Source organism: Miniopterus natalensis, chromosome 3 (assembly GCF_054644295.1).
Source record: "Miniopterus natalensis isolate mMinNat1 chromosome 3, mMinNat1.hap1, whole genome shotgun sequence".
NCBI classification, from domain to species: domain Eukaryota; kingdom Metazoa; phylum Chordata; class Mammalia; order Chiroptera; family Miniopteridae; genus Miniopterus; species Miniopterus natalensis.
Window position 1 is genome coordinate 65,659,336 of NC_142083.1, and position 576,716 is coordinate 66,236,051.

A 576,716-nucleotide genomic window follows, 5' to 3' on the forward strand; every position below is an offset into this window, starting at 1 on the left:
ACGCCCTTCCCCTTTCTCCTTCCCTTGTGCTCATCTAATCCAATTACCTGCTCACTCTAGAACCATTACCAGAGCAGAATGTCACACAAGCACACATGTGCGCATGCACGCACACGCACAAACACACACACACACACACACATACACACACCACATAATCATGCTGACCAGATCTATTTCAAATTGATACTCATATCTGAAAGGGGCACACAAGAATGCCAAACAATCCTGCTTTCTCCCCCAGTAAATCCACTCTCTGGATAGCTAGTCCATGAGCTCTCTCTATATACACACATCTCAATATCTCCCTCACACTTAGTTGATAACTTTGCTACATTATTCACAGAAAAAAATGCAATCGGATAAAAATTTTCATATTTTTCCTTCAAGCAAGTCTACCAATCTGTGCATACAGCTATCCTTAATATCACATATTTCTAAAAAAGATTCCTCTTCATTGATTTCTCTGAGCTATTACTTCTCTAAAAAAATTCCTTAACAGTTATTTATATGCTGCTTCCTTCTCATTATTTAGCACAAAACTGAAATGTCACCTCTTCCAGCAAGACCCTTCCCAAAACTGTGACTAACGTCTCATCATACTATCCTACAGGACACCTTCCAATAGCAGTTATCTATACCTGAAATTATTTTATTGTGGTCTGTCTCCAACCACCAAAACTTCCATTTCTTGGACACATGGATTGTGTCTTCTATATTAGCGTATTCTCTATTACCTAAAACAGGGTCTGACACATAATAAAAGCTAAATAAATACACCTACTAAATAAATGGTTTATTGGACTGATTACTGAGAAACACTAAGTAAACCAAGATCTATCTACTAATATACATAAAAGGTAAAACTTACAGACTCATTTACTATATACTGAAACCTGATAATTTTATGGATATCCAACCCTACTTCACTAGTAACAACATCATGTCCATTATCCAAAATAATGGTAAATGAATGGAGAAATATATTAACCAATAGATTTTTTGATGTTAAATATTACAAATAATTCATATATTTCACATTACATATTTATATTTTAATAATGCTGTTATTGAGAATCACCACAAAATAAAACAGAGTAAAAAATATATTTTTACAAATAAGTCAAATACCTTTTTTTTAAATTACAGTTTACATTCAATATTATTTTGTGTAAGTTTCAGGTGTATAGCACAGTGGTTTGACAATCATATACTTTACAAAGTGTTCTCCCCAATATTTCCAGTACCCACCGGGCACCATACATAGTTATCACAATATTACTGACTATACTTCCTATGCTGCATACTCTATGTCCCCACAACAATTTTGTAAGTACCAATCTGTACTTCTTAATCCTTTCACCTTTTTCACCCAGTCACCCAAGCCCCCTCCCTCTGGCAACCATTAGTCTGTTCTCTGTATCTATGAGTCTGTTTCTGTTTTTTTTCATTTGTTTATGTTGTTTTTTAGATTCCACATATAACTGAAATCATATGGTATTTTTCTTTTTCTGCCTGACTTATTTCACTTAACTTTTGTTATCAGCAAAAAATAGTAAAGCATTATCCAAAATAACTAGTTGTATTATATTCTACTTCAGTTGTTTCTATATGAAAACTACAATAAAACTAGTTTATCAGCCCTAGCCAGGTGGTTCAGTGGGTTGGAGTGTTGTCCTGTACACCAAAGCATTGTGGGTTCAATTCCCAGTCAGGACACATGCTTAGGTTTCAGGTTCAATCTACGGTCGGGGTGAGTGTGGAAGGTGGCCAATCCATGTTTCTTTTCTTTCTCTCTCTCTCTCTCTCTCTCTCTCTCTCTCTCTCTCTCTCTCTCTCAGCATGTCCTTGAGCAAGGATTAAAAAAACAAACAAAAAAACCCAGTATGATATTGTCATAAAAACTGACACAAAGATCAATAGAACAGAACAGAGAGCCCAGAAATAAACCCAAGCATATATGGTCAATTAATTTACAACAAAGGAGCCAAGAAAATATAATGTGTAAAAGAACAGTCTCTTCAATAAATGAGGCTGGGAAAACTGAAAAGCCATATGAAAAAAATAATAAAACTATACCACTATTTTATACCATACACAAAAATTAACTCAAAATGGATTAAAGAATTGAATATAAGACCAGAAACCATAAAAATCATAGAAGACAACATAGGCAGTAAGCTTTTTGACACCCGTCTTGATAATAATTTTTTTAATCTGATAGCAAAAGCAAAAATAAGCAAGTAGGGCTACATCAAACTAAGAAGCTTCTGCACAGCAAAAAAAAAAAAAAAATCAATAAAATGAAAGGCAACCTACTGAATGGGAAAAAAATATCCACAAAGCATAGCATATATCTGGTAAGAGGCTAATATCCAAAATATATGGAGAATTCATATAACTCAATAGCAAAAAAAAAAAATCTGATTTAAAAATGGGCAGAGTATCTGAATAGATATTTTTCCAAAAAAGACATACAGATGGCCAACAGGTATATGAGAAGTTTCTCAACATTACTAATTATCAGGGAATGCAAATCAAAACCACAATACCACCTCACACCTGATAGAATGGCTATTATCTAAAAGACAAGAAATAAATATGAAGAAAAGGGAATACTTATGCACTGTTAGTGAGGAAAAAAAACTGGTGCAGCCACTGTGTTAAACAGTATAGAGGTTCCTCAACAAATTAAAAATAAAACTACCATATGATCCAGCAACTCCACTTCTGAGTATTTATCTAAAGAAAATGAAAACAGTAACTCAAAAAGATATACGCACCTCCATGTTCATCGCAGCATTATTTACAATAACTGATATATGGAAACAACCTAAGTGTCCATCAATAGGTGGATGGATAGAGAAAATATTATGTATATCCAAATGGAATATTAATCAACCATAAAAAAAATAAAATCTTGCCATGTGTGACATGGTTAAACCTTGAGAGCATTATGTTAAGTGAAATAAATCAGATAGAGAAAGACAAATACCATATGATATCACTTATACATGGAATCATTTAAAAAATTTTAAAAACCACAAATTCATAGATACAGAGAATAGTAGAAGCCAGAGATGAGGTTTTGGGGTGGGAAAAATTGGAAAAGGGGGTCAAAAGGTACAAACTTCCAGTCAGAACATATATAAGTCATGGGGATATGATGTACGGCTTGATGATTACAGTTAATAATACCGTACTGAATATTTTAAAGTTGCTAAGAGAGTAAACCTTAAAGTTCTCATCATAAGAAAAAACTATGTATGGTGGTGAATGTTAACAAGACATATTGTAGTGATCATTTCACAATATACAAATATCAAATCATTAAGTTGTACACCTGAAACTAATATAATGTCATATGTCAATTACACCTTAATAAAAAAATAGGGGCATTATTAGAACATTTAATCACATTAGCTGAGTTCAAGCTTAGTCCCTAAAAAGACTGAGCTTCCTTATTGTTACATTGTTTTATGAAGTAAATAAGTTCAATCTAAACTACTTGATTATCATTATTTTTTGTGACTTATTTCAAACTATAAAGTTCGTGTACACTATTGCAAATTAACGAAGGTATCATCTATTATAGGTCTTCACCTAGCCAATAAAACATTAATGAAAACATTACTGTCCCCATCAGGCACAACCATTTCCTTTCATTTCAAAATAAGAACGTCTAACCCAACTCAACAACTAATCTCATTTCAAATTATGGATTTGAAAAAATGTATTAGAGGCACATTTTAAAAAGCAAATACAGTATAAAATCTTGCTTTTTACTGAGTCAGTGTAATTTTGTTTGTTTGTTTGCTTTTATGGCTATCTGATTTACGTCCTTCTTTTGGGCAAGTTTAGTATGCAACCCTCATTCTTTAAATAGTCCAAAAAACCCACAGTCTTAAGTTGTATGAAAACTTAACCTGGCACTGTCAGCTGAAGACACCATAAATAGCACCGTAAGAACATCTGTGCTAAATTTTAACACTGTTCATTAACAGTTCCATTTTCCTGAGTTTGCGTTTGTTCTTTGGCATCGGCTTAGGGTATAATCCATTTTTCAGAAGGTGTTCCTTGCTGAGGCGAATTTGAGCACCATGCTGAAGCTGGAAAGAGCATAAAGCTCGAAGAGGTCGAAGCAAAGTCTGTTAAGATAAAAAGAAAAAAAACTACACTAAAACAGTGTCTGTGACAAGTCATGATATTCTATCTAGATTTTTTTCTTCAGAAACAAGCAGTATTATCTTTATTATTACTAGCTTTTAACTATGAAAAGCAATAAATACTCTAATAAATACATGATGATTTCTAAAGAAATTATTTATTTAAATCCATACCTTACATACCACTAAGTAACTCCAGTAAAAAGATACAAATCGATTTTCCATATAGGTGATAAAGTCTGAATTTAGTTTTATACATTAAGATATTCAAACACCATGAAAAACTTTTGCTGTTACAATAATTTAATCTGTAACAAGCAGACGACAAGAGACCTTTAGATAATGAAGATTAGTTGATTCATTTTCAGTCACAGAAGGATGTAAGCTTCCTGCTACCTGACAACAATTAGATGATGACCGTAACGGGTAAGTGGTTGACTAATGCACACAGTCCACGGACCACATGCAAGTCAGATAAAAGGTTTAGGTGCACTCGAAATAATTCTAACTGTATATGTACCAGCCTTAATGTAAATACCTACAGGGCCAGCCATTTACCATAAGCACGTGAAATGGGTGAATCCAGGGGATAACAGAGTTTTCAAGGGACCATTATTGCCAACTGCTGGTGCTGAGTGGAGCTAAGGCACTTAGGCTACGGCACAAAGCTTTTTACTTCTAGTTATAAAAGTTCATAAGGTAAAACTTCATAAGCAGAGATGGCTCTATAATAAAAAAAATTTCCCTGAATGAAAATCACCAACTTTTAGTTCAAAATTTTTGTCAATCCAATCAGAGGAGCAAGGAAGGGCAAAAGGATTAACTATTTTGAGTGCCTGGTGTCAGGCAATTAAAGCACATTATCCAATTCAATTCTCACAACACTGAGGTAACTAATATTCTTATATTACAGATAAGAAAACAAGCACAAAGAGATTACATGAATTGCCCACTGGCAAAAAGTAATGATGATAAGTGCAGAAGTTTTAATTCAAACCTGCTTCAGAGCTCATATCATGCTGTACTTCCAAGTGTTTGAAACAGTGCTCAAGAATTAAGCATGAGGATGAATCAACAGACGAGGAAGGCTATGACTTGGAGGAGCCCCACCTCTACAGAATGAAGCCAGCTGGAAAATTACTACTCTCCTCCATCATCTTAAGGCTTTATGATGATGCCACTAATTAAAGGTTATTGGGGGCGGGGGGAGAGAATGTATGGCACAGCTTTCCTCCCCAGGAGAGAGAGAAAACACCTTTGCGTTTCTCAGAAGAATGCACCAATTTTTTATTATAGCTAGATTTGAACAGGCTGAACTTGGGTTTCCCCACTAAGGATGCTAAATTTTTGCCATCTGTAGCAATAAGCAACTTGGGATGTTTCATTATGCATTTCTGCTGCTCATACTCCATCTTATTAGCATCTCCCAAATCACACAAATGATCGTCAAACATTCTTTTCCTACTCCTGGCAACTACAGTATGACTGCTCCTGCTGACTAAAGCAAACAGAATGAGAGGCTAGGACCTCACTATCAGTTTGGGATTTTATGTTCAATTTTAACCATAGATAACAATAATAAAAGCTGAGCAGATGAAGGGTCAGGTCACCATTCTGTGTCTTAAACTTTGCCTGTTGTTAGATATTATACTCAGAACATAAGATAGGTTTCCTGCTATGATGGTACATTAATTAATACCAGAATAATATATCTTATAAAACTGGGAAAAGGGGCAGCAGTACATTAATAGTACTAGTATAAACCCTATCCTGAACCTCAGCCCTACTGTATTACAACTACTATTATTAAACCACCACCACTACCAACATGAAAACTTCCGTTTAGGTTTGTAGTAAAGATCGAATTCCAGCTCTGAGAATAAGAGATATATGTCCATAGAGGATTCTTTTCAGAACCCAAAGAAGGAGAGGAAAGAAAGTTTATTTGTTTTTTAATCCTCACCCAAGGATGTTTTTATTTCTTTTAGAGGGAGAGAGAGAGACGGAAACATGGATCGGTCCTCCTGTGTACAACCAAACCGGAGATTGAATCCACAGCCTAGGTACATTCCCTGACAGGGAATGGAATCCACAGCCTTTTGGTGCACAGGAGGATGCTCCAACCAACCGAGCCACCACAGTGTATAATGAGAGTAAAGAAAAAAAGAAGACAGGAAAGAGTACTTCGTGTGTGTGTGTGTGTGTGTGTGTGTGTGTGTGTGTGTAGTTATAAAACTTCATTTAGTTACATTCGTTATCCTCTGACTTTTCCTCTTAAGTTGTATTTATCAAAATCTTTCAATGATTAAAAAATCCTAACAATATCAGTTTTATTTTGCTGTTTTTTTCTTTTGCCAGAAGTGCAGTTTCTTACATGTTCCAAAGACTGAGATGTTAATGAATGCAACGAAACATTACTCTTTACTTATGATTATTAATTATATATGAATCATCAGGCTTTCATGGAAATTCAATAAAATGATTAGAGGTTAAAACCTTTTCATATTCTGTAGGCGTTTTTCTCAAAAAGGTATATCTTTTTTATATTCAAAGCACGGTTAATATGATAAACAGGAAGTTGGTATAACCTCCTCAAAAGAACCAATGCAAAAAAAGAAAGTAAAATGTTCTTCTTTTAATTAAAAAGAAAAAAGTTGAGTACAAAAGAACACATAATGCTAAAAGGGAAATACAAAACACTAAAAGAAGAATCTAGGTCCCCCCAAACCTGTATTTGATGTTGTGAACTTAAAAGCAATTTAGCATATTATAAATGTTGCTTGCACAGCTTAGAATATTTAAATAATTTTAAATAATGGGATCTGGAATGCTAAACTAACAGGAAAATACCAGAGAGGAAAAGGTTATAAAAGTACACAAATTTCTTTTTTAAAATTGATTTTAGAGAGAGGGGCAGAGAGAGAGGCAGACATCGATCTCGGTTGCCTCCCACACATGCCCCAACCAGGAGAGAATCCCCAGCCTGGGCATGTGCGCTGACTGGAAATAGAACCCGCACCTTTTGGTGTATGGCACAACACTCCAACCAATTGAACCATACCGGCCAGGGCCAAAAACTTCTATCACAGATACATTCTACTTGTCACTTGAGCTACAAACTTAACAAGCTATGCATTTCCAAATTTTCTAGATAAATTTTCCTACTTTCAAAAACTACATAGCCTTCCAAAGACGTACATACCTCTTGTATGTAATTATTTTTCTCTAAGATGGAAAGAGCAACAGCTGCACACTCGAGCGTAGACAGGCACCTATTCGTTGGTTGTGTCCGAATTACATACTGACTAGAAATGCTAGTTTTTAACTGCACCTGAAACCAAAAAATCAGAATAGAATGTAATTTTTGTTTTAAATTTAAAACTATAAATTCAGTGTTTTAAATACTGAATTTGATATTTAATTTAATTTAATCTTTCCGAAATTGTAAGTTTAGAAATATTAATATATCAATATTTTCTTTACATAGTATCCTTATGTTATTGTTATTTTCAAATAGAAAGAAAAGGATATTTTCACATATACCTGACAAAGAAAATATATCCAGAATATGTATACACAAAGTCCTACAAATCAAAGCTATAATAGACTAATAACCCCCTTTCAGTGGGTGAAGAAGTGAATAGATACTTCACAAAGAAGATATAAGAAGGGCAAACAGTTATGTGTAAAAGGGCTCAACATGATTTAATGTAAATTAAAATAACGATATAACATTTCATACTCACCAGAATGGTTAAAACCAAAAGACGAACAGCACCAAGGGGGATATGGAGCGAATGAAACTCCCCAGCATTGCAGTGGGAGTGAAAATAGCTTAATCACCTTGGAGAGCCTATTTTATGGTTTACCCTCCCACTATTTAATATAAACTGACAGGTGTTATGTCTGTGTGGGTGTGGGTATAAATACAGAGATATACACACATGCATTATGTGTCCTCTCTTTTTAGATAAAAGATGGCATACTATACATATTTTTATCCAGGAAGATAATATTTTAGCTGAGACCTAATGACTGAGACAGTCTCATATATGAGAAAGGCAATAAAAATATGAATGTCAACAATTTGGCCTTTAGATTCCTATTTTAATTAAATGAAATTCAAGTAATTTTATACTCACAAAGCCATATTCCTAGCCCACACTCTAATCAGAATCACATTTAAACATGTGTAGCTAGATGAGAATTTCAGTTTTTACTCATACAATATGTAAGTATGGGGACTGAAGGTAGTGGTGTCTAAGTATTAACACACAGCACCTTACTAAAATCAGGTGTTCTCTCTTATTTCCTGGGATCTCTAAAGTCCCGTGAGTCTCTCATTCCTTCACACCATTAAAACTCTCCCATCCGTGGCATCTTGTCCGTCAATCCCTTCCCTCCTTTGTTTCTCATGCACTCCACCCATGATGAGAAATATGTTTCTTCTATTAGAATTTCTTTTTGTTCAAAGAATTCTCCTCTACAACTTGTTTCCTTTCTTTCCTCAGAAAGAGGAAGAGAGAAGAGGAAACAAGGGGAGAAGGGAACAGGGGGAGAGGGAGGGAGAGAAGAGAAAGAAAGGGAGGGAGGCAACGAGGGAGGAAAACGAAGTGGGTATCATAAAAGATTCACTACGGAATGGATTTGCTTTTGGAATATATCCTTTAAAGCATATTTGACTAATAATGTTTTAGACATGATAATATTAAAATTATTCTGCATTTCTACCAAGAGACAAAATGGAAAATAGATGCAGGGAGGGAAAGAGATAGAGGAAAAAAATGAGAAACATATACTATGATCAAAGAAAGCCTATGATTAAATAATTATAAGAATAATTCATGATGTTGATTAAGTGTAATTACTAAAGCTTTAATATTTCATCAAGTCAACTAGTAAAACAGGGTACAGACAACTGCTGTTTCAACACTCAATTTCAAGTCATCACTAGAAGAATTAATAATAGACATCTGATTACAACAAAATCTTTGGGAAACATGCAAGAATCACAGTAAGTTTTGTTTATTGGAATGAGTTTGATTTTTAAAAGAAATTTATTTCAGGGAGGTGTTTTCATTCTTACTGTGACTCATCACATGGCTATAGGAAAACTCAGAATTTGACATTTATCATGTTACACTTCAGAATATCCTACACAAATCACCTCTCCAGGAATTATCCAATAAATGGGTATATGGAAAGAGTATATAACTAAGACCTGTCATATTATTAATATACATGTTATTCAAGTATACTAATATGACATTCTCCCAGCTCCTCCTCTTTATGCTTATGTGCTATTTCACCTTCATCACATATTTGATTCAATGAGTAAATAAGAAAGTGCAAAAAGAAATGCTATTGATCCATCTTTCTGAGAAGTCACAGGCATCATAACAAATAATTTGTCAGAAATTGTGTTATCTTCTTAAATAAAAGTTCAAGAAAATCCAAGGCAAAATTATTCAAAGAAAAAATTAGTGTATGATATCAGCATGGTATACAGAAAGGATTTACTGCAAGACCAGGATTATTGTATCAGACCTGACAATGATTAATCAATCTCAGTCAAGCCATTTCACGTCTCAGTTCCTCCTCCCATATAAAAATCAGACAGCTGGCCTCGGCTACAGCACAGCCGGTCCTTGCAGCAGATTGGCCTGGGGGTCAATCCCTCCAAATGACAACAGCAATCAAGGTTCAACTACAACAGGAGGGTGCACACAGTCCACAGGGGGGGTGCCCCTGGAGCACCCAGCTCAGGTGACTGTGCCACTGGACCCTACAGGACACCTACAGGAGGCTACTCTGCCAAGTCTAGGAGACACAGCAGCTCTACCTAATACATAGAAACAAACATAGGAAAGCAGCCAAAATGAGGAGATAAAAAAATGGGTCCCAAATGAAAGAACAGGAGAAATCTCCAGAAAAAGAACTAAGTGAAATGGAAGCCTGGATTTAGTTACACGTATATTCTTTCCATCTTCATTGCACAGCAAAGTGAAAAAAATTACATGTAGGCATTCGTGCTAACATAGTATTTGTCTATTATTTAAAGAATAATCAGCCAAATTGTGACCTGAAATTACTATCTTCTTATCAGCCTAACAAAATGGTAGGGATATAAATAGCTGCTGACTGATGAATAACTTTTTAAAACTCAAATATACAATAACCACTCTGTGTGAGAAGCCAAAAAGGTAGCAAAGAGAAACATAACATGCATTACATTTTGTGGTGTTGTGGAGTTTAATTTTATTGACAACTGTCCATTCAAATATAGTCAAAATATTGAGATGTTAGATAATACCTATACTTGCTCTGGTAATTACTTTCTTAGACTATTTAAGAGAGCTAGTGAAATCCAAAAAGTAAATTGGTATTTCTTAAATGAATCCACTCAAGCCTAACATCAAGTCCTGTGTAACAGCCATTCATGATACAATAAGATCCACTCAGAAAGGTGGAAAATTCTGTCAACTTTGTAGTATGAAAAACATATGCATAAATGCTATTTGACAAATGAATATGTTTTTAGTGGCACATTTAAAGCTGAATAATTACCAACCAAAAAAGTGACGATGCACTGATAACTGCAATGAAGATAAAAAGAATATGAAAAAAGAATGTGGAATGGAGAATTCTTATCAAATCACAGGGATTTCTTTTCTATTCAGTAGGAAAAATATTCTGATTTCAAATTAAAATTGAATTTTCCCAAAGCTTATCATTCATCTTTGCAAGTGATTTAAATGAAAATTCTATTAAATGGTTCATCAAAAACAGTGCCATGTTAATTCCGCACTTCTTTGTGGAAAGGCATTAATTATAATAAAAGTATCACTATGATAATATACAATATTTAACAAATTGTGGTTTATTGTTATATTGTTTTACACCATCTGCTTAATGAAAGCTTCTCCTGTAGTTTCACTTACTATTATCTTATTTAGACTCTCATCACTTCCTTAATCCATATAAAAGCTGTTTGTGTATATTTAACTTATTGGTGATATCTAGAAACTAATTTCATCTATATTAATTAGTTCTCTTTCTACTAGACAAGGTCAACATTCTAAGCCAGAGACACAGCCACACAAAATCTTTGCAACTACTAGCATGAATTTTATTTTTTAATTTTTCAGTTACAGTTGATATAGCATAACTTTTTTAAAACAAAACTTTCCAACCACCATCCTCAATTTCAAGTCACCATCATTTCCAGCCTGAATATTTGCAAAGTCCTATCTGAACATCTTGCTTCCACTTAAGTCTTCTTATATCATTCTCTATGTGTCAGCCAAGTGTTTCTTTAAAAGCAAATGAGTGTGCCTCTGAAATCTAACAAATAAATAATAAATAGGCAGTGTTTAGAGCAAGAGACATAAAACAATGGCTTTACTCAGAAACATACAGGACTTTGCAGGGATGGATTACAGGTTTCTAAATGTTGAGGAAAGCACCATGTTTTATCAAGAAAGTATCATGAGCCCGGCGGTGTGGCTCAGTGGCTGAGCACAGACCCATGAACCAGGTGGTCAAGGTTTCTTTTTTTCTTTTTTTAAAAATATATCTTTATTGATTTCATAGAGAGGAAAGCAGAGGGATAGAGAGACAGAAACATCAATGATGAAAGACTCATTGATTGGCTGCCTCCTGCAGGCTCCCGAGCCCACAACCCAGGCATGTGCCCTGACCGGGAATCGAACCCTGATCACCTGGATCCTGGGTCGATGCTCAACCGCTGAGCCACGCTCAGCCGGGCAAGGTTCGATTCTTGATCAGGGCACATGCCTGGGTGGTGACCTCGATCCCCAGTAGGGGGCATGCAGGAGGCAGCCAATCAATGAGTCTCTCATCACTGATGTTTCTGTCTCTCTCTCCTGCTTCCTTCCTCCCTCTGAAATCAATAAAAACATATTTTTTAATAAAAAATAAAGCATCCTGATGTCTCCTATGTTTAATGGAATACACTGAATTAAAAGTTTTATAGGGCTACATCATTATATTTTATCATAAAGGAAAAACTGAAGTGATAAGGAAATATTTTTAAACACACACAAACTCTCTGTACTTCCTAGTCAATTTTGCTATGAACTTAAAACTTCTCTTAAAAAAAGTCTTTTTAAAAAAACTGATCACATTATTACTCATATTAAAATTCTTAGCTTGCCTTAGGCAAAATCCTTAGCGTGGTCTATAAATCACCCATTTCATCAATACTGCTCTCTTCCCACCTCCATCACTACGATACCAGCCAAACTAAGTATGAAAATTTCTTTTCTCTTTCCTTCACTAATTTCTACTCATCCTTTAGTTTCCAAATGTTAGAGAGATCTTTGTGAACCCTAACTTCAATCAAATCCCCATTTTAAGCACCCTTACATTCTACTCACAGAATTTACTTTAACTTGTAATTATATACTGATCCAAGTGGCTATTTATTTCCACATGATGTAAGCTCCATTAGGACATGGACTGTCTATTTTACTTAGTACTGTATTCTGGTGTCAAGAACAGTGCCCGACACAGTGGTTCGTGGTCAATAACTATTGGTCGAGTTAATGAACACTGATCACAGCCACTAGAAAATAACTATAGCTGTGAATTCAAACCCAGCAATTAATACTTAAATTTGGGGGTGGGGGTGACTTTACTGGGGAAGCAGATGTGAAAATGAGAAGCAAAGAAAGGATCTGTATAAAGAGGTTAGGGATCTGTGTTTGAATTTAAGCTTATGAAGATGACAAAACACAGCTTTAGTCAATTATCAATTTTTACATTAAAAAGCTGGAATTGGGAAATAAATACTAGTCATAATTTATCTCTTTTGAGGGACGTTAGTAAGTTTATAAAGCAGGGAGAGACCACTAATGGCACACAAAACCTACGGGAACTAGAAATTTAGCCAATTGATTATATTATTTTTTTTAAAGTACATCTACATTTAAGCTGAGAAATCTATAAAAAACACTTAGACTTTATGAATCAAATATAAATTGTGCTTAATTATAAAATATGTAGTGTTTATCCAATCCTTTTCTAAGAATATTAAAAGGATTACTTACTTTTATTCTATGCAATTCTAACATTGTTCTCTATAATGCAAAATCTGAAAACCTTACATCTAAATATTTTCAGCAATTTCTCTAGGGATACAAGAAAAAATCAACTAAAGCAAAACTCAGCATGTTACTGAAATCTACATGAAGAACATATAAATAAGTTATCTTTTCCAGACATTATGCTTTAATTCAAAATGACATTTTCAGAGCACTCATTTGGAGAAAAAAATTATAAAGGGAAGAAATGTCATGAATATTTTAAATTGTATAGTCATATAAAGAAAGTAAATGTCACAAAAACTTTTTCAACAACTGTTACATTTGTCTAGTCACATATATATATATGTACACACACATATTTATTCTACCATAAAAATGGAGATACCAAAAAGCTTCTAAACTATGAGCCCAAGAAATGTACATAAAGTTAATATCATGGAAGTCAGTGTTTCATGATCAATCATATCATTCATATGTTTCTAAGACACTGAACATTCTATATAAAGTTAGAATTTTTTAAAGATTTTTAAATAATAATAGAGACTGTTTTAATAACCACAGAATTTAATTTTGTTTCTTTAAAACAATTTTTATCATCTTTTTCTCTAACTTTTCATAACATACTTATACTTAGCTATAGGTTCTTTAAAAATTCTAAAAAGTAGAAGTGTCATGCAGATAGAGGATACTTGCTGTACAACTTATAAAATAAGCTTTTACTTAAAGTGAATGGTTTTGGAACTGTTTAATAATATTGCATAGGAGTGGATAATTAAGTACTATATCTGTAAAAGGTCAGCTTTAGTTTTAAATTTAGCTATATATTATACCAGTGTGGAATTTGCTGGCCCAAATTTGGACCTATTAAAATTCTGATAAAAGATAAAAATGCTTATCTGAAAGTCTGAAATGAAAGTAAATACAGGGCGTAGTGATTTACAAAAACAAATATCCTTAGCATTAAGTATGACATGATAGCTTAATAAGATAGTGTACAACTCAAGGTTACCATCTTTGTTAGCAAAATATTAGAAAAATTTTGCATTTGTGCAAATAAAAACTACGTACAATGCGGTGTCACCTCACACCTATCAGAATGGCTACCATCAATAAATCAACAAACAAGTAATGGCAAGGATGTAGAGAGACCCAGTGATCCCACTTCTGGAAATATATTCCAAGAATCCTGAAATACTAATCAGAAAGAATATATGCATCCCTATGTTTATAGCAGTGCTATTTACAATAGCCAAGATCTGGAAACAGCCCAAGTGACCGTCAGCAGATAAGCTGGTAAAAAAGCTATGGTGCCCTGGCTGCTTTGGCTCAGTGGTTAGAGTTTCAGCCCGTGGACTGAAGGGTCCCAAGTTTGATTCCATCCAAGGACATATACCTCGGTTGCAGGCTCGGCCCCCGCGTTTGGGGTGCCTGTGGGAGGCAACCAATCAATGTGTCTCTCACATTGATGTTTCTCTCTCTCCCTCTTCCTCTCTCTGAAAAGCAATGGAAAAAATATCCTCTGATGAGGATTTTTTTTAAAAAGAAGCTATGGTACTTTTACACCATGGAATATATGCAGCTGTAAAAACGATGGAACTTCTACCCTTTGCAACAGCATGAACGGACCTGGAGAGTGTTATGCTGAGTGAAATAAGCCAGTCAGAGAAAGACAAATACCATATGATCTCACTCATGTGTGGAATCTAAAAATAAACTGATGAACAAAATGGAACCAGAAGCATAGATACATGGGACAGACTGGCCGGTGCCAGAGGGGAGGGGGTGGGGGTGACCGGATAAAGAAGGTGAAATGAAAGGATTAGCTAAAGAACATATACGCATAACCCCTGGACACAGACAATAGTGTGGTGAAGGGCAAAGGGGGGGAGGGCAGGGGTAGGTGGAGGTGGGCAAAGGGCAGGAAAAAGGGAGACAACTGCAATAGTGTCAACATTAAACAATTTTAACTAAAATTATTTTAAACATAAAAGAATGTTCACTCTCCATAGTAAATTAGGAAATGCAAATCCAAACAGTGAGAAATTGCTTTTCCCACAATCAGTTGGTCAGAACTTAATCATTAATTCAGTGGATGTGGAAAAACAGCTCCTCCTATACATTGGCATAGCCTTGATATGGCAACTTTATAGTTTCTATCACAATTTAAAAACATGAATACTTTGACTTCTAGGTACTTTACTTCTAGCTATCTACCATATATAAGCACTCATGTACACACATGCACTAGCATGTTTACTGTAGCACTGCTTATATAACAGCAAAGAGCTGGACACAAACTAAATGCAGGGCAGTATGGAAGTGTTAAATAAACTACAGTACATCTATTAAATGGAATGCCATGAAGCAAGAGTTTCTATTTCGTTTGTATATCGTATGCACCGACATGCAAAGAGCACTATATTTTAGTGGTTAAAAGAAAGAATTCTAAAGCCAACTACAGGCTCAATTCACATCCAGAGTTTCAACCAATTTTTATAACTTTGGACGAGTTCTTTTACCTTTTTCTGTCTGTGAACAATAACCTTGTATTTCACTGATTCTTAGACATACATTTTCTTCCCACATTTTAACACCTCGAAAATTAGGACGTGTCTTATAATAAACAGAACTTCCGATTCCCAAACATCAGTAACAACCTGTTTTAAAAATTAATGACTCAAAATCACTTACAATCAAATGCTAACAGTTGGAATTCCTTTTTGGAATTTTTTACAGTCTCCTTAAAGTATGCTGCCTAATTTTCAAGTGGAATGGGTTTTTTCATTAGTTTCTGGATACAACTAAATGTATCATTTTTCCTCATTTCCTTTTTAAAAATACATGTGATTTTCCATTCACATATTACTCTCATATATTTGCTAAAAACAAACTCACACTACTGGCAAATGTTATGTACTAAAATGCATTCAGATGGTGCTATGCTTCACCTAAAGGGTACTCACTTGGAAACAAAATTCTATCTAACTAGTTATTTCCATGTACACATAAAAATGTAGCATCTTCCTTATACATTTCATGCTCTTTTCTGACATAGGCTAGTCTAAAACTGTTAAACACTGAAATAACCAACAAAAATCACAGTTAAACTTATATATCAACCAATACCATAAACTCTCTAATTTATGTAAGTATTTTGCTTTGGGGTTTGCCTTAACAATGAAAACAAGTAAACTTTTTAGTATTTTTATATGGCTTACTGCAGCGTACTAAAAATCATTTCGATCACTCTAAAGGTCTGATGCTATCAGCAAAACATATCACATACAAATAAATAATCCGATCATCTAAACTGATTAGTGACTTTGTACAAAAGAATTAATCTCACAGGTTTAGTTTTAATGTCATTATCAGATTTTGAATGCATTCTAATATACATCTATTTTGGAATAAACATTTTATTTCTGCATCAAAACATTTAACATGCAAACTACCTTATGTTTTCATATACTCAAAATAACACAGAAAAAGCAAATAGTAAAGGCAGAAATATGATTTTTAACACATCTCTTAAGTCTTGTAAATATATAAGAATTTTATTCAAATGCTATTTTTGCTTCCTTTTTCACCATAGATTCCTGACTCTAAATACCATGAACTAAGATACTTTTTTAAATCCTCATTACTTAAAAAAATGAGATTTGAGTTTTTGAAAGGTCATACACCCAAGAAATAACATGGTTGATAAGAGTATTAACAATTTGAAAATACTATTTCCTTTTAATAACCACCAGCATTTGAAACTCCAATTTTTCTAGAACCTCAATATTTATTTAAAAAATAAAGGAAAATCAAACACTACTAGTCACAGAGGATAAAACTACTTTAAAATCTTTATATAGAAAATAAACAGCTGAGAAAAATGACACTTGAAAATAGTGATGCTATGAGTTTGACAAATATTTATAGTCTTGTACCCGATGGGTAGCAGAGGCAGAATAGTATAGTTCAGGATTAGACATCAGTTTTGTAAATTTATAAGGGTTCTTTTTCTGTAGATACAATTTTGCACTTACCAGGAATAGACAAAGAGAAACCAGAGATGATGATGAACAGTCCCCACCTCTATTTAATCAAATCTGGAATATTCTTAATAAAATTTTTCCAGAAGCACTAAAATTTTAGAGAAATGTATATGTACCTCTCATTTCACTAACAGATGTGTGCATGTGTATATATATCGTGAAGTTCCTTTTGTATGCATTTCAAAAACTCATCCACAGAACCAGAAAAATACTAAATTCTTCATTCTTTTTGGCTATTTCAAGAAATAAAATGTTAAGCTGTTTTACTTAATATGAGGTCTAGAAATGTTAATTATGAAACATATTATTAATCTCCTACCCTTCTTCAGAAATCACTATCTAGGCACATCAATAACACTTGAATTCTTTCTTATATGAGTTTGATATGACTAAAATTGAACTAAATTATTACCATACTCATACGAAAAGTTCATCAAATACATACTTCAATTTAATTTTTGTGTAGAGCATTCTATTACTTTACCCAACCCAAAAGAACCTGTTTCCTGAAAATATTTCACCACTAATCTCTACTCCAGCCAATTAAAGCTTTTGAAAAATCATATGTACAGCTTTTTCTTTTCACAAAAGTTACTTCTTCAAATATCCTCTAATACTTCCTATACCATTTTTCTGAGCAGTTAAAATAACCTTTAAAACCTAAGGTTTTCCTAATAAGCCAGATGCACAGTACAACCACTATACACTCTAGCCTGGTTTCTGTTTTATTATAGACTGTGTCTATTCGGTGGCATTACTATTCAATTAAAATATTATTGTCTATTCATCTCTGCTCCATAATTTCTCACCCATCCTCTAATTTTACTGAGCTCCTGTATGTGACGGTCACTGATCTGGGCACTAGAGAACATAAGTAGAATATTTACCTTCAAGGAGTTAAGAGGCATTGGAGATACAAGGATGAACATGAAACAGTCCTTTCTCAATTATCATGCAGTCTAGTCTAGAAAAATGTAGGCAAATAAATGGACAATGGTTATTTTAGCATGTAGTTAAGTCCCTATAGTAGGAGTTGTGGGTCCTATGAAAATACCTGGAAGAGGCATGTCAATTAGAGGAAAGGAAGTTGAAAGTTCCTTACATTTGAAGGACAAATGTAACTTCACTAGACGAATGTATGCGGTATGGAACTTCTAGACACAGGGAATGTCTGTCACATAAAATCAAGAGACAGAGAATTTATGCAGAAGTCAGAGAACCACAAAGAATCCATTATTAGTGGGCACAGAGTTCAGAGGGTTGGTGGAGAGGGATGATGCTGTATACTATATCTATATCTATCCAATATTACTTCAACTGTACTACAGTTATATTGAAATTGTAAGGTTTAAAGAGCTGAATTTTTCTCTGAAGTGCTTCTTACAACTGCATGTGGCTCTACAACTGTGCCAAAATAAAAAGTTTAATTTTAAAAAGCTAGGTGATAATTTTAGTAGAATTAAATTTTTGAACATAATATCAGTAAGAAAACATAATACTTTGATTTCTGGTCCCAATAATTTTACAAGAGTGAAAAATTTAGGTAAGAAATTCATATTCATAAATTCAAATTAACAATAGTTACATAGTGTTTTTTGGTTTTTTTTAAAGAGTTGAGCTATTCTGGTTGTTCTACCAAAATAAAGGAGTTAGGGGAAACCAATCTGAAATTGTTATTAGCAAAAATTTCTTCTGAGTGGTTTTAGTGCCTGGATGGTACACAGAATGAGGGCTTGGCGGGGGGGGCAATCAGTTTCAAATCCCAAACCTGACATTTACTTAAACCTCTTGGATGGTCCTTTAACTTAAAATTTGTATGTATCATAGAAATGAACATTTGAAACCTGTATCATCTTATTTAACAATGTCACCCCATTAAACTTAATAAAAAATAAATAAAATTTGTAATAACATTTGATCTTCTAAAAGTTTGTGTCAGAACATAAGGATGAACCCTAATAAAGTGGATCTAAGGGCATTAAAATGAGTCACAGAGATTTCCAGTTAATTTGACTCTTGTTAACTGGCACTAAGCTTAGCCATGTGCTTGGACCAGGTTTTTTGTTTTTTGAGTTTTTTTAAAATATATTTTATTGATTTCAGAGAAAGGAAGGGGGAGGGAAGGGGAGACAGAAACATCAGTGATGAAAGTCATTGATTGGCTGCCTCCTGCACACTCCTGCTGGGGATCAAGCCCACAACCCAGGCATGTGCCCTGACAAGGAATCGAACCTAGATCTCCTGGATCATAGGTCAATCCTCAACCGCTGAGCCATGCCAGCTGGGCTTGGACCAGGTTTTGACTGTCTGGGAAGGCTAAGGGTAATGAATTAAGACTGTATTCACAACCAAGTGTACAGATCTATACTTTCACAGCACATACTGTTTAACTGTGAGACAGACGGAATTCACCCACCCTCACGAGATGGTTTCCTGCACATATCCAATCAATATACAATTCTAGCCATATGTATATAAAAGATTGGGCCCAAGGGGAATGGCTGAGCCTCTAGACATTTTAATGTGACTCTTACTCAGCTGACATTATCATCTGCAACTATGCACATCCTAGCAAGAATTTTGAAGTCTGGACTGAATTGCTGATTACCTATGTGGACTTTTGTGTTCCATTTAGATTATTTTTTAGTACTTTATTAAGGTAAAATAGAATAAACTGTACATATTTAAAGCAAACAAGTTAATAAGCTTTGACATATGTATATATGTGTATATATCTGTGAAACCAACACCATAATCAAGATAATAAACATAACCATCACCCTCTTAAACCCCGTAATCTCTTCTCGTCCCTCCCTCTCTCCCAGCCCAATCATATCCAGGCAAGCAATGATCTCCTTTATGACAGTATATATTAATTTGAATTTTCTAGAATTTTACATAAATGGAATCATACAATATGTACTCATATTTATCTGGCTTTCACTCAGCATAATTCCTTTCAGATTCATCTGTGTTGTAGTGTGTATCAAGAGTTCATTGCTTTTTACTGCTCAGTAGTTTTCCATTATATGGATATACCACACTTTGTTTATCTATGTACCTGTTGATAGACATTTTGGTTGTTCCTAGTTTGGGGCTATTACAAGTAAAACTGCTATGAACATTTATGTACAACTTTTTGGATGGACATTAACTTTCATTTCCCTTGGGCGAATACCTAGGAATGGAATGGCTAGATCTCATGTTAGATGTATGTTTAAATTAAGAAATTGACAAACCATTTTCCAAGGTGGCTGTATCATTTTACATTGCCACTAGGAGTGTGTGAGCATTTCAGTCACTCTAGAGCTTTGCCAATACATGGTATGGATAGTCTTTTTAATTTTAGCCATTCTAACAAGTGTGTAATAGTATCTCATTGTGGTTTTATTTTCACTTCTCTAATGACTAATAATTTTAAGCATCTTTTCATGTGTATATTTGCCATTCATTTATCTTTGGTAATGTGTTCAAAACTTTTGACCATTTTTTAAATTGAGATGGTTGTTTTCTTATTATTGAGTTTTGAAAATTCTTTACATATTCCAAATACAGTACAAGTCCTTTCTCAAACCTATTCTTTGCAAATATTTTCTCTCATCTGTGGCTTGTCTTTTCATTTTCTTAACAGTATCTTTTGAAGGGCAGAAGTTTCTACCTTTGATGAGAGTCCAAGTAAATTTGTTCTTTTATGAATGATACTTTTGGTAAAATCTTAGACAAACCCAAAACAGCAAAATAAAATCCTCCCAGGGCTCTGGTCCTTCCTTCACAAGTACCTTCTACAAATAACAGGCCAAGAAAAATCTACCTCATAGAAAGATGATTAAACAAAAAAAAGAAACCAGCACAGGAGACATATAAAACTATTACCAGAAAGTTACAGAGAAAAATGAACAGGAAAGACAAATGGAAAGAGAAAAATAATTTAACATAAAGGAATAAATTATGGTATATCCAAAAATGAAATACAAGGCACCTAAAAATGAATGAGGAAGCTGTTTATATACAGATACAAAACACGTCCTAAAATACGTTATTAAATGGCATATCAAGTGTCTGTGCTATCTGCAAGAACTAAAGCAGGGCTGGCTAATTGTTTCCCAAATTTTACATGGTGTAATTACACTCCAATCTGGTATAGTAAGTAGACAAGGATGGGGGTAAAAAGACTAAAGATGGGAGTTTGTATTCATTATTACTCAGGGATTTAATTTCTTAATTTTAAAAATGGTGGAGAGCTATCTTACAGATAGCATAGCTACTTGCTAAATGAAAATAAGTTATCTACCATATATCTAAGGGGGAATTTAGCTGCACATAAATAATAAAATCTGGAAAAATACACAAAAATCTTGATATATTGGTCACCTCTTTGTACGTGGGCATAGAAGTGGGAGGAAAACTTTTCACTGAATACTTGTATCTTTTTAATTTTCAGCCACATGAATATATTACTTTTATGAAGTATTAAATTCCAAAAAATAAATGATAATAATACTCTTTTCAACATTTAATTATTATGATGCAAGAAAGTGATTAAGTCATTGTTTTCTGAGGTCAAAATGTACACCTTTAAAAAAAATAATTTTTCAGGAAAGAATGAAGAACATTCAGCTTTCTATTGAAATTCAAGATCCTCTCGCTTCAGAAATACATGCTTCATTCTGTTACTATTTAGTCATAATATGATGCAAAGTATAATCTATTACTAAGCAAAAGCTAATTTAAATGGGAAAATCCCAGTTACCCAACAAAAATAATTAAATGCTATTATATACGCTATCAATAAATAATACTTGGTAGGTACTCACTATAAGCCAGGAGCTATGCTAAATGCTTTGCATATATTATCTCATTTAATTCTCACAAGTATCTATTAAGTAAATGCTGTAATTACTCCATTTTCCAAATGAGGAATCTAAAAGCAGAAAGGTAACTTGCCATGACAAACAGCACGAAAGTTATGGAGATAGGTATAAAGCCAGGCAGTCTGACATCAGGGCCTGGGCTCAGACACATTTTGCCATACATCCTGTCATGCACATTTCATTACACTAAATACAATAAAATTCTAAGCAGATAATCTTCTATATACTCCTCAGTAATTCACATTTTATAAACTCTACAGTTCTTAGACTTTGAATTAATTCATTTAAATTTCTATGTAGCTTTGAAAACTGGTGGACCTTACTTTTACAAAATATTATCCTAAGAATATAAATTAAAGCAAGTCACCCAAATGTAAAATCTTGATTTCATAAGTTTTGTGCCCTAATTACATGAATTACTCTTTCATTCACAAGTCAAATAAATACATAGGTAAAAAATGTTTTTAAAATGTGTATAGTTCATTATTAAGCAGATAAAAATAGAGCAAAATATGTAGAGGGCTAAATGGGAAATTTTGCAGGGTGAAAAATTCTTACATATTTATATGTCAATTTTATCAATAACGAGATTTCATTAGAAACCTCTAGATGCAATGGAATAGTTTTTAAATGTGTCTTCTTTCTTCTGACTAGATTTGGCTAAATTTTTCCATTTGTATTCAAGATGTTTTCCAAACTTATAAAAAATTATCCTAATTTTTAAATTATTTTGATTATTAGTATGATAAATTATTAGATGTTCAAGTATTTCTAAGCCATCTGTTCCCACTCCACAATCCACATTACTTCATAAACAGAGGCAGTTTTACCCACCATGCCCTGTAATTGAGGCACATAATCATACCAGTTGCCAAATGATACGAAGCATGCCTGCTATGCAAATAGCTCTTCTTTCTCTGAATTAATTGTGTCCACTGAGCCGATTTAATGTGGTACTTCTCCAGGATTACGTTTGCCAACTGACAGCTGTTGCAAGAAAGTCTACAGTGTATACACTGCTCACGGTATGTATGTACTTTCAATTGTAGCAATGCAAAACATTTCTGAATAATGTACTCCTCTGAAGGAATGCAAGCAGTTAGAGGCTTAAAGACCATCAGTATCATAATATGGCTCACTAGAAGTTACAGTAATTAAAACATACATATGCAAATTCATTTCATGTTAGTAGATGCTTATACATATGACCACAACCCAATAGGATCCCTTTGATCAGGCATTAATATTTAATAAATAAAATGCATCATAAGCCTGTGCTAGCCAGGTGGCTCAGTTGGTTGGAGTGTCATCCCGTACACCAAAAGGTGGTCGGTTCAATTCCTGATCAGGGCACATGTCTCTGTTGTGAGTTCGATTCCGGGTACATACAGGAGGCAACTGACTGATGTTTCTCTCTCTCCCTTTTCCTCTCTAAAAAAAAATTTAAAAAACACATATGCTTGGGTGAGGATTAAAAAAAATGCATAATAAACCTTACTCAAGAGTAGTTGAAATGACCAGGATAACCAAGAAATTTACTAAACTGCCCTTAGCTCAAACTTCTCTTAACCTCAAGCAACCAGAAAACGCCCATAAACTTTTATGCAAGACAATAAAATAATCTAGCTCAATGCTATCTAGTGAGATTTTATTACAATCTACATATGTAACATTAAATTTTCTAATAGATACATTTTTTAAAGTAAAACAAAAAAGGTGAAATTAATTTTAATATATTTTATTTAACCCAAAGATCCAAAAAATATATAAACATGTAATCAGTATAAAAATTGAGATTTTATATTCTTTTCTTAAAACTAAGTTTTTGAAAGCCATTATGTATTTTATACATACAGAATATATTAATTAGGTGGCTAAATTTTAATCATAAATATTTAATTGGTACTTAGATTTTTATCAATAAGAGTTTAAAAAGTAGTTCACACATCTAAGTTACTCAAAACATAATTCAAAGTTTTCCAATAACACATTCATGTACTGCGTAATTATGTTCCTTCAATATTTACATTCACATTGACTAAACTGGCTCATCTTTTTAAAATCACTGCTTTAACTCAGAAGAAAAAGCATAGCAGTTTAAAAACTATGACTGTCTAGTGACCAAATTCACTAAATCTTGTCTCAACTCAGTTATACTAATGTCAAATTCAAAGTAATTTCAAATTTATCAATATCAACAAAGCATTCCTAAATTTTTTCTTGCAGTTTCCTTTCCCTGATCTTCAAATTCACCTATATAAACTATGATAGTGGTGAAAAAAACTTTAATCACAATGCCATTTTTTTGTTGTTGGTTTTGTTTGTTGAACATGTGGCAAAAATTTTGACTTGGAGTTAACAATACATAAAATTTTTTGTAAAATTCTTCTACTATACAACCAACAAGAACTGGCAAACAACAAAAAATGATTAAGTTCAATGCCCTCTATTTACTTCAATAGTTCCACCATTAGCCAGTGATAATTCATAGCATTTGTACATATATACAGAATTATTTTTAACTGAAAACATGACACTTTTTAGAGATACTACTTTAGAAAACCAAGGTATAAATATATTCAATATGTAGCACATGATGAAATGAAGCAATAAATAAAATATTTCTTACTTGATAACTCTAATAAATCTGAATTTTTGACCTACCATAGTTGGAACACTGTCCACATGAAATAACCTAATTTTTTCATATTAGTTGAAATTCTTCTTTGACAGATTTGAAGAATCAAAAAATATCTATGCCCTGAAATCAATGTTTTAGGTTATAAATTGACAACTTTTCTTCCTACATTTGCACTAACCCAAAGTATTTTTTACCAAAATTATTAATTGGGCTGTATCTCTTTTATTGCATGACATCTAAAGCTAAATAAACGTACCCTGCAACTGTAGGATAGCTAAATTAAAAATCATTTTTTATAAAATATGTTTACAACAAATTTTCCACAACAGAAATAATTTATTTTACTATCTCACCATCTAAAAATGACTTACACATGCCTATGTAAGTTTTTAAAAAACCTAAGAAATCTATTAAAAACTTAATGCAAATAATAATTTAATTTAGAAAGGTCTCTGGAAAACAAGGTCAATATACAAAATTAAATTGTATTTCTATCTATTAGCAAGAAACAAACAGAAATTTAAATCAACAAAATACACATCATAATAGCATTAAAAATATGAAATATTTACAGATAGATTTAAGAAAACATATAAGCTATCTAAACACTGAAAACCACAAACTTGCTAAAACAAATTAAGGAAGGAAAATGAATAGAAAGATGTGGCATGCTCATGGATTGAAAGACACAATTTTTTTTAATTCATCTTTATTGGTGAAAGAATTATAAATGCCCTCCTTTTTCCCCCATTGATCCCCTCCACTCTATACCCCTCCCCCCAGGCCATTACCACACTATTGTCTGTGTCCAAGGGTTATGCATATATGCAGATAAGTTCTTAGGTTAATGTCTTCCCACCGACCCACCCCTGCCTCCCCCCTGAGATTCATCAGTCTGTACCATGCTTCTATGTCTCTGAATCTCTTTTGTTCATTGGTTTATTTTGTTCATTAGATTCCACATATAAGATCATGTGACAATTGTCTTTCTCTGATTGGCTTATTTCACTTAGCATAATACTCTCAGGTCCCACCATGCTGTCTCAAAGGGTAAGGGCTCCTTCTTTGTTACAGCTGCATAGTATTCCATGTTGTAAACGTCCAAAAAGATGCTTGATATGATTTCAATCTCCTTGAACTTGTAGAGGCTTGTTTTGTGTCCTAACATGTGGTCTATCTTTGAAAATGTTCCCTGTGCACTTGAGAAATATGCATATTCTGCAGTCTTAAGGTGAAATGTTCTGTAAGTGCCAATTAAATCCATCTGATGTAGTGTGTCATTTAGAGTCACTGTTTCCTTGTTGATTTTCCGTCTGGAAGATCCATCCAGTAAAGTCAGTGGGGTGTTAAAGTTCCCTACTGTGACTGTATTGCTGTTGCTTTACAGTCCTCCAGAATTTTTTTTTTTCATTTGGCTTTTTTTTGGCCTGTTTGAGTCTTCTGTTCTGAGGTGGGTCTCTTGTAGACAGCATATATTTGGGTCTAGTTTTCTTATCCATTCAGCTACCCTATGTCTTTTGATTGGGACATTTTAATCCATTTATATTTAAGGTTATTATTGATATGTACTTATCTATTGCTATTTTATTTCTTTAAGCCTACGTTTCTCATTCTCTCTATTTCAACTTATTACAACAGTCCCTTTAAAATTTCTTGCAATGCTGGTTTGGTGGTGATAAGCTCCTTCAGCCTTTTTTTGTCTGGAAAGCTGTTTATTTCACCATCTATTTTGAATGATAGCCTTGCTGGATAGAGTAGTCTTGGCTTCAGATCCTTGTTTAGCATTACCTTGAATACTTCATGCCATTCCCTTCTGGCCTGTAGACCTGTAGAGTTTCTGATGAGAAATCAGCTGAGCGCCTTATGGGAGCTCCTTTGTAGGTAACAGATTGCTTTTCTCTTGCTGCCTTTAAGATTCTCTCTTTGTCTTGAATTTTTGGCATTTTAATTATGATGTGTCTGGGTGTGGGCCTCTTTGGGTTCTTCTTGCTTGGGACTCTCTGTGCCTTTTGAACTTGTGCGACTTTTTCCTTGATCAGGTTAGGGAAATTTTCTGCCATTATTTCTTCAAACAGGTACCTGACACATACCAAATTTCAGACTCCCAGAGAAAAGCAGGTGTTCATTATATATCATTTGCACCAATAATTTAAGTGCAATGAGCCACTTTTATCATTCAGGAAATGTTTTATACCTGTGTAGGAAACTTATTATCATTCATACTCCCAGATGCCAGCCAAAGGCCATTTTTGCAAGCATTTTTGTTTCTAAGGATAGCCAACTAAACCTATGTTAATTGATTCTGCTCATATAACAATAGAGAACTCAAACAACAGCCACAGGTCATTGTCAAAAACAATGTACTAGGCTATACAAACCACTGGCCCAATCTGACCTAAATGGCATATTTTCTGTTCCTTGGAAAAAATTAAAAATACAGTAGTTAAAAGGAATCAGTGTGTAAAACAAATTGTTCTAAATATTTATTTTTGAAATATGCATAATTGCAAACAACCAGAGTAAACTTAGTATCTAAAAACAAATTCTTAATCTCAGTCTTTCGTAATAGCACATTTGAAGTCTCCTAAAGGTTGGACTTGATAATAATTTCTGAAGAATGTACATACAGTACTTGAAAAGGAATAATTTAATAGTAAGTTGTTACTGGGCAAAAACAAACTAATGTGCAAAGTCATAATCAGTAAAGAATCAGAAGATAAAGTTTTAAATTTAATAAAGTTGTCAACCAAAAATTATAGTTATCATGAAAATGTGTAATCTGATTTAAAAATATTTACAAAATTGGTACTCTAGAATTTCTCTAATTTTAATCACACATTGTCATTAAAAACATTTAGTTCAAGGGGGGAAAAAGTCTACTTGCATACTTGATCTAGAAATATTTACTCAGGTCCTAGCAGGAATTATATATACACAGTCAACCCTCATTACTTATAGATTCTGTATTTGTGAATTCACCTACTCACTAAAATTAAATTTTAATTCTAAGATCAGTACTCTGTGTTGGTCATTTGCAAGCATGCTCACACACAGAAAAGTGAAAATTTTAAGCTGCCTAAAGCACACATTCCTAGTTGAGGTAGAACACAGTGACACTCTGCCTTCTTGTTTCAGCTCTCATACTATAAACAAGTATTCTTTCCTCAGTGTATTTAGTGCCACATTTTACGCAGTTTTGTGCTTTTTGTTGGTGATTTCACCATTTAAACTGGCCCTCAGCATAGTGTTCAAGTGCTGTCTAGGGTTCCTAAGCACAAGAAGACTGAGATGTGCCCTTATGGAGAAAATATGTACGAAATAAACTTCATTCAGACACAAATTCAGTTAATAAATCAATGATACATATTAAATAATTTCTATAAACAGAAACACATAAAACAAGGTTATGTATTAGGTGACTGGCAAAACTGTTGTGGGGAGAGGCTATAGAAAATTAATCCTTTATTTTCCCTGCCAGCAATGGCTCAATATTCACTAATTCAATGTAAACATTAACTTTAAGTCTAGCTATCACAATCAACAAGAATTAACTAGTTTAAGTTGACCCAAATCATAAGTGTACAGCTCCATGAATCTTCACAAAGTATAACCAGTACCCAAATCAAGAAACAGAATATAACCAGAATCCAGAACCCTCCCATGCCCATTTCTTGTCATTTTGCCCTCCTGCCCCTACAAAAGAAACTGACTTTTAGCCTGACCTCTAAAATCATAGTTTTAATCTTCATATAAATGAAATCATATAGATATATTCTTTTATGTCTGGCTTCTTTCATCAACATTATGTTTATGAAATTCATTCACATTGTTACATGTAGTTTAGTTTTATTAGCATTGTAAAGCCAATTTATTCTATGAGAATTGGACTATTATAGTAAGCGTTAATATGAACATTCTTCTACTTGCCAGTTAACAAGAGTCAAATTAACTGGAAATCTCTGTGACTCATTTTAATGCCCTTAGTAACTATGAAGATGAGGGCAAAACTGTAGCAGTGAACTGAAGTGGCAGCTCAGTCTGCAGAAAAGAATAACTTTTATCAATCCAGAGATAAAATACTTTGTTTTTAAGATAAACTGGGTAACAGAGTTAATAGATTAAATAAAAATCAATGATGGAAAAACTACTCAAAAGTTTATTTCCTGCTGTACTTACTAGCAAAGGGTCTAAAATCATTATCACTACTCAAGAATTTATGTATTCACATATATTTTACATTCTCTCAGGACTTCAGTATATTATAAAATATAATATGCAAATATAATTAAATTTATAATTATTTATAAAAAAGATCGTTAAAACTTCTAGTACCAACAGTTTATATATTTTCTCCATAACATTTTGCCTATATTTTTTTGGTAACCACAAAACAATCAACAACCTATGATCTCCCTTTAAAATGTAAAATTCAAAACACTGACAAAAAGTAAACATTCAGTAATAGTTGAGGTTGGCTTCAAAACACTTACAGAATACAAGTATGATCTGGTCTATTAGAATTTTCAAGTAGAGGGTGATGATATCCAAATGTCTAACTGCTACCTAAGCAGATTCCTACCACCCATATGTTCTTTAAAAGTTGAGTACTGTAAACATTATGTACTGCCATTATGAAGATGAAATACCATTAAAAATAAAACTGAATTCCCCAGAGATGTAAAAAAAAAGTTTTAATAGACCAAAAAAGAAGTAATAGAATTAATAGAGAATAGAGTAAAAAGTTTTTGACTTCTGAAACATTTCTAGCATTTGATACCCACGGAATCTTAAGCACTCCTCCCAAATCTGAACTTCCTTTGACTTTATACTCACAGCCTCCAGTATTTTTCTCACTTATTTTTCTCTGAGCATTAAAACGTCTAGTAGTCAAGAAACAAACAAAAATAGATAACTTGAACTTAATCAAAATTAAAATCACATAAGGAACACAATCAAGAAAGTAAAAAGACAACCCATGGAATGGGAGAAAACATTTGCAAGCCATATGTGTGCATGTGTGTGTGTATGTATGTATGTAGGTATGTATGTATGTATATACATAAAAAATATAAAAAACTAGGGGTTATTCCATAGATTGCTTAAAACTCAACAATAAAAAGAAAAATAATTAGATTTTAAAATGAGTGAAAGACGTGAAAGCTATTTCTCCAAAGGAAATACACAAATGATTAATAAGTTCATAAAAAGACATTAACATCATTAGTCACTAGGGAAACACAAATCAAAAACTACAATGAGATATCACTTTATACCCACCAGGATAGCCATAATTAAAATAAACAAAAAGGGGTATAACTAGTGTTGGCCAGGATATGGAGAAATGGGATAATTCCGACATTGCTAGAGGAAATATAAATGTAAAAGTGTGGCTGCTTTGTAAAACAGTTTGGTAGCTCCTCAAAAAGTTAAATATAGAGTTACTAAATGATCCAAAAATTCCAATAGTAGATGTATACCAAAAAGAACTGTAAACAGGTATTCACACAGCAACTTGTACACAAATATTTATAAAAGCACTATTCACAATAGTCAAAAAGTAGAAACAAACCAAATGCCCATCACTGGATAAATTATGAACAAAATATGGTATATGCATTTAACGGTTTATTAGCCATAAAAAATGAAGTTCTGCTACAACATGGATGAACTTTGAAACAACGGTCAAAAGAGTTAATCACTGATATAGTAAATTGTCATTCCATAGTTAACATTCAACTGTTCTGACTGTACCCTAAGGACATTGAAGTTTCACGAAATGAAACAGTTATTTTGTTGTGGTCCTAATTTAAAGCATATTTATTGGAAGGTATAGTACAGAAGTCACTTAACAAACAGTTAAGAACAGGTTATTCAGAATCTTTATCTCAGTGAGGCTGTGTTGTTCCCTAGGTCTCCAGAATCTTTTACATATTCTAAAAGTTAAAAAAAAATCCCTCTCAGGGGAAAAGGGCACTTAAAAGTACATAAATTCCCTATAGAATTGTACACCTGAAACCTATATAATTTTATTAATCAGTATCAGCCCAATAAATTCAATAAAACTGTTTTTATTCAGAAGTATGCCAATTCCCAATGCTGGTAATAGAAGTAAACAAAACTGAAGCTTGGACTAAAATTAAAAGGCTAATCTGAAGAAAATGAAAAAATTGACTCAAAAAAATATCTACATGCCCACTCCCATGTTCATTGCAGCATTATTTAAAATAGTCAAGCTATGGAAACAATTTAGGTATCTATCCATAGATGAATGAATAAAGAAAATGTGATACACATACACACACACACACACAGAGGAATATTATTCAGCCCTAAAAAAGAGATCTTGCTATTTTCAACAACATGAGAGAAATCTTGAGGGGACTGTGCTAAGAGAAATAAATCAGACAAAAAAAGACAAATACCATATAATATCACTTATATTTGGAATCTAAAATCAAACTAAAACAAAACAGAAAATGAGCCCACTGATACAGAGAACAGTTGATCAAAAGAGGAGGGGGGCATAGGGGGTAGGCAAAATGGATGATGAGGGTCAAAGGGACAAACATCATTTTAAAATAAGTCCTGGGGAATCTAGAATGTGACACTAGTTAATAATACTATATTATATATTTGAAAGTTACTAAGAGAGTAGATCTTAAAAGTTCTCATCACAAGAAGAAAAATACGATCATGTATGGTGATGGATGTTAACTAGACTTACTGTGGAGATTATTTGGCAGTATATACAAATATCAAATCATTATGCTATATACCTGAAACCAATATAATGTTACATGTCAACTATATCTCAGTAAAAAAATTTAAAAGGAGAACCATAAATTTGAATTTTTCAAAAGATTAGAAATGTAACAAACCACTCAGTCATAGACTGAGTCTATGTGGACAAAAGAAAAATTTTCATGAAAATGTCTTAACCAGTGAGTGTTCCCGACAGTGTTCTGTTTTTCAAGTGAAATTAAGCTTTAAGTGGAAGTTTTAAAGGCAGTTAAACAAGGGAATACAAATACTCACTGAAAACAAGTTTATGAAGAAAGCCAGGAGCCTCTACAAACATTTCCATATTCACCTTGGATTTATTCCTAGCAAATGTCAAGAGTCTCCTGTGTAAAATTCCGCTGAGGGAAGAGATTCACTGCCAAACGGTCTGGATGTATTAGAAATCCAGATTAAAAGGAGGCAAAGTTAATGGGTTTGCAGTACAATTCTTTCATTCCTTAATTAGGTAAGTATGAAGTTCACATACAGTTACTTATTTGGAAAAAATATTTTTTTTCTATAAAGCAATATTTGGATTTTAGTTCTTATTTCTGTTTTCTTTCTGCCATTTTCTTTCATGCGTATGGAGTAAAATTTTTATACTACCACAGAAACTGAAATGGATCAACTAAGAGTAACAACCAAGCCCGGCTGGGAGTGGCTCAGCGGTTGAGCGTTGACCTAGGATCCAGGTGATCGGGGTTCGATTCCCGGTCAGGGCACATGCCTGGGTTGTGGGCTCGATCAATGACTCTCTCATCATTGATGTTTCTATCTCTCCTTTCCTCTCTCTGAAATCAATAAAGTTTTTTTTTTTTTTTCCTCAAAAGAGTAACAGCTAAGACAAATTTATGTGAAAAGCAGGCATATGGGTGTATCTATATTGAGGGGGTGGTAAAAAAAAATGACTAATTACATTTAGAAATAAAACCTAGTTAACTTAAACTATATTATTTATAGATTTTGGAAACTCAGATAAGAGCTGACCTAAATTTTCCTTTTACACTTTTATTTTTTACTTGATAAACAAGACTGTAAGAGAGAATTATTATAATATTTATATAGAGCATTAACTTTGAAAGAACCAAGAAATGTATAAAACAAGCATGCTAACATCATAAAAGTTTATAATTGAGTACCTGTTGTTATATAATTACTAGAGTAAATGATTTTTATAAATACATTTATTTTCTATTTTGTGAACTTCCTATCAACAGCCCTTTTAAAAATATATATGTGTTTTGATTGATTTTTGAGACAGAGGAAGAGAGAGGAAGAGAGAGAAACATCTATGAGAGAGAAACATCAACAGGGATCAGCTGCCTCCTGCATGCCCCCTGCTGGGGATCAAGTCTGAAACCCAGGCATGTGCCCTGACAGGGAATCGAACCACCAACCTCCTGCTACATGGCCTGATGCTCAACCACTGAGCCACACAGGCAGGGCTACAACTCATTTTTTAGTTGAGATGTTTACCTCTACCTCATTCACTTCTAAGAACACTAAGCTTCTGATGTCTTTATCTGATTCATAGTTATCCAGAAAGCCATTTGCTTTTGCACTTTAGTTTATGGTAATAGTTTCCCCCTTATAGTCATATCTATCTGATGTTTCTTTTAAGTATTTTCTTTTATTGTGTAGTTTTAAGATATCCACTTTAAGGTTAAACAAATATCCATTTACATTTGCTTCTTACATAGAAAAACAAAAAGAGGAGGTGATAGAAATGTATGGCATAGAAGACTGGGAAATTAATTTACCTATTCCTTTTCTGCTACTCAATTAAAAGGAGAAATTATTTTGGTGATTATATTTTTTAAATAGCTTTTAATCTTTTTAATGTTACTACGTAATTCATTTCTGTGGTAGTCATGTAGTCAATACAAAAATGATAGAGATGCAGACATGGCATATCCATGCAAAATAGAAAAAAAATTCAAATATTTATACTAAAACTTTTTCAAATGTTAACGCTTTTGTTAAACTTTCTTTGTATATTGGGCAATATCTAAATGCAATGTGAGCATAAAATTTTACCTGAAATGCACCACAACTTGACAGTATTCATGCCTTTTATGAATTGGTTCTTGTGGAACACAGGGAATCTTTTAGAAGTTAGGTAAACTTACAGAAGCTAATATATGTAAATATCATGGGTAGAAATTTTCCATTTTAGAAGCAGTATACCACTTTTGTTAAGAACACAGGCTTTGGCTCTAAACTAGATGGGTTCAAATTGCAACTCTGCTGTGAAACAGTTATGTGATGTAAAGTAAACTATTTAACATCTGTGCCTCAGTTTCCTGTTACCTAAGAAAATAACAATACTTAACCTCACGGGATTTAGAGAAAGTTCAAATAAGTTAATACATGTAAAGCACTTGAAGCACTCTACATGTTAACTATTTTTCAGAATTGTTTTGCATATTTTAGTCTCATCTAAAAACCATGTCAAAATTTTATATTTATTTATTTATTTATTTATTTATTTAAATCCTCACCCAAGGATATTTTTTCCATTGCTTTTCAGGGAGAATAAAAAGGAGAAAGAGAGGGAAACATTGATGTGAGAGAGATACATCCACTGGTTGCCTCCCATGCCTCCACTGGGGCCAAGGATAGAGCCCAGGGCCAGAATCCAACCCCAGACCCTTCAGTCCATGGGCCAACGCTCTAACCACTGAGCCAAACCGGCTAGGGCCTGTGTCTACATTTTCATCAAAGGGAATGAAACTACAAAGAATTTGAGTTTTAAATCTCAGAACCAGGGTTTCACTGTTATTTTTCATTAATTGCATGGCTTATACGCACCCGAAATAGAATAAACATATAACACAAAAACTATTGGAAATGCAGGAATAACATGATTAAAAATACCTAAACAAAAGCTTCTCCTGTACCTTTTTTAGTATCAAACAGCCAAGTATGCCAAAAATAAAAATGCAGCTAACAAACTTTTAAAAACTGTAAATACTTTCTTCCTTAAACAGAACATGTGAATTCTTTATATTCATAGAACATGTACAAAAATTTACCATGTACTTACATAGAAACCATAAAGTTATTTGAAATATTGCAGGCAATGTTCTTTTACCGCAATTCAACAATATCAGAAATAAAAATAAAAGTGACCAAAAATGTTAAAACACTTGAGAATTAAAAACTCATTGATAATTCATGGGTAGAAAGAAAGCAAAACAAATTACATATTATATCAGTGCTATAGATATAAGAACAGGTAAACCCAAAGCTGTAGGATACAATGAAAGTTATACTAACAAGAAATATTGCAGCCTTCTTTCTCTTTATTATAAAGAAGAAACTCACAAACCATAACAAAAGAATGTAGTACTCTTTGTACAAATCTTAAAAGTCAGAAAAAAATAAGCTGAAAAAGGCAAAATAAACTGATCAAGATACAAGCTCAAATTAATGAAATAAGAATAAAGTATAAAAGCCATTAAAACAATATAAAGTGTAATACTTTTTAAAGCGCAATAAAATAAACTTCTTTTGAGTCTGTTCTTGGGGGAAAAAGTGTGTATGTCTGTTTATGTATGATTAGAAAGGAATATTTTTAAATTAAAATAATTAAAGAATATATAAAGGCATATGGCAACCAATTCAACTCAGGGGAAAGAATTCCCTAGAAAAGATAAAAGTTATTAAAAACTTATCCAAATAGGATTAGAAAGCTTGAATAATACCCATACAAGAGTTTGAAAGAATTTTAAAATTACCATTTTTAAAGAGACCAGGACAATGTTTCACCAATGAGTTATAATTTTTAAGGACCAAAGGATTCTATTATTATTTAAACTATCCCAGGCCATACAAAAAATACTAAAACCTCTCCTAGTTATCTATACTAAGATAGTTAACATAATCTTAGTATATCTAACAATAAAAGTATATTGTTAGTATATCTAACAAAAAACATATAAACAATAATTCAATGCCATTAAATAAAATATAAGCTTCAGCAATATATAAAAGGACAATATAATATGATCAAGTAGAGTTCATTCCAGGAACACAAGAAGGGTTCAGTATTAGGAAATGTATCATCACCATTAATTACATCAACAAATTGAAGGATAAACCATATGCTTATAATAAAGAACGACAAAAAAGTATTTCATAAAAATTCAGCCATTCCTAATAAGAACAGAGTAATTTAGTTACCAAATAAAAGTATTTAAACATAACAATTCTTAACAAAAACATTAATACACATAGAAATAATCCTTATACGTCTCTAATTAAATGTCTGAGAAACTCTTAATACAGCAAAATACCTAACCTATGGTAAAGTTAGGCAGTGGGAACTGAGAAAGAAGGACAAATTGGAAATTTTCTACACATATATCTCAAACCTACACACACAAAAGCATAACATATCTATGTATACATTGACCTATGCAAATACCATCAAATTCATACATAAAAATGTATGTGTATCCCCTTACAAACAACATATACACCATACATAATTATACATCTGTATTTATTCTACATTAAAATACTAGTTTACCTGTTTGGGCAGTCGGAACAAGGAATTCTTATAGAAAATGTCCTTAGCCTGGCTCCATGTACCATCGATGATGATGATTGTGGAAGGATAAATGGGAGAATCTAATATAAATTCTTCCAAATTAGCAGCTTCAGCCCCCGGATATAATATTAATGTACCAGACTTCCGACAAACAGTTGAAAGTTCAGGATCTCTAAAAGTTTTAAAAAAAAAAAAAAAATCTTTATTACCTTGTAGGGTGACAAAAAGCTTTATTATTCTTCTTGAACTTCATTCAAAAATACATATCAAACATTTCCGGACTGGAGATGTAATAAGATAGCCTCTTTCCACAAGAAACAAAACAAACTTGATAGGGAAGGAAACAAGTTAAAGAGTCAATTAAAGACAAAATGCTAGCGAGGATGTGGAGAAAAGGGAACCCTGGTACACTGCTGGTGGGAATGCAAACTGGGTGCAGCCACTATGGAAAACAGTATGGAGGTTCCTCAAAATATTAAAAATGGAACTGCCATTTGACCCAGTGATCCCACTTCTAGGAATATATCCTAAGAAACCCAAAACACCAATCAGAAAGAACTTATGTACCCTATGTTCATAGCAGTGCAATTTACAATAGCTAAGATCTGGAAACAGCCCAAGTGCCCACCGGTAGATGAGTGGGGGAAAAAGCTGTGGTAGCCTGGCCAGCTTGGCTCAGTGGTTGAGCATCAACCTATGATCCAGGAGATGGAGGTTCGATTCCCAGCCAGGGCACATGCCTGGGTTGCAGGCTCGATCCCCAGTGGCAGCATGCAGGAGGCAGCCAATCGATGACTCTCATCATTGATGTGTCTATCTCTCTCTCCCTCCCTCTCTCTGAAATAAAGATATATTTTAAAAAACAAACAAACAAACAAAAAAGTTGTGGTACATTTACATCATGGAATACTATGCAGCTGTAAAAAAGAAGGATCTCTTACCCTTTGGGACAGCATGGATGGAAATGGAGTATTACACTAAGCAAAATCAGCCAGTCAGAGAAAGACAAGTACCACATGATCTCACTCATATGTGGAATATAATAAACAAAATAAACTGATGAACAAAATAGATGCAGAGACATAGAAGCATGGAACAGACTGAGGGATCTCAGCGGGAAGGCGGGGGTGGGGGAGTGGATGGGGTGAGATTAATTAAAGCACTTATATGCTTATATGTATAACCTATGAACACAGACATTGGTATCGGGAAGGCCTGGGGGTGGGGTGGATGCAAGGTGGAGGGGATCAATGGGGGGAAAAAGGGGACATCTGTAATACTTTCAACAATAAAGATAAATTTTTTTCAAAAAGACAATAAACAGCATCTCCTTCAAACCAGTGAAAGGTATCTACAAAAATATACAGCCAATTTCATATTTAACAATGTTCCTTGAGATTAGGATCAAGGTAAAGATGTTGGCTTTCACCACTCCTAATACACATTGTCCTGAAGGTCCCAATTATTGCAATAAGGCAAGGAGAGGAAAAGGCATAAAGATCTGAAAGAAAGAAGTATAAATGACTGTGTTTGCACATGATAGTACTACTTACACAGAAAGTCCCAAGGAATCTACAAAACATTTTCTACAACTAATAAATGAATTTAAAAAGTCATTGGATTCAGGGTTGATATATAAAACCCAACTGTTTTATTATATACTAGAGGCAAAAAATTAAAAGTAAGTATTTTTAAATTCCATTTATAAATGATACCAAAAGCAGTATGTCTCATAATCATTCCCCAATGGTTATATCACATACTCTAAGAAAAGCTTAAATTAATCATTACCAGATTAATATTAAATCAATAATCTGAGTAAGCTTTAGTTTAAAATCTATCAGTGAAAAATAAAATAAAATAAAATCTATCAGTGAATAATAATTTACTGAGTAAGCACTCTATTAGGTACCATGGGAAAAAATGAACTGCTTAATATAATGGGCTCAAAATGGGATGAGCTATTTGAAAAGTGCCAAGCTTCTCATCCCCAAGCATATTCATGGAGGGGTTAGATAGCCAAAATGTCAGGGATGGCCCAGATAGTTCCCAACTCTACCAACAAAGGTGCTTATTTTGCAATGAAATAACCTAGATCCAAGAATTACAGAGAAACTATCATTATAAAGAGCCTCTGTGTGAAAGAAGTATCACAGTGTAAATGATGTGGCTGTTCCCCATGTAATGAGCTCTGGACCTTGCTTCCATTCCCAACAAAATGGCACAATTCCCAATAGCAGCACCAAGCCCAGGGTGAATTTCTCCCCTGTGGACAAGGCAATGCAAAAACTACAGCAGAAAATTGTATGTAAGAAAAGTGTGTCTAACCAACAGTTTCAGAGAAACTAAAAACGATTATATAAAGTTCTAACATGATGTTATTTTCATTATAAGAGGCTAAATTATAAAGGTAGCTAAAATAATAAAGGAAGGAAAAAGCTTGGTCCATTCCCTGGGCTTCATGCTAGTACAAGTCTTACTTAGCATTTTCATAAGTGAACTGAAAAAGAAATCTTCATATTTTCAAGAGAAATTAAATTTTGCATCTAAAAATATATTTAACTGTGTAGACAGTATCAAAGTAATTTGTGAGGCTTTGTAATTGGGCAGAAAAGCAACAAAGATGATTCAAAGGTATAAAAAGACTTGTAGAAAAATTTAAATACATATAATATATATTTATGATAATGGTTTATAAAATACAGTGTGAAATAAGATCCAAGAACATTACAGATCTGTTAATGAAGATATCAACTAATGACGGCTGCACATAAAAATACTGGGCCTTATCAAAAACAATATTTTAAGCCCTACCAGTGTAGCTCAGGGTTGAACATCGACCCAGGCACCAAGAAGTCACTGGTCAATTACCAGTCAGGGCACATGCTCAGGTTGTGGGCTCGATCCCCTGTGGGGGCCATGCAGGAGGCAGCAGATCGATGTATCTCTCTCATCGATGTTTCTCTCTCTCTCTCCCTCTCCCTTCCTCTCTCTCTAAAAAAAATAAAATCAATAAAAACCCCCAATATTTTAAATATTACAGGAGAAGGTGTTTTATCCTTAAAAATACATGATGTGCCTATAACTAGAATACTAAATATAGTTCTAGTCACTGTACTTTAGGAAAGACTTAATGGGCTAGAAATGGATAGATATGTGTTTACTTCTATAAATGCATCTCATCTATAATATTAAAAAAAGGAACAAAATCTAATACAAGTACTCTACCATCTTAAACAAAAATGAAATAAATAGTAAACATATAAGTCTTTTAGGCTCAATATATATTAGTATGGAATTCAGATAATGCTGTCATTCCTTGGTTTATTTTCACTTTGGTCTATTTGGAGCAGGTGTTTTTGTTTATGTTTTGCTTTATCTTGCATTATTTTGAGAGAAAAGGCAGAAGCTAAATTTTTTGCCCACTTCTAATATACTATGTTCTAGGTCTAAAGGGTGAGTTTAAAAAAATGATTTTTAAAGATCTATGTAGAAAAGCATTATTTTAAATTGCCCTAAAAGTTAGTTTACCTTTCTTCACTAAAGCGACGACCAATCTTGACTTTACACTTGTCCGGGGGTAGGCATGCTGCTAATAGAGGAACTGTCCGCAACACTTTGCTTTCCTTTAATTAAAAAATTAATTAAAATGTAGATTTTTACTTGGACAAATACACTCTTAAAACTTTTATGATGAACATCTGATTCATAACATTATACAGAATTTTCACAAGTCCTTTACTACAGACTACACTTTAATAAAAAGAACTACAGTCTCTCTGATTTATCAGTAGTAAATATACTACAAGTATACATTTTTATTCTACTTGGGTATGTTTAGAGCTTTACTGATCAAAACAAGATAACATTAAATCATAGTTAAAATTATTAAAAGTGTAAATTTGTGTTTAACTAAATTGAATCATTTATTCTGAAAAACTTTTTATTCCAATAGTAATTACATTTTGTAGTATGTCAACTTGAAGATAACTGCCTAGATCTTTATGCCCAAAAAGCAAGGAAGTGTTCTAGAACCAAAATGATGGGCTGTATCAATGCCACAGAGAAGCGAATCTTAAGAGCCCCCAATGGCCAAACTGGAACAATTTGAGCAACAGAGTAAGTAACATAGTATTTGGATTATAATCCAAAGTATAAAATAGAGTCCAGACTGATATAAATAAATGGGAGAAAAGAGACAAACTTCCTTATAAAAAAATTCCAAGTAGTAAACGTAAATAGTCCCCACTCCAGGAGGCAGAGCTTAATCTCTCCCTCTCACTTGAGTATGGGCTGAATTTATGGCCTTACTTCCAAAGAGTAAAGAGTATGGAAATACAAGAAAAATAATAATTTAGAGTGGAAAATATGGTGACCATTTCTGTAAATCCCATCAACTATCACAAGTGGTTTTTTCAACACCCTAGCATCTAACACTAAAAACCACCTTTCTTGTTGTCACAAGAACTCTATCCTTAATCCCAGTAGAGCCAGGTGATTAGCTATTCTGCCTTAGTCTGTAATTTTCTTGGTTATTGTGGTCTATAGTGCTCAGTCACTCTCCGGCTCCTCATCACTGGTCCAACTGGGAATGCCATGCTTGATCAAATAAATAACAGAGCCCCTCTCTAATCAGTTTACCTACATATAGCCCAATATCATCTTTACCAATTTGTATAATCCTTCATATATATATATATCTCCTCACAGTGAATAATTTGACTATTTTTCCGTCTGTAAAAAAATGACAGTGTCCTTAAGGAATATGAAATACTATTTACTTTACTTTAGGAGTATCATTTATCTAGCAAATTAATACACAAAACAATAATGTTACATAGGAATTTACTAAAATAATTAAAAATAAATAAATTTGTGCCCGGCCGGGCGTGGCTCAGTGGTTGAGCATCAACCTGGGATCCAGGCGATCGGGGTTCGATTCCTGGTCAGGGCACATGCCCCGGTTGCGGGCTCGATCAATGACTCTCTAATCATTGATGTTTCTGTCTCTCCCTCTCCCTCTCCTTTCCTCTCTCTGAAATCAATAAAGATATATTTAAAAAATAAATAAATAAATAAATTTATAATTAAATTATTTGTTTATAACAGAAAGAAAAAATATTGCACTCCCCCTGCCCCCAGCAAGCCACCGACACTTCCGCAGGATAGGGTTTGTTAAAGTTGTCAAAAATAAGGCCTACTTCAAGAGATACCAAGTGAAATTTAGAAGACAAGAGGGTAAAACTGATTATTATGCTCGGAAACACTTGGTAATCCAGGATAAAAGTAGTAAGTACAACACACCCAAATACAGGATGACAGTTCGTGTAAACAACAAAGGTATTATTTGTCGGACTGCTTATGTCCGTATGGAAGGAGATATGATGGTTTGAACAGCTTATGCTCATGAACTCCCAAAGTATGGAGTGCTGCAGCACATTGCACAGGCCTGTTGTTGGCCCACAGGCTTCTCAATAGGTTTGGCCTGGACAGGATCTATGAAGGCCAAGTGAAAGTGACAGAGATGAATACAATGTAGAAAGCACTGATGGTCAACCTGGTGCCTTCACCTGTTATTTGGATGCAGGGCTTGCCAGAACTACTACTGGAAATAAAGTTTTTGGGTCCCTGAAGAGAGTTGTGGATAGAGGCTTGTCTATCCCTCATGGTACCAAATGATTCCCTGGATATGATTCAGAAAGCAAGGAATTTAATGCAGAAATTCACTGGAAGCACATAATGGGTCAGAACTTTGCAGATTATATGTTACCTAATGAAAGAAAATGAAGATGTTTACTTAAGAAACAATTCTCTTAGTACATAAAGAACAACGTAACTCCAGACATGATAAAGAAGATGTGTAAGAAAGCTCATGCGGCTATACAAGAGAATTCAGTCTACGAGAAGAAACCTAAGAAAGAAGTTAAAAAGAAGAGGTGGGTCAGGGCACATGCCCGAGTTGCAGGCTCGATCCCCAGTGGGTGTCATGCAAGAGGCAGCCGATTAGTGTTTCTCTCTCATCAATGTTTTTTTCTCTCTCTCCCTTCCACTCTCTCTAAAATCAGTAAAAACATATTTAAAAAAAAAAAGAAGAAGAAGAAGAGGTGGAACTGTCTCAAAATGTCTCTTGTCCAGAAGAAAGACTGGGTAGCTCAGAAGAAGGCAAACTTCCTCAGAGCTCAGGAAAGGGCTCCTCATAGGTAATAAACCACACCACAATTTTATATAAAGATCTTTCAGATACAGACAACAATATATTTATTGACCAAGCAGCAAAAACTAAACAAAAGTATTGTAGTAACAGTATTCAACAACCACAAACACATACACACACACACACACACACACACACACACACACACACACATATACACCCTTTAGGTATGTACATTTTTGTGTGTACTTCTTTCACTCCCAGGTTCCTAGAGTGTTGACTAAAGTCATATGTAAAAAATAAATTTAAAGATGCTGAGAATAGTTAAATTCATCTACCTGATAATGGAAAAGAAAATAGGAAAGAATTTACTGAGATTTTTAAAAGAACATGTAACAAGCTGGAGTTCTGAGGAAGCATGAAAAAGCAATTTAGAACAACTAATATATAAATGAAACTAGGAGGAGACAGGTGAGGTGGGGCCTTCTAGGACATTTTACAGTGTTTCATACTGTTTTCTTCCCTCTCGACCATCACTAGGAGACTCTGACACATACTGAAATCACTTCCCAAACTTTTATCAAATTAACACATGTATATATGTCAAATTAAATAGTGCCAAAAAATTTATAATGTTCCTCAATACGCTCCCCTATAGCACTTCCAAAGGCAATCACTTTAACTCTTTTAGTTATATCTTTTGGTAGTTATCTCCATATTTCTAAATAATATGTGTTTTGCTATTTCTTGATTTATTAATTTTATAACATCAAATAACTACAAACTACCATTTATTATCATCATCATAACTAACTTCAATGTTCATAATTCAAATTGTATTTTATAAATATATTTAATTTACTGTTCACAATCAACCTGTAAAGAAGTATATCTTTTAACAAGTCCATTTTACTAAATGACAAAACTGAAGGGAGGTTAATTAATTTGCCCAGGGCTACAGAGTTTACAGAGTTATTAAGGATTTAAACTCAAGCAATCTGGCTCCTGAGCCCTTTCTCTTAACTACTTGCCCTTTATAACTACAGCCTCTCATAATAAATGAGGATTCAGCTTTCTGACATCACTCCTTACCCTCAAGTCTTCTAATATTATTTTTAATCCTCACTTGAAGACATGTTTTGTTTTATTTTGGGGTTTTTTTTTTAAGTGATTTTAGAGAAAGGAAGGGAAAGAGAAAGTGAGAGAGAAACATCAATACACAAGAGAATCACTGATTGGCTGCCTCCCATACACACCCTGACCGGGTATTGAATTGGAACCCTGGGTACGTGCCCCGGCTGGGAATTCGACCCCACCAACTTTCAGTGTATGAGATGATGCTTCAACCAACTGAGCCACATTGGCCAGGGCTTCTAATATTTTTAGTTAAATCAATAAACAGTGTTTACATCATTATGGCTACATATGCACTGTTCACAAATGTCAAAGCAGTTTAACATTTCTTTCCTGTAAAGCTTTTTGTTACTTTTGAGAAACTGTTTTGTTTTCATCCTTAAGTAATTGTCTACATATATATATACCTACTCTTTGAAATGCTCCATCATATAACCTCCACATAATCTATCAATGCTCAATATAACAGGAGGGTACACACAACCCACACATGGGGTAAACCTAGAGCACTTGGCTCAGGTAACCAGGGAGACTGTGCCCCACTACATAAGGCCACTCTACTAAGACTGGGAGATATAGCAGCTCTAGCTAATACCTAGAAACAAACAAAGAGGCTGCCAAAATGAGGATAAAGAAACATGTCCCAAGTGAGAGAAAAGAACAAAACTCCCCCAAAAAACTAAGCAAAGTGGAGACAAGCAATCAACCAGATTCGGAGTTTAAAAAACTGGTTATAAGGATGATCAATAATCTCAGTGAGAACTTCATCAAAGAGACAGGAAACATAAAAATGGAGATAGAAAAAATAAAAAATAACCAATCAGAAATAAAGAATACAGTAATTGAAATGCAGAATAAATTACAAGAAATCAACAGTAGAGTAGATTGAAGTAAAGGATTAAATCAGAGATATGGAAGATAAGAAAGCCGAAAACACCTAATCAGAGCATCAAAAAGAAAAAAATTTCAAAAAAATGAAGAGGGGTCTCTAGGACAACATCAACCACACCAACCAACATTCACATCACAGGGGAAGCTAACTGTTCAAAGCAAGAAATTGAAAACCTATTTGAACAGTTAATGATGGAAAATGTCCCTAACTAGTGAAGGAAATAGACATACAAGCCCAGGAAGTGCAGAGAATCCCAAACAAGATGAACCCAAAGAGGCGCACACCAAGACACATCATAATTAAAGTGCTAAAGGTTAATGACAAAGAGAGAATCTTAAAAGTAGCAAGCGAGACACAATTAGTCACTTACAAGGGAACTCCCATAAGACTATTGATTTCTCAACACAAACTTTGCAAGCTAGAAAAGATTGGCACAAAATATTCAAAGTGACAAAAAACATGGACCTAGAACTAAGATTACTCTACCCAGCAAAGCTCGTTTAGAATCAAAGGACAAATAAAGAGCTTCCCAAACAAGAAAAAGTTAAAGGAGTTCATCATCACCAGACCAGTATTACAAGAAATGTTAAAGAGGCATCCGTAAAAAGAAGGAAAAAGAGATTTAAAATATTAATAATAAAAAAGTAATAACTACATAGCTATCAACAATTACTTTAAATGTAAATGGGTTAAATTCTCCAATCAAAAGACCTAGGGTAGCTAAATGGATGAGAAAACAAGACCCCATATGGTGCCTACAAGAGACTCACTTCAGATCAAAAGACACACAGACTGCAAGTAAAGGGATGGAAAAAGATATTTTATATAAACAGAAACAAACAAAAGAGCTAGGGTAGTAATACTTATAACTTACAAATCAGACTTTAAAACAAAGGCTAGCCCTGGTCAGGTGGCTCGGTTGGTTGGAACATTGTCCCATACACCAAAAAAGGTTGCAGGTTTCCCAGTCAGAGTACATGCCTAGGTTGCAGGTCTGATCTCCAGTCAGGGCACATACCAGAGGCAACCCATCAATGTTTCTCTCTCACATTGATCAATCTTTCTTTCTTTCTTTCTATCTATCTATCTATCTATCTATCTATCTATCTATCTATCTATCTATCATCTATCTATCATCTATCTCCTTTCTTTCTCTCTCTCTGTCTTCTGCTCTCTCTCAAATCAATAAACATATCCTTGGGTGAGGAATAAATAAATAAGTAAATAAGTAAATAAATAAGTAAATAAATAAAAAATAAAACAAAGGCCATATATATAACAGGAGACAAAGAAGGACCCAGCAATTCCACTTCTGGGTATTTATCCAAAAACACCCAAAACACTAAATTGAAAAGACATATACATTTGTATGTTCATTGTGGCATTATTTACAATAGCCAAGATATGGAAGTAACCTAAGTGTTCATCAACAGATGAATGGATAAAGAAGAAAAAGTGGTGCATATATGCAATGAATGGAATATGACTCAGCCATAAAGAAGAACATCTTGCCATCTGCAACAACATGGATGAACCTAGAGGGTATTGTGCTGAGTGAAGTAAGTCAAACAGAAAAACAAATGCCATATGATATCGCTTATATGTGGAATCTAAAAAATAAAATATACAAACAAAACAAAAACAAAGTCATAAATACAGAGAATATTTTGATGGTTGCCAGATGGAGGGGGATTGGAGAGATAGATGAAAAAGGAGAAGGGATTAAGAGTACAAACTGATAGTTATGAAACAGTCATGGGGATGTAAAGTATAGCATAAGGAATGTGGTCAATAATATTGTAATAACTATGTATGTATCAGATAGGTACTAGATTTATCTGAGTGATTACTTCACAAGTTAACTAAATGTCTATAATCACTATATTGTACACATAAAATTAATGTAAAATTATATGTCAACTTTAACTGAAAAATCAAAATTATGAAATAAAAATAAATATGCTGAGAGTTACTTCTATTTTAACAAGAAAAGACATCAATGAATATAAGCTGTGATCAGAAATTTTAAGACAATGATTTTCCTAGTTCTTTAATCACAAAAATCTCTTATTTCCTTCACACAAAATTGTTGAAGTTCTAAATTTCTATACTATTCAATGACACCGTTTTTATGAAATAACATCATTTTCTCTATCTCCAAAGCAAGCAACACTATACTATCACATAATATATAAAAGAAACTATTTTTTTCCCAAAGAGAAAGATTTTATCATCAATTTATTTCTAGAAATGCCAAATAGCTGGGAGGAATAAATATGTTCATCTGTGTGTTTCCTCTTGTATACTAATATTCTATTTGAAATTGTGTATTTTACAAAATCTTACTCACCTCTGCCGGATGCTGAATTATGTACAAGTGGGTGGAGATGTGCAGAGGATGCATTGGTAGAAATGGACATAAACACACTTTCTGAGGTCGGCTAAAGGGCATAAAAAAAAAGAAAGCCTATAAATGTTTACAATACAATGATATTACAATAATCTAAAACTCGAATATAATCCAACATCATTATATAAAGAAATTTACTGAAGTTGCATTCTTTTTTTTTTCAATCCCCACCCAAGGATATTTTTTTTATTGATTCTAGAGGGGAGCGGAGGGGAGCGGAGAGGAGGGGAGGGGAAGGGAGGGGAGGGGAGGGAGATAGAGAAACATCGATGTAAGAGAAACATCAATCAGTTGCCTCCCACATGCACCCCAACTGAGGATCAAACCCGCAACCTGGGTATGTGCCCTGACCTGGAATTGAACCCAAGACCCTTGAGTGCACAGGACAATGCTCCAACCAGTGAGCCACACCAGCCAGGGATAAAGTTGCATTCTTTTAAAATGAAACACCAAGAATGAATTTAATCACTCAGACTTTAGATATGAGAATTTGGGAAAAGATTCAAGTAAATTCTTTGCCATGTATATAGATCAAAGTACCTCAGAAAATGTTGTCTTAGTTATCTGTAGTGAAAGAATACTCATAAATCACCACCATGGTCTTTTTACGCATGAAGCAACATTTCTACTAAGTTGCATTCCAAATTAAGAACAGATCTCATGTCAAAGAGAAACCTGGCAACTTTTCTACATCATCTGAAATTTGGGGAAACAATATGATAATAAAATATTAGAAAAGAATTATTACCACCTAGAAGAGAGTTCTAATCAAATTTAGCCATGGGTCAACATGGAGAGCTTAATTGTGAGAAGAAACCCAAACAGCAGCCACCAAATTATATTTGGCTAGAATTATATCCACAGAGTGTCTGCCTGTTTTCCCTTTTGCTATTTACTTTGTTTTGTTTTACTTACTTTTTAGTGCTTTACTGCTGTCTCAGGAGCACATTCATTACAAAACTCAGATGGAATAAAAAAGGGTACACTTCCCATCTGAGTCCTTCAATCTAGGGCATTCTCTTCTCTAGGGGCAACCAATGACCAATTTCTTGTATGTCCTTCCAAAGGAACTGTAGGAACATATATGAATATTTTACCATTTTACCATTAAACCCTACATTTGATATGTGTGTTTATAGTATGAAATTCATCAAGGAGCCAGACACAGCATATCATGGAAATAAATTTTCACAACAGATCACTATTACAGAGAGGTTATATGACATTAAAATAGTATACAAGTGAATGTTATATTAAAGGGAATTCCCAATGGCATACTAGCTACTACAAAACTAATCACTATCAACTCCTTCTATAATTTTGCTTATGCAGAATAATAGCCTAAGGTAAGAAATGCTTATGTTAAAAAACCATAGAGTATGACTAAATTGGCTCAACAGTATCAACCACCTCATTCTGCAAGAAACTGTCAAACTCATGCTCCTGCTGAATAAATTATCTACATAATAATCTTAGGCAGAGGTATAAATGACTCCTCCCCTCTCCACCATCAAAACTAAAATGGATGATTAACCCAAAGAAAACCAATATACTTGCTTTCCAGTTACATATGAAGTGATCTGGTACGATTACTCTGCCCTACACTGGATTCCTTCTCAGGAATGTGAGATTTTAGGAACAGAGTCATTCAATGATAAACACAAGTAAACAAAGAAGGGAGCTGAGAGTGACTGACTGAAGTAGGTATATTGACAAACATATCAAGGGCAACAATTAGAAAGGAGTCTTTATTCAATAGAATAAAAAAAATGAGGCACATTCAACTTCTAAAATTTTCTGACTTTATGTATTTTTTTTTTTAATCCTCACCAGAGGATCTGCCTACTGATTTTAGAGAGAGAGGAAGGGGGGTAGAAAGACATCGATGTGAGAGAGAAACACAGATCAGGATGTGACCTAACCAAGGAAAGAATGTGCAACCTAGGTGTATGCCCTGACCAGGAATCGAACCTGTAGCCTTTAGTGTACAGGACAATGCTCCAACCAACTGAATCACCCAGCCAGGACTAAGGGTCTAACTTTTTTACATGAAAATCTGTGTATGACTGAATGCACAGATGTCAGCAAAATTCTTTTATAAAATGTAATTTCAGCCCAGCCAGTGTTGCTCAGTGGTTGAGCGTCGACCTCTGCACCAAGAGGTTGCCGGTTCAATTCCCAGTGAGGGCACATGCCGAGGTTGGAGGCTCAATCCCCGGTGGGGACCATGCAGGAGACAGCCGGTTGATGTTTCTCTCTCATCAATGTTTCAGTCTCTCTTTCTTCCTCTCTCTCTAAAATCAATAAAAACACATTTTAAAAAATGTAATTTCAGATCAGATGAAGAAATTTTAAAAATTCAGAATTTAATTTCATATCAACTTAAATATCTGTAAATTGTATGATTCTAAAAATACGAAAGAATGCAAAAAAAAAATCAAAATCAAATGTCCTATGCAGGAAACATCCACACATTAACAGAGCCAAAGAACTGCAAATTCCAACCAAGTAAACACACTAGGGGGAAGCTGCAGATTTCTGTGGGTAACAGAAAACTAGGTAAACACACCCTGAAAATAACATCTTTCCCTCATGGTATATATGGTGATTATAAAAGTCCTTAATATGACGGTTAGAATAGTGCAAAGACTGCTCTGATATTGGTAGCTCTGGGTTTCATGCCAAAACCTCTGTTCAAAAAAGTAAGGGGGAAAAACCAACCTTCAGTTACCTGGGATGGTAACTTCTTTGAACTTTAGGAATACTTAGAATTAAATAGTTTGGAGGGTTCCACTTCCAGAATGACAGGGAAAGTTGCTTCACAGACCCACACACCAGTGAAACAAGCAAAACTGACAAAAACTATTTTAAAAAACAACCATTTAAAATCTCGAAATTATCCTGAGGACATATTTAAAATAAAGAAATATTATTCAAGAATATCTACTAAAATTTAGTATAGGTGAAACCAGACATGAAAGGGTCCAAGCTGTCTGCTGCTACCAGTCAAATAAGTAGAGACGAGGTTGAATCTTTGTCATGCATTTATTAATCAGATAGCAGCAATCAGAGAGAGGCGGGTGTAACACCCTGAAAAGACCACTCTGACATTTCATTTCAAACACACTCATATAGGGTCAGTGGGTAGGAAAAAATCTAAAGTTAGCAAGTTCCCATCCCCGGGTCTGCCTCCTTTGTTTGTCCTTGCAAAGATTAGCCCAGAATGCTGTCTCCCTTCAGATAGGTTCTGTCCTTGATCTGGGCTCTGGGCTGCCTTATCCCCAGGCCCTGTTCTCCTGCTTGCCACACATCCTTCAGTTTCCCAGAATCTGTAAGAAAAGCTCTTCTTTATAGTGAATAGCTATTAAACAACTGTGATTCTATTTCTATTATGTGCCTCTCCCCTATCATAGGGACAGTTTATGGTATTTCCTACCTTGCCCCAGCTCAGGTTGACAGATGCTCCATTCCAGGTAGGTGCGGCCAAGAAAACAGAGCTCCCTCACAGCTCTTAATCAAGGTTTACTGTATGTCACAGAAAAAGGTAGGTCATCAACATTTCTCATCCCCTCCAACTCCAAGTTAAAGAGGCTACATTCCCAGTGAGTATCGCTAAGAGATAAGAGGCTCCCTTTCTCCAACCAATCTCCACCTATAAAACAGAAACTTTATCACAGGGCGGCAGGCTGAGATTGCTGGGGATCCACTGCTCTCACCCCCATTTGCTCAAAGTACACCAGAAGTAACAAGTCAGAGGCTACTGCCCAGCCCTGTCTTATTCTATCCCTTCATTTTCATACATATCAAATATTGATCTCTCCTTCACTTCCTCTCTAATACTTAAGCAATTAGCTTCTATTATAAATGAAATTCAGAGTCTCAGATCATCCATTGTTATAATTTGTGATCATTCTAGTAAGTGATAGCATAAGAGGCAAAAATATTTACTAATAAAAAAATAGCTAAGCACTTTATGCATAAACACTGTAACTGTGATTTAGGCTAAAACTAATTGTTTTGGCTTATGCTTTGGCATGCTCATAAAACATAATTACCTATTTAATTTTAAAGCATGTATCCTTTATTAACCTAAGTCTTATTACATTTACTTCAAACTAATAAAACTACAGCTCTTTTAAACATTTTGCATTACAACTGATCAACTTTATATTTAGCAAGTTACTTTACAATATGAATTTGTGCTTATTTGTTTATACTTTAACAGCAATTTTCTTCATACTTTCCTCCTCCACAATGGTCTGTATACACTGCACTGGTGATTAGCTGTCCAATTGTTAAACTATCTCTTACCAAACTAATGGGTAAGTGTACAGTAACTGCTTTCCTCATTCTAAAATCTTTTTCCAAAGAACAAAAATTCTTCCTACATCTCAACTTAACTCTTAAAGATTTAAATATTTCAAAACAATACTAGATTAAAAAATGATAAATTCAGCAAACTTTTATTCAAATATTTACTGTACACCTAACTATGCCAGATATTAGGCAGTTGGGACAACAAAACCAAGATCCCTGCTTTCGTGGAGCTTATTTGTTCTCGAAGTGCCAGAAAATTCCTTTCTTCTTTTGAACTACTGTGCTTGATGGGGGGGAAATACCAGAAAACTACACACCAATACATTATTTATAAATAATGGACATCATTTTAAAATAAAAATCAAACTACTTCTAGAATCTATATAGACCTAAGGAAGAAAAATTAATGTCTGAAGAAATCAACCAGTCAATTTGGTATAGGTTTGGAGAATAGCTTACTAAGGTATGTCACTGACAAGGCCATTGTCTTGCTATGTGATCTTGAGCACATCACAGGTTTTCCAATTTCCTCCTTCATAAAACTGGTAATAAAGCACCAAGAAAGTTCTGGGGAATAACTACTGAATGAATCATAGGCAAATGTTATAAAATTGTAATCATTTGTGACTATTAATTTTCAGCTAATTAGAACAGAATGACCAAAGTAAGAGATGAGGTTTTTCCCTCTTCCACATGTATAATGCATTGCAAATATAAGTACTGTTTTCCATCACTGTGGTTTATCTTCTTTAAAATATATACAACCCAGTTAATGTTAATTATATTTTTAAAATATAAATGAAATTTTAGAATAATTTCCCTACGGGAATTTTATGAAATAAGCTTTTGTTTTTTTTTCTCATTAAGGATTATAGGAATAAATATGTAGGATTCCTGTCAGACTAAGACTGACTGGCTTCTGAAGTGAAAGCTGTAATACGAGGGTAATCTGTCACTCTAGGCATGCTATCTCTGACAGCCTGTATGCAAATGAAATTATAGCTGGCACATGACCAGAGATGCTTGAACCTACAAAAACCATTTTTCAAAAATTTAATTAAATTTCTTACATAATATTCACTGACAACTATTTTTCTAATAATACTAATTTTAAATATGAAAATCTCACAAAAACAAACTGTAAAGATTAGTGAATAGATTTTCAAGAATTACTACTTTTAAAGGATTTCTTTTACACACTAAAAATACCCCAAAAGACACAAATGTAGGGACACAGAAAAATTGTGCACCTCAGATTTCCTAATACTCAACAAAATTTTTATAGTCCCTACAGAGTGAAAAAGCAAAGAACAAAGAGTTTCATAGCCTCTGCTAGATTAGTTGAATAGACACTCATTACACATAAAAATGCCAACAATTTAGTAATTTTAAAACAAGCTTTGAAAAACTAAGTACCACAGTGCCCTCTACTGTCATTTTAAAGAAACTTAATCTGTATAATAAACTAGTTTTTAAATTTATGAAACTATATTCAATACAACCAATTAAAAAAGAAACAGCTCTTCTTTATTAATATATTATAGTAAACTTTTACCTCATAAAGAGAAGAAAAATAGATAACTCCTACTATGTCTGATTGCTTCAAATATAAATAACAATATTCTCATACCCCTCAAAACTGTTTTTATCACTATACTATTTTACTTTTTAACTGCCTTCAGGCGTACAGGAAGGATAAGCTTAGAAAATAAAATTATGTTATAGGAAAGGAAGCAACTCTATAAAGAGAATATCTTTAGATGAGATTTCAAAGACCTGTGCTCCAGAGAGCATGCTTAAAGCAGTGTTCTCCGAAGTGCATTAAGTAATATGACCCAATGGGGTGCAAAAGAAAATATTATCACTTCTATTTATAATTAAGTATTACTAATTATTAGTACAGAGAATACCACTCCCTCCTTGGGTTGGTATAGGTACACTGATAGAAAGGGAGAAGTTCCATGCCATGGAGTGTTAACAATGGCACTCGCAAAGAAACTACATTCACCCACAGAGAATCTATGTTGAAGGAAGTCTAATTATACAATCACAATGAACAAGTATACAACAGCTGTTTCTTTCTTACTCCTAGTTCAAACTCTTCATTAGAATTAAAACTCTAATCAGATATGACAATAATTTTAAAAAGCAGAAATTATACAGATTAATTGTGCTGTGGATTCACATTTCACTATCATTAACAATGAACCTCACCATAAGTACATATTATGGCCTCAAGATAATGGGTAATGACAGTATGATTCCATCACAATTAGCAAGACATTTTTAATAGTTTATTTCATATTATCTCTTCCTTAATCCTATCTCTTTTTGTGTAGGTTTCATGAGGCACATCATACATTAATATATAATAAATGTAAATAATCACAGATAAATAGAGATAAGCTTATCAACAAGATCTATAATTAAGAATATTTTTAGCAAGTGTTATTATAATTAAAGAAGCCTTCAGATGAACCAGATGCTTCGAAAACAAAAGCCTTGAGTACAGAGAGTGACTATATACAGCAGCTGTATAAAGTCCCTATTGTGGATGACAAAGTGATGGATCACTGTGACCGAGAAGCTTATCATAAAGTAATCACCTATATTCTTATGCTATTACTTTCTCTTCTATAAAAATATAAATATAAATATAGCACACATCTTTCTTAATAGCAAATTAAGTTAATTACTCTTCCCTCTGCAAACTTGTATTTTCATAATTTGTTTTAAATACTAGTCATTTAGACATGTTGTCACTCACATTCAATTCACTATGAATTCCAGAGAAAACAATTTCTTACTTATTTTTCAATAACCCAAATTGTATACTTACTGGATATTGGATATTAAAGAAATAATGACTGAATGAATAACTACCCACGTGATTTATCAAAGTGAGCTTCCAGATCCCAGTGTAGCAGAATTCTACGCTCCTTATCCACTGGCCAACTAAAGGGAACAGCATAAATGTCCAACATGACAATCCAGAAATCAAAGGTTAAAGTGGTCCCAAGGACTAGCTATCCCCTCAGTAGAAATATTTTACCAAGAATAGCACAGAATTAAGGGACCATGTTACTAGAAAATATTTTCATTTGTCTATTCTTTCCTCTCCTTTCCCTTACCTAAAAACTATATTTTAAAATACAGGCTTTGTATAGCTGATTTATTAAGGAAGTATTCCATCTAATTTTATATAAATGTCCATTTCTTCAAAAGAGCAAGAGGAGATTGAGAATTTTCTCTGATATGAAAAAGAAAATATAATAAGGTTTAAATCAGTGTTACTTGACTACATAAGAAAATACAATAATGCTATGAATAAGTCACTGATTTTGATGCCCTTAAAAGAAGTATTTTTCATCAATGTAACATTTATTTGTAGCTGGAAAGTGAGTGCTTTTGAAAGCCCCAGAATGAAACAATTTATTTATGGTGAGCTGTAGTATTAACACATGCAAAATTATAGAATAAACAAAGAAGGCTATTAAATGCCCTTAATCTCTGAATCTAGAAAACTACCCTAATACGGCAGAAGTTGACTAACAGCAAAATAGACCGATTTCATAAATAATAATAATGATATTTCATGGAGGGGAAATGAAAACAAGAAGAGGGAGGAAAAATAGGGGGAGGGGAGAAGGGAGAGGAGGAGAGAGGAAGAAAAAGAAGAGAAAGAGTAGGAAAAGGTAAAGAGGAAGAAATTAACATTAATTGAACACTTTTATGTTACAGGCACTATGCTAAATATCTGACCTTCACTTAATTCTCATAAAACCTGTAAAGAAAAGGTAGAATTGTTGTCCTAATTTACAGATGAAGAAACCAAGATGTAGAGAGGTTAAGCAACTTTCTCAAGAGAAAACAGCTGGGGCTAGAACCCAGTTCTGTCTAATTCAAAAACTGATGCCCTTAACTAATCCATTTTGTTGATTCCATATAAGCATTTAATGTTCAATGAAAAGTTTTAACACATAATTCTATGTAGCTTCCCTAGGTCCCAGAAGGCCTAGCACTAGAAGGAAAACACTTGGTGATAAACAAACAAACCTAAGTGTCTAAAAGAGACCCCCAAGAAATAAAAGGTGAAAGCCAAAACATTCATAAAATTCTCCAGTACAGCCCGGCCGGGAGTGGCTCAGCAGTTGAGCATCAACCTAGGATCCAGGTGATCAAGGTTCGATTCCCGGTGAGGATAAGCCTGTTAAGAGATTCCAGGAGCCAAGCTGAAAGAGCTCCCAATGGACCCCAAAAAATAATCTGGGCAACAAAATAAATAATAGTATTGGATTATAACCAAGAGAATAAAATAAATACTCATAATTCCACACAGACATAAACAACTTAAATAGGAAGAAACAGCTCTTAACACATAGAAAAATTCCAATCAATAAATGTAGAAATAATTATGTAAGTAGAAAATCACCATTAGAACACCATAACGATAATTGTTACAGGCAAAGTCTACTGATAGATGCAAAAATTACTGGGCAGAAATTTGAGGAAAAACAGAATATTTGGATAGTCTTAAAATAACCCCCCTCTAAGGTATTTATTAATTGCAAAGGGGAAAAGAGTAGCTTTACAGTAGAAAAACCCAGCAGACACCACCTTCACCAAGTGATCATGGTTAATCTCATCAGGAATAAGGCATATAGATATCATGTACCTCTGTTCTAAGAAGGACACATCACACTGTAATTATTTCTGCCAAAAAATGTGTAACCTCATTCTAATCACAGAGAAAACATGAGTCAAACCCAAACTGAGAGACATTCTACAAAAATAACTGACTAGTTATTCTTCAAAAGTATCAAGACCATGGGAAACAAGAAAGGCCTGAGGAGCCATCACAAACTCAAGGAGACCAAGAAGATATTATAATTAATGGAACATGGACCCTGGGTTAGATCCCGGACCAGAGAAAAAGGATATTAGTAGGAAAACTGGTGAATTCTAAAACAGTTAACAGTGTTGTATCAATGTTCATTTCTTAGTTTAAATAACAGAACTTGCTGGGAAATAATTCTCCATAGGCCTCTTGCATTTCTGCATATCTTATGAGTGAGGCACTAGCTATGCTTTTATTCTGGACTATCCTCTTAAAGATGTTTATATGGTGAACTGCTTTTGAAACAGGTAAGTTCTCCAACCGGAGCAAAGGGTAGTTTTGCTTGCAACCCATTATAAAAGATTTGGGAATCCTAAACTCAGGTTTCATCAGCCAAGATTCAAATCCACTGGGTTCACAGCATCCACCTAGGCTCCTCTGTGAAACCCCTACAGAACTGGGATAGGAGGGAAGAGCAAGGGAAAATGCCACACATGAAGCTCATACTAGATACTGTGCCATGAGTAAAAATCTTTGTCTTTCACCCAAGAATCTCATGTATTTTGTCAGCATCCATGAAACTGTGGTAGGCTAATATGTCCACTGCAAATAAAACCTCAGACCCTTTACAATTCATAATAGTACTATTGTTATGTATAATAATCATATTGTGTTATTGGGTTATTGGGTTATTGGGTGAAGGGTATACGGGAACTCTCAGTAATATTTTTATAACTTTTCAGTAAGTCAAAAAATATTTTTAAATTAAAAATTAAATCAATCAGTATCCAAATACCAATTCCTCCATTCCAAATAATAATAATAATAATAATGATGATGATGATGATGATAATGGGCAAGAGCTTATAAAGCAGTCTGCAAAGCCACTATGTCTTAACATAGCACCTTCTCAAGAGCATGGTTTCCACTTCACTTCCTTTATTCTAATCTCCATTAATAAACTTTGGGGTAGATCCAAGATAGCAGCAGACTGAGTGGAAGCTACACTGACACTCTCCCAGGACCAAACTGGAATTACAACTAAAATACAGAAAAACCATCCTTAATTATCAACTTCAACTGAAGACAAGCTGGAGAGCCCCCTCATAACCAAAGACAAAAAGTGGAGACCGCGTGAAGACCGATAGGAAGTGCCAAGGCACAAGAAGGCTGGCTGGGCTCCCATATGCCCCAGATGAAGGTCTAGAGGGGTATCTCAGCTGCTGGGGGTTCCCACTGAGAACTCTGGAGTCTAAATCCAAGCTGGGCTCCCCAGCCCAGAGCACCAGAACTGAGAAAGGTACCCACAAAACATCTGGTTGTGAAAAGCAGCAGAGTTTCTGTCTGCCAGGGAGAGATGGCTAGAAATGCAAGGACCCTCTTAAAGGACCAACATACAAAGTTTCATGTGCAGCCACTCACCTTGGGTTCTGGCAGAGGGAAGGCAGAGTGGACTATAACACTGTGAGAAGAATCCAGGGGAGCTGGCAGGGGGAACAGAGTCCAGAAGGCACCCATCACCCATCTGGGTCCCTATGCTGAGTCACTCCCCCATACTGCAGAGGACATCTTTCTCAGGCAGACATTTACCCTCTAAGCAGATTTTGCGTAGAGAGGGAGCAATTGCCCCAACCTGCTGGAAAACCTCTCACCCCACCCTGTGGAGTTTCTACTGCCTGAGGCTCGTTAAGAGACTGAATAACAGCCTCTGGGTACTTTGAGTATTTGCCTACTTTTCTTCTGGACCCAGGGCTTGGTAAAGCAGGCCTTGGTGCATATCGTGGTCCTGTCCAAACACACCCAGCCCCAGCAGAGGGTACCACGAACTGTGGAGTGTGGAAAACTTCAAACAGGGTACTAAAGGCCAATCACAAACAGCATCTGACATTGGCCTGCACCAGAGATCATCCAAAAGACTGGGAGTCCTAGCATATCTACCTAATACACAGAAACAAACCCAAACAGGCAGCCAAAATGGGGAGACAAAAAAACAAGCCCCAAATGAAAGAACAAAAGAATTCTCCAGAAGAAGAGCTAAGTGAAATGGAGATAAGCAATCTATCAGATACAGAGTTCAGAATACTTATTGTAAGGATGCTCAAGAGCATGAGAAAAGAAATGGAAACTATGAAGGAAATTAAGAATGACAGAGCAGAAATAAAAAATACATTGGAAGGAATAAACAACAGATTAGGGGAAGCTGAGGATCGGATCAGCAAATTAGAAGACAGCGTAGAAAAAAATCATTTAATCAAAGAACCAAAAAGAAAAAACTATTAAAAACAGGAGGACTGTCTAAGGGAGCTGTGGGACAACATGAAACATAACAATATTTGCATCATAGGAGTGCCAAAGGAGGTCGAAAGTAATCAAGGGTTAGAGGACCTGTTTGAAGAAATAATGGCAGGAAACTTCCCTAACCTAGTCAAGGAAAAAGTGACACAAGTTCAGGAGGCAGAGAGAGTCTCAAGCAAAAAGAACCCAAAGAGGCTCAAACCCAGAGATATCATAATTAAAATGCCAAAAATTCAAGACAGAGAATCTTAAAGGCAGCAAGAGAAAAGCAATCTGTTACCTACAAAGGAGCTCCCATAAGGCTGTCGGCTGATTTCTCATCAGAAACTCTACAGGTCTACAGGCCAGAAGGAAATGGCATGAAGTATTCAAGGTAATGCTAAACAAGGATCTGAAGCCAAGACTACTCTATCCATTCAAAATAGATGGTGAAATAAAGAGCTTTCCAGACAAAAAAAGGCTAAAGGAGCTTATCACCACCAGACCAGCATTGTAAGAAATGTTAAAGGGACTGCTACAAGAAGCTGAAATAGAGAGAATAAGAAACATAGGCATAAAGAAATAAAATAGCAATAGATAAGTACGTATCAATAATAACCTTAAGTATAAATGGATTAAATGTCCAGTACAAAAGACACAGGGTAGCTGAATGGATAAAAAAACAAGACACAAATATATGTTGTCCACAAGAAATGCACCTCAGAACAGAAGACTCAAACAGGCTGGGAAAAAAAAAAAAACAGGAAAAAAATTCTGGAGGACTTTAAAGGAGAGATCAACAGCAATACAGTCACAGTAGGGAACTTTAACACCCACTGACTTTACTGGATGGATTTTCCAGACAAAAATCAACAAGGAAACAGTGACTCTAAATGACACACTAGATCAGATGGATTTAATTGACATTTACAGAACATTCCACTCCAAAGTTACAGAATAGGCATTCTCCTCAAGTGCACAGGGGACATTTTCGAAGACAGACCACATGTTAGGAATCAAAACAAGTCTCTACAAGTTCAAGAAGACTGAAATCATATCAAGCATCTTCTCGGGCATTTACATCATGGAATACTATGCAGCTGTAACAAAGAAGGATCCCTTACCCTTTGAGACAGCATGGTGGGACCTGAGAGTATTATGCTAAGTGAAATAAGCCAGTCAGAAACAGACAAGTGTCACATGATCTTACTTATATGTGGAATCTGATGAACAAAATAAACCGATGAACAAAATAGATCCAGAGACATAGAAGCATGGAACAGACTGATGAATCTCAGAGGGACAGCGGGTGGGTGGGTGCGTGGGGAGAGATTAACATAAGAATTTATATGGCTGGCCGGGCGTGGCTCAGCGGTTGAGCGTCGACCTAGGATCCAGGCAACCGGGGTACAATTTCCAGTCAGGGCACATGCCCGGGTTGTGGGCTTGATGAATGACTCTCTCATCATTGATGTTTCTATCTCTCTCTCTCCCTCTCCTTTCCTCTCTCTGAAATCAATAAAGATATATTAAAAAAAAAAAAAAAAATTTATATGCATATATGCAAACCCATGGACACAGACAATAGTGGGGTGAAGGCCTGGGGGGAGGGGTTCAGAGGGAGGGGATCAATGGGGGGGAAAGAGGGCATTTGTAATACTTTCATCAGTAAAGATAACTTAAATATAAATAAATAAATAATAGTAGTGGAGTAATCATTGCCACTGTGTAATTTGTATATATTACATTAGGTTATCCTCTCAAAGAATTCATTATTTGTTGGGGGGGGGGATAGGAGAAATGGGTTTAGTAGGTCAAAATGTGCAAAATTCCAGTTATAAGTCATGGGGATGTAATGTACAGCATGATGACTATAGTTAACAATACTGTAGTGCATATTTGAAAGTCACTAAGAGACTAGATCTTAAAAGTTCTCATCACAAGAAGAAAAAAATGTAAGGTGAAGAATGTCTACTGGACTTATTGTAGTGATCATTTTGTAATATATTACAAAGCATTATATTGTACACGTGAAGCTAAGATAAGGTTATATGTCAATTATACCTCAATTTTTCAAAATTCATACTTTGTTAGAGCAATGGTAATCACTGCATTTTTTTCTGTGATTTCTTCTGTTTGGGAGTTTGCTTTAAACACGTCATTTCAAGTACATTAATAGTTATATGCCTTGTTTGTTAACTACTTAGGTAACTGTGTGCCATCAATTTTGTGGAGAAATTACCACCCTTATGCATTGTTGGTAGGAATGTAAAATGGTTGCAGCTTCTATGGAAAAGTTTGGCAATTCCTGAAAAAGTTAAACATAGAACTGCCATACGACCCAGCAACTCCACTCTTAGGTGCATATGAGTGCATAATGAATAAACAAAAGGATAATGGATACAAAAGTGGTATATACATGCAATTCAGCCATACAAAGAAATGAAATTTTTATACATGCTACAACATGCATGGACCTTGAAAACATTCTAAGTGAAATTACAGATACAGAAGGACAAATAGTGTGATTATAGGAAGTATCTAGAATAGGCAAACTCATAGATACAGAAAGTAGAATACAAGTTACCAGGTGCTGGGGGTGGGCAAGGTGGGGAGATGGGATGTTATTATTACTTAATGGATACAGAGCTTATGTTAGGAATGTTTTTAAAGTTTCAGGTATAGATAGTAGTGATGGTTACACAACATTATGAATGTATTTTAATACTACAGAATTGCATACTTATCAATGGTTAAAATGATAAATATTATGTTATGTATATATTAACACAATTTTTTCTAAAACATTAGCCTACCAAGTAACATGTCCACATAAACAAACAAATCAGACACATTTCTGTCAAGCCAATCCCTTTAACCCTTTGCAAGGAGACTCATTTCCATATCTTCTCACTTTCTTTCCTTGAGTAATCCTGGAATACTTCTACTTACTTCACTTCACTGTTCCCTCTTTCCCCACAACGTCTCCACTAGGCTTCCAATAGAAAAAAAACAGAAACAAGAAAACAAACAAAAAACTCAACAGAGGGGGAAAAAATAAATTCCTATCAGCAATCTTTTTTATATTATTTTTTTTCTTCAGTTACAGCTTACATTCAATATTACTCTGTATTAGTTTCAGATGTACAGCACAGTGATTAGAAAATCATGTACTTTACAGAGTGATCCCCCCAGTGTTTCAAGTACCCACCTGGCCCCAAACATAGTTAATACAATATTATTGACTATATTCCCTAGCCGTTGTCTATATCCCTGTGACTATTCTGTAACTACCCATTTGTACTTCTTAATCTCTTTACCTTTTTCACTCAGTCCCCCAACCCCTCTCCCCTTTGACAAATTTGCCTTTCTAACTGAAAAGTGAGGAGCCACTAATACAAATGAGTAGCTGACCACAGGCAGGTAAAGGATTCAGGAGATAAAAGCTCGATCTTAAAAAAAGACAACAATTAAAATTGCTCATCCCAAAATAATTAAAAGTAGCCATGGACAAAGAAAAGTGAAAAGAATCGATGGATTAGAAGACAAACACTTCACTCGAAGTATTTATTATATGCAAAGGCAAAACAAAAGCAGTCATGCTATTCATTTCAGTATAATTCATTATTACGTGGTGTACTAATGAAATATGAAAGCTAAAGCAGCTGTACCTCTTACTAGTCATCTGACCTTGAGGGTCTATAAAAGGGAATAACTATTTAAATCACAAAGCTATCTTATGTACCAAATAAAACTGTAGATGTAACAGCACTTTGTAACCTGTGAACTTTCTAAGTAATGACAAATTTTAAACTATATATTTCTGAATTTGTTTTCTCATCACATAAGCACTAACAGAGCTATGAATTATTAATTTGGGGCAAATATACTTTAAAGAATTAATGAGCTTTGATGTTCTTTGAAGAAAACTTCCAGCTATCAGAGGGTAAAAATAATTCTTTTTTTTTTTTGAGGAAAATAAATCAAACATTTAGAAAGCTCTGATGTCATTTTTAAAATTGGTCACTCCTCTTTGGAGGCTTAATTAAGATTAAGAAAAAATTCCCTTTTAACATATATCATCTGCTCAACTTTGAACATATGATTAGCCTGCAAAGCAATCTGTAAATCAGTTAGCTTTCCACATATATTATGAATAAACTACTTCAAAGATTAAACATATTTTCTATACTAACAGAAAAGAACAAATTAACTTAATAATTTTCTCTTGGGAAACGATACTTTTGAAATGCACAAAGAATTAAATTTGCAGATTATCTAAGTTTTCAACCTAAAAAGTTTCATCAGTAACCTAGTTGATTTTAAATTTACCAAAATTCTAAATGTTGATACCAATTCAACAATCTTAATTATTCTGCCTTGGGAATTACCACTTTTCACTTTTACCTACCAAACTTGCAGACTGACTTACTCTGCTGCTCAGACTAGCCACAATGACGTACATGAGACCCAGAATCAAAAACAAATGCCTACAAGAGGCAGGAAGTGAATCATAGATGAAGCAAGGATGACTGGGAGCTATGGTGACCTGGGCAGATCATATCCAATCTAAGGGTACAGCCAATACACAGCTGAGCCGACTATTGCTCAGGAAGGTGAACCCCATGCTCCTATATATTCCCATTCTCACATTAGCCAGAAATGTGGATTTTTATATAAGACATCTCGATTTTTAACTGTTAGCAACTAATTTTTCTTTAAATATATCTTTATTGATTTCACAGAGAGAGAGGGAGAGAGAGATAGAAACATCAATGATGAGAGAGTCACTGATCGGCTGCCTCCTGCACTCACTACTGGGGATATAGCCCACAACCCAGGCATGTGCCCTGACCAGGAATCAAACCTCAATCTCCTGGATCCTAGGTCGACACTGAACCACTGAACCACGCTGGCCAGGTGTGTTAGCAATGAATTTAAAACTGATAGAATACAGTTCAAAAACATCTGTGGGCTGCCAGTTTGTGGTTCCTGCATTCTTATTAAACACCCAGTCTTCCCTCCTTCCCTCTCTAATGATCTTAACCCAATCTCTTTTTTTCTCCAGAATATCCAAGCCTTAAAGAATAAGGAAAAGGTTAAGATGTGGAATAAAGGAGACAGATGTTGTTAAAACTTACAAACTTAAAACTAGAAAATAGTAAGTTTTGGAGATCTAATGCACAGCATAGTGATTATAGTCAATACTGTATTATACACTTCCGAATTGCTAAGAGACTAGATCTTAAATCTCACCTCAAAAAAAGAATTGATAATTATTTGAAGATAGCTAACACTCACAGTGGTAATCATATTGCAATATATAAATGTATCAAATCAACATCTTAAACTTACATACTTTTGTATCTCAATTTTTTTAAAAGATGAGCTAGAGAATACTGAAGTTCAGGCAACCCATTACTAAGCTTGAAGTAAACACACTTCAGCTTAAAAAGTAAAAAGAAATCAAAGCTGATCTTGCAGGCTTAGCGGCTCCACTTCAACTGGTGACTACAACTACTCTGCAAAGAAAATCGTAAGTCTTCTTCAGTAAGTGTGAAGTGTAGAGCAAGGTCAAGTGCTTGCATGAGCTGGGAACCAAGTGCACTGAAGCTGGAGACCCAATTTTGCTACTTGCTTGTTACCTCCACCTCCTTGTCATTTAACACTATCAACTCTGGAATGCTGTCATAAGAAATATTGTATATAAAATACCTAGGTAGGTATTTAAATGGGTGTTAAATACATTGGTGCAGTTTATTATAATCCTTACAATCCTGTACTCTTGGGTGAGAAAACACTAGAAAGAGAAATTTTTGTCTCAAAGTCGAACTGTGTCAGTTTGTGTCTGTGCTTTCCCTCCTGGTTCCCTCCCTCAGACAGATTAAAAAAAAAAAATACTCCACCCTGGCCAGGTAGCTCAGTTGGTTAGAGTGTCATGCTGATATGCCAAGGTGCAAGTTTGATTCCCGCTGAAGGCACATACAAAAATAAACCAATAAATAAATGCATGGATAGGTGGAACAACAAACCGATGTTTCTCTCTCTCTCTCTCTCTCTCCCTCTCTCTTTCTAAAAAGATCAATGGTGGTTTTTTTTAATATTGTGTATTTAGACATTATTCCATTATTCTTATGACCAATGATTTGCAAATGGCCTCTACCTCTTGTCCTCAGGCTCATAGCAATATCCACAGAAGATATAAAATATAATTCAGAATTTAGCATCTTTACTGGAATGAGGCCCTAACTCTTCCTAGTCAAGCCTTTCACTACTGTGTCACCTTCCAGTTTGCACTTTTTAAACAGATTGCATTATAAATTATAATAGATAAAAGCCACCTGTAGAAGTCAAACTTGTCACCCCATCAAATATAAAAATACTTCAGTGGCTGGTTTGTTGGGTTCTAGTGCATTAGGCTCAAACTACCTAACAAAGCTTATTTGGCCCTTCTCAATGCAATCATCACTAATCTCCGCAGCATCGTCTCTCACCTCATTTCTGCCAACCTCTCCAAATACATTATACTCTACACACTGTACTACTCTACACGCTGTTCCCTCTAACAGGAACATACTTTTTATAAAAGCTGTATCTTGCAATAACAAACTAATTTGGAATCTTTTAAAGAATATTCCATTCATGTTTAAGACATGTTATATTTCTAAAGAGCACAATTCTGCTGAGAAGTTAATTTGACCTTGAACTTCCTGAGCAAAAGCAATTTTTGGAACTCCCTAGGCTGTGACAATTATAGTTATATGTTTAGAGAAAGGAATACTGTTTTAATAAATGGCCAAGTAATTGTGACTTAGTGATCACTCAAATATAAGAATGCTTTTTAGTTTTTAAAATTATTGTAAGCATAAATGTAAAGAAGTTCACCCAGAAAACTAATAAAACCCTAATAGCCTAATGAAATAAAATATAAAGAGCCACCCATTAGTTTATATTTTATTGATAACACCTAATAGTCTCCATATTTCTAGAATTATATTCTAACCAATTAAAACAAAATGCACAGAATGCCAACAGGGAGAAGAGCTTTTAAAAGATAGAAAATTTTACTAGAGAAAGCAAAGTGCAGAAATGTTGGCATAAATCATAACCCTAAAATATTAACTAAATGTGACTGAAAACAAGCTAAAATGTAGCAAGTCATTTCTATTTTTAAAAAAGCAGATCAGGTTAGGGGGTATGGAAGGGTGAAAATGCAAAGCAAAAAGGATTTTTAGGGCATAAAAATACTCTGTATACTATAATGGTGGATATATATTATTAGAAATTTGTCCAAACTTAAAATATGCACAACACCAAGAGTTAAACCTCATGTAAACTATGGACTTTGAATGATAATGACGAGTCAATGTAGTTCATCAACTGTAATAAATGTGTCACTCCGGTGGGGAATGTTGATAAAGAAGGAAACTATGCATGGGTGGGAGCAAGGGGTATATGAGAAATCTCTGTACCCTCCACTTCAATTTTGCTGTAAATCTAAAACTGCTCTAAAAAAATAAAGTCTATTGTACTGATGACTGGGCATCTCCCCGAGCACAGAAAGGTTGCCGGTTCGGTTCCCCGTGAGGGCACATGCCCGGGTTTGGGGCTCCAACCTCAGTAGGGCTGTGCAGGAGGCAGCCAATAGATGTCTCTCTCTCACATGGATGTTTCTCTCTCTCTCTCTCTCTCTCTCTCTCTCTCTCTCTCTCCCTCTCCCTTCCTCTCTCTCCAAAACTCAATAATCTTTTTTTAAAAAAGTAAAGTCTATTAAAGGGGGAAAGCAGATCAGAAAAATTATAAATCTTTGCTAAACATAGGAGACTAAAAACTACGTGATAAAGTTAGCATGATAATTTAGCCCTGGATTTAGATCTGAAACACTTTCCTTTTAGCATTTTTTAGTGTTATCTCCTAACACCTTTAGACAACTTCTTTAAATAAACTGTATTCAACACCCCTTCTGTTCATACATCCAGTCCCTTCTAGACACAACTTATTCATCCTCCTCAAAAGCCTAATGTCTACCACTCACGGCGCACTTAGAAAATACAGAAAGTTCCTTACACTCACACCCCTTCTTCTGAGCTCTTACAATCCAGTCCTGGGAAAAGGTCAAAATGTCCAAAGTAGGGTCCTCTCAGTAAGCACTGAAGTGGTCCATACCTTCAGCCAGCCTGTCCGATTCCCCTTCTTGGATTGCTTTTCTCCTAGCTGGATCCTTCTCAGCTTTCAAATTTCAACATAAATGCTGTCTCCTCAGAAATCTTTCCCGATACCCTCATGCTATTTTTTTTCATAGCAACCCATTCCTTTTCTTCATTGTTGGTGTGTGTTTTTCAAAAATGTAACTACATATTTGGTTTCTTGTTTACTGGTTTATTACCTGTATCCAATAACAGACCGAACACTCCATATGGACACAGACTCCACTGGATTAGCAGTGATTAGCAAAGCACTCAATAAACACTGGTTAAACGAATGCATAAGTCTGGTACTCATGAGAAAAGTACGGGCTAAAGCAGCAATTTTCAATAGGTATGTTGTAAGAATTTTTAAAACATGCACTACCTGACTCTTTAGTCTGGGGCACTGAGCTCTTTTTCCTTAGATTGTCAAAAAAATGACAACAGTGAACACAACAATAGTGGTCAGGTGTGAATTTATCAAAATTATACCAATTTTTTTGTCAGATTGGCAAAAGGTATGTTTTTTGGTGTGCCATAGAATTGTAGCAATTAATTTATGTGTGACGTGACATAAAAAAGGTTGAAAATCGCTGGGGTAGAGATATTGCAGTAGAGGTAAAAACTTACCCATCACCTGTGGGAAGCGTGTGTGGTTAGAAGAGAATCTAGAATCAAGACAAGAAGCAGCCCAGCATTTAGAGTTTGAGTAGAAGAGGCAAAGAAGACTAGGGCAGAGAAGTCAGATACAAATTAAAGAAAAGCCAAAGAAAGAGTGTCTCAAGAAGTGAGTATTCACCTGCAGAATGCTGCCAAGAAGTCCAGTAAAACGTGAACAGAAAAGGATCCACTGGATTTCATCTCATGCAGATTACTGGTGGCTTTCGTGAGAGCCATTTCAGGACAGTACATATCTGATGACAAATTGTCAAGTGATTCTGAGATGAGGGAGAGGAGACACTAATAGCTAAAACTGTGGAGGGCAACAGTGAGATAGGCGATAGATGGAAACCTCCGGGAACCAAGGAAAATGATCCTCAACACCCAGGAGGTAAACAGAAGAGTGTATCTGAAGAGCAAAACATTCAAACGCGCGGGGAAAGCAATCCTCAGAATCCTTGAGTGCACCGGCACAGCAGGGTGATCCTAAAAAGCACCTACACAGTCGGGCACCTTGTGAGCACTCAGCAGGGTTAGTTGGTGGTGCGCTGCCCGTTTAACACACTGGCTCCTCGTTAGGCCGCGAGCGCCCCCAGGAGGGCGGAGCCGCGTCCGTTCGCCCCGCGCCCGCGTCCCCAGGCCTCGCGCAGCGCCCGGCGCCCAGCCGGCGCTCGGTCAGTGTTCCCGAGGGAATTCAGAACGCTGAAAGGCACCCCAGCTCCTGCGGCGGCCCCGGGCTCGTCTCTCCCCTCTAATTCATTGGGGGGGAGGGGTATTTGTGAGCTGACTGTCACTTCAGCATAAAAGTGTTAACTATTACAAGCATTAGCGTCATTAAGCCTGACTTCCCCACCGGACTCTCAAGTTTGACAGCGGAACTCAGGTCTGCTCACCTCAGGACACGCTCGGCATCTTGCGGGAAGCGAGGCTAAATAGGAACGAACCCAGATGAACGGCTGCTTGCTAAAGAGCCGCGGCAAGTACTCACAGCCACCGCGAGGTGGGCCCGCCGCCGCCGCCCGCAGCGCCGCGACGCCCGAGGCGGTGCCTCCCCGCGGCCGCCGGCTCAGTCCCCGCCCCCGCCCCGCCGTCACCTGCAGCGGCTGCACTCGGGCCTCCGTTCAGCCGGCTCCACGGGCAGCTCCCACAGCCCGTCCGCACTGGCGCCGTCCGCCTCCTCGCCCAGGGCCGCCGCCGCCGGCGCCGCGCCGCTCTCCCGCCGCTGCTCCTCCTCCTCCTCGGGCGGCTGAGACCGCGAGGCCCGCGGCCGCGCCACCGGCTCCCCGGGTGTTCGCGCCTCTTTCTGCGGGTCCATGGCCGGGACTCAGGTCCGGCTGTCCCACTGAGACCCCGCGGCCGCCAGAGGGCGCCACACGCTGAAGAATCCGGCTCGCGCCGCACGGCGCCACGCACGCACGCCACGCACGGGGGCGGGCCTTCAAAGTTTATGCTCATGGTCCCGCCCCGCAGCGGAGAAGGAACGAGCCCATTGGTCAATATCTTGTGGGACCTTTCGCCCAGAACCGGGCTGGGAATGCGGTTGTCCCGGCGAGCCTGTGAGGTTAGGCCGGCAAGGCTGGCGCGGGAATCCCTCTGAAAACGCCGCGGGTGGCAACCCCGGGCGAACCTTCCTGAATTTGTTAATGTAAAAGTGGAAATAAGGTGGAATCCGGCATTTTCCGCCTTTGCGTGGCACTTTAAGAATCAGCTGGGTGAATGCGCACAGCAGCTGTAGCAGCTGGTGCGCTGGACAGTTAAAGGCCAACGCAGAAGAGGCGGTACTTGCTGAACACGGGGTTCAGGCTTGCCTCTTGCAAGCGAATTTCTTGCTCTGGAAGGGCAGGGACCTGTGTCCTGTACTATGGTATTTCTCCCGGCATCAAGCATACTATATTTTACAGTAGACACCACATGTTTGTTAAATGGGGTTTTAAATTTTCCAAGGCCCCTGAGAGCAGGAGGCAATAGGAGGGCTGAGATTTTATGGATGGGGGTGAGGGGGGTGAAGCCATAGAAAGAAAACTACCTTGCCCCAAGTTTTGACAGCTCCTGGATAACAGCAGTATAGCCCACAGTTTTTTAAAAGCCAAAATGAAGTCCACCGTAGAATGAAAGAGGAAATTCTACTTACCCAAAATGATACTGCTTCTTTACATGTATGAATACTTGCTCCTTCTACCAATAAAGTAGATTTACCATTAACAGTAATAGAGCAGTATTGTATTTCTTAAAGTGTTCATTTCACTATTAAGTTTTTAGTAATCTTAAAGTCGAGCTTGTGAATAGAACACGAGGCTATTGTTTCCAACTATCTTGTATTCTTTTCCCCTGCAAGCAGCAGCCGTCATTTCTTTTGGACTATTACCGTAAGGAAGGGATAGGAAAAAGCTGAAATATTCACAGGTCCTGGATGTAGGATGGGAGACAGAACTGGCCCTTATGCCAGCCGGAATTGGGAAATAATCAAAATCCAGAGACTGCAGAAAGGGAGATGAATCTGAAAATAAATATTGGCTGCAGATTTAGGTTGGTGAACCAACTTTTTAACTACTAAAATTAAATTCTCACGTGACAACCTTTAAACTCTCATTCTAGTTTCAAGATGTGAAATGTTCTCTTAAGTCATTTGTGGTCCCTCCGAACTCCCAACTATGAGGTATGTGAAAGAAGATGAGTCCTGACAAGCCTACTTATTATATTTGACTTTAACATCCCATGTCAGATCACTGGCTCTACCCTTGAAAGTATTCAAAATATAACCATTTATCCTTTCTACTACTTCTGCCCTGGTTCAAGCCCGATCATCTCTTGCCTAGGATTTTACCATAAGCACATAAGCACTCCCCTGCTCCATCTTTGTTTCTGTATAACCCATTTTCCCAGAGGTTGGCCAGAATCAAAGAAAACTCCCATGCAGGAGGGATACAGCCAAAATTGGGGGGGGGGGGGGGGGGAGGCGAGGGAAGAGTTATTTTCTCCTGTGGAAAGCAAGAAATTCACCCAATATCCAGATTTATGAAGCATGATATCGAGAAGCATGGGTCTTCATCAGCGACCCAGCCTCTGGGAAATACCAAGATACCAAGAAGGGGAGTAAACGTTCCTTTAAGGGATACAACCAATTTATTAGTTCTGTAATATTGCAAAACAATCTATTGAGATGTTAATTTATGTTTTGTTTATCTCCCAACTCCTAGTAGGTTACCAGAGCATTGTGATTCTTTGTCTCAGGAGAGTTGGAGTGCCAAAAACTGTTTAGAATATCAAGCCTGTATGCCTGTGTGGGGAGGAGTATAGGGGAGATGGATAAGTGCCTTTGGGGGTAAATGCAAAAACTGCTAGAAGGAAGATTTCTCCTAACTGGGAAGGGGACAAAGGACAACTGAAACCCCACCCCTGTAGTGCCCTACACCCCAGGTTTCCCAGCCTTGTGAAGATCCTGCTGCTACCACTAGAATACATGGGGCCAGGATGGCAGAAACAACGGCATCTCATCGGTAGCAAATGATGGTAGAAGGTACAAGAGCCCTCCCTGAAGTTTTGGCTGTGAAAAATAATGTAAACGGAGCCACTTTTAAATGGACTCGGAGCTACCATCCCAGAGGAACTGCCTTGTACACCTTACTCCTCAAACTTTTGGAATGTTGAAACTGGGCCAAATAACCCCTGGACTGGACCTAAAGTAGCACTGTATTTCAGACTGTTTGCAATGATAACAAGAAAGCAGGACTGAAAAGTAAAGACCTTTAGAATTAGCATCACTATGTTAGTTTATCTGCACCTATAGAAATTCCTTCTATTCATGTAATTGTTCCCTTGCCCTTTCTCATAAATACCCTCCTTATAGGTACACTATTTAAGTTTCTGCTAAATCAGTGCTTCCTGAATAGTTATTGTTTTGGATCTCAAATAAGTGTTTGTTGCCTTTTACTTTTAGGTCAACATGGCATATGGCAAGATCTTTGGGAACTTGTATGTCACTGGTAGAGGAAGGGCCTTAACAGTGTCTGGGACTGATTACCCTGCCAACCCAGCAGATGAGGATTCAGCATTGGATAAATTTTGGTTTAAATGAAATAGATATAAAATTTCTTGCTCTATTTGTTTTTATTGCTCCTCTAACAAATTTAGTGGTTTAAAACAATTCACATTGCCCAGCCGGCGCGGCTCAGTGGTTGAGCATCGACCTAGGATCCAGGAGATGGCGGTTGGATTCCTGGTCAGGGCATATGGCCAGGTTTTGGGCTTGATCTCCAGTGGGGGGAGTGCAGGAGGCAGCTGATCAGTGACTCTCTCTCATCGTTGATGTTTCTCTCTCTCTCCCTCCTTCTCCCTTCCTCTCTCTGAAATCATAAAGAACATTTATTTTTAAAAAGATACCCATTTATTACCTTACAGTTCGGTATGTCAAGAATCTGACATAGATCTCATAGGACTAAAATCTAGGCGGTAGCAGGCTGCATTCCCTTGAAGGCTCTAAAGGACAATAGGTTTCATTGCTCATCCTTCAGGTGTTGGCAGAATTCAGTCTCTCATGGTTGTTATTTACTTGCTGGCTGCCAACAGAGGGCTGTTCCCAACTTCTAGAGGGCACCCATGTTCCTTGACTTGTAGGGAAGCAAGTCATTATCTTTATTAAATCTCTTAGGGTTCCTTTCGGCTGGGCCTGAGAATTAAATTGATATAATACAAATAAACAGAAGAGAAGCATACACATTTATTTAACATAAGCTTTTCATGACTTAGGAGCCTTCATAAGGCATGAAGGGGAAGATCCAAAGAAATTGTGAAATCAATTTGCTTTTATATTAGAACAAAGAGGGGCAATTGTGAAAAGTGACTCAACTATGTGGGCAGGCCAAAGGAAGATAAGAATTATTTTAACAAGGTCTGTTTGTATAGAATTCTCTTGATCTCAACTTCCTGTCCTTGATTAGAATGTATTTTCCTTATGGTATGGGAAGGACATCTTTCATGTAGGTATTTCATCTCCTGCTTTTAAGAAAAATAAGGAAGATCAAAGTGTTGTTCTTGCATTTGCTGTTTTTCAAGAGTCTTTAACACAAAATAGTCAATATGCCTGAGCAGCATATATTTGGGATGGCATGTTCTGAGCTCCTTCTGGCTCAGGGTTCCCATGCTACATCATCAAAGCCGCTAATGGCAGGTTGAGTCCCTCTTGTGATTTGAATCTCTCCTGCCTCTTCCTCATAGTCGCATTTCTCTTCCTTTTCTACTTCCATTTCCACCCAAGTAATCCAGGATAATCTTCCTATTTTGTTAACTGATTAGCAACCTAATTCCATCTGCATCCTTAATTCCCTTTTACTGTGTAAAGTAACAGTCACAGGCATAATACCAGGGCATGCAGATCATGAAGGCCAAAATCTTGCCTTCCACATTTGCACATCTAAAGTTAAAGTTGCAAATTCATACAAACTTCATAGGAAAAAATGTAAATATATATGCCAAAAATATTATTGATATTTATATCAGGGTGCTGGGATTAGAGGTATCTCAGGGAGTGTGTGTTTCCTGTATCTTACAAATGTTCTTCACAATGGCCATGTGAACCTAATTTTTAGAAAGAAGAATGTGGAACATTAACAACTAGGCATCAATACCTAAAATGTTCTAAAATGTCAAGTAATATAAGGGGAAGGTGGTTTCTATAAACCACCCCAAGTATATGCTGCTCTGGCATACTGACTATTTGGTGTTAAAGGCTCTTGAATGTCAAGTAATATAAGGGGAAGGTAGTTTCCTTGGGTTACCTTTACTTAAGATACATCATGACATAGGAGCCTTCATAAGGCATGAAGGGGAAGATCCAAAGAAATTGTGAAATCAATTTGCTTTTATATTAGAACATATATTTGGGATGGCATGTTCTGAGCTTTTTTTATGTGAATTGGTAGTGATCCTATTTATTGTATATTCCCTAAGTACATCTGCAGTGATTATTTTGCATAAATTGTTGTTAAATTATCTAGTTGATGATGAAGAAATGACGGCCTCTCCCTCAACCACTAAGCCCCTAGACCATTTGCTGCTCCCTCTAACTCCAGTGAAGGGGGTGAGATTCTTTTTCTCAAGGCAGGACCTTCCTTCACAATTCATGCCTGTCACCCAGCTTGTCTCCCAGGTCACCTGCACCATTTCTTCATTAGTTATACCATTGGTATAATGCTTTTATTTTTCTTTCCTTAAGTTTCCTGACACCAACTCTATGTAAAAAAAAAAAAACAAAACCCTTATTTTTTTTTTTTTCCCCTGGGCTTCCTCAGGGATCTATTCTAATTTTTACATTTCCTGGCTATGAAGTTTGGCTTTCATATTTTCTTAAAATTTTAGGTTTAATTAACTTGGAAATTTATTATCCCTTATCTATACATGTAATTTTGAACCTCCACTCACAGGATTATTTTTTAAAGCTGCTTCTTTGCTTGGATTTGTTTGCTTTACAAATGAGTATTATAACAGGAGACACTCATTTTTACATTTTGACTTGAATATCCCTACTGAGAGTTAAATAATTAAAATTTTAAAATACAGTTCAAACAACTAGCAATTTTTTAATTTAATTATTTGAATGAAACAAAAATTAACTCTATTATTAGAAACAACTAATTTTGGAGCAGGAAGGGAACTTAAAGATCATCTGACATAGTACTTCTCCAGCCTGATTTACCTTGGAATTACCTGAGGAGCCTCACAGTAAAAAAATAAAAATAAAAAAAATAGACGGAGCCACTTTAAAATGGAGCCAGCGTTGCCATCCCAAAAGAAATGCCCTGCATACCTATGCCTCAAATCTTTGGAATGTTAAATTAGGGCATAACAATCTTTGGGCTGGGCCTAAAACAATATTGTGTTCCACAGAACTATTTGCAAAGATAACAAGAAAGCAGGTATTATGACTATAAGACTGAGACTCACAGAATGAAAATTATTTAGAATTAGTATCACTATGTTAGCTTTTCTGTACTAATAGAAAGGCCTTTCTTCTACTGATGTAATTGTCCTTCTTCCCTTTCTCATAAATACCCCTTTCCTTTGTCTCCTTATCAAAACAGGGCTTCTGTCTAAATCAGTGCTTCCAGAATAGCTATTCTTTTTTATCTCAAATAAAGAGAGGTTTGTTGCCTCTCACTTTGAAAGGTATTTTATTTTTAGATTAACAATCTCCAGCAAAGCAATTTCTTTTTTGCTCCTCCAAGGCAACTAAAAGTAAATATTCTGTTATTTTTATTTATCTTAAGACAATTTAATAATGTTTATAGTCTCTATTTACTGGCCTAAATATGATTGTAATTTTGGAATTTATATAATGTGAGTCAGAAACAGACATTACATTCCTGATTCTTACAGGCATACACTACAAAAAGAGATACTACTATTGAGAAGGAAGAGAGAAAACTTTATTTCCTCATGTAATATATAAATTTGTGTTTTGTTTAGTTTGGGGCATCAAAATCATGCTCAGAGACTGATTTGTCTTTGCCAGTAATTTATTTAACAAAGGCTCACTGAAGGCTTTTCACAAGTCAATAGCATACAGGATAATATCTCTTAATAAGCCAAATTTTTATTTAAAAAACCGTATTCCAAGCATAAGGCAAATCAGCCACACTATTGTTCCAGGCAAGGGGTGATGAACGAAATAAAGTCCAAATTTAGTTTAAGGTGTGCCTTTTATATGAGGTTGGTTTCTTGAGAGAACCAGCTTAACCAAGCAGAAGCTAACTTTCAGATGCTGTTGGAAAAACAAAAGTCCCGAGAGCAGGTTTCTAGGGAACAAAGGTGCTGGCGAAGCTTGGCAGGCCAGGCTGCACTGGGGGTTATCACTCCAGGCGTCATTGCATGGTTTATGCCCGTGCCTACTAGGAGGCAGAAACAGATGTACCTTCTCTTCCCCAAGCTGTTGCATCCTTTAACATCAGTGCTCACCAAAGAGTGCTCTTGGCCACAGCAGGAGCAAATGTCCCAAGACCTCTGAAGAGCTGTTTTGGTCAGTAAACTGCGCTTTGCCCATCCCAAAACTCTCAAATAGTCCTCACAAACTTTATTTATAGTCTAAATGTCCCCTCGCCATAATTGTTTCTCCACGTGTTCTTATGGATAAGCCCCCAGCAGGCCCCTACCTAGCAGTTGCTGAGGGCCCATCAACAACAACAGATGAGATCACGATATCCTGACACAACTTACTTCATTCTTATATCAAAACAACTTTACAGCCCAGCCGGGCGTGGCTCAGCGGTTGAGGGTCGACCTAGGATCCAGGCAATCGGGATTCAATTCCTGGTCAGGGCACATGCCTGGGTTTCGGGCTGGATCCCCAGCAGGGGGCATGCAGGAGGCAGCCGATCAATGACTCTCTCTTCACTGATGTTTCTATCTCTCTCTCCCTCTCCTTTCCTCTCTCTGAAATCAATAAAGATATATTAAAACACACACACACACACACACACACACACACACACAAAAACCTTCTCACTCTAGCCGGTTTTGCTCAGTGGTTAGAGCATACGCCCATGGACTGAAGGGTCCCAGGTTCAATTCCAGCCAAGGGCATGTGCCTCGGCTACAGGCTCCATCCCCCTCCCCAGCCAGTCAATGTGTCTCTCACATCGACCGATGTTTCTCATTCTCTCTCTCTCCCGTCCACTCTCTCTAAAAATCAATGGAAAAAATATCCTCAGGTGAGGATTAAAAAACAACAACAACAACAAAAACTTTACTTCTAAAAACACCTTTTTTTGTTTTTGTCATAGCAAGTGGATTAAAATAACTTCACTTAAATGATAAATAAGGCAATTTGAAATCACAATATATATATATATATATATATATATATATATACACATAATCGATAAATTCCTAAACATATACAATCTTCCAAAACTGAATCAAGAAGAAGCAGAAAATTTGAATAAACCGATTACAACTAACAAAAGTGAAGCAGTAATCAAAAAACTCCCAACAGCCCAGCCGGGCATGGCTCAGCGGTTGAGCATCGACCTAGGATCCAGGAGATGGCGATTCGATTCCTGGTCAGGGCACATGCTCTGGTTGTGGGCTCGATCCCCAGGTCCCCAGTTAGAGGCATGCAGGAGGCAGCCGATCAATAACAACTCTCTCATCATTGATGTTTCTATCTCCCTCTCCCCTTCTCCCTTCCTCTCTCTGAAATCAATAAAGATATATTTTTTAAAAAGCAAACAAACAAACAAAACTCAAAAAACAAAAGTCTGGACTGGATGGCTTTACAGGTGAAATTTACCAAACACTTATCTTTCTCAAATTATTCCCAAAAATTCAAGAGGAGGGAAGTCTCCTAAGCTCATTTTATGAGGCCAGCATTATTCTAATTCCAAAGCCAGATAAAGACATTACCAAATAAAAAATAAAAAATTAAAGGCCATTATCCCTGATGAACAAGATGCTAAAATCCTCAACAAAATACTAGCAAACCGGATCCAGCAATACATTAAAAAGATTATATACCATGATCAAGTGGGATTTATTCTGGGGATGCAAGGTTGGTACAATATCCACAAATCAATAGAAGTGATACACCATATAAATAAAATAAAGGATAAAAGCCCCATGATCATATAATAGATGCAGAAAAAGCATTCGACAAAATCCAAAACCCATTTATGATGAAAATTCTCAGCAAAGTGGGAATAGAGACAACATACTTCAATATAATAAGGCCATGTATGACAAACCCACAGCCAACATCATACTCAAGGGCAAAAACTATAAGTGTTTCCCTTAAGATCACGAATAAGATAGGGATGTCCCTTTTCACCACTCTTATTCAACATAGTACTGGAAGTCCTACAAACAGCAATCAGACAAGAAGAAATATAAAGCACCAAATTGGAAAGGAGGAAGCAAAACTGTCATTATTTGCAGTTGACATCATACTGTATATAGAGAACCCTGAAGATTCCACCAGAAAACTACTATAACTGATGAATGAATTCAGTAAAGTAGCAGGATACAAAATAAATATCCAGAAATCAGTTGCATTTTTATACACCAATAATGAACAATCAAAAAGGGAAACTAAGAGGACAGTCCCATTTACAGTTGCAGCAAAAAGAAAAATACGTAGGAATAAATTTAACCAAGGATGTAAAAGACCTTCTCGACACCTCAGCTGGATCCTGGCAGCTGTCAGAGGCATAGTGCCCATGAGTGATACTACTCAAGGACACAGGATGATCAAAGGGAAGGTAGCACCGTAAGTGTGAGCCTGTGCTTTTAATTACCTGCAGATCACAACTTGCAGAAATGATACATTCTGTCAAAGGTAAGGGATAATTAATAATTTTTCTCTGCGTACTTGGCAGAATGGTGCTCAAAATTATGGTAATAATAATACCTTGTCTTGCCATGCTCTCTCCTTCCAGAGGTGGCTCCAATCTATCTTTCAGCATGCTGTGAGAAGGGAAAAGTAATGTTGGTGGGTCAAATAAACACACCCCATTCCGCAGGAAGTTAAATGAAGATGAGAGACAGAAAGTGACTCATCAGAAGTCTGACACTTACTCAGAGGTCAAGCCAAGGAGATTCTAATTGCCCATCAAAGACTGTGTCCATTAGGGTAATAATGGCAAGCTGTCATAACGAACTTTTCAGTGTCTGAACCCAGTGAAATCGACTTGCTCCTGTGTTTCATAATGTGGGCCAGGGAGCCACTGCAGCTCCTCCTCTCCACACAGTGACTCAGGGACCCAGGGCTTCTCAGACATGTGGCTCCACCAAGTGACCTGGAGGCCTACTGACCCTCCACATTCAGCTGGCAATGGGCACAAACCAATGGCATGCAGGACAGACAGACTAGTGGTATCAGGAAGGCCCGGGAGGAGCCATTCACTGATGGTCCTGCCTCCAGCCAGACCTGAACCACTCGAGGCGAGTGAGAGGCACAGAAACGCAGAACAGCATGAACACTGTGTCTGGAAACCTGGGACAGCACACCCACCCTCTGTTCTCTATCTGTGCAGCCAACTCTGTCCACCTTCAGGAAGAATGTCCAGAGAGAAAAACAAAAAGTACCCCATGCCAACCAACATAGGTCTATGAAAAAAAGAAAACACTGTTCATTTATTGCTAAAGAAAGTTTACTTGCTGTCCAGATTCACTTTCTTGCTTCCCTTTCTTCTTCTTAAAAAAAGAGAACACATCATTCTGGAATCACCAAGACTGAGCAGGTCCACGGCTAGCTGTCCTCCCCATGGGTGACAATCACTAGCTTGAAACAGAATAGAAAAGGCTGGTAACTACAGACTGGAAAGGAAGCAGCAGGGGGCAGACTGGGGCAGGAAGTCAGAACTTGACAAATGAACAGCACAGAGGTGAGCTGATAGGTTTTCCTTCCTTGACCTCAGCTTTGTCTGAAAGGCCATGAGTCTCAGCTCTGCTCCATGGGCAGGATTGGAATGACGCAGAGAGGACTGGACAAGGGGCTTGCCGGAGCCAGAGTAGGGTACTGCTAAGGACCCTTCCCTCTTCTCCTCTCCTCACCCTGCTCCTACCCTGGCTGCAAGCAGGGCAGGGGAGTAAGGTCCTAAAATGCCAAGGGAAAACCCATCTCTGACGAGTACCTGGGAAAATGGACCCCTGTGCTCCTCAATTTGGGGGGAATCCTGCTTATTTTTTCTCTTTTTTTCTCTTGTCACTTTGTCCTGAAAACCACCCAGTTATGTGAAGCTTCAACACAGCGCATGGGAGGAGAGGAATCTAAGATTCTGAAAGAAACCAGAGCTTCTAGCATGGGGACCAGGGAAGGTGTCAGAGACTCCAGGAGAAGAGACGCTTATAGTGAGCTGGACCCACAGAGAACACACCCCGGAGGCCAGCGCGGGCTCTGTGCCACTCTGGTGCCAAGGTCACCCCCACAGACGTTGATACAGAGCTGCGGTCTGAACTTAATGTTCTCACAGACTTAAACAGCAGTCTCTCAACCTCTGCCATTCAGTGCTGGGAAGACAGGCTATGGAACCCTGTCCAGTAAGGGCAGCACATCCATCGCTAGCTTCATCCAAAGGCGGAGAGAGAAAATAAATTTGAAGAGGCACAGAAGTCAAGTGGAAGAAGGCCAGAGCTCCAGAGGCCCAGCCTGCAGACCTGCCATGCCCTGGATTTTAGTTCTGAGAACAAGTTTATTTTTGCAAATAAATCTATTTTTCTTTTGTGTTTTTCAGTTTTTCCTGTTTCCTGTGTTAAAGACTAAATTTCTTGTCTGAAAGGTAAACATAGCAAGTGATGAGCAGCTCTTAGCTCTCAGTGTGGCTGGAGGAGGGAGGTGCTAATTCAGCGTGAGTTCCAGCCGGTCAGTGCACAGGCTCAGATGGACCTCAGTTTTTTAATAACTATTAAAAAACATTTCTAGTAGTTATTTTGATTGACTTGATTTTTCAAAATATGCTATTCATTTCATTGAGAAATATAAAAAAGCTAAATAATTACTAATTCTTCACCATTTACTAATTGTGTGATACTAGGAAACTTATCTTAATCTCCTGAGCCTATTTCCTTCCTTAAAAGGAGACTAATGATACACATAAGACTCAACTTATGTTAGGTATAATTGTCTGTATTAATGACGTATACATGTTGTGAGAAATTTTATTAATGTATATAAAGATCTAGTACATTGCGATTCTCTGGGCTAGTTTTAAACTGCCTCTTCTAAAACAAAATAAATCATCCATCATATACCCATTTAATGGCATTTTCACTAAATAGGGGCTTTGTGTATAACATGTCTCCAAAATGTAAAGTGTAAGATTTCCTGTGTGACTGCCACAGTGTGTCCACTCAAGCATTCTAACATCTGCTATTCTTAGATTATTTATATATTTAGTTTTGTCTAACTTCCTCATTTTTTTTTGGCAATGCCACATCTGCTTCAGCAATTTAGTGACTTTTAAACTTCCTTCTGCAAAAGGTGTTTGAAAACATGCATGTTTCTTATATAGTATAACCATTATCTATTGGAAAACTTATTTAAAAAATCCAGCAAGTATGGTAAAAAATTGAATTATAAGCATTCGTAAAAGAATTTATGCCAGGCATATTTTGCTCACAGGTTTAAGCTCAGGTATTTCTATATCAAAAACAGTGATTTACAGTGATAAACATCTCTAGCTGAATCATCAGTGGAAACAGCAACTCAGGCAAGATAAATTCTAATCTTAGCTCTTTCTGATATATGTAATTTCACAATAAGGCATTCATGCCACTAAATAATCTCAATTTTGTATATTATGAAATTGGGGAAACAACACATATTTACTTAACAGTGTGGAAAAAAAATGAAAAAAGCTGTATAGTATCACAGAAAGAGAAGTAGACCCAGAGTTAGAGGATCTCACTTTTAAGCATAGTCTTGTCACTTAAAATAGTCAAGTTAATTTAAACAAACCACTGCATTTTCAAAGGCTGTCATTTTTCTTATCCATCAAATAGAGATCATAATATATGTCTTATTTACCTTGCAAGGCTGTGGGGGAGAACAAAATGGAACAATGTTGGTAAAAGACTTTATAAATTGTAAAGTGCTACATAAATGTGTTATAATTTCACAAATAACACCAAGGCTTTGTAATATGTCTGTTACCAGAGGCTGCAGTTCTCCCACAGTGTTGCAGGAAAAGAATTTCAGGGACACTCACGTATAAAGAGATTTAAGCAACATAGTGGCAGATTTATTAGAGAAAAAGAGATATGCTCTCCGAGGGACAGAGAGGGTAGGTTATAGGGTAGCGGCTGCATGGACTCAGGACAGGCGGTTACAGAGGCAAAAGGAGAGTCCTCTGCCACAGCTCGCTGCTCCCCTGGTTGCAAGTCTTATGGGAACCTTTAGAGTTTACGAGAAAAGAAGGCAAAAAGTACATGCTTGAGGGAAAAAGGGCATGGCCATGGCCCAAGGAGGGGACGTGCTGGGTTCTTTGTCTGGTTTTCATGGGTTTGGGAAAGAGCAGACTTTCTTTCAAACTATCCAGTCTCTTTCCTGGCTTTTCCCAAGCCTGTGCTTGTCCCCCCCCCCCCCCCCCACCACTGCTCCCCTATCCAAACTCTTTCCTAGATTTTCTGGGGCTTGTGCCCTTCTCCAGTCGGTTCCTTTTCCCAGATTTTCCCAGGCTAGCCTCCCCCCTTTATGGTTGCCATTTTGGCTTCTATTGTGCATGCCTCACAGTTTTGCTTCGTTCGGCTTCTAATGCTCATGCTCTTAGTAAAAGGAATCCCTCTGCCCCACCTTGGCTCCTACTGTGCATGCACTCAGTGAAAGGGATTTCCTCTCACCATTTTCTGCCTCCTCCTTGCCCCCATGCCTGGTACCCCTGGGGTAGCTGTAAGGCTGTCGTTCCTGCCTTGTTGACTAAAGGGATGTTGTCCAAAATGATGACAGCTACTCCCCCAGGGTGATGATGAAACTTCTGTTTCCCAGGTTAATCAGGCTTAACCAGATGTCTGCCTCCATTCTCTTTTGTTAGTAACTAACTGTCTCCTCTGACAGTTCCATCTGCTTCAGAGTGGAATTCCATAAAATGCTCCTCCATTTCAAACTATTTGAAGGGTTATGTCAATAGCAAGACTAAATGTGTTCATCTTTGCAGAAATTTTGAAGTTGGTATTATAAGGCAATTAAAAGGATATATATTGCCCTAGCTGGTTTGGCTCAGTGGTTAGAGTATTGGCCCATGGACTGAAGAGTCTCTGGTTCAACTCTAGTCAAGGGCACTTTTCTCATGTGGGATGCAACCAATCGATGTGTCTCTCTCACATCGATGTTTTTTTTCCTCTCTCTCCCTTCCACTTTCTCTGAAAAGCAATGGTAAAAGTATCCTCGAGTGAGGATTTTAAAAAATAATAATTAAAAAAAAAGATATTTATTTTGGAATTTTATTTCTGTTAAATTATATATAGAGAGATATACATATAGATACGTGCTGTTTCAATGAGTTACACTTGTACATTTGTTTTGAGACATATCAGACTTTTCCTTGTTCGTATGTTCTCCATTCCTTTCATTACCATGAAAAATGAACTAAAAACAGAAATAGAAGCATCAAAGGTCACCTTCATGTTCCAGACCTCTTGGAAGACTACAATATAATCAAACAAATTTGAAAAGAATTCATGAAGCTAGCTGTAGGAAAAGCTACAGAGATCACAATGATGGTCCATTTTATTTGCTGCACCTCCTTAAATCAGAAACCTCCAGGTATTTCTAGGGTATAGTCAAATCTGGTGTTGTTGTTTTTTTCCCAAATCCAAAGTACATTTAACATCACATTAATTTCAAATCTGCATTTCCATCCCTGTCTTCTCGCTAATATTCCAGATTCTTCTATCCACTGCATACTTGATAGCTCTACATAATTTCAATGTTGGTACTTGAAGTATGGCATGGACAAAACAATTCTTGGCATGCCATTTTGGTACTATTTCCCCCCAAATATATTCATCAACCCAGTCTTCCCTATCTCAATTAATGACACCATTATCACTCAGTTACTCCAACTAAAAAAATCTGTGAGTTTCCCATGATTCTTTTTTAGTCTATATATCGAAACCATCAACCAATCTTTTGACTACTTTTAAAACACATTCTTAACCCAGTGCATTTCTTTACATCTCTCTGTTATCATTCTAGTCCAAGCCAGTTCTCCCTCTCTCCACACACACACACACACACACACACACACACACACACACTTTTTGAACCATCTAAAAGTGACCTGCAGACAATAGACATGATGTGTCATTACCTCTGAATACTTCAGTGTTAATTCCCCAATACAAGGATATTTTCTTATACAACCACATACAATTTTTAGCAAGGAAATTCACATAGATTTAATTCTGTTATTTAGTCTACAGAATTTATTTAGAGCTCCCCAACTGTCTAAATAAAAGATAGTCACTTTTAACTGTTGTAAGTCTACACAAGAAGCATAAATACTGTGTTCTGACTAGCATGAGATGATTGGTCCATAGATAGTCTTACTTCTCCTAATTATTTATAGGGTACCTTTAAGAAAATACATGAAAGGAAGTAGGTTCTATCTAGCACTGCCTTGCTGTCAGATCTTTCATTGGTAACTTAAAATGTCTGGTTCTCAGTCTCGTTAGCATAGTGATTCTAGAATTCCATAACTTTATGACAATGGTTTCTGCTTCCCTATTCCATATTTTTTGTATCAGGATGAATTCTGGTGCTATTTTATTTTATTTTTGTTTAAAATATTACAGATGTCCCTTTTTCTCCCCAATGACTCATTCCACCCCGACCCATCCCCCTCCCCAGTCCCTCTCCCCACCATTGTCTGTGTCCTTGGGTTGTGCATATATGCATATAAATTCTTTGGTTAGTCTCTCTCCCTCAACCTGCCCTCCTCCATCCCTCTGACATTCGTCAGTCTCATCTATGCTTCCATGTCATTGAATCTATTATGTTCATCAGTTTATTAAGTTCTTTAGATTCCACATATAAGCAATATCAGAGGCTCCTTGTTAATAGCCGAGTTCACTGTGACAAGGATAGGGTAATGAAAGGCACAGTTTTTGAGCTCAAGGTCCTTGCAGGTTACTATAGGAGCTCACATGCAGGGTTGTTGCTCTGAGAGAAGTAGATGAAAAAAATCTGTCCTCTCTCTCTGTTCAAGGATTTTGACTCTATATACTAATTATGGAACTTCAACTTTAAAACCAAAAGTTACTTAATATTTATTTTTACAATATTTTCCCTCAGGTATATTTAAGGATGAAGAGCAAAAGATAGATGCTAAGACGCTTTTAAGCAAAGTTCATATTTTCCCCTACATAGTACTTAAATTCAAAACACAGAGCAATTTCAAAGGAGAGCCAGGGTGGGGGCATATGACTTTTCCTTGTAGGCTCCAATGAAGAATTGCCAACAGATGACACATTACACCAGCGATTTTCAACTGGTGTGCCACAGAAATTTTAAAAGCATGCAATACTTGACTATTTAATCAGGGGCACAGGCCTCTTTTTTCTTAGATTGTTAAATAAATAAATGACAACAGCCAACATAATAATAGCTATTTGGTATAAATGAATAAAAATTATACCTGGTGTTGTTTTGTGTGTTGTTGTTTTTTGTCAGAGCAGCAAAAAATATAATATAATTTTGGTGTGCCACAGAATTTTAGTAATTAGTTTATGTGTGCCATGAAATGAAAAAGGCTGAACACTTGCTGTGTTAAACCAAAATGCTCTCTGGAGCTCAAAGCTGCCAGGTGGAAGGTGTTTCTTCCTCAAAGAATTTCAAGGTTGAGATTTTTATCCCCTTAGATAGTTTAACATACAAAATGAGATCCATAAGCCTAGATCAGAAAGTGCACCCAGCTCTATGCCCACGGCAACTAAGGATTCATTTCTGCATTCCATGCAACATATTAGGAATTTGTGGGATTTGGGAAAGCATTTCATATCAGTTTGGGAAATAATTGGAGGCGGTAAGATAGGTGAAACAGGACAGGCAAAACAAAGAAGTCAGGAAGGCAAGGAAGATGAGCTCAAGTAAGGAGGAAGGGAGGAAGGGAGGCGAAAATCAGGAAGGAAAATTAAAAATGTATCGAGCATGTACAAAGTACCAAGGATGTACTCAATCCCTTTATGGACATCATCTCATTTAGTACTCATACCCTCTCTTAAATTCAGAGAGTTAAGGATTTACTCAAGGTCACAGGGGCACAAAGCAACAAAATCAGACTGTAAAACCAAAACTGTGATTCAAAAGTCCGTGCACTTTTCAGGACACCACGATGCTCTCAAAGATGATTTTTAATCTGTGCAGCAAAAGCGTACATGAGAGCGAACTCATTAGTGTTTCCTGCATGGGTTGAATGATTAGATAAATTTAACTTCCAAAAACAATCCTGTGAGATAAGTATTGTTTTTTCCTTTTTTGCAGATAAGGAAACAAAAGGTCAAAGAAGTGAAATACCACACTGAAAGCCAGGGGCTTCTGCAAACCTCAGCATTATCCCTTGGTGTACGGGACAGGAAAAAGGGTCGCTTATTCTCTGGGCATCTTGCAAAGAGGTGAGCTCGGTGGGGCCAGGGGCACCTAGATGCATAACGAGGCCCTGCTTCCAGAGAGGGAGCCTAACCCTGTTCTCTTTCATAGGGCAAGGTGAGAGTGGACTTATAAGTAAGGGTCATAAAGTCTGGGCTTGGGCACTGGGTGGTTTGAGCTTAGGTGCCAGTTATCTGTAAACAAGGTAGCTTAGCCCAAGCCGGTTTGACTCAGTGGTTAGAGCCTCTGCCCGTGGACTGAAGGGTCCCAGGTTTGATTCCAGCCAAGGGCACGAACCTCAGTTGCAGGCTTGATCCCTGGCTCCAGTCAGGGCTCCTGTGGGAGGCAACCAATCGATGTGTCTCCCTCACATCGATGTTTCTCTCTCCCTCTCTCTCCCTCTCTCTCTCCCCCCCCCCACTCTCTCTGAAAAGCAATGAAAAAATATTCTCAAGTGAGGATTTTTTTAAAAAGTTGTTCACCCCTATGGGAAGCTGGTTTCGGGTGCAACTCTTACCATCGGGGAGAAAGAAAACCAGTAAGTAGTGCCACACATTGTTTGAAACACAGCCCCTTCCACTGGTAAGGGGAGAGGGGTTCCCTGCAGCTGGTTCACCCAGACAACCCAGAGAGAACTTCTAGGGTCATTTATTAGACAGTCCAGCCTCTTTTTATTCATTCACTAAATGTAGTGGCAGAGCCAGGACTTGAATCCATGTCTTTTGATTTCAAAACCCAGGTAGAATTTGGAAGGCTGGCCCTTGTGAGTTAAAATAACAGCAAAATTCAAGGGTTATGGTAAACTCAGGTTTGTTTCACATGACTTATTTGGGATTTCAGGTGTTCAAATGGCAGGTTATAGTCAAATAGGTAAATGCCAGCATCCTGGTTCCAGGCAGTGGATCTACTCGTAGCATCCCAGACACAGCTAAGGACTTGAGGAGGAAGATGTCTCCAGCTAGGAGAGGAAGGGTATCTCAGAGACTGGCAAAGGGAGTCATAGGAAACCTTTTCCAGGAAACTCATTGGTTGAATTAAAGGACAGTTTCATGTATAATTGAACTCTCTGTTCTTCACCAGAAAGGCTCTTTATGAATAAATTTTCTGCACAAATACAGAAGATCAAAGGGAATTTCTAGTTTAAGAGGCTTGAATCTGGCCCACTAATTGACAATATCATTTTTGTATCTAAAATGAAATATGTAAAGAGTCCTGTGAATACATTTGTGAATAACTACCCCATGATTTTTTAAATTTTCCAGTTAATTTTTTAACTACAACTAATTTTTAAATACAGATTTCCTTATATTAGGTTTACAGTTTTCTCCATTATGTTTTTGCATTATCTCTCTGGCAGATTTAAAGCAAAGGCTTGCATTTTCCTTTATTCTCTGAAAGGTTGAGAGATGTTTTGTTATGTAAAAAATCATTGTTATTAAACTGGTGCGGATATGAGAATGCTCCTGTTTTTCTTTCTTTCTATCCTAAAACTGAACCAGAGATGACAAGCAAATAATAAGAAGCTTCTTTTCCTAAATCAAACTTTAAAAAAAAATAGCTCATTTGATGAAGTAATATTACCTCCTTTTTGCCTGAGATCAAAATCTGCAGTGCTTATTTATTCCTACATCTGCTCCTTGGCAGCATGGAGCTCTGGGCCAAATGGCACATTGCTAATGTACATGATTCATGAGGATCATTTACGGATAGAACATTCACCCTGTAGATAGATTTATTTGTTCTGTTTTTCCTGTTTTATTTCCTTCCTTCTTTGCTTTCCTTTTCTATCCCCCGTCTTCCCTTTAGCTGTCCAGCCTATCATTTAACTCCTAAATAAGCCTAATGTTAATAGTAAAGTTGTATTTTATGATAAAAATGGGAGAACTGAATGTTAAAATATAAATATGAGAAAGTAATGTATGAGAAATACAATGTTAATGTCGTGCTTTGAACCTCTATTAGCTAGTTTCTGCAAGACCATTTCTTAGTACTTTGGATCAGTGGAGTAGGTGGGTAGGGTGTCCCTTAGATTGGTTTTCCCCAGAAGCATATTCTGAAATAAGAATTTGAGTGCAGATAGTTTACTTGGTGAATCTCAGCAGAGGAATGGGGAAGTGAAACAAGAGAGGGGAAAAAGAAAGTTAGCGTTCATTAGGCAGATTATAGCTGTGGGCAACCGAAACTCAATCCTGCTGGATAACCCTGGCAGATAGGTAGAATTTTTCTTCCTTTCTGGATAATATCCTTCTAGAGTTTTTATCTGCTCTAAATGGAACATATTTTACATTTTTACTTCACAAGTTGGTTACCTGAGAAGTAACTTTTCTCTTGGTCAATTTAATACAGTAGATAAGCCCAGCCAGTGTGGCTCAGCGGTTGAGCATAGACCTAGGATCCAGGAGATTGTGATTTGATTTCGGGTCAGTCAGGGCACAAGCCCAGGTTGCAGGCTTGATCCCAGCAGGGGGCCTGCAGGAGGTAGCCGATCAATGACTCTCTCTTATCATTAATGTTTCTATCTCTCCTTTCCCCTTTCTCTCTCTAAAACTGATAAAAACATATTTTTTTAAAAAGCAGATAAAATAAGCTTTTCTTCATTTTTACAAAATAAACATGAGACTAAGTATGAAAACTTAATATTGGATATATAAGGGGGTTGTGGTAGTAATAGGAGAAGCATTAAGTAAAAAAAATGAATCCTTTGTTTACAAAGCCGAGTGAGGTCATCTGATTCAAATAGTGAAAGATAAGGTCATTCAAATGGACTTTTTCACTGAGGACAATTAACATGAAAAAGGTTAGATTGAGGTTGTGATTGAAATGACATTGAATCTACTTACTTTTTCATGTATTGAATCTTCCTGCCATGTGGGAAATTACCTTGATGCAATGGTAGTTTATAAATATACTACCAGACAAGCTATTCCAGACATCAGAGAACAGAAAAGCTCAAGGCTAAATTAAAATGCTAAAATCACATGGTTTATTAAATCATGTTAAAACACACAGTGAGAACAACCGGATAAAAAGAGGGGTAAAGCTAAACACACTTGGGATAGGATCCAAGCTGGGTGGAAAGGCGACAGTCTCTGGCTCCTGTTCTCTCTCTCTCTGCCCCACGAGCCTTCCCCACTGAGGACCAGCTCTGAGGGCTGCCAAGCAGCCCAGACAGAAGGCGCCCTAGGCCAATGATACATAATTGCTCTATTAGAGAAACTACACTTGGTCTCAGTTGTAGCTTTTCAATTCACCTGTTCAACAATCTTGAGTTTTATTTGGGTAAAGGACATGTGGGGCCAGAATGGCTGTCAAAAATGGATGGTTGAATTAAGGCCTCATGAATATTGAATACTTTCATATACTATGTAAACTTACTGTATCATGAATATTAAGTGTTGTTGCATATTTAGTATATCATGAATATTAGGTATTTAGTGCTCATGAATATTAAGTATCTCTTGGTCCTTCCTTCCCTTTCTATTTAACACCCACATGTACTACATACTAACTCCTTATCTATACTTAACACATTTAAAGAATTTTATTGATCTCATTTGTTTTCCTTTATTTTCTTTTATAGAAGCATTAAATATTCTCAAACAATGCAACATTATACTAACTATCCAAGAACATATATTTCATTTGGGTTAGTTTATTTAAATCTCCTCTAATATCTTTTAATAGTTTTTTCCCCCTCCTAAAAGGACTTATACAACATTTTAAATGATTTATTGCCAACTACCTTATACAGGATGGGGCAAAAATAGACTTATAGTTGTTCATGTGAAAAATAATGCAATAATTAATAAATAATAATACAAGAATAAACTCTGTGTTTTATGTACTCACAACTGTAAACCTACTTTTGCCCCACCCTGTGTCTTTTGTAGATATTGTAAATGGATCTTATAAAACTTTAATAACACTTTTACTGACATACTCTCACCCTATTAAGTCAATGCCCTACAGTTGAAAGAGCATGCTCTTTTGAATCAGATAAAATCAGGTACTTTACTTACTAGCTATGTGATCTTGGGCTTCTCAACCACTTAGAAGGTCAATATCCTCATTTATAAAATAAGGATAGTAATACCTACCCATAGCATTATTGTAAAATTAGAGATATTTTGTTGTGTGGAGCTGTCCTGTACATTGTAGGATGTTTAGTAGTACCCCTAACCTTTATCCACTGATACCAGCAGCACACTCCCACTCCCAGTTAAAAAAATAAATGAGAAAATGTATATAATGTACATAGAACTAGTAAGTTCTCAAATATTGGCAGTAATTATTAATGAACTATTCTGGGTATCTGGATAAACTGAGTTTCTCTATTTTATGAACCTAGAATCTCTTAATCTGGCTTGGCAAAAGTATTTTCAATACATATTAAATATCTACTTCCAAACAGAAAATACAGAATAAAATCTAACATTTTATAGAGGACTTGGAATTATCATTATGAATTATTGTAAGTTCAACCAATGGGAAAAGGGACATACATTCCAATGCCTGTAGTGTTCTAGGCAATTTATGTCCATCATAAGATTCAATCCTCACAATAGTTCTTAAAAGTAGGCATTGTTATCCCTATATTATAAAAGAAGCTGAACTGTAGAGAAGTTAATTTCTCTAATATTAATTCACTGCTAATTGACCAGGCCTATTTGATTTGAAAGCCCATATTCTATTCGCCACACCAGGCAGCCACATGATAAATCTCTCAGAATGAATAATGTATGTGGGGCTATTTGCCCTTGTATTAAATGGCCCAGGCCACTGTACGTTTTAAGTGTGTGTCTTGTTTTGCTCTTCTGCAGACTTATGTTACAGACACTATTGATTCCCCAGGCTACTTTTCTCTATAGTCATCTTTCTCTATAGCCCATGCCCCAGATTTTTCCTTGCTAAAAGACCTGCTTGCTCAGGTCTAGGGTACTCCTGTGATTTAAGGGAGGTTAGACCCCTCCCCAAACCCCCGAGATCTTGATTTGGTGCCAGTTATTGCCATTCCTTTCTTCTTGCCAATGGCTGGTTTAGGTGTGGGCATGTGAAGCAATTTTGGCCAGAGACATGACAGGCAGCCTACTAGGGCTTTTCCAGCAGAAGTTTCTCCTAGCTGATAATAATAGACCCATGGAAGAAAATGACCTCTTCTTCAACTTGATGACGTATCTTATATCATCTTGCGGTCATAAGGGACAAGCCTCAGAGCAAGAACTAGCATGCCGAAGATGACAGAGTGAAAAAATAGCAGAACCTCAGTTTTAATGATACCATCAAAATTAATACAGTGCACATTCCTCGAAGGCACAGCCTGGGTCATGCAGCTGGTGTTTTTGTTTTGATCTCCTGTATGCCATGCAATGTGCTGAACATCATGTACTATCTTGCATGCCTTCTTTCCAATAGGTGAAAAACTTTTGAAAAATAAGTCCAAGTTAAGAAGGTAGCAAAATGTTTAAAAGAATTCTTCACCCTTTTCTTTGTTTTTGCTGCATAAAGTTATTTAGGAATATTCCTATCTCAGACTATTCTACTCTTTAAAAAAAAAAAAAAAAAATGTTAGAGCCAACTGCTTCACTGCTATAGGGAAAGGATCAAGGAATGAGTAAGGTGCTGGGCAGGTGTCATTATTGGGCCAACTTTGTGGAATACTGAGAAACCATTCCCTATCCTTAAGAGTACGTTCCAGAGGAGGCAGGTGCCAACAATGTTCCTCACGGCTCTGAACCTCCCCTGCAGGTCTGCCTGTGTGGTACACCAGAGGCACCACCATGATCAAGTCTGGTTGGCCAAGCTATCTTGAGTATTTTAGGTGCAGGATAACTCTTTACCACTGCTGGTCATATTATTTTAGATTTTTCCTCTTTTTCTGCTTTTCTTGGAGGCTTAAAAGGTTCTTTTGTCTAAATGTATATTAATATGAAACATCGTGAGAGCTTTTTCCCTAGATGTAATAGTTTGGGATCTGCCCAGGAGTGAAGTAGAAGGGCTACCCATTCTTTCAATCTATTTACCTGTGCCTCCCTTATAAATTGGCATAGGTGCTCAATAAATTACGGTATGAGTGGATAAACAGATTAAAGACTTGAATGTCTTCTCCTAGGAGTTTTATGGTTCCTGGTCTTCCATTCAAGTAGACCTACCATTTCTGGGTATATATCCAAAAGAAATACAAACAGGGTACTGAAGAGATATCTGCACTCCATGTTCACTGCAGCTTTATTCACAATAGCCAAGATATATAAACAATGTGTCTATTAATGGGTGAATGAATGGATAAAGGAGGTGTGATATATAGATATATAAATATATATAATATTCCAGTGAGTATGCATACACTGTGTGTGCATATGCACAATGTATGCACACACAATGGAATAGTATTCAGCCATGTTAAAGAAGGATATCCTGCCATTTGCAACAACATGGATGGAACTTGAGGGCATTATGCTAAGTGAAATAAACCAGACAAAGACAAGTACTGCATGATATCACTTATTTGTGGAATCTAAAAAAATAATAAATATATGAAGGGGTAGATGTCGTCATTAACTAGATGGGGGGGGGAATCCTTTCAGAATGCATATGTATATCAAATTATCACAACACACACTTTAAATAAAAGAAACTAAATATGAATTTTAAAATTCACTGATTTTCCTATCATTATGATATGATTCAGGAGGCTGCCTTAAAGATTTATACATACATATATCATATACATATGATATATATATGACTACTATGTGCTATTTTCAGTAGATCAATTGTTACAGGAAATGGATTGTTATAAATAAGAAACAGAAAGTGGGGGTGGTTTGTATGGCTTTAATTTTGCTCCACAGAGGCAGAAACACCTCCAGAGAGCTTCAAATACTATACATGTGATCATGATTCCCAAATTTACCACCTCTGGAAAACTCTCTTTTCTTTATCCCAAACCTCTTCTTGCTTTTCTTCAGATCTCAGCCTAAATGTCAATTCCCAGAGATCCTTTTCCTGAGACCCAAGACTAGGTAGTTTCCTCTGAGAGAGGGGCTAACAACCCTTATGCACTGACCCACAGTAAGAAATATTATTCATATCATACTCTGGTGCACATATAGGCAAATATTCTTATTTATTTATTTATTTATTTTTTAATTCTCACCCAAGGATATTTTTCCCATTGCTTTTTCAGAGAAAGTGGAAGGGGGAGAGAGAAACATCAATTGTTTGCCCTGATGGGGCCCGGGAATTGAGCCGGCAACCGAGGTACCTGCCCTTGGCGGGAATCGAACCCGACACCCTTCAGTCTATGGGTCGATGCTCTAACCACTGAGCCAAAACGGCTAGGGTGGCAAATATTCATTCTTGAATAAATAATTATCTCTATGTGTCAGTCACTGTTATAAAGCAGTAGGGATACAAAGTGAAACAGCGTTAGAAGCTCTTGCCCTGGTGGAGCTTACATTCCTGCGTTCCTGCTTCTGCCTTTTCCTCCTTTAAAACTACTCTCAATCCAGCAGCCAGTGTGATCCTATTAAAACATAAGTCAGCTGGTGTTACTCTGCGGCTCAGCATTGTCCAATGGCTTCCCATCTCACTCACAGTCAAAACGAAAGGTCCTACTACAAACTACACGGTTTTGCATGATCCAGAACCCAAATTAGCCCTCTTTTCTCACCTCCTGCTCTGCCTTCCATTCACTCCCCTTCACTCACATTGGCCTTGCTTTTCTTCAAACTCATGCAGGCCAGGCCCACTCAGGGACTTTGAACTGGCCACTCCTTCTTCCTGGAAGGTTCCTCCCAATATCCATAGTGCTCACTTCCTCAGTTCTTTGAGGTCTTGACCCAAAAGGCACCTATTGTTTCTAAAATTTCAGCCCCTACCCTCTGACATTTTGTATACTCCTCCTTGCCTTTTCTTTCTCAGTTTTGTCACTATGTACTATATTCTCTAGTTCGCTAGTTTTTCTTATCATCAACTTTTCTTCTAGGAGCTGGACTTTTGTCTATTTATTCACCGATAATATAAACTGAAATAAATGTTTCACAAAACAATGTTTTTCCTTACTAAGTGTGATTTACTCTAATATTTTCTGTTATTTCTTTTGTTAAAAATACTGGTCTTAAACCATTACACTGATTTCATGACCTACTCTTGAATCGTGATCCAGTTGATATAACACTGAATGAATGTGTGCTCTCATTGTATCTTCTATGTTTGTTTCATATCATTCTCTCCCCCTCCCCCTCCCCCCCCTCTCTCCGCTGCCACACTGTGAGTCCCATGAAGGATCAGGGCCGTCTTACTCACTGCTATATTTCCAGCAACTAGCATAGTGACAAAACAGGAGCAAGTCATGTGCAAGCAGAAGTTAAAAGGGAGCAGAAACTGTAAGCAGAAGTTAACCACCAGGCAAATAATGAGCAGAAACCCAAAGGGAAGTAGGAACTATGACCCATCAGAGAGATGGAGCTATAGTTCCAGTTCTACGTTCATAAATACTTTTATAGCAATCTTCTTTTTCCTCTTTCTAAATTAAGGTGAGTTTTATATATTTTTTAAACTAAATTTACATAAATAGCAGATGAATGAAATATCTTGATCAATCAGAACAAACAATTCAAATATGTCAGTAAAATATTAATAGTTTCTAACTTTAAGAGGGGTGTTGATGGATAAATGGAAGAATTACTTTAAGCCTGGAGATGGGGAAGGTAGGAGAGTGTGTTTGCTCCAATCATCCCTTATGTCCTTTACCACCTAGTTGACTTCCTTCTTTGTCCTTCTGCCTAGCACTGTCACACAGAAAGGGCTCCTGCGTGACTCCTTGCCCAGTAAAAGAAGGATGACCTAGATTGTATTAGGGAGCTGTTTTCAAAGCTACATAGAATTTACAGGAGTAATTTGTCCTTGGGTGTCCTCTCTCCCAGGAAGTTTAGGTGAAACAGGCAAGATCCTTACCCAGGAAAGTGTGCAGGTTGGTAATTCAGGCCTGCTCAAATGTAGGTACTCTGTTTTGCTCTTTTGCATTCTGGCACATTTCATTGCTCCAGGCCTCATTTTATACAAAAGTTATGAAACCTGAGGTTCAAGTTTGACCAGTGTTTGTTTCTTCTTAGCCACGGAGGTGGGTAAATCACGGCTCATAGGAAAATATAAACGGAGATGGGAGACCAGGGCTCAGCAAATGAGTATCGAAGAAGATACCAATAAATAGTCCAAGAAAATTCTGAAATAAAAAATATATTTTATCACCTTTATTTGACTTGTACTTCATACAGTTCTTTAGTTAATCTTAGATGGATATATTAGAGATAAACTGGAGATCTGGATAGGTATGAAATAAAACTGGATATTCACAGTTTTCAAGATCATTGTTGTTAAAGATAACATAAAGAAACATTTTCTTAAATACAGGTGAATCTGGAAAGAGCAAGAAAATATTTTTCATACCTTTTCCTTTTTAACCATGAGGCACAGGGAATATCCCCAAAAGATTTGGGGCCTACATAAGAGAATTGCTGGAGAAAGGGCCCTTTCTAACATGCCCTCATGAATCAAACAGGGTTGACATCCCAAATTCATTATTTTTGAAAACTGCTTTATATGATGGAAAATTGATTAAAATAAATTTTTTGATTCAGAGAGAATTAGGACTAAAAAAAAAAACCTCTCAAAAACCTTAATTCTTCTTATACAAAGATTTTTTTAAAAATGGATCATTTGTCTAAAATCACATAGCTAGGTAGTCACAAAACTAAGACTATAACCCCCAATACAGGTAATTCTCGGCCCAATGCATTTTGTGGGACATATTATTGCCTCTCCCTTTCAGAAAATCAGAATCCATGTCTGTTAATTCTACTTGCCTGAAGCTTTTTACTTGCCAAATTAGAAATCAATTTGCCTGAGAAAAAACAATATCTTACTTCTATTTTTTTTTTTAAATATATCTTTATTGACTTCAGAGAGGGGAAAGGAGAGGGAGAGAGAGAGATAGAAACATCAATGATGAGAGAGTCATCAATTGGGCCTGCAGCCCGGGCATGCGCCCTGACTGGGAATCGAACCCTGATCGCCTGGATCCTAGGTCGATGCTCAACTGCTGAGCCACGCCCGGCCAGGCTAATATATTACTTCTTATTAAGAGTGTTAAATTTGGCCGGTTGATGCTCTCATATGAAATCTGATTTAGTTATGATAAAAGTGTAAAGAAAAATACAAATTATTACTACAATTAGAAACACCCAAAATTATACAAGAGAGATTTAAAAATATTTGGCACTTACATAACATATTTTACTTTAAAAATGTTTACAGTAATTATATAACAGATTTAATTTATGTGGTCAGGCAAATACAGACTATCATAGTTCTTCAAATCATTATAAAACTTAAGCTACTTTTAAACTTATTACTTTTATTTATTTATTTATTGTCTCTATTGTTTTGTTTTGTTTGGTTTTTGATGTCTTGCTTGTTTTGTTTTGTTTTTGGTGTCTTGCTTGATTTCCTTTAGGAATGACCTGATTACTTTTAGGATCTAGGCAGAGTATAGGTTAGTCATTCACATTCATGATTCCTTCCATATTCACATATCATGCATTTCAGCATTCAATTAATATTTTTATTTATATAAACTCACTTCTATATTCAATACCCAATTTACTCTCACCCTAAAATAATATATCAGTGATATCACACATAAGCTTCATGTTATTTTTACATATTTGACTATTAATAAAATACTAATCATGTTTACTACCTAAAATGACCTTACTGTGGGAAACACTGGTATAGTTTATAGAAAGAGCACAGACGGAATTTAAAACAAAAAACAGGGCTTCAAAATCTAGTTCTGACATTTTCCTCTGTGGAAATTTTTTTACCATATCTGAGTCTCTCTGTTTCCTAATCTGGAAAATGAAAGAAGGTACCCATTCTGCTTCTCTTCCGGGGTTATTGTGAATGCCCAAATATTTCATAACTGCAAAAAACATGTGGAGGAAAAAAGAATATTAAAAGGACAGTGTATAGAAATAGTAATAATAATAGAGGATAATAATAGAGGAGTCAACTAATTTCATGCTTCCTTTATTTAAATTTATAGCCACCTTTTAATATAAAAGACAATATCTTTCTTTATGAAAGTGAAAATTGCATATCATATAGGGTTGTTATTTATCCCATCAACAGGATATATTTGAGGGGGGGAGAAAATCCTTGCCATTCTCAGGAACAGAACCATTCTTTTCATTAGTTTGCTTCTAGCCACTGCAACCCAGTAGTCTTTGTAGGCTGTCTGCAGAGGGCAGCCCAGAAGAAGGCCAAGCAGTGTGTGAGAATCCAGCAGTACATGTAAATCGACTTGAATAATTACAGAGTCATTAAAAGCCTTGGAGTTTCTGCCTTTTTTTTTTTTTTTTTAAACCAGCCATTAAAGCTTAAACAGTAAATCTTTACGTTGTCTTGTTACCAGGAGACAGCAGCAGAACTGCTCTCAGCTTCATCCAGTCACCCAGCGACCCAGCAGTCACTTGGAATCATTCACATCTGAACATCAAAGGAAACTTTCCAGTCTGCACTCAGCCTTCAAAGCCACGTTAGGTATCCTCAAAAAAACAAAACACATCCAGGCTAGCATGTGCCATAAGGCTTTATACTTTAGTATATGTGCTGCAGAAGTGAGCACACACAAGGCTTTATATTTATCTCTGGTCCTCTTTAGCCTAAATATTAAGGTTCAAACAAATGTATCTGGTACTTTTTTACATACGTTTGCTTATATTAATACATTTAATATCAGTCTTGCCATATGTGAAAATCCTAATGTTATCTGGTTCTAAATTATGAATGTGCCTTACATTCTAACAAATGTTCAAATTTACCCATATTCTTATAAACAAATTGTTCAGTTTGTTCAGGTAAAATTCTAATTATCTGTGATGGTAGGACATTTGTTTTATATATGACATTTGAATTGCTCATTTTTTTTTAAAAAAAAAAGTAGAATATATGCAGTATTAAAATTATACTTAATATGTTTAAATCTTTATTTGATTCAGAAAAATCTTGAGGTTCTTACCCTATATTAACCATCATTATAAATTCTAATTATAATATATTTCAGCTATAAAAATTATAAAAACAAAATAGAATTCATACTAATCTCATGATTATCTCATAATATTAAGTGCAGGAAAAATGGTTATTTGGATTCTCTAAAGTTTGGCTGGGAGATAAATAAGAGTTTATTATAATTATCAATTCTCCTAATTAGCAAGAAATTATAATTTTTTGTAAGTTGTCAGCTATGCCTGATGATCCTGGAGCATCTTGTAGTGCCAGAAACTAAGGAAATGCTAAAACAAACAAAAGACAACAGTGTGACAAGTCAATGTAACTTAAGAGTCTACCGAAAGAACTCCCAATAAAGAAAGCTGGAACAATTTAAGCCATAGCCCAACATGTGTGGCTCAGTGGCTGAGCATTGACCCATGAACCTGGAGGTCGGGGATGGATTCTCAGTCAGGGCACATGCCCGGGTTGAGTACTCGATCCCCAGTAGGGGGTGTGCAGGAGGCAGCCGATTGAGGAATCTTTCTCATCATTGATGTTTCTATATCTCCCTCTCCCTTCATCTCTCTGAAGTCAATAAAAACATATTTTTAAAAAAATTTAAGCCACAAAATAAAGTAGTATAAGATTATAAACCAAATTGTAAAGTAAAAATCTATGAATCCATACTGACATAAAAAAATGATTGAGTAAATAAATAAATGGGGAAGAAGAGATAAATCTCCCATGCAAAAGATTTAAAAAATAATTTACATGGATACTCCACCCTCAAGGAGAGGGAGCATAACTGCTGACTTCAGGAGTTAGGGGAACTCCTTAAGTGTGGCCTGTGCACGGTGACTTACTTCCAAAGAGTGCAGTATGGGAAAGGGGAGAAAAGAATAACTTTACAGTAGAGAAACCTGAGAAACACCACATTAGCCAGGAGATCAAAGTCCAACATTAACAATAATAAATCAAGTACGTGTTAGTAGCCTTAATATGATGTGATGAAAATGGTATAGTGTGGTCTTCTTCCAAAAGCCCACAACCCCAGTCTAATCATGAGAAAAAAATCATACAAAGTCCAACAGAAGAGCATCTTACAAACTACTTGACTAGTACTACTCAAAACCGTCAAAGTCATCAAAAATAAGGAAATGTCTGGGAAAGTGTCATAGCCAAGAGGACCATAAGGGCATATAATGACTAAATGTAATGTGCTGTTTTAATGGCATCCTGGGACAGAAACGAGACATTAGGTAAAACTAAGAAGTCTGAGTAAACCATGGACTTTAAATAATAATGTATCAAAAATTACAATAATAATGTATCGATATTGGTTAATTAATTTTAACAAAGGTACTATAATAATGTAAGATATTAATATTAGGAGAGACTAGATGTGAGGTATATGGGAACTCTGAGCTATCATCTCAAATTTCTGTAAATCTAAAACTGTTCTAAAACCTAAGTCTAATATTTAAAAAGTTGTCAGTTATTCTAGTAAAAGCATATTATTTACATATGATATCATGCTTTCTGTTTAATAGAGGTAATTTTAAGAGACTGACATTTGTTAATCTTAAAAAAATTTATGCCGTAGAAAGATTTAATTCTACTTAACCAAAGTGGAATAAGCAACTGATTTAATTAATTTAATTTATGGTAGGATCTGGTTATTGTGTGGATTTTTAAACTTCATTAGGAAAAAATTTTAAATTAAATCCAGTACTGAATGTTTGCTTCTTTCAATTTATTTTATTTAACCTAATGACCAGAAGCAGCAGCTATAAAGCTTTTTAATGAGATATTTCATTTGGAGGGGAGGCAGGTCCAACCCCCACCACATAAATAAGTTACCCAGAATTGATCTACTAATGAAACTAAAACATCTGTTTGAAGCTCTCTAAAACTGTATTTTAAAATTAGGCTCTCTAACCTTGTAATTTTCTAGCTCCTTTTATATGAGCATTCAAGCATGTCACAAGTACCTTATGGTACATTTATAGTGACAATTCCTAAATGAAAGAAGTAGATAAGTCAAATGCCTTATACCAGATTCTCCATGAGTCAGAGGTGCAACTGTTCCATGGGCTCATTAGCTGTCAGTCCTAAAGTAATTTTCAGAAGAGTTATTTAAACATAAACCATTTGACATCATAATAAGGAAATAAAAGAGCCATTTTCCTATTTGTTTTTAACTTTAGGTTATTTGAGATGAAATTTTGGGGGATTCAAATACTAAAATATACTGCTAAACTGAATACAAAGATTTTTTCTCACCTTTTAAGAATTATATATTAATATCATTTGCATGTAGTAGCCTAAGCCACCTGGAGCTTAAATCCTATTCCAAGGACCTTTCTTTCTGTTATTGTTCCTATATAGGAAGTATGTTAGACAAGTCTATAGCTCTCCGTTAATTCTGTCATTACTGTCTCAAATCCTAGCTTCTAACATAAGCACCTTATAAGTAATATAACAAATAACACTGTAGCAGAGAACATAATTGTGAAATTTTTGAATGCCATAAAACAAGAATTTCTGACTTAACAGTTTTCACTATCTTTTCCTATAGTGATAAAATTTCTTATGAGAATACATGCCAAAAATAAAATGCCAATATGTTGTATACAATTCTGAATTTTTATTAAAATTAGTTCTCACTTATACTCAAAGATAGGCTGGGCCCAGATAAGCTTGTTTTCAACCTTATGATGTACAAGCCTGTGCTAGTAAGAGGCTGTATTTCAGACAACCCACTTAAAGCAATATGGTTTTTAAAATGAAAAATAAGTAGAAAAATACTTGGTCTGGAGCACATTGGGAAAAAAAATATATATTAAAACAGGCAATCCAATAATTCTTGAACTGCTTGACATTGTTACTGGAATTCCTAACCTTGTTGGTGGAGGCCAGAGGGCAACGAGAACTGTTGTGCCAAGCAAACAGCAGGCAGATCCTAATCAAATTCCTGGTTGCCTAGTTACACTACTTGATAATGAAAAAATGAAAACACTGTTTTTATTAGTTAGTACATGTTTTGTGCTTTATTAATCTAAATTAATAAAACTAATAAAATAAACTAATATACTAATAAAACACTGGGACCTTGCCTAAGTGTGTAATGTAGTTAAGTATAAGGTAAGGCCTTTCAGAATCCTGGTGTATAGGATTAACACTAAGAAATACTCAAAAGCCCTCATTAGAAAGTCATGTTATTGTGGACCCGTAGCACGTACTCTGAGGATAATACCTTGCCTTATATCTTCATTATAAACACTCTTCACAGGGCCCTAAATTGAGAACTCCTTAAGGGTGGGACCACACACCTTCCTTCATGATCACCTCATAAATCATTTTCTCTAGAGGAGTCTAAGACAGCCCTGCATCATCAAGAAAAGTCCAATTTCACTAAATACCTGTTTAACTTAAGTTTCTGTTTAATGAACCAGTTCCCACATATGCGCAAATGACCCATTAAAACAGTAAGGCAGGTGATCTGTTCAGTAAACTGCACCGAGTGGAAAGGCCCATATAGAAAGGCTGTTCCCAAATATGGCTATATTCAACCATGGCTATTTTAGATTAATTCTTTATGCTGTAACTGCACTTACATGCTGGGCTACAGACCAGTGAAGGGCAGGGAAGTGAGGCAAACGTGGATTGACCCATTGGGCAGTTCTGCAAAGGTTTAAAACTCAAGTGTCAGCAGGAGAGAGGAGGTGGGCCAAGGACAAGGTTGTTGCTAAAAACATGCAGAAAGAGGTAGAGATAAAAGAAGGGGCACTGTGGGATTGGAGTTCAAGTCTAACTTGACATTTCCCATGTGATGAGATTAAACATCAACAAACAAAGAATCCCCTTCACTGTCAGACAAACCTCACCAAAGGCACTGCTTTATTATTTTTTTGTAAAGGTTGCCATTTGGACTCTGTAGGAATTGGTTTCTTTAAAACATTATGTAAATTAATCCCAGCAATTTTGACATTCTATCAAGTTCATTCAAATGGGAGTTTAATTATACGGAATTTTTATATTTTTTTGTGAATCAATTTATAGCAAATGGCCAGCAGGGTAAATGACTCCTTTAGGAAATAACTGAATTTGATGTTTATGGGCTGAGCCAAATGTCTTCTTAGATTAAATGAAATGTGTCAAAAATCAGTATGAGAATATGTCTGGAAAAATACCCAAAACACAGTGGTTGCCTCCAGGACTGGGTGGCTGGGAGACAAGGGCAGGAGAGAGAAATCTCACTATATACCCTTTTGTACCTTTGAAATTTTAAACCATATGACAACTGTCTGTTCAAAGAAAAGAATACAATTTTTTAAAAATTAAATTAATGTTTATCCTAATGTATTAAGATCGACAGCCACATAATCTATTTTTAAAACTCTATTTTTGAAACAGTAAAATACACAGCAAATGCTATTCTCTCTCTCTGGTTGATGAGCTGTTCTATCTTGGAATCAGAAAGAATGCATTCAATCAAGTGTCATTTGGAGTCAAAGAACACTAATCCTAAAAGCCACTTCAATAATTATAGTTCATCGGGTATCATCATACATTATTTAATATACTCCTTAGGACAAAAATTGTATGCTTCCAAAATTGATACTTTTAACTCTATAGATAAAAGGGTAAGTTATAGAGGGAAAGTGGTGTTAAGTTTCTTTTATTTTTTATGTCTCAGAAGCTTTAAATGGTGCCAGGGCTGACGTAAACCTAAAAACTGAACTTCAAAAAAGGAAGGACAAGACCATATACAAGAGACCTGTGAATTAGTCAGTGTAGCCTATTTTATTTTATTTTTAATTTTTAATTTTTTTGATTTCAGACAGAGGAAAGGAGAGGGAGAGAGATAGAAACATCAATGATGAGAGAGTCATTGATTGGCCGCCTCCTGCACGCCCCCGGCTGGGGATCGAGCCCGAAACCCGGGCATGTGCCCTGACCGGGAATCGAACCCCGATCGCCTGGATTCTAGGTCGATGCTCATCGTCTGAGCCATGCCCGGCCAGGCAGTGTAGCCTATTTTAAATCTTATAATAAAAAATATTTCCATGTCACTATATTACTACTGATAGGGATTAAAATTACTGAATCCATTCATGTTAACGAAGAAGAGTTCTTGAAATGACTTCTTTTTAAAGCTAGGATCATCAAGAAATTGGAGAGAGACACAAAAGAGCAGCCGACAGGGTGATATATAGAAAGTGAGAGAGCCTAATAACAATAACCCACCTCTCTGACTCTAGCTCTACACTAATATTCCTTCCTTCCTTCTTTCCTTCCTTCCTTCCAGCAGGACATTATCCTAGGCAGTGGGAGTTCTAAGAGCTATCTTATGGACAGGTACAAAAATAGCCAAACCAATCACATACAGCTAATAAATGATAAATGCCATAAACAAAGAGCTGCAGACATACACAGAGGTGCAGATTCTGGTGTATTTTGGCTTCACCACAATCTAGTGCCATGAGTCCAGTGTTGCCACAGTAACATTCTTGATCTACTTCAAACGAAGATAAAGCTAGGACTAAGGGCTGTGGTAAGGGAAAGGGAATTTAATAAACAACCTAGTGTAAGTATATGAATGGGTAAACAAAATTCTGCCCCCCCTTGGGAATTAATGGCAATTTTTTTCTGCTAAAACCCTTTGTTAATTTATGACAGTATTACAATTTTTTAAAGTGCTTAACTATTTAAATGATCCAAGGCAGAGCTTTGAATATTTGACAGCAACTCATAATGTAAAGCAACTATTTTGCTTTGGAAGGCATTTGAGCAAGAATGGAGCTAAAGTTTTATCTTTCTTATTACATTTTATTTGGGCTAATATAAAAATTAATTTTAATCTATTAAGATGATAATGAGATTTAAGCATAGTAAATTGGATAAGGGAAAATGGCAACTAAAATTTTGCCAGCGTTAGCCCATAGAGAAACTAATCCAAACTCCAATACCTGCAAGGCGTTTAAATCCAAATAAATGATGTCCTATTATTTTCCTATTACTCTTAAAAAATGTTATCTCAAACCCTTCATACTTTTTAAACTAATACCAACTGGCATTACTTCTTTTAGCTACTTCTAACAGACTCAGATCAAGACTAGATTAGATACAGCAAGACCTAGTGATGACATAATCTCCCTCAGCTAAACTGACCTGAAATAGAAAGATAAAACAAGCAAGAAATTTTAGAGACTGAGATGTTAGGTTCACAGAGGAAAGGAAAACATTCAATGTACCCACAGAGGCACTTATCTAACAGTATTTATATAAGTGCCTACTGTGGCCCAGGCAGAGGATTGTTCTAGAATTATTTATGTATATCTAAATCTACAAGTGAGAAACCCCAATTCTGACCACATTTGAATTGTGATAAAGCTAGTTAAAACTAGGAATATCAGAGTCTCTTAGTGCCTTGTTATTTTGTTTAAAAGAACAATAACAGCCTTGGCCAGGTAGCTCAGTTGGTTAGTGTCATCCTGATACCCCAAGGTTGCGAGTTTGATCCTTGTCAGGGCTGATACAAGAATACATAAATAAGTGGAAAACCAAATTGATGTTTCTCTCTCTCTCCCTCTCTCCCTCCCTTCCTCTCTCTGTCTAAAGTCAATAAGTAAAAATTTTAAAAATAAAATAAAATGGTAATAACAACCACTAACATTTATTATTAACATAATATTCTATTTATTTGAAACTATGCTAATCACTTTACTTACATTATCTCATCTAAACCTCAGAACAACTCTGTGAAGAAAGTACTATTTTTAACCATTTACAGATGGGGAAACCAAGGCAAGGACATACAGCAAGTGTCACGACGGACATGAAAGCCCATGCACTTATCCTCTGTGCTGTACTAACTTTTGGGATTTTAGCCATGAGGAGAAAAGGACTGGTGTTAGTTATGTGACTATGATGTGATTCTTTTTGGTATCTTGATGGCGACTGCTCATATAAACGACTTCAATTTAAGCTAACTTCCATTTTCCAGTTTTACCTTTCAGGTGGACCGCATTCCAATTAGGCATACAGTTTTGGCTGTAGAACTAATAGTTAATATTAATTTAGCCTTTAGTATGGTCCAAGTGCTGATCTAATTCTTGAGGTAGGTGCTATTTTTGTCATCCTTACTAAAGCCCTGAGGGGTTAAGGTTACACTGCTCCAGAGCTTCAGAGCCAAGATTCAAACATAAGCAATCTGGCTCAAGGGCTCTAAGTCACTGCTCTGTACAGCTCTAAAAGAGGCTAATGAGAAAAAGCAATGATGAATCTTGTGCCTTGGAAAGTGAGGGTCAAAGCAGAGTGCCTTAGAGGAGCCAGGAGTTCCATTGGTTTTACAGCATAACATTTCCTCTTTTGGTGCTAACCCTTCAGTGGAGCTAAATTTTTATATGAAAATTAGGCATTAAAGGGCAGAGGAATGGCCATAGTTACTCAAGTGGCCTAGAGACCCACAATATCAGCTTCCACTGAAGATCTGGTCATTAGAGCCACCCAGTTTCTAATGGAACAGTTAGTTGGTAAGGTTCACTGAGGGCTTACTATTTACTGTTTAGGAATGAGCATAAAATTCTTCAGAAAAGATAACTTTCTTCTCTAATTGCCTGTCAGTTATGGAATAGCTGTTCCTCCTGTCTTACTGAATCCTTAACCTTGGGTAGGTTCAATGCTCTATGCTTGTTCATCTTTGAAATGTCTTATTAATGCCTTATTAATTACTTTATTAGTTACTTTATTAATGTAAAGTATTAAATACTTATCTTCAGGATTATAAACATAACTACAGATTTTAATGAGTGACAAATATTAGCATTTATTTAGTGCCTCACAATCTTACTTACAAACAACTGCAATGTCATTTCCATTCCTCAGTTGCAGAAACTGAGTAACAGTTTGTCAAAGTAACTTACTTCAAGTTACATAGCATATTGGCAGTAGATAGCCCAAGTCTGGATTTGGTCTGTGTCCAAATTCGAAGTTCTTATGCCATTGATGGTCTAATAATAGCAGCAAAAATGTACTGAGCACTTACCATGTACCAGACACTGTGCTAACCACTCTAGGTGCATAATCCAATTCTCACAACAACCCTACGAGGCAGTTATTATTATTCTCATTTTACAGATGAGAAAACAGTCTCAGAGAGGTTAAATCATTTACCCAGGCTGCATGCTCAATAAGTGGCAAAAATTAGGATTCAAACCCTGATCTCTCTGACCCCTAGAATTTTGTTTCTATCAAAACTCTGGGGGATGAGAGTATTCATGTAAAATATTCAGCTTACCTAAAATTTTGAAATGTGAGGAGATGGGGGGAAAGGTTGCACAAGTGATAGCAATGTGCCGTGAACAAGGAAGTGTGATTATTAGCTTAACCTGAGGTCAAAAAAAGAAAAAGAAACAAGGATAAGCAATGTTTCTGTGTCTATCGTTAGGGTCTACATTGCTTATGTTCTAAATAAAAACCTACTGGGAAGGGCACTGAATTGTGCTTCAGCTAGTTTACTGTAATACATCTCTCCGTGTACTAAGTTTACTAATAACAATGCTGCTTAACAATAATAATTAGGAACCCATTAGGTGATAGCATGGAATGTTGGATTTAGGTTATAATGGATACTACAAAAATAGAAACGATACTTGTGTGTACATGTATACAGATATAGGCATATACACAGACACATATACAAATGCATATTTGTTAGGTATAAGAATATCTTTGTCCATGTCTGTAAATTGCTTTGGGCACTTGAATATCAGAACATGACTGCTTTATCAATTAAGTAACATCTGGTTAAAAGTAGACACATTTGCACAAATTTATGCTTCTCCAGAATGAGATTTCAAAAATTTGTAGCAACTGGATTAGGGTAGGAGTAAGTATATCATTAAAATTGAAGATGTGGCATGATTCTTTTCTTAAAGCTAAATCTTAGGGCAGTTAAAAACAAAAAAAAAGTAAGACTATCAGTATCAAAACATCTGTAATAGTAAAAATAGAAGCTTTTCAGGTAAAACAATCAAGAATTACACTTTTGCCAAATTGCTTTCTCTCCTCTAAATTACCTTAATTGAGGCAGGAATCAAGGTACACACATTTTCCACAATAAATGTATCATGTCTTATTTGTCATTCAATTGCTCTAGGGATGCAAAATGTGTTCAAGTCCCTGGACTGGCCAATGTCTTTCATAACTTTTGCTTGGGCTGCTCACTTGGCCTTGAGAGCACTCCCCTTTCCCTGCTCACCCTCATCTTCCAAAGACCTAAGGGGTACCTTCCTGTAAGAAACTGTTCCATACCCACTGCCACTCGCCATCCCTGTTTAAGAACCGACCATTTCCTCCACGTTGCACTTCTCTACGTATTGCCCCACGGGATACTTGTCCTAGCACTTAAATCCCTTCCTGCATTTACTGACAGGCTTCTCTCACCTGGCTAGGCTGCAATCTCTGTTGAATGCTGGCATTCTATAATAGACTCTTTGAACCTCTTCAAAGATTTTTTTTTTTTTTAGGTATTGTGAAGGCTAGGATCTTAGTTGAGTGCCAGAGAATTTCCTTTAGCCTTTTGTATGAGCGTCTAATAGCTACCTCCTTAGAAAACAGATTATTGAAATTCTTTAATTTGCTGACCATTCTTAATTGGGCTGCTCCTGAGGTCAAGAACCCTCTTTGTCTCCAGAGCATTTCAACTTCAGGCACTACCCTAAAAGCCTATCTACTATCCCAGTAAACGTTAACACTCTTATCTAGCTAATGCACAGTGAGTTCTGCTGTATGAGAGATTTTTCCTTCTGTCAAAGGGTTATACTGTATTCTAAAGGTGAAGTGAGTTGTTGTTGTTGTTTTATAGTGTTATTTTACCTGACATTTTTCTGTTTTGGCTTAAAATATGAACCATCAAAAACAAACTTAAGGGTGCTCTCCCTCCAAGAAGCATGCACCCCCCCCCCGGCTTGTTATCTTTACCTTTCTCTCTCCTAAGCTCCTAGGGCCCTTCTTTTGCCTCTGTGATTTGTTTCCTGAGTCCGTTTCTTCTACCGATCATTTCTTCTACCTCTGTGACTTTCTAAATAAACTTTTTCTCATATATATTTTTTAAAAAGATTAAGTCTGCATTTTCTAAAGGGATTTCTAATAAATCTATCCAAAACATAGATTCACAAACAAGGGTTAGACAGTCACAAGTTTCCTCTTCTTCAGATAATCGAAGGATAGCAGCAGGATCTAAAGTATTATAATAGGTCCTGGCTGAGTGACTCAGTTGGTTAGAGCATCATCATGCTATGCCAAGGTTGAGGGTTCAATCCCCAGTCAGGACATATATAAGAATCAACCAATGAATGCATGCGTAAGTGAAACAACAAAGATTAATCTTTCTCTCTTCCTCTCTCTCTCTAAAATCAATAAATAAAAAATTTTAAAAATTAAAAATAAAGTATAACAATGATCAGAAATATATAACAGAAGGTAATAGGATTTCATAGAAGGTAAGCTTATTTATAAAGAAATGTGATGTGTGTTCAGTGAGAATCAAAGACTGTATAGCATGAAAGAACATCAAATTTAAAGGGGGCCCCAAAACAAGTTGCTGATGTCTCTACTTGTTTAGCAACTGTGACTACTGTTGTTAGACGAACCACAGTTGGAGGCTGTTGAAGGGCTCATTTTAACTTACAAAAGGCCTGTTCATGTTTAGGTTCCCAAAGAAGAGGTTTCATTACCAAGGACTTAGTCATCATATAGCTGCTTTTAACAACCACTGTTCAAAGACATTGTTATTTCAGAAGAGTTGGCCATCCACTGCCTGAAAAAGCCAGTGACACCCAAGAATCCTCTTAATTGTGTCTTAGTTACTGGCCTGGCAAAGTTTTGAATAGCCTATAAGCCTATAGTCTGTCAGAAGTAAAGGATTTATAAATCCAGTCCTAGCTAATAAACTTTATTTTGATAACATTATAAATTTTTTTGGGAAACTTATGGCCTTTCTGAGCTAAAACAGTAAATAGAGAGATAGACTCAGTCTTCAGCCTTAGGTTATTTTCAAAACACAACAAAAGGTGTGTCTCAGTAAAATTCTGGGCATAATTGTCCAGGATAACTGCTAATTTTCTCAGGACAAGGCACACAAGAATTAACTATTTTGATCTATAGGAAAATGTCAAACAGTGGATTTCCTGGGAGAAGCATCAGCTCTTCAATAGAAGGTATCAAACAACAGTTTACATGCCCCAAATTGCCACAAAATGCTCAGTTTGCTGTGTCCACCAATTCTAAACTATAACATCATTGCAATTCATATAATGATCCACACCCAGTCCTACTTAACAACACCCCTCTCCCCCAGAGTTAAAAGACTTGCTTTAAATCAAACTTAAAAAATCTCAATAAATACCTCAACTTTGCCCTTCCCTATCTGAGACACTATTAAGACTCTTGTCATAATGTTTGTACTCTTACTGGAGTAAACGTTAAACTCAGCTTTGTCTTACCAACAGGTTTAGGTGATTTGGGGGAGCCAGCATTCAACCGTACCTAAAGATTAGGGATTATGTCTTATTTAGTTCTGTGTTTCACAACATCTAGTGAAGCATACGATACCTACTAAACACTTTAAAAATTGGAAATCAGTATTTGCTGAATGAATGAATGAATGAATGAATGAATGATTGCAACATTTTGAACTCTAGAATGTTCAGCAAGTTGGCAACGCTCTTTCTGAGAGAAGGTAGTTCTCATGAGGGACAATACCACCTCTTTAGAGAGATTTTAGGTTAGGATTACCAGATTTAGCATATAAAAATAGAGGAGGCTGGAGCACAGAGGGTTTTTAGGACAATGAAACTACTCTCTATGATAGTGGAATAGTTGATAGAAGTCATCACACATTTATCCAAACCCATAAAATGTACATTACCAGGGGTGAACCGTAATGTAAACTATGGTCTTGGGGTGCTAATGATGTGTCAGTGTAGATGCATCCATTGGGAAATGGAGGGGGTGCAGAGTGGGGGCCTGTGAGCACTGCTGGCAGGGGCCGGGGACACTTAAAGTCCTGAAATTATGGAATACTCCAATGCAATGAACTGTCCCCTCAGAATGCCAACAGCACCACATGTGAAAACTAGCAGACTTGTGGGGAGGAAAAAAACTTTTCCTCCACCTTCTTGTTTATAGTAAGTGGAAGCCTGCAAATTAAATTGACAAAAGACAGATTAACGGAAGAAAAATGGTTTATTCGTATGCATAAGGGAACTAACAAAAGAAGTGGGTAGCTCATTAAATAGCTAAAGTTAGAGGCTTATATATCTAACTTAGCCAGGGAAAAGGAGAGGGAAGAAAAGTCTTTCATGGGAAGAATAAATAAACTTCTTTAAGAGAGACAAATGGGTTTTAGGAGAACGAAGCAGAGATAAAAAGTTTGTGATAATGTTTGTGGAGGTCCTGGTGGTCTCTCTTGTACAAGGCTCTAAAACTCCCCAGAGAGGAGGATTCATTGCAGGTTTACTCTTGATTTTCTTCCTGGGAGTAAGAGCTGCCAGAAGAGGGAACTTATGGAAACTTCATTTCTCAAAAGTTTCTGCTTTCAATAAGGAAATCTCCAAGGTGGCATCTTTCTGCATCTGGTGAATCTCAAATGTCTTCAGCTTAAAATAATCTTCATATCAACTCTGGGGTTCCAAGTGGGTCCCCACAGACTCTTAATCATGAACCTGCTTTCTTCTTTATTGTCTTTTGTGTACAATCTTTGGAAAGAATATTCTTAATTATAGGCAGAATTTGGTAATAATTTTCCTATTTATCCTTAGAGGAAGTAAGCTATGATACAGTGGAAAGGACACAGAAATTGAAGCCTCAATTTTGCAAGTGTCTAATAACTTCTTTTTTCTATACTATAGACTCTCATCATAGTGCATAAAGTGTTCTTTTTAATCAGCTCCAGTTTTCTTCTTTAAAAATAAAGACTCAAGGGTCAACGTAGTAAAAGTTATTGAAGCTAGACTACATGAACAATATCTCCATTTATTAATGACATTGAAAAAATAAACCAGTGTGGTTCCTTTTATCATTTTGTATCATAGAAAATGTACAAAGGATATTCTTTAAGTTTGGCAGTTACTAATTAGGAACATACCTTCACACCATGACTTAGTCCAGTCTGAATGAAAACCAGTTGTTTTGTTTTGCAACGTTTTTTCATTTTACAGGGCTCCAAGGTCTAAGAGTCGGGTTACATTTCTCCAAACATCAGCACTCTTCTTCATTCTGTAGTATCACATTTAGGATCTGTAGTGTTTTCCTTAAAACCTCTGAGAAATATAGAGATGATAAATGTGACCCAATTTGAAAGTAAGGTGAAAAGAAAAATAAATATTATTATTAGGAGTGGTTGTTAGAAACACTCATCTAACTTGTTTGAGATAGAAACATCCAGACTCTTGGCCCCAGGCATCTACTCTGGAGGTGACACAGGAGAATTCCTGGAACAACCGGTACTACAAGAAATCGACAGTCCCCCCAAACTCAGTGGAATTCAAAACACAAAGCTATCTTAATCAGCTTTATTGTCATAACATATTTTCATATGCTCATGTTTTGGTTTATGAAGCTTTGTCTGCTATTCGAGTATGCTATTTCTTCTCCAATTTTCGTCCTGTTTTTAAGCCTTACCTTAGTTTGAATGAAATCTCACATCAGAAGATCCTCAAGCACATGTTTTTTGGCTTTATTATACATTTTCCCAGTGAATTATGTAGCAAACAGTTACATAATTTCCAGTCCCCTCTTTTCTTGCACTTGTTTCTCTAAGGCTTTGTAAAGCCAGTTATTCATTTCCCTAGCCTCCAATGAAGCTAGGGGTTTGCAATGTGACCCAGTTTTGGACATTGAGATATAATAGGGAGTTTGTTTGGTAAATAAATTCCTTGGAAGACTTTCCACCCTGGTTAAAAAAAAAAGTAGCCTGGTTGGTGTGGCTCAGTGGTTGAGCTTCAGTCCATGAACCAAGAGATTGAGGTCAATTCCCAGTCAAGGCACATGCCCGGGTTGCGGGCTCCATCCTCAGTAGGGGCCGTGCAGGAGGCAGCCAATCAGTGATTCTCATCATTGATGTTTCTGTCTCTCTCTCCCTCTTCCTTCCTCTCTCAAATCAATAAAAACTTTTTTTTTTTTTTTTAGAAAAAAGTAGAAAGTGAGGAGAATGCCTTTTTCTTCCCCATCCTTCCTGTGTGCTTTCTGGTGAGAGAAACGTTGGAGCTGCTATGCGTGCCCATCAGGAGAAAATCCACATTTTGTTGCTGTACCATCCTGAAACTATCTTTGTTATAATGATACAATTATATATCTCCATTATTTAAGCCACTACTGGTTGCATGGTCTGCATATACATAGCCTTAAAAAATCTTAAATAAATATTATTTATGCATTAGAATATTGTGTTTATACTTCATGTTTGCATTTGTTGGTTTGGAAACATGTGGTTTCTTGCCTGGAATGACCACTACAAAGTTGAACAGGTTCTATGGACATCTTTGGAGCAATCTAATAGTTCAATGAGAAAGGAAGAGAAGAACATATAAGCAGTTGCAACCATTCAATATAGAAACATCATTAAGGGGACCCATAATCAGGATCTGCCTTGCTAATATAAATGTAACTTTTAAAGTCAATACTTTTCTAATTTTATCCCATCTCCTTACATTTGTGCCTTTTTTAAAACAGCTTTATTGAAACATAATTCACATACTATAAAATTCACACTCCTTCTTTGAAAAGGATTTGTATGCTACTTCGCAGAAAGGATAGACTGCCAAGTCTAACCTTTCTTACTCCAGCTCCACCCCCTCCAGCCAAAGGTCTCTATTTCCAAGTCTAAACCCTCTACTCTTGATTCCTTATTTCTTGGTCTTTGCTCCATCAAGAATATTTAATGTCTTTCCATTTGTGTAAGGAGCTAGCTTTTAAATGGGCCTTCCTAAAGGAGGGATAAGCGGTAGGGTGTGACCCACATAGGGTTAGCTAAGCAGTGTGGTCAGAGAGCAAGAGGTCTGGGCAGGGCAAGACTGCTGACTAGATCGAGGAAGCAGGGCTTGGCAAGTTTAGGAGACAACAGGCTTTAAAGCCTCTTTTAAAGGTAGTAATCAAGGTCAGGGAAGCAGACTAATTAGACTCTTGGGGATAGTGGTCCAGAGTCAGTGCTAGAAAGAACTTGTTCTTTGACTGAATGAAGCCTAGGGAGGCATTGTGCTTTTTAGCTATTGTAGTCTAGGTGTTCTCTAGTTAGCACCTCTTCCAGTCACAGCCTTCTAGATATCAGCGAGCTTTTAAAACTTCTGGGCCCACCCGGCTGGGCGTGGCTCAGCGGTTGAGCATCGACCTAGGATCCAGGCGATCAGGATTCGATTCCAGGTCAGGGCACATGCCCAGGTTGTGGGCTCGATCAATGACTCTTTCATCATTGATGTTTCCATCTCTCTTTCTCCCTCTCCTTTCCTCTCTCTGAAGTCAATAAAGATATATTTAAAAAATAATAATAAATAAATAAATAAAAATAAAACTTCTGGGCCCTTCAAAAGACTTTAAGTAGAAGTATGGAAAAAAGAAAGAAGGAAAGAGAAAGAAAGACATATGTCTTTATTTATTCAAAAGTTCTCAGTATCTAAGTCAGATTCAAGGCTTGGCTGGAGGACTGAGTCCCTCATGGTGGACTAAGTCTTCAGAGCCTTGTAATTTTCTTCAGAGTTACCCTCTTTTCAGGACCTGGTTTGAGAAAACGACAATGAATAAGTACAAAGGCAAAGACAATGCCAGCTAATGCCTCCTTGTATTCTTTTCATGCATTCCTGAAAGCCACCAAAGACCTCCTGTAACCCTAATCCAATGCTCTCTTTCTTCTTGGACTTTCATTCTGTTTACACATCGAGCAGCATAGTGTTGTTGTTTTTTCCCAAGAAACATACTTTTTAAAGCCCCTCTATAGTTACCCTGTTAATCAGCAGCCTGTCTCCTTTCCTACTTTCTACGAGAAACTTTCAAAACTTCCTCCCCCTTCTTTTACAGGATAAAAACTTTTAGAAAGAATATTAAGCAAAAAATACACACCATGTTAGACACCAAACTTCATTATCTATAATAAAAAGTCAGAAACGTGTAAAAATATCATCCTATACATTTTTAAATTTTAATTTTGACAAACACAAATGAGGATGTGATTTATTTTTCTCAGAAATATGTACAACAAAAGTGACTTTTCACATGCAACAAAAAAAAACGTGTTTTTTGTTTTGTTTTTTAAACTACCTCTAGTTCTGGAGATTCAGAAAGCAAAAAACCCTATTTACTGAAAATCCATTATAGGTTCAGAGAGATGTGCTGTAATAAAAGCACTATTTACAACCTGGAGCTCTTTCTATGGAAGCTTTTGATCCAGGAACTACAATCAAAAGCCTCTGCACCGAGAGAATATGGCAGTGTTCTTCCAGAACACAGAGAATGGTATTGTGGCCATTTGAATTTCTAGCAATTTCAGCTACAGAAATAAGGGTTTTCAGAAAGCTGCTTACTGAATTTCCTTCTTTAAAATCTTCTCCTTTCCTTTCTTCTAGTATATGGAAAATAAAAAATCAGCAGGTGAAATCAGATGAATTCATCCAGTCCACAACTCTTCTTTCTTCTATTTGTTCAGACCCCTGTTAGATGTTTTTCTGTGGAATTAATTTTCTACCTGGTGTCTCTACTTTTATTTTTAAAAATCCTACTGGCAACAATTAAGTCCAGTTATGTCAAGTTATGCATAAAGCATTTTCTGTGCCTCTCTCCCATAGCTGTTGCTCTTCTCTCTGCTAATTCATGTGCTTTTATTTTCCAGAGTCAGCAAAATTGGAACGCTCATGCTGGCTGGAGTGTCAGTTACCATGTATTAATCTTGTGACCCAAAGTGCCCGAAACAAACTCAAACTAACTTAAGCAAAAGAGAAAGGAAGAGGAAGAAGAGGAGGAGGGGGAGGAGGGAAGAGGGAATGCAAAAAGAAAAAAGCAGGTAGGGAAGATTTGGGCTCGCATAATTGGGTAGAATGGGCATTACATAAGTCTGGACCAAGGGTTCAAGTGAGGCTACTGCATGGGGCAACCAATCGATGTGTCTCTCTCACGGTGATCTCTCTCTCTCTCTCTTTCTCTGTCTCTCTCTCCCCCACTCTCTCTGAAAGCAATGGAAAAATATCCTTGGGTGAGAATTTAAAAAAAAAATTACTTTACTCTCTTCACTCTTTCCTAAATCACTCAGGCATCATCTATGATCAGAGACGGTGGTCCTTTCTTCCAAAAATGCACAAGTTCACTGCCAGCTGCAGCAAAAACATCCCAGAGAAGAATTCTGATTGACCCAGTTGGGGTTCATCCCTGAGTCAATTACTGTGGCCAGGGAATCTAAAGTGAAGCAGTATGGTCTAGAGGTTAAGGGCATGTACTACAGTGGGGTTTTGAAGATTTATGAAATCTAAAAGTAGATTTGTAATTCCATTCTCATGGAAACTACCACTGTCATTTCCCCAAATTCAGGGTAGGGCCCTGGAACCTAAAAACATTGGCCAGTGAGGGGCAACACAGGTCATGGCTGTTCATTTCTCTTTCCATCTACCACTCTCTAGCAACCATTTCCAGTCTTCTAGGCAAAGAGAGAGATAAAAGGATATGTTCTCAATCCACTTCTTTCTAAATATGAGATTTGTGAGAAAATTCTTATGATTTGTTTTTAATTTTGGGGATTGCTTCTGGGAGATGAAAGCAGAGCCGCAGTAAGCCTCAGCAGAATCTTCTACTTGTGTAGTTGGCCATCACTTTTTTTGGTTTATCTCATGAGGTGGTGTTTCTTTCCCAATGTGATTGTTACTGACAAAATTTTGCTGTTTTTAAATATATATATTTTGTTATTTAATTTTATGTTGGTGAACAGAGTGTGTGACCCACTCCATTCTCCCATCTTTATGCAGAAATAGCCTCAGCTTATATTGCATAATTAAAGGAGTCACTTAAGTAACTCTTACATAGACATAGTTTGCTTCAAGGGCACTTGCTCTGGTGTCCTAGGCAGAAAAGAGGTCAGTAGTTTCTTTTGCTGGAAAATTTTATGTTCTGCCTCATTAGTTATTCTGTAATATGTTCATGAGGGAGTGCAAGCATAGTTCCTGATAAGCTTAGTTTATAATCTAATTGATTAAAAACTGATTTTTTCCTGCATGCACCTTTTGTTTCATTTACTTTTAGAATATATCAATCTTTTGTAATTATTACCCATGCTTGAGAAACATTCCCAAGGTTTCTGTAAATTAATTTACCTCCCCTATTTCTCCTCACCTTTTCAGCTAGAGAGAAGTGGTAGGTTTTGATGATTTGCCAAATCGCACTTTCCCTCCCACTTTTTAAGACTTTTTTTTTTTTTGAGAAGTTTTAGATTCACAGCAAAACTAAGAGGAAAGAACAGAGATTTCCTAAATGTCCTTACCTTCACACATGCTTAGCCTCCTCATTATCAACATCCTCCACCAAAATGATGAATTTGTTACAGTAGATAAACCTACATCAACACATACCAGTCATCCAAAGTGATTCTCCTGGTGGTGTGCATTCTATAGGTTTGGAGAAGTGTATAATGGCATGTACCCATCTTGATAGTATCATACAGAGTATTTTCACTGCCCTTTTAAAAAGCCTGTATGCTTCACCTATTTATCTACCACCCCAAAACCCTGACAATCACTGATCTTTTTACTGCCTCCATAGTTTTGCTTTTTTTCAGAATGTCATATAGTTAAAATAATACAGTGTGTAGCCTTTTTAGATTGGCCTCTTTCATTTAGTAATATGCATTTAAGGGTCTTCCATGACTCATCATGGTTTAATAGCTCATTCCTTTTTAGCACTGAATAATATTCCATTGTTTAAATGTACAGGTTATTTACCCATTCACCTACTGAAGGACATCTTGGCTGTTTCCAAGTTTTGGCAATTATAATAAAGCTGTTGTAACATCTGTGCACAGATTTTTGTGTGGATATGTTTTCAACTCTTCTGGGTAAATATTGAGGAAAATGACAGCTAGATCATATGGTTAAGAGTAAGTTTAATTTATAAGAAACTGCTGAACTGTTTTCCAATGTGATTGTACCATTTTGCATTTTCACCAACGATGAATAAGATTTCCTGTTGCTCCACATCCTTGTCAGCAATTGGTGTTGTCGGTGTTCCAGATTTTAACTGTTCTGATAGATATGTATCAGAGTAGTATCTCATTGTTGTTTTAATTTGCATTTTCCAGATAAGATATGACCTGGTGCATCTTTTCATATGCTAATTTTCTGTCTGCATATCTTCTTTGGTAAGGTATCTATTAAAGTCTTTGGCCCATTTCTTAACCAATTTTTTTTTTCCATATTGTTTTAAGAGTTCTTTGTATATTTTGGAAAACAGTCCTTTATCAGATGTGTCTTTACAAATATTTTCTCCCAGTCTGTGGTCTTCTCATTTCCTTGGCATCGTCTTTCACAGAGCAGAATATTTTATTTAAATGAAGTCCAGCTTATCCACTGTTTCTTTCATGAGTCATGCCTTTGGTGTTGTCATCTTCAAACTCAAGGTCATCTAGTTTCTCCTAGGCTATCCTCTAAGAATTTTATAGTTTTGTGTATTATATTTAGGTCTATCATCCATTTTGAGTTAATTTTGTGAAGGATGTAAGGTCTGAGTATAGATTTTTTTTTTTTTTTACATGTGGTTGCCCAGTTTTTCCAGCAACATTTGTTGAAAAGACTATCTTTGTTCCACTGTATTGCCTTTTCTCCTTTGTGAAAGATCAGTTGACTATATTTATGTGAGTCTATTTCTGGGCTCTTTATTCTGTTCCATTGATCTATTTGTCTATTCTTTCACCAATACCACACTGTCTTAATAATTGTAACTTTATTTGAATAAGTCTTGAAATTGAGTAGTGTCAGTTCTCCAACTTAGTTTTCCTTCAATATTATGTTGGCTATTCTAGGTCTTTTGCCATCTTCATAAAACTTTAGAATCAATTTGTTGCTATCCCCAAAAATCTCTCTGGGATTTTCATTGGGATAGTCTCTCTTCATTCCTGTCCCAGAGTCCATTGCCCACAAGTTGCTCCTGACTAAAAACTCCCTGCTATTATCTTCCATGTGACCTCTCCTTTTAAAATTACTTATTTTTTTTCCAAACAAAAGTTCTCACATATTTATTACTGAACCAACCTACTAGTGTAGAAGCATAGAAACAAAGAGAAAAATCACTTTACCAATAAAATAAGTTCAACTGTCCAGAAAGTAGTTATGTCTTCAGAGTGATACAGTAAGATGCAGGTGACCCTGACATTGTATAAATATGTGTGCCATCTCATATGTGATTCCTTGTAGACCCACGTTGGTTCTTCTCCAATGTCTCTTTTTGGAGTTGTACCTGATTTTATTACCAGATTCCATCTGAACCCATTGGGAAATGGGACAATTCTGCTTTTGTTACTTGGCCAGTAATTGCTTTTTTTTCTTAACTGGTTTTAGTAACATGACATAAAACCCCTACATTTGATATAATTGTTTTGTTCTGTTTTTTAAATATATCTTTATTGATTTCAGAGAGAGGACAGGAGAGGGAGAGAGAGAGATAGAAACATCAATGATGAGAGAGTCATTGATTGAGCCCGCAACCCGGGCATGTGCCCTGACCGGGAATCGAACCCCAATTGCCTGGATCCTAGGTTGACGCTCAACCACTGAGCCATGCCCGGCTGGGCTGATATAATTGTTATGCAAAATACATAGATGAATACTGTCCTCTTTTTTTTTTAATCCTCACTCAAGGATATTTTTTCCATTGCTTTTCAGAGAGAGTGGAAGGGAGAGAGAGAGAGAGAGAGAAACATCAATGTGAGAGAGACACAATGATGGGTTGCTTCCCACATGAGCCCTGGAATGGGGCCAGGCATCGAGCCTGAAACCCAAGTACGTGCCCTTGGTCAAAATCGAACCTGGGACCCTTCAGTCCGCAGGCCTGAAACACTCTAACCACTGAGCAAAACAGGCTAGGGCACCCGGCCGGGCATGGCTCAGCGGTTGAGCGTCGACCTAGGAGCCAGGTGATCGGAGTTTGATTCCCGGTCAGGGCACATGCCCAGGTTGTGGGCTCGATCAATGACTCTCTCATCATTGATGTCTCTATCTCTCTCTCCCTCTCCTTTCCTCTCTCTGAAATCAATAAAGATATATTTAAGAACAAACAAACAAACAAACAAAACAGGCTAGGGCAATACTGTCCTCTTTTAAAAATATAAAAAAAATAAATAAGCAAGACATGGAATAGGCAAGTTTCCATTAAATAAATAAAAATTATTTAAAACAGAAAGTTTTGCTTTCCTTATCATTGGAAGGGAAATGATCATTTAAACAATATTTAAGTTTATTAAACAAATTAAAAAGTATTACAAAATGTTTAACTTTGATCAGCTTCAAGGTTTATGTTGCTCCCAAATTTTGCAAAAAGTGAACTTTCAAATCTGCTAACACCTGCTGAATTGATTCCACTCTAGATTCTTAGGTGTCTATTTCTTCTTGCAAATTTTTCTTTGCTTCTCCTAACATTTCTTGTGTTTCATCTTGACAATGGCTAATGAAAACATCACCAATTTGATAGGGTATTATTAGGCAGTCATCATCTGCAAGCATGATGCCTCACAAACATCTTCTAAATTTTAGAGTTGTTTCTTTTTTATATCTATTTCTTCCTTCAGCTCTGTATTCTATTTGCATTCCATGCAAATTTGTTTACCTTTTGTTGATCTTCAAAAGTAACACTGACATCTTCATGGCCAGTAATACTTGATCCTGAAAGTTCTGTGAGAAGACATGGAAAGGAACAGAGTCAACCATGCAAACCACTATGGTGGAGAAAGGGAGGGAGAGCAAAATTACATCTCTTGACTTCTGCTTCCTCCTAATGTAAACTCCAATAGGTCCAAGAAGACCTACATCTGATAAAAGGCACAACTGATATTTGTGACTTACTGGTAGTTCAAAAACTTTCCTAGAAGTATTTGCCTTTAAGTGAATATCTACCTAATCGACTGAGTATCAGGGAGCTTTTTGGTTGGAGATGTTTATTTTACATTTTAACAAAGGTTGGCCTTTATAGTTTGGGAATAGGTCAAGGTAAGGAGGTGAGCTTTCCTTCCATTGTAAAGGAGAGAAGAAAATTGTTTTAAAAGATGTTTTTCTTCTACCAGAGAATCGCTGAAGACCCATTTTAAAGAAGTCGACTCACCTTTTCTGTCTCTTCTTACCTAGCCAGGTAGAGGATAAGTGGTAGGCTCTGATTGTATTCACCTTGGGGTTCAAGGGTTTTTGGAGAACACTTAGAGGGCTTTTGCAGTCCTAGAGATCTGAGTTCAAATCTTTGGATGGTGATTGGACACAAATTTAACGTGACCTTGGGCAAGTTATTTAATCTCTTTAAGTTTAGGTTTCTTCATTTGTAAAACAGAAATATTATCCTTATAGGGTTGTTGAGATTTAAATAAGATAAAGTACTTATTACAGTGTAGAGTGGGTGTTTAATAAACAGTAGCTTTTATAAATAACTGCCTTTTAAATGCTTAAGGGTGGAGAAAACTTCCAGGTGAGCAAGCGAATGTGTGAACCAAGAGTGTTTATTGACAATTTCCAAATAATAGAGGTATTGTAATTAATTTTTCTGTAGTAACATTAAAATGATGACTAGGGTCCTGTATCACTGCTCAAATATCTATTAGACCTATAATATTCCTGGTTGATTTTTGCTATAGTAAGGTTGCTGTTGGCAATATGGGCAGGTTCCTGGGGCACTCAATGTCTTAGTTGCACAGAGACCCTCATATTATTTTTATGAGATAATGAGTTTGAAATGCTTATGTGAAATTCCAGCAACACAGTCCTCCTGATTCAGCCTTAGTTATGGGATTAGGGACTCCCTTTACTTCTAACCCTCTTCATTTATTGGGTGGGTGTTGGCAGTGGGGACTGAGGCTTCTATTGGTGGCTCCTGTGGCATAGGCCCTGGGAGGACAGGGATTATGTTGACGAGTTTAGGATGAGGGTAACAGGGAGGAGGGTAGTCATAAGGATATCAGGAAATCAGGGAATGAGAAAGAGGCATGATTACTTCTCAATCTGAGCTGGCTTCCTATAGGCTTCTTTTTTCCTACAAGGATCTCAGAGTTTACATGTCACTACCTTTGAGCCTTTAATAAAAGTCTCCCTTCCTCTTTAAGACTAGCATTGAAGAAAGCCTAACTTCTCTTTGGCCTGTCAGTCTAGAAACTGCAGCACTTTGGTTTTCTAAGAGATTTTGCTGCTAGTAACAATGCAAAATATACAGAATTTTATTTTTTTTAAAAGACTTCCCTTTTTTTTTTTACAGCCATGCTTCCTCCTTTATTTCTTAGAAATAAAACTAAAGAAACAAAACAAAACAAATTAAGGAAAAAAAAAACACATAAAAGCACACAGCCTTTGAACATTCAAAGGAAAGAATGATAAAATTAAATTACAGTTCAGGGAATAATTAGATTCAAGAATTCCCTGTGATTTTGTATCTCTGGTTAGAAAGGTACAGGGAGGGGAAGATGAAAGGCCGACATGTATAATTTACCTTCTCCTCCATTTTCTTGCCTTACTAATTTTGCCACAAGGTCAGAGTGACACTCAAGTTGCATAAGAAGTCAGGATTGGGTTTAGAATTGGATAGACCCTTGTTAAGAAGAGGTAACAGGGGGTGATCTATGAGGAGCAGTAGCACGGAAGCAAAGGGATTATCTATGGCCACCTCTCTGGGAAGTTCTTTCAAGGAAACTTTTATATATATGTAAGTCAGATTCTGTCTATGTTCATCTTTGCATTAACCTATTAGGGAGTATCTACTCTACTCTATAATAAATATTGGGAAATCAGAGATTCATACAATAGGTATATTTAAAGATGCTTGTGTGATCATTAACAGTAAATGTTTTGCGAATTAAGCTGTCAGGCAGTACTATAACAACACAGCATAGCACAGAGTCAGCTAACTTTTTCTCTAAAGGGCCAAATAGTAAATCCTTTTGGATTTGCAGGCTCTAATGGTCTCTGTTGAAACTACTCAGTTCTGCAGTTGAAGTGTGGAAGCAGCCATAGACACTACGCATTTCTGTGTTCCAACACAATTTTATCAATGGACATGTGAGTTTCATATAATTTTCATGTATCATGAAGTATTCTTTTACTGATTTTTTCGACCATTTAAAAATGTAAAAACTATTCTTAGTTCAAAGGCTGTATAAAAGCAGACAGTAGGCTGGAGTTGCAGTGGAAGAAATAGATAATTTACAGCATTTAGTTGTTTCATTGAAATAGTTTATTCTGCTGTATATCAAAGCTAAGTGGTTTAATGGGCAATTTACTAAATATAGAGTATTTCTGATAAATAAGAGGTAGCAAAATTTATGACAGAGACCTTAACCAAGACAGGAATCAGGAGGGTCTGTGGAAAGTGTTCTCACACCCTTCATCCCTATGGAAAGCCCTGCAGGAAGAACTCAATGTTTACCACAGAGCTCTAGGGTTACAACAGTCATCTCCCGCCACCCCCACCCCAACTGCTTTTTCCTCTCCAGTAAGAATTTTCTTCTTGCTCTCCTCTGTGTGACTCACCATGGCTGCACGTACTGGATTGCAATCTTTTCCTGAATAAATTATTTTTGCCAATGGAATACATAGTCAACTCTTTGTGGACAGTAGACAGAGGCAAAAGAATGCCCTTGCTTTTCATTAGCATTTGTAGTCCCATAGTTTTGGATACAGACTGGGATGGCCTCAAGAGCATTTGAGGCAGCCTTAAACATTCCTGGAAAATTTGATTTGGACTGAAGTTTGACACTATTTGGAAAACCTTAAAAAGAGTAAGTATATGTTAAAATGTTAGGTTTATTTAAGAGTAATAATAAAATAGCTAACATCCATTGAATTCTGATAATATGCCAAACACTGTTCTCATTTATTCTTCATGATAATTATATTTTTAAAAATCTACTATCCTTACTTTATAGATAAGAAAAGTAAACCACAGAGAGATTAAGTAATTTGTCTGAGTAGTTAGGCCAGGATTCAAACTCACATAGTCTACCTCGAGGCTAAAGTAATTTATTTATTTGTTATTAAATTTATTAAATTTATTGGGTTGACATTGGTTAGTATGATCATACAGTTATCAGGCATGGGTTTCAACCCCAAAACAGGGCAGAATGGAATGAGTAAGAAGCTTTAGAGCTAGCCACAAACTTTATGCAGAACATTGAAAATTCTTGAGTTAGGGTCTAAAATAAATAAAATTTGGGTTAATAATTAAATTACAAATTAAACGGTAAGCATGTTAGAACTCAAAAAACCAGTTTTTTAAAATGACAAGTTAAGTTTTAAGTCCCTAATTTTTATGAAGAGACTGGGATAATGAAACTTATTTACACCTTTCAAATTAAAAGAGGGAGATGGCTCTTAAACTTGTTTCTTAAGTAACTTTCTACTTCAAAACAAAGTCAATGTACATTGCAAAAAACTTAAGGAAAGCAAAATGGAATAAAATTAACAGTAGTCCTTCCATACAAGTATACTAGTGTGCTTTTTTTTTTTTTTTTTTCCCAACCACAACAAACGTATATAAAAATAAATTGAGTAATTTTTAAAAACTACTTTTTAGGTGGAGAGCCCCTGCTTACATTCACTCACATGTAGACCTGGCACTGTGCTAGACGGATCCCTGGGGATTCAGAGACTAGCAGGACCCAGTCTGTCCTGAAGAGACTTACAGTACATGAGAGGAGACATGGAAACAAATGTTTATCAATAATACAAGACCTGTGTGAAAATACAAGGAGAGTTGGAATCTCCCAGTTGTAAGCGCGACACTAACCATTTTGGAATTCTTAGGTTTTTCCAAAGCAAAGGCTCAACGCAAGGCTGGGGCAGGATTATTACAGCACGACTTCAAATGCATGTTCAAGATAAACTCAGGCGAAAACATTTTAGTACTTGTCAAGCGTTTAAACCTTTCAAAATTATCCTGTTGGGCGAGTTGGAAACATCCGCACTATTACGCCGGGACCGAGACGCTTCCAGAGTGACATTCGCTTCGTGTACTCGGAAGCCGCCCAGGGAGCGGTGCTTCTTGGGATTTGTAGTCTCTATCCGGACCGAGGACTCCGCGACTCCATTTCTGACGCACTTCCTGCCCCCTTTTAAACTTTCTGGCGCAAAAGTCACATTAAGCCCTAACCTAAAGCGTAACTTGAAAACTGTCACCTCGTTCTGGCTCATTATGTTTCTATTAGGCTGCTTATGTTCAACACTCAAACGGACAGATGAGCTCTCAAACCTCCAAGAGACCCGTCTTCCCTCGGCAGTGGGCGGAGCCCTACGTGGATCGGAGCTCGGGATTGGCCAGCACCTGACTAGAAACGGCGTTTTCACATCCGCTTGCTCATCTGTAAGCTGCACTTTTTTGCCACAGTACTCCGCCACCCCGCGGGAGATCTCGCGATATTTCGGCCAAAAGAACCTAGCGACGCGTATTAAGCGGCCAAGGCCTATAGGGCTGGTAGACCCGGGAGCGGGGAAAGAACTGGTTAGGCGGGGAGGGCGAGCGGGTTCTGCGTCCTCCACACGGGCCTGGTCACTGCCACCCACCCAGACCCCAGAAGTGTGTGGACAGGGCGGCCTTCCTGGCCGGTGAGGTAGCCGCGGTCGCCGCCGCTGAGGCGACCCGCAAGCTTCACCTGGGCCTGCGCCGGCTGTGACAGGTGCGCGACTAGCGCGGCGCTCCGCCCGCTCGCCGGCCCGCCCCCTCCAGGCCTCGCCTGCCGGGGCTCGGGATGAGCTGCGGGCCCCGGCTGAGCGGCTCCGGCTCCTGGCGCCCGTCGCTGCCGCGGTCGCCGCCCCAGATCGGCCGCCGCCCCTGAGGCAAGGAGGGAGGGAAGCCGCCGCTGATCCCGGGCATGAGCCGGCCGAGGTGTCCGTTGCTGGACTAAGGCGCCGACATGAACTTGCACCAGGTGCTGACCGGGGCTGTGAACCCCGGCGACCACTGCTTCTCCGTGGGCAGCGTCGGCGACCAGCGCTTCACGGTAAGTACGGGAGGCTCCTGCGTCGCCTTGGTGGGTCCGGTCCCCGAGTCAGCCGGGCTCGGCCGGGAGTGACGGGCAGACGCCGAGACCGCGTCGTGGCCCCGGCGGAGGTCCCTGGGTCTGCTCAGAGGTCCCCGCCCCCTGGGGCCGGGCGCACCTGGCCTTGGAGAGGGTCAGAGAGAGGCAGAAACCTGTCGGTCACTGAGGTGCACACTGCGCACAGCCTGAACTTGAAGTTAGAATGTTCTGTAGGATATTTTAAGTGTTTAATCTGACGTCCTTGGGCTGGCATGGTTGGCCAAAGTCGTTTAAACAAAAATCGTTGTGTAATGTTTTCAGGGGGAGGGGGAGGTGCTTTTTATTACCCCGCTCCATAGGCTAAAACTGTCAAGTTTAGAAATAGTTGGGATTGACTTCATTTCTTCTTCTAAGTTAAGGTCAGGTATCCTTGTAGTTAGAAAAAGTGGGTATCTTCAAACAGTTACTAATTGTTAACAACTAGTACCAGTTAAAAACACAGTGAAAACAGTGCTTTTCATTGAGGAATAACTTTAGAAAATAAAATATTTCATAAATAATTTACTCCTGCTGCCCTTTGAATTCCATATGTAACAGTTCAGTAATCCTGGGACACCTACTTATTTTAGATTGTTCACATTCATTACTAAAAGTTGTATTACTGTTTTTGAGTAAAACTCCTTTTTGGTATGTAGTGGTAATTCAAGGTTAAGGTTTACTGAAATTGATTTGTTTTTCATTAGTCTTACCCAGATATTGGAAGGAAGACGGCCCACATTTCTGCCTACTTACTAGAAGTATAGTGGAATTTTCTGCCTTAATTATAGTTCTTATAATAACTTCAAACTAAAAGTCAGTATTCACATGATACCCTATATCTAAACATACAGTGCTGATGATTTCTTGTGTAGCTATTACTTAGTTGTCATTAAAAGTAAAACTAAAGTTCACATAAATAAGTGAAACAAAGTAAACAGCTTGATTGGTATCCACGTTTTCTGCCTACTTTTGACTTTTTGGGGGGGTCTTAGTCAGAATAAATAATAGTCATTATTTAACATGATGCAGGCATTTAATTCCTGAATTGTGTCTTTAGATCTATGCCAACCAAATACTTTGCTTTAAAGCAGTCTGTACCTTCCCAGTAGAGTAACACATGCACACCTTAGCTTGCACTTGACCTTAGCAGTTTAGAGATTCTAATTCTAAATGTTAGCCTTGCCAGAATACTCAGAAGAGTGAACTCTGAGGGTTTCAGTGAGCAACTGTAGTTGGACGTTGCTCTCTGCTCTTGCTATTTAGAGGGAGGAAATAAACAGCATTTACTCAAGGAGGTTTTCCTAGTGGGAGATTATAGGATGGTAACACTGCATTCTCTACCATCTCCCAAAGTTATATGAGTGCTTCCTCCTATGTAAATTCTAAGAATTTTTTCTAAAAAAAAGTGTTAAGAATCTAGGTAGTGGTGTGAACTTCAAAGCATATACAATATGCTGGCCTATTTATATACCTAGATGACCCATATAAAGTATATATAAAACCTTGATGAATGCCTCCATGTTATTTTAAAGGAGAGGTGAGTTAATTTGCCAAACCTTATATAGTTACCCTACACCATCATGTAACTTGTTCCCTCCTGCTGAATTTTAAAGTCCATTTCCATAGACCAGGCTTTAATCTTCTCCCACCAAGCCTACTGCAGATTTCTTCTAGATCTCAGGAAACATTCTAGTAAATACAGTAAAAATAATTTTATTTTTTTGTTCAGTGTAAAGAGACCAAGTTCGCTATAGTTTGGTGGTAGTTTAAGGATTAACAATCGCCTTTTTCCTACACTTGATCTTAGCCAAAAGGCTGAGAAGCGATAACAATCACCTTTTTCCTTTGCAGCCAATTCATCCCTGACTCATTAACATTACGTTGATAGTTTTGTTATAAATTAAAATTTCTTCCCCTCAGTTTCCTGGACGCTATATGTATCTTAAATTTACCTCTCTTGAAATTACCCATTTTTCTTTCATGTTAAAAGCAGAATCTATTTATTGTTTACCATTTGAATGTTATTTTTAAACTCTTTGGATTTTGAATTCTTTTCCTTTGATAGGAAAATGGCAAACATTAATGGTGTGTGGTATGTGCAGACTAAAAAAAGTATCTCTAAGTTTCAGTTTTACTTGAGTTAAGGACATGGGCTTTTCCTCTTGCAGTCCCTCATGAAGAATTTTTATTCCTCCTGGTATGTTATGCTTTCTCTGAAGACAGTCCCATGTTTGTAATACCTCCCTTTGCGTGTTTGCAGATATTTTACTTGTTCTGGTTTCCAAGGATTACAAGAGTTGAGATCCTGCTTTCCCAATAAAGTGTGACAGGTTTTAAATGGAAATGAAATTGAATGCCAGTTTTCACAGAGTCTAGATTTTAAAATATGCAATTACTAATATAGTTAGTATATCCAAGGATTAGATAGATACTTTTTTACTGCTTAAACTGGCATCAAATTATTTTGACTTTGCTCTTAGTCTGAAAGCTTCTAGTAGGCAGTGATCTTATTTCATACTTTCAAAGCGCTTTATTTGGACTTCATTGTATCATTAACCAGTCTTGCTTTGTATATGTCTTCCACAATTTCATTGTAAGCATCTAGAACAGTGATTGAAGTACTGATGAGACCTAATAGTAGAATCATTACCTGGATCTGATTTCCAGGCCAGTCTCTTACAGTTAGTTTTATATCCAGCGCAGGTTCTTTTACACTTTTTGGACTCCTTTTTTTTCCTTTTTTTCATTTTGTAGTTTATTCATTCTTAGTGTTGAAACAGTTTTGAATGAAATGGAAGTAATTTCCATGAGGCAGATTGTCTTAATACTTGACTTCCTGTGTCTAGTATGGAATTTAAACACCTGTAGGAGGGAAAGTAAACATGTTATAGGTCTAGATTAGAAAACTCTGTTTTCCCAGCTCAGGATACCCATATTAGAAGTCAAGAGACTGACTGACAATTAGTGTTCTCCTTTTTCAACTTTCTGTCATAGTAAGCATCCTTTAGTTTAACTTTTTCTTTTGCTCACTCTAGAGCTGAGATTTTCCATCCTCATGGCTCACATAAACTAATTACTAAAATTCAGTGGCATACCAAAAAATATATTTTTTGCTGACCTGACAAAAAATAGCTGATTTACAAAAAAAATAATAATTACCTACCCTTTTTACTCCAAAGTGACTTTTTAAAAAGTCAGGTGCCTGTACTCATATATAAGGATTTCTGGTACCAAGAATTAACCAATCAGATGCAACCTTATTATGCTACTTGACCAATAAGATGTAACTCCATTATATGACCTATGTATTTATGGTTCAGTACAGGGCATTCACACCTGATGGCTATTGTTGTGTTGTCTGTTGTCATTTTTTTTATTTGACAATCTAAGGGAAAAGAGGTTAGTGCCCCTGACTATTAAGGTATTGCATGTTTTAAAAATTATTATGGCACAGCGGTTGAAAATAGCTGCTTTAGAGAATCCTTTAAAAGTGGGAGGATGGAAATATTCTTTTCTTGAGGGGCAATGTAGGTCTTTGTGGGCAGAGAAAATACAGGAGGGGAGGAGAGTTTAATCCTGTTCGAACTTGGACATAGATTTTTGTGGTACTCATATGCCATTATGAGTTCTAAATTAGACTTTGTTTTAAAATTTTGGCCTGTTTTAAAATACTGTGTTTTAAATAGTACTAAAGTGCCTTTAAGGTTAGTGAAGTAATTCTTAACGTTTTTAAAAGCAAGAATAATGTTAATTACAACATACCAAATGTAAGTTATTTAACCAGGAAATATACCAGGAAGAAATTCTTTGGAATATTTATTTACGTGATATGGTTGGTTAAAATATAACTATAAAAACAGGAAATCTGAATGTTTTACAGAATCACAGGATTTCCAAATTAGAATACTGACTGTTACAATGTTGGGTAATTTTTGAAGTTTAGAATATTATAGAAGGTTGTCTGCCAAAATTTAAAGTTAAAAATCATGTTTTAATTATATGCTTGATAGCACACATATGATCTCAGTTCTTCCTGTGCATCTCATTTAGTCTCAAAGTTAGTAAACCTAATGAAAATAAAGATTTTCATTTGTCAATTTAATTTTCATTGGTTAGTCATAGATTGTTTTGATTACAGTCAGAAGCAGCGGTGTACCAACTGTAATATATGCATATTAATTTTGAAGAGTAAGTAGCATGACAGTTTATTTGATAAACCAGTGCTGTTCCTATGGTTTTGATAATCTTCCAGAATGTAGTCAGGGCACCTTGAAATGAGTTTTTGAGAATAATTTATTTAAGAAAAATCTGTAAAACTAGCTTTAGATTTTGTTCTAGAAATATTATATGTTGTGTTACAGTGTAGGTTTTTATTTAAAACAAGGTAGATGGATTATTTTTATTAAAGAATTTAGTGGCAGGTAGATTATTTTAAAATCACACACAGTCTATTTTAAATTAAAGATTGTTTTCCCTATTTATTGTGTGTGTGTGTGTGCGTACTTCCTTATTACCTCATTATGTTGTAGAAACTCTAGAGACTTGAATTAATTTTAATAATTATTAGAGTTAGCTGTAAGAGGATATGTCTCTGTCAAGTGATTTTTGGATGATACCTTGTTGGATTATCTGTACAGATTTATCTCTCTTTTTCCCTCAGTTTTATTGATATATAATTGACATAAATCATTGTGTAAGTTTTAAGGTATACTGTGTGATGATTTTATATATATATGTAGTGAAATGTTTACCACAATAAGGTTAGTTCACACATCCTTTACCTCTCACAATTACCATTCTGTTGTTATGGTGAGAATATTAAAGCTTTACACTCATAGCAGTTTTCAAGTATACAATACAGTATTGTTAACTATGGTCACCATCCTGTCATAAGATCCCTGGAATTTATTCATCTTATAACTGTAAGTTTGTACCCTTGGACCAGCATCTCCTATTTCCCTCTCTCCTCTCCCTCTGGCAACCACCATTCTGTTCTCAGTTCCTATTAGTACAATGTTTTTAGATTACACATACATACAGTATTTGTCTTTCTCTGTCTGACTTATTTCACTTAGCATAGTGCCCTCACGGTTGTCACAAATGACAGAATTTCTTTTTTTTATTTAAATCCTCACCCGAGGATCTTTTTATTGATGTGAGAGAGAATGAGAGAGAAAAACATTGATGTGAGAGAGAAACATCAATCAGTTGCCTCCTGCATGTGCCCTGACTGGGGAGCAAACCCACAACCTGGGTATTTGCCTTGGCCTGGAATTAAACCTGCGACCCTTTGGTGCACAGGATGGTGCTCCAACTACTGAGCCACACTGGCCAGGGCAACAGAATTTCTGTTTTATGGCCAAATTATAATGCACTATATATATCCATTCATCCGTTGATGGACATTTAGAATGTTTCTATGTCTTGGCTATGGGGAGTAATGCTGCAATTAATATTGGAGTGTAGATATCTCTTCTAGATAGTGATGTCATCATCTTTGGATATATACCCAGAAATAGGATTGCTGGATCATATGATAGTTTTATTTGTTATTTTATTTATTTATTTAGTTAGTTAGTTAATTTTTTTATTGATTTCAGAAAGAGAGAAAGGGTGAGGGAGGGAGAGATAGAAACATCAATGATGAGAGAGAGTCATTGATCGGCTCCCTCCTGCATGCCCCCTGCTGGGAATCAAGCCTGCAGCCGGGCAGGTGGCCTGACTGAGGATCGAACTGTGATCTCCTGGATCATAGGTTCATGCTGAACTGCTGAGCCACGCTGGCCAGGCTATTTTTTATTTTTTTAAGAACCTCCATATTGTGTTCCATGGTGACTATACCAATTTGCATTTCTACCAAGAGGGCACAGGGGTTCCCTTTTCTCCACATCTTCGCCAACACTTGCTTTCTCTTGTCATTTTTATGATCATTTGAACAGATATGAGGTCATAGCTCATTGTGGTTTTGTTTTGTTTTCTGTATGATTAGTAATGTTGAACATCTTTTTATGTATCTACTGGCCATTTATATGTTTTTGGAAAATTTTCTATTCAAGTCCTTTGCCCATTTTTTAAATTGGGTTGATTTTCTGCTACTGAGTTGTATGAATTCTATATATATTTTGGATATTAATTCTTTATCAGATATGGTTTATAAACATTTTTCTCCAGCCCTGGCCAAGTGGCTCATTGGTTGGAGCATTGTCCCTTATACCAGAAAGGTTGTGGGTTCAGTTCCTGGTCAGGGCACATACCTAGATTGTAAGTTTGATCCTTGGTTGGGATGCATACAGAGGCAACTGATTGATGTTTTTCTCTCACATCTATGTTTCTCTCTCTCTCCTGCTTCCTCTCTTAATAAAAACATGTCCTCAGGTGAAGATTTAAATAAATATATATTTTCTCCTGTTTCGTAGGTTGCCTTTTCATTCTGTTGATCATTTCTTTTGCTGCGCAGAAGCTTTTTAGTTTGATGTAGTCCCACTTGTTTATTTTTGCTTTGGGTGTCAAATTTTTAAAGATCCTCACTAAGACTAATGTCAGGAAGCTCATTCCCTATTTCTAGGAGTTTTATAGTAGCTGTTCTTACATTCAAGTCTTTATTTTTAGTTGACTTGATGTATGATGTAAGATAAGGGTCCAGTTTCATTCTTTTGCATATGGCTGTCCAGTTTTCCCAGCTATTCTTCCCCTATTTTGTATTCTTGATGTGTTTGTCGAAGATTAGTTGATCATATATGCTTGGGTTTATTATGTATGGGCTTGTGATTATGTTTCTTTGTTCTATGTGCCTGTTTTTATGCCAGTACTGTACTGTTTTATTATAGTTTTGTAATATAGTTTGAAAAACTAGAAGTGTGATGACTCTAGCTTCTTGCTCAAGATAGCTTTGGCTATTTGGGATCTTTTGTGGTTCCATATGAATTACAGGATTTTTTCCTTTTTATAAAATGCTATTGGAATTTTGCTAGGGATTGCATTGTATCTGTAGATTGCTTTGGGTACAGTAGACATTTTAACAATATTCTTCCAATCCATGGGCACAAAATACCTTTTTATTTATTTGTGTTATCTTCAGTTTCTTTAATCAGTGTCTTATAGTTTTCAGTGGATAAGATCTTCCACCTTAGTTAAATTTATTCTTAAGTATTTTATTCTTTTTGATGCTATAATACATTAGGTTGTTTTAAAATTTTTTGAATAGTTTGTCGTTAGTATAGAAAAATGATGATTTTTGTGTGTTGATTTTGTATCTTTCAACTTTGCTGAATTCATTTATTAGTTCTAAAAGTTTTTTGGTGGAGTCTTTAGATTCTTTATATAATATTTTGTCATCTGCAAACAGGCACAATTTTATATCTTTTCAATTTGGATACCTTTAATTTTTTTCTTGCCTAATTTCTCTGTCTAGAATTTCTAGTAATATGTTGAATAGAAATGGTAAGAGTAGGCATACTTGCCTTGCTTCTGATCTTAGAAGAAAGGTTTCACAATATTACTCAGTTGTGAAAGCTTGTCATATGTGGCCTTTACTGAACCATCCTTGCATCCCAGGGATTAATCCTACTTGATGATGGTGTATGATCTTTTTAATGTGCTGTTGAAATTGATTTGTTAGTATTATATTTTATCATGTCTCTTTAGCATCATTTTTTTGTTCCTTTTTTAAAAAATTCATTTTGACATTGACATTTGAAGAGTGTAGTATCTCCCTCTCCCTTTTAAAAAATGAACCTTTTCTCGTTTTGTGTTTGTCTGATGTTTCCTCTTGATTAGAATGAGGTTATGTATTCTTGGGCACAATTGTATGTAAATGATGTTGCATCCTTCTCTGGGTATTACAGTTTGAGACTCATGATATCTGTAATCACTGATATTAATGTTGATGATCCATCAAAGTGTTGCCCAATGTTTCCAGTGTAAACTGGTTTGGTTACCCCCCTCACCCGCCTATTACATACTTGCAACAATAAGCAGTATGTGAAGGATACCTTATGACCATGCAGAAGATAATCCTCATCCTCATCATAATTTCCCCCTGGATTAAGCATCCATTGATGATGATTCTTACCTGGTCCCCCCCTCCCTTTTTTTTTTAACACTTACCATCTTTCCTGCATAGCAGGGTATTCTGGGCTCATTATAGCTACCCTACACCAGCCCTGTAATTATAGAAGCCTTGGTTTCTTTTAGTAAGGAATGATATTAGAGACCAAGATCAGATGCTCGATGATTTCATTGCTACAGGAATGTGTGCCTCTTCGCCCTTTCATTGGGCAGAACTATCAAATATAAACATGTATATGCATATAGCATACACACATAACATATACACATACAAACATATTTTCATGTGTACATGAAAATACAGCAGGTCTTTGAATAATATCATTTCATTCAGTACCATTTGGTTATAACATTGATTAAATGCCATAGGAACATGTTTATGTCAGTTAACCTGTGGTAAAATTGGTTTCATTATATGTATGTAGTTTCACTTAACGTCACTGAGTCTATCAGTGCCGTTAAGTGAGAACTTAACCATATGTATATTTTGGAAACCATGATTTTATATCAATATTTCCAGTTCCAATCCAGCCTTACACGATTGTATTGCGTCTTCCCCCATTTCATATCTTTGTTCTTTCTTATGCAATGAGAACAGTGGCTCATTTCTATAATATATACAAAATAGTTATTGAATCACATTGCCCTTACCACTACAATTAAAAACTTACAAAAAGAGTTCAGAATTTGTTTGTATTTTTTCACCCTACCTTGCCTGAGAGGTAATAGAAAATATTTGTATAGGTCTCTATGCCACCTCCATTTCGCTCTTTCTGTTTCTGTCACAGAGCTTCTGAAACCCTTATAAATTAGGTGATAAAAACACTAGGAGCATCTTTTGTTCTAATGAGGCAACTGGTGGGCTCCTGGATGGTTCCTGGATGGTAGCTGGTCATTAGAAAGACCACGCCATAATTAGAAGCTTGGGATTTTCAGCCTTGCCCCCCATTTTCTGGAGAGGAGAGGGAGGCTGAAAATGGAGTTAACAATTGATCATACCTACATGAAGAAACCTCCATAAAATTCCAACAGTATGGGGGTTCGGGAAGCTTTCATTTTGGTGACCACCTCCACATACCAGGAGGGTGACATACCCCAACTCCACAGGGACTGTGGAGATCCTGTGCTAGGGACCCTCCCAGACCTCACCCTATGTATTTCTTCATCTCGCTGTTCATCTGTATTTTATTGGTTAATGAACTGTAAACGTAACTAAGTGTTTCTCTGAGTTCTGTGAACTGTTTTAGCAAATAATCGAATCCAAGGAGGAGGAGGTCATTGAAACCTCCAATTTGTAGCGAAGTTGGACAGAAATTATGGGTAATCTGGGGTCCTTGGGATTAGCATCTGAAGTAGAGGGCAGGCTCAGTTAAGACTGAGCCCTTAACATGTGGAATCTGATGCTGTCTCTAGGTAGTGTCAGAATTGAGTTAAAATATAGGACATCCAGTTGTTGTCACAGAATTTCTTGGTGTGGTTAAAACCTTCACACAATACTCAGAAGTTTATGACTTTGGTAGTAGTATGAGAGAAAAGAAGAAGCACAGGAGGAAGACTAGTTTTTCCTTCTAGCTTCCCAAGACAAAATACAGTATATGGTCAAATTCTGTATTCATAAGTTACTTAGTTTGTTCCTGCCTTCTTTCTTTAGGTGTGGCTATAGTATTTATTTGAAATGAAGTTAGTTCATTTCTTTTACTTGCCCTCCCCACCATTCTGATTGATTTAATTTTTTAAATATGTATGATATTAATATATTTTCAAAAGTCATAATGATACCATTATAATAACCTGCTTATTATTTAACAGGAAAGGAGCAAAGGGGAGACTAGATAATATAGGCATTCCATTTATACAGCTTTGCCAGGAAGCTGCAGTTAACATTCTCCAAGTCTGTTCCCTGCAGATCGATGGGGGAAGGGACTGGACAATAGACACATGTCCAGTAAGGTCTGGATGACGTGGGAAGATGTTTACCTGTTAGTCACACCTGAGAGAGAGTGTCAGTTGCCCAGAATAGATGTGGCTACTGCAAGGGTACAAAATCTGAGATACTTAACAAAAGGAGCTCTCTGTCTTTCTTGCTGTTTGTGCCTGACTTCTGGCTTGGTGGGCTCCCATGGTCTGTACTCGCCCATGTGGCCCACAGCCATGTGGACTCCACACAATGGACTAATGAACTTTAACTAGCCTGATGCTGCTTCAGACCCAGTTCCACGATGGACTGGAAACTCTGGACACTGGCCCTGCTTTTAGCTCTAATGAACACCGAGCTACATATTTTCCAGGACTGGTTTAATAGACATGGGACTTTTCAAACCAAGGGATATATAATTCCACACAAATAACAATCATTCATTCTTCTGTGCAAGTCTTAGAAAATTCCTTTTCTGAAGATATTGCAAGAACTCCACTCCCACTACCAATGGAGGAATTCCACTCATCCAATCCTCTGGCAACAATAACTATATAATAAATTATACTAAGAAATGTCATTCTTTCCTATATCCCTTCCACTCTGTCCTTCCCTACACCTTTGTTGATAACAAATTTGATTGTTCCCTAGTTTTATCTTTCCTGTGTTTTTTTTTGTAATCAGAAACATGTATGTTCTCTTATTTAACTTGTTCCTTACACAAAAAATGATATACTATATAGCACTTTTGTACTTTGTTTTTTTCCCCCCAACCTAATACTGTCCCCTAGAAAACACACCATTGTCAATTCATAGTTATCTTCCTCATTCTTTTTACAACTGTATAATATTCCATTGTGGATATATACTATAGTTTATTCAACTGGTATTCTCTGTATAGCAGGACTTTTTTAGGAGACAGTTAACAAATTTTTGTAAGTGATGAAGAAACGGAACAAAATGCAAATATGGCTTGAGTTTTTTCTTCATCCTGCATTTAATTACAAATCAAATAAACTGTAAGTGTTTAAATTCGATAGTCAAGAAAACCAGAGGATCTTTATTATAAGCCCAAAGCATAATAGTTAACTTATGAAATGTGGAGTGTAGCTGGTTAATCCATTTTTCTCCCATCTACTAGTTTATGGCCATACATTAGTTACAACTTTGAGAGAAAAAGTGGGGACTGAACGAGAGATATTCCAGATTAAGATCAATAATTTACATTGGATTTAAAGTTTGCCAAAACTGGAGAGAGACAGCTTTACACGTTATAGTACTGTCACTAAGGAAAAGTAGATGGCAATATAAATATAAAAGTCAAGTGATAATATAATATAGCAGCCGCAAAAGAACAGGGGTAATCCAGAATGTATAAGTCTTTGAATGATCAAGGGTTAATTGTATTATAAGTTGGCATCTTCCTCTCTATAGGGCTAAGTGTATTTCTGAGAAAATTTTACATTTTTCAACTCTGCAAATGTTTGATACTTGTTGTATTAAATAGTAATTTTGTGAGGTACTTCAGGATTAATGTAGATTTCTGGAAAATTTAGAGTGATTGTTGACAAAAATAGTTGCAACACAATATCTGAAAGTAAGTAGATAATTTCAGGTATAACAAAAGGAAAGCAAAATTATGAAAACTTTTAATATATAATGATGAGGAAATCTAAGTTGTAAACATTCAAAATTTAAAACAATATTTTGGGGAAACAGTGACAAACAGTATTTAATCAAAATTTAATATTGAAAAAAATCAATTTCTAAAATATTAAGGTATTTAGAGCATTATGAATGAAAATTTTTCTAGAAATAAATTGGTTTTTATTTTAATTTTATTTTTTTTAAATATATCTTTATTGATTTCAGAGAGAGGAAGGGAGACGGAGAGAGAGAATTATCAATGATGAGAGAGTTGTCATTGATCGGCTGCCTCCTGCATACCCCTGACTGGGGATCTAACCCACAACCTGGGCATGTGCCCTGACCAGGAATCAAACCTCGATCTCCTGGATCCTAGGTCAATGCTCAACCACTAAGCCATGCCCGCCAGGCAATAAATTGGTTTTTAGAACTTATTCTTGCTAATAGTCTCATGACAAGACTTATGATCATATTGTGGGTATTTATATAGGTGAGCAGACCATCATGAGATTTTTTTGTTTGTATACTGAGCTAATATTTTCCACTATGTGACACTAGTGGAACCAGACTTGATTATCCCTAATTTCTTTTAGGAAAATTTCAGGCAAGCATGATTAATTAGGAATGCCCTCGTAGTGCCATGGAAATAACACTAGATCAAGAATCAAGAGATCAGGATTCTCAAACCCACTCTTCCACTAAGAAGTTATATCAACCTATTTAGGCATCATTTTCTTGTTTGTAATGTGAGCAGATTCATTGTATCTTCCCTCAAGTGCCTTTTCTAATATTTTTTAGTAGCATGTGTACAGAACCATTTTGGATTTGGTAGGAATTAAAGTCATAAAGTATAAAGTATAATCCTTTTTACATTAAGGTATATATGCATGTGCAAAAGTGATGAGATGAGAAAATGAAAAATTATTAAAACTTTAGGAACTTATCAGGATGGAAAACAGCATGTGATAGATGTTTTATTATAAGTGTTACACTGCATATGTGAATTTTAGGATGGCCAAGAACCCTGTAATGAAAGAAACTCCTGTGGTCTAGGAAGGTGAGGAAAAGAACACAGAAAGAATTCTGGTTGGAAGAATTCTGCTTGTTGTAAAATTCAAAAAGAGCTATAAAGTACTTGCCAAACAAGCCTTGAACTATATACCTTTTTATTTCATTTGGTTATGGTAGTTGTCTTTGTAAAATTAAATACCTCATTTATTCCATTAGGTATTTATAAAGCAGGCCCTTCAGTTAGAATTGGGTATGAGAGCAGAGAACAATATAAACTCAAACCCTTTTTGTCTTGAAACTTAATGTCTAGTAATAGAAATGGATAATAAGAAATATATTTACAAATTATGATATGTGCAAAGAAAAAGATTTAGTAATGTGGTGGAAAAGAATGAGAGAAAGAGAAAGAGAGAGGGGCGCGGGAAGAGGGGGTAGGTGAGGAACTGAGATCTGAGTGGTGAAAAGAAGCTAGCTAGACAAAGACCAGGCAGATATAAAAGGCAGATAAACCTCCTTGAGGTGGAAAAGATTGATATGCCTAAGGAACAGAAAGAAGGGCAATGTAGGGCCAGGAGCCAACTGAGGAAAGGAAAGAGAACCTTGAGATGGTTTTAGAGAATTAGGACAATTATTTAGGGCATTGACCATGGTAAGGAGTTGAGATTTTATTCCAAGAAACTATTGAAGGGGTTTAAACAGGGAAAATTTCTTGGTATAATAAACATTTTTAAAAGATTACTCTTGTCTTTGTGTGGAAAGAAAATAGAGGGAAGCAAGAATGGAAGCATTCAGACTATTAACAATAGTGCAGGAAAGAGATAAGCTTAGACAAGGGCAGTGGCATTCAGTGGAGAAGGAAAAAGTGAACAGAACTGTATTTTTTTGCAGATAGAACTGATTGAATTTACTGATGGGACTGTATATGGGAGGTAAATGAAATTTTCTCAAATAATAGATTTTTAAAAAAGAATTTAAAATTAATCTGTTAAAATGTAATGTTTAATGCCAGCATTTTACATGATAAATATTTTTTTGACAATTTTATTGTTTTTATTTTATTCTTTTTTTTAGGCTTATGCATCTGGATGTGACATTGTTATACTGGGAAGTGATTTTGAAAGATTGCAAATAATCCCAGGAGCTAAACATGGAAATATTCAAGTAGGATGTGTAGACTGTTCAATGCAACAAGGCAAGGTTTGTAATCTTGTGATAATATGAGATTAATTTTAAATATGGGTTAGCCAGGATAGTCTGAAGTATATTTCCTACTGAATTAGAGACTTGCTTTGTGTCAAGGACAATGTAGCTGCAAATTTCTTTGGCTCTCTAAGATGCACCATGGGGAACAAAGTCCCTGACTCTCTCAATTGTATTTTTGAGATTTTCAGGAATTCTATTCTTATATAATTTTGAAACAAAGCATAATCTTCTCTATGAGTTGACAAAGAACTTTAATACTTATTACCTCTATAACTGGTCTAAAGCTTACTTATTTAAAAATTGATTGGATTGAGGGACAGGAATGACAATAATCGGAATCTATTTGCAAATAAACTACTGAAGAGAAATCATTTGTTAGAGTTATTCTTTGTCTGCAAACTGGTAGTTATTTTCTTGTAACTTCTGGATAAACTTTGTACTAAAATGAAGATAAACTCTTCTAAAGTGTATAATTTTTTGTTAATTTATTGAAAGTCTATAAGGAAAATGAAAATTTTTATTTTGCATATGAAAAGTAAGAAGTAACCTTGAAAGTGAAACAGCAACAACAAAAGAAACGGCATGTGATGCTACATCAGGTTAAATACAGTTCACTATAGTACCAGAATTGGAAGAGTCATAACTAATAGGCAACATAGTATATAGCTTAATATAGCACCATATAGGCATAGCGGCCAGGCCTAGGTATGGTTGCCTATGGGCCAGACTGGGATGAACTTTACAAATTTATTTAATTTTTTTTGCTAGATGTTTAGATACTTCAGTTATATGAATTCCACCAGAACGTTTTGTGTAAGGAACCGCAGTGAACCCAATCTTTTTTTAAAAATGTAATCATTTCTAATAGACCTGCCAGTCTGAAAAGTTATTTTTTGGGGACCTAGTTTAAAGATACTCTTGGTAAGGAGTTTTTACTCTTGCAATCTTTATCTGTTTGTTGGACTACTCTTGTTTCTTTCTTTCTTTTTAAAATTTTTATGTTAATCCTCAACTGAAGATATTTTTTCCATTGCTTTTTCAGAGAGAGTGGAAGGGAGGGAGGGAAGGGGAGAGAGAAAAAGAGAGAGAAACACTGATGTGATAGAGACACATTGACTGGTTGCTTCCCACACATGGCCCGACCGGGAGCAGGGAGAGAACTCACATCCCAGGTATGTGCCATTGACTGGGAATAGAAGCCGAGACCCTTTGGTGGGAGGGCCAGTGCTCTAACCCCTGAGCAACACCAGCCAGGATATGAACTATTCTTCTTTTTGTTACTCCTGTGTTTCTTTCCCTTTAATATAGTTACAAGTGTCTCTCATATAGTTTTCTTTTGTTCACTCTTTTCATTCTTACTGTACTACAGAAATCTTCATTATGGAATGCTAAAAATTATTGAGATTTTTTATTTTCTTGTTTTCTTCATGTTTGTTTGATCTCCTAGCTCTGCCATTCTGTAATCTTCATTTTTATGTACAAACTCACTTATACCATCTAAGCACACAAAGGACTGGTTAATAATTGGAAATTTAATTTTAATGATTTCCAATGTGAGTTATCTTTTTGTGATAAGCTAGATTACATGACAGTTGAAGTTAGAATGAAGAGGTCATTTGGTTTTATAATCATTCTGATTAAAGGCAATTTTTTTTTTACTAGTATCAGTATAATCAAATGATTCCTTCAAGTATCAGGATGAAAATTTTGTAGGGTCTGGTGCCTGGGGACTTCTGTGTGCCTTTAGGAAGGAAATGCTGCTTGATCCCATAGGCATCTGTATTTTATCGTTACTGTTTTTTTCTTTGTAGTACTACCAGATTAATTTTCCTGAGAAAATTCATCCGCATTTACCTTATTCATTTGCTTAAAAAACATTCTTAGCTTATCATTACCTTGTGAGAGTTCTAATGTTCACCTTGTCGTGGGGCTCTGCACAGCCGCCTCAAACCTGCCTTTTTGGCCTCATGTTTGTTATTCTGTTGTGACACTCTTCTAACTTGGCTGGTGGTCAGTCACCTCCAAACATATATTGCCTCTTTTAGTCTTTATGCTTGTGTTTACATTGTGCCTTATTTCTAAAAACTGAATATTTACTGTCCTTTAAAGAAATACTACCTACAGTTGAAAGGTCTAAACAAAACACTCCCTACCAGACCAACTCAGTGCAGATGATTTCTATATCATAAGAACTCCTCAGAACACTTAGAAAGGGTTTTTTCCCCACATGTATGTTACATCTTCATTCTTTATTCCCTTCATTACATTATATATTCTTATTTTTATTCCTTATTAATTTATTCGTTTTATCTGTTTTCTGATATTTCAGTGTTCTTCATCTATGACTCACTCAAACTTTAGTAATAGCTACCTTATAAAACAGCCTGGAAGGGTTATGCTTTATTGATTTAAGAGTAAATTTTAAACATACTTAAATAAAATGGAATATTAAAAAAATTACACTCATAAAGGAACATATCTAAGTTATACTTTTAAAAAGTTACATATATACTCACAGAATTGTGAACTTTGAGGATAGGTGAGCTAAAAACTCGTTTTTAAGTCATGCCAAATTTTATACTTGACAAGGAATACATCAATACATAATTCTTTTGTTGAGGAAGGGAATTAACATTTATTATGCTTCTTATAATGATATATTAGATTTACAGTGTAGTTTCAGTCCTCAAAATAATTCAGTTAGGAAGATAGTATTATACATGTTATAAATATAGATAGAGAAACTAAGGTTCAGAGAGATTAATTTACTAGTTACACAGTTAGTGATAGAATGTACTGGGATTCTGATCTAGATATAGTGGTCTCTAAAACTGACATTTTCAAGTATTGGTGCATGAAATTGCACATGTGGGCGTGTTTTAAGTTATACTATTCATTTCTTTTGCTCTTTTGATTCATAAGTAAGTTAACATCCATAATTTTTCTTTCATTTTTCTCTTTAAAAGATTGCAGCATCCTATGGAAATGTTATCTCTGTTTTTGAACCAGTTAACCTACCGAAGCAAAAGAAAAATTTGGTCAGTAATTTATCATTTTCCTTTTAGGAATTGAAATGTCTTAAGTATTAAGAGATACTATTTTTAATAGTACAAAATCAGTGATCATCAAATAAATCAGCATAAATTATACACTATAATTAAATGCCATTTTCATGTTAAAAATATGAAAGACTTAACTTTCATGTTAAGTCTTTTATTGAAATGGAATTAAACTAAATTGTGCCAGTGAATTGTCTTGAAATATTTTTATTTTTTTCCTTCTGACATTTTTTTCTTCTGTATTTGAAGAGTCAACAACTTTTAAGTTTGGCAATTATAATAAAGTTATTGCTAGTGCAAACACTATTGTCCAGTCATATGTGACACTTTATCCTTTGCTTTTATGATCTACTTTTATATAGTTTTTCTGCCTTATATATTTTGTTCTTAAAGTTATGTTTTAATTGCAGTCTTACCATACCTTCAGGACTCACTTTCTTGTACTTATTATATCATGTAATATAATTGTTAACAGGCCAGAGAATTTTTTAAATAAAGAAAATATATTCAGGAATAGTTCTGAAAGCTGGTTAAAACAGTAGTTTATAAATATTGAAGTTATGTAGATTTCTTGGGTGCTTTAATGCTTTTAAGTCTGACAGACAGACCAGGTTACTTTACCCATCTCCACTGAAGATTAAACTAGTGATGTAAATCGTAAGAGGATCAGTCTAGTGTGGTCCAAAGAGCAATTATTAGGAGTCAGATAGGGATTTCTCTTACTGCTTTTTAGCTATTTGATCCTAAGTAGGAGACTGGGATTTCTCTTACTGCTTTTTAGCTATTTGATCCTAAGTAAGGAGCTTTATGAGACTCTGCTCAATTCTGAAATTGGTTACTATCTATTCATTCTTCATGGACTATTGTAAGGATGACATGACGTCAGAGATTGTGTAGAAATTGTTAAATATAAAGATTAAACAGTGTTAATAACAGACATACCTTTATATATCTTTTAATAGTTTTCATTTTCACTTTGCTCATTAGTATCTAGCATATTATATTCCCTCTGGTTTAGTTTTGCAGCTATTATTTTTTTATAAATAAGGTAGCAGAGGCCAAAAAGAAATGTGATTTGACCAATGAAACAGCTATTGAGCCACAGAACTAAGAGTAAAACCAGCTTTATTGATTCCTTAGGTGGAAGCATTATTTTCTCTACCTTGTGTTAATGAAATATATTTTCTCTGGATTGCTTTTCCATTTTGAAATTTCATGGAAGGGGAGTCCACAATTCTCCCCTGATTTTTATTTGTGTTTATACATTACTTAATGAATCCATTTATTAAAAGCTCTTAACGCCTTATGAATTAGTAATTGACAGTACTAAAAATAAATTTTAAAGGTGGTGGCTTCTCTCAGAACAATGTATTTCAAGTAATACTCAATATATTTGTCAGAGAAAATATACCAATAATAATTGGATAAATGACTTTCTTTAAATTTTAGGAATTATATAGTCAATGGCAGAAGAGTGGTCAGTTTTTTCTGGAATCAATAGCGCACAATATAACTTGGGATCCCGCAGGTAAGAACACAAGCATGATTAACTGAAATGAAATATCACTTGCCTAGGCTTTTGCTGTTATTACTTTCATGTATTTCAGTTCTGCTTTGTGTGATTGTGGGGAACACAAAAGTAATAAAACAGATTGCATTCTTTTAGACCTTATGGTGAAATGAAGATGCCAGCTATAGGAGGAATACCTGTTGTGATAATAAACAGAATATTTAACAGATCAAGAATGGTTAACTCACTTGTAAATTAAGATAATATCTATTTCACAAAATAGTTTTTAATGGTCATGTATGGCAGTATATATGAAAGTATTTGGTAAATGATAAAGTCCTATGGAAATATTAGCCAGTGAACTGTATACTTGAAGTATCATATTAACTGCAATAAAAACATTTAATATATATATATTTTTAGTAATGACGTAGCAGTTGCTTGGAATTTTTGTTCCCATGGTCTGCTGGTACTAATGTTTTAGAGCTGGGGTGGGGAACATCCAGCCAATGGGCCATATATGCCCATGAAATCATTTGGTCTGGCCCTGCCAAAGCCTCACCAAAGAGAAACAGTTCCAGCTATCTCATTAGGGGTGAGTTAATTAAATGTTTGACCAAATATAGCAGGCTGATTTTTAAGTTGATAATTTTGTATGGCTCTCGAATGATGTTATAAATATCCAAATGGCCCTTGGCAGAAAAAAGGTTCCCCACCTGTGTTTTTGAGGATAGAATTAATGTTAAATTCTTCTAAAATCATCATTACAGAGTAGTATTAAAAGATAATTACTTACTTTTAACATATCTAGTAGTGAGTTCACAACAGCTATGACCATTATCTTTTTTAAGTGAAAATTCACATAAAAGTTTATTTTTCTTGATTCAGTTGAAGAATAGATTATAGCTATAATAAATATTTGGGAGTTATTAGTATAACTATTACTTTTGCAAATGAACTTTGTAATTATTTATAAAAAGATTTTAAATATTTTACATGAAATACTAGTATTTTGGTTTTGATCAGCATTTATATATTTATGTGCCAGGTATTGGTATAGAAAGAAAATTTTTTTCAGATGATGTTAGTAAGTTGACTATAATGCTTTTGTGTTGTCTCGAAACCCACTATTGCATCTTGCTTAAGTTGTAAGATTTTCTGTCTTAGGCTTTTTATACCCCCTGCCCTGTTTTAATATCCATACCTCTGCCCTTTGTGTTCAAATCAATATATTTGATACCATACTTTACCTACTTTTATTTCATTACATACCTGGGGTTATTTTATATTCTGTTTTAAATTCTTAATCCTTCATGGGATAATTTTACTTTCAGTTTATGTTAAAGAAGATTTGTAAAACCCAAACTCATAAGTACAGGGAACAGATTGGTAGTTGCCAGAGATGGGGAGTGGAAAGTGGGAAAAATAGGTGAGGGTGGTCAGAAGATAATAATTTCCAGTTATAAAATAAAAAAGTACTGGAGATGTCATGTACAGCACAGTGACTATAGTTAATAATACTGTATATTTGCAAGTTGCTAAGAGTATCTTAAAAGTTCTCATCATAAGGAAAAAAGTTGTAACTAGTGATGGATGTTAGCTAGATTTATTGTGGTGATCATTTTGCAATATATGCAAATATTGAATCATGTTATACACTTGAAACTAATATAATGCTATATGATAATTATATCTAAAAAAAAAAGAAAACTTGTGTCTCTTGGTAAGTTAAACAGTGGAATAGTAATCATATTTAAATGGAACGTCTCACTAGTACTTTCTGGGTTGTTTTTATCTGCCTGTGAGACTTTCCACCTAGTTGCTACTATTTATGAGCCTCTGCTAAGTGCCTAGCCTGTGCTAAATACATTATACATATTGTAGCTATTCCTTACCACAACTCTATACACATTTTTAATTTTATAGATGAGAAAATTGAGGCTCAAAAGCTGCCCAACCTGATCAAATTCAAATGGCTAATTAAGTGACTTATTTGGGAATTAGACGCAGGGATTTCTGATATAAAGTCTATGTTTTGGGACAGACCCACTTTCCTTTTGAAATAAAATGATGTTTCCAGAGAAACACCAATCCATAGCCAAGGTGAATGCTTTATTATCAGCTTTTTGGCAAAAATCGCATCACCTCCTCTATCTTCCTTGTTTGGATGATAGCATAATCTTCTATTCAGTTATCCAAGTCATAAAGTTGAAATCTATCCCTGAAACTTATTTTGTATTTCTGTTTTTTAGTTGGTGTTAAGCCTTGAAAATTCTACTCTTGAAATGGCTTTCAAATCCTTGTCTTACTTTAATATTTGATTCAGATCCTCATGATTTCCCATCAGTATTATTACAGTTGGTTAACCAGGTTTCTCTGTCTTATGTTTTCCCCAGTCTTGTCTATGGCTAGAGTTATTTTCTAAATGGGTCTTTACCCTTCTTTGTGTACTGGAATCTTTGAAAGTATGGTGAAAATTACGGATTATCTCTCTAGAAAAATGTACATACCATACATATAACTTTTGCATATCTCAATGAAGGGAAGTACACAGGCTTCAAGTCTTTCTGTTGATACCCCTCCCCCCAGTTGAGACCCCTTATTCTCAAATACAAATCCACTTATGTAAACTTCCTCTTCCCACTTAAAAACCTTTAATTCCCAAGTACCTATAACAAACTCCAGACTCCTTATGAACATCAAAAATGTTTCATAATCTGACCTCAAATATTTTTTTCCAACCTTACTTATTTTTACAGGTCTACTATGCAATTTATTTTTTATTCATCCCAGATTACAAGCCATTCTTGGGAATGTATTTGAATTTGCATGCCTTCTTGCTTTTCATAGTACTTCTCCACTGGAATGTAAACTCATTATGAAAAAGGACAGTGTTATATTTGTCATTGTATCCTTCATGCATAACACAGTGCCTGATACAAAGAAGATGCTCATTAAATGTTTGTTGAATGGGGGATTATAAGATCTCTTTTCTTTTTTCCTAAACCGCTTCAACAAAATTAAAATGCTGCTTTACTTTCTCTCCCCCCAATCTAATTTTATTTGCCTTTTTTTAGAAGTTGTTTATCTTAATAGTGTTATATGAAACTATTGAGTATGTAGCTTAACTCAGTAACTAAATACCAAATAATAAATGGTGAATAATATATATATTTTTAGGCAATCGTCTTTTAACTGGTTCTAGCTGTTTGCAACTCTGGTCCAATGCTAACTTGGAGAAGCCAACTGAAGATGAAAATCCAGATAAAACAGATCTTAACTTTGGGGATTGGAGATGCATTTGGCATTGCAAGTAAGCAATTAATTAGAGGGTTAAACTGACAAGCCTGTTCCATGTGGTTTTATTATAAATGCATTTTAGTTTGTGTAAAACCACACTAACATAAAAAGTATTGACTTTTTTTATTGTGACATGCCATTTTTTAATATACAGAGGAGTTACCATTTTCCATGTTCTACATTCATTTTTTTTAACTTGTTGAGTAAAACATCTACAAAGAAACCTAAGAAATGTGTAAGACCTATATGAAGATCAGTCAATAGAATTTGCTAAGTTACACAAAAGGAGAAAGCTACCTTTCATGCTTTTGAATGAAAGTTTTTCTGTTGTGAAGAGATATTTTTCCCAAAATAATTTCTATTGAACATAATTTTTGTCAAAAGCCCATTGGAATTCTACTTTTGAGCGCAGTACTAAAATTTCATTTAAAAGGACAAATATGGGAAATTCTGTAAAGAAAAAAAGAACAAAGACATCTACTATAGGAAAATGAATCATAAGCCACAGCTGATCTCGTTGATATAAGAACAGACAGATTAGGATTAGGCCCAATTATACATGGAGATTCAATATATAAGGTGGCATTTTACATCGGTGGGGCAGATTTGCCAGCTCCATGGAAGAGAAATGAAGTTAGAGTCTGTTTCATAGCTGGCACCAAAATAAATGTCAAAGGAAGGAAAAATTGAATTTCTATACAATGAAACAAATAGTAGAAGAAAACATAGGTGAATTTTCTCATTTTAGAGCTACCATGTCCAGTATGGCGGCACCTAGCCACAAATCACTGTTGAGCACTTGAAATGCAGCTAGTCCAAATTGAGATGTGCTATAAATATAAAATACACACTGGATTTCAGAAACTTAGCACACAAAAAATAATGCAAATTACCCTGTCAATTTTTGAATTGATTACATGTTGAAATGATAATATTTTTGATATATTAGCTTAAATAAAATAATTAATTTTACCTGTTTCTTTTTACTTTTTTAAATGTGGCTAGTAGAGAATTTTAAATTACTTATATGGCTAATATTTATCATTATGTTCTGCTATGGGATGAAAAGTGCTGCTTTAGAGTCAGGTAAAAACTTTCTCAGTATGATACCAAAAGTAGAAATGAAAGGAAAGAAAAGGAAAAGAAAGGAAAAAATTGATAGTTTTTACTGTAACAAAAAATTTTAGTAGCCCTGGCTGGTGTTGCTCAGTGGTTAGAACTGAAGAGTGTCAGGTTCTATTCCCAGTCAAGGGCACACACTTGGGTTGCAGGTTTGATCCCTGGCCCCTGTCATGACACATGTGGGAGGCAACCAATTGATTTGTCTCTCTCAGATTGATGTGTCTCTCTCCCTCTCTTTCCCCACTTCCGCCCTTCCTTTCTCTCTCTTTAAAAAAAATCAATGGAATAAATATCCTCAGGTGAGGAGTAAAAAAAATTCTGTAAATCAAAAACACCATAAGGAAAAGAAACAAAAAGTTGAGAGGAAATATTTGCAAATTGGGGTTAATGCCTTTTTTAAAACAAGGTCTTAAAAATTAGAAAAGAACAGATATCTTAATAATAAACAGAAATGGACAATGAAGAGAAAAATTTTAAACAGCAGTACATATGAATAATAAGCATATTAAAAGTTGATTGACCTCACTTGACATCAAGAAATGTGAAATATCCAGAAAGAGAATGGATAATACCTGTTACTAGTGAGTGTTTGGAGAAACAGCTGCTTTTATGTACTGTTAAGAAGGAAGTGCAATTGGTATTGTCTTTCTAGAGAGCAATTTGGGAGTATGAATTAGCAGGCTTAATTTTTTTCATACCCTTTAATATCAATTTTAAGTTTTCACTAATTCAACAAATATTTGTTGAATGCTTATCATGTTCCAGGCAGTGTAAAAGTGCTTGGAATATAGCAGTGAACAGATTGGGGGGAGATAGACAATAACCAGTAAGCTGCTGTGATAGGATGTTAAATGCCATTCTTCCTGAGTTGGTTTTATATGAAGCAATAATAAGATATATATCAGGTACCAAAGTGCGAGTAATGCAGACCTCCTATGTATAGAATTTACAAAGGAGCTGGTTCTGTGTATTTTGCACCCCTCAGCTAGATCATGGGTATTAAAAAGGGTTAACACGTGAAGAAAGAATAGGATTTTGCAGAGACAGTTCTTTGGAAAGAGCTATGGCTTTGTTTTGGACTCTTTCATTAGAAAATTGGGAAGAGGGGAGCAGCAAAGTGTTATATTGCCTTCACTGCAGATCTAGTAAGAGGCTTCCATGGGTTAAACTGAGAATGTGTTACGTGTTTTTATTTGGGAGAGGGGAAGAATTTTAAGTTAAATTAAGATCAGAGTATACAGTAATAACTTGGACTAGACCTACTAATAATTTATTTGAGCTTGTTTATTATTTAAGTAAGCAGAAAAGCCATAAAACTAGAAACTGTAAGTTTTGATTTAGGATTAGTTGAAGATTATTATACTAACTATACTTACGTAATAGGTCTCCGTAACTTAGTAGATACAAGCAAAAAATTTAAAACATCAGCCGCATGTGTAAATGAAGATTAGTAAGTAGGATAGAGAAAAAGTAAGTAGGGTAAGGGGAAGAAGACTAGAGGTGACATTTGAGTCTAGACCAGGAGGAAGTGAGGCAGTAAGCCATGCATACATATCTCTGGGAGAAGAATGTTGTAGGCAGAGGGCACATCAAGTGCAAAGACTGCTTAGCTTGTGGCTGAAGTAAAGTGAACAAGGTGAAGAGTGATAGGGGAAATGATCCATGTCAGGAGTCCATTTATAGGTTATTGTGAGGGTTTTGCCTTTTCTTCTGAGTTGGGAGCTGTTGGGGTTTTGAGCAGAGGGAGTGCTGAGATCTGATTCCCTTTTAAAAGACCGTTTTAGCTGCTCTTTTGAGAAAAGACTGTAGTAAGGACAAGGTTACAATCATGTAGACCAGGAATTTTTAATAATTTGTCTTAAGGACATCCTTAGGGCTAACGAGATGCATAAAAATGCATGTGCAAGAGTGTTCATTGCTCCACCTCTATTTTTAAAGCAGGAAAACAAGAAAACAGCAGTGAATTATTAAATTATTTAAAATCATTGCATATAATATATAGAATAATTGAATACCATAAGCCAGTAAAATAGTGCAGATATTGATATGAAAAACTGTTCATAACATTTTTAAATAAAGAAATTTTGCAAAGCAAGTTGTAAATATGACCTCGGTTTTTATCCCCTCCTCCCCTATACCTTCCCATAGGAAATAGATAGTGTAGGAGAGTGGACAGAAGCTTCTGGAATTCTGTATATCAAAATGTGAAGAGTGGTTTTGCCTGGAATCAGTGTCATGGTATCTTTGAAACTATAGATGATTTCATTTTCTTCTTATCCATCTGTATCAATATTTTCTATTATGTATTTATTACATTTAAAATCAGGAAAAAGTTATTTGTATTTGTACTGAGCTATGACAGAATTCCTCTTTGGCCTGCTTTACAAATAATTTTAGGATGAATCTATTGAAGCATGAACTTGGGTACGAAAAGGGTAGCCAGAAGGGAAGGCAATGAATGGAAATGGGTCAAAGCTCCTTGGAAAAGAAAAGCAAGTACTCACCAAGTATACAGGTGAAGCTGGCAGGCTGAGTCCATGATGGTTATTAACCCTCACATAATCTTTAATTAGTCAAATGCTACCTTAAGGCAGAATTCATTTTAAAATATTTATTTGTCCATGAGAATGTATTTTGGAATACAGATTATGTATGGCTCCCGATTTTAGATTTCCAGATTAAAAATACAACCATGCTTTCACATTCCAAGGGAATGAGAGATATGACTCTGGTCTTAAGTTTTATTTATTTATTCTTTAATCCTCACTTGAGGTTGTGTTTATTTTATTTTATTTTTTTAGCGAGAGGGGAAAGGACAGAGACAGACAGACAGAGACAGACATCAGTGTGAGAGAGAAACATCAATCTGTTGCCTCCCATATGCTTTCTGACTGAGGATCAAACCCTCAACCTTTCAGGGTACTGGACGATGCTCCAACCAACTGAGCCACACCAGCCAGGGCTGGTCTTAAGTTTTAAAGACTGACAAGTTGTTCCTTGCATGATTCTTATGCATGGATATTTTTATATTTAAGAGCTATACCTGAGAGTGTGAAACCTGTGTTGTCAGAAAGTTTTATCATTTGAAGAAATTGCTGAATATAGTTTAGTGGAGTAATATTGCATTATCTCTTACAGAACTTCTTCCCAAATTCATTTAATGAAATTTTCACCAGATGGAGAATTTTTTGCCACTGCTGGGAAGGTAATTTATGAAAATGCTATTACCAAGTTGTGTTTATGGTTTATTTTGAAACTTCAGAAACATTAATCAGCTTTATTCCTTTACTTATTTAAGTTGAAAATATTTTCTGTTTAAAATATTACATAGCAAAAATTGGCTCAATATTATTGTATTAAAAGGCAGTGTGGTATAATTGAAACAGCATAGACTTAAAGGTAATCTAGTTATAAATGTACCATTTACCAACTTTTTTATATTGAGTAAGTAGTTAATCTCTTTGAGCCTTGATTGTCTGATATGTAAACTGAGGATAATAATACCTACTTCAGGTCATTCATCATAAGGTTAATTTAGACAGTGTATGGTAAAGTGACTGGCATAGTGTCATGCATGTCGTATACTGTCAGTAAACTATTACTACTATTTATATCTTTTTTTAAAAATATGTTTTTATTGATTTTGAGAGAGAGAAAGGGAACGGAATAGATAGAAAGAAACATCTATGAGAGAAAAGCATCATTGATTGGCTGCCTCCTGTACGCCCCCTACTGGGGATCGAGCCTGAAACCTTGGGCATGTGCCCTGACCGGGAATCACACTGTGATCTCTTGGTTCCTGGGCCAATGCTCAACCACTGAGGTACACCGGCTGGACAATATTATCTTTAAGCTGAGAGATATATTAAGCTGTATTTAAGCTATAAGAATTTATACTTTCTAGAAGGACATTTGTCATCTTTTTTGTTTGTTGTTATTACCTATTGATTTCAGAACAATGTATTTCTTTGAGTTTATTTTATTTTCAGTTATTGGTTCACAGAGCAGTTAATGCACACTGAAGTTGTTCTGAAGTTATTCTCATTATTCAAAGCCTTCTGCATGTTAAGAATGTGAGATACTCTAAATCCTCAGTGAGGTTTTTTTCGGAGAGAAGTGGTGCTGTTTATTCTGGTTGATATTAGAAGGGGGAATGCAATTACAGCTTAAGAGTAAAACCTGGTACATTTTAGTCTCCCTTGTTCTTCCCTTATTTCCCAAATTAGGTGATGCTATTTTGATTTTACTTAGATTATTTTGTATAGTAGTGGTTGTTAACTACTTTTTATCATCTTCAACATTTTCTTTCAACATTCATATGATAATTCATAAAATTGTCCTTTGTTTTCAGAAATTATCAGTCTTTTTAATTCTGCCAGTGGTAATGTTTTCTTATTTGATACTTGGCTAAATGGATAAAGAACACTTAACTTCATCTTTCAGTCTTTCCTGAATGACTCCATTTTTTATACTATATAGTAACTAGAATTTTCCTTGAACTAATCCTTGCAAAATACACACATTCACACACCTTAATTCTCAAAGCACAGTTAAGGAATGCTAATAGAAAATTGTCAAAATCAGAGATTTTCCTTAGTTCATCCGTGCCCAACTCCTTCTCCCATCTTTAAGTTTCTGTGTTTGGGGAGAAAAATCTTACGTTTGCTATTTAACTTAATCTTTAATTCTGATGTGGATGTTTTTCTGTTTGTTTTTCTCTTAGGATGACTGTCTTTTAAAGGTATGGTATAATGTAGAAAACTGGCGGACAGCTGTTACTTCTCCAGATAAAAGTTCAGAAAAACAATCCCAAGGAGAAATTGACTTTTCTTTTGTATATCTGGCCCATCCTCGAGCTGTAAATGGATTTTCCTGGCGTAAAACAAGTAAATATATGCCTAGGTCAGTGGATTAGTAGTATTTCCCATCTATTAAGAGAAAATCATCTTTGTGACTTTGACTGCTTTTCTTACTCTGAGAATCCATAGGGTATAGGACTTTTGCCTATGGAGATTCAAGTAATATTAGGTGGTCCCTGGCTTGCAAAACTCTGGTCATGGGACAGTTGTGATTTACACTTAAGAGGAGAGCCATGTGAAAGGATAATTTACTTCCATGTCAGATGTGTTTAAGTGACAGAATTATGCATCCTTTTCTGTGTTTTGTATTTAATTCTTTTATCCCTTAATCATTCTCCATATTGTTGTTTGCATGGATCTTTTCACATTTCATTCCCTCATCTTGTACCTTCTATGTGTATCTCTTCTGCTTAAAAAAAATAAAAACAAATAACCCCCAGCTTTATTGAGGACATACTATGAGGCCTAAAACATTTCTTTAATTACACCCAGTGTCTTTGAGGAAAAGAGAGTGGATTATACATTATGATGCCCTGAACTAGGTATTAGTTTAACCTACACATGCATGCACAAGCCCACATGTTAGCACTTCCTTTTTTCTTTCTTTTCTTTTTAAATATATCTTTATTGATTTCAGAGAGAGAGTAAAGGAGAGGGAGAGAGAGCTAGAAACATCAATGATGAGAGAGTCATTGATGGAGCCCACAACCCAGGCATGTGCCCTGACTGGGAATCGAACCCTGATCACGTGGATCCTAGGTCAACGCTCAACCGCTGAGCCACGTCCCTCTGGGCAGCACTTTCTTTCTTTCCTGTAGTACCTGCAAGACTTGGTATCCCATTTTATTTTTGCCTATACTTAGTAAGTTATAGAGACCTATTATTTAAATACAGGTAGAAATCCCTTTTTCTTCCACATGGCCATTTTCAATTTGGCCACACAATGGAGCAGTACAGCTTTTCCCTTATCTTTTTGTCACCTGAGATGTCCTAAGCTACTCAATGGTAGTGTACCTGGACCATTTGTTGACTTAAGTTTTATTCTACTGAGCCAGCAGAGCATACCTAAATTTTTTTTAAATTGTACTGTGTGTTTTTTAAGAACAGTTTAATGTTCACAGCAAAATGAGGGGAAAGTATAGCGATTTCCCATATACCCTCTGCTCCCACACATACATAGCTTCCCCTGGTATTGACATCCTCCACATTTGTTAGAATTTATGAACCTATATCAACACATTATCACCTAAATTCCATAGTTTACCGTACAGTTCACTCTTGGTGTTTTGCATTCTATCGTTTTGGACAAATGTATAATAAATAACATGTATTCATTAGTGCTATACCTAGATTTTTGAGGTGTTTTCTAGTGTAGTAGTTGTTATTTTTCCTACCCCACCCTTCCAGTATAGGAATGCATAGGAATAGGCCACTCTAGGAACACTAATGGTTCTGTTGTTAGGAGGATGTGTCAGAGTCTTTGGGCCAAGGAAGAGTGTGTAGACAACCTATATCATTAGCAAAAGTACCCTCACCCCAGCTTCACTTTGAGAACTGTTGCTCTAGTACCTCTGAGACAATTGCCCACATATATAAAATGTGTTTAGAGTAGAATGAGCTGTGATATGTTAACTCTTCTTTTAAAATTTGTAAATGACTCCAGTAAAAATGACTGTCATCACAAACTGTGAACCTTGTAGAAGTATCTGAAGATTACATCATTTCAGAGGCTGATTTCTCCTGTATCCAGGTGTTTTCATTCACTGATGGTTAGACTGCTAGCATACTAAAAAAGAGGCTTATGAAGTATCTTTTAAGAGAGGACAGTCATATCTCCTGACCTAGTTCACTCAGTGTTTGCAAAAATGGTCAAAGTGGAGACAGAGGCAGATGCTTTAAACTAGGCCATTAGGAATGCCTGATAATAGCAGTAAGGCATACTAGTTTTTAGTTTTTGTTTTTTTACTGCCTGTGTTCATTTTATCTCTTACCAACTAAATTTTGCGGCATAGGGAACTGTGATATAGAACTAAAATTTTCTTTTGGTAATGGCATCTTTTAGAGGTCTCCAGAATTTTATTTTTGGTTCTATGTGATTTAAGAATCAGCTAATCTCCCTGAGCTCTCTCAGTTTTCACTTTTGTTTTACCAGCTGCCTACTGCCTGCAGGTATATAGTGGGAAGGTTGACCCTTTCTCATGAGAATGAGAGAGATCCCATCAAAGACCATTGCTTTTTTTGATATGGCATCTTCAATGAGCGAGTGGTACAGGTGTTTTTTACATAAAATTAAGATCCTCAACCAGATGGTAATGCATTATGCAAGGGACTGCTGGCTTGAGAGAGGATAATGGAGAAGTGTTTGTAATAAGCATTTACTTTTTTACTAATTAAAAATTGATGAATGTAGTACAGGTTGGGAGTTTTGTTTATATCCTCCAGAAACCTCCAACAGTTGGTTTAGGTGTCTTAGCCTGTCGTTACATCAAAATAGGGTGGATGTTACAGACACCTATCACATGGTTGCCGTCTATAAAGTTATACCTTTTTTCTTCTTCTTTTGGTTTGTATTGGAGTATGATATGCCATTGAAGAAAAAATAAGATACCATGATGAAGATGTGAGGAAGGAAGGTATTGCCAGAGAAATGCCTCACACAGATCAGATTATTTCTTACATGCTCTGCTTATATATTACCTGCCAGCTGTTACACTGACCCTAAGGCCTAGTATTCTGAGGAAAGTCACCTGGGCTACCCACATTCCAGGGTCAAAGCCCTTTCCATGCTTCTGAGTTGTGCCCCTTTCTTGCTTCATTGCCCTTGCCTGAGTTCTTATACCTCTTCTGATAGCTGTCTATTCAACCCTTTAGTCTCCTACCTTCTGCTCTCCCTTGGTAAGCCTTTCCATTCTGCCAGTTACTAATTGGCACTATGAACCTTGAACTTTCCATTTATCTCCTTTTGATGTATTTTCTTCTGTTTCTGTTTTCTTACTTTTAATCTCATTGCCACTGCCTGTGTATGTGAATGTACTCGAGAGGAAAAGAGAGAGAAGGGGATAGGAAAAGGGCATAGGGGACTAGAGAAAAAAGAGGGAGAAAAAATGAAGGAGGGGAGAGAGGCATGAGGATGGAGAAAGGAGAAACAGAGGATTTGGGAAGGAAAGAAGGATGGGGTTTAGGAAAAAGGGAGAGGTGAAGGGGCAAGAGGAAGAGAGGGGTGGTAAGGGAGGGTAGCCTGGAGAGGAGGAGAAGCTGAGAATTGAGGGAGAGAAACCCAGGGAGTGTGGGGCTAGGGAAGAAAGGGGAGTAGACTGAGAAGGGAAGGAAGGGGGAGGGAGGATGAGAGAGAGGTGAGAGAATAGAGGAGGAAAGCCGAAGGAAAGAGCAACCAAGACAAAACATGCTGTCCACCCTTTTCTTCCCCTTTGCTATTGTTCTTTTTTAATCAGGCAGATCTGTTTAACAAAGTGACTGCTACAGAATATTTGTAGTTCTTTTTTTAAAATTTAACTTACTGAGTTACTTGATAGAAGCCCTCTACTGATTATTCATTTTATAGTCAAATATATTTAAATGTCTACTATAGGATATCGTGACTTCTTTTTCTTTTCTTTTTTTAATATTTGCTGAGTGTCCTCATAGGAGGTAGTCTTTGTAGATAGAGTTTCAACCTTTGAACTCTTGGTGGTTATGGAGCTTATTAATATATGTGCAGTTGGTTTTGATTTCATTTTGTGGGGTGGCAAGACAGTCAATCCACTGAAAATCACAAATGACTAAGGAAAGAGGTGACTGTACTTCATGAATTTTCTGTGTTTGCACTTCACTGATTTTGGCATATGTATTAGGCAAGGAGAGAATAAGTGTACTAGTTAATGTAGCCTGTTAGTGATCAGTGTGCATGTGCCTGTACAGGAAGTAAAAATGAAGCATTATGAAGCAAAAAAATGAAGCAAAATTGTAATAGATGTGGGTTTTTTTGTATATTTACTAAGGGATTATGGCATGATCTCAGTCTTTATTTTTTAGCAATAAGAAGACTCTTAGATTATTAAAGCAAGAACTACCGAATTCTAGGCTGAAAAGAAATATTAGTAAGCATTTGATGTGATGAAATCACGTACCCACTCAGTTGTAGTTGTTTTGACTAAATACAATCATAAATGCAATTTATGCAATCATAAATGTATATTGAGATTTTCTGCATTGGTACTTTAGTTGTGTGCATTGTAGAAATATTGTAGAATGTGATACTGTGTGAAATTTTATTGTTGCCGCTAATGTCTTTTCATTCCTTAGGGCTTCTGTATGTAATGTACTGTTGACTTGCTGCAAAGATAATGTGTGTCGTCTTTGGGTAGAGACATTTTTACCAAATGATTGTTTACTTTATGGAGGTGACAGCAACCATTGGACCGAACCACTTAATTTACCAAGTAACTTCGAGAGAAATGCTGCCAGTAAAGAACGAGTTCAAAATACTTTAGATGTGAGTGCTTTTGTTAGTTGTTATTTCGTACAAGTTTTAAAACTTTTTGTACATTGCCTTTTTTGTAACATTTATCCTAATATTCAGAGTTATCTGGATAATTCTAAAAAATACATATGTCTTAGGAAAATCTCAAAAAATTTTAAGTTTTATTTGGTTTAAAAAGTGTTCTTAAGGACTTCGTCTAGGGCAAAAAAGTACTTATAATTATGAAGTTAATCTTAGGTTAACTGATGATAACAAAAGGATACACTTGTCTAGCTAAAATAACAAAGTAAATTAAAATCTGAGAAAACAAAGATGTGACTAGAAGAATTCTTTATTTATTATTTCTTTAGAGCTTGGGGTGTTTTGTCCTTTCTTAATTACAGGAATGATTAGACTAGTTCATCAGATTCTGTTCTACAGTTTTTACCTTTAGAACCCCTCTAAGTATTTATTTTACTAAGTAGTGTGGAAAATAAAAGTCAATTTTTGATGTTTGTACTAATTGACTAGTAACACAGATTCTTTTTATTATTTTCTTAATAGTGAAAATGAAATGATCTAAAAATGATTTATCTTTGAATGGTTTGTATGATTATGGAACAACCATTCTTCAAATTAGTATAGTATTCTAATGATTCAGAATATTATGAAGTATATAATGCATGGAGACTCAACCACTAGGAATTCGAAGATTCTTGTCTACTTTTAGACCTTGGGTTCTGTGTAAACTATTTGATCTGAAAGATGAAGATAACAATATTTGCAATGTCTGCCTTATGGGTCAAATGAGATGGCCTCTGAAAATGCTTTGTAAATTATGAAATAACACCCTAATTTATTACGATAATGTTATCCAGTGCTTTGTGGACATAGGGAGTAAACTGTGGATACAAAGAAAACAGTATGCATAGAGACATCATTGTCCACAGTCATTACTGTAAACTTTTAAGTTCAAGGAATTACTTAGCAGAACATAAACCAAATAAAAATTGCAGTGTATTATGTGGTAGTTGTAAGCTTCTTCAGGTTTCAGATTTGCTGGTCAAAACTACTGAAAGATATTTGTACATATAAACTCATCTGAAATAGAATATCTGTAATGTCTAACAATCATTATGTAACCTATACATATATCCTTATGTCAATATAGGCATTAGTTTTGCTTTGTTTATTCACACAGGTAAATCTGAGACATTTTCGTAGAGGTCGAAGGAGATCTCTTGCACTTGTAGCACACACCGGATACCTGCCACATCAGCAGGATCCTCATCACGTCCACAGGAACACTCCACTGCATGCCAATGCACTTTGCCACTTTCATATTGCAGCCAGCATCAACCCAGCCACGGGTAATAAAGCACTGTTCAAAAAATGTTTTTGGAATTGAGCAGATTGATTTTTATAACAAATAAGTTATACTTTTAGTTATAATTAGGTTTAAAAAATTGGAAGTAACTTTCTTAGTTAATTTTTCATTATAGCCAACTCACTGGTTACACAAAATGAGATTTTTGTTTATTTGTTTGCTCATTAAGGCTATGATTTGGTTTGTGATTTAAGATCTTGATAAGCCATTGAGATTCTTTATTACTTTTTCCAAAAGTTGAGATATCAGCTAATACTTAACACAGAGGTTAACATCACAGAGTAGTATTTTATAATTATTTGTAGTTGTTAAAATAAAACCACTGTATTTAGTACTTGATCTTTGGAGCCATTTAAGAAATAGAGTAAAAATAAGTAGAAGTTATAACTGGAAGAATTAAGAAACTTACTTCTGTAGTCAAATATATACTATTAGATTGAAGATCTTGAATATCTAGATCTGTCTATAAATTTGAAGAATTTAAGTACTCATCATTGTAGTAAATATTTTCTGTTTATTAGAAACCAACTGATCACAATTAGGGCATTTAAGTAGAACCTTAGAATATTATTGGGGAAAAATTAAAAACAATATCTGCGTATGATTAATGCCATCTGTGCAGAAATTGAAAAGTAAATCCTTTTTTCCCCTCTATTCCACCTTAATTTTTCTCCGCAGAAGATAAGCACTATTGATGAGTTTTTATGTATTTTGGGATATTCTTAAGCATAAATTTAGCATCACCTATTTTCATATAGCACACTGGATTTGCTGAATTGCATTCTAAAGCCTTTCTTAGATTGTACCTAAGGAAAATACATATAGAGAAAATCAAAGCAAAATAATATTATTAGCAGATAGAATAGACTCTATGGAAAATTCCCTTCCCAAAATTAGATCTATTAGAATGAGCTTTCTGGATGCTCTATTATTTAAAGCCCTACTCTCAGATTTAGCTTCACTTATTTGCCCATCAATAGAAATAGAAACAGAAAGGAGCTCGTAAGAGCATGTTCTCTTCATTCTAGTACTTATATCCTTTCCATGAAGATTTCTCATAAAAAATAACTTTAATCAAATTTTTTAAGTGAGGTCACGAGACAGAAGAAATATGAGCGTTTTTGTTTGTTTGTTTGTTTGTTTTTAGCCAGACTGCTTCTGCTATTAGCCCCTCCTTGTATACTTGAACAACTAGGCCTGTGATCTATTAGAGGCATTGCTGGTCTCTATTGGGATGATTGTAAGTCAAAAGTTAGAAAATCCTACCCATTAGTATTCTTGGGGGCATTTTCTTAATCCCAGGCACTTGTGTGTATCTACCTAGGAACAATGGAATTGGCAGTTCAGTCCCTCAAGGCTTTTATTGAATGTTTAGTCTGTGTCAGTATAGGAACTAAAGATAGATGTTTCTTAATGATAATATTTTTTACAACTAAAGAAAATATATGCATATAAAAATAAAGTGTGCTATATGACCTAGAATGTGTAATTTTACCTCCTTTATAAAAAGTATGTTAAATTTACTACTATCATTAATAGCCTGTTATCATTAATAATAATATGGCAAACATTATGTTAGGAGTCTTACTTATAGGTTAAATTGTATTGCAGAGGTTTAAAGATAAATGTAGCAGTCAATAAAAATATGAGACTTGAGTATTATATGCTAGAATGATAGAAATTTTAATTGCGTTGTTTTTGTTGTTCTTTACAGACATTCCACTTCTTCCTTCTATTACATCTCTAAGTCTAAGTGAAAATGAAGAGAAGAGTGGACCTTTTGTGGTACACTGGCTAAATAATAAAGAGTTACATTTTACTTTGTCCATGGAAGTCTTTTTACAGCAACTTCGAAAAAGTTTTGAACAACCATCTTCTGAGGCCAGTGTAGAAGATTCTAATCAGGCAGATGTAAAATCTGATGAAGGTAAAGTTTTAAAGAGGGATAAAAAAATGTAAAGTTTTATTCAAAATAGCAAAGATTTTTATATTAGGACAACACTGGCTACTGTCAGAAATAAACTTCAGAATTGCAATGGCATAATACAAGTTTGTACTAACTCATTTAATAATTTGGTGTAGATATTCCTGTTCCAGGTAGCTTTCTTCCACGTGGTAATAATATAAGGGCTCAGGATTCTCCATACTTAGGCTTCAGTCAGCCACTAGGGCTTTGCTGCTTAAAAGACTACCTTTGGACTAGCAGCATGGACATTACCTGGGAGCTTGTTAGAAATGCACAGTCTCAAGTTCTACCTAGAGCTACTAAGCAAGAATCCATAGTTTAACAAAATCCCCAGGCGATTTGTGTGTATATTAAAGTTTGAGAAGCATTACACTAGGGCCTTAAACTCTTCTGCATTTAGCCTTAGGTGGGGAGAGAGAGAGAGGAGAAGATACAGCTGTTTGTCAACTTTACCCACAGTCAGCACATACCACTTTCTCATTTGATTGGAAAGCACTAGTCACAGGGTCCATGTAGTCCCTGACTGCATAGCCAGCCATTCTATGTTAAGGACTAGGAAGCACGAATTTGTGGTGGCCAGCTAGCTATCTCTGCTACAGTTTGTGGTTCATAAATGTTTTTGTTTTTAAAAAGTTTTTTTTTAAATTATGAGATTGTACATGCTCATTAGGGAAAAAATCAAATGGTATAGATAGGTGTAAAGTTTACATATTGTTAAGTGAGTGTCCTTCTACATTTATTTTCTACCTATGTATTTATACAGGCAATTTTTTTTTAAAGTTGTACTATGGGAGTTAATTTTTAAACAAAAATAGTGTTTTGCAACCTGCTTTTTAAATTCAGTATGGGAACTTTTCCATCTCTTTTTTTTTAACAGCTTTGAGTATTCCATGTCAAGAGAAAACTTTAGCATTTCCTCTATTGATGGACATTTAAATTGTTTTTCACTTTACTGGTAATGGTACACTGGCCCATCTTTTCATCTTTGTGTGAATTTTTCTGTAATGTAGGTTCCTAGATGTGGAATTTCCAGAGTGTAAGCATTTTATATTTCAATAACTTCTGTCAGTTTTTTAAAATTTAACTTTTTAAATGTTATTCTGTATCAGTTTCAGGTGTACAGCATAGTAACTTCTTCCAAATTGACCTCCAGAAATGTTTTACCAGTTTATACTCTAAGTATATCCAAATATCTTTCTTTCACATCCTTGCCACCGCTGTATCTTTTCATTATATTACTTATTGCCAGTCGATATAGGGAAAATGGCATCTTGTTTTACTTGGCATTTTCTTAAAGCAAATTGAACAAAATTATTTTAGTTCTTTTGCGGTTTCCCTCTTCCTGTTCTTTGCCTGATTTTCTATTGAATTATTTTTATTTTTCTTAATGATTTGTATGTCTTGACCAATTTTTAAAACCTGGTCAATAGTCTAACATTTTTGAGAGTCTTTTTAAAGAAAGTCTTTCTTTTCCTCAATAGGAATAGGGCCCATGGTGTTTGAAATAGAGGTCAGAATATACGTATTTACTTGTATTAAGTTGGTATACCAGTTTATTTTTAATTACCTATGTGTTGAAAATCTGGAAATTGGGGACTATAAATGTATTCCTTTAAAATGGTTTTAAAATGTCATATCTGGCCCAACTGGCGTGACTCGGAGGTTGAGCACCAACCTATGATCCAGGAGATCACTGTTTGATTCCTGGTCAGGGCACATGCCTGAGTTGTGTGCTCAATCCCCAGTAGGGGGTGTGCAGGAGGCAGCCGATCAATGACTCTCTCATCATTGATGTTTCTATCTCTGTCCCTCTTCCTTCCTCTCTCTCAAGTCAATAAAGATATATTTTAAAAAATAAATAAAATGTCATATCAGTTATAAGTGCATGCATCTAGAGGATAGCTAGTATAGCAGACTCAGGTTTTGATAAATCTGATATTATAAAAAAAGTGCCAATTACATTCCAATAATATATTTTAAAAATCCAGCCCAGAATTATAGCCCCAGTTCCAAATCCCTCATTTTACCATGAGCAAAACTAAGATCCAGAGTAGTAGTGTGTCTCACTTCTGAGTAGTTAATTGTGGTATATCTGGGTTTAGAAACCAGTTTACCTATTTTCCAGTTCAATAATAGCCCTTCTACCAATAATCCATTGACTCTGTCTCATAGGCTTTCTGATTAGTGGGTTAACTCCAGTGGCTTTATAGTCCTAGAGCAAAGTTATATTTAAAGGGGAGCTCATTTATTGTTTGTGAAGACTATTAATGTTTTTTATCTTGAATGCATTTTTAAAGATATCTTAATTCATAATAATAGCTTGATTGTATTTACTTGGCTCATGAATTCTTTTGCTTATAGAAATGGATGATGGTGTTGATGATCTGAAAATAAATCATGAAAAGAAGGAATTGGGTGGTGATAAAATGGCACCAAACTCAAGTTTTGTACCGTTACCATCAACTTCCATTGATCATCAGATTGAAGTACTTCTGTCTGAATGGAGTAAAAATGCAGACATGCTATTCAGTATTCATCCTATGGATGGCTCTTTGCTGGTTTGGCATGTGGATTGGCTGGATGAATACCAGCCTGGTATGTTTCGTCAAGTACAGGTACTTTTATTAAGATCTCTGGAAAGCTACTTGTTAAATGTCCTTACAGTTTTGTAATACCTCTTTATATAATTTCATGTATTCTAATGCTTACTTTCTTAATTCTAGGTGTCCTTTGTTTCCAGAATTCCTGTAGCTTTCCCCACAGGTGATGCAAATTCTCTCTGTAAAAGCATAGTGATGTATGCCTGTACCAAGAATGTTGACTTGGCTCTTCAGCAAGGAAAACAAAAGCCTTCTAGCCTCACACGGTCCACATCAATGCTTATCTCTTCTGGTCACAGTAAATCAACTAATAGCTTAAAATTAAGTATTTTTACACCTAATGTGATGATGATTTCAAAGCACGCTGATGGCTCTCTGAATCAGTGGCTAGTCAGTTTTGCCGAGGAATCTGCTTTTTCTACAGTTCTCAGTATTTCACACAAATCCAGATATTGTGGTCATCGCTTTCATCTTAATGATTTAGCTTGCCATTCAGTATTACCATTATTATTGACAACATCACACCATAATGCATTAAAGACACCAGATGTTGATAACCCAAAACAACCTTATGATGCTGTAAATACTGAAGATTTGGCACAACCGAGTAAAAGCACCGTTGACGTGGCATTTCAGGATCCCAATGCCGTTTATAGTGAGCTAATACTTTGGAGGGTTGATCCAGTTGGGCCATTGTCTTTTTCTGGAGGTGTTTCTGAGCTTGCCCGGATTAATTCTCTTCATGTTTCTGCATTTTCCAATGTGGCATGGCTGCCCACTCTTATACCCAGTTACTGTCTAGGTAAGCATTCTGATTTTTATTTAATAAATTTAGATTTTCTGACATTATTGCTTAAGGATTAAATTATAAATGCTTGTAAATACTTTGTAGGTGCATACTGCAACTCTCCTAGTGCATGCTTTGTAGCAAGTGATGGACAATATCTGAGATTATATGAAGCCGTTATTGATGCCAAGAAACTTTTAAGTGAGCTTTCCAATCCTGAAATTTCTGTAAGTAGATAACTTTTAAAACTAAGCATAGCCTTAGTTGGTTTTGCTCAGTGGTTAGAGTGTCAATGGACTAAAGGGTCTCGGGTTCGATTCCAGCCAAGGGCACGTACCTCTGTTGCAGGCTCAGTCCCCGGCCCTGGTCGGCCTTTGGGCAGGAGGAAACCAATTGATGTGTCTCTCTCACATTGATGCTTTTATCTCTCTCTCTCTCCCCGCCTCTTTCACTCTCTCTCTAGAAAAAAATATCCTCGGGTGAGGATTAAAAAAACAAAAAAAACTAAGCATATTATATGATTTTTAAAAGATACTTATTTTATACTTATTGGGCATGTTCTAATATTACGATATATAATTTATAATACATGTGTATGTTTTTTAGTTATTTTTTTTATAATTGCACGGTACCATTATAGTGATTCTAATTCCTTTAAAAAGAAACCATTTCTTTCATTTATTCAGAAGTAAAGTCTAGTGTCCTACAGTATCTGTTCCTGTAATACATTATGCTGAGAGATAAATGGGGACTAATGGCAGTAGAATGTGGAAGTTATGTTGGTTCATCTACAGTTTTTTTCTAGGCAAGGTGAGCTGAAATAACAGGAGTGGAATTTTAATCTTAACCAAGAAAAGAAAAACCTCTCAGCTTGGTTTCAATACAGGATGGAGCCCTTTTAGCACCATTGCAAAGCTTTTGTCTTAGGACAGGTGGCACTTCTTCCTGTGCCCAACTAATAGCAACCCACCATCTGCATTGTCTCAGCACCTCCAGCAAGCCAGTATTTTCACATTTTTGCTTTTGATATTTTAAAATATTCCCTGAGGTAATCTTCAGCTATTCAGAGCTTTCTGTTTAGGAGATTCAAGCTGTCTCCTCAGCTACCAATTAATGTTTTTGTTAATATCCTGGTTACAGAATTGCATAGGTGTCACTGGTCTCCTCCAACCCTGTTTTACTCCTAAGTTATTTTTATTTTTAATGCATGGTTTTGCAGAACAGAAGTTTTTTCAAACCACACATATAGTATTATAATAGAAACACATATATTTATTGCGGGCCTTCTATATTTCAAGAATTGGTTTTTTTATTGAATTAATTTGAGTGACACTGGTTAACAAAATTATACAGGTTTCAGGAGCACAATTCTACATTATATCATCTGTATACTGTATTGTATGTTCAACATCCAAGTCAAGTCTCTATCCATTGCCATTTATTTCTCCTATACCCTCCTCCAAGTCTCCTCACTCTGCTCTTCCCAACAGTCACCACTCTGTTGTCCGTGTCCATGAGTTCTCATTTTTTTTCTTTTTTGCCCAATTCCTCCATACCCCACACACAGCACACACACACCTCACCCCAAATAGCTGTCAGTCTGCTCTCTCTGAGTCTATCTCTATTTTGCTTATTAAAATTCATTTTATTCATTAGATTCTACATATGAGTGAAATCATTTGGTACTTGTCTTTCTCCAACAGTTGGCCTATTTGCTTAGCTTAATGTTCTCCAGGTCCATCCATGCTGTTGCAAAGGGTAAAATTTCCTTTTTTATGGCCGAGTACTATTCCATTGTGTAAATGTACCATAGCTTTTTTATCCACTCATGTACTGATAGACACTTGGGCTGCTTCCAAATCTTGGCTATTGTAAATGACACTGCAATGAACATAGGGATGCATATATTCTTTTGAATTAGTGTTTTGGGTTTCTTTGAGTAAATTCCCAGAAGTGGAATTGTTGGGTCATAAAGCAGTTCCATTTTTAATTTTTTGAAGAAACTCCATACTGCTTTCCACAGTGGCTTTACCAACCTGCATTTCCAGCAACAGTGCACAAGGGTCCCCCTTTCTCCACATCCTCATCAATACTTGTTGTTGATTTATTGATGAAAGTCATTCTGACGTGTGATGTGATATCTCATTGTGGTTTTAATTTGCACTTCTCTGATGATTAGTGACACTGAGCATCTTTTCATATGTCTATTGGCCATCTGTAGTCCTCTTTAGAGAAGTGTCTATTTACATCCTTTGCTCATTTTTTAATTGGATTGTATGCTTTTCTGGTATTGAGTTGTATACGTTCTTTACAAATTTTGGATGTTAACCCCTAATCAAATGTATCATTGGCTAATATGTTCTCCCATTTAGCGGGTTGTCTTTTCATTTTTTTGATAGTTTCCTTTGCTGTGCAAAACCTTTTTAGTTTATATAATCCTATTTATTTATTTTTTTTCTTTTGTTTCCCTTGCCTGAGGAGATATGTCAGAAAAAATATTTTTACGAGAAATGACCAAGATTTTCCTGCCTATGTTTTCTCCTAAGATTTTTATGGTTTTAAGTCTAATATTAAAGTCTTTAATCTATTTTGAGTTTATTCTTGTGTATGGTGTAAAAAGGTGGTCTAGTTTCATTTTTTTGCATGTATCTGTCCAGTATTCCCCATAAGATTTGTTGACTAGACTGTCTTTACCCCATTTTATGTGTTTGTCTCCTTTTTCAAATATTTATTGACCATAAAGGTGTGGGTTTATTTCTGGGCTGTCTATTTTGTTTCATTGATCTCTATGTCTGTTTTTATGCCAGTACCATGCTTTTTTATTACTATGGCCTTTTGTAGTATAATTTGATATCAGGTAGCATGATTCCTCCAACTTTGTTCTTCTTTCTCAAGATTGCGGTCTTTTGGGGTTCTGTGGAATATTTGGAATATTTGTTCTAGTTCTGTGAAATACGCCATTGGCGTCTTAATAAGAATTACATTGAATCTATAGATTGCTTTGGGTATTTGGACATTTTAGTGATGTTAGTTCTTACAGTCTATGAACACGGTATATGCTTTCACTTATTTGTATCTTCTTCAGTTTCTCTCTTTTTGAAGCCATTGTGAATGGGACTGTTTTCTTCGTTCCCTTTCTGATAGTTCAGTATTGGTATATAAAAATGCAACTGATTTCTGGATATTTATTTTGTATTCTGCTACTTTACTGAATTCGCTTATCAGTTTTTTAGTAGTTTTTTTGTGGAATCTTTAGGTTGTCTATATACAATATCATGTCATCTGCAAATAATGACAGTTTTACTTCTTACTTTCCAGTTTCAAAGCCTTTTATATCTCCTTGTTTGATGGCTGTGGTTAGGACTTCTAGTATTATGTTGAATAGGAGTGGTGAAAGTGGACATCCATTCTTGTCTTATTCCTGATCTTAAGTGAAACACGTGGAGTTTTTGCCCATTCAGTATGATGTTGGCTGTGGGTTTGTCATATATGGCTTTTATTATGTTGAGGTATGCTGCCTCTGTTCCCACTTTGCTGAGAGTTTTTATTATAAATGGGTGCTGGATTTTATCAAATGCTTTTTCTGCACCTATTGATATTATCATGTGGTTTTTATTCTTCATTTTGTTTATATGGTATATCACATTTATTGATTTGAGTATGTTGTACTAACCTTGCATCCCCAGAGTAAATCTCACTTGATCACAGTGTATGATCTTTTTAATGTATTGCTGGATTTGGTTTGCTAATATTTTGTTGAGGATATTAGCATCTATGTTCATCAGGGATGTTGGCCTATAATTTTCTTTTTTTGTAGTGTTTTTATCCGGTTTTGGAATTAAGATAATGCTGGCCTCGTAAAATGAGTTTTGAGTCTTCCCTTCTCTTGAATTTTTTTGAATAGTTTGAGAAGGATAGTTGTTAATTCTTCCTTGAATGTTTGATAAAATTCACCTGTGAAGTCATCCAGTCCAGGATTTTTGTTTGTTGGGAGTTTTTTGATTACTGCTTCAATTTCACTAGTTGTAATCTGTTTATTCAGATTCTCTGGTTCTTCCTGATTTAGTTTTGGGAGATTGTATGTTTCTGGAATTTATCCATTTTGTCCAGATTTTCTAATTTGTTCTCAGATAGTTGTAGGAATTGTTTTAAGTGCTGGGAATTTTGATGTGAACAAAACAGACAAAAATCTTGAGCTTATATTTTAGTGAAGGGGTATAAGGGGGAAAGGTAAAATATATTAATAAACACCATGGAGAGCAACATTCTAGCTAAAGTAGTAGGGAGTGCCAAGTGAGTTGGTGGTCAGAGAAAGCCTCACAAAAAAAGATACCATTTAAGTAAAGTTCCAGAGGAGATGACAGAGATAGCCGTGTGGATATTTAGAGGAAGAGTATTACAGGAAGAGGAACAGCCAGGGCAAAGATCCTGAGCCTAGAACATGTTTGGTATTTAAAGGAGCAGCAAGGAGACCTTTGTGGCTGGAGCAGAGTAAGTGAGGTAGCAGGAGAGTAGTCTGGGCTGAGTCAGAAACTTAGCCTGGCCATACCATATGAAGCCTCATCAGTGATTGTGGTAAGTTTGACTTTTTCTCAGAATAACATAGAACTCATTGAAGAAAATGTCAGAGTGATATGATCTCAGTTTTTTAAATGATCATTGTGATTACTATATAGATTAGACAAGGGAAGCAGATGTGAAATCATACCTATTCAGGAAGCTATTACAGTAATCTAGGAGAGTCAAAGGGGCTTAGAATGGTTGCAAGTGGTAGTGATAAAGATGATAAGAATTGGTCCAATCTGGGTAGGTTTTGAACATCAAATAGTTAGGATTGGAGTGGATATGTCATTTATGTGAGAAAAAGTGAATGACTCTCAAGCTTTGTGGCTGAGCATTAGTGAAAACAGAATTGCCTCAAGCTTAGATGAGAAGAATGTATAAGTAGCAGATTTTGACGAGCGGGGATATTCAACAGCCTGGCTTTGGACATGTTAAGTTTGAGATGCCTGTTTGACATCTAAGATATTCAGTAGGCTAATCTCTGGAATTTAGAGGAAGAGGAAGGATGGTCTGAAGATATAAAATAAGTAGTTGTCAGAATCAAAATTTAAAGTTGTGGAGCTGGATGAGATCACTAAGGAAAAGAATATAGTTGGAAATTATAGTGTTAGAAGGATTGAACCCTGGGGCATTCTGTTGTTAAAAGTGGGATGAGATGAATGTGGTGTATAATGGAAGGCAAATGGAGAAAATTATTTCAAGGAGGAGGGAGTGATCACCAGGATCAAATGCTGGTGATTGATTAGGTATGATGAAGAATGAATTGAACAGTATGGCCTTGACTGCAGCAGTCAGAACATAAGTGGCTCAAGAATTCAGTATGCATACATGAACAGTATGTCAACTTGTTTAGCTCCATCCTTCTCACCTCAAAATTAATGCTTAAAAACCACTGATTGTTAGAACAGTTCCATAAGATTGAAATCAGTTTTTCACATTTATAGATATAAAATACTTTTTTCCTCTTACAATTACCAAGCATTGCTTTTGTTTTTCTATGCACCAACTGAGCTGTAATTCTTATTCATTCCTATGTAATTCCCTAGTAAGGTAAAGTGCTAGAATGTTTATAATGAAAGAGACTTGTAAATGTATTTAGCCACATGAACATATTTATTATTGATTTATTATTCCTGAAAGTGCATTGTTTTTGTTATTAATTATTTTTATTTAATTGTTTAATAAAAGAGATATCTATTTTTTTAAAACAGAAGTATGTTGGTGAAGTGTTTAACATCGTAAGTCAACAATCAACAGCCAGGCCAGGATGCATTATCGCATTAGATCCCATTACAAAACTTGTAAGTATTATTTTTCTGGCTACTTAGCATTAGGTAAGTAACATGTATGTCAACTTATGTTGCTTTTTTATTTACATTCAGCAAGGCCGAAAAACCCAGCTGCTTCATGTTTTTCAACAAGACTTCATTTTGAATAACCTTGAGAAGAAAAGTATGGGAAAAGATAGAATATTATCTGATGAAGGTAAAGATGAATTTTTTTATGTAATGAAAAATATTTTGTAGAGTATGTTAGGCAGTTAATATAATGTCTCATATCATCTATTTGAAGTTATAATTTTCCCATGTAGGTTTGTGGCATTATTTATTATAAATATCATTATCTTTTTATTTTTAATCAGGAAATATATAATAATTGAAGGGGTTTGTCAATTATGTTTTTTAAAAAGCATAATAGACATTTTTTTTTTTTTTATTGTCGTTAATGCATGAATGCTCTTTGATAGATGGGGTCCTGCCCTAAGAATTTGGATAATGTGGACACCTATAATTTTAAGCAGTAGCTTAAAACTTCAAGTTATAATTTAAAGACCAAGTGTCTTAATTAATACTTTTATAATTAAAGTTTTGAAAATTATTTAAACGCCTCCATGTAATATTAACTGTTTATTTTGCATAAAGGAAAACAGAACAAAAAAAGGAAACAGAACAAAATAAAGCTAAAATCTCTTGGTTGTCAATTATGGAGCCAAACCAAACACAAAAGTGATTTTCCTTATAAAGCAATCCCGTAGTGTGTTCCTGTTGTTTTAAAAGTTAATTATAAACCTCAAATAATACTAATAACTACATTTTTATTTGTTCCAGATTATTATTTTTTACTTCTCTTTTACATTGTTTCTTTATTCTACCATTTTTCCATTTTCCTTTTCCTTTGAGAAGTACTACTTCGAATTCTGCACTTTTATCTCTGGTTTCTTAACACTGCTTTCACTTAGTCTTCTATCATTTTTCCTGAGAATTCATGAACTGTGCAAAAGTGCTTACAGTGCATTTATAACCTCTGAATATAATGATGGAAAGATGCTAAAAAATGAGAAATAAAGATGTCAGTACAGGATAAAGGGTTATTTATATCAACAAAATGTTCTTTATTTTTCCTTTTTATATTAAAGTATTAATAAGAATATTAGTATTGTTAATAATCAACACTCTTTAAGACTTTTTAAAGAAATTCCTATGCTTAAGGTTGAGTTTTTCTATGATCATCTGTTCTAGCATTTTTTTTTCTAGTTTTCTTCAATTTTTACCTTTTTTTTCTCTTTAAGACTAAGTATTTCTTCTAGTTTTTCTTAAAATATTCAGGGAGTTCTTGCATTTACTAAAAAACGATTATCTTTATTATCACAGTTTCCCAGACTATAACCAAGGAGTTATCTTTTCATGTTATTTTGCTTTAATGTCAAGAAGAGAAGAATGTTTTACAGATGCTTTAATTATTGAGCATTCTTTCTTGTTAGTAAATTATCAGAAATAAATTTTACTTCTGTTCTTTTTTTCTTTTGTTATAATCCCTTATTTTTCCCTTTCTCTTAATTCTTGTAATTTAAATGCCTAATTCACCCAGAATACATTACTGAAATTACCTTTTCATTTCGTCTCTTAAGGTATTTATGGTTATCTTTCTTTCCTGGCGTTCCTTTGAAAACTTTTTTCTATGCAAATTTAAAAATGATTGCACTCTAATAACAGTTGCTGATTTTTTTTACATGTTCTATGATTTATATAGTTTCTATAATGTAATTTTCTATACATAATTTTGTGCATAATGAAAATAATTAAGAAAAACTTGGATATTTTACTAGCATTTTAAAAAAGTTTGTTTTGTTCAGGCAATAATGAACTACAGATTTTATGATGTATTTTAAATAGGTGAATTTTTTTAGTTTATTTTAAACAACTTATATGCTGCTTAAATTATTCAGTTTTGACCAAGAAAAAATTTCCTGAATAATATGTTGTATGATGAATTCTTATATATTGGTTCTTAGGTAAACTTCATTAATATGTTATTTCATTATGGTCTTATTTCAATATATGTTTGGCAACATAATTTTCATCATGATACGTTGACTTAAAGTACCTATCACATAGTTCCTGTCCAGAAATTTCCTACTTAATATGGTCTAATCTGTGTGAACATTGTATTAGTGATGACTGTAATATGTGATTTTTTTTAAGCCTGTCGATTCAAAAATGAAATTTAAGTATAGCATACTTGTTAAACATTTAAGTTAATATAAATTCATGTGGTGAAGAAGTTGATTCCATTCTATAATTCCACTTTGTATTTGGAACTGTAGATAAGAGTTTTGATTTTTTTAAAAAATTTAGTTATTTTAACTTGTTATATTGAATAAGTTCTCTCACTTATCCATGTTGATAGTAAAAAATATCATTATTACCAACAGGCCCCTCACCTAATGGGTTTTCTGAAAAATTCTACCTAATTGTAATAGAGTGCACTCAAGACAACCGTTCATTGTTACACATGTGGAATTTACATTTAAAATCCACTCCTGTCTCATTGGGTGAGTCTTTTTCTTTTAACTTTAAGTAGGCTTAAATTAACAAATTATATATGATTAGAGAGTTCAGTGCATATTTTTAAAGCTATTTTTATTGAGTAGTGATAATGTAGTTTACTCAGTTAATTAAAAAAGCAAAATGTGCCCTACTTGGTTTCCTCAGTGGTTAGAGCATCGGCCCACGGACTGAAGGGTCCCGGGTTTCATTCCAGCCAAGGGCACGTACCTCGGTTGCTGGCTTAATCTCTGGCCCTGGTTGGCAAGTGAGCCTAAGGCAGCCCATCAATGTGTCTCTCTCACATTGATGTTTCTCCTCCCCACCCTAAAAGCAATGGAAAAAATACCCTCAGGTAAGGATTTTAAAAAAAAAAAAGCAAAATGGTTTTCTGAATTTCTTGTTATAAAGAATCATATTAACATATTTACTTTTTAAATCTTTTATAAGGCAGTTTCGGATTATGAAATGTAGCAATTATGTTTATAGGGTTCCTCCCACTCCCCCCAGTTTTTGATTCTTTTCTTATGTTTTATAGATGAAAAAGTAGATACAAAAATATCTGAAGCAGTTTGGCAGCCAGAAGAACATTATTCTTCTTCCCCAGAGAAGATCCTATCTCCTTTTTCACAGAAGTATCAGGCTTGCAGAGCAAATCTCCAGAGTACCAGCAAGTTGACTCTGTCTTCAGAAATGGTTTATAGCCAAGAGTTGCATTTGCCAGAAGGAGTTGAGATAATAAGTGTTAAGCCTTCAGCAGGTTTGTAAATTTTGTGAAAAAAGACTAATTAAACTTTGTAACCCTAGATATACTATGTTTGTTCCTATACATGCATACCTTTTCACTGAAAGGAAGCAGTTTATGGCTTCTCTTTGGATTATTCAAATTGCCAGCCTTACTACTATTATGCTTTGGGCCATTATTAAGTAAAATAAGGATTACTTGAACACAAGCACTGCGATACCAGAACAATCTATTTGATATCTGGGATGGCTACTAAGTGACTAACATCCTGGTAGCTTATAAAGGGTAGATACACTGGACATAGGGATGATTCATGTTTTAGGTGGGACAGAACTGGACAGCGTGAGATTTCATCACACTACTCAGAATGGCATGTTAATTGAAACTTACAAATTGTTTATTTCTGGAGTTTTCAACTTAATATTTTCAGATCTCATTGGACCGCTGGTGTTTGAAACCATGGAAAGCAAACTGCAGATGAGGGGAGACTACTGTAAAAGTTTTTTCTAGTTTTAAGAACTTTTTTAGTCAGTACTGTTGGAAAGGGTAAGCTCTTGATCTCTGTACAGCTCAGAGCAAACAATGGATAATGCTAATTGTGTCCTTTTGCAATATTTCTATATTCCTTGAGGACTGTTTTTTTAAAAAAACCTCTTACAATTATGTTGAAATGGGCTTTTAAAATATGATAAATGTTCTGCATAACATTTCTTATAATTAGTAGCTTATTTTGAATAGCTTAAGTCAGGGGGTGGCAAACTATGGGCCACCTACCTGTTTTATAAATAAGTTCGAGTAGAACATAGCCATACCTATTCCTTTACTTTTGTGTATGGCTACTTTTGTTCTACTGTGGCAGAGTTCAGTAGTAGCAACAGAGACCTATGGCTATCAAAGCCCAAAATAGTCAACACTATCTGGCCCTTTAAGAAAAAGTTTGCTGCCTTGGCTGGTTTGGCTCAGTGGTTAGAGCATTGGCTTGCAGACTGAAGGGCCTCGAGTTCGATTCCCAGTCAAGGCCACGTACCTTGGTTGAAGGTTTAATTCCAGGCCCCATTTGGGACTCGTGTGGGAGGCAACCAATTAATGTCTCTCTCATGTCAGTGTTTCTCTCACTCACCCTCCCGTCCGCTCTTCTCTAAAAATCAATGGAAAAAATATCCTCGGGTGAGGATTAAAAAAAGAAAAAGAAAAAAAATGTTTGCTAAACCCTGGTTTAGGAAATTAAGAATATATGATTAGATTAAGCCCAAGAAAACATTATGTCCCACTTAGGAATTTTCTCAGTATCAGTTATATCAGATACTCTTCAATCATTGAGGGCCCATTTAATATTTAGGTAAGCATGGCGCACTCACAAAATTGTATTGGAAAATATTAAAAAGAAGGAATCAATGAATGTTGACAAGTTTTTAAAGCTGTGTTGATATCTTTAAAATGAGATTTACAATATGTAAAACTAGCAGAGAATTGGGAAAAGAATATTGGGTTGAGAAACAGGACTAATTCAGGTTTTCTAATTCTGTCTTAGTCTAGCTATTTAATTTAGGGATTAAATACTTAACACATTTGGTCAAGGGTCTTTACCTATAAAATGCAGGAATTGGGCTAAATTCTCTCAGAGGCAAGCCGATATGGCTCAGTGGTTAAGTGTCAGCCCACACACCAAGAGGTCACTGATTCAATTCCTGGTCAGGGCACATGCCTGGGTTGTGAGCTGGATCCCCAGTCGGGGGCATGCAGAAGGCAGCCAGTCGACGTTGATGTTTGTCTCTCACAGATGTTTCTATCTTTCCCTCTCTCTTCCCCTCTTAAAAAAAAAAAAAGTATACATATATATAAATTTTTCTCAGAATTCTTTCAGCTCTAGGTTTTGGTAATATTGTCCTTTTTTAATACCTTGTGTTGTCATCAAAGGCTTTTTACTGATCTTATTGACCTTTAAGTATAGACTGTTATGTTTTTAACAGTAGTTCATACAAAAGACTAAAATAAAACCTTTAGTATATGAAAATAGAAATATTTAACCAAATTTGACATTTTGTTAATGGATTATTTTACTTTAGGTCATCTGAGTTCTTCTTCCATATATCCCTTATGCCGTGCTCCCTACTTATTGGCAACTTCATGCTCAGATGAGAAAGTAAGATTCTGGAGATGCAGAGTAACAGATGGAGAATCTGCCACATCGAATAATGGAAAAATGGATCTTGTATACATTTGGGAGGAATGGCCATTACTTATTGAAGATGGACTTCAGAACAATAGTAGTATAACTATACCTGGTAGGCCTGTAGAAGTTAGCTGTGCACACACAAATCGTTTAGCAGTAGCATATAAGCAGCCTGCATCTAATAGTAGACCTTCTCAGGACTTTGTGATGCATGTAAGTATTTTTGAATGTGAGTCTACAGGAGGTTCATGTTGGATCCTTGAACAGACAATTCATTTAGATGAGTTAAATACAGTGTTGGATTCTGGCATTAGTATTGATAGCAATTTAGTGGCCTATAATAAGCAAGAGGTATATTTATCCAGTAAAGAGAGTATAACATCAACCATAAAGCATTTAGTGCACTTAGATTGGATATCTAGGGAAGATGGTTCTCATATCTTGACTGTAGGTATTGGATCAAAACTTTTTATGTATGGCCCCCTGGCTGGTAAGGTACAAGAACAGACTGGTAAGGAAAGCCTGGCATTTCCTCTCTGGGAGAGTACTAAAGTTGTGCCTCTTTCTAAATTTGTACTGTTACGAAGTGTGGATTTGGTTTCTTCAGTAGAAGGCTTTCCACCTTTTCCTGTTTCTTTATCATGGGTCCGGGATGGCATTCTGGTGGTAGGAATGGACTGTGAGATGCATGTATATTCCCAGTGGCAGCCATCTTCTAAACAAGAACCTGTTATAACAGATTCATACAGTGGGAGCACTCCATCTATAATAAGTTTAATAAAACAGAGTAACTCATCAAGTTCTGGATTACATCCTCCAAAGAAAACTCTGACTCGATCCATGACCAGTCTTGCACAGAAAATCTGTGGAAAGAAAACTGCGTTTGACCCTTCTGTGGACATGGAAGATTCAGGTCTTTTTGAAGCAGCTCATGTTCTTTCCCCAACTTTACCTCAGTACCATCCATTGCAACTTTTGGAACTCATGGATCTTGGCAAAGTTCGAAGAGCGAAGGCCATCTTATCACATCTTGTCAAGTGCATTGCTGGAGAAGTTGTGGCTCTGAATGAAGCTGAATCCAGTCATGAGCGCCGCCTTAGGTCTCTCACCATCAGTGCCAGTGGAAGCACCACCAGAGACCCCCAGGCATTCAACAAGAGTGAAAATACAGATTACACAGAAATAGATTCTGTTCCTCCACTTCCTTTATATGCCTTACTTGCGGCAGATGACGATAGCCATTACTCATCTTTGGAGAAATCTAGTAATCAGAGTACCTTAAATAACTCAAACCAGTTATCAAAAGAAAGTTATGATGAGCTTTTTCAGATCTCAACTTTAATGACTGATAGTAACATATTAGAGACAGATGAAGAAAACACAAAACCCAGGGTTATTGACCTTTCACAGTACAGTCCAACTTACTTTGGTCCTGAGCATGCTCAGGTTCTTTCTGGCCACTTACTTCATTCTAGTTTACCAGGACTCAGCAGGATGGAGCAGATGTCTTTGATGGCCTTAGCAGATACAATTGCAACTACCAGCACTGATATTGGAGAAAGCAGAGACAGAAGCCAAGGTAAAACTAAATTGGGTACTGGATTAGAGGAAAAACTAATGATATTTGACTTAATTTCACAGAAAATCTAACAAACATTTTATAAAAATGATGCTCACAATGTTTTTTCATCATCGCTGACTTCACAGTAGTTTTTAGTTGAATATATTCTATTTATCCCATAAACTGTACTCTGAATAGAATTTAAAATAAAAATTGAACAGAATTTTATTATGGCAGTCATTTTTCATTTTTACCTAATTGTCTACTTAATAATGTTAAAGACCCAACTGAATTCTTTGAGTTTAGCAAAAGTTAACATTCTTATTAAATAATTACTTTAGATACCACAAAATGTGATTTCCGCTTATTTTTTCTCATGTGATAATTCACTATTTAGCTTTTAAAATATTGAGGTTTCTTTTAAAAATTAGGATTAATGTATACTCCTACTTAGAATAACAAAAATAAGCATAATAAAATTAGGTCTGTTCCTCACCAAGAGATCATTTTTTTCCTTCTTAATCTCTTGAGTTACAAACAAATTCATAGAATTTCCATCAAATTTCAGAGATCAAAATAAATAAGTCCAGCCGGGTGCACCAGATAGGTATCAGTAGGCTACACCCCTTGAACTGTGCTTGAAAGGAAAATATGGGGTAAACTTAAGAAAATAATAATAAAGAAAAAATGTTGGTCATGTATCATGACACTTTAGGAAGTATTACTATTAGATGTTATTTTTTATGCAAAAATATTATAGGTATTTTATGCATGAAAAGCAGTCCTCCCCACTGTATAACTATTTTTTTCAGTGTTAGCAGAACATTTCTGGGATGAGTATATGACCTGAGTCAATATGGGAAGTATTGTGTAACGTATACCACTGAGAAGGTTAAACTGTTTTAAAATTTAGTCAAATTTTAATTTAAGTAAGATTCAGATCAGAGGAGGTCCAATTATAAAAAATGTTACAGACCCCGAGTCAATTCATTCTCTCGTTTATTATTTTTCAAAATATTTAACTATATTTCTTTCTGTAATATATAATTGTATGGGAAAAAGAAATATTAGAAATATTTAGCCTGGCCGGGTGTGGCTCAGTGGTTGAGCGTCGACCTAGGATCCAGGCAATCGGGGTTCGATTCCCGGTCAGGGCACATGCCCGGGTTGTGGGCTTGATCCCCAGTCAGGGGTGTGCAGGAGGCAGCCGATCAATGACTCTCTCATCATGGATGTTTTTATCTCTCTCTCCCCCTCTCCTTTCCTCTCTCTGAAATCAATAAAGATATATTTAAAAAAAAAGAAAAAAAATAACTAGAGAATTTAAAATATATATATATTTAGATTGGTAACTTTTTTCAGTTTCGGAATGTTTTATCTCTATTTGGTGCTGTAACATCGGCTGCTTGCCAGAATTATTAGCATTTACTTGTGTTTTGCTAATGAAATGTTGTTTTACAAATAAAAATAAGTAAATTTTTTTTTTTCCTTTTTTATAGGTGGAGAAACTCTTGATGAATGTGGGTTAAAATTTCTTTTGGCTGTTCGACTTCATACTTTTCTTACAACTTCCCTTCCAGCTTATCGAGCTCAACTCCTTCACCAAGGTGATTTTGGTAGTAATCTATTAAAAAGAAGTAAGGCTAGAAGAGAAGAAAGGCTTGAGAACTTATAAGTTGCATTTGCTCAGATATCATGATGACAAATTTGACACATTCTAAGTTTCCGTAATTTATTTTTAAAAATGTTTATTTCCACTTAATTTTCTTTGTTTAAGGTATTGGGAAATTTTTTTTTGTTTTGTTAATCCCCACCAGAGGATATTTTTTCCATTGATTTTTTTTTTTTTTTATTGTTTAAAATATTACAGATTTCCCTTTTTCTTCCCTCCACCATCCCCGGTCCCTCACCACAGCATTGTCCGTGTCCTTTGGTTATGCATATCTGCGTATAAATTCTTCGGTTAACCTCGCCTACCTACCGACCCCCCTCCTTCCCCGTCTGATCTGTGGCTCCATGTCACTGAGTCTATTTGTTCATCAGTTTAAGTTCTTATGTTCCACATATAAGTGGCATCATGTGATGTTTGTCTTTCTCTGCCTGGCTTCTTTTGCTTAGCATAATATTCTCCAGGTCTATCCATACTGTTCCAAACTGTATGAGATCCTTTTTCTTTACAGCTGCATACTATTCCATAGTTTCAATGTCCCACAGCTTTTTTATCCACCCCTCTACTGATGGGCACTTGGCTGTTTACAGATCTTAGCTATTTTAAATTGTGCTGCTCTGTACATAGCGTTGCATTTATTCTTTCTGATTACTGTTTCAGGATTCTTAGGATATATTCCTAAAAGTGGGATCACTAGGTCTAAAGACAATTCCATTTTTAATTTTTTGAGTAACCTACATACTGATTTCCATGGTGACTGCACCAGTCTGCATTCCCAACAGCAGTGTACAAGGGTTCCCTTTTTTCTTTTTTTAAAAAATATATCTTTATTGATTTCAGAGAGAGGAAGGAAGAGAGAGAGAGATAAAAACATCAATGATGAGAGAGTTGTCATTGATCTGCTGCCTTCTGCACGCGCCCAACTAGGGATGGAGCCTGCAACCAGGACATGTGCCCTGACTGGGAACTGAACCGTGGTCTCCTGGATCCTCGGTGGATGCTCAACCGCTGAGCCATGCCCGGCTGGGCAGGTTCCCCTTTCTTGACATCCTCACCAGCACATGTCATTTGTTGATTTGTTGATGGCAGCCATTCTTACAGGTGTCAAGTGATACCTCATTGTGGTTTTAATTTGCATTTCTCTGATGATTAGTGATATTAAGCATTTTTTCATATGTCCATTGATTTTTAGATAGAGTGGGAGGGAGAGAGAGAGAGAAAGAGAAACATCTGTATGAGAGAGATGCATGGATTGGTTGCTTCCTGAATCTGTCTCAACCAGGGCCTGGGAACGAACCTGTACGTGCCCTTGCCTGGGAATCAAGCCGCCAACCCTTCTGTGTGTGGGGCCAACACTCTGCCCACTGAGCAACACCTGCCAGGGCAGTATTGGAATATTTTTGATAGATGAAAAAGTTAATGAAGAAATAGAAATATGTAGCAATTGGGCAATTGGGTATTGTGTGTTATGTTTCAAGCACATCGTATATTAAAGACCAATTAGTATCATTTTATTCTCTTTTAATTTCCTTTCTGAATTTTCTATTTTCTCCCTTTTGAAATATATCTAAATTCAATTTTTTCTCCAGAGTTTGAATAACAGTTTTGTTACAGAAAAAGATGCATATTCAATTTTTAATTGTTTTACAAAAAAAAGAGCACCCCCAAAACTGTTAACATTAATGTATAGTTTAGATATTAGTTTAATAAAATCTTGGATACTATTATATATTGTTAGCCAGGACTTTCAGAATAACAGAAATACTTTACTTAAGCTTAAGGGAACTTAAACAAAACAGAATATTTATTGGCTCAGTGCCCAGGAAATACAAGAGATAGAGTTGGCTTTTAGCATTATTGGCTCTCCAGGTTTAAACAGTGTTTTTAGGACTCTACAGGTTAGCCTCTGTTAATTGGCCTCTGTCTCTTGCTCTCTCTTTTCCTTTCTGTCTCTGTTTCCCTTTTTGCTTCCTTCTTCCCCCTTTTTTACATTTAACTTTGGAAAAAGAAAAGCTTAAAATTCTAAGTTAGATTATTTATGAAAAATTATTGAAATTGGTTGAGAGATAATAGAAATCTAAAAATAATTTAGAAGAATAATCTATTCACAGCAAAGGGTTGTATTTTTTGTTGTTGTTTTTTAATTTCTATTTTTTTCCCCATAGACTTGGGTATAATGAGAATTTTAGATTCTGTAGCACTGGATATTAGGTTAAAAATTTCAGTCCATATATGGTAAAGCCACATTTTGTAATTAATCATTTACTTCTCCCAGTAATACTAAACAGAATGTACTGTAAAGAGAAAATAGAAGCTGAACAATAAACACCCCATATGGTGCCAGTAGGTTGAGAGAATTGCTGATGTAAATAGTGCTGTACAAATATAAAAGTACCTTCCTAATATAGTGATATGGGATTAATAATAGTTATTATATGCCAGGTATTCTAAATGCTTTAAACATATTTATTTTAATCCTCAAAACAATATAATAAGGTAGATTCCATGATTATTCACATTTTGTAAATGAGAAAATTGAGGAATCAGGAGACCAAGAAACTTGCCCAAAATTATATAGTTATTTAGGGATGGAGCTGGAATTTAAGGTATGCATCCTGATTCCAGAGTTTTCTCAGTCCTCTTTTTTTTTTTTTTCCAATCCTCTCCCGAGGATATGTTTTTATTGATTTTAGAGAAAGAGGAAGTGGGAGAGAGAGGCAGAAACATCAGTGTGAGAGAGAAACATCAATCCATTGAGCCCTGTATATGCCCCGACTGGGGATCAAACCTGCAACCTAGATATGTAGTCTGACTGGGAATTGAACCCACAACCCTTTGGTGCACAGGACAGTGCTCCTACCCACTGAGCCTCCTGGCCAGGGCTTTTTTTTTTAATGTCAAATAAAGTTTGTTTTCTATAATATATAAGTGGGTGATAAAAATATGAAAGATCAATACCCTTTTATGGGGCAGATAAATCGCCAAAAGATATAAATAACAAAAAAATACAAAGAGTAAAAAATGCTAGAGGACATTCTCTATTTCATTGATTAAGGAAACTGAATTTAACACAGTAATGTAAAAATTCACTCTACTATAAAAAGTAAAATTGAGAAAAATTCAATGTAATGTGGGTAAACAGGTACTTGAACATTGGTTATAGTACTCAAAATTAGGAAAATCTTTTTAAAAAGCAACATGGGAATATATCTGTTAATCCCACTTTGGAGAAGAATAAAAGAAAGATTTTTAAAACTATTTTTTTGTATCTGTACTACTTATTGTGATAAACTACATATAAGTCAAATGCCCCAAATAGAGGGAATAAGTCATTATGAAAATTTTGATATATTAATATGGTAGAATATTGAATTCCTAATAAAAGTAATACTTTATGAACAGTGTACATTAATGGAAAAGAAAAGACAAAATAGTATGAAAACTTTGTGATATGAGTGTACAGTCTTAAGTCTGTTCACTAAGCTATAATGTTGACTTGATGCTTTTTTAATTCCATAGAATTAAATCCATAGTACAAATGTTGTCTAAAGGAAGATGCAAATCAGCTTTGAAGAAAAATCGTACCAGTATAGAAAAATACTTTGTTTCTCATTTTCTAAGAAAAAGTCATGGGGAATAGCTAGAAAACAAAAATATTCAGCACAGTGGCGTTTGCTATAAACATTTTTTTCTTATCTTTTTATTGTTTTAAGAACATATATTTTAATTATAGAAAATATATGCCCATTGTAGAAAATATTGAAGTGATAGAATTGTTTAGAGAAGCAAGAAAAAAAAATAACCCGTGTTCCCTCTGGTCCTTGAACACTTGATTGTAACTTTTTGAGTCTCATATAAAGTTTAGATATTTTTATTGCAAACATGGAACACATTTCTGATAATCATGTGTGTATTTTTTATAAACATTATTTTTGACATTTCTTCAGGCCTGTCTACTAGTCATTTTGCCTGGGCATTTCACTCAGTGGCAGAAGAGGAACTGCTGAACATGTTGCCAACGATGCAGAAAAACAATCCCACTTGGTCTGAACTGAGGGCTATGGGTGTGGGATGGTGGGTCCGGAATACCTGCATCTTACGCAGATGCATAGAAAAGGTAAGTATTTTATGTTGGTCTAAAAATTATATTTTCAATGTTTCTTTAAGTTACATTCCACGTTTCCTCTCCTTTTACTCTTTTTTTTAAGTGGTAAAATGATTACAAATAGTCTTTATATTTGAAAATATGTTAATATATTTTAAAATTTATATTCTAATTCTTAAGTTGCTAGTGGATATATTTGTTTAGTAGTATATGTCTGATTTTTACAAAATAATATATATACTTTATAGAAAAAATAAAATAGTAGAGAAAAGTGTATAATGAAAAGTATAGTCCTGTTCTCACCTCTCTGTATCCTTGGAGGCCATCACCATATATCACTTTTATAATTGTTAAATATATATGTGTTTATATACATATTTTTAAAAGTTATCCAACATTTAAACAGATTAATGTATAATAATCTGTATATTAATCTCGTATTCATGAGGGGAACTATTTGTTCACTTAATGATTTCTGTGAAATTTTGACCGATATTTTCTAATTATAGGTAGCCAAAGCAGCCTTTCATAGAAAGAATGATCCTTTAGATGCTGCCATTTTTTACCTTGCAATGAAAAAGAAAGCTGTGATTTGGGGATTATATAGGTAGGTGAGAAGACTATGCTTTAAAATGACAAACTTTCCATAAGGAGTAAATGTGTGAAGTAAAGATTTGTTCTGGTTAGTGTGATTTGTATAGATTCTTAATTATTTTTGTATTTAAGGAGAGATTTCATAGGGAAGAATCCCAGGTGTTTTCCAGAGCAGAAGTTCTTGATGAGGTCACTTTAGTTAGTTTTCAGGTTTTATCAGTCCAGAAAAATATTTTTTTACTTATTTTAAGAACTTCTTGTGATACTCCTATAGAACAAAGAACTAAACCAGAAAGTTGCATCTGGAGCAAGGAAGATGAATTGGTGGAGTCTGGAACAGGCATCTACCCTTCTCCCTATAGGACCCCATGGACCAGCTATTCCTCTAAACTGCCTTTCTCCTATGGGCCCAGACTCCATAATCGACCTTGGGTCACTTCGAATTTTTCTCTTTCATTTGTCCGTAGCAAGACTTGGAGAACATGATTGCCATTTGTTTTGGGTTCTGTTCCGGATGTATGCATTTGAACAGCAGCCTTTGGAGGAAATCATGGTACCAGTCAGTTTTGTAAGAGAGTAGATGTTTTAGGATTGTTTTGAATCAGGATGGATTCTTTAGTTTTGATCATCAAAGTGTCATCCTTAGGTGGCCAATAGAGAGGTAAAAGTGATTGATGAGGTTTAAATGGTGAAGTAGCATAGAAGTTAATATAAATGATATATTTCACATGGATTTTAAAGTAATTTCTCATAATGCTACTAATGCAGTTTTCTCAGTAGTTTGAAAGAATTTTTTTCAGTAATCTCTGAGATATATATGAGAAACTAAATGTTTATCATCAATGTTCTTTGCTCAGAAAAGAAGATGTATAGTTACTTTTTAACTATCAAATGTTTCTTTTGAGTTTTTTAAGTGTTTAACTTTATAAAATCTGTTCTGACGTAGAAACATTGTGTTACAAAATTTTCATACTTTTTTTTCCCTTATAGATCCCAAAAAGACACCAAGATGACACAGTTTTTTGGACACAATTTCGAAGATGAGAGGTGGCGTAAAGCAGCTTTAAAGAATGCTTTTTCTTTGTTAGGCAAACAGAGATTTGAACACTCTGCAGCATTTTTTCTTTTAGCTGGTTGTCTCAGAGATGCAATTGAGGTAATGAACAAAATCTTTTTAAAAAATAGCATTGTCGCCTGGCTGGGCATGGCTCAGCAGTTGAGCATCAACCTAGGATCCAGGAGATCGAGGTTTGATTCCTGGTCAGGGCACATGCCTGGGTTGCGGGCTCAATCCCCAGTGTGGGGCATGCAGGAGGCAGCCAGTCAGTGACTCTTTCATCACTGATGTTTCTGTCTCTCTCTCTCCGTCTCCCTGAAATCAATAAAGATATATTTTAAAAATAAATAAATATAAAATAAAATAAAAATAGCATTGTCATCCATAAACTCTTTATCTAGGGCTTAAATTTTTATTTTTTTATTTCAACTTAAGTCTAGTGGAAATAACACAAGGCTAAATATCAAAATTGATATTTCATAGTGACTTAAAACATATTTGAGCCTATATTTCACTCTTGGTTGATGAACCTTAGCAAATTTTAAACAGATTAATTCTCAGTAAACCTTAAAAATTATGAACATTTAAAATATAATATTTCTATCTTAAATTGCCCTTTTGCTCAGAGCTCATACAAGCAAACAGCTTTTTAAATTTGGAAACACTATAGTCTGCTAAGGTGGGAGGGGAAGAGTAAAAATTCAAGAATAAAACAAAATATGTCACTTGATTTGATAGTATTAAGAATTATTCAGTATTTCCTCAGGCCAGTTCTTTTGCAAACCATAGTTAGTATTGGCAGGTAGATTTGTACGTTATTAACATAAAATGCTCTCAAGTAGACTTACTAAAGCAAACAATATACTGTATGTTTTTTTTATCATCCTTGTTCACTGATTTCAGCTATTAGTAAAGTCTTGTGTTCATGTAGTTAATAGTTGAGTTTATCTTAAGTGAAAGATATTCTTGCTTACTTCTAAACAATATTTCTTTTTTCTTTTTGAAGGTATGTCTTGAGAAACTGAATGACATTCAGTTGGCTCTTGTAATAGCAAGGCTGTATGAGTCTGAATTTGATAAATCTGCAACATATAAGTCTATTTTACGTAAAAAAGTTCTGGGAATTGTTTCTCCTGACGAACTCAATTCATTGAACATCAATCTGCATTATGATCCTTTTCTTCGGAGTATGGCATATTGGATTTTGGAAGATTATGGTAGTGCTTTGGAAACATTAATAAAGCAGCCTGTCAGAGAGGATGATGGTAAGCTGCGCTTTTAAGTTAATGATTAAGAGTTTTATTAGTATTTGCTGGTTAGAGAACACACTGTTGGGTACTAATGCTAATACAAAGCAAGTTGAAGACATGGTCTAAGACTTTATGTTTTAGTTGGGGACACAGAGTTAAGCATACTTTTTTATTTTGGTGTGTTGTGTGTGTGTTTCAAAAAAATCCTTTGAAAATCAAGGACTTTGGATTTTTTGTTTTTATGAAATCAATGTATTCAACATAAATATATAAACATTTGAATATAAATGTTTTGAAGAAAATACTGATTTAAACTCAGTTTATCTTAGATGGAAGTTAGCATACTAATCAGTTTTATAGTTTGTGTAGTAGAAATGTATTTATTGTAAAGAAACTTGACATACATGGTGTGACTAAAAATTGTACACAAACTTCTTGACTGCCTTGTTCATGAGATGAGTGAGATAAAGAAATTTTTTAATTTTCCCTTTTGAGTCTACTGTTTTAGAAATCCTTTCTGCTAAAGCTTTTCGAGAAGTTAGTATAAAATGGAATTATTTATATAACTTTATATACCAATGATGGGATATGCTTTTCAAATATTTTTCTTAGGTGGAATCGAATTGTATATGATAGCTGGTATAGTAGGTATTATATCATTTGGAGTTACTATTTGGAAAGGTTTCTGATTCATAGCTTTTTGTATAGCATCATTTAATTAGGAAGTGTCATATGTCTTACTATGAGGAAGCCATGTTACTCAGTTATTCTAGTCTCCTAGCCAACTAAGCTGTAGATTTCCAAACTGGCCTCTATATAATGAAGAGGGGGAATTAAAGGCCTTTTTTCCCAGTCACTTTTTTTATACCTGCACATATTCATGTCAAAAATGTATTTTGATTTGAGATTAATACATGATCACATAGTTAGAGCCAATTAAACCTGTGTTCTAGAAGAAAAATTTAAAGGCTAATAGTGGGTTGGATCAAGATGATAGGAGTGGAAGCAGAGAGAAGTGGTTGGATTTGGAATACAAAATTAAAGTTGACTAGATGGGGCAGGATTCCATATGTAATGTGAAGGGAATAAGAATCAAGGATAATTCCTGGGTTTTTAGTTTGAGCAATGGATAAATGATATGGGGAAGACTGGGAGCAGATTTAGGGGAGTGTTGCTTTAGATAGAGAAGAGTTCTCTGATAAGTCACTTTTGAGGAGAGACCTAATTGAAATGAGCAAGTATAGTTAATGTAGATATTTGGATAAAGAGCAGTTTAGGCCAAAGGCTCACTAAATGAAAAGGCCTGAGGTAAGAGTATACACATGGAAATGGAAATGTAATGTAGGCCTTTGGATATGGTAGCCTAGTTTTACAGGGTGAACTTAGGACAAGTGACACACATGTGCACATTATTAGCATATAGATGGTATCAAAGCCGTGGGACTGTATGAGTTCACACAGTCAGTGAGTGTAGGTAGAAAGGAAGTCAAGCGTTGAATCCTAGGATACTCTGTATTCTAATGTAGAGAAGATGAGGAAGATCTAGCAAAGGAGACTGGGAAGTAGTGCCTAGGAAAGTAAGAGAAAATGAACTAAGTGTGTAAGCGGATGTTTTAAATTACCTTAAATTGTTACCTGAAAATATGTGAAATCAGCATAACCTTTGTTTTCCTTCTGTGTTAGAACACTTTGATTACAAATATGTTCTTGGTCTGTTCAATACTATGTATTAGTGTGGTCTGTTAATGAAATTTTGTCAAAAGACCTGGTAGATAAAGGTGCCATAATAGAGAAAAAGGTCTACAATACAACTCTTGAAGAATTTTTCCTGGCTCATAAAATGAATTTACTTTCAGATCAAAACATGATGTCAGCGTGTAATCCTGCAGTTTTTAATTTCTACAATTATCTGAGGACACATCCTCTTTTATTGAGACGTCATTTTGGATCATCTGATGCATTTTCCACACATGTAAGTTTAACAGGAAAAAGTGGACTGGCAGGAACAATTAATTTAAGTGAAAGAAGATTATTTTTTACTACTGCCTGTGCTCATTTAAAAGCTGGCTGCCCCATGTTGGCTTTGGAAGTATTATCAAAGATACCAAAAGTCATCAAGAAGACAAAACCTTTTTGTCGAACGTCTAGTTTTCTGGATACTAGTAAAGACTATTCTCCGACTTCTCCATTCAAATTGGATGCAAGGGAAGATAAGTCTTCTGCCATTGATTGGTCACAGTCACTCATGAATGGTTTTGGATCTTCTTCAGAGGGTTCCTCAGAGAAGCAATCAAACTCCACTCTTTCTATTGACTGGAGCCAACCAAGTGTTGTATTTCAGGATGACTCTTTAGAATTAAAATGGGACAGTGATAATGATGAAGAAAATGAGGATCTCCCTATTTCAATGAAAGAACTACAATCTTTAAAGAAAAATACAGGGGGAAAAATAGATGAAACGAGTTCTAATTACACAGAATCTCTCAGCACACTAGATGAAAATGACATTTTAAGTCCATCAGAAGATATAATTGCAGTTCAATTAAAATTTAGAGCATGTTTAAAGATTCTCACAGGAGAGCTTCGTACTTTATCTACTGGCTATGAAATAGATGGTGGAAAATTGCGTTACCAGCTGTACCACTGGCTTGAAAAGGAGATGATAGCTCTTCAGAGAACTTGTGACTATTGTTCAGATGCTGAAGAATTACAGTCTGAATTTGGTGCAAATGGAGATGAATTAGGAATAAATGAAGATGCTGAAGATTTGCTTCATGAAAAAAAAGTGAAACAACCGAGAGAAAATTTTCAGGAAAAAAGACAATGGCTTTTGAAATATCAGTCACTGTTGAGAATGTTTCTTAGTTACTGTATACTTCATGGATCCCATGGTGGGGGTCTTGCATCTGTGAGAATGGAATTGATTTTGCTTTTACAAGAATCCCAGCAGGTATGTAACATATGATAGCCAGTCAAAATAGTACATGTATGAAAAAGGTTTTGATAATTGCTTTTTTTAAATATTGAAATTGTTGATTTTCTTTATTATGATAGCTGTAAGGAATGCTCCTTTTTAAAAATTTATTTATTTATTTTAATCCTCACCCAAGGATATGTTTTCCATTGCTGGGGCGGGGGGAGGAGGGGGCCACATCACTGTGAAAGAGACACATGGATTGGTTACCTCCCACATGAGCCCCTACTGGGGCCGGGGATCAAACCTGCAACCAAGATATGTGCCCCTGGTTGGAATCAAACTCAAGACCCTTCAGTCCATGGGCCAACACTCTACCCAATGACAAACCAGCAAGGGCAGTAATGCTCCTTTCTTGTGGTCCTTCATAGTGTGAATTTATAGAGTTGTGCATGTATGTATTACAGTTTAAAGACAGTTTGATACTAGAGCCTATGACATGCTGAATTCAAACTCCACATTCTTATGTGAATGCCTTATAAGGTGATAAATATCTTAAGATAAGAGGGTGTTATCCCACCATTTTTCAGTATAATTGCTGGAATGATGACCTCCCCAAGTCCCTTCTACCTCTATAAAAAGTTTATGTTAAGCTTTTAAGTTTTAGTTGTTTTAAAGTTTTCCAAAGAAACCCCTGAATTATGTAAGTAATGGATTATAACTATAAATGGTTGATTAACCTTTTTTTCCTTTGTTTTTAAGGAAACATCAGAACCAATGTTTCCTAGCTCTTTGTCAGAGCAAACATCAGTACCCCTTCTCTTTGCTTGTACAGCCAGTGCCAAAACAGTAGTTGCCAATCCATTATTGCACCTTAGTAATCTAACACATGATATTCTACATGCCATAATAAACTTTGATTCACCACCTCATCCTGATATCCAAAGCAATAAAGTAAGTATGCTTGGTTTCAGTCTTTTAATTATACTACAATAAAACTAAAAAGATAAGTGTTAGGGTTTTACAAAAACAATTTTAAACATCAGACTACACATAGTGATTGTTACATTATCAAATTTATATTATTTTGATCAAAGAAAACTTCTGGTTGTAGGCCAGGCTCATCTTACTTGTGCTACTTATACCCAATAGAGTACTTTAATTTTTAATCCAGTGCTAGTTATTAAGTCTTATTTAGCCATTTTATTAAGATAAGAGTAATTCATTATATCAGATGCATGAGTAATTTCTTTAGCAGTACACTTAGCCAAAAAGCTGATTTGGTGTGAAGTTACTAATATGTATGTAAAGTTTTTCTTTGTTAATATTAAAAGATTACAAATTTTCAGGACAATGTGAAGTATTTTGCCCCAGTCAGTCCTCTAGGGTAGGCAGTAATTCATGATTCCAGCTACAGCAGAATCACCTGAAGTGCTTGTTAAGCAATTGGATTGTTAAATTCACTCCAAACTTGCTGAATCAGTATTTGAGAGAATCTCAAGAATATGTATTTTTAAGAATTCCCTCAGGTGACTCGGATGCAAAACTAATCGCATCATTATCTAAATCAGCCATATCATCTTCCCACCCATCACCCTTCACTTTATCTGCCATTTACATCACATTTCATATTTTATCTTTATTCTCCAAACATAATGAAATTCTTTAAAGTATGACCAAGTTTCACTATTTTTGTATCTTTTTTTTTTTTCCCCCTTTTTGTAATCTGTCATCTGGTTCTCACTTACCTCACAGACTGTGATATCACACCAGTTCAATTTTCTGCTTTGCCTAATGGTGGCCTCTCCTACAGTTTTACCCTCTTGGATAACCATAACCCTTGCAATTTAATTTTACCACCTCTTTTCCTGTACTGCTCTGTAGTATAAATGTCCACAATGTATATTATACAGTTAGGAGTTTAATTTCCTTCAGATGATGCTCATTTTGACCAAACACTATTCCATATTTAATTTTAATAATAAGCATACCCCTGGTATATCAGTTAACTTTTGCTGCTTAAGAACCACCCTAAAACATTAGTAGCCTAAAATAGTCATCATTTATTTTGCTCATGATTTTGTGGATTGGCTCATCAGTTCTGGTTTGGGCCAGCTCCGCTGATCTCTGGATAAGGGGTGTGTGTGGGTGTGGGGGTGTGTGTGTGTGTGTGTGTGTGTAAAGAGCTTTATCATAAGCAGTTGGCTCACATGATTATGGAGATTGAGAAGTCCCAAGATCTGGACTTGGCAAGCTGGAGACTCAGGAGAGCTGATCATGTAATTCCAATCTGAGTCCTAAGTCCTGAGAACCAGGATAGCTGATAATGTAAATTTCAGTTAAGAGCTACCAAGGAGTGAGACCCAAGAAGAGCCAATGTTACTGTTCTGGTTAAAAGGCAGGAAAGACTCATGACCCAGCTCAATGCAACTAGGCAGAAGTTCCCTCATACTCCACTTTTTTTGTCCTATTCAGGTCTTCAGTTGATTGGATGAGGCCTACTCATATCTGTTTTGCTTAGTGTTCCAATTCAAGTGATAATCTCCCCTAATCACTCTAACAGATGCACCCAGAATAACGTTTGACCAAATGTGTGGGCACTTAAGGGCCCGGTAATGTTGACACATAAAATTAATCACACCTGGGTTATTTCATATCATGGTTGCAGAAGTTTAAAAAACAGCAAGAATTTGCAAGGCCCTTTGAGGACTAGATTCAGAATTCACACATAACTTCTGTTGTATACTCTTGGTCAAAGCAAATTACAAGGCCAGCCCAGATTCAATAAGTGGGGAAATGTGCTCCACCTTTTGATTGGAGAAGCTGGAAAATATTCTGATCATTTTCACAGTACATGGTCTTTGCTGTCTTCATTTTCCATGATATTCATTATTTTAATTCATACTACATGCCTTGCTGATAATTGAAGAAGAAATAGCAATGAGATTTTAATCTATCACTCCGTTTTTATCAACATAAAAGACCGTCATACTTCATAATTAGATCAAGAACCTAGTCTTTATTAAAAGACTAGTCTTCTCTAGTCTGTTTTCTTACCTAAGTTACATTTCTTCATCCTCAGATCCACTTCTGTTATTCTCATCATGCCATGTTTAGAACCTCTTCCCCAATACAAATGTGCCTTTAATTGCTGTGGTTCATACCTTCTTTCTCTAAAATTTCACTTTCTTTAAATTGTTTGCTTTCTGTAGTAACTAGAATATGTGGTAGCGTATTCTTCAATGACCTGTCCATAGATGAACTGTCTTTTATAAGGCTGTGCTTTTTTATATTTTGGTTGAGGAAGAAGCAGGTTGAACCTTAAAGGGTTTGCTTTTAATACATGGTTCATGCACTATTGAATAGCTAGCATCTGTTCCCACTTGCTCTTGAAATGGAAATTAGATAACAGGTACATGGTTTATAATTTCTGCCAAAGGCTTCAGTATTTTTTCTTTGTCTGTAGTGATACCTCACAAGGTAGAAATGAATGTTAAGAAAAAAAGGAAATGGCTTATAAGGACAAAATCATTTTTTCACCTTTTTAAAAAATGCTGATTATATTAGGTTTTGAAAAAAGTTACATTGCATACTTAAAGTAATTTCGGTGTTTTTTTTTCCAGGTATATGTAATGCATACTTTAGCAGCCTCACTTTCTGCTTGTATATATCAGTGCCTTTGTGGTAGTCATAACTACAGGTAAATATCTTTGTGAAATTTAAGAATGCTTGCAGTAAACTGATGAGTTTTTCAGAATATGTATGCTCTTGCTTTGGAAAAACTATACAGCAGTGCACTTTAAATATTGCAAAAAGCATACGGCTGAAGTGTTGAGTACTGTTTTTTTTATCTTTGAAATTTTAACTTACGTCTTACAGCAAATGAATCTCAAGTAAACCCTTGTCAACATAAATCATTTAGCAGCCTTTTATTGATCAATGCCTAATGCCAGACAGCATACTATGCACTGAGATAAGTTCTCCTTCCTTAAGGTCAGTGTAGTTAAAAACAAATGTGAACTGATAAATGATGTATAGCCTGGCATGCCACTTAAATAATAAGTACTATATATGATGGATAGTAAAAGGCTTAGGGAGCATAGAGGAGGTAGTGACTGACTTGGAATCGAGAAAAATTTTATGGAGGAGTTGATTATTTTGTTGATGATATTTCTTTATGTCTTAAGGTTTCACTATAATTCATCTAGGCTTTTAAAAAGTATTGTTTAACACTCTTATATGTCCCTTATCTTTATGTCTTTTTTGCTTCTTTTCAGGAGAAATCCTAGCTTCATTTTTCAGACACTAACTCGTTCTATAGCAACATCTTTTATTAAGCCTAAGTTTGTTTAAGAAATTCTTTTTCATTTTTAAGATCTTTGTTGATTTTAATAGCTACATTTATTTTTATAACTTATTGTCTTTATTTCCTGATTTTTTTTAACTTTTTTGAGTATAAAACACTTTTCTTAATATTCTAATAAGTCTGCTTCTTCAGGTGTAGGTCCTTTACTGAGTTTGTTGTCTCTTATGTGATATCAGCCTTCCTTAGTTTTGATTTTTTTATTGTCTGTTTATGTTATGTGTTTGAATTTTTCCATGGGTAGGGTAAGCTAGCTTACTGCTCTGGTTATGTATTTCTAGGTTTGCTTTAACTTGATTTTATTTATTTATTTTTTTACCCCTGTCCTCCAAGAGTTCATTTTCTTGTTATGAGTATGACTTTCTTTTCATCAATGTATTTTCATCTTTCTTATGTCCATTTACTGTAATGGGATTTTTGTTGTTACTCTGCCATCTTGAAATCGAAAAGTAAAGCAAGAGAAACTACTTAAAAATGCATCAAAATGCTATCACTAATAAGACTTGCCAATCAGAACAGGTCTTAACCATTAAATGTGCTATATTTAAATATTATATTCCTTTACTTAACATATGATATAGATATTTCTGACAGGTTAACAAAATCTTATGTACCATTTCTGTTATATTTCATAGTTTATGTCAAGCTGCAAGTTATTTTGTTAATTCATCTGTTTAGTTGTAGATTAAAGTGCCATATACTTGGAAAACTTACTCTGAATTCCCAAGTTATGTGAAATGCTCCTGTATTTTGCTTTCATGGCACTGTATGTATAGATTTTGTCTTTAAAAACGTTGTGATAAATTTATTTGTGTCTGATTTCTCCACCAGGCTATAAATTTCATGGGAGACACAAACCATTTTTTTTATTATATGCCTGGAACCTGGTGCATATACTTGATGTAACCTACCCTGATACAGGGTAGACTAGCCATTAAATATTAAATTAAACCTAAATTGACTTTGTTTTCAACCAAATAACCTTGTTTTAAAGTGCAATATATAAGCTTGCTACTTGTGGTCAATAGTAATTCAGTTTTCTCGTTTGTACATATTCTGACTTTCACTAAATAAATATGCTTAAAACCTATGACATGTGTTTTAATTTAGAAAATTTGTATATTTATAATTAAAGGACACTTTGTTTTAATATAGCACTAGACTATAGAGTATAGTGTAGATGTAATAGTAGTATAACTAATAAAAAATTTGTATTTAAGGTACCCTAGAAGTTAGATCTAAAACATGGAATATTATATGTGAAATTTATTTTAGATCATTGTATATTATTATTTTTTTATATTGTTGTAGATCATTATAGATTACTTTTATTTAAATGTTTTCTTCTCTTAGTTCATTTCAAACAAATCAGTTTACCGGAATGATGTATCAGACAGTACTGCTTCCCCATCGACATTCTTTGAAAGCAGGAAGCTTAGATGAAACAATAACTCCCAATACATCACCAGCTCAGTGGCCAGGTATAAATAATTTATATGTGTGTCAGTTTTTCTTAGCTCGAATTTAATCAGATGAGGAAAAAGTAGCTTTGGTTTGGTTTTGCTATATGATAATCATTGTTAAATATTGTTAGAATTGATACCATTTCAGTATTCACCACTCGTTACAAATTATGCAGTTACTTAATTTTAGTATTTCCTTCATCATTATATTAAGATAACAAATGTTTTGTTATATCACTTTTTTATAACTTTGCTTTTGTTATAATAAAAAAACATTGTTATGGCAATTAAATTTTAGCATCAGTTTTGATTTAGATTACAGATTTTCAGTGTTTCTCTAAGTTGAACAGATGGCTCAAAATTATGCATTAACTGAAGGACTCTACTAGTCCATGACTCTAGAGAAGAAAATATTTTAATCCTGATGCAATAAAGTTTTTTTAAAAATTAGAAACTGTAGTTAATTTCTTATTTTTCTTATTTATTGTCAGTGATATCTGTTTGTTTGTTCTAGGAATCACTTCTCTAATTCGACTTTTGAATTCTTCTGGTGAGGAAGCCCAGTCAGGGCTTACGATTTTGCTCTGTGAGAGTCTCACAGCAGTGTATCTTAGTCTCGTCATCCATGGCTTGGCAACACATTCCAGTAATGAACTGTTTCGGATTATGGCACATCCTCTAAATGAAAAAATGTGGTCTGCTGTATTTGGTGGAGGTGCACATGTTTCCAGCAAAGAACAGACACACTCAAAAGCATTACCCGGTTAGTTTTTAAATCTGTTACGTGTTTGTTTGTTTTAAAGACTGAGGCTTCATTTATTTATCTGAATGATAACTTTGTCAAATGTAATTACATTTTAATTTATTCACAGAAAGATCTGATACAGACCATTTTCTTAAATTCTGAACAAATACTTTTATGGTGAAAATGCAGTATAAAGTTTCTGGTGCAATTTCAAATTTTAAGATACCCATGTACCAGTGATTAGAACTATCTAATGTAATTTTCTTTAATCTTTTACTATTGAAATTTTCATTTATTGAAATAATATAACATTGGTTTTTGTTCTATCCCAAATACAGATTCTCTCTTCTTTCTTTGGCAGGAAGGCACTTTGCTATGCCTAGCCCCCACCAGGTAGTGGTATTCTCCATGGAATGTGTGGGCTTTTCCAAAGCTCTTTCAACCATCAGTTCTCATAGCCCTCCCAGTCTTGCAGGCAAGATATTAGCTTTAGAAATAGGCTTTTACAGTTCAGCTTGCTTTGTGTTGTTTTGGAGGGGATTGGGATACAGTGGGCCAGTTTTGTTTTGTTTGGCACTTATTATAGAAAATTGAAAATTTATTTTAAGCAAGCCATATTTTTGATTTAAAAAACGATTAGCATTTTAGAAAGTCACTTCTGAATTTTTATTCTTTTTAAAAACTCTTTATTTTGATGTTTTCTATCACTTAGACTTCAACATATCTTTAAATGTATAGAAATAAAGAAATGTCAGCGCTAATCATGGCGAATCAAACTATGGCTTGAAATGATAGGAAAAAACATTTCAAATTGACGCTGCTTCATGTTTTGCATATTATGATTCTGGCTGTTAGTGGTTTTGGATTTCTAAGTGTTCATAATACCATGAAAAGTAAAGATTTTAAACAGTTGTATCCTCTTTTCTAAACTTTCTAATAGTGAAACTACATATATTTATTTAAAGATTGGAATACCACGCTTTCTTGACCTGGAAAGAATCTTCATAATGCCTTCTACCTTTTTTTTAAAGTTTTCTTTTTGTAATTTATTAGCCCATATGTGATAATCTTGCTTTTAAATTTTTTAAAAATATTCTAATTTTCATAACATCTCTTTTCTAATTTTTAAAGAGTAATTTCCTATGCTTTATATTTTTATATGGATTAAAAAAAAGGAAAAGACTAACTTCGAAGTGTAGTGGAGTAAAATTTATAGCTCTATTGAGATTAGTATTAAATAAATAATTGGTAAATTAATTTTTGCCCTGTTTTTATTGTATTCTAAGAGAAAAACATTTGTTAAGACTGATCTTATTAATGTGAAATGTTAGAAAGGGATAAATTTTTGCTATGGCATATCCACATATGTGTAAAAAGTAAAAATACATTCTTACTGGTTAGGCATTAGGTCTCAGTTCTAACCATTTTTGCTGAGCACAAATAATATAGAGAACCTTATTCAAAGTCCAGGTTGTTCTTTGTTTAACCACTTAGACTTAGTTGTTTCTAGACAGAAATGCCGTCACACAAATTATCTTTCAAGTACACTACATCATAACTACTATCATAAGCTGTATTCCACCACTGGCAGCCAAATAATATAGAGTACTTAAAACGTGGTTTACTTAATGGTAGGGCTGGTTGTAGCCACATCTAGGTTATGTGATGCTCATCTCTTTTTGAGAACCCAGGAACTATTCTGAATACAAACAATAACTGAAGCAAATTTTACAGAAGACATGAGTTAATATGATTCATCAGTTTGCTAAACAGAAAATGGTGAAGTCAAAGGCCTGATGTCTCCAAAGCTGATCTAGGAGGAGCGAGTAAAAACAGAAAGAAAGAAATAGAAAAACAGAAAAGGGGAAGAAGTAAAGACAGTAGATAGTGAAGGCAGTAATAGTAATTAGAAGCAGCAATCCTGTGAAACAGATCAGCTGACAGTTGAAGAGAGAAAATCTGAGAACAGAAAGTCAACCAAGACAAGAAACAAGTAGGAGTGGCTTTTAATATAAGGCAGAGTTCTGAAATGTCAGTTTTTAAATGCAATATTATGTTTATCTGTAAACTCACCAACTGAAGCAGCACAGCAGCCTGATAAACTTTAGGTTATATATAAGCAGCCCTGCATGTTTGAATTACTGCTAAACATAAGTATACTGTCCCAAGAGTCTAATTGCACATATATTCAGTATACATTGTTGACCAAGGGTATAAAATAATGTGTTTTAGAAAAGTTGATCACAGTGCAGCCAAAATTAATATATATATTTTTAGTTTTTACTATTTAAATTTGGCGAATGGAAAACTGACAAGTCTATAGTATTTCATTTTCTTGACAGCCTAATCAGTGTCGTAATATGGTATATTCACGATGAAATACATGCTTGGAACCCCTAAAAATCTGTGTTTTAAAAAGTGTTTTTTATAAACTTCTGAGAGTAATTTAAAAGTCACCGTTTCTTTGTTCTGGTATAAATCCTCATTTTAATTTTCTTTGAAATAATGGTCTCAAGAACTAAATTATATTGCTACATGTTTATAATATGTTCAGTGTACTAATTCCTTTAGTGACTTAAAATTTAATTATGACTTAAGCTTTGTAATGTAAGAAAATGATAGATGATTTTTATTAGATGTTAGCTCAGCAGGCAAAATTCTTAACAAACATATCAACGTATATAAGTCCGTAATTTATTTTTAAAATAAATTTAATTTGCTTTGTGAACTCCCATTATATGTTAATGAAGGATTTATTATTTTCTAATTAATTAAAACTACTGTTCAGGTGTATGTTCATGGAGTCCTGATTTTGTTATTATGGTTAATTTTTAAAGTAGACCAATCAGCTAAGGAATAGAAATTTTCAAAAAATTACCTTTTTTCTGCTAACAGTTAGAAATCCATACTTTTGCTTTCATTGCATATTATATAGCAAGTCAAAATATTTAAAGAATTTTTATTGTATTTTGTTATAATATTTGCAATTATAAGAACTGTGAATTTTTTATCTTGATAAATTTACAGTAGTGATTTTTTTATTTCTCCAAAATGAGAATGAAATATAAAATGAATATTTGTGGTAAGCATTTCATTTTTTTTTTTTTTTACTGTGAGACTGCTAATGATGTTATAGACATTTTAAATTATATTTTTAGCATTTGATTATTTATGTTAAATACAGTTCAGAAAATCCAAATGTTTTGCTTTTTCCCCATAAGCTTGTATAAAACAAAAGTTCTGTATTCAATATTTAATGATTATACATATCATTGCTATTATTCCTTTAGCAAAATAGCAACCTTTCTTAATAAGGTAAGACGTCAGCTTATTTATAATATAAAACAAAATCAACTATTTAAAATATAGTTGAGTATGCCAAACATTTTGTCTGCTGCACCGCAAAATAACTAGTTTTACTAGAAAAGGGAATAAGTACATTTTTTGATTAGAACGCCTTGGACATCCTTTTTTTTATTGAGGGCCATATAATAAAAATTTTTAAGTTTAAAAAGCATTATATTCATTTCATAACTACTGGGGAAGGCAAATAGTTAGATAATATGGGTAGAGAAAGCGTAGAAGATTTTAAAAAAACACTAAAAAATGTATATGTGTAAAATTTTACAGATAAATATCTTTTTATGAACATCTCAGCTCTCATCTAGACTCCCTCACTCTTACTGAGAATAGGCATGTGATCTCTATGTCCAACACCATTTTCTAATATATTTCTGGCAGTCCTAAGTGCTGCAGCAAAATAGCTTTGATGTATTTTCTTAATTATTAATTTTTTTGTGGTAAAAAACACATAAAATATACCATCTTAACCATTTGTGTACAGTTTAGTAGGGATAAGTACATTCACACTGTTGTGAAACAAATCTCCAGAACTTTTTCATTTTACAAATTTGAAACTTTATACCCATTAAACAACAACTTCCCCTTTTCCCTTCCCCACCCCCGGTAATCACCATTCTACTTTCTATTTCCATGAATTTGACCACTTTAGATACCTAATATAGAGGAGTCTTACAGTATTTGTCTTTTTGTGACTGTCTTTCTCTTAGCATGATGTCCTCAAGGTTCATCTGTATTGCAGTATGTGACAGGATTTCCTTCCTTTTTACACCTGAATAATATTTCATTGTGTATACAGGGTGGCCAAAAGTAGGTTTACATTTGTGGGTACTCGAAACAGTTTATTCTTGTTTTATTATTTATTAATTATTGTATTATTTTTCATATGAGCAACTGTAAACCTACTTTTGCCCCCCCTGAATATTATACTCCATTCAAATTTTTAATAAGTCTGTGGAGTTTGAGATGAAATTTTACAGATAGAACCATATTGTAGCCAGCAGGGTGATTGAAAAGCAGTGCTCTAGAACAGGTATCTCCAGATTTTTTTTTTATTACATAACCCTATCCACAAAACATGCTTGAGTAAAACCGCGATATATGTGCATTATTTATTTATAAATAACATGCACCCATTGTTGATTCAGATATTAAACAGTGACAATTTATATTTTCTTCTTCCTCTTAACTGCTTTCCTCCTTTTCTTTCTCCCTGTCCCTTTCCTTCTTCCTCCCCTTGTGCCGCCGCCTTTCCCTCCACCCCCTTCCCTTTCTTCTCCCCTGCTCCTCTCTTTTTTTCTCTCTTCCCTTCTTACCTGTTTTCTCCTCTTTTCTTCCTCCTTCCCCCTTCTACTTATTAAAAAAATAAATCTAAACAGAAGTAATATTTTCCTTCCATATTTCAATGAGCCATTTTGACACCAACTACCTTGGAGACTACCTTGCTCTGTTTTTTGGAGACAGATCACTGCTTTCTATTAAGACATTCATCACTTCATTTTTATAGACATTTATGAAGCAGTTGCAAGTTACTGTGCGAAGTAGTAAACCTAGGAAGACCTTGAGAGTCAGCGGTCTGTAAAATCTGGATAATATCACCTGCCAGACTTTATCATTAGTTTCATTCTTTGAGTATTAAGAAGTACCTTAAATTCACTGCTTATTTAATCTCCTGATTTTGTCTTTTCCTTTTAGGAATCTTTGCAGTTTACTTGTAAAATCAAGTTTTACATATAATTTTGAGAATTTGTTTTATACTTAATTTGTGTTCGCATACATTTTTAGTTCTCACACCCCTAATGATAAAGGAGAATGAATATATTCCTCTTAGGAGACCTCTTAGACTGAATTACCTTGCTGAAGGGAAGAAATAGATTTGAAATCTGTTTTTCTTAAATTTATATGACTTTTATCTTCTCTATATCTGTTGCTTTCAGCATAAAATGTTTTAAATCATCAGTCTCTCTCTCTTCCTCCCTACCCCCTTCCTTTTCACTCTCTCTGAAAATCAATGGAAAAAGTATCCTCGAGTGAGGATTACCAAAAAAAGAAAGAAATTAAAATCTTTTGAAAGATTATGTAATAATCATACCACTTTTTTAGCCATATCTTAGAATACTAATTTTATTTAATTTCCTTTTTCTGAAATAACTAAATTATTTTGTTAAACTCAGCTTGGCTGTAGCTCGATATAATGCATGAGCATGCTGTTTATGCAAGCCGAATAGCTTCAAACTATAAAACAAAATTTATTACAGCACAATTATTGCATTCATTTGGGAGGTAAATAAATTCTCACTGGAACCATTGAAGGAGAATATTCATGTGCCTTAATGTGGAGTTGTTTGCCTTTCAGACCATGCCTGTGTCTAGGAGATCCTCGATTCTCCACTGGTGATTTGTATCCTATGACTTAGTGTTAATTAAAAATTTGTATAACTTGTTTTTCTATGCTAATGCCTTTAATAGTCTAAGGTAAAATACTAAAAGAATATTAACTGTTAAGTGTTTAGAGTTAAAACAATAAAGATTACATTTTCTACTTCTTTGTTATTCCATTGACTAGAAAATCCCATCTTCAAATCATTTCTAAAAGTCTGAATCAGTTTAAGTAGTTATGTGTTGGAATTTTTTATATTTTCATTGAAAATGTAGATAAAAGCCAGTGATTACTGAAGAATCTCATAAGTGAGTTGTTGCCTTTAATTAACATTGATATCCCATGATACTCCTTTTTTTTTACCATGATATTCTTTAAAAACAAAATAAAACAATGTAGATCATTTCCTATCATGTGAACTCATTTACAAGCAGATATTACATCCCATCACCTACTTATACAATACATAAGTCAACAGAGAGTGAGATAAATTCAAGATAGTTTTTGTCTCACTTGACCTATTTTCTTACCTTACTATCATAATAAGAATCTCAGTTTTGTGTATGTACTTACTTGTAGTTAGCCTTAGGTCTTATACAATGAAAATAGTACTTATTTAATAATACTTTACTTTGTTCTGATTAGTTTCTTCGCTAGTGGAAGAAGGAGAGAAGCAGAGCACACGATTTAGGCCATCAAAAATATCTGTCAGAGAATCTGCCCCACAGACCTCTTCCTCACCACCAGTAAGCCAAGAGTCGCTGACAGTCAAAGAGAAGTTCATCCCACCTGAGCTCAGCATCTGGGACTATTTCATAGCCAAGGTAATAAAAGTGCTTCCAGGTCAATATTTATATAGTTAAATGAAAATGAAAGTGATTAAAATAAGTGTAATTGTTGATGCTTCCAATATTTTCGCACTGTGGTTTAGAAAATTTTCATTTTATCAGGCTATATTACCAAACAGCATACCCTAAAATATTTTGGCTATATTTCCAAGCAGTTTTTAAGGCAGTTTTCTGATAAATTATAATTTTTGCATTTTATTTTATTTTTTTAAAAATATATCTTTATTGATTTCAGTGAGAGGAAAGGAGAGGGAGAGAGAGAGATAGAAACATCAATGATGAGAGAGTCATTGATCGGCTGCCTAGCCCGCAACTGGGGCAAGTGCCCTGACCGGGAATCGAACCCCAATTGCCTGGATCCTAGGTCAACACAACCACTAAGCCATGCCTGTCCTGGCGATTTTTGCATTTTAAATGAAGTTCTTATTAAGATGAAAAGATAAATTGGTTAACACCTCAATACCAGTGTACTTGGTAGTAATTAAGGAATCAAGACTGTCAGAAGTTAAAGTACCATCCATATTCTGATTCCTTTTCTATACTATTGCAGTCTTGCATTGTTCTGATAAACACAAATTTCATCTGTTTAATTAGATAACACAGTCCCTCAACAACATGTTTCAGGTTTAAGTTGCCACAGTCTATTAAATGTGAGTAATTGCATAAAGTATAAAGTTCCCTGCTAGCTTTTCAGTCCACAGATTACAATGAAAATAACACATGCACCTCATGACCACCTACTAATCACAGTAGTTCTTTCAAAGTCTGTTGGTGATTGGTCATTTAGTGTCTGTTGTTCAGTTCATACACAGACAGGAAAAGGGATAGTGTCCTGCCTCCTTGTCTCCCACGATAAACCCAAGTGACATTTTATAAAATTGGATAAATAGAAGAGGGAATTGACAAACATTGATGAAAGTGCAACAAAAAAGGTGAAAAGTGATAGTACTGGAAGTGAAATTCAAATCAAATATAAAATTATACAAAAGTTAGCTAACTTTGGGATTATTGACATTACTGTGATTTAAGAGATTTTAGATGTGCAGCGAGAGAAATCTAGTGAAGGCTAAATTAGTAATATAAGTGAGGAAAGTGTGACAAAAGGATGAAGATGTTTCAGAGATAGTGAAATGGGAAAAACAAAACCAAACCCCACAAAAAAACCTTCCCATTAAAGGAACTCTGGGTGATATTTCACAACATTGAAAGCACAAAACACAAAATGTTGGAAGCTGATACAGATTTAGATAAGATTATGACAGTTTGCCAAGTTTTAGAAAAGATGCTTGCTTTATACAGTTAGAAGGCAAGGAGCAGTATTCAAAGTACTCTATAAATTTTTTACAAAAATATAAAATACTTTAATTCTTGCCCAGTTTGGCGTGGCTTCAGCGGTTGAGCGTCGACCTGGGATCCAGGAGATCAGGGTTCGATTCCCAGTCAGGGCACATGCCTGGGTTGCAGACTGCAGTCTATCAATGAATCTCTCATTATTGATATTTCTATCTCTCTCTCTCCCTCTCCCTTCCTCTCTCTGAAATCAATAAAGATATTTTTAAATAAATAAATAAATAAATAAATAAATAAGTAAGTAAATAAAATACTTTAATTCTCAATGTTTCTAACACTAATTACAGTGTACAAAATAAATATTATTTTTACTATTTTTTTTAATTCCCCTAGCTGACCTGACCGTAAGTGTTTCTAATGTTTTGACACATATTTTTAACAGTGACAGAACATTTTTAATTTTCCATTGATATTAAGATTCCTTTGCATGGCTTCGGCTTGCTTAGACATCTTTACATTCCTACACCACACACAAAGCAAGAACCGCCCGTATAGATCTTCTTCTCCTGTGATCGGCCAAATTCTTCACATCCTCAGCTTCTGAATGTTCTCCTTTTTCCCTTGTATTAATTGACACATTATTCTTTTCTCGTGACACCCATCCCCCTGGCCTGTTAAGCAGCGGCTTTTTTTTTTTCTTCTATCTTACATGCTTCAGTGTAAAGGAGGGCATTTGTATTTCCTCCTTCTTCATTGCCTTTTGCAGAGTCATTTATTCATTGAGCAAATGTTTACTAGGCACTTTATTTATATGGGAATATCTTTATTTCATCTTCATTTTTGAAACATAGATTGCTGGATATAGGATTCTTGATTACCAAGGTCTTCTTATTCCTGGATCTTGTTTAATTTCTGGTTGATCTGCTCTTGCCCCAATCTGTATCACAGCCTCAGGATAATTGAGATGGTAGCCTTCCCTAATTGTTTACTACTAAGATTTTATTGTTTTTGATAGTGCCACTGGGCATGGAAGTGTGTGTTTTTTTAAATCCTCACCTGAGGATATTTTTTCCAGTGCTTTTCAGAGAGAGTGGAAGGGAGAGAGAGAGAAACATTGATGTGAGAGCAAGACACATCGATTGGTTTCCTCCCTCATGCACCCTGACCGGGGCCAGGGATTGAGCCTGCAACCAAGGTATGTGCCCTTGACCAGACTCGAACCCAGGACCTTTCAGTCCACAGGCTGATGCTGTAGCCACTGAGCCAAACTGGCTAGGGCCGGGCATGAGATTTTTATCAAAGTCAGCGCCTTCTGGCCAAGAAGCCGAGTTCTTAGTCCTCACAGACTGCCCTTCTGGCCCTGGCAGAACAATTACACCACAGGGTGGCAAGGGTGGGGATGAGGGTAGCCTCTGGCCAAAATGCCACATTCTTACTATTTTACCAGAGATTCAGTAGATTTTTCTTGAATATTGCTTTATGTGTTATATGCATTTGGTCGATCTCCAATATCTTTAAGTGATTGTTTTTGACAGTTTTGTGCAGTTTTATTGTTGCTTTTTGGGGAGAGGACTTACCAACCTCTTCACTCAGCTGTTCCAGAGGTTCTGTCCTCCCTGCTATGTTTCTTTATTAGGCTTCCCTACATTCAAGATTGTATAACTTCTGAAACTTCCCACATCTCTTTCATCTTCACTCTTAACTGATGACCTCATCTCTTAAGTAATTAAAAAATAGAATCAGACAACACTCTTTTATCATCCTATCATGAACTATAACTCTATTTTCTCCCATCTTAGTCTTTCCTCCTGTGATTATGAAGAGTCCTTCCTATCAAAGACTCCAGTTCTATTCTGAATCCTGTCTGTGCTTTTCCTCTCTATCCTTTGCTTTGTCTTCATTTTTCCCGTCTCTATTGGCTCCTTCCATCAGGACAGAAATGTGCTGTCCTGTCTCCCATTCCAAATCCTGCTTTAACCCCCTAAATTTCCCAGCTCTTATTCTATTTCTCTGATTTCTATTCTTATTCAACTTTTCAAAACTGTACACAGTAGACCCCCTTATCTGTGGGGCATATGTTCCAAGACCCCAGTAGATGGCTGAATCCAGAGAGAGTACAAACTCCCTGCCCCCATACACACATAAACAGTTGAAAATTCACGTACAACTGTTTTCAGCCTGCTGTATGTGCAAATTGCCAACCAAGGAACAAAAATACATTTGACCCTTGAACAACACAGGCTTGAACTATGTGGATCTAGTAGAAATCTGGGTGTAAGTAATCTTACACAGCTCAAACCCATGTTCAAGGAGCAATTGTATATACTATGCTTTTCCTATACATACATACCTAGGATAAAGTTTAGTTTATAAATTATGCACTGTAAGAGATTAACATCAATTACTACTAATAAAATAGAACAGTTTTAATAACAGTAAACTATAATAGTTATATAAATGTGGTATCTCTCTCAAAATATCTAATTGTACTATACTTACCCTTCTTGTGATGTTGTGAGATGATACAATGCTTACATGATGAGATGAAGTGAGATGCATGGTGTAGGCATTGTGACGTAGTGTTAGGCTACTAAAGGGTTACTTGAACATAAGTACTGCAAAACCACAACTGTCTATCTGATAACCAAGATGGCAGCTAAGTGACTAATGGGCAGGTAGCATTTTTAGTGTTGACACATTGAACAGAGGGATGATACACATCCTGGGTAGGACGGAGCAGGAAAATGCAAGATTTCATCACACTACTAAGAACAGCATGCATTTTAAAACTTAGGAATTGTTTATTTCTGTAATTTTCTATTTCATATTTTCAATCTGAGTGTGATCACAGGTATTTGAAACCACAGGAAGCAAAACCCCTGATAAGAAGGTTTACCTATTGTATGTCATATTTACCTATTGAATGACAGCTACCCTGCTGAAATGGCTGTCGTTGAGATTCAGGTGGCACCCATGTTGTCACATACAGCTGAAACTTCTGGATCATCCTCTTATTTGACCTCTTAGCAATATTCAACACGTGACCATTTCCTTCTTTTCAAATACCGAAACTCTTGCTCTCGGATGCACTCTCCTCTCGTTGTACCCCTAACCTTACTATTAATTCCTTCATAGTGTCTTTTTTTCATCCTTCTTTTTCTACCTTCAAGAATTGGGTTTTGTTATTTATTTTCTCCAATACCTCCTCTCTTACAACCAAAGTCCTCTTGTTTTGGTAAATGGCATCTTTATCCTTATAGTCAGTGAAGCCAGAAACCTAGAAATCATCTTTTTTCTCTGTTTCTCTTGCTCTCCAGATTTATTAGCAAATCTGTCACTGCTTCCCCCAGAATACACTGTGAGCTGTTATTTCTCTTCATCTCCATCACTAACACCTGTATGTAGACTGCCGGTTCTTGCCTTAGTTACTGATGTCTCCATTTCTACTCTTGCCATTTGACTTTTCTCTCATAAGTGAGTGCTTGTAGTAATATTCTTAAGATATAAATCTCAATACCTACCCTCTGCTTAAAACTCATTGGTAGCATTCCATTACACTCTGTACTGTGACCTATAAAAACCCTACCTGATCTGTCATCTTCCATTCTCTTTCCACCTTTATCCAACAGTTATCCTGTTACTTTTTAAATACGAAACTCTTCCCCATATTAAAGCCTTTCTACATACTATTTCCACTGCCTAAAATGCTTTTCTTCTCTGTTGTTATTGTCTATTTCTTCTCTATTTTTTCTTGTCCTTTTAAATGCCACTTTTCCAAGAGGCTTTTCATGATCAGCTTTCTCAGTTTTTGTTAATGTTCTTAATCCCGTCACTGTCTTTTTGTCTTTAAATGCAGTTTGTGCTTAGTTTTCTACTGTTTGCCTATTTTTTTCCATTAAAACATAAGCTCTGTGAAGGCAATGACTGTGTATATGTCTTAAAATTTTTTATATCAAGAAAGCTTTTTAACACAGTAGATACTTGATAAATTTTTTGTTGAGTGGATAAATAGGGGAATTACGTAAAGTGATGTCAAAGGCATAGAATGTCAAACAAACAAACAAGAAAACAGCAGCCAAATGCTGGTTTTACTTCTTATAACAAAGTGTCCAAAAATGGAATAAATTGCTAATATTGGATTATGTAATTAAATGTATTAAATCATATAGTTGGATGGTAAATTCTGTAACTTTTTCATTTTAGCCTTTTCTACCCCCATCCCTAAGTAGAGGAGAATATGATTCAGAGGAGAGTCTGGACAGTGATGATGATGATGATGATGATGTTTTAGCTTCAGATTTTCATCTCCAAGAACATTCTAATTCAAATTCATACAGGTATGGAATACTTAATTTTAAGCTTTTTTTAAAAAAAAATGTTATATATAATATTTTTGAAAATAATACATGTGAAATTAGTGGCTTAGGACTTATAACACATTATAACTCAGATTTCTGTAGTTGAAATTAGTAAATTTCTTTCCTTAATAATTCCACGGATGACCTATACTTTTTATTAGTTCTCACAAATGTTGCTATCAGATTATTCCTTGCCCTTTGCTCCCTGATATAAACAAACCCCACTGTTTTAGCCTAGAATATCTAATGTCTTTTTAGTAGAATACTAGTGCTGTAATATGTTAATGATTAGTGTTTTAAAAATGACTTCCACATTAGGTAAAAATCATAAATGTTCAAAGCACTCACCCTCAGTGAATATTATTCTTACATGTAGGAGTGATGGTATATGTGTTATCTTGCTTTTATTAATATGTTAATTATTTCCTGTTGGCCTAATTTCGTTTTTTGAATATATAAAATATTTACATGGCTCAAAAGTCAAACTGTTTAACTCAACAACAAAAAAACAACCCAATTAAAAATCAGCAAATGATTTGAATAGACATTTTCCCAAAGAAGTTATACAATTGACCAGCGAAGTACTCCTTTATTGAAAAGCACATGAGGGGAAAAAATGCTCACGATAGCTAATCAGTAGGGAAATACAAATCAAAACCACAATGAGAGATCATCTTACACCCATTGAGATGGCTACTACTCCCTCCAAAAAAAACAACCCAGAAAGTAACTGTCTTGGCAAGGGTGTGGAAAAACTGGAACCCTATGCAATGTTGGTGGGAATGTAAAATAATGCAGCCATCATGGAAAACACTATGACAGTTCCTTGAAAATTAAAAATAGAATTACTATATGACCCATCAGTTTGACTCCTGAGTATATACCCTAAAGAATACAAAGCAGGTTATTGAACAGTATTTATACACCCACGTCCATAACAGCATTATTCATAATTGCCAGTGGGTAGAAGCAACCCAAGTGTCTATTGACAGGTGAATGCATAAACAAAATGTGATATATACATACAATGGAATATTATTCAGCCTTTGAAAGTATGAAAATTCTAATACATGCTACACATGGATGTACCTTGACAACATTATGCTAAGTTAAATAAACTAGTCACAAAAAGACAAATACTATATAATTCCACTTATATGAGATACCCAGAGTAGTTAAGTTTATAGACAGAAAGTAGAATGGTGGTTTCCAGGGGCTAGGAGAAGATGGAAATGGGGAATTATTGCTTAATGGGTATAGAGTTTCAGTTTTGCAAGTTGCAAAAGATTCTGGAAATAGATAGTGGTAGTGGTTGCACAATATGAATATATATATTAATGCCACTGAACTGTACACTTGAAAATAGTTAAGATGGTAAACTTTATGATATGTGTATTTTACCACAGTTTAAAGTAATAAAAAGCCATTACTCTAAGAAGTAAATGTGTGTCACTTGAAATAAAAGAGAAGCTGAAATATCGTTTTAAAATAAAAATGTAAAACTGTATAAAAGTGTGAAATCAGAAGCCTCACCATTTCTCTCGTCCAGCCAATTTCTCTTCTACACCCTCTATAGATACCCATTTTTGTTGGTATTTGGTTTATCCTTCTTTTTGCAAAAATAAGCAAAAAGAAATCTTGTATTTCTCCTATAGGTAGCGTACTATATGTTGTGTATGTATTTATCAATACATACTGAAGTTCACACCATATTAACACTTAGAGAATCTTCTTTATTTTTTAAAAAATGGCTACCCTAATGTTCTGTGGTTAAAACTGTAGTTATTCAGCCAGTACTCTCTTGATAGATAATTTGGTTGTTTCTAGTCTTTTGCTATTGTAGATAATACAGACATGAGTACTACATATATATATATTTTTTGTTTTTGTGGAAGTATATTGTCATCAGGGTAAATTACTAGTAGTGGAATTGTTGAGTCAGAGAGTGCTGTACTCTTTTAAATCCCTAAGTAAATATTTAACAGAGCTACTGTTGCTTTATTTTTAGTTGGTCATTGATGCGCTTAGCAATGGTGCAACTGGTGCTCAACAATTTGAAGACTTTCTATCCCTTTGCAGGTCATGATCTTGCAGGTAATAAATATCTTAATGTGAATTAATATTTCCATTGCTTTTGGTTTACTCTTTTGTATTTTTTCCAAATAGTGGAGAAAAGGTTTAATAACTTCCTATTGTGGAAGATAGGTTTCTATTAAACAAACTGTCTGTAAATATATCTGTCATCTTGTTAGGTTCCCTTAGGAGGATAACATCCAAGAAAGTAGGGGATTTGAACCTGATGTGATTGACTGTATTAAGACTGTATTTATAGCTATAGCCGAGATATTGGGAGATTTAATAGTGGTAGACACATAGAAAACTAAGTAAATGCAAACACTTAGTGATTGTTAACTCCAAGGGAACAACAGGTTGTACAGGAAAGAAAGGGACATGATAGTATACCAAGTGGTTCAGCTGTGATCTATATTTAAATGTGTGTGTGTGTGTGTGTGTGTGTGTGTGTAAAAACTAAAATGTCAATTTAACAAAAATTATTATGTGATTATGTTGGAGTGATGGAGAGAAGTTTATTCTCATATTCCATAGTAGTATATCAGAAGATTATTTCTAAAATTGAAAGATCAAGAATTCACAGTATAAGCATGTTTAGATTTTTGTAGGTAAATAGTTAAAAGTTGAAGGTAGCATTTGAATTCAAGTGTGCCCTGGCCGGTGTGGCTCAGAGTTTAGAGCGTCACCCATGCACCAAAGGGTCATGAGTTCAATTCACGGTCAAGGGCACTTACCTGGGTGAGGGTTCCATCCTCAGCCCCTGTTGGGGCACGTGTAGGAGGCAACCAATCGATGTATCTCTTTCCCATAGATGTTTCTCTCTTTCTTCCTTCTCCCTCCCTTCCACTCTCTCTAAAAATCAATGGAAAGAATATCTTCGGGTGAGAATTAACAAATGAAAAAAAGTATGGAACTGTAGAACTGGAAGTGCTGAGTTTCGTAGTATTATATAACTTTCCCCCCCCAACTTTTGTCTATTATTTAATTTTCTAAGCAAATCTTAGTTATATGCCATACAGAAATTGGGCTGATATAAAGGTTAAAGCAATTTTCTTCCCAGACATACTTTTATAATATTCAGGTATATTTTTTCATGTGAAATTAAAGTCAGAAGCACTAATTGACATAAGAGTCATTTAAATCACGTCATAAATACTATTCCAAATACTAGTACTAAAGCTGTGATGGAATTTCAACATGATTGCCCTTTTTTCTGTTGTCCTTGGCTACCTAATTATGTTAAAATGTTACACAGATTTAATGATATCCTTTTTATAATACTTTTAGATTTCTATGCCAGCCTCTTTCACATCACCTCTGACAAAATGTATGTTAATATTGCAGTCATTCTTACAGTTCAGTATAGCATTTTACTGCAGAAGATAAATGCAGGTCAATTTTATTTTCTCATTTTAGAGCTTCCTGTTAGTTCACCACTTTGCCACGCAGTTCTAAAAACTCTTCAATGTTGGGAGCAAGTTCTTCTCCGAAGACTCGAAATCCATGGTGGGCCACCTCAGAACTACATTGCAAGTCATACTTCTGAAGAGAGTTTGTCTGCAGGTCCTGCAATTCTTCGCCACAAAGCTTTGCTGGAACCTACAAACACTCCTTTCAAGTAGGTTTTCCTATGGATACTGTTTTTTAAGTATGAGTTTTACTAAATTGGAGTGTTTTCAGGTAGTATTTGAAGAAAAAAATATTCAAGTCCTTATATGTTTAATGTGCTATTCTAGGCTCATATCTGTGGCTTTGTGTGATGCATATTGTAGTCCATAGGTTAGCAAATACTTTTTGCAAAGGTCCAAATAAGTAAATATTTTAGGCTTTGGGGTCCTTACAGTCCTTTTGGCAACTATTCAGAATTGCCATTGTATAGTGAAAGCAACTACAGACAATAAGTAGTAAATGAATCGGCATGGCTTTCATCCAGTAAACTTCATTTTCAAAAATGGAAGGCAGGCTCATAGTTTACTGGTGCCCACTCTCGAGCAGTGCTATTCAAAATAGCCAGTTAGCAAACTGGTTTGCTGTTCATGAGGAGTAAAGTATTTGTACTGAAAGGTAAATCAATGCTGTGCTTGCTGCATCAAAGTCTTGTTATAAAAGGTGTTAGCCCGGCCGGGCGTGGCTCAACAGTTGAGCGTCGACCTAGGATCCAGGCGATCAGGGTTCGATTCCTGGTCAGGGCACATGCCTGGGTTTCGGGCTCAATCCCCAATCGAGGGTGTGCAGGAGGCAGCCAGTCAATGACTCTCTTATTATTGATGTTTCTCTCTCTCTCTCTCCTTTTCCTTTCCTCTCTCTGAAATCAATAAAGATATATTAAAAAAAAAAATAAGCTGTTAACTGAACTAAACAATGTATTTAGTGACTTAATGACATAGTTCATTTACATTTTTTTCACAAGCTCTTATCTCATGCACATCAGAAACAGACTTCATGGCCTGGTATGTGTTCACAGATAATACTTTGAGTAGCTCTGCTTGTAGATCTCTTCTAGGAAGCATAACTATTACGTTCCTAAGTGAGGGGTCAACAAACTATATCCTGTTAGGCCAAATTCACCCCTCCTCCTACATTGTATATAAAGTTTAATTGGATCACAGCCACACCCTTTCATTTTAATATCATCTCTGCTCCTTTTCCACTTCATTGGCAGAGTTGAGTAATTGTATGAGAGACCATCTGGCCTACGAAGCCTAAAATATTTACCATCCTGTCCTTTAAGACAAAATTTGCTTCCTTAGCTGGTTTGGCTCAATGGTTAGAGCGTTGTGGGCTGAAGGGTTCTGGGTTCAATTCCAGCCAAGGGCACATACCTTGGTTGCAGGCTTGATCCCCGGTCCCTGTTGGGGTGCATGCAGAGGCAACCAATTGATGTGCCTGTCACATCCATGTTTCTGTCTCCCCTTCCTCTACTCTATCTGGGAAGCAGTGGAAAAAATATCCTCATGTGAGGATTAAAAAAAGAAAAAAAAGAAAAAGTTTGCTGATTGCGGCCCAAGATGATTTGGTCTGATTCTAGTTAATTATTATTATAAACATTTATATGACACTAAGGAAATGTGGTCAAGTTAATCAGAAATCTCTGAAGTGTATATTAAAATATACTGTGTCTCTGTAGATCCAAACATCACCTGGCACTGTCTGTGAAGAGACTTTGGCAGTACTTGGTAAAGCAAGAAGAAATTCAGGAAACTTTTATCAGAAATATATTCACAAAGAAAAGGTGTCTAAATGAGGTTCGTATAAGTTGAAACCTGCTTACTGTTTTATTATTGAAGTCTTTTGTATTATATAACTATAAAGAATTAGTTGCCTTTTAAAGACTGTAGAACTCATTTTTAGCCCTGCCCGGTTAGCTCAGTTGGTTGGAGCGTCATCCCCATACACCAAGGCTACAGGTTCCATCCCTGGTCAGGGCACATAAAAGAATCAACCAATGAATGCATAAATAAGTGGAACAACAAGTGGATATTTCTCTCTCTCTCCCCCCTAAAATAAATTAAAAAATGAAAATAAAAATAAAACTCATTTTTATATCATAAACATATCCTATGCAGTTAAGGTATAGAAAAGTAATTGAAAAGGAAAGAGGGAGGTCATTATTTTCTTAAGTCTATTTTATTTAAAGTAACTAATTCAGATATATTTGAGACTTTTTTGCCCCAAAAGATATTGGTTATGATTCTGTATCTTTTCCTGTTTTAAGCTGTCATGATCACCAATTTAAGAGACAAAATAGAAAGTTCCCATGATTTTCATGTGACAGTTAAAAAGAGGTTATCTTAGAAGTTTAATTGAAACTAGGTTTATATACTGAAAATATTTCAAATATGCAAATGTTCTTTTTATTCTATTGATTATACTTAATGAAAATTTGCAAACTAATTTATAATAATACTGTAACTGGTTTATTATACATTGATATTATCATTATAATGGTTATTTTTCTCAGTTCAGTGCTACTAAAAAGTTTCAGATTGATGATATGGGGAACTTGTACCTGAATGTAAATTAACATTTTGTTTCCTTCATTGAGACAATTTTGCTATTAAAAAATGTCAGGTAAACTAAACAGTGGATTTAGTGATTCAGTTAATTCTTTCTCTTCTCATGGACTGAACTAGTAACGAAGAGTTTAAGACTGGCAACTGTTTTGTGGATCACATTTTGAGAAGTACTGAACTAGTCTTAAAGCAGGTTTTTGAAGTGGAAGGAAAAAAGGAAGATATTTCAGTTGGATAAATTAGGAAATAGAATGGCTTCTTAATAGAAAAGTTAGCAAAAAGCAAGATGACATCTAACCTCATTTAAAAAAGGAAAATTACATATATTTCATTTTCTCAGTTTAAGCACTTATTCATAAGAGGCAATTACACATACTATTAGTATTTATCTGTTTATGTAAATATATTTGAATTAGCCACGCCAAGAAACAATATATAGTGTTCTTGCTAACTTAGAAGATTTTGACGTGTACCTTAGTATAACATTGAAATCTAAGCAAATAATAAATACAATAGATAAAATACAAATGAAAATATTTCTACATAACCTTAAGTAAGATATAGCTTAAATATTTAATATATGAAGTACCATTAAAACAGTTCAAGCAAATTTTTGGATAAATAAAATTAAAAATGAATTTACTAGATAAGAGTGTCAGACTAATTAGCATATGTTTACTGGTGAGGGTAATGTTTCTTATTTTAAATATATCTTTGCCTAAAATAATTTATTACAAGTTAAAGCATTCTCATAATAGTGTATAATGCACTGATGCATTGCTCTGAATAAAAAGCATGTTTACTGTGCTTGGTGGTACTTTGGTTTCTCTGAGGTACCTTGTTTTATGAATATACATATTTGGGTTAATAACTTCAAGTACTAAATCATTTTTTAAAAGCATTGTCATATTTGATTAATATAATTGTAAAAATAAAAACATTTCTCTACCTCTGATACATTTAGTGTATTTGGGAAATGAAATAGTTCTCAAAACAAACAAAACAAAAAACTGTTGTACCACTAGATTGTCTAGTAGAATCAGAGGGTAGAGTCATGAGGGGAAAAGAAGAGCATAACGAAGCCAGAATGAGTAAGTAAGGATAGCAGATAAATGAGTAAAGTTATTTTTGTATTATAGTTATTTTAATCAAAAACAGGAATATGAATGTTGGACTAAAAGCTTTATATCATTAAGCCAAATATTATCTCTGTACTTTAGGGTTTTTTTAAATCTGCAAAATGAGTATAATATCTTTTACTTTGCAGTGTTTTAACCGGTACATTTAACTTATTATTTAAAAACTTGGCATGATTAATGGTAGTTATTAGAAATTTTTATTACTGCTTTGTTGTTTTATTCTTGATGGTGATACTCTTAAAGACAGTGATATTTTGATAAGTAAAATATGAAAAGAAAAAATAGTAAAACATAGATTGTATGGAACGAAATAAAATATTAACTTTATAGAGTTGATATAAAATTACTTAATCTTTCCTGGAAAGTTGACTATCCTATTTGTGTTATTAACAAAATTACTTGCATTCCCTTTTTTAATAAAATGATGATTATATTTAAATAGTTGAGTGCAAACTACTCTGATTTTTCAGATTGTTATGAAATAAATACATGACAAATTCTATATTTTGAATGGGAGATGGTGGAGAATATTTTGAAAGTGCTGCTGTTTTCTTTATCCCTTTATGTATTTGGAAATGAAATTCCTTCATCTGATATTAAAATTCTGGTGTATCCTCAGGCCTTTCTTTTCCTATGTAATGTAGTTTAGTGGTACATGCATTTTTAAACTAGAATGTCTTCCCTATTTGTATTTATTTGGAAATTAAGTGCAGATAGCTGCAAATAGACTACATCTGAACCATTCCTAACCAAAAAACAAAACAAAATGCTTGGCAGCTATCATCTTTGTTCCCAATTCTTTTTTCTATTTTCTTGTATTTTTTTGAGAAAAGCTAAAGGTCTTGAACCAGCTCTTTTTTTAAATCGTGTTAATATCCCCTTTTCAGAGGCATATGTGCCTGAAACCTATATGATTTTATTAATCAATGTCACCCCAATAAATTCAATTAAAAAATCCCCCCAAAAGAGAAAGAGATCCTATACCTTTAAATCACAGCCTTACAGGATAGTATTAATATGTTGTTGGATACACATAGACTAAATTAATAAAAAATAAGTATACTTTTGCCCAGCCAGTGTAGCTTAGAGGTCGAGTGTTGACCCATGCACCAGGAGGTCACTGGTTCGATTCCCAGGCAGGGCACATGCCTGTCTTGTGGGCTTGATCCCCAGTGCGGGGGGTGTGCAAGAGTCAGCTGATTAATACTGATGTTTTTCTCTCATCAATGTTTCTGTCTGTCTCTCCTTCTCCCTTCCTCTCTCTCTAAAATCAATAAAAACATATAGTTTTTAAAAAGTATACTTCTGTTATTTCACGCAAAAAGAAGCACGTGTGCCTCCAAACAGTTTATTATTTTTGGCTAAATCAAGACAAAGCCTCAATTAGAAACCTAGAAATCAAATTTTTTTAATCATGAGGTTTTCATGATGAGTGAGATTTCATAATGGAGACAAGACATAGTACTGTGTAAGAGAACAATTGGACTTGAATTTTCAGTTGATAGGACTCTGGCACCAGTAGCTCTGAAATTTGTAATATAAAGTACTTGAACACAATCTTACTTTAATGTCAACATTTCAAAGTAAGTTAAGTGAGTAAAAATTTCTTAGGAGGTAGAATAAAATTTACAGTGGTTGTTAGTGAATTTTGAGGGATTACATTTCCCCTAACCCAGTATTTTGTGTACTACATCTCATCTTACTCTTTGTCATGTGATTATTCTTTCTTGATGAAGTCATTAGAGGACAACTGTGAAACCATCAAAAATTCTATGATGGAGGAGCCAAACATCAATAAGGTACAAAGCATCATTCAACTGAAATTAGAAATTGCATTCTCTAACAAGAAAAACATAGTGTTTCCGTTTATCTTTGGATTGGACCTTATTTCCAATGCAGTTAAAGTACTATTCCCTCAGTTCATTCTTTTATTTTTAACAAGTTAAATATTGCAATGATAACATTGTTTCTCTTTTATTAATAAGAGAATGCAATTTTAAAGGGAGTTGAATGTATCTTGTTTTGGCTACAGATTTTTCTGAGTAAATACAACTAAAGTTCTTAATAAAATGTAATTACAATAGCCATTATGGAAGTATAGTAGCATTGTTCTATTTTTGCAAGTATCACTTTTGAAGTTAAAATTCTTCCCTCTCATATTAATTTCTTAAAATATATCAAATACTATTACATAGCATTTGTTTTACTCGTAAAAAATAGAATATAGCATATTGCCTTGTGTATAGTAAGTACTCAGTACTCGAGAACAGTGGCACAAAGGATAAGAATTTGTACAACCATAAAATAACTCCCAAATGTTCTGTGATTACACATTCAAACAGGACTTTTATTAGGTTGACATATGATTCATGTGTTTCACATTTTGATTTTAAGACCATGTGATCAGAGTAATTTTTAGGGGAAAAATTTTTCAAAAGAGTTTTTTTTAAGGCCATGAATTCTGACCTCTTATTTTTTCTCAAAGGAATCTTTTCATAAAATAGGAGAAATAATTCCGTGCAATTAATAAAAAATACCAATTTGATGTCAAGTGTATTATAACTAAAACCTTGGCAAAATAAACTTATGCAGTCCATCCTTTGGAAATTTCTAATGGCCTTTGGGAGTTTTGCGAGAATATAATTCATACTTTTGTTTTTTGCATTTTATTTATTTTATTTATTCAAAATATTACAGATGTCCCTTTTTCTGCCCATTGTGTATTTCAGTATTTTATTTCTTTTTATTGCTAGGGTGTATTCATTGTATGGCTATACCAAATTTTGTTTATCCATTGACCTGTTGATGAACACTTAAGCTGTTTCTATTTTGGAACTATTTAAAATAAGACTGCTTAGAATATTCATGCACAAGTCTCTTTGGTTGGGCATATGCTTTCATTTCTCTTGTGTAAATCTCTAGGAGTAGGATGACTAGATTATATTGTAGGTGTGTGGTTACCTTTTTAAGAAACTGCTCAAGTATTTTCTAAGGTGGTAGAAATATTTTACATTCTCAGCAACAGTGTATGAAAAATCCCAGTTGCTTCACATTCTTACCAGTACTTGGTGTGGTCAGCTTTTATTTTAGCCGTTCAAGTAGGTGTTTTGTGGTAGTTCATAGTGGTTTTAATTTGCATTGAGAATCTGATCATGTGCTTAATTGCCATTTGTATAACTTTTGTTTGAAGTATCTTTTCAAGTGTTGTGTATATTTTTTATTAGGTTATATGTTCTCTTAATTGAGTTTTAACAGTGTTTTATATATTCTAAATACAAGTCCTTCATACAAGATAGGTGATTTGCAAATATTTTCTCCTAATCGGTTGCTTGTCTTTTCATTCTTTTTATTTTTCTTTTAAACTGCAGAAGTTCTTAATTGAAACATTGGACCTCATCAAAATTTTTTTGTGTATGGATTTTCTTTTTGATGTCATATCTAAGAAGTCTTTGCCAAACCTAAAGCCACAAAGATTTTCTTCCACTTTGCTCTGATGTTTTATAGTTTTAATTTTACAGTTAGGTCTATGACCCATTTTGAGTTAATTTTTTTACATGATGCAAAGTATGGATCACAGTTACTTTTTAAATTCTCTGTGTATCAATTGTTCCAACACACTTTGTTGAAAAGATTCTTCTTCACTGAATTGCCTTTTCCTCCTTATAAAAAATCAATTGACATATATGTGTAGATTTATTGCTGGACCCTATTTTGGACCATTAATCTATTTGTTTATCTTTATGCTACTACTCCACTGTCTTATTGCACTGACTGGAACTTCTAGTCTAATATTAAATAGAAATGAGGAAAGCAGACATTCTTATCTTTGCTATCAGTGGGGAGCTCGCCTCGTCCCCACTGGTTGCTCATTGGAGTAGGCTTCTTGTGATTTCCCAAGAAAAGGAATTTTCTGAGACTCCCACAGGGGGATGAGGTATTGTAGAAAATTTTATTTTTGTGAAATTAAGTCCCTGAATTTCCAAAGTCGTATTTCCCTTTTTCCCACCATAGAAGTGTAGCTGGGGCTTCAGCAGAGCTAGGATTAAAGCCCTTGCCCAGAGTTTCCATTCCATGTTGGGGCACAGTCCAGTCCAGCATCAGGCTAGCCTAGCTTGTGTTCCCCACTGCAGCTCGTCAGTCCACAAAGCCACATGGCTATGGAGGGGACACAGGCAGGAGCAACACCAGAGGAACCAGAGAGCCAAGAGCCCCAAGAGAGTTCCTTTGTTTTGGGATTATGTATCCCCAAATTTTCTCGGGCTTGTAGTGACCCTGCCCCCTCTAGCCAATGATCTCTGTTTCCAGGTTTGACTAGCAAGCATCTTCCCTGTGTCACCCCCACTTTACTGTGCACGTGCCCATCTTCCCTTTGTCGGACCTCTTCCCTCAGTGATCCGCGGGGAATGGGCTGGTGGTTTCCTGGGGTGTGTGAAATTGCAGCTTTCTCATGGAGCTGCCCAAATGGCCGTGGTTATAATGTCGCTCCTTCCTTTTGCTCGTTTTCTGTTATTAATAACTAGCTAATTACAGTGGCATCCTCTTGTTTCTCATCTTGGGAGAAAGCATTCGGCCTTTTGTCATCTATAGGGTTGTTTGTAGGGTTGTTGTTAGATGCCCTTTATAAGGTTGAGGAAGTTTCCTTCTATTCCTAACTCATTGAGAGTTTTTAATCAGGAAAGTATGTTGAGTTTTGTCAGATACTTTTTTTGCTACTACAGTCATGCACTGTTTAACAAGGAGATACATTCAGAGAAATGCTTTGTTATGTAATTTTGTTGTGTGAACATCATAGTGTACTTAAACCTAAAAAATATAGTTGACTACAAACCTAAGCTACATAATACAGCCTATTGCTCTGTAGGGGAGGAAAAATAACTGTCCCTCTATCCTTCTGCTGGCGCCTTGGCTGAGATATCCCTGTAATATAAGACAGATTAACAAGGGGGGGGGGGAGTTTAATAACATGTATACATGGGAGAAATCCTGGAAAACTGAGTAACTTGCTAAAATGGCTGAAGCCACCACCTTAAATATTATTCAGCTGAAGGCAAAAGATGTTGGGTTTGGGGTGATTTAGTTATGGGAGATTACCAGGAAAAAGCACACAGTAAACAAGAATTAGAATGTTATGCAGATTTAAGTCTTTCTCTTCTGCATTGATAAGAGTTTCTAGAGACAAGGTCAGTATCCTTTTTCTGGTATAGCTAGGGAGAAATCCTGCTAATGGAAATGTCCCTTACAAATGTAAATGTCTTTTACAAAGGATAACTTCTACTTGTTTTCAGAGCTTCTCCCAAGTCTGTTGTTTCTTAAAATTAAACAGCCTAAAATAATTTTTGTGCCAGAGAGACATATTTTAGAGTGGCAAGTTCTGTTCCCCTATAGCTCCTAGGCTACAAACCTGTGTAGCATGTTACTGTACTGAATACTGTAGGCAATTGCAATGCACTGATATTTGTGTAATGCATTACATTGCAGTGTTACAAGGGCTGCAAAGTCACTAGGTAATTGGAATTTTTCAGCTCCATTGTAATCATAAGGGATCACGTTGTACATGCTTTCTGGCCTTGACCAAACATCCTGATGTGGTACATAATTGTGTTGAGATGATTATGTAATTTCCTTTTTTTTTTTTTTTTTTTAATAATCTGTTAATATGGCTAAGTAGGTTGACGGATTTTTTTTTTTTTTAAGCCAACCTTGCATTCCCAGGGTAAGCCCCATTTTTGGTCATTGGGTGTTCTTTTTTACATATTGTTAGATATTTTGTTCTGCCCTCTCTTGAGATGAACTGTTTTATCCAAGGCCAAAGTCTTCCATTTGTACACTGATTCTCTCTGTTCAATAATAAATGTTTAACTCTCTCTTAGATTATTCTCCTCAACATAAGCAAATATATTTTATTGTCTTACTTTCAAATGAAAACCAAAAAACCTACATTTGAATCTATATGCCATCCCATTTTCCTATTCCCCTAGGTAATAAAATTATTTATAGAGTTGCCTATAAACTCATACAAGAAGACTTTTTTAAAGAGTAGTGTTGCAAACACCATGTAGGAAACACCCAGCTTAAGAAATAAAACATTATCAACTCATTTGAATGCCTCTTTGAATCTTCCTCACTAGACTTCCCTCTGTTCACCAGATTTTATGTCTCTAATCTTGTTATTATCTCCTGCTTCCTGCACTGAGATTGTCCTTGTCAAAGTCACCATTGACTTCCAGTATGCTAAATTTGGTAGCCAATTGTCTGTCTTTTTCTAATTCAACTTTTCAGTATTCTTTGATTCTGTTGACTCCAGCCACCAATTTTTGAAAGTCTTGCCTCACTTGGTTTCTGTAACACCATCTTTGATTACGTATTCATAGTTGGAGAATGCTTCCTGTTCTGTCAGTTTATTCAGTATCAGTATTTCCCTTTCCCAAAGCTACTTCCCACTCCTGAATTGGCCTGTGTTTTTTCCCCATCCTTGAAATGTTGGGCACCCCTGGACTTATTTTTTTAACCTCCTCTATTCCCTGTCCTTTCTTTCTCTTTGGGTTATCTCATAGCTTAAATATCATCCATAGTCTGATAATTCTTAGATCTCAGTAGCACCATTTATTTCCTGAACTCCAGACTTGCATATGTAATCGAATAATTACCTCTCCCTGAATGTCAAAACAGAATTTCTATCTTCCTCTAATCCCAACCCAAACCCACTCTTTCCTTCACTTTTGTCTCAGTAAATGGTACCTTTACCCACCCGGTTACCAGGTGTGAAAAATGAGCTATCCTTGCTTCATCACTGTTACTCATACTGCATTCTCCGTCCATTAACAAAATTCATCCTAATTCCAACTACTTCTCATACCACCATTCCTACTACTCTAATCAAAATCCACCATTGCCTCTTACTTCAGTTGCTGTAGCAGGCTCATAAGTGGTTCCCTGGGAGCCATTCACACACACTTTATGTTTTGTCTCACAACACCCAGAATGACTAAAGCCCCCTCCAATGGCTTTCTAGTCTTAAAATAAAATCTAAACTCTTCATTATGGATTCTAAGGCCCTGTCCAAACTGAACCCTGTCTACTTCTCCAGTCTCATCTCCTAACATAAGTGTTCTCAAAATTAAATGTGCATAAGCTCTGGAGATGCTAAACATCAATCTTACGCCACCCCCCACCCCACACATACACCAGTTGACTCTCATTCAGGTCATCTTGGGTCCAGACTATTAAGAAACAATGTTTTAGTAAATTTAGATAATAAGACAGGAATGTATTCTCGCATTGAAGAACCTTTTTTTGAATTTCATGCCTGCAAGACCTTTCATTCTTGTAAGTAAAGTTTGAAGAAGTTCTGCAGGTGAAACTGTTATGTCTACCCCACCCACCCACCTATTATTAGCAAATAGTATATCCTCTATATCATGGAAATATAATTTTCTTTATTTTTAATGTCTTCAAAACCCAGTAGTGGACACTATGCTTTTAGATAGGCAGAAAGGTGGCTAAGTTGAAATTTTGTCATCAAACTAGAGAGTCTTATTCTTTACATTCTTGTTGGTTGATGGTCCCCTTATAATAGAGCTAAGTCTTTCCTTAGAAAAGAAGTTAGCCCTCAAATAAACCAAAATTTTTAGTGAACACTGAAATTCCTTTATGTTTGTAATCAAATTGCATTTTAGATTAGAATATATTTGACATCTTTACATTCAGTGACATGAGTTGTTTGCATCGGGCTATTTTGGTTTGGTTATTTATAATTCTCTTTCAACTTTGCAATTATATGGTCATCTCAGTTGCCATTTAAAAAAAATACTACTAACCCTACTAAGTTCTATGGTCAAACAATGGATGGGCATTGGTGACATTTTATCTATATTTTGCAGGAAGTAAATTTGTTGTATTCTAATTTCAAATGAATAACTTCTGTGCTTCACAGTAAGTTGTGAAACATTTTATAGTAATTCATTTTAAAGATTGAAGGTTAGTGAGGTTAAAATAAAATGAAATTATCCTGCATTAAGCAACATTCCCTACTCTTAATAATTTCCTCCTCTTTTTACCCAGAGGTAGTAGAATATTTATATAAATATTGTAGTTAATGTTGATTTTATACAGTACTCTCTGAGTTCAAAGCTGTTGTATATATCTCTGGGGTAGGCATAAGGTCAAATATATTCCTCTTATCTAAAGTACATTGAATTATGGTTTACTCGGCTACTAAAATGATAACTGACTTGGGCAAGTTACTGTGCCTTTCAGGGTTTCAGGTTTTTCTTCTATAAATTAAATGTTATTTTAGGCCAGGAGTCATTAAACTATATTCAGCAGGCCATATCCAACTGGATCTTGTCTAGACTATGAGCTAAGAATGATCTTTACATTGTTACAAAGGTTGATTTAAAAAAGAAGCACATGCACACCCTGGCTGCTGTTGCTCAGTTGGTTGAGCATTCTCCCATGCACCAAAGGGTTGCTAGTTCCATTTCCGGGCAGGGCACATGCTCAAGTTGCAGGCTCAATCTCCAGTAAGGGGTGTGCAGGAGGCAGCCGATAGATGTCCTCCCCTCCCCCCCACTATCCCTTCCTCTCTCACAAAAAACAAAAACAATAAAAAAATTTGTTATTTTTTTTTTTAAAAGAAAGAAGAATATGCCACAGTGACACTTTATGGTCCACAAAACCTAAACTATTTACCATTTGACTTTTTAATATTTATAAATATTATCAAAGGATTATAATAAGAAGAAATGTGGTAAACTTACTTTAGTAATTAAAATGTCTTGGTCCTTTAAAGTTAATTCATTACAGCTTGGGAACATATGCAATTAATGAAGTTGTGTTATATCAACTACTTACTATATGTGAAAAAGCAAGTTTGAAAAAATTTAAATTCCCCTTGTCAAATTTTGTTTTAGGGACAGTGAGCATGTAAAATAGTACCTTTGGGTTTGAAATATCTAAAGAGTTTCTGAAAATAATTTATGCAAATATTAAATGACATATTTGCATATGTTGTTCTAGTACTAAAATCACTGTATTTTTATATTTTCTTTTTCTCCATTTAGATAGAAGCAGATTTGGGATATCCTGGGGGTAAAGCAAGAATTATTCATAAGGAATCTGATATCATTACTGCCTTTGCTGTTAATAAAGTAAGTACACAGACTTTTTTCTGTTCTTCAAGTATTAAGTACTCAGAGCTGGAGAATGTTTCTTGCTGTCTATTTATTCAATATCAGTATTTCTTTTTCCCAGAGCTACTTCCTGCTCCTAAAATTGCAATCTGAACAAATTTTGTATTTTATAAAATGATTATATTGTTTGATAATTTTTAAAAAATATAGAGCAGATAAAATAATGTTTTATTACTACACAGAGAGAAGTATCAAGTAATATATGTGATAGCCTTTAGAATTTATACAACACATTATAAGGGTTAATCCAAATAAAACATTTTCTGCTTTCCTTATATGAATATGTTGAATGTGGGTCTTGATATTATATCAGATTTAAGCTTATGTAACTTATACAAATTCTCCCCTTTTGATTTATAGCTGTAATAGTTGCCCAACTAGAGTGTTTTCTTTGTATTCCTTAGCCTTCTACTCAGCATCTTCCTTAGAGGTACTCACAGAAGAGGTAGCTTTATGTCCATTTGTCCAAGGTTGAAATTTGTCTTAATCATTTTCCCCGTCTTCCTTTCCTAATTACTTTACTGTAGAGTTTATACTGACTTCTAGATACTCTTGTTTCCTTTTATTTTCATGAACTCGAAGTATATATACATATATTCTTTTTATGTATTTCTAATTTAAAAACAAGTTTTAAATACTGTTTAGATGTATATCCTGTGTCATCCATTCAGCAGTCATTTCACCGACATGTTCTCCTCTTTCTGTGCTGTGTCTCTCCTTTGATTTCTCTTGGATAGTTCCTTTATCATTCTTTCCTCATCTTTTCCTGTCTCGTTTGTTTCATTTCCCTCTCAGATGGCTTCCCCTGAACAATGACTGGTTCTATCAAGACAGGCAGGTTTTGCCCTGCCTGGCTTGGCTCAGTGGTCTGAGTGTGGGTCAGTGGACCAAAGGGTCATGGGTTTGATCGCCTGTCAAGGGCACGTACTTGGGTTGCAGGTTCGATACCCAGCCAACTAGTAATGAACAGTCATTCATATATACAAAGTCTGCCATTTACTGTGTAAGAGCGTACCTGTTTAATTTTTATTTCTTCAGATTTGCTAAATTTGTAGCTGAGAAATAATACCTTTGCTTTACGTTGCATTATTTTAAATGCCACTGAGCCCTGGCCAGTGTGGCTTGGTTGGTTGGAGCATCATCTCGTACACCGAAAGGTGACAAGTTTGATTCCTGGTCAGGGCACATACTCAGGTTGTGGGTTCGATCCCTGGTCAGGGTGGGTACAGAAGGCAGCCAATCAATATTTCTCTCATACATTGATGTTTCTCTCTTTCTTTCTCTCTTTCTAAAATCAATTAAAAAAATAAAATAAAAGTGCCAATGAGATTGAACTTTTCCCATTTGTTTAGTTGTGAACTGTTTCAGAAACTGTGAAGGATCTGAGACATTCCCCTGCATTTAAGTTAAAAGTTAGCTTTCACAATTTAATGGATGCTGTTAAAAAACACAAGACCCCTGGACCAGAGACAAAGGACAGTTTATTTCTAGCAGCAAAAGCAGTAGCCAAGTACCACTATTTTTACACTGGTTCCTGAGCTGTAATTGCAAAGCAGCAGGATGAAGGCCAGGTGATATCTGCACACAAGGTGGTTTGCATTACAGGAGAGGAACACTGAGTTTAGGGAACCCCAGATCTCTTCTAATGATAGTGAGCATACCTGCCCTTTGATTTGATGGGAGAGATTATAGCTATATAGACATCCTAGAGATAATACTGTGGAGCAAAGGGCAGCCTGTGACTCATTCACAAGATGTGCACAAGAGACCCAGGGAGAATTCTCTCCCAGCCATCTAGCTGCATCCTTTTTCCACTTATCTCTGGGGTCTCAGTTTTCTCCTAATTGGTTTGTATTAGCATTTTCCATAATGATGGAAATATTAATCCTCTTTTTTCTTTGCTGTCAATATCTTTCCATTTTCTGCTTTAGAGGTATACATTTTTAACTCATAGGTGTTTAAAATTTTATATCATTTAATTTGACCAATTTTTCATTTATGGTCTTTGGCATACTTCCCCCACCTTTTCTCTACCTCTACACTTTTTCTTTATGATCCTTTCCCAGATTCTGTTTTTTTTTCCTGAGATTGAAAGGCTTTAGGTAAAAGTGGTATTATTTTATTTGAATAATTCACTACTCTTTCTTTGCTTTGGTGTTCTTTATCTCCCTCATCTTTCTCTACCTTCCAGGGCCCCTATCTTCTTCAACATCTCCCTACCAATTTCTAGACTATGTAAACCTTAGGGAGATTGTACCATTCTAGTAAACTAGGGAGACAGTTTAGAAATAAAGTAGAAAACATCCATTACCAATTAAAGCTGGCTTTCTGTTGGATGCTCTTGAATTCTTAGAACATAAACATATCTCAAGGCTCTAGCTGATGATTATTACACTCAAAATTTAATTATTAAAATTAATTTAAAATAGTCACTTGTGAGAATGCTATATATTCTGTACTTTAAAGTTATCATTTCTCGAGGCCATTTTGTTGTTTTCATGTTCAAAAGTATTTCATGTTGTATTTTATTATTGAAAAATTACCATATGATTTATTTTTCAGGCAAATAGAAACTGCATAGCAATTGCTTCAAGTCATGATGTTCAAGAACTGGATGTTTCTGGAATTCTGGCTACACAGATCTACACTTGGGTAGAAGATGATATAGAAATGGAAGCCAAAGGGTACCCTTATACATTGTTTTTATTCAGTAACATTGCAATTTGAATGATGATTCCACGGAACTATAACTTTCAAAAGATTTGTTAATGGAATATTGCGAGATTATAAGTGGAAGCTCAGATACTAAAGAGTAAAAACTGTGTGTTAGGAGCTTTAAAGAAGGTAATTGAGGGTTAAAAGAGAATAAGTAAAGGGATTTGAAGTCATTCACTAGGAAGTTATTGTCTGTGAGTTAAAAGTTAAGAGTTGGGGACAATTTATTTTAAAGGGATACATAAAGTCTTGTGTTAGAGCTTTCAGTTATAATAGAAGAAAAAAATGGGTTGCTTTCATTCTGGTTGACATTCCTCTACAGGTCAGAAGATTTCCTGGTTATACATGCTCGTGATGATTTAACAGCTGTGCAAGGTTCAACCCCATATACACATAGCAATCCTGGTACTCCAATCAACATGCCTTGGCTTGGTAGTACACAGACTGGCAGAGGAGCATCCGTGGTATGTTAAGTTAAAAATATTTGTATGTATATACTCTATTTTTTTCTCTAACTTAATAGATAGATCATTTAACCAATGTGATCTAAAAATTCTTAACTTTTTCGTAAGTCATACTTGCTGCAAATTGTAAATTTTGGTTATGAAGAATAATATATGTTTTCATTTTTAAAAGAGAAGAAAATACTTTAAATAAATAATTTAAAATACAAAGAGCTGTATTTGTTTTTAAATATATTTTTATTGATTTTAGAGGGACAGGAAGGAAGAGGGAGGGAGAAAAAGAGAGAAACATTTATGTGAAAGTGAAACATTGATCAGCTGCCTTCTGCACTCCCCCTACTGGGGATCAGGCCAAAACCTGGGCATGTGCCCTGACTGGGAATCCAACTGGCGACCTTTTGGTGCACAGGAAGACACCCAACCAACTGAGCCACACTGGCCAGGGCCAAAGAACTGTATTTTAAGTAATAATTACTTAAAACTTATTGGACCAAATCAGTAAGCTTCAGTCTATGGATTAAATTTTACCCACCACCTCTTTTTGTATAGACAACATACTAAAAATGGCGTTTACATTTTTCAATGGTTGAAAAAAGCCAAAAGAAAAATATTATTTCATGACACATAAAAATTACATGAAATTCAAATTTCAGTGTCTATAAATAAAGTTTTATTAGAATGTAGCCATAGTCATTTGTTCATATTTTGCCTATGAATGCTTTTATGCTACAATGATAGAATTGAGTGTATGAGACAGAGACCATATGCCCATAAAGCCCAAAATATTATCTGGTCCTTTAGAAAAAAAGGTTTGCTAACCCCTATTCTAGACAATATCTTTTAATAGGTATCAGACTAACAACTATACCCATATTAAGTATGGCTTTCTTTTAATGCTGAGACAAATATATTATTCTTTTGTTGAACAAATGAAAACAATGTAATTGTTTTAAATTTAAGCAAAGTATAAAATGCCGATGAACTGAAACAACTTTTCTATAGTAATGGAAGATCTGCTTGAGCCCTGATTGCCAAAGATGTGATCCATGTTGAAACCTCCATGAGATTCCTTTATCGATAATTAGGATATAGGAATTAATACACAGAATTGAAGAAACTGAGCCCCTTAGTTCCTCAGTGACTTTCTAGGTGGCACAGTTTTCTTTCCGTTTCCTATGTCCTGTAGAATTCTTTGGTCAAAAAAAAATTTTTTTTCACTAATTAGTAAGGGTAATTATTTAAATAAAGGCTCAATAATCTTTAATAGTATCTGATAATATTTTATATTTAATGCAGATCCTTTATTGCTCATATCTTATCATTCTTTGAGATATCTGTTATAGCTGTTACAATTACTCCTGTGTATCATTCTTCAGCTGAAGCTTTAGATCCACAAAGGTCAAGTGATTTAATTCAGGTCACTATCTCAAATTTTGTTTTTTTGTTTTGTAATCCTCACCTGAGGATATTTTAGAGTGGGAGGGAAGGAGGAGGAGGGAGAGAGAGAGGGACATTAATATGAAAGAGACATATTGATTGGTTGCCTCCCACAGGTGCCCTGACTGTGGCTGGGAATTGAACCTGCAACCCAAGTATGTGTCCTTGACCAGGAATCGAACCCATGACCCTTCAGTGCATGGGCCGATGCTCTAACCACTGAGCGTAACACTGGCCAGGGCTCACTATCTCAAATTTGTGGTAGAACTTATATCAGAGCCCCCCATTCCCCTTAGCTCATTGATTTCAGGTAGGAGCATTTTAAAATTAAATTGAAGAATTTGAAAAGCATTCTAGTAATTATTCAAATGAATAACTTGGCCATTAACAGTTATTTTTTTCCAGTTGACAGATATATTAAAATTCATTTATAAAACCTACTGATAGCTCAGCCAGCGTGGCTCAGCTGTTGAGCATCATCCTATGGTCCAGGAGATTGAGGTTCAGTTCCCAGTCAGGGCACATGCCTGGGTTTCGGGCTCAATCCCCAGTAGGGGGCATGCAGGAGGCAGCTGATCAATGATTCATCATTGATGTTTTTATATCTCTCTGTCTCTCTTCCTCTCTCTGAAATCAATAAAGACATATTAAAAAAAAACACACCTACTGATATTATATCATCTTTTATAGGGGAATGTAAAGATAATATACAAAATATATGAAAAGAAATGATAGCCACTTTTTCCAACTCCAGTTTCAGAGAATATACAATTCAGTTCTTTCTGTAACAGGTTTCTTTGCTGATCTCTCTGCTTCCACACTTGCTCCCTTTGTTCTGTACACAGCAACTAGAGTTGCTGTTTTCTAAAGCATCACTCAGGTTGTCACTCCCCTGCTTAACGCTTTCAGATTTCCCAGTTCAACTTGAGAAAAACAAATCTTTATTAACATGGCCTCTAAGGCCCTATGTGATTTAACCCCTGCCGGCCTCCTCTCCCTTCATTCCACACCTGATTCTCTTTGCTCTAGTTACAGTGGCCTTCTTTCTGTCATTGGAACACATCAAGCTCATTGCCATGTCAGAGCCTGTGCCTTGCATTCTGCTTAAAATGCTCTTTTTCTGTTTAAACTTTCAGATCTCAACTCAAATTCCCATAGATTTTCCTTGCTTACCTAGTGAAGGCATCTGCCCCTCCCTACTCTACTCCCAGTTGCCCTATGTCATATTATTTCATTTTATCATCTTTGTTGCCTTTATCAGTTTTGAAATTATCTATTATTTGGATATCTTTATACCCTCTGGAATGTAAGCTCTTGGAGAGGTTACTTTATGCCTGCCTTATACACTGAAGAGCTGTAACTGAAATGGTGTACAACATATAGTAGGTGCTCTGAAAATATACTCCAGAACATTGTAATATAGAATTTACCATTGTCATTTCTCGTAGGACTGAATTTTCTTCCTCTCTAAAGAAGGACATATTTTTAGTTGGGGGCATTGTAATTTGTAACCATAAGTACCCATATTTGGATTGTCCCACTCCATCCTCAAGAAAAAGATACCTATATGTAATATTCTTTTTTTATGTGGATCTTCTAAAATAATGACTTTTTTCCCTTACAATGTTTTACATATGCTTTCAAAACTTATTTAAAGTTGTGTTTGTGTATTTTTTTTACTTATTGTTTTCCTTTGATACTTCAGTCAGAAAATATCATTTAGGTACAAAAAAAGATAAAAGAAAGAACAGAAATCTTTAGGCATTCCTTTAAGAGGAACATGAGATATAAACATGACGTTTACTAAACAAAATTTTAACATTCATCAGGTTTTCCTTTTTTTGTGGAGAATTGAGAAAATATTTTCTTAATCCTCCCATTATTATATTGAATTATGAACACTAACAAAAAAGAACATTTGTTATAACCAACTTCTGCCTTATTGGAATATTATCTGTATCTTTATATACCTTTTCATATTTCTATCCCTTTCCAGTTCTGCTGGATAATCTCTTCCCTTCCTATCAGATACCCACTTCCCTCACTACTTTAGGCTAATTGAACAATTTAAAATTCAAAACAACAAAAAAGCTACATTATACCATTGGTATAAACTTAGGGTAATATGTAACTGTAGTTATGGTGCTGTGAAATATAGGAAATATTCTATAAATTAAAATTATCTTCTTAATTTTACATGTATATTTTACTTTTATTTGACAGGCTTTGTAAATCATTCAAAACATGATTTACAAATGGGTTAATAAACAGATCCAAACTCAATTAAAAATTTATACAATTTTCTGTTTACCTCTTTTTTTTTTTTTTCACATGCTTCTGCCTGTCTTTTTAACCTTATACTATTCAGGATTATTCCAATAAATTTAATGGGATCAGAAAAGAATTGGCAAGAAAGGAGGTAAGACTAAATACTCAAGGTGAATTTGTTCCTAGAGCCTAGTCAATGATGCAGAAAATGTATGTACACTGAAATGTAAGAGAGCTAAGCTTTAAACTTAATTTCTGTTACCATATTTAGTGTTTTTACCACTCATCATGGCAATTATGGAATCACATATAAATAAATAAATTTTATTTGAATGTCCTGTCACAAGTAAAATTTTTAATACTACTATAACTTTTTTCTTTGTTAACAATTTTTCTTTGTTAACAGATGATTAAGAAAGCCATTAATAATGTCAGAAGAATGACTTCTCACCCCACTCTTCCTTACTGTAAGTGATAATAGTCATTATTCTAAGGAATTTAAAGGAAGCTTTTAGTTTAAATCAAAAGATAGTCAACATTTATTTTCCTTTTTTTATAGATAATGTTTTGTAGATAATGTTTGCTAGCAAATAAGACCTTCATTCAAAATTGGATAAAAACAGAAATTTTTTTAATTAATAGAGAAGCCTAACTTAATGTAGTAAATTTTTAGCATTTTTACTATATATTTTTAAGTTAGCACACTTTATTTTTTAACATTTCTGGGCTCTCTATACAATGTTAAGTTGTAGTTGATAATTATCGTTTTAGCAGTAGGATCACTTCCATCTTTTCTTACATAAACCAAAACCATATCTTGGTCATTTATTGCCTCATCACAATCAGTTTGTATTTTATTAATATTTCATCAACTTGTCTTTTATCAGACACTAATAGTAGGCATAGGAAGTGGTTGTTATAATAGTCTTCTAAGGTAGGATATATATATTTTGCGTTAATCTTTCTATTAATCTCAAAAGTTTTTCTTTGACGAGGAACTTTATTAATGGGGAATTTATTGGAAATATTGAAGCAGAGAAAAAAATAATAGAGACAGTTTTAAAATTAACTAGTGGGTTAAAATCAATATTCATATTCACATGTGAGTATTCCAAATTTTTTTTTTTTTAAATATATATATCTTTATTGATTTGAGAGAGAGAGAGAGAGAGAAACATCAATGATGAGAGTCATTGATCAAGCCCACAACCCGGGCATGTGCCCTGACCGGGAATCAAACCCCAATCTCCTGGATCAACTGCTGAGCCACTCCCGGCCGGGCATCCAAATTTTTTTAAATATAATTTTTAAGTTCTTCTACCACACAGTAACAAAAATAGAACATGTCCATTAAGAGGTATTCATGCCCCTTCAATTTAATAATCTATAAAAATTTTTCACCTTTTTTTGAGAGATACTCTGATAAAATACAATGGACAAAACCAGTTCTTTTCAACTTAATTATTGTAAGCATCTATTATCAAAATAATCAGTGTCCAATAAAAGGATTCAAGAGAACCATATATTTAAAATGAAGAGACTAATTTCTGTTACTTATACTAGAGGAATAAAATAATATAAAAAATTAATCTGTTTTTACTACCCTTAATTTATTCAACACTTAGAAGTATCTTTTCTATCTAATGTGAAGTGAAAACTAAAAGTCAGTCACGAAGCATAGAAAGCAAGGAGTCAAATGTTTTTTATATACAAAGTTTAAATAATATTACCCTCACAGCAAGAAACATTAGGCATTGCTTAAAAATCTATCTTGATTCTATACAGTAGGGTTTGGAAATGTCCTGAAATATTGAAAGGATTTCATTTCTTCTCCTCTCCATAGCATGTGTCCTGACAGGTGACTAGTTTATAGGAAATATTCTCTACCTCAATCCCATACATATAAATAAAGAGATCCCTAGTTTCAAAGGCAGTTAATGGACTTATTTTCAGAGTCATTAGGTAACATCAGATCACTTCTGTCTTAGGATAAGAACTTTCTCTCTTCAAGGAAGTATCATAACTGGCAGATAAGTGATGTGAAAAATTAAAAGCTAATTAATAGCTGGATTTTTTTCAGTATATCTTATCATATCATAAACAGGTGCCACAGATAGTAATTTAATTCAACACTAAACACTTTTTGTGTAGTGAAAATGTTATGAGACAGGATTTTTGAAAATTTTACTCCTAATTTCAGATATCTCATAATAGTTTCTTCCTTTGGAGTAGATCTTTAAAAAATCTTAGTCAGTAGAAAGCAATATTTTTTTACTTCTATGCTACAGAAATTTTTAGAAGTTAGACTAATGGGTTGGATTAAAATAGAAATGGGAGTTTTAAAATGACTTCCTTTTTAAAATTGTGAACTTATTAAGACTTTTACCATTGTGGTTAACCCATTCCTTACAGCTTTGATATAATACTCTTCAGTTGCTAATGAGGAATATTTGCTCATACAACTTGGTTAGCTTACAAAGGCTTTAAGAGACTATTTCATTTTATATGTCAGATACTAGTAAGTATTTTTCTCAAGTAAATGAAACCAGAAATAATATTTGTGTTGTTTTTAAATGCAGCTAGCCCTATTTGTTTTTTTGTATAAGCTGAGCAAGACTGTTCGGGTAGAGGGAAAAGAGCCAACATCCCAGTCTCAAGAATTCTACCCCCCTTCCACCCCAGCCTAGTGTTAAAACATTACAAAACAATTAAAGTCACTTACTTTAAATACTTGGTAAGGATTAAGGAATCTTGACTAACATATGACTAGCAATGTGCTAGATCTTAACATACAGTAATAAAATTTCTCATGACCTCTATACCTGATTAATACTAATAATTATACCTAACATGAATTGAGACCTATATGTATCATCATTCTCCTTTTATGGTAACGAAATAGGCTCAGGGAGATTAAAATAAGTTTTCTAGTATCACACAATTAGTAAATGGTGAAGTGAAGAATTAGTAATTATTTTGCTTGTTCATATTTCTCAATGAAACAAATAACGTATTTTGGGATACTGAGTCAATCAGAATAACTACTAGAAATGTTTTTTTATCATAACATTCAAAGCCTTCTACAGTCTTTTTTCATTTAGACATTAATAGTATTACTGATAAGAATTGGCTCATTAGTAATCCCAAGAATTTAAGTAGTTATCATTAAAAGCTGTTTATTAAAGGCTATTAAAGCATCATTGAGATCATTTCAAAAAGAAATAAAATTTATAGATGTCTGCTTTAATTGCTTCTGTTGTTTTGTGTGAGAATATGTTCTCAGTTAAATAAAAGTATGTCATATAACTGTTTTTAAGATGAAGAGTATTCAAGTGCAATTTTGTACAAAGGTAAATTCATGTAAATTGACTATGATTCATTTCTTAGGTGTTTCTTCCATAAAGATTTTTACATTGGATTAAAAAATAAATTTTCCAAAGATTCATGAAATAAATTTACAATTCTTGCCCACTTATAATGCAGATCTAATAGGAGCTCAAGATGGAAGTGTCAGAATGTTTGAATGGGGCCATTCCCAGCAGATAACCTGCTTTCGATCTGGCGGCAATTCAAGAGTTACAAGAATGAGATTCAACTACCAGGGAAATAAGGTAGTATATAAAAATGCAAATGGGAAAATGGCTGGATTATGTTGGAGGTGTATAAATATTACTAGTGTGGGTTTCTGAAAAATACAGCTCAGTGAGCTATAATAGTAAAACATTAATCTACATGAAATTTTTTTCTAAAAATTCTCTCCAAGAACGCTTACATTTGTTTGGTTCTTCCTGGAAAGACATTTTATAGATGTCTGTTAAAATTAACTTAAATGATGCTTAAGGACCAAATGATGATAGGACCACTTTCTATGACACATTTTTTTATTAATACTTTGTTTATCCTCTGAAACCTCATATGGTCAAGTACCAGGTAGCAAACAACATATTGGAACTTCTTAGAAATGGAGATTATTAGAAATGGAGATTATTGACTCTACTTCAGACCTACTGAATCACCGTCTGCATTTTAATTAGATACTCTGATGGTATGTACACACATTAAAGTTTTGAGAATCACTGCTCCAAAACAGGGAATCTACAAACTATAACCTAGCTACCTGTTTTGTAAATAAAATTTTACTAGGAAACAGCTACTCCATTCATTATTTGTTTTCTATGATTACTTTTCCACTATAATGGCAGAGTTCAAGATAACAAAGACCCTTAGAGCTGGCAAGCCTAAAATATTACTGTTCTTTTAAAAAACTATATTATTGTTCTTTTCAAAAACTCTTCAAGGCTCCACATTGTGTCTAGAAACCCAAATTCTTCAGCATAGCCTTCAAGACCTTCTACAATCTGAATTATTTTCCAGATTTAACACTCATTATAATCTTCCATATAAGACATTTTAAGACACAGCAAATTATTCTTCATTACCTGCCCAAGTATCTTTGACAGGCAGTCAACTTACTGTTTATTCACTTTAGCCATGATAGTGCCAAATATCAATACCTAAGTATGTTATCTTCCTTAGTAGGGAAGCCTACTGATGTAAATGGCACCATATCACAGTAATGCTCATTAGTTTGTCAATTATGAATAGAAACGGGCTGCCAGAAGTCATTGAACATTGCAAAAAAACTAAGGGCCTAAAAGGGGGCATTAAGCAAAATAAATGACCTATGAGGAACAATTTCTCAGATCCAGAAAGATACTACATTCTAAAACAAGAACAAGCTGCTATGAAACAAAATCAGTAGAAGGAAAAAAAGAATTATTGAAAATTAAAACCATGTAATTTCCCCAAATTGGGTTTGTGGGACAACTACTCATTATAAGGGCTGAAGAACAGCTGAATGTAAATAGCTGAAAATCAAGTTCGTGATTGAGAAGTACAATTAGGAAATTATCCCATGATAAAAAATAACCCAAGAAATGAAAGGACTAGGTTCAGGAAAATTTATAAAAGACACTTAAAAGATATTTCAGAATATGACAAAAAAATGATGAAAGAGAAACATTATATTCAAAGAATAAAATAAAGATTTCCCCAAAGCAAAGAAAAACTAGACTTTTAAAAAAGGAAGGGCCTACCAAGTACTAGAAGTATTGTGAAACAAAACATGCCTAGATATATCCTGATTATTTCATTTCTGTTTTATTTTTAATTCAAGGATAAAGAGAGCTTTTATTTTAGGAAGGAATAGAGGTAACAGTGGTTACTTAGAACCTCTTTACCACCCCCTCCAAAATTGTGACATTGGCCCCCTCCAAAATAGGTTGCAAATAGACAGTAGAACAATATTCACAGAATTCTGATGGACAAGTAATGAGAACTATGAGTTTGATGTCTATCTAAACTATTATTCATATTTGATGGCAAAATAAACACATTTTTAAGTATTCAGAGACTTAGCACATTCCATATATCCTTTCTGAAAAACATACCTAGATCTACTCCAAAAAAAACATGAGAAATAACAAAAAGGATAGCCCCTAGAAAAATATCTATAACAAATATAGTAAGCAGTTGGTTAATATTCCTAATATTAGCCCTATGAATCAATTTTTTTAATATGTTTTTATTGGTTTTAAAGAGAGAAGAAGGGAGAGAGAGAGAGAAATATTGATGAGAGAGAAACATAGATCGGCTGCCTTCTGCATGCCCCCTGCTTAGGATCGAGCTTGCAACCTGAGCATGTGCCCTGATCAGAAATTGAACCTGGGACCTCTTGGTTCATGGATCCACACTCAACCACTGAGCAACACTGGCCGTTCTAATCAAATTTTTAAGACACAGCTTAATAGAGAGGTAGACAAAGGATATGTACAATTTATTAAATATCAATTTATTAATATCAACTTATTAAAATATGCATGGCCAGTACTAATAATTGAAAGAATGCACACTAAAATGAGCCATTTTTCTGTAAATTGACAAATATTTAAAATTTTAGTAATATGCAATGTTAACTAATGTGTAAGAAAACTGGGTGTGTAAACTGATATTACCTCTTAGGATTTAATTTTGTCTTCACTTACCAGTTTTAGATGACACAGCTTTCCCATTTCTAGATATCTATCCTACATAAGTACTCAAAGGTATATGTACAAAAATGTTCAAAGCAGCCCTTTTTATAGTAGTGAAAATTGGAAAATGTCTAAGGAAAAGTCAAAAAGCTATAATACACAACTATATAGAGTAACACTACACACCACAAGAATGAGGTTGATTAATATGTACCAATGTGGAAAGATGGTTATAAGTCAAAAATGTAATTATGGAGCTTTACAATAAATTTTACAATAAATACAATTGTGAAATTGTATCTATTATGATCCTAATTTTTCAAAAAATTATGTGGGCATGTTTGAATATTCATAGAACAAATCTCAGAGGGAACCTATGAAATTGTTAATAATTGTTAGATCTGGAAATGGGAGAGGGCAAGAGTCCAAAGTAGACATTTGTTTTATTTTATATACTTTTTATATGTATTATTTTTTATAATCAAAAGAAAAATTTCTAGCAGTCTCACTCATCCTTTAAGAGCTCTATCATATAACCCCTTTCTGGAATATTTGACATCTTCCCAGTCAAATTGCTCTGAGTTTTCATAGTGGAATTCTTTTACTGTGATAATCTGTGTTTTATTATACTCTCTGTGTTGTTTATATGTTTTCCTTATTGTATATTTCTGCAAGTTCCCATTTTGTCTTTTTCAAATGAACAATTTTCTATTTTATACATGTTAAAACTTTGTCACATAGCTTAATGTATAAATACAGTATCCTGTTTTTGGAGTACTTATAGAGAATATATAGACTATTCTGTTGGTTAGTATAATAAAATGTGCATCTGGTATTTATTGTTTAAGTATAGCGTTGAAATTTTTTAAGCAGTAGCTAAATGTTTTTCTGGATGCATAGGTAAGTAAAAAGTCAATCAATCTATTAATCAAATGTTTAAGAGTCAAAATATGCAATTCACAGTAAGGATAAGGGTAAATATATGCTTTTATATTTGTATTAAACACTTAATTTTTTTCTCTCTAAGTTTGGAATAGTTGATGCTGATGGATATTTAAGTTTGTATCAAACAAACTGGAAATGTTGTCCAGTCACTGGAAGCATGCCCAAGCCATACTTGGTAAGCCAAGAATTCCTAACTTCAAAATTTTATGAATTTTTATTTTAAACACCAAGAATATATATTTGAGGCAAGAAATATTAAAGCCAAAAAATAAAATCTATCTAGTTCTATGTATTCAGTGTTTACTATAAGCTTCTGTCCTTGTATTATGTGAAAAAAAATCTCTAGTAACTTGTGAAGTTAACCTGTTTATAACCAACATGGTACCTCCAGAGTCCCATGCAACCTGTGAGTTACTCAAACCCTTTTCCAGCCTCACTAAGCTGCAGTGGGTATTATACCTAAAAAGAAGGATCGGAAGCCCAGTGCATCTGGCCGCTTTTCTGCAGTTATCCCTCATGAAGAAACAAAGTAGAAAGTGTATTCTATAGCTGGCACTATTATTTTCTTTCTCATCTCTTTTTAAAAAAAAATTGATATATCTCAATTCAGGACCACACAGGCTTAATGAATTGTCTACAGCTTTACAAGCACTGATTTTAAATATAACATATTCTTTAGTAAAGCCCTTTATAGGACTAAGCAATATCTATTGAGAAAAAATTAAGAATATGGGTTAAGATTCTGGTAATTCACCCAAGGTTAAATGCTTGAGTATAGTACTAACCTAAGGGAGTGTTGATGAAGTACCTTGAAAGAATATTTATTTTTCCTCATATTTTTATTAAGCCAGAAGATTTAAATATACAAGTTTATGTTCCCTAAGGTACTGTCTTTATTTTTTTATTTTCAAAGAGATAAATTGGATTAAAATGTACATTATTGACTTTGGAGGATTAAAGGAGATTTTGTTTGTTTTAAGGACATATTCTCTAGCCCAACTCCAATAGTGATCAGGGGGGAATGGGGAAGTGACTCAGAGGGAAAATCTTCATTCAATGATTTTGACATAATTTAAAAAGTCATTTCTTATTGAAGAGAAACATCTGAACAAACGTAACTTGGAAGCCTTTATAATTGACTAAGCCTCTCAATATTTTAAGATATTATGTGATATAATATTGAAAAACACTAAATTTTTAAATTTTGTTGATTTATTAGTAATGTTTTCATATATATGAAACATTATTTAATAGTTTAAATATTTCTGAAAATAAATAATTTTTCCCAAGAATCTGATATTCTAGTTTTTGTCTTCTAAAACAAAAATTTTTAGAAACATTCCAAGTGAAATATTTAGAGTTTAACCTCCTTTTGTTTCCCTTTGAACTTTTGGTTGAACAAAAGCAAAGGACACAGTAAAGGGTCATGACATGTGCAGCTTATTTAAATGGTTCAGGAATAGGGGTGTGTGTGTGTGTGTGTAAAAGTGTATGAAAGAAGGAGAGGCAAAGCAAATGTGGCAAATGTTAAAAATGGGTGAATACGGGTAAAGGGTGTATGAGAGTTCTCTGTATTACCCCTGAAACTTTTATAAAGTTCAGGGGGGAAAAGATGCAAAGGGTGTAAGCCATAGATTATATGATCACTTTTTGATTCATGCACCTACCTGGTTATAAAACTGTTAATAACATTAACATTTGTTGTTTATAACCGTTACAGACTTGGCAGTGTCATAACAAAACAGCCAATGATTTTGTCTTCATTAGTTCCTCCTCTCTAATAGCCACAGCTGGTCTTTCAACTGACAACAGGTAAGAGATTTTAACTGAAATTAAAGTGTGTATGTGTATAGCTGAGCTTTATTTTTAATTGCTTTATGCCTCAAGAATGTTTCTATAATCATGTTTAAATATTTTTATTATAAAAATTGTTTCTTTGGGCATTTTTAGCATTCTAATTTTAAATTTAAGGATATCCTGGTGCCATTAAAAACAAAACCCAGGTAAAACAGGGTAAAGGGAGTCGAATACATGGTGTTAAAAGGAGACTTCACTTTGGGTGGTGAATACACAATGCAGTATACAGATGATATATTATAGAATTGTATACTTGTAACCTGTATAATTTTATTAAGCAATGTCACTCCAATAAGTTTAATAAAATTCAAAAATTTTTTGAAAACAAAATCTATTATTTTTGTATTTTTAATATTCTGTTAAGACTTTAGTGTAAGAAATAAGGTTTGCTTGTTGGGGGAATTAATTTTTTTTTCATATTATTACCTAGTTGTTGAGAAAGCTTGAGGCAGAAAAACACACCAAACATGCTGTGAGTTATTGGCCATGCTAGTTAGTTAATCCTCAGTGTGGCTCTATTAGGTAAATCAGCAATTTTCAACCTTTTTTATCTCATGGCACACATAAACTAATTATTAAAATTCTGCAGCACACCTAAAAGATATTAATTTTTGCCCATCTGACAAAAAAATAGGTATAATTTTGATTGACATAGAAAAACAAATAATAATAGTAATTACCTACCCTTTTTGCTCCAAAGTGACTTTTTAAAAAATCAGGTGCCTATACTTGTATGTAAGGATTTCTAGTACCAAGAATTAACCATCAGATGCAACCTTTTTATGCTACATGACCGATAAGATTCAACTCTATTATATTACCTATATATTTATGGTTCAAGACAGAGCATTTACACCAATGGCTATCGATGCATTGGCTGTTGTCATGTTTTTTAATTTGACAATCTAAGGGACAAGAGGTCAGTGCCCCTGACTAAATAGTCAGGTATTTCATGTTTTGAAAATTCTTGTGGCACACCAGTTAAAATCACTGTTTCACAAAAAGAAACTCAGAAAGACTTGTGCAATAGTGGTAACCCATCCCCTCAAAAACTTTAAATATGCAAGAAAATGTCTTCTGCCTCCATCTCCACACCCCTACTTTTGACTTCCCTCACACTGAGTTATGAGATCAAGGTCAAGTGAGGCTGCTGAGCTTTTATATTTATCTGTAAGGCCTCACTTTGCCCTAGAAATGGGATTATAAGAAAATGAATTTTTCAACCCATCTTCCATAGAAATTTTTGCCTATATTGGTGCCTCTTTTACAACTCAAGGAAAGGGGTAAAAGCTGCTCCCATTCATAATAGAAATAAGTTTTCTTTGTACTCCAGAAAATTTAATGTATCCTGCTATTTGTATATGACAGTCTATTAGAGAATCAATGATTATAAAATGTAGCTTCCATATACAAGCTTCATGGTATTATTTGTAAATACATGTTAATCTGAAGTTAGTTTTATGAGCTAGTAGTTTTTAAATTTTGTTTAAAGATAATCATACATAAGTATATTGGTTACTTCTATTGGGTGCTGTTATAAATTTAAGAACTTTCTGTGAGAGCAGGGTTCAAATGTTATGTAACTCTATTAGATATACTGTTTTTTTTTGTTAACTTTGTATCACTCAAGAGTAATCTTTTTTTTTCCAGAAATATATGTTTGTGGGATACTCTTGTAGCACCTGCCAATAGTTTAGTTCATGGTAAGTTTTGAAAGCATTTTATAAATATTGAAAGTCAAGAAATTCATAAACTACAAATTATTTTTAAATGAATGTGGTGGTTTTTTTTTAACGACCTATTTATTAGCCAGTGAGGTTTATTTTGCCCACAGTGGCACAGTTTGAAAGCAGAAAAATGCAATACACATAATTAACTCTTCACTATACCTTGATGGGGGACAGTAGAACAGATAATATAAAATCATTCATCTTGACTTTTTATCTGATAGTTATGAGTAATCATTGTGAACATTAGTTACTGCATAATATGTCCCCACTCGCCACTCCTATGTAACTAACATTGTACTGGAAGTCCTAACTAATGCAATAAGATAAAAGGTGTACAGATTGGAAGAGTAGAAATAAAAAGGTCTTTATTCACAGGTGAAACAATTATCTGGGTAGAAAATCTTTAAGAATCTACAAAAAACACTTCCTAGAACTAATATGCTAGTATAGCAGAGTCACAGGATACACGATCAGTGCTAAAGTCAGTTGCTTTCCTATATACCAGCAATGAACAATTGGAATTTGAAATTAAAAAAATACTACCATTTATAATAGCACCCAAAATAATGAAATATTGAAGCATATAGCTAACAAAATGCATATAGCGTCTATTAGAGAAAACGACATAAATGATAAAAGAAATCAAAGATCTAAATTAATGGACAGATATTCCACATCCACATATTGGAATACTCAATATTGTTAAGTTGTCAGTTCCTCCCAACTTTATAGATTCAATACAATCTAATCAAAATCTCAGCAAGCCATTTTGCACAGACCAACAAACTGGTTCTAAAATTTGTAGAGAGAGGCAACAGATCTAGAATACTGAGTACTGAAGAAAAACAAACATGGAGAACTGACACTACCTGATTTCAGGAATTACTGTAAAGCTACAATAATTAAGACATTGAGGTATTGGCTTAAGAATAGACACAGATCATGGAATAGGATACAGGCATACCTCAGCAATATTACAGGTTCAGTTTTAAACCACCACAATAAAGCAACTATTGTGTTACACGCATGTGTCATTTTATTGTACTTCGCTTCGCAGATGTTGCATTTTTTACAAATTGAAGGCAAGATGCTCCACCAGCACAAAGATTACTACTCACTTTATTGTGGTATTCTTTTTATTGCAGTTGTCTAGGACTCAACTGCAGTATCTGTTAGGTATGCCTGTAAAGCGAGTCACACAAATGTTTTGGTTTCCCATTGCCTATAAAAGTTATGTGTATACTATATGTATGTAGTCTTTTTACTAGCAGTTGCCTTATGGCCTGTGATGCTGTTTGATAGCATTTTACCCACACTAGAACTTCTTTCAAAATGGGAGTCAGTCCTCTTGAATCCTGCTTCTGCTTAGCCAACTAAGTTTATGTAATATTCTAAATCCTTTGTTGTCATTTCAACAGTCTTCACAGCATTTTCACCAGGAGTATATTCCATCTCAAGACAACTTTCTTTGCTCATCTATAAGAAGCAACTCATCATTTGTTCAAGTTTTATCATGAAATTACAGCAATTCAGTCGCATCTCCAGGCTCCACTTCTAATTTTAGTTCTCTTGTTGTTTCCACCACATCTGCAGTTGTTTTCTCCATTGAACTCTTGAACCCTTCAAAGTCATCCATAAGAGTTGGAATCAACTTCTTCCAAACTCCTGTTAATCTTGATATTTTGACCTTGTCCCATGAATCACAAATATTCTTAATGGAGTCTAGGGTGGTGAATCCTTCCCAGAAGGATTTCAATTTACTTTTCCCAGATTCATCAGAGGAATCACTATCTATGGCATCTATAGCCTTACAAAATGTATTTCTTAAGACTTGAAAGTAGAAATTTTTATTGATCCGTTGGGTGCAGAATGGATGTTGTGTTAGCAGGCATGAAAATATGAATCTTGTACATCTCCATCAGAGCTCTTGAGTGATGACATGCATTGTCAATGAGCAGTAATAATTTGAAAAGAGTCTTTCTTTGCAATAGGTCTCAACAGTGGGCTTAAAATAGTCAGTAAATCGTGTTGTAAACAGATAGGCTGTCATCCAGGCTTTGTTGGCCCTTTTATAGAACACAGGCAGAGTCTATTTGGCATAATTCTTAAGGTCCTAGGATTTTTTGAGTGGTAAGTGAGCATTCGTTTCAACTTAAAGTCCCCAGCTGCATTAGCCCCCAACAAAGAGAGTCAGCCTGTCCTTTAAAGCTTTGAAGCTAGGCATTGACTTCTTTCTAGCAATGAAAGTCCTAGATGGTATCTTCTTCCAATATAAGCCTATTTCATCTACATTGAAAATCTGTCATTTAGTGTAACCACCTTTCTTAACTGTCTTAGCTCGATCTTCTGGATAGCTTGCAGTAGCTTCTCCATCAACACTTGCTGCTTCACCTTGCACTTTTAAGTTGTGGAGACGAATTGTTTCCTTGAACCTCACAAACCAACCTCCGCTAACTTCCAGCTTTTCTTCTGTAGCTTCCTCACCTCTCTGCATTTATAGAATTAAAGAGAATTAAAGCCTTGCTCTGGATTAGTCTTTGACCTAAGGGAATGTTGTGGCTGATTTGATCTGTCTAGACCACTAAAAGTTTCTCCATATCAGTAATAAAGGTGTTTTTCTTATCATTCATGTGTTCCCTGGAGTAGCACTTTTAATTTTCTTCAAGAACTTTTCCTTCACATTCACAACTTGGCTAACTAGTGCAAGAAGCCTAGCTTTCTGCCTCACTAAGCTTAATCATTTCTAGCTTTTTATTTAAAGTGAGGGACCTGTGACTCCTCACTTGAACACTTGGAGGCCATTGTAGGCCTGATTATTAGTTGGCCTGATTTCAGGAATAGGAGGAATAGGGAGGCCCAAGAAGAGGGAAACAGATGGGGGGGGGGGGACAGGCAGTCAGAACATGCACAACATTTATTAAATTTGCCATCATATGGACGTGGTTCGTGGCACCCCAAAACAATTATAATAGTAATATCAAAAATCACTGACTATAGATCATCATAGCAAATGTAATAATAATGAAAGTCTGAAATATTGAGAGAATTATTAAAATGTGACAGAGACACAAAGTGAGCAAGTATTGTTAGAAAAATGGCGCCAACAGACTTGCTTGATAAAGGGTTGCCACAAACAACACAGTATCTGTGAAGTGCAATAAAGCGAAGCAATAAAGTTTGCTTGTGTAGAGCCCTTGTAGAGAACCCAGTAATAGACCCACTCGTAGATAGTAGGTGGATTGTTAATAAAGACACAAAAACAGTTCAATGGAGACAGATAGTTTTTTTCAACAAATAGTTCTATAATTGGATGCTGGTATGTAGAAAAATTAACCTTAATACAGACCTCACCCCTTTCATGAAAATTAACTCAAAATGGATCATAGAGTTATTCCTAAAATACAAAACTACAAAATTTCTAGAACAAAACGTAGGAGAAAATCTACGTGTTCTTGGATTTGGTGATGAGTTTTTAGATACAACCCAAAAAGCATAACCCATGAAAGAAACAATATATTTAAGATTTGAAAAATTATTCACTTATCAATATTTGAATAGCAGGTAAGCATATGAAATGGTGTTCAGCATCAATAGTTATTAGGGAAATGCAAACTAAATTCACCATAAGAGACTACTCTATACACTGAAATGGCCAAAATTAAAGAGTCTAAAATACCAAGAGTTAGTAAAGATGTGGGAAAACTGAAATACTCGTGATTTTTTGATAGAACTATGAAATAGCACAACCACTTTGGAAAACTGTTTGGTAATTTCTAATAAAGTTAAGCATACACTTAGTATGACCCAGCAGTATATATTCTTACATATATACCCAAGAGAAATGAGAACACATGTCCACAAAAACACATATTCTAACATTCCACCTTGGCCAAAAGCCAGAAGTCTGTTTCATATACTATTAAATGGCTTTTACTTTTTTTTTACTTTCAGGTTTTATTTGCCATGATAGTGGAGCCACTGTTTTAGCATATGCTCCAAAACATCAGCTACTAATATCATGTGGCAGAAAAGGTTTTACATGTGTCTTTGACCTTCAGCAACGACAACAGAGGCAGCTTTTCCAGAGCCATGATTCTCCTGTTAAAGCCATTGCTATCGATCCAACTGAAGAGTACTTTGTTACAGGGTCTGCTGAAGGCAACATAAAGGTAAACACAGTAATTCCACAATATCTGCAAAATGAAATCTTCAGAAACCTTCGGTCTTTAATCATAATTCATGATGTCAATCTATTTAAGCAATAGATATATTAACAACTGCTTTGTAGTTAGCCACATTAGTTGATATTTAATAAATCTTCCCTAAGTTATTCTGATGGTCAGCAACCCACTGGAGGAGTCTAATTTCTTAGAATCCATTAATTTAGGCACTAGAGAGACTATTTCCTGCAAATAAATTGGACTGCTTTGTTAGAACCAGCGTATTGTTTTCATAATTCTCAGCCAGAAAAAGTTAACTAGAATTATAGAATTTTGAAAGGGCTTTTTAAAAAAATCAAATATATACACCAACTTTCATACAGAATTTTTTTCCGTAAGTTTAAAACTAGTTTCTTATTTGAACTGCCCTCAGTTCATACTGTTTTAGAGTACTTCTTTAGTTTGTACTCAGTTTTATTATTTAATTGAGTAAAAAAAAGATTTGAAAGTATACAATGTAGTATTCAGAAGTCACAGTTTAACAAAAATGCCTTGAATAGTAGAAATTAATTTATTTCTTAGGGAAAAGTAAGATTTTTGTTAATGTGATCTAAAAAAATCAAGAAGTAAATTGGTTTCCCTAAATTTCAAATGATGCCCTGAAAACATTAGGTTCTTCACATAAAGTCAGGTTGCTTATAAATTACTTTAGGGACAGACACATTTATTTTGGTAAGGTCTGAAAATAGAAAATTTCTATTTAATAAAATATACTGAAGTTATAAAAATTAACCTTATCTTACAGTTGAAACATAGATTTGCATTGTCTGAGGGCCTCTAGGTGTCTGGTGCTTCCCTCTTCTCAGTGGTTCTCATCCCTTGCTGAGTATTTTATATGATAGAGACAAGGTTATTTCACTATAGAACTACGCAGCCAAAGCTTTGCTGAGAGACAGGAAATCTTGATTGTAGTCCCTATAATATTACAAGTTTTTGTAGTGTGCACTTAACATCCTTGTATCTAAGTTTTCTCATCTCCAATGCTGGGTTTAAAATACCTTGCTTTCTTACTAATGGGTTTTGAAGAATGAAATAATAATATCAAAGTGAGTTAGAAAAGTGCAACACCCTATACAAAATCAAGATGTTATGAACTTAGGCCTACACAGGCTTTTCTCCATCTTTGTTTTAGAAATTCTTATTTGCTCATGAAGACATGCCTAAATATATACTTTTTAGGTGATCATCAACCCCAGTGTTTATTTTTTTCTTAATGTCTTTCAGATTTGGAGTCTCTCTACCTTTAGTCTTCTTCACACTTTTATCAGTGAACATGCTCGGCAGTCCATTTTCAGAAATATCGGAACCGGAGTCATGCAGATTGAGACAGGGCCAGCAAATCACATTTTTTCATGTGGAGCTGATGGAACAATGAAAATGAGGATCCTGCCAGATCAGTTTAGCCCATTAAATGAAGTATTGAAAAATGATGTGAAATTTATGTTATAACATTTTGACAATAAGATGTATAATTTATTACCTATTCCATAGAAGTGGCCAACACATGTAATGTACATTGATTACTCTCTGTGCACAAATAAGCTGATGCTTTCTTGTTTTCATATTTATTTTATGGAGCTTTGCCCTTGATGCACTGATGCCTTAAAAATTAACAAGGTTGTTCAGAATTAGACTCGATTGCCCAGAGTATAAGTAATGCTGTAATAGTACATATTTATAGTATGTTATAGTGAATAAGTCACAGTGTCACAGGAGTTTTGTTTTCTTATGGTTGGTAAACTCTTCTGCAGATACCTCTGCATGAATTTCTTTCACAGTAAAAACTCCTTTTGTGTAAAGGCAGTTGCACATCCATCGTCACTTAATTCACCACACTCTCAGTTTCTTTTTCAGGCTTACACATCTCAAACTCTTCTTCTCTTAACTAATGATAGACTGATATTTGAGTAAGAATTTAAAACATAGTGAACATCTCCATTAAAACTGTTACTGGGACTTCAGTGGTTCAATATGTAAGTTTTCAGAAGTTTCCCTCCGGAGCCCAAGTGTGTGTATGTACATATATATGTTAGTGGTTGTGTGTATATATGTAATATATCTTGAACATCTTATTTGAACTTACTTTGTGTATATAGGAGAAAACGACAAGTCTTTTCATGTGTTTTTGTGCCATAATAACTACTGCCACCAGAATAACAACTTTCTTGCAGCTATTTTTTTTATGTTCTTTTTTTTTAAATTTTTGAATTCCCATCTTAATTTTCACATAAATTTCAGGAAGACTTCCAAGATTATTATTTTAAAGACCACATTGAGTCAAATATGTCTTAGCAGGCAATAACAATTCTGTGTTGGTATATATGAGACACTTAAAAGTAAGTTTATAAATTTATGAAAGGCTTTTTTGAGCATCAAACAAACATTTTACTTAAATTTTATTTTTTAGGTGCTTTTAGTGTCAAAGTTCTGAAAACCATATAGCAGTGTTTTTAAAAACAAATGTGAAACAGTCAAATTAAATAGATAGTATTTACAAATGTAAAATACCTGCCAGATCTACCATGAATAGAAAATAAACTGAAACTTATATTTTATTATTTTTTGCCAAAATATATTATTTTATTATAAAATATGACCAAAATATTAAAAATGCACAGTGCTTTTAACTTAAATGCGATAACCCTGTTTCTCTCTGTGTTTTGCTAAACCTTTTCTGATTCAGAATTATAGAAAACTTGATAAATACTTGATTTTAACCAAGGAGAGAGGCAGTTGGAAGTGTTTAAATGACAATTATATGCTATTTAGCTTAAATATATTTTGTTAATAGGGACTATAAGAACATTTTTATGAAACAAAATATGGACAACTATTATCTTGGAAATTAAAGAGTTAAATAAAGCAAAGAAATGAAGGGCTGGTAAAATGAATTTTGTAATATCCTCAGGATACTTTTATCTTAAAAGTATATTGTTAAAGATTTTGTACATTGTATTCATAGTTTTAAATGTGTTGAGCTAGTTGCAGTGAAAACACTGTCATTATGTAGAGAGTTTATGTGCACATAATAACCTGTATCATAAATCGTGCAATAACAACACCTGACTGTTGCCATGGAGGAATCTGTGACAGCATTGCAAACAGTACCATTGTTTGATGTAGTTAAGCTTAAGTTATTTTTCAGTAATGTCTTCACAAATCAAGATTCAAAAGGCTTTAAACACTTTTAATGAGATAGAAAATTTATTGTGCTTACTATAAAAAAGGTATTGTGGGTGAATAATTATGCATTTTAATTGAGGGTTTATATGAATAATAAATTATGTAAGCCCATATGTAATTACATCCAGAGTCATAATATTTTAAATAAATAATCATGCAGTGACTTTTTTTAGCATGCTATTGTTTTAAGTAATATTTATGCCACTTTAGTTGGTTTAAAGTATATGTCACATTTTAAAATAGAGAATTTCCGTATTTGAATTTGGTTAATGTAGAAAGGATTCACTACTTTCCCAGGTACCCTGTTCTTCCTTTTCCACATCTGTTTAACCTTCTAGGTAAGCATTATTCAAAAAAGGGGGGGAGTGAAATAGTAGGAATGTATATGTAAGTATAAAATGATGTGCATACATGTAAAATTTCATTCACATTAATGGAGTGAACACATCAAAATACATTTCTTAAAATTGTGCATTTTCTGAGGATGTAGCTTTGTAATGATGGACCAGCTTACAATATTTCAAGCCTCGTTTTCTGAAATGTAGGTATTTTCTTATGTGGAATCCTGGGGCAGTCACCTCCATGCTCCTTTCCTGCTCTCTGTCTTGCCCAAATTCATTTATTTTATTTTTTAAAAATTACTTTAAAAGATAACATCATGGAAATTTCTCACACTAGTCTTAACAATCAGAACACAATACAAAGATACCCACTTAAAATCCTTATACAACCTCAGAGGGGTGATCTTTTAACAGGCGTATTTTATTGTAGCAGACATGTTTTACTAAACGAAGTTTAAATCTCACATGGCAGGAGTCCACAACCAAAATTAAAAAAGAACAGATAGACTAGGAGAAATATTTGTATAGTAACAGGAAAAGTATCAATGTCTCTGTATATAAAGAGAACTTTAAAATAAGCAAATTATTGGAGAAATCAGCAAATAATTCACAGAACAGGACATCAAAAAAGCAGGCGTGAAGTATGGTTAAGGAAACGTTTCTGTCAGATCAGTGTAAAGTCAGAAGAGGGACAGGATCAGTTTTGGTGAAGATGCAAGGAGATGGGCACACTGAAACCCTGCTGGCAGAGCTAAACCACTGCAAAGTTACTGTACAGACTGAGCAATGCTACTTGAGAAATTATCCTATAAACATAAAAACACCCTTGCACAAAAATACATGTAAACAGATGTGTATTGAAACATCTATTGGAGGAAAAAAACTGGAAATTAAATGTTAATAAGTAAATGCTTGAACAAAAATTGTGGTACATTCCTACAATGGAATATTCTCTCAGCACTAAAAGGATGTTAGATTTGTATCTGCTGATGAAAAGAAGTTGGTGGGGAAAATTGAAAAATACAAGGTGTAATATCCCATATTGTTTTGGGTTTAGATGTTTTGGGCTCTGCAGATGCAGAGACAGAAATATGTATGGAAGAATCCGACTTTACCATGGGAGTAGGGAAGGGGATGCACTATGTTCCCAGTCAATAGCATGGCACCAAACTTTACGTGTGTGCTGGCAAAAAGAGACTTGTGTTTTTAATAGGACCTGATAACTTTAGGAACTGCTCTGCTGAGTAGAGTTGTCAGGAATCCTTTTTGTGAATTGCTGGGGTGTTTTTGATGCTTGATATTACCTATGTAAGAAAGGTTACCTTTTGGTACTTGGAAGAAGTTGAACATAGGTTACTTGAATGTACCAGATTTTTTTCTGGGACAGGTTCTCCTCTACCGTGGGCCACCTACCAGGTTGCTGTGGTGTACAGATTTTTAGAAATTGTATCATCTCACAAAAGGGGTCTACATGCTACATCCTTAAATCTGAGATCTTAACAAAAGTACTTGCGACCACCACCTTGCCTGTGTCTTGACTCTGAGACCATTGGTAATCCACAATATTGAATAAATTTTTTTAAATTCATGAGGCCATTGTTGGGTAAGGAGAAAGACAGACCCATGTGTGCACACCAAAAACTCACACGTGGAAGTAAGTAGCACACCAGCTCTTCACTCTGAGTATTGGTAATGAGGGGAAATGTTCTATGGGACTCAGAGCCCATTAGGTGAGAGCTGTGCTCGCAGCGCTCCGTGACTAAGGTGGGAGCCTTGTTAAAAATCAAGTAAAGCCCAGCCAGCGGTTGAGCATCGACCTAGGATCCAGGAGATCAAAGTTTGATTCCCGGTCAGGGCACATGCCTGGGTTGTGGGCTCCCCAGTCGGGGGCGTGCAGGAGGCAGCTCATCAATGACTCTCTCATCATCGATGTTTCTCTAACCCTGTCCCTCTCTCTGAAATCAATAAAGACATATTTTTTTTAAAAAAAAGTAAAGGGTTGCCAACTTGGACTAGTGTTTCATGGGTGTAAGTACACTAGAGACCTCTATCAATAGAACGAGGAATGTAGACCATATTTATAGAAAAAGACTTTCAGAATAGAATTATGCAAAGACAAGACAAAACTAGCCTTTGTAGTATTTGGGATAAAGCTCAAGCGAGATTTGAGATAACAGTTAAAATAAGTTCCCCAGTGAGGAAGAGCCTGCATAGACCAAGGATCCAGTGGAGCAATCACAAGAATTTCTATAGAGAATGGCGTAAGGGGTGAACATCTGCAAACATGCAGAGAACTTGGTTTCATGGGGAAGGTGGCTGATGGAATTAGCTAAGATTGTGGATAATGTCACCCCTTGATACAGACAATAGTTGTAGCAAGCTTTCTTAGGAAGGGGTTTGTTTTAGTGACATAGGAGTTAAGTAATTCTGGATAAGAAGTGCAAAATATGATAAAGGTATAATCACTAGTGATGTGTAATAGCTCTGAGCGGGGATTGCAGTCTATGGAATAGGAAAATACCATTAATCCCAAATTCTTGATATTCTATCTCTGAGTTTCTAGTTTGCACAACATTGAACAACTCTACCCTACTCAGTCTACGCTTAGACTTCCATTAGGGAAAATACCTGTACCCTTTACCTTGCTCATATGGTTACTCTAAGGACAAGATTACATATTATGATAATGCTCCTAAAAGAAACAGGACTGGGAAGAAAGTTAGACAATCATAATAGTTTGGAGGATGGCGAACTTACAGCCATGTTTTGCATCCGGCATGTTCACTGATACAGTCCCACAAAAATGTAGGTGAAGCACAAAAGCCACATAGATGGTTCTGTGGGCGGCTTGAAGCTGCACATCCTCGCTTCAGTGCTCTGAGCCTGCTGGAAAATGTTAGACCCTCCTTCCCTCTCACGGCCTGGAGCGCCCTTCTCTCCACCTGGCAAACTCCAGTTCACCCTTTTCTACTTGGTTGGATGGAACCTCCCTTGTGAAATCTTTCATTCCCTCGGGGAATGTGTCACTTCTGCTCTCCCCCCAGAGTATATTCCCCCCTCTGCCCCCCTCCACCTGGCTCCTGCCCCACCCCAGGCCTTCACCGCACTATTGTCTATGTCCAAGGCTTATGCATATATGCACAGAAGTTCTTTGGTTAATCTCTTCCCATCCCCCTGCCTCCTTCCCTCTGAGACTTGTCAGTCTTTCCCATGCTTCCATATCAGTGTCATGTAGTATTTTCAATTTCTTTTTCCCCCAAAATGTTTAACAAGAGAGCAGATCAACAATGGTTGTGGCTGAGAGGGCCTGTGAGACACAGATGCCTGCCTGCTGGGCCTGCAGTTTGGATTTCTTGGGTCTTTGTCAAAGGAGCACGGTGAAGGTAGGGGCAGGGGCTTGTGAGGGAACAGGGCAGAGAACATCAAGTTGTCAACAAAGAATAAGTAGGAAAAGTAAAGCAGTAAATAGACATTTGATTCACAGGACTATTCATAAAAGCACATACAAAGGGAGTGTGCATACCCTAGGACCCAGCAATTCTCACTGCTTTCTACTCTTTGTCATGTAATATTTTCAACCTGCTGTTGGGAATCTGCATATGCGGAAGGCCCATCAATAGTTACATGTGGATTTTCCAACAGCATGGGGGTTCTTCGTTCCTAACCCCCATGTTGTTCAAGGGTCAATTCTGGCTGTTTCCTTACACTCAAAAAAGGGAGGCTGGTACTGAGTTAGCAGAGTAGAGGCTTGAAGTGAGAGAGAGAAGAGTAAAAGGGAAAACGGGGTCAGAAGATTTCTTGAAACTTGACAACTTTGTCTAAAGTTAGTTCCTGTACCTTCAGCTGGGCAGAAGCGAAAATAGGAGGTATGCACAGAGGTGTTTCTGGCATGCGGCTGTAGTTACAGCTATCTACTTCATCTGATTTATAGGGTTTGCAGGTTTTGTTTCTTGGGTTTATTTGGTCTGAGGGGATTTATTAATCCAGATGTAGCTGCAATTTATTTATTTTTTATTCTAATCCTCACCTGAGGATATTTTTTCCTTTGCTTTTCAGAGAGAGTGGAAGGGGGAGAGAGAGAAAGACAGAAAGAAAGACATCAATGTGAGAGAGAGACATCGATCGGCCGCCTCCCACACGAGCCCTGACCAGGGCTGGGGATCGAGCCTGCAACCAAGGTACATGCCCTTGGCCAGAACCGAATCCCGGTCCACAGGCCGACGCTCTATCCACTAAGCCAAACAAGCTAGGGCTGCAGCTGCAATTATTTTAAAATGTATTTAGCCATTGAATAATGGGTTGTTTATTAGGAACTTTCTAGATTCCAGCACGTTTTTTATGACCCCAAATTGGAACTATGCAAAAGCTAGTTTGAAAATAAAATGATCCAACTACCTTTTGGCCCAAATAAGATAGGAAAATTAATTATCTTGTTAATTTTTAAATATTATCACACTATGAAATAAGGCAGAGTCCTATGTCTTTACCAAAGTTAAAGGAAGGGAAGACTAGTAGTTCTTTGACAACAGTGATGCAAGTTGCCTGAGATTGTATAGGCCCCTTTCCCCGCCCCCTAGAGTAAGTGCTGAGGCAATGGCCACTCTGCATTGTTTCTACTGTTGTTCTGTATAGTCTCTCAGGTCTAGATGGTCCTATTAAGGTGAGTGGTAGAGAGAGAAGGTGGTAGGTAGGGTGCCTCAAGAATCTTAAATACTATATTACTTTTAATTTTAGCATTCTTATGTTTTGTGGGGGGATACAGAAATTGAGAGGTTCAGGATAAAAGAGGAGGAGTACTTAATAGAATGCAGCCCTGTAGACAGAAGAGAGGGCTCAGGCAGGCCCCAGAGGACTGGTGAGTGGATTTGCTCTGAGCCACTGGGGTGAGAAGAAAGGAAGTCAAGCTGAGTGTGGAAACAGATGGTATTTCTGGTAGCTGAGTCAGGAAGTAGAGAAAACGATTGATCTGTCTATATTCTATAAAATAGGAAGTGAGGCTGTGTATCAAGAGCAGGGAGTGTGATGAGCGGGGAAGATTTCTCAAGAAAAGGGGTAAAGATGGAACTCCCCTTTCCTTTGCACCCTGAAGCACAAGGACACACCAGCTGCATGAAGACTCAACTGAGATTATAGGTCATGAGTCTTGTAGAGCATTAAGCTTCACATTTTTTGGTTCTTCTTAAGTAGCCAATACGACAAAAGGGGATGGCTAGAAAGAACTGCCAGGTGCATGAAAGGAAAGGACAGTGGGGCAAAGGGATAGCAGGCACTAACAAGTGACTGAAATGCTGGTTCTTGGGGTCAGGCTGGGTAGGAAATACGGGAATAGCAGGGGGCCAAGGATGAGAGGCTATAGTGGGGGGTGTGGAATGTTGGAGGTAAAGGTTATGGGATCTTCATCTGTAAAGATAAAGGTAGATGGGGCTCTGGGCACTGCTGCTCTAGGGTGCATGCAGCTGGGCACAAGAGGGACTGAAATGAAGCAATGGTGAAAGTTCCTGAGGTTCAGGTTGCAGACACCGTGACATCCTGGCTGGTGCTCACAGCAATCGTGTACATGGGCTCCTCCTATCTGACACAGTAGAAGAAGCCAAGTCAAATTAAAGCTTTGTACTTTGTCCAAAGTCAGCCAGCTTACACAGGGCAGATCCATTACTAGAACCCTCAGTTGGTGGTGACAAATATCACTGCCCGTGAACATTCAGGGATCGTTTCTAATTATTTGAGGGTGGGGGAGGCTGGGAGTGTACGAACTCTTTTAATCCTAATTTAGTTGCATCACTGCAGGCTCAAAAAGTATTTAGAAAGTACTTACCTGTGACCCTCCCAACACTGGGTAGCACTACCAAAGACTGAGCCTGCTAATCCAGAAACCAGGTGAATTGACCTAGATAACTCTCCTTCTCTCGTCCCAGTTAAAAATAAACAAAGGAAACCTCATTTAAAATGGAGTCAGGAAGCCATGTAGGGGGACATCTCATGCACTGCCACCCAGACCCAAACAGGAAAACGTACCACAGCAGGAGGAAGATTTTCTCCTAATCCAGTAAAATACCTCTACCTTTGTGAATCTCACCTGTACCTTTTCAGCTGGTTGCCAGGTGACAGCCTAGCCAAGGAGAAAATGCTACACTCAGCCAAAGACAAGACTGAACTCTTGGAAACAGCCCTCCCCCCCACTTCCTCTTTCTGCCCCCTATAAAGCAAACCCTCTGTTCTTCAGACTTGCCTACGGTCACCATAGTTTTCTTGTCCTAAATTGTAATTTCTCTGATATTCCCAAATAAACACATTTTGCTGGTAAAACAGCTTTGTTTTTTAAGGTCAACGCCTCCCATATCCCATCAATCGCAAGGGCCTGTGTAAGTCTTGAATCCATCTTCTTTCTACCTACTTAGTTTAGGCCTTCAGCATCTGTATTCGTTTCTTATTGCTGCCACAACAGATTGCCCCCATTTGGGGGGTTTAAACAACCCAGACCTATTATTTTACAGGCCTGTAAGTCAAAAGTTCCGTGTGGGTCTCACCAGGATAAAATCAAAGTGTTAGTAGTAGAGCTGAGTTTCTCTCTGGAGGCTCTAAAGAGAGGATCCGTTTCCTTGCTCATCCAGGTTACTGGCAGAATTCAGTTCCGTGTGGTTGTAGGGCACTGGGACTCCCATTTACTGTTGGCTGGGATCCATTCCCAGCTCTTAGAGGGCACCCACCCACATTCCTTGGCTCCTAATCCAGGTCGAGTTCTTCTCATTCTTTGAATCTCTGGAACTCACTCTTCTTCCACTTTATGGAACTGGTATTAGATTAGATCCACCCAAATAATCCAGGATAATCTCCCCATCTCAAGGTCTTTAACCTTAAGCACGTCTGCCAAATCCTTTTTGCCAAGTAGGATAAAATAGTCACAGGTTCCGAGGATTAGGGAGTGGACATCTTTCCGGGAGTCATTATTCTGCCTAACAGAGCATCCTGTCAAAATTTATGACAGAACTTAGCCAAGACAGGAATCCGGAGGGCCTGTGAGAGGAGCTCTCACGCACTCTGTCGGTGGAGATAGCCCTGTGGAAGAACTCTGCGTTGACGGCGGAGCTCGGTGGCTGTAGGAGCCCTCCCTTTAGCTTCCTTTGCCCTCTGTAAGTTTCCTGCTGCTTCTCGCTTCCCCTGTGTGCACGCGGCTTGCCATGTCTGCACGCATGGGACTGCAGTCCTTTCTCCCCCTGCCCCAGCACAGTCATGCCGGGCATTATGCTGTTCTGGTCAACACCCCACCACATAAACGGCGGCGGTCCCACGAGATTATAATGAAGGTGAAAAATTCCTGTGCCTACTGCCTTTGTAGCACAACCCGTTACACAAATACCCCTGCGTTACACTGCCCACAATATTCAGTGCAGTGACATGCTGTATAGGCTCGTAGACTAGAAGCCGTAGGGGAACAGAATTTGCCACCCTAAAATATTTCTCCTTGGCAGAAGGATTATTTTAGGCTGGTTAATTTTAAGAAACAGCAGACATGGGAGAAGCTCCAAAAACCAAGCAGAACTTGCTCTTTGTAAAAGACATTTACCTTTGTGAGGGACATTTCTATTTGCAAAGGTGTCTCCCTGGCTGTACCAGGAAGAGTGGGGATCATCTTGTCTCTAGAAACTCATCAACGCACAAGACAACAAGGTAAAATCTGCATAACAACCTTATTCTTGTTACTGTGCGTTTCCCAATAACTTCCCATAACTGACTCCTCTACCCCCAACATCTTTTGTCGTCAGCTGAAGACAGTATTTAAGGTGGAGGCTTCATCCATTTTGACAATTTACTCAGTTTTCCTGGGTCTCTCCCATGTATCCAGGAGGTATACATGAGACAGGCTAGTAAGCTAGGACAAGCAAAATAGGGAAACTGAGACAGACTGTTAAACAGCAGTTTGCAGCCATCTAGTAAATCCTATCTTCACTAAGGGACACTTAAAAAGAGTAAATGGTTTGCACTTCTCCTTCCAAACCAGAGGGTAAATAGCTTAAATCAATCGCCCTACTCAGAGACACAGCAGAAATCTAGTTTGCCAACAGTACCTAAGGACAGATGAAGTTAAGAGAAGAAACCTCATTTTGGTAAATCAGCATAAAGCTGATGAATATTCCATTGAGATCCTCCCCCAAGATAAACCCCCAGCCTTTAAAACCCCTCAAAACAAAGGTCCTTCCTGAGCTCTCCCTCCCAGGAGCACACCCACACCTCCCCCACCCAGCTTCCCCCACAGGCGTGCATCTCCTAAACTCTAAGGGACACCATGAGGCCTACAACCAGTGCAGCAATGGGCAGTGGCAGTTTGTCCCAGGCAAACCCCCTGAACCTGTCCTGGAGGCCCCCTTTCCTCTGATTTCTTAGTGAGCCAAAGCAGCCCAGCCCAGGCTTATTTCCCACCCAGTCTCTCTCCTGTAGCTTCTTCTATCCTAGACCCTTCCTTGTTTCACTGTCCCCGGCTTTAATCAACGTCCTCTAAAACTCACCTGGACTTGTGTTGTGAAATTTTCCCCTCACAAAGTCAAGAACCCACACACTACCAGCTGGCCCTAGGCAGGCCCCTTCAAGGCCAGGTCCCCTTTCTGGTAACATACATGTTATTAAACTTTTCTGTTGTTTTTCTCCTGTTAATTTACCTTTTATTACAGGAATGTCTCAGCCAAGAACTCAGAAGGGTAGTCTGAAAATCATCCCCGCCTTCCTTCCACAGAGCAAAAGGCTGTACCACACCGACTAGGTGTGTAGCAAGCTATACCATCTAGGTTTGCCTACGTACAGGCTATGATGTGCCCACATAGAAAAAATCGCCTAACTATGGGTTTCTTACTATGAATCCCTGTCGTTAAGCAGCACATGACTATAAATCTTTTTCTGGAGCCAGAATACCTAGTCGATTTTTGTTTACGGTGAACAGTCCCAACCTGACATATTTTAACAACTTCATAAGCAAGTTTCATGGCTCTGGCATTCTTTATGCTGTTTTTCAGATTAACCTTTCTAGAACAACATTTGATGTGTCTCCCATCTTTAAAATCCTTTTGGCTTTCCACTAACCAAGGGTCAAATTAATATTCTTTAGGTCCTATAGGAAAACACACTTGGATTTTGTTCTTTTTTTTTTTTTTTTTTGCTTCATTCCAATCTCCACTCCACTTCTATCCCAACCTCTCTTAATGCTTGAAAAATGTTTACTGTGCCCTTTCTCCACCTAGAACTGCTGGTTAACTTTGTTCTTTCTCCCAGACCCACCTCAGACATCACCTCCCTCAGCAAGACCTTCCTGACGCTCCTCAGAGCTACAACCGCAGCATGATCTCCTCTTCTGAACACTTCTGAACCCTGGATATGTTGCTCTTTGGGCCCTTAAACCCAAATGTGTTGTGATCTTTGTTTATTTCACCCATCAAATGTTTATTTCCCTGTCTCCCAACCATACCTTTTCACTTCCTAAATGTGTAATTTTGGGCAGGCAATTCTACTTCACTCCACCTCCCTTTCAGTTTGTAAAATGAAGGTAGCCACAGGATCTACATCTAGGTTGTTGTGAGGATTAGAACAGTGATCCGCACATGTTAAGTTTTGCTGGTATTACTTCATACCCAGCTCTGTGCCCAGAGCCGCCATAAAGGAGGTGCTTAAGGGATGTTTATGGTATGGATGGGTTCACTCTCTTTCCAGGAAGGCCCAGCGCCCTCGCCCGTGAGAGTGGTCACCCTGGGTCAGGGCTCCTCAGCAGGGGGCCTAGGTTCTGCCCCGTCCAGGTGCAGAGCTAGTCCTGTGCCCGCGTCCAGGGCTGGCACAGGGAAGCCCGCGGGGGTGGCTGAGGCCAGACCGGCTTCCCCGGAGCCACGAGCCTTTAGCTAAGAGAGGAAGCCCTGCAGCGTCCCCAGATGAAATCACAGGGGCCTCAGACATGGCCAGGCAGACTCTTGAGGCCAGTAGAATAAAAAAAAAAAAAAAAAAAAAAGAGCACGCGGGATTTCGGGGGTCATACCGATAATAATAATAATGGCAACAGATGCTGACACTCACACGTGCTTTTATGTGCTAGGCCTGGTGCATAAATACATGAGCTTATTTAAACGTCTCAACACAATAGGAGACTAGGAGGGTGGTATCTCATTTTTACAACTGAAGACACCGAGAGGCCAGTTCCTCCTCCCGCCCAGACCCCGGCCTCCCAGCTCCTCCTCCCGCCCAGACCCCGGACTCCCAGCTCCTCCTCCCGCCCAGACCTCGGCCTCCCAGCTCCTCCTCCCGGCCCCGCCCGCCCTCCCAGCTCCTCCTCCCGGCCCCGCCCGCCCTCCCAGCTCCTCCTCCCGGCCCCGCCCTCCCAGCTCCTCCTCCCGACCCCGCCCTCCCAGCTCCTCCTCCCGCCCAGACCCCAGCCTCCCAGCTCCTCCTCCCGCCCAGACCCCGGCCTCCCAGCTCCTCCTCCCTCCCAGACCCCGGCCTCCCAGCTCCTCCTCCCTCCCAGACCCCGGCCTCCCAGCTCCTCCTCCTCCCAGACCCCGCCCTCCCAGCTCCTCCTCCTCCCAGACCCCGCCCTCCCAGCTCCTCCTCCTCCCAGACCCCGCCCTCCCAGCTCCTCCTCCCGGCCCCGCCCGCCCTCCCAGCTCCTCCTCCCGGCCCCGCCCGCCCTCCCAGCTCCTCCTCCCGGCCCCGCCCCAACCCCACCTCCCGGCCCCGCCCCCGCCCCAGCTCCGCCCAGCTCCTCCTCCCGGCCCCTCCCCCGGCCTCCCAGCTCCTCCTCCCGGCCCCTCCCCCGGCCTCCAGCTCCTCATCCCCCCCCCGTGCCCCCCTCCCCCCCCCTCCCCGCGGTCCTCGCCGCTCAGCCCCTCCCTTCGGGCCGGCCCGCCCCGCCCCCGGCTCCTGATTTCTTCTCTCCCGCCCGCCTGCGCGCTCCTGGCTGCTCGGTCCGCGGGAGCCCGCGAGCGTTCAACCGACTGGGAAACTCGGTCCGCGCGGTCAGGTCGCCCAGCTCGTCTCTGTCCCGGCGCCGCCGCCGCGCCCCCTCTTCCGAGTAAGTGACTCCTCGGCGCGCGGGTCCCGCACGCACCCTCGCGGGGCTTTCTCGGCTGCTGGGCTGTGGGCTCCTCCTGGGGGCGCGCTTTCCGCCCACCGAGAGTTTCAGGAGTGAGTGTGCGTGGGTGTGAGCAGGTACGTGTGAGCGAGTGTGTGTAGGTGTGTGTGCGGGCGCGCACAGCGTGGGAACTCCCCGGGTTTTACTCAGTTCCTGCGTCGCCGCGACAGTCTGAGAGTCGGGTAGGAGCCCCTACCGACCCGGGCGACCCCTTAACTTCCACACCCCGCCCTGAGCCCCACGCGCGGCTTCTTCCTTCCTTCTGTGGACGCGGCCCCGTCTCCGTGTGTCACGCCCCCCTGTTACAGCTCGTGCTGTCGAAAGGGACCGCCGGGTTATCAGGGTGCCCCAGATTGCAGACCGAGATGCTGGCCTGAGATTGTAATCCAACCCTCATTGTACAGCCGGCAGGGACTAGAGTTTTGCCCTGAGATCCAACGGTGGAGACTTCCATTGAAGAGGAAAGCTGTGTGCGCACGTGTGGCGCTCCAGCGCCCTCGGACTCAGGGCGGCTGATGGGCACTTTCAAGACCAGGCTGACCGACCAGGCTTGGGCACCTAAAGGGGTGACACCGTATCTCTAAGCCAACTGATTTTCTAACACACAGGATTCTGTAGAAAGAGCTCCTCCTCCTCAGAAAACCATGGAAGCCTAGGAGACAGTTGTTGAGTGCCCAGTGTTGAAACAACAAAATCCTTGAGTTACTTAAAACTGATAATTCCCTTCCTCCGTAAATTATTGTGTGTGTGTGTGTGTGTGTGTGTGTGTGTGAGTGAGTGTGGGGGGGCAGTATTATCTCAATGTAGGGCATATTTCTATATTTTAAAAAAGTTGATCAGTAGCATTAATTGAGAGCAGTACTGTACTTGAATCCATCTATGAAATGATTCCCTGGTTGCTGAGGTCCCATCCAATTCTAATAGTCTCTGAATTCTTCTAGCTCTCAGTTTATTCTTGCTGTGTTCTTTCTGTGAAAGTAGAAATACTCAGAAAACCTCCCCACTTCCTTGGTAAGAATTCATTTAAGAGATGCTGGTAGGGAAATGACATGTTGAGTAGAAATTATTCATTTCGGTGTAAGGATAACAGAACTCTGTGGCCAAAGGAAATAACCAGAACAGAGCAGACTTTAGTGGCCATTGTGCACTGGCATATGCAAGTTGGAGTTGTTAAATCACTTTAAGTGCTGCTTATTGCAACAGGTATTTTCATCCTGGTTTGAATCCTGTGTTACCCAAAAGCGTTTCCACAGAGTTTTAACTAAGGAAACATTATGCTTCGAAATGTAAACATATGACTCCATCTCTTTAAGGAAAGAAATAATTATCACACTTAATTAAACACCTGGAAACATTTATTGCCACCTTCTAATTAGATCTGTCATGGGAAGTTAAGTCAGCAAGCTGTTGTTAATACTGGAGCTGTAACACAGTTACCTTTTTTTGTAGATTTTGTGGATGCCTGTGCCCGTCCACACACGTTAATTGCCCCCTCTACCGTTTGCCCACCTTTTGATGTTTACCTGCAATTTGAGTAAATAAAGTTTAGGGAAGTGGACTACTACTTACCTCACTATAAAATAGGAATATCTTAGATATTGAATGTTTTGTATTAAGCTTTTGCATTAACAGAGGTAGGCTTCATAAAGCCATTATATTCATCTAGATTATCTGATAATTTAAGAATCATTAATAATTTATTAATTTAAGAAGATTACCCCCAAAGTAGTGATCCTCCACAAATGGGCCTTTGAAGGTTTTCTTTAAAGGAGACTTCTAATGTGCTGATGTTCCAGTGTGTTTAAATTGGAAAAGGAGTGGTGTGAGCTGGAAAATCTTCTCATCTGTGTTGTCTTAATTTTCTGGTTCTGACTATATTGCTAGATATAATCATTTGTGTAGTGAGGTGTCGTGAGCACAGGCTGTTCTGGGATCCCAACAGAATGGCAGAAACAGAGGGTGAACACACACTGCAAGAGCCAGGAGCAGAGTATTTTATGAGGCCTGTTCTTTGCAGGTCTTCATTCTTTTGAAATTGGAGGAAAGGGTGTGTGGAGAGAAATGATTGCATCCAAACAGTACTCATTAGGAAATGCCATGTGGGGGGAGGAGCAGATTTCTAGGTCCTTTGTGACTTGGGGAACTTCAAATTGCTTAATGCCACAGTGCTGGGCACCACAGAGGTCTCACAGTTAATGGATCCAGTTAGTCCTTTACTGCTTTGGGACAGCCCCTTGGAGTAACACATTTCCTTCTTGAAGATGTCATTTGTACTCAGAATTGAGCTTTGTTTCCACACCCTGAAGAATAGGTCATTTCCCCTACTCCCTCCATTCTTGTCAGGTATAAATTGAAGGGGTTGAACATGGGGTAACCTCCAGGAGGCAGGGAACGTCAGTGATAACAGTAAGGGCCACCTGTTTTCTCTCGGACGGGAAAGGGAGTACTAATGCAACCCCAGTAGCAGGGGAACTGACTTGGGCAATGGGGTCACGCACAGGGGCCAACCTGGATAAAAAGCAGACAGTTACCCCGTTTTGGCATTCACAGAAAGAATCAGCTCTGATACAGAAGGGAAGGGAAGGCACTGTGCTCTACCAGATTAACTTTCATTACCTTGCCCTTCCTCAAGCTGCCCACATCCTGCATTTAATACTAAACGCACACGGTCAGAACTCAACAAACACCAAGAAGGAGATTCTAACACCCCAACCTTTATGTTTCCTTGTGGGTTACAATCCCAGCGCTCCCTTCTCTGGTTTTCATGTCTTTGGACCTGGGGTCTGAGCTGACTGCAGTTTCTAGACTTTTGTCCACCAATGGTGCTTCCCAGTAGCTGAAAATGAATGATTCACTGAGAGTAAAAAAAAAAAAAAAAAAAAAAAAAAATCAGCGAACCTTGTTGCAAAATGTAAATGAGGTCAAACATTATCCAGTGAAGGTTAGTTTGCAGTCTACATGCTGGTGGAAAGAAGAGGAAATGAGCTATAAGTAGAGAGCAGATAATTCTAGAATGTGATTGGCAAGAGGCACCTTAGAAACCACCTGGCCTGTGAATCTTAGACCGTAACGTTTGCTGTTATACAAGTTGGGAGGTGTGTCTGTTCAGCCCAGCTTCGAGAGGCGAGCACCATTCATGCAGGCAGCAGGCATTTATTGAACTACCATGTGTGTGGTGGTGCACAACCCTCTCATGTTCATGGGAAGGCATGGGATCCCAGAGGGCTGGTGACTTGCAGAAAAATGTTTTTAAGAATGGGTCCCTGAAGGTAAACTGATAGTGGCAAAAATGGGGTCAGAATTCTTCTTTGTTTCACAATAGAAAGTAAAGGCTTGGGCACACAGAGCAATATACAGATCTTGTAATGTAAAAACCCACACCTGAAACCTGTATGTTCATATTAACCATTGTCACCTCAATAAATTTAATAAAGTGTTAAAAAAAAGAAAGTAAAGGGCCTTATATAGGACAATAGAAGAATCCATTTAAAATTTTTTTTTAAATTTCATAATCATAAGAAACTGAAGTGAGCACATTTCTTCTTTTTAAAACACTTTTTATTGATTGATTTTAGAGAGAGGAAATGAGAGAGAGAAACATCGATTTGTTGTTCCACTTATCTATGCATTCATTGGTTGATTCTTGTATGTGCCCTGACTGGGGATCGAACCTGCAACCTTGGCGTATCTGGACGACACACTAACCAACTGAGCTAACCAGCCAGGGCAACCACATTTCTTCTGGTGTCTATGTGCTCTTAGCAGTAACCACTGTTATAACTACAGTAAACCTAATTCCACAGGATTTTGTTTTCTTGGCCTTTTATGTCAAGCATAGAAGTTACCTGAGAAACTTGTTTGAAAATGTCAGAGACTCCATAATAATCAGATAGCAGCCACCCATCCTTTTGGAGAGTAGTTGCTTTTTCTCTAAAAGCAAGTATTTATGGTTCAGAATCAGCTGCAAAGCTGGATGGGTGTAACAAGTTTGTTTTCCTAGGGTTTTGCTTTTTAATAGAGATCAGGGGGATTATTGAGCAACGTGACTTTATTTCTCTCGAAGTGACCGAGGGCCAGGCTTACAGCAGTCTTTCCCACCAAGAAGAAGAAAAAAAGGTGAGAGGTCATGGGCCTCTACTGGAGCACCCCACACTGAGAGTTTATTTACTTACAATGGAATTAAGTCCAAAGTTTCACTTGTTGTGGTTTCATTAAACATTAGGAGTAAAGATGACTTTTAGTTTAGTCAAGAAGAGGTTTGGTTCACATGAGTCTGCTGGAATCAGCCGTTCCTGGCTCAGCCACCACAGGCTGTGCTACTTCAGACAATCTACTTAACCTCTCTGAGGCCTGTTTCTTCCCCTGGAAACTGGGAATAGTGTGTACGTCATGGGATTGTTGTGTGGATTAAGCCAGAATGTTCCTCTCGTGCTATCCAGTATGCAGAAGGCACCTAGCACGTGGTAGGCTTTGTTGGATTGGCCAAATCTGTCTTGTTTCAAGAGGATGGTGTTTGTACTGAATGATAGTGGCATAGAGCGGGAGAGCAGTAACTTGTACCTTGTGTGCTCTTAGCGTGAACTTTCTTTTTTCCCTCTAACGATGCCAGAGGAGCCCAGATTGCTGCGTGGATGTAGCACAGTTTCAGTGATTCCCAGCTGCACAGTCACGTGCTTATGTAGGGAAATCTGGCCTCGGCCCCTGCTAAAGATAGATGAGCCAGAGTTGGGCACCTGGGTTTCAGGTGTCTGAGCTTGAAGAAGAGAGTGACATCCAGTAAGTCTCCCTGTGTGTGAGCAAAGCTCTTAAAAGACCCATTGCATTGAGTTGTGAACAGTGGGTTAGCTTTTCACCTCTGGAGGCCCTTGTGTAAAACAGGTAATGGGTGAAACCAGATTATCCAAGGAATAGACAGGAAGATTGGACAGGAAGATATGTCTCAGTTGCCCTGGTGTCGCAAAGGGACTCGGGCCAGCATGTCCTCAGGGGAAGTTTTGAGAGTTCTGGGAGGCAGAGGGCAAGGATGCCTCTGAAGGGTTATCCGCTGGGGCAAACTTTTCTGGGGACATGCTACTCTTTAGGGCACATAGTATACAGGAATGTTTGCAAAGGGCCAAAAGTAAGAAATAGCCCACCTCGCCAATATCTTCTCTAAGCCTAGCTCTTATTTCTTCAAACCAAATTCATTTAGTTCAAGCCTTCTCCACTCCTGGCTATTGTTTTATTTATTTTTAAAAAATGAATTTCTTATCATATGGCTGTCAACCATAGTGAGGGAAGCAGAGGCGGCGTGTGCTTGCAGGGACCTAACTCTCCCCATCCTTTCCTGCCTCGGGCTCCTGAGCTGGCTGGGTTCAGGCTCTCACACACATGCCGATGCAGCGCGGGAATCCGCAGACATGCCTCGGTGGCCTTCTGAGAAAAACTGCAAGCACAATGTTGGCAACATATCACAAAGCTCAAAACAAACTTTGATGACTCAGACCTTTAAGAAGTAAGCCCAGTACCTGATCACACCACTCTCTGATCAGGCAACAACTCTTATTTTTTCTTTCTTCTCTTTAAAAAGATCAGGTCGTTTTTTGGGAAATGGCTGGTGTTTGCTTAAATACTGTCACAGCCCCAGAAGAACAAAGCAGTCTTGACTTGGCCATGGACTCCCTTCTGCTTTGGTGTAGACACAGGCCCCCGGTGACTCACAGAGTGTGCTTGGGAGAGGTGAGTGAGCTCAGACCTCCCTCCCCGAGCACCCAGTGATGGCCTCTGGGCTGCACATGCTGAGCCATTTCGCTCCTTTGCGTTTATGGCCTGGGGTGATAATGCCTGAAAGAACCGCTACTATTACTTGCCAGAGCGAGAGGCTCTGTGGCAACAGGGAGCCTTCCGAGGAAGCGGCGTGTTCCTGCTCCGTGTGCCCCTGAAGAGGTGGTTTGAGAACGTTTTTATCTGGGCAGACACAGAGGTGATAAGACAAATGAGACGTTGAACTTGTCCAGTGTGCCGCTGTAATTTGAGGGCTCATCTGGGGCCATAGCTCCCAACTTGACGGCAGGACAGAATCAACTGGGAAGCTTGGTACAAAAGTGCAGATTCCTGGGTGCTACCTGGAGCATCGCAAAGGCATGGCCTGGCAATCTGCATTTCTAGGAGACTGATGTGCAGCAAACTGAAAACCCCTAGCTTGGGAGACTAGTTTTTATGTCTTGTACAGAGAAGATTATTCAGGAACAGATATCTATAGGGTTCTTTTGGTTTTTTTGGTGTGTATTTTTTTTTTTTTTTTTGGTCAGTGTAGAGAACAAATCATGAAAGTACAAAGTACAGCTTTAAGGTTTAAAGAAGATTGAAATGAACACCTGTGTAGCCATCCTGAGAAATAATAAAGTGGTTTTTCAAGTAGGTCCTCACTGGGTTGAAAAATGATGACCAACAACCAGGTCAAGAACAAAAAATGACAACCAAACCCAATAGTTCCGGCCCACAAGTTTTCAGGAATCGAAAGCTATGAAGCAGAGACATTGGGGAGTCTGCTCAGCGTTCACTCATTGAAAATCTAGAATTTGCATCACTGGCAGTGCTGAAAGCATCATCGAGAGCGCTAGCTGATTTGAGGACATCTCACGCTGCTTTGTAAATCACTGACATGGGTGGATGTCCTTTGTTTTCAGGAGTGTCACACATTGGAAGGAACCCCAGGCCCAAGACTCTCAGTTGCCAAGTGGCCTGTTTTCCCTACCCCACCAACCCCATGTCCTGAGGTCCTGGCACCGTCAGGGATCGATCCTGTTCTCAGAGCACCCCTCTCATTTTAAAATGGTGGGCAATGGGAAAACAGAGAACAGAATATTTTTCCCTTGAGGCCACCTCTTTGTAACTTCTTCTTTCTTTCTGCTCCTTCTCCTCCTTTATTTTTTGCATTTTGATTGTGTGTTTTTAAAAAAATATATCTTTATTGATTTCAGAGAGAGGAAGGGAGAGGGAGAGAGAGAGAGTCATTGATTGGCTGCCTCCTGCATGCCCCCCTTGCTGGGGATGGAGCCCGCAACCCGGGCATGTGCCCTGACCGGGAATCAAACCCCAATCACCTGGACGCTCAACCGTTGAGCCATGCCCAGCTGGGCGGCATCTTCTTTATATCCTTAGTTATAGGACTTATGTCCAGCTAGTCTTCAGTTGGTTCTCCAGGTTGATGGTTCTATAACTTAGTTGTAATTTTGTTGTGGCCATGGGAGGAGGCAAACACAGCATCTACCTATTTCACCACCTTGACCCTCTCTCAGCTTTTGTGTGTGCCTGTGTGTGTGTCCCTGATGTCTGTGTGTCCAAATCTCTTCTTATAAGGACACCATTCAGACTGCCTCCTAACAGCCTCATTTCAGTGGAGTCACCTCTTTAAAAACCCTATCTCCCAAAGATAGTCTCATTTCTAGGTACTGCAGATTAGGGCTTCTACATAATATTCTGGTGGATTACAGTTCATCCCGAAACAATCAGGATGCTTTAGACTTCAAGTAAGAGAACACTCAACTAAGAGTGGTTTGAATAGTAAAGGCATTAAGTGATCTTACATGAAGGGTAGTCTGGGGTTGGTCCCATCCAAAGTTGAGTCAGTGACTCAGTATCATCAGGGGCCAGGTTCTTTTCATCTTTCTCTTCTCCCATCCTTAGCATGTTAACTTTTTTCCTACAAACTTGCCGCCTCATGGGCAGAAAATGGTTTCCTCAGCAGTGGATTGCTTACACTCCCCCCCACCTCATTCAGAGGCAGGAAGTGTGTAAGGATGTGGGGGTGGGGGACCCAGAGAGGGCAGCAACAAATCTGTTCTCTGTAGTGTCTGATTCTCTTCATCAGGGGATAAAATCTCTCCTGAAGCTCCCTCAGGTCTTCTTGGCCAGCACTGAGTCATAGCTGCAAGGGAAGCTGTGAAAGTGCGCAGTGGGTGCTGAGGGGACCTCCTCAGTGGGAGGTGGCTGTGCCAATAGGAAGAAGGGAGAGGGGCATGGTTACTGAGCTACTAACAACATCTGCACTAGACCCAGCTCCCTTGCCCTAGAAGCTGTCCCGCTAAGTCCGTCACTATTACTGATATAATATCCCAGGTTTTATTGGAATGAAAACTGACTACCCATGATGAGTAGTTGGGAGAAAAACAAAACAAAGATGTGGAAGGTGTTGACTATTACATATACTTAATTACTACTACCAGTGACTTTTTGATGTTGAGGACTCTGGGTTTATAAAAATAGCACTAGTTACTTTGCATGTCTTCATCCTGCATTCAGACCCGGAAGATGTCCATCAAATAGAGTGTTCTTTATGTTTTCTGGCAATGTCCACAATCCCAATGGCAGTCATCATGACAAACATTTACTGAGTACCTATAATGGGCAAATGCTTTATACACACTATTTCATTAAATCTTCATAAGGGATCTATGAGAAAGGTATCACTGTTAATCTGAGTTTACAGATGAGAGACTGTGTGGTTTTGAATGTCCCTGGCAGAGCTGGGATTCACACCTGGCACCATCCCATACTTGTGCTCTGAACTGCTACAGAATTTGACCCCTTAATAAAATGCTGCAAACTCCCTCATTTTCTCTTAACTCTCAAAGGCTGTTACCTCTCCAGCAATCAGGGTCTTCTTCATAGCTTGCATCCAGATTTTATTTTTCACATTTTATTATTTTCAGTAATAAAAAGGTGAACCATGGAGGGTGCACTCACCTGGTGACCTTCAACAAGTCACCAGTCTCCTCTGCCAGACACAGAGGGAGACGGAGTGTGCAGGGCCCCATCCCGGCACTTAGGATCTGTCATTTAGGACCTGTTTCCATCTGCAGATTGTACCAAAAATCCTGTTTACTTCAGATGTAATTTACATTTCAAAGTAGGGAAGTAGAAGTTCAAAATCAATGGAGCAGCACGGCCCAAATTGAGAGGATAACGTTGATCTCCTGTTTCATATTAAGAAGAGGTTGGACAACTTGAATAACTCAGAGAAATGTGTCTTTATTATTGGCTAACGCTGTTGAGTGCCAATCCACATGATGGCAGATTCATCCTCGGGTCATACTGTCTTTGCGTGAGGAAAGTTTTGTAAAAGGTGGGACTTCTCGATGATCCTTGTGCCAGGGTTGCACCCTGCAGAAGGCTCAGGCAGCAGGGAATTGGCCTTAGTAGATTTAGTGCTGTGTGTGCAGTCACTCATAGTGATCACTCAGGTCAAGAAGTAGAACTTTGCTTCCTACCCCAAAAGCACCTTCATATATCCTGTCTCAGTCATATGTCCCTCCACTTCCCCCAAAGTACATGCCATCACGACTTCTATAGTAATCACTTCCTCAAATCTCTTTATGGTTTTATCATCCAAGTGAGCAGCCTGACTCATTGTAGTTTAGTCTTGCCCATTTCTTGAAATTTTGATGTCTTTTAAGTCTCTTTTAATCTACAGATTCCCTTAATATCTTCCTCCATTTAAAAAATATGATTTTTCGCCTGGCTGGGGCATGGCTCAGCAGTTGAGCATCGACCTAGGATACAGGAGGCCGTATCCTGGTTCTCAGTCAGGGCACATGCCCGGGTTGCAGGCTCGATCCCCAGTGGTGGGCGTGCAGGAGGCAGCCAATCAATGACTCTCTCATCATTGATGTTTCTATTTCTCTCTCTCCCTCTCCCTTCCTGTCTCTGAAATCAATAAAGATATATTTTTAAAAATTAAAAAAATATATATGAAATTTCTGTTGGCAGACCTGCAGTGTTTGATTTGTAGTTTCCTTCAGTCTTGATATAGCGAAAGAGGCACACTCATGGTGCACTTCAACTTGTTAATTTGCCCTCTATTTCCTGCATCTGGGTCCAGAGGCTTAATCAGACTCAGGTTTGATCCCTTTGGCATGATGACAGGTGCTGCATCCTTTCACTGGGAGGCACATGATGTCTGTTTTTTCCAATCCTTTTTGACATTAGCAATTGTTGATCCTCACTGTCTCAACTTATTAATTCATTAGGAATTGCAGAATGGTGACATTCTAATTCTATTGCTTTGATTTTATTTATTAGTTGGAATAATTTATAAGGATAAGCTCCCCTTCAATCTGTTATTTGATTACCCAGTGGTACAGTTCACATAGAAAATACAGGTAAATGCTTGATTCTTTCCTTTGATTTGTCCAGTTTTCAAGAATTGGTTTCCTCTTATTCTCAGAAGGTGACCATTTGGTTTTTATAAAGTGTTATGATTTTGGAATTAAATATATTTGATGGGTTTCAATCCATTGAAATTTAATTTTTACTAAGACAGAAGTAGTCCCATCTTTGACCAGTGGGAGCCTCGAGCTCCTGAGTCTTCCTGACATGACCTTAACAAACTGATGGCTCTGTGCTATCTGGTATGTGAAGGTGATTTAGGCTTGTCTTGTACTTGGAATCAGCCATTTCTTCAGTAATCTCTGATTTCTTTCCATGAGAATAGTATTTCAGGGCCAGCATCCAGGAGTTAGGGATGATCATGCACTGGAATGGTCATTGTCTCTAGGCTTTTTTACTGGTTACAGCTGGGAAAATACATACATACACATACATACATTTACATATAAACAGATAATCACATGTTAAGATATAAGACATTGTGCATTCAAATTGATATTTCCAAGCCAAGTTCAAGCCTGGGTTTTTTTGTTTAACCCCTTCTATATGACATTTGTATTTCCTTTCTTTCACACTTAGAATCCTAGTTTTTATAGTCACAGAGGAGACAGAATATCCTATAATTACTCATTTGATCAGCTTTCACTCAACATACAGTGGTCTCCTTATTTCTACAGGTAACTATAACTGCTGCTTATTATCAGTTCTCATATCAGTGTCTTTAGACATTTTGGTTGAAGCTCTTTCTGCAGGAGATTCCTAGGTGGGACTCATGGGAACAATATTCCCTAATTCATTGATAACACTTAGTCTGTGACCTTTTATTTTTATAGGTCAGTTTTGGATATAACATCCTTGGCGCATGTTTTCTTTCCTTGAGAATCTTAAATGTTACTCTGTTTTCTTCTGACAAAGTATTGTTGTCAACAAGTCTGATTATGATCATCTCATTTTCTTTCCCTCTATATGACCTACTCTCTTTAGCACTTTTGAGAGCATCAACTACATATTTGTTTCCTTCAGTCTGCTGTCTTCCTAACATTCTAATACAGTGACTAGTGAGCTATTATGTTACCAAATCCAAGTTTATGACCTGGCCAACCACGGTGCCATATAAGCTCTCCCTCCTGTTAACTCAGAATAAGCCATTTACTCTCAGCACCTGTAGCTTTTAATCTTTGTAACCTCAGCTGCACCTTGTTGAGTGTGTCTAGCGTTAGCACTAAATATATACTTGTTTATGAAAGAAATGATGAGAAAGGATGTGGGTTTCTTCCTTTCCTTTTTAGCCTGTCAGGAACTTCCCTGTCCTTTTGACTCTTTTCCTCCAATCAGGCGACTTAGCCTCAGACACAGCTGTGCTCACTGAGGCAGGCTCTCCCCTGAGCCTGCACCCATCGGGTTGGGGCTGTTCCTGCGCTCACCGTGTCGGGCTGTCGGACCATGTTCTCGTGTACTGGGTTTCCAGGACCAGCACGCTGGGAACCCCTGGCTCACGGAGTGTCTGGCTCTACACTGGATGCTACTATGGTCTCCATGCCCACTGCCCTGTTGTGGTTTTAGGTAGGGCCCATGGGAACAATGGCCTCTCATTGTGGGTTTTAAGGCCCAGGCCTCTCCGAGGGGGCTGTGGCACCACCTGCCCTTTCCTTTCTTGGCTGACCTTTTCGCTTTTCACTTCTTATCTACTACAGCCCACGGCAGGATGTCAGAATGGGAGCCCTAGGCCCAGATGTGATCCCTGATGCATTTTGTTTAACATACTGTGTTTCGTTTATAAATTTTAAATGCCAGTTAGTGGTGCATACATGCCTTTTTGGCCCAAGCCTCTGTTGTATTACCCTGGTCATTCATCTGCCTGCCTCCTATAGACAGTAGGGTTTGTGACCTCTGACACAAGCTCTCCTGTTTCTCAGCATATCTGCTACATGCACAAGACCTTGGGCCCGGCCTGCGCTAGTCCTGCGGTGACCTTGCCCTGGCTCTCCTTGTTCGGTCCTGGTCTGTGAGCCATGCAGACTTTCTGTTCCAGTCCTTTTGAGTATCTCAGAGCCAACGTTATGATATAGTTTTTAAAAACATTCACCCTACAAAAGCAATGGCGAGAATAATCCAGAGGTAATGAAATAGTGGCTCTTCCCCCATGGATTGAATGCTGAGATGATCTCTTATTTCAGGTATGAAGAAATAGTGAAGCCTTGGCCACACAGGGAAACAGGGTTGGTGATAGGGAAAAGCCCCCATGACCTGTGGAATTTCCGACCCACCCACCGTTCTGTGCTTGGCCAGTGCCCCTGAGGTGACGGCTGAAGTCAGGCTCTCCACTCCTGTGTCTGGGCCCATGGGAGGCAGATCGCCAGCCTGACCAGCCCTAGTGGGTTTTTCCCCCCAGATCTAGCATTTCAAGTTTCAATTGAAACTGTCCTGGGAATGACTCTGCTCCTAGGAATCTCCACAGAAAATATGGACTTGTGTAAAAATGTAATCATTTTTTACTCGGCCTGTATTAACTCAACAGAAGTCATTCTGAAGCCTTTTTTTCTTTTCCTACTCTCAGCTGCCTTTTGCCTTTTGTTTCTTGTTGGCCCTGTGTGAGCCAGCTGTGGTGGTGAGGCTCCACATTTATTGAGCACTTACTATGTGCCAGGCATGGTACTAAGATGTTTCTATACATTGCCAAACCCTAGGTTCTGTCCTTATTTTCCCATTTTAAAAAGGAGGAAACTGAGACCAGGAGAGTTCAAGTCCTTCCCAGGGTCAGGAGCATAGCTGATAGTCACATCCCTTGGTTCGTGACCATGTTGCTATATACTCACTTCCTCATGCAGAAACACACACTTCACTGAGCCGGGTTGCAGGGGTTTGTTCTAGGTCAGTAACAGAGCTGGGCTCCGGGGCTTGGAAGGTGGAGCTGGCTACTCTATGATGTTTAGACCTTGAACAGACTTTTCTCAGGGCCTATTTGAGGTCCCTGATTTAGACCCTCGCATGAGTGGGAGTGGGAGTGGGAGTGGGAGTGATGCAAATGTGGCTCAAGACTCAGCCTGGAGTAGTCCCAGGATTGGAAATCCCACGGTCAGGGCTGCAGACAACTGGGCAGTTCCATGCCTTGCTGATAGATAACAAGTCAGCAGCGTAGCTAAGGCCTCAATGACAGCATAAGAAGGGAGGTGAAGTTATATGTGCCAGTTTCGAAATTTGTTAGACATTCTAGCAGTGAATTTGGTGGAGAAAGAAGTTAAAATTATTTAAAATAAGGTTTTTGAATTTCTTACTATTTAGGCTGTCTCTACATACGTTCTCAGATGGTCTTTTTTTTTTTTTAAGCATCATTATTTCTACTCAAGGGAATATATAGACAAATTTTGCTTACATGGTCTTTTTGAAATAATTAAACAAAGGACACAGACATTATTTGGCTATATGTAATTAGAAAAGCTCTGGACGGACATGGGAAGGTAGGCTGTGCAGAGACTGGTTGTATGATCTCACTGGGATATTCAACCCTCTAGGTCATAATTGCCAAATTTAAGAAATGTAAGGTATAGACTAGATGATCTCTAATTCCTCCTAGCTCTGAAATTCTGCGGTTCTGACTGTTATCACCTGCACATTTAGTTGTCATTTGGAGCATGGAAACTAGGGAAGGCCAAGCCATGGACTGAGCTAGTGCGGTAATCCTGGGGCCTCTGGGAAGCATGCTGTCTGCCCCGGCGTGGGGTGGGGAATTCTGCACCAGCAGCTCAGGGTGGGAAGCCAGAACTTGGGCCCTGAGTCTTTCTAGGAGGCTCCAGGGCTGTAACAGGACATAAAACTCCTGTGAGTAAATGTATTTTTAGATTATCTTTGTGTTCCCTTTAATTGCTAAGATAAGTGATTGTTAATTATAGTAACATATGAGGAAATTTGCTAAATTATGTCTTATACCAGAGAGCCCATCTGTGACTATCTAGGAGGCGGATACAAATGACCACAAGTGAATTCAATTTGGGATAAAAGGGGTTTATTACAGTGTTGTTTTTAAGTATGAACAAAACAAAAATTCTAAACGACTTAAATATGCATTGGCAACTTAAATACATTATGGTGCTTCCTTGAGGTGAAACATTATGCGGCTTTAGAACAAGGTGGCTCTCTGTGCACTGATATGGAAAGATCTCCAAGAGAGATTAAATAAAAAAGCAAAATAATGATTTCATTATGTTTTTTAAAAAGGCACTTTATATGTTTATGAATGTATAAGCATTTTTTCACAGGCATGAACAATATACTATTAATGGTGAAACTATGGTTGGAAGAGGGGAAAGGAGTTTAACTTTTCATTTTATACCTTCTATAATGGTGAAATTTCAAAATCAAAATACATTGGGTAAAGCAGAGAATTTAAATTTCAGTTGAATTTTTGAGGCATTCTAATACTGCCTTAGAAAAATCTGTCTGAACAAAGCATGCTAAGCAAAGCAACATGTTGTCTGCAAACACTTTAGGCTCTGAACATTAGGTAACTCCCCATTCCACCTCCCAGCCCTACTGTACTCTTTAAAAATGTTTTATTTTTTTATTGACTGATTTGAGAGAGAGAGAGAGAGGAAGTGAGAGAAAGAGAGAAACATCAGTTTGTTGTTCTACTTGTTTCTGCATTCATTGGTTGATAGTTGTATGTGCCCTGACGGGATCAAACCCGCAACCTTGGTGTATGTATTGGGGCGATGCTCTAACCACCTGAGCTACCCTGCCAGGGCTGCTGTACACAGCTGCAGTTACTGTGTCCCTCTAATCCCAAATTGTCAATGGTCCCCTATGTCTATCACAAACAAGTTCAAAAGAGTAATGTGGCAGAGCAGCAGAGCATGTTGACTTGTCACCATGCATTCAAGCAGTACTCTGAGGGCCTCTTAAGCACCAGGCACAGTGCTACCGCAGGGATGTGTAGGTGAATGGCATGCTTTTCAGAGACTCTATCTCTTCTCACTTGCAAAACAAGTTTTCTAGACTAAATACTGCAGCAAATGCAAGGCTCCTTGCCCAGTCCCCAAAGGCTAATATTTGCTCACTTGCCCCACCCTTTTCTGCGCAGTCGAGGCAAGGTTGGAGCCCCATTATTCCTCCACATGTTTCCTTTGGTTCTTATTCCTAAACTGCGCATGTTCTAGGACACACCCCACTCTTCTCTGATTTTGTCTTTGCTGGGTAAAGCCCCCTGTCCTGTAATGCCCATCATTTCTCTCTCCTAGACAAAATTAGACTGTCCTTCAGGATCCAGTTCAGATGTAACCTCCTCCATGCAAGCTTTGCTGGCTCAATTCTTTACCAGAAAAAATGTCCAGAAGTAATTTCTTCCTGTTAAGAATTTGTATAGCTCCTCTGGGTTCCCTATCTTTATGTTGAATTTATCCCTTATGGCATTTTACTTTCCTTTGCAGCCGTCTGTGCCCTTGGCCCCACTAGAGTATCTTCCCGAGGGCAATGCCTATGTTTTGTCCATCTCTGGAACTCAACCCTTTACCCATGTCCTCAGAAATATGTATTAATGAATGACTTCCTTTTAATGATTTGCCCAAATACCCTTTTTACTGTCATTAAAAGGATTATTTTAGCTTGAAACAAACAAAAAGAAACTTGGAAATTGTGGAATTGCTGTCCTTAAAGAATTTTTAGGAAGAGACACTCAGGCATCTATCTAGGGTGGTCCAGGCAGTCACTGTCACTGCCCTTTACATGAGTAACTGAGCTCATGAAGTGAGATCTTATCTTGATATAATTTAAAAAAGCAAACAAACTACACCAGAAGGAAGTAAATTGAGACAACCACAGTAGAAGTCAAGGAAATTTAGAAAGAAGAAACATAAGGTTATAGGTGTGTGTGAGAAAACAACTTCATTTTTCATATTACTTTCCATCTTTAGCCCTAGTCATATATTATAGCTGTGACCATAGTGTATACACAGCTTAATGTTCTGCTTTTTTCTTAACATTATTTCCTACACAGTTTCCCATGTTTTTATGGACCTTTGATTCTGTTTCTCAATGAAATGTTTGGGGTTCAGTTGAATGTTGCCTCTCTTGAGCAAGAAACGGAGACTATAAAACAAAGATGCAGCCTGAGGGAGTGTCAGCATTGAATCTGTTTAGAAGACCTGATCTTATTCTGATGTTGCTGGGACGTACAGGAGCAGAATATTAACGAAATATTAATCCGATTGAAGTTTGCAGCACAATAAACGAGGTTAAGATCATGAGCCTCTTTAAAAATGTTTTCTTGAATGAAATGTGCATCTTTAGGAGATTAGAAAGTGTTTGCCCAAGCAATGGCTCTTTATTTACAGAGGCTTGCTGGGAACAGCTGGAAGGCAGCTTTCCCTTATCAACGGGTTTGTAAAACTAGCCCCCGGTTGTTTGCTAATGATTTTAGGTCTCCAGCACTAATGGGATGGAATAATTTTACGTAGAAGAATCAATCTCTAGTCTCCTTTTTCAGAAGAAACTAATCTGACTGGTGCCTATAGCAATGAGGTGTGTTTAACATATGGAAATCATTAGGCTAAATACCAGAATCTCTTTGAGGTCTCTTGATATAGTCTACAAAGCGGGGGGGCGGGGGGCTTTTAAAACTGAACTTCACAGAATTCTAACAAGCACTGTACACCCATTCTTGGAACTCAATCTTCTTACGTTAGCCCTAGGCTAAATTGACTAGGTTTGTGCTCCCTTTATTGACTGAAAGCCACATTCACTGCATTTTACAATGAGAACCAACTGTCTGCTAATGTGTTTTGTAGCTTTCCTATAGAGAGGCTCTTGATTATTTTGCTACTTTTATCATTGGTTAGAGTCATTAATACAAATGTTGATTCAAGTAAATTTACCTTCTGGGCCAGGTTACCTGTATGTATGGTTTGGTCTATAAAAGGACCCATGAAAGATTGGTCCTGTTTTGTTCTGTTTTTATTTGTGACTTAACAAGAGATATTCGGTCTTATTGGTCACCCAGCCCAGCTACAGTGAGTCCCCAGAAGACCTATGAGAAGGACTCTGTTAAGACCATGTTGACATAAGAAAAGTCCAAATCTGTAGAGAACTTTTATGAGTATTTGAGCCAAACTGACGACATGTGTTGGGAAGCAAGATTTCAAATGCTCCCAAGAATAACAGTTTTGCAGTGTTTATGCATTTGATGTTGAAGGAACATAAAGTAGATTACATGGAGGTGGGAGAAAGCATGTGCTCAGTTGACGGTGGTTATGGCTTATTTCAAAGGTGTGTTACCCTAGATGCACAGAAACAATACATAGGGCTTGCTTAAGGCAAAAATAAACCTTTTACTAAGATTTGTGCCTGGGAGTGACTACCTACCATGACCTGTCCAGTTAAGAATTTATGATCAGATCACCCAGTGAGGTTACTTGCCATAGAATCCCCCCCACTTTTTTTTAATCTGTAACCATAACAGTCCTGAATTCAAGAGAGGATCTGCATTGGGTTTTAATTTTCTTTAAAATATTGGAGGATTCAGAAGAAATATCGATTAGAAACCTATGAAATGCCTTCAGTTCCTGGGACTGGGGCCAGAGTACTTAGAATAGGGATTCTGCCAGGTGTAGGCTGCTTAGATGGCTGATGGACAGCAAACCCTTGCTGTTTATAATTGCCAGTCTTGCCCGGCCAGGTGTGGCTCAGCGGTTAAGCGTCGACCTAGGATCCAGGCGATCAGGGTTCGATTCCCGGTCAGGGCACATGCCCGGGTTGCGGGCTGCAGCCGATCAATGACTCTCTCATCATTGATGTTTCTAGCTCTCTCTCTCCCTCTCCTTTCCTCTCTCTGAAATCAATAAAAATATATTTAATAAAAAAAATGTATTTATAATTGCCAGTCTCTTCCCTCATTCCCTTCCCTGACTCCTGCCCTGTCCCACTTCCTATTTATCACCTGTGACACTGCTGAGCGCCCTGGGGTAGGTTAGGAATGTCTGGGTGGGAAGCAAGTCCTGAGAGGCAGAGGTGAGACAGATCTTTCTGTGTTCCTGGCAGTATTTCCTAAAAGCCAGGGCTGGGATCAGAATCCAAACTACCAGCTGCTACTACTACTACACTACCAAGTCCTTGAAGCCAAAAATAAAAAAGTTAAAAAAGTTAAAAATGACAGCATCAGCCAAAACTTACATGAACTCAGCCCAAGGCACAACTTTGCCAAGAGTTTCATTTAGTTTTTCTTTTCTTTTATCATTCCGTCATTCAACCAGTGATTACTAAGCGTCTCACTAAAGCATGCAGAGAATTGAAAAATGGCAAAGAAGGTGCCTGCCCCTTGGGAAATGTTGATCTGGTTCTATGAAAAAAGTTACAATGCAAATAATCGGATGGGTATTCGCTTCTATTGCTGCCTAACAAATTGCCCTAAAACTTAGCAGCTGAAAACAAGAATGAGCATCTGTTACACACAATTTCTGTGGGTCAGGAATTTGGGAGCAGCTTAGCTGTGTGATTCTAACTTGGGTTCTCTCATAAGGTTAGAGTCAGGGAGTTGGCTAGCTCTGCAGACATCTGAAGGTTTTTCTGGGGATTTTTCTGTTTTTCCTGAGGATCCAGTTCCAAGGCGGTTCACTGGCAGAGGTGGCAAGTGAGTGCTGCTCTGAGTGGGAGGCCTCAGTTTCTCTATAGTTTACTGGAGTGTCCTCATGACATGGTGGGTGGCTTTCCATAGAGTGACTGATCCCAAAGAGCACAAAGTGGAAGCCTCACGCATCTTTTATGATCAAACCTTGGAAGTCACATACCGTCACTTCCACAGTATCCCATTGGTTATACAGGTTGTCCGTATTTGATTGGGAGGAGACTGTACAAGGTAGTGAACACCAGGAAGCAAGAATTATTGGGGGGCATCTTGGAAACTGGCTGTCTCAAGAAGCAAAGATCTGTGTAGTAATGAAAAAAAGTGTTGGAGTGCTTCCAAGAAGAAGGTGGATTATAAAACTGATGGATTTTCAGTAGCTGAGGTTATGGGAAAGGGTGTTGAGAAGGATAGGCCATCAGGAGCAAAGAGGGTTGACAGTGACAAGGTATTTTTGGCTGGAGCAAAACCTGGCCAAGTGATTGGGACCAAGCCAACGCCTTTGAGGTCTTGGAGGCCAAGTTAGGGAGTTTGGGTGTCCTTACTCCCCTCACCTCTTTAGTTTCAGTATCATACAGGTTTTCAACTAATTTCTAAAATTCTGCAACACTTCTGTCCATGCACCTTGATCACATCTACTTTATACTGTTTAACTTTTTATGTTTTTGTCTTATCACAGGTAGATTACAAGGGCCATAAGGGCCATATCTTTATCCATTTCTATTTCCCCTGCTGTACCTGGCTCACTGGTGTTCAATAAATATTTGCTAACTGATTGGATAATAGCAGCCAATTACTATATGTGTGTATAGCCACTGTTTCCGGCCTGCAGTGCATAATTTACAGTTAAACATTTTTCAAAAGAGAGCAATTGCAGTAGGTTTGATTTATGTAGGGGGAAAAAGTATTTAGAATCAGTTTTGTTTGCTTAGCATTTGCCAAAATAGTTACAGGAAACTTGGAATAATGATTTTATTTTTAAAAACCCATGGATTATATTTAATTTCAAAGGGAGTTCTTATTTTGTCTAAAGCAAATGGATTAATAACCAAATGGAGTGAAGTAAGGACTGCTTGCCTCTCTGAGTAGTGAGGGGCAGCCTCTTTCATGAACATATAAGACATTTACGGAATAAAACTCATGTTTAGGGTTTGGGGCAGGGCTTTGTCTTCCTCCCCCTTCTGTGTTTGAAATGATCATTATTCATGTATTTTCATTTGGCAAGTAAGTATTTCACCATAGCCTTATGAAAGTTGGAGACTTCTGGTTTCAAGCTAGCAAAGATAGTTTTCTGAAAATCCCCCTCAAACAACTGGAAGAAAAAAAAAGGAAAAAATAAACCCCAAACCAAACAGGAATGCAGACTGTAGCCTCATAACCTAGGAGTCACCTGGAACTCTGAACAACACAGGACTTGAAGACAGAAATCACATGAAATGATTGCAATGAGCTTGCTGGGAGAAGGGGGTCAAGACTAAAATGCCTGCAAGGGGATGAAGGGAGCAACTGATGTGCTCACAGAATCCCAGGAAAGCTCAGAAATGAGAGTTCCCAGGTCCCACAGAGGTGGGGCAGAGGCCTTAGGATGAGAGTGGGGGGTGAGAGTCAACAAGAGGTGACGGGGATTCCCAGGACGACAAGGAGGGAAGTTCCTCGAGAGCAGCTCTGGACCAGAGAGCAGCCGGGCCAGAGCGGAGCAGACAGCGGGGCTCCAGGAAGGATGTTTTAGGGAGAACAGTGAAACTGATTAAAAAAGGAAAGAAAAAAAAGAAAGAAAGGGCAGTTGCGGGTTTGAATTCTCTCCCTGTCATCAGTGAACTGTGAATATAAACAAATCAGTTCATGTCTTTGGACTTCGGTTTCCTTATTTGTTAAATAAAAGATTGGAATATATGATGTTTAAGGTCCATTCAGACACTGATATTTTGTGATCTTTTGGGTAAAAAGGCAATAAAACCCCTGGCAATTCCACTCCTAGGTGTCTACCCAAAAGAAATGAAAACATAGGTCCACAAAAATACTTCTATGCAAATATTCATAGAAACATTATACATAAGAGCCACAAACTGGAAACAGCTCAAATATCCATCAATTGGTAAATGGATAGCAAAATGTCATATATTTATACATTAGAATACTATTCAGCAATTAAAAAAAGAAGGAAGTACTGTATCTGCTACAACATGGATGAACCTTAAAAGCATTATGCTAGGTGAAAGAAACCAGACGCAAAACACTATATATTGTATGATTACCTTTCATGTGATGCCCAGAAAAGGCAAATGTATAGTCAGAAAGTAGATTAATGCCTGTCTGAAGCTGAGGTGAGAATGGGAATTAACTGCAAACAGGCACTTTGGGGTTGATGAAATGTTCTAAAACGAGTGTGGGGATGGTTGCACAGCTCTCTAAATTACCAAAAATCATTGCACTGTACAATCACAATAGTAAATTATACCCAACAAAGCTGTAAAAAGGAAAAGGTAGCCAACTAAACGTAAGGGATGGAGAGTTGTAAATGAAACCATATTGGCAATTATGTTGATTATTGTGGAAGGTGGGCGATGGATAATGAAGGCTCATTATACTCTTTCTTTCTCTTTTATGCCTGTTTGAAATTTTACATAATTAAAATTTTAAATTATAAGGATAAAAAGGCAACCACAAGCCTGTTATTGCGTGGAGGTCAGATAACACTTGCAACCTATGTTTTACCTTTTATAGTGGGGAACATTCTAGACACTTTTAATATATAATTTAACCCCTATCGACACCAAATCAACATTGTAACAAATCGCTTCTCATGTGTTAGCTCTTCCCGATACCTCAGAAGGCCCCCGAGAAAATGTGGTGATCCCATCTTCAGAAAGAAGGTTAACATTTGATCATGGTGTTCTGTATAAGTAAGCGTGATACGTTTTAGAAAGACTGAAATGAAAATAAGCTTTAGTGCTTTACAGGGAAACCCTCAGTCTTAAGAAACATCAAAAACAACATCATTTCCATTAGCTCTGAAGAGCTGGGATTTTTTATACTTGAACCTTAGCAGCATTATTTCATTCCAGATGCAGCCTCTTGTCAAAAGTGAGTACGAGAGTGACCGTTGTTTTCCTTGCCTACTGTGTTCCTGTACAAGGATCTGTTTTCAGCCTTCGCATCTACATTCTGAAGAAGGTGGTCTTTTGTCCCCACTTTACAGTGAGGAAAGTCGAGGTACAGGGAGGCTGAATAACTTGCCTGAGATCGAGCAGCTGGTAAATGCTAGTGCTGGGACTGCCTGCGATTCTACAGGCTGTGCTCTTATCAGTTGTATTCTCCTGGTTGTACTGGAACATATTTTCTGTCAAAAGGCCTTTCTTCCGCAAACCTCGGTCTAACCTACGTGGTATGCTTCCTTTCTGGAATTCACATGAGGAAGAGAAGGTGGTGGCTTTCTGGAGAGAGGAACTGCAGGTGTCGATGCCAGGTGAAGGCAGTGACCATCTCCAAGGCACTCGAGTTTTGTGCTGCCTCATGCTAAAAACATCACAAGTGGGTCCCAGGCTTTGTTTCGAAGGTCATGGAGACAGTTGTTTGGAATTCAAAATTCAGATCCTTATTTATTGGCAGAATAATGTCTTCTAACTGGTCTTCCAGCTTCCAGTCCATTCTTGGACTTGACATCCAGTTGTGTTGATTCTGTTCGTAAAAAACCATTAATGGTCCTACATTGCCTGTGGATTGAAGTCTGAACTCCTTAGTTGATGTTCAGAGCTCCTCATGCCTTGCTTTGGCCTGTCTTTCTATCCTTCCTCCCAAAGTTCCCCATTGGGCACCCTGTTCTCATGTCATCTGGAACCCTACACAGTCTTACCCTCTGTGGATTGGTTTGTTCCTACTGACTATAATTCTCTGGTCTTGCTTCTCTATGGAGCCAGCTTCTATTCAGCCTTCAAAGCCCCAGTGAAATGTCATCTCCTATGGGAAGCCTTCTCTGATCTTACCTCAGCAGCACCAGCTGCTTCCTTCTCTGGATTTTCATGACACCTAAAATCTCAATTATATGTGATTTTATCAGTTATTGATGTGCCCCAGCTCCTTCAGGCTGGAGACCTTGGAGTCCCATCTTTGTGACTCATCACCTGTATCTGTGTCTGGCATGTAGCAGGCTCTCATGGAATATGGGTGGAATGAATTTTTCCATGGAACTCTGATTTACAGTTTTTAACAAATCATCTTGATGTGGAAAAGAAGTGGGAACTGACCTGGAAGTATTAAGGTATATATTCACAATATAGTCTAGTGTCTTATGGTCTCAATAGCTCATCTAATTGTTTTGTGTTGGGTAAAGTATGGGAAAATAAAAAGAGGGAGAGACATGTTCCTAGGAATTTTCCAGTTGATCTTCAGGAAAGATTACACAATTTTGAAGGACCTGTCCAGCTCTGAAATATTTTTGGTTGTTTCAGTTCCCTTTTTTACAAATAAGAAAAAGGAAGGATTATTCACTCACTAGATAGAGGATCAAATTTGGTGACCTATTTGTGGTCATACTGGCCGGTACATTGAACTGGAGCTTCAAAGCACCTATTGTATGTTCAGGTCATTTAGTTCTAATGTACAGCTTTTCTGTAAATGCTTACTGGTATTTTATGGACTAGAAGATCCCTGTGTTCTCAGAGTCATCCTCAAAAGGCTTACATTCCAAGGGAGATAATCCGGAAATCTTGTCATTCTTTTATTAGATAAAGTAATTTCTAGAGAACACTGAATAATTTTTCCTCTACTTCTAGTATGTTTCCTGCTAGTCACTGAGTAAATGTTAAAAATAAAAATTCACGTTCCTTTGGGAAGGATGGGCTGAAAAGGACGTCTGTTTCTGTTGAGAACGGGTTCTGTAGAACTGTCACATTCTTCACCTGGATCAAGTGAGACAGCTTCTGCTTTTCCATAGCCTTTTTTTTTTTTTTTTAATTTTATTTTTGTTTAAAATATTACAGATGTCCCTTTTTCTCCCCAGTGACCTGTTCCACCCCGTCCCTCTCCCCACCATTGTCTGTGTCCTTGGGTTGTGCATATATACACATAAATTCTTTGGTTACTCTCTCCCCCTCCACCCACCCGCCCTCCTCCATCCCTCTGACATTCCTCAGTCTGCTTCCATGTCATTGAATCTGTTCTGTTCATCATGGACATCTTATGAGCTCATCTGGGGGGTGTTGCTCACCTGACCATCTTTTCCTCAGGGATAGCTCAATCAGTGCATTGATTTCCATTCTTAATTAACGTGAAAACAGATGTATGGTCTGAGATGGTTCGCCTACAGAAACAAACAAACACCCCAAACAGCAAAGCACAGCAACTCTCCTGTCAAATGCAGAGGCGAAAAGGGGGAAAAGTGAAAACATTCCTGGATTTTCTTCCTGCCCTAATTTTGCATCAGTGTTGACGTAGAGATCCCTCCTAATTGTGTGGAGATTTGATATTATAAATTATTATGCTTTGAGCTATTAAAACTCTAATTTCTGCCTTCATTCACTTGATTTTATTGCGTTTTAGAACTTTGCTTGGAAAGACCCACCTGTCACGCCTGCAGTTCTGTCCTCTGCTTCTCTCTTCTGAGGACTGAATCTCCCTGCGCCCTAGAGCCCTCCAGAGCAGAAACCACAAACTCGGAAATTGGGGAGCTGGGGCGCAGTTTCCCAGCGGACTCCTTGAGGGGAACAGCTCTGCAGCCAGAATAAACATTCCAATTCGGTTAGAGATAACTTCTTGGTTTTCCATTACCCACACCAGTGAGGTCATTTAAGAATATGCTCACTTTAATGAGCATTGTGTTTTGTTTAAAGTGTGTGTTGTCTGGTAGAAAATGCTCAGGGCCTGGAAGCTAGAGGCTTGGGACCCAGTTGGTGTTTTGGTGCTGACAACATGTTCCACGGAAAACTCTGCGCCTCCTCCCTTCTCCCTCTGCTCTGCCCACGATGTGAGGGTGAGGGTGAGGGTGAGGGGAGGGCAGGGCAGGGCCAGGGCAGGGCGCTGCTGTGCGCCCCAGCTGCGCTCTCCTGGGCGCGGCAGCGATGCCTCTGGACGCGAATCTCAGAGCCCCCCCTCACTGGAGACACGCTTTCCCCTCTGCCATCACGGGAGCGCCAGCGGGTGAAGTGAATTCACAGCACTGTGCTGGGGCTTGGAAACCAGGAGGACTGAATGCTTGCTCAAACAGATAAAACAGAAAGGAAAACAAGCGGAGTTCAAGTAGAAGTTTCCTGCAGGGTGTGCGGAGGAGTAAGGGCAGCGACAGAAACGGAGAGGAGGACGGGGAGCCTGTCCCCAGCAGTGGCAGTGCATTGACGAGGTAGATGGCCACCCCTCCCTCCAGCTCTCCCGTCACGCTCAGTGAACTCTATGGGAAGGGTCAATACGAAACAACATCATTTGGCTTCTGGCACCTTGTGCTCTAGTTTCCCATTGTTGGGGAGTGAACTGTTTCATCGAAGTAAATTTACCAGGTAAGTGGTTTCCAAGGGTCAACGTTTCATCTAGTTTGAATGGAATTTTTCTCTACCCTTTTCTGTCTATCTTCTGAGCATAAATCTAGAGACTGCCCTTTCTGGGCCTTCCTCCCAAGGGCTGGAGTGATCTTTCCAAGAGACAAATATCACCCTGTCATTCCCCAGCTTGAAATTCTCAGAAGGGCTTCCCCTGCTTTCAGGATCAAGTTCACTCACACTCCTTCACCTAACATATGAAAGCCCTTGATATCTGGTTCCAGTCCAACATTCCAGCCTAATTTCCTTCCCCTCTTCCAAAGGCCTCTGTGCTTCAGCTGTTTGGAACTATTTCTTATAGTTAGTTGAATCTAAACTTTTACACGTATTGCTCCTTGTGTTTGGAGCACCTAACCTTCAGCTGGCTGATTCCTCTGGACTTACGCTTTGAGATGCTCCCAAGGGTGCCTTCATCCCCTATAGCTCCTGGTGCCCCCATGTAAATTAGATCTTGCTCTTATGGATTCCACCAGGGCACCTCTCCAGGACTTACTATACTAGACTCTAATTGTGGGTCTGTTGGCCTGCCTCCCCCACTAACAATAATCATAATAGCTAGCATTTGTTGAACGCTTACTAAATACTAGGCCCTTTACTAAGGGTTTTATTTGTATTAACTCATTTAATCCTCACAGCCACACTTTACAATAGATGCTATTATCATCTCCATATTAAGGATGAGTAAACTGAGTCACAGGACACCATGCAACTCACCCAAGGTTTTATTGCTACTAATTGGTAGAAGTAGGATTTGAACCCAGGAATGTTGGCTCCACAACCTGAATCATTACATCCACTGCCCACTGTCAGCAGGGACTGGACCCAGTGGGGGCACACAGTGGGCATCCTGGGTTTAAGGGGACAAGTGAATGAATGAATACAGGGATTCGCCTTGAACTTACAGAGGCCAGCTAGTCTGAGACGAGGGGTGTACCAGATTGGCATTTAAAAGTCTCTGTTTAACTTGACTACTTCCTCCTAGTTGGTTGTCATTTTTTGATGTGATCACTACTAATCTTACCTTGATCAGTAAGAAAAATCCTGAGTGCCTTCTTGTTTAAACACAGACTAAATTACTTTGGAAAAAGAGCTTGTGGGGATGAGGGTAGAGTGTTGACTAATACAGAAGGCAGTGATGACCTTCTGGAAACTTCTGGACCTCCATGACCCACAGGGAAACCTGAAGTCTTTCCCTGGCATGATTCATGGTGCAACTGTAGGCAGAGTCCTTAAATCCCATACTTCAGTTAGATTCTGCATTATATTCCAAATCTTGTTACTGTCTTGTTAGGAATGTGAAAGCAAAGACTGTGATTTACATGGACTCACTTCTATCAGGTGAAAGTGGGGTAACTATCCCTGCCCCTGCCCCCCCGCCTCCCCAAGAGATGATTAATTCCCTTTTAATGAACTGATGCTGTCCTTTCAAAAGTTATTTTAAATTATCATCTATGTAAACCTCATACTGTATACAAGTTTCCCTTTTGGATGCATCAGGAAGCAAATGAAAACATCACTGTTTAATACAAATTGATTTAAGTGGTACCTTTTGCTAAATTCTAACCCTGAGATTGAAGCTGCATTGCACCGGAATAGAAACATCCCGAAGGAATGGTCATGTGCAAATTATCTTTGAGAGGGCATATAATTAAATCATGTGCAAGTAAGCCCATGTGGTATGCCTTCAGTCATGGTATAAAGAGAAAATAATACCATGCCACTCAGAGGGAGGAGTGAGATAAGCTTAAATCTTTAAACTCCAAACAGCAGACGAGCCAACAGACGGGCAGGTTTTGGTGCTGTGAGCTCCCATGTATTCAAATACAGGTTCATAGTCCAAATTCATGAGCGTATTATGATTTCTTTAAGAATTCCCTTAATTGTTGAACATTCATGATGTTTGCACGTTTTTATATTTCAAATAACGCTACAGTAAACATTCTTGTTTACGTGTCACTGTATACAAGCAATTACACCTATAAGGCAGGTTTCTAGAAGTGGAATTGCTGGGCACAAGGTGTGCACACAGTACATTTTGTTGGTGCACCTTCTATAGGACTCTTACTAGCTCCTGTGTTTTCGGTGTTAGGAAGGAACCAAACACACAGATGAATAGCTTCTCCCAAGATGCCTAGTAGAGAAAGCTTCTGAAAAGGTGGATAGACACATCTAGTTAAGCACCTATGTTCGTCCGTTCATACCACAGTCTTTTTGTTCTAAGATGCATATTTTTCATTTTATAAACAATTCTCACTGAGGGATGTATGCAAATAATATCATAGCCCTTCACCAAAACCCCTGCTATTAATTTGTATATCTTATGATCGATGGCATTTTGGAATTGAGGAAATACGAAATTCAATGTATTTTAGTAAGTGTGTGGATAAGTCTCCCGAGACTTATTTGGAAAGTATTCTTATTCTAATTTAATGATGAAAATATAGTTCTAATTATTTCCCCATCAAAGCAGTCTTGGAAACCAGCCAGAGTTTTGCAGACAGAGTTTATCAGCAGCTGCTACTCTGCTTTAGAGTCTGCACGTGTCATTTAAAAGGAAACCTTCCTTTACTAAAGAGCCCATTTCAAGGAAAAATCAAGTCCCAAGCAGCACCTTGAGAAATACTAAAGCCATGTCACTTTGAATGGCAGGATTTAGAGGCTGATTCCAACCCCTTTAACTTGCAGAGAAGGAAACTTTTTATAGCTCAACATGTGGTATTTTGTGCATCTTGCCCAACTGAGAATTGATATGAAATAATATTATTAAGTGCCTATCAGAGTGGAGGCACACTTGAGTCATGAAGGGATAGCTTTGCTGCAGATGACGCACCCCCTGTCCTGCTGACGTCCGTCCCGCAGTCTTCCACCTGTGAATGCTCTCAGGGTCATCTGCGTCATTACCCTGGGGCTTGGTGTTGGCAAGTCTGGCCCTTCACATCTGTTCCTCCTGTTTAATTAGGTTTGAAATTAAGCCACCATTCTTCCTCCACCTTAATTTTTAAGTTTCTCAGCTGGTGTGCAGCACATCACGCAGGCCGCACTCTCCTGCCTCTTGGCACTGAAAAGCTTCCATTGCATCAGGGACGGCCTTGGGAGTAGGTCTGAAACAGTCGGCACTTAATAAATATTCTTGGCTGTCTTAGCTTTTTTGGTCTTTCTTCAGACAGTTCTAATAGCTCACTGGCAGGGTGTCCGAGCCAGGGTGCCCCACTGCGCCCCATGGACGTCAACTCGTTTTCAGTTATCTATCATGTCCCAATCCCATATGCAGAAGAGCAGCGTGCATGTGTGCGATAGGATTGTTCAACTGTGCTTGTTAACTGTCAACTGGTATTGAAGGAGACAGTTATTTTACATTTTCAGTTGCTTTTTGTGAAATATGAAGATCAAAGCCCTTTTCTGCACTTTCCTCTACTCAAACCACAACTTCCTTCCTATGTATTAAAAGCCTCTGCAACATGCATTAGCATTCTCCTTTCTCACCCTGGGTGGCAAGTAGTTATTTTATTGGACCAAGATAAAATGCTCCCACTCCATCTGTGGGCACCTCTGAGTCTCTGAATGGACACCATGCAAGACGCGTAGAGGGCTATATTTAGAAGCATATTTTGTTTTTATTTCTTAAAGAAAAAAAGACTTTGTGGGGGTGCTTCTCAGTAGTTCTCAACGTCTTTTGGTTGTGGACCTTCTGAGAATCTGATGAAAGCTTGGGGGCGGGGTGGGAGTGGTGGTGAGGCTTGGCGACCAAGGACAGCTGTGGTTCACTCCAGCACAGGTTCCGAAAGCCATTCCCTTTCAACAGTTGTTTAAATGATAGGTTAACAAGATGGTTCTAAGACAATGAAAAGGTAACAGTAGAGGAAATAGGGTAAGAGCAAGGGTAGGTCATTCTATGGGAGATTGAAGCACCAGTGTTCAAAATGTGGGAGAAGCAAAGTGGGAGTAACCCCTCTCAGGACAAGAGGCACAGCACCCAGTCTCAAGACATTCTGACAGCCCCAAAGCCCACTCAAGGGCTGCCAGGGGTCTGTGGCCTTAAGGAGGAAAGTTCTGCTTTCCAACTCGATAGGAGCTGTGTATGGGCCCAAGGAGCCCAGGGTGAACCGTTACTCTTATGCTTCCCATGTGTGGGGCCTCGGCTGGTCAAGTTATTTCAGTTCTTTTAAGCTGAAGTAACTTCTAGGTTTTCCCAGTGAAAGTGGGGAGAAATAGGACGAGGCACACAGGATTGTGGGAGGCCTCCCTGGAATAACCTGAATGAAACACCTGGCACATAGTGGGACTCAGCAAGTGGCTGCTCTTTCCCTTCCTCTGTTAGTCTGTGATTTCTTTTGTGGGAGAGATTTTCTTGTCTAATGAGATGGATTTCAGAGCAACAGAAGTCACTAACTGTACCGCGGGTGGTTATATCTCTCAGAGCTCAGATGCCTTTGCAGACATAGGCAATAGGTGTTACTCTTCAGTGCCACCTACACATAGAATGCCGCCAGGGGGCAGTGGGACTGGTACTCTCTGGTAGGCACCTCAGGAAGACTGGAAAGTCTGTGGGGCCCTCCCTGGAGGGCCCAGAGGAGAGGAACCCCTGTGCTCACTCACAGGTTGAACCTCCCCCCAGGACATTAACTCCAGCAGGGGACACTGCTGGGAAAGGCCAAGGCTGTAGGCCAAGGCAATTGCCCCTAGAGGATTATGGGACAGCTTTCCACAGTGGAGGGAAGGAAGGTCTCAGAAAACTTGGAGGGAGGAGAGAACCAAGCCTGCTCAGGGCCGATGCCTAGCCTTTCAGGCTGATGGAAATAGGGGTTTCCCCTTCCTTTTCTGCTCCTTTCCTTCCCCTTCTCTGTTCTCCACGATCCACCCAAGTGTTTTTCAACAAAAACTTTATACTCCAAAGGCGTAACTATTCCTAGCTTTGTTTGGTGTTTATTTTAAAGGGAACAAGATGGCAACATGAATTTTGAAAGGTAAAATGAAAATTAGGAACCTAATGAATGAACTCTTTTATATGGGGAAATAAGGTGATTAGCAAAAGTGGAGTAAAATTGGTATAAGTGCTGATGAAGGGACCTTGTGGATGTTCACTCAGGAAGGAGGAACAAAGCTCTGGATTGTGGGGTTTGGGTGTTAAGCAGAGGAATAAAATATCCACAGAACTCTGTGGTTCTTTTGAGGTTCAGCAGAATGTTACTTCTGTTGTTTCTCCAGGGCGATTGCAAAGTCTGGAACTGGCTTCTTCAAGGCAAAGTGTTTCTTCATCCGGTTTCCACCATACCCTTCAAGAACCATCCCTCCCCTCTCTGAATTGTCTTTCTTCTGCATCCTTTCTATTTCACCTTTTTTTCTGGGCTCTTTTTGTTGTGCAAAATAAATGTAGTGTCATGATAGGGACTATTGCAGCACTAGCTAATAACCTTGTAATTATAAATCAGAATCAGTATACGTGAGATTCTTCTCTGGAACATTTACAGTGGGAACCTAGGCATTATGTTTAGCAGAGGGAAGATGTTAGGTAACTACGGAGCAGTACCAGGTCTGTGTGCTTTGAAGGGATATCATTTTTTTTCATGCTATTATCTGATAAGCAGAGTTTGATAAGGCCCAGGGTTGGAGAGAAGTGGGCAAACAGAGGCATTCTCAATCTCAAACACTACTGATAAGATTGCAAACTGTCAACTTATGTATTAAAATTTGAAACACATATACCTTTTAACCCAGCCATTCCACTTCTAGGAATTTATTCTTGGGTAATAATTGGACACATGCAAGAATGTATGTACTCAGATATATTTTTAGGATAGCCAATGCAGCATTATATGCAATTGAAAAAGAAAGCAAAACTGTAAACAACCTAAATGATCATCCAACTTAAGCAACCCTAGTTTAACTCAGGCTAACTTAGTTGGGGAACTGCCCCATGATGGGCTAGTGTTGAACCATGACAGAAAGAAAAGAGAACTATATATTGACTTCAAAAGATGTTATTACATTATTAAATTCCAAAATAGCATGTATAGTGTGATCCTGTTTAAGTAAGAGGGAAGACAGTGGGGCTAGGGGCAGGCATACTTATTTGGCATGTAAACTTTGGAAGAGGGAGATTGGGGGTAAGAAGTGTGAGGTGATATGGCATGTGGTTGTGATTTGCATTCCCTAGTGATCAGTGATGTTGAGCACATTTCTTGTACCTGTTGGCCATTTAAATATCTTCTTTAGAAAACATCTGTTCAATTTCTTTGCCTATTTTTAGTCAGATTTTTTTTTTTTTTTTTGCGCCATTGAGTTGTGTGAGTTCCCTACATCGTTTGGATATCAATCCGTGGTAAGACAGACGTTTTGCAAATGTTTTCTCCCATTCCATAGATTGCTTTTTCATTTTGCTGATCATTTCTTTTGCTTGCAGAGTGTTTTAGTTGGACTTAATTTGCTTTTTAAATTTTTGCTTTTGTTATTTGTGCTTCTGGTGTCATATCCTTAAAATCATTGCCAAGACCAATGTCAAAGAGCTTTTCCCCCTCTGTTTTCTTCCAGGAATTGTATGGTTTCAAGTCTTACATTTAAGTATTTAATCCATTTGATTTAATTTTTGTCATTGGTGTAAAATAGGGACCGATTTTCTTTCTTTTTTGCACGTGAATATCCAGTTTTCCCTGTACCATTTATTGAAGAGAGTATCTTTTCCCTTTCAAGTATTCTTGACTCCCTTGTCAAATATTAGTTGACTGTATATGCAGGGTTTTATTTCTGGGCCCTCAATTCTGTTCCAGTTGTTTATGTGTCTGTTTTCATGCCAGTATCATACATTTTGATTACTATAGCTTTTTCATATAGTTTGAAATCTGGAAGTATGATGCTTCCGGCTTTGTTTTCTTAGAATTGCTTGGTAGTTTCATATGAAGTTTGGGATTTTGTTTTTCTATTTCTGTAAAAAATGGCGTTGGAATCTTGATAGGGATTACATGGAATCTATAGATGGCTTTGGGTAATATGGACGTTTAACAATGTTAATTCTCTCAATCCACTGAACATACAATATCCTTCCATTTATTTGTGTCTTCTTCTATTTCTTTCATAAGTGTCTTCTAGTTTTCAGTATATAGATCCTTCACCTCCTTGGTTAAATTTATTCCTAAATATATTATTGTTGTTGATAATATTTAAATGGGTTTTTCTTTATTTATCAGATAATTCCTTGTTAGTATACAGAAATGCAACTGATTTTTGTATGTTGATTTCATATTCTGTAAATCTACTGAATTTATTTATTAGTTCTAACAATTTTTTGGTGGAGTCTTCAGCGTTTTCTGTATATAAGCTCATGTCATCTGCAGAGATATGTATGTTTCTTTTTTATTTATTTATTTATTGATTGATTTCAGAGAGAAGGGGAGAGAGAGAGAGAGAGAAACTTCAATGATGAGAGTCATTGATCAACTGCCTCCTGCACACCCCCTGCTGGGGATCGAGCCTGCAACCCAGGCATGTACCCTGACCGGAATCAAACTGCAATCTCCTGGATCCTAGGTCGATGCTCAAATGCTGAGCCACACCGGCTGGGCTATACGCTTCTTTTAAATTCTGAGATTGTGTTTTATGAAGCAACCTTAAGGTGAGTGGTTGTAGTTGGTACATTGTTATAAACACAACATGGTCCTTGTGCTTAAAAAGTCACATGGTCTGCCTGGGGAGACAAGGCTCAAACCCATGAAACATTTTCATGCATCTAGCTTAGCTTGTAAACTAAGCGCTAAATTCTGTGGCATTGACTGATTTATTTATTCAACAAATATTTGAGTGCTTACTGTGTGCTAAGCATTTGTGTGTGAAGCCTGGGATTAAAGTCAAGAACAAAATTAAGTTAGTTCCCCACACTGTAGACAGAGTAGTTTCTTCAAATGCAATTAGCATACAATACACAGAGGCAATGCAGCAGGTGGTTAAGAATGCCTTGTGTCTGTTTTGTTCACCTGTGAATCTCCAGCAGGTGGGACGGGGTCTGTCTGATAGAACGATTCAGTAATAGCTGTGGACTGAGTAAATGCTCATAGAAATAGTCCATGTGCTCTGGGAACTTTCAGACTACTGGTAAAATAACTTTTCCCATCATCTATAGGATGTTTCTCTGTCTCTCCCTCAAATGAGTTTCTTTGACAAATGCTAGGTTAAGTCAAGTAAAGCGGCACTGTGTACTCAGGGCTTCTCATTTTGATTCGAGAGGGGTGCTGGATATAGCACGTAGCATTTACTAAGCTCATTTGAAATGGGTGTGTATCGGTCTGGCTATAAAAAACCAGGAGAAGGAAGACTCTAGGAGTACAGGGAACTTTATTCTTGTACTTACTAGTCTTGGCACAACTTAATAAAATTTTGGGGAGGAAGGAGAGCTCCCCAGACCCAATGATCAGAGCGTCTCAGTAGGCTAGTTATGCCTTAGACTTATTTTTTAATATAAGTGTGTGTATATGCATATATATGTATTTATGTATATATATAATAAATGAATGCAATAAAGGACTCAAATTGAGGGAGGTGGGTCTTGATCCAGACATGGAGAACGGGACTCTCAGAGCCAGGTCACAGAGGTTGGTGTGAGCAGAGTGGTTGTGGAAGACAGGGGAAATTGGTCAGACCAGAATTTGAGGTTTTATAGTGGGAAATAGTAAGGAGAGCACTAGATGGTTAGTTTAGGATCTGAGTGAAAGGAGTCTTCAGAATTGTGCAGAAGAATCGGGTACATCAGAAAGATGGAACTTGCAGATTTTTGAGCAGAAGAGGGACATTGAAAGAAGATTTGACATCTGTGTGCAAGACGGGTTGCAATTAAGTGAGCTGGGATGAGCCAGCTCAGAGGCACTTGCAAATCCAAGGGTGAGACTGGAAAGAAGAGTGAGCCAGAAAAGCACAGTGAGTGCGAGAAGTCCAATCTGACCTCCAGGGTTAACTTGGGGCAGGTTCTGAATGCCCTGTAGTCTTCATGGTGTGTCTGGAACTAAATCTGCATGTCATGCACACTCTCTATGTCTGGGAAATTTTCTCCTAACCTATCATTTTGAACCCAAATCAGTGAGAACTTGAAACATTCACAGTTGGTGGAGTTCAAGTCACTGATGTGGATTCTCCAGAACGAGGGAGGCAGCATTTCATGATGGTTAATAGCATGGACTTTGGTGCCAGAGAGAAATGGGTCTAAGTTCTGGCTTTGCCTTGGATAAGTATCATAAAGTGCCTGAACCTCAATAACCTTGTCTTTCAAATGGGGACACTAATGCATCTCCTTTACGGTGCTATCAGGAGCCAGTGAGAGAAGGCATACATGGTGCTTAGCAAAACACTGTGTGCATCCCACAGCTTAGTACAAGTGGCTGATTGCTATTGTTCCTGAGCGAGGAGAAGCATCTCTGTCATGTGTGAACGCGTGTGTGTGTGTCGACTTGCTTTTTTCCTAATTGAAGAAATGGCTGTTAGTCTCTTAGCATAACCAGTAGGCTGGCCCGTGGTTGGTGGGGAAGCCATAGCCAGAGACTAGCACCTAAGGGTCGTTGTCTGCAAAAACTGGAACTAAGTCCCATGTTGGTGAACAGCCTGAGGAAGCTGGCAGGGGACGTCGAGGTGTAACGGGCAGGAGGGACGAATGTCAGCTGCTCACGGCCATGGAGCTTTTACACAGGTGTCAAGCTTTGCTGTCAGCTCCAGGTGGGTCCCTGGTAATGTCATCTACAGTGAGGATGTACCCCCCAGGAAGGGCTTGATTTCTCTTCCCATGTGGGCTCTCTGGGTATCTTCCCAGCCCATAGATTGTTTGTTTGTTCATTGTTTTTAATGAACTCAGCATTTGTCCAAGGCTAGTTTCGTGGCACTCATTAAAGAGGCGGTAGCTCTTCATTGTAGAGCTGGCGTTTTCACCCTTGAAGAAAGACTGCTGTGTTTCCTCTCTGTGAAGCTTGGTTTCTAAATATCCCAAACCGTGCAGTATGTTAGGATGCAGTGTTAAGATTCAAGCAAATCTTTATGCTTTAGCTCCTGTCCTCCCTAAAGGAGAAAAAGAAGTTCGCAGATCGGAGCTACAGTTCACCTTCCTCTGTGCCCTCTGCTTTTTTTCTGTTTACTGTAATCATGTAGATTCCAATACTAAGGTAAGGAATTCTCTAATTTGGGGGAATACAATGTCGTCTTGTGTTGTGTTATATTGATTCAATGATTTACTTGACATCATTGATACACTCCAGGGAAGAGAATCTCACACTTGCTACACATAGAATCTTCTGGCTTCAAAAACCTAGCCCAAATGAATTAAATCAAAATCTCTGGGGGGTGAGACTTGGAATCAGTATTTTTTAACTACTCAGGTGCTTCCAATGTGTAGCCTAGTACCAGTGTTCTAGAACAGTGGCTCTCAACCTGTGGCAGTTTGGTTCCTCCTCCACCCACCAGGGGACATTTCACAGTATCTGGAGACATTTTTGGTTGTCACAACCAGGTGAGTGGTGTGCTACTGGCATCTAGTGGGTAGAAGCCAGAGATGTTGAACAACCGACCGTGCACAGGACAGCTTTGCCATAACAAATATAATTATTGGGCTCAAAATGTCTATAGTACTAGGTGGAAAAACAATGTTCTAGAATAATCAGGCTTAAGGAATGTGATACGTCAGAGCAATGTAGATGCCCACTGTGAGGAAAGCATAGCATGTAGAAGTTTACATTACTGACCTCCCAGCAAGATGAGAGGGAGTTGGCTCAGCAAATGCCTCTACCCCTTGAGTCTCCTCCGTCCTGCCCTCACGGTGGTCCTAGCCTGTCCTTGCAGCTGGTGCACCTCCTAGCTCTGATTTTTTTGGGCAGGACCTCTTCCTGTGGTTCCATAAGTTTATTGCACTTGAATGGCTTGGAAGAAGACTAAAGTTAGGAAAATTAAGCCCATAGAAATTAGCCAAGATAAATAATTTAAAATCAAGCTTTTGACTTGCTTATTTTTTTATATAAAGTTTCCTAAAATTAGGGAGTGAACCATTTGAAAGTGTTCTACATGGGCTGTAAGAAATCAGATTTTATGTGCTATAGAGAGTTCTTTTTCTTCTTTTGATTGGATAAGAGGAGGCTAGGAAAGGCATTTTTCATTTTAGCATGGTACAATTTTCTAATTTTGGGACGTTCAGAAATACTTTTATAGCAGGTTAACTGTAACCTATATTTATTATATTGTATAATTACTGTTATGAACATTATCCCCCTTCACCCAGTTTTCCAGTGGGACACACATAAAAGATCTTTGCTGCAAATAACTTGTCTTTTTCCTATGTACACTGTCAAATTTAAAGTGTTTAATCAAGGTGGTGAATTGTAATATTAAATATAAATATAATGTAACATGTTAAATATATTCAAAGCTGTTTATGTTTCCAAAAACTGATGAAAGTGGGTAGTTACAGCTTTCGAAGTGGCTCTGAATTCATCGATCTGATGCAGGTGGTTGATTGCCAATTCCGTTTTTTAAAAATGTGTCCATTTAAAGGGATTTTAAGGGATTTCAAGTGGTACTTTTAATGCTCTACATCAACCTTTCATACTAGAATTAAATTTGTGTATATGAATCTGGGGTTATGCCTATAACAGTTCTTTTTCATTTTCTTCTCCTTTTTTTTTTTGCTATTGTATGAGCCCCTAGACTCCAATATAATGGAATTTATTCAGTAAACTTTTCAGGGCCTACTATGTGCATTTTGTCTTAATTGCTGTAATAGCTTTAAAAATGGTTTGAGCCTCTTTTAGTGTGTGGTTTGAGGCACTAAGCCAATACTCTTGATTGCTGGGTGCCTTTTACACCTAGTGGTTGGAATGTTTTAAATTAAGACTAGATGAATAACAGCTCATGTAATATTTGGCATGAACACTCCAAACTTCTGTGTTGGAATAACATATCTTGTTTCTTCATTGAGTTTTAGCAATGATCCCATAATCCAGGGGATACTGTAATTTTAGTCTAAACTGGTTTTTGTAGCTGTGCTTTTAATTTAATTTATAATTGCACTTAAAAATAATTTTCTTTGGATATGTGAACATTCAGGTTTTTCTTGTGACTTTGGAGTTTTGTTGTATGAAGCTTGCAGAAAATTAATCCAAGTTTACGGTGTACAGGCCCTTTCCTAAAAATCTGATTGTCATGAGAACCATTACAAGGTGTGTTTAATAACGAATGATCAGATATCTCCTTGCAGTCTGAGTGTGCATATGTGGTGTGTGTGTGTGTGTGTTGGGACGGGGGGATTGTTCTCTTTTGCGACTGGGTGACGAGATGAGGAGGAAAAGAATTCAGTTAGTGCTTAAGGATTGAATGGGCCAAGTATGAACTTTGAAGTGGAAATAACCTGGAAGTGTTCTGGTTTCTTGGAAACCAGGGTTATGTGTATATATATTGGTGTAACTTTATTCCAGAATGCTTTTTTACACCTTTATCATACTAAAGAACAGCTAGGTGAATTGTTGGCCCCTGTCTAGATATTTCCTAGAATCGAGACCTGTTGGTCCATACGTGTAAAAAGAACCTGTTTGGTTTAGGGAGTCCTGGAATAACGGGGCGGGGCAAGAGTTAACAGTTTTCCAAATGTCTGAAAGACGTAGAAGAGGGATTACATACGTTCTGTGTATCTTGAAGGCACAGAACCAGAGCCAGTGAGTTGAAATATAGGAAAACAGATTCTGGCTCAGTTCAAGGAGTGTCCGAAGAGATTATAAACATGGGCTGGGGAGGGGGAGAGCCTGGAGGAAGCGAAGAGGTGTAGGAATTCTCTTCCCGTGTTGTCAGGAGGACCGTGAACAGATTGGACACAGGATTCCCACAGTGGACTGGAAGTAGATGTTGGATTAGATCAGTGATTTTTAGCTGGTGTGCTGCAAGAATTTTTAAAACATGCATACCTGACGACTTAATTAGGACCACTGACCTCTTTTGCCTTAGATTGTCAAATTAAGAAATGACAACAGCCAACACAACAATAGCCGTCTGGCATGAATGAATTAAAATTATACCTATTTTTTTGTTAGATTGGAAAATTATATATATATTCTGGTGTGCCACAGAATTTTAGTAATTAGCTTATGTGTGCCATGAGATGAAAAAGGTTGAAAACGTTAGATTATATGGACATTGGACATTGAACTGGACATTGGACTAAGTTGCATTCCAGTCTAGCCACTCTGTGATTTCTAGGACATATCATATCCCCTGAAAAATGAAAAATGAAGATACCTGGCATTTGAAGGGAATTTCAGATTCATTAGTTCAGGGTCCCCAATGGCTTTTTCTCTCCAGCTTCTGCAAGACCTCCGACAATTATATCCCCTCTATCACAACATCGTTGTCTTTCCCAGTATAGGAACATCCTCATCAGCATCAAAACAGCCTTTTTACTACCTGGCTTAAAAAGCAAATGAGAAACAAAATTCCTCAATCTGATTCCAGCTGTAGCCCAGCTTCTCTCCCCTCGGTCCTGGAGGAACTCCCCAGAGGAGTTGTCTCTGCCTGCGGTGTCCCTGGCTCGCCGCCCTCCCTCATCCCTCCACTCCCAAACCGTTTTGTGCAAGCCAGAGACCTCCGGCTTAACAAGCGGCGTGCTCCTCCCTCCTTACCTCGCTCGGCTCAGCAGCGTTCCACTGGGTTTGTCCTTCCCTTTTCTTAACACACTTTCCTTGGCTTCCAGGCATCACACCCGCTTCCCCCCACGTCCACAGCTCTTTCCACTGCTTGTGCTACTGACGTGCCCCAGGGCCCAGTCCTGACCTTTCTCCTCTGCACTCTGAGCAGTGGATCTTCACCTGGCTTGGGCTGTTAAAAAAAAAGTCTGGGTCTTAATTCGAGTTTAATTAATTCGATTAATTAAAGTTTTTAAACTTTGTTTGTTATCTGGGCATACTGATGTGTAGCCAGTGTTCTGGGGTGACCCGTGACAGATGACCACCAGAGTTTGTGTTTGGATTTTTGGAGCCTTTATTAGCTGCCAGCGGCTACAGTTGCGGCGTCTCACCCATGTGAGAGCCGAACTGCAGCCCCGACCCTCAGTTCTTCCCACATTTTATACTCAGTAACTACAAAGGCAACTATGGTAAAGGGGCTTCTAATAATTTGATAATTTGTTAGGTTGTCAGCTTTTGTAACATGAAACAAGGGGGGGACCTTTAGTAACATAAAAGGGATGATTTAAACACAATGTCTTACAATGAGTAATGGGGTTATGCTTGCCCGGAGTGTGACTGGTTTGTTTTGTTTTTCTATAGGAACTCAGGGGGAGCAGTAATTACTGGGCTAGCTTGTCGGGCCTTGTCCTGTACAATAGGGATCTTTTTCTACCTTTACTGTTAGTTCCTTAGGTGTTCTTCTGGCCATGGTGGCCAGAACAATGATGGCCAGAACAGCCAGGAGTGACATTCCAGGTGATTTCATCTAGGCCCAAGAAATACATACCAAATACTAGCAAATGACTCCAAATAAAAGTTTGTAACACATCTTTTCCAAGCTCCAGACTTGACTGTTCTGTTGTCTATTTTACATTTCCTGTAGGAATAGGCATCTCGATTTCTACCTCACCCTCCCAGCCTGCTTCTCCCCTGGGTATGCGTTTCTCAGTCTACACGTTTATACGGATAGTTCTCAGGCTGAAAGCCTAGGTGGCATCTTGAGTCCTCATTTCCTTGGCACTTCACAGCTAATCCAACAGCAGGTCTCGTCCATTGTCCTTCCAAATATGTGTATCTCAAATCTCACCACTTCTACTGCCACCATTGCTCTTCTCAACAGCCCGTTGACCTCCCCTGGGCTCCTGACTGTCCCCCTCACCGCTTCTCCTCATGGAGTCAGAGTGCTCTTATAAAACACATCAGACCATGTCATTCCCTGGCTTTAAACCCTCCTGTGCCTTCCCATCACAATGAATAAAGTCCACCTTTCTTACCATGAGCTCGGGACCCCCTGGACGTGGCCCCAGCCCAACTCTCCAACCTCATCTCTCACACCTCCAGCTTTCCCCACTCCTATTAAGCCACACCGACTGCCTTGCTGTTCCTGAAACTTTCCAACCTTGTTCCTGCCTCAGAGCCTTTGCACTCACCCTTCCCTCTACCTGGAAGGCCCTTCCCCCAGCATGTTCCTTGGCTCTCTCCCTCACTCTTTTCAACCTTCATCTCAGATGTCACCCCAGTAGAAGACCCCTCCAAAATGCTCCATTTTCTTCTGGTGTATTCCCACCCAGCCTCCCATGGCATTTATTTCTCTTTGGCATCCTGTTTTCCTGGCTGCTTTATTGGAACTTCGTCAGTGCTCTATCCCCTGTCCTGTAAACAATGCCATACATCATAGATGACCAATAAATACTTTTGGCTGAGTAACAGAGTGCCACTCCTTGAGGCCTAATCCCAGAACCTTGCATTTTGTCACTTCTGTGGCCCTTGGTCCCTTTTCCAGCAGGACCATGCTGCCATAGCCAGGGTCTGCTGCTAAGCTAATCTCAGAACCTAGTCTCTTACTCTGCTGCCTCCCGTTTGGCCCCTGCCTGCTCACAGATGACCCCAGAAATATCGAGGGTGGGGAAGAAGTAGAGCAGCATCCAGCAGTTTAGTGACTGCTGGATGGACACCTTGCAGTCCTCCCTGGACTGCTCAGTGCAAGTCCGTATGCTCCCATTTTCTATATGCAGATGTTTCCTTGAGTTTCTTGGAATTATCTGCCTCCCTCCATGCCCCTACCCCACCGTCCCATTATATCACATATCTCCTTCAACTCCCTTGTTTATTCATCCTAGGGGGGCTACCACTGGGCACAGTAAGGCCTCAGTAAATATTTGTTGAATAAATGTGGGAAGGCAGTGGCCCTGGATTGTAAATCAATGTCCTCAAATTCTGATTTAAAATGCCTTAAAATTTTAAAGGCTTCCAAAGTAAAACATTTCTGTTTTGCTGTTTGGTCCAGTGTATATGTTTTTGTCAGCTCTGTAGTTTCCAGGGGATTGTTAAAAACAGAACTAAAAGAAGTATGTGGGATTCTGCTGGCAAATCACTTTCAATTTGTGCTCTTTGAATAGCCTTTGATTTGTGAGCTTAGGAGGCTGCCAAACAGGACTTGGGACCAAACCACCATAGTGACCCAGTGGAGCCGGGAGGCAGATGGGCCGAATGGGCCTCCACGGTGAACTTTTTCAATGTGGGCATGTGTAAGCCAGGATCCAAATGCCTGAGACGTGTTGTGGCTCGCCCGAACTGTTTATGAAATTCTCAGACCTGTTTGGGAAGTCGGCTTGAACACAAGAGCGTGTTTGGGTCTTGAGCAGCAGATCTTATTTAAAAGAAATAGACAAGAAATTAATCAAGTTTAACTGTACTAATTGAAGTGGGACTGTTGGTCTCCATTGTAATGAATCTAAAGAAGTATGGGGAAAGGTTTTTTTTGCCTAAGATCAGGTCAGAATTTTACACTTTCCCCCAGGGCTGGGAGATTCTGGGTGAGGTGTCCAAGTCTCCCTCCTCCCAGAGCTCCTATCTCTAACTCCCTCGGAACAGGGATCAGAGGGGCTAACAGTCAGTGCTGAGTCAGAAGGGTAAGCAAGAAAGGAATGACACACTTCCTGCCCTCAGTTCCAGGGAGTTTTTATGGCTTGTTTTTCTGTTTGGCTTTGAACAGTCCCTAAAAAGACAGAAGGTTGCCCTGGCCATCCATCTCTTGATCAGCAGCCTCGATTTATTTTTGTGATCTCATGAGACATACACACTTGTGACACAGAGTTTTTAAAACCTTTTTTCTTGTTACAAAAGTATATATAGTATATTTATCAACTATAATTTGCCTCTCCCCCAAATGGGAAGAAAAGGTATTCCTTAATTTCACCACCCAGAAAAAAACACAAGTGTTGTGACTATATCACAACAGGCTTTTATCTGCGTGCCTGTAGTTTTTCCTCTATAAAAATTACATACCACTTAATATAATTTCTTTGCTTTTATGTATTGCTTTGTGGCCTTTGTGAAGAGTTCTCATGTTATTAATTGCGCCACAAGATCATTTTTAAAGGCTGTATTACATGCCACTAGATAGATGTGCCTTAATTCACTTAACCAACCTCCCATTTGGATAGTTGGGCTGTTTTGTTTCCACCGTTGGCATAACAACACACAGCTCTCTTGAACTACAGCTGTCCACACTTGTCTCTGTTTCATTAGATGTATTCCTGGAAGCGGTTCAAAGAGCATGTGGAGTTTTAAGGTTTTGATCTTTATTAACACTTTGCCTGTCAGACATTTTACCTGCTTTACATTCCCACCATATAATATAAACGTCTTACCATGTCCTATGTGGCCCTTACCTATTCTGGTGTTTGCCTAACTCCCAATTCCTTCTCACACCCTTCTTCCTGGCGCTTCCAACCCTGCAGCCACACCGACCCTTTTTCCGCTCCTTCCCCTGGAGCGTGTCAAGCTTTCCTTCTTGGGGCTGGAGCCCTGCTCTTCCTCTGGCTCTGGCGTACACCTCCGATGCCACCTCTGCCGGAGTGCTCTCCATCAGAGCCCCCTGTTCCTTCCCATCCTGGCAGCTCTCACCATCTGCCCTGTATTTATTGATGTGTTACTTGTCTGCCATCTTCTTCTCCAGGAATGTCAGTTTTGTGAGACAGGAGACCGCATGCATTTTATTTCCTGCTGTGTCTCCAGCATGTAAGGCAGTGCCTCACATGTGCTGGATACTGGATAGATGCAGGCTGGTTTTGTCGAATGAGTGAACTCACCCCTCACCTAGGAATGTGCAGTATAATGGGGATAATGAGATGTGAATAGTGATTGCTGCTCCTCGGAGCAAAGCGTGCTGAATGCTGTAAGAAGGCTTCCAAGTGAGAGGGAGACAGAGGAGTGGGAGCTGGCTTCTGGCTACAGGGCCATGAAAGGCCTCATAGGAGCTAAGCCTGAGGAGACTGGCCGTGTGTTGTGTGTTTTTCTAAAATTTATTTATTTATTTTAAATTGATTTCAGAGAGAGGAAGGAAGAGAGGGATAGAAACATCAATGATGAGAGAGAGTCATTGACCAGTTGCCTCCTGCACGCCCCATACTGGGGATTGAGCCTGCAGCCCAAGCATGTGCCCTGACCTGGAATTGAACCATGACCTCCTGGTTCATGGGTCGACACTCAACCACTGAGCCACACCTGCTGGGCGACTGGCAGTGTTTTGTAGCTGATAGTGGTGGGAAGGACCTGGGAGGCCAAGGCTACCGGGTGAGCAGAGGCCCAGAAGCGAGCGGGCAGGGCTGATTCTGAGCAGTTGGGAAGCATTGCACATTCCTCATCCAAGTGACATAGGGAAGTGAGGACTGGAAAGCACTTTTTAAACTCAATTCTAGGTGCAGATGGTGATGTGCTTTGGGAAGATGTGCCATGAGGGCAACTAAGTGAAAGGAGCAGGAAGGATGGGCCAGAGGACGGGGCTGGAACAAGTGAAAGGCAGATGGGGCATCGCAGAGGTGGGGAAACATGACTACTTGGTGGCTGGTGGGGAGAGCCACCAAGTTCATGATGACACTGAGGTGTCAAGTCTGTATGACTGATGGGAAGGTGAGATCTGGAGCCCAGAAGAGAGGCTGTTTGGGGGTAAGGAAGTGTATAAATTTAGTTTTAGCCTGCCCCGTTGCTCTGTTAGTGAGCATTTTCTAGATTAAACTAGCCCATGTGCCCTCCTTTGTCCTGAAGGGCCTTGAGAAGATAGAGATAGACAGAAATATACCCCAGGGCAGGGGACTGTGGGCTCCTGTGGCCCCCTCCTCCTCTGTAGGAGGGAATACAGGGCTCTGATGCCTCTCCGGGGTACGAGAGGTGGTTTGCTGGTGGTGTCTGCTCCCCTGCATGTAGAAGGAGATTGTTTGATGTCAGCTTGTTGTGAGGTGAATTTGTTCAGTCATTAGGCTGAGGAGGATGGGGTGGAGGACAGGTGCTGATTGCTGGGTGCAGGAGTGTGGGGGCTCTGGGGACAAATGGGTAAGATGCAGAAGGAGGTGGCACATTGACCTTCTCCTGCAAATGGACAGAATTGCTGTGTTTTTCCTGGGGGAGAGGGGCGCCAAAGAGAAACTTTCCTCAAGACACAGTATAATTTTTTTTATTGCTCTTGAAATTGAAACGTTTCTGGAAATTACTTTTTAAAATTTAAGTTTGAAAATAACCATGTCAATAAAATGACAAAATGACAAAACTCTCTGTCCCCTGAAGAGGGAATGGAGAGTAGAAATGCTTTGCTGGCACTCTGGAAAGCTGTCTTTGCCAGAAACCACCTTCGACTACCTTTTAAGCAAAGAGTTTAGCAGAATCCAAATGGAAATGAGAACAGGAGAAGCACAGATTAGAAGACAGCAGAGCTTAGGGAATGAGTGACCATCCAGACCAAGAGAATTGGTGATGACAGGATGACAGGGTGGTGATGGAATCCAGAGAAGTCAAAACAGAGAAAAATGGCCAGGTTTGGCCATGGAGGGAGGGTGAGGAATTCGGCCTGGGAAATAGCATATGTTGCGTGTTAACTAGAAATTCTAGAAATTTATAGAGACATTTACTCTGAATTGGAGAGTTTTTCTTGGCAAATTGGGAGTTTAATTAGTTTAATATTTTATTACTAGGGATCATGTTCAATTTCACATGAAGGTTTGCGATGGAAGAATGCTATAAAATGTCAAGACGCTGTTTATACTCAGGTCAGGAGAAAATACACCTCAGGCCAGCGCCAGCATATTTATTGCAGCAAAGGTCCAGTGTCTCTCTGCTTGGAAATGCTGATTTGGTGTTTTCATCGGTGGTGTAAGTGTGAAGAGAGATTTGAGCCCGCATCATAGAAGACAGACATACACACTCATTCTGGAGTCCTGACACCTGGCTCTCACTGCAGCTGCGTGCTGAGCAGCCCACGGTGTGATTTCTGGGCTTGCCTTCGGCCTCTTTGGGTGCCTCTTTCTCCTTATGAAATGAGGTTAGATGATATCAGAGGTCTTGCCAATATGCTGAAGTTAGGTGATTGTAAGAGAGAAAAGAGACAGTATTTTTGTTTGTTTGTTGTTGTGGTGGTGTTGTTTTTTAATATATCTTTATTGATTTCAGAGAGAGGGAGGGAGAGGGAGAGAGAGATAGAAACATCAATGATGAGAGAGTCATTGATCGGCTGCCTCCTGCACAACTCTCACCAGGGATCAAACCAGCAACCTGGGCATGTGCCCTGACCGGGAATCGAACTGCAATCTCCTGGATCATAGGTCGATGCTCAACCTGCTGAGTTATGCCAGTTGGGTGTTTGATTGTTTCTGAGTAACATTTCATAAAATTTATACTTAAAACATAGAAACACATACTATCTGGCGGAAAGGTCTGCCTTCCCACACTTATTTTACATGCAGCCCGAATGTGGGGAGGCCATGAACGACAGCTGAAATGATGGCCCACTTGAGAAGTCTCCACCCCAGCCCTGCCTTTGACGCCAGCACTGGCCCCCAGCAGCTCTGCTCACACTGTTTAACTCACTGCTCTGCCTGGCCTTGAAAGGTGGGTTTCCAGGTGTCCTTTTTATTTTCTGGACAGTTCCATATTTGTGCTTTCTGCTGGTAAACCAAGGACATGTTTATGGTACGATATGAAGAGAAAAAAGCCAACAGATTGGGAGTAAGACATACCTGCGTTCATATCCTGGCACTGCACTGAACAAGTATATTAACTTTATGGAGCTCAGTTTCCTCACCTGTAACCAAAGTATAATGGAGCCTACCTTCCAGCGTTTCGGTGAGGCCTGAGTGAACATAGGGAGAGCATCATGCGTGCTGCCTGGCATCCAGCAGGTGCTCAGCCAGTGGGATTTCCCTGCCCTTGTGTAGGCATGAACCATGCACTTTTCTGCCAATGTGAAGCCTCCTTGGGTGAGAGAGGGTAAGTCTGACCGTCGCCATCTCTGTGATAATCTGTAAAATGCTCCTGGAGCACCTTGCCGATCTCAGGTGGTCTCCTGGGATGATTTCCCCCCAGCCTGTCTTTTTCCCCACTTCACCAATAACTGCTTATATTCCTTGAAGAAGAGGAGAGGGGCAAAGAAAAGATGAATCAAGGACGAGGCTCAGGTGAGCCCATGGTTTTAGGGAGGCAGGTAAAAGAGTGAAGGTGGCTGAGAATGCAGACGGGTCTAGAGAGAATCGATGGGGAATGGGGGGGGCGAGGGAGGATGCTTGGAGTTTGAACAGAAAAAACACACCACTACTCTTGGCAGCCACCCTGTCTGGCCCTAGGGACCAGGGAACCTCTTGGGAATGGCCAGAGCAGGAAGGTCAAGGTGTTTTGTAGACCTTTCCGGTTCTGTCTCTGAGGCTATAGGGTCTGATGAAATAAACAGACGAAGATATCTTTCTCACGCAGGCACATTTCATTATTCTTGTGGTGATTTTGTTGACTGTGCTGCTGATAAGGATGTGGGTGGCTATAAAGGAAGTATTTTTCTCGGGGTATGTAAGAAGCAGTCGATGAAACTAGGCCAGAGAGAGAGAGTGTGTGTTGTGGAGATTGTTCTGGGAGGGGAGGGCCTAGGTCTCATGGCTTCTTTTTCCAGCCCTGCCTCATCTGACAGAGCCCTGTTGAATGTGCTGCTTAACCTCTTTCGCTCTGCCAGTCCCTTTGGAAATTGGGATTGCCACCGACTTTCGCTGGGTGTGGGGACAGTGAAATGATTTAAGTGATAGTGCCTTGCTTGAAGATGCCTAGATAATGCATGCTCACGAAAGAGGAGGATCTGGTTTTCTAATAGCCAGCGTCAGTCACCTGGTTGCCGATAGGGGGGAAAGATATCAGATGAGATGGATCCAGACTTCCCTAACAAAGGCTCATTCAGTATCACCGAGAAGCTCTGGGTGCCTCCATCACAGGCAATGCCAGTTGTACTCCCAGGGGTGGGAGGCTGGGGCACCCTGCTTCAGCTGCAGAGCTGTGCTCACCAGAAAAAGGTGGAGAGCCACATGTATTCCTGAGCACACGTTGCCCTAACAAAGCTGGCTCTGGGCAGATTTCTTGGTCACTGGGCCACCACGCAGGGTTTCTAGAGCTGGAAGTCCCTGCTGCCTCCTCTCCCTTCCCTGCTCAGGGCATGAGGGATGCCCCTGCACTGGGCCACCACACCTGCTGATCCTTGCATCTACTGAGAGTGTCCTAATTTGCAAGTCCTGGGGATGCATAGGAGAGCTGTATTCATATCTACAAAGGTAACCGAAGAGAGATATTTTTTTTTTACATAAGGCTATTTTGTGAGTTTTGATGGCTCCACAAATCTCCCTGACCTTTAGCCCCTATGATTCTTCTTTCTTCCCAAATGAAGTAGCATGGCCAGAATACATAATTATAGCTGCTGAGGTTTCTTAAAACAGCAAACTTTGAATAGATCTAAGCCTGTAAGACATGGGCATTCTGGTCTCAAGGACACAAGAAGAGGGAGGGGTGTCTTGAGAAAACGTCCCCTGCTGATTTGTAGCGCCTCCAGATGTGTTGCTCGTTAGTTGTTTTTATGTGATGCTGCACCACTCTTCCTCCAGCCGGCCCTCCCCACAGCCGCACTGTGCTGCTCCTTCCGCTCCTATTGGTAGTGGACAGAGTGGTACCTAACCATGCAGCTACCTCTGGGGCCACATTTTAAGGAAATGTGAGAGACCAGGCCTTCTGCTTAGATGTAGCCTTTCTGCTCTTTGCACATTGTAACTTACCCTTGGACTTGCCGCTGAGTCAGGGTTTGGGAAATCCTCATGCTTCAGAAACCTGCACTTACAGGAGGAGGGTTCTCTTGGCACCTTCTTTGACCCTTAGTCCCTGATGAATTCATAACATTAAGGGGCCAGTGAAAATTTGGGGCGATAACACAAAGAATGCAAAAGGAAGATTTCTAAGGTGTAAACTTCAAACCATTATGAGTTAGTCGCAGGATAATGTAGGCTAACCAGGTAGTAGAGGTAAGATGAATAAGTCTCCACAGGTAATATAAGGACAGTTGTGATTAGGTGCCCACAAAGTGTTACCAAGAAAGCTCTAGGGAGATGCCAGGGGGTTAAAGGAGGACACTGAAGTGCTACATAGTTGGTGGGGACACTCATAAAAAGGCTTCAGGGAGGCGGTGCACTTGGAGCATGCCAGGTAGGACTGGCCGAATCTTCGTGGTGGGATGGAGAAGGGAAGGCTCTGTGGGTGGTGATGACTGTCAGAGCACCGGTAGATAAATAAGCTCCTAAAGGACTGTTCGATAGCGTCTGTGCTTATATCTGTGTGTTTGTTTTGTGTGTATTGTGTGTGTCTGCATATAGTCCCATGTACGTTTTTTATAAAAACCTTATATTCTCTTCAAAAGCAAAAGACTAAAGATTTTAAGGAGCAACACCGCCCAAACTCTGTTGACTAGTTCTGAGAACAAGAACACCTCCAAGCAGTACTTACTATTAATAGGCATTCATGTTTATACTGGCCAGGTTGGAATGAGGTGTTTTTTGATTTTCTTTTGTCCAGGTATCTATGATTGGGGCTGCTCCCTTTTTTTTTGAAGTATGTACTTCTGTTTTCTGGCATGTTGAAACGTTAGACTTCCTGTTTCTGCTTGATTTTGAAAATACCTCCTGTTCGCCTATCACAGGTAATCCCCGTGTTCCCGTGTAGCCGTAGTTTACAGGTAGCAAGTGCAGACAGCAACCAGCCCATCCTCACTGGGATGTGGAGACCTCTCTGGATTCACAATTAAAGGCTACCGAATGCATTCCACTACAGGTGACGAAACCCAGCTCCCAGAATAACAAGCAGGACAACTTTTAAAGTGACTGTTGTTGACCAGTGTCTTGTGTGCATCTGTTTGGTAAGCTCATGGTGGATTTTTCTAAGGGACGGTATAGGTTCTTCTGAATTATTCTCAGAGGACCGACTCTTCCTGAAGGTGATACAGATGCCATAGGATACGACAGGGTGGCTGTGTACGTCCCTCCTGTCGGTGTGACTCTCCCAAGACTCTGTGAAGCTATCCTGATTGACACAGGGAGGAAATGCTGAGACTCGGTGAGTTAAAACTGCCCTCACGCTAACTTGGATGTCACAGCCACGTAGAAACCTGGTGGAGAGTTCAGAGGACTGAGTAACCTGGTGTCGCTGTGTACGAGGGAATGACTTTTGGCCGTGGCTTTAAAGTGATTGTGTTCAACAAATCACGGCTTTTCTTTTGCTGTGACTCTGGGTGCGGAGAACTGGTATTAAGCTGAGGGAAGTTTCACTCTTGTGGGTGGAAAAAATGGCATCCAAAATTTGCATGTAGACAGTTTCATTTGTAGACAAATGAAAGCTTGAAATGTTTCAGAAAAAGGGACTCTGAAAAGATTGGGTCACTTTTTCACTTAAGGTTTCTTCTTTTTTACAATTTCCATGAGTTTATTAACTCTTAAGACATCTCGGTTGCCAGTGGTCTGGTAGTAGCGGTAACGCCATAGGATGGCCTGCAAACTAAAGGGTTTTTATTTCTGCTCTCCCATTGTGTAGATGTTTGTCAGAATATTCCTGCTACCATTTCCTCTAACAGCCATTACCAGTTTTATCCTATAGATAATCTCTTTTGTACTTAAAAAGTATACTTTTTGCTTGTTTTCAGCCATATTTAATGCTTCTATGAGTAGACTTAATGCTATTTTTAAGGTGAATTGGAAAAGTTTTTGAGGATTGAAATAGAGTGCTTTTATTTATTTTTTATTTTAAAAAAATATATCTCTATTGATTTCAGAGAGAGGGAGGGAGAGGGAGAGAGAGAGAGAAACATCAATGATGAGAGAGTCATTGATCGGCTGCCTCCTGCATGCCCCCAACTGGGGATCAGGCCGGCAACCTGGGCATGTGTCCTGACCGGGAATTGAACCACGATCTCCTGGACCTGCAGCCGACGCTCAACCACTGAGCCATGCCTGGCCGGGTGAGAGTGCTTTTAAATAGTCCTTAAAGTTATATGGGTATTTATAGAAATTTTTTTCATGCTTATGTATAATATTTTTTGAAGTGTATCTAGAATTTTTCTACTCAAAAAAACTTTCTGGAGCTTAAATTGAATGCTAGGAAGGAACTAAACCTGGGAGGACACAGGTGGGCATTAATGTATCTAGTTTCTTGACTCATTAACTGAATGCTTGGCAGCTAATGCTCTTATTTCCTAGAGCCACGACTTCTTCTGTTATGCAGAATGTGGTCACCGGCACATCATTTGTGTTAAATGTGCATTTGCCTACCAGATGCCCAGAGCTGTGCATATGATTCTCTGTCAGTTTTCTCTCTATGTATATAGGCACATTCTATCCAATATATAAAAATGGTTATGTGTCTGTGAGTGTATATCATGGCATATATGCTGTTGGGATCAGAGCCAGGTTTGGTTGGGAAGGTTTTATGGAATAAACGGGTTTTGGGTAGAGTTCCAAAGGGAGGGTGAGTTATATACTTTGGCAGAAAGAAGCATACATAAAGCTTCCAAGGCTGGAGTGATCAAGTGAAATACATTCATGAGGAAGCATGAACCAGTTAAGAGCAAATGATACATTACTGGTTGAAAATAGGCAAGCTAAAAAGTGAAGGGGCAAGGGGATAAGTGTGGAAGGAGGGGCTTGTGGGAGCTTTTCTAGTCTGTGTTGCTGGTAAATGTCACCCTTGGATGCCAGCACCCTGACCATGTTGCCATCGGGTGGGACTGCCCCTGATGCATGTGGGAGCATCACCCACCTCTTCTCACTTCAGGTTAACAGTGTGGTTTCTTGGTGGTAGGGAAACTTACTGCTCTTTCCCCCAGGGATTTTTAGATGAAGAATTAGATGAAGGAGATGGATGCAACTATGTTCTCCAAAATGCTATTAATTTTGTCTTAGGGGAAAAAATGGAGCTGAATACCAAAGTATATATTTAAAGATATAGAATAAATTTATCAAATATAAAGAATTTCCCCATAGACAACATTTGGAGTCTGTGGTATTGCTGAGTGCAGGGTGGTAGATGGCCCTTTGGCTCAGGGCATGGAGTGTGCAGAAAGCAGCATTGGAGAAATTCTGCAGGGGGTGAAGGCATATCACATTTGGCTGTGGGCTGGCTTGTTTCATGTGGTTATAGAGTCCATCCTGGTTTAGTGGTGAGAGAGGAGAGTCCTGGCCCATAGACCCCCACAGATCTTAAACCTCAGAGCTGGGAGGCACCATAAAGAGCTGTACCTGCCTTCCCTCCCACCCATCTGTGCCTGCATCCGTTCACCAGCGCCTACTGAATTCCTGTTACGTACCAGGTACTCTTCCAGGTACCGGGGAAATACCAGTGAACGAAGCAGATAGACGTCCCTGCCCGTGGAGAGCCAACCTCCTGGACAATAAGCAAAACAAATCCGTAAAACATTCAGAGGTAGAGCGGGGGAAGCTGGGTCAAAGGAACACTGATCCAAGTATTCATGTTAGGTACAGCTTTTAAAACAAGGTGATAAGGCTTTCCTATGGCATGCCTTTCTAGCTACCTCTGGCCTTTGGCACATGTATCCTTGATTGTTCTTGTTGATCCATTCTGGATTAAAAAAATAAATAAATATGAAAAGCAATCATATATATATATTAGGTGGGATACCGTTAACTGATAAGAAAGGAAAATCTTTTTTTAAGCTGAAAGGGGAATAAGAATTGTGGGGGGGGGGGGGGCGAGCGCAGGGAGGATTTGAAATTGTGTGTCCTCACTGAGAATGTGATATTAGACTCACTTGAAAGATGTGAAGAAGCCAGACCTGTGAATATCCTGGGCAAGAACATTCTAGGCAGAGGGCAAACAGATGCAAAGGCCCTGAGGCGGGAATGGGCCTGGTATTCCAGGAAAAGCCAAGGAGCTGATAAGAGTAGGAGAGATGAGCCAGACAGGTGGTGAGGAACCAGAATAGGTGGCGCCTTGTGGACAATTATAATGAACTTGACTTTTACTGGGCATGACAAGAGAAGCCATTTGATCTAGTCTAATCTACTCATTTACAAATGAAATTTAGGACAAAGAAATCAAGTCAGGTGTCCATGGCTATTCAACATCATAGTGCCAGAGCTGGGATGAGAACCTGTCTCTGACCCCAGCATTCTCCCCAACACCCCGCTGCTCAGGTGGGACGTGGGACCACACACTAGTCCAGACTTCCAAGTGCAGTGGTCCTAGAGGAAGCCAAGTGGTGTGGGCTCCTCCAGTAGCTGGTTCGGCACGGTTCGTTTTGGTTGTTCCCCCAGTGTGTCCTACTCATCCATAGAGGACCCACAGCAAACACAAGAAAGGATCAGGCCTCTCATCTCCCAGGAGTCTTCTGCCAAATAGTGCCTTCCTTTGTTTTAACCTGGAGATAAATCCTTTTGGTTTTCCAAAAATTATCTCATAAGCCCCAGGATCTACAGTCTCATAAAACCTCCCTCCGTTCATTTTTAAGTTACTTGGATATAGTTAACATAAGATAAGAATGATTGATTGTTATCAAATGCTGCTTGACCTGGGCTATTTTCGCCTGACACTCTTTGTCTTCTTGCTTTACTGTGAGCCAGTTCAAGCCTTTTTTTCTCCTTCCACCTCCTTTAGGTCTTATGACTGTTGTCCTCTGGACACAGGCCAGATCTTCTAATTTCACTTTCTGTTGAAGGTCAGACGAGTGCTAAGTATAGAGGAAAATAACTTTGTGCTGTCTGTCACCTGTGCCATCTCCTCTCCTTTAATCACCAATGGCCTGGATTCTGTGGACAAAGTAATGCAAGGTATTTGTGCAAGTCCCTCCCACCTTGTGGAGAGAACTAGCTCACCCCTTCTTTCCCTTCCACCCATTATAGGTGAGATTTACATTATCATCTTAATTTGTATTTCTATTTGTTTGTATAGGACTTTTTCTGTGTGTTTTTTTTCCCCCATACGATAATTTGTGTACATTGTCCATAAACGAACTCTGAGATCCCACTAACTCAAACCACTGGGGTTAACGTTGATTGGCGTCCTTCGGCATCAGTACTTTCAGTTCTTAGTTCTTCATCTCCCCCTAGGCTCAGAGCACGAGGGTGAAGACCCCTGTGGTCCTTTGTTGGTGGTCTGTAGGAGAGTAGTCTAGCTGGCTTTGGGGAGAACCTGAGGAGTCCTCGCTGGAGGAAATTCCATGATCAGAACTCAGGACAACAAAGCAAATGCAGAAATGCAGGTATTAATGTGGGGGTTGCTGTGAGCAGCAAGTAGGCCTTAAGAAAACTTGACAAGGAACATTTCTTCATTTCTAGCTTATGAACAAGTATTTGCTGCATGTGAGTGGTGGAGACAGAGTGTTCACTTACAGGTGCCTGCATAGACAGCCTCATTAAAACACTGACCGATGTCCCCAGCTTCCAGAAAGTTATTCTATTGGAATTCAGTGTTTTAGCTGCAAGACTGCAGAGTGGGAGTGTGGGAATGCAGTGAGCTGTGTGCTGGGTGCCTTCTTAATAGCAGCCCCAGGTGGACTTTGAGCATATCCTAAGGCAAAAAGCTGGCCTGACCCTAACAGACCAGTGCTGTCCATTGTTGATCTGCCCTCCCTCTGCTAGCTACTTAATACATTCCTGTCCTTCACCAATGTGTCCCTGAGCTCCTTACCACATGCTTGGCTCCTGGGACAAATCCCAGGGCAGGCCTGACCTGGCTCCTGGCTCCACATTAGGTCTGGAGCTTTTGCACACCTTTTCATACCTTAAAAGTCTTGCCCTTTCTGCCCTGTCAGGAAGGCGGCCACCCCTTTGTGGCAAGGCTGTCCCCACACAGGCTCCATCAGGAAGCACATCAGGGATGGTGAGGCAGCACCGTGCCAGCTGGGTGTGGAGGAGGGAGCCCGGAGACCCTGGTCCTATCTCTCAGGCTCTCCTCCCTGCCTGTGCCACTGAGGCTTCTCCGCCCCTCCTTCCCCCGGGGATGCAGCGATCAGTTACCTCTGCCATCACACAGGCAGACTTGGCCTTGCAGGAGAGGGCCTTCCAGACTGCGCTCTGGCCTTTGTTCGGCAGCAGGCTGGAGGAAATGGAGGAGAATGGGCTGGTCATGCGGGGCAGCCGGCAGCAACATTAGGAGTCCTCATTAGCTGCCCAGGATATGATGTCAGTTAGGGCTCTTAGTATGCAAGAAAGAGAAACCCAGTGTAGACTGGCTCATACCAAAGAGAATTTTTTATTAGCTTACACAACTAGAATGAGTTTCGATTTAGCAGTTCAGTGATGTCAGGAACCCATTTTCTTTCCTGGGTTGAATTTCATCCTCAGCTCACTTCTCTCATGGTGGTTAAATGCCTGCAGCAATTCCAACTTCATATCCACAACACACTGTCCAGAGGGAGAGAGAGAACTGGCTTCTGGTGGCTCAATCACAGGAGTGAGTGGCTTTTTCTAGAGGTCCCCAGCAAATTTCTGGTGTCTCATTGACTCACATTGCGCCATGTGCCCAATCTCAAGCCAATTTATTGACTGTAGAATGTGCTGGGTCGATTGGCTTAGGCGTGGATTGCCTAAATCAGTCACTATGTGGGGAGGGGGATGGGAATACTATGACTGAGTTAAACTGACCAGGACTGAACCTGAGAGCTGGGGGTAGGGGTGGTTCCCCCTCAGACAGCACCTTGCCGAGGAGAGTGATGCCAGATCAGCCACAGCATCTACCACGCAGGCTTCCTTTCACTGTTTCCTTTTATCCTCTCTTGCTTCTCATTGGTGACTGGCTATGATATAATACTGCGAATGGAGCCCTGCATACTGGATTACCAACCCCTCATCCCCCAAGACAATGACACAGATGCTATCAGGGAGACCAAGGACACACACTCCAGGAACCACAGCACTCAGCACTCACTGCAGATCAGAAAGGGAAATTCTCAGAGGTCCGTAGAGCATCCCTGAGGTACCGCAGGCCTGGTCTGGTCAGCGCTGAACAAGGAGAATAAGAACTGGAGAAAATTAATTACAGGCAGCCTTCAGCCTGTGTCATTATATGTCCCCACAAAACACTGAAGCCCAGTATTCTTTTTCTTTTAGAAGAGTGTAACAAGGCCATATGTCCCTGTAAAGAATACCCCTATCTTGAACATATATGAGCTTAATTGCCATTTGATTGTTTTATCTATTTTAATTGATATTACCAGCTCTGCATAATGTAAAGACGTTGATGCTGCACACAAATAAACAAAATGTCACAGTCAGTTACATAGGCTTTATTTCGTTTACTCCGGATGTTACTTCTAGGAGAATGGCTTCTAGGGTGGGGAAGGGCTGGGGCAAACTCAGAGAGCTCTTGGAGAGAGGAAAACATGGTGATAAAAAGCCACCACTTTGTCATGAGTAAGTTGGAGCAGAAGAGAAAGCAGTTTATCTTTGCAGATGAAATTCATGACTGGGGTACAGGATTGCAAACTCCAGAGCCTTGTCTCCAGCCAGCCAATATTCCCTGCCATGTCCCTGTGGGAAATATATGCACAGAGGACCAGCCAGGGCAGAGGAGCCCTTCATTACGGGTGGGCTTTGACTGAAGCCCTAATGGTGACCTTGAGTGAGCTAGACTGTCCATGTGCAGGAAATCCAGTCCAGGAATACTGGGCTAGGCGCAAAGGGACATTGGTGCAAAACGCATGCTGTATCCCAGGGTGACTGTTTGCAGAGAGGACTCCTCCACAGTGGAGGTCTTGGACACCTAGGTTCTAGTCCCTGTTAAGCCACTTGTAGGACAGCCCTTGCCAGTTTGGCTCAGTGGTTAGAGCGTCAGCCCGTGGACTGAAGGATTCCGGGTTCGATTCTGGCCAAGGGCACGTACCTCGGTTGCAGGCTCTGTCCCCGGCCCCTGTTAGGGTGCATACAGGAGGCAACCAATTGATGTCCCTCTCACATGGATGTTTCTCGCTCTCTCTCTTCCACTCTCTCTGAAAAAGCAATGGAAAAAATATCCTCGGGTAAGGATAAGACAAAAAATGACACTTGTATGACAGATCTTTGAGCATGTCCTGTCAACTTGCTGGGCTTAACTTCTCATTCATGAACAAGTTTGAGGAAAGAGGACATTAAATGAGACGACCTCTAAAGCTTTCTTTGAGCACTAGCTTTCTGATTCTTGGGTTCTGTGCAGGTGTGATAGGAAGTGTTGTGAGGAACTGAAACAGGGTTGAGGTAGGGTCTTTCATCCTCTGTGCCAGGACAGACAGACAGGTGATGGCACAGTCTTGACTGGCTGAGTGCCAGGTATGAATTGCTCCAAGTTGAGTGTGGTTTGGACACTACAGATATTGCAGTACAGCCACAGCTCACTGAATAGCAGGGTTGTTTCCTTTGCCAAGCCTGGGTTGGATTGGTATTGGCTGCCAGCCTCGTGTTCTGTGACATCCAGATGTCAGGGATCTGGTGGGATCAGTGTCCATGAGGCCAGATCAGAGGGTGACTCTGGCAGATACTTCTGTTAAAAAGTGGTTTCAAAGCCATAGTCACATGGCTTATTTGGAGACTGATGAGCACCACTGGTGTTTTCAGTTTCCTCTTTTGTTAAGAGTCTGATTACCAGTGGGATTGCACACTGTTGTGGTTTATCGTTTTTTGGCGATCCTATTGCTCAATAACACACATGTGCTCCACTCTGAAACGGTTAACACTGGAGCTCCACCTGAGTAGGAGAGAAGTTATCTGCTTTTAATATCAGTTTATATAAACTACTGGTCCCAAACTCAAGTGTCTGCAGGAACCAGGCAAGAAATATGAATGTGTAAACAGTGCTTTGTATGATCAATTGGAAGTCAAGGGACCTGTGGCCAACTTGCAAAGAATAGGTTCCATCTAAAGGCATTGAAGTTCAGGATAAAAACAAAACCTATCTGACCCAAGAAAACCCCATGAGCTGGATTCAGACCTAAGGTTACCAATTTGTGATTCTTGAGCTATATAAACTGACTCTCCAGCTATAATCGATATGTTTGCTCAACTTCAGAGTTGCCAGATTTTGTGAATGTGAGCCTTTTGTAATTTTGTTTTTATAACAGATTTTAGCTTCCTACCTTAGATTAGAAGACTGGCTCTTGTTGGGATAAGTGATAAAAAGCCATAATTTTTACCCACAAATTGGAAATACGTAAGAAGAAATAACGTCCTCATGAAAATCATCTCTTTGGTTCATGGCCATTGGAGGCTGAATCAGTTTGGAGAAGCAGAGATCAAAATCTCAATCAAATCAGTTCTGAGTATTTTACATCATTTGAAAAAAATTGCATCACTAAAGATAAGGAACCCTAAGCATTTGACATTTATGCTTCTGCCCTGCAAGTTGTCTGCTGAGTATATACACTCCTTTTTGCTTTTTCCTGCTGTTTGCAGGTGCAGGGTTAGAGACCAGGGTGGAATTGGGAGTGGGACAAGCTTGTGTTCATGTTCTCCCAGCCCTGCAACCCACATTACACTTCTACCTGGGACAGGCTGTGAAAGAAACCAGGGAATTCATTTATTTTTAGGTGTTAGTCCCCCACAGGACTTTCCTCCAAGGAACGCTTGTATTTTTAAAAGAACCTGATGGTGGAACAGAAAATAGGACTTAGCCCAAAGTACCACCTGAGAGTATTTCCTGTCCTGCTGAATGATTGGAGGTTGGGAGCGTCCCAGGTCCCTCACAGGTAACACCTTGAGTTGCCCTGCTTCAGGTACTACCTGCTGGACTAGCACCAGCCACTGAGCAGGGAGCGGGGTTCAACTTCATTTTTTTTTTTAATTCTCACCTGAGGATATTTTCCCCCCACTGGACTGTAGGCTCTGTGAGGACAGGAGCCATGGTGACTATCTACACCATGTGCCTTGTATCTGTATGTGGCAGATGCTCAATAAGTATTTGCAGAATGAAGAACTATGTAAATGAAGATGACTTCTGAGCAGTGGCATCTACAGCTTCCTGTAGAGCAGACAATGAAGCCCTGGTTTCCTCCATCAACCTTCGGTTCTCCTTGGGTCCCTGGGGCCTCCAATTAGAAGACGTAGAAGTGTTGTTAGATGCTGTCACTAGAAAGTGACATGTAGCCCTGAGGAAGAAGACAGCTGTCAGGAAACCCTGGCCATTCGCATTTAGCCACTTCATGACCAGGGAGTGACTCTCCGCATTGCTTATGTTCAACAGTGATGGCTACCTGTTGCTGAAACCAAAGGAGAGGAGGAGTTCCAAGGGTTCTGACTACCAACATAGTGGGAAACCCCTTGTTCAGGAGACCAGGCTAATGGGTGGTGATGATTTTATCATCATCTTGGAGAAAGAACTTGAATATATCTGACTGGCAACTATAGAGAAACATGCACTGTAAGTTAGAGGAACTAATAAGTGTCATGTAGATATAAAACTGTGTAGACGGTACTGTACTTTCTGGGCTGTTTAAGGAATTTCCAAGGTAATTTAACTATATGCAATTTCACTTTAATGATCTTAGAATCTAATGTCCCTCCTCTCACCTCTGAGAACATGATTCTGCTATATTAAGGGTGTTACATCCGTTCTGTAGATCTATATTGGGACAGGCTTTCTAGAGCATTTAAGAAAAATGTGAAATCTTGCTTGCATATATCTTTTTGTCTCCTGAAATTAGTAGAAAACGTTGACTGGGTATAATAACAATGAAAAGAACAACTCTATTACACAGGATTTAATGAGCAAAAAGTAGGTTCATATCTATCTATATTACAAAATAGTGTGATTAACACTATTTTTTTACAATAGTTTGTAAAATAAGTATGTTCCATAGCCCTTGTATAGTGAAGAGGAGATAGTCTATGCAACCTATTTTAGAAATATTTTCATCAAAACTGTGAGTTTTATAGAAGCAGCAGTACTTTCTCTAAGAGCTCCAGTTATACAGGAAACCAGTCTGATAGAAGAGGCTTGCACTTGGACCACATTGGTTGTCCTGCTCAGACCTCAAATGTGTGTAGTGGAACGCCTCGCCTTCCCTCTTGCCACAGCTCTTCCTCGCCTGGACTTCCCCTTTTCTATTAATGTCTGACTCCCTCTTTCTCCGAATCAGCCTGGTTCATAGCCTTTGTGCTGACTGTACCATCTGACCTCTCTTGGAGCATATGGCATATTTGCCTTGAAATATAATTATTTGTGCTCTGATCAATAAGAGACACCATAGTACAGAGAAAAATAGCAAGGAATGAGGTCAAAGGACCCACATTCTAGTCCCAGTTCACACTTGGTCTGATCTAAGTGACCTTGGGCCTATAACTTAATTCCTCAGAGGATCTGTATCCTCGCCAGAGGCAAAGGAACCAGTGATACCCAAACTTCCTTCCTCACAAGGTTGTTATGAGGGTCCGTGGCCATGTACGTGGCAGCACTTTTCAAGCTAGAATGTACCACTTTGCTGAGATGTAGTAAGAGTAGAGATATGCTCTGTAATGTATCTTGCATAATACCCAGCGCGTAGTAGGTGCTTGCTAAGTTATACTTAAACACATACATTGTTTGGTTCTGAGCTGGTTGCTGGTTCCGAGTTTGGGGTTATGGCCCAGTGGAGTACTTTTTCCTTCCTCTGGTCCTCATAGCAGGATGTTTGGGACAACCAAGGTGCTGCCTTTCTACATTCACAGGTTAATTCCATCCATTAAGAAAACATATGACAAAATTAATTATATATTATGCAATGATGGATCCCAAAGTGGCTTTAAAACACACCATATTGTAAACGCAAACAGCCTCTGAGGAGAAGCTCACTCCTGAGAGACTTGCCTAATAGAATGTTTATCGCCTGAGTGGAGTTCATGCCTTGAGTCAGGAGGTGTCTGGAATTCCCATCTGGGATTTATTAGTATATCGATTCAGGTGGTCCAGTGCCGGATGCTAGTTCTTAATGTAAAGGAAACAGAGCTTCCACTCTGAGGATGGTGAAGTTGCTGCTCTTTTAAAGTGGGCCTTGGAAATTCCAAAAACTAAAATGGAATTTTGTCCAATATATCTTATTAATGGCTCCTAGGACAACTGTGGTGGGTTTGATAGGTGGCTGGGAAGGTTGCCTCTGTGCAGATCAGTACAATCCATTAGCTGAAGCCTGGACTGGAGTGGCTTTGACTACGGGTGTTTGCATTTGCTCAGCACTCTCTGTTTATGAAGATGTTAAAGGAAGTGCATGCATTCTGCTCATGTTGTAAAACAGAAGGGTTGCAGCTGTCACAACTATTTTCTTCTTGGCTCTTTTTTTGATAGATTTTTTTTTTTTGGTAAACCTGGTAGATTTATGAATCAGTGCAGATTACCAGCCTCAGTTCTGCAGATGCAATGCAAACTTTCTTTTCTTGAAGAAAGTTTTCTTTCTTTGAAGATAACAGATATTTATGTATGCAGTTCCTTGTACTTTTCCAGTAAGGGGAAATTAAGCTTATTCTTATGTTCTCATAATTCAATAATATGAAACAATAAAATTATTAGTTATTTGGTGCCTTCAAAGTATCCATAATGTGTTCTTTTTTCTAAAAAGAAGGGGAAAAGTTCCCACAAGGTATAATCTTGTGTTTTAAATAGCTTACAGATCTGCTTCGGAAGATAACTAGCATCAAGATGGTCAGCTTTAGCATAGTAGAAGTTCACTGTGGAAGTATGAGCTCACCACAGGCCTCCGCAGGCTTACTGAGGGGAGTTGAGGCCTGAGCAGGGCTTTGGGAGGGGTAGAAAAAGTATGTCACGTAGAAAAAACCACCACCAGCAACTGCTCTCGCAGTGTGGCTACACAAGGTGTTAATTCATCATAAGGTTTGTTTCAAGTAATTTTCAGTTAATGAAAACAAGTACCAAAGTTTCTGAACGGTTACCTACTTTTCAAACCATTCACATCTACGTGCGTGGGTGCACATTCATGATTTTGCCACTAGTCACATCATTCACACGCACTGGCATTGCTGTTGCGTTCTTTGGGAGAGACAGGTTGATGTTTCCGCTGGCATCCCGGGTGCCTCGCCCACAACCTGATGATCTCAGCTGCCTGCATGGGTGCGGAGACTGAGGCAGCCCGTAGTTATGGCAGGTATGAGTTATTATATTTCGAGCTTTGGTGGGCACTTGAATTTTCAACCCGTGGTCTCATTTAAAGGAATGTGTGTGTGTGCGTCTGTGCCTTTAGGGGTAAGGATACTTCTAGACAGGGTGAGCCGAAGGAACCAGCCAAGCAGACAGGTCCTACTGGTAGCTGAAACATGTAGACTGGATGGAGCAAAGGTTCCCAAACGTTCTCCACTCACAGCACCCTTCGCTCATGCATCTGTCATTTTTTCATGTCATTTCCATAATAGAAGAAATATCTGACAGTTTCATTAACTGCTTGGGTCCAAATAATAACTAATTATGTACTAGTAATTTGTAGCCTTTCTTCATGGCAGTTACCTCCTAATGGTATGTGCACCTGCTGGGCCTTGCACGTTTCGGTCAGGGTCCCATCAACAGACAAACCACACAATAATTTGAGCAGGAAAGTTTAATATAAAGAAATATTACTTATCAAAACAGTGTGGTGGCTCCTCAAAAATTAAAAATGGGATCACCGTATGATCTAGCAATTCTACTTCTGGGAATATACCCCAAAAGACTGGAAAGCAGGGACTTGGACAGGTTTCTGTGCAACCATGTGTATAGCAGCATTATTTACAACAGCCGAAAGGTGGAAGCAACCCAGGCATCCATTGATGGATGAATGGACAGTCAAAATGTGGTATACACATACAGTGGAATATCATTCAGCCTTAAAATTTTAGGAAGGAAATTCTGACACATGCTACAACATGCTTGAACCTTGAGGGCATTGCATTAAGTGAAATAAGCCAGTCACAAAAATACTCTGCAATTCCACTTACTTGAGGTACCTACAGTAGTCAGATTCAGAGACAGAAAGTAGAGTGGTGGTTGCCAGGGACTGAGGGGAAGGGAGAAAATGGAGAATTGGTGTTTAATGGGTACAGAGTTTTGGTTTTGTAAAACTAAAAGGGTTGTGGAAATGGATGTGGTGAGAGTTGCCCAACATTGTTGCCCAACAATGTAAATGTAAATACTCCTGAACCATACCCTTAAAAATGATTAAGATGGAAAATTTTATGTGATGAGTTTTTTACTACAATTAAAAATTATAATAAAGAAAACAAACTTTTTAAAAAAGGAAATATTAACTTTGAGAAGACTGGCTATTAGAAAGTAAGGAGAATTCTGAAGAATAGAGGGATAGCCAATGTAAGGGGCAGTCCCTTCCCCCGGGTTTGAGACGGAGCACCAAGCATGAACCCCCTCTTCCACTCCAGACTTTGTGGAGAGGGGATGGCTGGCGCCTTGGATGGCAGAGAGGTCACTGTGGTGCCATGCTGGTAGAACTTGCTGGAAATCTACCCTCTAGGATGCTGAGGACATCTGCTCAAGGGGAGGCTTCTCACTGGAGGTGCTCTGCTACAGAGCCACCCATGGGGGTGTCAGCAGAAGCCGCTGGAGTCTGGGTGCTGCTGCCCACCGGGCACAGCAGGAGGCGGCTGCTGAAGAAGGTGCCCAGGTGTCGGACGAGCCGTGGTGCTTTAGGAGTTTGCAGCAGACCTCACCAGAGCCAGGGAGGAAAAGTTCTTGCTGTAATGTTTCTACACTTTGTGTCACTGACAAAGCTTAGAATTGTACCAGCTGCCAAAAAAAATAAATAAATAAAAAAAATAAAATTTAAAGCCCCATCTTTATTTTCTCATAGCAGGTGATGAAGGGTGAATTGGGAGCTGTGAGGTAATAAAGGGATCACTGACCACCTCACAACTTCTCAGACCTTGAAGTCTGATTGGATCCCATCACCCACGTTACTTTTCACATACTTGCTTTTTATCACAGCAACCCCCAACACCTAGGTTTTCAAAGAAATGATGTCATCCAAAGAAATGTAGCACAATCTAATGTTACACCGTGAAGTAACTTGAATCAGTAGTTCATGCCGTGTCTGAGAGATATTGAATAATGCTGTGTTTCCCTCAAAATTTAAAATATCCTGCCACAACTCCTGTGCGTTTGCTGTAGTGTCCCGAGGCACCAGGGCACACAGTTTGGGGGTCTGAGATCTAAAATCATGCATCTCTTTCAGCATTTCTGACTGCACCACTCTAAGATACAAGAATCTAAGATGCTGACTTGGTTAAGAGTACAGAAGAATCAGGTGTAAAGTGAACATTGTGTGGAGTCAATATTATTTTTGAAAGTCTCTTAGAAAGCTACCAGGCTGGAGAACAACATACCGTAATCTTCCAGTAAGTGTAAGACTGACTGTATCAGTGTTTCCTTTAGCATTGGAACAGGTGGCTGCTTCTTTGGGACCAGATGAAATGGTTGGCTTGTGATTTGAAAAAAATACATAGTCTTAAACACAGCATTTACCAGCAGTGCCTGAGATGCTTATAGTGTGAGAAGCAATGCAAAACGAGAGGCAGGGAGGGACCAGCAAATTCCCAGCTCTGCCTCCTGCTTACTCTGCAGCATAAAATCATTACATGGGAATGGTGGCTGATGCACCGTTTAGATTGTTACTTTTCTCTCTCTTTCTGTTTTGGGCTGATTGTACAGAGCTGAAACTGAGAAAGTTAAATGGCATGTGATGGGACTTTGCTGTTGAAATCGACTTTTAGATTATGAAAATAGTGATTTGTAGCCGTCTTCTGTTTCTACTAGGAAACAAAGGGGCTTAATAAGACCTTTTTTAGGTAGGTAGGTAGGCACACTGTTCTATTAGCAGTTTCCCAGAAAATACAATCATTTTGGCGATGGCTACAACTTTGTGAATTATAACTGTTACCTATTTCTATAGCTCTTCTTTAAGGATAAGGTGAGTAACTTAACTTTTATAACCTGACCTATTCCAATGGAAAAATTCTGAGCTATGCCTTTCTGGGCTATCTGCAAAATAGCCTACCCTCAACCCTGTTTGGATGAGTTCTGCTTTGGGTCACAGATTTACCACCTGCTGAGTCTGTCTGTTGAGTTTCAGCCTTGGCTGCTGTCACCTGACAAGCCTGTTTCTTCGCCTCCCAGGCTTTCCTGCCTCTTAAACAGTGACTAGTTGGCATAAAGGTTAACTTCAAGGAGATCCTACCCAGGTCAGAAACTCAATCTAAAAATCAAATTATGACAACTTGGAGTGCATTAGACTTTCAAATAAAGCTCTGACCAGGAGTCTGTGATACAAATTCCACATATGAAACACCACTTGGTTTTCTTTGAACAAAATTTCAAATTTTGTTCAGAAACCTGAGTAAAGCTCTTAACTGCTCAGACACAGTCTAGGAGGGCCCATTACCCAATCTGTCTTGGCATCATTTTCTACCCCCTTAGATTGAGCACACAGAAAAGAAATGCCATTGTCACTGCTGCCACCTCCACCCGAGCTGCTTGCTTCTGAATTCCTAACAATAATCAATGACAGATGTGTGGCTGGCACTGTAGAGCTGAGTTCAACTGCAGTCTGCTAGCCAGTAGGAGGGGGTCACCACTAGGATATTGAAAAAGAGGATTCAGTTAAAAATTTATATCTGTCTCGTCACAGAATTATTTCAATGCCTTAAGGAGCCAAGGCAGTGGTTAGAGTGGAAACAATTTGACAATCACCACCCTCAAACTTGAATTTCAGCTCATTATGAGGCGGAACTTTCTAATGATGAGAAAGGAAATGGGGCTGTCTCTGAAGGGAGCGAGTCTTTGTGAATAGAAGCAACGAGGAGATTTGGGTGAATGCTTATTGCCTGTGAGGTGTCTAGAGAACTGCTTCACCAGCCAGCTAAGGATTAGAGTAAATGACATCCAAGCCTGAGTGTCTGTGACTATGATTGTTGTGTGTATGTTTCCTCCTGCTGCTTTTCTGAAGGAAAGCCAAGGATTTGTAGGTCAGATGTGACACATCTGGGCCCAGTCTCAGCCCTGCTGCTCTCCTTACTGGGGAATCCCTTCTGTACCCGTCCTCATGTTATCCCCATGTCCTTTACTGTTCCCTTTCTGTCATTGGACCACACCCAGGAAATTGCCACAGCTATCTCGAATAGTATCTGTAAGGCCAGCATTTAGGGATTCCAAATGGATGCTCCACATCCTAAAACAATCTGGCCTCATTCATGAAAAGTATTTGGAAAAGTGACAAAGGGAGACTTCATAATTTTCAGTGCTTAATCACATTCTTGACTCATTATAGTTACTATCCTGTTTAATAGGTGACATTATCCCTGTTTTACAGGTGTGCAAACAGAAGCTCAGAGAGGCTACATGACTTGCCTGCTTTTAGGAAAAAAACGAGAGCAGAGCAAATAGGGAAAACAAAACAAAACATCCTAACGCAAATGAGGTGGTATACTTACGGGGCTGTGTGATCAGGCCCAGGTCTCCCAGGCCCAGTGGCGGTCTTCTGCAGGCTCCGGACAACTTCAGGCAGCTTCATGTCAGAAGGGTTAGTTAGGGTCCTGACCAAACTTTTAATTTAAAAAAAGATTTGTAGTTTCATGTACCTAGATAAATAGAAGCTATCGGACTTACAGCTTCTTTAAAGCATTGAATGTCAGCAATGGAATCATCATAATTTGAGGCCATGAGCTCAGCATTCGAGTGGAGCGGCTGGAGCCTGCTGTGTAGAATCGTGGCCAGCGCACACTCTGGAAGTCTCCCAGGGCAGCGCTCTTTGCGTTAGTCTTCTGCAACATAAAGACGTGAACTTGACATGAGTAGTTTAATAGAGTGAGAAAGTCTGGAGACAGGAGACAGGAGGCTGAGAGCACAGTCACTGTAGTTTAAAGAACAGCATTGCTTAGTCTTGCGACCTTGAGCAAATCATATAACCTTCCTTTCTTTAGTAACATGTCTGTAAAATGGGTTTGATGGCCCAAGGGAGCTATTTGGAACGTCTGAGTGAAACCTCTATAAATGGAAGACATTATTGCTAAGTATTATCAAAGAAAGACTGTAAGTCATAAATTCTTCAGGTAGTATTTTCAGACCTGATTTTGAGTGTGTGTTTAATCATGTATTAAAAACTTTTTAGCAAGGACGATTTCTTAGGAGAGAAATAAAAGCAAAGAAGGAAAGCCTAGGAGACAATGCATCCCAGATGCATTGCCCCCCCCCCCCCCCCCCCCCCGCCTTGTGCGTGCTCCCTCAGATGTCAGCACTTCTTCCTGTTCCCTTGGAATTCTCCGCTCACTCGCAGGGCATTGGTGAGCATGGGAGGCTTACTGAGGAGAGGGTTCACCCACAACAAACTGCAAACTCCCGGGCAGGGCCCTGGAGGCAGCTTGCTCCCTCTTCCTTCTCTACACTCACCCTCAGCATCCTTCCCTGATTTACAGCAGTTCTGCCCCATTCCCCACCCCCCCCGAAACTCACCAACTTATCCCAGTGCCCAGCAATGCATAAGCACAGGTCTCTTGAGGCACAGGGCATGGCTGCCCTAGAAGGTGCCTAAGTGGCCTCTGCTGTCATTTGAGTGTCCCCTTCTCCAGTTCTGGTAAGTAAATCTTAAAGCAAGGAGAGTGAGATCACCTGGACCAGGCAGGGGCTGGCGAGAGACACGCTTTTGTCACCCCCTTCTTTTGTAAGGTTAGATGCAGCAGTGTCTGAGGAGGGTGAGAGGGGTGCAAAGCCTCCCTCCCCATGCAGGTGAGACCGAGAACACAGGTCTTTCCCACATGTGAGGAGAGAGACTGAAAACCAGCTTTATATATAGATCATGGAAGTTTCAAAGTTCTTCAAAGCTATAGACATAATACAAGGGAAGTTGAGGAAAGCCTCAAAGTCAAATAGAGGAAAGCTACTTTTGATAGGCTCCACCTACAGGAGTATGAACAACTCCCCCACCACCCCCCTGACCTACAATGCTATATGTACAGATTCAGCCTCTTATCAGCAGGGTAGAAATAAAAATATTGATGAAATGGCTGTGTTTGTGACCTGGGGTTCTTATGACCTAGAAACTGGAGGTCTGTAATTTACAGAGCTGCTGAGTATTTTTCACTGCAGAGAACGGACAGCATTCTTGAATGTGAGCAGAGTATGTGATTCCTCCTGAATAAACTGCACCTTCTCCTCCCAGGCCTGCTGGTCTCACTTGTGTGTCTAAAAACTTGCTGACCTCCCCCGTACATCTTTTTAAAAAAATCCCCACCCAAGGATATGTTTATTGATTTGAGAGAGAGAGAGAAACATCTATGTGAAAGGGAAACATCAATTGGTTGCCTCCAGTACACCCCCTAACCCCCTGTTCTTAACAGACACCTGGGCAGCTGTAAGCAAAAGGGCCAAAAGCCCAGACTTTTCTTTTTTTAACATATTTTTGAGGTATAATTTAAGAGGAGATTTTTCTGTTGCTCTGTGATACAGTTCAGTTTAGATGTGGTATTAATAAACCTTCCTTAGAACCAAAGTGACATGGAAGGTTGAGTTCTTTAGGTCTGTGGTCAAAATTATACCAGTAAACTCCACATGAGTGGGGCCCCTTTTCCTGTGACATGTAAATATTTGGTACTGACTGACTGAAAAGACCATCAGTATCTTAGCCAGCATTTTAACGCCCCCATCTTGACATAGAAGGTGGGAGATTCATTATTAGACACGGGTTGGAGTTCAACATAGTATTTAAATGCAGTTTGGTATTAAATGAGAAGTGTTGCTAACTTAGTTGCTATTTTTTTATCAGGTTGTCTATAATAGATTGTTGGTATGACTTCCAAGCGTTTTCCAAGCCACACTAAGTGATGTTGGAGTGTTTGTTAAACATACAAGAGTGAACAGGCTCCACCTACAGGAGATAACATATCATTGTGAAATACTAAAGCATTAGTTACTAGGGCTAGAAAGTAGCTAATGCCCTTTTGAATAAATGCAGAGCAAAATCAAGAGAAAGTGACTGACCTAGAATATACCTGGAAGCCCCAGAGAATCAGCTGCCCTTTGTCTTCATTTTGCAGGGTGGGGGCATCGGGCAATGTAGTGCCCAGGGCACAGAGAGAGGGCTATGAGGTTACGCAGGTGAATGACAAGCATCCTTGTGTATGTATGATTTTAAAAAATGAGCTGAGCATTCCTTGCACTTCAGCTAGATCAGGACATTACGTTTCTTTCCTGAAGATCATGGTGAATGTTCAAAGATCACCCGAGCTGCTGAACTGACTAAATTGAATTCGAAGGCTGACGTGGCCACGTTCAAACTGTTCATTCAGCAGTTGTTCTCCTTGGCCAAACTGAGCAGGGCTGAAGGCCTTCTTGTGAACCCTGTGGGAAAACAAGTAGGACATTAAGGACATGTATTTTGACAAAGCTTATGTGGTTTGTACATGATTAGACTTGCAAAAGGGCATTTGATAAGTCATTCTTATGGGGGCACTTGCTAAAAGAAGGGGTTGAAAGTGAGTTCTGCCTGTGGCGGACGGGGCCTGGAATTCCAGTTGCCTGACTTTTCATAATCACCACCTTGAAAAGGTGTTGCATCTTCCTCCAATTATAGATGAGCTGGTGAGATCCTGCAGGGTTCCTGGGGGACATCTGGGCCGCTGTGGAGGAAGGCAAGGACAGATGGTGGTAGGGGGCTCCTAGAATGTCCTTTCCCTGGACTGGACAGGAAAGGTCACTTCTGACTGGTGAGGGAGCATTTCTTTGTCTCCTCCACAAATCTAAGGTTACTGGGTAGAGGACACATCTTAGCAGCTCCTACCCCAGGATGGAGCAGAGGGACCACGCAGTGAGCTGAGACTTTCCGGAGGGTGCAGCCTGTTACCCTTTCGGTGGTGAGGTCAGTTTCCGGGAGGCTCGACAGTACTGATATTTTCCAGATGTTTCTCCTCTCCTCTCCTCTCTGACTGGCTATGTCTTCCTCTCATCATCCTTCCCGTTCAGTGACATTGAGATAAAATTCTTCTTGGGGTCTTAGGCGTGTTAGAATCATTCAGCAGTTGGAAGTGATTTAATACCTAGGTCTTGTATTAATATTTATAATAGCCTTCACTCCTTGTGAAGAGCATAAACACTATTTTTTTCCTGTTCAAACCCAATATTGAAGTAAAACCCAAGAGTATCTTTTACAAAAACTTACTTTTAATGGCGTGATAGTTTGTAATAACCTGTGTGGTGTTTTATGGTTTTTAAATCACTTTTTGTTTACATTACCTCATTTAATACCAAACATAAATCTGTGAAGTAAATAATACTATTTTTATCATTTTCCAGGTGAGAAAAGGAAGGCTCAGGGAGGTTAAGTGATTCGCTCGATCAAGGTCATGCAAATAATAAAGGGCAGAACTAAATTTTAATTCAGACTCTTTAAATCCGTATCTTTTGTATATTGTTTTTCTTAAGTTTATCATAGTGCCTTCCTCTTGTTTTTTTGCCCACATGAAAAATGGGAAATGAGGACAACGAAGGTAGCTGGAAAATAAATTTATTAAAAAAATATAACTTTCCTCACAATTTCCTAATCGATCTGCAGACCTCTTCATAAGACAGATATATTGGTGGCAGCCCTTGTTCCCACTTCTCCGAGGTAAAAACCAAGGCTTTACAAAACTAAAACACCTTCCTCTCAGCCAGTTGTAGGAGCCTGTGGCCCAGACCAGGGGGCAGAATTGAGATCTGTTCTCTTGGCTCTCCAGCTTCTTTATTCTATCAGCATTTCAAATTCCTGGATACTCCCCCCGCCCCCAACCCGCCTTTGGCATTTTGAAGGAATTTATCCTTGGTGGTAATGAGTAGCTGAGGAGGGAAAGGCGCGCTCCCTCTGAGGATGGCCCTTTGGGCTAACTGCAGGACAGTCAGTGCATCCAGCCTGGGGTGTGAGTAGAGTGCTCACCCCGGTTACACCGGGTAAGCGGCCTCGTCTGCTTTTGCCTGTGAAGGTAAGGGCTGGAGGCCCACCCCACTCTTGGAAAGACCCTCCTCTCGGGGTTGTGAAGCAGGCCCTTCCAGTCACATGCACCAGGATCCACCTTACTTTCCTGCAAAAATAACGTACACTACCGAGCAGTTTCAAAATCCGCAGTTTTTGGCATATAAGACCCCAAGACAAGGAAAGTCAAATGGCCATCGAAAAATGTAACCCAAAGATTCAGAAACATCTATTGTCCTGCCAATGCGTTTACTATTTCTGCAGCGCGCGCTGAGATGAGCCTTTTTTTTTTCTTTCCGTTTATGGCACATGTAGTTCACTGGCCTAACCTGTTTCCTTCGCCGACGGCAGCCCTCTGCCCTGCCCCTCCGAGAGCCAGGCTGGGTCTGGGCCTCCCCCCAGCGCCGTGCGCCCCGAGCCGTGCGCCGCCGACGGCCAGCCCGCCAGGTCGCCTCCGCCCTGGGCCGGGCTGGGGCGCGCGCCCCGGGGGCGGACTCCTGCCTCCCAGCTGAGACGCGATTCGTCACTCTTGCAGAACTTTCCCCCTTAAAATCCCTGCTCCATAAGCAGCCCTCCCTCCCCGGGGAGGTTTTGATTTTAGTGGCTTTCCTTCCTTTTATTTCCCGTCGTGTTTGGGTTTGGGCCGCGGAGCGAACTTGCTGCGGGTCCGAGCGCCGTTTCAGAGGTCACCGCCCCTGCAGCGGGGGGACCGTGGCACCATGCACTCCGAAGCCGAAGAATCCAAGGAAGGTACGGTGTTGATTTCTCTGGGGGCCGGCCAGGCTTGGCGGAGGAATGTGGAGGAAGGGCGTGGGAGGGGAGCGGTGGGAGCCCAGAGCGAGCGGGGTACTTTGTTCGCTTTCCCTGTGCCCTCGGAGCCCCGTTGGGGCTGCAGCAGCCGAGCCCTGTGCCCGTGTCCCTCGGCCGCCTGGCCGAGCCCACGGGAGGAAGAGCCCGATCCAGCTCAGCCAGCCCCTGAAGGCTGCGCTTTAGATTTCTCTGGAAACGGAACTGCCCCGGTACTGACTCCGAGAGCGCAGAACGTGCTCCGGAGAGCACCGCCCGCCCGCCTCGGGCGCCCCAGAGCCCCGTCCCCTGGAACACCCTCCAAGCCGAGGGTCTCTTGAACAGGGTTTCAGAAATTGGAAACGCCCTGGGTTTCAGGCTGAAAGGGGAAGCTGAGGGAGGGGGAGAAGTGAAAGCTCTTTATTTGGGGAATAGATTCCCCCCCCCCCCCCCCCGCTGGCTTTTCAGCAGCAAATTCATTTTGTTGGGGGCTGAAGGGGCTGAGAGATATGACTGGAGCCTTGTGCGGCTTGAAACTGAGGCGAGTTTGTCTGTTTCTAACTTTACCAAAGCAAAGGGTTTCATTTACTCTTAACAGAGAACGGGTGACAAGGCTGGAAAGGCTCCAACCCAAACACAATTATACGCCGGTGTGAGTTCGGGGAGTTTATTTGTGTGTGAGTGTTTGTATGCTTTGTTTCCTGAAACTTTATGTGTACAAAAAGTCCTCTTGTACGTGGAGGTGGGAGCGGGGATAGTTGGGGAAAATCGGAGGAAGGAAGGCGAATGTTCAAGATTGTGAAATTCCTTTTCTTTTCAAGTAGCCTCTTGGCCAACTGGTAAATTTCTAAGTCATTCACAGCAGCTCTGGGAGCCTGAGAAGCAGAAAGGAGCCCGCTGATTTTTTCTCCATTTGGTAGATATCAGTTAGGGAGAGCTCTTGGAAGTTGTCCTCTCCTGTCTTTTACTGATTCTCCTACCAAAGTAAAAGTTCTGTGCTTCACGATGTCATCTCTGTGGGCTGACGGTTACCTTATTGTGCCCTGTGAGGGAAACAGTCAATTTAAAAGAGGCTTGTTTAACAGAAATATGGGGCTGGTGTGAATGAGAATGACAGCCAGGAGCATTGTTTTTGAGCTTGGTCGTGGAGCTTGGGGGATTAACGTTTTCTTGCTGTGACCTCAGTCCTGAAGGAACTGTGTGCTGATGGATACTTCTCTTTTCTGTCTTAACAGCAGTTTCTATTAAGTCAGAAGTACTTGAAGGAAGGCAAAGAAGAAATGGGCTGAGAGAATCCAATGGTGAACTTTTGTATCAATGACAAGTAGCGCTTTAGTTGGTATTTTCTCCAAGGCATGTTTTTTTCTTTCTTTTGGGTGAAAAGAGAGAGGGGACAAAGTAGAAAAACAGCATCCCGAAGTATATTATACATTTCTGTAGCAGCATCCACGTTTTTTCCTCCTACCCACCTCTCTGGTTGTAACCCTGAACATGAGTGTGAAGAGGTCCCTTACTGGCCGCCCACCTCCCTGTTCCTCACCTCACCTCCACCTGTAGTCGTTTCCATTCTGTAGCTCTGCAGCAAATTATCTGGCCTTCCTGCTTCTTACAGAAAGCCCGAAATGTTTCTTGTAAAATAATGAGGTGCTAGAGTTTTAAATTGATGGCAGTTAGGGTAGGTTGTGGAATAACTCTTGAGGAAGATTGATCAAATACTTTATTAATAGATGGAATTATTGTAGCTTCTGCCAGGAGGTAAAGGATGAGTGCCTCTGTGTGTGTGTGTGTGTGTGTGTGCTCGTATGTGTCCCAGGCAGCTCTTGCAAGGCTGGTTATTGGCTGGGATCTAGAACCACTGAGATATCTATGAAAGGAGCTATGCTGTATAAATAACATCTTCTCTATCCTTATTACTCCTTTCCCCTCTCCTTAGCTTTTTTTTTTTTTTCCTCCTGTGGACTTATTTATCCCATTCAGTGTGAGATCACCATAAGCTCCTCACAATGTCTACATTACAAGAAAATTATCTTCAGATGCTTCATGCCTGAATTGCTGTAACGGGAGACACTTTTAAGTCATTATTCTGAACTGCAGTGCGAAACTAGTTTACTTTGTTTGGGGTTGAATCTGAAAAAAATATCAAGTCAGGTTCAGAGGTCCTTAGAGGCTAACATATCTGTGAATGTAGAAGCAAATGACTGGGGATATTGTTAAGCCATCATAGCGTAGAACATGCTTGATTCCATGCCAGGAGTGCTGGACTTGCATCTCAAGTCTACAGTCACCTCCTAAAGAATTCATCTAATTTTTCCTGCTTACAAATGAATATGTAATTGTGCTTGAGTATTAAACAGAGAAAAGTTGTCTAGGCCTCACTTTAGTAAAGCTGAATATATTTAAGATATTCAGGCATAAAATGATAGAGAAGCAAGTGAAATGAAGGAAAACCCCACTTTATTAAAAAGGGGAGGCAATTAAAAGGAAAGATATTAACAGTTTCCATCCAATAGATGAGGGCTTCCTAAAGAGACAGATTGATGGCCGCAGTTTTAGCACTTAGTTGCTTTCTGTTTGAGTAAATTACTTAATTAGGTAGTAGGAAAAATGAATGGTAGTTAAGATCTCTGAGGACCTTCCTAGTGCTAAGCATCCAGGGACCCAGGGCTCCTTTGCCTGGTGATTGAAGCTTTGGTACCAGAAAGTGAGGAAGCCATTGTTTGGGAGGGGTTGCCTTGAGAGGACTTGGGGAAGAGTAAGGGTTGAGCTGTGAGCGAGCTCGGCGGCTCCTCCATTGCCCATAAGAGCGATTGTTTCCCGCCACCTCGCCCAGTCGTGCATGCCTCACCAGGCCTGCTGTTTCTCTCAGAAAACGGTAGCCATTAGACAACTCCCTCAGCTTCCTGCTTCCAGACCCACAGGCTCACCTCCACCCACACCCACCCTCCCCATGTCTGTGGAACAGGGAAGTGTGTGTCGTTCTTACTGCAGAAGGCCCAGAGTGGCTTGCCGGCATCTCCAATTGCCTAGAAGACTGAAGAAACAATTTTGAAACTAAAATGTATTAAGCTCTTCCATGTGCCACACATGATGCTAAGGATCTGACTGTGTATATTATCTCATTTAATAGTTACATAATAACTCTCTGTGTTAATTACACATAACAGTTAAGAAAACTGAGGTTCAGAGAGGTTAAAAATGGGGCCTAAAACAAAGCTATAAAAGGTGGAATGAGGATTAGAACGAAGACCGACTGACCATAGAGCCTGAGATTTCAACCCTAACACTGTGCTTCCCTGATGTCCAAAAGCTGCCCTCCCCATCCTCAGGTAACCTTGCCACTCAGGAGGATGCTCTCTGTGATCCTGTGTCTGCTTGTACCAGGTGACATCTGCCCGTGGGAGAGACCAGGTGTCTTGGAGGCGAAAGAGAAGAGCCCAGGCCCTGCCTCTTTCTCTGCTGCTCAGGGCATAGGCAGGGAGTCTTTTACCCCTGATCCCGCAGACCAAGGAGCCCAGCAGGACTGGGTGGGAGGTGCCTGGAGCCTGCTGCTGAGAGGGACCCTTGTACATGTGGGACGAGAGAGAGATCTCACTTCCCGGGGCAGTGGCCAGCTGAGAAGAGAGAGCGTGGACTTTCCTAGTCGCTGGTATGAAACAAGTTTCAATTAATGTCTGTTATGTTGTCACAACTGGGTGACCTTGTAGCATCCACGGAGTTCAAGTTTCTTTAAAATCTGCAAGCTGTGTGTACATACAAGTGTGTGATTCTCAGCATAGTTGTGTTCCATTCAGTCGATTCATCATATCTCCTAATAATACATTAATTGGGGGGAAATATGAACAGGCACCTGACTCTCAATTATAGCCCCACTTAGTTTCCAGATAATTTAACAGGCTCCTAACCTGTCCTCAGTGCTTTTGCAGAAGTTTTTTTCTCTGGGCTCCATGTTACCTGGAGTCCATCTCACCATAGTCTGCCATACCTGCTTCCCCAATTCCCTCGTGGATTTTCAGGAGGCCCTTTTTTGATCAGTCAGCTTGCCAGTCAAGTGACTAAGGTCAGCCAAGTGCCAGGGAAGAGGGATGCCTGAAGGCTTCCCCTAAGCACATTGTGCCAACAGGCTAGCTTGCAGAACCTTCCAGGGACTTCGTGGTCATCATTGCCCAACCTGCTAGGGCTTATGGCTCTTCCGGGGCACAAAAAGTAGAAACTTCCACTAGAAAGAATGGGACCGGGCAGAATATTCATCATAAAAAGTTCAGTTCCGTGGTGGTGACTTATGAATATCCTCTTCAATCATTGAAAAGCCCAATGGCATTATAGAAGCTGCCACACCATGTGGTGTCCTGACAGTTTTAACCTCACGTGGTGTGGCAGCTTCTATAATAGCACCATTGCTAAGCATTACGGTACCAGTCTCGTCCCCTCCCCCAGCCCTTGCTTTGCAGAGGAAATGGAGAGGAAAGCAGGTGACCCAGGGGGTCAGCTCTGATGAGATGCATGGCACTTAGTGCTGCTGACCTTGATGTCGTATATACCGTAAAAGGTACAGCCTATGCTCGAAAACAGCGGACTTTGATGTGATTGTTTCCTTGTATGTAGTTATTAGCCTTGGAGGTGTGCTAACAAGGGCTGAAAGTGGACAATCCAGTTAGAGACCTGTGCCCTGCAGCCTCCTCTACAGTGGGCATCACTAATGACCTGGGATTGCCTGACACCCCCAGCTCTGTAAGCTTCTGTATATTTGGGTCTTTTATCCCTCACTTCTGAAATCTCCACCAGACTGTAAATGCATCACACCTTTGTTGTCTCCTAATTATGATGCCATAGAACAGTCAGGATAACATGGATGATTGAATTCCCTGGTCCTGGCTGTTGGTAGTCCAGGAAGTAGCCAAAAAGCGGGTGAAAGAGAAAGCAGTAGGACCAGAAAACCTCAGGACCCTGTGAGTTCACTGCAGAGTGATATGGGCTTGCTGGGCTTGCTGCAACCCGTTTGTCAGCATTTCTGTCTATATGAGAAAGGTGCTAACTACTTCGGAAACAGTGAGATCAGCATGTGTGCACCTCTCTTCATTTAGTGGAGTATGCCTAAAATACAGTGTTGACCGGATTATTTAAAAAATCAAATCATTATGTGTACCTGTAATATTTAAGGAAGATCTGAAGTGAGAAGACTTTTATAATTAAAATGACTCTAACAATACAAGTAGAACCGCCATCAGTTAGAGTTTAAAGCAACTCTGCAGGTCCTTCGTCTAACCTCTTCACTTTAGAGAAAAGGAACTGAGGCCCAGAGAGGTTGATGTCTAGGACCTTTCTAACTGCCTTGTGCCTGTTTGGCAAATAAGAAATTTTGCAAGTATAGGTCTTGCATTTTTATCTGGGATCTCCCTGAAGCAGGACAGATCTGTTTGTATAGGTGTCACTCATTACCTTTTGGGGGAACTTTAATGGAATGGTGGTACACATGGAGATTTCCTGGTTCACCTTCTCCTGCGTGTACCAGAGGAGAGTAAAAGACGAGGCATTGTGAAATCGACTTCAGCTCTGCAAATAGAGCCTATTAGAACCCTGGTTTTGAAAGTGGTAGACCCGTGAGAGGCAATTAAACAGTGAGCTCACTTGTTTTCATTCCTTTGGTAGCATCATTCAGGAAAATTAGCCATTGAGGGTCCTGGTTGGGCAGGGGCTCTCTTCCTGCGTGAGAAGGTGTGCATGTGTGTGGGTGGGAAGGGAGTCGGCATTCAGACACCGGGCATGCTGTTGCAGGAGCAGATGGGCGTCCCACAGCCCCATGCCCCCCAACCACCTCAGGCCTGGTGTGCTCCGGGAGTCAGACGCATTCTTTTTCAGGAAATGGCTGTGGGGCTGCAGCCCACTGCTCCCCCAGCCACAGACCAAGATATTTGAAACAATAAAAACAATTGCTTAAAGCTTGTAAAGGCTTAAGAATCTTGAAGAAAAGTTAGACATAGAGCCGTAGTGTGTGCTGAGTGGGCAGTAAATGGCTGAGGGACTGCTGGTCTGGGACTGGATGACTGTGCAAAGTCTGTGTTATTAGGCGGGTACCTTGTGGTATTTATGGTTTTAAAGATGTATGGGGGTTTGTGTTTGTATATGTAGTATTATCTGCAGACTTATGTTAAAATACACTTGTAGTGACAAATAAGATTTAATTTGATAAATAGCTATGACCAAAGTTTCTTCCAAGGAAATGGTGAAGCAAAGAGGCCACGAAACACAATGCCCCCGGTGACCACAATAGCTTAGGCTCCTGAAGCCTTAAGGCCTTCTTTGCCCAAGTTAGGGTGACTCCTAAAAAGAGAATTGCAACTCAGACTTCCCTTCCAGTTTGACAGGCTGTCTGTGCTTGATGCCAGCTCACCTGACCCAGGGGTGTTATCACGTAGCCTGCTCAGCTAGGCTAAGCTGGGGGACAGAGGTTTCCCCAGAAGCATAGGCCGTTCTGCTTGCCATGGACAGTTTGGTCTTTACTTCCAGGGTGTAGCCTCTCTTCCGAAATCACTGCCACCTCCCCTGAGCCTCAGATACTCACAGCAACAAATGTGGACTGAGCTTGGGGAAGCAGAGATACGTGTGTGTGTGTGTGTGTGTGTGTGTGTGTGTGTATGGAGGGCCCTGCCCTCCAAGAACTTCTGATTCAGAACATCACATACAGCACATGTGCATTCACAGGACAAAATACATGATGGGGAGCTTAGGATGAGAACAGCTCAGAGGAAGAGGCAGCAGACCCTATGAGAATCTAGAGGACGGAGTGTTCATCAAAAGCCATGATGGGCAGCAGTGACTTCACAGAGGGGTTAGTGGGGACTTCAGCTCGCCCTGTAGGCAAGAGGAGAGTGAAGGAAGGAGGTTTAGAGCATTGGGTACTGGATGGTTCATGGAGGGCATTGGTGGGCCGTTATTGCAGCGGTCCCTGGGGCCAGACTTGGCTCCCCAAAAGGACACGGTGGTAACAGACAAGCACTGGGAGTCAGGAGGAGAACTGGTCTCCATGGTTGTTCGTGCAACCTTCAGTCACTGATTAGTCTCTCTGAACTTCAGGTTTCTGGTTAGAAAAATGCAGGCATTGATATTAGACTAAAGCATGCCTGAGATACCTTCTAGGAGGGAAGCACAATTGTAAGGAATTGGGGGTGGGGGTGTTGAGCTGGAAGAGGGTAGATGCAAAGTTGTGTTTAAAGGACACCAAGCTGACGAGAGCCCTGGGTGGGTCTGGAGGACAAGACTGAGCCGGGGTAAAGGAGCCTGGGCAGTCAAGTGTGTGAATATCCAGTCCTGATGGGGGAGGCGATTCCCCTTACGTGATCTCTGAGGGAATGACTGCAGAGAGAGGAGATGGCTGGGCCATGGAGTTAGCCTCTGAGAACACCCACTTTTACAAGGGAAAGAGGTAGATGCAATCAGTAAAGGGAACAGAAATGGAGTAGCTCAAGAGGTAGGAGGGGGATGTGCAGGAGGCAGCCAATCAATGACTCTCATCGTTGATGTTTCTCTCTCTCTCTCTCCCTCCCCCTTCCTCTCTCTGAAATCAATAAAGATATATTGGAAAAAAAAAAAGAGGTAGGAGGAAAACAAGGAAGGAACATGAGAGCGCCGGGGAGGTGTGGCCAGCTGTGTCTAAAGAGAGGTTCCGTGGATGGGTGCTTTGCCCCCTTCTCCTTGGGCCTCAGCGAAAGCTGGGAGTCTGGGTTTGGAGAGCTCGTCTGCTAAGGATGAGACACATCAGGAGTGTGTACTCGGCCCTTAATGGGAGTGAGGGAGATGACTGCCCGGCGGGGAGGCGTGCTCATCTCCTGAGGAAGGGAGACTCATTGTCTGCATCGGCGCACACCTTCAAGTCCCAGGTGCCAGCAGGTTCCTTCTGACCTCCTCGCCTGTCATCTCCGACCCCTCCCTGTGGCATCGCACAAGATCAGCACTGTGCCTAAGGGTGACAAGTGACTACAAGTAGGAAATTTAATCCAGCTCTTCACCCTGGGAAGGAGCTTTGGCCCACCGAGTAGAGCATTTTTCTCTCCTCCCTTCCGCCTTCACTTTCTCTCCCCCATGCTTTCCTTCCTGTAACAGCGACACAAGTCTCGGAAAACCGCTGATGCTCCAGCCAGAAATGTCCTAGATTTGACCCAGCATGGACTCCGAGGGCTTTAGTCTTAAACGTGTTAAGTAGGACTTGGGCCACACCCAAATTGAGCCATTAAGTTGCGCCATTCTGAGGTGGTAAGCAGTTGTCACACCAGTGGAAATATGCTGGATGGCTCGTCCGTCTGAGAACCAGTGTGAGATAATGCTTGTGTCAGTGATTAGACAGCTTCACTCCGTGCCGCGTAAATAAGGAGGCTTGTAATCACACCCAAAGATCAGCCCCCCGGGGCCCGCCACGTCTGCCTGATTGAGGAGCACTCATTCCACGTCTGTGAAAGGCAGCCGGGCCTGCCCGGGGAACCTATGTAAAGCTGTTGGATGAAAGTAAAGCCTTAGTGCCGACCGCTCTCCTTATTGTGAAGCCCTTACAGAGCTGTTTCCACCTTTCGAGGGTTGAAGTTAGAATTAAGTCAGTTACGAAATACCTAGAATGAAAATGCACCCCTTCCTGATGTCACAAGTGTAAACGTTGGTCTTCAGAGAAAGGAGATGACTAAAGAAGGGTTCTCTCAGGAGCGTTTTCAAGGAGGCAGGCGGCACCTGCTGAAAGGGAAGGAGGAGAATGGGGAAACCAGGTCCGCAGAGGAAGTGGACGGGGGCCCATTTGGCAGGTTTTGACATTTCAGGGGAACTGTGAGGTAGAAATAGTGAGTGGGGACGATGGGGAGTGGGAGGAGGCGGGAGCCATGGGGTGGGATCCAGGCCTGATGCCGAGCCCCCAAGGGAAGGGGTAGGTGGGTGGGGAGAGAGAAGAGAGTAAGGAAACAACTAAAGTGAAAAAACAAAACCAAAAAAAGCGTGCAAAATTAGGGAGGTGAGCAGCAGTGTAACTAGGATAACTGGATATTAGAAGTTTTGGCTGCTTATTTTGTTTGATTCTGCAATTCTCAGGAGGCGCGATGGTGTGCTGGTCTCGAGAGTACGACACAGATTTGCAGTCGTGAAATAGTGCTGTTTGCAAGGCAGCGTTCCAGTTCTCAGGCCGATTAATGCAGACCCAGAAACAGGGATGTGACACTGAGGAATGCTGCTGCTCAATTTCCAACTGCTAAGTTGGGGCCAGTCAGAAGCCAGGGCTGTGTTGTGTTGGCTTGGATTGCTAGTGACTTTCTTACTGGTTTATAAAAATGATTTCCTCAAACAGCTTGCAAACGGAAGATGATGGATTAGAAAAGCAGGAATGCCAGCTTGTGGGCATCCTTTCAAAGCCTTCAGCTGGACTGTGCCAACCATTTTCTGGAAGGCCAGTGGAACTTTGGAGTAGAGAGCCGTCACCGCCTCCTATGAAACTGAACCTCACCTCTGGGGGGCTCGCTCCTTAACAAGCCTGATGGTAAGCGGGCTCACTGAAGAATTTCAGGCTGAGGGTTTTTATGGGGAGGACTGGTTTAAATCAGTTGGCCCAGTGGACCGTAGCTCTGACTGGATGATCAAGCTGATAACCTTAGGAATACAGGAGCTATTGCCGGCTGTTGCTCTCCATCCCAGCATGCTTTGGCGTTGCCCTCTGTGCGCGGTTAGGTCATGGGGGAGGGGAGGTGTTCTTGCTTCTCTCAGCAGTGGAACTTTAGCTGGCTTGTCTCAACATGTATAAGGGTTAATCAGGTAAATTATAATGCTGTTGGGAGAGGCCGCCTAGCCGAAGCCTGGCACAGCCCTCAGGGTTGCTGGGGAAAGGGTCATTCTTAAAATCCTTAATTGATTTCCTTTCTTTCCCAAGATGGGTTCTTAATGTAACCCTATGGTGTTAGACCAGTTGATTAGAGCAGTTGATAAAGTTTACATTCCTGATTTATATTTTAGTCCTTTGCATACTTGTTTCTTTAAAACTCTCTGAAGACCCTTCCTTTAAAATGTAATTGGACCAAGTTAAAAGGAAAAAGGAGTGTAAGCTGATTTGGTTGAGACATTCTATAGTCTTTAGGCATTTTTGTAATTACCGGCAAATTGTTCTTAAAATAATATTATCTGTTGTTTTCTGTATTTTCCCCTGTGGCACCATCCATCCCTAGTCTGTGAAATAGTCAAACCTGTTTTCATTGTATATCTTCAGTTAGCCAGATTTTTTTTTTTTTGAATGTTTGCTTCTGTTTTTTAGTCCATGAATGACTCAATTGACTCAATGTAGGCAGCTACTAAACTTGGCAGTTTGTTGCCATCATCCTGCCCCTGGACAGGAAGCGTTCAGTATAGATATGACTAACCAGTTTCCAGGCTTAAAAATAAAGTAAGTGGGGGATTTCTGGACAGAATAGGTCTTTGTCACTCTTCTCAGCCCGTCTGATAAGTGTGAAGCTCAAAGCCAACCAACCTTACTTGGGTTTCTCATTTTTTCCAGGCCATTACTTCACCTGAAATTTTCTGTTGTGCAGATTGAAACTTCTTTTATGGTGTTGGTAGTTTTTGTGTGTGTGTTTTTTTAATGGATTAGGAGGGTATTTGAATAGTCATGAGAATCAGCTAGAGTCAGTATTCTCTCCTTTTTGCCTCTTTTCTTTTTAGCTCCGTTAATCAATCAATCAATCAATCAATTAATTAATTAATTAATTAATATTTTATTATTGTTGTTATTTAGCTCCTTTTAAATCATCTCCCTCCTGAGATAGGTAATGGGGAAATAATCGTCACTTGCATATGTAACACCTTAAACTCCAAGTAGTGAGAATGTGCCTGGACAGCTACATATACTGTGTGACTTGTCTTCTTGAATCTAAGGCCCATTTGAAGTAGCATTTCCGCCCCCCCCCAAAGTTATTTCCATTCAATCTAGTGATTCTTAGGTAATTTTTTTGTCAGGTAGCCTTTTAACAACCCAGGAAGAATTATACTATTTTAACAGATGCCAAATGTTTTTTGGCATCTTGTTACCTATAGCTATTGTTTCAAGACTTTAAAGACAATTTCATATTTTATTTTTTCTTGCCATCTTCCTAAATAATGTAATTTTCTCTCCCTTAGTAAAAATGTTTTCCCTCTCCTATGTTTCTTATTCTAAGTAGCATTTTTTCCTTATCTAAGGGATGTAAGAAATCTTAACACCACATTTTGCGGAAGTGCTAAAGCAGCATTTATTAGATGAGAATGTCTCTATTAACAGCAAAAAAAGGTTTCTCTTTCTGAATCGTTAACTCTGTGCAAGAGTTAGTCTCTGAGTTTTTATTTGTTTTTCAGATAAGGAATTGTGCCAGGGAATGATGATTTAAAAGACAAAATGCATGCAAATATTTTTAGTTTGGGTTAGGGTAAAGTTAGTAATGATTCTTTGAGACAAGTAGACTTCTTTTGCCAAATTTAGAAATAAATCATAAATTTATAAAGAACGGGATTGGTTGCTATACTTGGGTAGAATGTGACTATGGCTCTGAAATGCTTGTTCTTCTGTCTCCTCCTCTGTTTTCAAGATCAAGGCAGAGCAGAATAGAGTAGCCTCTGCTATGCTTTGGATTAGAGCTTGATAAAAATCTGGTCTTTTGAAAATATAGGAATCCTATGCCCCAAATACTCTATACCTGTCCCAGTAGGATGCTTTCAAGGGAAAAAGAACTGTTTATACAAGCCAGGCTTTCACTGAGTGAAATGATTCCCTGATCTAAAATGTTAATCTCCTCTACCTTTGCAGTGATCAAGACTCTTGTAGTTATTATAATGATGGGCACATTGTAGGGAAACAGAAAATGCTTCATAACCAATAAAATGTGAGATAGACATACGGTCCAGAGGGTAAAATATTTTGCAGCATTAAACGCTTTGCTGTTTTCATGAGATTCGTGGATCATCCAATGACTGACTGATGATGGTCCATCATCTGGCCTTGCTATCTGTTTTTTGTCTGTTGTTTGTCTTGTTTTTGCTGTCTGGTTTTTAGGTACAGAAGAGCATTGTACTTACTAGGTGGTTATACCATCAGTGGTGCCAGCAGTCAGCTAAAACCAAGACGGGCATAAGAATATACTGTGCATGTGTGGAGCATTTAAGAAGGCCCAGTAGGACCTTCTCTTTGCTGGTTCCCTTGGAGGCCATGTGGGTGATATTCAGTCTCCTGGCAGGTGTTTTGAATCACAGTGGTTAGGCCTTAGCTCAGTGCAGACCCATGGGAGGCCTTTAACCAGACCAGGTCTGCCCAGAGGTGGAAACTGGAGTTGTCTTTCAAATTTGGGGGCAGACTGGCTTTATTATCAAAACACTTCTAACACATCTTGTGGGGCAATGGAAAAGGGAGTGTTTTAGGTGTAGCCCTTGTGTTTGAAATACCTGCCCCCCCACTAGTGTTTTTGTTTTGTTTTGTTTGTTTTGTTTTGTTTTGTTTGTTTTCCCACATTGGCATTGTATATCTGTGGAGTTCTTCCTGGATTCCAGCCACTGGGGCATGGATCACCCCAAAGAAATTTATTACCATTAAGTCTAGTTTAAGCAATTTTTAGGAGTAAGATTAGAAAAGAAAACTGTTGCTTGACTGGGAGACAGAGAAACAGTGGGTGAATTCAAATGGAAAATTATTTAGGCTGAGTAAAGGAGGCCTTTAAACCTGATTTAATGCTTTTAACAACTGACATCCCAGCTTTCAATTGTTAATTTATACCTAGAAGATGAGAAATGAACTTTATTAGACTTCGACAGCAAATTAAAGGCCTCAACCCTCTTTAACCACAAACATATATACCCTGAAGTTCAATCAAATAAGGGGTGATAAAAACAAGCTACTGGTCAAAGTGATCTCACTTGTGCCGGAAAAGAAAATCTTGCCTCTAAGACCAGAAGGGCCCACCGTTTCGCATTGAGCTAGAGACAAAGGAATAGCTGTTACTAAGACCTCTACTGGCCCAACACCAGCCTCCAGCCAGAGTTTTAGTCATTTTCTCAGCTACCCCTAATGATTTAAAAATATGTATGTTAAAATGTTTCAGATTCTTCACCCTCCATCAGAATGCAATGAGCCATAAGTCAGCTCAAGAAAAAATGACCCAACCCCTGATCCTTTGATACTTTATTAGATGCCATTGAAACCTTGGAGAGCTGGGAGATTATTACGGTCTACATTTGGAACCTGGTCTCTTAATCTGGAATTCTTCAGCTTCCTTTTTTTGTACCTGTATCTAAGATTGTGATATTTTTGATAACACCAACTTAAAGAAAAGTTATATGAGACATTTGCTATTCGAGAGTTAAATTCCTTTTGATGTTGGCTAGAGTCTCTAAACATTCATTTAAACATGGTCCCTAAATTTTGGTGGGGGTAGTATGGTTTTACTTAATTCTGTATGATGTATTGAAAAAAATTTTATTTTGATTCATCAACAGGGAAAATATGACAGAATTCATTTTGGCTATTTGCTATAGACTGTGCCCTGCATTGGATTATGGGTGGAGTTCTGGCATTTATGTATTTGTATGTTTTAGGGAAATAAAGGTACAGAGAAGCACTTGTTTGTGGCCTATATAAAGACTAACTGTACAGCTGACAGCTTAAAAATACTGTATGAGACAACATTTCATGTCAAACAGTAGCATCTGTTTCCTTCATTCCAAGATCAGCAAATGGCATTAAAGATGGATCATGCTGAAAATGGGAGAGGAAAAAAACTTCTTTTTGGCAAATCCATTAACTCCTCTCACCGTCCTTTTCAAAGCAGGAGTAGACTGAATGGCATAAATGGAAAATTTAATAGGAGTTTAGTTCAAGGGGGGAAAGTGTTCCTTTAGGGTAGATTTAATTTTCAGATTTAGAAACTGACCCAAATCATACATTCTAAAAACTTGATTCATCTTTTTCTTAAGCATGTATTACTTATACATTGTCTCGAATGTTAGAGATAAATTCAGTATTATTTTTCTACAGTATCTTCTGCCTTTTGCCGCAATGAGAACATTAGAAATCATATGAAGAAGAAAATTTCAATGAAGTAGGTTGACTTTATCCATAGAAACATTGTTTTAATTGAAGGTTCTATTATTTATCAAGAACTTAATATAAAATATTCACTGCAGATGATCAGTAATATTTCTCAGGAACAAAGATATGACTATAAACCATGCTAATCATTTGACTCACTGGCCTTATAAAATGAGCATTGAGGCATCATGTGTTTCAGTCTTGTAAGGCCTCCAGTCTTTTAGAAAATTAGTCTAGGTACTTTAAAAGTACAAATTGACCACCATAAGTTGTCTCCTAATATTTTATAACAGTGTTAGTTAATCCTGCTCTTATTTACCTATCCTGTAAAGATCTTTGTCCTGTGTCTCTTGACCAAATTGACCCTGATAGTGTGAACTGATTGTTTCTAGGCATGAAAGACATTTGGAGTTATCATAGAAAGTAGTCAGCCCCTTTGTCCACCCCCAGAAACAGAACCTGGACACGGTGCCCCCCCTTCCCAGCCAGCTAGACACACTTACTTCCCTTTAAAACATAAACTGCCCTAAATAGGGCAGCTCTTACTTAGCACACCAAGAATGACTCCCCAATAATAATAGTGTTGCTATTATATTCATTGCTGTATAATACCCCCAAAAGTAAGAAAGAGCAAAGAGATGCAGATATTTATCCCTGCGTGTTTACCACATTGATCACTTTATCTATTGGGACATGTTTCAGTTCTTCTGGAAACTGGTTTGGAACTTTTCAAAACTCCTCAGCAGGGATATCAAGGCAGGTGTGCCAGGAATCTGTGCAGGTGTAAGGTAGTGAGGAGCCTTCACCAGAGAGGGATGTGCAGTGTGGGAGACCTGGCTCTGTCCTTGCAGAGTCTCGTTCTGGAGGAGCTATCACACGTGCAGGTAGAAGGACGCACATGCAGGGGGAAGGCCGTATCCAGTTAGTAGAGAGGTTCAGGAAGGGCCCTCTGTGGCTGAGATGTTTGAGGTAAAACTGTTGAGATTGTGACATTGGCAGGAAGCTTTGGAAAGAAGGGGCATGTGGTTGTTTCCACACTGGAGCGTGTACCATTGGTGGTGATACAGTAAATGATTCTAGGAGGCTCCAGGCCGAGTGTGAAATCATCTTCAGTCACGAAAAGGGACTAATGAGAAGATCAGTCCCTTTTCGGTCCCTTTGGAATACTTTGCTTCGTTCACGGAGAATGGCTGTGCTTGCGGCTGAATGACTTTTGCCGCCTTACTCATACTGATTCACCTTTTGTGCCATGCAGGTAGACATGGGGCTCATGGCCTTTGGCAGGGAACAGTACCTGGCTAGAAACAAATAGCATTGGGAGTTTTTTTCTCATTGAATTGATTTTTATAGTTTAAAAAATTTTTAATGATTTTTATGATGATGATATGTTTAGGGGAGTAGTACCAGTTTCCATTCACATAGAGTATATAGTTTTCTTTTAAAACAAAATTAGGTTTTTTAATAAAAAGATATTAAGTAACCGTAGGAGAATAAAATATAGATAGTAAGTAGACAACAAAGGCAAATCATGATAGTGGTTCATAAAAGACAAGGAATTAGGATGTTGCTCAAGTAGATACAGGGTGGCTTTTTGGGTGGAAAGAGATTTCAGCAAAAATCCTGGGGTGGAAAATCCAAAGCATTTTGAGGGAAAAGTGAATAAAGAAGTTGGGTAAAGTCAAGAGATCTGTTGGGAGTCCAAGCTAGGAAGCCATCTGGCTCAGCTTGATTGTCAGCCAGGGGAGCAGAGGGCCTTAACCTATTGAGTCACCGCTGGAGTCACACCCAAGACTCTCTAACAAGTGACTCACAATGGTTGATCACGAAAGGCAGGGGTGGCTAACACATATGCCATGGGGAGCTTTCTGGCCCCTGTAAGCATATTGCCAGGTGGTGATATATTGGAGAGGGCCCATTGCTCCTCCGTCACCCCCTTCCAGTGTTGCCAGGTCATTTTTCTTGAAAAGTTGGAAATGTAAATTTTTATGTCACTGCTCCCAACTTTTACATGTTTTTATTTTTATTAATTATAAGAGAAAAAGCATTATGAAGGTCCATTTTTGAGGCGATGAAAATGTTCTGAAGTTAGATGGTGATGATGCATGACATTGTGCATACAATAAAAATTATTGAAATGTACACTTTTAAAATGGTTACAATGGTGAATGTTATGTTGTGTGAATTTTACCTAAATTTTAATAAGAAAAATCATTTTTGAGGCCCAACCAAAATGTGTTACCAGCCAAAAGTTTGTCAGTTCTGTTTGAAATGGAGGAAGTACTATTTGTAATTTTGAAAATCCCAACATAAAGCACCTTTCATAGGGGAGCCAGTGACCAGGCAGAGTTAATGGGGGTCACATTGTAACCCTGAATTAACCTCTGGGCCTCTGTGGTTCTCTCGGCTTCTTCCATCTCTAAAAATAGGACTGGTGATAGAAATGGTGAGAGGTGGGATGGCAGCTTTAATTCCAGAATGCTGAATGAGTGGCTGAAAAGGCAAAGCTACAGAAAGGTGGGGGCTGCCAAAATGTTATAGAGAAGTGATTTATTTTGTTGTTATTTGGCAACTAGTCATAAAATTGATCCATTATGTTATTTGCCAAAGTTTATTTTACCCGAATATCTACCATTAGGGAAGTAATCCATCTCCAAGACGGCAATTTCACATATTTAGGGAAATGTTTTTCAGTTCTTAGAAGAGAACGACTATAATGGTCTTTTTAGGTATTTTCTTTAACTGAAAAATGAGTTTAACATATCAAGCATGTATCATCAACACCAAAGCATTACAATTATTTTAACAAACTATATGTCTTTATGGTTCTCGGGGACTTTATTATTTTTAATTCTAAATTTAATATAAGTTAGCCAATTTCAATGATGGCAAAATATAAAACTTAAGATTTTATATTATATCCCAACTTAATCTTCAACTTTTTCTTTCTTAACAAACTAGCAAAGAAAGGTAGAATTTATGCCCTTTTAAGAGTCTAGTTTTTATGAGTTAATCCTTTAAAACATGCTCTCTTTTGCCCTGGCCATTAGGTTAGATAGTTAGAGTTGCAGGTTTGATCCCTGGTCAGGGCACAAAGAAGAATCAACCAGTGAATGCATAAATAAGTGGAACAACAAATCTATGTTTCTCTCTCTCTCTGCCCCTTCCTCTCTCTCTTTAAAATCAATAAAATAAAACATGACCTTTTTAATCTTAAAAAAGCAACGTCTATCTTAGGAACAGAATTATCTTATCTCATTAAAGTATGGGTTATACAATAATTCTTACCAATTCCAAATGTTATCAAGAGATGATTTTTGGGGGATGCTTATCTTTAGTTATGAGTTGACTCATTTAGAGTAAACATTTTCCAAAGAATTACACTGGAATATTCATAGTTTACATAAGATTATTTGAGATATGATACCTAATTAATAGTAATGTAATTTATTTATAGTTTCTTATTTTGCTTGCATCTTATAAAAAATATTACTCATTTCCCATTCCTCCCCCCTTATCTTTCTGTACCCTCAAAAGGACCTGTGAATAGTTTTAATCCAGCAAATAAAGATCAATTGAATATGCATTATGGCAAGAAATAAATAATAAATTGTAACCAGTCCAAGGATTTTACTTTCAGGGAAAATGGAATCTAATAACTATTATATAAAGTAGTTTGTAATAAGAGTTAGAGACAAGATAGAACATTTCTGACTGAATTAGTCAATAAAGGATGGGTGGAAGAGGTGATATTTGGGAAAGACTGTGAGGGAATGAATAGGATTTCATCCGAGATGGCTCCCCTTTGCTTCCTTCACATCTTTGCTGAAATGTCTTCTTTTCAGAAAGGCCTTCCCCCATTACCCTGATAAAACAGCAAAGCTTTCCCACCCCACCCCCCATCTTTCCCAACACCCACACACATACACATACCCCATATTTTTCTTCGAGGCCCTGCCACTACTTAACACTTTTTTACATGTTTATTTATGTTTTATATTTCCCTGTACTAGAATCTGTACTTCTTGAGAGCAGGCACACAGTAGGTGCTCAGTATAAATGTGTTGAGTGAATGAATGAATGACTGGAGGAAGATGTTTCTGCTATAAGTCTGTTTACTGGATAGAGCTCCAACTGGTATGGAAGGGCCAAGTTCAGCTTTCTCGTGGGATCTCTATAAATTTGGCAAATTTACCACCTCTCTGTGACCCAGTTAACGCATATAGAAATATGGGGAAGAAGTTGGTGCCCAAATTAGCTTCCTGAAGTCTGTAGCTAAATAACAAGTGTTATAAAAACAAATCATTATTACAATCTTAACCTTCCCCCAACAAAAACTCCCCTTAGAATCTCACTGGCTATACATAACTTATGTGTAAATTATTTCTAAAATCCATAAGACTCACACATGTTCTTTGCTTTCTGACATACAGGTACACTGATGGGCAGAATTTCTGATTCCTAACTAGCTAAATAGGAGTTCTGTAGATCGACTCTGAATTATAGTCACATTTATTTCTGTAAGTAAAGAGTTGCCCACGCCAGTGCCTACAGGGCTGAGAAATGTGTGAAGGTGTCCAGGGAAGGCTTGTGGTAGTCTCCTTCTAAAGGGGGCAGCCACAATTTACCTCAAGACAATTGTTGCCATGTGCAAATGTGGGACCATTTTGGTCAGATCTTATGATGTTTCAAAGAAAATCAGAAACACAGATTTTGAGGCTCAACTTCCCAATTTTCTAACAACGACCACTAATTTTAAGAACAATATAACACTGTGCAGGCCAAATAATAGGGTGTCCTGGTTACAGCCTTGGCAAGATATCTTGATCTTAATAAAGTGGGGACATCTGAGCATTAGGGGCCCAGAGGAAAAGTTAGAAGGGGGCAGAACCTCCCTCTTAGAGTAGTGCCACTTGGGTAGTACCTCACAGGGAGCAACACTGCTCCTGTAGCCGTCTGGGGTTTTCCAGGGCTTTATCCTAGAGTGTCAGAGCTTCAGTGTATCTTGATACTTAGAATGAGATGGTTTACTGTAAGGCCCAGCAGATCCCATCTTACCCTTTGCTTGCCTTTAACAGGACCTAGCCTATAGGACGCTGACATGGCTATAAAATGCATGACTAGCTTAACATTTTAATAGTTATTGGGAAAAGGTTTTGACAAGAATGTTGGGAGGCTGTGCCAAGATGCATATTTGAGAAATGCCCCAACTGAGGCCAAGAGGTTACTGCTCCCAAAATATTCAAACAGATGGGTTTGGGATATTTTACATGGGTGATTTCAGAACACTCTGTAGCGATGAGTTAGCTAAATATGGTCACTTCTGCACACAGCAGTGGCTGGTTATTCTGTATGTTTTGGCAAAGGGCAGGGAAGTAAGCAGTAGACCAAAGAAAAGGCATGTCTTTTTTATAGCATCCACTCCTTTAAAACAAAGAGGATTTTATATCTCACATGTAAGGCTATGGTTTTGTTCATGGAGTAGAAGTAAAAGCATTTGTTAAGCTCTAGATATATGGAATTGAATTGACTTCCCGATACATCTTCATGACTTGCTGTAAAAATTAAAAATTGCGAAGAACATACATGCGTAACCCATAGACACAACAGGGAGGTGGTGGCCAGAGGGAAGGGGGTGGGGGCTGGGTGGAGGTGGGCAAGGGTGGGGGAAATCTGTCATCTGTAATAGTGTCAACAATAAAAATTAAGTTAAAAATATATATTGATGGGTTTCATGGAGGCAGATTAGAGAATCGGCATTTTCACGCCACGCTAGCTGGAGCACACATGTTAAACACTTTGAATACAGAGCTGAGTGGGGGTACCTTAGTTGTCCAAAATCATAATCAAGTGAGATAAGACAGAAAAGCATGTTGAAAGGAGAGATTTATTCCTCATTGGATTTGGAGAGATCATTCCGCCCTTGGATTTGGAAAAGCATCTTGGCAAAGGTGGCATTTAAACTGAGCCTTACAGAATGAGCAGGATTTTTCAGGCAGAGATGGAGCAAGAGGGGGAGGGTAGATACACGGCTTCTCCTTAGTGTCTGCTCTGTATTGTGTAAGAAGTGGGACTCTGCAGCTGGCTAAGCAGCATCGTGGTATTCCATAGAAAATTCATAAACAATGAACACTGTCTTCACTTCACTTTTCTCTTTTCCCCCCCAATATGTCTTTATTGATTTCAGAGAGAGGAAAGGAGAGGGAGAGAGAGAGAGAGAAACATCAATGATGAGAGAGCCATTGATCGGCTGCCTCCTGCACGCCCTTGACCGGGCATCGAGCCCGCAACCCGGGCATGAGCCCTGACCGGGAATCGAACCCAGATCGCCTGGATCCTAGGACGCCGCTCAGCCGCTGAGCCGCGCCCGGCCGGGCTTCACGTTCCTCATAGAGCGGCCGTGTAGCCTCTGACTCCATGCCCTTAGACAGTCACTTGACTTCTGAGCCTCAGTTCTCTCATCTGGCTCCCACAGGGTTAGGTAATAAGACGGCCAAACCAGAATGAACATTTTCATATTAGTGAAAATATTCTGCAAACTGTAGAGTTCTATGCAAATGTCAGCTGTAATTTTGTTGTCTGGTTGTCCTTGTTCTGTGGCCAGGAGCCACCTGATGAGACGAGACAGGGGGTGTTGACCGCCGGTGCCAGTTTTATGGGCTGGTTCAGTAACTAAACTGCGCTTCAGTGTGCTGGGTTTTAAAAATCTGTTCCTGGTTTTCTAAACACTGCGTGGATATAAATATTCATCAGAAGCCAGGGCCTCGGGCAGGACAGGAGAACTCGGGAGTGGAGAAGTATAGAAAATCATGGAGCTTGTTTAGAGGATTTTCCTCTGCATTCTGGTGTAAGATTGTGTTATATCAACAGTGGAGAGGCTTCGTGTCCTCAGGAAAATATGTCAGTAAACACAGCTTAATTGAAAAGTCTGTAAGGAAACCGTGACATATCCTAACCAGCATAATAAGTAAAGAAGGTTTCACTTAATTAACAAAGAAAAAGGATAGTTCACTAAGGTCAGTTTTGTATAAATGCTTATCGGATGTTTTTATTTAATTTGAGGCCTCATGAGAGAGTGAGCCCCTGTTTAAATTTTGGTTAAAATATTATGTGAAAGAGACTAGCTTTTCTATTCTCTTGGATACATTGTTAAAATTCTTTGAGGTTTTAATATAATAAGCTATATCCTGAAAGCGTTTTCTCTGGATTCTGTGAAGAAGCTCACATCTATTTATGTGTGTGTGTGTGTGAAAAAATTTTGAGAGGGAATCAAATCTGTTCCTACTCCACTCACAGCATGTCTTCATGGCCAAAGTCTACTCAAAAGCATAGTCTATTTGAAAATTGTAAAACACCGCCTTCTAGGAGTTCATCTCAGAGCTGGCGTCCTCCAACTTTGTTATACAACTGAACCACGTAGGCTGCTTCTTACAAATGCAGCTTCTTACTGCAGTCCTGGGGGTTCTGATTCAGTGAGCCTGGCAACCTGTATTTCTAAGAGGCCTCCAGGCCCTTCTGATGCAGAGGGGCCATGTGAGAGAAGGCCACCGCAGATGCCTGCTCTGTCTGTCCTGTCCCTGCTAATACACTCGGGGAAACCAAGTACCTTTGTAATGAATTTTCCTGGGCCTTGACCTTTTACATATTTTGTGTTTAAAGTTTTTCTAAAATCCATAGGACCCACACTCATCCTTGGATATCAGACGTGCAGATCCACTGCTGGGCAGAATCTTTAGTCCGTAACCAGCCAGGAGGAATTCTATAGGTCAGCTCTGGAATGGAATCACATTTATTTCTGAGGCAGAATCTTTTTTGTCTTCAAGGTCGATCTCTTGGGTCAATCTCCTTATGTGAAACCTTCCTCAAACCTTGCCTCCCTCTAGTACTCCATGTGACAAAATTAATGTCCCCTCTTTCTACTACTATTGCATCTTGCATTCTGAGTAGCTGTGTGCTCACTGCCCTGTGTTACACAGATGCCTGGAAGCAAGGGATGGTGTCATTTATATTTGAAACCACAGACAGTAACTGTAGAGCAGGGGTGGGGAACATCCGGCCCTCAAAATCATTTGTTCTGGCCCTGCCAAAACAACCACAGACAGGACTCAAAATTCAATAAGTCCAGGAGCTTTTTTCATAGCTAATTTTTAAGTTGATAATTTTGTATGGCCTGCGAATCATGTTATAAATATCCAAATGGCCCTTGGCAGAAAAAAGGTTCCCCACACGTGCTCTAGAGCCTGGTTCAGTCACCCTTTGCATAGCTTTGCCCAACTGCCTGTCTTGCCCTCCCCTATGTGCACGAGACGATTGTGAATCCAGAAACTCCAGAGGAATGGCCAGAACCTAAGTCAGTTGGTTAGCCAGTAATTTTCACTGACCGTATTCTACAAATTTGTTCATGGGTCCTCTGTGGAAAACTTGGATAAGTAAAGTTAAAATGTCCTTTTACTGCCTGATGCTCAAGACCTTTAATATTATTAATGCATTTTGTGCATCTCAAAGAGGACCTTAGTATATAGTTTCCCAAACTTAACTAGAGAAAATTTCTTTTTCCCATAAAACTCTTAACTTCTTGAAGAACTAGTTTTTTGTTGTTAATGTAATTTGGAGGAAAATGCTAGCTAGCACTCCTGTGGGTTCCCAAGAATTTTCTCAGATCCTAAATATGTGGGTAATCCTTACTTCTGACCCTTTCTTATTTAGTCTTGAGTGTCTCTGGTGCTTAGGTACTTAAGCAATCTTTAGCAACTACTTATGTTTACCTGGGATAGTCACAGATCTGCTGTCAGGGTGTAATTACTAATAGTGCTCTTGGCAGAGGTATCTTGTTTAGATGATAAACGTTATGATTGCCCTAATCACAACACTTATACCTCCTGCCCCCCATTAAATAAAGATCTGTGTTTCACACTCACCACCTTCTCATCGCTGCTTGAGGGCCTCTCATTGCTATTGTACAGGTGGGAACAAAGGTAATAGCCAGGTGCCTGTAGCATCTCATCATTTTATGTCAGAGTCATGCATGGAATTATGGACACTTACATAGTTTATGGTCTCTCATCACTCAGAGATGTATTTTTAAAGAATTGCAGGCCTTTAAGACTTACTGCTAAGTCCCTATTCATAAATATGCTTGTCAATGCAGGAAAAATAAAACTGCTTCAGAAAGGGTACCAAAACTCTAAGAACAGTGATGCTCCTGGAAGCAGGGGTTGGAGCCAGGACTATACAGTGCGTGGTAAAGCTGAGAGAGAGACTTTCCATTTTATATATTTACATTCTGGCCTTTGAACAACATAAGCATATTTTTCGTATTTTAAATTATATTTTTTAGTGTTTTAAAACTTCTCAGTGTTATCCTGGAAAAACAGACTATTTCAAGCCCAGCTGGGTTGACCTACCTTATGGAATCCATTTCCTCCCCCAGGGAGACTGGGCCTCCTTTTCTCCCTTCCCTTCCCTTCCCTTCCCTTCCCTTCCCTTCCCTTCCCTTCCCTTCCCTTCCCTTCCCTTCCCTTCCCTTCCCTTCCCTTCCCTTCCCTTCCCTTCCCTTCCCTTCCCTTCCCTTCCCTTCCCTTCCCTTCCCTTCCCTTCCCTCCCCTCCCCTCCCCTCCCCTCCCCTCCCCTCCCCTCCCCTCCCCTCCCCTCCCCTCCCCTCCCCTCCCCTCCCCTCCCCTCCCTCCCCTCCCCTCCCCTCCCCTCCCCTTCCTTTCCCCTTTTCTTTCTTACCTCCCCTCCCCTCCCCTCCCCTCCCCTCCCCTCCCCTCCCCTCCCCTCCCCTCCCCTCCCCTCCCCTCCCCTCCCTTCCCCTCCCCTCCCCTCCCCTCCCCTCCCCTCCCCTCCCCTCCCTTTTTCACTTAGTTGAATATTATTAGGTCTTCCTATACCTTCCAGAGGAAGCCACTCTTTTAAAGCTTGTGTAGTATAATGAAATTCTTTTTAAAAAAATTGATTTTAAAGAAATAAGAGAAAACATCAATTGGTTGTTCCATCTATTTATGCATTCATTGGTTGCTTCTTGTATGTGCCCTGACCTGGGATCAAACCCTCAACCTTGGCTTATTGGGACTGCAGTTCTGGGGATAATGGAGTAAAAGCTCAAAACATGGTAGCTAGCCAGTGGGCTCTCCTGGCTGTAAGCCTCCCACTCTGACTTTGAGTAGCCACAGAATTCATTTCTATTCCTGTAACCTCTGTCCTAATATTTATCAGACTGACATTCCTTGGGGTCCAATACTACTGCTTCATATAAATATTACCAGATTGTCTTCCAAATCCTGGTAATGGTGAACCTGGAGGCAACTGGGATCTCTTGCAAGAACTTATGCCATGCAGAGAGCAATCTTAAGATTCCTGGAGCAAACTGACAGCAAAGAGCTGACATGGGGTCTAATATGAAGTGAAAGGAGTTGAAACTCAGAAAATGACATTTTTCTATTTCAAGTCATCCCAAAACGAAGCCATGGGAATCAGAGACACAAAATCAGGAAGAAATTCCAGAATTAAAGTGACAAAAATAGTCTGAGATCACACAGGGAAAGTCTTCACAGTGCTTTCTTTAAAGCGTAATTTCTCTTGTCCGCAAATTTGGAAAACAGGGAACAGAAGGGGAAATGAGTAGAAAGAACACAGTGTGTGCAAGTATTTGGTGTGAGTCCCTGCTCCTCCATTTCAAGTGATAGTAAATAAGGGAGCAAACCTTGGCGTGCATTGGTCGTGAGCCTGGCACGCTGCTGCATGCTTTCAGATTTGTGCCTCATTAAATCTCACTTAAGCTGAAATGATGCTTCACTTAGCAGATGAGAAAACTGAGATTCAAAGAAATTAAATTGCACCCAAGTTTACAACCCAGGACTCTTGACCTTGAACCTTGTATTTCCATCCCTGCTGTTCTTCCTTGGCTCCCTGCCCTGCCTCTGGGTTCTCTGGGAGGCTTCAGAAACGCTGGGTGAGATAATGTCACTTGAGTGATGTCGGCTGCTATGGATTTTCACTTCAACTTTATCTTTGCCGCATTTCCTTTACACCTTGCTTCTGCTGCACAGTTTTGTGTGGATGTTGACACTGTTTCTCCTCCTGTTTTTGGTAGTAGCTTTTAATTCTGTTCTCCAGCTTTCTCTAGACAAAATACCCTTACACTACGTATCAGAGTCCCTGGACTACTGACTCTATTGCTAACAAAAGATTCAACACCTTAAAAGAAGGGAAATTCCCTGATAAAATTTTAATATGTATTAGATTTTTTTTTAAATGTCATCATGAAAAAGGAAATATAGCTCCTTACTAACTGAACTGTGTGAGGTCTCTGTTTTCACACAACCATCTGGTGTTTTGCATTTCTCAGTTCCATATTACTTCCAGAAGGAGTTGAATAATTTTGACCAAATGTGATTCAGAACAAAAGACCATCAGAATTTATTTGAAGTTTAATTTGTGGGGTTCTTTATTTATTTTTTAAAAATTATTGTTAGAGTGAGAGAGGAAGGGGGAAAGAGAGAGAGAAACATCAATTTCTTGTTCCATCTATTTATGCACTCATTGGTTGCTTCTTGTATGTGCCCTGAGCAGGGATCGAACGTGCAACCTTGACATATTGGGATGACGCTCTAACCAATTGAGCTATACCCAGCAGGGCCGAATTTGTTAAGTTCTTTAAACAGACCTGCAGAGAAGGCTGTTCTGTGCCAGGCATTGTGTGAGACATGTCCTGTATGGTCCATTCTCCATCTATCTTTGAAACAACTTCTAGAGGTGGGGATCACTATTCTCGTACTATAGATGGGGAAGCTGCGTCTCGTTAATATCCCTGAGCAGTATGGAAGTATGTGGAGCTATTAGATATAGAATGTTTGGACTTTTATAAGTAAACTCTTCTTTTCCAGGATCCTGGGGGAATAAGTTGCCACAAGAAATGTGTACTAGAAGACAAGCTTATACTGCACTTTTTAAACTTTAAATTAATATGTGTCACGGGGTATGTTTTTAAGAAGGTAAACTCATGGCTCTCATACAAATACAGAATGTGCATGTCAAAGATATTACTTAACTCATTTATTAATGACAAATCAGTAAACTTTTTTTTAAAGTTATTATTTTTTAAATATATCTTTATTGATTTCAGAGAGAGGAAAAGAGAGAGAGAGAAACATCAATGATGAGAGAGTCATTGATCAGCTGCCTCCTGCATGCCCCTGACTGGGGATCGAACCCGCAACCCGGGCATGTGCCCTGACCGGGAATCGAACCCCGATCGCCTGGATCCTAGGTCGACGCTCAACCGCTGAGCCACGCCCGGCCAGGCCAAATCAGTAAACTCTTATACTGCGTTCAAAGGAGAAGTCCGAGTGCAACACAGGCAACACGGAAATGAGAAATCAGTTCCACCTCCTCTAGACGTGTATCTCTAGAGCCCTTTGCAATGCTATCAGTTTTCTGCAACCCAGAGTTGTCAAATAACTAAGTAAAGAACAATAAGAAGAATCTGGAAGTGGGTGTTTTACAGTTCCTAGTATCCCACTGAAAACTCCCCTGTGATATTTTTTTCTTTATCAGCCCATTTTAAAGTCACCACTTGCCCTTATATTTGTCTTTTTCATTATGTTGCCTTTTTAAGTGAGCATGTGCTTTTTGGAAGTGGTAGGTAACACAAAGGAAATGGCTTAGCTTGTCACTGCAATGATGCAAACCGCTGGTTTTTAACCACTCGGGGTCAGGAAAATTCATACACAATTTGCATTCAGCATCAGGTTAAGGGTCCCAGATGTACTGATTCTTCCAAGACTGTGCTCTTTTGTGTTAGGGCCTCCATCTGTGTGACCTAAGGCCGATTTTTGGGTTAAGGTGTGTGGCACCTGTCTTTTCTCCCTGGCTAAGATTGCCTCCAGCTGGCTTCCATGGTCTGTGCTCTGACCCTTCCTGGGCAGCCCCCTCGCAGTTGGCATCTCTGCTGCTTCTGCTGACTGTGGTCCTACACCGCCAGCCCCCACCCCAGCACTCTCTTCTTCTTTCTGTTTGCTGTTTCTGCTCTATCCTGTTAAATTTCCCACTGTGGGATTTTTTTTAAGTTTATTTTTTATTGTTGACATTATTACAGATGTCCCCTATTTCTCCAGCCATTCCGAATACTCCTTGCTTTTCTGGAGAGGCACCAAATCCCAGTGTTAGAGAGGTCAACTCTCAGCCTGTTGACTTCTTGTGACAGTGTTTACGGTTGGTTATGGCCACTTGTTTATCCCCAAAGCTGTCCTTTTGTTAAGCCCCCATTCAGATTTGGAGTTAATCAGATGCAAGAAGTAAGGTTTTATATATTTGTTTAAAGAACTTTAATTAACAGACCACAACAGCCAGACATGCTCTCCAAATTGTTTTCTTTTTCATCCTTTCTGATAGTGGGCCCACTTGATCAAATTTTAATTGGGCAGGAATTAGCAGCAACATAAATGTGCATCTGTCATCACTGTTTAAAAGTTCCAGGTGTAACAAATTTGATGGTGAAGAAGTGATGTATTTGCTGGGGAGGTTGTAAAGAAGTGACTGGAGTGCTTCACTGTATTAGCAATTTCTTAGTTGAAGTAATGTTATAGGGAATTATTGTTAATCTCGTAAAACTAGTTTTTCATTAGTTAATGCTATAAAATATATATATTTTTTATCTTCTGAGCATTATTTTTTTTTAATGTATACAGGGGTCAGCATATTTTTACCACTAGTGTCTATCTCCAGATTTATAATTGTTGATGCTAAAGCCAGGATTCCCTGGATATCAATTTGCTTTTCAGCAAACATTGCTGAAATGAACTGTTTGATTAAGCCAAGAAAGGAAATATAGGGGGCGGGGGCAGTAAGATAAGTAGGTGCAAAATAACATTTAGTACTGTTTCTATAAAACACTCTTAAATAGTTTTAACATAGCAATAATCCTTTGTTTACGTTCAACAAGTCTTCATTTATCATTAATCAACAACATACATGTATATTATCAAACACAAATGAATTCATCGTAATAGGTGAAACACTAAATCGGTACTTTCAGCACTTTCTCCTTGAGAACATCCATTCACGTGTTGGTTGCCTTCCAGGACATACCTTTGGTCCACCCCTCTGTTACATGTTTAATCATAGATCCAGCCAGAAGTAGAGGTGGGCCTGTGCTTTGGCTCCCACTGTATCTCAGTCAGAACCACTGCATCCTCCTTTTACACGGAATATCTGTACCATTGTCCTCTGCTGTTTCCTCATTGTGCATAACACATCTTCCCTCTGTAAGAGAACTGACTGATGACTGTAAGAGAAACCACACTCTAGAGTGCACTTAGGGGAAGAAAACCACATTTTTAGCTAGATAAAACAAACATCTGCTTTGCTAGCCTGTAAAGCAAACAAACAAAAACACCCATATATGTATTTAAAACTCTCATTTTGCAGGTCAGCATGTTTTTACGCAGAAGTATTTAAGTATAGCAAAGAGAAGGGGGAAATTGGTTCTGCTTCTGTCAGGAGCCCATGTAGGCCTGGGAATGACACAGAGAGCAAGATACACAGTCTCTGTTCTCAAAAAGCTTAAATTCTGGTAAGGAGAGGCAGACATTAAAAATTTAGGCAAATGATGGGAGTTTCAGGAACAAGAAAGTGTGATGGTTAGCAAACAATTTAAGGTAAGCAACATTTCCTAATTTACATTTTTAAAAACCCTGGCTACTATGGGGGGGAAGATTGGAAAGGGGCATACACTAGACTGGTATCTGTGGAGAAGGTGGGAAGTGGGTAGAATTTAGAGAATTGAGGCAGGTAGAACAGAAAGAACTTGGTAATAGACCGGGTGAGGGGGAGGATTGGTGGCTCCCAGGGTCTCTGACTTGAGCAAATGGATGGAAGGGATGCTATTAATTAAGACAATAAAGAATGGAGGAGGAGTACTTTGGGGGCAGGAGGGAATTAAGGATTCCTTTTTGGACATGGTACATTTGACATGCCTGCAGAATAGCCAAGGAGAAGAAAAACCTTGAATGCATTTGCAAAATGAATCCGGAAAAGCGGTCAGGGCTGAGTTATGACTGTGGGTGTTGTTGGCACGTGGATGTATCTGAAACCGCGGGAGTGGGTGAGATCACACAGGAGTGAGGGTAGAGCGAAGCAGAAAAACTTGGTGCAGGACTAGCGCTGAGACATACCAGACCTTTAAGGGATCTGGTAGGGGATGTGGAACTGACAAATGAGCCTGAGCAGGAATGGCTAAAGGCAGTTAATTTGCTAGGGGGGAAAAAATCGTATTTCATGATCACAGACCACACAGTCCTGGCCAAGAACTCTCAGCCACAACCCCCAGTTGGCTCCAAAAAAGTCTCACTAATGCGAGAAAAGAAATCTACTGCAGGCGTGGCTTCCCTGCCGCAGGGAGAGGGAGCTTCATTCTCATTTTAAAAGGTGACTGCACCGGATATAATCCAGAGACAAACAAAGAGTGTGTGAAGCTGCTGCTGTTTCTAGAGCAGGGTTTGACATTCCTCTGAGACAAGTGTGAAAGGCTCAGAGATCGAAGTCTCTGTCCTGGTTCAGACGCGGTTACCAGTAAATGGGAATGATCTTGCTTAGCTGGCAGCAGCCTTGCCTTTTACGCTTTCTCTTGTGGGAGGTTAAAGTGCTGCAGCGCAGAGTTTCCGTTTGGTCTTTGTGTTTGAAATTAGATGGGATGTTTAGATTTAATAAGAAAAGTAGCTTAGACGAGGTGCAGACTTGCAGTCCAGCCTTGGGAAAAGGAGCACAGAGGAATCTAGAACCGCTCTCCCCCTGGCTTCAGTTATTTTACAACGTATGACAGCATTTCCAGCTAATAGACATTGCAGTAAATCCCAGATGGGATGTTTGCAGACTGTGCCATGTTCAATAGAAAAAAGCAGAATAACCTTTCAACCTCATATAAAATAAATTCCTGAAATCCTGTTATTTACTGCGTATTTGAAAATTTGGGGGTATATCTTTCTGTATAAATCAGGTTTATTTATTTGTTGAGGTCCATATCATAAGCTTGGCAATGGAAGATAGTCCCTGGTCTTAATATGGTAATATTAACTACATGTGTGCCCTTTCTTTGGATATCAGTTCTTTAGTGTGAATTAACCTATATGCACTTTTGCAAACCGCTGAAGAATAGGGTAGAAATGGACTACTGCTTAAGTGGTGAAAGCATAGAAAAGCTTGGAAACTTTCATAAAGTTGCCTGTTTTTCATGCTTTTTCATTTTCCTTTTCTTTCTCAAAATATATTTCATTTCTTCTTCTGCAGTTTCAGTTCGTGTTTGAGAAGTTTAAATATCGACATTTGTTTGAGGGTACCATCTCAATCGAGATGTTCTTTCACGGTGTATGGCCCTATGTGTTTGTGAATGATGTTCTGGAACCACTTGGTGGCTACTTATACTATATACCATAAGCTACTTTGGCCCAAATTTCAAATCCAGCATGGCTGTTCCACACTGAGGGATCACTCTTCCTATATGTCCTCCCAGCCTGGATTTGGGAGCGGCAGTTTTCTAATGTTGCTAGAAATAATTTTACATCATTGATGATGCCCTGACTCATTTCTCCATAATCTGTTTTTAAGCCTTTTACCTTTCATTACTGAATGACTGCTTTCCAACAGCTAGGCCTAGGCTTCTACACTGGCATATGCAGAGGGAACATCTGCTCCTGGACCCAAAAGTGGAATAGAGACCCTGAGATCTACAGCTCTAAAGACCTAGGAAGAGGGAGAAAGCACAGCTATAGTGGAGCAGCATGTACAGAGTAGGGGGAAAAAATTGGAGAAAAACTAAACTGGGTTTGGGGAATAAACATTGATTGAGCATTTTCACTGACTGGCTGTAAGCTAGGAACATTACAGTGTCTCGTTAATATTCAACACTTACAACTATTATAATATGTACCTTAAACCTGTCAAATTAAGTTATGATCATTCCAAAAGTGAACTCTAAGCATCATCTTTTTCAAAGTATATTGTTCAGGTAGCACATTTTATTAGCCCATACGGTATGGTTATTTTCTCAAAATGTATAAAAATGTAAAGGGAGCAGTAGCCATTCATCAGAAATAGCAAGTGACAATAAGCTCTCCAAAGAATGTTTTCATACTCAGCTTCTGGGAGTTGAAATTCAGGGTAGTTAGGATTACCAAACTGGTAGGTATTGGCTGGTATCTTGGGAAATTTGACTTTTTGCAATTGAATTATAAAACAGGGCTCTCCTTTGGATTTGCTTCCATGCATTTGCCATTTTACTCAGTATCATAGCTTTGTCATCTGTTCCTCTTACATTTAAATGAGTTTCTTTACATTGTTCTTGGTAACTGTTTTCCAGAGGATAATTGTGGAGTTGATTTTATATTTTTGATGCACTTTTTATGAAATTAAGCTAGGGAAAAATTGCATAAAAACTTACTGCCTCGTGAAACATAGTGTTCTTATAATCAGAAAGTGTTATTTTTAAGAAGGTTGAACTCTTTAACTTCTAAACAAAGTATTGACTACATTGCAGAGGGTATAAAATACTTGAATTGCCACCCTGGCTGGTGTGGTTCAGTTGGTTGGGCATCATCCAGTGCACTGAAAGGTTGCTGGTTCGATTCTGGTCAGGGCACATGCCCAGGCTGCAGGCTTGATCCCAGTAGAAGGAGTGCAGGAGGCTGTCGATTGATATTTCTCTCTCTCTGTCCCTCTCCCTCTCTCCTTAAAAATAAATTTAAACAAAGACTTCAATTACCAAAGACCTTAAAGATTATGCACAACAACCTGTTAAATTCACAAATGAGAACCTAATGCACAGAAATGTAGGGAAATTTCTTTTTTACCTCTTTTTGGAACAGAAACAAATGTCAGTAGATTGGAGGCAAATCATACATATAGTGGGAAAATGAGAAGAAAAATATACCTTAAGATCTGTTTTTAATTTGCTCTGTCACAGAAACTAATCTGTTTTCCCCCCCACCCTTTGTTTTTAGTGGCCACAGATGTCTTTAATTCCAAAAACCTGGCCGTGCAGGCACAAAAGAAGATCTTGGGTAAAATGGTATCCAAATCCATCGCTACCACCCTAATCGATGACACGAGCAGCGAAGTGCTGGATGAGCTATACCGGGTGACCAGGGAGTACACCCAAAACAAGAAGGAGGCTGAGAAGATCATCAAGAACCTCATCAAAACGGTCCTTAAGTTGGCCATTCTCTATAGGAATAATCAGTTTAATCAGGATGAGCTAGCGCTGATGGAGAAATTTAAGAAGAAAGTGCATCAGCTTGCTATGACCGTGGTCAGTTTCCATCAGGTAGATTACACCTTCGACCGGAACGTGTTGTCCCGGCTGCTGAACGACTGCAGAGAGCTGCTGCACCAGATCATTCAGCGCCACCTCACCGCCAAGTCACACGGACGGATTAATAACGTCTTTGATCACTTTTCAGATTGTGATTTTTTGGCTGCCTTGTATAATCCCTTCGGGAATTTTAAACCCCACTTACAGAAACTTTGTGATGGTGTCAACAAAATGTTGGATGAAGAGAACATATGAGCGTGTGAATGAAGATGGGGACTGCTCGCAATTGATCTGAAGATGGAGCCCTGTTGGTTTATGAAGGAAAAGAAGGATTTTTTGAAGAGTAAACATATTTCAGAAAGACGCTGCCCAATCCAATTGTCAGACGTTAATGATAATGTTTCGTGAGGCTCATTTTATTTGAAGAAAAGCATATTGCCAAAAATTATGGTTAACAGCTTCCTAAGGGGTAACAAGTACTGGGGAAGATGTGTGGTCGCAGAAGGCAAATACCGAGTTACACAGAGTATGCGTGACTCCAAACCTGGAGACATCTTTTTCAGAGCAGTTGTATTGGCGGCACGTTGGATATTTCTAACATGTACAGAGTTACGTATTTTGATTAACTTTTGTTCATTACTATGTATATATACCTCTTTTAAACAGCCAAGAACTTTTCTTGCTGTCATTTCTGCTTTCGAAGCCATTCCATTTTCAAGTCTACCTTTTGTTAAAGATTCTTTTGTGAAAAAAGATTTTTGTCATTGACATCCAAGAATTAAGTCTTAATTAAGAATTAAGACATTAAACAATTGAGGCAGTCCAATTGGAACCCTCAGAGAAATGGAAAACTGCTTCTCTGAAATCAGTATTGTAGAAATCAAAACTGTGTCTGACATTATGCATAATGCCTAATATAAGACTATGCCTCTGGAGTCAAGTCCTGTTTTTTAATACCAACCGTGATATTTCCTAGACGTGATAATGCCCCAGAACGTAATGCCTTGAAATGCTTGCTGAGGGCTTAGCTTTCATGTTATCTTGAAAATGTGCTGATGGAATCTCCCTTTTTAATATCCATTTGAAATGTAAGAGACAAAGAGAAAATCTAGATTGTTCTTGATATTAGGACAATAAAAAGTAAGTGGTATTAAGAAAAATAAACAGTCTTTATTTTAGAAATTGAGTCCATCAAAATAATGTAGGAGGATGAGGAACAAAAAGGGAATAAAGGATATTGCTACAGAATATGAGAATGAAAATTAATGCATTTCAATGTTTAGTAAGGTTTGATAGGTAAATAAAGAATGCCACTTTTTTATTTAACTGGTAAGGTTTTTGCTATTTTTTTATTTGCTGTTTTGATGAGTAAACCAAAGACTATTTGCATTTCAAGCAGTTTGTGTGTTGTTTCTATGTAATTTTATGTGTGTGAATGATAAAGTAAACACTCGCTTATTTTGTCAAAAAAGAAATGGAAACCTGCTGGCCAAGAATATCACCTAGGAAATAACAGACAACCAGCAACACTAAATATTTGCATTGTCACCATGCCTGTGATGCAGTGTACTCTTGCCTTGAATTTGCCTCCCAGAATATTCACATTCAAATAATAGTTCTTCAGGAAAGGGCCTACAACTAAAATTCCAGAGGTTGAGATCTGCTTTAACCCGCTGCAGCCTAGAGGAGGTGACCAGTTTCTCTGGGACCCTCATGGGCTTGTCTAAGACAATTAGCAGAGGCAAAGTATCTATCTCCCTGTTTGATACTAAATCCTGACATAAAGATTTGAACTTAAATTACTATTCTTACTTCCCAGAACTGGTAGGTGACCCCTATGTGTTATAGGAATAGCATAGTGACTGCAGAAATGGCCCCTTTAGCTTCATATCCTGCAAAGGAGCTTATAAATTTAGTTCAGCAGCCTTCCTTGGCCAGCTCTGCTTTCCTCAAAGCAGAGAGTGTAGCCTGTGGGAGCTCCTGACTTGTTCATTCTGTTCTCTCCCAGATCTTCCTCAGCGGGTGTGGGAAATGAAGTGTCCTGGCCGTTGGTGGGTGCTTCTTGCTCATCTCTCCCTATGGAACAGGACCACCAAAGAGGGAGGAGCTGGGAATGAATTCAGATCAGTCTGGGCACATTGCATCGTTGCATCCAGAGTTATGCCTGCAGGCTAGCAATCAGATAGACATGGGGGAGGGGGAGAGCTACCCTTAATCTCACACGAAAGAAAGGTCGTAGGCAGTATTCTGAAGAGGGGGACCTGTTTATTATCTCTCAGCTTCATCTTCTGGGAGGAACTCATCTTCTCACCAGTCCTGGGCCGGGGAGGCATGCCCTAGAAGCATCCATTACAGCGTCTTAATCAGCAGGTTCACCTCTGATGAAACAGGACGTTCTTTGTGCATGAATTTAGTTGTGGGGTAGAGGGTAGGGGTGGGTGGGGGTGGTTAAAGCTGGAAATAATCCAAATGTATTTAGGATAGATAATTCTGAGCCAAGTGATAGTCATTTTGGGGTCTTATGGACATTTTTTAAAGATTGAGTTTGCATTTTGGAAAAAACATACCAATTGTGTTATAATTGATTTTTAAAGTTCAGTGCTAATAGCTCCTCTGCAAACAGGAGTTAATCTAATAGATGAGTGATAATACTAATATTAACAATTGACACAAAGTGGCTGTTGTGTGCCAGGCACATTAACTCATTTAATCTCTGCCACAACCTTCACCATTTTACAGACCAGGACACTATGGCAAGAGAAGTTAAGGAATTTGCCCGGGGTCGTATAGCTATTACGTGTCAAAGCCGCAGTAACACTGTATTTTAGTTGAATGGTAGCATGGATAAAGGCAATTCTAGAAACATCACTGGTTCAGAGAAGAGTGGGCAGTGTGCTTCTGAAGTAGTTTTCACATAGTGACATTTTAGATGATATTTAAATCCTAGAGGTGTGACCTATTCTCTCAGATCCGGGTGTAATTTATACCAAGTATTTTATGAAGTTTTCAACATGGCTCCTCATTTGGGGCCATCTCATGGCTCAAATGTCTGTCCCTGCTGGAACTTAAATTCAAGGCGCTTGCAATGAACAATGACTTGGAACGCTGAAACACGAGGTGCAGTGGACCCAGCCCCAGCTGCTCTTTCAGCGGACACACAGTGAGCTCTGTGTGCACACGCCCAAGGCAGACGCAGCAGCTCACCGCTGTGTTCCCCAGAAGAGGTGCGGCAGCAATTTGCTGCTTCATTATTTTCCAGGTTTAGAGGTTGGAAATATCTGAACGAGTAAGTTTGAGGATAGCCTTGTGTTTTTCTGATTATTAGACCTTTTGTATACAACTAAAAATTAGTTTAAAAAAAGGAAAATGTTAGGAACTTTAGGAGTACAGAGATAATGCTCTTTTTTTTTTTTTTTTTTGTCTTATATAACAGTATCTCACTCAATTATCTGGAAAGTTTTTTTCCTCCCACCATGTAAATACTTAAAAAAACACAAAGCTTAAACTTTGTAATGGATTTTCCCCTCAAAGGATTAATATAGCACTTTTTTGGTCTACATTTCAAGTCAATTGGATTTTTACTGAGCATTTTCATTTATCCTCGAGACACTTGATAAGAGCACATAAGCTGAGTTATAATTTAGCATATCAGTCTTGACAGATAGTAAATGAAAGATGAAATATTTCATTCCATTCCATATGATGGAATATTTGTAGTAAAGAGTTAAGTGCTATTTAATTGCTAGGAAATTAAAATAACCTAATCAAACAAACTTAATTAGCATGTTAATAGGATTTATATCTATTTTTAGCCAACTTGCATTTCCAAACTTGTGTTATCTAAGTTAATTGAACTTCGCAGTGTTTGAAAAATTACTGCTTTGCTTGATAGATTGTATTCCTTGGCATAAAGCTTCTGTGTAATTTGTTAAGCTCAGAGCAGGTTTTAACATTCAGTGCTGTTTATGACAGGTAACATTTTATCCTAGCTCTGAAATAATTCTCTTTCTGTGATTCAGATACAGTCTTTATAGAAACCCCCTAATGAAAACATTGAGGCACTAACCAGAAAAATGAGTCAACTTTTTGTTCCTAAAATGGAACAGAAACATTTTTAGGAGCTTATAATCACATATTACTATTATGGCAAACTATTGAAAATCCATTTTCTCTTTTATTGAGGTGTCTTCATGGTTAGTTATGTAGGCCCAGAGCCAGAAAGACACTTTTATTTTGGGGGATTTCCCAAAATGGAAACATTTTTTGGTACTAATGATTTATGTCTGTCTAGCCAAAGATGTGTTTTCCATCTAGCAACGAACCTCAGTCCCAAGTTATGGGGGACAAGTCACTGCAAAACAGCCCGTCTGCTGAGCTCTAAATAGGGCTATGTGCAAGTCAGCCAGCGATCACAGTTAAGAGGAAAACATCTGTGCTTTGGAAAATGCCCTTCAAGTACAGAGCTGTGCCCTGTGTCCACCACATTTCCATCGGATCTTTGTAAGATGAGCCAGCCCGTGGGTAAGGCCCCTTCCCCTTCCTTCATGGGTGGCTGAGGAAATTTCCTGCCTTCCCCGCTCACAGCTGCATAACTGTATTTCTGCCTCATGCAAAGAAGAGGGCTGATCGGGCACTTAGGGCTCGTTCTTCACACAAGGAAAGAATATTTGATTTTTAAAAGTATGCGTTTTGATGTGCAGAATGATCCAAGACCATATGCTTCTCTGTACTTCAGTTTTTCCATTTAAAAGCTCACAGGTAGATGGATTAAGTCATTTAAAACTGCCTGATACAATATGTTTTAAACATAGGGCAGGAAAGTGAAAACTCAGCTTATGTACCTAGATGGTCACCATTATCTGGGATGATGGGTGTTTTATAAGAAGCTGAGGTTGCATTTTCCTGGAAATGGACTTTTATTGGCCCAGCAAAAGCCACTAGGTACCCATCCTAAGTGACTGTCCTGCTGCTAAGACCATTTGTTTTCACTAAAGGATAAATAACTTGCCAAGCAAATGATATATTTTTATAAGACATTAAATGTCCTGGAAGAGGATTGCTGCTAATTAGATAAAGGTGCCAGCATTATTACTGTCCCCTTATCACAGCCATTTTCAACCGCTTTCATCTCATGGCACATAAACTAATTGCTAAAATTCTGCAGCAGACCAAAAATACGATTTTTGCCCATCTGACAAAAAAAAAAGTATAATTTTGATTCATTCACACCGGACAGCTATTGTTGTGTTGGCTGTCTTTTATTGGACAATCTAAGGCAAAAGAGGTCAGTGTCCCTGTCTAAACAGTTAGGTGCTGCATGTATTAAAAATTCTGTGGCTCACGGTTGAAAATCACTGCCATATTGTATGGACTTTGTGTTCTCATAGCCGAGGAGTCACATTCTTAGGTTGCTGAAATAGTCACTGGGAAATACTCAGTGAAAGCTACGAGTGGAAACATCCCGTAGCATTTTCAAACACCACGTGCCAGGAGTTTGGCATCTCTTCCTGCTGGGGACACACTGGAGGGTGGCCAGGTGGAGCCCCGTTTTCAGGGTTTTCAGCAACTAGTCTGCCAGGGAGCCTTCTCAACTTATCTCCAACATTTGGACAAAATCAATTACCTCATATGCTCATTTTTAGGATAAATTAAACAAAACATGGAGGGCTTTGAAACCTCCTGAAGACTATTCCTGCGTGGAGTGTTTACCTAGGCAAAGAAAAGAAGTGTAGAGCCTAAAGTAAACAACAGGCTTCCGCAGCCCCAGATAATTTTATCAAATCTCAATCTCTTTAAAAAAATTGTCTTTTGTTTTCAGTTTATAATGCACACCTATTATGTGTCCAGCACCAGGCTGGGCCTTGGACCCGCACAGTAACACCTCGATCCTGTACTTGAGTAGTTCACTGACTGCTGGGGACACTGACAAGGCCACAGGTACGTTCCCTGAATTAGGATTCCTGGGGTGAGGCGGATCCCAGGAAAGGCTTTGTCAGCCTCAAATACTCTTGCTTTCTGGCTTTAAAATTTTCACAGCTTTTTGAGTTTTAAATTCATGCTTTAGAAGCAGTGAGCTCAGCCCTGGCTGGTGTGGCTCAGTGGGTGGGCTTCGTCCCATGCACTGGAAGGTTGCAGGTTCGCCCCCTGAACTGGTCCAGTGAGCATGGCCCTTCCATGGTTCTCGGCAGCCGGGCCACTGGCTGGTTTGGTTCTGTCTGCTCACTCGTCACTTGCTCATCACTGCCTGGAGCTCCCTGAGTCTTGGAAAAGAAAAGTTAAGAAACCCTGGCCGGTGTGGCTCAGTTGGTTTGGTTGGAACATCGTTCCGTACACCAAAAGATTGCGGGCATGAACCCCCGTCGGGGCGCATGCAGGAGGCAACCGATCTTTCTCTCTCACATCGGTGTCTCTCTCTCTCTCCCCTTCTTGGCCCCCTCTCTCCCACTCCCTCTCTCAAAATCAATAAAAACATATCCTCAGATTTAAAATAAATGAATAAAAGAAAAAAAGAAAAGTTAACAAACAGCATGTCTTCTTGCTGACAAAGGATTGAAAATCAGGCCCAGAAATGCAGCCTGAGGTTTAGACCCTAAATGTATTTCATCCCCAGTGGCTTTCCCTGTGGCTCTAGACAAGACGGGGATCTTTTCCTTTTCGTTGGGTTATGTCTAGAGAGTTGGCATCCAAAGTCCTTTTTGGACACATCACACCACTTCTGATACTTGCTAACTAATGACAGGAATTTTAGTTTCTCCTGATTACAAAAAGATGGGCTTTTGAAGTTTTAGTTTGTTTATGAACCACGTAATTTCAACCAAGGATAACAATATAAACACGGCTGATTGTGTAGAAAACCTACCCTGTGTGCTGAACCAGTGTTGCTTTTATTAGCAGGCCAACAAAGACGTCTGCTCTACTCTGTGTCCTAGTGGCCTTTGCCACACTCCTTCCTCCCAGACTTTAAAAGCAGCAATCCCCTGCTGGGACACTGGCTCCCACTCCTTTCAGCTGGCATCTTGGGAAGAGCCTCTGACTTCCTGGCTACTGTCGGCACAGCCGGAGTTTGGAATTTGACAGCCTGTTTGTCCATCTTTTTCCAGTGCTAATTTCAATACAGATGTTTTCCCCAAGAAGCTTACCTTTACTTCTTCTGTTTAGCTCTCATAATACTTGAGAAAATCTTTCTGCACATATATAAAGATTCCACTTTTAGAAAAAGAGCCGTAAATTCTAAGTTGATGTGAAACCCATTATGCAAATCATACAAGCCCAAGGAGCAAGAGATATGAACCAGCGAGCCTCCGAAACATAGTTTGGTTGCCTTTCCTTCACCCCGTGTGAGTATTGTCTGTAAATGCACTTGCTTAACACTAAGATTGGGGCACCTGGGGGAAGCAGCATAGACGAACGTGTATGGGGCTGATCGAAATGAGAGGGTTGAAGATTCTTCTCTTATTTAAAAAAAGCTTTCATAAAGACAGCACAGAGTCCTGTGTACCTTCCCTGGCTTTCTCCAGTGGCAACCTGTTATATAGGTTGCACAATAGCAAAACCCAGAATTGACATCGGTATGTTGGTGCTAGACTACAGGCCTTATTTAGGGTTCACTGAATAGGGTTCATTTTTTTTAACGTGCATTTATTTGTGTGCATGTGTGTGTAGTTCTATGTCATTTTAGCCCATGTATAAATTTGTGTAACCACCACCATTATCAAGGTACAGAGCTGTCCCGTCACCACAAAAGAACTCTCTCATGCCACCTACCTTTCTGTACTCACACCGCCTCTCACTCCATCCACCTCTCTATAGTTTTATCATTTTGAAAATGTTATATAAATGGAACCGTAAAGTATATAAACTTTTGAGATTGACTCTTTTCACTAAGCATGGCACCCTTGAGGTCTATCCAGGTTGTTGCATGTATCAGTAATTCATCCCTTTTTATTGCTGAGTAGTATTCCATTATATGGATGTACTAGAGTTCGTTCAACCATTCATCCACTGAAGGATATTTGGGTCATTTCCAGTATTTTTCTACTGTGAATAAAGTTGTTAAGAATATGTGTTCACAGGTTTTTTTGTGTGTGTGTGAAATATGTTTCTATTTCTCTAGAATAAATGCCCTAGAATGTGATTGCTGAACCATATGGTAAATACTGCAAAAAGCATGTTCCAGGATGGCTATGCCATTTTACACTAACACCAGCCACAGATGAGAGACCCAGTTTCTCCAAATCCTCATCAGCATTTGTCATCATCACCATTTATACATTTTAGAACATAGGTGTGTAATGATAGCTTATTGTGATTTTACTTAATGAAGCATCTTTTCAGGCTCTTATTTTACTTTTTTGTTTAAATTTCTACTTATTTCCTTTCAATCCTTCTATTGTTCTTCCCCTACCCCCCTCTTCCTCCTCTCACTAAACATATTGACATATAACATACATATAGAAAATCATAAGGTTACAGTTCTAGAAATTTCTCACAAAGTGAACACACCTGTTAACCAGCACTCTGATTTAAAAAATTTTTCTATCACCCAGAAGTTCCTCATCCAAGTTATCCACTATTATGACTTCTGTCTAGCACTAGAGATTAGTTTTGCCTGTTTTTGAGCTTCATTTAAATGGAATCATTCAGTATTTACTCTTTTGTGTCTGGCTTCTTTTGCTCATAAGATTCCTCAAATATTCTCTTGAACCATCTCTGACAGTGACTGCCAACTTTAGGCAGCGAGTCCCAAGAGGATACTCTCCACAGCATGTTGTGCAGTTAAATATGAGGATACAGAGGAATAAATGATGACAGAAGGAGACTTGACTTGGGGTGGTGAACACACAATACAATATACAGATGATGTATTGTAGAATTGTACACCTGAAACCTATATAATTTTATTAACCAATGTCACCTCAATAAATTTAATAAAAAAATAAACAAGTGAGAGTGCATTTAGAAGACTCGCTTAATCTTAACTTGGGGCATTTTAAATTAGCAGTTGATGTTTGAGGAAGATTCAGAATTAGAGGTAAATGTTAATCTTCATTTTGAAAATATTCACCAGCTTTGCTGTACTTTACTTTTGGAACAACCAAGGGTACCAGAGCTCTGCTAACAGTTTTATCCAACTAAAACCAAATTCCATCCAGCCAGTCTGCTGGTTCCCTCCAACAATGACCCCTCTCATTCCCCACTGCCTGGCTGAGATCGTGCTCTCAGTGGATTCCTGCTCTAGGAAAGGTTATTGGTCGGTTCCTTCTGCGTCACCCTTGTCTCTAGCTGTAGATTTGACATAAATGCTATGCGCACAATATGTAAACCATATGGACACCATCTGAGAAGAGCCTTTCTCTTCTGTTAGCTCTTTAGGATAAGCTAAAAACTTCTGAGCATGCTTGCCTCTGGCTCCTTTACTCTCTGTTACGACTCCTTTGTTTTAAATCCTAGAATTTCCAAGGTCATGACAAAGTGAGTGTGGATAAAGAAGGGTGATTGACACTTGTTATGTTGCTCTGGATTCACAGATATTGACTCTGGCATAACTTAATTGTTGAGTGAGAGGTCTTTATATTAACTGATTAAATCTATACTTTGCCAGAACACACTGCCCGTATGTTCGCAGTAGTTATCTGGTCTGGGTTTTAGGAATTGTCCTGATTTCTAATGTTATGTCTTATTGTCATTACATGTGCCTGGAGTTTAGTTAAGAATATGTACAGTAGATACTTACCTGGCAGGGGAGATATCATGATCATAAAGGTGGTTATCCCAGGGTGAGGCTCACTGATTGCACGCCGGATGTTCTGACCTCTGCGATTTCCCCAAATGTGGGAAACTTGACTGCACAAATTATGGTAGTAGGGGACTGCATTTGCGTTCTCCCCTGTTTAAAAAAATAATAATAGTAATATGTATAGTTGAGTACCTAGGCTCATAGGACATTAAGACCTATAATCGTTTATGTTTTGGTCATTTACATTTCCAGCTAGGCATCAATTCTCTTTCTATTGTTAACAGTATTTTTGTTTCTCTTTAGGAGTAGCACTTACCCCCAACTCCTAGGCGCTTAAAAATAAACCAAAATAAAAAACAAGAACAGTAGAACACAAATCAAAAAGCGTAATTCAAACTAATGTTTGTTTAGTATTATGTGCCTGGCACTATGCTAAACTCTCTTTATGGACCATCTTGTGTCTATCACAACTCTAGAAGGTAGGAACTTATCACCATTTTATAGCTGAGAAAACTCAGGCTCAGAAGGAAAGGGCTGTTGAAGGACACACAGTTGGTAAGGGGGGCAGGCTGCCCGACTCCAGAGCCTGCCCTTTCAGTCCCCTCACACTGCCCCTTGCCCGTGTCCTCTCGAGTCTAGCAAGGTGGGAGTCCTTACCTTCCAGCTCCTGAGCCCACATTTGTTCACTGAGAGAATCGGGAGACCTAGTTCCCACGAGTCAACACCCCCAGGATCACCCGAAAGGCTGATAGTGGGATTTTCCGGTGGCCGGCTACAGACTGCGTGGCAGAACTGAATCACTTTGAGGAAAAAGAATGTCTCTTGGGAAAAATTGTTCTATTCTCATCATATATGCTTCTTGCTTTGCAAAGCTGGAGAAGATGTCTCATTGTGGAAGGACAATCACTCCTTCCTAATGAACCACTCAATAGTTCATTAGCTTACATGGAATTACTGCAGGAATCAGACATGAGTAAAAATGTATCTACTCTTTATTTTAAACACAAATGCTAAAAAGGAGAAATTGAGATTACTTGAAAGAATGATTGCTAGTATGTGAATTTTGTATTGACAACATGCCTTGTTCTGCGATGAATCTGAAAGTGGGAATGAACACTTTCCCCCACCCTAAACATCCTTGAAGTTTCCCCGTCACCATAATGGCTGTCACCTGAGGTCTTTGTTGTTGCTGTCAGATGTTGTCATTAGCTTGGCCTGTCTCCCTCTGGGGGGGTGTGTGTGTGTGACTTGGTAACAATAGAAATTAATGAAAAATAGGAGCAGAGACTGAAACAGTATAGTCCTGCACCACATAATATTTCCCTAAAGAATGACCATATACACGATTACGGCACCATAAGGTATAATTAAGCTGAAAAATTCCCATCGCCTAGTAACGTCGTAGCTGTGTAACATCGCAGAGAGAAATGCTCGTGGTGTGTTGTGTGCTTACCTTAGTGGCACTGTTCCCACAGGAGAGGACAACGCCATGCGCCTTGTTGCCTCTGGAGACCTCCCCGTGGGACAGGACGTGGAGGCGGAAGAAGTGACGGCGATGATCCTGACCCCGTGTAAGCTTAGGCTAGCGTGGGCATTCGTGTCTCAGTTTTTAACAAGAACTTTAAAAAGTAAAAAAAAAAAATTTTAATACCAAAAAGCTTTAGAATAAGTACATAAAGAAAATATTTTTGTGTAGCTGTACAATGTATTTGTGTTTTAATCTGTTATTTTTAAAATCTAATTTTTAGAAAAAATAAAAATTTTGTGAAGTAAAAATGTTACAATAAGCTAAGTTTAATTATTGAAGAAAGAAAAATATTTAAATCATTTCGTACAGCCCAAGTGTACAGTGTTTATAGAGTCTACAGTATCGTACGCAATGCCCTGGGCCTTCCCAGTCGCTCACCACTCACTCACTCTCTCACCCAGAGCAACTCCCAGGCCCGCCGGCTCCATTCACGGTAAGCGGCCTATACTGGAGTAGCATTTTTTATCTCTTATGCCATATTTTACTGTACTTTTTCTATGTTTAGATATGTTTAAATGCACAAATACTTATCACTGTGTTGTAATTGCCCACAGCATTCAGGACAGTGCCGGGCTGTGGGGGCTTGCAGCCTGGGTGCACTAGGCTCTGCCTCATGGCCTGGGGGTGAAGGAGCTTTGGGTAAGTGCACTCTACGGTGTTAGCACAGTGATGAAATCTCTTAATGATGCTTTTCTCAGACTGTATTCCTGTCATTAAGCAACACATGACTGTATTCAGCAAACGAATATTAATGATCCCCATCATACAGCAGAAAAAGGCTTTAGAATAACTATATAAAGAAAGAAAACATATAAAGAAAGCATATAAAGAAAATCAGCCCTGGCTGGGTAGCTCAGTTATGTTTGTGTACGTAAACATATCTACACATAGAAAAGGTACAGTAAAATACGGCATAAGATTTAAAAAATGATCGTAACCAATGCGCGATTACTGAGAGTCATGGCCAGCGCGCTGTACAACACTAAGGGCTTTATTTGCACTACATTCAGACGTCCAAGTGGGAGCCAAAGGAGGTTGTATAAGGTGACTGTGGAGGGGGAAGGGATGAAAAGTGGTTGAGGTGGGCATGCGTTGCTTCTTGGTTGCCCAGAATTCACTTACCCTATTTCTAATAGCTTCCAACATTCACTGGGACTCGACTCTTCTAGGACCCTCCATGCAGGTAGAGCTCCAGTCACACCCAGCTCTAAAGCAGGCCTGCACGCTCAAAGCTTCATTCCCCTGACTGCAGGAATGGATAATGACGAGACACTGGACTCCACGCTGCTTTGCTGAGACGTCTGAGATAGACCTTGATGTAGTCACTTCTCAGCCTGGGTACAAGGCTGGCCTACTTCTGAGAAGATCCTGAGATTTGGAGGCTTGATTGTAAAGGCATATTGACTCGAGCAGACATGCAGCTGGGAACGAATGCTGATCCAATGGCAGGAATACAAGTTTGTGGTGTATTGGAGGCATATATTTCCCCACAGTAAATGAGCATTGCTTAACAGGGACCGGTGTAACAGCAGGAGGGTGTTAGGGAAAGGAGTTTGGGGAATTATATCACGAGTTGTTCTGGATCTAAATCTGTTGGAAGATTCCAAGATTCAGGATGTGATGTGTCTCCTAAGCTGCAATAAGCTTCCCCAAGCTTTCGAGTTTGCTATAGTACAGGACTTCCTTTGTGTGCTCCTTCCTTTAGCCAGCTGAAAGTTTTCACTCCCAAAGATGGAGCCATTGCTCTTTCTCCAGTCATCTGAAGTCATCTCCAGTCTTTAAGGCATCTTGGTTATTGTTTTTTCCATCTCCTATCCTTTCTCCCACCACCATGGCTGAACTAGGCTTTGCCTCTGACGGTGTTTAAAAGATGCTTACATTCCATTCAGTACAACGCTTTGAACTCTTTGGAGAAGAGTTATAGAAATCTAGTAAAAGAATAAGCTCTTGTGGCGAACATTTGATAATTTATTACCCATTTTTTTCCTATCATAGTTTTGAAACCTGTTCTGTTGAATCCATGTGTATTAGTAAGCATCAGCCACGACTCAAGGAATCATATTCGTATTGTCACAGTCATAAGTTATCTCTCACTGCAGTTACTCCGCCCTTTATTTTTGCCTGACAGACACACTCTGCTGAGGGAAGACTACCTTGCTCAGCTCTATTCATCATTCTTTTTTTCCAGGCTGTGCTAACAATGAAAAAAAAAAATCCAAAAACACACTGTATGGTAATTAGGTATAATGTGTCATCATTGATGGGTCTTAGAGTTTTAGAACTTCCCCAGGTGCAAAAGACTCAGGGGTAATTGTGGATTATAACTGGAGATTTCTATTTATGTCATTCCATGAAAGGTATGTTTTCCCAGGCTCTAAATCTGACCTTTTCAAGCTTACTCAGCATTCACACTCAGCCTTTAAAAGTCACTCATTGGCTTTTGTATTACCTATTTCTTTTAGTGCCATGATAAATTAATTCAAGAAGTATGTGAATTGCTGAACACAGGAGGTATTCTCATAAACCATATACACTTGACCCTTGAACAACACGTGGTTAGTGGTGCCCCATGCAGTCGAAAATTTGTGTATAACTTTCGACTCCCCCAAAACTTAATTACTAAATATCCTATTATTGACTGGAAACCTCACTGATAACATGAACAGTTGATTAACACATATTTTGTATATTATATGTATTATATGCTGTATTCTTAAAGTAAGCTAGAGAAAAGAAAATCAGTCCTGGCCCGGTAGCTCAGTTGATTAGAGCATCCTTCCAATACACCAAGGTTGTGGGTTCAATCCCAGGTCAGGGCACATACAGGAATGAACCAATGAATGCATAAAAACACAAATGGAGAAACAGATTGATCTCTCTCTCTCTCTCCCCCGGAAAAAAAAAAAAAAAATCACTAGAGAAAATACATTTATTGTATTTGCTGAAAAAAATGCTCATATAAGTGGACCTGCACAGTTCAAACCTTGTTGCTCAAGGGTCAGCTGTATCTGGACTCTGGTGGCAAATCAGAGATCAGAGACAGGCACTGGAGGCACCTTCATCAGTGAGACAGGAGCCCACTTCTGTGTGAATCAGTATTGGGGCGTATCCCCTGGAGAAGTCAGCCGGCGACAGCAGCAGAAGTAATCTGCTCCCAGATATATTTTCTTCATTTTTACAGAGATCTGAAGATATTGGACCTGCCTTTGTCCAGAAAAAGGTCTCTGGATTATTCGAAGGGGAAAGGAGGTGGGGAAGATAAAAACAGCAAAAGTTCTGTTTCCTCCAGAATAGCAGTTTAGCTTAAAAACATTGAGGCGCTTCTGTGGCTCTCTACTCCCTCTTGTGGCAATGTGGTGCCACTGTTTTCTAATTATTGTACAGCTTCAAGTTTCTCTGCCTAAGGCAGAAATCATCAAGTTATTTAACATGAGAATGTGTTTAGATTGGATGTAACAATCCAATAAGGCAAAGACAGAAGATCTGTGCAACATTTGGATGTATCTTTCAAAGAATTAATGAATTCACCTGTGAAAAGCTGTAAATACGCGTCTAGATCCACTGTTTCTACCAACAGGTAGTTTCACAAAAATTTTCCCCACCAAATGTTGGGCTAGTATGGAGATGTTATGATTTGAGGAGGAAAGAAGGCACTGGACTTTTCACCCTTCCATTCCAGCTGAAAGTAAATAATAGGAATTTTCCCTACAAAAATAGAAAATATAGGATCTGAATATTATATTTTGTTACATATGAGATACTACATGTAATAAGACTGAAATTACTTTATATTGGTCATTTTACCCTCTATTATACACTCCACTCTGTGGCACAGAGAGGAGTGGAACAACTTACACAGTTTAATTGGGAGGTCCCTTTTATAAAAACCTGAATGGGATGGGCAGCTTTCTAAAAAAATAGATTCTGCTAGAAATAGATTCTGGTTTTCTAGAAAAATGAGTTGGTAGCAAGTTTTAAAGTGCTCTGCATTGATTTAGGATAGTTCTCATTAGGGTCCAGTGCATCCATTGTGCTGCTCAGTAGTTTTTAGAACTTTGGTTAATTATGCTACATCAAAATGAGAGAAGATTCTTCTCAAGTGCAGAGTCTATAAAGGGCGTTCTTTAACTGGCCTGGCTGCGTGGGCATGGCCCAGGTAGCTGTAAGCATTTGCCTGCCCTGGTGCGGAAGGCAACTGCTAAAATGGCCTTCTATGAGGGTATTCATGCCCTTGCGTACTCCCTCCCCTTTGAGTGTGAGGTGGACTTATTGACTTGCTTCCAATTAATTGAATGCCACAGAAGGAATGGGATGTTACTTGCAAGATTAGGTTACAAAAAGACTATGGCTTGCCAAAATTTGGAAGCAACCAAGATGTCCTTTGGTAAGTAAATGGATGGATATACTCTGGCACATCCGGACAATGGAATATTATTTAGTGCTAAAAAGAAGTGAGCTATCAAGCCTTGAAAAGACATGGAGGAAGCTTAAATGTGTATTATTAAGTGAAAGAAGCCAATTGGTAAAAGGTTACATATTGTGTGATTCCTACTGTATGACATGCTGGAAAAGACAAAAAGCTATAGACAGTAAAAAGATCAATGGTTGCTAGGGCTTAGGGGGAGGGAGGGAGGACAACACAGACCACAGAGGATTTTTAAGGCAGTAAAACTATTCTGTATGCTACTACAATAGTGTATAGATGTCATTATACAAATGTCAAAAGCCATAAAATATGCAATACCAAGAGTGAATCCTAATATAAACTATGAACTTTGGGTGATAATGATATGTCAATGTACATTCATCAATTGTAATAAATGTAGCACTCTCGGGGGATGTCAGTGACATGGGAGGTTATTCTTGTGTGGGGGCAATGTGTACATGAGAACTTTATTTTCTGCTTAATTTTGCTGTAAACCTAAACCTGCTCTTAAATATACATATTTTTAAAAAGACTATGGCTTCTATCTTGGGTGGTGGTTTCTTTTACTCTCTCATTTGCCATGCTGTGAGTAGCTTTATGGAGAGGCCCATGTGGAAGAAGCTGATGTCTGCAGCCAACAGCTGGCTAAGACCAGAGGCCTGCCAGTGGCCACAGGAGTGAGCTCGGAGCATGTATCCCCCACATGAACCTTGAGATGACTGCAGCCACAGTGAACACCTTGATCACTGCCTTGTAAGACTCATTTTGAGAGACCCTGAGCTTGGGGAACCGAGCTAAATCATGGCCAAATTTCCAACCCACAGAAATTGAGGTAACATATAAATGTTTGTGACTTTAAACTGTATGGGTTTGGTAGTAATTTGTTATGTAACAAGAGATAAATAAGATAACTGTTACGCCACCTCTTATATACCAGTTTTAACGAGAATCTTTAACAAAGAGATCTAGATGATAAGCACTTAAGCCCCATAGTTCATACTGGGAACTCTCTCCACATTTAAGTGAAGCTTAAATATATCCAACCATCCACGAGTATAAACGCATACTCACTGTGCTGCTCTAGAGTAAACTATCAATTTCTTCTCATAAAGGGAAGGAAATTAACTCACTGAAAGCTTACTATTTATGGGACACTTAACATGATATCTTTTAGGAGAAGATTAGAGTAAATAATTCATGCAAGTCTACACAGATAGAAAGGGAAGGAGATGGGATTAAAACTGAGGTGCCACTTTCAAGTAAAAGTAACTTGTACGACTTTCTAGAACTTTTCCTGGCATTTTCTGATTCTATGTCTCCACTAATCTGTGTTGAATAGTTAGGCCTTTCCCTACAGACCACAGTAAGAGTGGGGTATTTTATACATACTTCTCTCAGTAGCTGATAGAAGCAGCAGCAACATGTCAGTAAGGATATAAAACACTTGAATAATAAGATCTGCAAATTTAACTTAATGGCCATATATAGAACCCTGAGCCTTAAAATGCAAATCACACATTCTTTTTAAGTGCACCTGGAATCTTTACTAAAATTGACCACATGGTGGTTCATAAAGGCAATCTCAACAGATTGAAAAGAATTGAAATCAAAGTTTGTTTTCTGATAATAAATCCTGAAGCTCAGAATCAACAACAAATAGATTACTAGGAAATCCCCTTATGTTTGGTGTTAAGAAATATATCTGTAAATAATTCATGCTTGAAGCAAGAAAAGAGAATAGAAATCAGAAAATATTTTAAACTGGAAAACCTCAACATTTTCTAGGAGTATATGACAAGAGGAAAAGAGAAGCAGGGTGTGGATTGTAGTGATGGGTCATGGAGTCTAACCAAGACAGAAAGGAAGACAGGAAGAGGCTATGGGTGTTGAGGGAGCCATGGGAGTCCATGCATTGAAGGTCATGGCCACAGGGAAGAATTCTGCAATGGGAGTACTTGATCTGGGAAGGTCAAGTGCTTGCATATGAAATTTCAGGAGTGATAAGCTTTTTGGTAATGAACATGTCCGCAGTGTGACCATGGAAGAAAATGCCAACAGTTTATTGGATTTTTTACAATAAAATGGCAATAAATACATATCTATCAACAATTGAATCTAAAAAACAAACAAGTAGAACAGGAACAGACTCACAGATACAGAGAACGTGTTGCCAGTTGCCAGATGGGAGATGGGCTGGGGGATGGGTGAAAAAGGTGGAGGGAGTAAGAAGTACAAATTGATAGTTACAGCACAGTCATGGGCAGGTAAAGTACAGCATAGGGAAAATAGTCAGTAATGTTGTAATAACCATGTATGGTGCCAGGTGGGTACGAGATTTATCAGGGTGATCACTTAGTAAGTTATTTAATGTCTAATCTCTGGGTTGTACACCTGAAACTAATATAATATTGTATGTCAACTGTAATTGAAAAATTAAAAAAATGATTAAATGGCAAAAAACAAAGTCACTGAAACTGAGAGCATTAAGTAACCAGGAGGCAGGGCGTTGGATGGATCACACACATGGATTCTGAAATCTCCACGCGGAATGAAAGGATTTGAGGTGAAGAGTAAAGCAGCAGAAAATAAACTATGTGAGGAAGCAGGGGCTGTGAAAAGGAGGTTGGAAGACTGAAAGCAAATGAGATAAGAGAGTGGGTGGCAAATCCCAAGTGGCTCAGAGTTGGCTGTTTCGAGGGAGTAGGTGTACCGGGGAAGCCAGGTTTGCTTCTAAAGCACATTTCATCGTGCACATTTGATAAAGAAAGATGACAAATGGCAGTAGCTCATTAGGTACTGAAAATGTTTTTTATCATTTATACAATGCACAGGGTTATTATGGGTTGTTTCCCATCGGGAGAAACCAGTTACATCCTTACTCCTTATTTGGGTTTTCTCAGCCTCACAGCTTTAGCATGCTTCTCGGTATTCTCGGCGTCTCCCTGAGACGATCTGCTCACTGTGCATGCCTCCTTGTGGTTTCTCTAATGGAGATACACACCCAGTAACTCAGGCCTGGGTCTAAAGCAGGCTTCAGAAGCTGCACAAATACCGTATTCCTTTTGGCCTGGTGCATCTGCGTGTAATTGAGTTGTTTTTAAGCTACACAATATATGAGGTTTTATGGATCTTGAATTGTTTTAAATAGTGATTCATTTGTGTAATCACACAAGTACATTTTCATGTAAAAAACAGAAAAAGCGAGCATCTCCCTGATCACTGCCATGGCCCCCAGCTCATGCCCAGAACTAACCAATTATGGGGTGACATGTTCTCCTGGGCTTTTCTCTATGCATTTACTTTCTTATAATATACAAAGGGGAATATGTAGTTTTGCATATCAGATCGCTTTACTCCCCTGCCATTCAAGGGCTTCCCACTTAAAAGTACAGAAGAAAATGCATACTTCCAACTGTGGCCTAAGACTCCACACAGCCTGGTCCTTGCCTACCTCTCTGATCTCCTTTCATGCCAGGAGGTGTGAGGTGTTCTCCCGCAGAGCCTTTGCATGTGCTGTTTGTTCTGCTCAGAAGGCATCTACCCAGTCCTTTCTTCATTGGTTCTTAACATTCAGGCCTCTGCTAAGAATTCACCCCCTCATAGCCTTTCCTAGAAACCCTCTCTAAATAAGTACCTCCCTCCCCTGTCTCCACTTCCAGTCTCTGTGGAATCCCATCACTCTGTTTCAGGCAAAAGAGCCACACCCCTGGGGTTTGAATCCTTATGTCACCACCAGCTTACTTTTTAAAAAAAATATATCTTTATTGATTTCAGAGAGAGGAAAGGAGAGGGAGAGAGAGAGATAGAAACATCAATGATGAGAGAGTCATTGATCCGCTGCAGCCCGCAACCCGGGCATGTGCCCTGACCGGGAATTGAACCCCGATCGCCTGGATCCTAGGTCGACGCTCAACCGCTGAGCCACGCCTGGCCGGGCCCACCAGCTTACTTAACCTTTTTGCACTTCAGGTCTCTCATCTGTAAAATTAAGGTCATTATAGCACCTACTTTATAGATTCCTTTGAAATAAAGAAGAGGAATATTTATAAAACACTGAGCACTTGAAGCTATATGGAATAATTTATTTATTTGTATGTTTATCACCTCGCTTCTCTGAAATGTAAGATGTCTGTGTGCTGGGCCCTTGTCTGTTTTGGTCTCAATATAGTAGTGCCTGACTCATAGCATCCTTAATAGATAAAGGTCGAATGTACGAATGTTTACATCTTACTTCCTGCATAGAGTTCTGTGTGCACATGAGGTAAGTTTAAAATGGAAAACATGGACTTGTTTTTATTAAAAGCTTTCACTTTAAAAAAAATGTATATTTTTATTGGTTTCAGAGAGAGGGAGAGGAAGAGAGAGAGAAACATCAATGATAAGAGTCATTGATGGGCTGCCTCCTGCGTGTCCCCTGCTGAGGGATCGAGCTCACAACCTGGGCCTGGGCCTGGGCCTTGACCTGACCAGGAATTGAACCTTGATCTCCTGGATCATAGGTCAGCGCTCAACAGCTGAGCCATACCAGCTGGGCAAAAGCTTTCACTTTTATATGCTGGCCATTACTAGGTGCTATCACCATATCACCATATCATGTACAGTAAGTCCTCACTTAACGATGGGTTCTTCGACTATAAGTGAAATGATGTATGGTGAAGCCAACTTTACCATAGGCTAATTGATATAAACAAGTTAAGTTCCTCTGGCATCTCAAAGTTATAATAAAATGTTGAATGAAACGATGTTATTCGAAAATCTGCTGTGAATCCTCTAATATCTGCAAAGTAGAATCCCAACTATAATTCTCTTGGGTGTTACTTTTCCAAAGAGCACAGGATACATAAGATGAGTGTAGCAGCTGCCACAATCCCACGATATTTAGGAAAACACTAGCAGCAGTTATCACAAGCAAAGATGACATTCTCAGATTCCAGCACAACCCAAACCTATATTGCAGTTGCCAGCCAGTTGGTTTAGGGTTATCTGAGGGTGGGGAAAAGCTTCTTGTCTGAGCTTGTCAGGACCTATCAGACTGTGCCAGTTGGCAATGGTCTGTGAATCTAACCTCAATTAGGAAAATATTTTGTAAAGAGGTTAGTTCTGTTTCCATGTGCTCCCCAGAATCTTGATGAAACCCAAGGCTTCCTCCAGCAGAGTTGCAGCTATTGTTAACCTGAAGACGGTGCCTCACAGGCCCAATAGGGGCACACTGCCATAAAGTTCCCTACTCTAAAGGATGCGCGCACACACACACACACACACACACACACACACACACACACACACACACACATTTTGCTATTTAAGGTCCAACCTGGGCCATCTATCCAAGGTTAAGAAACAAGATAAAGGAGGAAAAGTTTAGTAAAAAATTAACTAGATTTCTACCCACTAAGCTGAGCTTGAAAAAAAGCCAAGTCGAGAGTGCTCCATTCTAGAGTCTCTAACAATGAGTCTGAAGTTCGTTCCAAGTATAGCTGCCTTTGTCGTATAGAGTCCCCTAGAGAGCGTTTTGTGACCCCAGGAAAGAAATTTCCATCTCCATCCCAGACTCCATCCTGATTTATACAGTATGAGGCCCTGGAAAGCCTGTGTTGGTTCCCAAATGAATCTGCTTTTTTATTAAACGCGGCTACTGCGGTTTACTAAGTGCTAAATCAGCCTGTGCAGCTGCAATCGCAAATCAGCTGCAGCTCAGGGACAGCTGACAGAGTTTGCAGGAGGGCCAGGGTGTGACGGTCAGGGCCTCCGTAGTCAGGAACCACGCCCAAATCCTGCCCCGGGGTCTGATGAAGATGCCATTGTCCTTGCAGCGAGGTGCTAGACGCTGCCACTCGCACCCCTGGCGCTGCCTTGGATGCTGCCCACTCCCGCTCAGCTGAGGCCCTTGCTGCTCCCATTTATCACCAGAAAGGATTTGGCGTAGCCTGTCGCCCCACCCCCGTTCAGTTCCTCGGAGAAGCACCTGGTGGGTAGAGCTGGTCATGTGCTATGCCTAGCTGCACGGGAGGCTAGGAAGGGGGTATCTGGTGTTTCAGCCTCTGAGAAAGGAAACAGATGGAGGTACTGTGCTTTCCAACAACTGAAAGCAGGTTCAGAGACTGGGAGGCAAAAAAGAGAAGATACTGTTTCACTGTAACATCCCTTCATGTTCTCCCAGCCTCAGGGCTGAGCCGCAAAGGCTTTGTTGCTCCCTTAGAAGAAAGGGAGACGTCCATAAGGTCAGACCAGAGGGGACAAACTTAGGAGGCGTTCTGACCGACAGGAAAGATTCAGTAGCGTTCTTACTGGGAAGAGAATGGAAAAGATTAGGAGGGTGGATATTAGGGGCTACGGTCGGCCTGGGCTCTCCAGGGACACAACACCCCTTGTTCCCTTCCTGGCCTGGACCTGAAGAGATGGGCCAGTGAAAAGGGCAGAAGCACCAGATAGATTTTGACTCTGAGAAGACACTGTCATGCAAGGGACCTTGAATCATCATAGGGTGACTGCAGCAGAATGACAATAGCCTTGTTGTTGGTCTATGTGATCATCAAGCTGAAGGTCCTACGCTTATCTCCCTTGGCTCCTGGCTGACACACACACACACACACACACACACACACACACATATATATAAATATAAATGTTATTTGAATACTTTTAAAATTTGAAATATGTTTAGACTTACATAGAAATTGCTAAAATTCAGGCTAGGAGAGGGAGGAAGGAGAAATCCTGAAAGACAGCATTTACCCAAAAGAGACAGCGTTATTTTTAACCGGCAAGTTTAGGTTTCCTTTTCTGCCTCTCCTCCCACAAGTATGAGAACTTGAGAGCAAGATGAGACCTTTACAGAAAATAACCTACACTTCTACTGTACAGCAACACTTTTTATAGTGTTTTAAATTACACACCTCACTGTACTTCCATGATTGTAATGTCTAAATCTGTGCCTGTCATTCATACTCAAGACATATTTATTCGGGCACTTGCTAGGTACTTGCATTTACTTAGGTTGTTGGCTCTGGTCTGGGACTAGCCAGTGCCCAGTTGTGAGTCCAGTAAGTGGAGGACTGGCTCATAGCAATGGCTGATAAAGCCTTAATTCTCACTCCTGTTGCAGGTTTGTGGCTGAACACCTCACTGTAGGTTACAACTGGGTTGATCCTGCACTTCTGAAAATAGGTATAATACACATAGCCTTTTTTCTGTTTTATTTTTTAATTAAAAAAAATCTTTAACATAAGAACAGGGTTATTGGGTTAAACAGGAAACATTACAACAAAAGATCAAAACAGATACCCTAACAAGGATATCTGGGCACTGTGCCAGGTGGAGCTTGGAGAAAGGGGCAGTGCACAGTTCACTAGGCTTCCTTATGTGATCTAGTTTGAGGAAATTTGGGCTCTGCTGCATTGCCTAGCTACTTCAGCTTTCACTACAGGAATTAGGGGCCTGGGGACCAAAGTCTAGGAGCTGTCACACACGCTTACCCTTGAACCTAAGGTTCCCACATGACTGCACTCAAGGCTCAGTTTTGCATCTTGATTCAGGCCTGGGTTCAAGATGCCTGCAGACTAGGCCTCTGGGCCTTCCTTGCGGCCATTAAGCAAAGAAGGCGGTCATTGTTCTGAACCACGGGTGTGGTGGTGGCAGAGCCAGTGCCAGCATGGGACTGAGAGGAGAGCTCCATCTCCAGGCAATCGGCCCCACTGGTTGGAGGTGGCGCTGGGGTGGGGTGAGGTCTTGGCCCAAAGCTTAGGAGTGACTTCCTTCTATCACAAGGGCTTTCTTATCTTTGGGTCCAGTGCCCTCTGGGCGCTTCCCGGGTTTCTGTGAGTGTGGAACTCAGGGGTCAAATGCCATAAGGCAGAAGTGCACAAATGGCTAAGAGAGCGAGTTGCTGCTTTAGGGTCCAGCTTTCAGCCAAAGGACTGCTCTTTGGAGTTTTAGTCTTGAGTTACAGAGAGACTTCCCTTGCTCTGCCTGAACACTGAAATAAAACTCTCAGAGTTCTAAGAACCACAGCTGTCTGCCAGGCATCTCCAGTGATAGCTTCTCTTCGCTTCCCAAACGCAGTTTGCACCAAATCACAGTCCTGTTCCCTCCAAAAGCTGCTCTTCTCCCACTATTCCTTCTTCTGATGAATGGCCTACCATAACCTAGATTCTCAAGCCAGAAATACGGGGGTTATTTCAGTTGTTCCTCCCTCACATCCACATCCAATTAATTACAAAGACCTGACTCCATTTCCAAAAATATCTTCAAATTTTCCTGCTTCAACATTTCCAGACTTACTTCTGACCTCCATAATTTTCTGACCTCCATTAATTTTTCTTGTCAACCTCCAGTCAATCTTCAATAATAGCACAAAGTGATCTTTCCACAATATAAATGTGTTCCCTGGAGTAATCTTGCTAAAAATCATTCTCAGTACTATATTAAAACATGTAAATGTGATCTGACCGGCTCTGCTTGCTTCTGTGGCCTACCCTCCCCCATTCCCCCCCCCCCCAGTCTAGTTAGTATTTTCATTGCCTGTAGTGTCCTCCTTTATTTGCAGAATTCACTTCGTATAGTACTTTGTGCGTCATCTCCTTTGGAAAGTTTTCCCTTTTCTCCCCAGCAGGGATAGGGTCCGTTTATTTTGGCATAATGTGCTAACTTGTACACATCTGTCACAAGTCTTATCAGGCTGCAGTTATTAAAGGCTTACCATTTGACTTTGAATAACTCTGGAGGACCTTACTGTTCATCTGTAAACTTGTGCTTAATAAATGTTGAATGAATTACATCATAGGACTCTTATCAATATACAAAACCAAAAATCACTTAGGAGCACTGGTTGAAATATTTTTTTGTCCTGAGGTTCTATTTTGGGGGGTCAGTGTGGGGGTCCGCGACTATGCATTTTTGACAGTTCCCAGATGATTTTCATGCAGGAGGTCCAGGGATTACATTCTGAGAAATCTTTACCCATTGGTAAGGGTGCAATTCCTTCTTATGTGCTATTTTGAAAGCGTCCTATTTCTCTGGGCTAGCTCCTAAATCCCGAAAACGCTTGTTGAGTGAATGACAAAGCAACACGTGAATGAACAACCTCAAGGTGCCAAGTCAGCCATTTTACCACACAGGCCCCAGGACCCCCTATAACTACTCTGAGAGGCAGAAAGGGCTCTGCAAGCCCAGCCTCCCGGGCAGGCTCGGCCCCGGCTGGAGGCACGCTGGACTACATTTCCCAGAGGGCCGAGGGCGTCCGCGCAGGCGCACTTGGAAAACTACGGCGTCCGTCTCCTTCCCAGAAACTGGCAGGTCACTCCCACCCCGCCTATGCTGCCGGTCTCCTGCCCGTCCCGCAGTCTGAGCTCGGGAGGTTCTGCTCGTGTGTGTCGTTGCCGGCCGGATTCATGGGATCGCCACTGAGATTCGACGGGCGGGTGGTTGTGGTCACCGGCGCAGGGGGAGGTGAGCGCGCGAGGGCCGGAGGGCGAGCGTCGCCCCTCGCTCCCACGCGCGAGCCCTGCGTTTTGGGCCTGAGGATCGCGCGCAGTCGCAGCTGCGGTGTCAGCGTGGGGGGCAGCGGGCTGCGGTGAGGGGTGGGCGAAGGGACTTGGGGGGCGGGGTGGGAGGACCTGGAACAGCTGTTGTCGGGGCTCCGAGTCGGCCGCGGAGGGAGAGGTGGGGCTGGCAGCCTCGCGTGGGGAGCCGGAAGCACCCCGTCCCAGGGTCAGGTGCAGCCCGCGCACTGGTCTCCGCCCGTGGCCGCCTCCCACGGCCCGGGTCTGGCGCGGGCGGAGGCGGGGCTGCGCTGCGGGTGCGGACCGAGGCTCAAGTCCCAGGCTGACGCCCCTCCGCGCGCCAATCGCCACGGCTCCTGCCCGTAGACTTTCCTGGGCCTCTCTGGTCCTTGGAAGGTTGGGAAAGGCGACTGGCGCTGCAGTCACCCCCAGAGGAGTAGGGCTGTTTGTTATCAGTTGCTTGCCTTTGGAAAGTTTGTTATTTAGTGTTTCTTTTCCTCTGTCGGATGGTTTTGGGCTCTCTGATTTTTAGTTCTCCAGAGGCCCGCCTTTAGGGAGGGCACCTGAGAGGCCTCCTCGAGTTTGCATGCTTATCAAAGTCAAGCACTCTGCACTAGTTCCCACGTAACCCGTGGTTTCAGTTACCCTTGGCCCCAAAATATTAAATGGAGCGTTCCAGAAATAAACTTCTTAAGTTTTAAATCATTCACTGAGTAGTGTGATGAAATCTTGAGCAGTCCCTTTCTGTCCAGTTCTGGATGTGAATCACCCCTTTTTACAGTGTACGTGTTTTTATGATAAAGGTAGATCACTGGCGTATCTTTTGCTAGAATTGTATAGTTTGGTTTTAAGTTGAGACAATTCTCTGGTTAACTTAAGAGACCTACCCATCCCTTTCATATGATGGTTTTCTACTCTGTTACCATAATTCTGTGTGTTCTGGTCATGAATATTTATCTAAAAACCCCGTGTTTAGAACAGGTGCTTCAGCCTTGATCTGATAAAATATCAGAAGGCTTGAGTTATGTTGGCTAAGTGCTCTCTTATTCAAAGTGGATTAAATTTTTAAATAAATTATTTGATGATATCTTTAGTTTATATTTTGGGTTCTTTTTAGAACAGTCTGCTACTTTAGCCATCTCAATTTTTTATTTGTATTCTTATTTATCAATTTAAATTTGCACTACCAATTAAATTTATCAACTAATTTAAATTAAAAAGCATGTACGTGCCAAAACAGTTTACACAATACAAAAGTAAGCCTTCCACCTCTGGTTGCTAGTCACACAGTTCTGGTCCCCAAAGGTACATACTAATTGCCAGTGTCTTATATATTTTTCCTGAGATATTCTGTTCCTATAAAACTTATATAGGTATATATTCATTTTTGGTTGTGACTTACACCTTGTATCTTTGAGTTAGAATTAAATATTTAATTACTACTTAATTAAGAATTAAATATGTGTTTGGTGATTATGTCATTAAAGTTCAGTACAGGATATAGAAATCACTATATATTTGAAGCAGGAAAGGATTTAACTCAGCCATTTATATTTCAGGCTGTTCCTCTTGGAATGACTTGTGGAACAATACAGAACTGGTCCATTAGGGGCCACAACCTGTGAGGCTGCCATTTGAACTGATGCAGCCCAAATAGTCATTGAGTACCAGGCATGTAGAAAATGGAAGCTGCTATCTGGATTTAGGGTGCTCGATCAAGAAGTAGCTGCTACAACCACTGTTTCTTAATACCTAGGAAGCGTCAAGAAATCAGCTTCTTAACTAGCAGCGAAAGCTAGAAGTCACAGTAAAGTGGTTTCTGCCTCATTTCCACTTTGCAGATTTCTTGCAAATGCATTTAGTGGTGGAATCCAATTCACATCTAGAATCCTAGCAACTAGGTAGAATGGTAGGAAATGATAGGTAGAATAGGTGGAAAATACAATTTTAAGCTTTCTAACCTCTGCAAGTAGAAGAGGGTGAAACACAGGTTGAGAGTACTAATGAAGACATTGTAATGCAATTAATTGCTCACCACTTACTTTAAAATGGGGATTGAATTGAGTGGGCCAAAAAAATTAAATTGTGCTAACATTTGCTCAACTTTCTGATTGTTTTTTCATTAGGACTGGGCCGAGCCTATGCTCTGGCTTTTGCAGAAAGAGGTGCATCAGTTGTTGGTAAGTTGGTATTTTTTTCTTTTTAATCAGTAGCTAGTAGCTAAAGTACTATAGTCTTCACAAGCCATCCATGTTTGTCTTCACATCAAATAATTTGTCAAGGTCAAATTTATTACTGATTTTTTATTCTGCCAGCAAGAATTTTTTCCCCCTTGAGGCTGACTTTATAACTTACTTTTTAAAGAAATTATTGCATTTGGTATATTGTGGGTTTTAATTTTTTGAGATACAAGGCTCATGCAAGATAAATCTCTCAGTGTAAATATATTGGTAACAGTAAGAAATAAATGCATTTTGAGAACTGGCAGTTTAGAGTGAGGAATCCAAAGTATTTTTTTTAAATCTCTTATATCAAAAATTTTCAAATGGAAGCTTTTTACAACAGTTTTTTAAGTTTCTAATTGAAGGGTTAGTTGCTTGAGTTTTATTATGAAGGGTGAATTGGAAGGTTCTGCATTGAAGGACCTCAAAGGTTTTCATAATCTAAATGGTTTGGACTGGCCTGATGTACTTGGTGGTTGGTGGGGATACAGGAGCAGATTTGTCTATAGCCAATTCTTTGTGGGGAATAACTGAATGAGTGCTCAGTGCAGGGTAGGTGGGTAGGGTAGATGTTATAGCCCAATATTTATTAGTGTTTTTTCTGGGATAAAATTGTTGGCCCATGATGACTTCCCAACCCCAGTTTTCCTATATCTTATTAGGGAATACATAGAGACAAATTTCCCTTAATTTGTTTATGGAGACATAATAAAAGAGCAAGCAACCAAATTTTGGCATTAAATATACTTTTCTTCCTCAGTGGGAATGTGTAACTTATCTTTGTGGAAAGGACACAGAGACTTTGAGTGTTTCTTGTTTAAGGTCATAGCCCATGTCTGTTAATCCAGTCAGTGTGCTTCTTGTGGCAAGGACACATTTTGACATTGTTATATTTGGCTAGGGGATGTATGGTTAGGTCCTCTTTGCCAGATTTTCCGAAGAATATTTAATGTCATGGCCTTATGACACATATTGTTACTGGTTTTGTTTTCCTTTTTTTTAATATTGCAGTTTATTTCTTAATATTTTTACCTTATAATTATTTATTTTCATCTTTTCCATTGAATTCTCTAAGTGCAAGGACCTTGTTTTATCTTCTGTATCTTGTAAAGGACCAAGAATATTGCTTTTGGCAAAGAAGGTACTTTGTTCATTGGTTCCTTTAATTGTTTGATATAGATTTTTTTAGGGGGGCAGGGGCTGGTGTGTCTTTGAGATTGGTTGAATAAATTTCTATTTTTCTTTTTGTTATGACTAAGATATAATTTTAGGTTATAAACTTGTTTTATGAAAAGTTTATAGCAACATGTTTTTGTGGGGATCAGTTTTCCTGTATTTGTGACCTTCATTAAATTCTGATTAGGAGTTTTTGAGTTCTAAGAAAAAGGTAAACAGGGACATTGCGTCTCTTTATTTTATCATTGCCTTAGAGATGGTATTGCAGCAGGTGCTGGTGAATGTCCAAGAAGGTAGAAATTTGTGTCTTGGAAAAATATTTGCCAAACTTGGCCGAGGGAGCCAGATTTAGTTTAGTTTAGGGGAGAAGTCAATGTACGTGAAACTTCTGGTTATTGATTTGTACTGCTTTTTAGTCTGACCTAACTGTAAACTTCCTAGGCCCTGAATGGGTTGAGCTGTTTCCTAACCATCACTACTCTCTACTTCAGCTTTTTAAAACATAGATACCCTGCTTCTAGATTGCATCACATACTCTAACATTTCTCCTGTAAATTTTTGTTCTGCTCAGCAATTTTTTTTTTTTTACCTGAGTAAGCAAAATATAGTAAAGAGGAATAAACAAACCTAGGATGTTATGACATCAGAGGATCTTGTTTGTGGAAAAGTGATTAATCAGAAAAATCGATAACTAGCTCAGAGGCCAGTAAGAAGTAAAATGTTAATTTTTGCTAGCTTATGCTGGCTTAAAAAACACATTTAAATAGTTTACAATAATAAAGGCTTATTTCATGCCATGTGACCTTTCACTTTGTATTCAGTTATCTATCTACTCTGTGTGTCTTCCTAATTTCAGGATCCCAGTTGAAGGAGCAGATTCTGTCTGGGACATTGCTATTCTTGGGACAGAGGGAAAACAACAGTGGAGCCACTGGTGGCTCTGAAAGCTGTTCAGAAGTGGCATGCAACTTCCACTCACATTTCATTGGCCAAAGAAAATCACTTAGCCAACCCCAAAGTTAAGGGCATCACTTTAGATATTCTCCAACTTCATGTTAATATGATTGCTATGTTTTATATTCTATATGTAAACCATTATGGGAGATTTAAATCTGGATGTAAGAACTCCTAAGCTTTAGCTGGATGTTGTAACAAGGGACATTTGGTTTTGTATAAATGACATCTTTTAGAAAGTGTTTGCACAAATCTGTAGAAAATACTGGAAATGGAATAGTTTTGAGGTTTCCTCAGTAGGCGAGCCATACTGTTTTCTGAAACAAAGTTTTATCGTGAGGGCAGGAACACAATGATTGAAGTATTCCAGAGAGAAGAACGTTTTCTTTGACAGTAGGAAAGGCAGGAAGTTCTCTGTTCTTGAACTGGAGAAGTAACACCTTTGAGTAACTGAAGTTACAGTTTTTATGTTGTTTTTTTAAAAATTTATCTTTATTGTTGAAAGTATTACAGATATCCCCCCTTTTTTTCCTCATTGATCCCCGCCACCCCACATACGAGAGCCCCCAGGCCTTCACCACCCTATTATCTGTGTCCATTGGTTATGCATATATGCATATAAATTCTTTGATTAATCTCTCCCCACCCACTCTCCCACCCCTGCCTTCCCACTGAGATCCATCAGTCTGTTCCATGCTTCTGTGTCTCTGGATCTGTTTTGTTCCTCAGTCTATTTTGTTTGTTAGATTCTACATATGAGTGAGATCATGTGAAACTGAATCAGGAAGAATCAGAAAGCCTGAATAGGCTAATAACAACTGATGAAATTGAAGCAGTAATAAAAAAACTGGCAGTGAACAAAAAAGCCCTGGTCCGGACGGGCTTCACAGGGGAGCTTTCTAATTCTTGAAGTTGTAGGGTTAGATAGTTTACTAAAAATTTTTCTTGCTTTTTGAGGTAGGCCTGCAGTGCTATGAACTTCTTCCCTCTTAAGACTGCTTTCACTGTGACCCATAGATTTGGGATTGTTGTGTGTTCATTTCCTCTTGTTTTCAGGAAGTTTTTGATTTCTTTCTTGATCTTATTGGTAACCCATTCATTGTTTAATAATATGTTATTTAGCCTCCATGTGTTTGGATGTTTTTGAGTGTTTTTACTGTAGTTGATTTCTAATTTCATGCCCTTGTGATCTGAGATGCTTGATATTTCAGTCTTCTTGAACTTGTAGAGACTTGTTTTGTGTCGTAATGTGTGGTGTCTTTGAGAATGACCCATGTGCACTTGAGAGGAAAGTATATTCTGCAGCTTTGGGGTGAAATGTTATGTAAATATCAATTAAGTCCATCTGATCTAGTGTGCCATTTAGAGTCACAGTTTCTGTGTTGACTTTTTGTCTGGAAGATCTATCCAGTGAAGTCAGTGGGGTGTTAAAGTCCATGATTGTATTACTGTTGATCTCTCCCTTAAAGTCCTTAAGGTTATTATTGATAGATCCTTATTTATTGCCCTTTTAATTCTTTATGCCATGTTTCTCTATTTCTTCTTCTTATTACAGTAGTCCCTTTAACATTTCCTGCAATGCTGGTTTGGTGATGATAAACTCCTTTAGCCTTTTTTTTTTTTGTCTGGGAAGCTCTTTATTTCACCATTTATTTTGCATGATAGCCTTGCTGGATAGAGTATTTTTGCCTTCAGATCCTTGTTTAGCATTACCTTGACTACTTCATGCCATTCCCTTCTGGCTGTTAAGTTTCTGATAAGTCAGCTGACAGCGTTATGGAAGCTCCTTTGTAGGTAACAGATTGCTTTACTCTTGCTGCCTTTAAGATTTTTCTCCTTGTCTTGAATTTTTGGCATTCTAATTATGATGTGTCTGGGCATGGTCCTCTTTGGATTCTTCTTGCTTGGGACTCTCTGTGCCTCCTGAACTTGTGTGGCTTTTTCCTTCACCAGGTTAGGGAAGTTTTCTGCCATTATTTCTTCAAACAGGCTCTCTAACCCTTGCTTACTTTGGCCCTCCTCTGGCACTCCTATGATGCAAATATTGTTACTTTTTATGTTGTCCTACAGCTCCCTTATACTGTCCTGTTTTTCAATTGTTTTTTCTTTTTGGGTCTCTGATTGAGTGATTTTTTCCTACCCTGTCTTCTAATTTGTTGATCTGATCCTCAGCTTTCTCTATTCTGCTTTTTATTCCTTCCAATGTATTTTTTATTTCTGCTATGTCATTCTTAATTTCCTTCATAGTTTTCATATCTTTTTTTCATGGTGTTGAGCATCCTTACAATCAGTATTCTGAACTCTATCTCTGAGAGATTGCTTATCTCCATTTCATTTAGCCTCTTTTATTGGAGACTTCTCTTGTTCTTTCATTTGGGGCTTGTTTTTTTATCTCTCCATTTTTGCTGCCTACTTGGGTTTGTTTCTATGTATTAGATAGGCCCGCTAGGACTCTCAGTCTTTTTGGACAGTCTCTGGTGCAAGCCAATGTCAGACGCTGTTTGTGACTGGCCCTGAGTACCCTGTTTGGAGCTATCAACAACCCATGGCTTGAGGTTGCCTCTGCTGAGGCTGGGTGTGTTTGGACAATACCAAGATGCACACCAAAGTCTGCTTTTCCAAGGCCCTGGTCCAGAAGCAGATCAGGCAAAGACTCAAGCACTCTGAGGTCTGCCTCTGCCTGTAGGCTGATTATTCTGATTCTCTTAATGAGTCTCAGGCTATAGAAACTCCATGGGGTATGGGGAGAGGTTTTCCAGCAGGATGGGGCAGTTGCTTCCCCCCCAGGCAAAAGCTGCTTGGAAGGTAAATGTCTGCTTTTGTAGAACGGGGGAATGACTAGGCATACCTCCAGTCCACGCTGCCCTCCCTCTGCTGTAGCCCAAGGTGAGTGGCTACACATGAAACTTTGTGCTTTGGCTCTTTAAGAAGGTCCCTGCAGTTCACCTGTCTCCCTGGCAGGCAGAAACCCTGTTGCTTTTCACAGTCAGAAGTTATGTGGGCATCTTTTTCAGTTCTGGTTCTCTTGACTGGGAAGCCCAGCCTGGGGTTTAGGCCACAGAGTCCTCAGTGGGAACCCCCCACAGCTGAGATAGCCTCTGGCCCTTCAGCTGCTGCCTGTGGGAGCCCAGACAGCCCTCTCTCACCTCCGCATTTCCTACCAGTCTCTATTCGGTCTCCACTTTTCCTCCTTGGTTATGAGGATGCTCCCCAGCTCGTCTTCAGTTGATTATTTGGGATGTTCTTCTACAGTTTAGTTGTAATTCCAGTTTGGCCCCAGGAGAATGTCAGAGTAGCTTTCACTTAGTCTCTCACCATCTTTAATCTTAAGTGTATGGTTTTAAGTCTGAAGTTACAGTTTTTAAAAGTAAGATTGACATGATTTTTTTTCTGTGCTGAAGTTACAGAATAACTGGTAAAGGTGAGTCTGAAGTTTCTGTGATCTGATCAGAGCCTGCGTTTTTAACTACTCTGATCTTGATACCCCAAAGGTGAATTGTAGTGGTGAAAGTGAATTGTTTTTGAAATTCTGTCAGGCTTCAAATCCTGACTCTACTACCTAATTATATGACCTCTCTGATTATAAGTAGCCACCTTGCCTAACTTCCAGGATTATGGTGGGGATTAAATGACACAAAAAATTAAAGGGAAAAGAGAGGAGCCAGTGCTAGGCAATGTGCTTATGAACTGACTTTGTCAAAGGTCTTGTTCACACAGACCTGAGGTCTTGTTTACACAAGGGGGATCCAGCCCCTTTTATGGAACATGTTTCTTTTACAGCTGCTTAGAGAAAAGGGTCTGCCTTAGGCCCTGGTGCATTCTCTTCAAATGTAAGCATAGTGCTTCACTTAGTAATCAAGACATATGTGCCAACTGAATGAATAAGTTAAATTTATATGACACAATAAGAAAGATTACAAGATATGGTAGGATTTGCTGATGTAGATTATAATGGAAAGGGAGGGATAGAGTGGCCATTTACTACGATAGAGAAGACTGAAGGTGGACCAGCTTGCAGAGAGGAGATATTCCTGTTAGACTTTCAGATGGATATACTAAGTAGAAGTGGGATATCAGACTCAGTAGTTGGGGGAACAGGTTGAAGCTATATAAATCCGAACATTCTCAGTTTATAGATGGTATTTTAAAGCCAGGAGACTGGATCTGAGTACCCAGATGGTGAATACAGATAAACCAGTGATTTTCAACCTTTTTCATCTCATGGCACACATAAACTAATTACTAAAATTCTGCGGCACACCAAAAATATATTTTTTGCTGACCTGACAAAAAAAAGAAGGTATAATTTTGATACATTCACACCACCAGATGACTATTGTGTTGGCTGTTGTCATTTTTGCATTGACAATCTAAGGGAAAAGAGGTCAGGGTCCCCGACTAAATAGTCAGCTATTGCATGTTTTAAAAATTCTTACAACATATTGGTTGAAAATTGCTGAGATAAACAGAAGTCCAAGGACTGAATTCTGGATAACTCAGTCTCTCATTTCCAGTTTCTTCTCCTTTTAAGAATACCTTTGCTGCCTTCTTATTGTTGAGACAAAGAAAATAAATTAAAAGGACCTAATTTAAGACACTGCTGTCTAAACTACTTATAGTAAATTGAAGCAGTAAAGTGAAGCCATCAAGTACTATTAATGCTCAGAGGTTACCTTTCTTTCTGAACTTTTCAATATAGGAATTTATGATTTGCAACACATACGACAAATAATTAAAATCTTTTATAAATAAAGGAGACTTAAAAATCTGTAAGAAGGACAAACACTCCAAAAATGTGATTTAAACAGGCAAAACAATAAATATAAATGGAGGATTCACAAATATATCACATTTTGGGATATTTTAATGATTTCAACTGAAAAGACTCTGTCCTTAACTATCATCATCTTACCATTTTTACTATCTATTTTAAAGCTATTTGAGTGAAGTGGTTGACTAATCATTTCCTCTATAGCTTCCCCAAACAAATATTATTATTTTTTTTAGTGGAAATAATTACCTTCTTTTTAGGATAACAGGAACTTGATTACAGCATTAGAGGAGCAGAGTGGCATTGTAGTAGGTCAAGGTCATTTCATACAGCCTTGGAGCCTGGGGCAAGTTGCCTAACCTTTCCCAAACTTGCCTCACCTGTTCATGCTAACCTCCTAAAAACCTGTGCGGAGGTCAGATTCAGGTCAAATTCAGCAGTGTACATAATGGTTCTTTGAAAATGCAAAGTAGACAAATACTGGTATAAGGTGGTAATGGTATTTTAAAAAATTATTTATTATTATTAACATTTTAGCCATACATTTAAGTGGTTAACAGTGTCACGTAATATGGATAGGTTTCCCTGTATACAATTGCAAAAGATCTTACTGTTTCTATCCAAGTCCTTTAGCATGTGACCAGCTTTTCTAGTTAAGATTGTAATCCCTATAATTCAGCTCTGGCGATAGTGGGATGATTGAATGGGGTCAGTGCTAATTTAATGCTCTCGAATGTAGAGACTTATCTTGAATAAATCTATTCTGATATTGTTTCACTGAACATTATTGATCTCAGTAAGTTATTCAGGCTTCAGTGCTTATCTGTGTGGTTGCACTTTGACCAATTTCCACTTGGGGGTGGTGTTTCATTGCGTAATTGAGTGATTCTTTATTTAAATATTGCATTTGCCAATTGGCTTTTCTTGCTTAGTTAAAAAGGGTCTTAAAAAACTGTTAGCTATATGTCTTAAAATCTTGATTTTTTTGCTGGTTGTTTCTTGGCATTTGCATGGAAATGAACAATTAATAGGAATTTAGTCGTGAACCTTACCACTTTTAAAAATTTTTTTTTATCTCTTGAGGGATAATGTAAGCCTTTTTTCATTATTTTGTGTGTTTGCAGTATTTTTTTACATGCAGTAAGACTGATAAGACTATATTTTTAGGAAAAATATATCCCAGTCCACATTTTGAAAATCTTATTTCCTTAAAAAAAAGTTGGGTACAAACACGTTGATTTAGCCAATTTTAAGTGTGGATAGGCATTTGCTTTTTCTCTGTATTATCTTTACCACTCAACCTCACTTGCGACTCTCATTCCAATCTAAGAAAAAAAAGCCATTCTTCAGAAGGAAAAAAAATGTATTTTTTCAGGTGTGGTAATCATAACTAATATTAAAAGACTTTAAAATTTAATATATGGCACCATGCCATTTATTATTTAATATTTTTTGTTATATTCTTAAAAAATCTATGTAATAACCCTACAAAATGATCATTTTCAATGCAAATTAATTTTTTGTCCCAAGTACTTTTCTTACACTATGTTTTTTCAATATTTGGAATTGATCTGAGTATCTTTTCATTAGTTTTTGCATGTTATTTCATAAATTTTACCTTAAATTACTGTGTAAATTTACTTTATTTGTCCCTAAAATTTAGACATGTTCTCCTTTATTTACTTTATGCTAAAATTTACTGTGCATTATGGTATTCATAGGTTATCAACTTTTAAAGATGTACCATTCTTTTTTTAAAAGATGTACAATTCTTATACATCTATGTGTTCCTTTAGATTTCCTTGCAAATAGTAAATGCTCAATTAATGTTCGTATCTATATAATTGGCTGTAGGCAGATGTTATGTAGTAGGTGTGGCCAGTTAAACATATAAAGATGGAGTCATGGTATAAATTAGTGACTGAACACATTAGTTCTATATGTAGTTTTGACCACTTTTAATAGTTTTGTTTCATCACAGACTATGGCATAGTTCTATGAAAATTTATAAGTTGCTTCTCTGTGTAATAGTTTAATATGCTTGTTCTCTATCACTTGTAAACAGAGGCTGTTCTGTAAACAGGCTTTCTTGGTAGAGAAGATACTTCACATTGTGTTTTTAACTTTTTTTTTTAAAACTGTGGTAAGAACACTTAATAATGAGGCCTACCTTCTTAACAAATTTCTAAGTGTACATTAGTTCCTCCTCATTCATGGTTTCACTTTCCACGATTTCAGTGACATACCTTCAACCACAGTCTGAAACTATTAAGCGGAAAATTCCAGAAATAAACATATGTCATTGTGTGTTGAATCTTAAAGTGATCTTTTGTTTTTTTTTTCTTTTTTTTCTTTCTTGCTAAAAATGTGTTGAGTCATGTTCTTTTCCTTTTTTACAAAGCAGAAGCATTGTAAAATTAAAACTTTTATCACAAATCTGTGTTTAAGTATTTTTACTGCTTCCTCATATCTCTATTTAAAGACAAAGAGGCATGTTTTGAATGTATACACCTCTGTGTGTTTAGTAAAATGGGGATGGGATAGGATGGAATTGGGCAGACGACTAAAGAAATACACTAATAATTTTATTTCAACTCATACTTTGAAGGTCTGGAAATGAATTCACGTTTGTTGTTTTTGCATTGCAGTGAATGACTTAGGAGGAGACTTCAAGGGAGTTGGTAAAGGCTCCTTAGCTGCTGATAAGGTTGTTGAAGAAATAAGAAGGAAAGGTGGAAAAGCAGTGGCCAACTATGGTATGGTATTTGAGAGAACTATACTAGCTTTAAAATTTTTCTTCAACTAATGCTATGGCACACATTGGTAATCACATTGATACCTTTCATTCCACTGCAGTTATGAAATTAGATTTTATCTAAGTCAGACAAAGCTCTTTGGGTACATATTTTATATAATATGTGAGAATTTTAAAAACTTTTGATGTAGATTATTTCATAAGTCTAACTTTTATTCTATTGCTTATTTAATTTTTTTTATTAATGAGCATGTGATATAATCGGTAAATTATGGTAGATGTGTATATGAATATGTCCTTTTTCTTAAAAGACCTGTTTTAGCTAAAAGGTCTTATGTATTTCTACAGAATAACACTAAATTCTTTTGACATTATTTAAAATTTTTTAAAAGTAATATCATATTAGAAGTGAAATGCCCCTTTTGTACCCGACCATCATATTCCATTATGCACGAGTAATCGTTGCTATATGTAACTTCTTATCTTTTTTTTTTTTTTTTAATATATCTATTGATTTCAGAGAGAGGAAAGGAGAGGGAGAGAAATAGAAACATCAATGATGAGAGTCATTGATCAGTGGCTTCCTGCACATCCTTGACTGGGGATCAAGCCCGCAACCCGGGCATGTGCCCTGACCAGGAATTGAACCCCGATCACCTGGATCCTAGGTCGATGCTCAACCGCTGAGCCACGCCTGGCCGGCTGTAACTTCTTATCTTGATAAATACTTAAGAGTCAAAGTTAGGCATTAAAATGAAGCCACAAGAAAAACAGCAAATACAACCTTTACATTTGACATATTGATTCTAGTAGTATTTGTAAGGAACCTTCTTGAATAGATTTAGTTTAAAGAGCTAGCACTTACTAATTTTTCTGAGAATTAGATTGATTTTATGGGCCAAGGATTAAATTAGATTACCAGTGACTTCATTTTGAAATTTTAGAGGAAAGGAGATAGGATTTGACTTATTTTGAGTGTTTGAGGGAATAATGAGACACAGGCATTTTAGTATCTTCTTTTCACATTAAGGATTTAGGAAAATGTTTTCATTTTTTATTTTATTAAATTGAGGGATTTTAAAAACCTACTTTATAACGGTAAAAATTCCAGACCCTTTCTCAGCCCCAGTTTTGATATGCAGCCTGTGTCAATCAGGATTCAGTCAGGAAACAGAAACCCCTCGAGGTTTTCCAGGGGTGAGGGTTTTAATACAGAGAATTAGAGGCTTACATAGCCATTGGAAGGGCTGGGCAGTGCATGTCCAGGAAACCGTCGGTGACTGTTCAGCCCGCAGCAGGTGGTAGATGTGCTGTCGGTCTTACATCTTCTCACAAGATTGCCTACATCTGCAGGCTTCTGCTTTTCCACTTTTTAGGTTATTATCTCTTTTATGCATATCTAACTCGGGACTATGTGTGTCCCAGGAAAGGGACTGTATTTCCTGGATCCTTCCCTGCCATTGCAGAGAATATAGAAAGAGACAGTGGTGATGTTGAGTTGACAGCTGACCATTTGACACATAACTCTGGATATAAGAGCCCTTCCCCTTGGCTGATTAGCAGAAAATAATGAAGCTGTACTATTTTGTCAAGCTTTATTTTTAGTGGTATTACAAAAACAGTAAGTTTATTTTCCATATGTAGTTTATATAGTGTTGAACATGCTTTTTCAAATTAAATATGTACCTTCTTCCCTCCCTCCCAAATTCTGATTTGTATTCTTAAGGGGAAGTGCCCATGAGGCTATTCAAAATTAAATATACAGTGTGGGGCAGGCTTACAGTTGTTCCTATGAAAAATAATACAGTAATTAATAAATAATAATGCAAGAATAAACTCTGTTTTACATATGCACAACTTGTAAACCCACTTTTGCCCCAGCTTGTATATTAAATAAATACTCAGCTTGTCATCTAGCCACATTTCAAGCACTCAGTAGCCACATGTGGTTAGTAGTTACAGCATTTGTGCAGAAATAGGACATTTTCATCTTCACATAAAGTGATATTGGACAGTATTTGCCAAGTATTTCTTACTTACCCCTTCTTTCCCCCTTTTTTGTAGGTTAAAGAATTATCTTAGGGGCTAAATTTCTTTTATAACATTAGATCGTCTATATTTTGATTTATTATGTGCCTGCAGTATAAATATATTTTTCTTGAACATGAGTTCTGTTGAGTGAATAGTATTTGTCATGTGCCTTGATCCATAGAATTTAGAAATTGCCCTGGCCAGGTAGCTCATTTGGTTAAAGCATTGTCCCGATACACTAAGGGTTATGGCTTTGATCCCCAATCAGGGCACATACAAGAATCTACTAATGAATGCATAAATAAGTGGAACAACAGATCAGTGTTTCTCTCTCTCTCTTTTCCCTTCTCCCCCCATTCCTCTTTCTAAAATCAATTTTAAAAAAAGAATTTAGAAATTATTTTGAGCCCAGCTGGCATGGCTCAGCGGTTGAGCATTGATCTATGATCCAGGAGATGGCTGTTCTATTCCCAGTCAGGGCACATGCCTGGGTTGTGGGCTTGATCTCCAGCAGGGGGCATGTAGGAGGCAGCTGATCAGTGATTCTCTCTCATCATTGATGTTTCTATCTCTCTCCCCCTCTCCCTCTCCCTCTCTCTGAATCAATAAATAAAAATATTTAAAAAATCATTTTGAGATATATTATTGAAGTTTTGTACTAATTTCCCTTTCCCTCAGATTCAGTGGAAGCAGGAGAGAAGGTTGTGAAGACAGCTCTGGATGCCTTTGGAAGAATAGGTGATGTTTCTTTGCATTTATGGCACTAACAGAACAGCTACTACCTTCCTAATAAAATATTTTTTATTTTACTTTTGTTTATTAAAAATTTCCTCTTTCTTGATAATCAGGTATTTAGATTTGTTTTACAAATTCATTACATAACCTACTTTAGTCTACAAAGGGTTTGAGGTGGGACAATTTTTATGTATATATGTGTTGTTTGTTTTATATTTTTCTGCACTTTAAGAGCTTTTAAATAACATAATCATTCTGTCAGTTTCCTTTTTATAATTATTTATACCCCAAATACATTTATAAAATAAAAAAAGAAACCAATATTTTGGCAATAGAGGACCCAGTGGAATCTTTTAGATAATTAAAATGGTTTAGATGAAAATGATTCGATATATTGCAACTTAATTAAGATGAATTATGTATAGTTGACCCTTGAAACAATGTGAGGATTTGGGGTTCCAACCCTTTCTACACAGTTGAAAATTCAAATATAACTTTAGACTCCCCAAAAACTTAACTACTAATAGCCCACTGATAATATAAACAGTCTGTTAACATGTATTTTGTATGTTATTTGTATTATGTACTGTATTTTTACAATAAAGTAAGCTAGAGAAAAGCAAATGTTATTAAAATCATAAGGGACAGAAAATACATAACAGTACTGTACCATACTTACTGATATTGTAAGTTTGTGTCATCTGTATACAAGATGAATTGTCTTTCAATTCCTACATTAATATTGTCTTATATGATACAGAACACTGTAAATGTTATATGTATTATGAACACTAGACATAAAAAATGCAAAGATAATATGAAAGAAATTCATATTTACAGGTATAAAGATTCATGCATTGGTAATGAAGAAGTAGCAATATGATTGCTTTATGGTGTAATCGATATGATTACTTCAAGGTAGCTTACCCTGTATACTAATGAGTGAATTGTTACAAGATTTTATGGTATACAGTGCTAGTTATATTCATAATAGTTATATTTATATATTCATGACACATCTAACTTTTTCTTAAGGTTTTGGGTTTTTTTGATATTTCTAGGCTATGTGGTTTGTCTGCAAGTTTTTTCACATTGTTGCAGATCTCCAAAAAATTTTCTAACATTTATTGAAAATTCACATATAAGTGGACCCACATGGTTCAAACCTGCCTTGTTCAAGAGTCAACTGTATAATAAAAATCTTCATTTTTCAGAAGCATTTCCAATGTATTGTTTAGTCCACTGTTCTCTAGATAAGCTTCCTGGTTTAGTGCCACACAGTTTTAATAAGAGGTTGATTATTGAGAGAGAGAAACATTACTAAAGATAAGCCCAACATGTTTACAATCTGAAAAACATTATTATTATTATTATTTTTGTAATTTGAATGTACTCCCCTCTTTTTCCATCTAGCATATTTATTTTTCTAGTCATGTTTGGTTGAGCTCATAAGAGACTTATTCACACATATGTGACAGGGATCAAGACCACAAAGGTGAGAAGTCAAAGGGTGAAAATAGCTGCATGATTGTGGTTCACCTTAAATATAATTTCTTTTCATAAGAAGAAAACAGTTATGTGTTAAGATAAGACATTCATTTCTAACTCTAGTGGTTTTCTTTCTGGGTTTTTGACTTTTGAGTAGCAAAAAAAAAATCTTTTAAGCTTTTAACTTTCTGAGTGAATTTTAAGATTAAATGAGGAATGGCTTGTGGTTTCCACTGAATCCCAAGAACCTAAGAGTTGTGCAATAGCTAATCCTGTAAATACGATGATAGAATTTCAACAGAATGTAGAGGTGGAAAAATTTAAATATGTAAGTTTGAGAGCAGAGCACTGATATGTGTTATTTGTTGTGGTTTTCTGAGTCAGATTTTTTTTTCTATAGGTAGAAAATTTTGTTCTGATAGTACTCTTTTACCAATTATATATACACTTTTCCTTGGGGAAAAAACAACCCAATTTTGAAGTTGTAAGAAATGCAAATTAATATGCTTGCTTATATATTTGTGACCCGGATCTTTTTATATTGCAGACATTGTGGTTAACAATGCTGGGTGAGTATTTCTTTTTTTCATTTTTGGTAAAGTAATGTGCCTACAAAGTTTTGTTTTTTTTTAAGTGTATACTCCTTTCCCCCCTAACCGATATAATATCAATTTTTTAGAATTCTGAGGGACCGTTCCTTTAGTAGAATAAGTGATGAAGACTGGGGTAAGTGGTTTTAAATATATGTCTCTATGGAATTTACCTATCCATTTAACCTTTTAATATTTGATAAATTTATACATTTAAGGAAAAATTTGCTTATATCTATTTCTGCTAATAAGTGATGAATAAGCTTTATAACTGAAAATGATGAACACTTGGAAATAGCCTATTTTTTTAAACATTTGAGAAATGTAAAAAAATTGAAATCAGTTGTCAGAAGTTATTCAGAAGGATTTTGTACCTTTCGATTTGTTTTCCCCTTTTTTCCTTGAGAGGTTGTCAGCATTTCCTTGCAGCATTAACTCACTCTTTCTAACAGCCTTTAGCATCCGTATCTGGCTGTGTGATTCTTATTTCAAGAGCAAGAGCAGGACATGGAAGGGAGGGAGCGTGGGGCACTGAAAATGATGGAGATTTTAGAACTGGGTGGGGAAAACCTAGATGTAACTTTGAAGCTTCTAATGAGTAGGAAAATCTTCCATTAGGAATGCCACCTGGAAAGATTGAGTTTACATAATGAACAAATCACAGTTACGAAAAAAATACATTTTTTCTGTTGGCTCTTCTTTACCCTTTCTTTCATTGGCCATTAGGACTAAAACACACAATGGTGGCTGAGGCAGTGGCAGGTATAGTAACTGAAGTGAGTTGTATCATTGTTTATAGTGTGTGTTTCTGGGGAATATTGCTACAAGTTCTTTTGGAAGAAGCAAAACATCTTTTTGCCTTATAGTTGAGCAAAGAAGGGCTTTTAGTTTCCTCTTCCCTTGTAAGAATTGGGGTAAAGAAGAAGCTGAGAAAGATACGATTTATTGGCAAAGGGGGCTTATATTGGCACTTTTTCTTTGAGCGCTGGTTGAACTGAGATGTTTCCTTCTCTGGTTTTATCCTAAGCTCATGACTTCTAACTATCCCTCCCCTTTTTAAGTTCCTTTTTTCACTCTTACGTTATTCTAATATATAAATGAAAACATTTCATGTGGCCCCAGATTGAAACAAAAATAATTGGTTAAAAACTTAATGATTAAAATAATCAAATTAAACCTAAATAAATTGAGTTAAAAATTAAATCTAGAGGTTTTTGTTATCTGAATCATTCCCCAGGTTGTTTATTCATTAGATTAATATCCTCCCCCCTCCCTCCTTTCCCCCATTTTCTACCCCCATACTCCCAATTCTCTAACTCATTTACAAACCTTGGGGAAAATAGGGATATACTGAGGATTTTGTAAACGTTTCTTTTGTCTGCTTTATATTTATTTATTTTTATTTTTAATAGGTTTAATCTTTATTGTTGAAAGTACTATAGATGCCTCTCCCTTATTTCCTCCATTGGTCCCCTCCCCGAGCCTTCCCTGCCCTATTGTTTGTCCATGGGCTATGCATATATGCATATAAGTTCTTTGATTAATCTCTTCTGCCCTCTCCTCCTTCCCTCTGAAATACATCAGTCTGTTGCATGTTTCATTTTCTCTGGATCTGTTTTGTTCATCAGTTTATTTTGTTCATTAGATTCCAAATATAAGTGAATCATGTAATACTTGTCTTTCTCTGACTGGCTTATTTTGCTTAGCATAATATTCTCCAGGTCCATCCTTGCTGTCCCTCTTTCTCACAGCTGTATAGTATTCCATGGTGTAAATGTACTACACAGCTTTTTTATCCACTCACCTACTGATGGGCATTAACATTTCTTGATGATGAACTGTGTGGTTTATGGTTATGCTTTAACTAATGTTTGTGTTGAGTCCCAACTATAGATGTAAAATTTTTGGATATTTGTATTAGTGAATTTTTATACGAAGTAGGCATAAATTAAAGATGGCGTTGTGCCATACTTACCTGGCAGGGAAGATACCATGGTCATGAAGGTGGTTTTCCCAGGGTGAGGCTTATCCATTGCTCTCCGGATGTGCTGACCCCTATGATTTCCCCAAATGTGGGAAACTTGACTGCATAATTTGTGGTAGTGGGGGACTGCGTTCTCGCTCACCCCGGGGGAAAAAAAGATGGCATTGTATTTAGATATGTACAGGGTTTCAATAATTTTATCATAAATTATAGGCAAAACAGTTATGAACTATTGATTGGTTTTTCATAATTGGAACAAAAGCAAAAATGTTTATTCAGAGTGGTGTAACAATTGTTGATTTTGAATGCTAGTTATAAAATGAACATCTGTTTATAAGTAAATCATTGCTTATGTTGATTCTGAGACATGTCTGTTGGAATTTTTGACAAAATATATAATAAAAATAATTTCTTGTTTTAGATTTAATCCATAGAGTTCATTTGCGGGGCTCATTCCAGGTGACCCGGGCAGCATGGGATCACATGAAAAAACAGAATTTTGGAAGGTAGAGTTGCATATGGCTTTCAAGAGGGATTAGAGGTGTGAGTGGGTTCTTATGTACAGGCAATAGAATTGCTTTGACACTGAGGAAAACATCTTCAGATACGTGTGGGCTTTTTATTTTTATTTTTTAAAAAAATATATCTTTATTGATTTCAGAGAGAGAGGAAGGGAGAGGGAGAGAGAGATAGAAACATCACTGATGAGAGAGTCATTGATCGAGCCCGCAACCGGGCATGTGCCCTGACCGGGAATCGAACCCCGATCGCCTGGATCCTAGGTCGACACTCAACCGCTGAGCCACGCCCGGCCAGGCTGTGTGGGCTTTTTAAATGTAGTTTTGGCACATACCCTTTTATTACATTGGTCTTTTAGTTATAGATGAGATGAGCTGGACTGCTTTATGTATTTTTTTCACCTCCTACTTTTCATTATTAATGACTTTACTTCTGATATTTTAGCAGTACAAACATTGAGGACTTAGATGCACTTTATTCTTTAACCAAAATATCATTTTGTGTATCCAGTGACCAACTGGGGAGAGATGGGTGGCTGTTTCCTGCTAGTTGGTACTTGTGAGATGTGAGTTAGTCTTTATAAACTGTTTAGGAGCTGTAGAACTTGCATGGTTGCATCTTTGTGAGTGACTCAGAATGTGGTAGAACTAGTAAGTGCATGAGATTGGGTCACATTATGAGATAGTGTTGTTCTAATATGAGGCATTTAATCTTATCCAGAAAGGGAGAGGGTCAAAGTGGTGAGACTAAAGAATTAGAACTGTTTATCTAATATTTCTTTCTGAAGTTTTCACTTATAAATTGCCAGTTTATTTTATGTTTATAAATGTTTAGTTGTTTTCAATAGGTAATGAATGTACATTTTTACACTTGAATTTATTTGGTTCTGACCTGGAATTCTTTTTAAAACAGTTAAATCTTGTAGTTGAAGTTTGAGAGATTACTTTTATTATTATTATTTAATATTATTTATTTAAAATGTTTACTTATTGATTTTAGAGAGTGAGAGGAAGGGGGAGGGAGAGAGAAACATCATTTTGTTGTTTCCCTTATTTGTGCATTCATTGGTTGTTTCTTGTATGTGCCCTAATGGGGGATCGAACCCACAACCTTGGCATATTGGAATGGTGCTCTAGCCAACTGAGCTACTTGTTCATGGCCAAGATTACTTTTATTGATATTATTTTAGATATATGAATTATGACTTAATTCATATGATATATGATATATGATATATGATATATGATATATGAATTAATAGCAGTATACAGAGTTGTTTTTGACAGATGTAGTAGTATCGAAAAGAAACGAAAGGCATAGAGTTGCAACATTATCAAATCATAGAAAAGATGATATTGAGGGATTGATTTTCCTTTTAGGATCATTATGACTTCATCGGCTTCAGGAATATATGGCAACTTTGGCCAGGCAAATTATAGTGCTGCAAAGCTGGGTCTTCTGGGCCTTGCAAATAGTCTTGCAATTGAAGGCCAGAAAAACAACATTCATTGTAACACTATTGCCCCTACTGCTGGATCACGGATGACCAAGACCGTCTTGCCTGAAGGTAAGTGGCTCAGATTTTTCAGTACTATCACCCGCAAATCTGTGTGAAGTGAGCTTTGCAAAAGTATTTAATTTTCTGAATAGTTAAAAATTATTTTTCTTACAGTTTCAAAAAGCATTATGTATAATGGGTGTTCATTATAGAAAATTTAGAAAAGCATAAGGGAAAGTAAAAACGGAGCCATAATTCTACCACACTGAGATAAATTTTTACCCTGTTTCTCTGTATAGGTAAACATACATAAATATACTTTTTACAGAATGAGGTAACTGCTTTATAAAACTGTTACTGTTTTATAATAATAATAAATTTAAAAAATGATTAATAGACTATATTGACCCATTGGTTGTTTATTAGCATGTTGTTTAATCTCATGTGTTTGTATTTTTTTAAATTTCTTCTTGTAATTGCTTTCTAGTTTCATGTTGTTGTGGTCAGAAAAGATACTTAATCTGGTTTCATTTTTCCTGACTTTATTAAGACTTGTTTTGTGGCCAAACGTGACCTCTCCTGGAGAATGTTCCATGTGCACTTGAAAAGACTATATTCTTCAGTATTGGGATGAAAGGTTTTGAACATATCAATTAAGTCCATCTGATGTAATATGTCGTTTAAGGCCATGCTTCCTTCTTGGTTTAGTGGTGATGAACTTCTTTAGTTTTAACTTCTCTGAGGAAACTCTCCTCCAATTCTGAGTGATAATCTTGCCCCATAGAGTATTATTGGTTATAAGTTTTTTCGTGTCAGCATTTTGAATATATCCTGTCACTCCCTTTTGGCCTACAAGGTTTCTACTTCTCCTTGTATGTTACAAGTCATTTTTCTGTTGCTATCTTTAAAATTATCTTTTTTTAAAAAAATTTTGTCATCTTTATTATAAATATCTTGGAGTGGATCTCTTTAGATTCATGTTGTTTAGGACTCTCTGTGCTTCCTGAACCCAGATGTCTGTTTTCTTCCCCATGTTAGGGAAGTTTTCAGTGACTATTTCTTCAAGTAAGTTTTCCGCCTCTTTATTCTTCTTGCCCACTTCTGGGGCCCCTATAATATGAGTGTTAGTATGCTTGATGTTGTTCTAGAGGTCCCTTAAACTATCTTTATTATTATTTTTTTCTTTTTGCTGCTTTGATTAAATGGTTTTTTCACTATTATGTCTTTAGAATGCTGATCTGTTCTTCTCTATCAACCAATCTATTGTTAATTCCCTGTAGTTTATTTTTTTATTTCAGTTGTTTTCTTCAGCTCTAATTGCTTTTTTCTTATTTTTTTTCTTTGTTCAAGTTCTCACTGTGTTCTTTCATTCTCCTGAGTTCAGTGAGCATCTTTATGACCATTACTTTGAACTTTTTATCAGGTGAATTACTTATCTTCATTTCATGTGTTTTTGTCTGGGGTTTTATTTTGTTCGGAATGTATTTCTCTACTCATTTTGTTTGACTTTCTGTATTTGTTTCTGTGGATTAGGCAAAACAGCTACTTCTTCTGGTCTTGAAAAAGTGGCCTTGCCTAGGAGTGCTCCCTCTATAGATTGTGTGTGCCAGGTGGTTTTGGCAGGTTGGCTAGAACTGGAGTAGGCGTAGTTCTGGGGAGTCCCAGAATGTGCTCTGTCAGGGCCATCTTGGTGGGATGGCTGGAGCTGGAGCAGGTGCGAGTTGGGGTGTCCTGGGGCACTGCCTTGCTGGGGCTGCCTTGGTGGGATGGCTGGAGCTGCAGTGAGTGTGGACCTGGGGTTCTTGGGGTGCACTGTGTTGCGGTTGCCTTGGCAGAATGGCTGGAGCTGGGGTGTGTACCGTTGGTGTTGCCTTGGTGGGACAGCTAGATATGGAGGAGGCATGGGCTAGTGGTGACCCGGGGCATGACACATCATTTCTACCGTGGCAGGATGGTTGGATCAGGTTCAGGTTGTGTGTGTGGGGGTGTGTGTACCAAGACACTCTTCACTGGGGCCATCTTTGGGGGATGGCTGGTGCTGACGTGGGCCAGGCACTTGGCGAACAGTGGAATGGCCTTGGCAGGCCAGCCAGAGTGCCTGAACTGTGCTCCCGCTCCTGCAATTAAGGTGGAGGAGTGACATGAAAATGATGCTCTTTGGTACCTCTGATCCTGGAGTTTTCACCAGATTGGCAGAGACTCTAGGGTTTGTAAATGGATTTCCTTCACATATAAATTAGGTGCCCTTTAAACTGCTGTTTTCTAACTGTGCCCCAGTGTGGGTGAGTCTGCATGTGGGCCCCTCAGTGATATCCCTACTGCAGGTTTGGATGGGGCTCCCCTCATTACCATGTCTCCGTATCTCCTACCCTTCTCTGTCTGGTCCCTCTGTCATTGTTGTGCAGAAGCTGCTCAGTCAGCCTTCAGTTCTTCTTCAGGAGGAATTGCTCTATATGTAGGTATATATTCGAGGTGTTAGTGGGAGGAGGGGAGTTCAGGATTTTCTACACCATCATCTTGGACCCCTATTTTGGTTTCTATTACTTTTTTTATAGCTTAGAAAAAGCTGAAAATTAATTTTGCCCCAGAACGTTTCTTTTCTTCTTCTGAAATATCCACTTACAGGCTACCAAAGGAATTATTTGTTAAAAACCAGATGTTATGAGTAATATGTGGAGACATTTGCAGTTTTCTTTTTTCTCTTTGAAATATATTTGAAAAATGAAAAGTAATGTTTGTAACTTACATGTTTAGCTACATGAAATAAAACATAATCCTATAATGAATAGCCATGAATTTACTTCCCAAGCTGTATTAGTTATTTACTGCTCTGTGATAAATTTCTCTAAAATTTAATGCATTAAAACAACAAACATTTATTATCTCACACAGTTTCTGGGGTCAGGAGTCTTTAGTGGCTTAGCTGAGAAGTTTTGCTTCTGGGTCTTTAATGAATTGTTGTGTTTTTTTAAAATTTATGTTTATTTTTGAAAGTATTACAGCTAGCCCCCTTTTCGACCCTTTGTCCCCTTTCCCCCCACATGACCATGTTTGCTGGGACTCCAGTCACTTGAAATCTTGTCTGGGTCAGAGAATCCACTTCTAAGCTCATACATGCACGTGACAGTTAGCAGGAGGCCTTTGTTCCCTCCTAGCTGTTATGTGGTGACCTCAGTTTCTCATCATGTGGGTTTCTCCATAGGACTACATTTGGTGTGGCAGCTGGCTTTTCCCAGAGCTAATAATTTGAAAGAGAGAAGCAGCCATGAAAACAGAAGTTTCAGTATCTATTGATTTCGGAAGTGTCCTATTTTATTGGTCACAGAGAACAATCATGGTACATTGTGGGAGGGCACTACAAAAAGGGGTGAATAAGAGGAGATGGGATTATTGGGGCCATCTTGAAGACTAGCTGTCATGCAACCCTCAAATCAGGGCATTACCAATAACTTACCTCTATTTTTGTTATTCTTTCATCCCAACCCCCTTGCTTCCCCAAGATGTAATCACTGAAAGAAAATGATTGGTTTTCATTTCCTTACCATTTTTTCCTTAAAAATATTAAACATATTTAAATATTTTAAAAATTTAATAAATACTTTATTTGGTGTATTTGTTTTGATATTCATAACATTATAATGTACTGTATTTTTGGGAGGAGGAGGAATTTCTCTTTGTTTTTGTTTCACACAATATTATATTTCCAATTTAATTTATATTATGTATAGCTATAGTTCACTCATTTAAAAAATAGTTCTGTAAAAGTCCGTTATGTGAACTTATCAAATTCTTATTAATGGACATCTGGGTTTGTTACCAGTTTCCATTCTTGTTCGTGTGCCCTGAGTCACACAAATAAGGATATTTCTAGGTTATGTACTTAGAAGTAAAATTGCTGAGTTACAGAATATACACATGCTAAATTTGATACAATGCTAAATAATTTTAAAACGGGTTAAACTGATACAACATTCATCAGTGATTACAGAGTTCTCACTGATCTGTAGTTGGGTTGGGGTTTTCCAGGATCACCCCAGGCTTAGTGAGTCTCTAAAAGAATTCACAGAACTCAGATAAAGCTGTTATACTCATGGTTATGGTTTTTTATGGTGAAAAGATACAGATTAAAATCAGCAAAGGGGAAAGGCATATAGGGTGAAATTCTTGAGAAACTGAGATGGATGCTGTAAAGTGTTGCCAGCCAGGAAAGCTCACCTGAGCCTTGGTGTCCAGGCTTTTTATTGGAAATCAGTCATGTAAGCCTGCAGCTCCTGTGTGATTTACCTCAGCTACTTAGACTCAGAGGAGAAACAGGCTTCTCGGCAAGCCTCATGGTGAGCATAAACCACCTGATCAAATTGGCTCAGCATGGCCCAAGGACTCAGGCATACAGAAACACTCTTACTAGGCCACATATTCCAAAGGCTCAGAGCACCCCTCAGGAGCTGGCCAAGGGCAGCCCTGAAGGCAGAACTTTCTTAGGATTGTGCAGAGTTGAAGCCACCGTGGCCTGCTGAGTGGACCCTTTCTTACACCTGATCCTTCCCAAAACTTGACATTGTTACTATGTGCCAATCTAGTGAGTATAAAATTGTATCTCATTGTGATATTCTCAGGAATTTCACTTACCTCCTTCATTCTGTTTTTTGTTCATAAAATTGGGTTTAATATTAGCTAACCTAGGAGCTTGGAATGTGTTTTGAGTACTGGAAAGCAAGAATATTTACTTTCATTATTAGTAACAATATGTGAAGTAAAGTGCAAGTCAAAAATATTTTTCCTATGTGACATGTTCTTTTCTTTGTTCTCACCTAAGATAATAGTTGGATTTCATCGATGTGTTAATTGTTGCATTCAATACTATAAAGTTAGTCGATTTAAATATCTGAATATATATACATATATCCTTTAACATTCCATTTTGCAATTGATATATAAAGGAAGTTAGAAGACTGTTATGCATTGAGATGGATGGTATATAGGTTAAGAATTTGTTTTATCACGTCATTTGAGACGGTTGGAGCCTCCCTGTGGTTTTCTCCTCTTGCTTATAACAGAGAGTGGAGAACAGTGTACCATTAGATTTTTTGCATACTTGAGAGCTTTTAGAGGCTGTGAAGTGAAAAGTTTATAGGCACCATAAATGTTATCTTTGTTTAGCATATTAAAATAAAATTATATTTTGTCATTTCACAATTAAAATTTGCACTGTTTGATTCTTTAAACATTATGAAGTATATTAATAAATTGTATCTCAGTTGAGCCTTGGAACAACTTGATGGAATAGGCAGGGAAAGCATTTTACTTACCATCTGTGGAGAAGACACATGTCCAGGGGAGCTGAGTGATGCACTCACAGTCCTAAATTGCCTGCATGGCAGGGCTAGCAGTGAAATCCAGATCTTTATACTCCTTGTGTGGTACCTTTCTGCTCTGTTCAATTGCTCACAGAAAGGATGCAATGGGAAAATATTTCTTACACTTAGTTACTCATCAGTAATGTTTGCAAGGTTCGTTTCACATCATCATCTTAAATAGCTGCAAGGTTCATTTCACATCATTATCTTACTGGCATTACAATTGTTAAGGCTGTTTTTTCAGTTTTCTAGCTTCTGGTTAAATAGCTTGGATAGCAATATAGTTTGGGGAACGAATGGTACCTAAGTTCCTTAGGTCTTATGTAGCTTTGCTCACCAGTCTTTGTATAAGGCAGCTCTAAATTGACTTCTCCTGAATGGTATGTTACCCATCTTGGGAAGGTATGTCTGATGTATTTAATATTCGAAGCTTGAGTGAGCTTTGGGAATGTCTCTCTTGGGATGGAAAGTTATTTGAAAAGTCCTAAATATTAGTCTAATTATGTACATCTAATCTTGTCCTTTTTATTTAAATGTCTCTGAATTGCCTATAATTTTATAAGTAAGAAATTTTCAGAAAGTAAAGTAATTGCTTAAATGCATACATACTCTTGTGTATAAACTTTTTTGGGGGTATGTGTTCACTTTAGATATCCTGGAAGCTCTGAAGCCGGAGTACGTGGCGCCTCTGGTCCTTTGGCTTTGCCATGAGAGTTGCGAGGAAAATGGTGGCTTGTTTGAGGTATCTGTACCTTCCTGCTTTCTTTCACAGCAATATTTGTATAATTAAATATAAAAAATTATTTAAAAATTAGTATTTTCCAGTTGCTAACATTTGTAAAAGTCTGCATCAGTTGATTTTTTAAAAATATTATGATTTGTTATAATTAAGGAACTTTTTTGAGAAAGTAGCTGCAACTTCATAAACTGTCCTTTTACTTTGTTCTTCATGTCTGATATTCTTACCAGATAAAAGTGTGGCTGGTTTGAAGTGTGTAGTCCATGTAGACAGTCTTGTTGGGTTCGAGAAGCCCAGTGGTAAGGTTGAAGGATGAGCCTGGGGTTTAGAGGCAGCCAGGCCAGATTTTGAGTTCTTGTTCTGGCACTTGCTGGCCTGCTGGAATTTTGTACAAATTAGCCTCCCTGAGCTTTAGTTTTCTTAGGGTTTTGTTGTGGCAACCAGAAATCACACATTCAGACTGTTAGCATAGAACCTAGTACATAGTACATAGCAGTCACCCCTCTGTTTTAAATATTATGTCAGTATAGCAGGAATTTAGTCTGGGTGTGACAGATCAGTAACCACAACTTACTGTTTATCTTAACTTGAAAAACAAACTCTTCTCTTTTTCCTTGTTGCAAAGCTTGACATGTTTATTGTAGCAATGAAAACCATGTATAGTTCCACCATCCGTTGAGACCCGTAGTCAAAGTCCTTTTAGATCTCTTTATACCACTTTATACATTTTTTATTTCTCATTAGAGTTTGATCTCTTTTCCTTTCTAGCATGAACTGTTACATTTTACACTCCCCCTCCATTCTTTTATTTGATTGTGGTAATAACAAACCTGTTGTATGAGGAATACAATGATACCCAAAAATACTTCTTGGTAGCAAAATAACCTGACTCAGTTTGAAGTGAATAGTATATTAGCTGGTTCATTTGAATAAAAAGCTGATAAGTAAGTAAAAAACAGTCTATACATGTTTAAGCAGAGACATATGCCTCTACTTTCTTAATCACAACATTGTGAATTGTGGAAAATCAGAGGTGGAAAGAACTTGACCACCCTAAATTAACAGAGGAGGAAAATATAATAATTTGAAGCTCAAAGTGTTGCCTGCCTGTTTTTTATCTCATTAGGGAATTTTTAAAAAAACCTTTTTATCTTTTACAATTGTTTATTATTAATTCTAGGAACAAAAATAATATATGCTTTTTATAGACAGTTTCAAAAATACGGGAAAGTATATAGAAGAAAAAAATTACCCACAGTACTGTTTAGAAATAACTACTATTAATACTCTTATGTATTCTCTTCCAACCTTTTATTAGATGTGTATTTTACACTAATAGTCATTTTCAGATACACATTTTACACACATAAACATACACAGTTAGGGTCATGTGTGGATTAAGCTTTGTATGTTGTTTTCTTTTACTATACTGTTAACATTTTTAGTGAGGAACATTTAGCGTGCATGATTGATAAAATATAGTAAGAAAAGTTCTTCATTTCTTCATATGTGTGTGTAAATCCTGACTTAAACCTTGAAAGTAAATTGCCACTTTACTTGCAAAGTCCTAATAGATAACTGGAATGGCAGATACAGAGTCTTTTGCTCAGCTGAAGCTCTTGTTTCTAGCACCTGAGAGGAGCTTATAGTCTGTTGCTTCACTCCCAGAATATGGTAAAAGATGATACCTCTTTTGACTGTTACCAAAACCACTGCTGCTTTATCTACTCTGACAGTATCAGGGCTGATGGTCTATTATAAAAAGTGTAGGCATATTAATATAAAGGCAACGGGTGATTGAAATGTCATACCATTGAGTCTTTACCCACTAAGATGTGTACTGTCTACTGATAAGTTTTCTTCTGTCATATGATTGTGGAATTCTCGGGATGAATCCTGGCACATTGAGTTGTGGTATTTGAAGACATGACAAACAGGTTTTCTTTACATCTAGCATTTTCTTCTGACGCTATCTTCGAATGGCCTCTAAAAAAAAAAATTATCTTTCTGTGTGGCAGTTAATATATTTGGTCATTTGCTTTACCTTTATATAAAGATGTTTTTTAAAATGACTATAAGTAGTTCATTAAGTCAGATCCTGGTTTTATTTTTTTGCTTTTAATTTTTTTAACCAATAAGACCTTTCTAGAGGAACATATATTTCAAGCCTGTGATATGCTAGACAGTTTTACTGTTTATATTGTTTTAACCTTCATGGTTACCTCAAGAAGAGTGTATTACTATCCTTATTTTACCTAAGTGGAAACTTGAATTTAGGGAAGTCAAATAATCTGACCAGGGTAATACAGCTAGTCAGTAGAAGAACTGACATCAAACCTTGGTTTCTGACATCGGAGTCGTGCTTTTCTACTATATGCATTTCTCCTACATTCTGCTTTATATTTCTAGTGCGACAGCATGAACAGTGCAGTCATGAGGGCCAGTGGATTTTTGTAGAGCTGTATTGTTTTATCCATTGTCACCTGCTATTCTAATATTCTTAGTAAGATAGCTGCCTTTTTTTTTAAATTTAAAATTTCTTTTAGTGATTTCACATTAGATGGTGTAACTTTTTCCCCTCTTTTTGGTAGGTTGGAGCAGGATGGATTGGAAAATGTAAGTCTCTTTTGCCATACATTATTTCCATATCTTTAAACCTGCATATCTGATTAGAGCTGGATAAAGACTTGTCAGATGCCTAACCATTGGACCTAGTTGACACAAACTCAAACTCAAACATTGTCATACCAACAGGTATTCTAAAACCTGGCAGTTGTCCTGCAGACCTGTGTTACTTTCTTTCTGTTGGCTGTCCTTATTGAGCATTTGCCCTTTCTTATTCAGAACTGGCTCTTCCTTCAGACAGCACAGTCTCTATGTTGATGTCCTCCCAAGTCTCTGGCAGGACTGTTTTTGAAAAATGGGAAGAGCCACAGCAGGCACGTTCTCCAGTTCTCTCATTTAACTGTTTTCTTCCTTGGAGCTTGAGACATCAGGAGACAGTGAGGAGTCACATGGACAATTTTGTGGGACAGAAATTGCAACTGATCTGTAGAAATTATTCCCCTTCAGCCCAATAGTAAATTCATTTGGCTTCAACTCTCTCGTACCCTAGCCCTTAAACCTTGTGAACTCCAGATTGGATAATTGCTTTGAAGCGTATTTTAAAAATTGTAAAAGTTCCTGTATCCCAATTTTTGTTTTCAGTTGACAAGTGATATCAAAATTAATTGACTTATTTAAAAGGCTACCATTACTAGAGGGCATTGTTTCAACATGTTATAGACTATCAATATTTTCATCTGTTCCCTCCAGTTATTAAGTAGATTATATTACTTAAGCATTTTTAAGTGTCTTATGATATCAGTTTAAAAAAGGAAGACCAATTGTTAGAATAAAAGCTATATCTGGGACTTTATCAATGTGAAAGCTCTAGAAGCAGTCATTTCTGTCATTCTCCAAGATAGATCGTCAGTTGAATAATGATCAGAGTCTGACCATTATGTTTAAAAAGGTTACTAGTGGTTGTTTATTCCTCAGTCTCGTAAAAAAGAAAACAATGCTAATTTTCCTCATGGGACTTATGCAGCAGTAAGGATGTTTGTGACTTCCTATGGAAAAGGAGGAAGAGCAAAGGGAGGAAAAGGGGGAATTATTTGGGACTTATCTGATACGGTATTTGGTCATCTGGAACTTTTGATCTGTTACCACCATTGGTCCTCAGTTTGCTATCCAACAAAGCTCTGCTCTGTTATCTTGAAGTACATTCCCTGAGTGATCTGTGGTCATGAAGTCAGTTTTTTTGGCATGATGTGTAATTTAACTTTTTCTGATTTAGCATTTTATAATGTTTTTAGTAGTGTCTGGTATAGTCAGGAAAAGGTTTTCCCTTCAGTTTCAAATATATATTTTTTTAAATTGAAATTATCTTAATGGGTTTGCTATTTTAGGGAAAGTGCATTTTAAGGCATGTAGTAAAATTCTTTAGAAGTTAGAATCCTTTTTCTGAATTTCCTTTTTCTTAAAGTTAAAAAAAATTCAAGGGGCTCTTATGAATTTTACTTTCTGTCTCCATTTAAGCTAGGTGCTCAGTATCATAGTTTTGTTTCTATAACTAGTGCGCTGGGAGCGGAGCCTTGGAGCAATTGTAAGACAGAGGAATCAGCCGATGACTCCTGAGGCAGTGAAAGCTAACTGGAGGAAGATCTGTGACTTTGAAAATGCCACCAAGCCTCAGAGAATTCAAGGTAAAGAGTCCCACTTAGTCCAGTCCTGGTAGGGGAACTAGAGGCAATCTTCTCTCATGGAATTGTTTTCTGTTTTAACTGTGGTGACCTAGACACTTGAATTGTCTAGAGTTTTCTGCTCTCGTACGTATTAGAACTCTTCAAATTTAAGATACGTATGTCACTCCCACTGTCCGTTTTTCAGTTATTTTATAGTCCTGCTTTCTTGGTGTATGTATGGTTGTGGGATGGTATGAGGTAAGTTAACCATTTGTGCTTAATGCATCTACTCCTCATCTGATGTTTGGTTTCAAAGTCTTCCGTTATCTAACCACATGCTCCTTACCAGACCTGATTTTGCTTTGTTTCCCAAAAGGGTTATTTAGGCCTGTTTTATTTAGGCTTAGCTCTGTTGTGTCTAGTGAATAGATTTGCTGTTTTAGCACTTTGTCTTTGCCACCATTTCTCTGTTTTTCTAAAATGCCTCTTCTTCCTTTTATTAGTATTCTTTAGAAAAACTCAAGCCCCAAATGTCCAACAGAACCTCCCCAGGTATTCTGGGCTACACTGCTCTCTTTGTTAGCCGAACTCTTACCCTGGAGCACCTAACCATTCCTGCTTTCCACTGCTTTTGTTTCATAACTATGTGGTTTCTTAACTGCATAGTAAGTTCCTTTGGAGGCAGAGACTGTATCTTGTATGTGCTTCTTTTGTATTTGGTGCTAGCATAGTGCAGAAAAGGTTTATTAAATGCTTGTTACCTTGAATTTTTGAATCATCTATGATATACCACAGTAGATAACCAATAGAAGTCACATTATTTTTTCTAGTATAACTCACATGTGCATATAGTATATAAAATTTAAAGGACCTTTCTGGGAAAGATCATGAAACAGGGTTATTTTACAGGAAACTTTTTTTCCTCTTAGTAATTTTATATTTAATGTTTGATAGAAGAATATATCTGAAAAATGACTTCTGTTTATTTTTCTTAATGACAATTTGCTGCCTTCTGGTACATGCACTGAAATTTTATTATGCTTTTCCTCAATCAGATAATAACATAATTGTTATGTCATTAGTGGTAGCATTTTCTGTATTCTGTATTTTGATATTTAAGATAAATTTAGTCTATCAGTAACAGTTGCCTACCAATGAAAATGAATGAAAGAAAAGGAAGAAATATATTAAAAACTTCCCTCTGATGTCAAAGTTCCATTTATTGCCTTGAAAGTATTAGACTAATATAAAGAAAAAGCTAACTAAATGAATTATAAATGACAAAGATATGTCTAGTATTTGAAGTACAGTTAGAAGAAAAAAATCTAGTATTTTAATAGAATCGAGACTTTCTAGAGCACCTGCGTATCTCACTTCTCATTTTATAGATGATGAACTAAATCCCAGGAAAACTAAATAACTGGTCTAAGCTTTCCCAGTGTTTGAGCCAAGAGTTAACTCAGATTGTCTGTCTCTGAGTGCAGTACTTCCCAGCCCTCATCAAGGTGATTTTCAGTTACGTAGCCGGCAGCTGAAGGGCTGGGCAGCCGTCTGAGCGCGGAGGTGAGGGCAGGATTAGTGGGAAGAAGCCTCTCCACTGATGGCTTTCAGCAGTGGCGGATGTCCCTGGTCACCTCACATTCTGTAGTTGGTTGTAGGTTTTCTCTGAGTTGAGAAGGAGGTCCGTCCCTCTAAGGTTTGTTAGAAAGGTCCCAGAGCCTTCGGAATCGTATGGCATATGTGGCTGCTCCAGGAGTCTCCTTTCTTAACCTTTTAGACCCCAGAACAGCAGTTTCCAAAACCTGTCTGGAGTCACTGGTCAGAATGATGGTTTTCTCTGGAAGAATTTTCAGTACTAGCTTCAGAGGTACTACTTGTATAGAGACCTAGGGGTAATCTTGGCACTGTTCTATCCTGGAGAAGGGGTGACGGTGGGCAGAGAAGGGAAATTAGTTTTCCCTCCACCAGACAGAAATTGCATGTCTGTGGACAAGGATCCCACTTTACAGGGTTGTAAAATTGCTCAGACGTTGCAAAGCTCAGAGCCTCCTTAGGATCATAACCTGGGAAGAGTATGGTGACAACGTTTTGTTTTCCATTGAAAACACCCAGTTATGTGTGGTCTATTTCAAAGTCTTTCACAATTTCCCCCCTAATAGCCTGACATCATACATTCAGTTCATGAGTGCCAGTCAAGAGTCTGCAGCAGGCTTGCTGAGTGTTATAGGAATAATTACCTACCAGTGTACTGCGGCAGGCACACCAGCGTGCCACAGGAATTTTTAAAACATGCTCTACCTGACTATTTAGTTAGGAGCACTGACCTCTTTTCCCTTAGACCATTAAAAAAAGTAACAACAGCCAACACAATAATAGCCATCCAGTGTGAATGAATCAAAATTATACCTGGTTTTTGTTTTTTTTTGGTTAGATTGGCAAAAAATATATTTTTGGTGTGCCACAGAATTTTAGCAATTAGTTTTTGTGTGCCATGAGATTAAAAAGGTTGAAAATCACTAATCTAGCACATTGTAGCTTTCCTTCGTCATATCTTTAACAAAAGCATTATTGTTATTATTTTTTTAGAATCAACTGGTGGTATAATCGAAGTTCTAAGTAAAATAGATTCAGATGGAGGAGTTTCAGCAAATCATACCAGCCATGCAGCAGCAAACGCCACATCAGGATTTGTAAGTGGGGAAAAGTGCCTGCAGCTGCGCGTCTCATTTCTTCTTCTTTGTTCTTTTCTTTCATACAAAAAATTATTTTCCAAGATATTAATCAATGTATTGTTAAATAGGAAAAATAAGTGACCACAAACTTTTTATAAAATATGTACTAAATAGTTATAGAATTTGAATGAACACAAGGCTAAAATATTAAATGTAACCTTTACTTTCTCTTCTTCAGTATAATTAGACAAGTGCCTTTTTTGTTTGTTTGAGAATCATCATAATCCCTCTTTAGTCACTATTTTTCCAACTTTTTAGAAAAGGCTAATTTATTTTAGTGCCTCTGCTGAGTCATTTCTTATAAGGGGAAAGCATTGATAGAATGTACAGGTTCTGGAAATATTTCATCATGACTACAAATAAAAAGCCTCCCATTGTGGCAGAAATTCTAATAGCATTGTGGTTATAGCCCATGTGAAGTTTGCCGATTTACAACCTTTTGTACTTATCCTATAAAAAAAACTTGTAGCGCATAAATAGTAAGAAGTAGATCATTGGACATGTTTGTTTTTGGTGTCTTGTGACTCAGGACAGACATAGTGATAAAATTAGCCATCTAATTTTAACCCTGAGAATGTGATCAGTTTATAAGTGTGATTTTACTTTAGGATAGGGGTTGGCAAACTTCTTTGGTAAAGGGCCAGATAATAAATATGTTAGGCTTTCTGGGTCACATACTGTTTCTGTCACATACTCTTCTTGATTTTCTTGATTTTAACCATTCTTTAAAATTGTAAAAACCATTTTTAGCTCTCAGCCATTGTTTGGCGATTCCTGCTTTAGAATGAACGTGATTGAAAATTGGGTATCATTCTTTTATAACCTAATATATGCTTCACACATTAGCTAGGCATATCATCACTAAATAGAAAAATACAATATCCAGTTAAAGAACATTCCTAGGAAGGGACTTCAGGAAAAATCTCATTTTAACTAAAACCATTAGGAGGCAATCTAATTTACAAGCATTAAGCAGTGTTTTGCTCAACTGTTTATAGTGAGTTTTTATATAATAGATATTATAGGCATTTCACTATTCCTATTTATAACAAATTTGTGGTTTTTTCATTTTTATTTTTATTTTTGAGTAGCTAATAGTTGCTGAATTAACAGGGCTTTCCAGCATCAGAGACAGGAAAGTTAAAATGAGACATACTATCTGTTAGCAAGAAGCAAGCAATAAAAAAATACTTATCTGTAAATGAAGTACTTTTCCACACATTATCTAATTGGTTTCTATTTAAAAAATCAAATATAATGAAACTATTGTAATACGCTATCAAATTCACTAAAGTAATGTTTTAGTCACATCTTTTCAAAAGCAAAAGTAGGTATGTAAGCAATGAATAGTTTTAAAAAGTTAAAATTTTAAAGATTTTACCAAAATAAGTGCAAAAATAATTTCCTACAATTGTCCTGTAGGTTGAAGCTGTTGGCCATAAACTTCCTTCATTTTCTTCTGCTTACACGGAACTGGAAGCTATTATGTATGCTCTTGGAGTGGGGGCATCGATCAAGGAACCGAAGGATTTGAAATTTATTTATGAAGGAAATTCTGACTTTTCCTGTTTGCCTACCTTTGGAGTTATTATAGCTCAGAAATCTATAATGGGTGGAGAATTAGCAGAGATTCCTGGGCTTTCAATCAACTTAGCAAAGGTATTTTTTTTTCTCTGTTTCTTTAAATGATTGGTAAATATCATATCCTTTTGTGTTAGTATGTGTGTATGTATTAATAAAACTGTGTATAATGGTTGATTCCGGAATAAAGAGTTAGCATATCCTTTGATTTTTCTTTTTAAGAATAACAGAGAAGAAGATTAGTTGAAAAGGGAAACAAAAAGAAGAAAACAATCATGTTCAGTCCCACAGCCCTGGCATGTTATTAATTCTCTCTCTGCCATTTACTTGCTGTTTGATTAAGGGTAAACAGCTTCTCTAATCTTGTTTCCTTATCTACAAAATGGATATGATAATCCTTATCTGATGATATTGCTGCACTGAACTTACAAGAACTAACTTTATTAGAGTATTTCATGAAGTTGGGAGGGAGGTGAGAAATGTGCGCCAAGAAGTTTGTTGTTTTAGTCACTCTCTTGTGGTAGTTGCTGCAAACAGTTCTTCCGTTTGCCTAATGTAAGAGCAAACAAAGCACATGTTTCAGAATGTCCCTCAGAGTTGAAAGGAGTTAGAAATCATAAATAGTGTTTAAAATCTGTGGTGGGAATGATAGTTATCTTGGAATTTGAATCCCAGTCTTCCCAGCCTTGAGTTTCCAGGCCATGTGATACTGTGAGGCAGTCCTTCATCTGTCCTCTAGCACTGCCAGCCCTCTAACCCCTGTTTTTCCCTTCTGGGTTCTGAGGAACACTGGGAATTAATCTTCCCCCTGGCAGTAGAGTGTGGTCATTTGGGTATGTGGGCCAGGTTTTGTTTTTCCTGTCCTGTTGTTTTTCTGCATATATCTGTGTATTCGTGCTTTGATACGTGGAGGTTAAGTGGCTATGAAGTTACAGTGTCCTTAGTATCTACTGTTTGTAGGTAATGTACACGATGTTATACTAAGGAAATGTTGGCATTGATAGTGCTTTTATTTTGAACATAGTTTTGAAGGTTTATGTTTTGGTCAAGTTGTTTATATTTGGTATGTGTGACCTGAAATTACTTCACTAGCAGTGGCCAGTTTGTTCATATGCATTGAACAGGTATTTGTCGGATACCCAGTGTGCTCCAGGCACAGCGATAAGCACTGGAAGTGGGGCTTAGTTTAGTTCTCCATTGGCAAATAATCCATAATCATCAGTCAACAAGGATTTATGAATGTCAAGAAAACACAAATATAAGATATCTTCTTTTCCAAAAGACAGTTTTTAGATTGGGGGACTGATTATTTCTGAATGAGTCATGTGATTAAGAAGTAGAAGCCAAACTGAGACCATTAACTTGGGGGAAGTAATGATGTGAGCACGCGGACAGGGAAATGTCACTTTTGATTAGCTGTATCAACTGGCAGAACCCGTGGAGAAAGAAAGTGTGCTAATAAAATTTTGCTTATTCTAACATAGATTCTTCATGGGGAGCAGTACTTGGAGTTATATAAACCACTTCCCAGAGCAGGTGAGTTCTTGATACACTGATTCCATAACCACACCATAATCTTATTTTTTGACTAACCATCCAACCTGTTTCAGTGTGTCAAATTGGCACAGAGTGAACTAACTAAAACATGTCACAGGTTATTTATGTGCGCGTCAGCCATTAGAGTAGGGTGATGTTAACTAGTACCTGCTTTGGTTATCTTGGACTTTGTCCTTTAATAGTCTCATTTCATTAATTGTTGCATAATGTTAACAATTTACCTCTGTTGATGTATGTGTTACTGACAATGGAAAGGAGGATTTTTGTGCATATGTTCTCAACTTGGTGATTGTGTATAATCAGTTACTATTCCTGTTAATACGGTTTTTCATTCTTTTCTCAGGTGTTTATGTTGGTGCTGATTTTCATAAAGCAAACCGTGTTAAGAGATACAGAATTTTTTGTATCATAAATAATCAATTTTATTTTTCTCAGTAATATCTTACTTGTTTAGTCAAGCTTCTCTTTTTCTTTAACTGTAATTTGACATATTTGTTTTGTTTTGCTACTTTGATGTCAGAATATTGTCTAATTGTATAATGATCATATAAGATGGTAAAATACAAAAAAAGCATTTGTCATTTCACATTATATAATGTAGAGGTCAGAAGTAGGTAGAATCCTACTTTAACTTTTTCCTCAATCATCTTCTTTTACTAACGAGATTATGAGATTCTTATTGCTTAAGGCTGAGTAGCTTTATTTCAGTGTTAGTGTTACAGCCTAAGTTTCCCTCAGCTCTTTTTATCTGAAGCAGTGCACAGTGCGTGATGACTGCATTCATCAAACATCTGCTGTCACCTATTAGTACATTATATCATAGTACCTGTTTTTTTAAATAAAACATAGATTCTAGATTCCAACCCAGGAGATTTTGTGTGCATACCTGTGTCATGTGGGCATGGTGTGGTGGCGGCGATGGTGGAGGCTAGGAAGCTCCCTATATGTTTTTATGCAGCCAGCCTAACATGAGTTCATTTGGGAACCAGTGTTCAAGGGAAGAAGAAATGTGTATGACAGGTTTCAGCCTCTAGGGATTTTAAATGTGAAGAGAGAGATTAGACATATTCAAAAATGATTGCAACTGAAAAGTGCTTTCAATAGGAAGATGTGGAAAATACTTATCTTAATTTCTTTTACCTCCTTAGCCTCAAGTTGTTTCTCATGGATTATGAATTATTTTTCTTCAGTAGCTCCTGTGCATTTTCTTTAAGTAGTTTTAAAGCTTACTGTCTAGTAAATATAAATATTTAAAATTCAGGATAGTTATGGTTAGGAACCTCTTTAAAAAACTGGAGAAAACCAAGGTTTAACTAATATTTATAATATCTCCATAAAACACACCAGTTTATGAGACATAGGACCTCAAGCATCGGGAGATTGATGTCAACATCTCTTCATCTCTAGTAGCTCATTTGTTAGCAACAGTGGTGCCATCATAGGCTGATTCACCACTCCTTGTGGCAAAAATGTAAACATAATTAGATGGAGTGCAAGAAACTTAATAGCAGCACTTTATTTTCCATCGTGAACTGGAACATGTACTAGTCCAGGATATACTAGTTTCTAGATTTTCTGGGTTAAAATGGTTCATCTTTATTGTGTTTCTACTTGATATCTTTCTTTTTTGCACTCACTACTTTCTCAAGGTAATTTCTGTTCTTAGGGCAAAACAATACTGTATTTCATCTGGAAAGTGAGATTGATGATGTTACCAATCTTGAGCCTCTGGCAGGGAATATGTAACTGTCAAATATTAGTATATTCAAGTGTGCTTGTGAACTGTTAAGCATTATGTAAATGTAATTATTATGCTGCATTTCCCAAATAAAACCTCATGGAGTTGTGGTTTTGATTGTTAGGATAGATTTAACCTTTGCCTCCTGAAGCACTCATGTTTAAGTATATTTTAATAAAATTAAAAATAACGTTCTCATTGTAGAAAATTTGTAAATTATAGAAAAGTAGAGGAAGAAAACCTTTGTCTAATAATTACTCATTCACTCAGGGAGTATTTATTAAATGCGCTTGTCACTTCCCCATTAAAACCCCAGATGGCTATTCATAGACTTAAGGATGAAGTCAAAACTCTTAGTATAGTCCAACTTCTCCCATTCTCCGTGTACTCAAGTGCAGCCATTTACTTGGACTCTGTTTTATGAGTCAGGGGTGATGCTCCAGTTTCTGGCTTGGGCAGCTGGGTAGATAGTACCATTCATTCATATAGGGAACGAAAGAGAAAAGCAGGTTTGAGAAAAACATGAGCTCACCCCAGACAATGATGATCCATCAGCACATCAGCACTTAAATGGTGGAAAGAAGAGTCCATAAGGTACAGCATGATTAAAGAGAAACGGTGTTTCATTGAATCCAGTAGAGTGGGGATTGAGAAGGAATGGGGTAAATGGCATTGGTCGTATGCTTAACAAATGTTTGCTGAATGATTGAAAATTTTTATTTCTTAAAACCTAATTTATCAGAATTATTGGTGTTTCAAATGTAGTGACTCAGGTATTCTGCCTGCCTTTAATGTTGAATTATTCAACATTCTATTGGAAATTATTTCAAACCATAATTTTTAGTCTCATTGAATTTACGGTAGAAATTATGTTAAATTCTCTCACATCTTAATATAATAACTTATTGTTTTTTTAACACAGTCTATTTACTTATGGTCTTTAAAACAGTCTATTTACTTATTTGTTTTACTTTTCATTTTAGGAAAATTAAAATGCGAAGCAGTTGTTGCTGATGTCCTAGATAAAGGATCCGGTTTAGTAATTCTTGTGGATGGTAACTCACTTCCAGTTCTTTTAATGTTGTTAGATTGATAGGTTTAGTGCCTTAGAAAATTAGGGAGGAGGGGGAGGAGTGGATTGGGGTGAAGGTCGGGAGAGTGAGGTGCTTCAGGGGGTTTGAGACAGTATAACCAAAGCACGGGAGAAGTGTAGCTGGTTTGGGGAACACGGAGGAGAGTTACACTTGCTGGTGTATGTTTTTGACAGGAAGGAACACATAGCCCTCAGTTGATAATTAGGCAGTATTGTAGAAATTCTTTTCTGTGTTAGCTTTTTGGAACTTGGAACACATTTGACCACTGAATCATTCTTATAAATGGTCGTTAAATTTCTAACCTTGCACATTCAAGCCTGTTGAACTCACAATGTGGTTTAAACACCGTAGTCACATTTTATTTGCAGTGGGAAAAAATATTATAGTAGCTTAATAATTGTGGAAATACTAGCAATTAAACATAAGCAACAGATACATTGTTTAAAATTTATTTTAAAGTTTAAGGACAAAAGAAATAGATATTGTCAAAAATTTTAGAAATAAAGGACAGTGGAAGTTTAATATTGTCTGATACTTGGAAGACAGGCTGTACCATTTTTGTTCTAAATGCATAGGAAGGTATACTGTATATGTCGGTTTGGAACTTGCCTTGTTTTCACTTAATAATATATTGAGAACATTTTGATGCTCTTAAATATTCTACTACATTGTTTTTGTTAAACTCATAGTATTTCATCATATGTTGGTTATCTCTCCTCTTCCTCGCTTTCTTGTCTTCCTCTTCTCTTCTTTTTTAGATTTTCATGTCATTCCAGATGTTGGGCAGTGTTTGGCTGTAATTCTCCCAATTTTCTTTTAGTCTTATCACTGTCCTACCAAATATAATATACCACGAAAGTTCTGCAGTAACCTTAGCTTTAATTTTTACTATTTTCTCTTGACCTCCATTTATTTAACTGTAGCTTGGTAATGTGTAATAATGTATTATAATTTGTAGGTAAAGTATAAATGAAATTTGATATCCAGTTTCTTATGTAATAAACACAAAAATTTTATTTTAAATACAAATTCTATGACCTTATTTTTTGTTATAATTCGATTTTCCCTTTAATGCAGTTCAAAATCATATTCCTAGTTTTCTAGAGCTGGGAGATACAGATAATACTCAAACTCACTAGCGAATTATTCAGTAGAAAGGAGGACAGCTGTCTTACATTCACTTATTACTTGCTCACCTCTTCCCTAATTTGCTCACCTGTCGTTTAGTCATTGATTCATTAATTAATTTAATAAATCTTTATGTGGTGCCTTTTCTGCCCCAGGTACTATTCTAATTGCTGGGAATGTGATGGGGAGCAAAGCAGCCATGATCCTGCCCTCCCGGAGTTTATACCTCCATTCTCACTTAGTTCCTCTTTTACACCCAGGCTCTTTTTGAGCTTTGGCAGAATGTTTGAAAGTTTGAGTGTGAGATTACCTGTGCTTTATAGTGGGATTGTTTGAAATGTTTGAGATGGAGAGAACTGAAATATGAAAGTTGGGGAAGTTTAAAAAGAGGAGAGAGAGCCTGCTATTTCATAGTCAAGAAAGGATTTGTGGACGTTTCCTCTTCCTGGAACTGGTCTGCCTTCCAGGAACTGGTAGTGAGGGAATTAAAATGAATGCTTTATAGCCCAAACTTAAGCATCTTTAAATTAGAAAACCTTTTAGTAATTGGATTTTGTTTTTTAAACTTTTAAAGGAATTGTTGATCATATATTGGTTAACTAGTTATATCTTTTGGTAACTTAAAACTTTTTTTTAAATTTTTCAGTCTATTCTTATTCTGGGAAGGAACTTATATGTTATAATCAGTTCTCTATATTCCTTGTTGGCTCTGGAGGCATTGGTGGAAAACGGACGTCAGACAAAGTCAAGGTACACTGTGGCTTTATAAACAAAATATATGTGTAGTTAAAAATCCTTATCTATGTTTTGAATTTACCATTTTATCATATGTGTAATTTCATGGAGTAGAGGCTTAGTAATCCATACTTTTTTTGAGTCAGAATATGTTCCTTGGATTTGAAATGCTGGTTATGTTTGTATATTTGAATATATAATATATGTTACATATAGCAAAGTGTGGCTGTGATAAGTATAATGTACCTGAGATAATTATGGATATATTTTTACTCTCTTATACAAACTTTACAGCACCCACAAGTCTTTAGAAAAGCCTAACACATACAAGTGATTCTTGTGGAAATTAAAATCTTTATTCATTAAATAACTTTAAGCATTTATCTTGTGTAAAACAATTCTAGTTATTGTTTAGTTTTCAAATTCTGTTTAAAAGCATATATTTCCTAAAAATATTTTAGAACTTGGATTTTACACTAATTTAACCTGGCCTTTACCTCTAATTTATTTGAGGTAATAAGATTATACTGTAACCAATATTCTTTTAGAGTAAATAAACTATTATTAAAGCAACATTGAGAGATTGCTTCTGGAATGATGGTGTGGGAAGTTCTTTGGACCCTTTGCCCAGTGAAACAATCATAACTGGTAAATCTGTAAAAAAAAAGAAAGTTTAAAATTTCTGGGAATTATCCTAAGGGAATTAGCAAATGAAGAAATATCTATTCAAGATGGTAAGAACAGTGAGAATCTGTGGCATTTGAGCCACAACTCTCCTTCCTTTCTCTTTCCCTGGTTCAGCAGGATAGACGCTCCACCCAGGCATGTGCAGCCAAGAATCAGGGTCCCTCTGCCCTCAGCTCCCAGAATAGAGCCATGCTGTCTTCCCAGGAGGAGCAGGCCACTAGTTTTTGTCATTCCCTCACCAGCTTGTGATGCAGAAGCCCCGTTCCGGAACCGGTGAAAGTGGCTAAGAGTTATGGGCTGTCTTCCTCTGACCACCCCCAGCCCCAACCTGTAGGGTGTAAACTCTGTTCTACCCAGGGCAGGCTGGGTAATACTGGGGCCTTGGCCTCTCTTGCCCCAGCTTGCTCATAGAGTGGGGGTTCCATGTTGAGAGAGGCAAGCTGAAAGGCCAGAAGTTACTCACCCTGTCCAGCACTCTTGTAAAGTGAGGGTATTACTTGGAGGAAAGTGGACCACTCTTTGCCCTCACCTCTGCTGCAGTGGTACAGAGTGTTTACCCAGGGGCAGGGCAGGCTGTAATAAGAGCTCTGAAGCTCTTCCCAAGGAAACAGACTCATTTTGGAATAGAGTATTTGGAAGTTTAAAAGTAAGGGTGCTTTCAAAAATAAGGTTACTTTAGTGATAAACAATCAAGAAGAGGCTAATAGCTCCATGAGAACAGTAAGTTAAACTAGCCCAGGTTAAAGTTTACTAGAGAGAACCACAGAATGAGACAGTTAAGTAGAGCCCTCATGGGTTCATAATACATCTAAGACTGGCCTCAAAGACTAATTACTAACTACCCCTGTAAAGACATCTGACTTTAATTTGGTCATGCCTTGGAGCAATTTATCCCCCAAAGCATTGTTGAAAATAATAGAGCAGTCATCTGGCAGTTAGTGGAGCCCATCAGCTGGGTGTGATACCAAACGAGTCAGTTGAACACATTAGGGAGAGAGGGCCCTGTTCAGACCACTGCCATCCAGGGTGCAGCTTGCCCAAGGCTGCACCCTCTGAGGAGCAACATTAGAGGCTGCACAATGTGGAAGAAATAGACTTAACCGAAATAGTTTAGCCAAGTTGTTAAATTAATTAACAAGTGAATAACAAGCTCTGAAGGGAAGGATGATTAGTATCCAGAGCTACTACAATATATTGTCTAAAATGCCCAGTTATCAGCAGAAAATTATAAGACATGAAAGAAACAGAAGAGTGTGACCCACAGATAAGAAAAAGAAAACAAAACTGGCAACAGAAACTGCCTTTCAGAGGATTTAATAATAGACCGAGGCTTCAAAGCAGCTATTATGTGTTCAAAGAACTAAAGGAAACATTGCTTATAGAAGTAAAGGAAAATATGATGACAGTGACTCAAGAAGTAGAGAAAAATCAATAAATAGAAAACAAAAAATACCAACTAAACAGGAATTCGGGAGCTCAAAGTACAATAACTGCAATGAAGAATTTTCTAGAGGGTCTCAACAGTAGATTTGAACTCGCAAAAGAAAGAATCAAAAAGGTTGAAGATCTCTCTATTCCATCTATCTATGAATATCTGTCTGAAGAACAGAGAATTGGTGAAGGAAAGAACAAAGAATGAAGAGCCTCAGAGAAACATGGGATATCATCAAGTAACTGGAGGACCAGAACGAGAGGAGAGAAAAGCAGAAAAAAATAACCGAAGGAATAAGACTTTGATGAAAATCATTACACATCTAAGAAGTTCAGCCAACTCCAAATAGGCTATAAATGCAGAGAGATCTTAGTAAAGTGCATTTAAAGATTAAATAAATTTAGATGTGAATTGTTTGTCTAATTTTTATAGTGGTCATCTTCTGCATTTGGAAAAGTCTTCATCTTTTTCTCCTTCGTGACCTAGAGAATAGATCTGCTTATATAATTCCTTTCATACACAGGGATATCATAATGTAGATGAAGCTAGCAGTTATGAAATTTTAAATGTCATTATCTCATGAACATAAAATATTAAAAATCTGTTAATCCAACTTGCAGATTTTGTTATATTAAAACATGGTTGCTTATCAAATACCAGCTTGGGTAAAGAGAATAACAGTTCCTTTGTTCGTATTTAACATAATGTTTTTTGATTTCAGGAAGCTGTACCCGTACCTAATAGACGCCCTGATGCTGTACTTACAGATATCACCTCACTTAATCAGGTAAGATTATATTTTTGAAAAGTGAGAAATCCACCTGACTGCTGACACTTTTTAATTTATAACTCTTGACACCTTATAATTTTGTGAATCCGAAAGAAGTGCCTGTGTCCTTCAACATAAAACAAATGAAATACTTCTGTGGTTGGAATTTGTTCCTTCTAAATTTTTATGTATCAAATTTTCCTCCACTAGATATCAAAAGATAATATAAAGTGGTTTTTCATTAGTCTGTTCAGAAAGCATCGTACTTTGTTGGCAATGGAATGCTTGCCTTAGGGAGACTGCCTTGCCAGTAGTGAAGAATTTCATGATAGCTTTAGAGAACAGGATAGGGAGAAGAAAAAGGCACATTTTAGTCACCCCTTCCTCTGTTGGGAAAGAAAGTTGAGCCTCATTGCTTGGAATCAGATTATATTGTGCTAACTTTAGCAGCCAGGCAAAGTAAAGCATCTTTGAAGGGGTAGGTGATTTAATCTCTTTTGTTTGACATAAATGATTTATTGTCTGATGGTGGATATAAAATGCCCTATCAGGTAACAAATTCTGTGAGCATGTAAAAATTTATTTAAGAAACAAGAGGTGGCCCTGGCCAGGTGGCTCAGTTGACTGGAGTGTCGTCCCGTACACCAAAAGGTGGCAGATTTGATTCCTGGTCAGGGCACATACCCAGGTTGTGGGTTTGATCCCTGGTTGTGGAGCACATAGGAGGCAACTAGTTGATGTTTCTCTCTCACATAGAGGTTTCCTTTTCTCTCTCTCTCCCTCTCTCTAAAAAATCAGTGAACAGGCATATCCTCAGGTGAGGATTAAAAAAAAAAAAAGAAACAAAAGGTAGCTATAAAGATGAGCAAAACAACTTTGTTTTTGAGAGATGAGACTTCAAGACCCTTCTCTAAGTGGCCAGGAGACTAACTATGCAGAGATAGAATAGAATGCACAAAGCTCTGATGTTATGCTGTGAGTGAGCATGTAATGACAGCACATTATTTATAAAGCTCACTACTTTTTGATGCTAGTTTTGATATGAGAACTTCTGCAGGGCTTATGCTGGCAAATATAAATATAATTTCATGAACCAGAAAGAATTAAGGTTGGTACATATATATTGTATTTTTTTCTGCACTATATAATCAGATGATGGAAAGAACAATACTCTTTTCTTCAGCTTAGTTTTTGCTTTTAAATATTTTTCCAAATCCTGCTACCAATTTCTTAAGAATGCATCTCTATTTATATTCAGTTAAAGCTTTATAATGAAATTGATTTTTTTAGGGCACTAAAGAACAGAAAAGGCTTCATGGTTTCATGGTGCAGAAAAACCACCAATACTCTTTTATTATTCTTGAGTTACTGAAATAAAATGTTTTTTGTTGTTTTTTTAAATCCTCACCCGAGGATATTTTTTCCATTGCTTTTCAGAGAGAGTGGAAGGAGGAGAGAGAGAGAAACCTTGATGTAAGAGAGACACATTGATTGATTGCCTCCCGCACGCGCCTCAACAGGGATCAGGGATTGAACCTGCAACCCAGATATGTGCCCTTGATCAGAACTGAACCTGAGACCCATCAGTCTGCGGGCCAGCGACCCAGCCACTAAGCCAAACCGGCTAGGGCAAATGTATTTGCTATAGATAAGAAAAACTAAATAGTTTTCAAGGCTTGAATTTCTACACACAGTAGTAGAGAAATTTTTTTTCTTTTACCTTTTCAGATGAATAGAACTTTTTGTTAGGTTTTAGCAGAATTGAGTGTTTTGCTGCTTGAAAAATACTAAATTAACATATATTTTTTGTGTAAATAATGAGCTCTCATCACTTGACACAGATTCCTGACCATTTTGTCTCTTATGGTCATTCGAGAATATGATGAAAACTATGTACTATTTCTTCAAAAAACATTTTGCATAAAACTGCATAAATTTCAGAGGATTTATGGGTTTTAAAACTGGATCTGTGCTGTAGGAGATACAAATCAAGTAGAAGAAATGTAATCTGTCAAGGAGCTGAAAGGACACTCGATGTAGATATCTGAATAACTAGGCCACCTGTTCCAAGCAATGAATGATTAAATACAAGGCCTTGAATTGTAGAGCAAGTGCTGTAGGCATTCAGAGAAGGGGCACTCATTAGGGATGATATACAGAAGGTTTGCTAGGAAAGATGGGGCTTAGCTGAACTAAAGTGCTGTATAGATGTTCTCCGTTACAGAGATGTAGGGCTTGCAGTGTGGCCAGGAAGGGGACAAGAAGTAATGATAGCAGACGAAGAGAGAGCATGATGTGTACAAGTAAGAATTAGTCTTTACATTGGGGAGCAGTGGCAGGTGATTGTGGATGGGCAGATCTTTAAGGAGAAGTGGAAATAAGAAGAGGATTATGCCATTAGAGATGAAACTTTGTGCTAGGTATTTAAATAAGTACTGTCACCCTGGCTGGCGTGGCTCAGTGGTTAGAGCATCAGATTGCACACTGGAGGGTCTTGGGTTGGATTACTGGTCAAGGGCATGTACCTGGGTTGCAGGTTCAAGCCCTGGCCCCGGTCAGGGTAGGTACGGGAGGCAACCAATCCGTGTGTCTCTCATATTGATATTTCTCTCTCTCTCCTTTCTCTCCCCACTTCCACTCTCTCTAAAAATCGATGGAAAAAATATTCTTAGGTGAGGATTAACAACAACAACAACAAATGTACTGTAACTTTTTAATCAGTAAGGAAACTAGCAACCATATTTTTAGCTCTACTACTGGGATATTATATTTATTCTTTAGGAGAAGCTCTTCATTTTCAAGCTGGTCTGCGACTACATGTGTATTTTATAGTTTTTCATAATAAATAGAAAATTCATCTCCAATAATCTAGACAGAACAAAGAATAGGTATGAGAAGTTAGGCCTTTTATTTGGGAAGAATAAAAACAAGTATCTGTAGTTTGCCCAGATAAATATGCTACTTATTCTAACAATTAGTATTTTAGTTATTTATTAAGTAAAGTTATTATTATTATGGTTATACTAGTACTATAAGTATTCTGGCTATACTATAATAATGTTATGACGTTTTATTATGGTTATACTGTACACTAAAGTACAATTATTAAATTACCATGTTTATTCTAAGTACTACCTTTTTGGGCTTGTTTTGTTTTGAAACAATTATTCATTATTTTTCACCACTGTGGATTGACTGGGTGGTCCTTCTACTATGGTGTTTGCTGTCACTCATGTAGCTGTTCTCAGATGGTGGCCGGCCAGGCCAGAAGGTCCAAGGTGGCTTTTTTTACAAGTCTAGGGTCTTGGTGCTGACTGTTGGCTGGGTGTCTGATCTTTTCCACATCGTGTCTCATCTTCCAGGGACTTTCTGTATGACCACCAAGGGAACCGCTGTTTAGAATTCTGGAGCTCTTTTCTGTGTAGCTTCCTCTTCATACGTACACATTCAGGTTGCACTATCTCTCTCATTCAGTGGGGCTGTTTTACTAAGTTTGGGTTTCATTCCTTGTACCGTCATCTGGAAAGTGCCATCAGGCAGAGAGAGCTGTGGTAACTGTAGAGTTCATCTCTTTTGTTTCGCTTGCATCAAGAACCATAATACTGCGCTGCCTACTGTGCATTGTCTAAGAACAGTGTCTCCCTTCCCCCTAAAACAAATTATTTTCTAGTTGTTTAAGTGGAAGAGTAAGTCCATTCCTGGAATTCTATCATGGCCAGAAATGGAAGTCCTATACCTCTTTATGTACTGTTAATGCTTAATTTTCTTATTTATTACTATCTAGTTTTTTAGTTTTATTGCTTTCTGCTTTTTTTCTGCTTGTCCTTTGCTTTCTATTTGTTTCCTATATAACAGTTAAAGAGCCTATTTTATTTTTTTTGTTTTTGTCTCCCTTATTGTTCCCATTTTTTGTGATGCATTAATTTTACTCTTTCAGAACATTTAACGTTTATTTATTATACTTTCACTTTATTCCTCATCTTCGTTTTAGTCTTAGATTTGCAATTGAACATAATTCCTTTGCCAGAGGTTCCCCTATCATCTCCAGGTTGGATAAAGATGCTCCTGTGCTAGATTTCCCAAAAAAGGGCTCATGTGTAGTATTCCTTTGATTCCTTTGTATTTAAAACTGTCTTCCTATACCTTAAATACTTGAAGGGCAGCTTGGTTGGATATGAAATCTTGATTTTTATTTTTTTTTAAAAATGTTCCATTGTTGCCTTGCTTTATTTGTTGCTTTCGAGGAGTTTGATGCCACTCTAATGCCCTTTCTCTAAGTTATTTGATCTTTATCCTTGAGGCCCTTAGGATGGAGAATATATATATATATATATATATATATATATATATATATATATATATATATAATCTTTAAAATCTAATAATTTTACTAGGATAGGTCTCAGTGTTGTTCATGCCAGGTCAGTTTTCCAATGTAGCTGGTGGGCCTTATGTATATTTAGATTTTTTTTAATTTTTAAAAGCTTTCTAGGATTATGACTTTAAGTATTAGTTCTCATATTTGATAATTATTGATTAGATTTAGTTATTTTTTCAGGACATATAAAGGGAAAAATATTGAGTCATTGAAAAAGTGAATAATTTTCATATCATATGGGGGTGATGAGGAGGGCAAAGAAAGAGCTTATTAAAAAATTGTACAAAGCATATTAAAAAGTAAATGACACTTTTCTAATGTTATTTTCTATAAATAAAATTTGTTAAAAAAGAATAATCAATAATTAAGGATAACACTACCCCCCCTAGTAATTAAGAAAGTCAAGTAGGCTGACATAGCTAGTATTTACACAACATTTTAATAGTCCTAGAAAGCTTAACGTAGCAATTGATGAGAAAGGGAAGTCTCCAGGCAGACCCAAAGGAGTCAAGTTAATGTATAGATACATTACTGAACTGTTTTGTGAATTTCTTCCCTTTGGTTGTGAAAAGTACTCTAGTTTGAACAATGCTCAATTTAAATGCTGGGAAGTATGGTGACTTTTTTTATTGTTATTTATATCTTTCTGCCAATCCTGCCTTATCTAAGTAAAGAAGTGATGTGAAAATCTAGACTAAACAGAAATGTAATCTTAATGGCAAGCTGTCAGTCTGTTTTCTTGCAGAATGAGCTGATGCTCAGGATTTAGTATATAGTATACCAAGTGAATGAAAGTTTGTGTGAAGTTTTTGCTTTGATGTTTATATGTCTAGATTGTTTTACAACCTTCAATTTAAAACACCCCATTATGAAAGTTGGCATAAATTTTGCTTGGTTAGAAGAGGCTGTAAACATTTACTTTATCTTCACTGTGTTTTAATGAGAGTAGACTGATGGATTTCTTTTTGTGAATTTATCCTTAGGCGGTGTTAAGCAGTGTTATCCTCAGATGTAGCCTTGATACCCCTTCCTGTTATTTGACAGCCCTCAACTGATTTCAATGTCAGATGTTACAAAAAACATTTGATTTACAGTTCATTTTTTTTGTTAGAAATAGTTATTTATTTTTAAGAAAATATATCTTGATTTCATAGAGAGGAAAGGAGAGAGATAGAGAGAGAGAAACATCAATGATGAGAGAGTCATGGATCAGCTGCCTCCTGCACGACCCCGACTGGGGATTGAGCCCGCAACCCAGGCATGTGCCCTGACCGGGAATCGAACCCCAATCGCCTGGGTCCTGGGTCGACGCTCAGCCTGGCCGGGCTAGAAATAGTTATTTTTTAATCAAAGCTTCAATTAGGTACATTATAATGCTTTTCCTATACAATAACCAGCTGTATTTCCTGGTTTTCTTTTAATGTATTCTAAGAAGACACTGATGCTAATTACATTTATAATTCTTTCTGCACAGGCTGCTTTGTACCGCCTCAGTGGAGACTGGAATCCCTTACACATTGATTCTAACTTTGCTAGCTTAGCAGGTGAGTTGCTAATAATATGTACCAATGAAAAATATTAGCTCAGTTATCTAAATAAGACTTAAAGACATTGCTACTTATGACTGGTAGTTTAGGTAACATTTTAAAATAGCCCTCTCATAATACATTTAAGCAAAGGATATGGAAAGGTAGGAAATAGTGTTCAGAAAATGCTGCACTTGAGATTATGGTGAAGGAAACTCCTGCAAGTGCAAAGTCTAGGATTGGACCATGGGGCGGTGTCTGAGTTATCATGAAGGGCAAAGTCATTGGAGGAGAGAGCAAGAAACTGAAAGGTTAGGGAAAGATTATGTGCATACGTGGATATTGAAATTACTATGGATGATTTCAGGGTTACAGCCAAGGCTAAACAAAACAATGCTTTGTGTTTCCAAATCTCTAACATTCCTTTCTTGTTTTTTTCTTTCTCTGTTTATTTCATAATTTTCACACGGGAGGTATTATTTATAGAATATTTTCCACATTTTCTTAAAGTAAAAGGTATAATTCATTCTAATGCAATTTAAAGATATATTTTAGAAATCCTGAGTTAATTATTCTTGTTTTTAAACATGAAATGTGTCCATATCTAGTTAAATTCTCTCTCTCTTTTTAGGTTTTAACAGGCCCATATTACATGGATTATGTACATTTGGATATTCTGCCAGGCATGTTTTACAGCAGTTTGCAGATAATGATGTGTCAAGATTCAAGGCAATTAAGGTACACGTATATTATTGCATAATTTGAACATTAGGGGTTTTTTTTCTCTCATTCTTAGAGACGAAAAGGAGTTTTAGTGACTTCTTTTAAAATAGGTACTGTACTGAAGTAATATACTTTTTTTTTTTACATTGACTTAGCAATTAGCATGTTTTCTTTTTGTAGCGAAAAATACCTCTATTACACATTTATAATGAAGGATATTACATACAGTTATAATTTTAACATGTTAATTGGATTGTTTTATAAATTAATTTGGAGCATACATATATTACCGTATATGCTTTAACAAAAACTTGAGATTCACCTTAAAATTTTTTTTAAACTGTTTTGTAATTTGCCTTAATTTGATTGAAAAAAGTGACTGCATTTGAATTCTATTAAACGTGTACCTACATCAGTATGATGGTGGCATTTTGATTTTAGTTTTTGTATTTTTAAGTGGTTACGTTTTCATGCATTATAAATTACAAAGAAAACTATCCCTGAACAATGTCTTTGCAAAAGTGTAAGTCAAAAGATACACACTAAAAAAAAAAAAATGAAAGCTTTTATCAGTTTGTGCTCCATGTAGGAGAGAAAATGCATTTTTCTGATGTCTTACTTTGATAACAGTGATTATTCTCATGCTTTTCCTTTTATTTGAACTGTTTTGGTGGTTACCTACATAGCCCTACTTAATATAATTATGTTTCTGTTTCTTAGTTTGCCAGGATTAAACACTATTTATTGACTTTGTATTTGGAAAGACAAAGGATTAGCTTATACTAACTATATCCTTTCTCTATTTATTTTATCATATTGTTTTTATTGCTTTATAAATTTAAATATATTTTAACCTCTCTTTTCTTCTTTGTATGCTGTTTAACTTCCCTCCCAATTTTTTTCTTCACAAGTAGAAAAGTTTCATTTTAAAACATTTCGACCCCAAAACTCATTTCTTTTTAAAGGCTCGTTTTGCAAAACCTGTATATCCAGGACAAACTCTACAAACTGAGATGTGGAAGGAAGGAAATAGAATCCATTTCCAAACCAAGGTATGAATAATGTTTTCTTACCCACTTCACTGTATCCTATAATTTTGTTCCGTCTTAACATTATTTTTGTTTTTTTGTTAATTGCTCTGGATGTGAGACAGAAACCTAGAAAATTTTTGTATAATCACTTTTATTTGGAAATAAGATGCTTATGTACCTTGTTTTTTATTTTGTTTTATTTTCAATAATTGGTTCCTGTGTGTGTAGCAGTCACACATCTATTTTGAAAACACAACAATCCTGTATTTTTGGCTCAAGCAATCAAGTTGTTGTCAAAATAAAATCTTCATAAAGTTAAAAACGGGCTCTCAGAGAGATTTAAATGAAAACATGACAAAAAAAATGTATTTAATTCCTTATTGAGGGAGCTTACAAGCAAGATGATAAAACTGGTTCAAAAGGCATTCTAAAATAATTTTACTGAGTTAGGGACAAAACTGGTTAAAGTCCTGAAGAATAATAAAACCATATCCTTTATGGTTATGTTTTCTACTGGACAGAAGTTGTATGTATCTTAATCACACAAAAATCCACAAATTAACATTTTATGTCAGAGTCTAAGCCTAATTTATAATAAGTGACAAGACAAATAAAAGTGTATCTCCCTGTAGAGTTAAGTAACTTTTGGGTGAGGCTGTTAGCAGTGCTCCAGTAAAATACTAAAAGGACATGCAACCATCCTTTTATTTGTAAGTTTTTAAAAGATGATTTTCGTTAAGACAGCTGACCAGGCTGATACTTTTTGGCCTGATCTTGTTGTACTACATAGATGGTTTGTGCTGAGCAGTTTAAACACCACCACTAATAATAACAGCTTTCAGTTATCGAGTACCTATAAGCAGGCTTTACCATTCTCTCTATTCATAACTCTGCATTTAATATAAAATAGTCTAGGTTCAGGTCTTCTAAATAACTTGCTGATAATCACACAGAAAGTGGTGAAGCTGGCATAGAAACTCAGATCTGCTTGGCTCAAAGCTTAGATCCCAGGGCCCTGTACCTTTTTACTGTATCATGATTTCTTTCATAAATAAATAACTTTGCAGAACTCTTCTTTCTGTGGTTGCTTTACTCCTAATTACTTCCTGCTGCGTGCAGTATCATTTTCCTTTTTGCTTTGTGCATACTATTTATTTCAGTTTTCAAATTCTTCCTGTGTTTTAGGCTTCAGTTCAAGCTCTGCCTTGCCCTTAGAGACAGTCCCTGGCTTACTCCCCTTTCCCACCCATACAAACATGCACATTGGGTTTTTCTGAAATCTTCTTGCAGTTAATGTTTGTGCTACATAGTCTGGAGCCCTCTTATTTTTCAGTTATTTTGTGTAAGTTTTACTTTTGGAATAAGATTATGAACCCAGAGTGCTGAGGACCATGACTGTATTACAGACTTTTATTTTTCCACAATTCTAGTCTGAACAGTACAGAAATCATTTCTGTGGATACAAACTCACAGGGAGAAATAATTTAAATCCAAATATAATAAATTCTTACCATTTTGATAAATCTAAGCATGTCTTCTTATCTTTTCAGTATATTTGCTATTTTCCCCCTCAGTGATTAGATGTACTCTTTTCCTATAAGTTGTATATAAGATTCCTCCCTCTTTGCCTCCTTCCCTCCTTTCCTTCTTCCCTCCCTCCCCCCTCCTTCCCTCTCTTCCTTCCTTCATTTTGTATTTTAAGAACATCTTAAACTAATGTTTGAAATGATATGTTTGTAATTTACTAAAGCATATTTTGTTTATAAATTCTCTTTTCCATGCCTTTCACTGTATATAATTTGAAATAAAATGAGCAAATTGAAAGATCTTTTTTCTGAAGTATGATGTGAAGTAGTCAAAGGATAATGATCCTGATTGTTAAAATCAGTTTTAATGCTACCTTAATTTTTAGACACTCTTCTGTACATTTGTAGTGATACCATAATTTTATGAAAGAATAGCCATTGGAATAATTTTAGATAAAGTATTAGGAATTAGAATTTGAGTTCCTTTAATAAGAGTATTTTGATAAAAGGCTATTTAAGCATTTAGTTTGTGCTATGTACACTTTCTATTTGAATTAAGAACTAGAATAAATACTTTTAAAAAACCAGTATTAACAGAAAAAACATCCTTTGATTACCACTACCTCATGTGGCTATTGTGCCATGCCTTCTACTACTTAAGAATTCAGTAATTTTCACTTTGGCTCCCATTAGACACACAGTTGTGTGTGTTTTTTTAAAGTCCCCCAAGAACTGCCCAGGCTGCACCCCAGATTATTTAAATTGGAATTTTTGGAGATGGGACCTAGTCATACATATTTTTTAAAGTGCTCCAGTTGATTCTACAGTTAGGTTAATAACAGTTGTATTAAATCAGTAAGACTTCATGTTTATTCATCTTGATACTTAGTTTATGAGCTTTTTATTTAATTTGGAGTATTATTTTCTCTCATATGAGAAAAAAATGTAAATTTCTTTTAAATGACTTTATTCTGTTTCACATGAAGTTGTGTTTTCATTGGAGTTATCAGAGAGAATTGGTTTATTTTTCCTTTTGTATCCCTTATAAGACCCAAGAAACTGGAGACATCGTCATTTCAAATGCTTATGTGGATCTTGTGCCAACATCTGATGTTTTGGCCAAGACACCTTCTGAGGTAGGTTATAAAACTGGTGTCCAACTCATTTCCTAATTTCTGAATTTCAGTTAGGATTACTCTAAGAATGTCCAGTCTACCTTAGAAAATTAAGGTTCTTAATTCAAAACTACTTAGAATAAAAAGAGTATTTTGACAACATACAGATTTTTAAAATACTTTTTGGAGGGGATACTGGGGTGTCTTTCAAGAGAAAATAATTAAATTTCCAGTGTTAGAGTACCTAAATCAGTTGTTTAATGAGAAATAACAAGCAAGCAATATGTGGGAGAAAAATAAATGAAAAAGTTAAATATCCTGAACCTTTTCTTGATTTAAAGCTTTGTATAAATACAAAGATATAAAAACAATAGCGTGTATTATTTATAAAAACATTTTTTATGTGAGAGAGAAACATTGATCAGTTGCCTCCCCCGTATGCCCTGACTGGTAATCGAACCCACAACCTTTTGGTGTATGGAAGACGCTCTAACCAAATGAGCTACACTGGCCAGGGCAAAACATTTTAGTTATTCTCTGTTAACATGCCGAGGCTTTTAATAAAAACGTCTCTGTTCTCTGTCTCCAAAATATTAACTTTGTGATGTTGAGGTTTTCATACCTTTACCTTATGATCTTAAATGGCCAAAGATTAAAATCTCTCAAGAAGACTCTAAGATCAAAAACTTATGAAGTTTAAGAGCTAGGAGAAATTCAGTTTTCATATAATTAGTCCCATTTTACAAATAAATAAGACCCCACAAGTTGATCGATTTGTCCAGCATCTTCCTATTGAAGTTAGGATATAGGTTGTTTGGTTCCTAATTTACTTTTAAACTATTATTTCTGAATGCTGATAAAAGTAAAAACCTCTTATTAAGAGGGCTGAGGTTCTGGATGACACGAATAAATACAAGGAAAGTGTGAAAGAAGTCAGTTGTAAAAAACACACAAAACATACTGGTTTACCTTATTTAGATGTAGATTTTGGAAAAACTACCTTATCACACAAGTGTTTTGTAATTATTTTTCCCCTTGACTCATTTTTACGTAACTTTTAAAATTAGATTTTCTCTTTTTCTTAGGGAGAGGATCTTTCGAGTACCTTGGTATTTGAGGAAATAGGTCGCCGTCTTAAGGATGTCGGGCACAAGGTGGTAAAGAAAGTAAATGCTATATTTGAGTGGCATATCACTAAAGGTGGAAGTACTGCAGCTAAGTGGAGTAAGTTATATCCCTGATTTTATAATATTCTAAGGTAACGCTTAGTAAACAGAGATGAAGTATCCTTATTATAGTTAAAACCTGCCTCTTTGAAAGTAGGTAAATCCTATCTTCTTAGGTCAGTTATTTTTCATGAGAATAGCAGGCTTCAGGTACCCAAAGACATGTATGTTTTTTAGAGATGTAGGGAATCAGTTAAAATGAAAATATCTGTTTTAAAGATCCTATTGTAACACCTGAGTTAGTACTTTTAAACAGTCATCTTAGTTGTATTCTTCTTTTAGTAATCTTCATATTTCTCTTAAATATAAAGCAGGTTTATCAGGTCAAATGGAATATTTTTGTCATTATATTTTGACAATTTTAAAATCGTTTTTTTCATTCCAAGACATTAGTAATTTGCATTATTACCTTAATGATCGGATTGTTGTTTAAGGGTGCCTATTTAAATGCCTTGAAAATCAAATTATTTCTCATTACAACCGAAGATCACTATCAATGTGCATTTAGACCAAAAATTAAAGTGCACCTCTAAATCAGCTGAAACTTTTGAAATAATCTTCTATTACGTATTCCTAAAAAACATTTTGAAGTTTCGTTCAGTTGATTTTGGTTCAGTACAAACACCTGTCTTTTTAATATAACAGTTGCTGTTTCTTTTAGGCATTGTATGTTCACTGTATAAATTTGGTATAGAAAGGTGTAAAGGAAAAAATGACGTATAATCCTACCCACAGTTAACCCTGTGATGTTCGTTTTTCTGGAAGACATTCGTGCTTATAGGGTGTTAATCCAGAAGGGCTATAAAGGAAGGCAAAAATGTAATATGTATTTGGTCCCTCAAGTTTAGAAGTGCCTAATAGTTTTCTAAATAACTTCATAGATTAACACTGTATATGTAGGTGTAACTACTTCCCTTCCTTTCTTCTTTCTGTCCTTCCCTTTTTCTTTCTGAATTTCCATGATGGAATTCAGTTTTATCCCAACGGGTGACAGTGTATTGGAAGCTGAGTTGTAAAGATAAAGCACAGGACTTCCGAAGATGTTGGTGAAGAAGAGAAGTGAGATCTGTGGGAGTGAGCAAGGGCGCTGGGACTGTGGCTTGCCGTGGGCAGAGTAGAACTCGGAGGGATTTGGACAGTCTACAAGCGACTCACTCTTGGAAGACAGTTTCAATAACCAGCTAAGATGATTCCCTAATCTTGGTGACACTTTCCTTGTAGGCAATATTAGAAAATGTGCTTACATTGAAAAGTTACTTTGAATTAACTTAGAAAAGGGCTTTTCCCTTATATTTCCACTGGAAAAATGGGAATATTGGAATCCTGTTAACAAGTACTTATTATTGGTGCCTAGTGGCTTATGTTTGTTTTATTACCTCTTCATCAGGTGCTTATTTATCAAAGTTAACAGTGAAATTAGATCTTAAAGCTTTCTCTGAAAGAATTCACTGTTCCCCTTGATTACTGCCGCCTGTTATTTGATTGGTTCCTCAGCTGTGCAACTATTTTCAGTTCTGTTTGTTGTATTCTTGCATCTTTGTGTCACGGAGTTAAGTCACAGCTGGCAGCAGTAGAAACTATTTAGGTCTTTTGGCTTTTGGTATCTTAGGTGATTCCATGTTGGCATCTCTGTATCTTGGCACCTAGTGACATAAAATTGATGATTGAATGCTTTGATTTCTGAAGTGCCTTTTATTTTTTTACAAGCAGTTTTAAAAATGTTTTGCTAAACACTTCATTACCAAATATTTTATATGTTAAATTGCTGTTAGTTTTCCCAGCCTTGTTCACATGTTGGCAGACCTGAACCTGGTGACAGAGAACAGGGCTAAGCTGCTCGGTTTACCTTGGTTGGGCTGAAGTGTCACTGGAGCTGCATAAGTGACTGACCCTTGAGCAAGTCTAGGAACAAGGGGTTTAGGCTCAGTGGCCTGGAAGGGTCCGTCCCACCCAAAGATCCCGGACCATGCCCGTCTTCCCTGTTCCCTCCCTCCCCCCGCCATCCAGTTAACACCAGCCGCCAATCTCCGGGCAGAGTACGTGTGTGTTGTGGGGAACAGAGAGCCTTTGGAAACCAAATTAGTGTGACTCTAGGGAGAATGAGTAAAGTGCTGGGGCCAGTGCAGGGCTCAGGTGGTTTGGGCTTCGGAGGAGTCGGAGTCGGAGTCGGAACTGTGTCTCTGCAGGCGAGGCCTCTCGGAGGCCTGTTGGTCACCTAGGAGCTGGGAACTGCCTGGGCAGGAGCCACTGTGGCCTCTGCGTCGCCAGGCTGAGAGGATCTGAGAGAGGCTGGAGAGCCCTTCCCTTTTCCCTATGGGCCAAGAGTGTATGTGTGACGGGAGATGTAGGCCCTTGTCTGCGTGAGAAAGCAGAGGAGGGCCTCAGTGAGGTGTTTTGGGAAAGGAAGCTGTGTCTTGGAATACTCACTGGCAACTTCTTATTCTACCTCTGGAGACAATGTTTTGATTATGAAGTACTGTTTTAGAATTATTAAAAACATGATCCACAGGTAGTGCTTCCTTAAGTAGCTGAGGTCAAAATAGAAACCTATCTTACTCATTTCACCATTAATACTTGTTAGAATATCAAGAATATGGCGACTTTTGTCTATGTCTTTTTTTATTACTCCAAAATGTAACTGAATGCCTGGACGTGTTTGAACACTTTTTTTTGGTATGCCTTCAGGTGCTTTACCCTTTTGAATAAAGGTTTTCCTTTGGCTTTTTATTTTTCTAGGGATTCTTGGATTAGGTTGGAAGGGTAAAAATGGACACCAAATGGAGAGACAATCTTCTGAATTTCCTTTGAACAGAGCCTGTTGCTCACTATAGTTACCTTACTGTATTATGATAATTTCTAATTATATGTCTCCTCCCACTTGACCTTGGGTTTAACACTAAGAAAGAGCTTCGGGTTGATTTATTGCCAGCTTCTAGTGTGGTCTATGACACATAGTAGCCTGATTCTGTATATGTTGAAGAGCTGCTAAGAGCCATGTAGAATGCACAGTTCTAGATGGAATCAGATGCCTGCCTTTTTTTAAAAGTGCTGAAATTGGTGCCTTTTCTTCTTTTAAAACAATCAGCTTATTGTATGGATAGTAATAGGTATTTTCTGTTTAGTATGAGGGGAATTGTTCAGGAATAATATGGTACAATTGAAACATTTTATAAGTAAGCAATATATTTTATGATACTTATTACTATTAATTTCTGAGACCAGCCAAAAGTTGTCTTCGTAAACCTTTTGGATCTCATTCTATTCTAAGCAACAGTAAAAATCGAGAGGAATGAAAGATGACAGGAAGGCATAAAGAAGATTAAAGAATCAGATGCTTTATGTGGCCTATAGAATAGTCTGCTCCTGAAAATTAAAACACAGTTGCTTTTATCTGCAATTCCAGAGAATGGCAAGTTTTTTCTCTCGTAACTCATTGGTGGCAAAACCTGACCTAAACTTATATGATGCAACTGATTGTCCCTGTCTCACCTAGTTACTCAAATAGAGAAATCATGTATTTGTTTATAGAGTGTTGCAGCCCTGAAGGCCTTTCATAATATGTAATGCATGCTTTATGAACCGTATTTTCTTCCTAAATCTGAAAAATTCTGAATTCTTAAACACATCTGTCCCGAAGGAGTTTAAATAAGGAATATACTGTTCATATATAGTACAAATAATTCTGATAGAACAGAAGTGATAAGAGACATGGGAAAGGTGCTGTTGGCTTTCACAGATGGGAGGATTGGTTCATTCAACAAATGTTTGAGTATTTACTGTGTGCCAAGTTCTCTGCTGGGTTGTGGATTACAAATATGAAAAGACAGGATGTCTTTCTTTGGTCTACAGAAGTCAGTATTAGAGGTAGTGTATCAGGGAAGTTTAAAATATTGGAGTTAGGGAGACAAGGGTTGTTGCACTGCAGGTTAAGAGGAAGACCTATATTAAGATGATGGCAGTAATGGAGAGGAAAGGGCCTGTGTGGCTCTATTGCTAAGATAGAATTGATTGACTTAGCTACTGATAATTCCTGAAAAACAAGAGGAATGAGAAAGAGACAGCTAATGAAGAAGTGTTGAGCCTGTGTGACTGAGGATGTTGACTCCGTTACTAGAAGTGTGAAACATGGGAGAGCAGAGAAGTTTAGGAGAGAAGATGATAAGCTGTGGTGCCAGAATGGTAGCAGACCAAGATCTGGACTAGGCTGTGGGAACTGCGGGCCTGGAATGTAGGGATAAGTTCACAGGCCAGATACAGAGTAGGAAACCGTGTTCGTGGGGCTATTAGTTGGAACTCAGAGCATTAGCTTTGCTGCTCTGCTTCATGGCATGCAGGAAGGAATTAAAGGAAATCTTTGTTGGTCCTGCAAGCTTATCTGCTATTCATGGTTTATAGAATAATGACTCCAGTATTTCCATTTGTCTCTAAATAAAGCGAGCATCTTAGAATTTGACCAACCAATTTTAAGTAAGCAATTTGTTGTAACTCTAGGCATGAATATTACCCCATGTTCCCAAATAAGATTTGTTTATTGTGTGATTATGTTTAATAGCTATGAAATGGAAACTTTTGACAAAGACAGATTTGTTTTCATGTAATAATGATACACTGTTACTGAGTAAAAAATATGTTTTGTTTTCCTTAGGATGATAGGTTTAAGCTGGTTGGCGTTGAGCAATTTGGTTGCTTTTCTCCTAAAGGAAATTTAGTTTCCTTGTACATATTTGTAATCTTTTCCATGATAGGAACATAATTGAATTTTGTATTTATATAGCAAGATTATGAAAATACTATGCATTATTGCTTAAATAATGTTAGTTAAGTAATAAAGTGAGTTGACTTTTTAAAAATGTGTACTGTAACTAATTGTGTAGAGCTAAGTCTACCTATCCGGGCTAAATCCAGGCATCCATTATGTTCTATGTAACAATGACTGGATGTTAGAGGTGTTTGTATTTTGCATGTTAGAAGTCATGTTTTGGATCTTGGAAATTTGCCAGGATGTGGAAGAATATGTACAGTTTGAGCAGCTGCCATTCTTTTAAGATCAGAAAACATTCGTGGTTGAGGATGCCATTTGATCATTAGAGCCTGTTAGCTCCTGGGTAGCTGCTCATCTTCAAACCAGTTTACACTTGAGGGTTTCTCAGCTTGTATATGAACAAAATCTTACAGGTGTTGGTCGCATATTTAGGATTGGGATCCAAATGCTGCCTCATGTGTTTATAGAAAAGACTTGAGAGATGATCTTTAGAAAGAAGATGCTGCCCAGTCTGGGATGGGAACCTGTTTGTTAGAGAGACGCCTGCTTCAGGTTACTCTCTCTCCCCTTAGCAAGAGCGGCTGCTTCCCTCTTACCAGCGCAGCCCTGACTGTTCGCCCACGTGCATTTACACACAGAATTACTCAAAACTACCACGGCTTTCCATTGTGCTGTGTGTGATTCATTTTAATCGTATCTTCTTATAGTTTTTTATTTTGAAATAATTTCAGGCTTACGGAAACGTTTCAGGAATAGTACAGAGACATGTATCTGTTCTTCACCCGGCTTCTTCACATCAACATTTTATTTCCTTTCCTTTACTGTTTTCTTTATTAATATTTATTATTGTTTTTCTGAAGCATTTGAAAGTAACTTGCAGACATGATGTCTCTTCATCCCTGAATAGTATAGTAGCACCTCCTAAGAGTACTTTCTCTTATCTATGCATGGACTAATGATCAACATCAGGAAATTAACATTGATGCAGTACTATTTAATCTACAGGTTTTAGTAATACTTCACCAACTGTCCCAGTAATGTCCTTTAGGGCAAAAGAGTAATAGTAGTAATAACAACAATAATATAAATGAAGAAAGAAAAAGTAAGAGCTGCTTGGGTCCGATTTAGGATCACATAGTGCACCGGTTGTTAGGTCCCTTAGTCTCCTGTAACCGGGAGGGTTCCCTAGTCGGTTTTTATTTTTAATGACATTGACAGACTTGCAGATCAGAGGCCACTTATGTTGTAGAATGTTCCTCAGTTTGTGTATTATTTGGTGTTTCTTCAGGATTATTAGAATTTATTAAGTTGTGGCAGGAATAGCACAAAAGTGTTGTGTCCTCCTTGATGGGATTTAAAAAGAAATCTTTACTTTTATCCTAAGTTTTTTGTTGTCATTATTTTTATAAATATGCTTCTTCCAGGTGCTTTTTAGACACCCATTTAACAAAGTTGCTAAGTGCTTTCCATTCAAGCAAGCATAGGGGATACAGACTAGGCGATCTTGTATCAGCAAAGAATTTATCATCTTAAGGGGAGAAGGCATCCGCAAAAGCAACTTCTTTCTCCCATGCTGTCTCTTTGTGATTTGTAAGGTATATGTTCTAAGACCTTTAGAGATCCCCAAATTTCCATATACCATGTGCCCATCTAACACCTCTCCCTCCCCTATTAAATGCTGTAAAGTGTAACTGAAATTTAATGGACTCTTGTAGAGCCTTAATGATTATATAAACACAGAGCTAACGTCATTTATAAAGCTTTTAAAATAAACTATGACTAAAATGAAATATATACAATCTGTTTCTTCATTTTAAGATTAGCAGTGGCCTTCAGGCCTCTGTAAACTCAGGGCCATGGTGGTAGATGATGGTTCTGCCACATGAGCCAAGCTGTAGACCGCGACCTGAGCCACTGAGAACTGAAAGTTCCACTTCTTTACCCAAATTTCTCTATCCTGCTAAGAACCGTCCCTCTCTTAGTGCTCTTTTCTTCTACCAGTTTCTAGGTTTCCACCAAAGAAAGTTTGATTGCTTTACCAGAGTCATGGCTGTGAAGTAGCAGGTTAAACCCGGTCAGCGAGAGGGCAGGTGGACAGCAGAGCCTTCTTAGCCAAGAGACTTGCTCCCGCTCTTTAGCAGTAAGATGGGCGCGGTGCAGCGTTCCTCCTGAGCTAGACTGGCCTGCGCAGCGGGCCTTAGAAATGCCAGTGAGGAGTTCAGCCGTGGTGGTTGTCCCTGAATGCCAGAGGTTTGCTTTCCTTTAGTCTTTCCTTTCTCCCTTTCTCACTGCCCCTCCTCTCTTTCTGCCTTCTTCCCTCTTTTTCTCTCTTTCTTTCTTTTTAACTCTAGTACAGATAATACGTGAAAACACAGTCATAATATGTGAGTTTCAGTAAGAACAGAGCCTTTGCTCTTCATGCTTCACTGGTGTAAGTACCTTGCATATTGTCTGCCACCCACAGTGGAGACAGTGGAGTGAGTGAGTGGAGCACACAAAGCAGAGAGGTTCCCTTCTGTTTGCCCTTTCCCTCCCCTAGGTAACCATTATCGTCAGATTATTTTTTTTAGTTTAGTTGGTAGCTTTTTCTTTTGTGGAGAGTTAGAGTGATTAATTTCCCCTTTGGAGCAAGGCTTGGCCAAGCAGAATGTAGCTAAGCACTCTGGGCTTTCCTTACGTCTGTGCAGCTTTTCCTTGACCCTAAACTGGGAGTTCCCTGTGCACCTGGGGGGAGGGATGGGACTGCAGCCCCTTCACCGTAGCAGAAGCCGCCTTCAGGAGGCTGAAGCTGGGTGGGCGGCGCGGCCTGCTGGGTGAGCCGTCTCGGTCACCCAGGACACCATTAAAGCTTAGAACGTGTGACTGTGGCATAAAGCTCTGTGAGTGTTATACAGAGAGCGATGGAGGCAAATTTCTAATAATGTTTCTAGTTACCCAGCCTGGGGCACTTACTTTTCTTCAAAAACAGTTAATGGAAAAGAAGTTAATTTTAATGTTTACACACAATAATTAGGGCAGTAAATAAAATCATAAGTGTAACACAACTAATTAGAAGAATTTTTAGAATTTATGTTGACAGTCTTGATGAATTCAGGTATTTGAAAGGTGATTATAGTATGTATTCCCTTCCCCAACACACGGCTCTTTTAAAATTCAGCTTCCTTCTCTGCTGAGTATTTGAACCTAAATGCCATACCCATATAAACGTCACCAACTTAACTTCCTTATGTTATTCTACATTGGTTCACACTTAGGAGGTTGCTGTTGTGTAAACTTCTTCACTGAGGAAAAATTTGACTGTTTAGAAGAACTTAATGAAAAGGGACATCTCAAAAAATAGAGGAATAAAATTTTTTCCTAAATGGCAGGTAATATATAGTGTAGAATAAGCAGCACATTAACTTGGAGACGGTAAAAATGTCTGTATTTTAGATGGTTTATTTTACTCTGTCTTGTGAAGAAAATATGACACACAGTGGTGTTTTCTTATTTTCCCAGCTGTTGACCTGAAAAATGGCTCCGGGAAAGTGTATCGCGGCCCCGCAGAAGGCTCTGCTGATGTTACAATCACACTGTCAGACGAGGATTTCATTGACGTGGTCCTGGGCAAGCTTGACCCTCAGAAGGTAACATTCTTCAAATGTTCGTTTATTCATCATCGTTCTTCCTGTTTGACAATTGCAGTTTTCAGCTGACTTCCAAATTCTGATTTATAAGACAGAGTTCTTACAACTCTGAAGAAGATGCAGTTGATACCAATATCTGAGTTGACAGATCATGAATCTTTCTAATAGAGTTTCAACTGACACTCTTGAAAACTGAATTTTTGGTGAAATTCTTCTTTACCATATCAACAATATAAAATCTACATCTAGACTCTTTATTATATTATGTCATTAGTTCAAAGGTGAAAAACCCTATAATATTAGTAGCTATTAAATGAAATTAGACATTCATTCCTGATATATAAGATTGAGAACTTGTCTTAAGCGTCATTGAAAACTGGCTCTAGAAGGATAGAGGATAGCACCTGGTGCCTCATTGAAGGTGAAACATTTAGAGACAGGCATTCAGTGAAAAGCATGATTAAGACGAGAGCGCCCCCTCTGACCAGGATGAGTCAGTGTTGTTCTGAAACTTTTGGCCAGTCTACAAACACACAGATTAAAGTAACTGCTGTCGCAGTTAGAATGGAGTAGAAAAGTTTGTTATTTTCAAATCGTGATTGTGTCGCTGGAAATCCCAAGAGAATCAACTGATTGGTCCTTAGAAGAGTTCAGAGAAGTGGCTGAATGCGCAGTGGTTATTAAAAAATAGCTTTCACATAGCAGCAGAACAAACTAGAAGATATAATTGAAAAAAAATTGTTTATAATTACAACCTAAACTAAAAAATCCTAATGACTCCCCTCAAAAAAGAGTGTAGTACCTATTTGAAGAAAACTATACAACTTTATAAGGAACAGAGTAATTTGAATAAATAGAAAATGTTCGGTTTTTCTGAATAGAAAAACTAATTTAAAAAGCATTATAAAATAATTTTAAAAGAATTGTAAAGTAGTACAGAAAAAATATGTTCTTTGTCACCAGATAAATCTGAGTCTGAATCTTAGCTCTTCCACCTACTCTCTCAAACTTGAATTTTCTTATTGGTAAAATGAATAATTATAATAATTCCAAAGCATTATTACAATAACTAAATCCAATAATATATGTGAAGAGCTTAGTAAGTGCTTGGTACTGAGTGAGTCCTCAGTTAATTCCTTCCCAGGAATTTATTTAGTACCTACTCATATTCGGGTACTAGGGGAGGCTGAACAAGACAATGCACCAATTGTGTGGAGCTTAGTCCTAGAGGTGAATGGAAAAGAAATATAATTTCAGGTATGAAGAAAAATAAGTCAGGGTAATGGATTAGAGTAATGGTTGGCAAACTTTCTTTACAGGGTCACATTGTAAAATTTTGGGCTTTGCGGGCTAGACGGTCTCTGTTGTACCCACTCAGTTCCGTCATTGTAGAGCTCAAGTAGCCATAGATATTAACGTGAACAAATGGACGTGGCTATGTTCCAGTCAAACTTTATTTACAAAAACAGGCAGCAGACTAGTCCTGGCCCACAGGCTATAGTTTGCCAGCCCCTGGATTAGAGTGTGACAGGATGGAGGAACTGTTTTAGACAGGGTTGTCCAAAATGGCCTGATAGAGACCTGAACAGTGAGGGGTGAGCCATAGGCTAAGGGAACAATGAATGCAGAGGCCGGAGGCAGGAGTAGGGTCATGTGTTAGAGTTCTGTAACTATGAGAGGCCAGTGGTAGTGAAATGGGCAGTGGGGAGAGTGGGAGGAGGTGAGATGGGAGAGTGGGCAAGGGCTAGATCACACAGGGACCTTGCAGAGCTCGGTGAGGAGTTCAGGTCAGTGTGTGATAAGGCACTGAGCTGTGGAATGACAGGCGCTCCTAGTGTTTGAACATGACAGCCTTTCACTTGGTAAGAATGAGCTTGCTGTGCTCTTACCACATGTCAGACACTAAGCTAACCACTTCACACACTGTTTCATTTAATTCATACGACAAAGCTGCGCTGTTCAGGCACCGTTGTCCTGCCCTTGTACATGAGCAGGCTGGAGCTCAGACAGGTTGCGGAATTTGTCCACGCTCAGCTCGCTAGTACGTGGCAGGGCCTAGATTCTGACCCAGGCATTCTAATGCCGTAGCCCAGGACCTGTTCACTACTTTGTTCCACCATCTTATTTTATCCTTATATGGCTTTCTGTTCCATGAAGATGTACTAAGTAGTTTTAATCTGCTTTTAAACGTTCTGAATTTAGTATTTTAATGGTCAAGAACACAGTATAGCCTTTTATTTATATGTTCTCAAATTCATGTTTAAGAACACAGACTAAGGCTAGAAGCATAGGTTGAAGCAGAACTCCCAGGTCTGTGAGTCCAGATGAATTATTCTGTGGCTTTCTAAAATACACAAGGAGTCTTATTTTTTCTTAGCTGTCTAAAAATATCTATAATCATTAAACTATCACCGCTGGATAAAAGTTGCCTTTGTTGTCAAGAAGTAACTCAGTTGTATTCAGTCTGAACAGTGATCTTTTTTTTGAATAATGATCTTTTAAAAATACAGATAAAGTGTAGCATGATCAAGTTTGGTACTCTTTTCCCTCCACTCCAGGCATTCTTCAGTGGCAGGCTGAAGGCCAGAGGGAACATCATGCTGAGCCAGAAGCTTCAGATGATCTTTAAAGAATATGCTAACCTCTGAAGGACATGCTTCATTGTTAACAAAAATAGAAGACTGTTCTCTTCACCCAGATATGCAACAATGATTCAGCAAAACTGATCAAACCTAAGATGCAGAGGAAATTGCTTAACATTTTCAGATTTCAGATAACTTTTCAGATTTTCATTTTCTACTAATTTTTCATGTTATCTTTATTTTTACAAGGAACTATAAAATAGCATGTAATTATTCTTATTAGATCTTATCTTCATAATAAAAAATTTTCATTCAAGTCTAGTCTCCATAGAATTGTGATAGTGTTTATAAGTTAAAGGAAAATTAAATGAGTCAAGGTCACTCTGATGCCTTTTGCACTTTCTGTTGTTTTCTGTTCTCTAATTTATTAAAACTCCTGTTTTAACATAAATTTTCAATACTCCTTTTTCATACTTTGCTATAGTAGGTAGTATTCTGCTTTAAGGCAAGAGGAAAGTCTTTGTGTTCCCAGATAGTTTTCTTTCTTCCTCTCTCCCCCTTTGCTAGAAATTTTTTTACATTCATCTAATGCTTATAAGTCTACCAAATACAAAGCGTTCTTGCCTAATTGGTAAACTTAAATCATAAGATGGTCACTAGCAAGTACTCTCATATCATTATTTCCCCCCACATTTAGCTCGGATGAGCATGCTGAGAAAAGGCTCTTTGCTGGCTTGGCTGCAGACGTAATGAGAAGGCGGTGGGTGCTCAGGCCAGGGAGAGAGTAAGTTTCAGTCATGGAGCACAGCTGAGCAGTGTGTGTGGGTGGGTGGGTTCTCTGGGAAGCTGACTTTGAGATGAAGATTCACGGGCACAAAATGTATTTGGAAATGTTCTTGGGGTCCATATGCAGAGGGGTGGGGTGGGTAAGCTGAGGAAGCAGGACTAGGCAGGGGGAGAAGATACGCTGTGGTGCATGTACCACAAGCTTTCAGCAGATGCTTTAAGGAGCTCAGAAGCTGGGGTGGCCCTTCAGATTTGTCCTGAGCTAACTAGTCACTGATTATGGCCTGCCCTGTACAGGGCCGTGACCTTGGGGGGAGCAGCAGAGCCATTCCTGGAGTGTGTTTATAGTCAGTTGATTCTCTCTCTGCCCCGTAGCTGGGGAGATATGTCTTCAGTCCTGAATAGGGCTTCTGGGAGCACACAGCACAGTACTTCACTTCAGGGAACAAGATTGAGGGAATTGGAGTTTAGAGATCAAGAGAGATCTCAAATTTAGAATTTTAATGTTTAGCACAGTGCTGGAAATTACTATAGGACCTTAACATATTATTGTTGGCTTAATGAAGGAGCAGGATACGTGGAAGGCATAGAAGAAAAGTTGCATGTTTGGCAATTATGCCTTAGTCTTATGAAGTTTGTATGGTATCTTAAAATTAATTTTAATTCAGAGTGATCCATTGTTATGCCACCTGAATTAAAAAAACAATGGCAGTCTTTCAGTGTTGGTCTTTTATGATAGCTGTTGTCCCTGTTGAGCTTAGAAAAGCTTCGTGTCCTTCCAAGTAGAAGCAGCATATTAAAATTAATCAGATGCCACCACACATTAATGAATGTGTTGAATATATACCTTAGGTGCTTAAAACATGTTAAGAAAGTGATGTTTTGATGATCGTACTAACTTCACGGTGCCGGTTGGAAAGGTCAGAGAGGCACTGGCATGCAGACTTGGCAGCTTTCTTAGTCCACATGCCCCTTCACCTCTGTAGCAGTCGATGTTGGGGGGCACCCTCATTCCTTTCCCCCATCCTCTCATGAGGAATGTATTCACTTCTAATGAGCTTATGAGTTAACCTCTCTTGTCTGTTTTGTAATTTTCTCTGTCTGTCTTTTCAGGATTTTTGATCAAGGTTTCAGCCTTCTCTTTTCGGGAGACATTTTCTTCCTCGATCATTCAATCTACTCATACCTTCAGCCACTACCTCAGTGCTGGTGACTCCCAATCTGTATCTTTAGCTTTGATCTTTCCGTAATTCCCCAGTCCCATCCGCAGATCCAAATCGTTACTAGACTGCATGTAAAGGCCCAAAGTAAACGTGAGCCTCCTCCGCCCCTACAGCTGTGTCTGTAGGGCATCACCTTTTGTCTTAGTTTAGAGCATCACCTTTTGCCTAAAGTAAGAAACCAGTCAACTTTGACTTTTCCTCACACCCCATATTTAAATTTTTATTCAATTTTTTAATCTAAAATAACAGATAACAACAGTATACCATTTCTTGCATCCCCAAGCCCATACCCTTCACTTATAGCAATCATTGATCTGTTCTCTGTATCTAAGAGTTTGATTTTCAAATTGTTACAGTATTTTTTTTATTTAATATGTCTTTATTGATTTCAAAGAGAGGAGGGGAGAAGGAGAGAGAGATAGAAACATCAATGATGAGAGAGTCATTGATCGGCTGCCTCCTGCACTCCCCCTACTGGGGATAGAGCCCGCAACCCGGGGCATGTGCCCTGACATGGAATTGAACCCGTGACCTCCTGGTTCATAGGCCGATGCTCAACCACTGAGCCACACTGGCTGAGCTACACTGGCTGAGCTGCTACAGTGTTTTTAATTAGAGAATTAACGTTTCTTATGAGTTGTTTAACAAATATGTATTTCTCCACATGTGAATCATCAGTTCTATTCTTGAGTTGACAATTAAAAAAGAAACCCATTTGGCAGATGGCAATGAAACTCCAAGTGAATTGTCCCAGGTCATACTGGGAGAGGTTTGAGGCAGACCAGGAAACTAGGTCCCCAACTTCTAGTTCATGTTCAGTCCACTGTGCTTTTCTAAGCAGTACTTCTAAACACATCTTTCCATCCCTATCTTTTAAGGATAATATGATTCGCCATAAAGTAGACTCCTCAATTAAGGTGAGTGGAGCTATGAAAAGTGCTGTTTCTTTAAAGCTAGCAGTATTTTTACTCTATAACGTTGGAATTACAGAAAAATTTCAAAGGTGAAATAGGAGAAGGCTGGGTATTGTATAACTACTTGGATCAGAGAAGATCCTTTATCTTTGATGTTTTTTAATTCTGACTGTCCTTGCCGAGTTGAAAATGTACTACTAGTTGATACCCTATAGCTCCTTTATATATTAAAGTTCCATTCCCCAAGAGCCTTCTTTTAACACCCCAGGGACTCATCTCCAGACCTCCACCCCTCCTCCAATATCCAAACAATATAATACTCTTTGAATTTTTTTCCAGATAAAATCTTGTAGTTGACAAAGTCAAATTCTCTCTTGAATTTAATTAGGTTTATAACTATTATAAAAGAACAGTACTTAAAGACCTAAGACATGGTCTATTAACTCCCCACTTTCTTTATAGTAGCTCATCTTTTTGTGTATCTTAAAAGTGAAATTACTACTTATAAACTATAGAACTATAACTTTATCATTCAGCCATTTAAAAGAAATCACAGGTTTCAATTCTCCAAATTAAGACAATTAAATGTTTAGTTGATTTTCATTTCATGAATTCAATGAGAATTAGTTTAATCACTTATTCAATAATTAAACTACAAAAAATTATTAAAAGTCTCATATCTTTTGTAAAGGCAATTGGATTTTCTAAACTGTTCAACTGAAAATCAGTTCAAGGAAAACTACAAGTTCTGATAATCAAACGGGCATGTTTTCATACTTAATTTCACTTATATATGTCAAAGAATTAGTTTTATGGTATTTTATTCTAAGGATACATTAGAAAGTTACATGATATAATAATGTAATGACGTTGTTGATTGGCATAGTTGAAATAAAGAGATTATCCGTTGCTGAAATAGATTAACGTCTCAATTCAACATGTACAGGCAACTAGTAATAGCTCCCTACTTTTGTGAGCCACCTTACATACTCAGGCCTATTTTTGTTCCTTTTCTGATTTGAAACAGCTACCCCATGAAGAGGAAGGGAATGGTTGCCCTTGGCTGAAAACTCAAGTCCATGTGCTGCTGGTAACCTGCCATGAGAACTGGACAAGTCATTTTCTAGGCTGGTTTCCTAGCTGTTAACAGCTTGGACTAGGTTATCCCCAGAAGGTCTTAGTTTCAAGATTTTAGGAGGCTATGAACATTGAAGTTCTAACCTTGCTGTGCAATCAAGTATTTCGCTTTATCAAGTAAGAATTATAGGGTATATATATGTCTGATGAAAAGCCAGTGATGAAATGGGAGAAAATGGTATAATTAAGATGTCAGAAGTCTTAATGGGGTAAAGGTGGTGGGAGCCCAAGTTTCCAAGCCCTATTGGTCACCTCTCATTTAATATTTAAATCAAAAAAGTCCCTAGCTGCTTATAGTAAGAAATCCAGTGTCCCCACCAACATATCCATGCATCCTTGGAGGGCTTTTGATGGCTTTCTAGTCACATTTTGATATGATTTTCTGATTGTATTGAATGATCAGTTTCTCATCTCACCTTACTCAGCTACTCTCTTATTATGCATTGAATCTAAATGTGGAATAGCATTCATTTTTGTTGATATTTCCTCCCAAACCATGCACTCAAGATAGTTGTGTGTCCTAGGCCATTACTGAAGTATTTGGATTAACAGAGGGTTTACATCACAGCCTGAGCCCAGCAGGCTACTTGTGGAATATACTAGACATTCTGGCTCTTAGAGCTGCCCTGGCTACTGCCACCACTGAAAAGTTCCAAACAGGCTGACTCCTAGTCTCCCATGCCTCCAGAAGCTCCTACTTTATTACACACACCCGTTCAGCTGTTTCTCAACCAGGCCATTGGAGGGCCCTGTTCACAGCTAACGAGTTTCAGTGTACATGGCTGAAGAAAAAGGTTTCTCTCCCTAAGGGGAATTCTGCCTCTAGCTTACATGTATTTTTTCCTCCTGGGCAAAGTAGGATGGCAAGGTAGGAAGTGAGTAGGAAGACTCAGAGGTAGCTTTGGGAATAGGATGCCAGGTGAGGGAGCCAGTGTCCAAGTGCCCACCACCTGCAGCACCCTGTGCCAGGAGTTTTACAGGTATCCCAGCTAATCACAATAAGCATGTGAAGTAGATAATGTCATTAGCCCCCATATAAAGATGAGGAAACAGGGTCAGGGAGGTTAAATAACTTCCTCAAGATCATTCTGCTGTTAAGTGGCAGATCAGGGATTTGGGTACAAGCAGTCTTTATGCTCAACCACTGTAAAATGCTGCTGCCTTGTGCTTTATGCAGGGGCCAAATCTATGTTATTGCATTTTATTCCTGTGAGTTATATGCATTTTTCATCATTTTTCTTCCAAAGAGGGAGCTTTCCCAAAGTCACAGAGTTAGGATGTATTGGTTCTTGGAGTCAAACCCAGCTTATTTTAACTCCTAAGTCTGTGTGGCATGTTGCCTTGATAGGCTTTCCATTTAAAATATTAATGCACTTTTACTTGGGTTTATCAGCAGGATTTTTAAATAATGGTTCCATTAAAAATATGCAAGGTTTTATAATGAACATCACAGAATTGATTCCTAAAGACATTTATTTTAAAAGTTTACAGTCTGAACAATAGAAAGAAAAGGAGAAAGGTTCCATAAGAGAAGATTAAAGAAAATACTTTCAGATAGTCAAGGTACCATTGGGCAAGAAATACACACTTGGGATTGTGAGGCACTGGGATTGTTCAATTTTTGGAATTCCAAACCCATGGATTCTGGTAAGAAACATCTTTTTTTTAATCCTCTCCCAAGGATATTTTTTTCCACTGCTTTTCAGAGAGAGTGGAGGGGAGAGAGAGAGAGAGAGAGAAACATTGATGTGAGAGACACTGATTGGTTGCCCCCTGCACATGCCCTGACCATGGCCTGGGGGTTGAGCCTGCAACCAAGGTACGTGCTTTTCACTGGAATCCAACCTGAGACCCTTCAGTCCATGGGCCGGCGCTCTAACCACTGAGCAAAACCGGCTAGGGCTGGTAAGAAACATCTTACCGTATACTTCAAGTTGTCAAAAATAAACTACCTGGCAAGTATGAAAAAACACACTGTCATTTATGTTAACCTTTGCAATAAATACTGAGTTTTCATTGTCTTTTGAAATTACTGGGCCCACAGAAACATGTAACACAAAAATCACAGAAAGAGTGATAGGGATGTTGTCTTTTTAAAGTGTAGCTTAACAGAGAAATTAAGAAAATTTAGAATCAACAGAATCAATAGCATCAGTCAACATCCACCCCACCGGATGCCTGAACCCCTTTCTTAACGTACTTGGCAAGGGGTTGTGCAGCCCTTGCTCGGTTGCCTCTAACGGAGAACTCTGCTTCCCCTAAGGCAGGAGGGACTTCCTTAGGAAAATGGGCCGTGCTCGGCGTTAGAAAATGCAGTGGAATGATGACTGTTTCCTTCCTTGTATGATCTGTTGATTTGGGTTTTTGCTTAACGAAGCAGGAGAGGTTAAATTTCTTCTGTAGAGTTTGTTCAAATCCTTTTTAAAAGGGACACAATGTGGTCTGAGGGGAACAGTATTGGACTTGGGATCAGGACACTGGCTCATCCTGAATGGCAGGTCTGAGGGCCAGCTGCACGATGCCCAGAAACCCTTCTCTAGGATGTTCTTTGGCTCATCTCAAGGGGTTGTTTAAAGAGTTAAATGAAAATGAATACGAAAGTGTTTTAATAACACTGCCTTATAGTTGTGTGTTCTATGATTCATTAAATTGGTGCAGACAATGCTCTAAATGTAGGCAGATAAGTGTGGAGTTCAGTGATTCAGATACTTTGCTTAATTATACAGGAATTGTCAAGACCTGGAGCACTTGGGGGCAAGAGTTTGTCTGTGTGGGGGTGGGGGGAGGTTCTGCTTGTCAAAGATTGGATGCCAGCAGAGGGAACGCGTGCTTCGGTCTACCTGCAGACGTGTCCGATCTTTCTTGTGGGCAGGAGATGCTCGCAAGTTGCCTGCCCTGAAGCTGCCTCTCCCAAATTCATTCCTCAGCCTCAGGGACCTCCCGCAGCATATTGGCCGGCTCCCTTAAGGATGGCGGTCCTAATCTGATTTTAGCAGGTGGATTGTGGCCATAGGATCCCATCTGGCTCTGTTCACCTTTCCCAGGATGAGACTATTTATCAGCTGACAGTTATGGGCCTGCTTTTACGGGGCAGATTTCTGGGCCTCAACCACTATCCGTCTACCTCTTATCATTGGTGGCTTAGTTTTCTCAACACTTCTACTTTTTGGGTTGGATTCACCTACTGCCGAACCATTTCCTAAATAATGCCTCAGTTTTCTAAAGGTTTGAGACACTGTGGCTTAGACTAGTGGTTCTCAAAATATGTTCTCTGGACCAGAAGTATTAGCGTCTCCTAGGAATCTGTTGGAGAGGCAAGTTTTTGGGCCCCACTCCAGACCTACTGAATTCTGAATCTCCGGGGCAGGGTCCCTCGGTGTGTGTTGTAACAAGCCCTCTAGGGGATTCTGATGCATATTAATGTTGGAACACCCTGTCTTGGACTGTTTGATTGCCCTGTGGAGGCAGATTGGGCCACTTATCTCCTCTCTGTCCTAGCCCTAGAGGAAAGTTTCTGCCTGGCATCAGCTTTCGGTGTATCTCCTCTGGTGTGTTGCTAAAACCCGTCAAAAGGATCACTCTAGTTTCCACATATGAACAGTCTGGTTAGGTAAGATTTCTACGGGAGCATAACCGGCCACATAGTCTAGTGCTATGATTTATGGACACCCTTCCTGATCTGAACCAGGCACTTGTACTGCAATGCCAAATAACACGGTTCTTTTAAAACAAAAGAAATGCCACTGGGGTGCTGGTGGGGTGGTGGGGTGGTGGAGGGGCTCAAGGATAGGAAGCCAATTAGAATAATACCCTATTGCAAACTCAGGATAACTTCATTGGCCTTCCTTCTTTTTCCTCTTGCCTTCCAGTTCTGTTTTTCTTTCTTCCTACAGGAGCAGGTGAATAGTTTGACAATGTTACTAGCTCATAAAAAGAAGAGAGCATTACCTTATTTATAGACTCTGGGTGTTAATATCAAGAGGCTTAAATGTGAAAGCTGAGGTAGGTCTTCCTGATTGCTCCTTAATTTCCTCAGGAATAACTGAGAGGGAGCGACAATACATCTTTGTTTAGCAGCTATGGTTTTCATTAAATTTAATTGAGGCTCCCAGAAGCTTTAAATTTAGGGCAACTTCAAAATGCAGGTGGCTTCTGTTAAGTATAATTATATTCCCTTTATAGCTACCATGGTCTGGGAAAGCTGGGCTGTCAGACTTAAAATCTTGAACAAGCCCACCAGCGCTTTGGTTTCAGGAGAGTTCATTTCCAAGGCTACCCCCCTCCCTCTCCTCCGTCCCTCCCTCCATCCCTCCCATTCCTCTCTCCCTTTTTGCCGAGGCTAATGTGAACTGAACAAAAGCTCCCCGGTTGTGCGTACAACCTTACTAGTGCGTTGAGGTCAACATTTCCGAGGTTAGTTTTCCCAGGACTCTAAGTCCGTCTGGTTGACCACAGGGGCAGGTCAGGGGCCTTGAGTTCAGCAGATTCTATTTGCAAAGAGCCAAGCGTCCGCCCGAGGCCCGCAGAGGGTGGGAGCAGAGGTCGGGGCTGCCTGATGGCAAACCGCTGCCCGAGTGGAAGGAGACGAGCGTGTGGAGCTCCCCCTTGCCTTCTCTTTACTTCTTTTTCCTTTGAATCACGCACATCCTTTCTGCTTCTAGATTTAGAAAGGAATTTGTGCAAGTGTATTGTGAAGGTAATGCAATAACTCTGCAGAAAGCCTTCTGATGTAACCATCACTGTGTATATATAATAAACAGTGAAGTATAGTGTCATCTGCTCAAGGACAGTTTTCTGAACCCTCACCTGCACATTGAGGTGGGTTTGGCGGGGAGGAAGAGGGTTTATTAAACGGCTGCAGTGTGCAGAGCTTCCTTCAGGTTCTAAGATATTCATGTAAGAAGAGTCCCTTCTCAGAGATCCCAGAGCAGCTGCATTGTCTGTAATTGTGCTGAGGTTTCGTATCAGTGCTCCTCTCACCTAGCTAAGAGCATAATATATCATTGCAAAGGTAATGAGGAAAGGTTGTCAGTAGTTTGGCGAAGTCCGAGTTTTTTTTTACTCCTGATATCAACTATACCTCCCTGGGTCTGAACACAGATTATCTAGGTCGATTCATTTTCTTTGGAAGTAAACAATTTTCTTATAAAGCTGCAAGCGGATTCCTGTACCACTCCTACACGTTTTATATGATTCCACTGTAACCCAGTGTGCATTCAAGGACATGCATAATTGTTATTATGATCTGTGTTCATTGGGGGTAAATGTCAAGGGATTGAATAAGTCGTCTTAATTAGTGTTATTTTAATACAGTTAAACCCAGTGTTAGTTGTTTCTTTTTGATAGTTGTTCAGTATCTATAATCAGCATTACTATAATCCGTTTTTTAGTATTATCAGTTTTCCTGCTATCCATGTAAAATAAAAACATTTCTCTCCAATTCACGATTGAATATGGACTGGACATTAGATGATGTCAAGGAATTTTACGAAGGGTGGCAATGGTGTTTTGGCTATTTAGGAAAATGTCCCTATGTTATAGAATGCACACTGCATTAGGTAGGGTTGAAGCAATATGATAGTTGATTATACTATTTCTACTTTTGTGCAGTTTTCAACATTTTCATGATAAAAAGCTAGTGCCCTCAGACCTGTGCACGCTGTAATGCGAAGCTCCTGCACCTGCTCCACCCTGATACCAGGTCTCAGTCATAGTCCTTTATTGAAGATGCAGTCACCCTGGTTCACCCTGCTAAGGCATCTGCTCTCACTCGATATCCTGAATTTCAGGTTTTGTCTTTTTCTACAGCACCCCAACTTCCTGGGGACAGCAGGTTGAGGTAAAAGGCCCTGCTGTGGCCTCAGATATGACACCTTTTCTAGTTTTGTTTACCAGAAGCCCCTCATTTAGGGGAATCACTGGATATTTGTGTGACCCAACGAAAGCCACTGATGGAGTGACCTACCACCCTCTGCCCAGTTTGAAAAGACAAGCAAGGGAGCCTGGGAAATGTTAGGGCTATTCCCCAGTTCTTGTAGAATCAGAACCATGCCCACCTGTCCAACAGGCCCAGGAGCCTAGCACCTGGGAAGGAAGAAAAGCGAGGGAGCGCTGTCAGCATTCAGGCTGAGACGGCAGCAAAGCTGGGATGTTCATGTTGGGGAAGGGAGGGTTCCAGTCCCAAGGCTGTGTTTATGGGGTGCCACTTTCCTCTGGCTCATGCCCCCCACTCACCACGTCCCCTCCATTTCCCGAAAGTGGTTCTTAAGTTCTCCCTACAAAATGTCTCTCCATCTACTCGCTAATGGCTAAGATACTTGTAGGAGGAGAAGACATTTCAGTCTGTAATCAGCGATAAAATGCATAAAAGTAAACACCTGGTTGAGATGAAGCATTTAATTCATTTACCCTAATGTATAATCAGTCAAGTGGTGCTGTGCGAGCTTTTCGTAATGAGAGGGGGCAGAGGTGGTGGGGACGGTGCCGGGAAAGCAGAGGCTGCTCCTGCCCTGGGCCTGCGGGGACTAACAAGGCCGTTCCCGCTCCTGTGGCTCCTCAGGCCTGGGCAGGGAAGCCCGGAGGGGAACCCGAGGTCTGCTTTTGAAGCAAGAAGCCTCCCTGTTGTCTTTGGCCCATGGAAGTCAGTCTCATCGCTCTGCAGTATGAAGCATCCCTCTCTCCACGTGCGACCGGAAGCGGCCGCGAGCTCCAGGAAGCAGATGCAATTAGCGAGCCAGGCCCGGAGACTGGTAAGCGGGTCCCGCCAAGTCCTCCATGCGCCCGGGCCGGGCGGCTGCCTCACCCTGGATGTGGTGACAACTGGATCTTCTTCTCTATGTTACACGGATGCTGGGGCCGCACAGGTGAGACAGGCGAGCTCGGGTTCCCAGCACAAGGTGTTTTCACCTGCGCCCCAGGGGCGAGAACCTCTTTTCTGCCAAGGGCTATTTGGATATTTATAACATCATTCTCGGGCCGTACAAAATCATCAACTTAAACATTAGCTATGAAAAAAACTCCTAGATTTACTGAATTTCGAGTTCCGCCTGCGGTTGCCTTGGGCAGGGCCAGACCAAATGATTTCACGGGCTGTATACGGCCCGAGGCAGGACGTTTCCTACTCCTGCGTCCTCGCTCTTTGTATAAATTAATTATAATTGTTAATGTGCTTTGACATTGTCTTAAATCACTGTGTTAGTTGTGGGGAGATAATTCAGAAAGGTTTTGTTGTTGTTTTTAATAGAGATTTTGGAAGACTGCCGCCTGAACTATCTCACGTACGGTTTTAGGCACGAGGCAATCAGGACATAATTTTGCTCCATGACCAAACTAGCAGCGCCTTATGCAGACCTCCTTTGTGCCAGGGGCTCTAACAGGACCTAAGCTGTATTTTTGGTGCTTTTAAATGGCTTGGAGTCCCAGCCACACTCTCCCTCTCCTGACCTTAGGCCCTCCTGACCTTACGCCGTCTCTGTTGCAGTCACTAGCTCATTGAGGACACGCTTTTGCCTCTGAATTGTTCATAGCTATGAAAGTATTTGCAATGGTGGAAGCTAATATGAGATACTTCCCCTCCCTGTGAGTTTGGAGATGTTTTAAAATGTACTGGGACTTACTGGACTGCTCATTAATGTTGAACCCTTAAGAGGATTTGTTCTTTAGGGGAATCATGACCTGGGGAGCGGTTTTCATCTGCCCTCAGGAAATGGGCTACATGTTTTCTTCATCAGGCTTTTATAAGAGTTAGATGATACGCAACAATAACGCCATGATACTGAGACAAGGGCCACAACAGTTCAGTGCTGAATGGAGCAGAGGGAGTCTGGAAAATTCTGAAAATCTTGGCAAGCGAGCAGGGTCCAGAATCCAGGCCAGAGATTCCGCAGGAGCGACTTGAGCAAGTGATTACCGAATCCATGCTCTCCAGAGCTGGTGCAGGCTGCAAAGGAATTCTGGAAAGTTTTAGCAGTTTTTCTAGTATTTTTTAATCTTTGAAGTAGATATGTGTTGAGAAAAGCTAATGTCTTTGCAGCGGTTAATGCCCAGGGATTTTTGCAGTGGTCTTCAGATTGCGGTCATTGAACCAGCAGCATCGGCAGCATCCGTGTACTTTGTTAGAAATGCAAATTCTTGGGCCCGGTCAGACCTACGGAACCTGCAGTCTGTTTCAGAGTTTCCAGGTGATTCTGATGCGTGCTCAAGCTGGCAAGCCTCTGGTTTACACGCGTTCAGGGGATCCCAGCCTTGGGAACGTGGGGTTTCTGGAAGAACTCTTGGTGAGGTGGGGAGGATTGGAGTTCGGTTTATAACCTCTCAGAGAAAGAGTGAATAGGAGGGTTGAGTTTTGGTGGTTAAAGTTGGCCACAAATCCAACAACAAAATTTATTTTTTCTATACGTCTGGGAGATATCTTGCCTCTTTAGTATAAAATACTCCTGAATCTAAGAAGGGAAGTGCTGACTTAGAAGGAAAAAGGGTGATGTAGGAAACAATGGGACACATACACGACTAATGGTTAAGTTGACAATATGAAAATATGCCCCAAAGGGAACTTATTTGATGATATTAAATGAAATTTTATTAAATGAAAGCATATAAAAATTAAATATGGATGAGTGATTACCATGAAATTGTTGAATTTCAGTAAAGGCGATTTTCATTTGAAGAAATGACATTTTAAACCAGCTGCGCGAGGCAACATCAGTAGGGAAAAGAATCATGGGATTTTTAGTCATTTAGCCTTGGATCAGCTATGTAAAAGGCCAGCGATGATAACTAAATGGCATAAAATATGATTAAATGTGAAGCCCCTCTTGCAAATCATTGTACATGTAAAGCTGTTCTTCAGATTAAGCTTAATTCATTTGGTGATATAAGGCATTCCAATCAGAATATGTGATTTTATGAATATTTTCCTTCATCAGTGTCATCAGAATTTACTCAGTGGCTACTATGTGGTAACAGTGTTCCCTCCCTTTCTCCAAATAACATTAGGAAGAATCAGTCACATTCGTAGGAAGGGTGCATGAAGTTTGGACCATGGAGTTACACCAAAATGAAAAGTATACAAAATTAAAACCAAGCAAACTTTACCTCAAGCCAAACTCAAGGCTTCTGAAAATGACAACCTTTATAGGCAAAAAGGAGAAACAATATATAAAATGGGAAAAAAATCACCTTGGGGATGCCTTCATTCTGGGCTATGGGACTCTCAATTTTCTAAAATTACCTCTTTTCTTGTACGGATATTATATACTTAAGCTAATTTATTCCTTATTGCATATTGTTTTTGGCCGAATAGCTTCCCTATCAGACTATCCTGAAATGCCAAAGACTGAAATTGGTTTTTAGAAGGCGGGGTATGATATTAGACACTCACTAAGAGAGGGTCCCTCCGTCCTCAGGAGTCTATCACATGCTCTAGAAGTAAACTGTGAACCCGCTTTCCACGTGTCCTTTGACAAACAATAGTTTTTTGAATCTTTTAAATGAAATATGTACTTTCTGCTACTAGATGTCTAGGAAGAAATGGAATAATATATCTTTCTTAGAGCCCTAGTGAGGATTCTTTTATGTGAATATTCTTTTTAACAAATGAAGCTTCAGGGTAAATGTCCATTCGGCAACATCTACTGGGAAACAAATGATAAACAACAAACCACATTTGTAAATGTAATTTGAAAACAAGGCTGCCTGTTAACTTAGAGCTGTTTTATAACCTTGTAGGACAGAGACGCATCCTAGGAGGCTGGTACTTGAACTCTGCGAAAGGACCTCTTTCCATAGCAGGCTAGCCAAAGTCTTGGTAACTGACAGTGTGGGAAGAAGACGTTTATTATATTTAAGCAGTGAGAATATAAGAGATTAAGATGTTGGAGGGCAGACTGTGGGAATAAACATTCAGAGGAGGGAAGAAGGATCTAATAGTTCAGTTATAAAGCCAAATGTCTCTATACCTCATATAATTCTCAAGACCATGCTTCAAGGAAAAACAGATGAAGTATAGAGGGATCAAGAATATCCAAGACCCTGGACTAAAAATGGGGATTTAGTACAGAAATTTTAGCAAAACCCCAAACTGTGGGTGTTGGGAATGGTAAGATCCAGGCAATGCCAGAGCCCTGATGGGGTAAACAGTTGATAAAAACACATGCATGCTGGCCTGCACTTTTTCTAATTTACTGCTCCAACCTCTGCCTTCCACACTCCCAGGGCTATTGGATTAAAATCTCAGGAGACTGCCTCCTCTCAATGCTGCTTCTCCCTGACTTTACAGGTAAAATCTTGGCCAAAGGAATTGATCAAAGGTGGTGGATAGAAGTCCAGTATCCAGAATATATAAGTAGCTCTTATAATTAAGCAATAAAAAGACAAATAATCCAATTAAAAAGCAGGCAAAGAATTTAAATAGACATTTCTCCAAAGGAGATATGCTAAGGCCCATATGCACATGAAAAAATGTTCAACATCATTAGTTCTTAGGGAAATGCAAATCAAAACCACAATGAGATACCTCTTCGTACTCACTAGGATGTGGAGAAATTGATACCCGTTCCTTTTGCTGATGGGAATGTGGAATGGTGGATAGCCACTGTGGAAAAACTTGGCAATTCCTCAAAAAGTTAAATGCAGACTTACCGCATGGCTCAACCATTTGACTCCTAGGTATAGACCCAGAAGAACTGAAAACATGTCCACAAAAAACGTGTACATGACTGTTCATAGCCCCAACGTGGAAACTTAAATGTCCATTAACTAATGAATGGATGAACAAACATGGCATATCCATGCAGTGGAAAATGATTTCATCATAGAAAGGGGGAGGCACTAATATATGCCACAATGTGGATGAGCCTGGGAAACATTATGCTAAGTGAAAGAAGCCAGGCATGAAAGACCAGATATTGCATGACTCCATTTATATGGACTATCCGGGCAGGAAAACCATGGAGACAGAAAGCAGATCAGTGGTTTCCAGAAGCTTGGGGACAGGAGGGAATGGAAGGGATGACAAAGGGTAATGAAAGTGTTCTGGAGTTAGAGACACTAGTTGTACATTCTTGTGAATATACTCAAAGCCACCGAATTGTACCCTTTAAAAAGGTAAGTCTGATGGTATATAAATTATATGCCAATAAAAATGATATCTTACTACAAACAGAAAGATTAACAAAATCAAAAGCCCTTTTAAACTAGATAGATGAGATTGACAAACTCTAAACAAAAGTGGTAAGGAGAAGAGATGATAGAATTAAAAATATAGAAAGAAAATGCTCAAATGCATAAAGATACAACAGGAATGTAGAAAATAATAATAAAAGAGGACCACAGCATCCCACAATAACATGAAGTTGATCTCTTAGGATCGACAATGTAGTCTGCCCCTACATTCAAATGGCCATGGGCTCAACTTTTTACCTTTTCTGGGAGAGCCATTGTGAGGATGCGGGGCTGGGTGGGGGGCAACAGCAGGCAACCGTTGAAGGAGCCCCTTTAGCCCAAGTCTGCAGCATTGGGCAGGCAACCAACTAACTAGAAAATTCCTGGAATTGCTGCCACTGACTTGGAGGTTTGGGCCAACCCTGGGTCCTAGAATTATCTGTAAGTATTAAGCCAGACTGGACAATTAACCACTAGATGGCAGCACATTGCAGCTAACTGGGATAAATTGGAACTACACAACTGCAATCTTGGCCCCTGGTGTAGAGGCTCGTCATGGACATTTCATTAACCTAACAAACATCTCTTCATGTGGACTGATTTTTTATTTGGTTTGCATTCTGCTTATCCAATTATGGGTTTTACTCTACTTTGAATAACTATATGCAAATGAACTTAAAACTTAGATGAAATGGAACTTAAAACTTATTTTCATTCCTTGAAAAATAGAAGATGGAAAAACAAGCACAAATATAGAAAACTTGAATAGAACCATAAATATTAAATAAATTGAACTGGCATTTAGCAACTTCCCCAACCTGGAACCCCAGGCTCTGATTGCTTTACAGGTAAATTCTACCAAACCTGAAGAAACAATTGATTCCTAACTCATATTATATATTCCATACAATGGAAGAGATTACAAACTGCCTGGCCAATTTTATGGATATAAAACAGTAAGATTCAGAATGTGTCTTTGGGCACCTCTCAGCTGGGATGTGTGGCTCTCTTAGTCTCTGCTGGACTTTGGAGCCTGAATGGTTCCCACAATGCCCAAATACATGCCCCAAGGTTCCAGGACCTTCCTCTCTCCTCTTTCCACCACTTCCCCAGCAGACAAGCCCTATCCTTGGGAGTGAAGACCTTGCCTGGTGGGTGAGAACTGAATGTCACACCGGGACTTCCTGATGAGTGGAAACTGAGGCACAGAGAAGGGGAGTGCACCTTGAAGGTGAGGCTGGGAGTTGAAAAGAGTCACCTGGAGCCTAGGAACTACCAAGTGTCAGAACTGGAAGTGATCACAGAGACCGCAGATTCCAGGACATTGCAGGCATCTCTTCTCTCTGACCAGGCTGAGTGAATGCCGTCTTCCCTGAGGTGAGGTGGTAACTACCTGGTAATCACACCCTCCTAGGACAGCCGGGTCAGAAAGTCTCTCCTTCGGCTTAGTTGAAATCTGCTTCCCTGGGGCATTCCCTGAGATCATGATCTGCTCAGAGCTGTGAAACTGGGAAGGTGAACAGCAACCTGCTGGGAAGAAACTGGAATCCGAGATCTGGGGTGCTTAGGTTACAGGATGCTGGCTGTCACACACTGGGGACCTGAAGCAGATGAAAGACTGACCAAGACAGTGAAGGGTCCTGACCGGAGGAGCCAGTGGCAGCTACAGGACAGCACAGGCTATGTGAATGTGCTGGGGAAATCCTGTATTAACCAGAGGCTTCTGTTATCCTGATAGCATTTCTCTACCAGTCCATATATAGGGATTCCTGCAAGAAGGACTGTATCTAGGAATTAATTTACCCAAGAGTATATGCACAGTCTGTGGAGACAAGTTTAAAATGTAAACAAAGGACATAGAAAATAATCTGAATACATAGAGGGACATTCCATGCTCTTGGATGAGATGATTTAATATAATGAAGGGAGTGATTCTTCCTAAATGATCTACAATTTCAATTCTATCCCAATAAATATTCCATTTGGATTTTTTTTTGGTGCACTTGATAGCCGTTACTCTAAAATTTATACAGAATGAAAGTCCACAATAATAAGCTGACCTCTTTTTTTAAAAAAATTGTGGTAAACATATAACATGTAATTACTCTTTTAAACAAAAATTTCAGTGTTTAGTACAGTATTGTTAATTATGAGCACCATGTTGTACTTCAGATCTCCAGAACTGTTTCACAGTGAATTGGTCTTGAAAAAGAAGAGGAAATGGGGTAACAGTCCCTGGCAGATATTAAGATACACTACAAAGCCATAGTAATAAAAAGTGTCATATTGGTGCAAGAGCAGACAAATAGATCAATGAAACAGAATAGAGAGCTCCAGAACAGACTCATATATTGATTGGAAATTAATGTAATATAAAGGTGGCTCACCAGTCAATGGGGAAAAAAGGACTGTGCAGTAGATGCTACTGGAAAAACAGGCCCATTATATGGAGAAAAATAAGATTGATCTTGTCATAATACCTCATCCAAAGGTGGATTTCAGAAACCAAAGATCTAAATGTGAAAGTTAAAACTGCACAGTTGTTAGAAGAAAATGTCAGAAAATTTCTTTGTGGCCTTAGGGTTGGGAAGGATTTTGTTAAATAAAACTTCAAATGTAAAATCCATAAGAAAGATAAAGCTGATTTTGATTATATCCGGGCAATATTATTCCAAAGATTAGAATATTAATGGACTGTAAATAACGTGGCTGAGGCCAACAAGGGACTACTATCTAGCAGACACAGAGAACTTCTGCAAACTAACAAGAAAAAGGTAACAACCCTAATGGAAAATGCCAAAGTACTGGAAAAAAAAGCTTACAGAACACATACAAAATTTTACAAGAACATATTCCAGTAAAAGAATTAAGTGTTTCAAATAAAGAACTGTTAGGGGAAAAGCAGATGAAAAACATTAAAATGGGGAAGAGAAAACTACATTGTTGCCTGTGAAGAGGGAGAGAAATGCTAGTGGGCCATGGGGATTTGAGAAATATACATGTGGAGTAAACAAATAAAGGAGTTAATGAATAAATAAATGAATAAATAAATAAGAGAGGAGGCTGTGTAGGCCAATGAGCTGAGTCCCACCAACTGAGCATAATGACCTTAGTCTTTTCCAAAGGAGACCCCAAAAGAAAAAAAAGTTGAAGATATCTGTCCTTTAAACTTCAAGCTCACTTCCCATCCTAGTTTTATCCCTTGAGACCATGTAAATCTCTTCCCTTTAGATAACTAGGTAACCTCAGAGGCAGACTAGATCACCTGAGATTACCTGATGTATGTAGGACACCTGGCACAGAGTATACACTCAAATGCTCATTTTCTATTCCCTATTTTAATATTTTCTTTTTCATCTGCTTTTCCCCTAAAAGTTCTTTCTTTGAAGCATTTAAAACTTCCTCACCGCTGGGTTGGTTCTCTCTGTATTCCCGTCTCGTTTGAAGTGTGGCCACGTTAGGACTCTACGCAGGCGTGTCTGCCGAGTGTCCCTGTTCCCGCGAGCCCGCCAGTGCAGCTGCAGGGAGCAGGAGCAGCTTGGGCAGCCCTTCTCCCTGCCCACTCGCGCTGAGTTACTGCCGCCCTGCACCCCTGCCTGGGAATCTGGGGTGCAATGCACGCCGCTAAGCCCTTTCTCTCCCATCCTCTCCTTAGCCCTCAGGAAAAGAACACAGATGCCTGTTGCATTTCACTGTGTTAAATGCGGCCTCAACTTTGCCCTCGGCCTGTCGGCTGTGCTAGCAAAGGAGCCCCTCCTGGTTTGCATCATTGCGTAGATTTTCGTGGGCCCTTGTGGGCTGAGCTGGGCCATTTTGGTGGATGTTACAGAAAAGGCAGGTTGAGCCTCCTCATGAGAAAACCCTTACAAACCACAACGGTATAACATGGAATACATTTCCATCGAAGGCAGTAAATTCCCTGTCACCAGAGGCGCTCCAAATGTGGCTTCTAGATCAAGGTGGGGACGGTGGAGTCCAGGGGGCCTCGGCCCTCCTGTCACATTCGAACCATCCGGGGGGTTGTTCGACTCTCCCAGTGCTCGTCCCTGTCCCTCAGGTAGCCTCATTCAGCTGGCCTGCTGTGGGACCTGACATCTGATTGCTTTTTAAAGCTCCCTAGGTGATTCCAATGTGCCCCCAAATCTGAGGGAGGCTTTTGTAGAAACAAATTAAAGCCCAGATTAGGAAGCTGACAACCTCAAGCTCTTACTGTTATCCCTGAAGTACCGTTTTCACTTTCTGCTTGGTGCCAGGCTGGTGCTTAGGTCTCTTTGGTGCTGCCGTCCTTCCCCTCCCCGTTTCCTGTCAACCAGCTTCTGTCCCTGCGCCCACTGGGGCGCGTTTGTGGAAGGAAGCTGCGGCCCGCAGCCTTGGGGGCCGCCTGCTCTGCTTCCCTTGAGGTCCACTGCCTGAAAGTGCCCCCCCCCCACGCTGGAAGTCACAGCACCTTCACCAAAGGGACCATTTTCTATAGAACTATTTAAATAGCAGCCCAAGTTTGCAGCAAACACATCTAACTGCGGAAAGGCCATCAACAGTAACCGTAAGTGTACATTTCCTTTTTTGGGGTCCATATGTTGAACTAGTTTAGGAAACCCTGGATTCCTGTTAGGTGACACAATTGGAAAAGACGCCAAGGAATGACGGCAAGAGCCTCCCCTCGGGCGCCTGTTCATCACATGCAGGTTGGGGGGGATCCTGAGGTTGGGGGGGAAGGGGCCTGAGGGCAGAGAGGAAGCAGCTGCAGAACCCCGGCCTGCAGAGGTGACCCCCCAAGTCCCCTGGTCAGAGCCTCTGCTCCTGGTTTCCTGCAAAGGGAACTTATCATGCCATTGGAGTCCTCAGATGTCACTTTAGCTCTGTTCTTTCCAGACTCGCTGTCTCTCCTCCGGCCCTGGAGCGGCCCTGAGGGCGGTGGGTAGGCCGCAGGGCTGTGACTCTGCCATTTCACAGAGGTCATTCCTGTGTCTCTCTTCTTTCAGGAAAAAGAGCAGGGCTTGGCATTATAATAGGCCTCCTTAAGTACCTGTGAGAGGGTCAAGTTCACTAAAAATCTTCAGTTGCTTCTAGGTAAATAGCAACAATTCTTGCTCTAAAACCTTAACCTTCCGACCATTAAAATGTTAAATGTAAAGAAGACAGACAGTTTTTTTTTTTTTTGGCCTTAAATAAATGCCTTCCTTAAAAAAAAAAAATTCCTTCTCAGATAAAGTCTCCCAGCTAGTTTCATGGATTTCTCTCCTTCAGCTGACAATTGGCCATATTTATTCCTTCCTAAATTCTACGTTGTAATTGATTTCTGGTTTTACGATATTGTGGTTGGAAAAGACGCTTGATATGATTTCAATCTCACAAACTTAAGACAATTTTTAAAAACATGTTAAAAATATTTTGAGTAATGGCACTATTGTTGGAGTAATGTCACATATTCCCTTATTCCCAAGGTGTGTATTTGGAGAAAGTATCATTTCGGTAGGTACCGAACCACCTACTCCATGAATAGTTCAGATGCATAATCAGGCACTCTTCTTTATCCAAATATAAGCAAATATTTGGATTGTTAAATGTTTGAATAGGGGTAGCCTGCATCCCATTATTTTAAGTGGGAAAAATTGTAAAGGATTTCTTGCCCACCCCAAAACACAAAACAATTTCCCCCCAAATCACTAAATTACTCTATGATACCTATAAAACACAGTAAAATTTTATGGAACCACATTTTTCAAATTTCTTTACAAGTTTTTATACATTAAAAATAAATCATAGACTTGGCCAATGGGGACATGTGCATGGCCAAGTTTGTCTTTCACAAATTTACTTCACGAGCCTCATTGCTTCCCTCTTTCATTCTAATATACGAGCTTTTCCACCTCTCTTGACCTGCTTTCTTCACAGGCCTTTCAATGTTTCTGCTCTTTCGGTAGATTTTTCTCTTAGTCATGAGGGGGAGGTGACGGTGATAACACACGACACTTTTGATCAGAGTGCAGAAGCCCCAAACCTGCCTTGAGAAGAGCTGAGAGCAGACTTTTACCAAGGCTTTTTTTGAGCCACATAAATGTTTTCTCTGGCATGGATATGCAGATTCATTGAAACAATTTTTGATTTGAATAGTGAATTTTATGTAAACACTTTTTTATTAAAGTAGGTATTCTGATGGTAAGTGTTTAGCAGGTGAAGAAACCTGTAAAAAGTAGCGTGTGTATCTACTTACCTAATATATGGTAACTGATTACCAACTTATTAGCATGCCAAATATGTTTTGTACTTTACAAAAATTTCAATATTTCTTTGGAATTAATTTTTAAAGTTTTTGTTTCAACATCGTGAAAGAATTGCCTGAGTGGCATTTGCCACATAAGTCATATAACATTTTTTTGGGAAGGGTTGATTGTCTTGTTTTTGCTCAGCATGCTTTTGTTGGATGAAGGGAAAAATTTCTGTGGATGTCAACTGATCTCCCAAAGCTGACTTGTGAAATTATCTTTAATCTAGTGTAGTTCATTAGGTTAGTTGTTTTTCAGATTCGTATTTCTTAAAACAGCATTCTGGGAATTAATAGACGTGGCTAAAAACGTTTCATTGTGAAATTAGTATGGAGGACTTATGTCCCTTCTTTAGAGATTCACAATTTATGAGAACATATTAATGACTCTGAAAAGTCTTGTGGATAAAACAAAGGAAAACCAAACAAAAATTCTAATTAACTTTGTCCTATTACTATTAATATGTCCCATCTTTTAAATGAAACACCTATTAATATCCTGCAGAACACCAGTTTGGAAGACATTCCTCTAAACCAATTCTTTATTTCTATCACCGATTGAAGAACCTGTTCTAGAATTTTATGGAGTTCAGAAATGTTCTACAGTTATGCATCTGCATTTCCCAGCCCTTAAAATGTCCCAAAGAAGTTAATTCTAATGCTAGACATCAGAATTTGGCAAGGACCAAATGATGTAGAAGTTGGCAAAATGTTATGCTATAATAATTAAAAGATTTTTTCCATGTTAAGCACAGATTATTTTCAGAAAAGGTGGAGAAATATTTGTTTATATTTTAATAAAAACTAAAGAAAATATAGTTTACCCAAAGTATATTTTAAATTTTGAATAATTTATTTAGGGATATTATATAAATATAGCATTTGACCTATTACTTCAAAATAATATTTATTGCTGCAGTGAAAAGAGAGAGATATTTGCAGTAATAATATTAGTGTTATTTTACATTAAATGCAGCTGATCTCAGAGTCAAGTGAGTATATCAGGAACAGATGGGATGTGATGGAAATGAGACTAGAGACAGCCATGGGAGCTGCTCTTCCCTTCTGGACTTTCTGTATAGCACCATTCCTCAGAATCCCCACTCGCCCCCAGCCCTACCATGCTGATCTCCCTATCTGTGTGGATTGAAATGTCCAAGCTTTACTTACATAACAGATGTCACCTCTTCCATGAGGTTTTTTCTGATCTTCTTTTGCCTCTTATTTCTCTTTGTCTCAGACGCATAGCACTAGGGAGTTATCTTTTGTCTTATGGCATTCACTTTCTTCCTTGATTATGGTATTTGTGTTCTTGTCAAGACCCTCTTGTGCAACCCACACCCCATCTTAAATTCCTCGTTTGCAGCTCTTGTACTTAGCTAACATGTTGCTGGTATCTAATATTTATGAATTGACTAGTGCAAAAAACCCCAAAACCCAAACACCCAACTACGTCCTATAAGTACTCTCATACCGAGAGCAATTAGTAAAAACTGGACATCTGAGGGCAGGCCCCTCAGTGTTTAGTGTTGGTATTAGTATTAATGGTCTCACCAGGACACCAGTTTATACCCAATTTAAAGTATGTTATTTCATTATTGCATCTCCAAGAGGCAACACTAATTTAACCAGCAGAGTATTTTTCAATATTTCTGTTGCATGGACTTTTTTTTTTTTTAGCATATTATTATTTTAGGATGTGCCAATTCTTGGCAGGTGTCTGGATTAAACAAATAAACAAAATCTAAGGATGCCATGAAATGAGAACATTTATAAGGCCTGTTAATCCTTGACTTTGAGCAATTGACCAATTTAAGTTCAAAGTTAATGGAGTTCCATGTACTCTAGTAACATTTGTCTAGTGATTGGAGACTTATAAGGTGCTCTCATCTGTAGCATTCATTCAATCAATCAACTGGTCAATTAACAAATTATTCATCAGACATTACTTTGAGTTCATTATATAACAAACATTAACGAGCATGATTTGGGGATTCCTAAAATAGATAAGGCAAAGGTCCTTCCTCTAAATGTTTTTAGTCTGGCGAGGAAAGTGTACTGAAACGTTGTGATCGAAGTCTGTTCACATCACAGTGTGGACACAAGGTGGGGAGTGGGTGGTTCTCACTAAGGAGGGAAGGTGGGCAGGAGAGCATTCATAGAGGAGGGGGTCGCTGAGTGAAGTCTTCTCTGATTCCTATTAGTGCCACTCTGGTCCATAGTTTACAGTTGGGAACCTGACTCAGAGAGCCGAAATGTCTTCTCTGAGGTGACCCTGCTCTTAAGATTTCAAAAGCGAGCTGTCCCGCTCCATAGCACCTCCTCTGCGTGCCACATGGCTCCTGGACCGTGAATCTCATATTCTAGCAGAGATGAGATAGAGAAGGTAAGGCCAGAGAGCCTGAAACGGAGGATTACGTTTATTCAAAATGAGCCCAGTTCCTGGAGTAACAAGCAAAACAACTTGATTGAAAATGTTATTCATCCATAAAAGAAGAGGGAAAGCCAAACCCGAAGGCAAGGTTTAGACCTGAGAACAATGGCTTTGCTGAGATTTACAGGCCTGTGAGGTTTCTCAGTTGCAGGGGATATTAAAGAAAGTCATTTGAAAAATATTTAAATTGCTTTGACATCATTTCCCCTAGGCAATGTGGAAACTCACTTTTTGGACGTTGGGCTTCTATTAACATGAAACTTTGGAGGAAATGGAATTTAAAAGGATGACCTACTTCTGCTGTCACCACCCACAACTCTAATTTAATTTCTTTCTTATTTTGTTCACTAAAAGCCACTAGATTTTCTCATGGGAAGGATGCTTCCTTTTAGTCATACTTTGGTGCGTGTGGCCACTTTTCGCTATGTTGGTGGCATATTGATTTGTAAAGTTCCTTAAGAAGATACCCATGTGCGTTTAAGATAACAGGGGCAAGGTTAACTTAGTATTGGCTCGTCTTTTCTTTGCTCTCTGACAGCAAGCCCAATAGCAGTGTAATGCAGCACCACTCAGGGACTTCTTTTCTCAGCTAAAACTGCTCAGAAACTTGTGATGGGAGGGGATTTGGTCTTTTCCTTTGCCTCTGTACTTCATGAAAACAATGAGCTAGGGTGGTATATTTTACAAATTTTTAAATTGTAGTATCACAATGTTAAGAAGAAAACCACATGCCCAAAATGGCATCCCTTGTGCTAAAGCTCATGATACCTAATGTAGACTTAATACGTGACCTTATTGCATTTTCTATCTTCACCAGAAATTTAGTCTTAACCTACCAGTCTGCAATTTTATGGTCAGCACCAATGAGGTAATCTGTCACATGGGTCCTCTCCAACTGCAATCTTCATGATAAAACCCTTGCCTGGCCCTTCCCCTCAACAGATGATGTCCTGGTCTAAAAATAATCCTTTTTTTTTTTAACCAATAGCTCCCCTGCCCCACCTTCTTCCTATAAAAACATTCCATTCTATAAAACCCCTTGGAGTGCTCTTCTTATTATAGATGGGATGCTGCCTGATTCACGAATCAGTTAATTTAGACAATTAGATGTTTAAATTTACTTGATTGAATTTTGTTATTTAACAACAGTTTGGGAAGCAGGCATTTTAACTTACCCAAAAACAAAGTTCCATTACACCAATGGACTAGACAGTCCTTATTTCTTATCATCATTTATAGGTTAAAAAATATTTCAAGTAATCTCTTTTTGGCCTTCATAAGAACCCTGAGGAGAGGCATAGGAGATCTTATCTGCAAGGTTTGGGGGTTTTTTTTGTGTTTTTTTTTTAACTTATAAAGAAACCTAGGCCCTGATAGGCTAAGGCTTAGCTCTAGCTAATATTAATGAACACTTTTTTGTTTTTCTCTTTTGTACTAGTGTTGCTTAGTTCTGTTAAAAGATAAACCGAGGCATATTAAAATTTTTGAGTTTATTTGAATAAAAATCTATTTGAATTGGGCAGTGTCGAATGGGCAGTGGCTAGGAGCTCCAACAATAGGAACCAAGGGAAAGATTTTACAGGGAAGATATGGAAGCAAAGCAAAGGGATAATCTGATTGGCTGGAGCTTAAGAAGTTGTATTATTTGGGAAAGATGGGTTGTGATTGGTTGTCCTTAGGTTTTGATTTCTTAACCTTAGGCATTTACAGGCTTGGGTTTTGGTTTGCTTGCATAGAATGCTAAGGTATTAAAACCACCTCAGTCTAATGGCCTCCTTGTTTAATAGATTTAACTGTTCTTTCTATTTTATTGTTTCTTTATAGAGAAATTCTTTCATGCATGCACACCGTGCCCCTAACCCGGACCTGCTATTTCTCAAATGTATGTGATTGGTTGCAAGGGACCCTGATTGAGAAAATGGATGATTCAGTACCAGCCCATCCCACTTATAAGAAAAGTAACACAAATCATATATCCCAGTGGTACAATAGTTTGAATTGCTTTAATATATGAAGAGCAGCACATAATTAAATTCTAAGAATCAAGAATCATATTTCTTTTCTTTGGGGCACCAGCATCAGAAGAGAATTAGTCTGGATGAGTACAGCCCACTGGGGATCCTCATTATAACACTGTGTGCAGATTAAATTGTACAAAAGGAACAGAAGGCGGTGATATTACGAATGTCAGCTCATTTTCTCAGGCCACACTAGCTTGGAGTTTTAAAAGGGGTCACATAAATGGCAATAACCCATAGTTTTAGATTTTTATCGCTTTGGCTGTTACAAACCCTTATGTCCTTCCCCCCCACCCAGGGGAGCCCTAGGGCTTAGCCTGTGTGCTGTCCGGTTCCACCCACCACCTGTGGGGTTCTTGCTCCCATGTGGGCAGGAGGGTTGCCTTCAGAAGGGACACAGATTTCATTCCCAGTGGCAGCTTCTCCTGGTACCGTGCTCACTTCTGCCTCTGATTCCTTTCTTGAGTCCTTTTTTAAAAACAATTTATTTTTACTGTTGAGAGTATTACAGATGTCCCCCATTTTTCTTGGCGTGAACCAGGCAGAAGTAGGATAATGCTGTCTCCCCCCTTTTGGGACATATGTGGGTCTCAGAGCAGGGCAGGGCGGGTAGTGCATTTTCTCTTTATTTTTAGATGTATAGCCCTCTCTAGCACTGAGATGTGAGTCCACAAGCGTACACAGGCCATGGACAAAGCTGCAAAATATTAAACGCTATATTAAGACCATTACTTTGTCTTCCCTTGGTTCCTCATGGAAATACTTATAAGTATTTTCTGGCAGACTAATACCTATCAGCTACCGGAGGGGCCCAGAATTCCAGCACGAAATAAAACCTAGACTCAAGCTTAGGGCACTCAAGATATCAATATTTTGTGCTCAACATGGGGCTGATTTTTTTCCCTTCTATTTTTTGTTTTTTTCTTCCTTGTATTCTTGACTTATTTTTGGTTGACTTTTTTTTCTTTTTTTTAATCCTTAGCTCATGAAATGAAAACTGCTTTGAAAGGCCAAACTCCTTAGGTCAGATCTATCTCTCTGACTAACGAAAGGAAATGAAGGAAACCCATGCACGTAGAGCTATGGATTTCCAGTCGGAAGAGGACCTTCCTGCTTCCCCTGGGTGAGTGACACCAAATCAGCTTGGAAGGGCTCCCATTCCCAGTGCTGAGAAATAAGGAATCTGGAAATCAGTGATGTGCGTACAAAACAAAACATCTAAACTGGGATCTAAAAGTGGTGCTTAAGATTAACCCGGGAGGGCGAAGCTCGCTGTATTTGGCTTTGTGGGCAGCCAGTACCTGGGCGCACTGCCCTGTGAGGGAGGCGACTGGTCCCTGCTCTGAATTGGGACTCCTAGGAATGCTCTCAGGGGTCATTCTCTCTTTGCTTTGTGGCATCTCCTCAAACCATCCTGAGCCCATGTCTTTTCTTTACTGTTTCTTTATTAAAACTTCAAAGAGGATCAGATGCCACCTGGCAGCCTGAACTCTGTAGAAGGTGTTTTTCAACCAGGCAGCACTGAAAAGGCAGCATGATATGGGGGAACCAACCAACCGACCCACCGACCAACCAACCAACCAACCGACCCACCGGCCAACCAACCAACCGACTGACCAACCAACTAACCGACCCACCGACCAACCGACCAACCACAGTGATCTGGGTGTCAGAACACTGGCAATTTTCCTTTCCTATGGACTGCGCCACTTGGTCCCTTCCCCATCTCCCTTACCGGCTCTCTTCCCCCACCTCCTTCGGTCTGTTTCTTTGTAAACCGGCTTGACCTTCGTGATGCCTCTTTCTCCAAAGTCCTGAGTATAGGACTGTGGGAAACGTCCCCACACCCAAGGAGCTTCCTCAGAGCCCAGTGCAGTTTCTAGTTGTGGGAAGAGGTGTTTCCCCTTCCATTTATGGAGACCTCCCAGGTACCCGGTGCAAGTCACTGTGCAAGGCCCCTTTACACATGTCCTTTACTCCTTGCTGACCATGACAAACACGTACATAGCCCTCTCTCTGTGCCACACACTGTTCTAATCAGTTTGCATACGTGCACTCATTTAAATCCTCACTACAAACTCTGTGAAGCTGGTATTAGTATGCTCTTTGTTCTGAAGATGATCACCTGAGCCATAAAGTATAAACAAGCAAACAACCAACCATGTGCCCAAGGTATTAGGACTGATCTCAACTATTTCTAAGCCACAACAGGACAATCAGCCTCTTCCCAGTGGGAAGGCTGGGGCTCTAACGGGCTAAGGGAAGCGGCCCACGGTCACAGTCAGCCAGCGCCACGCAGGGAAGGCGGGCTCCTGTAACTCGCTCCAGAGCCCCAGCCCTTTCCGCTTTGCCGCTTTGCTGCTTTGCCTTCTCAGAGGCCTTTTTCACTTTGTCATAAACCACAGAGCACGGCGTTTTTAATGAAAGGAAAGTCTGCCAAATGAAAAGCGGATTAACGAGATATTTGGGATGCTTTCCAGTAAACAGTCTCTTTCAGAATTCTCATCTGCTCCCACTCAAATTGCTAAAGCCTAACGGTAACCATTCCCTCAGCCTGGCGGCGGCAGTGTGGGAGTGACCTCTCTTAATTTTATTGCTCAGGGTAGACACCGGAGACCAGCAAAACTTTCCTTTTGGTCAGACATTGGCTGTATCTGATGTTACCATTCCCTGTCAGCCTCCTCCGGCCCTTCCTGTTTCAGCTGTGCCGTGGAACACCATTCCTTTAGGAGAGAAACAGAGCTTAAAATTGGGTCAACACAAAAAATATTAGAAATGTCAGTGTCAGCCTGCTTCCCAAATAGATGAGACTTAGAGCATCATTTAAACATGACCGCCTGAGACCTGAGGAGAGTCTATTGTTTTTCTAATAGATAATCTAGATACTCCCTGGGAATTTTCAAATATCCCTTGTGAAACTGAGAGGCCAGAAGAGAAATGTGCTTATTTCTATCTATGACTGAATTGGAAGTCAGATGCTCACATTTCTATTCAAGAACAATGTGTGTCTACTCATGCTAGCTGTTGAGGACATGAAAGTCATGAAGACAAGCAGGTGTCAGTCCCCTTCTTTATGAGCTAGTGATCTATTAAGGGAAATGAGATGTAAGCTGTAGTAATCTGTGTTGTGAGGGGAGACATGCCATTTACTGCCTGGCTGCCATAGACCAGGCATTGTGGCAGGCACCTTATGTAAGGATATGGCAGGATTGGGAGTATTACCCCCATTTTTAGGGAAGGAAAGTGAGGTTCAGAATAAAATGTCCTGCCCACAGCTCTTTATTAATGCTGCTGAGCTTCAAACTCAGGTGGTTCTAACGACAGCCTTGTACTCTTTCCCCTACATTTTGTTATTAATTCAGCAGGATACCATTGACATTTAATGGCTTAACTTATTAGATATCCCTTCATGGGATTTAAAGGTTTATGTAATTAGCTCACCAAGTTGCATAGTGTTTTGACAAGATGATTTTGAACAGGGGTATTTTGAGAAATCCTGAGAAAATCAAATAATTTTCAGCTTTTTAAAAGGAATGTGCAAAATGAAAACTTCCCCCATTTCTTAAGCTTTTATGCTTGTGGGGTGAGGCTTACCGATTGTCTTCAGGTGAGGGACAGAAAAGGCTGGGATATTTTCACTTGGTAATAAGTAACGGTTTTGAATTTTGACTTGGCTACTTCAAAGTGGCTGCATCTACTCTGTAGGAGTTAACAGTCTGATGTTGCTAACAAAAGGCCAGTCTTAGGAGAAGTGCTTATGATGGAGGGAGAACCCCATTCTACCTTGCCTTGGCTAGACCTTAGCTGTAATACTGTGTTGTTCAGTTTTGGGGAATGTACATGAAGACAAATATAAAGCAACTAGGAGACATTCAAGGGAGAATTGGTTGGCAATGGGGAAATGAAACCTAGATGTTTGCAGGAAGAGGGCTGTGTAGCTGAAGAAAAGACTCGAAAGGCTGGGATAACAGTCTTCAAATATTAGAAGGAGTGCCTTATGGAAGAGGAATACAGATTTCTTCTCTGTGATCCCAAGGGACAAAACTAGAAGCAACAGGCTCTGAGGAAGTACATGTGTCCTTGCAAGGAGGAATTTCTTGTAACACTTGCCCAAATATGTAGAGCTTGTATGTGTGTGTGTGCGCGCGTGTGTATAAGAAAGTGGTGGATCCCCAACCCCTGAAAGTGTGGAAAATGGGTCTAGTAACTACCTGGTAGAGCCATTGGAGAGGAAATTCAAGGGTACCACGGGGATTGGATTTCACAAGCATCGAAGTCCTTCCCAACTTTGAGCATCTAGACAGCTGATGGACTGTCCTTTCAGTCTTTACCTCCACCTTGCTCACCAGGGTTGGGGTATGCTTTTGGGGGACAGGTAGATGACAGAGTATGGAAGAATCCACAAAGGCAGAGCAGTTACTTGGACCAATTTAATTTGGTCTGCCATTTTTATTTTGCCTTTTCTATATACTCACATGCTTGGCTTAGACTGTAGGCACCCTATGGCCTGCAGCTGTATCTGCATAATTCATTATTCTCAACTTAGCACACCATCCCATTGCAACTGTGTTCTTACAAATGTTATTTGACAATGATTTCATCAAGTCTCAAACCAGGTCTCTGGTGTTGTCAGGCTGCAACAGCAAGACAGTCTAACTTGGCTGCATGTACAAAGTCTAACTTTAGGTTTGTAAAACTGTGGCTGCCTCTCCTCTCTGGGGGAAGATAGAACTTGAATTCTTTTCCACATTTTAATGAGATGGAGATTTCAGGATACCCAAGAGAGAGAGAACCATTCAAAGGGCTTCACACACAATTAAAAGTAGCCTTAAAAGTTACCCATATGCTAGCTGCACTGCTCCCAGCTCCGTGTCAGGTAGGAATCTTCCACTGTTTTGAGCCTCTAACCTCTTTTTACCTAAGGACTGAAAGCGATAGATGGAAGGTTTCTGCTCATGTCCTATAGCTGAGCTCTCGTAGTGTCAACCAGTAAATATTCCAGCAAAAGGAGTAGCAATTTGACCATTTCGTTGCTTTCCTTAGGGAAGGCACTATGGGCTCATAGTAACGTCTAATCTTTAGTGACCTCAGTTGTCAGACCTCAGAGCAGGTTTCTCAATGATTCTTTAAACAGGGAAGGCTGATTCTTAGAGAATGAGGCATTTTTAGCCTGGCATCTTCAGGCACTTCCCCTCCTCATTGTGGGTATACTGCCCATCTTTTTGGAAGAGACACCGAGACCTTGGTCAGAGCCTGTTAATCTCATTTACTTCTACGAATTGATGTCAAGGGCGTTAGGTTCATGAAGATTTTCAAAACCCTACCAAATGGGTCTAGAGGAAAATGTGGCTCAGTTCAGATTATTCCTAGGCACCAGGAGTCATCTGAGCCTGCTTACAAGGCTTGCTTCCCTTGTCTACAATTTATACCTAGCAGCTAAGTCCCTGATGGGAAGGTGCCTTTTACAGCTGTGGGTTTTACTTCAATCCCTGGGATCTTTTGTAATTATAGTTTGATTACTCTGTAGTTATTTGAACTCCATGAGTCAACTCAGTTTATTAGCATTATTAATTTGCAATGGGTCATATATGTCTTATGATCTTAATACGTTGCTTCGCACAGGGATGCCATCTTAGGAAGACCTAGTCTGGTTCAAATATATATGGAAGTTGAATATTTATTTTTGATACTTTCTCACTCCCCCCCCCAACATCTCTCTCTTTACCAAATACCATTCATTCTTTGCCCCATCTTCACATCTCCTACCCTATTAAAAAATAGTGCAATTTTCAGCCTGCTTTCCACTAGTCCTTGCTAAAACAGTGGCTGATAATGGTTTAAGTTAAGGTATCAGTTCTCATGAGGTTATTTGTATTTTAATAAAAATCTTTGCAGGTTAAATATTCGAGGTACTGAATCTCTAAGGTTAAAATTTGGGCAGTAGACAAATGTCTTAGATGGAGATGGAGGGAGTTGGGTTGATTACACAGGGCACAGGACGAGCAGGGCTCTCACTTTGGTTCACATACGTGGGTGTGGCGATGGGTCTGGGCTAATGCAGAGAGGCCATTTCTGTGCTGGCGTGGGGAAAATGAAAGAAGTAACTGGCCAGGACATTGTTTGGCCTAGGGAGAAAGAAGATCCAGTACTTTATCAATTTATTTATTTAAGTTTTCTTGGGGAGGGGTAGAGGAGCAGGTTGGGGAGTTCATACTAAGTGCAAGGAGCTGTGGAGAATCAGAAATAAGGAATCATGACCTCTGCTTTCAAGGGTTCATACCCTGTGTTGTGGGGAAATCAGACACATTCGTTAATAGAGTGGCCTGAACACAGAATATGAAATGTGAGTTATCATAGAGATACAGCTAGCATGCTATGAAATGTGGGGTCTGTTCTCACTGAGATATCTAGAAAGGCTTCTTGTAGAAAGTGTGGGGGTGTTGAGAGGAAGGGGGGAGAGAGAGGGAGAGAGAGGAACATCGATTGGCTGCCTCCTGCATGTGCCTCAACTGGAGATCAAACACACAATCCAGTTATGTACCCTGACCAGGAATTGAACCCACAAGTTTTTGGTGATGGGACAATGCTGCAATCAACTGAGCCACCTGGCCAGGGAGAAAGTGGGGTTTTAGTTGAACATAAAACAAATTGTACTTTGAAAATTTGTGCTTATGAAAGAAATGATTCCAGTAAGGGCCTGTGCTTTATCGGGGGGTGGGGGGTGGGTGGGTGGAAGGTTTGTCCTGCTTGAGTAGAGGCTAGCAGGTAAGTGTGTGGTAGCCTGGAAAACTTAGTAAGGGCTTCAATGCTACAGGGCTTCACATGTTTTGTTGAATATTTACATTTTGCTCTGTTCATATTGGGAAGCCATTTAAGATTTGAGCAGGGACATAATATTCATTAAGAAAATAACTGTGACCAGGATGGATTAAAAGTGGGGAAAAACAGACTTCTTAGTTCACAATTAGGGGAAGAGTGGAAGATTGCCTTTAATTCATTAGCTGTGCATTGTATCTGCAGGAGCAAAGTGAGGGAGCATATCTTAATGCATAAATCTTCTCATATATGAGTTCTTTTCCATCATGGAGCAAATATTTTGCAGCCAAGTTATCTTTAAAGTAACAAGTGCAAGAAAGAGCGATTTGGAATAAATGTTTCAGAACCATTTATTACTTTGCACAGACCTATGAGCAAACAGGATTGAACTAAAGCATTTACTGTAGTGTAGCATGTAGTTCTGCAGGGGCTGCCACACTATTATATATACTTTTATCTTGGTTCAACTCTAGCTGTTGCCACTACTATTACTCAAAGACCTGGAGTGTCAAAAAGATAATCGAAATAACAAAGTGGGAGTCAAGAGTTTTTCTACCTGTTTCTTGAAGTCTTAGGAAGATTCTTTCCTTTGCATTCCCTGTATTCAGAATAGAAAAGCCTCCCAGACATCTAATCTTTAGTAAGTCCAACATTTGAAAAGGCAGTGAAATTATTTTGCCGTTTCTTTTCAGTTTAAGGCAAGTGTTTTATGGGCTTCCAAATCCTCCCTCCTGAACTAATTATGAAAAGAGAAACAAAAGAAGGTAAATGGCATATTATCACAACTACCTCATGTGAAAATCCTAACATAGCATGGTGGAAAATGTTCTGAATTATGATCTTAGAGATCTGAATTCTAGTCCTGGTTTTGTGAATGCATAGCTTGATGGTTTTGTCACATCTTATGTTTAATAGGGAGGATTAGGATTTTTCTATATGGTCTCTATGCTATTCCTTATTACTATCCATATTATTCCTGCTTCTGGAATCTAGAAAATGGGGAGACACATGATAAGAATGATAAGACAGTGGTCAACAATTTTGGGTGGAGGCGACGTCTGTTACTTTTAAGCCTGAACATTTGATGTCCGTGTGAGACTCTCCAGAATTCTTTCTCTCTGCAATGATGACTGACAATTTTCCAGGTAGTGAAGGCTTAGTCAACCTGGACCCAAAAATGAGGGCAATGGGAAGCATAATTCCCAGCCAGTCCACCAAGGAGCAACCCTTGTTGTTTTAAGCCACGGGGATTTGGGGGGATTATTTTTTACAATAAAATGATTAAGCTAATTCTTTTCTTAAAAAATATATCTTTATTGATTTCAGAGAGAGGAAGGGCGAGGGAAAGAAAAAGATAGAAACATCAATGATGAGAGAGTCATTGATTGGCTGCCTCCTTTACTCCCCCCACTGGGGATCGATCCCCCAACCCCGTTATGTGCCCTGACCAGGAATTGAACCACGATCTCCTAGATCATAGGTTGATGCTCAACCACTGAGCCATGCCGGCCAGGCAAGCTTATTCTTGATTGACATGGTCTCTAAAGGGTATAACTGTTATGAATGGGGGAAGGTCCCAGAGATATAGAAAATCTTTCTATAAATAGATGTCAAAGATGCCTTGAGGGGAAGCAAGTTTCCTACACTGGAAATACTGAAATATATTTCAGGGGGTTGGGCCACCTCGTGAAGGTGGTGCTGTAGAAATTAAGTGTAGTTGTGTGATACAACAAGAAATAGATATTTGGTCTTCAACCCCTTTCTGACACAGAGCTCCTAAAACTCTTGGAATTTCCCAAGTAAATGAGAGGGGGATAAAAGTGTCTTGTTACATTAATGAGGTGAGTTTTGGAAACTCCTAAGCGGGTGGTTGGTTGTCAGTGGAGCCAGCTCTGTGGTTAGAGGGTTGGAGCTTTCAGTCCCACCTTTCCACCTCCAGCGAGGGCAGAGAGGTTGGAGGTTGAATCAGTCACATTGGCTAATGGTCTATTCAGTCATGCCTATGTCATGGAGCCTCCATACAAACCCTAAAGAAGGGGTTTCAGAGTTTCTGGGTTCATGAACACAGGGAGGTTTGGGGACAGTGATGTGCTCAGAGAGCATGGAAGTCCTTCACCCTTTCGCCATTCCTTGCCCTATGCATCTCTTTTGTCTGTCAATTCCTGAGTCATATCTTTTTATAAGAAACCTGTAATCTAGTAAATAAAATGTCTCTCTGAGTTCTGTGAGCCACTTTGTGTGAGCAAATTAAACCCAAGGCAGAGATTGTTAGAACCTCCAGTCTATATAGCAGGTCAGTCAAAGGCACAGGTGACAACCTGGACTTAGGACTGGAGTCTGAATGTGTGTGTGTGTGTGGGGGGGGGGGTTCGGGGGGGGGTAGTCTTAACCTGTGGGATCTGATGTGCTTAACCTGTGGGATCTGATGCAATCTCTGGGTAGATAGTGTGAAAAATGAATTGAATTATAGAACACCCAGCTGGTTTCTGAGAATTACTTGTTGGGGACTGCTCCCCCAACTCTGCCCCCAACCTACCTTACACCCATATTAGAATTGGTACTCAAATCTTAAACTGGATTAGAGAATTTAAAGATCCATTGTAGTTAAACAGTATTCATATTTGCAGCTCCCGAGGGTAACTATTGCACCTCACATTTGTACATCAGGTATGGTTTATAGAATGTTTTCTCCAGTTAACTTGCCCTCCTGTGGAGAGCAAGAGGAATTATCTACTGTGCTTTCCATGGAGACCTGCACAGGTGCTAAGAAATAATCTTTTGGAGAAACACACTAATTCTTAACCTGAATTCCATAGCCATTCTGATAGGTCTATAGTGATATCTCATTGTGGTTTTCATTAGCGTTTTCCTAATGACTAATGATGTTAAACATCATTCCATGTGCTTATTTGCCATCTGTTATCCTCTTCAGTGAAACATTTCCATGTTTTTGGTGTGGTTTTTTTGTTTTGTTTTTTTACCATTTTCTAATTGGGATTGTTTATTTTTTTACTGGTGAGTCTGAGAGTTCTTTACAGATATTATTCCTTTGCTGGCTATATGATTTGTAAATATTTTCTCCTAGCCTGTAGCTCGTCTTCCCATACTCTTAAAAGGATGTGTGACATAGTAAATGGCATTAATTTGGATGAAGTCTGGTTTATTTATTTTTCCTCTTATGGATCATTTTTGTCTTGGGTTATGGCAATAGGCCCACTGTTCTTTCTGCTTCTTCTCTGGCCTCCCAATAGTCTTTTCTCAACAAAGCAATGAGACTGATCTTTTAAAATGTCATTTTTTCACTCAAAACTCTCCAAGCTTTCCATGTTACTCGGAGTAAAAGCCAGAGTCTTGACAACAGCCTATATGGTCCCTCACGATCTCCGTGGCCTCATCTCCCACTCTCTCCCTGCCTTGCCTTTGGCCACACTGGCTTCCTTCTGATGTTCAAACAGACCAAGCAACCCTTGGTCCAGGGCTCCAGCCTCTTTTTGCCTAGAAAACAGACCTTTGGCTCTAAGATCCCTTACTGCCCCAGGTCTTACTGAAACAGGGCCTTTTTAGTGAAGACTTCCCTGTTCTCCCATTAAACATAGAAGTGGCCCCACTTCCTATAGTCCCAAATTCAGGTTCTTGTTTGATTTTTCTGCAAGGCGCTTGTCAATATCTAACCGACTACCTATGTAACTTATTTTTAAAAAAAGTCTGTTTTCTCCTCTAGAATTAAGCTCAAGAGAAAAATATTTTTGTCTGTTTTGTCCTTAAAATTTCAATTATAAGGTCTAGAGAGCCTGGCACATAGTAGGGACTCAATAAATATTTACAGAATGAAGGATGAATGAAGAAGTGAAGGAAGACTAAAGCATGTCTCGTCCTAGCTTGGACTTGCTGAGATAAACCCCATGGGTCTCAGCTTGGAGAACCTGAGCTGGTGTCACTGGACTCTTTCATTTTCTGAAGAGAGGTTCATTTTTATTTATTTATTTATTTATTTTTTGGAAATTCACGGTCTAAGAAAAATGCCTTGAGAATCATTTGCCTTGGAATGACAGAATTAGAATTTCTAATGAAATTTCAACTCCTAATGAAGTAATAATCAGCAGGGGTTACTGATGCTATTTGATGAAAGGCTGATGGGAAGGAACATTGTGATGGAGGGATCAAGCTGACAGACCCAAACCACTGATCAATATTAACATCATTAAAAATGGGACAACTTTATGTGCTTCCTGTTGTGATGTAATAGGAAGGTACATAGCACTCCTTATAGAAGAATACTGCAATGATAAGAAATTGAATCTAAATATAATAAATTCTCTAGATTTGATTACATATTTATAAGAAAATACTGGTAATAGGGGAATATCTTAAATGACATCACAGGAATACAGTCAACCAACTCCAAACTGCAAAATTCTACAGGATAAAAACTTAGTTTCTTCAACAAATACACGGTGAAAAGAGGCAGGGGGACTGTTCTAGACTAAAATATACATCAACCAATTACAACATATGGACCTTGTTTAGATCTTGAAATCAATGAACTAGGTGTAAAAAAAGACATGTTAATACAGTTGGAGGAAATTGTGTATGGCTTGGTTATTAAGTGCTATGAAGGAATCATGGTTAAATTTGTTGGGTAAGATAATATTGCTGTTATGTTAAAAACAAAACACAGCACCTTTTTGTCTATTGAAGATAAATACTGCTGCACTTAGGAGAAATGATATAAGGTCTAAGATTTGCTTCAAAATTCCCACCCTTCAAAACACCTAAACTAAAAGCAATGAACAAAAAGCTAAAAGTGTGCATGTGCATGTATGTGTATGTAACAGAACAAGAATGACAGAATATTGACAATTGTTGAACATAGGTGATGGGTTCATGAAGCTGCAGTCCCATTATATAATTCTCTTTACTTTGTGTTTGAAATTTTCTATCGTAAAAGGTTTTTAAAAATCTTCCTTGCCACTTCTTTTCCAGGGATTCTTCAAGAAACTGGAAGGTTAGCCCGGCCGGGCGTGGCTCAGGGGTTGAGTGTCCACCCAGGATCCAGGAGATCGAGGTTCAATTCCTGGTCAGGTCACATGCCCAGGTTGCGGGATCTATCCCTGCAGGAGGCAGCTGATCAATGACTCTCTCATCATTGATGTTTCTATCTCTCTCCCTCTCCTTTCCTCTCTTTGAAATCAATAAAAAAAAAAAAAAAAAAAAAAAAAAAAATATATATATATATATATAAAGAAACTGGAAGGTTGACCTCACCTGCGAATCCTCATGAGGCTACATTTGCCCTCTCTTCACTTCCCTCTTCCTGAGACGTTCAGACCTTCTGTGGCGCCCTTTTGGATTTGGACCCACCGTAGTCCACTGGGTATTTCTAACGTTAGCAGTGACTTCTGGGAGTTCACCTCATCCCTGAACACCGGTCCTCCCATTGGATCATGGCCACTTTCTCAGAATGAGGTGTCTCTGATTTTAGATTGGAATCAGGAGCATCCAGGTGGGTCCCACTTGTAACTGGTATAAACTTCAGCCCACAAGAAGACTGAGCAACAAACAGGATGACTTTTTTTTTATAACTCCACTTGGTTTGTATGTTAACCCTTGAACCCTGCAGGTGTCTTGCTTGCATTTCCACTCATTCCTGTTCGGAAATCACACAGGGCCCCGGCCTTGAGGGTGGGGATGAGAGCATGGTCACTGCTTAGTGGAGCACACAGTTGTAGTTTTGATGCCCATCAGCTTGGTTGCCATGCCTCCTTTGTGTTTGGTGGCCCCCGTGCTGTGCGTGGGACAGGTTGCCAAGATTCTGCCTGTATGCACAGTACTGCCATCTCCTCTTAGAGTTTTTGCCACATCTACCCCTCCAGCCACTCTTCTCCATGATCCCTACATATTTCTCTCTGGCTTAATCAGAACTTCTCAATACTAGTAGGGTAAGAAGGGAATAGCTAATTTCAAAAATCCTGCTTGTGTTCTGTTTCTGCTCAAGCATCCTCTCTTTCTATGGGGTTTGGGATTTTAGAGACAAAGGCAAAGATTATCAGCATGCTATTCCTGCTTTCAGCTTTGCCGTGCCCCTCCTCTGCTACCCCCTTGAATACAGAAGGGAAAGGGTGAAATAAAGGGAGGAAAGAAAGAAAATGAATCAGGAGCAGATTAACATCTCAATATCCTGCCACATTGGAAAGATGCAAGAGTTGAATTCATGGGAGAGGTTCCATTGGGAAAAAAGGAATTGTTCCTGAAAATGGGGTCTGTGCAGTGGCAGAGCCTGTTGGACCTCAGTCCACGGAATGCTCTGATGTCATCATGAGGCCAGAGAATTCTGCTGTGGGCCTGGCAACCTTTGAACCTTAACAGCCTGCGCTGTAGTGAGCACTGGGCGGTGCTGCAGGTTCTCTGAGGGGTCTGAGTTCTTCAGCCATTTAGGAGACTCAGCTATTTTTATTTGTAACAAATCATTTCAATGGACTTCCTGAGAGCCAAGAAGGGTCAGCCTGTAGGGAGAAAGAGGAACTGGATGCTAGGCATCTTCTAAGGGACTCTTCTAGCTGGTACTATGAAACAGCGAGAAAAGAGGAAACATCTGGAAAATAATGAGTCCCAGGAAACTGGCGAGCAGGGAGGAGGTATGTGCTGGGCAACTTGTCTGAGGCACAAGGGTGGCTGCCAGCCTGGGCCTTCCCTAAGAAGCTGGGCCTGAGGACAAAGTGTTCACCTATGAAGGGAGGGAGAGACCTCATATTGGCTGATGCTGCCCTAAGGTCCCTGTGGTGTGAGGTGGCACAGAGAGGCCACATGCCCCTGGCAGATGGAAAGTCCGCCCTGGTGGCCTGAGCATTGCTGTCCTAGGGCTGCTGGGGCCTAGAGCTACAGCGAACTCATGGCAGGCTGGGGCTCATTTGCACAGACTCAGAGGTGCAGCTTTTCTCAGTCCCCTCGTTCTCTCTGTTCTCTTTACTTGATCTTACCCTGGGGTCACTGGGTGGGGGTTGTAAAGGCCACTGCCAGAGATCCATGGGTTGCCCTGTGCATTTTACCAAAGAACAAAGAGAAGCCCAATGAGTTAAAGGCCTTGTTGAAAAATATCTTGAGACATGAAATGCCTGTTCTAAAGGAGATTGTTTGTCTAGGGATGGCGTCTTATTGAAAGCAGGAAATTTTATTCCTTCAGCAGGTAGAATTTACCTGCTGACCCATGGGAGTTTGCGAATCTACAAGTGTGGGCTTCCCTGAAATCAAGGGGAGGGAAGGGCCTTCCAGAGACTGAGACCACATGGGTGAGGGTGAGAAATGTTGTCAGGGCCCAGCAGGGAGCTCTGAGTGCCATGGATGTACTTCCCAGGCCATGGGGCAACTGCATGCATTACATGTAAGCTAGTAACCTGCCCTGAGAAAGCAAGGGACAGGCACATGTAGGAGGTGGGACAGAATGGAGCCCACTCCAGAGATCCAGCTCCAGGCTTCTGCCCCACATCGGAGCCCAGCAGCTTCCATGAGGCCCAGGGTCCTGAAGATGATAGGATGAGCCCTGGGAATGGAGGCCTGGACAGTAGGCAGATCTTTACATAGCAGTTGGGACAGGATGGGGAAAGCAATGATTGCCCCTCTCCCTTACACTTCAGGATATTTTTGTCATTGTGTCTGTGTGGTGGAAACTGTGAGTAGAATAGGGGTAGAGTGCTCATTGGATGTGTAATCTGTGTGGTAAGGTTCCTATCATCGTGCCTGGACCAGGTGACACTCAGTACATGTAAGAGCATATACAGAATTCTCATGAAGGGTGTTCCATTCATACATACACATGTACACTGGATGGAAAAAAAAATTGCACATATAACTTTATTAAAGAATGCACAGAGCATGTAGGTATATATACACTTCATTCCTTTATTATGGTCACATACAGCCCCTGTGTATATCGTCCTCTCTTCCCACTACAAACTCTTGTTTATATATCTCTATGGAGATATATATCCTCAACTATCATACAAACACAGCTACTTTCAACTATCTCTAAATACTTCTATAAGAACCAGTCACATCATACACACACCCACACAACACACTGTGTAGTAATACCAGGCCCACTATGCACAAACCACTAAAAAACAGATTCACCAACCCTTGTCAGGGTTGCCAGATAAAGTACAGAATGTCCAGTGAAATTCTAATTTCAGATAATCCACAAATAATTATTTGGTATGAGTATGTCCCAAATATTATAACCCAAATATTGCATGAGAATATTTACACTAGAAAATTATTCATGCTTTATCTGAAGTTCAAATTTAACTGGTGTCCTGTATTTTTGTTTGCTAAATCTGGCAACCCTTATATACTTACTACTAGCTGACACATTACTTAATTCCTGCATTTCTGTTTAGTGGTGCTTCCTTGCTAGAATGTTTAGCATCATTGGAGCCTAGAATAGTGGAATAGGGCCTGCTACCTAGTAATTGCTCACTGAACATTGTAGATGAATGAATGAATGTAAACCATAAATACAAACCATACCATATAATCAGGTTACATGTCACACACTCCTGAGCTGTGAACACAAATCATGTACAGGAACTCTCCATAAACATAGATGCAGACATTTCCGCCCTGCTCACCACACCAATCCCACACTTATCAAAGGTTTAGCTGATACACACCACTCTCACACTTCTGATGTATTCACAGTCACCACTCAGGCCTATATCCTAACAAGACACTAACAAAGTAATTGTTGATTATAACTAAATATTGGAGTAACCACTGAGAACCAGAGTCTAAGCCATGTGTATTCACTGCACCTGACAAAAGCCAGCCACTCAGTAAACATTTGTTGGACTGATGAATCATTCATAAACATGCCCAATCGACCATATCTCTGAGGCTTTCATACTTTCCTCAGGAATCTCGAAGTCACAAGAGGATGACTCTCAGCTTGGATCAATCACGGTGGCCAAAGGCTGTGGCCCAGGGGTAGGAGAGGTCTCCTCTTCCTCCGACTACTTCTCCTGTGTTTCTTCTCCGAACAAGCTCATCCATGGTGGTAAGGGTGTGCGGCTCCTTGGGTGCACAGCAGGAGGCTCATAGAGCCAAGCATGAGCCTCAGAGGAGACCCAGGGCAATCGGAGGTGATTTGGGCTCTGCGGAGGAGCCTGGGGAGGATGGCAGAGCTGCTAGGAGAGATTGGATATGAGGCCACTATGAGAGAGTGTGAGCCCTGGCGCAACCATGGTGGGGAAGTTAGGGAGAAAGGGCAGGAAGTTCTTGGCTTGAGGTGTGGGCAGAGGGACCAGATTAAGCACCTTCAGAGGAACATGTAAGCTTTGCCTTTGCTTCCAGAGAAGGACAGAGTTCCTTGGCACAGACCTTCAGCATGGGAGCGGGGCCGTCAGCCCAGGCCCTCACACCTCGCACATACCACCACTCTCCACGCTCACCCATTCTTAGCAAACACGCAAAACCCAAACACATGCCCCACAGTGCCATTCTCCTGCACCACAGCCCCCATTCCACAAATAACACAGCAATGACATCACTTTCCTCTCATGGCACACACCCCGACATCCCTCATGCCACAGGCCTCGCTACCATACTCCACAGCTCTGTGTACAGACACCCCTCCAATATCCCTGCACACACACGAGAAGACCGCAGATGACGCCAGGTACAGTTCCCCACAATATGAGCACCAAACACCAAGCGCACCCCACAACTACACCACACCACGGCCCCTCCTCCTGTATCCTGCGTATTCATGCTTGTTCCCTCAGTGTCCGGCATGGCCCATGTATGTTCTCACGTTTCTAATTCTCTTTCCCAGGAATCCAGAGATTACATCGAGACAGTCCCCAGCCGAGAGCGACCCTAGGCCAGGTTCAGGAACAAGAGGAGACTGCTGCCTTCTTACCACACGTCTCCTTGTCATACCCTTCATCCTATAAGACCTGTGTCACCTCTCCGTATATAAACAAAGGGGAAAGGGGCATGAAAATATACTACATGCAGGTACAAGTGAAAAAGGGTGTGGCTGTCTCCTGGGAGTCAGAGGAAATCTCAGAGTCACTGAAAAAGAAGCCGAAGATGGAAGAAGTGAACCTTCCTGCGGACGTGCGGGTGGGTACTCCCCCCTCTGCCGTGTCCACCAGAAACCTCCTGTCTGACAGCGAGCCCGGCGGGGAGGCCAAAGAGCATGAGGAAATAGCAGAGCCAGACTGCCCGCCAGGGCTGCCCGCGGCTGAGGACAGACCCAGGGCCAAGACGCCTGACTGGCTGGTGACTATGGAGACTGGCTTCAGGTGCATGGCCTGCTGCCGGGTCTTCTCCACCCTGGAGATCCTCAAGGAGCACGTGCAGTTCGGGGTCAGGGAGGGCTTCAGCTGCCATGTCTTTCATCTCACCATGGCTCAGCTGAGGAGAAGAGTGGAATCAGAGAGCATCCAGGAGAAGGAGGAGGAGGAGGAGGGGCACAAGGATGAAGAGGAGGGGAAGCAAGGAGAGGAAGAAGAGGAGGAGCAGCCCACGGGGTAAGGAGGCCCTGGGGCCAGGATCTGGGCTGTGCGCTCGTTCTCCAAGGGACAGGAGGTGGGCGGGGGGCCTGCTGAGGGGCCGGGCCTTCGCCAGGTCAGCACTGTGTCTCCAGCCCAGGCCCATGGCCCCGTGAGGGAGAGCTGGGGCTGCATCAGGCCAGGGGACAGCTGAAGGGTGGGGGCGGCGGGCAGGACACTGGGCCCCTTGCTTCTTGCCCAGGCATTTAATAAAGTCATGACTGGAAGAGGGAACTTATCCCGAGCGTTTCAGCTGCTACAGGAAGTTCTGAGAATTTCAAGGGCTAACAGAGCACCTTTCCCCTTTCACTAAGAAGCGTCTTCCTCTGTTTTGGTTTCCACACAGCAACTGAGATTCCTGGGCCAGGAGATCCTAGAATATGATGTGGCCTCCTCTTGGGAGAGGTAAGGCCTGAGGCTGGCCCAGTCTCCTGAGTCTACACCATGCAGGCTCAGAGGAATCTAAGGGGAGGGGCTGCAGGGCTGCTCTGGGTTATCTGGTGCCTCTGGAGCTGCACCAACTTGTGGCATGCCCATTACTTCCAGGGAATTGACCTCCATTTATTTATGGAGAAAGTAGAGAATTTTGACAGTTCTCCCTGAGTCTCCATGATTGACCTCACTCTAAGAAGAAATACTGCCAACAGTCCTTCTAGGCAGAGAGAGCTCAGCACAACCTCGAGGGCCGGGAGTGGTTTGAAGAAAGGACAGGGGTCTTATCAGGACCAGAGGTTTAAGGGCTGACAGCCTTTGGTCTGAGCTGAGATCTCACTATGACTCATGGACATAGTCCCTTGAAAGTGGCATGTGTAGAGGGAGACACATGAAGATGAGGTCGGTCATAAGAGATGTGGAAATGTTCTAGAACCTTTATTTTACTGTAGTTGATCTGGAAACAAATTCATTGTGGTATGTGTGACCTCTGAACTTTAAGACAAAGTGAAGGGTAACTTTGGCTAGTAGAGCCCATATCGCTTCTTGTCTTTTCCTCCTCTGCCTCTTGTTTTCTCTCTTCCAGGGAGAAGATAGGACGATGGAGACAGTAGCAGACAGAATGCCAGTGGTATGAAGGAAGATGAAGGGACCAGTACTCAGCCTAGCGTATAAACATCATATACAATAAAGGCTTTTCCCCCCAAAACTTTCCTGGATATATTCTTAAAATTTTTTAATTAAAAAAAAAATTTTATATTTAAAATTTTTATTTTTTAATTATGGTTTACATTCGATATTATTTTGTATTAGTTTTAGGCATACAGCACAGTGGTTAGACAATCATACTTTATAGTGTTCTCCCCGATATTCCTAGTACCCACCTGGCACTATACCTAGTGGCTATATTCTTTAATTAAATTTACCTAGCTATCTTATCTATTGATCTATCTATCATCTACCTATCATTCGTCATCTACATCTGTCTCTCTAGTGGTTTCTGAATGAGGTTTCCCATAAGCACCAAAGATATCTACCATTCTTTTCCAGAAGCAACAGTATCCAGTCTCAGGATTGATTAGGCTTCTGTGTGACAATTTTCCAAGGCTGTATACCACATTCCATGTGGACCATGACAACTACACAGTTCAGTTGAAACATTTGGAAAGTAGCAGGGGTTGTAGAAACCAAGTCTAATGGGTCCTGATTGAAAGCACTGAGAAGGCGAGCTTCAGGGGCCTGGAGGGTGGTCTGCCCATCTCCCTAGGTGTGGCCTGGACAAAGGACTGTTGTTTGTGGCTTCACAAGGAAACCCCAGGATAAAGGAGAAATTTCTCAGTCTTGAAGATGTCCACGGAACAGGTACCTCCTGAGATGCTGGAATTTTGTTACAGCACTCAAAAAAAGGCCATCTGACCACAATCAGGAATTTGGGGAGGAGGTCGCTGTGTTAGGAGTTTGAGCCAATGAGCTGTGATATTTCCAGTTCTGACATTAATATTTTAACTTCTAAATAAACTCTCATTCTAGCCTCTCAAGTTTTTGACCCTGTCACCTCTGAACTTCATCCTCACACCACTTCTACCACCCACTGGAACTCAAGGCTTCTAGGAGGTTCTGAAGACTCATTTTGAAGCATGAGGCTGTCCATGGTCCTAAAGGTGAGTGGGGAGTAATGTGTCTTCCTAATCTGAATAGGGGGTCAAAGCCAGGCCTTAGAAGGACTGATGAAATTAGAAGGAAATAATCTGAAGTTCAGAGATTTGTCAATTTAGGCAGAATAAGGTCTAATTCCAAAGCCCCATGGATTTTTTTCAGGCTGTGTAGGGAGTCTTCTATCGGGCTTTATTGAATCAACAATGGTTCCAGTGATCTGGTGTGGTCATTACCATTTTGGCAATAATAATCCAGCTTCCTAATTGGTTTCATGCTTCCCTGTCTCTCCATCAGGAATATCATATATATGTGTATGTGTATGTGTACATGCACATGCATATGCATATGTATATGTATATGTATATATCTTACCTCAAGATGCCTAGTGCCTCCTTTTTTGTTGTTTGTTCTTTAAGTATGTTTTTACTGATTTAAGAGAGAAAAACGAGAGGGGGAGAGAGAGAGAAACATCAGTCGGCTGCCTCCTGCATGCCCCCTACTGGGGATCAAGCCTGGAAACCTGGGCATGTGCCCTGACCTGGAACTGAACTGGTGACCTTTCATTGCACAGGACAAGGCTCAACCAACTGAACCACACAGGCCAGGACTGTCTAGTGCCTCCTTTAACTGTCATTCCAAAGAGTTCAGAAGTTGAAGCTCACGCTATCTGCCCTTTCATACTCACTCTCTGACCACCTCAGCACACTCCGTGTTCTTCACCTTTGTTCCTTTTCACCTGCTGTTGGGTCTACCAGGAATACCTCTTTCCTCCTCTTTTCCTAGGTCTACATCATTTCCTCTCCTTTCCTTGGAATGTTGTTTTAACCTCTCTTCCACTGACTGCTTCAAACACCTAGGGTTTATTCCACATAAATTGGTAGGATATTGGTTATAAAATGAGGTTCTGCCCTGGCTGGCTTGGCTCAGTGGTCAGAGAGCTGGTCCATGGGCTGAAGGGTCTCGGGTTCAGTTCCAGACAAGGGCACGCCCTCGGTTGCAGGCTCGATCCCAGGCTCTGGTTGGGGCACGTGTGGGAGGCAACCAACTGATGTGTCTCTCTCACATGGATGTGTCTCTCCCCTCCCCTCCCCTCCCCTCCCCTCCCCTCCCCTCCCCTCCCCTCCCCTCCCCTCCCCTCCCCTCCCCTCCCCTCCCCTCCCCTCCCCTCCCCTCCCCTCCCCTCCCCTCCCCTCCCCTCCCCTCCCCTCCCCTCCCCTCCCCTCCCCTCCCCTCTCCCCCCCTCCCCCACCACCTCTTTCTCTCTCTCCCGCTCCCTTCCATTCTTTCTGAAAAGCAATGGAAAAATATCCTTGGGTAAGGATTAAAAAAAAAAAGAAAAAAAAAAAAGAAAAAAAAAAAAAGAGGGTTCTCACTGCGGTTCCTGCTGGGATAGAGATTTCCCTGTGAAGCGTGCAGGGGCGTAACAGCATGAAGGCCTGGGGGTAGGATTCGGAGCATTGCAGGAAGCTCACATTATCTCACAAGAACTGCAGTGACCATGACATAGGAAATCGAGGCCTGTGGCTTGAATGCTTGTCTAAGGTGACTTCACAAGTCTGTCACACCAGATCCACAGTGGGGCCACGAACTAAACAAATTTTGAATAATTGCATTAGGAAGGTAAAGACCCAGCACAAATAAGGGAGAAAAAAGAAAAAAATTCTTGGCTATGGACTGTTACTCAGAGTAAGGTATTTCAGAGGGGTCTGAAGACATACTCAAGGTCACCTTTAAACTGTGGGTTAGGATTCTAATAAAGTAGATGAAACTGAACTCCCCTCCCTGAAATCAGCTTAAATGAACTAGAACAGAACATGAAAATAGATGGGAACTTCTCACAAATAAGGACTGGCTACAACGCTGGCCACACAGACTATCAGGGAGGTGCAGCCAGCTAGGTGTGCCCCTCCGACTCACACTCACTCACTCTCTGAGTTTCCCAGTGTCTGACTTTGAGAGTGGTGTCTGGAGCCAGTGGTCAAGTGCAGCTGGATAGTCTGCAGGTACTGATTCTGATCCTGAACACTGTTCTCTTGTTCCTGGTCACACTAATCTCTCTCCCTCAATACTTCCCTCCCTCTCTTTCTTACCTCCCAGCGCAGGGAATGCTTTTTTATAACTGAAGTGAGATTTATTATTTGTTCACATAAATTCTCTTGTTCTACTGTGAGCTCCTGCTTTTAACAGTCCATAGCCAAGAATTTTTTCTTTTTTCTCCCTTATTTGCGCTGGGTCTTTACCTTCCTAATGCAATGAACTCAGAGTACCAAGATGACAAGATGGGGAAAAAAATCTAGGAGCAAAGAGAAATAATAAGAAATATTCCAGGTAATTTTTCATAGTATTATCCAGTTATATATTTTTAAAATGTAGGAGTAATATAGAAATGTTCTCTTTATTAAAAACTCAAATGTTATTAAGGTAAAAGTCCCTTTTCATAATATTCCAACCCCACTCCCAAACCTATTTCCTTCTGCAGAGAGATTTATTATTAGTTGTTTGATTTCAGGACCTTTGGCCCATGTATTTACATACATAGATGTTTTATATATGATATCTTGCTTTATAGAGATTTTTGATTCATAAATCATATCATTTCATATCTATTCCAAAATTAACATTTTTGATTGGAGAACTTTTAATATCTTTACTATAGATAGTCAGTACAAATCTTTAAATAGATCCATCCCATTTTTTAAAATAAATTTAATTTATTCTAGTGACAAAGTATAATTATCTATTCCTTTATTGATGGACATTTTGAGAAAGATTTCCCCTTTCTCCTGCAATTGTCTTGTGACTTTCCCTGTTAACTAGATTGCAGTTCTTCTATATATTCAGTGGGTATCATTAATGTTCAATATTTAATTAATTAATTAATTAAAAATATGCTTTTATTGATTTCAGAGAGAGGAAGGGAGAGGGATAGAGAGAGAAACATCTATGATGAGAGAGAGTCATTGATTGGCTGCCTCCTGCACGCCCCCCACTCTGGGGATCAAGCCTGAAACCTGGGCATGTGTCCTGACCAGGAATCAAACCATGACTTCTAGGTTCATAGGTCCACACACACCCACCAAGCCATGCCAGATGGGCAACAAAATATTTTAAATGGTCTTCAGTTTCCCTCTGGGTTATTGACATCTTAAACTCTGTACTTTAATTTTCCCTCAATATCCATGATTTTGTCATGGCTATTTCTCCATTTAATGTTGAGTAATGACATGATTGATTTCTCTGTGTGTTTTTTATTTTATTTTATTTTCTATTTTATTTTATTTTTTATTTTTTGCCGTTTCTTTTCAAGGTGTTGAATTGATTGTGACTTATGAATTAGTACAAAATGCTAGTCTTCAAGTCAGAACAGGTCCTTGACTAAGTTACTTAACCTGTCTGAGCTTCAGCTTCCTTCTGTGTAACCAAGGGGCTTAGACTAACTGGTCTCTAAAAGGCTGTGTTTCTTAGAGTCACTCTGGCTTATTGATATGCTATTTGAGAAGAGGGTCTTTTCTCATGAAGTCAGAGCTCCAAATAGTTAACATGCTGAGTGTGTGTTTTTTTAACCTCGAATTGGGCACAATTTAACTGGTCATAGTGTTAGGTATACTTACTTTTATATATGCTTAGCTCTAAATACTTCATATAGCTCTTGCTACTATTTTAAGTAATATATTATTTTTTCTGATTTTCTCTTATATTTTCTAATTTATTACTGCTAGTGTAGAGGAACTTGATTTTTAAAATTTGATGATCTTCTATCCATCGGCCTTGTTGAACTGTTATTAGTTTCTACTAGTTTATGTGTGGATTCCTTGGGGTTTCCTGGATAAATGATGATATTAAATATAAATATTGTATTCTGTGGATAAATTTAGTTCATTATAATCCATTTACAGATACTTTTAAAACACATATCACCTTTTCTATACCTTTGTTTTTAGATTCCCCCTTTCCCAGAGATAACCAACATCAAGATTTGCAAGTATTCAGTCCTTATTTTAATTATTTTCTTGCATATATATTTACATACACACACACACACACACACACACACACACACACACACACACACACACACACACACACACACACACACACCCCCATAAGCAATATGTGGAATTGACTTAAGTATTTACATAACTGTTATAATCTACCATCTTGCATCTTATTTTATTTCTTGTTTTTGATAGCTTCCCTTGCTGTGCAAAATCTTTTTGGTTTGATGTAGTTCCATTTGTTTCCTTTTCCTTTTTTCCCCCTTGCCTGAGGTGATATATCAGAAAAAATATTGCGACAAGAAATGTCACATCTTATTTTCTTTCAATCAATATTGTGTTTTCAAGATTTATGCGGGTCAGTTCATGTAGATCTAGGTCTTTCATTTTTAACTCTTTGATATTATTCCATCATATGCCTAGAGCACTGTTTATTTTTCACCCAAGCATTATTGGGCAGTTGGGTTATTTCCACCCCTTCTCTAGAATAAACAGCATTCCCTAGAACCCCCTGAGGACGGCTCCTGGACTTCAAGAAGGGCCAGGCTGCCCGAAGGACCGCTCAGGGGGAGTACCCTTTCCACCCCGAGGGGAGGATTCCGTCTCATTCCCCTTCACCGTGTCCTTCCCCAGCGTGTGGTTGTCGCAAGCTCTTCCCATTCCGCAGACTCCTCTTCTCTCACTTCGTCGCTGCTCTGTTTCCCCCTCCCTCCAGAGTGGCCTGCTGACTCCATGGGTGCAGATCCAAAGAGAGCAAGAAATACCAGTGATTCCAAAATAGCACCACAGACAAAGCAGGAAAACTTCAAAACATTTATCCTGCCATATTTAAAAAAATGACACAAACAGCATATTCGATGTCTCAATGTCCAAACTCAAATAGTGTAGAAATTGAATAAAACAATTTTTTCTTTACTCCTTCCCCAATTTATTCCAATCCTCTGTTAATGTGATTAACCACTTGATGTGTAAACGTTCAGACACCTTTCTATGCGCCCCCTGACATAGGTCCTTTCCAACACCCTGTGATTCTATGGCTCACTCTCCTCACTGAGTCACCCGTGATACAGCGTCCTCGTCATGGAGAAGTATGTCCAGGAGTTAGTAGCGTGTATCTGCTGAGTGCTTACTCTGGGTGAGGCACTCTTTTAATGGCTTTATATATAATTATCATATATAATTTTCACAACATACCCATGGAATATGTACAATTATAAACCCCATGTGACAGATAAGTGCAGATAAAGTACAGATTAATACCCAGAGGCCAAGCAACTTGCCTGAAACTTTAGAGCACATCAAAATCCATGCCTTTAATCCCTACTCTGTTACCTCCATCTGGGAGACTTGATGATTTTGCCACTAAAACCTTTAAATATCATGATACATTTTTTTTACATCTCTAAAACTAGCATGGGTTGCTATATGGGCTAACTGAACAGCTATTTTTAAAAACCCTTATGCAGCTGGATGAAGGTAAGCCAGGGACTATAAGATGCAAGATTTCTACCAACTTTTAAAAATAACTTCTTGACTTCAATTTATGTAACATCAAGTCTAGGATATAGTCCAAATGGTAACAGAAAAATGAAAATATGGAGAAAGTACTTAAAGTTGACAAGAACTGGGAGCGTAGCATTATTGGGGTCAAGGCAGATACCCATAGAAAACTTGCTCTTTCTACCCTAGGCCTTTGGAAGAGCTCCACCAACTGCCAAGGTCCCTGGAGCAGTTACTCAGCTCATGTCTTAGTACAGAAGCATTCCCAATTTGATAGAATCACAAAGAAGCCTTAAATTTGGTTTGCAGTTCTACATTCTTGATGCAATAATATTTTCAGAGTGTGGGAGGATATCAAGCTATGAAAATATCCTTGGAGAGATTTGCTTATTAAGTTTGGCTTTTTCAATCTTCCTTATATTTTTTCACTAAACACCAGGCAGTTTTCTTTATTTTTCAGATACATGTTGTTCTTCTTTTGTCTAAAAAACTTTCACATACATTTTGATGACTGATTAAGATGGGAAAAAATAAATATCTCTTTAAAATAAAGAAGATAGTGACAATGTCAAGTAGAAAACGCCCTAAAATTGAGGATACACTTCATTCGAGCCAATTAATTGGAATGTAAAGTTCATGCCCAGTGAACAGAAGTTGAGGATTCTCTGGGGCATCTCTGGGATCCTTATGAGTCTCCACCATTCTGACAAGTCAGGTTGACCAATAAAATATTGAAGGTTTAGTTAAATTTGAATGTCAGAAGAATAATAAATATGTATTTAATATAAGTATATCCCAAAAATGACATAGGGTTTACTTATATATTAAAAATAATTATTTTTTATTTACATGAAATTAAAATGTAACTAGGTGTCCTGTGTTTTTATTTTATTGACTAAATCTGACAACCCTATACTAATGAGCCATGGTAGAGGCAGCTACAGTGCAGCACACACTGGCTCTTGGAGGGTCACAAGCTACTGGAGGACATCTAGGTAGAGTGTGAAATCCTTTATAGGTATAGCTCAGAAGCCATGACAATTCTCAATTGCAAATACTTCCTTGGACTTCCCTGAGGTGGGGTGAACCTTCCTCCTAATGTCCTTTTAGTAAGTCTGGAAGCCCATGTTCAAGGGGGAGCCCAAAGTCAGTGTCATCCTCACAACCATGTTTCCAATTCAAAATGAAGTCTTCCTGGAATTAGCTGCATGTCACTGACAAGAGATGAGAAGGTTTGTGAAACTTGGGGTTAACAGAGCTTTTATCCTTTATGAGTAAAGTTTTGTTGTCCTGGGAGATTTAACAGGAGCAATGTGAAAGATTCCACGTCCCCAGATAGACAGAAATAGTTTTGTTACCCTGGATGCGTGACTAGGCTCTGGTGGTCCACAGAATGAAGACCTAATCTTAGAAAGACAGCCCCAAGATTGGGTGTTTCTGGGGACCAGGCAAAGGCCTGAGTTTAAAGCTTAACTTTTATGGCTTATGGAGACAACAGTGAACTACCCAAGATTCCCAGCAAAGAAATCTTTAAGGAGACCTTGGCTGCATCTACTGTGCAGGCTTTTACATTTGGTTGTATCCAGATTGTGCTTCAAAAGTGAAGCTTGTTTACGACTATGGAGTTCCAGAAAATTCTCTGATGTGCTCTTTGGACCTTCACTCCAAAAGAGAGAGAAGGACCGAGGCTATAGAAATGCCCTGAATTTCTGACAAGGCATTTTCCCAGGCCCCAAAGACTTGAGGCTGCTGCCTGAAGTGGGCAAAGTATTTTCATCCACTCTGTGGCCTGTGAGAGCATGTGAAAGGAAACTGTTGTACCTGGCTCAGAGGACTTTATATCTGGTAGGAGAAGACTGGTCATCTTTAGATAACAATGGTATTACTAGAATCAAAGAGAACAAATGACCTGAAATGAAGGTGTCTGGGATGGGAAGGATGTTGCTGGAATTTCACAAATGCTATAGGACAAGGCTGTACTACCAGAAGTATACTGGGTTGTAATTTGGGTTGTAGTTAAGGATAAGGGATGGAATAGGGATTGACCTCATACAACTGGCCAGTCTCTCATCTGTCCATCCATCCATCCATCCATCCATCCATCCATCCATCCATCCATCCATCCACCTATCCATCCACCCATCCAATAGGTACTTATTGAGTTACTATCACATGTCAGGTATCATGTTAGTTTTTGAGATCCAATAGTGAAGAAAAAAGTTCTTAGTTTTTAAGGAGTTTATAGTTCAAGTAGAGAGCTTGATAAATAAGTAGGCAGTTATCATATAGAAAATAAGTCATTTGATAAAGGAAGTAGGGTCTCTGTGGGTGCAAACAGGAGGGACAATTAATTAAACCAAGCAGGGGATGGGAAACCCAAGGGGCCTTCTTACAGGAAGTAATATTGGAGATCTGCAGGGTGAGTAGAACATTTCCAGGACCTTCCCGGGCAAAGATGGAGGGAAGGAGAAAGTTTCAGGCAGAGGGATCGTCTGTACATAATTCTTAAGATGAAGAGAATAGTGCATGTTCTTCAAAATGGCTGGGGCATGAAATTGAGGGAGGGAGTGACAGGAGCTGTAGCTGGAAAGGCAGGCAGGGCTCTGTAGGCCACCTTAAGTTTAAACTTTGTTCTTTTCAGTGGGGATTCACTAAAGGTATTAATTGAAGGACTTCATCAGATGTGTGTTTAGAAAAGTCATGTAGGTATGTAAATGTATAGGGTGAATTTAACTGGGCATCAATGTGTACAGTAAGCTCAACATCTGTGTGTTGACCAGTGTCACTCATGGGACTATATAGGTCACTGAATCAAGTGGGTCAGAGAGTGGTGTTTTTTACCCCCCCCACTTTTTTTAATGGAGGGCAGGCCAGAGGATGCTATGCCATAGTTCTATTAAGAGCAACACAAAATCAGTGAAATCTCCTAAGATTCTGCAAGGCAGATCTTTTTCTTTGTATTATTTTAAATTGCCTCAGGACCTAAAAGGGCCATCTCTATAGAAAAGGGACCTGGCAATATGTAACACTGAATGGAAATGAAGCTGACAATAAAAAAGGAAATCTGAGGAATCCTGGGCAGGGTGCTAGAAGTATGAATCAGCTAAAGGCCTTTCCAAAACACAGCTTTGTAACTCCTGGTCCTCCTCACCTTCTCCTCTACCTGACTCCCAAACTCATGAGAGAATGAAAGGGTATTCTAGAGAGCTGTGGCCAAATGCCTTTTTATGGAAACTTACCATGCAATAAATAGCTTCTTTCTTTCTCATGAGAAAAAGGTTAAATTAATAGCCTTGAGGATTAAATGAGTTGCACCACCTGAGGAGATGTATGCCACAGATTGTAAGAGATAGGGAACATGCATTGCCTGTAAATGTCTTCAAAGAAATCTCTCTGGTCCAGACCTGTGCCAGCTCAACATGCAGTGCTGTTCCCCTAGGGCAGGGAGGGCCATGCCTTTTGCACTTGCTTCAAATGAGGCAAGTTGCCAAATACCTCATTTCTCCAACACCCTCTCTTCCACCAAAGTGTATGAGTATGCATGTGTGAGATCAATATATGCTCATTTTAGAAGTAATCTTAAAATCAGAAAGATGAATTCACTATGTCTATATGAATTAAATTCAATACATGTTTATGAATAGACTGGTCTAAGTCTCTTAGTATCCTAAAATATTTACTCTCTTCTTAATTTTAAAAGAAGACATCTTAGGCATGGCTCAGGGAAGGGAGCTACTCTTGAAGCCTCTTTAGCTCTACTTTTTTATTTTTCAATTACAGTTTACATTCAGTATTATTGTGTATTAGTTTCAGGTGTACGGCATATTGGTTAGACAATCATATACTTTACAAAGTGGTCTCCCCGATGTTACAAGTACCCACCTGGCACCATACATAGCTGTTACAATATTATTTGAAGAAGGTAAAATTCTGTAGTGGATCTAGTTCCAGGATGTGAAGGAAGCCTGTAGTAATATTGATGGAAGACATTTGGTTCTTTCAAGCACAGATGCTGTAGAAGGTTTCTTTTTCTCAATGTGTGTGTGTGCCTGTGTCAACCTTTAGATGAACAATTATGTGCCACAGAGTGTAGGAAGGAAGCCTTGTCATAGCAGACACTCCCCCTGCCCAAAGTAACAAAATTCTCCACGCAGTGATAATGCTACTTGTCTTCTTTATTAGTCACTTGGTACCTTTTATAAGTTCCAAACAGCTACTATTTGTAGCACCCTGTTGCTTTCCATTTCTGAGTGTGTTTCATCGTTATCTCTTTTGATCCTGGAAATGCCATTTTAAACAAACTACCAATTACTATGAAATGTCACTACAACAAAACACCCGTATTCTCCACAGAATTTGTTTTACTGGGATTTGACCTTCATTGCTAATTCTTGGATTATCTTCCCAGTTTGTGGCTTATTTGGACTCACATTTCTTCCGTCTGCTGATAGCTTTAAGGCTTTTGTCTAGAAATTAAGCTGGAAAAATAACACAGAAGGCTTTCCCCCATGGTAGTCCCTTCCTTTGGTGCAAATAATTGAAAATGGGCAATGCTAGCATTAGGGGACTTAAAATTTGAAGGTTTTAAGAATGATTTGGAGAATCAGGGGTAAAAAAGTACTACCACAAGTCAGTGTGAAATATTATTTTGCTCCCAAATAGATTAAAATAGATTTGAATTTAGGTTTATTATAGAAAATGGTTATACTTTAGCTCTTTGAAGTTGTAATACTCAGATATTCATTGGAAATCTGTGTTAAAGTTCTAACTGGAGATCTTAGAATAAAATTGCTACTTGGTGGAATGTAGAATGGGAAGAGGGGAAACAAAAGTCAGACTGGAAGGAGACTGTGAAAAAGAAACGTCCCCATCCAGGACCAGATGGTGTGAATGGAGGTCACACAGGAAAGCAGATAGGGCAGAGCTGGTTTTGTAACTCATGGGGCATGCGGCTCTTTGAAAGTGCTGACCACAGAGGGGCAGGTGCAGGGTGCTAATAAGAGCATCTCCTAAAGTCCCCACTGCAGGAATGGCAGGGTCTCCAGCGGGGAAACTGTCTCCATTTTTGGTACACAGGCTAGAATTTCAAAAGTACGAAGACAGAGGCCTTTCTCTGAAAGTGGTGCACTGTGATGTTCTTCAGATAGAATTTTCAGAACATGATTATATACTCGTGCTGGGGAATATATATCTGTCAGTCTAAGGTGCTTTGAGAGCAATGGGAGGTAGAAAGATCATATACTTTGGAATCTGCGAGACCTGGGTGGCTATCTTTATCCTTCTGAGCTCAACTTTCTCATCTCTAAATTGGTGATGATAATAATAGGATTGTTGGATGTTAAATAAGATAGTGGATGTTTGCAGTGCCTGGCAAACAGGAACTGTTTAGTTAGTGTTAATCAGTAATCATTTTTGAAATGATAGAGAATAGTGCATCTCAGGCTTTTGTGGAAAGAAATTTCTTACTATCTATACTCAGGCTGAGATCACTTGTGAAACACTCTGAATTTGCTTAAGCCACTTGTCTTCTATCGCCAACTCGTTCACTGCCTCTCGCATATCTCGGAGACTCTACCTTTTTGTGCATTTAGCAGGCTTCCAATCTGCCATTTTCCAGCCCAAGATCTTCTTCTGAAGTCTTCTCTGCCTGTGCAGACAGCAGGGGGGAAGTGAGGGGGTGGCGAATGGCTCCCCAGGAGCAGCTCTCAACCAATGAACGAGGAGAGTGGGCATGTAATGCCCCAGCCCCCTTGCTCTTCAGAGAGGGTAACTGTGTTTCCTAGTTTCTCTGTGGATTAGCTCCAGTTGCCCATGCTATTCCCTGGCTAACAGCACACCCTTTATTGCTGCCTTCTCTCCCCTCTCCAACTTTGTAACTTTCCTATTGGGGTTTCTTCCATTTCTCAAATTAACTATTTGAACTGGAATGTTTATTACGGGGTTTGATTCTGGGAGAACCCATATGAAATCATTTTGTTGAGGAAAAAAGTTGTCAAGTTGCTTTTTATCAAAATATATTAAATAATAGAAAAATGAAAATTTTCTTTATGGTTAACTCCTATTTCCCTACATACATTATTTGGCTACAGTATTGTTTCAGTAATTATGCAATGTAGAAGGGATACAAAAAGCATAAGGGCACTACTGATTTTATAATTAAATGTATTCACTTTAAGCATCTAAGAGTGGACATCAGTTATGTGAAATGCTAAGGGAAAATAATCTAAGATAAACAGTTAATGATTTAAGAATAATTATAATGTCATTTGCAGTAATCAAGTCCTGCTGAATTCAGCTGTGGGCACACAAAAGTGATTGGTGTCATAGCAATACTAGATTAGGTTGATAGCTATTGATCAAGTTTAAAAGAAATGATGGGAGAACAGGTGGTCGTTCATTCACTTTTATTTCTTAATTACTAAAAATGAGTAATAAAAAGTGCTCCACTCTTCCCACTTTGTTCTTTTATTTGAAGAATATAAGAAGAAAAATGGGAACAAAGTATAAGCTCTTTCTTAAGGAAAGGTAATTTATAGATATTCTTAAAGATAACTTTAATTGGGAAATCACACTGCATAATTTATCGGAGTAGCTTCATTTTGAATTTGGAACCTATTTCTAGGGGGCAAATAGATAGAGGCAAAAGGAGGGGAATGCCTGGGACAGGAAGGTTAAGAGCATAGCTGGAACCCATGTGTAATCACAGCTCATCATTTAAAAACTGCCTTAATTCTTCATCATAAATATAAAAGCCAGGCCAGAAGCACATACAATTTGTAATGTTGATAATATGATATGATCATCATGAGTGCAGAGGAAGTCCAAATTTGTGTCTCCCCAGCCTTTTCTCTATTTTCAAGCATCCACCACATATTTGATTTGGGAGAGCTTATTCCATCTGTGTGGTGGTTTGGCATGAGGAAAGAAGTCTCCCTCTTACTGGTGACGCCTACTCACCGCTTGGACAAAATACAGCTTGGACTACACATTGAATGTTTTGGCTCTACCTACCAGGATGGTTTGCAAATAGTATCAGTGGTTGTATCTTCAAAATAGTAGCTTCATATTTCCCCCCCAGCCATTGATTCTTTTTATTTTTCCAAATAGAATATTCTGTAGAACTCCAAAGTATAAAATATATTATGAAAATACTGATTCAACAGACAGGTGTTTGAAAATGGTAACAGACTGCTGTATGCTCTAAGGACACGCTGCAGTTATTTATCCAGAAGCCCAAGGGAGGTACAGTAGGAAATTCCATTTCAAATGGGAATCACCAACAATATCTACTGCTTGTATTTTTTATCCCAAACATCAAAGTCAGACAAGAAGCACACAAAACTTCTAAAAAGTACTAAAAGATTTATAATTCAAATCTTTATAATTTATAATCTTTATAGGCTTATAATTCAAATCTATATTACCTTTTGGAAATTAATTTATTGAACAACTGACTGTTATGTGATAAGACTGCATTCCAGGTAGATGAGTCTGCATCTTCCATAGCATGTAAATGGGAGGGACACATTTTGTAGAACTGGGTTATTGGTAAGGGAAAAATGAGTTGTCTTATAAATCTCATGGAATGTACAGTTTATTGTGATAAGCTTAAAGGATATGTACTTAGCAAATTATATTAACAGACATCAGTCTGGAAGATATCAAAGGACATGGATTCTTCTTTCTCCTCAGTTCCCCCTGTCTGAGGTCCTATCTAGTTGCATGAAATCTGAGTGGGGTCTCATTGAAACCTTTATAATCCAAACTTGTGACCCTGAAAATTCAGCATGATTCCCCAATATGATTGCAAAACCTGCCATTAACTAACCAGCCCTTGTCGCCTAGCTCTAACAGTTTCTCCTGTCCCACTAGCACTATCTTGCTACCTTGTCCACAAGTTCCATACTGAGACCAGGTATTGCACATGCCCAGTACAGGATGGCTTAGAACTTAGGCCTTTGTGAAGGCCTTTCTCATATGTGGGGACTTGATTACACATCTTTAGAAATGAGAGGAAGTCAGACACTGGCCTTCAGTTAATAACATATTTGAAGGAAGGTCGTTTATATGCACAGATTTGGTAGAAGCTTTATACTGAGGTTTGCAGACAAGAATGAGTTAACCAGACAATATTTAGGAAGAGGGTTCGCCAAAATGTGTTAAAATCTGATATATAACACATGTGAGTTAGTGCTTTCTAGTATATTCCCACAGTATTAAAATACACATTAAAAATAAAAAATTGGGCCACATTGTTTGTATGTAACACCTGAAACAACTGTGCAGGATTTTATAGCTTCTAGGAACATAGCTCAAAAATAAATCCTGAAATAAATTTCCTGATTTGGAAAACATGGATTATTGCCATTTTGCAAATAGAGAAAAAGCAAACAAACTAAAAAGAAAAAGATAAGTTAAAGGGATTTCGGCTGACTTAGGCATGATTACATGATAACTCATGGCAGACCTGAGAAGCGGGGCTCAGGGGTTGTGCTGAAGTCCAGGAATCTAATAAACTCAACTTCCAGTAAGTGTAGTGTAGCACTGAACTTTCAGACTAGAGCTGTGTTATTGAATTTGGTGCAAAATAAAATTCCTTTTATTCAAGTGGGAACTATTAGTTGCTCAAAAATAATAGTGAGATATAATTTCCCATTACTTTCTCCAATGTCTGAAGGCTTAATAATGATAAAACATTAAAGTGTAAATCTGTGTGCAGGAATAATCATTAGGCTATGAGGACAGAACCAGTAATAGGTAGGAATTGCAGGCCACTGTTTTAGGTTATGAAGCCATCCATAATAATCTTCCTAATAGTTTTGGAGCCATGATGTTGTGCTGGATATCAAACCTTAACTGACTCAGTTTGTAGCTTGTAAAGTGTCTGTAGGAAACAAAATGTCCTTTGTTTTTCTCTAAACTGATGCTAAAGCACATTCCCAATAGGTTATCATTTTAAATGACCATCGTTTGAAGAAATCCTTTCCCTCCAAGAGTAAAATTCAGAACAGTCTACTCTAGACGGACCGTTTGGGTGACTTTTTGTATCCAATTTCATTCTCATGGGGCTTACAAAAACAGCAACTTTTCCCACCCTGTAGCACAGGGAGTTAGGGGGAGTCCAGACAAGGTACTTGCCTTGGAAATGCCAAGTTTGTGTAGTGGAGGGAGACATGGGGGTGAGTACTCACTAAAACCGTTTAGTTTGCTCATTCAGAAGATAAGTTCAGATTTTTCCAAAGGAAGAGAAGGATCTAGAAATGGAAGGCAAGGCTAAGAGTAGAAGTCAGTCAATGTGAGATGAGATGGCATGTGACATGGAGGGGCCTCTTTTTATCTTTACCAATTTTTAAAATTGTGGTTAATTCGTTTTGGAGAGCACGTGTGAACATAAGCTCTACGTGCAATCTTGTTTCCTTTTACTGAGAATCCCTGGATTAGGGTGGGAGTAGGGTCAGTGATGGTTAGTGGGTGTGAATCAACAAAGAAGCAGATCTCAGGATATAGCTTAATTAAAAAGCTTAATAACCAACTAATAATTGCATGAGAAGATAGGGCATGTTTCAGGCAATGCATTCAAACAAAGAAAACATTTTATTTGAAAAATATGTTTATTTCAAAACATTTTATTTGAAAAGATAGCATATTTATACTTGTAAATATATACTTGTGCCCACTGGAATATATACTTGTGCCCACTGGAATAATTCTGTAATATATACTTGTGCCCACTGGAATAATTCTGGGAGTAATTTACAATGACCCAGGCTTTCTAGAGTAGATACAATGACCTAGAATATGTATCCTTAATATATAAAGTAAATGGGAAGCTGAAGTACCTCTCAGTGGAACAGGACTGAACCTCATCATGACAACCCAGTGTTCACTTTTTTCAAGTAGGGTGTTGGGTAAATGACTCTGGTTCCTGGTCAGATGTTGTTTATTTATCAACCTGAGCTGGTGGCAACAGAGACTTGCTGTGTCACTTCACAAAGGATGTATTGGCTAACATCATCACTCTTTCTTGTGGCAACCTTCTTATCAGTTGCCACAGATGAGAGAACAGGTACCTTCCAAAAGTTGTTTAGATGACAGATGCTTCTTGCATGGAAGCTCTGAGTTAACTACCTTTCTAGAGATTCCTTTCCAGCTCAAGCTGGGATTACAGAAGCCATTCAGCTAATGAACACTGACTGGGCCAGCTGTTTCATCTATAACACAGTGAGGCCCTTCAACTTGTCTATAGCTTGGTACAATTTGTCTGCACAGGTGCTGCAGGTGGAAAGCTATTAAATTTTCATTTATGCTGGCATTTCACTAAGCATTCAAGCCTCCCATAGCTGGAATGGATTGTACTCAAATGATAGGATTCAAAGAAAGTTCAAATCTTATGAAGAAAAGCAGGAACATGTAGGCAATGACCTGGTTTGTCCATGGTGTCTCCTTGGTTTCTGAACTCATTCCGTGTCTTGTCCCCTCTTGCCCCTCCAGATGCTGCTGTGCCAGATTCATTAACTCATTAACCCTCTTCATTTTCATGTCAAACATTTCTAATGTCCAAGTAATAAACACTGGTTTCACTGGTGTGTTGCTGACCTTCGACTTGTTTTGAATTTGCTGGTTGGCTGCAGTTTACTACTCAAGGCTTGCATGAAGCTATCATTCTGTGATGTGATGTAAAGAAAACTAATGAGAAATGAACGTAAAGACTATATTAACACATAAATAGATGGCTTTTTTTAAAAAATTTATCTTTATTGTTGAGAGTATTACAGGTGTCCCATTTTCCCCCCCCAACTGACCCTCTCCACTTTGCTCCCACCCCCTCCCAGGCCTTCACCCCATTATTGACTGTGTCCATGGGTTATGCATATATGCATATAACTTCTTTGGTTAATCTCTTCCCGCCCTCCACCCCCCTTCCCTCTTTCCTCTGAAATATGATCGTCTGTTGTATGCATCAATGTCTCTGGATCTATTTAGTTCATCAGATTCTTTTGTTCATTAGCTTCTTCTGAAGAAGACCCTTCAACATTTCCTGTAGTGCTGGTTTGGTGGTGATGAACTCCTGTAGCTTTTCCTTGTCTGTGAAGCTCTTTATCTGACCTTCAATTCTAAATGATAGCTTTGCTGGGTAGAGCAGTCTTGGTTGTAGTTCCATGTTTTTCATCACTTTGAATATTTCTTGCCACTCCCTTCTGGCCTGCAATGTTTCTGTTGAGAAATCAGCTGACAGTCATATGGGCGCTCCCTTGTAGGTAACTAATTGCTTTTCTCTCGCTGCTTTTAAGAGTCTGCCTTTGTCTTTAACCTTTGGCATTTTAATTATGATGTGTCTTGCTGTGGGCCTCTTCGGGTTCCTCTTGTTTGGGACCCTCTGTGCTTCCTGGACTTGTAAGTTGATTTCTTTCCCCAGGTAGGGGAAGTTTTCTGTAATTATTTTTTCAAATAGGTTTTCAATTTCTTGGTCTCATTCTTCTCCTTCTGGCACCCCAATAATACAAATGTTGAGCCTCTTGAAGTTGTCCCAGAGTCTCCTTATACTATGTTCATATTTCTGGATTCTTTTTTCTTTTTGCTCTTCTGGTTGGGTGTGTTTTGTTTCCTCATGTTCCAAATTGCTGATTTGATTCTCAGCATTCTCTACTCTACTGTTGATTCCCTGTAAATTATTCTTCATTTCAGTTCCTGTAGCCTTCACTTCAAATTAGTACTTTATTATGTCATCGATTTTCTCAGTTATTTCCCTAATAGTCTGCTTAAACATCCTTATAAACAAAATTCTGAACTCTGTATCTCTTAGCTTGCTTGGATCTATTTCATTTAGTTCCTCTTCTAGAGATTTCTTCTGTTCTTTTCTTTGTGACATGTTTCTTTGCCTCCACATTTTGGCTGCTTCCAGGTGTTTGTTTCTATGTATTAGGTAGAGCTGCTATGTCTCCTGGAATTTGTAGAGTGGCTTTGTGTAGTAGGTGTCCTGTAGGGTCAGTGGCTCAGCCTCCCCAGTCATCTGAGCTGGGCCTTCTAGGTGCTCCCCTGTGTGGGCTGTGTGCACTGTCCTGTTGTAGTTGAGCCTTGGTTGCTGTTGGTGTCACTGGGAGGAATTGACCCCCAGGCCAATCAGCTGTGAGGACCAGCTGCAACTGCAGCCAGAGAGCTGCTGTGCTGGAGACACCCCTATGGAGCAGGATTTACTTCAGTGGAGCTTTGGTGTTCACCAAGTGCACTCCTTGAGTGTGTCACTTGTGGATGCGATAGGGTTGTAATCCAGCGTGGTTGAGTCTGACCACCGGGTGCACTGTCTCTGGGGCCTCCTGGGAGGTGCAAAGTCAGCCTGTGCCAGTGCCTTGCCCAGGGCCACCCAGCATGAGCTACACAGCAAACTGTAGTTGGCTGCTACTTGTGCTGGGCTTGGAGGTGCCCAGGAGAGGCCAAGCTCTGAGCCAATGCAGCTGCCGCTAGTGCCAGGCCTGGGGCCGCTTATCAAGCTGTATGGGGCCCGCTGCTGCTTGTTTGAGAGATTTTAGGAAAGTCCTAAGCATAAGGCTTGAGGGGCCACTTGCATAGAAAAGCCCCTGGAAACGGCCTGGATGAGCTGCAGGCGGGGAGGGGCGGGGCCTCCGGGAATCACGGGGCGGGGCCAAAGGTGCGAGTCAGGTGCTGGCGACTCAAACATGGCACCTGCCTGCGGCTGTGTGCGGGGAGGACTCGCCAAAGGAGCCATGGCCTCCGCCAGCCCTTCTGCCTGGGAGGAAGCCGCCCCTCCGCCTCTCCCCCGGATTTCAGGCAGGTTAGTTCCCCCCGAGTGTCCCGGGTCCTTTCAGGCTGCTGCCCGGCGCTGGGCTCAGAGGGAGCGTCCGAGTGAGTCCGTGCCGGGCCCTTTAGAGGAGCTACTGGGGCTCCCGCAGCCTCCGTGACCCTCAGGGACAGTCCCCGCTGGTTTCACAGCCCGGAGTTGTGGGGACGTCTCTTCCCGGCCCTGGAGCCCTTGGCTGGGGGCCTGCTGTGGGGCTGGGACCCCTCCCTCCTCCAGGAAACCTCCGCCGCCGAGATTCCCTCCCGAGTTTAAACAGCAGCACCGGCTGTGGGCCCGAGGCCGCTTCTCCCCAATTCAGCCGTGATCCGCCCGCGTCTCCGCCCCCCTCCCGGTCTCGGTGCTTCTCCAGCTCCCTGGCTGTGGGGCTTCTGTTCAGCCAGATCTCAGGAGGCTCTGAGTGATGGTGGTTCTGTATTTTAGTTGTAATTTTGATGTGGTTACGGCAGGCGGCAGATGCAGTTGCGACCTACGCCACCAACTTGTTTCTCTGGATGACTTTTTTTACTCAGACATACAAAGAAGAGCGGCAAATAGGCTGAATGCATCCTAGCGGGATATTCAGGTCTAAAGTGAGTGGGAGAGGGAGACAGATATGGAAATCCTTTAGCCCTCATATTAGAGACTGGAGTAAGGGACATCTTTAAATTCCTTTTAATTTGTTTCAGTAATGATTTCATTCTCATGTCCGAATCTGTCTAAATACAAGTCCAAGTTAAATATAATGGAACACTTTGGATTCCTGATGTTATGGTGGGAGACCTACACCTGCTTTTTGAGATGGGTCTTTAACATTTTTTTTCATTTTTATTTAATTAAAGAATTTTTAAAATTACAGTTTACATTCAGTATTATTTGTATTCATTTCAGGTGTATAGCATAGTGGTTAGACAATCGTATACTTTACAAAGTGTTCCCCTCAGCATTTTCAGTGCCCACCTGGCACCATACACAGTAATTACAATGTTATTGACTAAATTCCCTGGGCTGTACTTTACATCCCTATGACTGTTTTGTAACTACCAGTCTGTACTTCTCAATCCCTTTACCTTTTCACCCATTTCCCCCCACCCCCTCCCTTCTGGCAACCATAGGTCTGTTCTCTGTATGAGATGAGCCTTTTAATCCATTCTGTGTTTCTATTGGAATAGAGGTTAAGATAGCTACATATCTTAGAGGATCTATGATATGTCCGTGCATTGTGCTGTGATATTTCTTCTCCTCTGCCTTTCTCTCCCCACCCTCCTCCTCCTCCTGAGAACATGTAGAAGAAGGCAGAAATTGCCTAGTCTCTTTTTGTCTTCAATTTTGCAAACACCATGTGCCTGGCTCTGTGCTAAAGATGTGGCCATCACTGCCTCATTTAGTGCCCTCAACAAGCAGCAGAGGTGAGTGTTATCAGCACCATTTTACAGACAGGAAACTGAAGCTCAGAGAGGTAAAGGAACTTATGTTAGGTCACATAACTAATGAGTGATACAGCTGAGACTCAGGTCCACATCTCATTACAAAAGCAGCCCGTCCCACATGACTGATCTGCATTAACACTGAATCTCTGTTTTCTTTTAAAAAGTTTGGAGAGAAAGAGAGCAAGTCCTTGATTTGGGTTAAAAAGGAATTTCACAGACCTAAATCTCAAAATACGTTTAGATTAATGAAATAACAAAAAGTCTAGGCCTTCTCAGGGATTGGAATACTTGCTATTCCCATAATCTTGTGTCTGTTTCATCAAATGTAATTTGATTATATCTCAATTTAAAAAAGACCACTAAAACATAAAGCTGGACAATTTAACATCATCTTTTGAGACTTGGTGGTCAGTGAATATCTTAGTCTCCTCTATTGCTATGTCATAAGGGCAAATATAGCTCTAATTACAAAAATGTGGTTTTATTCCTCTTTATAATCTACACAGGAAGCGCATTAAGCCATAGTGACCTCTATTAAAGAAAATGTGATGGGGGAGTCACAAGCAGTGTCAGCACTTGTTCACCCAAGAAGCACTGCTCCTATGGACTGATAGACGTCTTAGGGAGAAAATGCAGCAGTTGTCTAGGAGGGATTAGCAAAGTCAAATTCTGGAAAATCATGGTCTCATGGATCTTGTGGATGGCTGTTGTAAAGTAAATTACCATTATGCAGGTAAGGATTTGTCTAAACCCCAAATGCTGAAATGGCTGTCTCTAGGAAGTGGAACATGGTTTTTATGATGTGGATATTCAGCAACTGGAAGCCAAGAGAAGCTTCAGTAAAAAGAGGGAAAGCACATAGGTCAATTATATTTTGCCCACATGGACAGGCCTTTGTTTTTGAGGCTCAGCATATCTTTGGACACAGTACATCTTTCTGGTGTGTGCTTCAGGTACTGTGGGCAGGTGTCGGTCACCACTGTGCTGCCTGTAGATTAGGGGGGCTGTTTGCTGAAGGAGTTTGTTGGCAGCTCCTTGTGTGTCTTTCTGCTGTTCTTACCCCGGTGCCTTTATCTTCTTCCTTCACTGCTCGCCTCAGGCATGGCAGGGCTTGGAGCCTCTAGCGCCACCATGAACTTGGGAGCTTTGCATCTGTTCTTAAAGCTGGTTGTTTCAAGGGTTGAACATTTATATGCTTAAACCTTGCCAAAAGTTTAAATTGGACAATGTTTTCTTGAAAGTTCTTCTTTATGTTTATAACTAAAAATTATTTTCAGCTTTTTTCCAAGCTTATTTTGTTGGAATTTTCCCTTATTTGTTATGAATTTGCTATTAATTCTCAATTCATGCCAGTATCAAAGTGGTATGTCTTTTATTTGTTGTTAGTTTTACATAACTCACTATCCATTGATATTTAAATTCCTCTAAGCATTTTGAATCCTGGCACTGGCCATCCAAAGCAAGCTGCAGTTTCTCAGAGCCTGCTGAAGAAGGGAAGGTGGGGAAAAATAAATCAGAATCTTTGCATTTTCAGAGGAAGTGGGGCCAGAACTCCCAGTATTCTAAAATGTGTAAAATCATTGCTATCCTAAACCATAAAATTGTTCCAGCACCCATGAGACAATTTTGTGTTTCAGAAGGAGAACCTTAATTTTTCTCTATATTACATTCAGTGTCTGATAAACAATCCCTAGTACATTTACATTTGTGCTGTTAATCATCTAAAGACTTCATTCTCACAAACTGGACCAGTTGACTTTAATCCACCCTGTTACAATAAGTAGTTTGATGTCTGTTATAAGTTGCATTGCAAATAATGTACGAGAATCATCAGGTTTCCTAAAATCTTTTTGGCCGGAAATGTTTCACTTATTCTCTTCATCTCATTTTGCCCAACCAGCCCTTCTAAGCACGCTTTCTTGTTTCCATTGATTTCCTCTCTAAGTCAAAGTCCTTATGATCAGTCCTGCCGTAGAAGGTGCACTCAGAGTTCCGCCTGATCTGATCACAGATTCTCACGTCTGCCAAAAAAGTGGGGAGATATTGTGAAGAGGAAATGTGTTAAGTCTTTATGGCTGGTGTCTCATGAGACTCACTTGGCATGTGGGTCAACTTGCTTTCATGATTCTCATAGTCTTTGTCTTTAAATTTAAAAAAAACTGTGGTAAAATATACATAACATATAATTTACCCTTTTAACCATTTTATAAAATGGTAAACAGTTCAGTGGCATTCACATTGTGTAACCATCACCACTATTAATCTCCAGAACTTTTTTCCATCTTGAAAAATGAAAACTCTTTACCCATTAAATAATAACTCCTCTTTCCTCTCTCCCCCCACCCCTGGCACTATCATTCTACTTTCTGTCTCAATGAATTTGACTGTTCTAGGTATCTTATATAAGTGGAATCATACAATATTTGTCCTTTTATGACTGGCTTATTTCACTTATCACAATGTCTTTAAGAATCATCTCTTCCTTTTTAAGGCTGCATAATATTCCATTGTATGTTTACGCTACATTTCATTTATCCATTCATCCATTGATGGACACTTTCACCTTTTGGCTATTGTGAATAACGCTATTATGAACATGGGTGGACAAACATCTTTTCAAGTCCTTGCTTTCATTTCTTTTGGGTCTATATCCAGAAGTGAAATCATTGGATCATATAATAATTCTATTTTTAATTTTTTGAGAAATTGCTATGTTTTCCATAGTAGCTGCACTATTTTATGTTCCCACCAGCAGTGCACAAGAGTCCCAATTTCTCCACATTTTTACCAACACTTATTTTCTCTCTCTCTTTTAAATAATTACCATTCTAATGAATGTGAAGTGATATCTCATTGTAGTTTTGATTTGTATTTCCCTAATGATCAGTGTTGTAAAGCATCTTTTTCATGTGCTTATTGGCTATTTGTGTATTTTCTTTGGAGAAATTCTTATTGAGGTCCTTTGCCTATTTTTTAATTGAGTTGTTTGGTTTTTTGGTGTTGAGTTGTAAAAGTTCTTTAGTCTGTATATTAACCCCTTATCAAATGTATAACTTGAAAATATTTTCTTCCATTCTATTGGAAGCCTCTTCTTGTAGCTAGCATCTTTTGATGCACAAATTCTTAAATTTTGATCTAATCTATTTATTTTTTTCTTTTGCTGCCTCTGCGGTCTTGGCCTTTAATATTAAATCTCTTCATGGTGTTTTTATTCTGACAATAATCTTGATTACTTTACTTTTATGTGAAACTTTGTATTATAGACCTTTAATTAACCTCACCGCTAAACATGCTCCATAGATTGCCTTTTCACTCCCACTGACACTGATGTCCAGCCTGAAGTGCTGCTCCATATGGAAGGTCAGTGAACGAGCTGTGGGCTAAGGGGTCACATACTCCTACACTGACTTCCACGTATGCTTTCCTGAAACTGGAGTTCTGTTCTAAACAAAAACATTTTATTTGGTTTGTTTGATAGCCTCAGAATCCTATCATTTTTTCCATCTATTTATTCACTATTCATTGGTGCTTCTATTTTCTTTTTGTTCGGTTAGTTTTATCTCTGTAGGTATCATCTGAAAAACTAAGGAGCATACTAAATACCCTACTCTAGAGAGTCAAGGTTTTTAAATTTCCTTTTTTTTTAAAAAAAAGCAGTTGAACCCCTTTTTTGATCATAAGCTGAAGTGGACACTTGCAGGTGACAAGAGCAGTGGCTGCTGTTTGGAGCAGGAGATGAAGAGGTTCAGCTTGCTGCTGTCCCCCCTCCAGCTCCTGAAGCTTTTCCTCTGAAACTACACAGAAGCTTTGTGGTCTGCTCAGGACAGAGAAGCCTGCTGATGGGGCGGGAAATGGTGCACGGTCACTCCCTTCCCCTCCCCCAGTCCTGCTTACATCAAAGCAGTTCAGCTTTTGTATGGTAAATGTATTTAGGAGTCCATGCAACATTCAACTTAACAGGTTTCTCTGCCTGAACTAGTTGTTCAAAGATCTCCAATTTAGTTTACTGCCCAAAACGATAACCCACATGGAGCTGAGGACTCATAGCCTTGGTAGACTTCTTGTGACACCTTGATGTGGATAGTGATCCAGTTTATTGATGAGCACGTCATGTAGGGAAGATTCAAAGTCAGAGGAGACTCACCTGGTAAGGAGGTCAGCTACTGAAAAACCCAAAATTTAATTTTGATCCACAGATATTTTAAATTAGAAGAGAACTTAGACATCACTAGCCTAGAGCCTACAAATGCTTTTTGGTTTGCATTGCATTTAAAAAAATTAGTTGATCTCATTAAAAAATCAGAAATGTTTATATAAAAATCCTTATTCTAGCTTTTCCTGAAAATATCAGGTCTGACAACACCAGGCCCATGGTCCTGTATAGCAGTGGTGAATCACGGCTGGTGGTGGGAGGGGGACGAGGGATGGGGTGAGGGGGGGGGCGTTTTAAAAAAAAATCTCAATGTCCAGTTTGCCTCCCAGATAAATTAAGTGATATTCTCTGTAGCTAGGACCCAGACATAATATATATTTTAAAATTGTCATAAACACACATAACATTAATTTTACCATGTTAATCATTTTTAAGTATTAAGTATATTCACATTGTTGAGCAACAGATTTCTAGAACTTTCTCATCTTGTAAAACTGAAATTCTGTACCCACGTGATGGGCTTTCCTTCTGTTTTTGATGCTGCACAGCATTTGATTGTGTGTATGTACTGTGTTTTGTTTATTCTTTCAACTGTCAATGGATAGTCATGGGTTGCTTCTCTTCCTGGTTACGGGGAACAATGCTGCTATGAACATGGGTGTGCAAGTATCTCTTCAAGATCCTGCTTTGAATTCTTTTGCATATATACCCAGAAGTGGGATTGCTGGGTCATATGGTAATTTTATTTTTAATTTTTGGAGGAACCTCGATACTGTTTTCCATAATGGCTACACCATTTTACACTTCCACCAAGAGCACACAAGGGTTCCAATTTCTCCGCATTCTTACTAACACTTATTATTTTCTGTTCTTTTGATACTGGCCAATCTAATGAGTGTGGGATTATATCTTGTTGTAGTTGTGATTTGCATTTGTTTAGTGATGCTGAGCTTCTTTTTATATGCTTGTTTGCCATTTGTATATTTTCTTTGGAGAATTGTCTCTTCAAGTGCTTTGCCCATTTAGAAAAAATTGTTACTTGTTTCTTTGTTGTTGAGCTGTAGAATGTCCTCAGATATTCTAGATATTAACTCCACAGCAGATATATGACTTTCAAATATTTTCTCCTGGTCCGTAGATTGTCTTTTCATTCTGTTGTTTCCTTTGCTTCACAGAAGTTTTCTAGTTTGATGTAGTCCAATTTGTCTACTTTTGCATGTTGTTTGTGCTTTTGGTGTCATATTTGAGAAATCATTTCCAAATCCTATGTCCTGAAGCTTTTCCCTTATGTTTCTTCTATCAGTTTTAGAGTTTTATATGTTTTTTATAACCAGATAAAATATAAAATTATCTGGGATATGATATATAGTTTATGATTAAGAAGAAAAGTACCATTTCTAAAATTTATAAAATAATTCTATTTTAGTGTGATTATTTCTTATACAAAAATAATATAACCTTGGTATTTAGTATTAACTGTTCAAATTATGATATGCAGAGTGATTGAAAACTTATTACAAATTTAGCAAATTATCTAATTTACTAAGTTGCATCAGCTACTAAAATGATTCTTTAGTCATTCCTGTAAAAACTGAAGTTGGGTCTTATAACTGAAAGTAGAAATCGTTTTTATGGTATTCATCCACATGTATCCTGGAGTGATGCTGTGGCTGTGGAAATCCTATAAAAGGGTTATATTCATGCACTTTTTAGTGAACTTTTGTAGCATAATATTTACTGGTATAATTTCAAATCAAGTTCACTTTTGGGTATGTGGGTATGTATATCTGAAAACCAGTTTTTCACCTTAAGATTTTGTAACTACGTTCAATAAGTATATTTTATTTTAATGCTAAAGCCCTTCTATTTTGCATATATATATTTGCCTTCATAGGCCTACTTCATAGTCTTAGGAATCAAGTCTTCTCCTATGTGTTAGGTTTTAATATTCTATGCAGTCATATGGATTGCTTTAAACTAGTTTTAGCACCAAAAGAAGTATTTTGAATCTTTACTCAATGCGTTCACATCTTCCCCATAATACATACTTTAAAAAAAATTCTCTCTCTCTTCTAAAATGGGGCTTCTTTTGCCTTAGCACTAAACAGTAAGGAAGGAGACTGATAAAGTATTGTGTGTGGTTTTTTAAAAATATATCTTTATTAATTTCAGAGAGAGGAAGGGAGAGGGATAGAGAGATAGAGACATCAATGATGAGAGAGGCATAGATCGGCTGCCTCCTGCACGTCCCTGACTGGGGATCGAGCCTGCAACCTGGGCATGTGCCCTGACCAGGAATCGAACCCCGATCACCTGGACCCTGGGTTGACGCTCAACCGCTGAGCCATGTCCGGCTGGGCTAAAGTATTGTTTCCTTCACCTCTGCTTTGGCCCACGCTGTTCTCTCAACTCTGATTATTGTTCATAAATTTGTTCATGGCTGTGTCTTGAATTTTCTCCAACCTTGTTTGATATGTGCCATTAGCCTTTGTAAATGCTTAAGTTCTTCGGGAGCAATGACATTGTTTCTTCTGCCTACCTTGTTCGCAGCTGTCTCTGTGCTTCCAAGCAGTGGGGACATGTTTGGTGTGGCACTATCATCCTTCCTGTGTGCTCAGGTCTGTGATGTGCTGTGACAGAACTGTCCCCCTAGGGTCTGTTGGATAGGGCATACTGACCAGATAGGTGATGCTGTTTGAAAAATGAATATGTCACCTACAGGTCATTGGTGGCCTGAGAGAGTTTTCCTACTGTATTATTTTTTGCCCTTGGAGCACATGAGTTCCAGGGAGAACTTTATCCCAATGAATAAACACCTGTTAAGATTATGGTGATAGCAACACTAAGTTATAAAGTAGCTGAACATTAGTCTTCTGTCCGCTGCTCCTATGCCTGTTCCCCTAACCCAGTGGATTTTGGCTAATTTCAGTGCTAGGCCAAATGCACCTTTTCCTTAGACCCGTATTCTGGACACCAGGGCAGCTCTGGGCACCATAGTCACTTTTTTTTTTTCCAGTCCTCACCTGAGGATATTTTTTCCATTGCTTTTTCCAAGGGATGGAGGGAGAGAGAGAGAAACATCAGTGTGAGAGAACACATTGATTGGCTGCCTCCTGCATGTGCCCTGGTCTGGGGATTGAGCCTGCAACCGAGGTCTGTGCCCTTGGTTGAAATCGAACCCAGGAACCTTTGGTCTGAGGGCTGATGCTCTAACCACTGAGCCAAAGTGGCTAGGGCCTTTTTTTAAAAATGTTTTTTATTGATTTCAGAGAGAAGAAGGGAGAGGGAGAGATAGAAACATCAATGATTAGAGAGAGTCATTGATCAGCACACCTCCTACTGGGGATGGAGCCCACAACTCGGGCATGTGCCCTGACTGGGAATCGAACCATGACCTCCTGATTCATAGGTCAACACTCAAGCACTGAGCGATGGGGGCCAGGCCCATAGTCATTCTTAATCAATGGCTCTTAAACTTCTTGGGGTTATAAATTCCACCGAGAATCTAGTGAAAGACATGGACTCTCTCTAGGGGAAATAAACTTAAGCACATAGAACATTTTAGAAATCACTCAGTGTCCTCATAGATTGCCCTGAAGTTTCATCTTAGGGTCCTCTAAGGATAACTAACCTTTGTTGTTTGATTACCGTTAAGCACTATGCGAGACATATTATCTGGGTCATTTCAATCCCTACAATGACCCGAAGGGCCAGATTCTATATTACATAATTCTGTAAGATAAGAGATTCAGTAGTGAGGTTACACAGGAAGTAAGCAGAAGAGCTGGGACTAGCACCTACGCAGTCTGATGCCAGAGCTGGAAACCCATGGACCCCAGTTTAGTAACTCTTGCTTTGGAGAATTTAATTTAGTTCTAGGCTAAATTCTAACCTGAAGAAGCATCAGGAATATTGAACAATTATGGGGTCTCTGATCTATGGACCACACCAAGGAACTCAGTCGTGTGGTCTATAGATCAGCAATTTTGACATCACCTGAGAATGTGTTAGAAATGCAAAATCTCAGATCTCAGTCAAGAACTACAGAATTTTAATAAGTTCTTCCAAGAGATTTGTATGCATACTATAGTTTGAGAAGCATAGCTTAGATCACTCAGCATCAGCAACTTTGACAGCCTTTGAAAACATTTCGAGCTTACAGTTAAATTTTTGGTAACTTCGGTAATATTGATGATGGTGCCTAGTGATATGACTGGTAATGATGGTTTTGGGGGAAAGGTGGTATAGAGAGAGGCAGAGTCAGCACTATGAATATATGTGAGAACAACGTATTGTCACCTTGTGTGTCCCCCTGTCCTGAATTAACTGTAAGGTCTATTTAGAACGTTCCTTTAAAATGATAACATTCTAGAATTGAGAAATAAATTTATAAAAATGCCATTCTGACTTGTTCACTGCATGCCTTCCAGCAGCGCAGGGTGATTCTAGGTGGTGCAAGGCTATGGATAGCCATCAAAGCTTCAGAAAGGAAAGCTTTACTCTCTCCTGCATATTTTCTCCCAGGCGTTGTCGCTATGGTAGGTCTTTAAGAACCAGTGGGGATGTTCATTCCTGGTGAGCAGGTGTCCTCTGAGCTGATTGCCTGCTGTGCCCATTCCTGATACCCTTGCTTAATGACCTGGTTTCTGACCTCTAATGTTGGCTATTTGCTTAGATCCCCACTTAACTTTGGTGCCAGTGCCTCCCTTGGACTGAATTTCCTCTTGAATTGGTACCATCTTCAATTGGGTTTTGCAAGTAACCCCTTTCTTGTTTTTGAACTATAGTAAATTGAATTTCCCACGGCTAAAGGATGGATGGTATATCCCTAAACTGGGGCGCATTTTTTTTTTTTACCCAGCAATAGTCCCTTACATTCAGCTCTGTCCTTCTGTAGGACTCTCTTTTGTCATTGAAAGCAGTCATTATGATTAATTCACAGGATCACCTTTTAAAATCCTCTTAGGTACATTCTGGAATGTAAGAACATTCTGTGGAATAGTGGAATCAAATGAGTTAAATGCCCTCAGAGACAGGCTTTTTCTGTGAGAACTTCAAACCAGCAAAGATTTTGTAGTTAATTAATAGGTTTTGAGAAAGATATTGGACTTTGGTGATGATGAGTGGAGGGAGTGTCATTTGAATGCTAAGAGAGCTATGTGTGCTTTTCCATCTGAGCAGAAAGCATGAAATCTGTTTAGAGATGTAACCATCAGCCAAAAATAAAGTCTTAAAACAAGCAAAAGGGACACTGCTAATAATTTCGATTCCTGTACCAAGAGTGCTCTATGAAAGTAGTGCTGAAAATTCTCCTCTTAAAAAATTTTATTTCATTATATTTTAAAATAGGGTACAACCTCTTCAAGTGATAAGGCCAGAGAGGACAGTGTTTCAGAATGTTTAATATGGGAATCTACATTTGAATTAACTAAACTAAATAACCCACACAAGGCCAAAATTAGACATTAATAGGGTTACCACTGAGATTGGTATTTAGCAGGAGAACAGTATCTCCTAAGATGAGAGAAAATACACATCCATGACATTAGACAAATACACATACATTTAATATGTGGGTCTTACCAACCATGAGAATTTTGCTTTTCCTTCAATTAATAAAATAAGTAATTATTGAAAGTATAAGCAATGTGTAAGCTCTTCAGATGGGGGAATATTTCAGTATGAGATGTGGATACATTAAGGTGCCTTGATGTGTAGACTAATTTTCCATTAACAGACCATCATCTAAAAATCAGAGGAAACAGCTCCTTGCCACAGGAATAGAGGGACTGCTGCAAACCTTGGAAATGTCAGTGTGCCAATCACTTTGAAAAGTTTGTTCAATAGAAGATATTAAATTGCGTTTACTAACAGTACCTGGGAAAGTTTCTTCATTGGGAAATAGCTTACATAATTAAACTAAATTAAATTAATGCATACTCAGCATAGTTCCAAAGAAGAGTCCAGTCACTGTACATATCACTTTCCTAAAACTTAAGATAATTCAAGGTTGTCTGCGGAAACAAAGTGGAACCCTCTGTTTGTCACCTGCTGATGTTTTACCAGTGATCAGCAGAATCATTCAGATTTCTACAGGCAGAATTCTTCCTCAAGGGGAAAAAAGTCCAGACCGTAGTTCAACATTTCTTGGCAGCCTTGAAAAATACAGTAATCAGAAAAGTTGTCAGATGCCGTAATTAAAGCTCCCTGTGTGAATCTTTTGCATATGCAAATTATCGTCAGTGGTATCATTTATGAGGAAAGGTTAAAGTGAGTTAGCATTTAGACTATTAATTTAAAAGAAAGAGAAGATCTTGCCAATGAATCAAATAAAGTGTTTATTTAATTTATTTGCTGTTTTTTGCTTGTACCTCTGACTGTAGGCAGCACCCACTTTGCCAGGGAGATCCTTACATTGATCCCTCTAGATCCCGAAGCCTCCATTTACATTTTAAAGAGTCTGAAAAATACTGATTGTGTTTGTGCAAGTATTTTGAGGTGCTTTGTTGCAAATGCCACAAAAACATTTCTGCTGGTGACATTTGGAAGGGGATGTCATGAAAATAAACTCTCTCTGATGTTTCTCATACTGATCTGTCAGAGGCCTTGAAATGGAGAAAAAATGAGCTTTGAAAGGAAGAAATGGGAGAAGTTGGAGAAGGTGATTGGGGGCCAGGAACAAGGGAAACATAAAACATCAACAAGTCAAAGAGATGGCAGGGCAGTGCCATTTTAATGGAAGAGAGTCTGAGAAAAGAAGTTAGAGAAACAAAGGTAAATGGACAAAACATAAGTATTTGTTGTCTTTTTTTTTTTATCAGGATTCAAACTTTTTAAAAAGTATTTTTCTTTTCAAACTAATATTTGTAAGTACTTCTTGTGTACCTGGCACTATACTACATGCTTTATTTTTTAGTTTATTACATTTATCATTGTGACCCTGGAAGGAGGCAGTAAAGCTAATAAATGGTGTTTAAATGTGTGAGCCCTGGAGCTTATTGTCTGACGCTGGAATCTGTGAAGTGCCACTTATTTGCTCTGTGGTTCGGTGCATAGTAACCTTTCTATACCTGTTACTTCATCTGTAAAATGGTGATAATACTATATGTATCTCATAAGGTTATGGGGAGCGTTAGTAGGCCAATATATGTAAAGTATTAGAACAGAATCTACATATGGAAACACTCAATAAAGGTTGACCATTGTGATTGTTTTTATTAATATTCCCATTTAATAGTTGAGGCTCAGAGAAGTCAAGGCACAGTCTCAAGATGTCTCAGCTACTTTCAAACCCAGGTGAATGTGACTTGAGAACCTATGCTTTTATTCCATATCCCATAAGGTGGTAGAAGACCCAGTTTTTAACTCCAACATTAACTGACTCTTTTTATGAGTTAAACTCTCTGATTTCCCTTAGATGCCCCCTGAAGCAGATCCTATGACAAGGGCTTGATGAATGGTTCCTAGGTATATGACTTTTCTTCATGTATACATTAACTGCTTATTAATTACTTACTGTAACCAAATCCAGTAAAGCAGAATAAGCACTGCAAATTGGGAGGAGCAAAACAGGGAAGGAAGGAAGCCACACCAAAGGTGCGCTTTCAAGAAGACGGCTGGAGCAGCTGGGGACAGCTGGGGCTCAGTGCTGCCAAGGCCCCACTGGAGCTGTACAGGATGTGCCTCAGAATTATCCACCAGGGATGGGGAAAGGGGAGTATTTACTTACCAGCTTCTATCCTCTGTTGATCAGGGATTGCTCCGGGTTTGCACATGGCTGTGCTTAGCTCAGAATCGCAGTGGGCAGAGGAGCCTGGGAAGAAAGCAAGGAGAAGGCATCACAGCTGAGGTATGTCATTTTGTCAGAGGATATATTGATGCCACCTGACCGCTACAGCCACCTGAGCAAAGCCATGGGCCACAGGATTGCACAAGGTGTTTGATGTACTCCCCTTACTTCAATATACAGATTGATTACATAAGATATTGCTTACATTTGTGTATGTAAAATTTCTGTAATTAGTTCTAGGTTATTGAGATTAACTGAGATGTGTGTGAAAGTGCTCAGAAAAATACAAATCATGTATTACACTATATATGTTATATTGAGATCTTCAAATTTGAAGGTCAAATAGTGATTGAACAGTTTTTTTAAAAACCAATCAGTCTATGGCTACTCTTGAAGTCAATGTAAATTTACTATGTAAATTTATCTGGATTTCCACAGAAGAAAATTGACTTGGGAACCCAACAGGGCACACATGACTGAGTTCTAAATTGTTGACTTCACCCTTTGGACTGGGAATGTCCAAACCATTCATCTGCCCAATGCATGGTCATTTGACTACTTGCTCTTTTGGATGCTGTATCCCTACTATTCTTAGGCAATAATTAAATAGAACAGAATAAAAATTCATCCTGACTAAGTTAAAAGCTGAGCCTGTTTGGTACTTCCAGTATTAGTGGAAATCAATCTGTGCTCTACTTTCAGAACTAAAATACAGTTTTGAAATATTTAATTTTCAATGTTGTCTTTCTGTTTCATGCTTGAATCCTAACTCCTTCACCTACCCATGGTGGCATGTTGGTCACATTATACATATAATTTCTCTGGCTTTCAATTTCTTCACTGCAAAATTGGGAGAATATTAATATTTAATCCAATGAACTGTTATGAGGATGACTGTAATGTATTTGGAAGAGTTCCTGGAATATAAAGGCATTTAGTATGTGTTAGCTGCTATTATTACTGTTATTGCCATTATTTGTTTTGACAAAGATCTGCAGCTTTATTTTCTGCATGTCTAAATGTAGTGGTTATTTCTATTAATTTAATATTTCATATGAAATATAAGGCTCTGAGAATTGCCTTGATGTTCTGCTGAGATATAAGTTTAAGATCTTTGACTCTCTGAGGAGCCCTCTGACATCATGAAAGCACATGACCTTTCTAAAGTTGATTTTCTAAACAAAATTGATAGCTCCATCCATAACTGATTTATAAACAATTTGAAAATGTCAAATACCTTGGGAAGAAATAATGATTTTGATGATAATGCTGCATATTTGTAGAGGTGATCTGCCCCTCAAAGACCATGAAGTGACTTGTGCTTATTCCATATACTTCACATGTACCCTGTGAAGGAGACTTGGGTACACATAGTAAGTGTCCATATAACAGATCTCTACCTCATAGACTTTAAAAATAAAGAACATAAGAATAGTGCAGTGTAATAAAGACTATGACTCCATTTTTAAAAATATATCTTTATTGGTTTCAGAGAGAGGAAAGGAGAGGGAGAGAAAGAAACATCAATGATGAGAGAGTCACTGATCAGCTGCCTCCTGCATGCCCCCTGCTGGAGATGGAGCCTGCAACCTGGGCATGTGCCCTGACATGGAATTGAACTGCAATCTGCTGAATCCTAGGTTGATGCTCAGCCACTGAGCCATTTGGGCAGGGCTATGACTCGTTACATTATGGGTCACTCTCATTTAGATGTTTAACCTATTATTATTTTTCATTGAATAATAAATGATGTATAACATTTTTTGATGTATGACTGCTAACATCTTAAGCTTCAGTCTTCCTCCTTCCCCTTCTGCCCAACTTCTAGACAAACTGATGAGAAAGTTTGGCTGCTTGCTGGTGAGAAAGTGAAACCACACATGCACTAGCCTGTGCACAGGAGCCCTGATGCCAACCTCACCCTCTGACCACCATAAAAAATCCCATGCCAATCTCCTTTCCCTGTTCTTGCAAGACATTTTCAGACCAGCTTGAGAGGACTGCCTTGCTCACCCCAGAAAACCTCATTATGTAAGTAATAACCCTTTTCATACTCTCTTATGGTGTGTCATCAGTCTTGATATTCTAGTCAAAATCAATTTTTTTTTGGAGGAGGGGTATCCAACCAGTTTCTTCGGAGTGGCTACAACACATAGATGCTGGCTTGAAATGAACAGAGCCAAGTTTCCTTGGAGAAATGGCTGAGTCTAGGTCTGGGGCAAGGAAAATACAAAGGAAGTCTGGGATGTTTTTTCATGCCCTAAAGCAAGAAAGTGCTTAAAGATAAATGGGGCCATGTCAAAAGCATAAGAAGCCAGGATGAAGGGGCTTCCACTTACCAAAATGGGACAACTTGAGCATTGAAAAGAACAATGAGGGTAATAGATTATATCACATTGAATATAAATCTGTAATAATCCAGAAAGGAAAAGGGTGGAAAAAAGAGGAAGAGAGAAGAAACAGAGGGGGAAAGCTCTTCTTTATAGAAGATTATTCACTAATAAATATGGAACATTTTAAAGCCCAATGTGATTCCAGCAAAGATCATCAAAGAATACTAAGTCTTTTGAGTCAAATGTTGTTGGGGTAACAGGATATTCACATGGTCTCAAAGTATTATCCAATGGATTATGTGTTTTAAATGCCAAGGAAAATGAACCTGTGTAATGTATACGTGATACTATGGAAGTTATAAAACATCATCTATGTACAATGTAGTACTTATGCCAAAATATTTAATCTGAATCTAATGATGAAAAAAAATTAAAATACAGAGTATTTAACTTTTTGATGTCATGAAAACAAAAACAAAAAGCAGAGTGCTCTTCTGAAAGAGATTAAAGATTAGATATTATAGAGACATAACGCAATGCAACGTGTGAACCTTGATTTGATCCTGTATTGAAAAAGTAAAACAGTCCTAGCTGGTTTGGCTCAGTGGTCCACCCCTGGACCGAAGGGTCTTGGGTTTGATTCCAGTCAAGGGCACATGCCTTGGTTGCAGGCTCGATCCCCAGCAGGATCAGTCTGGGAGCATGCGGGAGGCAAACAATCGATGTGTCTCTCTCACATTGATGTTTTTCTCTCTCTCTCCCTTCCACTCTCTCTGAAAAGCAATGGAAAAAAATGTCCCTCTGTGAGGATAAAAAAGAAAAGGTAAAACAATTTTAAAAGACCAAATTGGTTAATGGGGGAAATTTGAGTGTGAATATATGAAAGTGATACTATAGTTATATAGGACAACACTCTTATTCTTAGCAGATGTGTGGTATTAAGGGGTGAACTGTCATGGGGTCTCTAACTTATTTTGTAATGTTTCAACAAACAAGTATATATATTCTTATGTAACAGAAGATGATTAGCCCAGAGATAGAAAGAAAGAAAAGAAGGGAGGGAGGGGGGAAAAGGAAAATGAAATTGGCAATATTTTGATGAATTTAGATAAATGGCATTTATTGTTCTCTTAACTGTTTTGTAGGTTTAATTTTTTTAAATAAAAAAAAATTAAGGTTAAAAGCCCCAAACAAGCAACAATAAAACAACAATAAAAACAACAAAAGAACTTCAGAGGAGTGCTGATACCACCAAAAATCCTGTGCTACTTCCTCTGAAAGCTTAATAGATTTGAACAGAACATAATATTTGTACCTGGAAATTATTCTTAATGTATAACAGAAATAGCAATTATTGTTATGTCAAAAGACCAACTGCACAGCAACACGTGTTCATGAATCATGCCCTCTTTCTGCATCTCTGGCATCTATTTGAATTACACTACCCTGAAAGCAGAGTAAATATGTGCGCTCAGCCAACAAGGACAAATAGACAACCGACATGGAAATCAAAAGATTTATGGTTGCCGCAAGTCTCCTTATGGTGGTACCTCATTAATACCAGATTTGATTTGAGAGCGTCATGCTTGAACTGCAAACGAACCCTGACTTGTGTGATTGGACAGCCACTGGCAAGACTCACCTGTGATTAACATCTCTTTGCTCAAATAAGAACAGCTGCTTGAGGATGACATATCTGACTTGTTCAGCTTGTCGTTATTACATCTAAAAACAGCAGTAATTCCTCGTCCTGCTCCTATGCCCTGAGAAAATAATTGGCACACTCATTATCTTTGAAGAGCCTGGAGCAATTTATCCTATTAATACTTTGGTCAAATGAATACTTACCCAGCTCTCTCTGACTTTGTAATGCCTTTCCACAACTTGTGATTGTGTTGCCCTTTGCCAAATCTTTTTCTCTTTCTGTAGTATTTTTTTTTTTAAAGGTGACAACTAATCTTTCTTTTCTCCTGCTGACTCTGTCTGAAGAGGGATTGTCAGTCAGTGTAATATTATGAACTCAGGGTAAAACACAATTGTAAAAGAATTTTCCAGCATTACATATTCTATCCTGAGACCATGTGAGATGCAACTATGACAACTGTATTCTGTGTTTGCTCATATTTATAACATAGCACTTTTTGAACTTTTTTGTTTGCTTTTTAATGTTTCTTAGATTTTAGTCTTTGTTTTTACCACAAATCATTTCTCCATGGTAGAGAACACAGCTTGCGTTACATAAAAATGAAAACCCATAAGCCAATTTAATGGACTCAGTGAATTTAAGCTGTGTGAGTTTTGGTATATACTTTTTATTATAAGCATGTCCCAAATATTGCATGGGATGTGCTTGTAGGAAAACAATATCCATTGGTTATCTGAAATTCAAATTTAACTGGGCATCCCGTAGATTTGCTAAATTTGGCAACCCTACCACAAGGGGATCTTTTTTTAAATTCTCATCTGAGGATATTTTTTCCATTGCTTTTCAGAGAGAGTGGAAGGGAGGGAGGGAGGGAGGGAGAGAGAGAGAGAGAGAAGCCTTGATGTGAGAGGGATACATTGATTGGTTGCCTCTGGCGGCTGGCCCCAGGGATAGAGCCTGCAACAGAGGTATGTGTCCTTGGCCAGAACCGAACCTGGGAACCTTCAGGTTTTGGGCCAATGCCCCAACCACTGAGCCAAACCCACTAGGGCCACAAGCAGATCTTAAAAGCTGCTAAGTCAGTTGCAAGAATCTGGGGCCATGTCCTCTGGAGCCCAAAGAGAAAACAAGACCCCTGGTAAACAGTCATCATTTTGTTTTTCCCACTGATCTTCCTTTCTGTACCCAAGTGTGACAAAAATAAACCCTTGTGTGAATACAGTTACCCTATTAGCTGACTAACATTTCTTTGCTATGATCAACTTTATTTTTGTCAACTTCCTAGGTAGTAAAATGATAGCTTTACAGTAGGTAGTAAAACAATAGTTTCTGTTGCAACTATTTCAGGACACAAGAGCTGGGTTTTTGACAAGGATCCACCACAACTAGTGTGCCTTCTCATAATGCACTTACCCTTTATATATATATATATATTTTTTCAATATGAGCATAACATTTGCCTCATGGGATTTTAGTTGACATGAAATGAGGTCATTTATGTGAAAGCACACTGTAAGTATGTATTTTTACTGAGTCAGAAGCTAAAACTAAGATCACATAGTATTTGTAAAATTAGGGCTAATTTTGGCATTCAATAATTTTCTAGGAATTTATCCATTTTATCTACTTTTAAAAATGTATTAGTGTAATAGTATCTTGTTGTTCCTTAATGGCTGATATTATGATTGTCTGCCTAGAACAACTAACAGAATCCAGAGAGAAGCTATTAGAACCAATATGAGAGTTGTTGGATACATCAACTGACACCACCAAATTTCTCTCTACCAGCAATAATCAACCAAAAAACTTCACAAAAATAATATTCCATTCATAATTGCAGAAAACTATATAGTATTTAGGAGTTAAGGTAACTTCAACTATGTAAGATCTTTATGGAGAAACTCGCTAAATTATACTTTTCAAAAAGATAAAATCATGCCATTCCTGTAAATATAAAATAAACATGTGTCAAAGATTTTAAAATCATTAATTAAGGAGGGAACCAATAAGGTGTTATGGTCAGTTCAAAGAGCACTTAAGAAGCCAGGGATTTATAGGCAATTTAATAGAGAAATATTAGGATAAGGTTGCTGAATTAGTTATAAAATGAATGTCCCCAGACCATAAATCTTTAGAGTTATCTGTTTCATCAGACACAAAATTATTTGCATCTACTGGACAAAATTCTAGAAGTTAACATATAATCTCACTATGTATGAGACCTTTTATTAATAGTCAACAATGAGAGAAACTGAGCACATCCCATAGCAATCCTTTGCGGCCTCTGCCCACCCTGTGATATTGAAAGGATGTGCTACCACCTTTTGGGCCTTATTTCCAAGTTTCAAATAATTTTCCTGATGCACTTTAAAATTCTACTAAAGGACATAAAGGATGATCTGAAGAAATGGAGTGACATTTCATACTCTTGGGTAGCATGAATTCATATTATAAAGATGTAGATGTTCTTCAGCATATAAGGGCAATGCAGTGGTTTGTTTGTTTTTTTGGTTTTTTTTTTAGGGCAACGAAGTTTCAATCAAATTTCCAGTTATTTTAGAGAAACTACTAAACTTGCAATAAAATTTATAGAGAGGAATAAAAGTCCATGGCTGTCTGTTGCTTAAAGAGAAGTCATAAAGATGGAGAGCTTGCCCTGTCAGATACTAAGACATACTACAAGGCTAGAGTTATAAAAGCAATGAGCTTTTGGTGTAAGATCAGATAAACAGATTAAATGGAAGAAAACAACACACTCAGAAAGAAACTAATGTATCCATGGGAACGTAAGAAACTCTAAAGGAATTACCACAAACCAATGGAAATTGTTTAGTTGATTTTTTTTTAATATTGGCTCACTATATGGAGAAAAATTAAATTGGATCTCTACCTAACCCCACAGAAAGGGTGGCCTCTAGATAGCTCTAAGTTGGAAAGGAAAAAATATACAGTTGATAGAAGAAAATGTATAAGATAATTTTATAATCTAGGAATGGGAAAACACTTCAAAATTTCAAAAGGAGCAAAAACAAAGCAGGAGATTGATAAATATAATTATATAAAAATTAAAACTTCCATGAAGAATTCTATGGCCAAATTAATAGATGACTAAATGGGAAAAATATTTTCAATGTGTAAAACTGGCAAGGGATTAATAATTAGCAAGGAGTTTCTGTACATTGACAAGTCAGTTACTACAGTGGGAAAACAGATAAATAATATGAACAAATAATTTATAGAAAAAAATATCAAAACCAACAAGTATCTGAAGGCATGGTAAAGGTAATAATCAAAGAAATGCAGGATAAATTATCAATATTGGCAAAAATTAGAAAGCTGGATAGTGGTGAGTGTTGGGGAAGTAGGTATGCAGGAAGCTTCATGAAGAAGTCAATTAGTACAGCAGTTTTGAAGAACAATCTGGCACAATGTAGGCAAATTAAGAATGCATATATACGATGACCTGGCAATTCTGCTCCTGAGAATTTATTCCAAAGAAAATTTCAAACATGCTTGTAGTATGAAATATATAAAGATATTTATTGCATTGTTGTTTACAATGGTGGGAGTTGGTGGCAGTTTGGGTTAACAGGAGGGACTTGAGAAAAGATATTTTGGGTTACTCTGCAGCTTTCAAAAGAAACACATCTGATGTATACATAGAAATAAGACTGGATCTTAAAAAGATAGTGCTTAGTCCAAAAAAGTAGAAACAGAATGAGATCTATAAGGATTTTCATAGTTTAAAACAAATGCCAACAAAATCACACATCACATTTTTTTAGCACTTTAAAATAAAAAGAAGTAAACACAGCAGAATGGTTACTTTGGAGATGGGTATAAAATGGAGTAAATAAATATTAAAATGAGAGTCTCACTTGGACGGATGATAATAATGTGCCTTGAACTGAGTATTATTAATTCAGCCCTGCATATCTGATAAGCAACCCCTCCCCCCTAAACAATAAACAGACAAACAACCATGCACTGGAGGAAGTGTGCCTTGCTGTTGAGAGGCATGCCTTGCTTCCTCCTTGCCTCTGTTTAAATTTACCACCACAATCGCCTTGTGGGGGTATTGCTCATCTGGGATGCTGCTGTGGGCTGATTTAGGGTTTTTACATGCTCTGAGGTCAGAAACCAGCAAGGAAAATCCAGAAAGAAACTCAGGCACAATCAAAGCACTTTTGGACTCTACTTTTGTGCATATTGTAAAAGTGCTGCAAGAAATTTGGATATTGTCTTTGCTAACAAGTATTCCCCTTGTCCTCGGGGGTGAGGGTGGTATTTTGTAAATCATTTTCATGTTTAGTAACCACTTATGCTTCTCTAGTTTTCCAATATGCAGATCACTTTGATAAAATATCCTCAACTGGAGGCCCTATCATGCTTCTTTTGCCAAAGTTGAGAAAACAGAGGCTGGTAGGGACCAAATAACTTTCAAAATGTCATATCTGGGACATGATGGAAACAGAACTTATCAGGTCTTAAGGCTCCAAACTCCACATTTTTATCTAATGCTTCCGGCTGCTTTAATGTAAAGAAATCTTCAGTCCTAACTGAATTTCAAGTAATTGAAAATGAAATTAATGAAATTCTTGTAGAGTTTTCTATTGTTATTTATGCAAAAGTTAACCAAGAATTTATTGGTGAAGTGTCAGTAGATATGACAAGCAGGAAGAGGCAATTTTCAGGTGGAAGTCTGAAAAGCAGTGATAAATAATATAATTCCCTGGTCATCCACTACTGCTTGGAAACCATAATGCATTTTATAATAATTTACAAATTTCAAGGAATTGCAACTTGTCCAAATGCATTAGGCTATAAATTGCAAATATTCTGTAGTGTCAGCCCGGATGCAGTTTCCAAAAAAGGAATATTTATGGTGTTAAACTTCTCAAAACCAGAAAATTTTTTAGGCATGCATATAATTCAACTTTGCAAAATAACAGATATGGGAAAACTGATTAAAATAGAACTTAAACACTGAAGAAAATGCAACAAGAATCTACTGTAAGTGGCCTGTGGGCTTTTTCCACATGTCTTGTACAAGCTGAGACCACTATCACCTCTCTCCTGACCCACACAATGTCCATAACCTCTGAATGCTTATTTGCCACACAACAATCAAAACGATGTGAACATTTTAGAGTTCTCCTGCATGCCCCATCCACACTTGCTTTCAGAACGAAGGTGTATTGTCTGATCTAGCCCCACTTACCTTTCAAATCTTATTTATAACCCTCCTCTCCAACCCTAACCTTAATCTAGAGTAGATACACAATCCTTCCACCTCCTCAAACTTGCTCTATTCCCTGTCATCACAGACACACTGCTTATGTGCTTCCCCTGACTGGAGTGTTCTGGAATGTTCTACTTCCTTCACTTGTTTAACTCTTTTTCTTTCCTCAGATTCCCAGTCAGAAATCATTTTATCAAAAAGTCTTCTGGGTCCCCAATTCAGGTTGGGTCCCACTAATATCGGCTCTCAAGAGAACCAGATCTCCTTTGGATCACTTATGCAGTTTGTAATGTACATCTATAAATGTGATTATTTGCTTAATTTTTGTCTTGTTTTCCCTCAAAAAATTACAAATTCCACAAGAATTTGTACCTTAACATGTAACTTTTATTTTTCTTCCTCCTGTATCTGGTGCCCTGTTGCTTGTTGGGGGTTTTGGTGATTTATTTGGACTCTTCAGCACTTTCGTACTCCTCTCTTGTGTTTGGGGAATTCTTCACCTTATGACCCTATTGCTCACAGTGCCAGAGCCCAGAAATTTACTTTCCTAACCATCATATTTTGTATCCAGGCACAAATATATGACCCAAGAAGTGACACCCAGCCTTTCTGAGGCACACACTGAAAGAGTCCAGGAGTGGTTCCCAGTACCTGGAATCTCCAGTGCAAGCCGTGGTGTTGTGCCTGCTGGTAGCCCTGGTTCTGGCAAAGCCTTGTGTTTTGTTTTGGAGGTTGTTCCTGAAAACATGGTCATCAAGCCTGCTTCAGTGGCTTTCCCAGAGCTTCTGAGACTTACATCCTTTAATAAAGTATGTATTTTGCTTTAATGAGCTGCCATAATTTCTTTGGTTTGCAACTAAGAACCCTGAAATGAATAGATGAATAATGGAATCTCTTCGCTACCAGCACAAATGGGATGTTTTGATGTCTGTGTTGTTCTATGAAATTATTGCAAAAGGGACTTAAATTATAGAAATAATCTGAGTGTTGCCCTAGCCGGTTTTGCTTAGGGGTTAGAGCATTGGCCTGCAGACGGAAGGGTCCCAAGTTCGATGTTAGCCAAGGGCACGTATCTCGGTTGCAAGCCCGATCCCTGGCCCTGGTTGGGGCTCATGCAGGAGGCAACCAACCAATGTGTCTCTCTCACATCGATGTTTCCTCTCTCTCCCTTCCATTCTCTCTGAAAAGCAACGGAAAAAATATCCTCGGGGGTGAGAATTAAAAAAAAAAAGAAAAAAGAAAAATAATCTGAGTGTTGTCTAGAGGCTTGTTATGACCCAGTATATTTTAATCATAGGAGGCTACAAAAATGTTCTTGGATTCATGTAAATATATGCATTGCCTTCCTAATATCTATTGCTTAAAATATTCTGACAAGTAGTTTGGATACTGTGTGAACAATTTCAGAATAACTCAGCTCTTAATGCTTTCTGCTTGTTGTTTTATTGTACATTGCTGAGCTAAAAGGAAAATATTTGATGCTTTTGTGTCAGGAGTTATAAGTACTTCATCCATTGTTCTATGCTGAAAGAAGATATTCAAATTAAACAGATAAATTGTAAAAAGATGCATGCATGCTGTGATTCTGTGAATGTATGCATCTTCTAAGAAGAGACCAGTCATGACTACCTGTTTTTCTGATAATAAACTTTGGAATCTTGGACAAAAGGCCTGGAAGAACATGAAATACAATACAGCTTGCTTTTTATTAAAAGTGTTAACTGGGGGAATAGGAGCAGTAACCTAACAGTTTAATTGGCCTGTCCTTGAACCACCTGCCACTGGACCCACCCAGCCCTCAGAGAGCAGAGGCTTTCAAGCTCAGATGTCACTGAGACACAAAAGTGGGAAACACGATTGCTGAAGTGTGGTGCGGTCTGTGAGGGACTGAAGCATGCATGCTGTTACAAGAAAGATAAACTGAGGCATATTAAAGTTCTTAAGAGTTTATTTGAGCAGAAATTGATTCGGGCAGTGCCAAACTAGAAGGGGTTAGGAATGCTCTACCGACAGGATCTTAGGGAAAGTCTTTGATATAGAAAAGGCAGAAGCAAAGTAAGAAAATTATTGATTGGATATAGATCCACATTTCTGTTTTTGCAAATTGAGCCTTTACAAGAAAAGAAATGTCATTTTTAATGCCTCAAAGAATTGGGTTGCAGCCTGAATGATACTGAGGCTGATTCATCCATCCAACTACATTATCTTCAGTTTGCTTCTTTATATCAGGAAGGAGATCTTCAACTAAGATGGAAATCAAAAGATTCCTGTGTTCTAGGTTTAAAGCTGTTTGTCTTTGGAATTTTTACCCCCTCTGATGCATACTTTCATTTAACTTAGGGGAGAAGGTCTAAAAGAAAAGCTCCTACCAGGCTCTAAATATCAACTTCTAATTTGACCAACTTCTGACCACAGAGCTACTTCAAAAAAACCCCAAAATCTTTTGAATATCTTCTCAGGTTTCAGGCAGGACAAACAGTAAATATTCCTGGCAGTACCAAACAGTCCCATGGATACAAGAGGCATCCCCAAAGAAGATGCAAAGATACTGCCCTGCCAAGATCTAGAGCTGCTTCCAGAGACAACCCAAGGAAAGAGAAACAATTCCTCCAAGCATTGTCAATAGTCAGTAGGACCCTAGTCACAACTGAAGTGCAACCCACATTTCTGTCTGGCCATATTTTGGGGGCCACCAACCTGACGTGTCAAGTTAAGTTCTCAGGACACAAAGTAACAGAAACAAGAAGGCAATTGCTGTGCCTGGAAGAGAAAAGATCACCAACCAATGGGTACCTGAAAGCAAATTCACAAGTCACCATTCAGAGGTCTAACTCTTAGAACTGTTCTACCTGCGAATCTGAATTTGGGAAGGAAGATGATAACATGCAATTTTACCTTCCTGTCTTGACCAGGCTCCACAGGTAGAGATCTTAGGTGACTTTGGTAAGATTTCTCACATTTGCTAGCTTCTGCCCGTTTCCAGGATCCCATTTGCAGGCTCTGGAGCAAGCGGGATATCTCAGAGGGTCTCATCTTAGTCACCAGAAACTTTAGTGGAGGAAAAATAATTTTCCCTTGTCCTCTATGTTGAGTGTGTGGCTGAAACTCCTTTTCCTGTAGGGCACTTCGTAAATGGGTAAGCTTGTCTAGGTTAAAAGTCCTCCGCTGGAGCCACTGCAACCCAAGATTACCTCTGGCACGGTTAACCAGCGCACACCGGACTCAGTTCGGTTCCTAGGTCGGACCCTGTTTGTCACTAAGTCAGATCCAGTTTGGCCTGGGGCCCAGTGCAGTTTTTAAGTCTGACCTACTCTGGTTCTTAAGTTGAACCCAGTTCGACACAGTGGGTTTCCAGCACAGAAAAAGAAATGGTCAAATAAACTCCAAAAACTCAATGCAAAACTACAGCGCCAAGATCCCAGAACAACTTACCCACCACCGCCCGCCGCGGCCCGAAAGCTGGGAGCCCAAAGAGCTCAGCAGGTACTTACGCTTGGACCTTAACCTCCCCCGTTTCAGTTTTTCAGGGGGACCCTAAGGCAAAGAGTTTACGTAAGATTAGTGCCGCTGTGCGCCTCTGCTTCTGCCTGCTGGAGCCTTGCCCCTACTGTCTGCCCAGGGCATTGTGTAAAGTGTGTCGTCCCCCCCCCCCCCCCCCCCCCCCCCCCCCCCCCCGCTGTCTGCACCGCCCGCTGCGCCACCAGCACGCCCAGGCTACTCAGGAGCCTTGTCTCGGCTCCTGTGCCCTGTTTTCTCTGCAAGGCAAGGACTGTGAGCCCTTCACCATCTTTCCTATGAATCCCCTATGCTGACTGACTCCTTTGTCTGGCCAGTGGGAAATGCTTATTTCTTGCTGTGGCCGGCTCGGTATTTTTAGCGGTGGTAGTAAGGGTGATTCCTTAGGAATTCCGTTTCTTTAGGCTTACTCGCCCTCCCCCATCAGAGGGCTGGTTTGGATAAATCGAAGTTCAGCCCTGAGCTCTAGGACAGCCTGTCTTGCCTTCTGACGCACTGGCCCTGAAGCAGCCTGACCTCGCCAGGGAGGCCCGTGGGTAGGAGCGGACCTTTTGGTAAAGAACCACCCCATTACCCAATACTGTCTCCACCTCCGCAGGATCTTCCTGCCCTTGCTTCAGTGTGCCCCTCATACTTAGGATTACTGGGTACACTGTGCACAGAGACACCCCAGTCTGACAGCACATTGTTAACACGGGGTTTATTAAGCAATCTCAATGGGGGGGAAAGTTACGTAGTGGCGGAAGCCAACTTGAGTTTTCTCTCTGCATAATAAATTTTAAAGTAATTTTTTTTTACTTCCCAATGAGAACACTCATTCAGTTCATAAAAATTATCTACACTGAAGGACCACTCTTGCATGTTCTTGCTCCTTTTGTTCTGATAATACTCATACAATCTGCTATGCAGCTTTTCCCCCCAGTGTGAATTGTTAAAAAAAAATGAAGATGAATTGTGGCTTGTAAAGGATGGTCACTGGAGTGAAGGGTACCACGGGGCCACTGCAGCCTCGGCGTTAAGGAGGAAGAGTCGTGGTCCTGGTAAAGCACTGTGTTCAGCTCTATCAGAGGGAAGACATGTGCCGCCAAACAACTAGGATCAGGCTCTCACACCATGATGAATGCTTTGATCCTCAAATCATGGGAAAAAATGGGGCTTTGCTTGTCCTCAGGGGCCTCTCTTTCCAAAGCTGGGGAGGCGATAAGACAAATGGTAATGTTTTTCCTAACCTCTGTTCCCTTTGAAGCGTAGGACTGAGACTTGTTTTGTTTTGAATCGTGATAAAATATGACAACTTTTAGTTTCTCAGGCACTGTGTCAATTATGATGCTCAATATTTTCTAAGCTCTGGTTCTTTATCATGGACAACCTGACTTATGAAATAAAGCTTTCCTTCTGAAAGCACCAACAGTATATTGTAAATGGCTATGTTTGACTATATTTTTGATAACTTCCTACCTTTGTCTCAAAAAATGACATTTATCATAAATGTCAGTTTTGTGTCTCTTGAAACATCTTTATTCTTTTACAAGAAAAGAACCTGAGGCTTGACTGGCTTTTATCATTATACTTTTACTGTTGTTATAGAAGTATTGAATGACTGGCTGCAGTTTCTAAATTTAAATAGTTTTTAACCTCCTTGTACATATGCTGGTTTCTTTTTTCTTTTTGATATGTCTGATTGGCTAAACTACATCCCAGGTTATTCACACACAAATCTGGGTATTTCCTTGAAGGGAATTTTCAGGTGTAATTGAAATCCTTACTCAGTTGCCTTTAACTATGGGAGATTATTTTGCATAATCTAGGACCTGATTAAAGCAGTTGAAATGCCTTAGAAACAGGGCTGAAGAGCATGTGTGTGTGAGAGAGAAATTCTTCTGTGTTTTTAAAAATTTCATTTTAAATTTCTCTTTATTGTTGAAAGTATTGCAAATGTCCCTTTTCCGTCCATTGATCCCCTCCACCCTGTACCCCTTTCCCCATTATTGTCTGTGTCCATTGGTTATGCATGTATGCATATAAATTCTTATGTTACTCTCTTCCCACCCACCCCTGCCTTCCCTCTGAGATTCGTCAGTCTGTTCCATGTCTCTGGATCTATTTTGTTCATTGGTTTATTTTGTTCATTAGATTCCACATATGAGTAAGATAATGTGACACTTGCCTGTCTCTGACTGGCTTATTTTGCTTAGCATAATACTCTCCAGGTCCCACCATCCTGTCTCAAAGGGTAAAGGATCCTTCATTTTTATAGCTGCACTCTATTCCATGGTGTAAATGTCTGAGAAAATGCTTGCTATGATTTCAGTCTTCTTACACTTGTAGAGGCTTGTTTTGTGTCCTAACATGTGGTCTATCTTTGAGAATGTCCCATGTGCACTTGAGGGGAATGTATATTCTGCAGCTTTGGGGTGAAATGTTCTGTAAATGTTAATTAAATCCATCTGACCTAGTGTGTCATTTAGAGTCACCGTTTCCTTGTTGAGTTTTTGTCTGGAAGATCTATCCAATAAAGTCAGTGGGTGTTCAAGTCCCCTACTATGACTGTATTGCTGTCAATCTCTGTCATATTTTTTAAAAATTTATCTTTATTGTCCAAAGTATTGCAGATGTGCCCTTCCCCCCCCCCCCCCTTGATCCCCTCCACCCGGCATGCACCCCTCTCCCAGGCCTTCCCCATGGCATATGCTTATAGACATATACATTCTCTGACATATTTCACTTATTATAATGCCCTCAAGTTTCTCCAGTGATGTTGCAAATGGCAGGATCTCCTCCTTTTTAATGACTGAATAATATCTCCTTGTATGTGTAAAAACAAGAGACAACAATTGCTTGCAAGGATGTGGGGAAAGGAGAATGCTTGTGCATTGTTGGTGGGAATGCAAATATATATAATCAGTCTCATTTTCTTTAGCTAGTCATCTGCCTGTGAACACTTAGGTTGTTTCTATGTCTTTGCTATTGTGAATAATACTGCAGTGAACATGGGGGTATGGATACATCTTTGAGATACCAATTTCACTTCCTTCTGATATGTGACCAAAAGTGGGATTGCTGGATCATATGGTAGTTCTATTTTTAATTTTCTGAGGAAGTTTCATACTGTTTTCCATAGTGGCTGCACCAATTTACATTCTCACTAATAGCGCATAAGTTTTCCCCTTTCCACATCCTTGCCAATAATTGTTTTCTCTTGTTTATTTGATAATAGGCATTCTAACAGGTGTGAGGTGATATCTCATTGATTTTGATTTGCATTTCCCTGTGGATTAGTGATGTTGAGCACTTTTCCTGCGCCTGTAGGACATTTGTATATCTTTTCTGGAAAATGTCTATTCAGGTCTTCTGCCCATTTTTAAATGTGATGATGATGATGATGATGATTTTGCCATTGAGTTGTATGAGTTCCTTATATATTTTGAGTCTTGACCTCTTACCAGATATATAATTTGCAAATATTTTCTCCTATTCCTTTGGTTGTCTTCTCATTTTATTAATGGTTTCTTTTGATGTGCAAAAGCTTTTTATTTTCATGTAGTCCTTTCTCTTTATTTTTGCTTTTGTTACTTGTGCTTTTGGTGTTATAGACAAAAAATTATTTACAAGACTAATGTCAAGGAGCTTACCCTCTATGGTTTTTTTAGGAGTTTTATAATTTTACATATTACATTTAAGTCTTCAATCCATTTTGAGTTTATTTTTGTGAGTGGCATCAGATATTGGTCCATTTTTGTTCTTTTGCATGTGAATATTTAGTTTTCTAAGCACATTTATTGAAGAGATCACCTTTTCCCCAATGTGTATTCTTGGCTCCCTTGTCAAATATTAGTTCACCATATCTGGAGATTTATTTCTGGGCTCTAAATTTTGTTCCATTGGTCTATGTGTCAGAGTGTAGGCCAATACTATACTGTTTTGATTACTGTAGCTTTGTGTTATGGTGTGAAGCCAGGGAAGTGTGATGCATCCACCTTTGTTTGTTCTCAAGATTGCTTTGGCTCTTTTGGGGTATTTGTGGTTCTTTATGAATTTTAGTATTGTTTTTTTCTATTTATGTAAAAAATGTCATTGGAATCTTGATAGGGATTACATTGAATCTATACATGGCTTTGGGTATTATGGACTTTTAAACAATATTAATTCTGCTGATCCATGAACATGAAATATTTTTCTATTTGTGTCTACCTCAGTTTCTTTGATCAGCGTCTTATTGTTTTCAGTGTACAGATCTTTCACCTCCTTGTGTAAATTTGGATGAGGTCTGTGCTCTGAGGCCAAAGAAGTTACCGCTGGCTGTTTGTTGGGCTCCATGGCTGAGTGGACCTGAAGGCTGGGCTTCATGTTCAAGTGGGGCTGCTGGGTGGGCTCCCTTGTCTGCTAGGGCTGTGGTGTGTTCCCTCTGTCAGGTAGGGCTACTAGCTGGGCTCTGCAATCACCTCTCTTTGGGCAGGATCATAAACTGTGTTTCCTGGCAGGTTGATGCTACTGGCTGGACTCTGCATTCAGGTGGGGCCAGAGGCAGTACACTGAATTGATACAGGGCCTCGAGCTATGCTGTGTGATCAGGTGGGACCACAGGCTGTGCCCTGAAGTTGGGCAGGGCCACAGGCAGGCTAGGCTTACTATTGGGCAGGCCATGGGCTGTGTTCCACTGTTGGGGTGATAGTTATGATAATTAGTGGGGTAGGACTATAAAAATATTCTATTGTTACCAAACTTATCCCCCCACCCTTAATTCATTGATTGGTCTTGCCTAAACAAATTATGATAATTGCATGTAATTTTCTAACTGGATCTTTCCGGATTTATTTGTCAACATTATATAGTTAGAAAGATCTATCTGTATATTCTATTTAATTGTTTATCAATCATTTATTTGTTACCAGTATAGATTCATAGATTGTTATTTTATTCAATGTGTTATAATGTGTTACCAGTCTTTATTTATTTTGATGCTCAAATTTTCTCTGACTTGTTCAGTGGGAACTCCTTTGAGCTGGTTCCATGTGTCCTTTTGATGTGTCCTCATTTTTTTTCTTCAGTTTTGTTCTGTTTTTAACAGTTCTCTACTTTCTGGTGCAAAACGTTCAGGTTCATCTTGTGCCTTCCCTGTCCCAACCCTGGAATCTGCCATGTCTCCAAGGACACCTGATTCCTTTTAATAGAGAATGGTATTTAGAAATAAAGATATGAGTGTCAGGCGTGCTAATTGCTTCTAAGGTGTAATTGCTTCTGGGCTTCTGGGCCCTTTCAGTGGACAGAGCAGGGGAAAATAAATTTTAATGGATACAGGCATACCTTGTTTTATCTTATTTCGCTTTATTATGATTCACAGATGTGTTTTTTACAAATTGAAGGCAAGACCCTTCACCAGCAAAAAGATTATGACTCACTTTATTGCGACACTTGCTTTAATATAGTGGTCTGGAATAAAGCCTGCGATATCTCTGAGATATCCTTGCATTTCTTAAACCTAAATACTCAGTCTCATTTGAAAATCCAGCGACATTGAAACTTTTTAAGCATATCTTGAGCCTGATGACATTAATTTCTTTATTCTGTCACAAAGACCTTCAAAGTAGTTGTATTTCTATGCATAGTTCTACTTCCTCATTTATTAGCATTTCATTTCCTAGGTCTTTCTCAGCCTTCCAGTATCCAGTGTAAGTTTTAAATTCTGTCTTAAGGGTAGATTCTTAGAGTTTCGTGGTTTCCCTGATGTGTGACTTAAAATTCCAGCTGACACTGTTTCTTTCCTACGCATTGCTTTTCCTTTCAGAGCACACTCAAGTTGGTAAATATATAACTGATAAATTGTATATAGCTGATCCTAACGTTTGAGTGAAGATTTTCAGGATGGATGGAACAAATGATAGTGAATGATGTTTTCATCATTTGAATTCTTTTTTCAAAAGTCTAGTGCAAGTAGACTTGTCTAATGAATTTATCTTGTATTAAACCTATTGGATGATATTAAGGAATTACTACTATTTAGCTGTGAAAATAGTGCCACAGTTAAGTTAAAAATATTATTTATCCTAAAAAGACATACACTTAAATATTTACACATAAAATTATGTGATATCTGGGATTTGATTAAATATAATATGGATGGGGAGAAAGGAGTAGGAAGAGGACTGGTCACATATTCATGGATACATTGAGTTATTATATTATTCTCTCTGGTTTTATATACTTAAAATTTGTCCAAAATATAATAAAAATAAAGCTACAGGGGAAATTGATGACCATGATGGCTCTGGGAGATTCAGTGGAAACAGGCTTTGTGAAGAGTATGGCAGACACAGCTAACTGCTGGGCCAATATCTATTAACACCCCCTTTTTTTTAGTACATTATTCAGAACAAATCAGGTTGTATTGCACTAACAGACCTGAAATCTCAGCTTAACAAAAGTTCACTGCTTGTTCATGTCATATGTCCCACATGGGTTGGCAAAGAGGACTGGGCTGATGAAGGCTCTGCCCTCTTACAAGTGTGCTGTCTGAAGCACACAGCCTCTGGGTGACCCCAGGAGGGGAGGCGAGTTTGAAGAAACTTAAATGGACTTTTGACACGCTCATTTAAAAGTGCCCTGACTGGGAATTGAACTGTGACCTCCTGATTCCTGGGTCGATGCTCAACCACTGGGCCACACTGCCTGGGCCTCGTGCCAGTTTTTTTTTTTTTTTTTTTTTAATATATCTTTATTGATTTCAGAGAGAAGAAAGAAGAGGGAGAGAGAGAGAGACAGAAACATCAATGATGAGAGAGTCATTGATCAAGCGCACAACCTGGGCATGTGCCCTGTCCGGGAATCGAACCCCTATCGCCCGGATCCTAGGTTGACGCTCAACCGCTGAGCCCCGCCTGGCTGGGCCCTCATGCCAGTTTTTGAAAATTAACTTCTTTCTTTGTAAAGAAGGAAATGAAACCACATTACTTTAGCCATTTACTGGCATATACAGGAGGCCTACATGGAGCTGCTCTCCTGTCTGATCCCAGAAACACACAACATGGCTTTCCCAAAATACCCAGCTTCCTGCCAAGGCTGATTATGGCCAGCAGGCCAGGGGCATTGATGTGAAGGAAAACCCTCACATTTCATCTTCAAAGCTGAGGGTGGAATGTGAAGATATACAAGGGAAGCTGCAGGTGGAAATGCAGACCCTCTGGGGAAAGAAAATCACAGGTTATCAGCCCAATTACAGTTAGTTTCTATCATAACTACAAGTACTACAAACATTGAGCAAGGACTCTATAAAGACCCAAATGATTATATAGAAATTGAAATATCTACATCTGTGTGATTTGATCACAGGTCTAAAAGGAAATTAAGTGTTACTCCTTAGTATGTATGTATTTTTTATTTTTATTTTTTACCAAGGGAAACATTAAATTGACCTGAGGGTAAGACCTATGGGAATCCTGCTCCTTGGAGACAGCAGAACAATGTATTTTTTAAAAAACATTTTTTTAATTGATTTTTAGAGAGATAGGGAGAGGAAAGAGAAAGAGAGAGAGAAACATTGATGTGAGAGCAGAACATCAATCGACTCCCTCCTGCAAGCCCCGACCAGGGATTAAGCCTGCAGTCGGGTTATGTGCCCTGACCAGAAATTGAACCAGTAACCTTTTGGTGCATAGGACAATGCCCAACCAACTGAGCCACACCCGCCAGGGTGAACAATAAGTTTTTGAATGTATTCAAAGCTATAAAAGATATACGCTATTTTTGCTTGTCCAGCATTCATTCCCCATCTACTGGAAAAAGTACCCCAGTTTCCTGTGGGGAACTAGATTCCCTATCTCTGACCAAATGTCCAGATGGGGCTGTGTAGCATGAAGAATGTGACACTGATTTCCCAGGATATAATGTTTGTTTCAGGGAAAGGTTCCTGACTTAAGTGGACCAATCAAAGTGAATTCTTCGGGTTCTTAGTTGAGCTTTCTAAAAGAGATGCTCTTTACTTTCTGTTAGACTTGAACATGAAAGGCACAGAGTATCTGTTTTACTTCTTTGTGGAACCTGAGAATAAGCCATCACATTAGGGGACATGCAGAGAAGGAGAGAGCCTGGTTATGCTGATAATGTCTGAGCCCTGGGCTCAAGCCACATATGAATTTTTAACCCATGTGATCCAATAAATACCTCTGTTTACCAAGTAGCATGAATAAGGTGCCTATTATGCAACAAAAGATGATTTAACTAACATGGCAACCGAATAAAAGCTAGCTCCTATTCTCATGCTCCACTGAACACAATGAAGTGTCTATATGGGAAAACTAAAAGAAGAATTATCAGGTTACTATGCCTGAAAAACTGGAAAGTTCACACAAGTTATGTGATTGTATTAAATGTTGGTGCCAACAAAAATGAACCTGAAGGATGTTAAGAGGGTATTGACACAAGCAGTTGTGGGATATTGCTCTTGCAAAACATGTTTGATAACAGATAATGTTAGTTTTTTGAAAAAAATTTGAACATGAAGAAAGCATTTACCATCTCTGTAGAGCTCCCTCCTCTTCTCATTTATAATTCTTATTCCAAGATCCTTCATAAGATAACTGGTTATGGCTTAATTTCCCTAAGCTGTGGAAGGCTGAATAATTGTCTGCAAGCAACAAGCTCTCATGGTGTAGTTTTGGGCTTACATCTTTGCTTCGAGCACATCCTATATATATTTCTAAGAAAAAATAGAATGTGAAATATATTTTTTGAGAATAATCTAAGAATGTTTTGAGTATATTCTTACACTTGAATAAAATTAACTGGATATAGAATTCTAGATTGAAAATAAGGTCCTCTCATAATTTTGGAGACATTACTCCATTATCTTCCAGCTTTTAGTCATGCTTCTGAGGATTATTAATGTCATCTTTGTATCCAGTCCTTGACATTTGACCTGTGCTCCAACACCCATCCCTCACCATTCATAGTGACAAAGGCCAAGCTTCAGTCAGGTTCCTCTGAGTCTTCTTTTTGACTGGGCCTCATCCTTAGGCTCTGCCATCGCCCCTTTTAGTAAAACTCCTGCTGGGTGAGCAGTTTAGTGAAAATCGCCTAAACTTCATATCTGATCAAGTTCCTCATCTTTCAACTTTGATATCTGACCACTCTTTACATCTGATTAAATTCCTTATCCCCCACCCTTGATATCTTATCATCTTGGCCTGCTTTCAGCAATAATTCCATAAAGCTCGTTTAACAGGACTCCCTCTTTACTCCAGATGATGTTTCCTCTTACTAATTATCCATCCACTTACCCCACCCCTTCCTTAGCTATAAATTCTTACTTTTCCTTGTCGTATTCATATTTGAGCCCAATCTCTGTCCCCTCCTACAAAACCCCATTGTAATAGTCTCCCTGAATAAAGTATGCCTTACTGTCTTCAACAGGTGACAGAATTTTTCCTTTAATAGGCATTCTCTTAATTCCTCATTTTTAACACAGAACCTTACTCTCACCGCTGAGCCCAGTGTCTCCAAGTCTGGTCTTCCTGGGCTCAGTTTCTCTACAGAGTACGTTTCCCTTCTTTTGAAGGGATGGGGAGAACTCACCTGACATGAGGGAGGGACAGGTATGTGTGCACGAGCATGTATGTAAGTGTGTTTCTATGTGTCTGGACCAGAAATACAGCACACTCCCTACCTATTTGTGGCTCATAATCTATTTGGAGAAATGAAACTTCTATTCCTAAATGTTAAAAACAGCATGATAATTTGATAGAAATAGGGTAACAATAAAGGGAGAGAACACAAGGTGGAGTTAGTTGCCAAATGAGAGATTAGTGTTTGTTTTCAGAAGCTGGGCAAATCTTCCTCTGACTGTGGTGAAATTGAAAACTTTCATAAGAGGGTTGGATTTCAGTTAAGCCTTGATGGATGGATAGACTTAAGCTTTTTAAAATTCTAGACTGATGTGTCAAAGACTGCCATGTGTTCATGAAACCCAATTTCCTAATCCACTTATTTCCTATCCCAGGCCCATGGCTAGACTGTACTTCTGGGTTAGGTGGGGCCCTGAAAGGTCAGTAGAAGTGATGTACCCCATACCTTCCTGTTCCCTAAAACTCACCTCAGGTGATGCTGTGTGTTCCCTACCTTCCCTGCGCTGTGGTCAGTCTTCACACTCCCGTTCCTGTCCAACTTGACAAATGGCTATAAATCTGCATGCTCTACTCTCTCTTTCCCTTGTGAGACTTGTGGTTTCCTGCCATCTCCTGGCTTCCTCACCTCACTGCCTCTAGGACATGGCCTGACACAAATTGAATTGGAAGTGGTAGCAAAATATTCAGTCATCCAGTAGGAACTTAGCATGTGGGCACTCCAGCATGAAACTGGAAATGCGAATGGATTACCACTTCGAACATTTTTCTGGATTTTGAACTCCTGAACTCCCTGGCATGATTCTAGAAAGGGTGGTTTACACTGGCTTGGAAGTGAATCAGTTATTGAATCAAAGTTTTGTTTGCTGAGCCAATATTGAGCTGTCCTCTGGAAGGAAATTTCACTCCTACAAATCCTAAGTTTTTAGCACTCACCAGTGGCACGGACCAGTGCAGATTTTGAAACTGTAGAAACACCTTGGCTGCAGGGGGTGGTTCCCTTGGTAAGACTGACCACACGCTGTGGACATCTGAGTGCCAGAGGCAATAAGGCCCCTACGGTTTGTGGCAGCTGTAAAGTAAATCTGACCTGTGTGATGGGCATGAACTGCTTGATGGAATAAACATTAAAGCACAGGCAATGGGAGGCCATGCCCAGCACTCAGGGCCTATCCACACCCTGTGTTTGGTAATGAGGCCATGAGGGGATAAGATTGGTTTGGTTCTTCCGTATAGCCTACTCTATTTTAGCAAGTCAGCTGTGCGTAGCCCTTAACTCAATCAGTTTTCATATTAATTAGCTCCTGCATACTAAGTTTTCTTTCCCCACAATCATAATGAAAATTTTAATCTGTCTTCTCAATTTGTACAGTTGAGAAGAATCGCACCATGGACTGTGTTTTCCATCCACTGTGCACAGACTGCGTTCAGTGACAGGGAAACCCAAGGGATGTAGAGTTGCAGGGGGAAAAGAACACAAGGATCTTTTAAATATTGCATGAGCACATATGGGATTTTCTGCTTTTGCATCTTATGAGAATGAGGGTGATCATATTGATTCGAAGGAAACATATTATAGGAATGGTTTTGCCGGAATCCGTTGAACTCATCTTCTGTTACCCAGGGACTGTTTTTTCACTCCAGATGCTTGGAATTAATTCCACATTCAAACCTGTTTTCTAGAGAAAGGAAGATAGGTTTCTTTTTAAATTTTTAAAGGGTTGAAGGTGGGGAAATTTCTTAATTTATTTTCTTGGAGAAAACAAAATGTAGCAAGGCAGCATTATAATCCCTTGTAAGGATTTATTGAAATGTCAAACTCTGGGGGACTGAAGCTATATGAGGAAAATGAATAAACAGCAGATTAGCATTTAGACAAGATTCTTTTATTGTTGGGCTATAGAAAATAATGATGAATAGAATTAATTTGGAATTTGGCAGGAATTTGAATAGTGGAGGTAAAGCATGCAAATAATTGAGTAAATTTGAATCTTGTAGGAACATTTATTGGAATAAATTAAGGAACAGGATGATGACAAAGATTCTTTTGGAGGTTCTAAGTACAAAAAACAAGAATGTAAGAATTTTAGCCCTGCCCAGTGTGGCTTAGTTGGTTGGGCATTGTCCTGTACACTGAGGGGTTGCTAGCTCCCTTCCTGGTCGGGGCACATGCCCAGGCTGTGGGCTCGATCCCTGGCAGGCGGGCCAGATGGCAGCTAATCAATGTCATGCTCTTACATCAATGTTCCCCTCTCTCTCTCCATCTCCCTTCCTCACTCTCTAAAAATCAATAATATATATAAAGAATTTTATATTTAATGGTTTTCTGGAATTAAAAAAAAAGGGCAGGTCTCCTTTTCTTTTGAAATCAGGACCCTTTAAAACACCAGTGCAATTGAGAACTAAAATTCATTATTGGTAATGACCACTGAAAACCACAATTTGTTGGCGAGCTATGCAGACTAGAAGGAAAATAATTTTAAACCCTGTCTGCCCAATTTCAGTCAAGAGTAGAAAAGGAATGACATTGTAATCAATTACTTGGAATCTTTGGATTGCTTTAGATAAAGAAAGGGCACATTATTTTTAATAGAAAGTTTTTTTCTAGATAAGGACCTATTCAGATAATTTAATTACTGTAGTTTACTAAGCATAAATTGTGGCCATTTCAGCCATTTGCTCCACTCTCATTTAGATCTAATTAGAACTAGATGGCCTATTTAAATATATATATGCAAAAGTACTTATATTTAATGGAGAAAGTTAAGAATAGCCTAAGTTAGGAAGCCATTTATTTTACTGGTGAAAACTCCAAATTGTGCCATGACTCAATCAGAACATACAGCTGACTGGAGTTAATTTCATTCATTTTCCTTCCTCTATTGTATGACCTTTTGGGGCATTTTGGTCAAGTCATTATGTGTCTTGAGATGCCTGAGACTTTCAATATAGAAAATAGTGGTTCATTTTTCTTTCCTGGGCGCTCTATGTAGTAGAAGAGTCTGGAGAGAAGAAAAGTGAGGCTTTGCTGAATATTGTCAAGGTTAAAAGATCAAAGAACTTATGTGGGGACAGTGTGCCTATGAGAGCACTAATAGCCATGGCCGGGTGGCTCAATTGGCTGGAGTGTCGTCTGGTACACCAAAAGGTGGCGGTTCAATTCCGGGTGAGGGCACTTACCCAGGTTGCCAGTTCCAACCTGGTTGAGGCATGTGTGGGAAGCAACCGATGGATGTTTTTCTCTCACAACAATGTTTCTCTCTCTCTTTCTCTCTTTAAAAATCAATAAAAATTTTTTTAAAAAGTTTTTTTTTTTTTTTTTAAAAAAAAGGAAAGAACAGCAATAGAAACAAAACTACAACTGCCAAGAAAGTTATTTGAAGAAGTCATGGTCTTAAGAATATTGGCCTATTTTTCCATTTCTTACTCTTTTTAGTGTATTTGAGTGGTCACCTGTGATGAGGATATCCTTGCTCCATCTATTTCCAGAAAAAAGAAAAAAAGAGAGTAGTCTGGGGTCACAGGTACCCGGGCCACTGCTGTGGGTGTGGTTAACTGAGAGCTGTCATGTTTCATCTGATGGCAGTGGCCCCAATTCCTTAAGAAAATTGCTTAAGAGGACACGCTTGACCTTCTGCACACAGATCCTGCACTTACAGCCCTAAATGAGGCTTGGATGACTGGGAGAACCACTGAGTGCCTAAAGCCGTGAGCGGCGATGGCAGGGGCCCTTTCTCCTTCCCCTCCCCTCTCTCCCTGCCTCCTGCCTTTCCCGACTCTCCTGCTTTCCCTTCCTTCCCTTTTCTAACTTTCCCTTCTGCCTTTTATGCACTTTTTTCTTCACCAACCAAATGGTTGTTTTGTGATATAGATTTGATTTACAATAAATATTTAATGAAACTTGCCACGTATTAAGCCAGCTCTCTTCAGTGTGTTTGTCATTGCGGTAATATCCAAAAGTGAATTCGGGAGGGGAAAAAATGAGATACTCCAAATCCATTCATCTCATCACCTAATCTGACACTGCAGTCCATATCCCTTGAGTGGAATTACATTATTCAAGCATAATAATAGTTATTTGAATTTATAGATTTCCTCAAGCCATGAGTAGAAATGAACACCTATCACATTAGTGTGGATCTCTCGGCATAAAAAAGCTTTTTGCATAAGGACATTTCAAGGCTCCATGATTTTCCTGAGCATGTTTGGACATGAGTTAACTATATATCTTTTGCATGTATGTTAGATTGTTTAAATGTTGAGTGTAAAATTGGGAACATTTAATTTCCTTGAGTATATTCAGTAGCACAGAACAATTTAAAAGGTTTGCAAGGCTAACAGATTTTTTTCTTCTATGATCCAGGAGACATTGTCATTTGAATGTGTATTGCTACTAAATGCCGGCTAAGTCTCCGATGATTTATTATGAATGATCTAATGACTCACCTTCCTGTTGTTGAGCATGAAGTACCTCCCTTTGTAAGGTATGTTTCGATGTTATAATGGGATGCCTTTTGTCCATTCATAGAATCCCTGTCACATTAGTGCAGCCACTTAACATTGTGTCTTTTTTCTCTCTGCATCTATGTCCCCTCCTATTGTGGTAGAGCCTCTAATTGTGAATAGTCTTGGTGGAGGCAGTGTCCACCTCTTGATATGGAAATGTAAAGGGTTAGGTCCTTTCTTCATGGGCATAACCTAGACTCAGCTGATTAAATGTTTCTTCAAGGATTTTAAAGTTTGAATGAGTAAAGTAAAGGCACCAGGGTTCCTTCACAAGTGGCAGTGGCAGAGTGTCCAGCGGGGGTGGTCTCCTGGCAGATTATTACTGCTAAACATGATTATTGTGCCCTCAGCTTCTTGTTTTTTTCAGAAATATCTATTTTCTAAGCCTGACCATTAAGTTTCCATCAATTTTATGAGTTGTCAATACTTCTCTAATAATTTTATTTTTGGTAATCAAAGTCAGATTTAGCGTGTGTGGTAGATAGAAATACTGGCCTCAGTTCTTAACCTCTCCTTATATCTTCTTGCCTTGTGCCTTTGCAGCTCTTTCCATTGGCATGTACTTCCTCATGTGTTGGTTTGGCCTTGGCCATGAACTTGCTTTATCCAATGGAACAGGGTAGAAGGGATAATGGGTCAGTTCTGCGTCTAGACCTTAAGAGGCATCACATTTCTACTTGCCTTCTTGTGCTTCTGCTATTGCCATGACACAGCTTCCCTAGGGAACGCCTGCTCCCCTGCCTGTGCCTCAGAATGAATACATATGGAACAGACAGACCTCAGCCCAGCCTGCAGTGAGGGGCAAAGTCCAGCTTGGCCCATGACTTCAAACAGCATCACCTACACAAGCCCAGCGTTGGTTAGTTCGCCATCAAAAGAACCACAGATATATGAGTGGGTCCAGCTGAGATGAACAGAATTAACTGTCTAATGCTAACCTGACGATTAGTGAGAAATACATGATTTTTGTTTTATGCCACTGAGATTTCATGTTTGTGTTTTGCAACTCACAATAGCTAACTGCTGCATGTCTGTTATATGCAATTGAAAGTATTCCAACTGATGGAATATATCAGTGTCAATAATATGAAGGAAGCATGTGTGTGTGTGATATGTGTGTGACTGTGTGATTTACCCTACCTTCAGCTCTGTGGGGTAAATCCTGTACTGCCTGAGCAATCATATTTTCCTATTCTCTTTCCTGTTGATTGCTTGGAATGAGCACATAACAGTCTTCACACCAATGAGATCTGTGTGTTTGTGTGTGTGTAAAATGTGGGTTTTTTTTCTTTCCTGAGAGGGAACTACAAAGGTTTTAATATTAGGAGTTTGGAATCATTGGGGCTATCTTGACTACTACAGTGGGATGAAAATGAATAAATAATCTGCCCTCATTTCAAGAGTGGATGCCTGGTAGGCTGATGATGAAAACCCAGCCTTGAGGAGCCTTCATCAGAATAAACTACTTTGTAGAGCAGCCCTATCAATTTCTTAAACACCCGACGTCTGGGTAGACCCTTTGGGTTATCTTAAAGGGCATTATTCAAAGGCACAATTCCCTTTAGGGAAGTCCAACTCTGTTGATGCTTGAACTAATTTTGTTCAGATTCACATCAGCTGGGACTAGCAGCTGATGCTTAGCAAGCAAATAAATAAGATGTGAGCTTCATTATGGTTTTATAATACTCTACTGCACATTTCTTCATTCATCTGTTGACAGACACTTATTGCCTATTGTGAATAATACTGCATTGAACACGGGAGAGTAGATACCTCTTCAAGATAGTGATTTTATCTCCTTTGGATATATGCCAAAAAGTGGGATTGTTGGATCACATGGTCATTCTATTTCTAATTTTTAAAGGAATTTCCATACTGTAAAACCAAACTCATAATTTCTTTCCCTACTCTTGTTCTCTATTTTCTTCTTTTTCTTGGTATCTGGCAATTCCATTCTTCCAATTGATCAGGTGACAATTTGGATCTCCCTGTCCCACCTCCATTGCAGCAATCTGTCCGTACCCTTCCCTGTTCCTCCTTCACAGTACCTCTTGCATCAAACTCCCCCCCCCCCACTACTATGCTGGTGTGGTCCCTCAAGTACTGTCTAGAACTTCAGTAGCATCCCAACTCATCTCTCTGCTCTAACCCTACCCTTATAACCTATTTTCCATGGAGCATTAAAAAATGGGAGACAGATGTTGTCAGTTCTCTTTTCAAAATCCTCAGATGGTTTCATGTTTCTGAAACTCTTTACTGTGGCCTATAATGTCCAATGTGATCTGGTCCCCATTCCTCTTCCACTCCTTTCAACCTCCTGCCCTCACCTTCTGCTATCTCCCCTTACACTATTCTACTCTGCTCCACTCCACCACAATGGCTTCTTTGCTATTCTTTGCACCCCAAGCATAATCATTCACCCATAAGGGCCTTTATACCACCTCTTTCCACATCTGGAATTTTCTTCCCCATGTATCTTTTTAGTTTACTTCCTTCTTTCTTTTAGATCTCAGCTTAAGCATCTTTCTAACAAGGAGGCCTTTTTCAGCTTCCATATGTAATGAGTGTTTTCTTCAACCTCATCTATCTCCTTTATTCTACTCTTATTCTTAAAACACTTCCTATGACTTGATGTACATTTACTCACTTTACTGTGACAATCCTATGGACTGTAAAGCTTCCTCAGGACAGGACCATTACCAGTTGTGTTTTCTGCTGTATCTGCAGAGATTAAAACCATTCCTGGCACATAGTAGGTGCTCAAGAAGTATGTTTTGATTTGAATTAGATTACATTTACCTATGATGTCTCCTAAAATTTTATGCTAATATTTTAAGACTGCCTTTTGGATAGCAGAAACTAAAGTAATACCCTACTTGTGCCAAATACTAAAGAAGCAATGTTGTAGAAAATAAGGAGATCTTTAATACCCTCATCATTTAAAAAATTATCAGATTGAATCCAGTTTACCTAGGGTTGATGAACAAAATTATGAATTTAAATGACAAAATATAATAGTATATTTAATTTGAAGAACAAATATACACAAATAAATTAACTTTTAACAATCTAATGAAAAATAGACTTGTCTTAGGAAATACCCAGAATTAGATAGTGTAAGTCAGAAAGGTTTTTTTAACAGCAGTTGGTATCTATAAGTTATATCAGAAAGTACAATTAATTTTTTTTGCTTTGAAAAGAGGTAAGGAGTTAACCTATAACCATATAAAGAAGGTTTACCATTTAAATGGAAATATATGTAAAAGTTAAACTTTAGTTGTATTTGAACCAGATATTGCTAAAATATACTAATCTATTCTTAAGCCTGAAAGATTAGCAAAATGACAGGATTTTAATTAATGATTTTAATTTTAGAATTATGATTTTTAGCATTAGATTTCTGTCTGTATTTTTTAAAAAAATCAAGGATGAAGATAGCAAAATAAAGAAAAATTGGGGGTGATACTGGATTCATATCAAATATGCTCATATTCAGACTAAAAATATGAAATGCAAATTTCATGGCAATTAAGATTAGCATATTCAGAAAACAACATATCGTGAGATTATATCCTTTGTATTTTAGTACTTGGACATGTAATACATTTCAACTATATAATCACGACACTGTCAGATTTTTATGCATTAAAAGGAAGCCTTCATCTATTATTTAAAACTACAACTATCCAATAGTCATTTCTGTCTTCCCCTAGGAAAAGCAATATCTGTTCCTTTGACTTGGTGATCAGCATATGATGATTTACCATTTCTTTGTGCTTTTTGAGGCCCACAGCAAATTGCAAATGCCATACTTTCAGGAGAAACAGCTGGGATAAGTTATAAGGAACAGGCTGACATGCCAAGCAACAAATAAGAAAACTAGATTAGGATCTTAAGGGCCTGCCTATCTTCAGTGTAGGAGTGGATTTTCCTTCAGTCTCTGTGGGAGCCCCATTCTAATCTTGAAGGTGGAATTGTTCAGCTTGTTTTCTCTTGGTATTTGGATGGGAAAGTAGAGTGAGCCAGGCTTTAAATTAATAGGATTTTTGTGGGATGAGTCTAGTGCTCTGCTTGGGGAGTTGTTTTTATTCTCTGCTTTGGCCCTTTTTGGATGAGTTAGGCTGGAGTGGGTCCCTCAGTTTTCATTCTATAAACAGAATGCAATCTCTCATTTACAGAGCTCTGTTAATGCTATAAACACTTTCAAGAACTTATTGAAATAATTACATGAGACTTCGAAGTATTATTCTTTACTTTCAGATCTGTGTTGACTCCCTGGATGGTCTGGCTCATTACCAGTACCCACGTAGTTTGAAAAAGAACAGTGTTTTAAAGACTAGTACTATGGAAAGAATTGGCTCCAAAAATCAAGTTTCAGTTTTATTTTGCTCCAAAAATAATGGGAATTCTTGGCAAACTGGGTCCGTGAACAAAAGCTGCCTATGGGGAAGGCAGTTTGAAACTAGCCGGAAAGACATTTAAACAGCTTATCTAATAAGCCAGAAATTAGCCCTGGCTCAACAATTTAAATATTAAGTGATTTCTTTTGGCCTTAAATTAGCACTAAATAGACTCAAAAGTCACTTACAGCAATTCATATCCACCCCTACCCCCCTCTTCCACTATTGCTCAGGGCTGTAGGCTGAGCCCTTGGATGATGGTTGGCTATGATAACGAAATCAAATTGCTTTTGAGACACTTTTAGAATCAGTAAATCTGTTTGAAACCTAATTCAGTCACTAGTAGGGTTACATCAGGCAAAATGACTTAGTCATCAGGAGCCTTATTTCTTCATCTCTAAAATGGGATATTCTCCCTCAAAGAATTGTTGCAGGCTTGAGTTTAATGTGTAAAACACCTAGTAACTGAGGGGTTGCTAGTAAGAAATAAAAACTGGTATATATTCTTGTTGTTGTGACTAGTATATATCATCCTAAGTATTAACTGAGTGAATTAATATTGGCTAGGCTTGTAAATTTTAGGAACTTTTATTTCTAAAATGATTTTACTTGTTTTTGTCTCCATTGTTTTCTTTCGTTAATTTCCTTAAAAGTGGTGCCTGCTTTGCTTGATTTTTTTCTGATTTTCTACTAATTGCTTAGTGGATTATGCCAGGTATTGGTCGCTAAGACCAAAGCTTATGCAAGTTTGAAAGTTTATAGATGCCGCGCTGTGGGTGATTTTGTGTACGCAGGCTGATGGCTGAGCCCGTCCTACCCCGGTGAGGCCGCTGAGTGGAAGAGGGGAGATGTCAGCAGCTCTCAGCCCTGCCGCCTGCGCAGATCGCCCGCCTGGGCTCCAGCCCTGAAGATGCTGGTTTCATGGGTCAGCGGGGCCCTGTCTTCAGTGGGTTTTAAAAGCTCTTCAGGTGCCTTTAATATGCAACAAAGATTGAGACTCACTGGGCTGTTGACGGGATTCAGGATTGGATAGAGTTTGGATTGTTGAAGGAGAGAGCCTTCTGCAAAGTGTTGTGTTTTTTTGGTCAGGTTTGAATATTCTCTGTGTGTGTGTGTGCATGTGTGTGTGTAAAAATATATACACACACATATGTATTTGTGAAGCCATCTGAGTTCCTAGACCTTAGTACCTCCAGAATCTGTCTTAATTATAACTTATATATGCCAATTTTTCAATTTCCAGTCTCTAGGATTTGGGCAAAACATACATCTTTGAGCCTTACTTACATGTTATGTTTGCCGTTTTAAAATCTGTAGCTCAACCCCCTCCTTCATGTGCATTTTGAATGAGCTGTCAGGAATATTGTATTGGAATTGAGAGTTTCAGTGATCTTAGTCACTTAAAAAGTCTGTTCAGTATTGCATGTGCAATTAAAAGCTTTTAAAATTAACTGCGTATCCAAGATGCTGACCTTTGTCAGCACTCCCCAGCTCTGAATGTTACCTACATGAATGGTTGGAATCTGGTGCTAAAGAGGAGGAGGAGTAAAATCAGCTGGTGTCCAGGTTTCTATTGTGATGGCATTGATGTCAGACAGTGACAAGGCTACAAAGCCATCTTCTTGTGCCCATTGGATTTGGGGTACTAGATTTTTCTGCCCAGCAAGACATTTATTTATTCAAAATTTAAAGCTTAATTTCATGTTGAGTGGTTTATAAGTAGACCCAACTTTTTTTTTTTTCTTCCTCTGAGGACTACTCAGCTTTCTTTACAACATGTAAACCTTGCATCAGGCTTTCCTCCTAAATCTCCCTGTGCTTTTTCAGCATTAGCTGACTCCGGCAGTAAATTCTATGTGGTCAATTACCTTCCATAAGAAGTTCACGTAAATTGGAGTATGGCAGAGGTTTCATTGATGAGACTGATGTATTATTAAGATTGCTTCGGTGATTTTTTCTGAATAGTGAGGTAAAAGTCAGAAATAATGTTGCTTGATGAAAAAAATGAAACTTGGAAAATTTACACATCTCAATTTTTGGGGGGGAGGCAAGGCAGAGTAATTTATTCAAGTCCTATTCCAGTTTTTAAATAACTTTTACTAGAAAAATCAGGATCTTCTGAGGGTATATCAGTCATACATAATGAAACTTTTATTCATGTGCAACATGGAGCTGAATGGTGTGTTTTTCAAAGTCCATGTGTAGTGGATTTTCTAGGAAAGTTATACTCTTATGTTTTCTGTTTTTGACATGGATATACTCATGGGTGTCATGCCAAGTATCTGAATTTTTAATGTGAAAAACATGATCAATGTGTTTTACTACCCAGGCCACTTCTAAAAACTTAAATGGTAGAATTATTAATGGTGGTTTCATAGGAAGTAGGATAGGCAATGAGCGGCTAAGTTTGGGGGTGAGGTGGGGCTCTTATAAGTGGTCCTCAACCTGTATTAACTACTTGCTCTATTTCTAGAATCAATATTTCAAAATGTATCTCAAAGCCCTCTTCATTGACCTTATTAATTTATATGTTTGTTGTGAATTATTTCTCTATGTTTTATTGTATTTCTGGCTATTTAAAATGATTTTAAAACTAAAAGCACATTTTGGGAAATATAAAAGAAGTAGAAGGAATTGAGACACATTCAGGGGTACATCAGTAAATCGACATTTAAAAAATGACATTGCACAGTGCACTGTTATGTAGAGAGAAGTAGAGGATAATTAGAATAAAGCCCAAAGGGGTTTCTTGAGTGTATGGGCGAGGGTGATATATGGGGCCATGGAACGAGGCATGCGTATAACAGCTGTAGAGGGGCAGGAGCCAGGCTAACACTGGTCTTTGGTCAGTGAGGAGGGCAGTTGCAGAGTGTGTGGCACTCAGTGGCAACCAGATAAGAATTTTTCCATTTTCAAGGGACAGAAAATCAATTCAAATGGATTTAATTAAAAAGAATTTATTGATTTACAAACTCGTTTAATTTAAAAAATTACTGGCTTACAGTCAGAGAAAGACAAGTGTCACATAATCTCACTTATATTTGGAATCTAATGAACAAAACAAACTGACAAATCAAATAGATCCAGAGACAAGGATGCAGCAGACTGAGAAATCTCAGAAGGAAGAACGGGTGTGGGAAGAGATAAACCAAAGAGCTTATGCATAACCCTTGGACACAGACAGCAGTGTGGCGAGGCCTGGGGAGGGTGGGAGTGGGGTGCAGAGGGTCAGTGGGGGAAAAAGGAGACATCTGTAACACTTTCAATAATACAGGTAAATTTTAAACAATGATTGGCTTACATAATTAATAATTCAGAGAAGGCATCTCTGAGTCTAGATGCAAAAGCCATTGTATCAGAAACTTCCTCCACCTCCTGGTTCTGCTTTCCTGTGTTGGGCTCCCCCTCAGGCAGGCTCTCCCCAGAAGCTTCTGAGCTGATTCTCCCTGCCTAGCAGTCCTCAGGGGAGGAGAGCACGTTTCCTAAGGGCTCCTGCATGCCTCTGGACTGATTCTGTGGGTTCAGCTTTCTCCTTTGTGCAGTAAACACCGTAGTCAGGACATACAGTGATCTGACTCCACAGGCTGGAGTTGTGTGCCCATTTTTAGAGCTTAGGACGGAGTCAGTCCCACCAGCCCAGGCACAAGGACTGAGGGTGTGGAGAAGGGAGGTTCCCCAAAATACAACTGGGTGCTAATAAGAGAAAAATGAGCTGTGAATAGGCCTGGCAAACAAAAGCGAAATGCAAACAAACAAGATGTCTATTCCATATGGTTACAGTTAATATCAGGACGGAGAATGGCTCTTAAGTGAGTGAGGGCTTCAGGAAAAATATAAAACAGGCGTTGATGTCATTATACAAGAATCTAATAAATGTTATTCAGGAAGTTATAATGCTAATACTCAGTTATGGTTATTAAGAGAATGCATAGCTAAGTCACAGAACATATTTTCATGCAGATGTCCCAAATAATTAGAAAAATATGTAGAAAGATTGGTCAAACTAAAGGATTTCTTAAGTTTTTTAAGAGCAACTTTTAGGTCCAAATTTTTCATTCTTAGCAAGAGGGAATGTTTTTGTGAAGACAGAAAACATCCTGCAAAACATTTGTTTTTCAGTCCCCACCTCATACATGTGCCAATCAGTAAAACTGCAGTGCAGGCCAAGTGGCTTCATTTTCCTAACAAAACACTGCACATTTGTCCAGAATAACTTATTTTGTCTAGGAGAGAAAATGTGTTGTTACCAAATCCTTTTAATGTGAACCATAGACACAAATATCACGTTTAAAGGACTGGCTTGGTTAGTATTTCAAAGTTAAATATTATTTATAAATTTACTCTACTTTTATTTTCTAAATGGTAAAAATGAAGTTTTGTACAAAGATACAGAGGATATCTAACACATAGATTTTGGATTTTGGATAGTCTTTGTTTAATTTTATAAATAATTTTGCCTGAAAATTTGACATGCATGTGAGAAAATTCAATGCAATTGAATACAATTCAGAAATTATTTATTGAATATAGGTGTTGCAGAAAATAAAACAAATAGGACCCTTTGTGCTTTCAAGTGATTTGAAATTTACCATAGAAAAAATTTTGTATTTTATAATCATGATTATAGCCCACAATTCATGATTATAATACATAATAGTGTAATACATAATAGTATAATACATAATAGTAATACATGATTATAATATATAATACATGATTATAATACATAAAAAAATACAAAATGTAAGAGTGATGTGAATAAAATACTCAGAAAAAGAGGAGAACACTTGGTTGAGGGAAAGGAAAGAGAAAACACTTTGTGAAGGGAGCGGTACTTGACATGTATATCCTAAAAGTTGAGATTTTTTTTTACAGGTAGGATTTTTTGGCAAAAGCTTTTTCTATTAGAGTGAATATATAGAAGCAAGACATGCATTATGTTCTAAGAAAAGGTTGGAGACCCTAAAGAGGAGAGATGAGAGATGAGACTGGAGAGGAAGACTGAAGCCCATACGAGAGGATACACAATGATTCACAATCTAGATTCTCTGTTGGGCAACAGATTTCGATATGGCGGTTGTGGGAGAAGGTAGTGAAAAATGCCTGAGGTGTTGAATGTGGTGGAATGGGAGGCTGCTGATGCCATGAGTAGAAATAGGCAAGTCCAGAGGAGTTGCCAAGTTACTGTGAGAGGGTGAAGATGTGATAAGTTTGGAATGGAATAAATTTTCAGTGGCTGGGGAACATTCAAGCTGTTGGGTCTGTTACTGAAGAGTAATGTTTAGATTAAAGAAGGACTTTTGTGTGTTTTTCTACATGGAGGTGATAACTGAAGGCTCATGGAGAATGGATGAAATTCAACAAAAAAAGGGAAAGTTTGAGGATAGAGACTTAGAGACTTGGAAGAAACTGTTGAGTGGTGGTCTGTAGATCAGTGGAGTTCCATTTTCCTGTACTTTGTCTCTGACCTTATTACCAATCCCTCAAATGTGTGTTTTCTGTCAGAATTTACTAACTTTCTCCCCCATCCCTTTGTGGCTTCAGTTTGTCTTAGAAGAAGTGTAGAAGAGGTTCCTTGTTTGAGCAGATCTTGTATCAGAATCAGGCTCTTATCTTGGCACCCAGATTGCTGATAACTTGGTTCATATTTTTGCTTTGTATTTCAGGATTCTCACCCACTCTGACTTAGATACATACCTCTTCTTAACTAGTAACTTGAGTTATCAGCTAGAGTTAGTGCAGCAAACAGATAGCAAATTCAAAGGGGTAAGTAAAAAAAAAAAAAGAAGTTCAATAAAGGGGCAATTTGCAATGGTGTCAGTAGGCTTAAAGGAACCAACAAAAACAGTGAAACATTCTTTGGTGAAGCATGCTAATTCTGGACCTGAAGGGGCAATAGTTATGGGAAGATGGGGAGAGTTGCAGCCATGGGAGAGGGTTCATGTGATGGAGGTGTCACCTTGGGGTGAAGAACAGCCCCTGCCAAGCTTCTGTTCACTTGGAAGAGATGCAGGGGGTTGAATTCCCTGACTTCTCCCTTCTCCCATCCTCATCTCCTGCCAGTACCAGCCACTGGCAAACCAATGTAGAAGCCAGAGGTCAAGGGAGCCTAAATGGCACCACCAGTAGAGATCAGCTTGCTGAGGAGAAAAGCAAGGCAGAGAAGGGTGAGACTATGTCTGAAGGGCAGAAGGGAATACCTGCCATGCTTGCCTTCCTGGCTTCCTGTTATCTTTTTTACTCCTGACTTCTAATAAGGATGTGTTACTTATACTCTTGCTTGTGCTACTTGCACCCTGCTTCTTACTGCTTTTTATGACCTCTAATAGGTAAGAATGAGTGTCTTTGAGGGCACTAAAGACTTGTCAAAAGCTTTTCCTTTTTCATTTTCTTTTTGCAGAACAAGGCATAAAAGATAGGAAGAGATGCATAGAATAGGAGGCTTCTTTTTATGTCTGTGCACAAAAAGCTGATGCTATATATGACTAAAATTTTGGCTGTTAAATGTGATTAAGAATTTCATTCCTAAAAATTACTCAAGAGAAACAAGATTGTATGTCTACAAAAAGACTTATACAAAAATATTCTTGGAAGCTTTATTCATAATAACCAAAAACTGGCAGCAAAGCAAATGTTCATCAACAGGAAAATGGATAAACAATTTGTGATGATGTATCTATAAAATAGAATATTATTCAGGAGTAAAAGGAAACTACTGATAAAAGCAACAAACTAGATGAATCTCAAAAATGATAAGTTAAGCAAAAGAAGTAAGGCACAAAGAAGGCATAAATATGATCCCATATATGTGAAGTTCAAGGACTGGCAAAAAAAAATCTATGATGATAAAAATCAGAATAATTGTGGCCTCTGTGTGGGTATGGCAATCGACTGGAAAAGGTCATGAAGAAATTTATAGGAATGATGGAATTTTTCTCTTGATTGAAGTGGAGATTAAATTGGCTTATAAAATTATCAAAACTCATTAAGCTTCATACTTAAAATAAATACAATTCATTGTTTGTAAACTGTAACTTAATTTTTAAAAAAAGTTCTGAACTGTACAGTCTGGATAGGAAGTTCAATGGGTAAGAAGGTCTCTCATTTTCCTATAACCGAGATCCTACAGAAAGAGGCCACTCCCAAGGTCACTTAGTTGGTGTTCCTCTGCAATGGAGGGAGAAGCATAGACTGATGATTCCTGTACCCCAGTGATCATCCAGTCCACCTAGTTCCTGTTGCACTGACTATATGCTCACCTGAGAATATTTTCATTGTAGCAATTGTTTTCCCATGTAGATGTTCTTGTTGCAGAGAGGGTGCTGATCAGTAGAGATTACTAGGCTTCTATGTTTCTAGCTACTTGACAAATTGGTATTCTGCTTAATACCTTGGTCAGCATCAGTGGACCCTCCTTAGGAAAATCACCTTTAGTTGGCCTATCATCCTGATCCTGCAGTATCTCCTATACAGGTGGCCACCTACAGAGCCTCTACCTGGAGGTCCACAGGCCTCTTTTTTAAAAAGTCAGTTCTCTCCCTGTTCAATAGCTTTTTGCAATAGAGGTTGTTTGTGGTGTACACACAGACTCTCATATCTTTAATCACTTTGAGAGGGTTTGGCTTGCTACATTTCAGAATTAGGTCCATCCTAGTTGTGATGCTGATTTTATTTTTATTTTTTTAAAATATATCTTTATTGATTTCAGAGAGAGGAAGGGAGAAGGAAAGGGAGATAGAAACCTCAATGATGAGAGTTATTGATTGGCTGCCTCCTGCACACCCCCGACTGAGGATCGAGCCTACAACTTGGGCATGTGCCCTGACCAGAAATATAACTTCAGTCTCCTGCATCATAGGTCAATGCTCAACCACTGAACCACACCGGCTGGGCAGTGATGCTGATTTTAAATTCAGGTAGGATCCAGAGCAGGAATGGAACTGTACAGGCTGCCTTTAAGTTTCAAGTTTATTACATTTTGACATTAACTGTCCTTTTTATTGGTAGTGGGTTAATGGCATGACGTTTTTGTTGTTTGAGGACATTGCCCCATACTTGGGGCCCACTGCATTCATGGAAAGAAAGGAGATGCTGTTAAAATGATGATGGTTAATGGAAAGATGGGGACATTGTTTTGATTGGGGGAATGAGAACAGAGGAAGCAATAACATAAAAACTACATCAGGGAGGCAGAGGGACACTCTTTTCCATTTATTTTCCAAACTGTAATTTAAAAAATTCCCTTAGCAGGTCTAAAGAGAAATTAGTTTATTTTTGCTTTCAGATAACCTGGTAATTTACCATTAAATGAACAGAAAATAAGAGCAGTGTGAACATCAATAAAAGCTACAATTGGGGAAAATTGCTTTGTGTAGAAAGAAAATTTTGTAATTCACCCCAAACTCAACTCACCAGATTCATAGTACGGTGTAATCCTTGTCCATTACATACCATTCTGGGCAACTGAATTCATGAAATCTTTTTGTCTTTTAAGATGAATCATGCAGCTCAGACACTATTTTATTCTTAGAGCTAACATTATATATAAAAAAGCATAACGTATTTGCAAATATATAATATGTAGTTCTACCTATAGCAATGGGGGAGAAGGAGCATTTGATATTATTTTAATTACATTCTATGGGCGACCTTTAGAATATAATAGACATAGACAGAAGCTGTTCTGAGTCAAAAGGATATTTTATGATTATGCAAATTATATATATGGATGGTAAAAATGTTTATTTTCAAATTTCATGGAAAATTTGGAAATCATTGAATGACTATAAGAAAATAAAAAACACCCTAAACATAATATCCAGAGATAAGTGCAGCTAACATTTTAGTGAATAGTTTGTCTATTTTTTTCTGTTAAAAAATCTTTTCTCATTTAACATTATATGGTGGCATTGTCAAATATCATAAATGTAATTCAAAAACATTATTTTAAATGACTAAGATCCTAAGATGACATCATCAAGGTTATGACACAGGATATTCCTGACATCAGCCCCCCACACAAGAAGACCAGCTGGCAACTATTTACAAACAGACATGATTGTGAAAATCCTGGAACCCTGGGGTGAGAATAAAGCACCCCCGGACCACAGCGACGGAGAAGGACCGCATTCGAGGGGTTAGGGTTGCCGGACACTCTGCCGTCATCCCTCCCCCTGGCTGCACAGCGTCGTACCCCTCGGGACCCTCAGGCCTGCGGTCTCCGGTGGGAAGAGAGAGCCCAGGGTGGATGCCCAGCTTCCCCAGTGTTGAGGGACACTTCCCAGGAGGCTCGCTCGGTCTCGCCTCCTGAGCATCCCTGGGAGACCAGTAAGGCAGCTATTCTTATACAAGCTACTTCTTGAGCATGGGTAAAATGCCTGCCAGAGTTTCTAGGTGTTTTTAATGTGTGTGTGTGTGTGTTGCGGGGGTGGGGGTTCATTGGACTAATTGCCCAGAACCAATCCTGACCGTTGGGGTTGGTCTGAAAACCAGGGGCGGGGGACATATAATAATATTTGTTAACCAACAATTCCCCTTTATTTGGGCTTGAGACCCTCTTGCAGCTGTTTCCAGGATATTATGTTCTGTCCTTCTACATAGTGCTTTGTTTGTATTTTTTATCAAATGTTATAAAACTTACCTAAGCAGATTGTAGATAAGCCAGAAAATGGAGATTGCCAAAAAGAAAATGACCAAAAATTTATCCTCCTAGAAATATCTACTGTGCAAATGTACACATATTTACACGTACTTCTTTTGACCAGTGTGAGATCATACTCAAAATACTATTTGTAATCTACTATAACTTACTAATGTATGACATTCAACTGATTTTTAACTTTATAACAAGCATTTATTTATTCATCGAATACTTAATCAGCATGTATTGTGTAGTAAATACCATGTTAGGTACTTGAGGACATTGCTAAAGAAGACACAGTTTCTGCCTGAAACATTTTACATTCAAGGTGGAGGAAATACAATTAGACCAATAACCACAATGTAATATATTAATAACTAGAATAGAAGCAGAAAACAGGTAAGATGTGTCTTCAAATAAGATTTGAGAGACCTGTGAAGATTTTCCCAGGGGCACTTGGGCACTCAGGTTATTTTAAGGCAATTCACGTCCAACTTTTCAACTCTCACTTGTACTTCACCCTTCAGTTGGTCTGCCCTAAAGTGGTAAGAGTGTGGGCAAGGTCTGTGGGTGGGGGTGTGGTCTTTGATTTCCCTCTTTCACAATAGCCTTTTCTTCTACTGTAGAGAAAGGTGACCTCTCACCCCCTGCAGCCCTATAGCACTGCATTGTCCTGGGTGCAAAAGCCTCTCGGCTTCCAAGCAAAAGGGAAAATTAGAAATCTTGGCATTGGTGCTGAAAAAGTGAGTAATGGGTAACACCCCTCCCCCCTTCCTTAAAAGAACAATAGCTTTATCCGAGAAAAGCCATTCTGAACAAACTAGCCATTCAGGAAAAATTTATTTTACCCCCTAGAATTCCACAGAGGTGGTAACTATCCATCACTAGAACCTTATGTTTTTATTTCAGAGTTGAATATAGTGATTCATGAAAGATGTTTAAACATAAAGATTATTACATTAGGATAAAGTTCTGTCGATGTTGAATGAAATACAAGTGAAAGATAAAGAAGGCTAATTCAAAGCCTCCGATTGTTAAAAAAGTGTTCATTTATTTTTTAAGTGGATAATGATGGCCAGTTGCCATGGCATATAGAGTCTATCGGGCACATCTGAAAGAGTAATGCAATCATATGCGTGAAGCGGCCGTATTTATAACACAGGGCATTTCATCCTTTGTAATTAATTTTATAAGGAAAAATAGATGTATCTTAAAAATCTGAGGGCACACGTAGTTTTTCTAAATTCTCTTGGGTTACATGTTAAAAAAATATAGTAGTGTAGTTGGTACATAAGTAGCTTCTGAAGGCAGAAAAAAATGGAATTGAGCTTTGGATCTACTAATACCTGGTTATGACCTCAAGCAGGTTGCTTAATCTTTCTGAGCCTCAGCTTCTTTATTGGTAAATAAGTTGATGGTACCCGTTCGTGAGGTTGCCAGGAAATTAAATGTTTAGCTGGAATGAGTTTGTTCTGTCACAAGAGATTCAAAGAGAATCACATTATTGTATTTCTTAAATATATATAAAAGGTTAAATCTGGCTAGATGCCCAATCTCAATTCCTTTATCTTTAAAAATATTTTTGATGGGGCTGCTGGTACAAAGGGGAGGATCATTCTTCTGTGGGTGTTTACATAAGAATTCTAGAAGAATAATGGAATTCAGGTCTCCTAAATGTGGGTCTTCAGTATCTCAAGGCTGCTACTGGGGTCTTCAAATTTCAAACCCACGGCAGCATGAGGAATTTCTACACCTATTTTGCCAAGAATATGCTCGTTTCTTTTGATTTGGCTTTCAGAGTTATGACCCTTAATGTTTGGGTCTCAAGGTATCCAGGTGTTTCATTTGCCCTCAGGAGTAGCCCTACCGCACCTAACCCTGCTGTGTTGGAGATGAGAGTTGAACCCTCCACTTGCTGAAAGGCTGACCTCTTCTTCCTCCCTCACGAGAAGACACACCAGGAGTGAGGCTATGGCTCCTCTTCAACCCAACACCGCCATCGTTGCTTCCTCCTCAAAGAAAATCTAGCTTACTCTTCCATGAGTCTACGTTCCCCCCAAAGTGTGAGGTTTTCTTCAGTGTTCTAGATTTCGACGCAAAAATTTGGCTATCTCATCTCTAAGGGATAGGTATGTGCAGAAAAGAGTTAGCATAGCAGACCCAGGACTGCTTTCCTTAGAAAGGCCTGTTTGCAGGGCTGGCTGTTGGCTGCTGTTTGGGAACTTGGATTTCTGGAGTGCTCCCACCATTCCCTAACTCATGAAATAGTGGCTCATTTTGCCTAATCTGTTTGTACAAACATACCGTTTATGTGGAACACCTGTCTTACTTCTGGGAGTCCAAAATTTTGGCAGAGGCAGAGGGTGTCCATATGACGAGTCCCCAGTAAAATCCTTGGTCACTGAGTCTCTCCTGAGTTTTTCTGGTAGATACACTGCACATGTATGGTCACGATTTGATGCAGGAGGAATTAAGCTCCGAATGACTTCACTCAGAAAGAACTCTTAGAAGCTTGCACCTTGTTTCCTTTGGACTTCACCACATGTGCTTTTCCCTTTGCTGACTCTGTTTGTATCCTTTTGCTTTAATAAATATTAGGCATAGATACAATTGTATGCTGAGTCCTGTGAGACTTTCAGGTGAACCAATGAAGCTCAGTGTGGCCTTGGGGACCCCCTACGCAAAAGGAGCATAGGAAAAATAACCTTTTAATACTTAATAGAATTTCTAAAACAGTAAAACCAAGACAAAAATTAGTGTCTTAATGAATTTTAGAAATGTAAATAAAATACCAAGGACCATTACACTAAAGGAAGGCTTTCCAAAGGAAGTGACCCTTGGTAGGTTGTTCCTAAGTCCAAACGGTTAGTTGTTACAGTGCGGTTAGGAAAGGTTTCCCAGGTGAGGAAACCCTTGAGGACGAGTGTACATCTTTTCATAGATGACCTCTCTCTCTAAGCAATGACAGAATCCTATGGCCATGTCCATGGGGTTCCAGTTGAATCACAAATCCTGCTTTTTCTATATCACCTATCCAGATGGAAAAATAATACATGGATGCTTAAAAAGCAAAACAAAAAACTGTTGGTTTCTCTCTTTGATGTTATCAGTTATTTGCTGTTTTAAATATTTTGCTGAGAACCCTGTGTATGTGTGCATGCACCCGTGCCTGTGCCTCAAAGCTTCAGGAATGGACAGTTATATAAATCCAATGAATAAATAAATAAAAAACAAAACATCATAAAGACAGTCTGGGGCATTGTTGAATCTGTGTTGGGCTTTGCTAACAAGCAGATCAGACTTTTCAGAAATCCTACCAAACAGAATAAAAGCAGGTGACTGAGTGTGTGGGAAACGTATCAAATTGCATTTTATCTGTTGGTCTCAATGGTTGAATTGTTGCTGCATTTTGATTTTTCACCTGTGCATGTTGATATAAAATATTCAGCTTCAAGCTGGCAAAATACGGACAAAATAAATAAGTCTACCCTTAGAGAGAAGCCCAACTTTTTTTGTTGTCATTTTTAGGAAGCATTTGTTTGTTCTCAAGTGACTATTTTTTGAAAAACCTGTATTTGTATTTCAAAACAACCACTAAAAACCAAAACAAATCAAACAAACATACCGACTCTGGCACAAAATACTATTGCCTAGGTATCAGACACAGACAGAGATTTTCCAAGATAGGAAAAGACTGAACATTCACAGTCAATGTCAGAAATGACTCAGTGTGCATGGAAAGTTAGCCTGAGGTTAAAAAAAATTGAAAAGGGTTAAAGTTTGACATACTTTAGTTTTTAAAATGTACAATATAGTCATATTTACAAACAACTAACCTCGTCATATTTGTCCTATAAAAATCATTTTAATTATTGATGTTCCTTTGTATATTCTACTGATTTCTCGCTGCTGAGTCCTTGGTGCTAACACACCCCCAAGCTTCTCTCTCATTTAGGGCCATGTGTCTGAAGTACCTTTCTCGTGCCTCATGTCATTCTTGGAGATTTAATTTTATTAC

The 576,716-nt window shown here is 38.4% G+C and overlaps 5 protein-coding genes, 2 non-coding genes and 1 pseudogene across 12 annotated transcripts; 7 read left to right on the top strand and 1 right to left on the bottom strand.

Annotated features, from left to right (window-relative positions):
* Window positions 1–781: 781 nt before the first annotated feature.
* Window positions 782–68,303, bottom strand: DTWD2 (DTW motif tRNA-uridine aminocarboxypropyltransferase 2). The gene is made up of 6 exons (XM_087815505.1): window positions 68,083–68,303; window positions 46,655–46,745; window positions 39,656–39,750; window positions 36,104–36,296; window positions 7,369–7,497; window positions 782–4,148 (listed from the first exon to the last, which is right to left on the bottom strand). Exons 1-6 carry the CDS (start codon window positions 68,301–68,303, stop codon window positions 3,978–3,980), a joined length of 900 nt encoding a protein of 299 aa, XP_087671631.1. The 3' UTR covers window positions 782–3,977.
* Window positions 40,213–42,328, top strand: LOC148093509 (large ribosomal subunit protein uL18-like; annotated as a pseudogene).
* A 55,843-nt stretch (window positions 68,304–124,146) lies between the features above and the next one.
* DMXL1 (Dmx like 1) lies at window positions 124,147–247,925 on the top strand. Of its 4 annotated transcripts, XM_087815506.1 has the most exons (44): window positions 124,147–124,326; window positions 138,095–138,220; window positions 141,193–141,264; window positions 142,735–142,813; window positions 145,976–146,108; window positions 150,356–150,422; window positions 151,941–152,119; window positions 156,379–156,568; window positions 157,737–157,905; window positions 159,637–159,849; window positions 162,250–162,503; window positions 162,612–163,290; window positions 163,381–163,502; window positions 169,050–169,139; window positions 169,221–169,323; window positions 171,551–171,670; window positions 172,201–172,422; window positions 174,474–176,159; window positions 177,641–177,748; window positions 181,758–181,927; window positions 182,425–182,522; window positions 183,500–183,665; window positions 184,573–184,831; window positions 186,673–187,766; window positions 188,493–188,684; window positions 191,354–191,430; window positions 193,447–193,574; window positions 194,071–194,319; window positions 194,663–194,776; window positions 200,687–200,865; window positions 206,383–206,516; window positions 208,546–208,631; window positions 210,027–210,228; window positions 211,738–211,855; window positions 222,825–222,911; window positions 225,516–225,637; window positions 225,991–226,132; window positions 230,244–230,304; window positions 233,321–233,448; window positions 236,897–236,989; window positions 238,535–238,626; window positions 240,322–240,374; window positions 244,353–244,570; window positions 245,846–247,925. In XM_087815506.1, the coding sequence occupies exons 1-44, from the start codon at window positions 124,240–124,242 to the stop codon at window positions 246,068–246,070; spliced, it is 9,186 nt and encodes a 3,061-aa protein (XP_087671632.1). In that variant the 5' UTR covers window positions 124,147–124,239; the 3' UTR covers window positions 246,071–247,925. The 4 variants fall into 4 exon arrangements, with proteins under 4 accessions (XP_087671632.1, XP_016060089.2, XP_016060090.2 ...); XM_016204603.2 differs by lacking the exon at window positions 194,663–194,776 and having other exon boundaries at window positions 124,149–124,326; XM_016204604.2 differs by lacking the exons at window positions 141,193–141,264; window positions 194,663–194,776 and having other exon boundaries at window positions 124,149–124,326.
* An 11,126-nt stretch (window positions 247,926–259,051) lies between these two features.
* TNFAIP8 (TNF alpha induced protein 8) lies at window positions 259,052–370,629 on the top strand. Of its 3 annotated transcripts, none has more exons than XM_016204609.2 (2): window positions 259,052–259,186; window positions 362,258–370,629. In XM_016204609.2, coding segments are annotated over exons 1-2 (567 nt in total). In that variant the 5' UTR covers window positions 259,052–259,185; the 3' UTR covers window positions 362,824–370,629. The 3 variants fall into 3 exon arrangements, with proteins under 3 accessions (XP_016060095.1, XP_016060094.1, XP_016060092.1); XM_016204608.2 differs by lacking the exon at window positions 259,052–259,186 and adding an exon at window positions 308,403–308,595; XM_016204606.2 differs by lacking the exon at window positions 259,052–259,186 and adding an exon at window positions 329,930–330,169.
* A 1,664-nt stretch (window positions 370,630–372,293) lies between these two features.
* LOC148093510 (U1 spliceosomal RNA) lies at window positions 372,294–372,457 on the top strand. Its single transcript, XR_015714353.1, has one exon. It is a non-coding gene; the product is annotated as a U1 spliceosomal RNA (small nuclear RNA).
* Window positions 372,458–387,567: 15,110 nt separating this feature from the next.
* Window positions 387,568–455,072, top strand: HSD17B4 (hydroxysteroid 17-beta dehydrogenase 4). Its single transcript, XM_016204610.2, has 24 exons — window positions 387,568–387,705; window positions 389,885–389,938; window positions 399,530–399,637; window positions 402,346–402,405; window positions 404,438–404,459; window positions 404,570–404,616; window positions 406,886–406,970; window positions 408,363–408,550; window positions 414,489–414,580; window positions 417,169–417,193; window positions 418,696–418,824; window positions 421,390–421,493; window positions 422,958–423,194; window positions 424,601–424,652; window positions 427,395–427,466; window positions 429,280–429,383; window positions 432,209–432,274; window positions 438,109–438,178; window positions 438,792–438,898; window positions 439,849–439,935; window positions 442,490–442,576; window positions 443,641–443,779; window positions 452,042–452,169; window positions 454,728–455,072. Exons 1-24 carry the CDS (start codon window positions 387,648–387,650, stop codon window positions 454,815–454,817), a joined length of 2,211 nt encoding a protein of 736 aa, XP_016060096.1. The 5' UTR covers window positions 387,568–387,647; the 3' UTR covers window positions 454,818–455,072.
* On the top strand, window positions 406,448–406,611 carry LOC148093511 (U1 spliceosomal RNA). Its single transcript, XR_015714345.1, has one exon. It is a non-coding gene; the product is annotated as a U1 spliceosomal RNA (small nuclear RNA).
* A 38,997-nt stretch (window positions 455,073–494,069) lies between the features above and the next one.
* FAM170A (family with sequence similarity 170 member A) lies at window positions 494,070–498,037 on the top strand. The gene is made up of 3 exons (XM_016204597.2): window positions 494,070–494,139; window positions 496,413–496,553; window positions 497,331–498,037. The coding sequence occupies exons 1-3, from the start codon at window positions 494,070–494,072 to the stop codon at window positions 498,035–498,037; spliced, it is 918 nt and encodes a 305-aa protein (XP_016060083.1).
* The last annotated feature ends 78,679 nt before the right edge of the window (window positions 498,038–576,716 follow it).

Bases quoted from the DNA above. Each gene is read 5' to 3' on its own strand.
- DTWD2 (XM_087815505.1), bottom strand. From the start codon at position 68,303: ATGGACCCGCAGAAAGAGGCGCGAACACCCGGGGAGCCGGTGGCGCGG. The intron at 7,498-36,103 runs GTAAACTAGTAT...TTTTGGTTTCAG, and splicing joins TGTTCCGACTGCCCAAACAG to GTGCAGTTAAAAACTAGCAT. The intron at 4,149-7,368 runs GTATGTACGTCT...TTATCTTAACAG, and splicing joins AAAATAATTACATACAAGAG to ACTTTGCTTCGACCTCTTCG.
- HSD17B4 (XM_016204610.2), top strand. From the start codon at position 387,648: ATGGGATCGCCACTGAGATTCGACGGGCGGGTGGTTGTGGTCACCGGC. The intron at 399,638-402,345 runs GTATGGTATTTG...CCTTTCCCTCAG, and splicing joins AAAAGCAGTGGCCAACTATG to ATTCAGTGGAAGCAGGAGAG. The intron at 421,494-422,957 runs GTAAGTGGGGAA...ATTGTCCTGTAG, and splicing joins CAAACGCCACATCAGGATTT to GTTGAAGCTGTTGGCCATAA.
- FAM170A (XM_016204597.2), top strand. From the start codon at position 494,070: ATGAAACAGCGAGAAAAGAGGAAACATCTGGAAAATAATGAGTCCCAG. The intron at 494,140-496,412 runs GTATGTGCTGGG...TACTTTCCTCAG, and splicing joins AACTGGCGAGCAGGGAGGAG to GAATCTCGAAGTCACAAGAG. The intron at 496,554-497,330 runs GTAAGGGTGTGC...TCTCTTTCCCAG, and splicing joins GAACAAGCTCATCCATGGTG to GAATCCAGAGATTACATCGA.
- TNFAIP8 (XM_016204606.2), top strand. From the start codon at position 330,139: ATGCACTCCGAAGCCGAAGAATCCAAGGAAG. The intron at 330,170-362,257 runs GTACGGTGTTGA...CTTTGTTTTTAG, and splicing joins AGCCGAAGAATCCAAGGAAG to TGGCCACAGATGTCTTTAAT.
- DMXL1 (XM_087815506.1), top strand. From the start codon at position 124,240: ATGAACTTGCACCAGGTGCTGACCGGGGCTGTGAACCCCGGCGACCAC. The intron at 181,928-182,424 runs GTAAGTATTTTA...TTCTAATTATAG, and splicing joins TACGCAGATGCATAGAAAAG to GTAGCCAAAGCAGCCTTTCA. The intron at 194,777-200,686 runs GCAAGATATTAG...TGTTCTGATTAG, and splicing joins TAGCCCTCCCAGTCTTGCAG to TTTCTTCGCTAGTGGAAGAA.